Source organism: Ptychodera flava, chromosome 3 (assembly GCF_041260155.1).
Source record: "Ptychodera flava strain L36383 chromosome 3, AS_Pfla_20210202, whole genome shotgun sequence".
Taxonomy (NCBI): Eukaryota; Metazoa; Hemichordata; class Enteropneusta; family Ptychoderidae; genus Ptychodera; species Ptychodera flava.
The window spans coordinates 10286536-10863251 of NC_091930.1; the positions used below are offsets into that span (position 1 = coordinate 10286536).

Below are 576716 nucleotides of genomic sequence, written 5' to 3' on the forward strand. Positions count from 1 at the left end.
AAGCCTACGTCACGGAGGTAGCTCGATTGTACCGTGAAGGTAAAAAGAAAGGCCGTTATCATAGCTCGGCCGAGTACAGTACGGCACCGCGTATGACGGCTTTCGCTACTGCGTTCAACGTCGAATTTGTGACGTGTTAGCACTTATTTTGTAATTTTTTCATGGAAAAATAATGTGTTCTTCATTTAAGTGGAGAAAGGCCGAGTTTATTTTGCTAAAATGTGGTGAATTTTGGCGAAAAACGTCCCGCGTGTCAATAGCCATTTTTTGTCTATTGACAGGCGCCTGTCAATAGACACTCCGAAAAAGAAATGCTTGTACCTCAATGCTATGTGTGTAATCCTGTGTTCGGATGTTGTTTCTTTTTTAAACTATGTACATCATGAAGTTAATAAATTGAATTTTGATGTTACATTCCATGTGATTATACATGTTCCACCAAAAAAAGGAAAATATCAATAAAATGGCTTCACAAAGACTGAAATACTACGTGATACTCGATGAAGTATTAAGTTTATGAAATGAAATTAAAATTGACAACACGAATGTTTGTCTCGGGTAGTACTACTGGAACAATTTCACAGACTGTTTTTTGTGTTGTTCAATGATGAAATATTTTGTTTCCTTCCACTTTTTCTATGGCTTCCTTGATGACAGATGAAGTTTCATCTTATTGAATAAATGTGATTGTGATGTGATGTTCAAATGACAGGATTGCTCCACTGCCTTGTCGATCTTTGTATTCCCCTTTTTCTCTCACTTCTGCTTCTCGCCTGGTTTACTTTCCTGTGATACATGGCCCATGTAGTGGCTGGAAAATATTTACGGTACAAATGTAGGCTGGCGAAAGAGTGTATCTTGACAGTTTATTCAAATCATCAAAGTTGCAATCCAACTTAAAACAAAGAAGGTCATAATGGTCAAATTTTCTCTAGATAACTTTGACTTGGTCACCTTCTATGAATTTGAGTTTTCAATTACTGCCCATGTCAACGATCGTGTTTCCCTCTGAACAGTTCTATTCACCATGTTATCACCCGCACGCTTGTACCTCGATCGTGCGACAGTGACGCCGTGTGGCTTTGCAGCTTAGTTTTCATGGTACTATCATAAAACGGCCACAACGTTTGACCATACCACACATCGTTGGGATTATCATACGGAAACAAGACTGCAAAACTAAGACTTATGAATCTTCATTGGAATTGAAGACAGATCGAGCATGCTGGTTGAGCTCGGCAGTTGCACAAGCGTACGGATGAAGTACCTCCATAGGTACCGCCGATCGTACGCACACCAAAACCTATCCCTAAAATTGTTTCACTAACAACCTCGCCTTTTTAATCTGACACTGTTAGAAATAGGAGATGCTTAGAAAAGAGAAAAAACATACTTTTATGGACAACGACGAGCACGTTTCTTTGCGAATCAGAATCAAAACACGGCAGAGGTACGAGAAGTAGGTCACGGCCTTGGACTCTGTGCACGGATCTGATTGGACACTTCATTACCTTTGCCCCCAAAATTATTATTCATGAGCATATTAGGGATCGGGGCGAGTGATGATGGACTGAAATAAAAAAAAATTAGATGTTGACCTCCCAGTACTGTAATACTGTAGACATTAACTGGTATCATCTCCAGTAATTACTAATTTGTTTATTTGATGAACTCTCATAATTAGTGTGATCTGTCTAGAAATGCTGCATCAAATTTGCTGAAATTTTAAATTTACATATTAAATGAACTTTCATTCAGGTGTTGATCTCACAGGGCAGTAATACGCTTCATTGACACGTAGCGGTATGAGTTATGAAATGCGGTACATGTGATCATCTGTCATTGTTATAATAGAATGCAAAAATGTTTGGCGATATCCTGTCGATGAATTACTAATTGACTTATTTAATAACCTTTTGTAATTAAGGTGGCAGCCAACATTGGTTTTACGTTACCATGAAACTCATTCGTAATCACAGACCAAACTAATGAACAGGACTCTATCCTCTCCAAAGACTTGTAATCAAAGTACCAATTAACAAGTCGGGACTGTGTCATCAACGATGCCTTGTATTTCGTGTTCCTAAGCTGATGTTCTTTAACGACGGGTCCAACAAGAGATTCGCAATGTAAAAGATATACATGGGTTATCTACAAGCCTATGGATAATAAAGTCAATCATAAACTATTGACACACATTTCTGGTGACCACTACATCCGTAGACCCTGTGTAGAGTTGGATTGTTGCCAATAACGACGTGTACAGCAGCATGCATATTCTCATTAATTAAGACTTTATAAGTATTTCGGATAGCACCAGGGCACTGGTCAGTTTCTTCGGCCTGCGGGCGGCAGTTATTTTTTGCAGACATAAAAACCTGGCTTATACCTTCATGGAAAATATAAAAAACCTCGTGGCCCCCTTCCGAGCCTCATTCAAACTATCGTAAACAGACTGAACCAAAAATTTTCAAATTTATGTTAGAAGTGCTCCTGAACCGATATCATGAAGCGGGCGTCGCAGGTATCGATCTCGTCGAAAAGACGACAATGTGCGGTTGTAAATTTACATTATTAAAGGACTTCTATTGCCTGTCATATAAATAAAAAATAATGTCATAATGGTAGTGTCTTGCATTGACCTAGGAAGCCAGTCAGAACGTGCACTAAACAGCTCAATCTTGAAACAAGAAGTATCGTCAATGAATGGTCAAATGGAAATTATGAGAGTCGATATTATGACAGCGCTGTTTGTTAGTGAGGCAGGTATTCTCGGCCACAGTTTTATGTCTATGTTATCAGTACCGTAGATTAAGGGCACCGGTCATGTGAGGTCATGAGATAAGGTGTGTTTGCGTTGACGTCATTCTGGGTGATACAGTCTCTGCTTCCACTCAGCGACACTTTAGTTTCATAAGGGCCATATACTCTCATGTAAATAACTGCGCCTTGTGTGCAACATTCTCATGATTTCTAGGTTAGGGACACTCAAAGTTTGTTAACATAACCCAAAGTTTGTGGATGCAGAAAACATCCGGGCCACGATGCTGGATAATCGGATACATTATCAGTAATAATCAGAGGGTATGACGTCACAAAATTCATCGGTATGGACAAAGCTATACATATATGAAGCAATAATGTACCGAATCCCGGCCCATAATGGACGAAAGCAAACTTTGCACAACAAATCCCTAGCTGCATTATTTGGTCGGCTGGACCGTGCTGCTTGGACCACTGTCGTGCGGCTTGTGCGACGTTGACAACAGTGTTCAAAATGTACAACAAAGTCCGTGACTCTTCATTATCTTTAAACTATCCTGTTAATATCATCGAGGATTGCTGATGCAAGTGACTGACAAACTTTGCTTCACTCCCTTGCTAATCTGCGGGTACATTACAACAGGCATAGAAAGGTTGAGAGTACGAAACCTCACTCAAATGTTCATTCCGTTGTCATCATATGCCTTGTCATTTAGACAGAGGACCTGCATTTCTTGCATTTGAGTGATGTTAAACGTAAATTAAAGTTCTCACCATTGCGATTGGCTTGTTTTGTTGTTGTAAAATCCCGAATTGCCTTTCGAGCATGCGTGTCTCTGACCGATAAGGAAACATTAGTTCCACCTTAAGTTCAGGTTTCGTTAAGGGAGAGAAAATTAGACAAATTGTAGACCCACTTCATCATGCCGGTTTTCCTGTTATTATGACTCATGATGTGTTGTATCGTGACTATTCTGTTAAGTGTGTACTTATGAATATTCTCACTGACTTGGATTTCAATGACATAACGATAGTTTTTGAACTATAGACTATAGTATCTATAGACCATAGATTCTCTGTCAAGAATTATAATATTATGAAGAATATTCATTAGTGTATATAGGACAGTCTTAGGTCAGTCGTCAGAAGAATCTTTCTGACGACAAGGCATTCTTTGTTTGTCCCAAGAGAAGAGTCTCCTTCAGCCAACGACAGTAAATCAGCAGAATCAACCGCATTCCTTCGTTTGATTCATTCACTCGTCCAAACAAGTTTATTTATAAATTGTAAACTACGAATAAATAAAACAAAACAAAACAAAAAACAAAATAGGGAAAAAAACATACGAGAACCGAATATGTCAAAGAAACAACAACCGACCTGAGCCAAAGTTACAAAAAATGTACGATAGAGTAAACCACAATTTTAATACAGTTTAGCGTAGTTTGTTTTCGATTTTTCCGCAGTCTACATAGATTGTTTTTTTACTTGTAGTTAATGATTCGCCATACAAGTAAATGATCTCCTATTCCTGAGATACACTGAACCTCAGCCATTACCGCCTCCATAAAATGTCAAGCAAAGAATGAAAAAAGGGCCCGCACTTTAGTCATTGTTAAAGTGGCACTCCCACTTGGTAACATTTTTAAAACATATTTTTTAATGCCAACGGTCGATATTTGACGTGGCGACTGCGAGCGGATTACGAGATATCGATAAAAAAATGTCCTCAAAAAAGTAAAAGTTTGAATTCCGGTGGCCCATCTAAATTCAGCTTCCGGACATCGAACGTTCGGGACTGGGGCAATTGTCAACTAAGCTATGGAGTACGAGTCTACGCTGACGCTGCTGTACACATGATGATCGGTCATGCCTCGTGGGAGAAAGCCGAGTCTTACTGACTCGGAGAGAAAACGAAAAACAAAGTTTGTTGATTCCACCAGAATTTGTGTAGGTGAGTAGCACAGTTATGTGCGGTTGGTACATAGCGGCGGCCGCGCGGTGGCCGCTATCGAGTCACGCGTCACTGTGTGGCAGACGACAAAATGTAGTCATCAGAGGCGGATAATATTTTACACGTAAAAGCTGATATCTATGTAGTATTGGTTAAAAATATAATAGAACTGACTGAAAATAATGAAAGCAACGGAAATTAAGGAGAAGTTTTAAAAAACTTACCTGAAGTGAGGGCATAATGCTGTTTATTACACCTCACGTATTATTCAGGTACTGTGATTGGCTGAGCCTCACTCATGTGATATAGGACAAAAAGTGATAGAAGATAGCTTAGGTGTATAGCCCTGTCGGTGCAGTGATATAGCCCGCTACCATGTTCTGGAATACCGTGCATCCTTTCTGCACGTACCAAATCATTGCGTATATTTGCTTGGTATTTTCTGTAAAGCAATGGCTTTTGAAAAGGTATAAGAAATTAGCTCGACCTGAAGTACACGACTACGTTAAGTACATTAAACGAGAAAAGCTTGAACAACACTGTCTTTTTTTAGACGTTATAACGTTATAACAGTAAAACGTTCTATTTGTTGCTCGACCGCAATGCTACATGAAGCTGCGGCAAGTCTCGATCGATACTTGACTGCATTTTGAGCAACGTTTCGAAAACAAAAGTGTTTGTTCGGTGTAATATAATTAATAACACACGCCAGCAAGGGCACGATTTGTTGCCTTCCCTCAGGCAGGTGCTCATGACGGTAATATTGATGATACCCTTGCCTTCGGCTCGGGCATCATCAATATTACTGTCATGAACACCATCCTGTGATTTTGCCCTTGCTGGCGTTCATTATTATTAAATATAAGTCTTCGCAGTTTGAGGTAAATTATTCGCGTCGTTCGAACTTATTATGGACTCCCTAGAATATTGTCAATCAGCACAACAACAAACCTTCGGGGGATTTCGGGTCATAATCAGAAACGATCGTACAACTTCGAGATGTGAAAAATACGCTCGGGAAATGACATTTTTATATCGATATCTCGCGATCCGCGCACAGTTGCCACGTCAAATATCGACCGTCGGCATACAAAAATGTGTTTTAAAAACGTTATCAAGTGGGAGTGCCCCTTTAAGTCATCGTAGCGTGTACATAGTGTAAGGCCAAAGTAATTAAATTATTTGTTTTGCGTCCACTCTGAATGGGAAAACGTATGCGTCTAAGCGGCTGAAAAACACACACAAGAAAATTAATACAATGTTATTTGAGTGTAGCAAATAAAAATTTTTTACATAAATTTTAGTTCAGAAAAGCTAAGCGGTTATCTCCTAAAATTTCCTATTCAAATAAACTGTGTTTTTCATGAAAAACCTTAAAACTAAGTGGTACGTGGGGGCGCAAAACAAAGAATTTTATTACTTTGGTCTAACTAAAATTGGGTAAGCCGTAGCTCTATAGTCTATGCAATTTGCGGTAAGCCATTGTAAATGGAACTCGCGAAAATAACCTACATTCGGTTGATGTCCAAACTAGAAGTGCAACTAAAGCTTTATAATTCTCCAACACTTCAAACGACTTTAATTACAGTTAAAATTCTTAAACAGTTCAAACATTCTTCACCTAGTGCGCGAACCCGAGGCAAATGAGTACGTTCGATTTATATAATTTGTTATCATAAAATGAGCATGCTTATTAAAGATTCATACAATGTGCATAATGACTACAAACTGTTACATCACACTTTGGTTTATATTTTCCCTAGATGTGAGTATAGGACAAACAGCTGCCTGTAAGCTTATTTTGTGGTCCTAAGCTTTATTTACGGTTCCAACAAGATTGCAATGCAAACAGTAAGTATACTTAGATTATTTACAAGTTGATCGATAGGAAGATCAACATGCAAACTACTGGTGCATAGCTTTGTTTATCACTAAATCAGTACACCCTATATAGAGTTAGATTATTTCCAATGGTGACGTGGTCTATGGCATTACATGTTCTCCTCTATGAGGACTTCATTAAGTATTCCGGATAGAACTAGGGCACTGGCATCTGGGCACTGGTCAGTTTCTTCGGCCTGCAGGCGGCAGTTATTTCTTACAACCATCAAAAAGTGGTTTACACGCACCCTCATGGAAAAAAATCTGGTGATTCCCCCCCCCCCCCAGCCTCATGCCAACTGTCGAAAACAGGGTGACCCCAAAATGTTGAAACTTTGTGAAACAGCTCCTTAAAAACTAATCTCTCTCTCTCTCTCTCTCTCTCTCTCTCTCTCTCTCTCTCTCTCTCTCTCTCTCTCTCTCTCTCTCTCTCTCTCTCTCTCGCATATACATACAATTATACGTCAGTATCTTACCCTAAAAGAGCTCAATGTACCCGTCGAGCATTGAAAAACATAGAAACCTAATCCTCCGGCCAAAGAAACTGGTCAATCCCCAAGCCATGAATTAGTTAAACTTCGATTTTTTCACACTGTAAAGGTTGCTTGACGCAGGCGCAACAGACATTGATCACGTCCAATAGACAACAATGTTAGGTTGTAAATTTACATTGCAAACGACCTTTTATTACCTCTCATATAAATCCAAAACAATGTCATAAAAGGTAGTTTCTGGTGTTGACTTGGCAAGCCGGTCGCTACGTATAATTTCGCTAAGCAACTCACTGTTGAAACCTGATAGACAACTTGAAGGTATATCGTCAATAAATGGTTATATGCAAAGTATGGGATTCTGTACATGTATAATGACAACGCTGTTTCTTAGTGAGGCGGGTATTCTCGGCCAGTTTTATGTCTACGTTATCAGTACCGTACATTAAGCGGGGCACAGGTCATGTGAGGTCCTTAGATAAGGCGTGTTTGCTTGTGACTGATACAGTATCTGTTCCACTCAGCTGCACCGTAGTTTCATGGAGGGCATACATCGTCGTGTAAACAACTGCGCTTTGTATGCAACGTTCTCGTGATTTCTGGGCTAGGGACACTAAAAGTTGGTTAGCACCATTCAAAGTTTGTAGATGCAGAAACGTCTTGGCAACAATGCTGACAATCAGACACATCAGTATCAGAAGGGTAGAAATCACACAAATTTAACCGTTGACCATCGACGTGGGGTTACAACGATCTAAACATTATCTGGGAGCAGGATAATGGTGAATTTTGCACACGGTAAGGCGAGATTCTCTGATAATGCGGGCCCCTTGTGTGCCTTGAGCGTGCACTGCAGATCTGCAGTGCTGTTTTACGTGGGGAATTATATCCTTGGTTGGGCATCGCGCAAACCGCACGACAGTGGCCTAAGCCGCAGGGTCCAGCCAAAAAGGGCTACAATTGTTGCAACGTTACTACTGGAGTTATACAATTATGAGAAAAATATGGCACACAGCGTAGTGTGTTATTTTAAATACAAAACTATTAAATGAATACTAACGAATGCATGCAAAATTAATGAGTCAAATTTTGTTCAATGTGTATCAGTGCCGGTATAATTGATACCAGAAAAATACTGATGTGTCCAGAATTACCAAGTTACAATAGTGTAAATAAATTTTTCATCTACTTGATTATTTAGGGGTGCCAAGATACAAATACTTGACAAAAAATATTTGTTGTCAGGTATGAAGTAGGATGAATGAATAAAAATAAACTTTTACTAGCCATACTTACATTGTATGTGAGTTTCACCATGACCATAGACACATTAGACGCCACTTAGATGTTAGGGAATAAGCATTTACTTTATATGATCAGTTTTACCTTTAAAACTCATCTCAACCTTTCGTATTTTTTATTTTTCAACAACTAATCAAAGATCACCGTGGAATAGAATTGAGAGAAAGTTGTTTGTATACGTACATTGCTCTACAAGTTCTACAGGTAAACAAATGACGTCATTGTGTATATCAATACGCGACGGAATACGGCCATCACTTTTACGAAAAATTTACAGAAATGGCGATAAATGTTTGACATTGGATGAATTTCTACATCCAAATCTTTGCACATTATTTTAAACTACATATTTATCATTCCATAAGGTATATGATAAAACCTTTACGGCGCTGATACGGTTTCTGCGAAGTTCGGTCGTACGGCGTACTGGCCCTCGCACGCTCGGGCCCTTCCGCCGTGACACTTCGGCCTGCAAAAACCGTATCAGGGCCGTAAAACCGGACAGGGGCGTGCCCTGGTTGCGTTATTGCGTAAACCAACTGATTTCTCGAATATTTCATCATCGGCCGTTTTCATTATCTTTCGCTTTAGTACAGTACCAGAGTCCATCTTGCCAACGAAATCAGTCAGCTTTGACTTTGCCTTATTGATATCGGTGATCGTTGATTTACCAACACCATATTCTGCAGCCAACTTGCTTACTGTCTCACCACCTACTCACCACCTACACCTAGCCGTCAGTGATTGACAGCTTGGTGTCAATCACTATGTTCACCTTCACAATATTTGGATCGGCCCTGCGTCGGCTTAAAATAATCCTCTTTGGGAAAAGATCAATCTCCGTACAGAGATTGTAGTGAGGCGTGGATAATTATAACCTAGCTTGGGAGTCTCAGCAGTAGCTATACTAATCTCTGCCACAGGCGACGGTTTTCACCCACTTTTGTGGGTAATGCACATTTTCCAAAATATATGTTTTCTGTCTTTTTTATAAATAATACTTTGAACCAAAAAAAATTTGATGAATGGAAAATACACCAATTTCAATATCGATCCTCCATTTTGTGAACACTTGCAAAACATAGGCCTTGCTTCAGGTTACATGGATGTGAATCGATGATTCAAAATGTATGGCCTAACGGCTGTCAGCTTTGCAGACGCGATTGTAAAAGTTTTAGTATTTGTTCTAGTGTATAATGTATTTTTTGTACCACTGTACGAAAAATGCGATCTCTAGCTGGACATCTTCTATCAAAATCTGAGATGTCCGCCACGTTTATTGAGCCAGTTGGGCACGTGCAGGACTGAAAGACGTCACAGTTTGGAATATGTAAATTTGACCGCAGAAGAGGAGACCCCCTAGCTTGATTAGAATTATCCACGCCGCACTGCTGCCACGCCACGCTTCAATCTTTGTGTGGAGATTGAAGAAAAGATTTAATTCGCGTTCACATTTCACAGGATCCAGGACCGGCCCAGGATCGACGTCGGACCTGTTTTTTATTTCCTAGCGGTTTACGTGCAAGAGAGCTAGTCTGACTGCTAACCGACATTTGAAATAGTTGATACATCTCTAGTGTCTCTTAGATGAACTTACAAGACAGAATAGGACTCGCAGACGGCACAGAAATAACCAGTGCACGCTGCGGTGTTTCTGTTTGGTTAACGCCAGTCTTACAAGTGACGTTAATCGGATAACGTTGTAACGCTTGTGGTGCAAAACCTAGTGAGAAGATATAGTTTTGAGAACATGGGATGATAAAGACTGGAATAAAATCATCGGTTCGGTAGGGCATCATCTTGGTCCGGGGTCGGCCCAATGCGTTCAGGCACACAATTTGGACCCTTCAAACATTACCGTAACAGCTATTGCGTCCCAATATTTTTTGCTGTTAAAAGTGTATTTCATATTTGTGGCATGTCCCTTCAGCAAATAAAACAGATTCCATACAAAGCATTGGCTTTTGTACGATGTCTGGGTAAAAATATAAATTATGCGATATAAATTTTGGGGCATGGGGTAAGTTTTGGTCGTATTTCATGAAAACCATAAAAGATATTGCATATTACAATATGTCATCTTATAGAGGAATAAAATTATTTCTAATGATACCCCACAAGCCAGGCTGTGTTAAAAAGTAAGCTCACCAGATGACTTACAAGAAGACAAGTTTGACAAACATGCAAATAGGTCACAAATTTGGGGTCACAAAAGCGGTACTCTTCAAAACATGGCCGTAGCAGCTATTACATCCGTACATTTTTATGTTGAAATTCCATTTCGTATTCTAGGGATCCCAAGGCTTCTAAAAATACAGGCTTGTTATCCTATGGGGGTGCACGTATATCCACTCTAGCCCACGGCCTCGTTTGGGATCGAGGTATACATGCGATTGGCAGTTCATGACTTATGACCACAAGACCTCGTAGGAGCGAAGACGATTCTGACTCGAGAAAAATCTTGTTGTCGGCAACATTTTGCACACTCCCTACAAGTGTCGTTTCAATCATTTAGAATCGCAGTCGACTTCGCGTGCTTCGACACACTTCTACTTAACAACTATCCATGCATACATAATCAGATTAAAACATCTTCCATGATAACACACCGTGTCAGTCAAATCTACGACCAATGCTGTGATACTATATTTTGTGGAAATAAAACGCTACAAATAATTGGCATTCCCCGATCAATGTAAACACCCCATGTCGAAGAACCTCAAGGGTATAACGGCACAGTTAGATTAGCTTCGTAGAACATAAATCAGTGCAGACACTCGACTAAGCATTTGGTTTGTTCTATGTTTATTCATTTACGGTTCAAAACTCGGCGCAATGCAGCCGATGTATGAACTGTGACAGCCTGCATTACATGGTACAATGTCACCTCATGTGGAACAGCCCGTGACGTCACGCTTTTAGGTAGCATTACTCCTTCTCATCCTGAAGTGAGACAGACCTGTTGAAGACAATATACCCAGTGTCAGTCAGTCAATGAATGAAATTCCATAAATTATTGGCATTTGTGGTTGCTACCCTGTAAGCTTACATTACAATATCCCTGACGACAAAAATTGTCCCATATGGTGCTGACCAGGCCGTTTGTCTTGTACGAGATGGAATAACGCAAAAAAAACGAATAGTGAAGTATATCTCTAATAAATTTGAGTCGTTTTCGGACTATGCCATGGCACTGAGGCTCAAGTAATGAGAGGGCGCCTGTCACTGGAGGAATTTGAATAGATTATAGTCGTGCGCTTTGCAATGGCGTCTTTTCCTATACCCTTGACAATTTCAGCATACAGTATAATAGAAAACCTTGATTACTACTTGATTACTTGATAATAATTCTTGACTGTATTATGCGAATAGCAAGCCCGCCCTCTATACCTGCAACCGCCCCTTGGAATGCCACCACGTTGATACCAGCCTCATTCTGCTCATAATTGCGCCGATGATCGAAATAACACTCCCTTTCGTCCGGTCCGCCTACCAACCCTCCGTACAGCGTCTGTGGACTGGGGTTAGCCGTGTTGCGTTCTTTACCACCACACGGTGCAGGTAAATCGGGACAGGAACTAATAGATAGGAAAGTTAAAAATAGAATTCAGACATTCAGTTTTTTGGACATCTTACCTCAGTTGTATTTACTCAGTATTGATTTGATAGGTGATAATTGTGGGTGATTGATTGTGATTGATCAATACTTGGAGGTCGATGAATAGCACTAGAGAAAGATGTTTATGCCTGATGAGTGGCAAAGTACGGTCAGAAGGAAAAGAGGACAGACAGACAGACAGACAGAGACAGACAGACAGACAGAAGGAAAAGAGGACAGACAGACAGACAGAGACAGACAGAGACAGACAGAAAGACAATCACAGACGGAAAGACGGACAGCCACAGACCGACAGATAGACAGCCACAGACAAACAGCCACAGACAGATAGACACACGCTATCGAATGGTGGGTTTGGCAAATAGACAGACGCCTGTCGATCTACCAAACCCGCCTTGTGGGCAGGATATACAGATGTATATAAGAAAAGCAGAAAATTATGTTCATATGGATTAAATAAATCAGCTTATGAATTGAAAGTAATGTTTTAGCGATCAGGCTAAGGCCAAAAAAAAAGAAATGTTTCTGGTCAGGTCTTTCTTTAAAAAATGGTGCGGCGACGCGCATTTTATTTTATTTTTTATTTTTTTTTTATTTTTTTTCCCTCAAGGGAGGGAGGAGGGTCAGTTTTATATTTTTATCAATATAGTCACATATATACTGTTCATGCAGTCACTGATCATGCCCCCCCAAAAGAATTTTCTCTTTCTCTTCAGCCATTTTGGTTTGGTGTCAGCCACGGCCGCCGGCCACAAGCAGAAAAAAAGGGTGACACGCTGTTGTTCAAGTGACGCGCGCGCTGACCAGAAACATTTCTTTTTCTTTTTTGGCCTAATACTAAGTTATATACTAGTTGTAGCACTGACCAACACAAATTCTGACGATTTTTAAATTAACATTTTTCTGAAGTTTTCCATCGGGCGTGTGAATGTCATTTTTCCTGTTCTGCTTTTGATCTCGACAAATAATATAAAGTTGTTCACATACTCCAAAATTATGCAAATCTGTTAGCACTTACGCGCCCCTGTGATGCGGGCGAAGAGGAGGATATCGTCCGAAGCCGGTCAGGTAGCTTCTACCGCCGTCTCCCAGTATGTAGTGGATTTGACTCCTGGCAAAGTTGAAGTTGTCTTCGCTTTGAATTCCGTGTTTGGCCGCAATCAGAGCAATAAAGCTGATGTCCGCTGGAATTGAAGGGCCGAGTACATTAGAACCATGGTGGTGATACCCATGGTATCACCACCATCACTTTGTAACAATGCGAAATGCTTATTGGATGCGCTCAAATAACACGTGTAAATACAATGTCTTACTATGAACAATTAATACGTTTATAGGTATACAAAGACAGCAAATTCTAAAGCTGATGTTGTGATCTGGACCTGTCGTCGCTATACTACCATCTTCGTCGGGGTCGTCGTCGTCATCATCATCATCATCATCTCATCATCATCATCATCATCATCGTCGCGTCGTCGTCATCATCGTCATCGTCGTCGTTGCCACAATCGCCCTCGTTGACGATGTTTCACTTACAACAAACGAGGAAACAAGTTTTCCTATCGTGTTTCCTAACATGCAAATGACAAGCTTTTGTCCCATTCAGTGCATGTCTCGTCGAAATTTTGCTACATACTCTGACATACAGATGGTCAATTTTATGTCCTTTTTATTCTCACCGTATTGTCAGAGATGTTTTTTATCGTCATCGTTATAAATGTTGTCGTTATAAATGCCGTCACTGTCATTATCGTTGTCGTCGTCGCCGTCACCGTGTGACAGTCGTCCTTTGCAGTCAAACTACGACAAGAAAGCCAATATACCTGCTCTTTTCATTGGCCGATTCCAAGTATACATCGCAAGGCCCTTCCTCGTGTACATACACTTACTTGGACCCCATCGAGCAAGACCGTCCACGAACGGCTTCAAATATTTTTCATCTTTCGTGGTGAGATACATCATTAACTGCATGTAGATATGAAATATCACTTATTACATCGACTGCAATACATGTTTCCATCGAAAGTTATCCACTGTATTTCCGAAAATCGTATCGAAGTTGGTATGTACCATTACGGCCTACAGGTTATTTCCAACTAATGCAGTTTAGCGGGATGTTTTTTTACAACTGCCAACACCCCCCCCCCTCCCTGCCAGCGACTGAAAAATACTACCCTCTGGTAACTGGTATTTCGTTCTAAATCTCCCCTTTTGGTTGATAAGTGCTTGCCCATTTCCCTCTGCTAAAGTTCTCTACTGCACCAGCCCCTCCCTAACAAAACCTAAGGCTGTCGGCAAATCGCCACGCAACAAAACCCCCCGAACTTACGAGTCTTATGCCCTGACCGCTCGCTGAACAGTGCAATAACGTTCCCGGACTGTGCAGGCGATTGAAAGTCGCTTTTTAGTTTGCAGCACATTTCACAATATCGAATGATAAAAATCGAGTTCTCCTCCGCCCTAGCACTCACCTGAAGGGCGATGGTTAATCTGTTTCTCGTGAACAGTGCGTCCGTCTTCTTCCGCTTAATGCCGTCGTAAAATTCTTTAGCGGCATCCAGGTAACTCGTTTCGTTGGTAGCCAGGTACATCCAGAGAGCGGCGTTTGTGAGTTCGTCTTCGTATGCCCCGCCCCTGCAGTACAAACGTCGTAAATGCGTTGAACGAGGTGAACTCAGAAAATGAGGTGAACTTGATGAATGAGAGGGAATGACTCTGATTCTAGCATTTTAATTAATACAGTCAAATAGCTAACGAAACTAGCTGTGTTTGCCCTCCTAACCATCTGTACATGAACTAAATCAGAATTCTTGATTTTCTGGTCTTGATTTCTTTTTTGGAAAGTTCAACTGCTCTTTTTGGGGGGAGATCAGTAAAAACTCTTAACCCTATTGACCATCAAGAAAGTCCAAGTTTCCAATGTGTAATAGAGTTATACAGTGATTTGGGATATGAGAACGATGATCGAAGTAGTCCAAAGCTGCTTCTTCCAGTTGAAATGAGTTTCATTTGTCATGCTCACCTTACATGCTGCGATTTTTCATACAAAATGGACCATTTTTTAACCGAGAAGTTCTTCTTTCATATGTTGAGTTAAGTACAAAAGAAAGCCTTCAAGGACAATCCAGGTTGTAACTCTTAATTATTTCACCATGTGATATCAACGCTTTTCATGTAGGTAGGTAGGTATAGGTAGGTAAGTAGGTATCATCGAATGGCTTATCAATGGACTGAATAAATAATAAGATGGAAGGGGAGATGGAGATATGAATTGACCTATTGATCGATGGATGTCATTTTGTATTGGTGTACATACGATCCGCAATAACGTTTACCTTAAATGCAAAGGTAACTTACTTAAATTCCAACTCTGGTATATTCTCTTGGCAGGTACCCCTAAATTTATCGGCAAAGTTGAACAATTCCCTCGCATGACGTAATAGTTCGTCTGCGTATGGTTTATCTGAAAAGAAAAATCGTCAGGCGTATCCGTGTTATGATGGCATTCTAAACCTTTGATTCGCGACATTTGACATCACTTGTCACCGCAGGCATTATTTATTTCCTTTTAACAATTATTGCTTGTTGCCTAAACCCGAGGTTTTTCAATTCAACAATTTCAAACGACATATACTCACTAACGTCTTTGAAGACCAGGTACGACGCCGCGAGAGAGGCGACGCCGTTTCCCGCCACTTCAGTGGCAGGATGGGTTTCATTTGAAGGGTAAGCTGGTCGATCCATGGTCATGTCTTCTGGTCTGCCCCAGTAACTGTGATCCAGCTTAGGGTCAGCCACCTGTGAAGTTTAAAATCATGTGTTTAATATAACGCCGTTCGCCCTGTGAAAATAAATTTCTTGAACTTTTTCCAGGATTTTCATAACAAATAAATATTGGGAAGGTAGTCACCACGAATTTTATTTGTTTGTTGAAACTACTCATATTCTAATTAGATGTCTGAATAGGACTTTCAAGTTTTTGTTGTCGTCCGATTCCAATATGGCCGCCATGCAAAATCTGACGTCATCGTTATGTGGGTATACAAACAAAAGAATGAACAAAGCAGAATTGTGCGTTCAAATGTACGGAGAATGAACGACCGCGTATCAATGAAATGTTAGACGAAGAGACCTACGTGTACATAGAACTCGTTGGGTTTGGTGTGTAGTTTCATGGTGTAGTTGTTTCCCCATATCAGCGTGTCGTACAAGTAGTCTGCCTGGCCGGCCACTTTGTAGGCGTCTCCGAACTCCAGAAACGCCAGGGCGAGTTTCCATACCGATGCGGTGTGTTTGAACGTGACCTTAATGTGATCTCCAGCTGAAAGGGATTGGCGCATTATCGAGTTAACATGGACACAAGGTATGCACACGGAACAGAAAGTCGCGATTCAAACTTTAATATTATGCTTCAATACGAGAAAATTATCATTTGACAGGGGTATATGTCAGGACACTCCACAGAAGCAACTAATCTCGTAAAACCGAGACGAATCATCGTAGTTTGAGAAGGAAGCAAACCCCTAAGGACAGTGCAAAGGAGTAGAGTCTCTGAAAACACCTAAGATCATCATAATTTATGTTTCAAGACGGACAATTTGCTTAATTCTTTTAATTTTGAGGCGCGTACTGCTCTATAATATGTTCCAATGTCGCTGACATAGTCTTACAGTGGTATGGCGGGACATGTAAGAAAAGATCCTTCAGCAATTTTCATGATTATACACTTGTTCTAAAACCTTGCCCAAAAGAGTACTGTGTGCAAAAATTACATTTCCAGGAGCACTTACCGTCATACCATCCACCTGTCAAATCCTCGCCATTATAGCCCTTATCGTTCAAGGCGGAGTCTCCTCGCCATGGAATTCTGTTATCGGAAGGCAGACGACCGGACCGCTGTGTCTCGAAGAACAAGATGGTCTTGGAGATGACGTCATTGTAGTCGTATTCTGTCAGTCAATCAAAATATAAACCAACTATGTACTCTTTGACAACTGTACAAGGATATGGCGGATGAAAAGCCAAACACTTACTTTCAGTTGAACCTTGAAACCTGATATATAGAACCCGGCGTATGAATTTACCCGCCTTTTTACAATGTTACAAGATTTCGAGAAAAGTTGTCAATAAAGTCTTGATTATTATGCAATGTCTATTCAATTTTCAATAACTCACCAGAATTTCCCAAAATTATTATGCTTTTCCACATATTACGCGACATAACGCCTCCATTATGAGAATGATGGTCGCAAAATGTACTCGAAGCGACTCCTAATGTCTTTTGCGCTCTGTGGTCAGACAGCAAATCTCTTCCGCCAATGACAAATTCCTGCCCTAAATCATAGCTTTTCACTGTCAACCTTTCTGCAGTACCACACACCCCTCAGCCCTCCACACAAAATCATGCTACAGTCCTTGAGGTAGTTCAAAAACGGAGCACAAAACTCAAAATTGATGGAAGCGATCCAGATTATGTGGCTCGTTTTAGCCAAGAATAACCACAAATTTATCTCTGACTCTAGACATCAGGCGTGTAGTGCAATACTGGCACGAATTCCGTTTTTATTCTTGTCTTCTCTGATTTTACATCGTCATGTCAATACTACTTTTCAAGCTTTTAGGAGCATAAACGGAAGCACCTTCTACATATCCCGTCTAATCGTGATCACGTGACAATATGAATAAAGTGTGGTTTTGTTTTTTCGGTTGGTTGTTGGTTGGTGTTTGTTTGTTTTTTGATACCCTTGGCAAGGATTTTGTTCAGATACACGTACCTGTGACGTGACATCACGCCTAGGTTAAAGTGACGCTGGCAATGAACGGATAACATATCTATTACCCTACGTGAGGTTACTTATTATAATTAAAAATAGCAATAGAGGGATATTTTACCTTGACATCTATCCCCGTAGGATCCAGGCCAACACTGGCAGGTACAAGCGCCATCATCGTTGATGATAATGTCACCATGGACACACCATTTCTCGTATCCTTTAGTGCATTCTGTGGAGTGAAATTAAGTGTGAGTGATTCGTGCATGACTTACTTGAGTGTTAGCTCAGAGAGAGTCGTTCTTTGATCGGCCAAGTGGTAATTTTCATGTTAAGATGATGTCATATATAGGAGACGTAAGCCCGTCGTCTCTTTTGCATATTGTGATAGATACATTTTTCTGAGGGGTTGCAACGATTAATATAGGTGGCAGTCACTTTTCACTGACGCACCGAAAGTGAAAATGAGAAAGAAGAGGAATATGAAGGTATGAGGATGAGAAGAAAAACTCTTCCGTAAGGCCCCTTCCCTTCTTTATTAGTCGTCCGGCGGGGACTTATAGATTGGTCGCGTCCGTCCGTGCGTCCGTCCGTCCGCAGCCGTTTCTCAGACACTGCTGAACCAATTTTGTTCAAACTTGGCACAAAGGCATAGCACTATGTCCTACATATGCATGTTGAATTATATTGCCATACCATCCAATATTGGTGTGAGGCGTCCATTTTGTTTGCGATTTTTCGTGTCTTTGAACCATAACTCAAACATCCTTGAACCAATTCTGTTCAAACTTGGCACAAAGGCATAACACTATGGCCTACATATGCATGTTGAATTATATTGCGATACAATCCAATATGGGCGTGAGGCGGCCATTTTGTTTGCAATTTTTCATGTCTTTGAACCATAACTCAAACATCCTTGAACCGATTCTGTTCAAACTTGGCACAAAGGCATAACACTATGGCCTACATATGCATGTTGAATTATATTGTGATACGATCCAATATTGGTGTGAGGCGTCCATTTTGTTTGCGACCTTTCGTGTCTTTGATCCATGACTCAGACATCCTTGAATAGATTCTGTTCAAACTTGGCACAAAGGCATAACACTATGGCCTACATATGCATGTCAAATTATTTCGCGATACGATCCAAAATGGGCGTGAGACGGCCATTTTGTTTGCGATTTTTCGTGTCTTTGAACCATTAACTCAAACATCCTTGAACCGATTCAGTTCAAACTTGGCACAAAGGCATAACACTATGGCCTACATATGCATGTCGCATTATATTGCGATACGATCCAATATGGGCATGAGGCGGCCATTTTGTTTGCGATTTTTTCATGTCTTTGAGCCATAATTCAAACATCCTTGAACCGATTTTGTTCCAACATGGCACAAAGGCAAGACACTATGGCATACATATGCATGTATCAATTAACCTTGCGATAGGAGCCAATATGGCTGCAGAACTGCCATTTTGTTGGAATTTTGCATGTCTTTGAAGCTTACTTCAAAGATCATTAAACCGATTTTGTCCAAACTTGGCACAAAGATCATGCACTATGGCATACATATACATACAATGTACTTCGTGACATGTTCCAATATGGTTGCCAGATTGCCATTTTTCCCCAATATCCCTGCCAGATGGTCATTTTTGGATTTCTTCATGTCTTTGAGGCTTAAGGTGAAGTACTACGAATTACGTCAAAATTAAGTTGTGGTGTCATTTTCTTGAAACTTTGCACAGATATTCTTGGAAGTTGTGCAAGTGCAAAAATGAAATAAAAAATGGGGGTCACCACGCTTGTTTCCATGGAAACGGACGTTAAAATGGCGTCGTTAGAAATAAATAAAAATGATATAATTCACTTAAACTAAAGAAAGCAATTATAAAACGCTTAGCAAATGAGTTAATTTTAATAAATACCAAGACTTAAGATCCATATTTATTGAATGTATAGTTTTCATGATGTTTGTAAAGAAATTTTATCATAAGTATCGATTACAAAATGACGATATCGAAATTATATCATTATATAATTTTCGAACTTTCTTCCTGTCGCTTTGAACGGTGTCATTTTGACCAAACTTGGCGAATAAACTCCTGACATAATACCATTTAGTTTACACTTTTAATAAAAGGGTGTCACCACGCTACTTTTTACAATATCTCCAGGTGAATGGGTAATTTGCGCCATATAAATGGGAGAGAAATGTAAATTTTTCTCTCATATTGAATAAAAACCAGCTTCCTAGGGGGTCAAAATATGACAAGGTTATAGGTCACATGCATTTCTAAGACACTGGGTAAAAACATTAGGTAACAGCGCAATTTCAACAATGACAGGTGATGTTAAATACATGCGCTACAAAATAACCCATTTGCGGTAGGCTGGAGTCAAATCTGCGCAGAAACGTTCTAAAGCGTGTGCGCGTCCGAATTCGTCGTCCTTCACCTTAAACATATGCAAATATTCCTTATCCAATGTTGTTGAGACTTGGTACAAAGATAAAGTACTATGGCATACATGTGCATGTCTACTAATTTTGTGCTATGATCCATATGGTCAATAGACAGCCATTCGATTTCAATTTTGGTGTGATTTTCTATGTCTTTGAAACATAAACATAGGTCACTGTCCTTCGATGGACTGATTTTGTTTCAACGTGATATTGGCTGCATTCTTGTGCACATTAATTTGTTTCATTATATGATCCGAAATGGCTGATTACAACAACATTCCCGATCCCATACCATTTCTAAAATTCCACCAAACCATGTGTATAGTATGTGCCAATATGACACTAGAGGCAGTGAGGGCATCGTTATGTGTGACGTAATCAAAAGTTCCTTCAATGGTCATTACCGGCAGAGATGGGTCAATTTTATTGAACGTTCCTCAGATTACTTTATTATGCAAGTCACAGGCTGATGCGCCCGTTGCATCAATGTCATTCCACAGCTACCTAGACCACAGCTACCTAGACACCAAAGATTATAACAAAATGGACAAGCAGGGACTGTGTCATCAACGATGACTTCTTTTTAATGTGTTATACACATATATAATATACACATATATAAACATATGCATTATGTTATATATAAATAACAGTATATATGTTATACACATAATACTTATTCTTTATTAACGACAACCTTCAAGCTAACCCTAACCCTTATGCTCAACTCCTTCAAGGTTGTATGCGATACAATTCCTGAAGAAAAGTCCAACAATACTTAGCTTTGAAGTGTATGCTAGGGGGCCTAACTGAAATCGTGCTGAGGTAAACATAGATATACATGTTACGAACAGAAAAGCTGGACAAGCACGTTGACAGATGGGTAGATTCGATAAACAGTGACAGAGGCATAGAGACAAATTTGCGGGCATACACATAAGCAGGCTGATGCAAACAGACACGTCCGTACGAGAAGCGGACGTACACATGCTGAGAGACACACAGACAGACCAATCAAAGTTGCAATGAACTCACGAAAGTTGCACATATACTTATGTTCCTCTTCACAGTTGACTGATATCCATCTGTAAGCATCGGCAGGACTGGTCATGTCGAGGAAATCAGAACGAGTAGAGAATAAATACTCAGGCATTTGAAATGACAAGTGGCTGGAAACCTTAATAATGAGCAGAGAAAAACTATATGTCCTCGATTCAGTCAACAAACAAAACTCCATTTGAAAGACAGTGTCAAGTGATAAAAATGCGTCATTTGACATAGTCCTCGAGCATTAACCATTTAAGACATGAACCATTGATTAAGTAAGTTCATGTCAACGTTACGTGAACCTAGGATCAATACATTTATTAAAGACAGTACTGAGCATGGAATCCCACTTTTTCGCAACTGTACTGTAAAACGTTTCATGCAATGACATGCAATCCCCTGTAGCTGTAACTCTTGAAATTTTTTGACCTGAAAAAGACTTTCTATTTTCTTTGGCTTTCTTTAAATTCTCTAATTTTGAAGGATATAGTCTTTTACTACTGAAAAATGGACAAGTAAATTTAAATTGTAACCGTTATTTTGATTTCCCTCCGCCATTTTTGGTAATATTACAAAGAAACAAAGCATAAGCTGCTCCAGTGGAAAACTTGCTGCACCCTGCATTGTATTGGACTACTGTGTTGTTTCAGTGAAGCGTCCAATGCATATATGTACTAGCTACAGCGTTTTTGCTGTATTTGCATGAGGGCGCCATTTATGTTTTGGCAAACTTTTATTATTTATCGTTCTCAAAATTGCACATGTAGTCCGAGTGGACAGTTTATTTTGATTGTATAAACACCCCTCAATGAGTACATTCCCAAGAACTGTTTTAGTTCGGAAGTAAAATCACAAAAATAATGCTAAAAGACACAGCTATCGGGCCTTTTATCAAAACCAGCACTATTATTAGATAAAATTACTTCCACTATCAAATGCGGTTCGTGACTCAAGTTTCATGCATTGTAAGAACGGGCATAAAGATCAGATGATCTTTATGTGAATCTTCTACATAAAAAAGACGGGCAGTTATAGATATATATGTATCTTCATATGTATTATATATATTCTTATATTTCTTTAGATACTATAGATAGATAGATAGATAGATAGATAGATAGATAGATAGATAGATAGATAGATAGATAGATAGATAGATAGATAGATAGATAGATAGATAGATAGATAGATAGATAGATAGATAGATAGATAGATAGATAGATAGATAGATAGATAGATAGATAGATAGATAGATAGATAGATAGATAGGTAGATAGATAGATCTAAAACTTACAGGTATCACCCATAGGAACTAAAAGTACTATATGTCAATAAGGATAAAATCATTGTATGAATTAGGTAATAATATCTGTAATAGGAGAAAGCCTAACATAACAAAGCTTACGAGAACAGCACAGTATATTGTAAGTTTGTTTGGAATAGTATGAAGAATCAAATTATCACACGTCATTAAATATACCATTGTAAATTGCACTCATTGGTTTTTGTCAAGCTCCATAACTCAAAAATTGAGACAAATACGTTGTATATAATGTATGTTATTACAGGCAGGCGAGTGAGAAACGACGCGAATGACAAATTTTGTACAGTTCCTCTGTAAGAATGTGCATTTTGTTTTGTTTAATTTACAAATATAAAGGAAACGCTGTTGCGGATCGATGACAGCAGCGAATGACTCACTAATTAAACTGAAATCAACCCCCAAAACGAACAAAAGTTCGCTTTTTGGGTTTATGCAACGACCTGAGACGGTTGCTCACTAAAAGCAGTAAGATCAAGTGTGTGCGCAATCGACTGAGGCCCGATATCGTCTACATATACAATATGATTGTCTCGTACAGTGAGTTGCGGAGCTTGAAAATATTCACTCTGTGTTTCAAGAGTAATCAGCGTTAAAATATGTCTAATTCAGGAGTCTTTATATATCGTAATACCTTGTAACGATGGCTGACGAATCCAATCTGTTTACCTCTTGTTCTGGTATGCTCTGCAAATGCACAGTGGGCTTAACCCCACTTAATTAGAGTAAAACAAAAAAATATACGGGTAAGATCATACAAACGATTAATGAACAAATAATATGCAAGGAAGATAGAACGAGAAAATCATTGCATAAAAGATCTTTTGAAGGCTACATAAATTAAAAAGTCGGCATTTTAAAACACAAAACAAAATAGTACTCACTTCAATGGCGCCACATGGGGACTGATGGTGATAGAAAATTGAAGATATAATATATGTATGTATATATTATATATATATATATATATATATATATATATATATATATATATATATATTATATTCTTGTTCAACATGATCACATGTTTGCACACGTACGTAATATGATAATCATAATTTCGCTGATTGTACTAAAAACATGAATTTTACAATGTCGATGTTTAAACTTTTATTTACATACCTTATGACGGCACACTCCTTTCCCGGAGCAGGTTCCCCGTTCAGCCATTTGCTGATTTCTGGTTCTTTGCCATCGCTGTCCACCCACACGCCGTCCACCAGTCTCAAGTCGATGTAGATAAGCTCGGCGTAGAGCGACGCCCTCTTGCCGACAAACTCCTGGAGGGACCTCCACAGATTGGACGTTTTGACGCTCGGCAAGGTTGTTCGAATCTCCTCGCAGGAGAGTTCGGCATCCGCAAAGGAGGCTTTTGACGGGCCAACAGCGTAGAGGGGGTCGACGTAGGCATCTACCTCTGTGAGGGGGAGGGGATACGACAACGTTACGCCAAAGAAGACGTTTGTGTATCAATCGCTAAGTCTACAAAAATCTACAGCATAAAATATTGTGAACAATCAGTCACTATGCTAATATCACTGTAACTTTTTTGGTTCGTTCTTTTTTTATTACATGCCTCGTATACCGAACGTTGTGCGCTCCATAGGATTCAATGGTAACTCACCGATGACATCGCGGGCCGCATAGTCATCACTAGACTGAAAGTGAACCAGAACTATTTTCAACTTGAAAACTTTTGGATATGAAAGTCTCGAAATGTCATGTTTTGCACAGAAAATCCGGTTTTTGGAAAGTTTCGCATAAAAATATCGATCAACCACATAACAGTAGTTTAAATATATCAATGCGCCATTCGATGATGAAAATCGTTCTATTTCTAACCGTTTTTCGTCTAAAATGAAAATAAAGCATTTGACTATAATTTGTTAATAAACATCAATATCTTTGGTGCAAACTGAGTAAGAGAGGCATGTAATAAAAACATTATAGACCAAACAAGGGACTATGTACCCTCGGGGCAGGAGACCATTTGCCCTCCTTACGTCGGGCAAACGGTCACCTACCCTCGGGCACATAGTCCCATGTTTGGGCTATAATATATAATATTGCATTCTATTCCCAGTATCATGGTACAACATTGCGAGAAGGATTTTAAACAGTCGAGGAAGGAGGAGTGAGAAGCAGAAAATCCCTCATGTCCAGGTTACGTCAATGGAGAATGTGACTGAAGGGAACACATCTGCCTAAAAATTGAGATAGCCTTTTGCGAGCTTATCAATTTGGACAGGTCCGTTGACAGCAAGAACGGATAGCATTTTACAGTGAAGTTTGTGAGAACGAATATGATGATCTTTACGGCCCCGATACGGCTTTTGCGGACCGATGTCTTATGGCGGAAGGGCCAAAGCGTGCGAGGGCCCGTACGCCGTACGACCAAGGCTTGCTAAAGCAGCATCCGGGCCTAACTGTGGGTCCATAGCTGTGGTGTTTTCAGACGGGATTCCTGGCTTTTTCGGGCTGGTTTTGACTTTTGCGATTTTAAACCGTGCCACCACAGCTATGGGAAACTTCGTAGACTAACGTCCAGTTTATACCCCAGACAGCACCGTTGTCGCAACTTTGTTCGACTATATTTCGAAAAGTTTCCATCCAAATTACAAATTGCCAACACTCATCGACAACTTGATTATAAGGGACTCACCATGACCAGAAATCCGCTTAAAATTCACTGAAATATCACCTTTTTTCTAGCTTTAACCGACATGACTACACGGAGACCGCCATCTTGCTAATATCACACGATGAATACTCAGTTTGTTTTTATAAGTTGAGAGGTCACCTCTACCTACATTCACGTGCCTGTGTAAAGCTATGGGAGAAAGCGCCCTCAGATCCGCGCATTTTTTTACGTATCACGCGCCAGGTGCCCAAATATGGGCAATCACGTGCATTTCTGAACTACGTCGGTTCTGGTAGCTGCGCGCGTTGCTATCCGCAAACGTTCCATTCGTACACAAAGCCAGCGCAAGATTAGGAAAAATTCTGCTCTGTCATATTGTGGTGGTGCGTGGCGACAGTGGATCCGCGACGATGACAACGGCTTATCTTTCCAAAGTCCAGTAAAATCCTTTCTACACTTAGTACGTGCCTGTGATCCAGGCCGAAATCGATATGTAAGAAGGACAAAAGCGTGATCTCAATTTATTGTAATTTAAACTGGAACTGCTGGTCACACACTAGTACGCAGTTGCTCTGCGCGTTCTGCAGGTAAACAAATGACGTCAGTATGTATGTCAATCCCCGACGGGAAGCGGCCATCGCTTTCTAAAAAATTGAATCAAATGGCGATGAATTTTTGATATCGCCCGCAAAACGATGCTGAATATTATGTAAAATACATATTTATCATTCCATGAGGTATATGATAAAGATGAAAATGGCCCACTCACTGTCACACAGCGGTCCGCCCCATCTCTCTTCACAGTCACAAGTGCACGAGTCTTCGCTGTGCACGACAGTACCGCGAACACACCAGAAAGGGTCACGTTTACAATCTGACATGGAAGTGAAAAAACAAACAAATATAATACTTAACAAGAATTTAAAACATTAATCATATTGTAAAAAATTTACAAGTTGGCATTGCTGTTTTCAAGACTGTAAGTGCACGGTCATACTCAAGGAGATAAAAATTAAACATGTAGTATTCAAGTCTCTATGGAAACGTTGACATAGTTGACTTATTTTATGGAGAGAAGAGAAACACCATGCTTAATTTTCCCGAATTTTGCATGATTTTGCGACATCAATCAACACTTCGTTGACCGGACTATGTTCAATCAGTACCAGACTACAGTCGTTTGAGATGCCTGGAAAATCAAGGTTTTAAACTTATGCATGCACACTTATTTTTTAGAAATTTTAAACGATTCTCTTTCGTTGCCAAGAATCAGGGTAGATGAGAAACAGTATTAATTTCGCAAGTGTCCTAATCTTGCTCACCATATTGGCATATGAACCCAGCTCCACCGCTGCAGGGATAATCAACCCACTGAAATCTGTCGACAGCACTGCGTAGAGAGATTACAGAAGGATTGACAGAAAAGGATTATTTAGCAAAGAACACTTTTATAGCAGAACTGACATTTTATGAACCATGGCACTTAGGGGTTAGAATTCAATCGTTAAATATTATCATGAACGCATTCAACATATACGAAATGCGCACATACTTAATAACTTTACCTATTTGTTTAGTAGAAACAACGTATCTTCATAATTATTTTCTTTCAAACAGGCAGTTATGTTACAACACTAACGAACGACACCAAAAGGAAACAAAAAAAAAAACCGCAATAATTTATATCGTTGGCTGTGTCTAGGAAAAATGATGTGAAACAGTGTATATGTGGCATGTGCAAATCTCTTCAAGTTCAAAATCGTTGATAATGATAGCAAGACTAGGTAAACTTTTAGCAATCTCAAGCAAACATCAAATCGTCCAGCAATCTAAACCGCGAGCAGAATCAGTGTTTGATGTAAAACAGAAGTGAGTTGCATAATACAGTACCAATGAATCGAATTCGAATACCCTGTATTTCTACACGAAGGTATATGCCGAAAAAAGTAAGATGAAAATTCTTCTTTGCAGTAAGTCGAACTAAGAAGGGATGCAGCCGCTTTAGGAGACGTAGACTTCAAAAAAGGGTAGCTTTATATTTAAAGTGCTATTCTGAGACAAGTCCGGCAGTCGAGGTTTAATCCTGAATTACAATACCAACATTTCGTCGTCGGGCAAATTTGCTTCCGTCCACAATGGTTCGGGTACATCATTGCTTTAACCCTTTCACCCCCAATTCCCTGTATACAGGTCCAACATCACCATAGAAAACAATGGATTTGGGACAAACCATGGTGGTGAAAAGGTTAATAACCTCTGAGAATCTTTTGAGGGCGCGCTACTTTCGATGCATGTGAGGCATGTAATAATCCTACAGTAAAAAGTACTAAAATTTTCTGCACTGGATGAATAACACTAGCCGTGGACACTTCCTCCGCAAAGGTATCTGAGGCCCGGTTTAGTTGTGTACTCGTCGCTTTGCTATGAATTGTGTTCCAGCGTCAATCTTTGTTTGAGCGCGTGGTTCGTTGAACTCCGACTGACAAAACATTGTTACAACTCCGGTCTGTTATGGCGTAACATTTGATTAGAAGAGGTTAGGGATGTAGACGAGTCTAATTGCTAACTTCTTTGGCGGCGGAGTACCGTATGTTGTGAGATCAAAATCCGACAGAAATTACTGAAATGTTGAAAGCAGAGCAGTGCTACCGGTGCACACGATGGAAGCCAGGATATAGGTCGCGATGGAAAGCTTTCAAAATTTTAACACATGAACTGTTTATTGCATCTCGACAAGATGTATACAGTGCCATGCGTCCGGGGTAATAAGGTTGAGTGACAGCGTAAAATGGGTAATATGGCGATTTCTATAGGAGAATGACTCCGGGCACGGCATCAGATCCCAGGAGAAACTATTCATTTGAAAGCAAGAGTATAGCGACAAAAGAAACCGCTAGATGGGTACCGTACGTGGCGAGTTCGAATCAGACATAAATATTACTGAAAATTTTTAAAGCCTAATGCTGAGTAACGATGTCAGCCATGTAGAATGTACATGTTGTGGTGGCTTTCAGAGTTTCAAACACATGGAGGGGTTAACGATGAGAAACTTTACATTTACCAGGGCTGCGAGTTCGCATAGGCCGAGTGTCGCGACAAAGCAAACCGTATGTCTTCTAAAGAATTTATGTCTGCGCAAAACCCACTAACTTTCTACAAACTGTGTACGATAAGGGCGTCAACTTTAACGAAAAGCTTTCATTAATGAGAGTAAACCAAATTGTGAAACTACGATGTTTAATTAAGAGATAATTGTTGCTCAATCAACAAATATTAAAAAGTAAACAAAAAGAACGCAGGAAAACCAGATAAAAGTTGAAATATAATTATTAAACTACTCAAAACCTTTTTTGCTTTGCACTAATTTCGTCCTATTTAAGGTAGTATGCGCCTCGAAAGTGAAAGACTTAAACTTTTCCTCAAATTTTCCCTGTGGAATCCTTCAACCATTCTCTTTCAAAATCAAAAATAAAAATCGGGGGTCACAGTGCAAATTTTGGTACTGGGAAACAAATAACTCAAGATTTACCGATATTTAAGATTCAAAATGGCCGCCATCCCTGTGTTAACACTATGGGGAAAAATAAAATTTTCGAAATTCGAAAAACTAAGCCGATGAAAAGTTTTCTTACACCAAGAGCTTTAAAATGAACCCCCACAAGTGGTAGATCAGAAAATAATTGTAAAAGTTTGAGTCTGAATATCTGTCCCCGAGGCACATTCTACCTTAAGGTAGAACGCACCTCGGGGACAGACATTGGACTCTCAAACTTTTACAATTCTCTTCTGATATACCACATGTGGGGGTTCATTTTAAAGCTCTTGGTGAAAGAAGACTTTTCACCGGCTTAGTTTTTCGAAATTCAAATTTTTTTATTTTTCTCCATAGAGTTAACACAGGGATAGCGGCCATTTTGAATTTCTAATATCAGTAAATCTTGGGTAATTTGTTTCTCTAGTACAAAAATTTGCACGGTGACCCCCTATTTTTATTCTTGATTTTGAAAGAGAATGATTGAAAGATTCCTTGAGGAAAGTTAGAGCAAAAGTTTAAGTCTTTCACTTTCGAGGTGCACATTCGACCTTCATAAGTGTTTTAGCAATTGTGTGTACAAATTACCTGATGACGGCGCATCGATTTGACTCCTCGTTCGGTTCTCCCGGAGCCCAGTTCGTGTACTCCACTTCGGTCTCGTTGAAAAACCGCCATCCACGCCCACCACCTTTCTTCTCGTACTTCTCGATGCCCAGGTAGACCGGCCCGGCTATGTTCTCTCTGGTCAACCAACCGGCGAGGTAGTCTTGGGTTTGTTGGTCGGGGATGGTGACGACAACACCCCATCTGTCTTGGCAGTAATAGCTGGCGTTCTCCCAGCTGAGGCTGGTGTCGTCGACGTAGTTGTAGAAGTATGTGGTAGGTTTAGCTTCTGCTCCAGAATAGAGGGGAACGGTTTTATTCTTGGACAAATAGATCAGTGTTATTTCACAAAATCGGCATCCTTGGCGTTGTGTCATTGACGTCATAGTTGTATCTGTTACCAGATAATGCTTACTCTGAGTTGCTTATATGTAGTATAGGCACCTAGAAAGTTAAAGCCCCTGTAGCTGTAAGTCTTGAAATTTGTTTATCTAAACAGGCTTTCAATTTTCTCTGGTTTTCTTTAAGTTCTACGAATTAAAAGGATATAGTCTTATACTACTGAACAATTGGACAAGCATAAATTTTGACCGTTATCTTGATTTCCCGCCATTTTTAAAAAAACTTGTATATATAACAAAGAAAACAAAGCATATGATGTCCCAGTGGAAAACAATCAGCACTGTACATTATATTGGACTAATCTGTTGTTTCTGTGGAGATTCCAATGCATATATGCATAACGTACAGTGTTTTTGCTTTACTTGCATGACGGCGCCATTTTATGTTTGGGCAAACGTTTATTATTTATCTTGCTCAAAATTGCACATACACTCCCAGTGGACAGTTTATTATACTGGTATAAACACCCCTCAATAAGTACATTCCCACGAACTTGTTTTAGTTTGGAAGTAAAATCACAGAAATAATATTCTAAAAGATACAGCTATTGGACCTTTAAGACATCATCAATTTTGCTCAAATTTTCCACCTTATGAAACCTTCAATACTTTTCTCAACAAATCAAGAACAGAAGTCAAAGGTCACCGTGCAAAGTTTGGTACAAGAGAAACAAATTACTTAACATTTACAGATATTTGAATTTTAAAATGGTCCCATCTTTTTGTTTGTTCTATGGGGCAAAATCAGTTTTCGATTTTCGAAAAACTGAGACGGTGAAATTTTTTTCTGATTGAAGAGCTTTAAAATGAGCCCCAGAGAAAACATTGAAAAAAAATCAAGCTCAGCTCTACCAAATATGGTATCCCAGAGGAGCATTAGTACCTTCGGGTAGTCCGCGCCTCGAAATCGAAAGACTAAACTTTACACAAATTCTCTGCAAGGAAGCTAAATCATTCTTTGACATCAATAACGTCAATCTGGCGCCACCGACCAAAATTTGGTATTAGGAAAACATATTACGCCATATTTGCCGATATTTGAAATTCAAAATGGCTGCCATGAATGACTCTGCGTTGACTGCATCAGGTAAAAATCAGATTTGTGATTTTCACAAAAGTAAGCTGGTTTATTTCATGAGCTTCAAATAAATGATACACAAAGCGCAAATGTGGCGGTGTAGTCTCTTTTAGATTACAGGGTAAATACATACGGTACAAAATGAAAACAAACCAAAGAAAGGAAATTCAACTGCGATTGCTCAAAGAAACAGATAACATAATGACTTCAATGTTCAGCTGTAGTCTTTCTAAAATAGTGCAAGCCGCAACTCTAAAATTCGGACTTTTTTCCATGGAACCAATGACATGATCACGCAATATTGTCCTTGACCTGTCTGTACGACTCCATCACTTACCTGGCTTCTTTTTCGCCAATTTGTTACGGACTTTCTTGACCTTGAACTTTCTCTGAAATCCAAATTTACATCTGTAAGAACACAATTGATCCAGGGGCGCGCGATCTCCCAACCAGCAAATCATCAGGACTTGGCTGCCCAAGCGCACTTTTCACCCTGACTAATACAGCATAAAGTGCGCCTCCCGCCCCCTCCCTCCTCACCCAGCAGCAGATCACAAACACATTTTCACACTGACACATTGTTTCTTGACAGGAAAATAGAATTCTATTTACATCTTCGAATTTCTATGCCCAGCATATATAAGTAAGAAATGTTATTGCAGCTCGGAAGTGAACTCTTGAGACCAAAGTAATTTTACTAGGTAGGGTGATATATGTAGCTAAAGAAAATAAATAAATAAGTAATAAATAAATAATAAATAAATAGCATCAGATGACTGATCTGAACATTTCTGTCGCAAAATCTGTAATTTAAAGTGAATAACCTTATCAACATTACTTTTGTTTTGTTTTGCGTAGATATTAGCAAGAGTTGTAATCATTACATTTATTTATTTATTTATTTATTTATTTATTTATTTATTTATTTATTTATTTATTTATTTATTTATTTATTTATTTATTATTTATTTATTTATTTATTTATTGGAATTCTGACAATGACAGAAGCTGGTGATTTATAATGTATATGATTGAATTGAAAATTATTAACAGCGCAGCCTGGTAGGTAACTCCTTACTTATCACTCTATAACCTAAAACGTATGGCACTAAAAGTCTAATAGTATACTCTTTATCGTCTACTGCCAAATATATCACCACATATTATGGCACTATACCCCCCCCCCCCTCCCGATTTAAAGCTTTCCGGGAGGCAATGTAGGCCACACAAGTTGATCTTCACGTTAAAAGCAATGCGATAGTCCCTGTACCTTTTTGCCTTCAGGTAGAATCTGTTTCGGAGCGCCGTTTCAGCTGACTGTAGCGTAGCTAGCTTTCGACAGACATTTTGATAGAGATAAAACACACTAATTTCAAGTCGACAACCAACCCGCACATTTGTAGGTAGAACGGCGGTGTCGTGCATTAAACGGTACGTAGCGCTTTACCAAAACTCTGCCGCATAGACACACACTTGGTAAAATGAAAGAAAAAAAACCTCTATACTTACACCAACTTTTCGAAGTTCCACTTCTACGAAGACGCAACTCGCCAGAAGCAGCAAGCACATCAGAAGTCGAAACATTGTCCGCGATTCGTTCCTATCGAGTTTACCGACAACTACTTATAGGGGAAAAGCGATGTTTGTTCAGATCCCCACTTCGCGGATAGGAGCCCACAACAATTGCAATCTTTCCGATGCGACTTTGGTTACACAGGCTGCAATAGTCACTTTGTTCCTCTCACCTTCTACTGAAATTTGAATGCAAAAAAAGAGACACCCGTAGAACTGCGAGTGCGCGGATTTTCCGTTGCAGAACGTGTTCTAAGATTTGCGCGACTGGCGGGCGAGCTTCCTCAAGCCCAAAGACTGTACGTTATGAAATAGACTTTCACCTAGCTGCTACGTAGAGTGATACTTTCTCTGCAGCCCAGTCATGTAATGATAGACTACAATGCGTTTGTAGACACAGGCAGCTTCATCTTTTGATACACGCTATTAAGCTGATATTCGTTACAATGGCGCGCGCTGTATAAAGCATTCGAATCAGTTACGCACTCACAGAAGGGGCGGAGCTGTGATTCCCATATTGCGTCTATGACGCGTCCCACGCGTGTAGTAGGCCTACTCTCATGCTTCCATGTAATATTAACCACCTATTACCTGGTCATGAGGGCTATAGTATGGTGTCCAATCCATGCCAAAATTACTACTTTGATTTTGCAACACAATATGCCATTCCGAATTCTATTTTACAATTCAACATGCTATTTCGCAACTCAACATGCTATTTGACAACACATCATAGACTTCCAAATCCTATTTACAACTCAACATGCTTTCCCAATTTCATTTGACAACACATCATGGACTTCCGAATCCAATTTTACAACTCAACATGCTCTTCATTTGACAATTCAACATGCTATTTCACTACTCAACATGCTATTTGACAACACATCATGGACTTCCAAATCCTATTTTACAACTCAACATCCCATTCTAAAGCTAGCTCTGCGGAGCAGGGCAGTGTTACTGGCTATCGAACAAGATTCAAAATGGCGGACGCGAAATGGTCCCCTCGCACAGAGAGAGAAATGCGAACTTTGCACAAGTCTAAAAACGCAGCTTAGTACATTGTGTATCTAAACAAAATGAGCGTGCTCGAAAACTAGGATCGATCACGATTATAAATTAAAAATTGCCTGTTTTTGGAAAAGAAACTGCGCGCTGCAATCAGCAGTTTTGTCTATTGTGCACCGTGCGTGGGAGGCTTATCGTGAAAGACCGAGATTTACTATATGGCGCATCTGATATTGTCCCATGAATGAAATTTTGAAAAGAAAAATACGGATTTGTAATGTTTAATTGTAAAATAAAGTTTAAACATTACAATTGAAATCAGTTTCGTTGAATAGTGAAATACAAAGAAAGTGATTGTTTGTCATATGGTTGGTGAATATTTCCCATTTTATGTACCGATGCAAGCTGCCTGAATTGTTGAATTCTTGTTAATTAATCATAGTGTAAAGACCCACAATACAGTTGTTAACAATCGATATCACAGATATGATTTTTATATTATCTTATATCTCGAATTACTTTACGATGCCAAACTTCAGTGAAAGAAAAACATATGATGAACAAAACAAAAAGTTATAAAATAAAAAGTTACTTCATTTACTGGCCACGATTATACCCTTCAGACCTCCCCTTCCCCCCCCCTTTCTTGGCCAAAGAATCATAGTATATCTGATGCAGACTAAAATAAAAATGTTTCAGAATTTTGACGGATTTTTTTTCCCTTTTACCTAAGTGCGTCATCTGTTTTTCTCAAGTTTCTTTGGCTGATTATTTTTATTGAACTTTGTGGGAATTTTTTTTTCGAAAATTTTCCACTCCCCAATGGTCCACCCCTTGCCGGCTAAAGGCCTCCCACCACAGCCCTGCTGACCGCCATAGGCAAAACCAACCACAGGGTGCAACACGCAGTTTCTCCACCGAAAACAATCGGTTTTTTTCACCCAATATCGTGATCGATCTCCTATTTTGAGCACGCTCAACTTGTCTAGATGCACGATGAGCTAAGCTGTGCTTTTGAACTTAGACAAAGCCTATTTCATCTCTCTATGCGATGGGACCATATCAGATGCGCCATATAGTAAATCTCGGTCTTTCACGATAAGCCTCCCACGCACGGTGCACAATAGACAAAACTGCTGATTGCAGCGCGCAGTTTCTTTTCCAAAAACAGGCAATTTTTAATTTATAATCGTGATCGATCCTAGTTTTCGAGCACGCTCATTTTGTTTAGATACACAATGTACTAAGCTGCGTTTTAGACTTGTGCAAAGTTCGCATTTCTCTCTCTGTGCGAGGGGACCATTTCGCGTCCGCCATTTTGAATCTTGTTCGATAGCCAGTAACACTGCCCTGCTCCGCAGAGCTAGCTTTAGAATGGATGTTGAGTTGTAAAATAGGATTTGGAAGTCCATGATGTGTTGTCAAATAGCATGTTGAGTTGTGAAATAGCATGTTGAATTGTCAAAGAAATTGGGAAGAGCATGTTGAGTTGTAAAATAGGATTTGGAAGTCCATGATGTGTTGTCAAATGAAATTGGGAAGAGCATGTTGAGTTGTAAAATAGGATTTGGAAGTCCATGATGTGTTGTCAAATAGCATGTTGAGTTGTGAAATAGCATGTTGAATTGTCAAATGAAGAGCATGTTGAGTTGTAAAATAGGATTCGGAAGTCCATGATGTGTTGTCAAATGAAATTGGGAAAAGCATGTTGAGTTGTAAAATAGGATTTGGAAGTCTATGATGTGTTGACAAATAGCATGTTGAGTTGTGAAATTGCATGTTGAATTGTCAAATGAAATTGGGAAGAGCATGTTGAGTTGTAAAATAGGATTTGGAAGTCCATGATGTGTTGTCAAATAGCATGTTGAGTTGTGAAATAGCATGTTGAATTGTAAAATAGAATTCGGAATGGCATGTTGTGTTGTAAAATCAAAGTAGTAATTTTGGCATGGATTGGACACCATAGCTATAGCGCCCGTCTATTACCCCGAGGGGCCGTGTGTTACCAGAAACACATCGCTATTCCCCGAGGCCGTGGGCTGCGTTTCTGGTAACACACGGCCACGAGGGGTAATGAACGGGCGCTATAGCCCGAATAAAGACCAGGTTATAGGTGTTTTATAACACACCACACGCTCTTGTTTTACTATGTTGTAGTTTTTAATGTGTTTGGTATTTTGCACTGCAACAATCCATTGTGACAAGTTTACTTGGCGATATTTCCACAGCGCTTACAGTTGACGTGATAACACTTTCTTTCAAAAAATATCCTAAGCATACCTAGCAACAATCCTTGGTTGCACTTGAATCTTTTTCGTCGATGAGCCGTTCAAGTCATACGCTGTTGGAATATTGGAAAATCTGTTTTAGAGAGAGGCTCGTCGGTCATCCCGGACGTATAACGTTCTACACATCTGCCATTGTTGCAAAGTTGCAGACGACTCTATGGTCACGTGACCGGACACTTTTCCAAATTTGGTCTGAACTATTTCCCTAGGGAAATAGCTGTTCAAAAAATACCCTCTGACGTCACTTTTGTCGGTTCAATGGGGACAAGACGTATCTATTTTCTAGTCACGTGACGTATTCTGGCGAATCGCGACACGGAATGAGCATGTGGTGTGTTATAATTGTAACTAATGCCCATATCGCTCAATACTGGTGACGTTTAAACTTTAACTTAAATTTAGGATCAGTCGTCGGGTGTTTCACAGGGAACGTCGAGGTTGGCGCGGCTGGTGTTTGCGTTATTCCCCGAAGTACATACACTTGCCAATTTCAAAAGAACAAAATCAGGGTCGCCGCATTGCTACCACCGAACTGTGAAGTGCTTCGATGAGAACGATGATATTTGAGGTAATTAGTACAGTAATGGTAAGTTTTCATCTTGTAATGTTATTTTCTGCAGTAGCTTCAATGAAGATCTCGTCAAGTTTTGTCAAGGTGCGCACCGGCCGGCCTACCTTCACAGAGGGTAGCGGGCGTGTGGCTTGACAGCGTGACGTAACGTGTGTAGCGCGCCTATCTGAAAAAAATTCTTATCTGACAAAACTCTTTTTACCAATAGCCCAGGGAGTCACTTAGCCAGCGCACTTCTCCGCCGTCATTAGTGAATCAATGCGGTACATGTTGTCCTGCCTACCATGTTGTGTGCAACACACAGCATTGTACCCAGGGCTACAGTACATGTACACGGAGTGTGCTGATTTAACCTTAATACGAAGTATTCTATACGAAGGAGTTTGTTTCTGTAAACTACTCTCAAATTGTTTACATGCTATTGTGGTTGTTAGTCCCCACGGACACCGTACGGGGGACTTATAGGTTTGGTCATGTCCGTGCGTGCGTCCGTGCGTGCGTCCGTGCGTCCGTGCGTCCGTTCACGCAGATATCTCAGAGATGCCACGAGCGATTTCATTCAAACTTGGTACAAGGATTACTTCATATGTCATACAGATGCACGTCGATTTGTTTTGTGATATGATCCAATATGGCCGCCAGGTGGCCATTTTTGTAACGATTTTTTTCATGTACAGAGCCATAACTCAGGCATATCTCAACCGATTTTATTCAAAGTTCGTACAAGGACATTGACCTATGTCATATATATGCATGTTTTGTGATATGATCCAATATGGCCGCCAGGTGGCCATTTTATTACGATTTTTTCGTGTACAGCGCCATAACTCAGACATGTTTCAACCAATTTTATTCAAAGTTGGTACAAGGATATTGACCAATGTCATAGATATGCACGTCAATTTGTTTTGTGATATGATCCAATATGGCTGCTGTGTGGTCATTTTGTTATGATTTTTCGTGTACAGAGCCATAATTCGGGCATATCTCAACTGATTTTATTCAAAGTTGGTACAAGGACATTGACCTATGTCATACGTATGCACATTGATTTGTTCAGTGATACGATCCAATATGGCTGCCCTGTGGCCATTTTATTTTATGATTTTTTCATGTCCTGAACCATAACTCAGACATCCACAAGCAAATTTATTCAAAGTTGGTACAAGGACATTGACTTATAGTATACATATGTACGTCGATTTTTTCTCGATATGGTCTGATATGGCCACATGGTGGCAATTTTGTTATTGTTTTTTCATGTCGAGAGCCATAACTCTGGCAAGTCTCAACTGATTTTATTCAAAGTTTGTACCTGGACATTGACTTAAGTCATACATATATGTGTTGATTTTTTAAACGGTAAGATCAAATATCGCTGCGTGGCGGCGATTTTGTTACGATTTTCTCATGTAATGAGCCATAACTCAGACATATTTCCACCAATATCATTCAAAGTTGGTACAAGGACATTGACCTATTTCATACATGCTCGTCAATTTGTTTCTCGTCATGTAGCAGTATCATGTCAATTATTGAAGTTTCATAATTAGGCTGATATGTCAAGAAATACTGCATCAAATTTCATGAAACTTTGTACAGATGTTAAGCTCACATTGCTTTAACATTGCAAAAGACATTTATCAGTGTCATTTTAATTAATTTGTAATTGCGTATGTAATGAACTTTCCTAATTAGAGTGATATATCCACAAATACTGCGTCAAATTTGATGAATCTTGATACAGATGTTGATCTCATAGTGTTGTAAATACTGCATTAAACTTTATGAAATATGGTACCAGTGATAATCTATTAGTGTTAGGATAGTATGAAAAAATGTTTTGCAACATCCTGTCAACTAATTCCCAGTTGACTCATTTAATAACCTTTAGGATAGTGGCCTAAATTGGTTTTATGTTTTCATAACCATGGAACTCATTCTTGGCCATTGAGTGCCATCTGTATCAAAGTATTTTTATCACGGACCTAATAAAGAGGACTCTATCCTCTCTGAGGACCTGTAATCAAAGTACCCATTAACAAGTGGGGACTGTGTATTCAACGATGACTTGTTCTTGCATAGGCCGGGCTCGCCAACTGTATAGTGAGCTAGCTCCATGTTGAGACACTACATGTAGGTGCTTTTCTTATCACCCACTTGCATGTTTATTGAGTATAATTTATGTACTTAAATGGCAAAATTAGCGATCGAGGAAGGTGATGAAAAACAAAAACAAGAAGTACTCTGCTCACCATTATGATGATTTTGATACTCCCGCCACTGTGACAGCAGACGACCTCATGTGACCTTGGGGGGGGCTCTCCCCTACCCCTTAAGAAAGCTACTATGTGTTAATCGTGGGATACACATACGAGAGGCTTTATAATTTTACGCAATCAATGCGATTTACTGTATTTTATAACTATTGTATGACCATTTTGTGATGTTTGATATTTTAGACTGCTTTAATTACGATTTCAGTCGTGTGTTATGACAGGCGAAGTATTGTGTGGAGGATTACTTTCCATAAATGCGTAGGGCTACAAGCAGTAATTAGTTACTTTTGTCAGATAAGCACGTTTTGTCAGATAAGCGCCGTACATACGTACATAATAATAATCACAATGGCCTCCACTCTCGGATGTGAGGGCGATTTTTCATGAATTCAATGATTCAGCGTGGTTCATGTACGAGAGGTTTGAAGAGGAGAAGAGTTTCGAATGGATGACAATCTCAATATTGTACTTGACCAAGACGAATTCTTCCCGTGCGATTCTGTAAGTATAACTCAATGCTATGATTGAAAACTGACCGATAAAAAAAACAACATAGGTGGTACATTCCTATCGACTATATTTAGTTCATAATTTTCCGTGAAAAAAAAATAAAAAGCAAAGATAAACAGATAATTGTCATTATTACGGATAATGAATCAAACATTTGCTTGTAGCCGGTAAATAATTTGTTGGTTTACAGTAAAGCGACGAACTAATAAGGGTAGACAAGGGATACTTGAAATCTAAAACGGAGCACGATGACCCAGGGTATCGCTAGTGTGGTGAATCTGTAAAAGCTGTCAATTTTAACATCACTGAGAGTTAGATTTCAAGAACAAAGAATATATAAATTGACATGAACAGACAAGGAACTCATGCTGGCTGTTTATTGTTCATATATATATTTGTTTGTTTGTTTGTGTTTTTGTTTTGTTTATTCATTTTGCGTTTGTAATGATGAGCTGAAGGTGCTTTCCTCTTATGCCCGCATCATTGGAATGTAACCTATTCCTAATAAGTCGGAGCCTCACATACCGTCACGGTGGATTATAGACTGACCAATCAAAACATTCACAAAACATGCAGACGACCAGAAAATATGACAAAGACTTCCAAAATCGCTAAGTTTGACAATAATTTTATTCCGTTTATGATGCAAAGAAGACTGTTTACCATTTGTTTCTATGGGTAATGTGCAATATTGCAACATTCAGCTATACGGCACCTAACACTTTTGAGAAATTTGAAAAATATGACAATCCAATTATCCCAGAATAGTTCCAATTGTGTTATTGGTACTAATACTGTTAGATGTCTATAATCTACAACTCAAACGTTACAGTTTTGAAAAGCATAGCCATAACAAAGAATCCGTGGTTTGTGTGGCAAAATAGGCTGGTCGTCGGTCATAATAGAACAGACATGCCCATACTGGTTGAGAGACCTTTGTACAGATTTTCCACCGGTATGCTCTGCTATGCTACAAAGACAGACGTTAGTATTACTAAATAATGTTTATTTTGAAAACAAAAGATGACAAGCATTACTTAACAAACACGATTGGAACTAATTTGGGATATTGTATCTTCATATTTTTCATATTTCTCAAAAGTGTTAGGTGCCATATAGCTGAATGTTGCAATATTACAAATTACTCATAAAAACAAGTGTGTAACTTCAAAGGTATACTGTCACCTGTTCCAATTTGCCTCAGATACCATGGGAAAAGAAAATCTGACCAATCACAGATTTTAAGGCGGTGGCCGCTTTTCAAAAAACAGCGCCCTCATGCGGGCATTTTGAATACCAAGGAACGCCCCTTTGACCATATAATGGGCATATTTAGATTACAGGTGACTGTATACCTTTAAAAGAGAAAAGCAGATGAGCTTAAATGACCTTACTTCACTATCCAATTATCCCTAATAAGTTCCAATCGTGTTAACAATTTATGAAGCTAGTTATTCATTAAAGTAAGACACGTCTATTCTAAATATATAATGGTGTAAATTAAAAGAATTGAAATTTTGTGAAAGTGTTTTGGAAAGTTCACCGTTTACCGAAAAAAAACATTCGTGATATATTGAAATAACTGGTGATATAATTTTCGAAGATGTTTCCTTTGAAACGTCACAGGCATTTGTTCAACATTTCGGTCCAAAAATCTAATTATAACTGATATTACTTATAATGTGAACACTATTTAAAAGAGAAATATAATCAAGAGCAACTTCCTCAAGCACGTACAATTCCAGATTCTATCTATATAACAGGCAATGTTAAATGGTGCCAACAAAGTGTGAGTTGTAACAAAGAAATTTTGAACTATAAAATGGAAGACAAGATAAAGTAGTAATCCGATTTAATGTCCGTCATTGAGTTCAATAGTATTTACGATAGGCAAGTGTCACGTCCACGTGACGCAGCGCCATATTTCGTCACGTGGTGAGGCTTCCCCTCGATCGATTATGGACTAGCACTAGCTCCGATCCGGAAATGAGACAAACCTACGAAAGAGAAAGAACACAAACCAACACTTTTATACTTCATACCCTACGTACATTTATTCAGTTTTAATTCAGTACCCATGTTTATAGAAATACCGACTGAGAGACGAATAGACATCAACGTATACAGACAGACGGACGGACAGGATATGAAATGGAGACAAACAGACAGAAAGACAGATGCATACTGTGATATATGCTGAGATGGATTCATGAATATATACACATACACGTCCATATATGTAGATAGATAGATAGATAGATAGATAGATAGATAGATAGATAGATAGATAGATAGATAGATAGATAGATAGATAGATAGATAGATAGATAGATAGATAGATAGATAGATAGATAGATAGATTCATTCATTCATCAATATATCCTTCGATCTGTACATACATGCACGAGTGAAATACATTTGAACATTTGTTTGGAAATACCAGAAATAACATAAGTAGTTATGTACCCCTAAATTTACAGATGTTACGATCCAACTTACCTGCAACAGCTCCCTGAAATGTTGCTACATTTACACCAGCTTCATTCTGTTCCCAATTTCGTCGGTGATCGAAATAACAGTCTCTTTCGTCCGGTCCACCAACAAGTCCACCGTATAGTACGTTGGGGCTTGGATAGGGCGAATCACGCTCTGCACTACCACACGATACAGACTCTAAAGGGCACGAGCTGATAGAGAGGAAAAAAGAACCGGGTCCGGTAAATAGCTGTGTCCGCGTGTATCTCTTGGAGAAGGCCAAATAGTTTTTCCAGTCGTTAAACTTGACCCAGAAGATCAAAAATTGCTTGTTTTGTGTAAAAATGACGATATCTTTTTGCTTATTTTCGTTTCCTAAAACCACACCCTTGAGCTGTAAGGTTTACGAATAGGGAAAACATGATGGTCCACTTCAAGGTATATGTGGTAAGAATGATGTTTAATGTACATTACAAATGGTCAGCATTTTCCTTAGTTACCTAGGGAGTCGCTAAGCTCATTAAAGAATACATAGCTTGAGTAGAACAGAGATAGTCGTTTCTGTTCGTCTCCAAGTGATTTTTGCCTGGTTACATTAGTCGTTCAAAGTATCTTGTTTCGAAAATGACCCGTTATGAAAGCATGTTGAAAAGGAAACTGGCAAGTATTGCTGTAACAACAATATTTCCATATCTCGAATTATATCCTTGGACGTACACATTACTCACTTGGCTCTGTGGTGCGGGCGAAGAGGAGGATACCGTCCGAAGCTAGTCAGATAACTTCTGCCACCGTCTCCCAGCATGTAGTGGATTTGACTCCTGGCAAAGTTGAAGTTTTCTTCACTCTTAATTCCGTGTTTGGCGGCTACAAGAGCCAGGAAACTGATATCCGCTAAAGTTTAATGGGAATTGAAGAAGAAATTAAATTCCAAGTACAAGGAATATTTCAATCAGAAGTCAGGATATATAATATATATATATATATATATATATATATATATATATATATATATATATATATATATAAACAGATTATTTCAAGTACAAAGTAATGAAATCTATTACTTAAGTTTTATGCATCTTGCAATCCTCAGATAGAGTGAAAGGATTACTAGCTCGACACTCTTACATATATGATTGGGACGAACCATTCTATTTGTAGGTTTGGGATTGGTGAGATCGACTTGGAACAAAACACCAGTTCAGCAAGTCACTAGAGTTATATATATATATATATATATATATATATATATATATATATATATATATATATATATATATATATATATATATATATATATATATATATATATATATATATATAACACTAATTATGACATCTAATGTTCAAAGCTTAATTTTTCTCATATGCCACAATTGCCATCATACTCGATGTTGCGGAGAGTTCCAATGTTATTATTATGTCTATTGTCAGCATCAAACAACCATGGCAATTCACATACCAGCTCGTTTCATGGGCCGATTCCAAGTGTACATGGCAAGGCCCTTGCGCGTGTACACAATCCAGTCAGGTCCCCACCTTGCCAGGCCATCCTCGAACGAATCTAAGTAAGGTGAGTCGTTGGTGGTGATATACATCATCAGCTGCAATAAAATCAAATTTTTTTGCAGATCAGTGACAAATATAACAGAAGACTGCGGTAAAACACACATGAGTTTCCCGCAAATCAATTTTGGAAATTATGATCGACAAGTCGGGGACATATCATTTTGTTTGATTATTATAAAAGCATACCACCAAAACGAATTGTGAAAATATTGCACTTTCAGATTCGCATCGTGGGATTTTGCTTTAACCCAAAGAACTTCCTGGTCGACATGCTGCAGATGTCGTACGATTGGCTTTTCCGAACACCTTGCTATGCTTCACTGTTGATGTGACGAACCTAAAATAATTAAAGCGGATTTTCTACTGTAGAAAACGGGCTTTCTACTTTTTCTATACGCTTTCTCTACGCTTGGTGTAACACCACGTGTAGAACTTGCCTACAGAACATTTCGTGGTGGGTTTAGCGTCTTGGCGACAAGTTTATTTTGCCTACTCCACATGCAAACATGCGAACGAAAAAAACGCACCGAATACAAGTTCACACAATATATTTTGTCAATCCTGCGTTCTTCAGAAGCTTACCTGGAGAGCGTTTTGAACTCTGTTACGAGTAAACAGGGGACTCTTTTTGGACATTGCGTACTGGTCATAGTAACTTCTAGCCGTGTCAAAGTAGTGAGTCTCGTTGGTAGCCAGGTACATCCACAGAGCTGCGTTCGTCAGTTCGTCTTCGTAATCACCGCTCCTGATGTAAAAATATCGAGGTTATTGCAGTTTCTTAAATATCTTTGGGTGACAAAGTCAAAGGATGTGGCACTAAAAGATCGAGGAGACACCAAGTTGTTTTTAAATGAAGAACTACAGGGACGGTGAGCACGTACTGTTTGACGGTGTTACGAAACTATGTATGTATGTATGTATGTATGTATGTATGTATGTATGTATGTATGTATGTATGTATGTATGTATGTATGTGTATGTATGTATGTATGTATGTATGTATGTATGTATGTATGTATGTATGTATGTATGTATGTATGTATGTATGTATGTATGTATGCATGCATGCATGCATGCATGTATGCATGTATGTATGTATGTATGTATGTATGTATGTATGTATGTATGTATGTATGTATGTATGTATGTATGCACCTATCGATTAATCGATTGATATATTGATTACATCTAAATTTATGTATCTTCTTATTTATGTTAAGTTTATATTAACATTTTCGTTTAACAGCACAGTAAGACATATAACTAGTACACGGTCGTCTCTACTCACTTAAAATGTAATTCAGGTACATTGTCTTCGATTGTTCCTCTAAACTGGTCAGCAAAGTCGTACAATTCTCTAGCGTGCCTCAACAATTCATCCGCATACTGAGTATCTGTGTGAATTTATCAATTGGAAGTTGTCAATTTCCTGGTGTTAAACGTACAAGTTGTTCATTGGAAAAAATCTTGCTTTGTCAATGATGATAAAAGATACACATTACGCCTACATTAGCCTTGTGAGTTCGCACTCGAACGTGTCTTATAAAAAAACAACAACAAAAATCGAAGAAACAAAACGTGGATTCCGGATTGCTTTCTCTCACATTTTGCTGCCAGTGGCTTGCGATGTCTGCCAAAGACCTGCTGAAGATGAACCATTTAGTAAATCGTTCTGACCACGTAGGGCCTAATATGAATTTTGAACTTTGTTGCATCACACAATAAGGTTTGATCATAAAAATTTGTTAAAATTCAGCTTCGTTTGTTCTGCACATGAGAGTGGTTGAAATTAGGTGCGTCGCATGCTTCAGGCAGATTACCTATAATATAACTGAGTGACCGAAAATATTTTACAAAAGTAATAATCATGGACGATTTCTGTGCGTCCTTTCCGAGAAGCCTTACCAACGTCCCTGAACACAAGGTAGGACGCCGCCAGCGACGAGGCCCCGTTGGCAGCCACTTCGGTTGCGGGATGTGTTTCGTTGGTAGGGTAGGTTTGTCTGTGGTGCACCATGTCTTCGGGTCGCGTCCAGTAGCTGTGCTCTACGGAAGGATTTCCCACCTACAGAGTTTCAAATCCACGATTCGGATGATAAGGCCGGGAGGCATCGACGTTTCTACTTTAGCCAATGTGGATTTTTAAAATAAATCGCGCCAAATATACCGGTGTATACATTTTAGTGCTTTTAGGGTGTTTTTGTCGTGCATATTTCTAGTTCTTTGTTTTCTTCTGGGAACAAGTGGAAATGCTCAGACTTTGGTCTGTCAACACTGTCTGTATGTGTAATTATTGTGGACACTTTGTAAAACCTAGTGGAGGATGCTGGTTCGTAAAAAATATTAGCTTTTCGCCTCTTTAGCTCTGCTAAGAAAATCCGATGAACATTTTTCTCTTGCCTAAATTTATAGCAACTACTCGCTGTTTGCCGATTTAGATACATGGATTTTGTAGACTATCCTGTGATTTTGAGATAGTTTTCCCCGTTTATGTAAGCAAAATGCGGTGGTGGTGTGAGTCCTGCAAACCATGCGATGATTTTACAATTATTCTGTTTCTCAATTCGGACAAACATATACATTGAAGCTGGCAATGCATGTAAATTAGTGTAGAAGATTGACTGTGAAGACTCACGTGCGCGTAGAACTCGTGTGGTTTGGTGTGCAGTTTCATGGTGTAGTCGTTGCCCCATTTCAGCGTGTCGTAGAAGAAGTCGACGAGGCCCGCCTCTTCGTACGCGTCTCTGAACTCCAAGAACGCCCAGGCCAGCTTCCACACGGAAGCGGTGTGCTTGAACGTGACCTTGATGTGATCTCCGGCTGTGACAGAAAAAGATCATACAGGACTGAATGGGTCAAAAATGCCACAAGATTTTTGCAAGGTCTTTGTCAAATTTTATAGTTGGATTCACTAGTTACTGGGATCGTTCGAGTAGAAGAAAACCATTCATTTCAAGCAAGAATATCGTACTTCAATGGTATTCTTAACCATTAATGTGTTCCCCTTTTGCTTCATATTCCAGACCTACAATTTTCCATGAAATCAGGTAGACGTGGGCGTTTTCCACTGGACACTATTAGTGTACATTCTGCTCAACAATATATACTTGTCCCTCTCCATGGCCTCATACAGTACGAATAAATCATTATCAAATTCAGTGTTTGTTATTGTGACGTCTGTTATACAACGGAACAGGGAAGAAAAAGGTTTCATATCAGTTAAAAAAAAGCCACCAGGTATAACGAGATTGATTTCAGAAAAAAAATAGTCGAATGGATATCAAACCACTGTGAACGCATTTTGCAAAGGGGTTTGCCTGCCTCTGCTCTGTCGAGCGAACGAATAGTGCGCAATCATCGTGCGAAGAATGACCAGAAATGACTCTAGCGTTGCAGCCCAGTTCACCGTGTGAGAAGAAACCAAACGGAACGAGACAAGAGTATGCACCAGTCTACTGAAGAAGCAGTGAACGGTAGGCCTGGTAAGCAGTCTTGGGAGTGGTAGCGGCCAGGAAACGCGTAACGAAGACTTACCGTCGTACCATCCGGCAGTGAGATCTTCCTGATTGTAGCCTTCATCCATCAGGGCAGAGTCTTGTCTCCATGGCACATAGTCGTCAGTTTCTGGCAGCTGACCCGAACGTTGCGTCATGTAGAACAGAAGCGTCTTATTGATGACGTCATCATAATCATACTCTAACGGATAAAAGTGAGTTGAAGTAAGTTTTGATCTCGTTACTGTGCTTTCTTATTCTTACCAACAATATATTTGTTGTTGAGTCTGTGTACTGCGTCAGAAGGGCATATTTTTTCAAAAAATGGATGGGGTTTGTTCAAGGTGCGAAAAGGGTGCTGTCGTCTGCTTCAGGTAAATATTGAAACCGACGTTTAGTTTGTAAACTGATGCCATGTGTGTTTAGTGTGAAAACTGACGTTTAGTAAGCAGACATTTTGTCTTTAAGCCGACTAAGACTGATATGTCTTGTACAGAATATGCTTTTAAAGAGTTGATAAAATTTGTGAGTTCTCTTATATAAAGCGTGTCACCATATTGCAAGTAATTTAATTTCATAGTTTCTCGTTTGACGGTTGTATTCGATTCCTTGGACCTAACTAATGCTTACGTAACTACCTCACTCGGAATGGCGAGATATCTTCGTAAGCACCTCACCGCGAGGCGATTATATTTGATGTTAAGGTATTGCCTTATAGTAACGAATTAGGCACGCATAAATAATATACAAAAAGTACTTTGGAGACTTTGAGAGACCCTAAAACGGGCAGCATTGGTAGCATTTCATACTCTTCTAAGAGTCCTTTTGATTAGACCAAAAAATAAATTGCGCTCTTCCGATAACACATGGTTTTCAAAAATAGGTAGGTAGGTCGGCAGGAATTTGTTTTCCAAAATATTTTTTATTTTTAAATGTGAATTTTTCAGGGATTCAGGGCGGTCAAACACTGGCCACAACATTTCCAGAAATATGTATCATACATATAAAAGGGGAAAAAATATAAAAGACATCTTCGTTCAAGCACAAATCAAATGCCAATTGACGAACGCGTGATTTTACTGGTTTTATCTTTCTTTCCTTTTTTACGTCAGTGTTAACGTACCTCTAAAAAGTTTAGGGTCGGCAGGTAAAAAAAATAGGGTAGGTCGGGTTATCGGAACAGCACATTTGTTTTTTGTTCGGCCTTACAGCACGCATTCGAAATTCTACGGAAGCGAGAAAAGGGTTTCGTTGTACAAAATTTACAGTGGTTTTCAACCTGTGGATGGTGAATTTCACGCACAGACTCGATGACCGGAACACTACATACCTCTCGACAGAATAAACGATTTTATTGGATAAAATTGGTCCTATGTCAATATCAGATGGTATATGCAACCACCAATGCTACGGGCAGATTCTGCCTGCAATAAATAAGAGACTGGAAGGGGCCTGATATGGGAGAGAGGGGTAGCGGGAAATGGAGAGAAGGGTTGACGGGGTGCGTACCTTCACATCTTCCACCGAAGGAGCCAGGCCAACACACACAGGAGCAGGCTCCGCTTTTCTTCAGGACGATATCGCCATGGATACACCATTTCTCGTAACCTTTAGTGCAAGCTGTGAAACACAGCAATTCGCAAGTAAAAAAAAACTGTGACAATGAAAGAGTTAATAGTAACGCATAGCCATGGTATGAATCCCTGTGCTTAAATATCGGGTATAAAAAACGATGATATTAATAATAATAATTTATTATATAAGAATGTCCAAAAATACACATTTTATATATATATATATATATATATATATATATATATATATATTATATATATATATATATATATATATATATATATATATATATATTATATATATATATATATATGAAGATGATAAAGCGATTTTTACAGAATTCAGTTTTCCAGGGATGGACGTTAGAATGGTAGGTAGGGATGAGAAGGGGACATCCAGGCACACTTGTCGGTTATACACTTACGGAGTTCACAAATGTACTTGAAGTTTTCCGAGCAGTCCACCGATATCAATCTATAGTCGTCGGCAGGGCTGAGAAAAGGAAACAAAAACGGGACAAGCAATAGCTTCAGTAATATACCAAATCGAGGTTAAAAGTCAATCTTCCGAGGTACATTCGATCTGAGACAATTCAAAAAGTTAAACCCAGAATTTGAATGAACCAGGGTAAAAACAAAACCACGTGCACAAACGCGCACAGAAATAGGTCTACATCTCCATGTGGGTTATTTCGGAGTGGAACCATTGGACATTATGTTGAAATAGAGAGGGCGGCATTTCCTCTAAACACTTTGTAGACACGCATTCGTGGTAATTACAGTGGGCAATTAAAATGTAAAATATTTTGCTTAACATTCGTAGGCGTCGGGTTAGTATTTCTTATTATCACTGTCAAGTTTGGGGTGAACAGTCGACAAAAACGTATCATCCACTCCATTGTCACTATTTTACGAGTAGTCCACATATAGTGACTCAATTTACTTCCTGTTTAAGGAAAATTAATAATAAAATATTGAAGTGTTGGCAATTTGTAATTTGGATGGAAAATTTTTCGAAATATCGTCGAACAAACTTGCGCAAAGGGTGCTTGCGGCGGAACATGGACGCTAGTCTATTCAATATCCCACAGCTGAGGTGGCGGGGTAAATGGTAAAAGTCGGAATCAGCCCGTAAAAGGCAGGAATCCCGTCTGAAAACACCCCAGCTATGGACCCACAGCTACTTGGAGGCATTCCAACACCATTAGAGTATTAGAATGAGAAACTGTATTTAACACACGAAACGAACAAAATACGTCAAATAGATCATAAAGTCACCGCTAATGAATCTTTCAACAATAAAGCAATGAGACCGAAATATTATCGTTCACAGGCCACTTTGAGTTAGCTGTGGAAACGCATGTATCTGTGGCTGGGTAGTGTGCGTCTATCCGGGTCACCAAAAGGTTAACACCGCCACGGATAGCGGCGGGGGTTGAGCGTTTCCATAGCTAACTTTGAGTCTGCTCACCTAATAACTGCACACCCATCATATGCATCTTGTTTAGGTTCACCGTCTAACCAGTTGTACTCCTCCGGGCTATTCCCTGCACTGTCCACCCATTCGCCGTCCACAAGTCTGAGGTCAACGTAAATAAACTTATCCGAAAGAAATGATCGGCTGCCGACGAACTCCTTGAGGGCGTTCCACGTGTTTACCGTCGATACACTGGGCAACGTTGTTCGCATTTCCGCGCAGAATAGCTCGGCGCCGGTGAATTGTTGTTCTGAAGTGCCTATTTCGTACAGGGGCGCTACAAAGTCGTCCACCTCTGTTAGGGATTTAACAACCAGGGATACGAATGTTGGTTAGACAGTTAGTCGCGTTGCAGGGGAATATTGCAGAATGCATGGACTAAAAAAGTGATAAGCTGAAACACGGTCCCTGATAGAGGGACGGTGGCTGAAAGCACGGCGTGTGTTGGTTAGTTTGTTATGTACATGAATGGCGCCATGGTTCGAGTGAAAGTATTCATAAATTTCTTATAAGTCAATAATTTATGAATTGATGGCAAACTTTATAAAGGTAGCTCAGTACACATCAAGATTACATGGTAGACAATATCATGACAGGTTGCTCATGAAGCGTAATCGACAGCAAATCAGGACGAAGGAATTGAGGGCGCTATTGACGTGTTGGTATTTACTGACCGTCGCACAAAGGTCCGGTCCATCCGCTTTCACACTCACAAATGCAGGTGTCTTCAGTGAGTACGACAGTGCCGCGAACACACCAAAACGGGTCACGTTTGCAGTCTGTGGAGAGCAAAGAACACGCAGAGTATATCAAGCAAATTAAAGTCGGTCTGGTGTCTGGGTCAAAAATAGTAGGGTTTAACGACTTCAAAATATGGTGGCGGTACGAAAAATTAGCTCTGGAAGCGAATGATATGGCGATATGACGACTGCTAGAAATGTAAGTTGTATTGAATTCACTATGGTCTTTTGTTCTGATATACACTTCCAATTTTCATCAAGAATCAAAATTTGTAAAAAAATAATTAGTAAAAAGTAGTAAAACAAATTCTCCTTGCCGTTTGTTTCGATGAAAAAAAGGCAAAGGATGCCGCAAGTTTTTCTTACATCTGACACATCCTCTTGGTTCAGTTATTAATCAGCGGTAATACAAAATATATTCTTGGCGAGGGGGATGAAGGCAGCGGGAAAAGGATTTAGCTTGTTGAATTATATGTTGTTGACTATGAATTATCATGGTGCATATCTTGTGGTCCCGCCAAGTTAACTGTTTTCCGTCTCTATAACAACATGGCGTCCCGCTTTACTGCTTTCTCGAACTTCGGAGCGAATACAGTGCATTTCACCTAGGTACCGCTACTCAGCGTATGAGACGGACACAATCCACATACAAAACACGATTAGCTTGGGTATCACGGACACATTTCAAAGCCACCGGACTCGTCGATTAATTACAGTAAACCAGCATGGGGCAGCTGCTGTCTGGACTGAGAGATAAACAGTTGACTAGACTTGATCAATAATGTGACTGTTTCTTTTACAATTTCAGTTAAGAGTTCAATAGGTGAAGGTATTCTCAACAGAAACTAACTAAAAAGCCACACAATGTAAATCAGGTGTATCTCTTAGTCTAGGCAGAGCGACTGCTCCATGCTGGTTTACTGTAATTAATCAATGAGTCGGTGACTTTCAAATGTGTCATGATACCAAAGCTTATCGTTTGTGTTGTAGGTGAAACGTGAGTCTCATACGCTGAGTTGCGGTACCTTGGTGAAACGCTCTGTATTATGATTCTTTGATTCACTTGATCTGCCTACACAAGGAATGCATAGGTGTTGATTCACCTTTTATAATAGTTAAAAATGACGTAATTAATGAGCTTCTCTACTCACCATATTGGCAAAGAAAGGCAGCGCCAACGCTACAGTTGTAGTCGGACCATTGATAGCCGTCTTCAGCTCTAGTCAGAGCGACGAAGGCGGGAAAATTTGAAAACAAACGATGAGCCTATTTACATATTTCTGTGAATGCTCAAAATTTATAAGGATGATCACCATACTGCGTGCCCGATAAGTCGAATTTCAAAACCGAAACAAATTGAACCAAACCATCGACACAAAGTTCACTTGTCATTATCCTCCATAGTCTGACAATAATAACAGAAGACCCGCTATTGAATACCGTTCCGTGTCATTTGCATTACCGAAAGACAACAAATCTTGAATTATGGCATATTGAGAGAGAGAGAGAGAGAGAGAGAGAGAGAGAGAGAGAGAGAGAGAGAGAGAGAGAGCGGGAGAGATACCTTGCCGAACTTTATTGTGGAACATTGCAAAAAAAAACAATCTGTGTATCAATCATCTATCTATCTATCTATCTATCTATCTATCTATCTATCTATCTATCTATCTATCTATCTATCTATCTATCTATCTATCTATCTATCTATCTATCTATCTATCTATCTATCTATCTATCTATCTATCTATCGATCGATCGATCGATCTATCTATCTATCTATCTATCTATCTATCTATCTATCTATCTATCTATCTATCTATCTATCTATCTATCTATCTATCTATCTATCTATCTATCTATCTATCTATCTATCTATGGCACTTTATATGTTGATCGATTGATGAATGGATAGATATAAGCAAGCACATATGTGTATACACGTCGTCGTATACTTTTTGCAGCCGCTATGATTATGTATTCTCCCACATTCTGTGATAACTAACCGATTTTATAACTCACCTCATACAGCACATTCATTTTCTTCTTCGTTCGGTTCACCAGGAGCCCAGTTCGTGTACAACACTTTGGTGCTGTTGAAAAACTGCCAGTCGACGTCATCTTTCCGCTCAATGCCAAGATAGACCGGTCCTGCTACGTTCTGATTGGTCAACCAGCTGGTGACGTAGTCTTGAGTCTGTTGGTCGGGGATGGTGACGACAACACCCCATCTGTCTTGGCAGTAATAGCTGGCGTTTTCCCAGCTAATACTGGTGTCGTCAATATACGTGTAGAAGTACGTGGTGGTCGGATCTTCCACTGGAAAAAAATCATACAATTAAAATTTATTAGCGCTAACGACACAGTACATCTAGTACAAAATTCAATATTTATTGTTGACAAACGAATTTTATTGACCAGCCAATTTCCAATAACACTGCATACAAACCGTGTTGGCAAATTGAAAACTAGGCACTTCAAATTATTTTCCGTAGATCACAATACGTTGTGTTTGACAAACAATACCATAGGACTCAAACATACATCATAAGTTATAACTAATAGGATCAAGATAAAGAAAGAATAGTGTTTACTTTTCGAGCAATTGGTAATCATTTATCCTATATTTATTTATTTATTTATTTATTTATTTATTTATTTATTTATTTATTTATTTATTTATTTATTTATTTATTTATTTATTTATTTATTTATTTATTTATTTGTTCATTTATTAACATGGCCAGTGTCTATTTAGACCTAAGGTTAGACTTGCTGTTTTGAGGCATCACTATTTTGGTGAGTCAGAAGTCAAGCTGCATCGTTCAGTCTAAGAGATATTCAGAAAATTTGAGCGGACATACACATCTTCAACAGCAAGACGAAACAGCAAGCTGGACTCTGGTTAGGTTTCCACCAGAAAAACAGTCAATAACGAGTTAATGGCCATTGTAAAAAAAATCAATATCCACATTTGCTGTAACATGAAGTTTTGTCTGATACTATATCCTGGTCCATCGACATGAGTTCACATTTTTATCTCTGGTAATGCGTGACACTGAAAGCCGCACGATGCACACGTCTAGTTCCTCTGTAATGAATTATCTGTTTACATCTATTTTCTCAGATATTCGTAAAAAGTTCAGAACTCACCTACGTCATCAGATCTCACAACTCTGTCGTCACTTGGTTCATTTACACTGTTGACACTATGCTTCTGAAATGAAAGTTGCGATTGATCAATATTTTCATTTTTTCCCAGGCTGCTATTCGCAAAATTCAATTTCGATAAATAAACAAGGGTAAGTATTGAAATTGGGCTAATCTCCGCGCAGCTACTTGCCCTGTTTTACTTCAAATTTGTCACTTTCCATACAGTGTTATCCACAGTTTTCGATCCGTGATTGTGTTGGAGTTTGCGACGTACACGCACACGACGGAATCTTCCATTTTGCACAGTGAGGGCGCTCTTGTAAAGGGGGTATCTGTAACTCACCAACAAAGGGTATTCTACATTCCCGAACCGCGGATACGGCAGGTTTTGCACGATAATCTAACATTCATAACAAATTTTCTTCTACTACAGATCAATGAATAATATAGTAGAATATGTAATATTTGTGAAAATTGGGTAATAAACTTTTTATCAATAAAATGAATTAATTGTTTATATACGCTGTATAGAATGATTGGATTGTGAGTCCAGGGACGGTGATATTGTCGAGCCAAAACGTAACATGTCACCATCAAGTTACTAGGAGAAGCATTTAGGTCATACTTATGAACCATTATCCTGTGAAAATGCCAACGATACTCAATTAGAAAAAAAAAGCCTCTCGGCCATTGTTCAAATAGATTTTTAAAATAATGTTAGCGCATCCATTTGCCGTTTCATCCTGCTACGCCATGCGATGTGTCACGCTGTGGCAGTGATAATGTCAACATGGATCGATCACCACGGCGGTGCTGCCACAACGATTTATCATAGCGATCTGTCTTCTGTAATTCCGCTTTTAAAGTTCAATTGGTGTGGTGACCTTTGCACTATCATGCTTCAACGGTCGGTTGGTATTATTGTCGACTTTCATTTATCAGGTTGCGATGACTTCTCCGCAGGACCGCGCTGACAGATGATGGTGACAACTCTGGTGACTTTTGACTTTTAAGTGTCACATCGACGCTGCTTGATAGAATGCGACGTGTTCGTGACTTTACATTCTGTTGTTCGAATGAAATCGGAATGGCTAGACAAATTGAAGAAAACGTGCATATGGCGTAGAATGCGATACAAAAACGCACGAATCACAACTTAATTTTCTTTAATTTCATATATAGACCACAATCTTGTGGAAAGAAAACCATTCCACTAAATGGTCATTCCTCCGCAAAAATCAAAAGCGTTACCAGGTCCACAGAAATATATTATCGAAATAGAAATATATTATATTATTGATTGCTGCTATGTAAAAGTTTCCAAAAACTCGTGCACCTATTGACAAGTATTTATGACACCGAGAACGATTCAGAAATCATCGCCCGTCGTCGTAAAGTTAGTGCTAGCAGGGTACGCTTACTCATTCCGGACACCTGGTACCACCACTAACTATCTGTGGTTCAGGATGGTCCTACTTAAATTTGTAAATCACAAATGTCCCAAGTACCTGATAATGTATTACCTTGAATGAAAATGATTATTGAACCAGTTTAATGTCATATTCTATACTATCGCAATCTTTCAAGTCGGATAATTTGTCATTGCATACACTAAATGATATCTTATTTTGTCCTTATAGACCATCTCTTCTCAATTTTCCATCTTGTGTTCGTGTTTCATGTAACAAGTTACTCCTGTAATATATGTACTACTATTTAGCGGATAGAAAGAAGTACAGTTAATGGTTTCAAAGTCATGCTGATGCTTCTGTCGTTCACTATAGGCATGACACTGCACACGTCGATGACTTAATATTTGGTTGTTATAGGTAGTAGATAATACATGCTTTCACTTTTGTTCGCTGGGTTTAAAGAGAATTCATGTGCTACCTCAATAATCAATAGAAATACAGACAGAGAAGTTACACTTTTTGAAAATATAATTTATTGATATAACGTAAGACACAGAATTCTTAGCTATGGCGATGATGAGAGTTGGCACTTGAGAAACAGTTGATAATGTAGAACACGGCGTTCTTGTTGTTGGAGATTCATAAATTTCCAGCGTTTGCCTTCCCCCACAAGATTTTTTTATGATCCCTTATTTCATCTTAAAGGGACGAGACTGACTAAGACGTTCATACGGGTGGATCGATACAGTCGGCCCTCTCAGAGACGAGTCGCTGTCCCTGTATCAAACTCTTCTGACAAAAAAACTTTAATGTATACGTCTATGACTAGAGGACGGAGGATTAACTGAAACGTAGACGATGCCATTAGAAATTTGTGCCATTGCGAGTCTTTGACAGCGTACATGTTTTATCACTCTAAATTCAAAATGAAGTTATTGGAGCGGGCGGGAGGCTAACACTATTGTCATTATCTCCATCGTCATAACATATGTCTATCACAACGCAGACAATCATAGGTAAGCTTTGGGGCACACTATTGAGATGGAAAGTCCGTCCACCACAATCATCTTCATGTGATCGACGTCGTCGTCGTAATATGGCGGCGGCGTCGTTCGTGTTGTTGCCACTTGCCACAGTCCCTCCACAGGGACCCTGTGCACTTGCTTTGCATCCAGTTACTATCTAGATACAAGGGGTGCTTTGTGATCGCAACAATGCTGCGGTCTATTAGCAAGATGCCTCGCACCTTACCTTCAACGCAAGAACACATATAAAACACGATACTGTAGGCTGTGAGAATCGTCAGTTTCTTTTGCTGTCATTGAATCAACTTTCGTACGATCGCCACTTGTTACAATTCCCAAACGCAGGACATCCAGTTATTGAAAGAAGATAGTGAACAAAACTTCATAATGAAAAACCACTGAGTGTATGTTACGGAAAAATTACTATGATGTGGAGAGAGAAAAGTACTTCGATAAATTCTTAAAAGTGAAAGTGCGGTTTTTTCCATATTTCTAAAACTACTTACAATTCTACCCATAATTCAGCTAATGCACAGGGCAAGCGATCCGCTCCTTGTATACTGTACCGTAACTTATCTCCCGTTCTAGGGAATAATGTCAAACATCCAGGGAAAAATGGGTTTCCTCGGTGTACTTACAAGAATGCTTGTGAGTTGCACTTCGCCTATGAGAGACACTGCCAGTAGAATTGCGCCAGCTTCACGCCAGACCATCGCGTCGGCCTCACGGAGTGGGAGAAGTCAGAGAGAGATACGGATACGTGTGCGCCCCAACGAACCGTTTTATAGCCATATCGTCTCTTATTATGAAAATGCTATATGATGACGTGTCCTCTAAAAACGCTCGCTGAGACTTTGACTTACGATAAACGGAACTTTTTTTTTTTGCTTGTGACTGCAACAACGAACAAGAAACAGAAAAAAGAGATTTAGCCCGGAGGTCCCCCTTGAATAAAAACCTATGTCATTTATTTGTCAAAAGAGATAAATCGTTACTATTCGAGCAACTTTACAAATAGCAAACTCCATACAGCAGGGTTCCGGAAAAGCGTCTCACATATTTTTCCTTGTGGGGTCATCAAACAGCTGGCGCGGCGGCCATTTTCAATTTCAAATATCGGTAACTGTCAATTACGTCCATAGGACTACAGAGCACCCTGTGTATCCCAGGTGATTTGTTTCTCTCATTATACCTAACTTTGCACAGTGAACCCTTTATTTTCATTCTTGATTTTGTATGAGAATGGTCCATTGTGGAAAGTTAACGTTTAAGCAAATGTTCAAATCTGTATGTCACTCTCTAGGCCCATACAAGCTGAATGTTTCTCGGACGTCCGGATCCTATTATCAGAGCTGTTACTTTTACCGCACATTAAGGAAATTTATACAAATTGTACCAATCCTTTTTTCCCTCTAGAATGTTTAACCAAACCGATTAGACGACGCTTATGTGCCCCGTCGTCTGACGTCGCGCTCAATCTGGTACGATTTACCGGCATCTCGGAAGCTGTTATCCAATTGGTTGGCTGAATCTTTCCGTAATCACTGAATTATAAACGGTAGACTCCCTAAGTTGCTGTGAATAGTGACATTCGACCAATCAGATACACCCTTCTGAGAACGCTGCACATTAGCAAGGCTTTACTACCGATGTGCAACTGGCTTCTTTACAAAAGTAATTGGTGCGATTTTTGAGACAGCTGGTGATCCACGGTGATATAAATAAGTATTGACAAAAAAGTACGGCTTAATTCGTCTTGGGTCCTGGGTCGGAAACGACATTTGGACCAATAAAAAGGGGAGAGGGAGACGCTTATCATCGGGGTCGATACATTAAGAAGCCAGAACTTCTACTTCAATTTATAAGTATAAAAGCGGGAACTTTAAATAAGGATGAACCGAAACTGGCGGCGACGGCCGAAAAAGCTTCATATGAACCAATAAACGCTACCAAAATGTTTTGGCACAGTCCGGCTGTGATTTGAAAGCTAAAAAACCCTGTGAACTATGAACATGCATCGAATGCATAAATTTGCTTCACATTTGCAACCTGTAAGCACCTTGTCTGTGCTGTGAGCAAATGAAAGAATTCATCAGTGGAGGTGTTAATCGTTTATTGTTCTTAGTTGCTCGCTGCTACGTTCGTTGCTTTTCCCGCTTGGTGCAAACAATTCCTAATTTGCATTTGTCTTATTATAAATTAGGGCCATTTTGTAGTTTGTGCCATTCTCACCTTACCAACCGAGAAGACTGTTGCCAGCTAACATCATGCCTTCCAAAACAAGTGGTAAAGCTGCCAAGAAAGCAGGTATGGCTAAATCGTCAAGCAGTGGCGACAAGAAGAGGAAAAGACGAAGGAAGGAAAGCTATGGTATCTACATCTACAAGGTGTTGAAACAAGTCCACCCCGATACTGGTGTCTCCTCCAAAGCCATGTCAATCATGAACAGCTTTGTCAACGACATCTTCGAACGCATCGCCGCTGAGGCTTCCCGCCTGGCCAATTACAACAAGCGTTCCACCATCACCAGCAGAGAGATCCAGACCGCTGTCCGTCTCATACTGCCCGGTGAGCTTGCCAAGCACGCCGTCAGTGAGGGCACCAAAGCCGTCACCAAATACACCAGCTCCAAGTAAACCGTATGCTCGGCATACACATACCAAACGGCCCTTTTCAGGGCCACCACATCCTCCAAAAAGAGAACTACCGCAATCTTCTTTTTTCGATCTTCTTTTATTTGATCTAGGATCTCTGAGGTAAAAAAAAATCTTGTGCTGAAAGGTAGCAGACAGGCTTCCAGTTCCATGTTTGAAAAATGTTTTAAACGGTAGCCTAGTTTCATCGAAGGAATCTGAAAAGACCTGACATTGTCTACTAATTTTGTGAAATTGGTTTGGGGAGTTTTTTACATTACGAGTCACAAAGTACCGTATATACTACGTTTCCATTAACCCGTATGCTTTTTGGACTTATCCGACACAGCAGTTCTGCTACAGAACATTTTTCCCGCCCCCCTCGCAAAAAAAAAAGATTCAGAATTTGTTTTTACAACACGGCGCAGTGTATACCCAGTGTTATTGGAATAGTTGCAGAGGTATTGCTTTCTGAAATGAGATATAACAGTTCTCCGAATTCTAATTAAAACAACATGAATTCCTAAAGTATTTTTCCCAACCTTTCATGTTTGGTCTAACCGAAATGCTACCTGTATCAAGTTTTTATTGAACCTACACACAGGCCTAACGGTGTCCAATGTATATTAACATCCCAATGGTTGTGCCAAAAGATTCCGATTTTATAGCATACGATGAACCCTGACTCGGCATAAACGTCATAGGCTGTGTTTGGTATGGCGAATCATGGAGGTACCTTCATGGGTGAAGCCATTCACCAACATATTGCTGTATTGTCGAATACGCAGGTTTTTGGCCGGGGGAGGGGTTTCCAGTTTATTGATTATAATAAACAGAAATTCAGTTCTAAAATTACTCAAAAAAAAAACCAACAAAAAAAACCTAATTTACAAAACGCTTTCGACATAAAATGGTATAAAGGTGCGCAAAAATGCATCATGAAAACATTTTCTCATCCGCTATCCTGGTCTCCGAGTCATTTTCGCGTAAGCCCCGGTGGTGAACCTCGCTCGTCAACTTATGATAGACGATTGGAGCTGCGATGCGAAGGAGCGACTAATGGGGAATCCAACCAGAACACGAGTTCGCTTATCTCTTTTGCTGTACACAAGCTAAAGCGGCGAAAGAGAGACTGAGAGAGAGCGTCATTTTATTTACAATTTTGAATGTCAGGAGTTTTCGAATGATGCGTGATTAACACATTGCCAACATTTGGCGTCGAAATTGTTCAGTTAATTGTAGGTCTGCACTGTACCGTTTATTGTCCTCGACGTCGCATTTCAGGTTAATTTGTCCTGTCAGCAGTATGGGTATTCCCCTTCCGCATAAGCTGCGGATGTTGCATGCCAGTGTCAAGCTCGTTGTCTACCAGTGAATAATGTATGTAGATCAATTGTTGAACAACATATAAACCATGACGCTCACGCTTTTGTGATAGTCCAAAGCAAAGCATTTTCTATAAACAGCTGGCACTAAAGTTTCTGTATTGAGTGCTCACCTCATGACATTGCCGTAATTTCCCACCACTCATCTGCGCTCACCTCTCATGACCCGCGGCGATGGTTGTCAAAGAAAGGCTTTCTCATAAAGCACAGTCCAGTGTGTGTGTGGGGGGGGGGGACTGTGCGTAGAGCAAGGATTCTGTCCCCTCCTCCAGGCGCAGCCGTTGCAACGGCCCTTTTCCCGGAATTTTGAAATTTCATATCCCTGTTTGATCTATTTTCAGCCCTTCAAATTGTCTTCTTGCCAAATCTCTCATTCAGTGCATGCTGCCGATAATAATAGATTGACATGAATTTTTTTATATTGCCAAGTGCATCCCGCCATATCACAAACACAATCCCGTGTGTTATAGACCCCACCTGGAAGACAATTAAAATTCAAGTCATGATTGTCCTGCTTTAAGGGCAATTGGTTGTGCATGTTTGAACAGCTTTTCGTTTTCTTCTCGAAGCACATGGAAAAACACTGACTGCACTTGTAATGCCTCTAGCTACAATTCTTTCAACCGGTTTCATGATGCAGTGCGTGCTGGGGTATACAAAGCGTAAGTTACGTATACAACTTTTTTAGTCGTAGGGTACACGCAGACTATGTTACTCATAGAACTCTATGACAGATCATACCCTGACTAATATTTTCGTCGCTGATGGATAGAATATACACGGGGTATTATTTGGCATTGCAAATTTGTGTCATCCTTTTATAACAATCCGTTGTACAGCACGAAATCAGTGTGTTTTTGTTGTTTTGAGTGCATATACGGTGTTTGATATAGTCACTGCAATGCATTGTGGGATAACCGGGAAAAGGTATGTTATCGTGGACTGTCTGTGAAAGATGAGACACCAAGTCACACTTTACAATGTACCTTATGGAAGACTTTGCTGGCTTGTAAAAAAATCGATACCCGTCTCTGTAGCTTTGCCAAAATGTCTGAGCAGCAACCGTTTGCTTAGAGACCAAGCTCAATATCACTATCGGCCGAAATCGTACACTCGAATGCATGGCATCTTCCAGACTGAACGATACGTAATGCGAGGGCACTGGGAGCGTCACCAGGATGCCCTCCAACGACGGATCTTTCAGTCTAGGCGTCTCCATTCCTTCACCTTTCAAAAAAGTGTCACAGGTGTTATAGTAATAACGAGCAGCATTTCATAAAATGTTGCGACGCCCGATCTTGTTTTTTGTTTGTTTTGTGTGTGTGTTTGAGAGAGAGGGGGAGGGATGGGAGGGAGGGAGATGCAGAGAGAGACAGACAGACAGAGACCATAGAGAAAACTTCTTCACTAATTCTACTAATTTTAATGATAGGAGCACTTGGTTATGTGAGTGTCGCAATCCCGACAGTTGGTATCGACATCGTTCAGCTCATGGTTAATTATAGGTCTGCATGGTGCCGTTTAATTGTCAGCCACGCCGCACTATGATTTCAGCTTAAACTGTCAACAACAAGGAAATTCCCCTCCACATTGGAAATCTGCCTATGCCAGAGACAACGCGCCCATTGTCATATCCTAAAGCTTGCACGAAGTGGAGGTCACATGTCATTGAATTGTCACGGTTCACAGCGTGGCGTTTGTTACGAATCACCTGACGCTTTCACTTTTTTTGTTCCGATAAGGTGGTAAATGTGTTGTGGTTTTGACTGTTCTTTAAGGAGCTCTTATCTCATGACAACACCGTAAACTCCGGTCCCAGCACTCATCACGTGACCTCACGCGACTTTGCTGCTACTGTGACGTTCGATAAAGAAAGACCTCAAACATTTTGTCCAGCGTCAGGTGCAGTTCGGTGCTTTGGTCCCTCACGTACTTTCTCTTTTAACATTTGTTTAGTCTGCACCATTTTCCCTGTTCAACTTATCAACTTGAATAGTGGGAAGATGTAACTGCAGGCTATTTTTAATAACATTATATTTCAAAATAAAAACGATGACTAAGTATCACCCAGTCACACAGTTCATGTGACGAAACCAGCGTGTATGATTATTGCAAACTTGCGCGCTGTCATAAGAATGGAGCTAATACACGTCCCCCACGACTTTTCATCCGATATCACGACTCGGAGTATGTTTAAATGATGCAAGGTCACACATATGTCAGGGGCTAGCTCGAAAAACGACGCCTAGGAATCGTCGTTTGATTCCGTATCTGTGTGTGTGTCTATGCATGTGTGTAAGTGTAAGCTTATGTGTAAGTGTTTTTATGAATTGCTTGCCAAACATCTCCGTCCCGGAACTGCTCACACTGTTAGACTATCTGTCCCGTTACTGTCTCTATCTGGGTGTTTGTCTCAGTGTGTCACAGGGACTGTGTCTGTGTACCGTACTATACATGTCCCTGTGTTCGCGTATCCCAATGTTTTTTACTGTGATTAAATCCTATTACACGTTCAGTTTTACAACCATACTTGGTTAAGCTTTTCCACGTTTTTTTTTGTTTGTTTACGTTTTATATGTATAATATTTTGTATATTCTTTTCATTTTCAATAAATGTTAAGTATCTCTTGCATGTTTTCTCAGCTTTGGTTTTAGAACAGCAGTGTTTAACATGCATAAGGATGAACCATTAGATCTTTGGAGGGGGCAGTCAAAACGAACAGAAAAAATTCAAAGCAAAACATCAGGAAAAAATATCTTCAGACTAGTTTGCAAAATAAAAAATCAGAACGCAAAAAATGATAAATCTGCCAGTTTACCTGGAAAAAATTGCACATCATGACTCGCTTGGAAAATAAAATAAAAAATTTACAATTGTAAAAAAAATATTAACAATCTGATTGTGACCACCCCAATCTCCCAAGATCCAATGGTTCGTCCCTAATGCGGGCTAGTGTTCTTGTCAGTCAGTCTACTGTATCATTTCGATGCTGTATAAGTAGGAGAGATTTCTCTCAACTGCATTTACAGCAAAAAAGATTCATAAAGTATTTTCTTTTTTTCTTTTCTTGTTTGTTGGAGATTTGGAATCATAGACATCATAACGTAACGTTCACTTAAAACAAGACCCCTGTATGCTTAAAAAGGCAAATATCGCAATGTTTTTTTACTACGGCGATACTTATATTCGAATAATGCTTGTAGAATATATAAAGGTGAAACCGCTTCAATTTACCATTTGTGAAAGAACTGCAGCCGACATTGTTTTCTATTATTTGTCACAAACCCCTTTTTTATACTTGCTCCAAAGTCTTTGGTAATATAAGGGCACAGCAGAATAAATCGATGCAATAAAGTTCAGCAGACGTCGCATCGCGATGATGGTGAGGTGATCGCGAAATCGAAGCACTTTGGATATACTTTGGCGGATCCTGGGGTGAATGCGGACCGGCCCGAGATAAGCCGAGCGACTATCGAGCCATGCCGTATAACCCTTTTGCTCTGTTTGTTCGTGCACGTCCATCGCTTTCAGCAAATTGCGCACTATTATAACTCAGCCTGCAATACTCAGCCTGTTCAGCCTGTACCACAGGCTCTAGAGTCAATGCAGGCGCTAGCCGCCACTGATGCAATAAAATCAGTGGCGGCTAGCGGTTCGCCTGCATTGACTCTAGAGCCTGTAGCCTGTACAGTGTCCTTGCAAGTGCGAGATATTAATCTAGGTCACGTCACGCGTCTCAGGTCGAGGTCCGCCTCGGCAAAACTGCAAGCCCACGCTTTTATTCCGTGCGTGACCTGTCCGCTATTGAGCAGTCTTGCCTCAATCGCGTGACGGCTCTTTCACTTTTGCTCTGACTGTTCCAGTAATTTTATCCTCCGACTTCAACGGAAAACCGGAAAGTCCATAAAATCTAGCCTTGACCTTGACCGGTTAAAGTTCGCTGCCTGTAGGCCACTCAGTGCACACACACACAGCGTCCGTTGTATGTTTTCTATGCGTCTTTGGGGAAAGAAAGAATAAAGAATTGCAATGTAGGTGGTTGATTCAATGTAATCTTTGCATGGCATATTGCATCAGAAACTGGAGTGTTCGTTAAACTTCACTGAAAGTTTTGATGCAAGGACATTGAAGACCGATTGAAGACACTGTATATTCAAAATACCAGTCAAGTAGACAAAACACTGTCGTCTAGTAAACAAAGTGTCCCGTAACAAAATTGTAAGTCGCATCAACAGATACATAAATCCCACACAAAGGAAAGTTTTCAGACGGATTGTATTTCATTCTACTTTCCCCATAAGAATAGGCGTAGAAGTTATTGATGTCTTTGCTAATGATACTCACGGTGACAAAGACTGATTTTGGATTACCTTGTCAGCAACCCTGTGATTTCCTCACAATACATCGGATTGCAGACTGGAGAGTCCCCAGGTATTCAATATTGCCTGTGCGCATGCGTTGCAAAATTCTGCCAATTGAGGTTCGACGGTTGATCATATCTCAAAATAGTTGGCTTTCTTGTTGACTTGCTTTAAGAAGTTGAAAAGACAGGTCTCTGAAAATTCATTAGCATTTCCCCACATTGTTTTGTTGTTTTCGTGTTTCCTTTAGTTTCTGGGTGCGCATATTGAACTCTGAAGCTCGAGTGACGATCGTGATTCGCGTGGGTTTGTGAAAGTTAAATATAGACTAGAGCTATCATGTACATACCATAGAGGAAAGAAATTTACGCACTCAAATTTACACACAAAGAGATGCGAACGACGTCTACGTATGTATTTCATAATCTTTTCTTAAAATATGGAGAGTGCACAGCCACAAGCCGTTGTTTACACTATTAAACTTCGACTAGACTTTGTAGACCGGCTGAATTATAACTTGAGCGTGCGAAAAAGTCATAAAGAAGTATATATTTGGCAGATTCTTAATATTGATACCATTCTTATTCAATTGATGGATTCTCTTGATTACATCCGTCAAATAAAGGTTTTCAGATCAAACCATCGATGATCGCCATTGTCGGATTTCATCATCATTAATCATGTCAGTGACACCATGGCCTTGATTAGATTGTTATCTTCCTTGGACTTGAAAACTCACTTTGAGGCGAAAACGTAGGTGCCAATTGGTCTGTTAGACAAGTTCAGTAACATTTTCTGTGATAATCATTTCAAGGGTGGCTGAATGCGCTGTTTAACTTAGTGCGTTGGAAATTGGTCAGTTCCGGGTACCTTGATTTTCGATATTAAGTCACGTTCCCTTTAAAATGAATACAATGGTCGTAAAATAACGTTGTCCCCGTTTAAATTTTGACGCCGATGCCAGGCATGACGAAATCTGCGTCTTTTCTTGTACTTTTCGCTATTTAAAGATTTGACTGATCAAATCATGATGAAATTATGATACTTGTTTGTCGGGCTGAAAGGAAGCGCCTGACTTCAGTGTAATGGAAAACCCCGCTTGTCGATATCGAGCTGCGCATGCGCCACATACACGATATAAAGGGCCGCGAAACACGACGAACACACAGAACTCGCTGAGAAGAAGAAAAGCTGCAAGAATCCACTTCATCAAGACAAGGGCAGAGATTTCGACGAGATGGACCCGAAGACATTTCTCCTGTTGCTCGTTTGTGGTAGGTAACATCTATACTTGCATGAGACTTAGCGTGGCCGTGCCATCATGGGCGTCACAACTTGTCACTTGCAACTGCGGTCAGTTTGATGGTCAACTATGGGGCGCAAAAGCGTCGACATACAATTATGCTTAGTAGTGAGTATTCTTTCGGAGCTGAAATATGCACGGTTTATTTTCCAAAATATGCGCATAACGTAATTGTCAGTCAGCCGATGAAGTATACCGGTGTGGGAAAACCTTTCAAAATTTAACTTAAAACATCGCTTCTCATTTACAAGTCGGAGGCAGTATGTCCCTATAGAAGCAAATTTATTAAATTACAAAAGTTTTACCCGTTTTCCACATATGACTATGATTTTGGAACAGCACAGTTTGGATTGGTAAGTTCGGTAGAAACTTTAGTACCTCTGCACTGATACTTGCTCAGGTTAATCACTGTCACGTGACAAACATGTGACTGCGAATGCAGGCCACAGCTCTCCTCGGATTTCGCAGGCTGACTCAAGGCCTCGCAAATATCGTTGAGCGGGCTCTCGTAATGCACAATTCGGCGATGACAAACCGTCACGTGACTTAATTAAAGGATTCCTCTGATTGGGAAAGCATTTCTTTTTGTTGATATTTTTTTCAAAAATTTGCATGAAATGTTACGCCGTTCGGGAAGTTCCCCGTTCAAAACTCTTGCTGTATGGCATGCAAGTTCGTTGGGTTTGAAACGCCGTGAGCTTAATTTCCACGATGCTGGCTAAAAGAAATGTAGCACTGTACAGTGTACGTAGTTTAAGTGAAAGAAGGTCTCAGCGGTGTTGGTCTAGTGTTTGCGTTGACTTGTCCTACAAACACTCGTCCCATCATGCATCATGCTACTGGTTTCGAGGAATTAGTGAAGGACATCCCGCGGCACATATCGCAGGAAACTCACCTTCTTTCGTTTTTACTGTACACAGCTGTAACCGGATCTTGCGGGATAACAACCCTGGAGATCGGAACTCGCTACGTGACCCGCTCCGTCGCCACTGTGCTCGCTGAACAGAGAAAGGTGTTCGCCGCTAGCACGTGCGGTCAATTCGTCGGCAACTCGGCTAACATCACAATTCTATTGAATAACAACCCAGAGTGGAACCCAGTGAAAGGAGTTGTGTACTTCTACGTAGTGGATGACCCAAAGAAGGTGAGACTTTTTACCAGCTGTCTATTGGCGCCCTCTTTGATGAATATTAAACTTTGAATCAGTTCTTCTCTCGTACTTGAACAAACAAAATTCATGTCAGCACATGAAGCACTGAATGCACGAGGGATCTTTTCACCACATTGCTAACACAGTAACGCATACCATACTCAGTGACGCTTCTGGTTCCTTTAGTCGAAGAGTCGGTCTTTCCCTAACGACTCGGTCACTGACCAAATAAGAGCTCATACTAGTAACATTTTTGAGCGAAAGTCGTCAATGTAAGGCCAAAAAATTGAATTGTACTGTTCCGATAACAAAAATAGGCTAGGTAGCTCTGCAGGAATTTTTTTCCAAATATTTTTATTTTTAAATGTGAATTTTTCAGGGGTTCAGGGCGATCAAACACTGGCCACAACATTTCTAGAATAATGTATCATACATATAAAAGGAAAAAATAAAATAAAATAAAAGACATCCTCGTCCAAGCAACAATAGAGTTTAGGGTCGGCAGGTAAAAATTAGGGTAGGTCGGGTTATCGGAACAGCACATTTTCTGTTCGGCCTAACCACAAAAGTTATAAACATTCAGGGACAGACCAGTAAATCTTCGGGGGTTCCAAAGTGGTGACAATGTGAGCCTCAAACACATTCAGACCCATTGCTCTTGCAAAAGGGAAGAAAGTGTGTCGGTGCACAAACATCTTCAGAGGATACACTAAGACAGAGAAAAGGTATACTGCAATTGTTATCTTACAGGCCATCGTAATATAAGTTGCTGTATGATAGTTCAACCGTGGGGACTAGTGTACACTGGACTGATCAAAAAGTGCTCATTCCACAGCACCCTGAATACGGAATACGGAAAAAAACATAAGATTGTGTCTCTTTCCTTTTAACAGAGCGAAGATTATGCGATATGTCATAACCATCCCGCCGGAAAGCCAGCCGTGCCGTTCTGTTCGGTCCAACATTGGAATTCAAGTAAAGACCTGTTCATCGTCACAACTGCAGGACGAGTATCGGCTGTGTCCTTCACCGTGAACGTACAGTTCAGACCAAAACCTGTCATGGAGGTAATTATCTAAACACAATACGTCCACAAATTACTTTGTATAGACAGGAATTATTGAGGACACGCTCTAGCATCAAATCACATTGTATACCATCGATCATGCACAAAACAATCACGTGCACTCGACGTACACGCTGATTGAATCGTCGTCAAATCTGATGGATGTAAAGTTTATTCTGCATGCATACACACGCTGCACGTGGATACACACATTAATATGTAAATGACACATTCAGTCTAAATAAACGCGGCATGCTGAACAAGATCTACACTTTCATAGCCTATGACAGTTATCACTAACCCCACCCACCAATATTGTTGTGCCCTTGCGCACAAGCGTAGCTCCCTGGCTTGGCCACTTCGCTAAGCAAAGCATCTCCCACCATTATCCTTCTGGTGAGGGTCTGTGTTAGGGTGTGTGCCTAAGGGAGTTGATCGGGGGGGGCAAAATCCAGGGGGGTGGGGTTCACCTTAAATTTGTAAACTGCAAAGTGGGGGGGGGTCATGTATTTTTCAAACAGCACAGGGGGGGGGGTCACGTAATTTTCATAAGTATCCATCCCGTCAAAAAGCAGTTTCAGTGTTCAAAATATTCTGGGAAATAAAAATGATTCACTGCATGGTTTCATTACGTCATTTAACTGTAAATCTGAATAAAAGTATAATTATATTCAATTTTTGGGTGCAATTTGTAAGAGGGGGGTTCACTTATTTTGACTGATGCACAGGAAGAATTCGCTGGCTCATACCCCGACCATACTAACTGAACGCTGCCTAATGCACAGTGAAATTAATGGCAAAGACAAAAAAAATCATGCCATTACGACGAACGTCAGTTTCCATACCATTTTTGCTCAGCGAAAATGCATTTTATCATTTCAGAAATACTATTACATAGAGCCTCAGATGATGGCGAAGAGAAACCCTTACGTCGTATTCCCCAGAATGAATGACGACATCTACTACCTGTCAGAGATAGCAGAGACCTCCACCACACAACAACTTCTCTACCAAGAACAGGTCATCCTGGACGTTTCCTTCTGTGCCAATAAAGAAACCACCGACGACTACCTCATCCGGTCCATCGTGTTCGGCACCGACGATATCAGCTCTTTCACTCAGCACATCTGCGACCAAGCGGACTGCACCATCGAGGGCACCCACGTGATAGCCTACAACGGAAACCAGTTGCCCAGCAACACCGTCGATGTCACCACTCAGCACGCTCAGTACCAGCGGCTGTTCGTGCTTCTGACGTGCTGGGGAGGCGACTACAACCCCGCCAAGAAAGCCTACGAGTGTAACTATCAGTACACTGGCAGCATCAGACCGAAATAAAGCAGTGTGACAAGTCAAGCAGTTAGCCCCTTTCCTAGCCAAACAGTTTAGCCGAGGCTCTTTAATTCAAAAGACCACAGTACCAGTTGATTAGGACTGCACCATTGGCTCATGGGAGGGGTGGTCAGATGTCTGCAGAGCGCAATACGCCGAGTCGTGAAGGGCGCAAAACAGTCTGTTTTTTTACCACCCATCTCAAAATCTAATGGTGTCATCCACATAAATAACCTTACAATTTACCAAATTGTACTCAGAATCAAAAGAAAATTCAATAAATCCCAAGATGTTGAAAACAAATGTCAACCTTGCCTATTCGGGCATCGAATCATTATGTACAATAATTGCAGCTGCTAACTACACTGTCACGATTTCGAAGGCTATTTTTGTAACGAGTTATTCCGTGCGTACTACACAGTTTAATTCAAAATTTACATATTTCTAGGGCTTTTCATATTACTTTATTTAATTTGATTTTTTCTTTGCTAGACTATTTTTTGTTAATCCATCATGTTGGATGGAAACTTAACTCGCATCGCATTTCAGAAATTTAGCGATTTCTCGAGAGCTTTGGAGAGATTTAGAACGTAATGCATAGTTTTTACTTGTGAAGACTTTTATATCTGGGATATAATGAAAAAGTATGCACAGGAATTCGACATGGTTTTTTTTTGTTTTGTTTTGTTTGTTAGACTAATTTCTGCCCCATTTTTGAGTAAAAAATTGGACAGTACTACACTACAAGTATCCACCCGGCAAACGTACATGTCTTCGTATGGCGTGTCGCGTGCATTGTAGATTTTGGAAGCAAAATGCATTTACACGATTTACAGAAGACATATATCTCAGTTGAACAAACCTGGTGATTTCTGTCTTTGTTGAGCTTTTTTTTTCATCGGACCGCATTAGATTTAGGGCAACGTGGAATGAATATGTCAAAAATGAAAGAGTCGGGTTATGAAGTGTATAGCGCCACCAGCGGTAGCTCTACACACTTCGTGACGCGCTTCTCAAGACAGGTTGTCGTTTCGGATCCAAACTTTTCAGTTATTGATATTAGATGTAAAGATGTGTATGTCAATAAGCAATATGTCCCTTTCTCATAATTCCATTAAAATAATGTTGTTCTGGCAGATAACTGTTCAATAATCCTTTGTATTTCGACGTTTTTATTTCACCTAAACATGCTAGACACTCACTGTACTATTCTCAACACTCATTATTCTCTTTAGGGCAATGACTCTTCTTCGGCATTGCTACTAATCTGCAAATTTCAGAATTATATTCCCGTGTGGGTCAACTATCAAGGTACAGTCCGCTTCGTCGATCGCAACATTTTCAACTATGACTTCGTCAGACTCGGGACTTCTAAACTTTTTGTCATTAGATCGAGATCATACCCTGCAGTACAGGAGCAGAGCGCACTTTTGACATTATCACTTTGTTTGCTTGCCAGCACATATCCAGACTGTGTGGGTGAACGTCGTTCATTGTTTGGCAGCACTTTGCCTCCAGAAGACAATGAGCTTATAAACTTGTCGGTTATATTATGGAAATATATTTCCTTTTACCATCCTCGGCCTTCCTGGTAGAGTCGGTATGCTTTTCCCTCCTTTTACCCGTTTAAAAGTCTCTTCTGTAGAGTTACATCATTTCCAGGATGGTCTGCCATGATAAACATCGTAATGTCACTGAGAAAAATCGGAGGCCATAGATTCATTCCCTCAGTCTGATCCGATCCAACCATCCATCGTTTAACCTCATTGGATCGGGTACAACACTATCCGATTCGGCAAAGGGATAGATGAGACTGCACGGATTTGTCGATCTCTGTGGCTTGATTTCTGAAGCTGTTTTGGCCACGGGAATATTTTGCTCGGCTGCCGCAAACACCCGCGCAACCAGTTCAACTTTCCTCCCAGAAACTTTCAAGTCCCTTTTCGTGGAGAAACTTTTCAGGGCGTCAACACGCCACATGCTGATGGTATCATCATAAGTTACAACATCATCCATCTTGAGAATAATGCTGAAGATAAAATGGCGACGGTTTATTCACACTTTTAAACTTCAGGTCAAAGTCAAAACTAAGCGTACAAGACTATAGGCATAGATAGTACCACGCACGTATCGTAGCGCCGTGAAGGGACCGTGATCGTTGGATGTAATTTGATTTGTTGAACCTTAATTTCTATATAATCATAAATAGCAACAGAAACATCTTGAAAAGCTTATGGAAATACAAAGTGAGTTCCAGGTTATCTTATTATCATTCATAAATAATGAGCGTTAACTCCTCTATTGACTTGTTGGCCCTATTCATTTGCCAATGACGATGGATGAAGTGACCACATTTTCAATTTTCCTGCTGACACGGGGCAGATGTATAGTAGGTGACGATTTGATGGGGTTTTATTTGATTTTATTCGGCAAATATTCAGGAAAACGTTAAAATACAGAATATTAAATAAATACAAAAAAAAATAGATAAAATTACACAAAGCACAACAACACCATTACGGTAAAGAAACAACTGAAAATTACTTGCTCGGCCGAGGATTGGACAAAAAAGTCCTCCGACGATCTGTTTAACGTGGATTTCGGGGTAATATTTTTCAGAAAAATTAGAATCAACACATATTTTCAAATCCAAATGATACATTTATATCTCCATTAGCTTAAACTATTTGAAAAAGAAGATAAAACAATAGATAACTCACCTGGCGAAGGAGCCAGCGAACTTCCGTATTTGTATTTTTTACGTTCTATTGTATGAACGGCTATGGTTACGTCACTGGCGCGGATCCACTGTCGCCACGCGCCACTACGATCTGAGCGAGTAGAACGTTTTCCTAATCTCGCGCTGGCTGTGTACAAATGGAAAGTTTGCGGATAGCAACGCGCGTAGTAACCGGAATTGAGAAAGGGAACCTGTGTAAAGCTATGGGAGAAAGCGCCCTCAGATCCGTGCATTATCTTTACGTATCACGCCCCGGCCCGGTGCCCAAATATGGGCAATCGCGTGCATTTCTGAATTATTTCGATTCTGGTTACTACGCGCGTTGCTATCCGCAAACGTTCCATTCGTACACAAAGCCAGCGCGAGATTAGGAAAACGTCTGCTCACTCAGATCATAGTTGCGCGTGGCGACAGTGGGGCCGTGCAGGTGACATCGGCTTTTATTTCTAAATTCTAGTGAAATCCTGTGTATACTAAGTGCGTGCCTGTTCAGTAAAAATTACCAGAAACTGACAACACGCTTTTGTCCTCCATACACCTCGATTTCAGCCTTGATCTCTGTTGGTCACGTACAGTACGGATGTTGCTTTGCGCGTTCTAGAATTCTGCAGGTAAACAAATGACGTCATTATGTATGTCAATCCGCGACGGGAAGCGGTCATCGTATTACTGAAAAACTTACACAAATGGCGATGAATCTTTGATATCGCACACATTTTTATCTCCTAAACAATGTTGAATATTATGTAAACTACATATTTACCATTTCATAAGGTATATGATAAAACCTTTACGGCCCTGATACGGCTTTTGCGGCCCTTGGTCGTACGGCGTACGAGCCCTTGCATGCTCGGGCCCTTCCGCCGTACGACCTCGGGCCGCAAAAGCCGTATCAGGGCCGTATTATTATTGAGTTTTTCTCAGTTTTCTCTGTCACTGTCAGTCCCTCTCTTTTTCTTCATGCTCTGACTGATCGTAGTAAATAAAATAAATGACTATATAGCCTAACCTGTAGCCTCTTGACTCTTTGTTCATTTTACACTCCATTACAACATGTACAAGGACGTTTATCACTCATATACACATCTTGTAATTAATTAGTCAACACAACTAATTATGCTAATCCGTGGACTTATTAGAGGTTGGTCAACATCGGAAATCAGGGACTTGATACCCGGGATCAAGTTAATGCCGTTCACCTTTGACATTCACGGGCGGGATCGAATGTTTATGTCTTTGCAAATTACGGTCACGATTAGTGTGAACAGGAGGTTGTAAACAGGCCAATGTGTTGACATGCAAACAACAGATTATACGTAACTGAATATAACGGCGAGACCAGTACACTGAGAAACAACGTTTCGTGAAGCCGCGGTGCTTGTAGCAATAACAGGTGTACTTCAACGACTTCAACTGTAATGACAAAGGTACAACACCACGCCACCGCTGCAACTATAACGACGTTATTACTAGGGCTTGACAATTTTTTTTCCACTTCACTCGTCCGTCGGACAAGTGGATTTTCAATTTCACTTGTCCTCACAAAAATTTTACTTGTCCTCCATTTGTAATAATCAGGACCAAAATACTTGCAGCGAATTCCGTAGCGGCTTTCAGGGCTTTCTCATTTTAATAATTTTCGCCGATGTTGACGCGGATTTTTCTCAAAAGTTAACATTGAAGTAGCCCTGCGTACTCTTGTGTGTTCCCGGCGTTATACGCCCCCCCCCCCCCCCCCCATCACAAGAGGCTGTATAACGCCGGGAACACACAGACCTGTAGGCTGTACGCAGGTCAAACATCATTGAAGGTACATACATCCGGGCATATCATACATCGGCTTCCCGTGTTTGGCAAGCATAAATGCCGTCGTAAAAAGATTGGTCAGTTTCTGTCGCTGGTCGTCGTCATTCGGTTCACGCATTGCGAGTGCATGCGATCAGGGTGTTGGCAAGTGAAACCGTATCGGGCTCAGCGGGACCCACAAAAATTTCCACAATCATTGTCCCCGACACGATCTCATCTGTGATGCACCAAACAGTCCAAATGCGGTTGACTATTACGCGTGAGACCTTATCGATTCAACGCGAAACATGCCGCATCCGTCAAGAAAAGCATTTCGCTTTCCCAGTGGTTTGGCAATGATGGGGTATTTGAGACACGATGAACAAAACATTTTGGAACCGTCATATTTCAAGGCCACATATGAAGGCCACTGTGCTTTCCACTTCGGGAGATAACATCTACGGCGTTTTTCCTCATCATAACGCTTATGTTTAGATCTTGTGTCAAAAAACATCGTTCTAATCATCACATCGAGTCGTCGATTCTCTGTTCTCAGACGATCCCACTCACGCTGGCCCTCGTGGCGCCGTCGTAAATCATCACAACGTCGTTTCTCAGAGTTACACAATGCCCATCGTCGTAAACAACGCACCTCTTTACGGCAACAGCTTTGCTTGACTTGTGCGTAGGTCTACGGAGCGGAAATAACGCTCTGGCTCGCGAAAAGGCACAATGCCTTGTTTGCGCTAGTGCAAATATTACCGTAAAATATTCGTATTTACAGCGATCACTCCACAAACTATCTGCCAAAAAAGTTTGTCTACCTCGCGAGGCCGCATAAGTGATTTTGAAGTACTGCACGGTCGGCAAGTGAATCTTAGAAGAACGTCACAAATGTATCTAAAAAAGTCAGTGATTGACATTTAGTTTGTGTGAATTACGACAACGTAGATTGGGCGACACGTGCACAAACCGCAACTTAGGTTCGCGTTGATTGCGCCAGAAGTTGTGTCCATGGCAATGGAACAACACACGATGTCGTTTAGGTCATCAAAAATGTTTTAAAATGGCAAGACGATAATAGGCCTATAATACTTTTCACAACAGAAAAATCTAAAACACTTGAATCTGAACTTTAATGACTAGTTCTGTGGAAGAAACGATCGGAAATAGCGGCGTGTACGACGTCTACGCGAGAACGCGCTATGGCTTGGGTGGCATACTTGCAGTCACAGGGGCTCGAGCTGGGTAGTCTGCTCGCTTTTCGGCTCGATCTATCGATCCCGTAGTCGATATGCCGGCACTGCAACCTAAATGAGTGTTTTAATAGGTGGGCATATCGACTACGGGATCGATAGATCGAGCTGAAAATCGATCTATTTAGCAGACTACCCAGCTAAAGAGTGCCTGTGCATGCGGCTCTGCACTGCGGTCGCCCCATCTAATTACATGGCTGTGCGTACCTAACATGTTGACATCGCAAACGTTTACCGATTCACACCTGTATCGCGTCCTTTTTTGATTGACAGCTTGCAGACCTTTGTTGTGGCCGCTTGCCACGCAAGTTGAAGACAAAGAGAAATACATTCATCGACCAAAATCAGCTTTATTTATGCTCAAATCAAAAAAAAAATATCTATATATTCAATCACTAGACATTCATAGTTAGGTACATGTGCATGGACGCCTAAGTTTCTTCGCCTGTGACCATTTTGGCATGGTTTTTACGGAGCGATCGAGCGTGACGCCACCCAAGCCACGCTTTGCATAAACTAACTCCAACAGGGGGAGGTTGCTATTTATACCCAGCCCTGGCCTACCATTCCTATCTTTCGCGATGTTGACCAGCACGTAAAATCCCTGATAAGTCCACGGATTAGCATAGTTAGTTGTGTTGACTAATTAATTACAGCATGTGTGTATGAAAGATATACGTCCTTGGAATGGAGTGTAAAATAAATAAAGAGTCACAGAGGCTAGGTAACGTTATATAAAATCATTTATTTTATTTATTCCGATCATTCAGAGCATGAAGAAAGAAGAGAAAATGACAGAGAAAACACTGTGAAAATCAGTAATACTTATTGGTCGCCTGTGGTGAATGTAAATGATAAGTCAGTTTATGCCCACTTGACCCTTGGCCCTACCCACAATGCATCGCGCACTTGAAGGTCAGCTGCAGCTGTTAGAAAGGGTCACCTCAGAAATCGTACCTTGAAATGCACAGAAGATAAAGTTGACGCAAAAAGGATAGCAGGTATGAATTGAGATACGTAGTGGGAGTTATCGATGCTGGCTTTTCGAATGAAACGTAAATGAAATCCGTCTCCTTACTCAGCGTCGGCCATTTTGTCCCAAAATTCCGCGCTTTCTCACAAGTTACAGCGGCCTTGAGCATGAATCTCTTGTTTAAATCCTTGCTGGCAGCCAAACCACAGGCTCTTGGCACATTGCTGGGATAATAATCGTATTTAATATGTAGAATGTCTATATTAAACCTGATTATTCAATAAAGAATCACCCTACGCGATATTAGTGTAGGCCTATAGGCCTACATGTTGACTGGCATTGTACGTAAGCTTATGGCTGCCTGGCTCGGGCCCGCCGAACGCACTGCATAATCATCAATGTGTAGAATGTCTACATGACTTCATTATTTATTGAAGAATAACGGTGCGTGATATTACTGTACATGTCAGCGAGCTTAACCGAGGGGCTGTAGAGCTCTGCATGGCTTGGGCCCGGCTTTGTCCGTTGTCCACTGCTGCACAGACATAAACTCAAGGCGTGAAACTAAATCACAGTCCGATTTCATAAATCAGCGAAATCTACGAACTCTGAGCGTTTCCGGTGATAAAAACTGGTCAATGGTCAGGTGGTTGCATAAACAATCGATCGACTGGCTTCTTTTGCCTAAAATCATACCTTACCCTATGCTACTGGCGAGAAATCGTCCTGAAATCGGCTGGGCACACCAACCCAGCGCCGGCCGCATTTGAATAAGCTGCATGCAATGTATGCGCCTGTGCATACAACCCTTGGCAGATGACGTCATTGCTCTTCTCTCATTGGACGCGTATATTGAATGCAGCTCATTCAAAATGGCCGGCGCTGGCTTGGTGTGCCCAGCCAAATTCAGGACGATTTCTCGCCAGTAGCATAGGGTAAGGTATGATTTAGGCAAAAGAAGCCAGTCGATCGATTGTTTATGCAACCACCTGACCATTGACCAGTTTTTATCACCGGAAACGCTCAGAGTTCGTAGATTTCGCTGATTTATGAAATCGGACTGTGATTTAGTTTCACGCCTTGAGTTTATGTCTGTGCAGCAGTGGACAACGGACCAAAGCCGGGCCAAAGCCATGCAGAGCTCTACAGCCCCTCGGTTAAGCTCGCTGACATGTACAGTAATATCACGCACCGTTATTCTTCAATAAATAATGAAGTCATGTAGACATTCTACACATTGATGATTATGCAGTGCGTTCGGCGGGCCCGAGCCTGGCAGCCATAAGCTTAGGTACAATGCCAGTCAACATGTAGGCCTATAGGCCTACACTAATATCGCGTAGGGTGATTCTTTTATTGAATAATCAGGTTAATATAGACATTCTACATATTAAATACGATTATTATCCCAGCAATGTGCCAAGCGCCTGTGGCCAAACGACCCAAGCGAGGCCATTTCAAAGTAACATTTGCGGCATAGATGCACATCTTGCGATAGTGTGACATTCGCCAGTTTTCTAAAATTCCGCTCTGCGCGTACTTATAGCCCTGCGTGTGATACGCCTGTACTAGCCTGGCTGCAACATTGTAGGGGTACGGTGAGGCGGTCGGTGAGTTTTGGTTTTTGCGACCTCGCTAACCCACAGGTTCTCGTAACGTTGCTGGGATAGTCGTTCGAGGCGACCGGCTGCAGGTCGCGACCTGCGGCCGGTCACCTCGAACGACTATCCAAGCAACGTTACGTTACGAGAACCTGTGCGCTCACCAGTAGCGCTACATTGCAGAGTTTCAAATAAGGCCGAGGCTATTGACACGCCCGTGTCAATGGCCAAGTTGGCTATTGCCACGCGCGTGGCAATAGCCAGGTTGTCTATTCCATTAGAAGCAGTCAGGAATAATCGGATGTGACGCCGGTGAAGCTGATGCTGTAACGTCATCCTCATACTCAGGACCCATGAGGCTGAGGATTGAGATTAGGATGATGCCAACTTTATGCTCGTGTGTCGTGTCCAAGGGCAGGTTAAGAGGTTACCATTATATCAATTAAATGAATGACAATAGTCAATGGTTTCTGTTTACATATGGCTGACAAAGAGCACAACAACTATTTACATATAAGATAAGATAATACACTCTGCTATACCACCACCGTGAATAGCAAGCATGCCTTTTGTGTTTGACTCAAATGACGTCACTGACCACAGAACCGGAAGTGGTTATATTCAAATTCTTACGAGACTGGAAGATGATATTTTACGAAATTCGACCATTGGTGGTGGGGAGTCAATGACTGTTGGCGATTTGAACCGACCGTCAATCAAGCACTTGTATAAAGTCTGTTTGCAGGATTAGCAAAAGATGACAAAAGGTTGAGATAAGTTTGTGTAATTGATGTTATAGAAATCAAACACCATACTGGCCAGGTGTTTGACTTGGGGGAGAGCTCCACTCATGCGAAAAACAGGGATTGAAAATTGCCTCTTTAAATATATACATGTAACACACATGAATGAGGATATCTTATATTTCTAACTGGGTTTCTTTGAAGCACATCTCTTATCTGATAATTACATGACTGGTTTGCAACTTTCAAAATTTATTCTCCAACTTCTCTAGATCTCGCTTTATGTAATAGTATTAATGTCCTATCATGTATGGTTGGCACAGAAATGGATCATGGATGACAGCATTGTATTGAGATGACAAAAAAGAAATATGTTCATTTCTTATCCTGGAAAATACTAAAAAAAAATCGCTAAATTTCACCAAGTGCCCCTTTGATATATGTGTAAAAAAGTATATTTTACAAAAGCTGTCATAAGAAAAAATTTGCAAGATAAACACAAAGTGTGCATTCAGTCTTTGCACAGTGATATCTACCTATTAAAAGGGAAATTTAAAAAGGAAAAGAGAAGTGGCAGTTATTTAGCTTTTTGTTCTCTAGGGTCTATGTTACAAGGTAGATATAATCACAGATAACGATAAAAGTGTTGTCTGTGATATTATCAATATCAAAAACAGGCTATAAACCTGTGCTAACAACACAATAAGAATCGGTCTTTTTGATATCTATAAGTGGTTGAATAGGACACTGCAGTTGATTCAGATGCAATTAAAAAGAGACAAAAGTGGCTAAACGACACAGAGAAACGGGGAATGTGACAACTGCTTTGCGCATGGTGGTTTTGTTCCTACCTTTGAGCTGTATTATACCGGTAGTCTGCACATGCAGCGTATATGTACCGTGCTGAGCAGATATAAAACATGTAACATGAATGTCGTAGTCTTACACAAATTTAAATATAGCCATTTTAATATACGTTTGACAAGTTTGGCATTGACATCAAAAGCACGCATACCAAGGCCATGCTCATTTTTTTGATGGGTTTTATTTGTATAACTACATCGGTCACAAGGTATTTGGAGAATGCTGCCACTGCCGTATTTGGTTTCAGATAGGCATTGCGTCAGACAAGGGTGTTCATGGCCGACATTGTGAGATCCTCTGGCAAGCCTTCCTAAATTCACCAGTCTCATGCCTTCATTCCATGGTATTTGCTTATTTGTGGCAGGAGTCAAGGGTTCACAATCAGCGCCATTGTCTCAAGGTGGAGTAGACCAAAAGGGTTCACAATCATCACCTGATGTCGATGTGTCCACGTTTCTTGCTGATGAATTTTGATACCATTCTTTCTCCACGAATTGCATGAACGTTGCCTTGTAAACATTTTCATGTCATTTTGGCTCTGTTTTCGAGCAAAATTTGCCATTCCATTGTTCGTTTTGGCTGGTCTGTAAGAACATACAACATGGCCGAACACTGTCTAAACATCACAACTTTACATGAAGCTGGGGGTTAATTGTGCACAGACGCATGCGCATTTACATTTGGCGTACTTATCCTTGAACTGCTATTTTGAGTCCCAACGGACACCGTCTGGGGGACTTATATATTTGGTCATGTCCGTGCGTGCTCGGGTCCATCTGTGCATACGTCCATTCACACAGATTTCTCAGCGATGCCTGGAGTCATTTCATTCAAACTTGCCACAACGATTACTACCTATCAAAAGTATCATGTCATACACATGCACGTGAGATCTAATCCCATATGGCGGCTTGACGGCCAATTTTTTTTTCTGTAATTGATGTAGATGTTTCCGTTCACGCAAATTTCTCAGCAATACTTGTTCAAACTAAGTACATCAATTACTCCCTATATCATACATATGCATGTTGATTTGTCTTTTAATCCAATCAAAAGTGGTCGCTTTGCGGCCATTTGTTTCAGGTATTTGACGTCTGTGTGTCTGTTCATGGAAATTTCTCAGGGATACTGGGAGCGATTTCAGTCAAACTTGGTACATAGATTACTCCGTATATCATACATATGCACGTCAATGACTGTGTCAACAATATTGACTTGTTGTCAGCTGATTTTTTTGTCAACGTCACATAAAAGAAAATAATTTAACTGATTCGATTTCAGCTTTGAGCAATTTGTGTTATTAAATGACAGCCTACTTATCACATTTTGTCTCAGAGAGACGATTCAAATAGTGTATATTTTGTAATTTTGCTTTCATTTTTTCCACCAAGATTTTGTTGAAGAAAAATTTAAAACATCTTATTTCATTGTTTGTATGACAGGCTAATTTGCATGATTTCAAGATGGTGGCCAGCTGTACTCTTGTCTGTTAGTATAATTAATAATTCAACATTAAAAACTCTCATTTCTTATACTAGTAAGTATAGCTTTTTCATCGTCGCATATATTACAGTTGTTGTTACTTCAAACATTCCCCTTCCTAAAGCATACACAAAATACTTTATCAAATATCAAATGATACCAATACTAATCCATGCATTTATAGACATACAAGCTTTAACACTTTCACTGCGTAATTCATTGTTATACATGCATTCCTGTGCGTATTTTTCTATGGATTCATTGCCTTATAAATATTGATATAAATGCATGAGCTGTATCTTCGGGAGAATTTTACAGTGAGTATTGCAATATGACAGAGCATCATAAAAATGAACAAAAGGTCATGTGACACATATAGAAGGTCACGTGATCATGGCGGTCATATTGGATTTTACAAAAAAGAAATCAAAAAATGTTGCATTGTTTGTTATTTCAATATATAAATGTATTTTTTTTCAGCGTAACACTTTAAAACTTACTACTTACATTTTATTAACTCAAATTCTGTAGGGGGAACACTACTCTTAAACATATTCCACATAAATGAGGTTAATATGCATATTTATTACAAGTTCATCTTCGAACAACAGGTATCATCTGACATTCAAAAGAGAGATATATAATATATAAGCTTATATACTGGTAGCTAGTCCGATGTGTAATTGTCATTGATAGATTGATGTCGCACAACATCCACAGGATACCCCATCAATGTTTGTGACGTCGGTCACCGACCCTTTGTCATACTTTTCTCTCAGCAAGCTCAGCTTGCCTACCTTCCTGTCTTGCTTGCAATCTCTGTCTTTGCTCAACTGGTTCAGGAACATATTCAAGTTTCGGTATTAGAGTTGTAATTTGAAATTTGACTTCCGCTATCTCCATCGAGTTCAGTTTCACGAACAGTGACAATTAAACTATCACTGTCTAGAATAAGGGCTTATTCAGTGTTAAACTGTGCCGGCGTCACCATTTTTAAATACCCTCTGACAGAAAACAACAACTGATCACAAGATCCTTACAAATTATGGCGGAGAAATGACCGAGTATGGCGGCATTTGTTTACAAATTTGGTGCGCATGCTCATTTAGGTTTGACCTCTACCTCGTACTCTAGGCTAGGCTTGAGGAAATAGTCTACAAACATGATGTAGATCAGACAGTACAAACCAAACGTATATCGAACGCATATAAACGCGTACGCTCTTGGCGCATTTAAGTGCCTCCCGCAGTCTGGTCGTTGGCGCAGAATACGCCTACCCATGGTGAAAGTGTTGATATATATCATGCTCATGAGCTGACAAAATTGACAAGTCATACATTCATAAAAATGAAAAATATGGAAAGAAATGCAAAAAGGAAAACAATAGATAATTCTTTGACACTTTCATATTTCAGATTTTTTATCACTAAATTTCATCCATAATCATAATCTACAACATATTGTGTTTACTTGATGGAATTATCAAGTAGTTATAAATATCCAAACTTTTACATTATAGTCTCTGTCTCAAATCAAGATTTTACACTTTAAACTTTTTAAAGTGGTGAAGGATTCGATTACAATGATAACAATATTACATTGTTTCTGAAGACGTAACTGCACGCATTTTATAAAATGTTTGTCAAGCAATGCGATGCATGATCAAACATACCTTGTGATATGTAAGAGTTGTAATTCTGAGATGAACACTAAATTTACGAAGTTTTTAAAACACACTGATGTATTAACTCTTTCACACTTATTCTATTTATGCTTATATTTCAGAATAGTCAAGAATGCCTGTTGCAAAAACGTCTTTTCAGCAAGATCAACCATCAAGGGAAGCAATGTACAGAAAACATGAGTAAGACAGAAACCTATGTTGAAAAAGGGAAATCCCTCGTCTAAGATAATGGCAAGACTTTCACACGGAAAGGAAATGAACAATATCCCACAGGAACTCATGGAAAGGAAAGGCCATTTGTTTGTAAAGAATGTGGAAAGAGTTTTACACAGAATGAAGACAAGAAATACCCCACACTGACTCATATTTGTCAACAGCAGTTTGTCTGCAAGGTGTGCAGTAAAGGCTTCAATAGCAGTAGCTCAAAGTTCCCATCATGACACAAAACAATGAAAAGCCATTCATCTGCAAAGTATGTGGTAAGGGTTTTACAAGAAGTGGACATCTAAACGTTCACATCAGGATACATACAAAGGAAAAGCCATTTGTCTGCAAAGTGTGTGGGAAGTGTTTTGCATGGAGTTGGACACTAAAATATCACATGAGGACACATACAAAGGAAAAGCCATATGTCTGCAAAGTGTGTGGAAAGGGGTTTGCAATGAGTGGAACACTTAAAGTTCACATAAGGACACATACAAAGGAAAAGCCATTTGTCTGCAAAGTGTGTGGGAAGTGTTTTGCATGGAGTTGGACTATAAAAGTTCACATGAGGACACATACAAAGGAAAAGCCATTTGTCTGCAAAGTGTGTGGAAAGGGTTTTGCAATGAGTGGAAATCTAAAAGTTCACATAAGGACACATACAAAGGAAAAGCCATTTGTCTGCAAAGTGTGTGGGAAGTGTTTTGCATGGAGTTGGACTCTAAAAGTTCACATCAGGACACATACAAAGGAAAAGCCATTTGTCTGCGAAGTGTGTGGAAAGGGGTTTGCGCATCATGAAAATCTAAAACTTCACATGAGGACACATACAAATGAAAAGCCATTTGTCTGCAAAGTATGTGGGAAGGGTTTTAAAAGAAGAGGACTAAAATACCACATTAAGACACATACGAAGGAAAAGCCATTGATCTGCAAAGTGTGTGGAAAGGGTTTTGCACAGAGTTGGATGCTAAAAGTTCACATCAGGATACATACAAAGGAAAAGCCATTTGCAGAAAAGGAAAAGCCATTTGTCTGCAAAGTGTGTGGAAAGGGGTTTGCACAGAGCGGACATCTAAAAGTTCACATGAGGACACATACAAAGGAAAAGCCATTTGTCTGCAAAGTGTGTGGGAAGGGTTTTGCACAGAGCGGACATCTAAAAGTTCACATGAGGACACATACAAAGGAAAAGCCATTTGTCTGCAAAGTGTGTGGGAAGGGTTTTGCAAAGAATGGAAATCTAAAAGTTCACATGAGGACACACACAAAGGAAAAGCCATTTGTGTGCAAAGTGTGTGGAAATGGTTTTGCAACGAGTGGAAATCTAAAAGTTCACATGAGGACACACACAAAGGAAAAGCCATTTGTGTGCAAAGTGTGTGAGAATGGTTTTGCAACGAGTGGACAACTAAAATATCACATGAGCACACATACAAAGGAAAAGCCATTTGTCTGCCAAATGTGTGGGAAAGGTTTTGCAAGGAGTGGGACACTAAAACTTCACATGTGGACACATACAAAGGAAAAGCCATTTGTCTGCAAAGTGTGTGGGAATGGTTTTGCAACGAGTGGACAACTAAAATATCACATGAGCACACATACAAAGGAAAGCCATTTGTGTGCAAAGTTTGTGAGAATGGTTTTGCAACGAGTGGACAACTAAAATATCACATGAGCACACATACAAAGGAAAAGCCATTTGTCTGCCAAATGTGTGGGAAAGGTTTTGCAAGGAGTGGGACACTAAAACGTCACATGTGGACACATACAAAGGAAAAGCCATTTGTCTGCAAAGTGTGTGGGAATGGTTTTGCAACGAGTGGACAACTAAAATATCACATGAGCACACATACAAAGGAAAAGCCATTTGTCTGCCAAATGTGTGGGAAAGGTTTTGCAAGGAGTGGGACACTAAAACGTCACATGTGGACACATACAAAGGAAAAGCCATTTGTCTGCAAAGTGTGTGGGAATGGTTTTGCAACGAGTGGACAACTAAAATATCACATGAGCACACATACAAAGGAAAAGCCATTTGTCTGCCAAATGTGTGGGAAAGGTTTTGCAAGGAGTGGGACACTAAAACTTCACATGCGGACACATACACAGGAAAAGCCATTTGTCTGCAAAGTGTGTGGGAATGGTTTTGCAACGAGTGGACAACTAAAACTTCACATGAGGACACATACAAAGGAAAAGCCATTTGTCTGCCAAATGTGTGGGAAAGGTTTTGCAAGGAGTGGGACACTAAAAATTCACATCATGACACATACAAAGGAAAAGCCATTTGCAGAAAAAGGAAAATCCTTTTGTCTGCAAAGTGTGTGGGAAGGGTTTTGCAACGAGTGGAGATCTAAATATTCACATAAGGACACATACAAATGAAAAGCCATATGACGGCAAAGTTTGTGGGAAGGGTTTTACTCTGAGTCAAACCTAAATGTTAACAGCAGGTAGCATATAAATGATAACCCTTTTTTACGCAAAGGTTATGTCACATATTTGAAGTCTCTCATATCCCATGGATATTGACAAAAAAACAATTTATTCCAAAAACCTGGTGGTGAGAAATGAACACTCATTATAACTGCCTTTGACAAGATTGGATTCATGTGAAAAGCCATTTTCTGCAAAGCCCTAGATAGGAAATTGACAGAGTTGGTTTTTAAGTGCAACATAAGGACGCTATAGGCAAACAAGAAGGTACATTATTTTTAGTTGCTCGACTGCAAATTTTGTAGCTTATATAGTGGTAGGTGTCACATGACTTCCATTGTCTGTTCTCTTTTAACTCTCATCAGTTCCTTTGTCAACTTTGCTCTCCATAATAGAAACAGTTCAGAAATATTTTATATTTTATATGCAAGTCTTCCAGGATGAATGGACTTTTGATTTGTCAACATGATGAGGACATATGCATATGCTGATTAATATGATGGTATATGCTGCATGCCATACACAGTGATATATCAAAATTGTTTATTACCTTTTTAATAATTGTTATGATGGTAAATAGTGCAAATATCTCATGACAAGTATTTCCTTCTTCACACTTAAGCATATGTAAGTCGTGTTTTGAGCTCTTTGGTCAAATATTTTCAATTTTTCCTCAAAACAACTGATATGATCACTCTTTGACTATGTATTCGTTTAGTCAGAAAAGTTCATTTTGAGGTGATATAAACCTTTATGTATCTCAAGACTCTGTGGGACAAGGGCCCAAAGAGTGTCCTATGTCACCACAACTTCTGACCAAGCGTGTGTCCTTCTGTTTGTCTGTCCAGCCATCTGTCTGTATACAGATTTTGTTAAAGTCGTTACTTGAAAACAATCGTTCTGAATGTCATGCAATTCTGTACATTGCATCATCATGGAAAGATCTCAAGCTGATTAGATTTTTGTGGATATGCCCTCCATAATAACTGGTAATTTGCATATTGAATGAATTTATGCACAGCGCACTTTCTCAAGAATTACTTCCCAATTTGATGAAACCACCCAGGCTCTCGAACTGTTCTATATGCTAAAATCATGCTAAAAGATGAGTTAGTGTGGTCGGTATGCATGCCTTCATGCATGCATGTAGGTAGTTAGGTAGGTAGGTAGGTAGGTAGGTAGGTAGGTAGGTAGGTTTGCATGGTGGCAAGCTTGTGTGTTGGTGTATATGAATGTATATTTTTATGTGCATCTGCTGCAAAATCTCGGAAACCCCTGTGTGCACTACCTCTAGATTGTGTGGAAAGTCTTGCATCATGTGTTGAAAGACTCCCATAATTGAAATAAAAAAAATACGTCTCAATAATATGCAAAGAACAAAAAAATGTAAAAATGGTAAAATATCTAGAACTTTGACACTAATGATCAGATTGCAATGAAATTTCATTCGAAGGTTAGCTGATAGTTGATTTGTATTCCATGTGGATTTTGTTAATTGTTTGAAGCAGTGTTAAATTTTGATCTCTTAGGAAACATTTTTAGATTTTCCATCTTAGTGAAACTTTTTGTGACACGATCTGCCAAAGAAATTCTTCTCAGGTCTCTACTGATGTTCTCACACTTTTTTTCTAATTCATAATAGATCAGCAAATAGTACTGGTATTTTTAGCTCATATTTGGTTTTATATATAAATACCAAAAAGAGCTTATATGATGAGTCTGAGTGGCGTCTGTGTCTGTATATTTGTGGGTATGTGCGGATGTATGTCCGTCACACACAAAGGCTCCCGTACCGCCAAAGCTACCATCTCAGTATTTGGTGTACAGGTAGATGTAGGGGTTGAGATGTGAATTTGTTCAAATTAACACATCAGTGTGAAAAATGTGCAAATGAGGTAAGAAAAAGGGAAATACTGCAAGTGTGCAGGAGTGGTGGCAGTGAACTGAATCAGCCCACACATCTGAATAAGAGGATTTTGACCTTTAACGTATTTGTATACAGGGTACCTATTATGTTTGGGAGTGATAGCAGTAACTGAAACAGCTAATTTGTCATTTCCTGTCATTGTTTATGAACTGTGACATATTAACAGATCTGCTGAAACCATATGGATGTCTATTTTTTTACATCCATGGTAGAAAGATTCTCCTGCTATGCATGTTGCTAAAGTTGACCTTCAGTACCTAAAGTTTCAGACCTTATTTACTTTTGTCATTCTTAATTTTCTGGTTGTATTTCTTGTTGTTTTTCTGGTTGTACTGTGCAGTAATTGTCATAAAATCAATGCATAATTTTCCCGCACTGAACAGATAGAAATAACACTTATTGTTGATCTTTGGTATGTACCAATTCTGATCAAATTTGAGCGACACCGTATAATTGCGGTACTTTTTATTATATCTGGTATTAAAATACTGTTATATTCATTAATCACTCGTTGCAGTTAGTAAAACTTTGTCCTAAAGGTTGCATTGGACAGATTCAGTGATGTTTTTCATATTTACATATCACATCAGGGTTATGGATGTTTCATTTTATTCACTGATGGTGATTACGCTTTTACGTCCTTAATTAAAGGCGCCCTTCTCAATCCCTGGTTCTCGCATTAGCGAATGTGTCAACAGCCCATTAACACTTTGTCATTCTTTTGTTTTCCATTGAATATTTTATCAAGGAAATAGTATTTATATTATATAAATCTGATAATTGAGTGGGGGCTTTAACTAGGTGTACATAATTTTTGTGACGGAATACCAACGTGACATCGGAACAGATGCATTTAGCATATGACGTACACACCTCCTAGGTTGGTGAGAATTTAAAAGTTAGGAAAGAAGCGTTGACTTCAAGCCAATTCAGTACATTTTCAATTGGATTCTAACTCACAATATTCCGCACCTGGTCACTTGGCGATGACATCACTGTCAAATCCGTTCTGCCAAATCCCCTACCCTTAAATAAGAGTGCTAGTGGTTTAGTAACCAAAACTAAGTTCAACAAGATCGATTGGAACTAATTTGGGATAATTGGATTTTCATATTTTTTAAATTTCTCAAGAATGTTAGGTGCCCTATAGCTGAATGTTGCAACATTACAAATTACTCCTAAAAACAAGTGTGTAACGTAAAAAGAAAAGGCAGATGATATTATATTTGTAGATGAAATCGGCATTACTTCATCATTCAATTATCCCAAATTTGTACCAATCGTGTTGTTGTTACAACTATTCTGACTGCAACCCCTCCACACACTGTAGAGTTCGTGAAGCACTTGCACAAACATAGTTGCTACTACTACACATTGCAAAACAAAATTAAAAAAACAACGACAACATTTTAACAGAAAGCACAAATTACTTAACTTGTTGCCTTTTTCTATTGCACTGAGAAACTTTACGATCAGACATGATCTCTCAACTGGCAATACTTTTAAACTTAGACAATCCTAAAATCACTGGGATTCTTCTAACCTCTGAAAACAATGGTTCGGTAAATTAGGTAGCTGCAATTTTAACCTTCATTAACTCCTCTACACAAAACTGACAGAGTACATTAGGCCGTCTAGTGAAGGTGGGCAGAATAGCTTAGTGAAACAATAATATGGTCTTTTTGAACAACTGAAATACATTTTGGGATGTGTGAAGGGATTGATATGCGATTAAGAAGACAATGCCTGTCTTTACACGAAGAGGATTGTGGGACAGTATATAGCAAGACCCGTACATGTGAATTTACGATTTGAGTCTTTACTCACATGTTTAGATGTACTTAGGTTATTTGAATATAAATGAGATCAGATTATCACTTATAGTATGAAAAGCTACCACTCATAATGCACATTCAGTGCCATCACGTGGCACCAAGGCCTTCAAATAGTCCATGGAGTTTAGCCAGACAGAAGGCCTTCAACATTCATGCAGCTGCCCTGCAGCTGTTAATACCTGACGTCTACATTGACACAAGTGTCATTCATTACAGAGTACATTGTCCTGTTCCAACAAGCACCTGACGATTCAAGAATATATCCTCTACCCCTCTCTATCATGTGAAATATAATAATGTAATTACCTCCGAATTCTGGTCTATTCTTATTTTATATTATATCACAATTGATTGCCAATGAACTCTCTACTGTCTTACTGACAACATCAAGTTCCGAAAATTGATCGTCCGATTGTGATGATCATTATTACCGTTCACCGTCCTTCTCAAGGGAATGGTCATCCAGAGATACAGAAGATACAGAAGCAGTGAAGAGGCTCTAAGTCTTCAAAGATAACACCAATTATTTCTAATACAAAGATGTTACATACTGAGAGGTGTTGTCCCGTCTAGTCAAGTGCTTGGATTTGTTAAGACCCTTCTTATATGCTATCTGTACAGTGGTTATTTACTAGAATTTTCTAGAAGGTCGTGTTTACTATAAGTGAAGATATTCTAGAACACTAATTAGCATATCAATAGAAATTCTAGATTGTTCTGATATCTTCTTGATATAATCATTTTCGTATAAATATGGAACAGTACAGATTTTCAGGCAGACTTTCGGGATCAGTTCAGTGTTTACTTCAAGACTTTTTTGGACCTTCACACTCAGCTGGAGTTGTTCGTTGACCTGAGGCTCGATTCCGATCTATCATTATCAACCCGCAAGTCAGAGAGAATCCACTTTCTCACTCGCCATTGTCTGTCTGGCTAAACTCCACAGACTATTTTAGGAGCTGTTAATGGTTCCAGCTGAGATAAGTTACTTTGATCTGCATTGTTAAAGGCACATGAGCTGCAACTTTTGACATTATTTTCATAAGTTTTAGTAGGAAGTTACACACGTGTTTCTGTTGATCAGCTCTTTCCTTTGATGCGTGTCTGTCGTAATACGCGAGTATTTCATCTTCCAACTTTTTTTATTGGACTTGCATTAAAACACTTCATTAGCAATTCATTTAGCCTCTCGTGGACGACAGTAACCTTACCGTGAGGCCGCACATGCATTTTTATGACGAGGTTACAAGGAGTGGGGCCAGACGAAAACATGATTTTAAATCTTGCTAAAACCGCTCTAGACTGAAAGATCCGCCCGGTGGTGGCAGTCCCAGGGTTGGTGGGTACCCATGCGCGTTACCAAATTCACGGAAAAGGGGGTGTTTTTCTTCAGTCATCTCGGAGATTCTAGGTCCGTGAAATCGAGAAAAAGGGGTACTTTTTCAGAGTAACCTCCGAGATTAGGGGTAGTCCTTTCATAATCTCCCTAGGACACTAAATCTGGTCTAGTCTCACTCACAAAGAAAATGAAAAACAGTACCGTACGTTTGTATGTACATATGACGTATACATGCCCATCACTTAGGGTCTATTGAAATTTGATTTAGGGGGGAATGATTCCCCCCTAAATCAAATTTAGGAAGATGATTATGTATGAATGTGACTAAAATCAGGTGAGGACAAACATTTGTGATGTATGTACATGTATACAAAGTCAACCTTCAGGTCAACCCTGGAAGTCAACATACTAACCTCCTAGATTTCGAAAATAAGGGTATGTTTTTTATAGCTAATTTCTCCCAGATTTGCCACAAATAGGGGGTGTTTTCTCAGAAATTCTAGGAAAGGGGGTACTTTTCAAACTTGGGAAACAAGCATGGGTACCCACCAACCCGGGGACTGCCCTCGCCGGGAAGATCCGTCGCTCGAGGATGCTCCCTGTACGCTCCCATCCTCTTGGGCGGAGCGTCACGTGGAGAGCGCCCTCGAGCGACGGATCTTCCTGTCTAATACCGCTCAGGCGTGGGAAATTAATGTGTGGTACAAATATTGAAACTGCCGAGCGTAAGCATGACTCTCTGCTACCTATGTGTACGAATACAACAATATTAGAAACAACGATCTTTTTACTGACGTTTGATATGTGAATGCACTGTACTGTGTTCAAACACCGGTGTCTGAACGAAATGGGTTTATCACTGTGATAGTCAATCCGGAGGACTGTGGTTTCATCTTACTTTACAACACTTTCTGGCTGATGTTCGGCATTGCTGACTATATTCATTGTGTTCGACCAATCCAAGACCCTTGGATCGCGACCAAAGGCTTGATAACATGCATACACCCTATATGAAGGGAATTTTCGGAAAATACTCCTTGAGCCTCAGCCGTAAATATCACATCTCTTAGAATTCTACTTATTAGCATATGCTAATTGTCCAAACCCTTCCCTCTATCTATCAGTGCAAACACTTGAATCTCCAGAATACATACAATAACTGTACGTTACTCAAGGCTTAACTGTTAGTTATACAAGGCTTATACAAGTCTTGTGACATCACTTTCAATAAAGTGAGATCGTATAAATTTGATATAATAATAGCTCAGGTTAAAACAAATAAAATTATCAAAGGACAAAGAAACATGCAGGATTTCAAATATAGGATAAAGCCCGAGTACGAGGGCTCTTCTGGTATATAAAGCCCAACCCAACGATAAAATGTCGAGGCCGCAGGCCGAGACATTTTATCGTAGGGTTGGACTTTATATACCAGAAGAGCCCGAGTACGAGGGTTTTATCCGACTTAAAAACTATCGCCCCTTACTGATATATTTTCGTTTTCAATGTGTTTACGTCAACTGCCCCCTTTGTCAATGTAACATGTTTAGGATATGAATTAAAACTTTATTTTGAAATAGCCTTCCAATGTAATGGAACATCCTATAAATGCCCTAGAGCACATTATATAAATGCCCTTGGGCACAGTAGATTTTGTGTTGCAGCTGGTTTCCGGTGTGTTACCAAATTTGAATATTAAGACATACCAGATGTCTACTGAATATGACATGTTCACTTTTGATTGGACAGTACTTTACTACTGCGCTGCCATTCGTTCTGGAATTTGGTGACCAAGGCTTTATGAGTAAATAAAACACCCTGAATTGAGCACTCTGATTGGTCAATCAACAGTAGATAGTTTTTAATTCTGATTAAAGCCACAATAGCTGCGAATGTGTAATAAACCGACCTCAAAATATCCCCGGTTTTCCAATAGTTTTCTTTGAATAAGACCCATCACAAAGTGTATAACCAGTGTTGTCCTTAGAAGCCGGGTGCCGGGTAAATAACCCGGCTGTTTTGCATTTTTTCCCGGCTACTTTTAACGTAATTAGATTATTTTTATAGACCTGTAATTTCGGGATTGCACTGCCAGCTGTTAGACGGCACGCGTACATTGGCAGTTTCGCCACCCCTTTCCCCGCATGGCACTGCACTAAGATAAAACAGTTTCTGAATACCCGTTTGTGGCTTTTTGAGCCCGATCTTTTATTTGTTAAATAGTGTGATTGGCTGATGGACGCGCCTATGGTGTTGTCTTTAATTTGTTACGAGCAGTGTAATTGGTTTGATTAGTATGAAAATAATCGCAATCATACCAATCCATAGTCCAATAACACTAGGTCGGAATTCGTAAGACAATAGTTGTAAACATAGACACAAAACAGCACAGAACAGACAGTAAATAGACGGTACACAAACAAAGTCAAATTCATGAAAGAAAGATATATGGACCTCTGGCCAAAAGACCAAGAAGGTCATCTTAGGTCATTTTTAACGATGGCGTCAAAAAGAAATGTGGCGTCGGCCACTGGCACCTTGCCGATGGAATATTTTTTCCCGAAGAAAGCCCGTTCGAAAGGTATACTTGATTCCGACAATACATTTAGTTTATGTATGAAAAACTTCAATTTCGCTGAATTTGTGAGAGAAAAGCGCCGAAAAGATGTGATTTTGATCGACGATTCGAAGTTCATGAGACTGCAGATAGTTTTCCGCCGCCGCGCTGGCTGCCAACGTCACTACGAGTATGATCTTCTCAACAAATCAAGTTATTCTCAGAGCAATACCGACGCATTTTCTAGATTTAAAAACAATGAGCTAGAACTGTTTTTTTAGAAACAACTGTTTATTTGAATGGGTATTTTTTTTCATTGATTATTTTACGTACTAGAATCCACGGTCACAGGCATGTGTGTTGCCGACCGGCGCATCATCGTCACGGCTCACGGCTTCACCGTGGCGCTGATCCCTGTTGTTATACGTCGTGGATTCCGGCATGGGCTAGATCTCCATGTTCTCCATGTTGGGTTGCTCGATATTGTCTTTCGATGACCCTCTGAATCATTTTTTTTCACGGAATCGTAAAGCAAATTTGAAAGAAAATAGAGTTGTTTCCTTCCGACGCCATGCTGCATATCTGCTTTGATCAAATTTGGGGACAGCGAGACGCGGTGATCGCGCACGGTTTATTTGCATTTAATTTGTTGCAACATTTCTGTCAATCACTCACTTTGTGTCATAAGTTTCAGAAACTATCGCCCGCCTGAAAATTAGCAACGTAGTATTCATAGGCACAGCTGACATGATCACTTGCTTCTGAGCTACGATGCCAATTTGTCAGACTATACCCAGAGAATCCGAAACTTTCCACACAAAATGAGTGATTGACAGAAATGTTGCAACAAATTTAACGTCAAGCGGGCGCTCATCTCGTCTGGTTGTCGCCAAAGCTCAGTCGCGGAGAGTGCTTTCGCAAACATTTTACTATTATCGTTTGCGTATTATAACTCATAACAATCCAATGCGTAATGTTATTACGAATTGGATCGACTCTCTACGCATTTTTTTAATTGTTATGAGTTTTCTATATACGCATTTTTTTCGTAAATGCGAACACTGTTACAGTGAATTATCTTACCGATGTTTTTTTTTAACAAAAGCGAATGTGTTTTTATTAGATTACTGTCGGTATTTTGAATTTTCCATCCTGATTTTGGGAAATGAGGAATGAAATGAGCAGACTGCAGGTGATTTAAGATTAAATGTTAAATCTTCAATGCAAGTAAAACCACAAGTGTGTCATAAATAATACAAACAAAACAAAATCATGTTTGTTTGGTTAGTTGTATGTGAGCCACGTCTAAGACACACAACAAAAGTACTGTTTCAGTCTCAGCTAAATGTCACCTCAGATGCCACCAGAGAACACCATTTTCACTCCAAAATTTCATTTTTCGCCTTGCGACCCCCTCGTTCGCTACGCTCATTCGCCGCTCGGTCGCTCCGCTCCCTCGCAGTCCACCCGTCTTCTTTCTTGAATTACCCGGCTACTTTTAAGTATGAGGACAACACTGTATAACACTGTTATAAGTGTCGAAAATGGCGTGTAAATTCGAAAGTTTTAACACCATTTTAGATTTTCAAAAATTAATCATGTGACAGAGTAAATAAATATTATAACAACAAAATGTCAGCAATTGTTTGTTGTGCTTTCAAGTAAATGGTATCATGCTTGTTTCTTGGATGATCACGATGGGCACGTTCACTAAATACTGCAATTTTCTATTTTTCCGTACGTTGAGGCGCCATTTTATGAGTGCGGCACCTGTTACAACGCACAGTCATGGTCCAAACCAGCGAGCCATGATTCTTCTATATGCGTCCTTTAGTTAGCGCATTTACACGAGCAAACTTTGGTTTGAAAATAAAGTCATGATAGTAATACATTAAATTCGCGGCTTTTGTGGCTTTAAATAAACTGAAAATTGCAAATCGATCGATTTTCCTCGTCAATTCTCCCGCCCTGAATGCATATATGCGACCGTGACAGGTGACGAGCAGGTGAGGAAACATCCACAAAAGACAACGGAGTGAAAAAAAAAGTTATAAAAATTTGAACCTCCAATGGTAGGATATGGACCGGCTGCCTACGGGGGAAATCCCATCCCCAAAGTCTCCGAGCAAAATATGTTGAGATACGGACAAGAGCGATGCATCCTGGGAGCTAGAGATCCATGGTGCAAGTTATATACCTTTTGAGACGATGTCACAGAAAATAGAGTTGCAAGGTTGTGTGGAAACGGCCTTTTGAAGTAATTTATGCGCATGGGTAATGAGTGGGAACTATGACTCTTAGTCCTTGATCAATTGCATAGCTTCTGCTCGTATTACCTACTCAGAGAGTTTTAATGTCATCATCCTAAATGTGTGTACATGTGTGTGAGCGTTTGTGTGGGGGGAGGGGGTTTGAGAGCCTCAAAGTGCCGCGTGGGCGACATAGACTAACTGTACATTGAAATATAGAGAGTGGAAGCGAGAATGACAGCAATTCACTCCCTCGGCTGGTTTCACACCTGGTGCGGAGACTTCCGCTTGAACATGTTTAACGTATCATTCAATTGTCCCGTTGTCCTATAACCTCCGTCATAAAGTTACGGTCATCAAGGGCCTCAACTGTTAATGTCGGTTATTTGAAACATGCAAACTTGTCAAATCTCCTCTGAGAGATATTTCTTCAACAATGCCGTTAGAGAAGGATGACAACCCACTAAACAAGCCTTGAACAGTTTATTTGGCCAACTACGTTTAGCATTCACAGGCAAAAAGTGCCAAACCATGTGTTACAGAGGAATTTACAGGAAATAATCACCGTTTTTAAAAGGCAATCTGTTGGAAGTTAAACTGGTCCAACCTTGCCGATTTCTGTCACAGTGTCAGGAAATGTTGAAATGGCGGGTAAATCAAGCATGAAAATATGAATACTTTGACTGTATTTATTACACATGTATTATTTTAACCCTTTGAGTGCTGTCATTTTTCCACCAAAGTTTTAGTGCAACATTTAACTACATTTTATAAATTTTTCTGTATGTTTTTGATAATTTTTGACCAAATGGACATCGCATCTCATCGACTACACTTGTTTATGAAAATGTTCGCAAACGTCTGAAAACATTGACTGGGATTGACGTGAACCGTTATCAAGTTCGAATGTACGATCGTCGGATGATTATGGTGTGCAAAAAAAATTTAAAAAAGCATGCGAAGAACATTAATTGCAAAGAACGACGTGGAAGTAACCGTGAGAGAAATGCATAAATATCCCCAGGGTAAAAATAAAGGTTTACGATATAAAAAATATAGCTTACTTCTCTTTGAATGTCGTTCGACTTTTAAATTTTCTATTGTTTTTTGGTATCAAAGCTTCAGTCATTTTAATGCATTACATTTTATTGCCGTCCTTTTAGATTTTCTTTCACTTTTTGTTCAGTTTTATCTTATTGTCATTTAGTTTTTATTTCCTTTTCGTTTGATTTGCATTTGTATTTGCATCTTGTATTTACGCTGCAGTTCATTCCATTGTTGTTGCCCTGGGGTGTACTATTCCTCGCGGACGAAGTCAGTTAGAGACGTAAGGTTCTGGTCATCACCGACCGTGTGTGCTTTCGTTTGTCTTTGCGTCTGTCCGTGAATCCCTTTATCAGTCTGCAATAAACCCGAGCAAAGTTCGTTTAAAGTCGGTCCAAGGTCGTTTTTCTTTGTCATATATATGCACGTCAATTTGTTTTGTTATGTGATCAAATATGGCCGCTAGGTGTCCATTTTGTTTCATTGTTTCCTTTTCTTGAACCGTAACTAATACCTAGACCAATTTGTTTAAAGGTTTGAAAAAAGTCATTATCCTTTGTCCTACACACGCACGTCGCTTTATCTCACGATATGATCCAATATTACTACCAGCCGGCCAGTTTGTTTCAATTTCTATGTCTAGAATCATAACAAAGGCATGCTTGGACCAATTTATTTCAAACTGCAAGTAATGACAAAACTCTATGTCGTTAAAGAGCGCGTTGATTAATTTTGTTTTTATATGATACTATATGGCCACGACGTGGCTGTATTGTTTCAATTTTCCCATGTCTACAGCTATAGTTAAGATCAATGTGTGTCAAAGTTTGTACAAGGACACACCTCTATGTCACATATGTGCACATTGATTTGTTTTACGAGGTAGACCGACATGGCTGCCAGGAGGCCTTCGTGTTTCTTTCATGTCTAGAGCCACAACATAGACATGCCTTGGCAGATATGTTTCGAAGTAAGCCGGTACAAGGGCATAGCGTCTTAGGACATGTGCAGGACGACTTGTATTGTGATACAATCCAATATGGCTGCCAGGTGGCCTTTTTTGTTGTCCCTTCTTTTCCAGAGCTGTCAGTAATACTTACTTTGACCGCTTTGTTTCAAAGTTAGTTTAAGGTCACAACTGCATGTAATTAATATGTGCATTAATTTGTTCTGGGACATGTTGCAATACGGCTACAAGGAGGTAATTTTGTCTTAAATTGTCATTTCAATAGCAATAACTAATACTGACGTGTCTGCTACAAGGACATAATCATATGTTGTACATGTGCATGTCATTATGTATCGTGATACGATCCAATATGGCTGTCAGAGCTATTTTCTGTCAGTTGGCACAAACACACAACCTTTGAGTGAATCATTTTGCAATTCGCCCGAATCGGACATCAATTATTCAGCTACCCCGAAAATCATGCCAGAAAATCCCGAGAGAGTTTGACCGGTTGACCTCGCTGTTAATTTTATGCAGGAAATTACAATAACAATGCTTGGTCGAATGACGCAGTGCCTTGAGGGTGGGATCGCCAGTGGTATAGGGGAGGAGTACCTTCCCGATGGTGATAAGTGGTGCGGATTACCGTCGCCTAGGTGACTGCACTACGGCCAAAGGCGCCCCATTTTGTACGGTAATAGCGTCCCGAATTTTCGCCACACATACGTGGAGTGCGCGTTCGGAGAGTCAATTTCGCCTCCCGCGTCATGTTGAAAATTTCGCCGTATTTCCTTGACGCACATCTAAATATTAACGAAAGAGCAACAGGTCCTATTTCTCGTATATGCTGCCCTTAAAATTATAATATTTTGGGAAGAATTTCGCAAGGGGATTCCAAAAATACGTAAGCGATAAGAGACATATGCAAAATCAAGTAAAAACATAGTCAACAGCAAAACGATCTTCAACTCGTCATTTCATAAAAATAAGAGGGAAACTCAAAAAAATAAAACCATAGAGTTTTAGATACCCTTCATGATATGCGTCATACCAAATATTATAAAAAATAACAGCAAAATGAAAAAGTTAAACCAACGGTTTTTTCAGATGTATTTTTCATTTTACGATGTGTCTAATCTGCTCGATTTCCCATAGAAAACAATGGCGTTTAATGTACTGAACAGACCGTACAACTATCGCTCGTTCAAATTTCTCAATTCGGAACCAATTATAGTGAAAAGTTGCATGGCAAAATTGCTGTCGTTTTAGTTTTTTGAATTTCTCGACGAAACTTGTTTTAGTTGCATTTTATTTTTCCGATCGCTGAATTTTTGCTCTTGCCCTCAATAAAATGGCGATCTTACGGCGTTTGCATATGCAGAATCAGGGTCTAATATTGACCCATTTTAATCGGTTAGCGTCCCTTAAATTGAACAGACCAAATACCAGTCATGTTGTTGTAATTTATACCAAATTTTGGCGAATATAAACTATGAAAATTCCAGTAAACTGCAAAAATAACACAGAACAGAGGCGAACGGGCGTAGAGTCTCCACTGTAATCGTGCAGTGAACGTTATCGATCGATATCCTTTTGTCCGAAATTGATACATTGTTGTCTCGCTCACTCGCGTGTAGTCCCCCGTTCACAATGGCGCCAAACTACGCCGAGGTGCGCCAAAATGTGCTGAAACGTATGTAAAAGTATCACCAAAACTGAAAAAATTGTCGTCGATTTAGTTTCCGTACAGGAAACCAACGGATACCTTGATGTTAAAGTGTATAAGTCAATATATGGGTTATTGTGGAAATGTTTATGACGTGACCTCAACACACGAGCGCCCCGCACAAGCGGCGCCCAACAGATTTTCGATCGATAATCTCAGGGGGGGATGTGCACGAGAGGGCGCTATTGCGTTGATCGAACGCATGTACCGTCAGTCCGTCGCGATACGTCGTAGTGAAAACTTCCGGGTTGTCGTAGGCCAAAGTGAAAATATGTTGTGCAAACTCCAGCATTGCGGTTTCTGCCTAGACTTTCCTTGACTTTGCTCTCCGTCCGAGACTCTTTCCATCAGAAGAGCTCCGTAAATCTTTACTCTTACTCATTTTTGCTCATTTTTGTACTTTGGCCAACGGCCTGGAGCTCGTGACCACACGGACGCAATGTTGTCATCTTACGTCACGGTCGCCTGATTCGAACTTGGGCGCACGAGACGTAGTATAGTAGAAGTACTTTACGTTGCCGAAATTGCATATTAATTAGGTAACTTTAGACATCAGGGGCGACTAAATAAGGGTGGAGCAATTTGGAGCAATCATTTTAGACGGAAATCTGACAATTTGTCTACAACATACTTCAGTATTGAGACTTGCGGTATTAAAATAAAGTAGAAAACTGCATGTTATCAACATCTCTTCATCGTCGTACAACGTAATCGGCCAATCTGAAAAGGAGGGTTAACATGAAAACAACTCTACAATTTCGTGTTGGTTGTGTCCCAAAGTACTTGCAATTGGAATCTGGAGTGAAATTCAAAATAATTAGAAGAAATTCTGAGAAAAAAAATCGAGATTTTATTACTCATGAATTATTCATATTATGCAAATTAACCAATATTTTAAGCCAATCACGTCGTGCACATCCCCCCCTGGATAATCTATTGAAAATAAATTGATACAATGTTCGCCGTTGTCAATAGCGACCGGCTGAGAGCGCTGTTCGATAGAAGTTATGCTTCGCGGAATACCGTACACTGAGGCATACTTTTGGGCCGTAGTGCTGGCGTTGCAAATACCTGGACTGAACCCACGCGTGGACTGAACCATTTGTTTTTTTTTTGGGTGTCGATGGTACTTTGACAATAAAAGTAAAGATGCACAGATATCGAGTTTATTGTCTTGTTTATGAGCGGCCAGTATTTCCAACAGCATGAATTACGTGCATTTGCCCTAGAAGAAATAAATAATTTCGAATAAAACATCGCGAATATAACCACATTCGTACCCCAAAGAACCATGAAATCGCCCGACTTTCGATTGAAGAGATGAGTTTTGCCAAACCGCGTATATAGAAAAAGTGGCAGATGACTTTATTTTTAGAATCATAGACAGTATAGCGAGATGTAAAAAATGTGAAAGAGGCTCCCCATCTAACTATCCTAAATGTTTTTGTGTCGAGTTTGTGTTTCATTCGTTTCGAAAATGTGTTCCTACATTCTTATCCGATTGTGTGTGTTAATAAAAATGTTTGTTTCGCTTTGGATATTTGTAGAGAAGTTTGGATTAGTGTGTACGGCACGGTCCCTCCACAAGCTTATGGCGAGACGCAGCTGGACCTATGTTGTTACAAAAGTTGATAGAGTCGCCCTTTGACGCTTGCGTTTCGAAACCCGGGTGTGGTTTCTCATCAGTCGCGGTGTAGATTCTTTCCTTAGTTTGTGTTTGTGAAAATTTATTTTAATGCATTTTAGTGGTCTTGCTTTTCGATTAGCGAGGCAAGTATATTAATTTTTGGTCACGTTGTGAGTCCGTTTGGTGGTTCGGTTTGTTTGTTCTATGTTTCTTTACTTCGGTAAATTTTGTTTTGACTGGTGTGTCTTTTAGATTTTTGCGGAGGTTTGTGAATTTTTAGGCAATAAGTACCACTGGGGTACGGATTTTATGTTTATTGGATCAAGATACTCACAAGTATCCTGGTTGATGTGCTTGTTCTCGTACATTTTGATTCATAGTTCGTTTACTTTGTTTACTGTTTGTTCTGGCTTGTTGTGTATAATACTGAGTGTTGCGTAATTGCCTTTCGCATTCGAGTACGTAATCGTTTGTGTTGACAATGACGAAAACCCGACCCTTGTCGAGGGTTTTTTCCCGAATTTGTCTATTGTTTGCAAGCTGGTTTATCGCGATTCTTTTAGCACGCGACATGTTTTGTTTCCTTGTTTGAAAGGGTATCTCTAGAAGTGCGAGTTTAGCAGCTTCAGATAGCTTTCAAGTTTTTGGTGTTTGTTGTTTGTGGAGCCCAATTTGACTTTTCTTTGAATTTGTGTTGTTGCGATTGTTTGTGTCTCACGATGTAGCGTAGTCACATTTTACGACTTTATTTGTTGAAATCCTGAGGTGGTTTTATTCTGTTTGGCGTCCGAATTAATTTTAAGGCCTTTGCCTAGTACTATTTTTCGGAGTTTCATAGTTTGAGCGATGATAGGTTGTTGTTGAATTTCATGTTGTTGTCGGCTTTTCTTTGGAAATAGCTGATTTATTTCCACGGCCATTTTTTCTGTCACGTTATTTTTATGTGTACGATTTTTGTTATTTCTTTTAAGTGTTTGTGTGTTCTATGTCATTTTATGTTGTTGTTTTTTTGGTAGTTCTCTTTTTGGAGTGTTTGGTGGCCCTGAAAAGGGCCGCTTGGTATGGGTTTTTGTTAGCGCTTGGCGCGTTTGTTTTGGCGATGAGCCTATAGCTTTTTTATGCTTCTTTTCGCCGATTCGATGTGCTTGGTAAGTAGGTGTTTGCCGCCTTCTTGTCACTGTGTGTGCGTACATGGACAGTCTGCATAGCCCTTGAATGTGTCTAGATTTTGATCAAACCATGGAGGTACCTCCATGATCAAACTTACAATTTAGGAGTATATATCAAAACTGATAAATGATTTATGTTTTCACATGGGTTCACAAAAAGTTTCGCCCCGGTGTTCATTTTTGGCCCAGTAATCGCATCTACCCACCCTTTACAGAGTAGTAAGCTTATGAGGCAAGTAAATATGGATGCGCCGGTGCGATTCAACGATCAACCTGTATATCGCATCGAAAATCAACAATTTTACGGCACGGACTATGATTTTATAAGTTTATACACAGTCCCTCGTGGATAGAGAGACTGTGGTTTATATAAAAATTATAAGGCGCGGGGTATTATATATTGACTGATTACTTTAGCTATAGATAGGCTACATTCAGGACGGGCAGCGACGGGCAGGAATTAGTAGGCAAAACCACGGTCCCTCCACAGAGGGACCGTGGCAAAACAGTGGTTTTCACCGTGGACAGAACTCGGTGCAATGATACTGAACATTAAAGGCCAGGGACTTGATACCCGGGATCAAGTTACGCCCGTTCACTTTGACATTCACGGGCGGGATCGAATGTTTCTGTCAATGTTTATTACGGTCACGAGTAAACATAGATAAGAACTTTGATTAGTGTGCACAGGAGGTTATGAACAAGCCACGCAAACAACAGATTATACGTTACTGAATATAACGGCCATACCAGTATACTGACTGAGAAACAACGTTTCATGAAGCCAGTAATGCTATAGCAATAACGTGCGATGACAAAGATTTATGTACAGTCAATCCATGACGCCTTCGCAACTGGTTACGTTCCGTTAGAGACACGTCGCCATTGCGACTTTTTGCCTCAGGCCAAGGCTCTTTGCCAGATTCAGTGGGTTCCTTCGACTTTGAGTGAGCGCTTCGAATGCAACGGCAAAGCTATATCATCTGACCGCATACCAAAAGACATTTCTCCATGATGATATGCAGTGGTTTTGTCGAACTGGCCCACGCGAATAAACTATTGCAGTTGCGCAACATGATTTTTTTTTCAAACTTGTGCATGCGTTCACTGAAACTCTCACAGTAAATCAGGCTTGATCGAAGTACTGGTGTTCTGACGTCTGCCAATGAATCGTGTTTGGCGGCGAAGTCTATACAGCAACGAATCACTCAACGTGTGGACCAATTATTGCAGCTCGACAAACCCCATGGCCCAGCCATTGCGCAATACACATGTCGCTGTCTGCGCGACTGTCTCGTACTTGGAGACCCGTGTTTCCGTCTGGGTATTTAGCGTGCAAGTACTTCGGTAGACGCTAGCTGACTGCCATGCCTGTTCTGTGTTATGACCAAAATTAGGGCAATACGATTATCAAACACGCATAATATACTTCATTTACGGACTTTGGTTTAGGCACGGTCCCTCCTAACTCACAAGGACCGTGGTTGTTGGCGTGACCTAGCCCTGCGTACGATGCTGTGTGTTCCGCCCGCTCACCTGATTTTTAATAGCTGTAGCGGAACACACAGCATCGTACGCAGGGCTAGGCGTGACCGAGTTGTGTTACACACGTAGTCCTCTTTCAAATTCAATGCAGGCTGGCCTTGAACAGTTTGTGGTGCCCAATTGGACCAAACATGTGTAATTAATTTATGAAAAATGGCATCTGAAGGAAACCGCCAAAAAAATGAAGGTATCGGAACCAACTTTCAAGTAATAAAATAGTAGCAAGGACAATGTTGTTCATCGGCCATAACAAAACAAACGAAAAATGAAAATCTCGTTACTCACCAACTGATCAACAATGTCAATAACTGCAATAATTATAGCCCGCGGGCTGTGCGCCGACTGTTTCTGATGTGTTGGCTATGCAACACATGGTAGGTACATGGTCCGTACGTACTGATCGGCGCTACACAGCCAACACGTTGGAAAGAACCGGCGCACTGCCCGTGGGGTACAATTATTGCGGCTTCAACCTCAGCTGCCTGAGCTGCGTTATGAATAGCGAATGACCTCGGTTAATTGTCAGAAATATAGCCATGAAATGATACCCGACACTTCATTCTGAAACAAGATTTAACCACTACAGCGCTCCTAATTGTGGTCAATCTGGATTTTTATATAGAGAAGGGTTTAGCACCAAGTGGATACACTTTCTTCAAGTTTCCGCCTTATGAGATTTTATGATTGATGACCTAATCGATTATCCCTATTGAGCTATTGAAACGGACAGGCACTAGTTGCGTCCACTTCACACATTTCCACACATGACTAACTGCATGAACTGATAGCTGCATTAATTGTAGCCTTGGTGAGCTTGGTCAGGCGGCTTGGACCTCTGTCGTGCGGCTTGCGCGATTCCAAACCACACGACAGAGGCCAAAGTTGTATGACCAGCCCATCAAGGCTACATTCATTGCAGCTAACTTACTGTGTCGGCACTCCGCCGAGGATGGAAATCTTTGCATCTACAGTGAAACATTCTGATTCGGAACAAATCTTTTATACTCATCCAACGATAATTTTCGTAGCAGTTTGTCTTCTATCATATGTTACAGGTCAAACTTTTGAACAAGCATCCAACAGAGAATTCGTATTCAATCGAATTAGTGTCATATGATTTATTTATACATACTAGCGTTTTTAGGTATCAAATGTTTCAGAAATGGGGACATATGCACAATAATAACACTACATTTCACAATTCCGCTAAATACTTTTCTTTATTTCTAATCAAAATAGCTGCACAACGTGACTGTAATTAACATAGCCCAGTTTCATGCATAAATAACCCCCATCAATCTCTCCCAAATCATCTTTTTCCAGGTATGTGTCTTCTTAGATAGGTTTCTTCTACCAGCCTGCCTATGGGGTGTTCTGCCATCACCACGAAAGGTTACAGATGTAGCCCGACGATCAACATTTTCATTCTGTAAAAATTTTAAAAATCATTAGCAATGGAATCGTTTCTCATTAACATTTGGATTGTTAAATATTACTTTTTCATATTCTGGTCTACTTTAACTCGTGGAGTTGTTCGATCTCTGGATACACTACATATACATATCGCTTTTCCAAAAACGACTGTGCCTGACGAAATTTAACTATCTGCAGTTACTTGCTCTTGTAAATGACTTCAAAATCGGACGAGAAAATGTACTGTAAAATGTAACAATGTAATGTGATGTGATGAGAAAATTGTATTCCAAAAAATAACAGGTACAGTGTATGAGATAATTCAAGTGTACGGAATAGACCAGTTTCATGAAGGTACATACCCAATCCAAACACGCCATATCACTCCGCAACTTGTACTTCTTATCCCCAAAGACGATGCGTTTGTCTTGATACAAAAGACACACATTGTTGTAGCTTTCTACATAATGTGTGTCTTTACACTGCGAAGTAAGAACAAAAACCAGTTTAACTTACAAATATGTAATGACTAATTTTATTGAAATCATTGGATGTCGACATTGGCATGTTGTCAATGTAATAATTTATGTATTTATTTATTTACAACAGAAGCAACGTCCAGTTACAGGCCCAATAAGAATTGAATTAAAAAGTCTACAAAGTATGACAAACTGTATACAAGAACATAAAGAACAGTAAAAGAAAACAACTAAAAAACCTACAACAACAAGAAAACAGCCAGTAAAATAAATGACAGCAGCAACTAAACGATGAAGCAGAGATCAGCATATAGATAACAGTAAAAAGACACAAACATATTACATAGAAGAATATGAGCCCCTAACATTACAAAACTCTTGGTATGAAAATTTAAACTTGTCAATGTTCTATTGACATAAGCTTACAAAACTTACTGAGTAACTTAAAAAATAACTCTTTTTGATGGAAAAAACACAATAATTTACTCTCTAGCTCTTGTAACCATATCCGGCACCATTTAAACATGAATACAATATAATCAACTTACGTTAATATATGCCTCTGTCTGTTTATATACAATACAATTCTTCAAGAAGTTGGTGAGAATGTCAATAGCACACTGGCTTGTGAGTGTGTGGTGGGAAGGCTCGTACGCTTCGTCTGGATGTACAATACGGCATCTTGATTGCTCATGACAGTCATCGTGGATATTCTGAAATAAAATGTAACGTTATCATTGTCCATGATGTACTGAGAATCAATATGGTGACAAATGAAACATATATTTACATTTAACTTATAGTTATACAAACCTGAAAATGTTTGACAATATTCAGAAGGTTTCTCCTTAAAATATTGCATGCCTCGTTACGCATTCCTTCCGTGTTTTCCCGGCCATTCTGATATTCCATGGATCGCTTCATACACCAATATACATGAGTTTTAATTGCTGCACCTGTAAATAAAAAAAATAATGTTGTCCTTGTTTTAATATTTTAGCAGTAATGACTATCCTGCAAGATTCTTTGATGATAGCGTTACCTATAGGCTATGTGTTCCGTTTCAAACTATAGTTTACAGTTCACATGCATGTTTTCTGTAACTAACTTAGCCGGGTGAACTCGACGCTCGGTGAACTCGAAGTGTTGCAAATCACCTTTCCGTCATTTTCGTCAACTTGAACATAAACTATTTATCACAATGTAATAAAGTCTAACTGATGATGACTAATACTGACGTTGTACCCTACCTTTATCAGATAATTGTGCATGCACGTCTTCCCATGGTTTTTTTTGAGCACCGCCAGTAATCTTCTTCACTTGCTTACCGATTTCTTTTGTGACTATCAAAGCAAGTGCAGTGAAAAAAGGCAATATTGATCAGTTGATGGTGATAAATTTTTTTCAATTGTTCTGCTGAAGTAAAATTATCAATTACTTTATCATTTACCTTGAAATGTGATACAGTTTCAAATTTACATGTGTCTCCAAAAACCATGCATGTTAGAAAATTTCAGTCGTAGCTCATATGCTCAATAATATGTGTACACAATTCAAATACATTTAATTTTGTATTTGTGCGGGTAAAACAACATGTCGACGATTCAACTGCCATTTACAGAACACACTTTGTGGAGGACTAGCCTAAAACAATATGTGAAAACATGCAAGAATATTAAACCACAATAGGCCTAATACTCACCATGCCACGTGTCATTCGCATTTACTGTTTCTGGTCGTTCTTCTCGGAGGAACTTATTTACAGACGGGTTTCTGTCGTGTGCATGGACTAGGACTGGCACGTCTATAATTAAGTAATTATCACAATTAAAAAGGAAAATTAGAATCTCTTCAAAAAAACTACATAGCATGAATATTTTACAAAGTCCATAGTTCCATATTCCAGTCACACTGCTGTTTTGCTATCGTTATACTATTTGGTATTACAAGCTTACAACTAAAAAATCCTGTACTTATATAATTACCCTTCTCATCTGCCCATTCGTAAATTTCCTCACTCCTGCCATCTCATGCCTCTGTGTACATCTGTCGTCAGTTCTGGTAACAACTTCCTTGAATATACATTTGTGGGTCCTACCGATGAAGGAAAATGTGATACATGAAAGATATACTGTATTAGCATACTTTTTTCCGGAGCAAATGTAAAATACAAATTAAATTGCGCGCGCAAAACCTTTATTAAATCGTAAACGTGGGTATGTTTTGAACAGAGTTTGAAAAAGACACTTCCTCCCTACTGAAATTGTAAACTTATAACTATTAATGTCAAATGAGCAACATCAGATATTTAGGCCTACCAATATGTAAACATGTGATTTATTTAAATCGGTGCGTAGTTATGGCATAGGAACAGGGTAATTCCATGGACAAAATAAAGCGTTATTTTCCATGTTTAAATTTATAGTACAATCACTTTACAGGTGTTATAAAAGAATAAAAACGCACTTACTTATCTCCAAGAAAGACGATGTCGCTCTGTTTTGCATTTTTACGGGTTCCATGGCGAGCATCCGACATGACATCTATAGAACCCAGTCGATCCCCGTCATAAGATGCAATCTCCTACGGAAAACAAAGCCCGCGGATGAGAAATATATCATATCGAAAACTGTACATATTTTATTAAAATTTAATCCTTTCTGTTAGTGTTTCACTCCGTCTTTTGATACGAAATAGTGAAACGGAAAAGGCATTACAAAGTGAAGATGTACGGAAAAGATAGGTACAATAATACATGTATTAACCGCCATTTTGGAAATCTTGAGTCTGCGCAATACTGAGCTACCTTCTGCCAGATTCAGGCAATATTCCTCTGTAGGCAAATCGCATTCACTACACTCTTCGCGTACACCAAAGTCAAACGTTCTAAACGTCAACCGTGATGGGCAACCATTTGCTTATCGCTTTTCACAACGTAAACTTCGAAAACTACAAACCTCAAGAAGGGCGTCTTCTCTACTTTCGTCCGCAGCACACGTTACAATTGGCTCGTATTGACTAACGACTGAGGCAGAAAATAGAATAAAATTGTCATCGCGTTATATAATCCGTTCATTGAGATGATGATGATGATGATAATGATGATGATGATGATAGTCGTCGTCGTCGCAAGTTCATTGTGATCGTTTCTTCTCATGTCGAGCGTGTTGCAACTGGCAAATAATTGGCTTTATGAAGTTTTTGTACCATGTTGCGAAGAAATGTTTATTTAGGCCTGATCTTTGAAGTGAAACTTTTTAATTTTTTGCTGTACTTACATGTTTTTCTGTACCCTTTTTTCAGAGTTCCCATGTTCGCAGCATTGCACATGGTTTCATAGTGTTCTTCGCGCAAACCACAAGTTGTAATTGCGTGAAGCATCCCGTACCAAAGAAAACAGATAAAATCAAAATATTCAGATAATGTCTAAACGTGACACAGATAACAAAAGTCAATGATCAAATAATTTGTTACTCTCTGTTACGGCAAATGTCTCTGCTACAGAAATCAATGCAGTCTTGTGACGCGCCATTACTATAGCAAGGATTGACGATTTGTGTAGTTTGAATACCATGGGTCTCGGCAAATCAAATACCGAATACACTTGCATCTTATTTTAAAGTCTAAAAATATGAGGACCGTCATCATACTTACCTGTAATTGACGAGTAGTTTCCCGTTTGGCAGTGTCGATGATGAATACCACGTAAATCGATGAACTATCCCCTGTGTACTATCGCATTTGAAGTGCAGTCGCCCTGCGTGGCCCATCATCTGTACTCTTTGGCACTGCAGTTTGGCTTGGCAAAATCGATTGTGCTCACCGACACGTGCAACCAGATTGTTCACGGATGACGCGTTGCCAGAAACATCTTCTCATCAGTCTGTGTTCGATCGGTGGCTTGAAATATTGGAGCCTCATCGGGGTACTCGTTTGCTTCTAATCTGTCCGGACCGTTCTTTGTCAGGAACAAGTTTGTTAGCTCAACTAACACGTCGTAATTCGTTGATTTTGCTAATCTACCGCCAAGTAGACAGCGTATGCGATCTATGTTAGCTTGAAGTTCTAATTTCTCAGCCTCCGACGGAGCAACGAAATCAAAGTGACCCCTTTTTGAATTGTCACGAATCCGTCGGAGATTCCGTGCCCGAATAGCCTCAGGGGTATGGGATGGTGGGACACGGCGGCCGGAATCTGACACAGGCATAATGGTGTGCACTTTTGCGACGAATTTTCTGAATTGATGTATCTGGTAGATGTCAGCAATAAAATGACTGATTTGACGATTATAACTTGGAAAGGAAATTCACGAATAGCGCTCAGACTTACGAAACGGTATGGCATAGATGCTAGTGTGAATCTTGTCTGATGTCGACTTGAACGAGACTATGCAAAAGTCTTGTGACACTAGGTGTATAATATCTAAATGCGATGATTGACACCTAGAAAGGGGTGGGCATCAAGCCAGGCTTGGAAACAAGGACCCCAATCCCTCTCGAAGATCACAACATATTTATTGTTTCTAGAATGGACATTAGCGGAAACGCGACAGGTGTTGTCAATCTCTTCCAGAAAACAATGTGCGTCCTCCTCAGCATGACTGATACCAGTCAAGCAGTGTCGACTTCATTCGTTGATACACTTGTTCTCAGTATAACCAATTGATATCCAGACCTGTCACAACATTATCAAATCATTTCCATTTCCCTCCCAGCAAATCATCCGATCATAAACCCACTGCCTATGATGCCAATCCCCCTTCTCTATGTAACTTTACCGACAGTCCAAAGATTTCTGAGCAAAATACTGCTAATCCGCACTACCAATTGTTCCATACTTGACAAAAGCACCCATCATGCATATATATACGTGAATAAAAATAATTCTTTTTGTATTTTTCCACTCTCCAAATGACTGTGGAGAACATTATTTGCAACTCATTCTTTCCGATAAGTCTTTGATATCTGTATGAATCCTGTCTGTCGATTGCGGAATTCGGCTATAGGGTATGCCATACGCTTTTATAATGCACAACCGATACAACTGATCAAACGTGATACCGGTCATTTTTTTATTTGGACATGGCAGGAGTGTAGAACATGCCTGTCAATTAGCTTTGACTGTTTATGCAAAAATCCATAAGTGTATGTTGTTTTGTCTCTACACTTGGACTGCTGTACTTACTTTCAACAAAGTTTCGTGAAACATGTAACAATGCCTAGATTCAATCGCAAAACCGCCGTATCGAGAAAACGGTGTTTTATCTGAAACAGGCCATGTCAAAACGGCAGTTTACTAGTACCATGCAGTACATTCCCTCGAGCCAAATGCACATTTGGGGACGGTGCATATCCCATAAAAAGTTTACACCATGTTTACAGCATTCAGAGAGAAACAAAATCAGCACTCTGATAGCGCGACATGTAATGGGCATCCCATCGTATTTTCTGGCATCGGGTTTTTGGCAACGGACAATCTTGCGGTAAAACTCTCTTCAGAAAGTAACAAATGTGTCGGAAAGAGTGTGTAAAAATGTCACTTCTTTTGATTGAAAATAAACGATTTCATTGAAAACCCATACTATCATCAAAGCATGGAAAGTAAGAATGGCCATCTACGTACAGAGCGAATGCCAAGTTGAAAAGAGCGATTTTTGTATTTTTCTCGAGGTGTAAGGATGTCTCAAAACACAGAGTGCTACTGAAAAGAGTGCTGGTAGCACTTGTAAGAAAATGTCATCTGCGAATGCTGGCATTTTCATTTTGCGACTGCTAGTGCTTTCAGTCTACGACTTGAACTTGCAGTAATTTATTCTTCGATTTATTAGCTAGACGCATTCACAAAACATATGTTCTTGGCGCGAAGCGTCATTCACGTGGTTCATACCATTTTCAGAAAGGAGCAATATTTTAATCGTAGGAGCTTTTGAAATCGAAGGAAAAGGCAACAAGACAGACACAATAATGTGAAAATGCATGAAACTTTCTGGTTGATGCCACCCATCACCAGATTATGGGTCCTTTTTTTACACGGTCATGGACGTTTATTACGTCTATTGTACAGTGTGGTGTGGATCTGTGTCTGAGTATCAACATTGTTGCAAAATTGTCCTCGTGATCGTCAGTGAACCAGTAAAATTTTAATCTGTAATTTATTCACGTAGCGTTGGCTTGGTTACTCCTATCCAGCGTATGATTGACAGCTTCATTGTTACATTTACATAGCAACGTAAGGCTTGTCACGATGAGCGTATTCATTATGCAAAGCACGACTTTTACACCATTGACACCTCTTGTCGATGAAGAACAACATACACATATTTGATATCTTGGGCCACTGCGATTATTTGATGTCGCCGACCCAAGCTTGGCAAGTCTACCAACGAATGTGTTGATGAGCTAGCTTGCACGGGATTAGATTGGGTTCTGTCCGTGTGTCGGTTTTTTTTTGAGCTACTGTAGTGTGCTATAGTGTAAAGTACATTCCACAAGATGTGCAAACCGAAAGTGAGCGATCTTAGAACGATGCCGTTCAGTCGATGTTTAGATTTTTACATGTAAACATCGAAATGCAGAGAGAGAGAGAGAGAGAGAGAGAGAGAGAGAGAGAGAGAGAGAGAGGAGAGAGAGAGAGAGAGAGAGAGAGAGAGAGAGAGAGAGAGGGGGGGGAGAGGGGAGGGAGAGAGAGAGAGTGTTATCGCTCCAAATTGGAAACGCATCCAAACTTATTACGCAAAAGGTCCGGTTCACGCTTCGACATACCTAACAGGATCGACGTACAACTTGACTGTACTTTGCTAGTGCTGGCGTTATATTATACCGTACTTATTCTAACGTTTACTTTATTCGAAACCCAAAAAGAAGTCCAAAATGCACTACCATGGCCGTAGAGTAGCCGTGGCACAACATAAAGTGGCCGTGACGCAACCAAGCTCATTCGAATTGCAAATTTATAACTTGAATAGTACTTTAGACTTTTACTCCTCATGCGTACGATGCTGCACAAAATGAAAAAAATCTTTATTTCAATAAAACATGGCAATGCGCAGAGAGAGAGAGAGAGAGAGAGAGAGAGAGAGAGAGAGAGAGAGAGAGAGAGAGAGAGAGAGAGAGAGAGAGAGAGTTGTCACACCGATTAAAAGTTCTCGCATACTGTTCCCTGAGACTGTACTCTATCATCCGTATTCGACTGAAAAAAACTCAACCTGATCGGCTTACAAAGCATATTTGGCAAGGACATGTATCCACTGCAAGTTTTCAAACGCACTCATTGGCTGTCAACATATTTTAATTGACAAAGTCGACAAACGTCTCACGTCAGAGACTTGGAGTCGTATTTTGCTCGTCGTCCCGTCCGAACATGGCTGTGCATCAGTGCGTACGACAGTGTAAAAAAACTTCCAATGGTTATAATCTTGAAAATCTTTATTTCGATAAACACAACTCGTAATGCTGAGGAGATGGATCACTCTAAAATCTCCATACCCTAGCTAAATGTATGCTTCAAGAAACAAAAATTGCGTGCCTTTCAAAGTGTGAGTTGTCCAACAAATATTAACTATCATGGTACATCTCACAGATTTTTCAAGAAAATTCCCCTCAATATGTTCATCGCAAGTGTTCCAAACACACAACTGTCAAACTTACAACATAGAATGCAAAGCTGATAAACTAAACACCGCATATAATTCTTGATCTCGAGATTATGAAACTGCTACTAGCACTTTCGTTTCGCAGAATGTAATTTGATACACCTGTATATACCTATTTTTTCGTTGTATGCAAGGTAATTTGAGTTCCAATTCATGGGACAGAGAAAATAAACGTGGTGCCGACGTGTCCACGTCCAGGTGTGAAAAAAACCATGCGGGTCTCTTGATACGTCTAGCGTCGTGAGAAAGAGAAAAAATTGTGGCGTTCACCTGTTCAAACAATAATGCTCGAAACAGGCAACAACCCTCTTGTCGCGACGATCGTTCCCGTCATTCACTGCACGGACAGTATGTCGCCAATTTTTGTGCATTTATACCCCCTGAATGTGGTTTCAGTATCACTTGAGTCGTTTCTGTAAACGAACGAACACAGCACATTCACGGTCCGCTTGATTTCCGAGATGTCACGAACATTGAAAATCGGTCGGAACGAAGAGCAAGAAATCGCCATACGTGGTTTGTTTACCCACTTTGGGTGGGATTTTCAAACCGTTGATGCCATCGAACTATGTCGAACGACAAGCGAAGAAGACGGCACAAGACTTGGCATCGACTTCATAGTTCCCGCGAGACGCAGGTAAAGCCGAGTGTCCCTACTGTCTTTGCCAGCCGTGCGTGACAACCTACAAGCAAGGGTGGTTAGGTACTGGTCAGGTACCTACTGTCCGTAATGCCAGTATCAGAAAACGCTTGTACAAGAAATACTGGACGCTCCTGGACAGAAGACAAGCCTGGCGTGATGAGCGTTACTTGGCAAAGAAGGCTGACAGAATGCGCTCGGACGGTTGCGTGATGACCAAGCGAGAAATCATGCCCGCTTGCGTCGTTCACCAGGCCCGTTCCCTGTATCCAAACCTTCCCGAGCAACCTTACAGTGGTCATCATTGGCACTGAGACGAGAACAAAGGTAATCTCTCGTGTGTGTTCCAAAATGAACACACACACAAACAAAACGGCCCTTTTCAGGGCCACTACATATTTCCAAAAGAGAACTACCGTTATCATTTTACCGACTGGTATTATTCCTACCCTCTACGCTCATTAGCGTTTATAATGTCAGTTGATTTGTTGGATAACAGAAATTGATATGTTTGTACCGTATCTTACATGTTAGCATTGCAAACGTTTACCGATTTACACCTGCAGCGCGTCGGTTTTTGATTGACAGCTTGCAGGCCTTTGTTATGGCCGCTTGCCACGCTAGTTGAAGACAAAGAGAAATAACTTCATCGATCAAAATCACCTTTATTTATGCTCGAATCGTAAAATATTTTCGATACATTCAATCACTAGACGTTCATAGTTAGGTACACGTGCACGGACGTCTAAGTTTCTTAGACAGTGACCACTATAGGGCATGGTTTCAGGGAGCGATCGAGCATGACGCTGCAAGACACGCTTTGCATAAACTGAATTCCAACTGGGCAGCTTGCTATTTATACCCCGCCCTGGCCTTTAATAGTAAGCCTGTCACCTTGAAGGTAATGCTGTAGGTGAAACAAGTAAGCTTACTTCAAACGCACGATGGTACAAACATTCCTACCTCCATGGTACAAACAACACCATAAGTGAAACGTACACATAGAAATACACGCGTTCCTACGTTGTGCCCACCCGGCCACGCGATTAAATATGACTGATACTGCTGGATAGTGTTAATTGGGTCGGTAAACAGTCAATAATAGTTTAATTGACTACCTGGGTGATTGGCAGGTCGTGTCCCACGACGCATATGCAAAGCAGGCCAAAAGACAAAAGCCCCCAAAGATATTAACAGCTGCCCAGAGGTCACCATGAATACGTAATGACGCTTCACTATGCTTACAACACTGCTCTTGGCCATGGTCTTTGTTTTGTCGTGCAGTTCTCTGCTAGATAAACATCGACCTGTTCTCAATTTTGTACCGGTACAGTGCAATATCTAGATATTGCACTGCACCGGTGCAATATCTAGATATTGCACCGCACCAGTGCAATATCTAGATATTGCACTGCTCCGGTGCAATATCTAATATCGAAATCAAACGAGTGCAAACTTGACAACAGGTGGCCGTTACCACACAGTGACCGACACAACAGAAACACTACAAAAACACCCAACAACAAATGACAGTAGAAGGGACTTTAATACACCATGATTTAATTGAATGTCTACATTACAACATTACTTTTATCGAAATTCAAAGATATGTTTGCTCCCTCTGGAAGATCGGCCTCAAAATGAACGTAACGGACGCTGCTCTTGTTTTCTTTATGAATTTCGACGTTCGAACATTCTTCCACCTGGCACTTCAATTCTTCGTCACACTCCTCTTTTATCGACTGTTTTCCCGGCCCAAATCTGCCAACTTCGCCATTTTAGTTGGCCTTCCTTGCAAAACTTTGCTCACCTTGAACTGCTGTTCGATGCTTGTTCTCTGTAACACAAATACAAAACTCTGATTAAATGAGACAGTTAAGATTTTTGATTATGCACGTGAACAATACATCGGCAAATGCACGGCATTGAAACCAGAGCAAATATAAACATTTTAGAAATGCCATCGCATGATAGTCCAACTACCGTCATTCATTCGGTACCACTTTTCCGTTTGTACCCAAAAGTTTATCAGTTTATACAAAGTTTATGATACCAAGTTTTCTTTTTGATCAATTATATGAATAAACGTCTCGAGTTATAATTTACTATGTTGTAATTTATTAGTACCTTGTAAGATCTAACAGCAGAACTCCGATGGCCCGTTTTTTCAGCAATTAGTTGTTCGTCCATACCATCGGCAAATAAGCGAGTGGCTGCTGTGGCCCGTAGACTGTGGTTCGTATAGTATCCTTCAATTCCCGCGTTTTCGCAGAGTCTTGCCACAGTTTTCATTAGTGTATTCCTCCCAACTGGCATCGTAGAATACCAACAATCTGCTGTTATTTTCTTGGCCGGCTGCAAATAGTTTACGTCTTGAGGGCGATCTGAAGGACTAAATTGACATAAACGTGTTAATTATCCGAAATCGGTTAGGGATGCAATTAAAAGTTGGACTTGGTGAAGTAATATAGTATACTGATCATGTCAACTTTAACATTAAGGTTGTATGCATCTCGTTATCCATGTTTGTCAGATAATTTCAGCTATTGGCAGAATATGCCCAAGGTTTTTATTCATAAAAATATATAAGTTCACTGGGCTTAGGCTTATTTTGAAGAAAGGCGCCCTCTATCAGCCAATATTTCTCGTTCAACAAATTTTACTCAGAATATTACAAAACCACCGAAAAGTAATAATTTCGAGCGTCGTAGTGGACGACCCAGTAGACCGGACAATCGAATTAATTGTTCACATTATGCGCAGTGGAAGCGCCACAACCAAAATAATCAAGGCACGATATACTTGGAACATCTACCATGGCTCTAGTAAAGTACACTTCAACACTGAAGCAAAACAGGATTCTTACCAAAGTTTGTTGTATGTATCATACAATCGCACAATGCATCTCTCCTTGCAGTCTGTGTTTTCGAACGCAGTTGTAACTTTACGCTTCACTTTCCTTGATGCCAAGCCACCACTGTTTGTTTTTGACACGTCCTCGGTGTATTCCAGATAATATTTCCCAACAATCTCACAGTATTTTTGCAAATTTGGCCAGGGCGTAAATTCCTGTGCTCTTGGCCCCCTCTCAAAGCAAAATTTTTCCGAAAAGGACGACCTGAGCGTCCAATAGAGTTTGTGGTGTAAAATCGCCAATCAATTTCCTGCTCCAAAATTTGTTCTCATCGTCTACACTCAACACCATGGCCTGTCGCTTTTCCGTACCAATTCCTTTAGCGCTCCTTGTTTTCATGATACAATCTAAAGTATCTTTTAGCTGTTTAAAGGTGGGGGTCATTCAGAAACTGGCAGCTTTTACCCATTACTGACAAATGGTTTTGTATACTCATCACTAATTCATACAAACTTTGTCCAGGATAATCATTTCCATCTTTTTTCTTTATTTCAGAAACAAAGCGTGACAATGCAAAATTTAATTCATCTTTCGTCATTTCCTCGAGTTTAGGATGTATTACACTAATATTAATGACGGGTCTAAGGCCAACTTATTTCTCTCGTTTTGCCAGAAATTAAATGTGTTTACGGCCCAACTATTTTTGTTTAGGGTGTTTTTAGGAATCCTTTCAATCGCCATTCTTTCTATCTCTTTGTCACTTTATATCCAAACGGGAGGGGCAAGGTGTGTCAGAATGAACAGGCAACGTGTCTCTTACAAGCAGTGGAACAGGCTTTGACATACCAGGAGGCGCAACGTCGACAGCGAGACTTTCTACTTGTGCCGAGCCTTCTCCCAGTTCACCCAGTAACTCTCCAAAGTCTTGAAACAGCCAGTCGTCTTCTTCAGGGTTATCACTTTCAGTGGGGTTTCGGAAAGTATTTTGTGTAATGAACACTTCTTCATCGCTGTCACTCAGCATGATGCTTGCAGTTCAGCTGCAGTGTCACCAATGACAAAAACGTGCACGTTGGAAAGCCACGTCTACGCTCCGTGTAGAACACGTGGAAATTCCCATGTGTTTATCCTTAGCCAATGAAATAGTACTATACACAGGTGTGCACTCTCAAAATGGCCATTAATTAATTGCTGTAATCTGATTGGTCCGTGCCCACTCGCAGGTGCAAGGTCACGTGTTGTAAGTCGGATAATGCACTCGTGTCGTGCAATCGTTCAGATATTGAACGGCACTCGGGCCTACGGCCCTCGTGCCGTTCAATATCTGAACGATTGCACTCCACTCGTGCATTATCCTATACAGAAACTGCGTAGTCAAGCCCTTCTTAACCGGTCAAACTCTCTCGGCATTTTCCCTCATGGTAGTATATTCTAAAAATTAGTATTCTATGATGCGGCAAATGTTTGATTGCTTTTTCAGAGTGACTCTTCAGCGATAAATCGACATTTCACTACGCAATACACTGTAGGGTCTGTTGTCGTGTCCCACAGCCTTTCGTGTGAGTCAGTGGGCGGGCGATATGTCAAAAAAATTGCGAAATTCACTTTAATTTCCTTAGTTTGCGGTATCTATTTTCCTAATGATAACAAGTCTGACATCATCGTGATAAGACCATGTTTTTGAAAAATGGTTTACAGATGAAAAGAAAGGATCGCTTGTTTGTGGAGGTTATGGCAGACAGTCTAGGGTCTTTTTGCAGAGACTCGACATATGGGTATATATAGTTTTCGAAGATCGATCAAATAAGTTTAAAAGAGATCTCTGCATCTGTTTCTTTGCAATTAGACTCATTTTGTGATATTTCTTCTTCAAAAATGAAAAAAGAATGACAAAGTAGATAACCTAATTTCCATTGTGTTTCTTTTGTGACTCTGGGTCGATCGTTATAGTTGATTTACTATGAGACCGTGATATAGGGACCGTGGCTCTGATAAGCCATAAACGGTCATAGCGGAAGACGTTACCCAGCCGGCCGCGTTTCCACATGCTAATGTGTACAGAGTCAATAAATGTGGGCCATTGACCGAGTATAACGAAACTATGCGACTGAGAAAAGCAATGAGCACGTTTTCGACAGCTTCAGGTTTGGAAATGTTTGTCGGTAGAAGAACGCAATAGAAAAACTTTATCAAGTTGTAACGTACGATGAACGGATCATTATGTCTGTCAGCTGTAAGGCCTGTGTTGGCACCAGATTGTCTCACCAGAAAATTTACCCACCAGATTACAATTTCGATGGAAAACAAAAGGCTATCACACCTCCATAATCCTCTTACAGACTAGAACAAAGGCGATCCCAGGGATCGCGCACAGTGCCTTTAAAATGTAAATTAATGCGGATGAGAGAACAGTTATCGTAAATAGCGTGGAAGTAAACGAGAGAGAAATACATATACATATAGAGTCAAAGGTTTTACGCAAACTTTTACGATCTAGTAACATGTATGAATTTTACTTTCCTTTTAAATGTCGTTCTCCTTTTTAGATTTATAGTGCACACATAAAGCTTTAGCCGGTCAAATAGATCTCATTTTTATGCTTCCCCCTTGATTTTGTCCCACTTTTGACAAATGTGTTAAATGTTATATTATCGTCATTTTAGTTTTGATTAACTTATCGTTTGGTTTTATGTACATTTTAAGTGTAAGCACTTTTATTCTAATCGCTTAGAATTCTTATCACCTTACATTTACACCACAGCTTCATTCCATTGTTGTTGCAAATTTAATTTACTTTTAAATAACACACACACACATTTTTACCAGTATAAACCAGTTTACATTCCCACCACAAATTTGTTTCGTATAGTCAGCAAAGGCTGGCTACACTCGTCATGGTTATAGCAGTTTCTCTCACTGTTTTCCCAATAGAAATTCCCTTCGATATCTACAGGTGGAAACTAATTCATTTCTGTTATTGAGAGAGCCTGTTTCTGGATGGCAGATGAGTAAAAATTTCTCATGTAAGCACAGGTTGCATCTTTTAGTAACGTTTGAATATGCTTTACATTGTTTAATGATTTTCCATTTGACGGTGTATTGTACATTTGAGTCATTTAAAGTCCAAATATACTTGCTCAGTTCTGTGTTGTTTCTGTATTTCTCGTTGCGGAATGTAATCATATGATTTCTGTATCTGGTTTTGAAGTAATTTTATGTGAGGCCAACGTATGGCTCTGGTGTCATATTGTCGTCCCTGGTTACCGTGGCTTTCAAGTTGTACACTGCTCCTTGCGTGAGACATTTCCCCGATAGTGGATAGTGACTTCTCGGCCAGCTGTTGCATTCTTTATTTGAGGTTGAAGTATTCTTGTTGTCTACTTCTTTGGCAAGCACTGATTTGTTGTGTGAATTAATGACGCTTTTCATGTTTGGTATACAACTGTAGCTGAGTTTCATGGTGTTTCTGTTAAATATCTTTCTGAGGTGGTGGCCTTGTGGGAAAAATTTGTCCACTAGTTGCAGAAATTTTCGTCCAATATTGGTGGCTACGTTGGCGCTGAACGGGGTGTTGAACCATATGATGTTCTTGCTCCGTTTGCGTTTCTGTTTAACTTGATCTGGTTTGAAGGTGAGTTGGCACTCAAAGCCACTGGTCTTCTGCGCTTCCTGGTATGGTGGAATGGCTGCATTGAATGACTGGTTGTCGGACGAGATGCTGGACAATCTTCTGTTGATTGCTTCAGGTATGTTTTTGATAATCGATGGTGGGTGATTGCTTTTGAAGTGGACATACAGTGGGGACTCATCCTTTGGTGAGCAAGTTCCGATTTCATTCACGTAAACTAAATGGTACCGAAAGATACGAATGAGTTCGCCTTGGTAGCGATAAGTAAATCACAGCCCCATCATCTTGAATTTGTTCTTGAAAAGCCCATTGTTTGAGGTGCGTTTTACCCAAAGTACATGATTAGGGATCGAGATGTATTGGTACTGGAATTTGTCTCCCCGTTTTTCTCATCATGGAGGAGTGTACAACTTGATAAGTTTGAATTATTTCCCGTTTTATTTCACATCCTTTGTAGGGAGACTTCAATGCAGCAATATCACCCTTTATACTTTTACATGTCAGTGCAGAAGCATACACAAAACTTGAAAAATTTAAAGTTTGAAATCCGTTTAAGGCAATATGGCCTCCCCCTTTGCGATATTCTGGACTAACAACAACGTGAAAACTATTCTTATTCAGCTGGTGAGAATGACATGTAAATAACATGCACAATATTTACTTAGAAAGATGTTAATACTTGTTGCTAACCCAAATCAAGCCCCGTAAGGAAGAATCTTGCCACCTTTTTCCAGACAGTTGATGGAGGGACAGTGCGTAAATCTTTACAGGGTCTACAGTAACTGTAACTCAGTGACTCGCATAGTTTGATTAGGTGGACTCGGAGTAGCCACTAATCGGGACCCTGGACAAGCGCCTTAAATTAAGCTTATCGTGGGTTTCGGTACACACAATTGAGACTGAAAGTAAGTCACTTCCCCACGGCCCAGCTGGATTCAGATCTAGCGCAGGGACCTTTGCCCGAACATATTTCACCATGTAATTGTCCCATTGTCTTACACCCACTGTCCATCAGTAAAAGTCATCAAGAACCTCAACTTATACTTTTGATAAACTGGAAACTTGACATGTTTTCTTCTTACTTGTTAAATCACAAATGAGTTATTTCTTCGAAAATGCCTTAAGAGGAGACTGACAATCGACGAGGAATAACTAATGACTTTACAAACTAATCCGGCCAACCGTGATTCAGCATTCAGCAAAAGCGCCAAAGATATCAATTCATTTTGAACTAGAAATTCAAGGTGACGTAAAGACGTCATGGCAGCTTTAGCGGTTGGCAACATGTTCCAGGAAAATGACTTAATTTGTCTTTTAAAAAAATAATCTAATATTTTAAACCTGTCGTATATTGCAATTATAAGACTGTCTCAGCACAACCCTGAGGTGAGCTACCTCCCACTCATTGCGTTTGAAGCTGGTCCAGCACCCAGTCTAACTCGAATTTCTTATCGTAAACCTCGGCTGGCAATAAAGTTCTGTATCTTTATTTCAAGGCGTGTTGAAATAGCTTTGTTATCTACTCGTCGTAAATTCGTGATGAAAATATAATAACTGTTTGTCGAACTCGCAAAGTACCCTACTTCTTGTATCGCCATATGGGGAAAAACTGCTTTTAGTTGCGCATGCGCCACATGCACGATATATAAGGGCCCTTGAAACACGAAGCACACAGACTTCGCTGAGAAGAGAAATCTACCGGGATCAACATCGTCAACGGCAACGGCCCAGATTTCGACGGGATGGCTCCGACGTTATTTTTCCTTCTACTTGTTTGTGGTAGGTACATCATAGGCTAAGCGATTTGCCACCATGGCTTCACACTGTCAAATGCACCCATGATCAGTTGGTGTCTCTTATAATCACACTGCAAGAGCTCAGATTTTTCAAAGGACCGGCCCAAACTCCTCCATCACCGGTCTGTAGACGGCGAAACGCGGTCAGGTTCCTTTTGTATTAGAAAGATTGATACGATAAACGAAAATTAATCCCTTGCTGAATGCTTTGCATGTTACATGTCATTTTACCTGTTGAATTAAAAAGTTTCCATGTTTTTGATTTAAAATCTTGAAACAAAAGAGCCCATGATGCCTTAAAGGGACATTATCGCTATCTTTTGACCCTTTTTACACCAATAGTGTTGCAAACGAATAATTGCTGATGTCATTCGACTTATTGAAAGATGTCTGAAAAATGGTCGACCATAGACAACTTCCATCCAATTTTGCCTACACTGTGTAGAAAATCTGGGGTCAGTGGTTTTAGGTGGGCTACTGTTAACCCCTGACCCGAGGTTTTTCTACACAGTGTAGGCAAAATTGGATGGAAGTTGTCTATGGTCAACCATTTTTTGGACATCTTTCAACAAATCGAACAACATCAGCAACTGCTCGTTTGCAACAATATTGTGTAAAAAGGGTCAAAAGATAGCGATAATGTCCCTTTAATCTAGATCGCCCCTCGGGGACAGATATTCAGACTGTAAAACTTTTTCAATTCTTTCTGATATACCACTTGTAGGGGTTCATTTTAAAGCTCTTGGTAAATGAAAACTTTTCGAAAATTTTATTTTTCTCCATAGAGTTAACATGGGGCTGGCGGCCATTTTGAATTTCAAATATCGGTAAATCTTGGGTAATTTGTTTCTCTAGTACCAAAATTTGCACGGTGACCCCCGATTTTTATTCTTGATTTTGAAAGAAAGTGGTTGAAAGATTCCTTGAGGAAAGTTAGAGCGAAAGTTTAAGTCTTTCACTTTCGAGGCGCATACTACCTTAAACCGGACTGCAAGTTTTTTTTTAAGTTTTGTGTATACTAGTACGCTTTCATGTACCAAGTATAATGTGGGATAAAATTGCTGCACTAAAATTACCCTACAAAGACACATTTAAGAATATCTCTGAATTTTTTGTAAAACTATAAATCACCGACTTTTCCAAGTTTAACAAGTTGTTCAATTCTCGATGATGATAAATTTCAATGCCGACCCTTACCAAGCGCTGTCCATGCACGGGCACTCCGTTGTTCTGAATTGATACTCTACTAAATTAACTAAGCTTAGACCAAGAAAAATAAATAGTTTGTTTGACCCGCCGCGTCAACATTTTTTCAGCTGCGCACGAGGAAATAAAATAAAAAAATAAACGCAAAAAACACAGTGCTGTATAAAACAGAATCGTAAACAAAATAATTGACTTACATTCCATTCAGAACTGTACACATATGTCACTGTTTTAATACGCTGTCAAAACTGTGTATTGCTGCACTTAAAGTCAAACCGCAGAACGGTTGCTATACAAAAGTAATAACGCAGCACTGCTGTGCAATTATGTATGCGTGCATTCCCTATATTATTTCATGTTTTTCCGCATTTTTGTTAAGTGAAGAATATATAAAAAAAAATTGAGAGCAAAAAAAACCCCGCGTCACCGCATCATTTTTGAAATATATGTAGGATGAGAAACAAACTTTTTATTTTTCTCAGCCTTATATGATAATACGAACTTTGATGCTAACAGATAACTTTGTAAGAAAATTGATGATTGAATGCCGTTTAGATTGAAATAACAACAACAGAACCTATTGCACAATCTAACGCACCAGATCTTGGTCGGGCCCAGGACAAGTACATGAACGTCACAATCAACTTGAGAGCGGCCACATCCACGCACGCGTACGTACGCTCGCGCGACCTGCGCTGTGTCGTCTCACGTAATGATATAAGCGTATACACCAGGGTGTGCAAATCATTTCTTGACGATTTCTTGACGTGTTTACCAATGGTAAGCGTATATTTAACTTTTCTTAGGCCGGGAGAGCAGACGACAGTTCAGAGGCGGTCGCGTGCATGATTGTCGTCGCGTGTTCCAATTGTTTCAATTCGTAAAGGAAGAATTCCAAAAAGCAGTTCCACAAAAAAAACCTTTCACATATTCAGTGACGAATATTTTTCCTCGCCAAACTCTGTCTTGAATTTCGCGAATGTACGTAATTTTGGCTTACTTAACACATAAGTGTACCAATGCTCGTTACATTTTTTTGCTTCATCTCTTGAATATCTTTTACATTACACAATGATAGATGTCTATTTCTAAATTGTCGAAAATTTATACATTTCTGATGCCCAGTTATTACTACTTAACAAATTATCCCATAAAAATATTTTTCTTAGTTTCATTCAAATTACATAGTCGATTCCACAGGCGTGATTTATTCGCACAGTGCCTCGAAACACAAGGTTTCCACCCCGTTTAGCCATGGCCAACGTAGGGGCAAATTTGTGTACCCAAAGGAAAAACCTTAAGAATCTTATTTGAACAGATTCACAAACATTGTACTTTTCATAAGCCCAGACCACTAAACAATTGTCTAAAATTGGTAAAGCGAAGTTGCATGATATGTTTGCTTTGACTTATCTACACAGTTCCAAGAATTCAGATCCCTTCTTGTTTCGGGGAATTAGTGCTGAGGACACTCTCGGGCAATTCACGGCAAACTTGCATTCTTTCATTTCTACTATTCGCAGCTGTAACCGGATCTTACGGGACAACAACCCTAGAGATCGGAACTCGCTACGTGACCCGCTCCGTCGTCACTGTGCTCGCTGAGGAGGGAAAGGTATTCACCGCTAGCACGTGTGGTCACTTCGTCGGCAACTCGGTCAACATCACAATTCTATTGAATAACAACCCAGAGTGGAACCCAGTGAAAGGAGTTGTGTACTTCTACGTAGTGGATGACGAAAGCAAGGTGAGAGTATACGTTTACTTTACATGGACGCTGTCGCTCTTTCTTTTATCACCAATTTTGAATTACTGCTACCCACAGACTTGAGCAAAATTAATCTCGGCACGCACAGAATACAAAACCTCGCCTAATTTCAATCTGTTTCGCCGTTTATTTAAATGCCTGTCCTGCCTTCAAGTAAATAGCTTCAACCAAGGGGTTGAAAAACAGTTGGAATGATTCGTACGTGCTCATGGCGGACGTTAGACCCAGAGAAGCTTAGGCCGAATTACTGAAAAGATATACGAGAAAAATCTGAGTTTTTTTTCTCTTTCCGTTTTGACAGACCGAACAGGAAGCGATGTGCCATAATCATCCCGCCGGAAAGGCAGCCGTGCCGTTCTGTACGATCCAACATTGGAACTCAAGCAAGGACCTCTTCGTCTTTACAACTGCAGGACGAGTATCGGCTGTGTCCTTCACCATGAACGTACAGTTCAGACCAAAACCTGTCATGGAGGTAAGCTAAACATACTACACCCATACATGACTATGCATGTACAGGAATTATGGAGGACACGTCTCCCAATCAAATCACATTGTATTTACCATCCATCAGGCAATAAGAAGTCACGTGAACTCAACTTACACTCTGATTGAATCGTCAGCAAATCTGGACGAAAAGCTTACCTGCATGCATAAAATGTACAACGTACTGCACATGAATTGAGATAGATAGATAGATAGATAGATAGATAGATAGATAGATAGATAGATAGATAGATAGATAGATAGATAGATAGATAGATAGATAGATAGATACATAAATACATACATACATACATACATACATACATACATACATACATACATACATACATACATACATACATACACACACACACACACACACACACACACACACACACACACACACACATACATACATACATAGATAGATAGATAGATAGATAAATACATACATACATACATACATACATACATACATACATACATACATACATACATACATACATACATACATATGTGCATGCATATATTAGCATTACGGAGAATATACAAGTCCTTACATTTACACCAGTTTTTGTTTATCAATTTATTTTATCGTTTCAGAAACCCGTGATGCAGAAAAGAAATCCCAATGTCATTTTTCCTAGAAGGAAAGCTCCGGTTGTCCCATACTACCTGTCAGAGATAGCAGAGACCTCCACCACCCACCAGTTGCTGTACCAAGAACAGGTCCTTTTGAACGTTTCCTTCTGCGCCAACCCAGAAACCACCAACGACTACATAATCCGATCCGTTGTGTTCGGAACCGACGACATCAGCTCCTTCACGCAGCACATCTGCGACCAATCGGATTGCACCATCGAGGGCACCCACGTGATAGGATACAACGGAAACCAGTTGCCCAGCAACAGCGTCGACATTACAACTCAGCATGCGCAGTACCAGCGACTTTACGTGCTTCTGACGTGCTGGGGAGGCAACTACAACCCCGCCAAGAAAGCCTACGAGTGTAACTATCAGTACACTGGCAGCATCAGACCTAAATAAAGCACAATATGACAAGTCTAGCACACAGCTACAATTTTGGGGCCGACCTGCGCTGCGCGCCCACGCTCATGTCAATTCAATAGCCAAGGTACCTGTTAATAAGGATTGCACCATTGGTTCGTGAGAGGGGTGGTCAAACGTCTGTGGAGCGCAATTTGCCCTATATTGGCAAACTGAGTTGGTATTATGACTTCCGCTTTCAAGAATCAATGGTGCATCCTTTAACGTCCATTTATACAGAATCTTAATATTTACCAATTTATTTTCGGACACTAACGCCATCAATAATGTTGCATCAATAGATGAATTGAAAAAGACAGATATATCAGTGAACAATTAATACCAAGATGCAGAGGAGAACTAATTCGACTGATCGTTTGAGCGGCGAATGAGGTACGAAACTTGGATCACCGTCTCAAATCAAGTATTTTTCACGCTTTATTCGACGTGTGCCTCACAATACAACTCGATTTTTATATACTTTTGCCGTTGTAATTGCTGTAGCTAATAGTTAATACAATTTTGCTTTGCTAGGTTACTTTTTCATCAGGTAGGTTACATGTCAGAATTTTTAGTGATTTCTCTAGAGTTCAAGACCGATGGAGACGAGATTTACGAACAAACTGCATAGTTTTTCCAAGTCATTGTGTTGTGCTTGTGCAGACCTTTGTATTAAAGACGGGGTTATCTGATGAAACAGTCATGTATTACTGTGTTGTTTATTCTAGACTAACTGCTTCACGACATTGGGTAAGAATTAGTACGAGGATAGGTCTCAGCTCGTAAAACCCCCTATCTATTCTACCACAGACCAGTGCACGTCCCATTCAAATTTATCGGCCGGGTTTCGCATCCGTTATAGACCTACAAAACGGATGCATTCACCCGATTGAAAAGAAACCACATTTGTCAGCTTAAGAAACCTTATAATTTGTTATGCTGTTGACCTTTACCCTTTCATTGGAGTATATTCTTAGTTTTACGTCAACATGGAATGAATATTAAAAATTACCAGAGTTGTATACCGCCCCCAGCGGAGGCTCTTTACCCTTAGTGACGCGTTTTCCATGATCAACGTTAACGTTATTGTTTTGGATCCAAAGTTTTCAATCATTGATATCAGAGACTAAGATGTGTAACTGCTATAAGCAATGAATCCCTTCCTCATGATGTTATTAAAAAGGTGTTTCTTTCTGACAGTCTGTAATAGTCGTTTGAATTTCGAGGTTTTCTCTCGTCGCAACACGCTATCACTGGCGACGTCTGACGTCACGACACCGTTGTCATTAAACGCGAGAAAATTCAAACATATACTCAGAGATTGGGTACATTGGAAGGATCAACGTATGAGCTAAAACTTTAACACCAGACAGACATTGAAACTTGATGGATCACTCGAGAAAATGGGCAATTAGAACGCACGCATGACATACGAAGCTCTTCATATCGTTTGATAGGAACGTACGATTATTCTTCGCAAATTCACATCAACATGGTTACACTAGGAAATGTGTACGTACAGCATACTTAAAATACAGTTCACATTTTGTTAGGAATTGTTTTGATTTTTTTATCAAAATCTGCCAGTAGTTTAAACTTTCAAAAACCTACATCAACCATTTATCGTATTTTGCGGGAGGTTGAATAAAAATTTCGATGTCGCTGGCAAATGGACGTAAACAGAAAAGGGGAATGTCAAGAAAGCATATTTTGGGATTGCTGTAGTCGGGGATTGATATGGTGGCTATATGACTAACATAGCCGCCATACATGTATGTATCCGTAGAAGTAGATTTCGCTCACTACGAGCTGTGTCTAATTTGCCCTTAGTATCAATTTATGTAAACAATGAAGCTCGGACGGAAGAATTAAATCAATATATTGTGCAAGTTCGTGTGTATATATATGTGTGTGTGTGTGTGTGTGTGCGCGCGAGAGAGAGCGTGTAAACATGTGATATCCCATGATTAAAGCGCTGATATGGTTTCGTTATTATAGAAACAACAACGTAAAACTGTCTGCAGAGGGCGCTCACATGGGGAATAATTCACGCACAATTGAAAGGCACACAGAGTGGTCATTTTTGACAGCGTTTCAGACGGTATTCCTGCTTTGCCATGATGATTCTCATGAAATAACCAAAAGGTAAAGAGGCCCTTCGTCTTCACTCACTACATATGCCCAGAGACGCAATAGCCACTGCGCGCTTGAAAGTATTTGCATATGCAAATTTATAAAACGGGCTGAATTTTTGCCCGTATGGCAATGTGGAACTGATGGTTTGAAACGCTTTTCTCTGTGGTAAAGCCTGTTTTTGTCATGCTGTTTAATATCTGGCTATCGGCCACTCCACCAATACTGCTAAGGTAGGGGTCTTTTTGTCGTCATCATATTTATTGTCGCATGGTTCTCTTCACACAAAGTGCACCGGTACACCTGTTATCGTTGAGGGAGTCTGTACTGTACACCCAAGGGGGTTTTACATCGTTGTGACAAGTTTCCCATACCCGGGATACAACGGATGGAACCAAAACATTGCTTTGCGCTAAACGACGAGGGTACAGCAGAGCAGTTACCATGTTGACAAAAGAAACTTGTTTCTCACGTCCCCAGTGCGCTGGGAGTGTGAGAACACAGTGTGAGAACAATTTGTTCTCACACTCTGTATTGTTGCGCGACCGAACCACTCGTATGTGAAACGTATGTTGATTGGTCAATTCTGCTCAGCGCCCAGTTCTCTGTACGAATTATTTGACGAATAGAACATCGCGTAATGTACAACTGGCACTATAGCGGACAGACGACTGAACCGCAGAGTGAACAGGTTGTTCTAGATTTGAGTACGGTCAGCGCGGCGTCGGCAACAAATACTCGGAGGATGACCGCTTTTATGTTGTAACGGGAGAATTCAGGCCATTACAAACCTATCGGCTGTTTACGCTCGTCGACATATTTTCTGGAGAATAACTGACTTGACAGCGATACTGTTAGCGAAAGACTTTGATGAGCAGGCCATTTGCACACGAGGCTGTAGCAGACGACAGCTTTCACGCAATGTCATCAACAGATGGCCACCAGAGCTGTTTCGCAACATTTTCTCAGATGACCTGGAGAATTTTGTGGCTGACCAACAAAAAAAATTTGCCCTATCGGTAATATACATGTTAACGTGTTTGATATGCTCATCAATGAAAGGAACTTCATTTTGCTGTGCGGAATGACACAATGAAAAATGGGCAATCAATCGGAAGCTGGTTTTTGATAGTATAAACCTGCTATAATAAAACACGAAGATATTAGAGGGACGTGAGAAAAATAATCCCACACCTCAAAGGACTGAGATGGAATGTCTCACACTCATTGGGAGTTCTGTCTCACACTCGCCTTCGGCTCGTGTGAGACAGAACTCCCCAACTCGTGTGAGACATTCCATCCCAACCCGTTGGGGTGTGGGATTCTATTATTCTCGCGAAGGCGTCTTATTCAATAACGGAAAAGGCCGTGTTACATTTTTCCACAGAGAAACATACACAGAGTGGCAACGCTTGCATGCCTTTTGTTCCATGGTCGTCTCGGTAGACTATTGGCTTTTCATATTAAAATGAGCTTCAAAGGTGTTAAACTTTTTGGAGGCTTTGTTTGTGGTTGATAATTACACGAGATTATGCGAAACATACGACGAGATGGCATCGTACTGCCAGTCGCGTAGCAACCATAGTTACTTTGTGAGCTCTCAGGCCAGAAACATTGCTTCACGCCAATCAAAACATAACACGCCAGCAGTTTCATAACATGTCCTTCCTTACGCACGTGTAAAAGAGGGTATAACTAACCGTAAACCATTGAGTAAAACCAGACAGAATCGATAAAAGACTTTCAAATTTGGTTCAAACACACTCATTAATATTCACAAAAACATGAGAGGAATTTATAAAACGGTAAAAACTCACTTTCCTGAAGCTCAAAACACTCCAGTTTTCGCCAGCACGTCAATTCCGCTCAGCACCACACGACAACAACAACACAAACTTTGCCGAACATACTTTCGCTTAACAATTGGCGAAAATCCGAAAATTACCGAAGGATGCATGGTCGGCACTCTTCGGAAAAGAGAGGCGAGAGCAACCTGAGGCGAGGAAAACATGGATGGGTTACGTAACCGCTTCACGCCTTAAAAAATACCCGTTGCCACTCTGTCTAGGTTCCTCTGTGATTTTTCGAGGAATATACCTTGCGACAGATGGCCTAACTCGACCCACATTAAGATAATTCACTCTCTCTATATATATATTGATGTTGAGGAAATGTAATTGGATTTGAGAACGTGTTACTTGTTTTTGTTAGTATATACCGGGAATCAGGAAATTTTACATCCTTGGAAATATTTCTTGTCTTGGGGCATATTGCGAAATTAACTGACTTGCTTGAAAGATGTTGGCATTCAGCGTGCTTCAAATAAAAGTAGGGAACTCAAAAATCGAAGAAAATTAAGCTTAACACAAACTGGAACTCAACTGCTAGATTCAGAGCCCAACAAGGCATCCACAGACAACAAATCATGTATCTTGTATGCTGCAATAATAATGCAATTACAAGTATATGGTGGTGCAGAGAAGTTGATGTTTATTCGCATCTTAATGTTTGACCATCGACAGAAAGATTCAAAGGTATCGTCATACTTATAGCACCGTGATGGTGGCCCTGCAAACTAAAAAATAATAAAACCTTCGAAATCAATTCGACTAGTTGGTATTTGTATAATGTCATCGGGTATTGTCTAACTCACTAGCGTTGACAATGTGATTGCTGTTGCAATATTTCAGCTATATATTTCTGCCAAAAAATGAATTTTACATAAAGTACACGCTGTTTATATTTCACAAAAAAATGGATTTGTCATGTGACCAGATAGGTCTCAAGAGTCACAGAAGATATCGATCTTGTCATGTACAGTGGTAAAGTAGAGATGTCCGAAAACGCTAAAACTAAAGATTGTGTAACAATACAAAAGTGAACGACCTACACTCTTGCTAGAACTTTCCTCAGTGAAACTCTAAACCATTCTTCTACCACAACAAGAATAAAATCAAGGGTAACCATGCAAATGTTCGACCTGGAGTAACAATTAACTAACTATTCGAAAATCAACATGGCCGATACCCATTTGTTAACTCTACACGGGAAATAAAATTTTCGATTTTCGAAAAAATAGATGATGAAAATTTTTCTTACTCCATTAGATTACAATTCCTCTACCCCTACAAGTGGTAGACCAGAAAATGATTGTAGAGATTTGAATTTCCGAATATCTGTCATTCTACCTTAATTGATTTAATTTTGAGTATAGTGCGCTTGTCAAACCAGGGTGCCTGTCAGGTCGGAAGGACATGTACAGCAACGCTAATTGTTGAATAGGAATGGCATGCTAGCGCTGTACTGGTAGTTGCATTCGTAAGTGCCAGCGGTGCTTAGGTGGCCTCCCCAACACGTCAGAAGCACATACAGGTGCTCGATCTCCCGCTGCTGCGTGGTGATGTTGACTGTGTTGCTAGGCAACATGTGTCCGTTGTAGGCGATCACGTGCTCACTCTCTGCGGAGCAATCCGGTTTATTGCAGATGTGTTGCGTAAACGAGCTCATGTTGTCAGTGCCGAATACGGTGGATATGATTTGGTATTCTTCCGAGCTTCCCCCGACGCCGCACAGGTTGACGTTCAGTATCACCGGTTGTGCATAAACGAGTTGTTGTGTGGTGGACATCTGTGCTATCCCTGTCAGGATGTAATCCTCACCGACTTTTGGAAATACGATGTCGCGGTCTCTTCTTGTCGTCATATAAGCTCCAACATCATTGTAATTACTCTAAAATTACATAAAAAAACATCAACATTGTCACTGCATGATAATCGACAAACTTCCACGTTTGCTTTAAAAGGACCGGACGCAAATAACCAGGGGTGTGAACTCGGGATATTAGGGAAGGGTCATATCAATGTTTCGGAAGGTGTCGTATATTTTGACTTATGATTCGGGAACAGAAGAAACCTTGCTTTCTCCCGTTTTCTTTGAATTAAAATGAGCATGCAGCACCTTGTCCTTGTGAGGTTTGAGCTCCCCAGCTGCGGGTGGTCATGTATCGCGGATTTTTAAAACGCATATACGTCACAAATCACCTCTACCAGGGAAAATGTTGGTGAACACCTCCTGCAATATAAACTTTTGATAAAATTGAACGTCAAGTAAGTAAAATCAGATTTAATGTTCGTCGGTCTTCATGTCTGCATACATGATTTATGGCCGAGTGGATATAGCGTGGAAAACTGAGTCTCAGTGCCGACTGCGGGAATACCCTAAAACATGCAAGTGACATGTGGAAAGCCATGGACGCCATGGACGCAAAATTGCTGTCCAAGGTAGAATGCGCCTCGGGACAGATATAAAAGAGGCACTCCCACTTGGTAACATTTTTAAAACACATTTTTTTAATGCCAACGGTCGATATTTGACATGGCGACTGCGCGCAGATCGCGAGATATCGATAAAAACATGTCATTTCCCGAGCGTATTTTTCACATCCCGAAGTTTTACGATTGTTTCTGATTATGACTAGAAATCCCCCGAAGGTTGTTGTTGTGCTGATTGACGATATTCTAGGGAGTCAATAATAAGTTCGAACGACACAATAGGGCCGTTCACAGTTTACGTCACTGTTCTCTCATTAATATGCAAAAATAATATTTGTCCGCATTTTTAGATACGCTTTTGAAAATTACGCATGCAAGAACGACGAAAATACATCTCAGTGGGCGACTGCTAGTGTAACAATGAATATACAAAAAACATAGTCACGACTCAGAGTACAAGCTGCAAAAACAGCCACGCATGAAACATTGATAAAATTTGTCCGCATTTCAAACTGCGTGCCCGATGTCGCGCGCGTACAGCTATATTTAGTAACAAACCTGTAACCGTGAACAGCGCTATTAGTTTACCTCCCACTGGGAAGACTTTCATGACTTTATATACAGCATTATGCTTTTACCTCAGGTAAGTTTTTTAAAACTTCTCCTTTGTTTTTGTCGTTTTCATTATTCTCATTCAGTTGTATTATATTTTTAACCAATGCCACATAATATCAGTTTTTACGTGTAAAATATTAGCCTCCTCTGATGACTACATTTTGTCGTCTGCCACACAGTTACGTTTGGTTCGCCGCGTGGTATGCGTCTTGTCTATGCATACCACGCGGCGGCCGCTATGTAACAACCGCACGTAACTGTGCTAGTCACCTATGCGAATTCTGGTGGAATCAGCAAAAAATTTTTTCGTTTTTTCGCCAAGTCAGTAAGAATCAGCTTTCTCCCACGGGGCATGACCGATCACCGACACGAGTGGTACTCACAGCAGCGTCAGCGTAGACTCGTACTCCATAGCTTAGTTGACGATAGCCCCATTGCCGTACGTTCGATGTTCGGAAGCTGAATTTAGGTGGGCCAGCGGAATTAAAACTTTTACTTTTTTGAGGACATGTTTTTATTGATGTCTCGCAATCCGCGCGCAGTCGCCACGTCAAATATCGACCGTTGGCATTAAAAATGTTACCAAGTGGAAGTGCCACTTTAAGACTCCAAAACTTATACAATTCTTTTCCTATCTACTACTTGTGGGGGTTCATTTTAAAGCGCTTGGTGTAAGTAAACTTTTCACTTTTTAGTTTTTCGAATATCTACTTTTTAAAAAAAATTCTCCTTAGAGTTCACACAGGGATGGTGGCCATTTTGAATTTCAAATATCGGTAAATCTGGAATACTTTGTTTCTCTAGTTCCAAAATTTGAACGGTGACCGATTATTTTTAATGTTGAATTTGAAAGCGAATGGTTGAAATTGAGGAAAGTTTGAGCAAAAGTTTAAGGCTTTAAATTTGAGGCGCATACTGCCTTAAAGCTTTTGTAGCTGAATTCTCTGTAAATAGAGGAAAGGCGTTTTTTTTCTCCGTCGTCGTAGTGTGTCTGTACTCATGTGAAGAAATATTGCATGAACATGTACCTGTTCTGGAATCCATGGTGTAAATTCCACGTTCACAGAGAAGGAAACACCTGCTATTGTCCCGGCTGTCAAGATGACGTAAAGGTCATGGACGGAGTTCCAGGCCGGAATTGTGCAGGACGACTGAACAGCGCCCCCTTCAGGGTGATTGTGACAGAAGGCATCGTTTTCATCCTAGTAAAAAGCAAATGAGTCAAAAAGAAACAATTTTAATAATCTTGCTATAGGTCTCTACCTACGCAAACAACTGTAGTTAAAATTTCTTTCTGAATCTCCCCTTTACGTGAACATGGATGTAATCAACATGTTTGCCATTAGCCGGTACCCTCGGTTGAGTCGATATTTCAATAAAGGGGTGTGATGCTCTTGTAACACCTTCCGCTGCCTCACTGTGAAAGGCTTGTGAAAATCACCTGCAAATAAGATGCGAGAAGCATCACAGGTGGCTCAGACACTATTAATAAGCTTATTATAGAGTTTTTCTCTCAGTTTTCTCTATCAGTTCCTCTCCTTTTCTTCATGTTCTGACTGATCGAAGTCAATAAAATAAATGACTATAGCCTAACCTAGCCTCTTGACTCTTTATTTATTTTACACTCCATTACAAGGACGTTTATCTCTCATATACACACATGTTGGAATTAATTAGTCAACACAACTAATTATGCTAATCCGTGGACTTAGCAGGGATTTTATGGTTTGGTCAACATCGCGAAAGATAGGAAAGGTTACTAAAACGGGCTCCTTTTTCATTTACATCTCTATCTTGCCAATGTTGACCAACCCTTGATAAGTCCACGGATTAGCATGATTAGTTGTGTTGACCAATTAGTTACAAGATGTGTATATGAGAGATAAACGTCCTTTTAATGGAGTATAAAATGAATAAAGAGTCAAGAGGCTAGGTTACAGGTTATATAACCATTTATTTATTATTATTTATTTATTTTATTATCTCGAACATTCAGAGCATGAAGACACAGTCCCTCTATCCATAGAGTGACTATGATAAAGAAAAGGAGAGGAATTGACAGAGAAGACAGTGAAAAAACTCAATAATAAGCTTATTAGCCTAATAGTGTCTGGGCGTCCTGTGGAAGCATTGGTCTGACTTCGACTACGTTTAACTGTCCTCTAGCGCCCTCAATTTCCAGTTTTGATCTCCTAGATTCAGCCTCCCTCAATATTCAATGGTCTGTACTTCAAGTTGAGAAGTTAAGTGCAGATGACATTTACGACCTGCACCACTGATTGGTTTGAACAAGTCTGCCTCAAGCTTGCTGGACATTAAGTTGGCAAAGCCTCGAAATGAGCTGCTTATTTTCATAACACGACGAATGCATACACCAGCATCCGAAAACTTACGATTTATAATTATTGAGATCGTTGTGCTGTGCAAGGCACCTTACTTTGTCCAGCAATCCTATTACCGGTCAACAAGGATGAAAATCTTTAATTGTCGCGTCAGCGGGTAACTTACTACGCATGCGCAGATTAATATACTATTCGAGTAACCGGAAGTGTTCCGCCGCCATGTGTTTGATTGCTTGTAAAGAAACAAATGCAAACTAGAAAGCATTTGCAAGCAAAAGCGAAGTTCCAGAGACCAGAGCAGCGGAAGAAACAAGAGAATGTGTGACAAAGATAGGTGCAGAATGAAAGAGTGCTTTGGATTTTAATATTCAAGCACGTACCTATAGCTAAGGGCTGCTAGCAGTAAACACAACTAAAAGCGAGGCAGTCCACAGATTACAAATGACTACATGTACGGTAAAAACGCAACAGATACATACGGGGGCGACAACGCACGGAAATGTATATCAGACGACATTCTCGCGAGCCAGACCAATAATTTTCGCTCCGCTGACCCACGCAAAAATCAATCGCTTGACGGGTAGCGCTGAGTTGTTGCCGTAAAGAGGCGCGTGGTTTACGACGATGATCAGACGAGAGGAAACATCGGACCATGGGATCTATTTTTTACATCCATGATCGGACCTAGGCCGTTGAAATTGAAAACCGAGGCCACATGCATTGTCATTTGATTAAAAGCACAGACTAAAACGATTTTCATTGCAATGTCGCTGTTTTCACAAGATACTGACCGTTTGATCTTGGAAAGTTGAGCTGCTTTAACGTGCAGCCAACGCATGCCCTTGCGATGCGGTGACAGGGCTGTGTGTTACCGGCGTTAAAACGGCCTGGCAGACTGATATAGGAAAAACCGCTGGTGGCTCCTCAAAAATACGGCGGGCAGTTTCTCCGCCAAAACAGCCGATTTTGAATCAAAATTTTGCATTGATCTTCGTTTCGAGCACACCCACCTCGCCTAGGTACACGATGTGCCCTGCCGCGCTTGTTAAACTTAGGGAAAGCATATTTTTCGCTGTCTATGCGAGCGAAATCCGCCGCCATTGTTCCTATCTCATGAGCATTCATTCGGGCGAAACAGTATAGCGCCACGTACGGCGAGTATTTAGAGAAAAATAAAATCAAAAAGCAACAAAAAACAAAGCGAAAGAAAGCTAGAATTATTAATAGCTGAACGCAATATGATAGTCGAGCAATGGAGAATAACAAATAAATAAATAAACACGCAAGAAATGCCCGTAAAACCCGTCCGAGCTGAGCGATGACGTCATAAGCGTGTCGCAATGCATTCTGGGTAATTAAGGTAAAATTTGTGTATAGCATGTTCTATGATAGTAATACCGGAAATAGAGAAAGAAAGAAAGAAAGAAAGAAAGAAAGAAAGAAAGAAAGAAAGAAGGAAAGTGAGCAAAAACTAACAGTTCCAGAGCTGGTCTCTGGAACTAATAATACAAAGTATTTCTTTTAACACGCCATTAATAAAATGTATCATTGCCATTACAAAGTAAGTACTATTCTCCACCTCATCATTGATACAACATATCCTTACCATCATGCCTTAAAATAGAAAAAGAGAGAAAACTGGCGTACATATGGATAGAGGGACTGTGATATCACGGTCCCTCCACAAGTGGTGGAGGGACTGTGGTGATATGAACGACGGACACACGAATTTGACTGAACGTTCAAATGTAGAAGAGCGCCCTCTGTGTCAATAACTAGGTGCAAAAAATGCCAGTTTTCAGACTGGTTATCAGCTTGTAACTGGCAGTTGGGCAGTACAATTGCCATTGCAACGATAGAGACGGCACAATACGTTCCTTATTACACAGAATGGGTTGTTATCATTGTAAAAAATTGCCAATTTTTGTTCATCTCTTTGACAGATTTAACAGAAAATCTACAAGGCTTATCTGCGCTTGTCTGACAAAGCGTGCCTGAACTGTTTTCATCAGAGGGTAGGCCTAAACTGGGTCACAGTGGGTGTTTGAATTTATTGTTTACGCAATGCATAGGGTTGTAGCAAATAATTCTATTTTATTCTTTATCATTACTAACCATGAATGTATACTATTATTGATCATGTAAACGTCGACTGTGCATCTTCAGACAGAAATAAAATTTCTGGCGAGACACCAAAGGCTGAGTGAGCCCTGTACGATATTAACAAAGGAGAGGCATAACACAACCACGAATCTATCTCACCTTACTCGGGTCGTCAGTAACGTAGAAGTACACAAGTCCCATCACAGGGTTCCATCCTGGGTTGAACGGCAGAAGAACGGTCACGTTTACCGATTCATCTATGAGACTACTGCATGTTTTAGCAATGAACGTCATCTCCTGCTCGGGTAACACAGTATGGAGAGAACGGGTCACATACCGAGATGAAACTGTTTTGGTCGGTGTCCCATAAACTCCGACTGCAGCTGCTGTCAAAGTAAGAGGATGTGAGTTGTTCCGCTAGTCCTTCGCTGATTTCAAAGCAAAGATAATGTACTTGTTGCATAGGTAAAAGCAAACAGAATGTAGAGGAAAATACTGTACAGTGTTTAGTATTGTTCTTTTGATCCCAACTGTACTCAGATACGTAGACAAAGTTACAAGCACTCATCACTGTACGACAACTGCTGTTCCACAATATGTGCATGATATTTACATGATGGTTCCTATTATACAACATTCCCATCACTTTGTTCTTCAACACCGTGAAAGTTTGTCAGTTTGATTTGGCAGTTGGCTAGCAATTAAACACGCAAGTACCCAATGTATGGAGTAGCAAAATGATTTCCTCAAAAATGCTTATACTTCATAGTAATGACATTGATATACTTTCTCCTGGACCATGGTCCGGCATGCCGAACGTGAATCCAACGGTACCAACGACATGTCTGTCACGTGACTTTACATACCGTATTTCCTTGCAAATGTAAGGATCTCAATTATTATAACCATCAACTTCACTATATGCAGGAAACAAAAGCAAATTATTTGCTTCAAACGTATAAGGTGAAGTGCATTGTTTGTGTCGCGCCAACTTTGGAATATGTTCTTGAGCATAGACTGTGTAGCATGTAGGAAGCATGTCAAATAATCGCTCCTTTATGGTAGAGACCAGTTTTGTTCATAATGGAAGCTGTTGCACTTGAGCATGTGAAGTCAAAATATCCTAGGTACAACTGAGGAGTTATTTGAAGAATTAGCGATGTCGAATGGATGTACTCACCACAAACGAGTAATAAGAAAAATCTCTCCAAAGCCATCTTGTCAAAATCTTGGACGTTGTTTAGACGAATGTTGATGCTTGCAGTTGTCTTCTCTGTGAAACCTGTGTGCACTGCTCGTGTTTCACCGTCTTTTATGCTATGCCTGAGACGCAGTACGAGTTCTTATCTTATGAACAGCTTGATGTTTTCTCATAACACGAAAGTTGTGCGTCGTTCAGGCTGACAAACAAATACCATATTTCATCATGGTTTTGCAGCTAATGGTGACGCAATAACTGAGGGTTTGACTCACCTTAAGTGATCGAAAGAAATGCACCAATTTGAAACAAGAATCTAACAATATGATGTTTCCAGAAGAACGAATCGAACTATGATTTCGACAGACATATTTCTAATGTTGGGGATATGACAATAATTTCACAGAGACAAATCTGTAGTCATAAATCTCACACCAGCCAAAATTACTCCATTTGGCCTAATACATAGACAGTGTTATAGTGCCGTCGTTCTTCAATCTATAATTCGTGTCACTATCTGTCTTATTAGTAAACATATTCCAGGCCTGACGGAGTAATTTTAAAATTTTGAGATTCACATGTTAAGGAGATCGTGCAAAGATACTGAGAACCCATGATACCAGGTGCAGGGAAAACGATATGCAAATAAGGTAATATCATGGATTGGATCGCTAGCTTTACGGAGGAAGTGCTATATTGATTAACCAGCTGGTTATACCCGTGCCGTATAAAATTTCCGTAGAGGGGTTTTTGAGAGAATACTGAAGTTGACGATTTACTCTGTTGAAAAAATAGCTATTTCTACGGAATTTTACATCGTCGTATCTTTTTGGTGACAATTCGAAAATTTCGATCTTCTTCCACAGAGCTTAGCGACAAGATATAACAGCCTTTTGGAATTTCAAGTATCGCATAAACTTGGAAACTTCCCTCTTACTCAAAACTTTACTCGGCTTCCTGATATTTTCTGTTGATTTGGAAAGAGAATGCGTCAGGGATCGTTTCTGCTAAAGTTGCAGAACTTGTTTCAAGTCTCTCTCTCTCTCTCTCTCTCTCTCTCTCTCTCTCTCTCTCTCTTCAGATTTTTGGCGATTCTGCGGTATACGCTGTCTCTTATCAAAGATATATATCAGGTCACAATAACTTCATTTTTTAATGTCACCTTGAAGCGGATCTGTTCTCGTCTTAATCAGGCATGTCCGGGTTACCGACTCCCGTTATTTGCACGTGCTTTTGTCTTTATACCGATATAGATCATGAATCACTATCGATAAGGACGATGAGAAATATTCCGTCCTGATGGTGAAAACTTTACCCCCGTGCTGCAACACCTACTTCTCATCGTGTTAAGAATCAGATGGTAGCGAACTTGAACACTTATTACCTGGTCATGAGGGCTATAGCGCCCGTTTATCACCCCGCTGGACCGTGCGTTACCAGAAACACATCGCTATTCCCCGAGGCCGTAGGCCGAGGGGTAAAGAACACGAGCTATAGCCAGACTAAAGACCAGGTTATAGATGTTTGTTACGAATTATCTAACCTTACATATTAGGCCCAAAAAATAAATTGTGCTGTTCCGATAACATTGTTTTCATAAATAGGGTAGATAGGTCGGCAGGGAATTGTTTTCAATATGCGCTTTTCAGGGGTTCATGGCGATCAACAGTGGCCACAACATTTCCAGAAAAACGTATCATACATATAAAAGGAATAAAAACATAAAAGACGTCCTCGTTCAAGCAAAAATCAAATGCCAGGTAACGAAAACGTGATTTTATGGTGTTTTTCTTTCTTTTTTTTTAACTTCCGCGTTTAGATAGCTCTGAAAAGTTTACGGTCGGCAGGCAAAAAATAGGGCAGGTCGCTAATCGGAACAGCAATTTTTTCTTTGGCCTTAGATGTACTGTGATCAGAGCCCTCACCAATTACAATACCGGTCTTTACTCAAATATGTGTTTCTCAAGTGTGAACAGTAGCAGTAAGGGGCAGCCCGGGGGGGGGGGTACTTGTTCAGAGAAGTGGTAGGGGTGTGCGGCCGCAAGTATAAAACCCAGGGCCCATTTTAGACCTAAAATCTCGTTATTTTAGGACCCCATTTTAGACCTTTATGACCTTTGACCCAGGTCAAAAGTCATAGCGTCAAAATTTGTAAAACGGAAAAAGCAAGTATTTGCCCCGGCAAAGCCTACCACTGTACCGCGTTTAGGGCTATGTTGTTGCTGGCCAAGCCATGATTCCGAAAAACATCAGGAAATACTAAAAAAATTGGTGAAAGAAAATGTCTTTCACCCTCACCAAATTTTGGTCCAGCTTCTGCAAATTATCAGTTACAGTCTGACTGGTGGTTTTTTTTAAACTCCAATTCACAACAAACCTCGCTGTTCGTCTGTAAAGCAATACTACTTCATGTGGCCATGGTCGACCTGTCTGTCATGATCAATACTAGGAGCAGTAGAGCCACGTTGTTTGGGTATTTTCTATTGGGCAAAAATCTGCCATATATAGAGTTCTGACCAATCAGTGACAATGTTTTAAAACAAAGTCGATATTTACTTTGGCTTAAGCCAGGGGGTCTCTTTAATGGTTCCCCTGCCACAGAAAAGATATCGATGCTTATAGAGTGCAGCTCAGAACCCTGCTAGCGAGACGGGAACAGACGGTTGAAATTTGTTCTTGTGTGGCACTCAAAAATCAACCCCATTTTAGACCTTGGTTTACAGTGGAATTGATACCCCCATTTTAGACCAAGTTGCTGAAATACCCACCCCATTGGGCGGCACGTATACATATTGGCAAGTAATGGAAGTGCCCCCCGGGGGGGGGAGCAGCAGTCTGAATCAGATGTGAGCGGTCGCTCAACTGATTATTAAAATACTTGTGCTCATCGTATTCATTTTGTTGTTAGATAGGGTAACACACGAGGCAAGCATATGACGGTGTTCTGACTTAGTATCAACGTTATAGGGGCGTCCCTGGCCTGTTCGTCATCATAAAAAGGTGATATCTGGAAAGCGGAAGTGATAACCAGAAATTCTTATATCTTCGAGAATCAGTCCACTCGTAGATTATGCGATTAGGCTGTCAACATATATAGAAGTGGTATCTTTTTCAAGACGTCACCATTTATCATATCCCGTAGGATAGTCGGACGTCGCTATCATACCCCTAGTATAGTCGGACGTCATCATACCCCCTAGTATAGTCGGACGTCATCATATCCCGTAGGATAGTCGGACGTCGCTTTCTTACTCCTTTCCCATTCCATTGAAAAACATGCAAGTCTTATGAAGAGAGAACTCTCTTGTACGTGCATTCTCAAGCCTACACGATGGTACAGCTGAGTCACAGGTCCGACCTTTGACACGACATGAGAGCGAACTCGCTGGCTACGCCAGTTCACTGAGTTGGCTTAAAATGAGCTTTGAATGAGGGAAACAGAGGGCCACACTCACATGCAGTATTCAAGTTTACAACTGGACTAGCATAAAAAACAGTGTATTCAATATGAAGACGTACCGCGCTTGACGTCATGCAATTTTTTCGCGTTCAAAGATTTGACAATAGTCTCTGGATTGTACAGTACATGTATTCTGTTCCGCGATAATACAATATTTTCATGCAGAATGTCATATTTTTGCAAAAGTGGCAAGATTGAACGAATTTTTGCAGTGCAGATTTTTTTACTTCATTTTTGACCAGATACAATCAAACAAGGTTAAATCATTAACACATTCATGTGAATTGGCAACTTTCCAAATATAAAATACACGATTACACCTATCGAAGTCCTTGCCCCCCCCCCCCCCGGCCATATGTTGGTCAGGCAACGGTACTGTTGCGGCGTCATAACGACACAGTCTGTCAGTCATTCAGCGTGCATTTGTCCATAAGCAACATCACATTTAGTTTGCAAACTCTTGCAAAGTAGCTCTCGGTAGCATGCCAAAGTTTACATATTTTTCCCGCACTGTGTTGACTCAACATAAACCTAGCATGATATTCATCAGTTGACATGCACTTACGTGAGGATTTATGTCAAGAAGGTTCGATATTAGTTCGATATTTAACTGGTGACATCATAGCGCCGCCAGACATATTCCTCGTATTTTAAAGGTCGGCCGATACGCTCATTTTGTACACGCATGACAAGGCTCACTCTGTCTCCATGCAGAAACATATACACCAACCGTTCCGCTAAAACACTGAATTGTGTACATGCCATGGCCATGCCAGGGGGTCAGATGTTGCCAGGCCACTATCGGCCACAACGAGAACAGCAAAGAATAGGCAAACTGAGGTGGAAACTTCGCCATCTGTACATCTGATTTTTATCAGCTAAGGGAGCCTTCAGTAATTACAGGGGGGTGGGCCGGGGGAATTTCGCGAACACCTATACCGTAAAATGTGACCCTCCCCCCTATCCTCCTGTCTAAAATGTGACCCTCCCCCTTGTCCGACATTCTAAAACTTGACCCTCCCCCCCCAACCACTGCGGTATTCTCCCCGGGAATAACTAAAACAGTATCAGCTAATTTACATAACAATTGGTTCAATTGTTATGTTAGGGACAAATTACAGAGGGGAGGGCTGGTGTTTTTGGAGAGACAGTCGCAATTTATCACGCAAGAATTTTTGAAGAGATATGGTATTTCATACAGTTTAGGGAGGGTCACCATATTTTGTGCAACTATAAGAAGGCAAGATGTAGCTGATTTAGTGCTTCATCCAAAAATATCAAATTAGAATACATGGAATCTATCAGGCAAATTATTGACAATTTACCCCCACAAAACATGCTATATCTGTATTTTATATATGTTTGATAATGTATTTAAATGTACTTTGCTTGAATAGGGAAGTGAAATGAACATTTGTGTGAAAGAAATTGATTTCTGAATTTCATCTAAAAAGTTGGTTCACTATCCATGGTGTTTATGATGAAATTATGAATAGTTTTTTTCAAATACAAAAATAGGTAAATCTTTGCATTTGTGTACTCTTGATTATTGATATTAATTTTCTTGATTAGACTAGAGTGGTTACAAGTCTATGGTTGAGTAAGAAATTTGATTTTGGAATTTTACCAAAATGTCAATTCACTATGCATGGCGGTCTATAAGTATGGTCGTATTTTGTTGGTGATTTCCTTTTCAAGAAATATCACACGGACAATCAAAGTTTTGGCCATAATATCAGCTTCTGTCAAAAGTGACCCCTCCCCCAAGATAGGTTATAAAAAGTGACCCTCCCCCTTGAACTGTTTCTAAAAAGTGACCCTCCCCCTAATTCCCCCGGCCCACCCCCCTGTAATTACTGAAGGCTCCCTAAGTGTTTTACTTGGCTAGGCGGTGCGTAGTCAGTAATTGTACGCGTGAGTACGAAGTTACCTGTGAGCTAGGCCACGGCTGTGTCACACTGGGTACACACAGCTCTGTGTATTCTGTGCGAACCTTGTGCACGAGCTTGAAAATAAAGTGTGTGACAATTGGCCAAACCCAGAATTCGAATCGGCCACGTTACAAACAAAGCCATGTGCGCAAACGCGCATAGACGTACGTGTATTTCCATACGCGTTAGTACACATGTGGGCTTGTTTGTACCGGCATCACGTGATTATTTGGGCGTACTGAGTGTGTAGAATGCATCGCGTCCTTTTTATTCCGGAGTCGAACCATTGGCTACTTGCTTTCTATTTATTCGAAAGTACTTCAACTTTTTGAAAATAGTCTGTTTTCAATGCCTTTTCTTTAAACTTTAAACAGCTATCATTTGGCCACGTTCTTACATTCATTTCCGCGTCACGCGAGAACGGTGCATTGATAGAACACCATGACCACCACCTCCTGTAACGATTTCATGTAAAAAAAAAAAAAAATTTTGAATCGTAGCTGCTTTTACAGGTGAACATACAATCTTATACGGAACAACGTCGTCGACTTGCCCCTAATGTACGGGGAGAAACTTACTACTTGGCCGCAAGTTATGATTGGGGAATAATCGAGTTGCAATTCCGAGAGCTGCAATCTGAATCAATCATACACACCGCGCTAAATTGAGCAGCTGTACCTCATGGTAAAGTATCTAGCTTCATTGTTGATGTGCAGCTTCCGGTTACACGCGAGGAATAATGTCAGGCGACCTGTTCATCATCATAAAAATTGGCGATATGTGCAAGGAGGAACTAACAGCCAGAATTTCTGTAAGCTTATCTTCGCGAATACATTATCTTATTTTGCTGTCACCGTATATGGCGTGATACAGTTTGTCCTTGTTTTCATACATACCTATTAGTCCGTGGGCTAGAGGGGGTCTACGTGCACCCCCACAGGATAACGAACCTGTATTTTTCAGAAGCCTTGGGATCCCTAGAATACGAAATGGAATTTTAACAGAAAAAATATAGGGATGCAATAGCTGTTATGGTCATGTTTTGAAGGGTACCGCAAAATCACCATTTTCCAACCCAAATGCATTTTCGTCAAATCTGTCTTCTTGTAAGTCATGTGCTGAGCTTATTTTTTAACATAACCTCACTTGTTTGGTATTATTAGAAAGGAAATTTATTCTTCTTTAAGATGACATATTGTACTATGCAATATCTTCTACAGTTTTTGTGAAATATGACCAAAACTTACCCCATACCCCAAAATTTAACATTGCAAATTACAGTAAATCTCAAATTCTACCAATTTTTTAGCTTGGCATAATAAAAAATGCAATGTTTTGAATGAAATCTGTTTTATTTGATACAGGGACATGTCAAAAATATGAAATAGACTTTTAACAGAAAAAATATTGGGACTCTACAGCTGTAACAGTCATATTTTGAAGGGTACCGCAAAATCACAGTGTTACAGATTTGCATGCATTTTTGTTAAACCTGTCTTCTTATAAGTCATCTGCTGAGCTTGTTTTTGAATACAACCTCATTTGTTAGGTATCATTAGAATGATAATTTACTAATCTTTAAAATGACATATTGTAACATGCAATATCTAGTATAGTTTTCATGAAATATGACCAAAACTTACCCCATACCCCAAAGTTTACATTGAAAATTGCAGTCATAGCTAAAATCAAATACTACCATTTTTTAAACTAGACATATAAAGTCTGTCCGTTTTTGCTATTGAATCTGTTTTATGTGGTACAGGGACATGTCAGAAATATGAAATAGACTTTTAACAGAAAAAATATTGGGACTCTACAGCTGTAACAGTCATATTTTCAAGGGTACCGCAAAACCACAGTGTTGCAGATTTGCATGCATTTTTGTTATATCTGTCTTCTTATAAGTCATCTGCTGAGCTTGTTTTTGAATATACAACCTCATTTGTTAGGTATCATTAGAAAGATAATTTACTAATCGTTAAATCGTTAGCAAGATAATTTACTAATCTTTAAAATGACATATTGTAACATGCAATATCTTGTATAGTATTCATGATGTATGACCAAAACTTACCCCATACCCCAAAGTTTACATTGAAAATTGCCGTCATAGCTAAAACCAAATTCTACAAATTTTTTAGCTAGACACAAAAAATCTGGCCGTTTTTGCTATTAAATCTGTTTTATTTGGTACAGGGACATGTCAGAAATATGAAATAGACTTTTAACGGAAAAAATATTGTGATTCTATGGCTGCACTGTAAAGTGAAGTGTTCAAGGATAGAACACTTTTTGAACGCGTCTAGACGTTCAGAAATTTAACACTACGTGTTCAACCAACGTTCAATTTGTGAACACAAGTGTGCAGATTTTGAACGCTACGTGTTCATCAGACATGATATTGAACACCATGGTGTTCTATATCTGAACACATGTTGCACATGAAATGTGTTCAAAATTTGAACGCATTTACGCGTTCAAAGGGCTGTAACACTTTTTGAACGCATGGACGCCGTTCAACGATAAGTGTGTTAAAGGCTAGAACACATGATGCGCGCTTGTTGAACACCTTTAATTTTGGGCGTTCAAGGGATGTTCAAGCCTTGAAATAACATTACAGACCACTGATATTCAGTAAAATTATTTTATTCTAAAAATACACAAAACATTTTTAGAGTAGAGTAAAATACAATAACTTACTGTAAAATGGGCAAATAAACATTGCCACTTTGTATGTGAAGTTTGTCAGAGGAAAATACCAACGGTGTTAGCACCCTCCTATCAAAAACATAAGCATTAAAAAATCACCATGAACACGTTGATCGTTTTAAAAAATATGAACAAAGTAATGACAAAACAGGTTTTACTTAAATATTGTGGATTACGTTTTATGTTCATACTTGTTTAAAACGTACAAAAAAGTCTAAAAAAGCTCAATTTGGAATACTTATTGTGTTGAAAACACGTATATGTATGAAATGCATACTCCATTTTGTAAGATGGTTTCTTAACGACATTTCCTCTGGTATAGACAATTGTAAATTTTGAAGAACAAAAAGTTAGTCAAGGCTTCTCTAATGCACATGGTATATAGTTGTCCACACTAAAGTAAACACAAGATGTCAAGTTGTCAAAGTGTCACAGTAAGGCACAACATGCAGAAAGTGGGGAAAGTGGGTCCTTGGCAGGGTAAAACCTATTTCCTTGTCCAACAAAGTCCTTCATAAACAGAAAGGTTTGTTTGTTTGTAATATCTTTAAATAAACCCTGAAATAAATCTGTGACATTTCAAAATCTACTTCTCAGAAATTTAAAACATATTGATTCGTAAAGACCTTTCAAATTCTGGTGTACCCTGCTATTAATTTTTATACATTTTTTTTTTACCAAAAATGGTAAAATCACCCTTAAAATAGAAAAAATGTAGATTTCATCATAACTCAAGGCTTGAGTATTATGGTAATCCCTAATGTCTTAAAAATGTCTGAAATGTCTTTAATGTCTTAAAAATACAAGTTGCAAATTTCTGCATAATTTGAACAATCTGAAAAAGGCTATCAGTAGAGGTCTATGTCCCAAATATCAAAACTGTTCAATTAGCAGTTTTGAAGAAGATTTTTTAAAGATTTTTTGACCAAAAATGACAAAAATTGCCATGAAATATAAAAATTTGAATATTTCATTACAACTAGCATACATTTGACTGAGGTCATTCTTAGGGACATGTTTACCAAATATTGAAGACATCAGTAAAAGAGAAGAAGATTTTTGCCAAAAAATAGCAAAATTAGCCTCAAAAATATAAATTTGCATATTTCATCATAATTTGAACATATCTGATTGGGGTAATTCCGTGGGACCTGTAATCCAAATACTAAAGGATTCGTACAGGCTGTTTGAAGAAAAACCTTTGGATGCACAAATTTAAGGACAATGCTACACATCCACCTATTTAGCTGACAGCAAAGCTAAAAACCAGTTGCTAAGTACAAGAGACGTGTTGAGCTACAATACAAAATAATCTTAGGTTTGGTAGCAGGCTATGATCAACTAAATGTTACAGGGGCATTAAGCTTGCAAAGACGTGAAGTCTCCTTCATCAGATACACGGGGGAATAAAAAATTAAAGCAGAAAGTGACAGAAAATTCTGTTCAGAGTGAAAAGTTCAGAACATTCAGTAATTCAGAGTGGACATTTTTAGTCTGAATATTCTGTCGCTTTCAGCTTTAATGTTTCATTCCACCCTTGCATCTGATAAGGGAGACTACACATCTGTGAATGCTTATTCTCCGGCAACATTTAGTTGATCATAGCATGCTACCAAAGCTTAGACTAATTCAGAACAAAAGTACAGAAATTTATCAATTCAGTTACTGACCCTTGGAAGTTTAAATCTACATTATAGATGAACTGAGGTTCTCAAGCTTGTTTCCAGACAGCTACCTGTACACTCATCTGCTTCATTATCTGTACCACCAGCTTCTGTAACAACTCTTCGATTTTTAGTTAAATCCAACTTTTTACATCCTGAAAATAATGCAACAATAGGTAATGGCGAGATGAGACTTTAATGAAAGGTTAAGGAAAAGGGGAGACTTTCATTTACAGTGCCTCTCTTCAATACTGTTACAAAATATTTGCTGCTTCTTGTCATCAACTGATTAAAATAAAGAAGCCAAACTCTCATCTGTTGAAACAATACATTGTATACTCTGCGATGTTTAACTGATGTTTTACATGCCATTGTGTCTACTAAAAGACATGTGTTAGCTGTGATTACGCAAGGCGTATCGATCGCGCTCAGGTCAAGGGTTATCGCTACAGTTGTGTTCGTTGACCCTTGACCTGAGTGAGATCGATCGATAGGCCATGGCCAAAAGTACCAATGCGTATTCACAGCTAGTTGTTGGTATACCAGCCACTGAAAGAAAAAAGGTTTCTTCGCGTAGTTAAGCTATTTCAAGGTACAATACAATTAATTTCGAAGGATAGTAATACAGATGCTTCAAATCTAATACCTTTTACGTTTTGGAGAGGAAACTTACCCTTTGTGGTCTTGCTTCCGCACGATCACGACTTCAGGGTGCGCTTACAAGAAAAATGTCGCAACTTCCGTTTTGATGCATCATGGGATAGGAAAAGGCACCAAATTTGAACACCAAGTGTTTAGAAGTAGAACGCCTCTTGCACGCCGATGTTAAAATTAAAACGTTCATGGTGGTTTTCTGATTTTCTTTTCAAATTTTGAAAATTTCAACCCGTAATAAACGTGTAAAATTATTTTGTATACTTCCTTTTTAGAAAAAACATGCTTTCAGCAATTGTAGACCGGAAATATTTTTCACTTAGTGTGAAATTCGTTACACCAAAATCCGTGTACGTTTGCCGGACAGCGAGGCAGTAGTAAATTTAATATAGCCATTGTAAAGTAAAAAACACAACAGATTGTTAATTGTTTCACAGTATTGTTAAATTTCTGTGATGCTGAGTTTTTGAACACTTGAAGGAGATGGTTGTTAACACTACGTGTTCAGGTTTAGAACATCATTGTTAATAATATGAACACTAGTGTTAACAATATGAACACTAGCCGTTCAAATTTGAACACCGACATGTACATTTTGAACGCGTAAAGACGCGTCTAGCGTCCGCTATTTTTACAGTGTATGTGTGTTTTGAACTCTCACAAAAAAAACTTTGACGACAGGGGCGACTTTGTGGGAATAATAGAATCCCACACCCCCAAGGACCAGGGATCAGAGTTTTCACACGAGTTGGGGATGTTATATCCCCAACGAGTGTGAGAAATCTGATCCCAGGTCCCTGGTGTGTGAGATTCTTTTTCTCACATGACCATAAAATGCGTTAAATTCACACTGGAAACATTAAATGTTTTCCTGTAGCAGCGACTATCCTACTTTGCGGCCATCTAGTATTCCATGTCACTAACGCGAACTCCGTTGCGAGTTCCACTGCCGATACTTCAACTTCTGTTACGGACGAGATGTCCACAAAAATTGGCTATATGTTCCAAGTGGCCTATGTTCACCAGTTATTTGTAAAATTCGGCCGTTTTTTGTGAGTCTGTCACCAACGACGTACAACATCCAAAATCGCGAAAACGCTGTCGTCTGTTCCAGTACTCTGACCCACTTACTCTGTAGTTCCGGTCAGTGTGTTATTCACCGTGCTATTAGATGATATTTTGGGCGTGGAACGAAAGGCTTTTTATCATCCAATCAGAGCTCGTGTTATATATCTGAGATTTATGATTTCTGACAAATCGATCCAACACTCGAGTGAGGGATCGATTTTTCCCACACCGTCGATCCCACTTTCCCTGTGGCCAGGAATATGAAAACAGGTATTCGTTCTGTCACTTGACAACACTTCTCAAACCCTCTAAGGGATGTTTTCATAACTCACATGCACACAACATTTGTTAACAAATATACATAAAACTTCATTTGTGAAGATAGTCATTTAACCCATATTATTGTATTTGCTTGTCGCTTTTCTTATACCTTGTGCCATGGGTACCAACTTACTTTCTGCGGTCGCCTTAGCATTTGAATAGCAACATAGTGAGATCTAGAGTGTGTGTACTAGTGCGACACTGGCGCGATTAGTCCGATAATTAGTTGAAGAACCGGGGCACTCTAGAATTGTGAATTAAATAAGGCCGAACAAAAAATTGTGCAGTTCCGATAACCCGATCTACCCTATTTTTTACCTGCCGACCCTAAACTTTTAAGAGCTACGTAAATACAAAAGTAAATTAAAGAAGGAAAAAACACGTAAATTTACGCGTTTCGTTATTTGGCTTTAGATTTTTGCTTGAACGAGGATGTCTTTTATTTTGTTTTTTCCTTTTATATCTACGATACATTTTTCTGGAAATATTGTGGCCAGTGTTTGACCGCCCTGAACCCCTGAAAATGCATAATTAAATTTAAAATAAAAATATTTTGGGAAAATAAAAATCCTGCCGACCTACGTACCCTATTTTACTGAAAACCATGTTATCGGAACAGCAAAATTTATTTGTTTTTGGCGTAAGGCCAAATGTATTACCCCTTGCTTTTGATAGGCGGAGGTCAAGTGCGGAGAGTGAACTTCCCAAACGCCCTGTTCTTACGCCAACTACCAAGACTAACAGGTAGGGTCTCATCTGATGGTATTCAGCATCATTTGACATGAGAATAGTTTTATAGGGACATTTCAGTTCAGTGTCTATTCGAAGGGGTCTCAGCATAATGGAAAGAAAGGGACTGTACCAACTTAATCAATTTGAGATTTAAAGAAAACGCATTTATCTGAAGAATCAGGCTTCTTTGGAAATATTTTACGATTACATCGTATGAGGGCGTAGTCACAATGCCGTTATGCAGATATTTCCTGGTTTTGCTTGGTATGCGTACTAATACATATGCATGATGCATGTAACTTTCACATTCTATATTGACCAACTTCCGAGTGAGAATATGTTGTGTGAAAGCAGGAAGGCGTCATACTTGTTTTGTAGCAATTTTCATTCGACAGAGGTATTTCCCTTGCTTTCATCACCCCTAACAAGGATTAATGGTCTACACCTTCAGAAAAACTACGCTCGCTGTCGATCGGGAGAGTTGAATGTTAAAAATTTGATACCGAATATTCAATACTTTTAGTCTCAGTCAACGTTTGCTACACTGCACATCACGTCCGCCAACACTGATGCGCCATCAACGGTATGGCTAGGCAAGCCCCAGACAAATTAAACGCGATGCACACTCGCTGGGCACATAAGTTCGGTGAGCTGGCTTATAACAAGATCGGAATCAGGTCAACAGAGGGCCATACTTCGCAGCCAACCGGGAATGGGCGTCTGAGAGAGTCAAGGACATAGTACGGTTTTTCCCAACAAGGCAACTTTAATCAAATTCTAATCAAGTGGATATGTTCAAAAGCAGCCCTTATGAACTTTAAACTATCGAAAGGTCAAATATTTTTTGTCATTTTGACCGTCCCATTCAAATTCTTATGTCTATCTCAAGTTGGTATGATAAGTTTCTTTGCCTTTAAAATAATGACCGATGAGATGAGCATCATTAGTTGCCGAGTAGAACAACAGTATAGTCAGATGCCTAATTGCAAAAATTATGTATTTGACCTTACAACGGCCGAGTTTGATACCAAAAAGCAGTATGTTCGATATTAGGGCGCACCTCACATTACATATTACACGCACCATATTCCGCCTGATCAGCGCCCCCACTGAGGGCAATACCGCTCTTTACTAAAACACAGAGTTTCTTGTCCCTTGAAATTTCATCCCAATAGTCAAGGTTGAATGTGCTACGGGAACGGATAAGGGGTAGCCAACCAGCTGATTTTAGAATTTTGAACATGGGATTTTAATGTAGATGTGCCATTACGTATACATGGTGAACGAAATTTGAAATGAAATTAATAATTTTCCTGCCGACGGTCAGCCGTTTGAGAGTTTGACGCTTTTGCCATAAGCTTCCCCTTTCCGCCCAACATGAATGAAAATATCTAAGCTTCTCACTGGTCTACAATAAATCCCCACTGCAATCTCTCTACTACTGCCACCATGTCTTTGCCACATACTACCAGCCTGACCATTGGCAAGTTATTTGAATTACTGAATCTGATGGAGGACCAATGGCAAATAATACTCTTTGCATGTCCATATAGTCATCATTCAAGTTGCCTGCTGAGCAGTGTCCTAAGGGGTCCAGTGATGAGCAACGACTTGGCGCACGTATAAAGAGAGGAAAAAACCACACTAGATTTCCAAAAACATCACATATTTTCCTCTATGTATTAAATGCATCCCAAGATTATCATTTTGGTATTTCATTCTCTCGATAGGAAAGAACGTCTTCAAGCAAGTTGTTGGTGCATATTTCTTGTGCTTCTTACCCACTTTTAGTATAAAGTTTATGATTAATAAGTGCTCGTTTTTTAACGATTTTATAGTACATTTCCGTCTCCTTGTATATATCATATTTATTTTGGTAAGCTCCCCCACTAGGGCCCTAAACGCCCCCCTTACATTCTGTAGTCCTTTCACGACGAGGTTGGATTCAAGCAAACCCTCTCCCACAGAATGGAAAGCAAACGTGACAAACGAATACCTTATCCTGACTGACATTTGATGATCTGGATATCTAACCTAAATTGTGAAAGAAAAACAATGTAAAGTATTTCAACATTTGTAGCAAAGGCAATCGAAGGTAATTTTACACCGCTCTCTTTCGTAAATAAAAAATATAAATCGGGGTCACTGTTGAAAATGTGGTAAGATTGAAGAAAAAATTACCCGATACATGTATATGTATTACCGATACTTCATATTCAACATGGCCACCATCCCTGTGTTTACTTTAAAGGTAATAATATTGTATTCGATTTTCGCAATTGTAAGCGGGTGAAAAATTGATTTACCTCGTCCCATGAGCTTCAACAAATTGCAAGAAATTTCGTAAAATACCAGAAGGAGAATACATTCAATGTAGTTGATTCGAATGTAAACATAAAATTGCTCCGAATGATGCAAATTTCTCTATATCTGGGACGTTTAGCTGCATTCGTGGTCCTCTTTCACTGTTTCAGCAACATATCATCCTCATATATTACTTCAGTAAATACTCGGATTGTATTTTATCTGAAAGCTACACATTCTCATTGACTATGCCTGAATCAAGGTAGGTCGGCCGTGTATGAAGGTATACTCGGTCTGTCAAATCTTCACGATATTTTTAATTTACCTGCTTGTTTTGACGCATTTCTTCATCAACAGAAATAACCGAAGCTTGTTTATGTGGAAAACCAAAATGAGTATTCTCTTGTAGGATACTAAACACGCGGTGTAGCAGCGCATTGCCAATTTTAACATTACTCTATTTCGTAATTCCTGGTCTCACACTTTTCACAATTATCCCACATTCTATATTTAAATGGTCTAAGACGCTGAACTTTTTTAGAACACTTGAGCAAAATTCACATATTCCAGTTTCGATATGTGTATTATCATAATGGCTATTTCATTGACTATCCTCCCTTTTCTTAGAAGACCCACTTTGAAAAAAAAAACTCTTCTTCTGGCAGCGCCTTTGTTAAAAAATCACATCACAATACAACTGAAAGTCTTTTGCACTTCAAAAGTGAAATATTTTTAAACTTTTGCTCAGCTTTTCCTCAAGGGATATTTAAACCGTTCTATTCCTAAACGGGGTCACCGTGTAAATTTTGTCACGAAGAAACAAATTACAAGTTTTACTGATATTTGAAATGCAAAATGGCCGCCATCCATGTTTAACTCTATGGAGAAAAATAAAACATTCGATTTTCGAAAACCTAAGACAGTAAAAAAATTCTCCTTACACAAACAGATTCAAAATGAGCCCCAAAAACGGTGATCAGAAAAAGGAATTGTAAAAGTTTGAGAGTCCAAATATCTGTCGACGACGAGCCTTTTACTTTCAAGCTGCAAACATTATATAAAGTTTTGCCCCCATTACGCATTGAATGTCACTTTCACAAGCAATACTTCTTTATCTGAAATTTCAAAAACTTTAACCAATAATTCGTTAAAATACAGTATATTCTTTCAAAGCAACAACTATATATGACAAAAATCGTCTTCTGACTGAAGACAAATTCCAATAATAAAATTCTTAGCTGCTTAACTTGGTTCACGGCCAGTATTTAGCTGTCTTATGTCACCCCAGTAGCATTCAGCTAGTTATTCAGAATTTTTAACACTCAGCCACACAAACACACTGATACGTGTTTGGGAAGCAATCAGCATTTTGAGTTGCAGATGAAAACGGCGCCCTCAGTGTTGGTTCTGACGAAAATCATAAGATTTCACAAGGCTTTTTAACGCAGCTTGCAAAATGACCGCTAGTCTGTGTAGTGTGCATTTTGTCAAACAGGTTCGATATCAGTATCGACATCACAGTGGGCTGATTCTCGAAGATACAGAAACGCCGATTATGAGTTCCGCCTTGCACTTATCTCGCACGTTTATGATGATAGCAAACAGGCCAGGTACACGCGGATGTAACATTGCCATTAACATAATAGCGCTGCCAGACATATTTCTCGTTTGTTAAAGGTCGGGCCATACAGTGATTTTGTACATGTATGAGTAGGTTTACCCGGCCTCCATACAGAAACATAATACATCAGCCGTTTCGTTTACGTGATGACTATAATGTCAGTGGGTCGAATATCGTCAGACCACTATCAGCCATAGAGAACAGCAAATACAAACCAAAGGTGGAACGGTCGCCGTCTCTTCCTCTAATTTAATTGATGGATGACTGTGCTAAACCACAGAGTGTGAGGGGGAAGAGAGACCCTTCTTTTCTACTGTCTTTTGCTGACCCATGCGTAGTAGTAGTAACATACACTACGCACGGTGCGCATGAATACTGTGAAGCACAGTCCCTCCACCCACGTGGTAGAGGGACTGTGTGCTAAGTGACCTGTGACCTAAGGGAGCCGTCATTATTTACGGCCTAGGGGGGTCGGAGGAACTGCTTACGAAACTCCAAAATTTCGAGTAACCCCTCTGCCAACCATGACGTGTTTGAGTAACTCCCCTCTCTGCTACAGAAATTTTGAGTGACTCCCCCCAAAAAAATTGGGAAAGTTAAATATCTATACAGTAAAATGGACTGCTGCTGCGACAGGCCCTGTACAGACCCTGATTAAACCCTGTGGTCTATGTTGGAAGGAGGTTCCATTGCTGTGGCAGGGGCTGATGTACAGGTCTGTATCCAGTGCTCTGGTGACATGCAGTTATTCTGTAGGATTTTTTTTCAAGAGGGGAAGATGTGGTGCGAAAGCACCACAAGAGACCGCATAAGCGGTCGTGGGGGGAGGTCAGGAGGGGGGTGTCCCCCTCCTGCTATTGGAGCTTTTGAAAAATAGAGGTTAAAATGGTGTTATTTGGTGGCACTTGGGGAGTATTTTTTTCGTATAAAAAACTCAAAGGAAAATAAATCTGAGACAGTATTCCAAAACTTATATTTCAGTTCACTGATTTCAACTATATTTTTTGAAACCAAAAAAATAGCGACAGACATACATTTATTCACATTTATATTTATTTTATTTTCCTGCAATAAAAGATGGGTTTGTTGTCAAGGCATTCAACTGGTTTTAAACTCTATAGCATCAGAATAAGCTTGCTTTACAAATTTCCCTATCAGTAATCTATACAATGTAGAATATAGAAAGCAGACGTTTCTCATTAATGATCAGGCAAGTATATCAATCTTTAATCAGGAAATACTGAAAAATGTACTCAGTACTAGCCTCTAACATAAGGCTTGCCACGTTGAATAGCTGATCATTCTCGTCTGAAGATCACAATAACGTGAAACACATAGTGTAATGAGATTTTAGTTTCTACTTGAAACCACCTGTATTATGATTTAATATATATATATATATATATATATATATATATATATATATATATATATATATATATATATATATTGTGTGTGTGTGTGTGTGTGTGTGTGTGTGTGTGTGTGTGTGTGTGTGTGTGTGTGTGTACACAAATACCGGGTATGAATATACATATCTTTACTATTATTGTTGTATTAATTCGTAACTCCACTAAATGCTTCAATACATGTCAACAAAATTGAGTAGCCCCTTTCTTGTTCTCCACTTTGAGCAACCCCCCCTTGTAGCTTTCGATTTTTGAGTGACCCCCCCTCCCTCAGATTCCTCCGACCCCCCAGGCCATAAATAATGACGGCTCCCTAGGCCGTGTCAGGCTATGTACACGCAGCCCTCTGGATTCCGCGAAAACTTATGTGGATGACCTCGAAAACTTGACGCGAGTGACACTACGCCGCGACGCTTGTTTGAACTCTCGTCACACTCCATACATTCGAATATACTTGTATGTTTGCTTGTGTGTTTGTTTTTAAGTTTAACAAAATGGCATTTGGCCAGGTACGCATAAGCTTACTCAGTTCCGGGTCATGAATGAGTGAATGATGCGTCAATTTGACCGACAAAAACACCTATTTCTTGCCGTTGTTGCTTTTTTACTGTGGACATACAATCTTTAAGCAAAGAAACATCGTTAACTTGCCCTCGATCATGTACGGCGAATAACCATGCTATGAGGCCGCAAGTTATATGGGAGAAATTGCAATTCAGAGAGCTGCAGTCTGAATCAAGTCATGCACATTCGCTCAATGTACTCAGTGGTAAAGTGGCTAGGCAATATAATGTCAGGTGGCATTATGATGTTACAGTATCGTCTAAGATAATATCAACGCTATAGGGTCTCGCCTCCAGCCTGTTCGTGATTCTAAAAAATAGCGATAAGTGGAAGGCGGAACTGATAGCAAGAATTTCTGTATCTTGGAGAATCAGCCCGCACGAACCTTCGTGAAGTAAATTATGAAATTTATGTATTTCGATTTGCTGTCACCATATTTTTGGTGTTATAGTTTGTCCTCGTTTTCAGACGTCGCCATTTATCACTACCTCACCCATAACCTGACGTCGTTTAGGTCATTCCATGCTATTCAGTACATGCGCCACCTCTCACACCTTGACGATTTAGCAAGCGTATGCCAACGTATGAAAATTTGGCGTACGTCGAACACGTTATGGGTAAGTGTTGTATAAGTTAAGAGCACGCTGGAGCACGCTGATATACGTCGTCGTACCTCGAGGAGGTATTCGGAAACGCTCGTGCACGCACAAAAACTTTTCGACGTATGCCATACGTCCCGCACACTCGGGCCATAAGATGTTGGTAAGTTATGCGCTCGTTGACACACGTTCACACACGTTACTTGCAAGTTACTCATAAGTCGAAATGCGTCGAGATAATTGTCTAGCGTACCAAAACGTATTTTTAACCAATGAAAACATTATGGATACGCGATGTATACGCCCAAAATTGAACCAGATATGAACTGAAAATGCTCACGTGTTTCATTATTATTGCAGTTATGTGTAAATTTGAACCTTTGCCACATGTTTGCAACTTCATTGAAAGTATTATGATCAACATAATGAACAATATTCACAGCCGATTAACTCTAAAAGATCATGAAGTATACAAATATGTAATTAGCTGAAACAAAAATATTAAAGTTCTTTGACTGCTGTCATTGCACCAACACTTTATATAGCAAGTGTAATTATAAAAGATCATTGAAAATGCAAATTAGGAATCGGCTGAAGAAAAAAATGCTTAATGACTTTCAATATTGTTGTATCATAGTATCTTTAATGTATATAGTAAGTTTAATCAACTTTGGTCCAGTCAATTCAGATATATATCCCTAATTAGCAAAGTTCATTAAATATGTAAATTAGGAATTGGCTGATAAAAATGCTTAATGATTTTCAATGATGTTGTATCATAGTATCTCCAATTCACATAGCAAGTTTTGTCATCTTTGGTCAAGTCAATTCAGATATATATCCCCAATTAGGAAAGTTCATTAAATATGCAAATTAGGAATCGGCTGAAGAGAAAATGCTTAATGACTTTCAATAATATTGTATTATAGTGTCTTATTTACATGGCAAGTTTCATCAATTTTGATTCAGTCAATTCATATTTACCCCTAATTATGAAAATTCATTTAATATGCAAATTAGGAATTGGCTGAAGTAAAAATGTCTATATCATAGTATCTTTGATGTATATAGCAAGTTTCAACAACTACAATCAAGTTAATTCAGATATATATCCCTAATTAGGAAAGTTCATTAAATATGCAAATTCGGAATTGGCTGATGAAGTAAAACTGCTTAATGACTTTCAATAATGTTGTATAATAGTATATTTAATGTATATAGCAAGTTTCGTCTACTTTGGTCCAGTCAATTCAAATATATATCCCTAATTAGCAAAGTTCATTAAATATGCAAATTAGGAATTGCGTGAAGTTAAAATGCTTAATGACTTTCAATAATGTTAAATCATAGTATCTTCAATATACATACCAAGTTTGGTCAATTTTGATCAAGTCAAATCAGATATATATCCCTAATTAGGAAAGTTCATTAAATATGCAAATTTGCAACTATCTTTCATGTCACCCCTTAATGGTTCTCACTGCTGATATAATTTGGTGTGATCAACATTTGTAGCAAATCTCATCAAATTGTGTGTAGTCGTTTTTAATGTATATCCTTTTATTCTAAAATCATTAATTATGCAAATGAGCAAAAAGTATGCAAGCCAAACCCACCAAAAACTAATCAGTTCTTGCCATTTGCTAACTGAATCTATGTACTAGATTTGATTCTGATCTGATCAGCCGTTTTTGAGATATCGGACCAACAGACAGACAGACAGACAGACAGACGGACAGACAAATAGACAGCCAGACAGACAGACAGACAGGCAGACAGACAGACAGACAGACAGACAGACGACAGACAGACAGACAGACAGACAGACAGACAGACATAGCTGCGACATATGCTCACGTGACGGGGGCATACGCTGGCTAAATCGTCAAGGTGTGACAGGGCCCTAAGATATATAGACACATACCCATATGCACACATACCTACATGTCGCTCTCATATATCACACTCTATACGCACCTCGAAATGCTATCAGCAGGAAATCGTTATGGTATGTTAAACATTTGCTATGATTCTATCCGCATACAAAACGAAAGCAAACCAAGTAAAATGCGGATAATTGAATAAATGTTTTGAGGTCGACAGATAGATTTTGAAATAAATAATTACTTCGTAATTTGTTCTGATTTTAGTTCCCGGGCCATTTCATATACAAAATCAGAATCTCGGCATTATTTGATGCTGTGCACCCGACCTGAGTATCAAAATTGCTAACTTGAAAAAAAATTGACAGAGTTATGCTTGCTACAAAATTCACCTTTTGCAAAGAAAAATGTGAAAGACATGTTTCTCACTTCTCCGAAGAATATTGAAGGAGCGTTATCGACCTCGACTTAACCTTTACTCAAGTTGTAATGCGCATGCTCCTACCTTCAATATAACTTGAAGGCGCGGCAGCGATTACTCATATCACAATCTATCGTCTGCAGGTGAATTCAAGTGTATGATCTAAAAGGTCCAAACGTGAACGGATATTGTAGAGCAATGGGACGGTTCTATGCACTCACTATCCTTCTTCTGGCCTACGGTAAGTCTCAGAAGAAATTTAACTGGCATGCTTGCAGTTTTCCCATTGAGGATGATATTTTAGTATCAAAAGTAGCGTTAAAGCGAGCCTGTCTGCAAGTGCCTCTCTTTAACGTTTCTTTGTGTTTTGCAACTCAATTTGCTCCAAAAAAATCATGGATGTTGGTCTTCCGTTCTCTGTGGACATACAAGGGACGATGAGTTGTTAACTATAACTTACCCACCAATATGCTTACCTAACACGTACTTGACCAAACCCATCCAACTTTCATACATAAAACGGGTAGAATTTTTGAATTTTTGAAGTAGACAAGAGAAGGGTCTCGTTTCTACTGTCTATGATTCTGAACATGAACTGTGTTTTATAGATGACCAGAACTTACTAAATATCTTCCTGCACTCTTTACTTTCGGTTTAGCCATTGCTGGGTCCTGCGGAGCTCGTTACCGAACAACGACCCTGGAGATTGGAACTCGTTACGTGACCCGTTCAGTGACAACAGTCCTGGCCGAGCAGAGAAAGGTTTTCACTGCTACCACGTGCGGTCACTTTGTCGGGAACGCGGTTAATGTCACCATTCTTTTGAATAACAACCCGAGCTGGGATCCTATCAAGGGAGTAGTATATTTTTACGTTGTGGATGAGCCTACAAAGGTGAGACAACTTGTTCGTGTTAACTCTTTCGATGTTGTAATATTTCGCGCCAAAATTTTAGTGCAATTTTAGCAAATTTTTCAGTTTTATAGAATAATTTTCGACCAAATGGACATCACATTCTATTGGTTACAGTCTTTCATCAAAAGTTTGACAAAAGTTTGACCAGGTATATTTTATAAAGGAGACAAAAAATGACTTTTGGTGCTCAAAGGGTTAAGTCAGGCTGCACGCCGATAAATCTTCAGGAGCGAATAAACAACTCGAAATTATGACCGCATACCTGGTTGCTGGCTACTCAAAGCGGGGCCTCGATTGTCCAACATTGGGGAAGCATTCTTGTTTGTTCGATTGATTGATTGTCTATTTGTTTGTTGTCACAGCATGCACGATATATGCACTTTTTTGCAGGCACAAAGTGCCGCGGTGTGTAACAACAACGCATCTGGGAAGGCCTTACCATATTGTTCAGTGTCGCAATGGAATTCGAGCAAGGACCTGTTCATCGTGACAACCGCGGGGCGTGTATCGGCTGTGTCCTTCACGGTGAACGTACAGTTCCAGCCGAAACCTGTCATGGAGGTAAACAAGTTGTGTTTTTTTTGCTCAGATCTAACGAACAAAGGATGCTGAATAGTTACCCCACAAAGATTGCCAGTGACATAAAGATGAGACGGAATGGTAAACTCTTTCACTGTGGATGATGGGGGTTTTATCTTAGAATAACATTTTATGATATGCTGTTAATGTATATGGATGGATGGATATATGGATGGATGAATGGATGGATGGATGGATGTGTCTGATTAAAGATGCTTGCATGTACTTCAGCAGAGTGTATCACGCACACATCGATTCCAGAGTGAAATGTGGGTCCCTCTGACACTGTTTAGTATATTTTCATATTTGTCATAAAACTTTTCAGCAAAATGAAGTCAACAATCCGTGGGCTTTGGAGAAATACTCTGACGTCATGTTTCCCTTGATGGACGATGACATATATTACTTATCAGAGATAGCGGAGACTTCCACAACCCACCAGCTGCTCTACCAACAACAAGTTCTTCTCAACGTCTCCTTCTGTGCCAACAAGGAAACTACCGACGACTACATGATTCGATCGACTGTCTTCGGCACCGATGACATCAGCTCCTTCACCCAGCACATCTGCGACCAACCGGATTGCACCGTAGAGGGCGGCCACGTGATAGCCTACAACGGAAACCAGTTGCCGAGCAATACCGTTGACATCACCACTCAGCATAGGCAGTACGAACGGCTGTACGTCTTGTTAACCTGCTGGGGAGGCTCCTACAACCCCGCTAAGAAAGCCTATGAGTGTAATTACCAATACACCGGTAGCATAAGACCAAAATAATTTGCCAAATTAGAAAATACTAGGCTCTCAATAAGCATCTTCCACATTTTGCCATCATTGTTGTTTGGTAAACATTTTTTTGTGTATTCATTTTTAATAATCAGTATCAGTTTGCAAACGAAAGTTGAGCCTAAAAATGACCAGTCCATTAATCTTACACTTAAGATAAGGTAATATAATCATATAAACTCTTATGCAACAGGAATATTCTGGTAAGAAAACTCATGGCCAAAACTTGTTAACTTTTTTATGCAAATGCTTCCATTAGAATTAGGAGAACGATATTAATCAGAGAGCTGAAAAGAAATAAAAATGGCGATGAATAAGGCTATAATGAGTAGGAAGTAAAGTTCAGCCAAGTAGTTCATTTGTTCATTTGTTGTTTTTGTTTCCTTTGTGGCACAGTATATACGTTATCCGCTTTCTTGTGATGAAATGCAAATTGACTCATGACTCTCACTGATAAATATATCCGAAGAAGAATGATTATGGATTTTCTTATTTCTAAAGTATTGGAATGATCCTTATTTTTGGGAGAAACCTGTGAATATAATTGATCATCACAACATAATAAAAAATCAAGGTGAATGCACTGTTGTTATGTAAGTATGTCGTAAGTCGGCACCCCTTTAGAGAGTTCGACGATTTTCAAGCTTTGAGTGAAACAAAAATTTAATCTATGGGCTTTTAATTTGCACAAAATAAAGGTGTTGAAGAAAAGCAAATACAAGTTCAAAGGAGAACATTCAAGGCAACTATGTGTATCTTTTCCCCTCCGCTACTATCACGGTGGTCGCACAACAGAAATTCTGCACACCAACACCCCTCCCTTACTTTATTACATGCCTCGATGTGAGTGCAAATCAGTGCATTGGTTTGAATAGGAACATCCGGGAAGTTAACGGGCCGGTGAACGATGCACTGACCGGTTTCCATGGTTACCCCGTCCAGTGAAGCCCTTCGACGTTCTCGGCGACGAGACAGACGCTTAACTCTAGATGTAAAAAATCCATGCGCGCACTGCTAATTTGACTTTCATTAAAATCTGTTTGATACTAGTCGATAATGGTAAAATTGTTTTAAAATGCCCTGCATGTAACCAAATATTATAGCATTAACTGCGAAGAGGCATGTAATAAAAATATTATTGCCTGAATACATGGGTTTATGTGCCCTCGCAGCAGGAATTTGCCCTTCTGGCGTCGGGCACATTGTCACCTGCTCTCGGGCACATAAACCCATGTATTCAGGCAATAATATATATTATTGAACACGATAAAATCAAGCATAATAATTTCCATTAGCACGTTTGTTGTATAGGAATTCGAACCTTTACATTGAGACTGACGAATTGGCAATGTGCGCATATGGTGAGCGCGTAAAACCAAACTGGGTTGATCATACCAAGACTGCAGTAATATAAGAGATAAAAATAAACAACGTTTATATCAGTGCTTTATTGGAAAAGTGTGCTTTTCAAACGTGAACCGATGTGGTTGCGCAACCGTTTGTGGTAGCAGCTTTCCCTTGGTGTATACTTAAAGTGCGCAATTTTCATCGTCATAAAATTACGGAAAGTTAGTGAAAATTTACAAGACCGACAATATAAAAAAATGAAATAGAACGCATTATCAGAGAAACATATCATAAAAGCAGAAAAAGACAGCTTGAACAACAAAAAGAAAGAAAGAACGCCACCAACAATACAGTAGTCTTCATAACAACATATAGCCCGTACATCGAAACGACAAAAATCAAGCAAGCCCTGACAGAAAACTGGAGTGAACTTGAAAAAGACGAAACACTAAAAAAATGTTCCAAAATCAACCAATAATTGCATATAGAAGGAACAGAAATATAGGCGATACACTTATAAGCGCCAGACTTCACAAAAGCGACAACAGCTCGAACTCAGGTTCACACGAACCTACACAAACACAACAAGACCAAACAGTAGACATTCTAGCTTCCCTACTTGAACAACAAACGTAAGTGAAACAACATACTACCAAATAAAAAAAATCAACCATTCAACACGTCTCACCAATCAAGAATGAATTTAAGCGACTGATGAAGAAAACTCTGTTTTCGAAACGTAGCGCCAAAGGATCGCAGTGTCACACTAGTCTCTCCGCTCCAGTGCGGAGTAACATCAAGACACGTAGATTACGGGTACGTCTCGCCATGGCTAAGCAACATTTTACATAAAACAGCCAAACATGAGATACACTTATATTATACACAATTTCATACACAAAACGCAAACAACCCAAATATGAACGATGTGTAGAGTTGCTTTCCCTTTACTACCTAACCTCGGAAATTGTGAAAATCCGCATGAGCAACATGTTCCGGACGAAGAATGTGACAGTGATTATTTTTAATACATGTATAAATATGCATATTATGGGACTTATGATCACTTGCCTATAATCTAGATATGGTACGTGGATTCCTAAACCACTAAAACATGGTGGTAGACACAGACATCACTAGTCTAGGTTTAATATTTAAGTAGTTATGGCCATTTTAAGTATATGGCGGCCATCTTGGACGCCATCTTGAAAATGACACGTTTCCGGTGGTCAGATTTTGGTAGACTTTTACTATGTTATTAAGCACATTTGACTCTATAAAAAACAGTTGAGAAACCCTTTGTAGCAATATTTTAGGGTAAGGTCCTTTTTTTTTCATAAATGCAGCCGACTATGCTGTGATCCCAATATAAAGCGCTCAGTGTCCCACTCAGTCCACCACTGGTGGCGCTGTGCTAGTGTCGCCACGTAATAACTCACACTACACAGTAGCAACAACGCTCCGGGAAGGCTGCTTAGATACCCTTACACACCGATGCCTAAGGGGCCGTGGATAATTAAAACATGCGCATGGTAAACGCAACCAATTGCATCTGGTCTCAACCCCCACTCCCTCCCCTAAACGAAAGTTTGAGAGTGCAAAAATCCAACCAAGCCTCATTCTTTATCAGCATACCTACAATCGGTAATTACCTCGCTATGAAATTGCAACAAATTGTAACAATGCAGTAACACACCAAAGCTTTGTGATCTGACGAATAAGAACCACATATCGAATATGTATGTCAAAAAATGCTGGTATAGCGCCGGTGCCGCACTGGGCTGGTACACGCAAAACAATATACCGCGATATTTTGCGATACATAAAAGCGTGTAGCAAAATGTTGCGATATAAAAACATGTGGTGTTGTGTTGGGTGACTTAGCATAACCATAATCCCTCCACAAGGGAAAGAATGGGGCATGATAAAGGTGTATGAATGACCTCATATTATATTGGGTTAATATACCTTTGTGTTAAGAAACGCAGGGCCACAATTTTTCACCCTATCATAAATTTGAGAATGGATTTTCAGGAAAATGATTGTACATACGTGTGATATATACAATATTACTACATGAAAACCCAATAATTCAAATAAATTCACATCAATGAGTTGCCTCTATTCTAGAATAATACACGTGAATTTAGATGAATCCACATGAATACAGGCCTGCTGAATACAAAAAATGGATTCTTGACTATATTCATCTGTATATGCACTATTCAGCTAAAATACAGCAATAATCCATGCTAATACAGTATTATAGGTTTTTTTTGTGCAGTAATTACTATAGATAAATTAAATATTGCTATGAATAAATAGGTTCGTTGACTTTTTTGTTTCTAACAGTGGCGCCTTGTGACTGCCACATTGCATCATTCACATTGATCGACATTTCCAAATTCATGCCATTGTCGCAAAAAAAAAACCCATTTGAACTCCGAAACTGAGGCTTAATTTCCACCATACTCCTCTCTCTATCCACATGATCAGCTAGCAACTTAAAGTCAGTCAATATTAACAATGTTCCGCTTGAAGTGACTCTGTCGTTCATGGTGGGTATATAGAAAGGGCCCCAACATGGTCTTTTAGTACTAACATGTACCAATCACTCTGGTAACATATAACACACATCCTTCGTTTCCTGTCTCTACGAGCACTGCTATTGCCCCTTTCGATTTTGAATAGCCAATTATACTTTAAGTGACTGGCAGAATTATTTCTTGTGATTTGTGATCACTTTTTCATTAAAGTACTTGAAAAAAGTGATTATTTGTAAAGGTGAAAATCATTCTTTGAAGTCCAAAGGTTAAACGAACAGTTTTATGTCAATTATGATATTATTGTATTATTGTTATGGAATACGGCATGCAGGGGGGTCACTGTTTTTAGGCATGAAAATTCGGGAGGGGCACTCTTTTTCTTGCAAACACTTTTGAAGGCCTAGGGTCACTATTTTTTCGTGCTGCGTCGTTTAAAAAAGAACATCGCCTCTGTAATTTCTGTCAAGTCCCTGATAACTCTGCAATATGTTATGTTACTGGACGAAATGGGACGGTTGTTAAAATGGCTTTGATTGGCTAAAGCTGTAACAGTCGCTGATATTGATTATGCAAAATGGCCACGCGGCTCTGGTCTTGTTGCCCAGATGTATTTAATTGAAGCGCTAGTTTCTCTCAATTGTCACCATGGCAGGATCAATGTGGTTCCAAAGAGCGAAAGTTGTTTGTAGTGTTGGACTTTTCTTTTGCTGTTTGATTTTGTTGTTTCATTTCCAAGAAATTGATCTAATGGAAACATCTCGAATAGTGTTCAGTTCAACAATGACTGGATTATCGCCACCGAAGGAGCGTTCTGAAAAAGATTCAGCTCATCAAAATCCTGATTTGGAGAACAGATTAGCGGAACCAACAGAACAACCTAGGAGAGCGTTCAGTAATTTGGTCGGAACAAAAAGCTCAGAGATGGTGTCCTCTAATAAAAGCGTGAGTGACGAGGTTGACAAAAATTCCATCAAATATGACCAGAATCACAGCGACGGTGCGGGACGGAAGTCCAATGAAACATCCGATGACGTCGGGAAGAACATCGTAGATGAGAAAAAAACAGAAAAGGTACTTCAGTTGAAAATATAGCCACCATAAGCATTCACTTCTGGAGGGAAATCGAAATCCACGTTTCATTTACACGACAAAATACCTTCTAATTGAAACTCGGTTTCCAAAGTGTCTACTCTCTTTAAACATATTCCGGCGCATTGCTTGGATTACTATACCACACGATTACGCATTTTGCTATGGCCAATTAAATGTCGTCTTGCAATATGAGGACATAGTGTGCATGGTAACATAACGGTTTGGATGATAAAATCTCTTGACGCCCAGTACTGGAGAATATTTTACGAGTAAAATTCTTAAAATTTGGTATTTTAGCACTTCTGTATAAAAGAATATACACGTCACTAAAACCAAAAAGCTGGGAATCGAGGGTCGCATGTGCTGTGTAGTCCTGATAAAACGTTTTCAAACCATGGAAGACGGAAAAATTGCATATTCTCTCATTGGCGAAAATTGCTTAACCCTGATTAGTTTTTGTATTCTCCTATATTTCAGAAGATGACATCACCAATAACTGTTCAACAAAGAGTATCAAAACGTCGCTACCTTTTGATCGTGCACTATGATTCTAACGGACCAAATGTCCAGTACGCTGCTTGGAGATCAGGAGTTGCATTTGCGTTATACTTCAACAGAACAGTCGTGGAGTTGATGTTCAGAGCTCACGGCAGCAACCAAAATAGTCCCACGATACCGACCAGACACTACGTTAACGACACATATGACATCAAGAAACTACAAGAAGTCGTCGACTTTGCAACAATAGACGAGTTTAATCGTGACTGCAACCATTCTGTACAAACTTTACTACTGAATCCATTGGATGATAAAGGCAACCATTACGACCCTGAAAGTTATGAACGACAAAAACAATATTACCATGACCACTACCATGTCTCTCTGCCGGAAGTCAAACATCTTCCAAACACTTTAAGCGATAGGATGAGGGTTCTTGAAACCTCAGCTTCTTTAGAATGTGTTGCTGTCCACGAACCATCATTTTGGCGACCGCCACCTTACCCTAAACCAACCGCCGAAAAGTTGTCAGATGTACTCGATAAACAAGTTGTTCTAATTCCCCACATACGGAAAACGGCACAACAGATCTCGGAGAAGATATGTGACGGTAAACCATACGCTGCTGTCCATTGGCGAAACAGAACTGGAGAGAGGTACGTTTGCGTATTTAATTGAAAAGTCTTGTTGAAGGTTCTATCAAGTAACATGATACAAAGAAAAGAAGTTTGTAATAAAACAACAAAAGGTTACCGTGGCAACGGAATGAATGGTTACAATTAATTGAAATAATAGCGTCCATGACACTAAGCTTGGTTCACATTTTGCTCGATGTGGCAGGCCAGAGCGAGTGTACATATGACATTTAGTAGCTTCTATGGGCCTTACCTTGGGATAATCACAATGTCAAGTGCAATTGAACGCATGTTGATGCATAGTCCCTCAAATGCCGATTATTGGCAACTTTTTTAATGGACACACACATGTACACTGGTACATCAAAATTAGTGATGCAATCTACCATACCGGTGGAAAGATTTCCTCTTGTGGTATTGTACTATCTTGAATTAATGTAAACAAAACAGTGATATATTTTTAAAAAACCAGCTTACTATTGGCTTGGAGATCTTCGGTTGCGTTTCCGTAAAACTACCACCGGCATCGACATGTCTAACAGTCTTACTCACAGTTACTAACATTTCCACAAAGTGTACACTTGTGCTGCTCATTATTTTTATTTAGCATACATTTTGCCGATGATAACTTCATTCAAACAATTTCCCATTTACAGTTTAGCATGCAGCTACACACAAATGCAAAAGTGTAATTTGCAGCGGTTCTCAAGTTTTTGCAATTCGACCATGCAATTCAACAATGAGATATTTAACATTTTTGTCCAAGAACAGCACAAATTGTCACAAAAATACAATTTGCATGTTTTGTCACAGTTTGAATATACTCAGCTAATTTTACCCCTAGATATATGCAAACAAGTTTCAAAGTAATGGAACTTTCAGTTTCAGAGAAGATTTATCGACCAAAAACGGCGAAAATTGCGCATAATACAAATATAAAAATTTCACCACAATTTGAACAAATCGTAGTAAAGCCAAAGCTTCATCTAAATCTGGTTTGTGGATAAAAAATAAATAGCAATTTGCAGGATTTAACCCTTTTCACCCCATTTGCATATTTTTGACACCGGTATGTTCATTTGAATAAAGCCCATCTCCACCCCCTGGTACACCAGTACATCGAATACTAAGATGGTAGGTGCTGGAGCTTGAAGGACACAGATTCGTACATAAGTATGCACACTGTAGGTGCGCACGTGGATAAGTACGCCAACCCGTGCGAGCGGATGATGCTTTCACGGATGCCAACTTCCTTTACAGGGAGAAGTGAACTTCAGATTAAAAGTGACCCACAGAATCAAATGATTAATTTTAGCCGTTCTGTCATAACTAGAAAAGTATATCCCAGCACTGTTGTTGATAGAATCCTACTTGTATTTTACGTGGAATTCTCTGTGTGCTGTCTGAATAAAACCATGTTCTATTTCTCTGATATCAAATGTATTTTGTTCAATATTTTTATATTATTACCATGTAAAATATGACTCCCTTCAGACCGTCTTGTGCGAAAACTACCCCCCTCGATATTATAAAACAATGTAGTTTTAAGTGATTGGATATGAGTACAACCTTGAGAGCTATTGACTGTCTCTTTATTGAAATTATTGTCATGAATTTTCCTATAAATAGAACTGCCGCCCTTGTCTATATTAACACATCTGTAGCAGTTGACGACCTTTCTGTGAATAAAACGACAGTTTAAAATAACGATAACAGTAAAATGGTACATACATTTCTAGTTCGGACACTTTGCCTACAATTGATTAACCTTTGACTCTAACGGGTCACTTTGAGTATAAAGTTGACGGATGTCAATTCTACCTACGTAAAATTGATGGCTTCCTAAGTGAATGATTTCAACCTGAATTTGCTGTTAACATTCACGATAGCAATCATTGACGTCATTTAGCGTACACAGCAATACGAACATCTAATGTAGTATTTAGTACTTCAGCTAATTTGCAATACTTACTCTTAGTCGTCAAGTAAAAATAAGGTTGGGCGAAAAAGGTACCGCTTAGAGAATATTTATTATTTACAATTCAGAAATACAGTGAAAAGAAAACAAATCAAAGATTGAAATTTGGTCCATTTTTAATATAAATGATCACGTGAATTGTCAGGACGGTGAAATTTGCCTACTTACCACTGGTGTTCTTTTAAATGGTTTGCGATTAATGTTAATACCCCAGTCGTAACAAAATAAGTTATGTAAAATTTGCGACCATTTGTGGACTGGGTTTTATTCCGCACGGATGACACAGCGTTCAGTAAAAATCACTGTTGAACCGTTCCTTAATATTTCAGATGTGCGCCGCCAAGCGGCTGTGATGACAGAAGTCTGAGGTTGGTAAAGAATATGAACAAGACGGGTGAAGTTGCAGCAAAAGACATTCGCAGTTTTGTTGAAAAGCAAAATTTAAGTTGTGTTTATGTTGCCCTGCCAAAACACGCTAAGGTAATTATTTTGGTTGATGGGTGTACTGGCCATCTGTCACAATGCCCTGCTGTTATCAAGGGTTTACCTTTTTGAAACAGATGGTCGAAAAGAGATTATGTCATTACACTAGTAGCCTGTAATGGAGAAAAATGCTTTATTCAGTGCGATAGAGAAACATATGACGATAATCTAAATAATATAAATGCCAGGCATCATATTTCACAGGAGATGTTGGAAAAAGATACGACAAACATTCATCACAATTGCCTTTCAACTTTGCGCCAAGATGCAGCCGAGGTTCATCTAATACCAATAGGAAGTCTGAATACCAAGGAGATTTCGGACAATTTTAGGAGCCACTCACGCTTTAGGTTATGTTGAATTAAAAATACAGAAAGACAATTTATAATTAGAAAATAAACAACAGAACAAAAGAAATTAAGGGAAATCCAAACAACTAACAAAATAAGTAAAAGAAAATGTATACACCTTGTTATGAAATGGACCTTACAGGTTACAGACAGAAGATGACCATTTCATAGCAAAGTGATGACATACATAAAATTTGTTTTAAGTTGTTCTGCGATACATGTTATATTTATTTTTCTAGTCAGTTTGTGTCAATCAATCTATCGATCTATCTACTTTCCATCCATCCATCCATCCATCCATCCATCTATCTATCTATCTATCTATCTATCTATCTATCTATCTATCTATCTATCTATCTATCTATCTATCTATCTATCTATCTATCTATCTATCTATCTATCTATCTTGTTTTTTCTAATATGTTCTCTTTTGCGTTCCTTGTTTTCTGTTTATTTGTTAATTATCCAGTCCGGTGTACAACAAATGTTCGACAACAGTTGTTACTTTGAAGTCAACTTATCTCAACATTGACCGTAGATGTTAGTATATAATGTGATCAACCTTTGCACGGTTACTATTGTTTTTATCCTAGTAAAATTGTCTGCCTCTGTCAAATCTGATTTTCGGTTAATAGACAAAGTCGAATCAAAGTATCTGTAACTGGTATCATTCAACAAAAATCCGAAGACATTAAACTTTGAATATGAATTGCGCTCCTAATACCAACTGTTTTAAGTCTTAGTAAGCAAGAGTACGTCGGTAAGATGGCAGGAACCGCAGTTTGCCAGCACTTAAAGGAGTTTTTGTCTTCTAACGTAGATGTCGCTGGTACATAAAGATTAATCGTTGTGGTCTGATCATTGTTCCAGGTTATGTTGAAGATCATGAAGGATGCTCATGTGCCGAACGTCGTCGGTAAAGACGATATCGCTCCACCAAAGTTCCCGGATGTAGAAAAATATAAACGAGACAACTATTTTTGGTCTCTCGTAGAGCAGGAGATATGTGCACGTAAGTGTTAATACTAATGTAACAGCCACACTCTGTCATATATTAAGTGTTTTTGCCCATGCAAATGCAACACTGTCATACCTAAGTGTTTATAGACGTGTAACTTCAATTATCTCTCATAACCTAAGTGTATATACGAGGTAACTCCAACACTCTGCCGTACCCCAAGTGTTTATGCATGTGTAAGTGCAGCACTCTTTGAGTGTATACGCATATGCATCATGGGTTTACCATTGCCCTTGCTCTTCCAATAATTTTTTGACGAGGAAACTAAAACTAAAAATATGTGCTCTTTATCCCTCTTTGATTCTGGGTCTGATGCTTTGTTCAGCACTTTGTACATCAATTGTACAGTTTTAGATATTATATATTTGTCAAAACATCGACTTTTTGACATTGAACAAGGAAATTTTAGAGATTGTGCTGCATTGTTTGAACTGCTATGTACAGGGTACATCCAAACAGTGACAACCCCCCCCCCCCCCGAGGTATAGTCTTTTAACATTTGGGTACAGTTCACTCCAGATAGAACTGGCTAAGCGGTTAAGGCCAGCTATACATCACACGTGTACACCCGTTTAAAGGTGTTATTATGTAAGTTTATCATTACTATGACATAAACTTTCATCTTCTACTCTTTCTCCAATATTGTTCAGGTTCCCTTGTTTACATTGCAAGTGTACATTCAAGTTGGGAAGGCAATGTCATGAGCGTAAGACGATTACGGAATGCGAAAACAGTGAAAATGACTGATGTTGTATCCTGGATTGCCGACGACATTGCTGTTAGGCGATAATTTCTATTTACAATCACGAAATAGCAACTCTCTATTTCCAGTCTGGAGCTGCCTGGATTTACGAGACAACAACATAAATTACGTAAAATGCGCATCATGGACAGATATCAGGACTCTTATTTTTAATACTTTACTGATCTGCGACTTTGTTGGGACTTATTTTAAATTTTAAGCTCTTTGGGTAAGAAAATATTTACCTCGAAAACAGACAATTCTCATTTTCCCCACTTTGCTAATGTGACACAATTGCGACTATTTTGAATTTCAAGTATCGGTAAATATCACTAGACTATTTGCTGCTTCCCAGCACATGCACGGTGACCCCTGATTTTCATTCCAGATTTGTTAACAGAGTGGCTGAAAGTTTTATTGTGGAAAGTTTGAGCAAAAGTTTATGTCTTATATTTTCCAGGTGCATACTATCGTAAGTTCAAACTTGCCCTCTTTTTCAAATTTATTGAGCCATCGGGTTTCAATTGTCGTAACATGATAATTTATATAATATCATGGATATATATTATGTACGGTCAAAATAATATTGCGTGTCCTGTTAGAAAATTCAACAATGGTCTGGGAGTTTTTTAAGTCATAAGGTAGAATGCGTCTCGTGGACAGAAATTCGGGCTTACAAATTTTATCAATTTTCTTGTGGCCTACCATTTTTTGGGTTCATTCTAAAGCTCTTGATAAAAGAAAAGTCGTAACCTTCTTAGTTTTTCGAAAAATCGACCATTTTTGGCCATTTTTAATTTAAAATATCGGAAAATTGTAGGTTATTTGTATCTCTAGTACCAAAGTTTGCACAGTGACCCCCAATTCTTATTCTTGCTTTGGTAAGAGAATGTTCGAAAGTTTCATTGGGGAAAATTTCAGTAAGAGTTTAAGTCTATCACTTTCGAGGGACATATTTCATTAAAGGTATTACCAGGAGTTTATTTCAAGGGTCACATGGTGTTTTACTTGCTACTTGACTTATAAAATGATATTTTCCCTTACAAAGCTTGAGAAATTTAGATTGACTTCTCAAATCTTACGAAAAATATCATATGTATCAACAATGTATGAATCAATGTCAAGGATAACAATCGTGGTCAACATAAGAGGTTTAAAGTACGTACACAGTCAGAGGTAATCGTTTTGGATGAACAAGACCAAAGGTCAACAGTGTAGCGAGACAATATCAGAAGACAACAATGTCGAACGAGATTCATCAATGGAGGAAAAGAATGACCTGTATCAAAGGTTCAGGGAATCAGTGCAAAATGTCAATAATGTGGGAATACAGCACCTAAGGTCAAACGTGTGACTACGCGACTGTAAAGAGCTTCGCTGTGACTCAATGTCCATCGCAAATTTTAACGATCTGTCTAATGATATGCAAACTTTTATTTGAGTATGTAATTGTATAATCGTGAAGATCATATGTCAGTCACATGACTGACTGTGCTTCTAACATTTATTAAACTCGCTGGTCGCACAACAGAAATTCTGCTCACCAACACCCCTTCCCGTACTTTATTGAACAAGATAAAACCGACCGCCATAGTTTCTATTTGCATGTTTAATGTACAGTTCGAAACTTTACGTTACGACAGTCGCATTGGCGATAAGCAATTCGCCTGTGCTCGTAATATGTTGAGCGTCTTAAACCAAACTGGGTTTATCATTCCAAGTAATATAAGAGAGAAACATGAACAACGTTTATTAGCGCTTTATTGTAACAATGTGCTGCCTTGTTTCTTTATATAGTGAACTCATGTGGTTGCACAAACGTTTGTGGTAGCATTTATCTCTTGGCGTACACTACTTAATAATATTTATAATAATACTTAATAATATTTTGTTCCTCATTGGCTATGTAGGCTAAATTAACGAAATTCACAGTAACGTATACTTATTGTTATTAGCTAGCTATCTTTTTGACATTTTGCTCTGTGATGTCAAATTAGTCCTGTTTCAAAATGACCTACATTACACGTCCTACACACATGTACTGCATGCTCTGATTGGTTAATCCGCTTCTCTGAGGTCCACTTTCGGAGCAGTCATTGGAGGGACCTCATGTGTTAGGTCTCATTATTATGTATTATTCAATTTACAGCTTCCTGATTGGTTAATGTGTAGGTCCGGTCCTCCAGTGTTCACTGCCTCATTATGCAATGTCCCATGTACTTTTGGATGATGCCTGCACGTGGTCGCAGCTCGATCCCAGTATATGAAGAAATGTACTCATGCCGAGTATTTGTCAAAATATCTAGTTAGACTTGACCTTGTTCGAGAGTTCCTTCACTATTCATGGCATTTTATGTGATACTGTGAATTATACATGATATAAATATTGCCAGGAGAAATTTTGTCTTTTTCCTTGCGGTAGTTGGTTGACATGAGTACTGTAACTTTACATACCAAAATAATTCTGTAATGTAAACTGTTTCCAACCACGAAATTTGATGTATAGTACTATACGAGGTAGAAATTCAAAAGATATATACATACATATATATATATATATATATATATATATATATATATATATATATATATATATATATATATATAGTAAATTGGAAGATGTTCCTGGCCAAGACGTTTCGCCCAGTCTTTACTGGGCTGCTTCAGTAGGCCCTGTCCATTTCATTCCTCTGCTGTCCTGTCATGTGATGTCACATGATCCAAATGGTCTATTGTCTTCGGTTGATACCATTATTTCCATGGGTGTTTAGTTTTTTATCCAGAATGTTTCACGTGTTAGTCTATATGACTTATTGTTCCATGTTTTTTCAAGTCCAATTATTTGAAGTCGGCTATTTGGTGATTTGGTGAATTGAAATGAACTGGTACCGGATCTTGTTTGTTTTTTGCGCGTATTGTAGATAGGTGATTTTGCATGCGAGTGTATATTGTGTCTCCAGTTTCGCCCACGTACACTATGTGTCTGCATTGTTCACAATATATTCCATATATCACGCTTGTTGATTTGCAATTTATGTGTCCTGTAATTTTGAAGCTGGTGTCATTTGGTCCTCGGAAAGTAGATGTTGTTTTCATGTGTTTGCAGATGGCGCATCTTGTAGCCTGGCATTGGTATGATCCTGGCTTTTGTTTTGTTTGTTTTCTCAAGATTTGCGATACATTTGGAAGTGCATTGGTGTATGTGAGCGGGAAAATAACTCTTTCATTGTGTCGTCTATTGGTGTTGTCTTCTTGACTGTAGAGCAGATCTTGTCTGTTGATCTGGTCAACTTTTTTCAGTTGTTGTTCTATGTGTCTGATTTTGTATCCCCTCTTTTTCATGTGGTATTTTATTTGGTCTCTCTGGTCCTTGTAGTCTTCAGTGTGTGTGCATATTGTTCTTGCGATAGTTGCCAGGCCGTATGGTATAGATTTTTTTACACGCCAGAAACACGCCAGACTATTCAACAAACAAAAGCCAGGATCATACCAATGCCAAGCTACAAGATGCGCTATCTGCAAACACATGAAAACAACATCTACTTTCCGAGGACCAAATTACACCAGCTTCAAAATTACAGGACACATAAATTGCAAATCAACAAGCGTGATATATGGATATATTGTGAACAATGCAGACACATAGTGTACGTAGGCGAAACTGGAGACACAATATACACTCGCATGCAAAATCACTTATCTGCAATACGCGCAAAAAATAAACAAGATCCGGTACCAGTTCATTTCAATTCACCAAATCACCAAAAGGCCGACTTCAAAATAATTGGACTTGAAAAAACATGGAACAATAAGTCATATAGACTAACACGTGAAACCTTCTGGATAAAAAAACTAAACACCCATGGAAATAATGGTATCAACCGAAGACAATAGACCATTTGGATCATGTGACATCACATGACAGGACAGCAGAGGAAATGAAATGGACAGGGCCTACTGAAGCAGCCCAGCAAAGACTGGGCGAAACGTCTTTGCCAGGAACATCTTCCGATTTACTACCATAGACAAAAAACTGCCAAATATATATATATATATATATATATATATATATATAGATTGAGTAATTTTGAACGAAATTGGCATCGGCACTCAGGTCTTGAAAATTAGTAATTTTAGGACCATGCAAATCAGTGAATACACTACAGTATAAACGGACATAATCTTATACCATGTTGAATAATCTGTAGAGAGTGTTTGTGGATTCTTGCAGGTTAGCTAAATGGCTCTGATAAATTTCTTGATCAAGTCAATTTTGCATTTCTCCAAGAGTTTGCGAGAAAGATATTCATACATGTCTGTCCAAAGATCGGTATATGTATGTTACGACCGGTACGACTGACCCACAAGAATCTATGACGGCTGGCACCAGCTGCAGTCAGTTGACTGCGAACAACTGTTCTCACACGGTCACAATTTTCGATCTTTGGAACATGGTAAACGGCTTACTGAATTATATAATGAACCCCATGTGTTTCCCTTGAAGCTCTATTGTTTCCTCTTGTCATTCACAGGCCTCACTGTTGTCGATGCGGCCAATGCCCCCGTCAAATCAAAATGAAAATGAAAAGCGTAAACTTTGTACGTAACCAACAATTGGAAAACAACGAGCCAACATGCCTGTAATGCATAAAGGGACAGGGATAAGTAAAAAAGTGGAAATTAAAGGCATGAAGCTTTGTCGCGCATTTTCGTTGTAACTTTCGGCGATCCGTGAACATCACGAATAACGTATTACTTCAGCGGTAGCCAGGAAGCACGTGGGACATTGCATTATGAGCAGTGAACACTGGATGACTGGACCTACACATTTACCAATAGGGGGAGCTGTAAAGTGAATAATACATAGTAATGAGACCTAACGCATGAGGTCCAACCAATCAGCGTAACGCAAATGGACCTTAAATTAAGATGAAACAACCACTGATGTTGGTACATATATGTCATGGACCTGATTATGAAACAGGACTATTTGAAACGAAGTGTCCCACTCAGTTCACCACTGGCAGCACTGTGCTAGTGTCGTCACGTAATGACTGACACAAGCATCAGCAACAACACTCGAGCTCCGATGCACCTTATCATACGTTTTCGAGTGCATTTCCAGGAAAATGATTGTACATACGCGTGATATATTTAAATATTACGAATAAATTACATTTTACATTGAATAAATTAATAGGGCCGGTGACCTTTTTTGTTTCGTTTAATGATGCCTTGTGACTCCAACGTTGCATCATTCGCATTGACCGAAATTTCAAAATTGATGCAATTTTTTCGCAAAAACATTTGAAATCAGAAACTGAGCCTTTATTTTCATGATACCCAACATCAGACTCCGCTGTCTGTCCACATGATCAGCTAGCACCTCATAGTTAATCAATAAGAACAATGGTCCACTCGAAGTCACTCTGTCGTTCATGGTGGTTGTATAGAAAGGGGCCCTACATGGTGTTTTTGTACTGACATGTACCAATCAATCTGGTGACTTATCCAATCTTTCAAATACATAGGGATGTTTCAAATGTTTCAAAAATATTTATTTTACTTTATTTTGGTGTTATTTTGTGTACAATATTAGTTTATTATGATACTTCCGATCAGTAGCACTTTTCAAGTCCCCCTCTTTTCTGTCCAGTAGTATTGTCAAGCTGCCCCTCTGTACCCTACTTTTTCAAGAATCTTTCTCAACTCTACCCCTCTAGAGATGTTCGTCAACATGATGTCCACCCTCTCCCTTTAGGCTATTACGTAAGATTTCTCTTAATTGTCACCATGGCTGGATCAATGTGGTTCCAAAGAACGAAAGTTGTTTGTAGTGTTGGACTTTTATTTTGCTGTTTGATTTTGTTGCTTCATTTGCAAGAAATTGATCTGATGGGAACATCCCGAATAGTGTTCAGTTCAGCAATGACTGGATTATCGCCACCGAAAGAGCGTTCTGAAAACGATTCCGTTCATCAAAATTCTGATTTGGAGAAACAGATTGATGAAGCCAACAGAACAACCTGGGAGAGTGTCCAGTACTTTGGTCGGAACAAAAAGCTCAGCGATGGTGTTCTTTAATAAAAGCACGAGTGACAAGCCTCACAAAAATTCCATCAAATATGACTGGAATAACAGCGATGGTACGGAACGGAAGTCTAATGAAACATCCGATGACGCCCGGAAGAACATTTTGGATGAGAAAAACTCAGAAAAGGTACTGCAGTCGCAAATATAGCCAACATAACCATTCACTTCTAGAGGGATGTCGAAATCCACGTTTCATTTACACGATAAAATACCTTCTAATTGAAACTCGGTTCACAAAATTTACGCTATTTAAACATATTTCGGCGCATTACGTGGATTACTATCACATACCACACGATTTCGCATTTTGCTATTACCAATTAAATGTCGTCTTGCAATATGAACATATGTTACATGGTAACATAACGGTTAGGATGATAAAATCTTATGGTAGCCATAACTCGAGAATATTTTACGAGTAAAATTGATACTTTACCACTTCTGTAGAAAAGAATATGGGTGTCACTAGAAACCGAATGAAAAACTGGGAATTCGAGGGTCGCATGTTCTGTGTAGTCCTGACAAAACGTTTTCAAACCTTGGAAGGCGGGAAAAATTGCATATTCTCTCATTGGCGAAAATTTAATGGCTTAACCCTGATTAGTTTTTGTATTCTCCTATATTTCAGAAGATGACATCACCAATAAATGTTCAACAAAGAGTATCGAAACGTCGCTACCTTCTGATCGTGCACCATGATTCTAACGGACCAAATGTCCAGTACGCTGCTTGGAGATCAGGAGTTGCATTTGCGTTACACTTCAACAGAACAGTCGTGGAGTTGATGTTCAGTGCTCACGGTAGCAACCAAAAGAGTCCCACAATACCGACTAGACACTACGTTAACGACTCATATGATATCAAAAAACTGCAAGAAGTCGTCGACTTTGCAACATTAGACGAGTTTAATCGTGACTCGGCCATTCTGTACAAACGTTACTACTTAATCCATTGGATGATAACCATTACGACCCTGAAAGCTATGAACGACAAAAACAATATTACAATGACCACTACCATGTCTCTCTGCCAGAAGTCAAGCATCTTCCAAACACTTTAAGCAATAGGATGAGGGCTCTTGAAAACTCAGCGTCTTTAGAATGTGTTCTGTACACGAACCATTATTTTGGCGACCGCCACCTTACCCTAAACCAATCGCCGAAAAGTTGTCAAATGTACTCGATAGACAAGTTGTTCTAATTCATCACATACGTAAAACGGCACAACAGATCTCGGAGAAGATATGTGACGGTAAACCATACGCTGCTGTCCAATGGCGAAACAGAACTGGAGAGAGGTACGTATGCGCATTTAATTGAAAAGTCTTGTTGAAGGTTCTATCAAGTAACATGATACAAAGAATAGACGTTTGTAATGAAACACTAAAAGGTTACCATGGCAACGGAATGAAGTGTTGAAATTAATTGAAAACATAGCGTCCATGACACTTGGCTCACATTTGGTTCGTTGTGGCAGGCCAGAATGAGTGTACATACGACATTTTATAGCTTTTATTGGCCTTAACGTGTGACAATCACAATGTCAAGTGCATTTGAACGCATGTTGATGCATAGTCCCTCAAATACCGATTATTGGCAACTGTTTTAATGAACACACATATGTACAGTGGTACATCAAAATTAGTGATACAATCTACCATACCGATGAAAAGATTTCCTCTTGTGGTATTGTACTACATTGAATTAATGTAAACAAAGCAGTGATATATTTAAAAACAACAGCTTACTATTGGCTTGGAGATCTTCGGTTGCGTTTCTGTAAAACTACCACCGGCATCGACATGTCTAACACTCTTACTCACAGTTACTAACATTTCAACAAAGTGTACACTTGTGCTGCTCATTATTTTTATTTAGCATACATTTTGCCGATGATAACTTCATTCAAACAATTTCCCATTTACAGTTTAGCATGCAGCTACACAGCAAATGCAAAAGTGTAATTTGCAGCGGTTCTCAAGTTTTTGCAATTCGACCATGCAATTCAAGAATGAGATATTTAAGATTTTTTAACAAAAACCGCTCAAATTATCACAAAAATACAATTTGTATGTTTTGTCACAGTGTGAAAATACTCAGCTAAGTTTACCCCTTGATACATACAAAAAAGTTTCAAAGCAATGGAACTTTCAGTTTCAGAGAAGATTTATCGACCGAAACCGGGAAAAAGTGCGCATAATATGAATATAAAAATCTCACCAAAATTTTAACAAAGTGTAGTAAAGCCGAAGCTTCATCCAAATCTGTTGTGTGGATTAAAAAATTATAGCAATTTGCAAGATTTATCCCTTTTTTACCCCATTTGCATATTTTTGACACTAGTATGTTCATGTGAATAAAGAACATCTCGACCCCCGGTACACGTGTAAATCGAATACTAATATGGTAGGTGCTGCTGCTTTGGAGTTTTTAAGTATGTACAGTGTAGGTGCGTACATGGGTACGTACGCCAATCGCTGCGAGCGGATGATGCCTTCACTGATGTCAACTCCCTTTACGGGGAGTAGTGAACTTCATATTAAAAGTGAACCTCAGAATTTTAGCTACTAGAAATATATATCCCAGCACTGTTGGTGATAGAATCCTACTTGTATTTTACGTGGAATTCTATGTTTGCTGTCCGAATAAAACCATGTGCTATTTCTGTGATATCAATGGTATTTTGTTCAATATTTTTTATATTACTACCATGTAAAATATGACTCCCTTCAGACCGTCTTGTGCGAAAAGTACCCTCCTCTCGATATTACAAAACAATGTAGTTTTTAATTATTGGATATGAGTACAACTTGAGAGCTATTGACTGTCTCTTTATTTAAATTATTGTAATGAATTTTCCTATGAATAGAACTGCGGCCCTTGTCTATATTAACACATCTGTAGCAGTTCGCGACCTTCTGGGAATACAACTTGAGCTTAAAATAGCGGTAACAGCAAAATGGTACATTCATTTCTAGTTCGGACACTTTTGCCTACAATTGATTAATCGTTTAACTCTGACGAGTTACTTTGAGTATAAAATTGACGGATGTCAATTCTACCTAGTACGTAAAATTGAAGGCTTCCGAAGTGAGTGATTTTAACCTGAATATGATGTAAACATTTACGATAGCAGTCATTGACGTCGTTGAGCGTACTCAGCAATATCAACACCTTGTGTAGTATTTGGCATTTCACCAAATCTGTAATGCTCAATTTTATTCATCGATTCAAAGAACGAAAAAGAACGAAAAAGATATCGTGCAGAAAGTTTTATATTCGTAATTCAGAAATACAGTGCAAAGAAAGCAACACAAAGAGTTAACTTTGGTCCAGTTTAAATGTAAATGATCATTGAAGTGACAGGACGATGATATTTGCCTACTTACCAATGGTGTTCTTTTAAATGTGTTAAGATCCCAGTCGTTACAAAAAAAATTATGTAAATTTTGAGGACCATTTGTGGACTTGTTTGTATTCCGCACGGATGACACAGCGTTCAGTAAAAATCACTGTTGAACCGTTCCTTAATATTTCAGATGTGCGCCGCCAAGCGGCTGTGATGACAGAAGTCTGAGGTTGGTAAAGAATATGAACAAGACGGGTGAAGTTGCAGCAAAAGACATTCGCAGTTTTGTTGAAAAGCAAAATTTAAGTTGTGTTTATGTTGCCCTGCCAAAACACGCTAAGGTAATTATTTTGGTTGATGGGTGTACTGGCCATCTGTCACAATGCCCTGCTTTTATCAAGGGTTTACCTTTTCTTGAAACAGATGGTCGAAAAGAGATTATGTCATTACACTAGTAGCCTGTAATGGAGAAAAATGCTTTATTCAGTGCGATAGAGAAACATATGACGATAATCTAAATAATATAAATGCCAGGCATCATATTTCACAGGAGCTGTTGGAAAAAGATACGACAAACATTCATCACAATTGCCTGTTTACTTTGTGCCAAGATAGCAATGCAGCCGAGGTTCATCTAATATCGATAGGAAGTCTAAATACAAAGGAGATTTCGGAAAATTTTAGGAGTCATTCACCCTTTAGGTTATGTTACATAGTATATAAGCGCTCATTGTATCGCTTCAGGTATATTGCGTTGTTCTATATTTTCAATCTCTAAATATTAAATACTTGTGTATTATTAGGGGCCTAAGCTCTCTCGGACTAACGCCCTATTGATTTTACTGGGTTAAACTTTCTTCTCTCTCCTTTTCTTCTTCTTCTTTTTCCGCAACTTTTTTGCCGGGCTAGTTCTCCGAAGACGCCGCCTGCAGCCTTTTCAAACGTATAGGGCTTATTAAATCTCCTATAGCTGCGAAATTTACGCATTATTTGCATGATTTTACTTTCAAAACAAAGTTGGTTGCGTAAATGTGATAAATGAAGGAAATGAAAACAAGGATCACTTCTCGCTGATTTAGAATATGCCTACACGTTTTAACAGGTTAAATAATAAACAGGTGCCACACTAATATTTGATAGGACGGGGAACCCCATGACACCACATCTTGTACCTCATTGATTATGCTCATATCTTATTGTGGGCTAGCCAATAGAGCCAGAGGTCTGATTGTTGGTACACTGGGATAAGTATGGGAGAATATGGACAAAATTCCATGTGCCTAGAAAGACCTTTGACCTCTATTTTACAATTTGCCTATAAATCAGTAATGACAAGTGTTTACACTCTCATATTTAGTGGCATTAGGCTTCTGAAGTGTTACATCCTATACCTTGTTAATGGCATCATGCCAAATTTTTCTTCGAACTTTGTTTATAACTTTGCATAAGCCTTTACGGATCTTTTTTATAGGGACAAGCACGGGAACATATTTTTTGTTAAAATGTCACATGACCGGTTACTACCTGTACCTCTTTAATTATGCACATATCTAATTTTCGGTTTCCAATAGAACTAGAGGTATGATTTCTGTATATATAAGTATGGGAAAAGATTTTTGGCAAAATATCACTTGAACAGCCCTTCCTTTACCTCATAATTTATGCACATATCTAATTCTGGACTTGTTAATACAGCATCTATTCATAAGTATTGAAGGAAAGGTTTTGACTAAATGCTATGTGCCATCGAAGACTTTTTTTCCTCGAATATGTATAGATACCTATAAATCAGTAACCACAAGTCCTGAATCCTTCATATTTGGTATGATTGCTGATTTTGTGCTGCCACATCGTATATCTTATTAATTATGCGCCTATCTAATTACGAGTTGGCCAATAGAGCTACAAGTATTATTTTTGGTATATAAGGATGAATATGCGGACAAAGTTTTGTTCCAAATAGTAATGTAAACCAGATGACCATTGACCTCAATTTCAAAAATACGCCAATAAATCAGTAACCACAAGTGCTACTTCCTCCATATTTATGGGATGAATAACCTTAATACACCACATCCTGTACCTCATTAAATATGCTCATATCAAATTTCCAGCTTACAAATTGAGCTGAGCTAGAGGTCCGATATTTGGTATATAGGGCTGTATATTGGAACAACGTTTCGTGCCAATATATAATGTGGCCGGCATGACCTTTGAACTCGATTGCACAAGCATGATCATGAATAAGTAACCATAAGTGCTACTGCCTCCATTTTTGATGGGATGAATAACCTTATGCACCACATCCTGTACTCATTTAATATGCACACACTTTCTTCTGGGCTTACCAACTGATTTTTTTGCCTACAGGGATAAATATGGGAACAAGTTTTTGCCAAAAGGTAATGTGAACAAGAGGCCCTTTGACCCAATTTTCACAAAGATGCCTCAAAATCAGTAGCCACAAGTGCTACATCCTCCATATTTCGCGGGGATCAATAACCTTAATGCATAATGTCCTGTACCTTATTAAATATGCACATATTATGTTTTCGACTTATCAATAGAGCTTGAGGTCCCAACTATGGTTTACAGGGATAAATTTGGGAATAAAGTTTCTTGCCAAAATATAATGTGACCCACACGACCTTTGACCTCGATTGTACATGTTTATTCATAAATCAGTAATCACAAATGCTACTGCCTCCATCTTTGATGGGATGAATAACTTAATGCACCATCCTGTACATTATTTAATATGCACATATCTTATTCTGGGCTTACCAATAGAGCTAGAGGTCTGATTTTTGGTATACAGGGATAAATTTAGGAACAAACTTTTTACCAAAATGTCAAGTGACCCAGACGACCTTTGACCTCGATTTCACATATATGCCTATGCATGAGTAACCACAAGTGCTACACCCTTTATATTTGATAGGATGAAGCACCTAACGGCATTAGAAGGTTAGGAATTGTAACTCTGGTACATGTCGCCAGTGTTTTAAAGTACTTGGGCCCTGTGAAGCTGCTTGAATCTTTTAATTGTAATGGCAATCTAGACCAAAGACAGTTGTGAATTTCCACTAACTATGACGTGGAGTAAGTCGTACATGCTCTTTTATTTACCAATTTTAGGACGATGTGTCTTTTATAACTCTTGCATGGCAAGGAGACGTTGTTTTAGTTACTACAGCCTGTTGATTTTCACATGATGAAGCCAGTTCATTTGCATATCCGGACTATTTCGGTATTACAAAGTTTGTTTCTTCGATGACAAAACTTAGTTAAAGCGATACAGTCATCTTTTCTTGTGATCTCACAGTTGTTCCTAAATAGTTGAGTTTTGTCATATTGATTTGCTTTACATCGTTCCAGAATGAAACTTATCTTTCTAACTCGGACTTATTAAGTAATGTGACTGTTACAAGTCCACAACTGCCATGTAACATGTATAGCCTATCAATAATTCGATAACTTAGCTTCTAGTACGCGCTGAAAGGTACGTCAACATCGTAAATTACTGGGTACATAGGCCAAAAACGGAGAAGTGCTGAAAAAAGGAAACTGAGCAAACTCACCTAAATCGCACTTTTCTCATATAATAGTTTATATCACCTTAGTTGGTGACCACTACCTATTTGACTTGGCGGGTACCACATGTGTGGCAGGATGCGCTTACTATTTTCGAAATACCTGACATCACTTCTTTGCCCTTTGCCCAGAGGTCCATATATCTTTCTTTCATGAATTTAACTTTGTTTTGTGTTCCGGTGCTTAACTGTCTCTTCTGTGCTGTTTTGTGTCTATGTTCATAACTAGTGTATTACGAATTTTGATGTAGTGTTATTGATTACGGATATATGATTGGTATTATTTTGTGCCATCAAACTATTTATCACAACAAGCTACCGTTGAAGCACGCAGAAATTCTGTTCGTATGAAAACACAGATTATGGTTAGCTTATTACATAGGAACACAATTCAACCAAAATATCTGCCGTGTTCGTCAATTTATATGCCATTGTAATCTTGGTAGAGCCATATACTTCTCAATATACAGTGTAGCTTTGGAACTATCAACCGACCGGGTTGAGTTTAGACAGTTTTATGCAGGTAAATTTTAAAAGCGCTATCGATGCATATGAACAATCTTTAAGCATTACCTAAAGTGGTGGACTTTTTTACAACTGAGATAAGCAAAGAAATTTTCAATTTTCTGTTAACAGGACGACCGGTCAATATTCGAAGATGGGAACCCAATACACTGCAATACCCGGAAAATATAATAAATAATATCGTGTACTATTACAAGAACCTCATTTTGAATAACAAACAAATAAATTAACAGAGAAATAAAGACACGGGCCGAACAATCGATCTTTGAATTAAAAATACAGAAAGACAATAATTAGAAAATAAACGAGCAAATAACATACAAATAGAACAAAAGAAATAAAGGGAAATCCAAACAACTAACAAAATTAATAGAGAAAATGTATACACCCTGTTATGAAATGGATCTTACAGGTTATATACAGAAGATGGCGTTTTCATAGGAGAGTGCGGACATGCATAAATTGGCTTTAAGTTGTTCTGCAATACAAGTTATATTTATTTTTTCTTGTCAGTCTGTATCCATCCATCCATCCATCTTGGTTTTTTCTAATATGTTCTCTTTTGCGTTGCTTGTTTTCAGTTTATTTGTTAATTATCCAGTCCGGTGTACAACAAATGTTCGACAACAGTTGTTACTTTGAAGTCAATTTATTTCAACTTTGACTGTCGATGTAGTATATAATGTTCACCTTTGCGCCGGTATCTTATTTTTATCATAGTAAAATTGTCTGCCTCTGTCAAATATGATTTTTCCTGTTAATACAATTAGTCGAATCAAAGTATCTATAACTGGCATCATTCAACAAAAATCCGAATACATTAAACTTTGAATATGAATGGCGCTCCTCAAAAGTACCTCGGCAAGATGGCAGGAACTGCAGTTTGCCAGCACTCAAAAAAGTTTTTGTCTTGTAACATAGATGTCGCTGGTACATAAAGATTAATCGTTGTGGTCTGATCGTTGTTCCAGGTTATGTTGAAGATCATGAAGGATGCTCATGTGCCGAACGTCGTCAGTAAAGACGATATCGCTCCGCCAAAGTTCCCGGATGTCGAAAAATATAAACGAGACAACTATTTTTGGTCTCTCGTAGAGCAGGAGATATGTGCACGTAAGTGTTAATACAAATGTAACAGCCACTCTCTGTCATACATCAAGTGTTCTTGTACATTTAAATGCAAGACTAACTAAGTATTTATAGACGTGTAATTTTAATACCCTGTCATAACCTAAGTGTAAATTCAAGGTAACTGTCATGCCTGAGTGTTTATGCACGTGTAACTGCAGCACTCTGTGAGTGTATACACATATGCATCACGGGTTTACCATTGCCCTTGCTCTTCCAATAACTTCTGACGAGGAAACTTTTAATCCCTCTTTAAATCTTGGTTGATGTTTGATTCAAGCACTAAGATATTAGATATATATTTGACAAAACATCGACTTTTCGACATAAGAGAAGGAAATTTTAGAGTTTGTGCTGCGTTGTTTGAACTGCCATGTACAGGGTACATCCAAAGAGTGACGCTTCCCGAGGTTTAGTCTTTTAATATTTGGGTACAGTTTACCGGAGACAGAACTGGCTAAGCGGTTCAGGCCAGCTATACATCACACGTGTATACCCGTCTATCGGTGTTATTGTATAATTTTATCATTGCTATGACATAAACCTTCATCTTCTACTCTTTCTCCAATATTGTGCAGGTTCCCATGTTTACATTGCAAGTGTACATTCAAGTTGGGAAGGCAATGTCATGAGCGTAAGACGATTACGGAATGCGAAAACAGTGAAAATGACTGATGTTGTATCCTGGATTGCCGAAGACATTGCTGTTAGGCGATAATTTCTATTTACAATCACGAAATAGCAACTCTCTATTTCCAGTCTGGAGCTCCCTGGATTTACGAGAGAACAACATAAATTACGTAGAATGCGCATCTGGGACAGACAACCGGACTCTTATTTTTTAATACTTTACTGATCTGCCACTTGTTGGTGCTTATTTTAAATTTTAAAGCTCTTTGGGTAAGAAAATATTTACCTTCTCCGTTTTTCGAAAATCGACAATTCTCACACTGAGCTAACGTGACAAGAAATTGCGACTATTTTGAATTTCAAGTATCGGTAAATATCACTAGACTATTTGTTGCTTCCCAGCACATGCACGGTGACCCCTGATTTTCATTCCAGATTTGTTGACAGAGTGGCTGAAAGTTTTATTGTGGAAAGTTTGAGCAAAAGTTTATGTCTTTTATTTTCCAGGTGCATACTATCGTAAGTTCAAACTTGCCCTCTTTTTCAAATCAATTGTCGCAACATGATAATTTATCTGATATCATGAATATATAATACGTATGGTCAAAATAACATTGTGTGTCCTGTCAGACATTTCAACAATGGTCTGGGAGTTTTAAGTCAAAAGGTAGAACGCGTCTCGTGGACAGATATTCGGGCTTACAATTGTTATCATTTCTCTTCTGGCCTACAACTTGTAGGGGCTCATTTTAAAGGTCAGCCAGACAGTTAACACTGGGATGGTGGCCATTTTTAATTCCAAATATCGGGAAATCGTAGGTAATTTGTGTCTCTAGTGAACACGATTGGAACTAATTTGGGATAATTTGATTTTCTATTTTTTTAAATTTCTTAAAAGTGTTAGGTGCCAGATAGCTGAAGTTGCATAATACCAATTGCTCATGAAAACAGGTATGTAATGTAAAAAGAAAAGCAGATGAGATTACATTTGTAGATTAAATCGGCATTACTTCACCATCCAATTATCCCTAATTAGTTCCAATCGTGATAGTACAAAAGTTTGCACAGTGACCCCTGATTCTTATTCTTGCGTTGGTAGGAGAATGTTCGAAAGTTTCATTGAGGAAAAATTTGGTAAAAGTTGAAGTCTTTCACTTTCGAGGGCATATTTCATTAAAGGTATTGCAAGGAGATATTTCAAGGGTCACACGGTATTTTACTTCTAACTTGACTCATACAATGATATTTTCCCTAACAAAGCTTGAGAATCTGGATTGACTTCTCAAATCTTGTAAAAAATAACATTTGTATTAACAGTATATGAATCAATGTCAAGGATAACAATCGTGGTCAACATAAGAGGTATAAAGTACGTACACAGTCAGAGGTCGTCATTTTGTGTGATCAAGGCCAAAGGTCAACAGTGTAGCAAGACAATGTCAAAGGACAACAATGTCGAAGGAGATTCACAAAGGTCAACAATGGAAGAAGAGAATGACCTGAGTCAAAGGGTCAGGAAATCAGTACAAAATGTCAATAATGTTGGAATACAGCGCCAAGTTCAAACGTCTGACTACGCGAGTGGAAGGTCTTAGCTGTGACTCAAGTCCATCAATGTCCAAACTTTTGATAGGCAGAGCTTTTATTTGAGGTGGTAATTGTATAATCGAGAAGATCACCTGCCAGTCACGTGACTGACTGTGCTTCTAATAGTTATTACACTCGCTGGTCGCACAGCAGAAATTCTGCTCACCAACACCTCTTCCGTAACTTTATTGAACAAGATAAAACGACCGCCATAGTTTCCCTTTGCATGTTTAATGTACAGTTCGAACATTTACGTTACGATCGTCGCATCGGTGATAAGCCATGCGCCTGTGCGCATAATATGTTGAGCGTGTTAAACCAAACTGGGTTAATCATTCCAAGTAATGTTAGAGATAAAAATGAACAACGTTTATAAGTGCTTTATTGTAAAAGTGTGCTCTTGTTTCTTTATATAGTGAACTCATGTAGTTGCACAAATGTTTGTGGTAGCATCTATCCCTTGGTGTATACTTAAATTGCACACTTTTCATCATCACAACATTACTGAAAGGCGGAAAATAATAATAACATTTCAGCTATTGTCCCTTTGGATTGTAAATAGTGATTTGTACTTCAAGTGATTGACACAGTTATTTCTTGTGATTTGTGATCTCTTTTCTTTGAATTACTTGAAACTTCACACAAAAGCGGTCATTTGTAAAGGCTAAAATGTATTCTTTGAATTCCAAAGGTCAAGTGAGAAATTATATGTCAATTAATATATTACTGACATGACATGTGGAGAAGGGTCACCGTTTTCACGAATAAAAATTAGGGAGGGCCACGCTTTCTCTTGCAAACACTTTTGAAGGGCTAGGGTTACAATTGTTTGTGCAGCGTCCTTTTCAAAAACAAAGCCCTCCCCCCGTGTAATTTCTGTCAAATCCCAAATAGCCCCGCGATATGTAATATTACTGGACGAAAGCAGACTGTTGTTAAAATGGCTTTGATTGGCTAAAGCTGTAACAATCGCTAATACTGATTATGCAAAGTGGTCACGCGGCTCTGGTCTTGTTGCCCGGAGGTCTTCAATCGAGTTGCTAGTTTCTGTCAATTGTCACCATGGCAGGATCAATGTGGTTCCAAAGAGCGAAAGTTGTTTGTAGTGTTGGACTTTTCTTTTGCTGTTTGATTTTGTTGTTTCATTTCCAAGAAATTGATCTGATGGAAACATCTCGAATAGTGTTCAGTTCAGCAATGACTGGATTATCGCCACCGAAAGAGCGTTCTGAGAAAGATTCAATTCATCAAAATCCTGGTTTGGAGAACAGATCAGCCGAACCAACAGAACAACCTGGGAGAGTGTCCAGTAATTTGGTAGGAACAAAAAGCTCAGACATGGTGTCCTCTTATAAAAGCATGAGTGACAAGCCTGACAAAAATTCCATCAAATATGACTGGAATGACAGCGATAATGCGGAACGGAAGAATAATGAAACATCCTATGACGCCCGGAAGAATATTTTGGATGAAAAAAACTCAGAAAAGGTACTTCAGTTGCAAATATAACCACTATAAGCATTCACTTCTTGAGGGAAATCGAAATCTACGTTTCATTTATACGACAAACGACACCTTCTAATTTAAAATCGGTTTCCAGAGTCTCTAATCTGTGTTTAAATATACTTCGGCGCATTGCCTGGATTACTATCACATAGCAGATGATTACGCATTTTGCTATTACCGATGAAATGTCGTCTAGCAATATGAGGACATAGTATGCATGGTAACATAACGGTTAGGATGATAAAATCTTATGGTTGCCATTACTCAGAACATTTTACGAGCAAAAATGATACTTTAGCAATTCTGTAGAAAAGAATATACACGTCATTAGAAACCGAAAGAAAAGCTAGAAATTCGAGGGTCGCATGACAAAACGTTTTCAAACCTTGGAAGGCGGGAACAATTGCATATTCTCTCATTGGCGAAAATTTAATGGCTTAACCCTGATTAGTTTTTGTATTCTCCTATATTTCAGAAGATGACATCACCAATAACTGTTCAACAAAGAGTATCGAAACGTCGCTACCTTCTGATCGTGCACCATGATTCTAACGGACCAAATGTCCAGTACGCTGCTTGGAGATCAGGAGTTGCATTTGCGTTACACTTCAACAGAACAGTCGTGGAGTTGATGTTCAGTGCTCACGGTAGCAACCAAAAGAGTCCCACAATACCGACTAGACACTACGTTAACGACACATATGACATCAAAAAACTACAAGAAGTCGTCGATTTTGCAACATTAGACGAGTTTAATCATGACTGTAACCATTCTGTACAAACGTTACTACTCAATCCATTGGATGATAACCATTACTCCCCTGAAAAATATGAACAACAAAAACAATATTACAATGATCACTACCATGTCTCTCTGCCGGAAGTTAAACATCTTCCTAAGACTTCAAGCAATAGGATGAGGGCTCTTGAAAACTCAGCTTCATTAGAATGTGTTGCTGTCCACGAACCATTATTTTGGCGACCTCCACCTTACCCTAAACCAATCGCTGAAAAGTTGTCAAACGTACTCGATAAACAAGTTGTTCTAATTCCTCACATACGTAAAACGGCACAACAGATCTCGGAGAAGATATGTGACGGGAAACCATACGCTGCTGTCCACTGGCGAAACAGAACTGGAGAGGGGTATGTATGCATCATTCCTTGAAAAGTCTTGTTGAAGGTTCCATCGTGTAACAAGATACAAAGAAATGAATTTTGTAATGAAATAACATCTGATATTGACCGTGGCAATGGAATGAATGGAAAAACATAGCGTCCAGGACACTTGGCTCACATTTGGTTCGTTGTGGCAGGCCAGAATGAGTGTACATACGACATTTTATAGCTTTTATTGGCCTTATCGTGTGACAATCACAATGTCAAGTGCATTTGAACGCATGTTGATGCATAGTCCCTCAAATACCGATTATTGGCAACTGTTTTAATGAACACACATATGTACACTGGTATATCAAAATTAGTGATACTATCTACCTACCGATGAAAAGATATATCTTGTGGTATTGTACTACATGGAACTAATGTAAGCAAAGCAGTGATATTTAAGAAAAGAGTTTACTATTGGCTTGAAGTTCTTCGGTTGGGTTTCTGTAAAACTATCAGCGGCACCGACATAAATAACGCTCTTGCTCACAGTTACTAACATTTTCACAAAGTTTACACTTTGCTGCTTACTATTTTTTATTTAGCATACATCATGCTAATGATAACTTCATTCAAACAATTTCCCATTTACAGTTAGCATGCACTTACACAACAAATGCAAAGGTGTAATTGCAGCGGTTCTCAAGTGTTTGCGATTCGTCCATGCAATTCAAAAATGAGATATTGAACATTTTGACCAAAACAGCACAAATATCACAAATTACAATTTGCATGTTTGTCACAGTTTTAACATACTCAGTTAAGTTTACCCCTAGGTACATGCAAACAAGTTTTAAAGCAATAGAACTTTCAGTTTCAGAGAGATTTATCGACCAAAAACGGCGAAATTGCGCATACTACAAATATAAAAATTTCACCACAATTTGAACAAACCGTAGTAAAGCCAAAGCTTCAATTTAAACTGGTGTGTGGATCAAAAAAATAGCAATTTGCAGGATTTACCCCTTTTCACACCATTTGCATATTTTTGACACTGGTATGTTCATTTAAATAAAGCACATCTCCACCCCTCGGTACACCTGTACATCGAATACTAAGATGGTAGGTGCTGCTGTTATATAGTTTTGGCGACAAAAATCCGTACATAAGTATGCACACTGTAGGTGCGCACGTGGATAAGTAGGTGCGCACGTGGATAAGTACGCAAACCGTGCGAGATGTCAACTCCCTTTACGGGGAGTAGTGAACTAAAGATAAAAAGTGACCAATAGAATAAAATGATCAATTTTAGCCAAGCTGTCAAAACTAGTAATGAATAGCCCAGCAATGTTGTTGGTAAAATCCTACTTGTATTGTACCTGGAATTCTATATGTGTTGTTTGAATAAAACCATGTTCTATTTCTGTGATATCAAATGTATTTTGTTCCATATTTTTATATTATTACCACGTAAAATATGACTCCCTTTAGACCGTCTGGTGCGAAAATTAACCCCTCCTCGATATTATAAATCAATGTACCTTTAAGTGATTGGATATGAGTACAACCGTGAGAGCTATTGACTGTCTCTTTATTAAAATTATTGTCATGAATTTCCTATGAATAGAACTGCGGCCCTTGTCTATATTAACACATCTGTAGCAGTTAACGATTTTTCTGTGAATACACTTTTGCCTACAATTGATTAATCGTTTGACTCTCAAGAGTCACGCTCAGCATAAAGTTGACGGATGTCAATTCTACCTACGTAAATTTCAAGGCTTCCTAGTGAGTGATTTCAACCTGAATTTCCTGGTAACATTCACGATCGCAGTCATTGACGTCGTTTTGCCTACACAGCAATACAAACATCTCATGTAGTATTTGGCATTTCAGCTAATTTGTAATGCTTACTTTTATTCGTCAAGTAAAATATAAGGTTGGACGAAAAGCTACCGCTGAGAGAGTATTTATTATTTATAATTCAGAAATATAGTGGAAAGAAAACGAACCAAAGGTTGAAATTTGGTCCACTTTTAATGTAAATGATCATGTGAACTGACAGGACGATGAAGTTTGCCTACATTTTCACTGCTATTCTTATAAATGTTTGCCGAATAATGTTAAGATCTCAATTGTTACAAAATAAGCTATATAAAATGTCCGACCATTTGTGGACCGGGTTTTATTCCGCATGGATGACACAGCGTTCAGTAAAACTCACTGATGAACTGTTCCTTAATATTTCAGATGTGCGCCGCCAAGCGGTTGTGGTGACAGAGGTCTGAGGTTGGTAAAGAATATGAACAAGACGGGTGAAGTTGCAGCAAAAGACATTCGCAATTTTGTGTTAAAGCAAAATTTAAGTTGTGTTTATGTTGCCCTGCCAAGACACGCTAAGGTAATTACATTGGTTGATGGGTGCACTGGCCATCTGTCACAATGCCCCGCTGTTCTCAAGAGTTCACCTTTTTTTAAACAGATGGTCTAAAAGAGATTATGTCATTAGAGTAGTAGCCATTTACCGAGAAAAATGCTTTATTCAGTGCGATAGAGAAACATATGACGATAATCTAAATTATCTAAATCTCAGGCATCACATTTCACAAGAGATTTGGAAAAAGGAGATTTGGACAATTTTAGGAGCCACTAACGCTGTCGGTTATGTTACATCGTATATAAACGCTAATTGTATCGCGTCAGGTATATTGCGTTGTTCTATATTTTTAAATTTCTAAATATGAAATACTTATTGATAATTAGGGTCTCTCTCTCTCTCTCTCTCTCTCTCTCTCTCTCTCTCTCTCTCTCTCTCTCTCTCTCTCTCTCTCTCGCTTAGGCCTTATTGCTTTAACTGGGGTTCAATTTTCTATTTTTCCTTTTTCTCCTTCTTCTTCCGCAATTTGCCAGGCTAGATCTCCGAAATCGCCGCCTGCAGCCTTTTTTAAACGTATAGGGCTTATTAAATCTCCGATAGCTGCAAATTTACGCATTATTTGCATGATTTTACTTTCAAAACAAAGTTGGTTGCGTAAATGCGCCAAAGGAAGGATATGTATAGAAGTATCGCTTCTCGCTGATTTAGACCATGCCTACGTGTTTTAACAGGTTAAATGATAAACAAGTGCCACACTCATATTTGATAGGACGCGGAACCCGTGACACAACGTATTGAGTACCTAATTGATTATGTTTATATCTTATTCTTGTATAGCCAATAGAGCTAGAGGTCTGATTGTTGGTACACTGGATAAGTATTGAAGAACATGGACAAAATTCCATGTGCCCAGGGAAGACCTTTGACAGAGATTTCACAATTTACCTATAAATCAGTAATGACAAGTGTTCACTCTCTCATATATGGTGGGATTGGGTTCCTGAAGTGTTACATCCTCTACCTCGTTAATTGTACCATGCCAAATTTTTCTTCGAACTGTGTTTATGACTTTGCACTAGCCTTAACGGATCTTTTTTACAGGGACAAGAACGGGAACAAATTTTTTGTTAAAATGTCACATGACCGGTTACTACCTGTACCTCTTTAATTATGCACATATCTAATTTTCGGTTTCCAATAGAACTAGAGGTATGATTTCTGTATATAGAAGTATGGGAAAACGTTTGGTTTACAGGGATAAGCACGGGAACAAAGGTTTTTGGCAAAATATCACTTGACCAGCCACTTCCTTTACCTCATAATTTATGCACATATCTAATTCTGGGCTTGTTAATACAGCATCTATTCATAAGTATTGAAGGAAAGGTTTTGACTAAATGCTATGTGCCATCGAAGACCTTTTTTCCTCGAATATGTATAGATGCCTATAAATCAGTAACCACAAGTCCTGAACCCTTCATATTTGGTATGATTTGTGACCTTATGCTGCCACATCCTGTACCTCATTAATCATGGGCATATCTAATTGTGGGTTGGCCAATGGAGCTAAAGGTCTGATTTTTGGTATCAGTCTGCACGATAACCCGGCTTTTGAGGTGTGGGCGGTACCGGGGATTTGATTGGGTATTGTACGGTGATTGGCATTTGCAAAAGTATGTCAGAAACGATTTTCTTAAATGGTTGGGTTCACCCATTGAGGTATAAATAACAATCGACATTTGTTATCATATGAAAATATTTTAAAATAATTTGATATTGTTTGTAATTTATCTAATCAAAAAATAATTATTTTCTTGTCGATTTGAAAATATTAACAACCTCAGTATGCACGTGTTCTACGACATTTACATTTCCCTCCCTACGAATAAATGGCTGACACTTCGACGAGAGTTGACTGGTGTCGATGCTTTGACACCAAATCATTAGAACAGAAACTCACATGGTTCTTCAAGTTACGGATCAAATTTCAAGCTACTTATCCTTCTAGAGTAGAAATAATGATACTTACAAAAATGGCTTTGCTGGAACAAACCTAAATTGAAAGGTCTAAATGTAGCGATGACATGAACTTCAAACCGGTCCAAGTACTCGTCGACTGCTGTACTGTGAAGATTCGGTGTCTCAACATCAAAGAGCTGCTGATGTTTAGCCCCTGCTGATGTGCATCAGCCCCCAAAGAGTACTACCAAATTTATAGAAAGCTACAAAACATGCGGCTGTTTTTACTCACAATGACTGCGTCCTGTCTCAAAGCTGTCATCATTATATAATTAGAGCTGCAGTAATTTCCTGACGGGCACTGATGGATGCCGGTTACGATCATCGTTGCGTATACGTACCACCACGTACAAATCACTGGAAAATCGACGGCTGAGACTATTATTTTGTTTCGTTTTATAGAGAATAATGGTCTCTGGTTTAGAGATATCGACTTATTACAGATATTGGAAGGTAAATTACCTGTCGGGCAGTGACGGGCAGCAGTAACTTGTAGGACCCCCTTCTGATAGAAGACTTGCAACACTTCCTGCGATCACTGACCAGTTATGACATTGGCATTGCTTGTCGGGAATTTTTCGACAAATAGGGGCTACCAAAAGTTTATCTCTGAATGCAGTTGTGATTAGCAACCTCTACTACATTAATAGAGAAAATGTGCTCGTACGCCGACGAGTTATTCCGTATTGTGGAAGTTTCGTGCACCATCAGTGTCTCGCCGGTCTAGCTATGAATGAGCACAACCGAGTAATTGCACAACAGCTCATTATGCATGACCTTATTATGTCCAGCCTCTCAACCAATAGGCAAAGCTCTGAGATGTCATGTTATATTATTCATTAGTATTTGTTTACAACATATGCGATTTTCGCGCCACATCATTAGCCTGGGTTTTCTCGATTATTTACGCCTATTTTACCTTATTAAGGCATAGCTGATGAGTCATACTTTGAGGGAAATAACGATCGGCTAAGCTACATTCAAGAAAGTGGTAAGGAATTGGCTAGTGCCGCGCTTCGCGCCCTAAACGACTGGAATTTGGCATGTGTCAATAAATGGTTTTCACTGCAAGTTACTCGAAATCGTGTCAGTCAGAGCAATTACCGACAAGGGGGCAAGCCCCGATGAGTATCATGAAGCTGTATGTTGCCAAGAGTACACCATTGCCGATTGGAGATGTTTACATTCCTCTGATGGTACTTACGTGGAACATAGTCGGCTTGAAAATTTTAGAGTTTTTCATTGTTTCGCTCAAAAGAGTTCATACTTCTAAGAACACATTGTAATGAACAACAGTAACAATTAATCATTTATAAATAATTAATAATACCTAAAGGCCTTTTTTCGTACTGAATTGAATTGTCTACATGATTTTTAGACCAAAAATTACAAAGTTTCAAAGAGAGGTCCTGTCAACCCCATAGAAAATGTACCCTCTATTTCTTCGTGTAGTGAGGTCACCAGCCGAGCGAGCGGGACTTTAGCACCCGTTTACCTTATTGTGGCAGCCTTGCCAAACGTGACACTTGCAGTCTTTTTCGATCAGCGTCGTCCTCAACAGCAAGATTATGCCACAAAATTGACAAAATGTTCATATTTTGCCCTATATTCACACACGTGAATTCGCTCGATTTCTTCCGACGATCGTGTGCCCCGTGACCCAGTGAATTCATTTTACTTTTATACTGACAATAGGGTGCGTTTAATCTGCATAGTTTGGCGATTGAAAGTTCAGTTTGTTCCAAATCAAGTAATTCTAGCTACCCGATTGAAAAGTGCTAAAATTATATTTTAAAATATGTATATTGCCAAAAAAATATTGGACAATATTCTCCAGACATATCGCCGACACTTACAACCTCAAAAACAGTGAAAATATACCTACGTTTATGAGAAACCCGCGTCTTTATTTTGGAAATATTGCTGGCTTTTGTTTACTTTTCATGATGCTACTCAAAGACGCCATTTTAATCTATATTTTTCGTCATGCAATGGTACTGGAAAAGCCTGGTCGTCGTGCAGACTGTATATAAGGATACATATGCGAACAAAGTTTTGTGCAAAATAGTCATGTGAACCGGATGACCTTTGACCTCAATTTCAAAAATATGCCTATAAACTAGTAACCAGAAGTGCTACTGCCTCAATATTTCATGGTGATGAATAAACTTAATGCACCACATCCTATACCTCATTAACTATGCGCATATCATGTGTTTGGCTTACAGATATAGCTAGAGGTCCGATTTTTGGTATACAGGGCTGCATATAGCAACAAAGTTTCTTGCCATAATATAATGTGAACCGCATGCCCTTTGAACTCGATTGCACTGGTATTTTCATCCATCCATCCATCCATCCATCCATCCATCCATCTCTCTATCTATCTATCTATCTATCTATCTATCTATCTATCTATCTATCTATCTATCTATCTATCTATCTATCTATCTATCTATCTATCTTTCTGATTTTTTCTAATCTGTTTCTCTTCTTGAGTTCGTTAGTTTCTGTTTATTTGTTCATTCCCAAGCCGGATGTATAATAAATGTTCGACAACAGTTGTTACTTTGAAGTCATCTTTTCTCAACTATGACGGTGTATGTTACTATAGAATGTCATCAACCTTTGCACCGCTAACATCTATCTATCTATCTATCTATCTATCTATCTATCTATCTATCTATCTATCTATCTATCTATCTATCTATCTATCTATCTATCTATCTATCTATCTATCTATCTATCTATCTTGATTTTTTCTTAGTTCTCTTTTGCGTTCCTTGTTTTCTGTTTATTTGCCAATGATCCAGCCTTGTGTATAACAAATGTTCGACAACAGTTGTTACTCGGAAGTCAATTTATCTCAACTCTGACGGTAGATGTTAGTATGTAATTTGATAAACCTTTGTAACGGTTACTTTTGTTTTCATCGTTGTAAAATTTTCTGTGTTTGTCAAATATGATTTGTCGGTTAATGGACATAATCGAATCAAAAGTATCTGTAACTTGCTTAATTAAAAAAACCCAAAATACATTAAACTTTGAATATGAATTGCGCTGGAGATACCAACTGTTTTAAGTCTTAGCAAGCAAGAGTACCTCAGCTAGATGACTGGAACTGCGGTTTGCCATCACTTAAAATAGTTTTTGTCTTGTAACATAAATGTCCATGGTAAATAAAGATTAATCGTTGTGGACTGATCGTTGTTCCAGGTTATGTTGAAAATCATGAAGGATGCTCATGTGCCGAACGTCGTCAGTAAAGACGATATCGCTCCGCCAAAGTTCCCTGATGTCGAAAAATATAAACGAGACAACTATTTTTGGTCTCTCGTAGAGCAGGAGATATGTGCACGTAAGTGTAGATCCAAATGTAACGGCAACATTCTGTCATATATTATTTTTGCACATGCAACTGCAACACTGTCATACCTAAGTATTCATAGACGTGTAAATTTAATTATCTCTTATATTCTAAGTGTATATACAAGGTAACTACAACACTCTGTCGTACCCTAAGCGTTTATGCGTTATAACTGCAGCACTCTGTAAGTGTATACACATATGCATCATGGGTTTACCATTGCCCTTGCTCTTCTAATAGACTTTTGACGAGGAAAATAAATTAAATGGTGTGCTTTTTATCCCTCTTTGAATCTAGATCTGATGTCTTGTTCAAGCACTTTGTACATCAATTCTAGAGTTTTAGATATTAGATGTTTGTCAAAAAGTCGACTTTTGACACCGCAACTTTGAACAAGGAAATTTTAGAGATTGTGCTGCGTTGTTTGAACTGCTATGTACAGGGTACATCCAAAGAGGGACCCTTCCCGAGGCATAGTTGTTCAACATTTGGATACAGTTTACTCCAGACAGAACTGGCTAAGCGGTTCAGGCCAGCTATACATCACACGTGTATACCCGTCTATCGGTGTTATTGTATAATGTTATCATTGCTATGACATAAACTTTCATCTTCTACTCTTTCTCCAATATTGTGCAGGTTCCCATGTTTACATTGCAAGTGTACATTCAAGTTGGGAACGCAATGTCATGAGTGTAAGACGAGTGCGGAATGCGAAAACAGTGAAAATGACTGATGTTGTATCCTGGATTGCCGACGACATTGCTGTTAGGCGATAATTCTATTTAGAATCACGAAAAAGCAACTCTCTATTTCCAGTCTGGAGCTCCCTGGATTTACAAGAGAACAACATAAATTTCGTAGGATGGGCATTTGTGACAGACATCCGGACTCTTATATTTTTAATTCTTGACTGATCTGCCACTTGTTGGGGATTATTTTAAAGCTCTTTGGGTATGACAAAAAATTTACCTTCTCAGTTTTTCGAAAATTTACAATTCTCATTATCCCCACTGAGCTAATGTGGCACAGGAATCGCGACTATTTTGAATTCCAAGTATCGGTAAATATCACTAAACTATTTGTTGCTTCCTAAAACTTGCACGGTGACCCTCTATTTTCATTCCAGATTTGTTAACAGAGTGTTTTACTTTTTTGTTACTCGACTTATATAATGATAGTTTCCCTTAAAAAGCTTGAGAAATTTAGATTGACTTACGAAAATAAAGTATGTATACAGTCAGAGGTCGTCATTTTGGGTAAGCAAGGTCAAAGGTCAACAGTGTAGCAAGACAATATCAGAGGACAACAATATCGAACGAGATTCACAAAAGTCATCAACGGAGAAAGAGAATGACCTGAGGCAAAGGGTCAGGAAATCAGTGCAAAAGGTCAACAATGTGGGAATACAGCACCAAAGGTCAAACGTGTGACTACGCAACTGTGAAGTTCTTCGCTGTGACTCAATGTCCACCGCAAAGTTAGACGACCTGTTTTGATATACAGAACTTTTATTTGAGGTTGTAATTGTATAAAAATGAAGATCACATGCCAGTCACGTGACTGACTGTGCTTCTAATATTTATTAAACTCGCTGGTCGCACAACAGAAATTCTGCTCAGGAACACCCCTTCCCTTACTTTATTAGATAAGATAGAACCGACCACCATAGTTTCCATTTGCATGTCTAATGTACAATTCGACTCTTTACGTTACGATCGTCGAATTGGCGATAACCCATGCTCCTGTTCGCATAATATGGTGAGCGTGTTAAACCAAACTGGGTTAATCATTTCATGTAATATAAGAGATAAAAATGAACAACGTTTACTAGCGCTTTATTGTAAAAGTGGGCTCTTGTTTCTTTATATAGTGAACTCATGTGGTTGCACAAACGTTTGTGGTAGCATCTGTCCCTTGGTGTATACTTAATTCATCATCGCAACATTACGGAAAGTCGGAAATAATATTTTGTTCCTCATTGGCTATGTAGGATAAATTCACGAAATTCACAGTAAAGTGTCCCACTCAGTTAACCACTGGCGGCGCTGTGCTAGTGTCGTCACGTAAAGACTGACACAACACATTAGCAACAACACTCGAGCTCCGATGCAACTAATCATACATTTTCGAGTGCATTTCCAGGAAAATGATTGTACATACGCGTGATATATCTAAATGTTACTATAAATAAATTAATAGGGTCGGTGATCTTCTTTGTTTCTAATAATGATAATTTGTGACTGCCACTTTCCATCATTCGAATTGACTGACATTTCCAAATTTATGCCATTTTTTCACAAAAGCATTTGAATTCCGAAACTGAAGCTTTATTTCAATGATAAACAACGTCAGACTCCGCTGTCTGCCCACATGATCAGCTAGCACCTCAAAGTCAGTCAATAAGAACAACGGTACCCTTGAAGTCACTCTGGCGTTCATGGTGGTTGTATAGAAAGGGGTCACACATGGTCTTTTAGTACTAACATGTACCAATCACTCTGGCAACTTATCTAATACATCCTCCGTACGGCGCGCAAAATGTTTCAAAAATGTTTATTTTACTTTATTTTGATGTTATTTTGTGTACAATATTACTTCATGATGATACTTCCGATCAGTAGCATTTTTCAGGTCCCTGTCTGTCGAGCAGTATTGTTAAGACGCCCCTCTGTACCCTACTTTCTCCAAGGATCCTTCTCAATTCTACCCCTCCAGAGATGTTCGTCAACATGATGTTCACACTCTCCTTTCAGCCATGTACGTACAATTTTGTGAGTAGCGTTTTGATTTAAGACCGCCATTGATGATTTAAGATGTATGTCATCGCACAGCACAGAACGTGAACTCATACAGCGTAAATAATTGAGCTCATACATCAGAGTTGACCCCACAGATGGTAATTGATTCAATATTGTAGTAATGCAGTAACATTTCTCATTATGAGCGATGAGAATTGAACAACAATATTAAGGGACAGGACAGAAATTACACAGGGGTTAGGGCCGGTGTTTCTTTTGGGAGGGTTGCCATTTTACCCACAAACAATTTTTGATGGGTCAAGATATTTCACGTATGCGCCTTTTGGGGAGAGTCATCATTTTTAGAAATTATCGCAACTATAAGAAGGAAAGATGTGGCTGATATCGTGCTTCAGCAAAAAATGTCAAATCATAATACACTAAAGTCCATCGGGCAAACTATTAACAATGTTCCCTACAAAACAAGCCCTATCTGTACATTTACATACTTTGCTTGAAGTGGGAGGTAAAAAGTGAGTGTGTGTACAAGAAATTCTATTTTTGCATTCCATAAAATATTTTCACCATACATAGTAGTCTTTGAGAAAACTGCGAATATTTTTTTTCAAACATAAAACTAGCAATATCAGTGAATTTATAGACGTTTGACAACTTATATTAATGTATTGAGTTAGAATAGGGTGGATTCAAGTCAATATGTGTACAAGAAATTTGATTTTCAAATTTCACAAAATGTTGATTCACTATACATTGTAGTTATTAGGAAACTATGAATATCTTTTATAGTACAAAACTAGCTAAATCTGTGTATTTATAGACGTTCGATAATTGTTATTAATGTATTTTATTTGAATAGTATTGTGTCAAGTACATGTGTGTGCGTGTGTGTGTGTAAGAAATTGATTTCGGAATTTCATCGAAATGTTGATTCATATACATTGTTGTCAATGAGGAAACCATGAAAACCCTTATTTAAAATACAACACTAACTAAATATGTGCTTTTATAAATGATTGACCATTGATATAAATGTTCGTGATTAGAATAGTGTGTTTCAAGGAACAAATTTGAACAATAAATATAACATAAGAATTCCACCCAAAAATATTGATTCACATCTCATTGCAGTCTAGGGATAACTATTACATCATTTTTCACTCATAAACTTGCAGTATAAGTTAATTTACGTGTATTTTGTGAAATGTTGACGTTTATGCTGTATTAAGTTTCTTGACAAGCAAAAATTGTGCTATTTGCACAATTACAAGCCAAGCTGAAATGAAGGTAAACACAACGGCTATTGTCCCTTTTGATTGAATAGTTAATTGTACTTTAAGAATTGACATAATTATTTCTTGTGATGTGTGATCTCTCTTTCATTAAATTACTTGAAACCTCACACAAAAGCGATCATTTGTAAAGGTTGAAATGTATTCTTTTAATTTCAAAGGTCAAATGAGAACTTATATGTCAATTAAGATATTATTGACATGACATGCAGGGGAAGGGTCACTGTTTTTGCGCATGAAAATTGGGGAGGACCATGCTTTCTCTAGCACACGCTTTTGAAGGGCTAGGGTCACAATTTTTCGTGCAGCGTCCTTTTAAAAAACAAAGCCCTCCTCCTGTAATTTCTGTCCATGCCCTAATAGCCCCGCAATGTATAATATTACTGGACGAAAGCAGACTGTTGTTAAAATGGCTTTGATTGGCTAAAGCTGTAACAATCGCTGATATTGATTATGCAAAGTGGTCACGCGGCTCTGGTCTTGTTGCCCAGAGGTCTTTAATTGAAGCGCTAGTTTCTCTCAATTGTCACCATGGCAGGATCAATGTGGTTCCAAAGAGCGAAAGTTGTTTGTAGTGTTGGCCTTTTCTTTTGTTGTTTGATTTTGTTGTTTCATTTCCAAGAAATTGATCTGATGGGAACATCCCGAATAGTGATCAGTTCAACAATAACTCGATTATCGCCACCGAAGGAGCGTTCTGAGAAAGATTCCGTTCATCAAAATTCTGATTTGGAGAACAGATTAGCGGAGCCAACAGAACAACCTGGGAGAGTGTCCAGTAATTTGGTTGGAACAAAAAGCTCAGAGATGGTGTCCTCTAATACAAGCATGAGTGACAAGCCTGAAAAAAATGCCATCAAATATGACTGGAATGACAGCGATGATACGGAACGGAAGTCTAATGAAACATCCGATGACGCCCGGAAGAACATTTTGGATGAGAAAAACTCAGAAAAGGTACTTCAGTTGCAAATATCACAACCATAAACATTCACTTCTAGAGGGAAATCGAAACCCACGTTTCATTTACACGACAAAAGACCGTCTAATTTAAACTCGGTTTCCAGAGTGTCTACTCTATTTAAACATATTCCGGCGCATTGCTTGGATTACTATCACATACCACACGATTACGCATTTTGTTATTGCCAATTAAATGTCGTCTTGCAATATGAGGACATAGTGTGCATGGTACATAATGGTTAGGATGATAAAATCTTATGATGGCCAGAACTGGAGAATATTTTAAGAGTAAAATTTTCCAAAAATTTGATACTTTACCACTTCTGTAGAACATAATATACACGTCACTATAGAAACCGCAAGAAAAGCAGGGAATTGGAGGGTCGCATGTTCTTTGAAGTCCTGACAAAACGTTTTCAAACCTTGGAAGGCGGGAAACAATTACATATTCCCTCATTGGCGAAAATTTAATGGCTTAACCCCTGATTAGTTTTTTTTATTCTCCTATATTCCAGAAGATGACATCACCAATAAATGTTCAACAAAGAGTATCGAAACGTCGCTACCTTTTGATCGTGCACTATGATTCTAACGGACCAAATGTCCAGTACGCTGCTTGGAGATCAGGGGTTGCATTTGCTTTACACTTCAACAGAACAGTCGTGGAGTTGATGTTTAGAGCTCACGGTCTCAACCAAGAGAACCACACACTTCCGACCAGACACTACGTTAACGACACATATGACATCAAAAAACTACAAGAAGTGGTCGACTTTGCAACCTTAGACGAGTTTAATCGTGATTGCAACCATTCTGTACAAACGTTACTACTCAATCCATTGGATGATAAAGGCAACCATTACTCCCCTGAAAGTTATGAACGACAAAAACAATATTACAATGACCACTACCATGTCTCTCTGCCGGAAGTCAAGCATCTTCCAAAGACTTTAAGCGATAGGATGAGGGCTCTTGAAAACTCAGCTTCTTTAGAATGTGTTGCTGTCCACGAACCATCATTTTGGCGACCGCCACCTTACCCTAAACCAATCGCCGAAAAGTTGTCAAATATACTCGATAAACAAGTTGTTCTAATTCCTCACATACGGAAAACGGCACAACAGATCTCGGAGAAGATATGTGACGGGAAACCATACGCTGCTGTCCACTGGCGAAACAGAACTGGAGAGGGGTATGTATGTATGTAACATGATACAAAGAAAATAATTTTGTAATGAAACAATCATTGAAATGACAGTGGCAATGGAATGAATGGTTACAATTATTTGAAAACATAGCGTCAATGACACTCGGCTCACATTTGGTTCGATGTGGCAGGGCAGAGTGAATGTACATACGACATTTAATAGCCTCTATTGGCCTTAGCTTGTGATAATCACAATGTCAAGTGCATTTGAGCGCATTTTGATGCCTAGTCACTCAATTACCGATTATTTGCAACTGTTTCAATGGACAAACATATATCCACTGTTAAATCAAAAGCAGTGATACAATCCACCATAAAACATGAAAAGATGTCCTCTTGTTGAATTGTACTACATTGAATTAATGTAAACAAAGCAGTGATATTATGCGTTTCTGTAAGACTACCACAGGCACCGACTGTCTAACAGTCTTACTGACAGTTACTGACATTTTCATAAAGCTTACACTTGTGCTGCTCATTATTTTTATTTAGCATACATTTTGCCAATGATAACTTCATTCAAACAATTTCCCATTTACAGTTTAGCATGCAGCTACACAACAAATGCAAAGGTGTAATTTGCAGCGGCTCTCAAGTTTTTGCAATTCGACCATACAATTCAAGTGAGATATTTAACGTTTTTGACCAAAACAGCACAATTTTTCACAAAAAAATACAATTTGCATGTTTTTTTCACAGTTTGAACATACTCAGCTTTCAAAGGAATGGAACTTTCAGTTTCAGAGAAGATTTATCGACCAGAAAGGGGAAAAATTGCGCGTAATACAAATATAAAAAATTCACCACAATTTCAACAAATCGAAATAAAGTCAAAGCTTTAACTAAATTTGGAAAGTTTATAAAGAGTTTCAGCAATTCGCAGGATTTTCGCCTTTTTACCTCATTTGCATATTTTTGACACTAGTGTGTTCATTTAAATGCAGCACATCTCCATCTGTACATGGAATACTAAATTGGTAGGTGCTCTTGTTTTGGAGCTTTTAATATGGACGGACATACATCTGTACATAAGTATGTACAGTGTAGGTGCGCACTCGGATACGTACGCCAACCCGTGCAAGCAGACGATGCCTTCACGGATGCTAACTTCCTTTACGGAGAGTAGTGAACTTCAGATTAAAAGTGACCCTCAGAATAAAATGATCAACTTTAGCCATTCTGACACAACTAGAAATGTATATCCCAGCACTGTTGTTGATAAAATCCTACTTGTATTTTACGTTGAATTCTAGGTGTGCTGTCTGAATAAAGCCATATTCTATTTCTGTGATATCAAATGTATTTCGACCAATATTTTTTATATTATTGCCATGTAAAGTACGACTCCCTTTAGAACATCTAGTGCGAAAACTACCCTCCTCTCGATATTACAAAACAATGTAGTTTTAAATTATTGGATATTAGTACAACCTTGAGAGATATTGACTGTCTCTTTATTGTAATTATTGCCATGAATTTCGCTATGAATAGAACTGCAGCCACTGTCTATATCATTGCATCTGTAACAGTTTACGACCTTTCTGTGAATACAACGACAGTTAAAATTACGATAACAGTAAGATTGTACATACATTTTTAGTTCGCACACTTTTGCCTACGCTATTAAAAGTTTGACTCTGACGAGTCACTTTGAGTATTGGGTAAAATTGAAGGTTTCCTGAGTGAGTGATTTCAACCGGAATTTGTTTTTAACACTCATGATCGCAGTCATTGACGTCGTTTAGCCTACACAGCAATACGAACATCTCATGTAGTGTGTGGTACTTGCTTACTTTTATTCGTCAAGTAAAATATAAGGTTGGACGAAAAGGTACCGCTGAGAGAGTATTTATTATTTATTATTCAGAAATACAGTGGAAAGAAAACGAACCAAAGGTTGAAATTTGGTCCAGTTTTAATATAAATGATCATGTGAACTGACCATGTGATGAAATTGTCTAGATTACCACTCCTATTGTTTTAAATTTTTTGGCGATTAATGTTAAGACCAAAGTCGTTACAAAATAAATTATGTAAAATTTGCGACCATTTGTGGACTGGGTTTTATTCCGCACAGATGACACAGCGTTCAGTAAAACTCATTGCTGAACCATTCCTTAATATTTCAGATGTGCGCCGCCACGCGGCTGTGATGACAGAGGTCTGAGGTTGGTAAAGAATATGAACAAGACGGGTGAAGTTGCAGCAAAAGACATTCGCAATTTTGTAGAAAAGCAAAATTTAAGTTGTGTTTATGTTGCCCTGCCAAGACACGCTAAGGTAATTATATTGGTTGATGGGTGTACTGACCATCTGTCACAATGCCCTGCTGTTATCAATGGTTCACCTCTAATGCAACAGATGCTTTAAAAACAGATTGTTTTATTACAGTAGTAGCCAGTAACGGAGAAAAGTGTTTTATTCAGGGCGCTATAGAAACATATGGCGCTAATCTAAATGCCAGGCATCATATTTCACAAGAGATGTTGGAAAAAGATACGACCAACATTCATCAAAATTGTCTTTTAACTTTGCGCCAAGATAGCAATGCAGCCGAGGTTCATCTATTGTCAATAGGAAGTCTGAACACCAAGGAGATTTCGGACAGGCTAGATCTCTGAAACCACTGCCTGCAGCCTTTTCAAGTGTATAGGGCTTAATAAATCTTCGATAGCTGCGAATTTTATGCATTATTTGCATGATTTTATTTTCAAAACTAAGTTGGTTAGCGTAAATGAGCTAACTGAAGGAAATGAAAAGAAGTATGGAAAATGTCACTTGACCAGCCACTTGCTGTACCTCATTAATTATGCACATACCTAATTGTGGGCTTGCCAATAGAGCATATAGTCATAAGTATTGAAGGAAGTTTTTTGAATTAAATTTCCTCGAATATGTATATATGCCTATAAATTAGTAACCACCAGTCCTACATCCTTCATATTTGGTATGATTGGGACATTATGCTGCACATCTTGTACCTCATTAATTATGGACATGTCTAATTATTGCTTCTCCAATAGAGCTATAGGTCTTATTCTTAGTATAAAAGGATAAAAATGCGAAAACAATTTGTGCCAAATAGTCATATGAACCAGATGGCCCTTGACTTCAATTTCAAAATCAGTAACCAGAAGTGCTACTGCCTTCATATTTGATGGTGATGAAAATCCTTAATGCACCACATGTTTTTACCTCATTAAATATGCCCACATCATATTTTCGGCTGACAAATAGAGCTAGAGGTCCGATTTTTGGTAAACAGGGCTACATATGGGAACAAAATTTCTCGCGAAATATAATGTACCCGCATGACCTTATAGCTCGATTGCACAGGTATGTTCATAAATGAGTAACCATATGTGGTACTGCCTCAATATTTGATTGAATGAATAACCTTATGCACCACATCCTGTACCCTATTTAAGGGTTTTGCCAAAAAGTAATGTGAACCACAGGACCTTTGACCTCGATTTCATAAATAGGCCAATAAATCAGTAACCACAAGTGCTACTGCCTCCGTATTTGACGGGGGTGAATAACCTTAATGCCTCACATTCTGTACCTCATGAACTACGCACTAGCGGTCCCTTTTTTGGTACACAGGGAGAAATTTGGGAGCAAGTTTCTCGCCAAAATATAATGTGACCCGCATGACCTTTGAATTCAATTGCAATGGTATATTCATAAATCAGTTATAACAAGTGCTACTGCCTCCATATTTGATGGGGTGAATAGTATATGGTGATTTAATTGTTGTGATCTGATCGTTGTTCCAGGTTATGTTGAAGATCATGAAGGATGCTCATGTGCCGAACGTCGTCGGTAAAGACGATATCGCTCCGCCAAAGTTCCCGGATGTAGAAAAATATAAACGAGACAACTATTTTTGGTCTCTCGTAGAGCAGGAGATATGTGCACGTAAGTGTTAATACAAATGTAACAGCCACACTCTGTCATATATAAGTTTTTGTTTGCACATGGAACTGCAACACTGTCATACATAAGTGTTTATAAACGTGTAACTTTAATTATCTCTCATACCCTAAGTGTATATACAGGGTAACTGCAACACTCTGTCGTACCCTAGGTGTTTATGCACGTGTAACTGCAGCACTCTGTAAGTGTATACACATATGCATCATGGGTTTACCATTGCCCTTGCTCTTCTAATAGACTTTTGACGAGGAAACTAAAATTAAATTGTGTGCTTTTGATTCCATTTGAATCTAGGTCTGATGTTTGGTTCAAGCACTTTGTACATCAAATGTAGAGTTTTAGATATTAGATATTTGTCAAAACATCGACTTTTCGACATAAGAGAAGGACATTTTAGAGTTTGTGCTGCGTTGTTTGAAATGTATGTACATGGTACATCGAAAGACTGACCCTACCCTAGGTATAGTCTTTTAACATTTGGGTACAGTTTACTCCAGACAGAACTGGCCAAGCGGTTCAGGCCAGCTATACATCACACGTGTATACCCCTCTATCGGTGTTATTGTATAATCTTATCATTGCTATGACATAAACCTTCATCTTCTACTCTTTCTCCAATATTGTGCAGGTTCCCATGTTTACATTGCGACTGTACATTCAAGTTGGGAAGGCAATGTCATGAGTGTAAGACGATTACGGAATGCGAAAACAGTGAAAATGACTGATGTTGTATCCTGGATTGCCGACGACATTGCTGTTAGGCGATAATTTCTATTTACAATCACGAAATAGCAACTCTCTATTTCCAGTCTGGAGCTCCCTGGATTTACGAGAGAACAACATAAATTACGTAGAATGCGCATCTGGGGCAGGCAACCGTACTTTTATTTTTTAATACTTTACTGATCTGCCACTTGTTGGGGCTTATTTTAAAGCTCTTTGGGTAAGAAAATAATTACCTTCTCCGTTTTTCGAAAATCGACAATTCTCATACCGAGCTAACGTGACAAGAAATTGACTATTTTGAATATCAAGTATCGGTAATCACTAGACTATTTGTTGCTTCCCAAAACTTGCACGGTGACCCCTGATTTTCGTTCAAGATTTGTGGTGGAGCAAAAATTTGTCTTTCGTTTTCGAGGTGCATACTATTCTTAGTTCAAACTTGCCACTTTTCACATTTGTTGAGCCATGGGGTTTCAACTGTCATAACAATGATAATTTATCTGATATCATGAATATATAATACGTCAAATGACATTGTGTGTCCTGTCAGACATTTCAACAATGGTCTGGGAGTTTTTTAAGTCATAAGGTAGAATGCGTCTCGTGGACAGAAATTCGGGCTTACAAATTTTATCAATTTTCTTGTGGCCTACCATTTTTTGGGTTCATTCTAAAGCTCTTGATAAAAGAAAAGTCGTAACCGTCTTAGTTTTTCGAAAAATCGAATTTTTTTTCCGCCAGAGAGTTAACACTGAGATGATGGCCATTTTTAATGTCAAATATCGGAAAATTGTAGGTTATTTGTATCTCTAGTACCAAAGTTTGCACAGTGACCCCCAATTCTTATTCTTGCTTTGGTAAGAGAATGTTCGAAAGTTTCATTGGGGAAAATTTCAGTAAAAGTTTAAGTCTTGCGCTCTCGAGACGCATGTTACATTAAATGTATAACCAGGAGTATATTTCAAATGTCACACGGTGTTTATTCTTACTTGACTTATATAATGATATTTTCCATTACAAAGCGTAAGAAATTTATATTGCCTTCTCAAATGTTACGAAAAATAACATTTGTATCACAATGTATAATTAATGTCAAGGATAACTATCGTGGACAACATAAGAGGTATAAAGTGCGTATATAGTCAGAGGTAATCATTTTTGTTGAGCAAGGCCAAAGGTCAACAGTGTAGCAAGACAATATCAGTTGACAACAATGTCGAACGAGATTCACAAAGCTCAACAATGGAGGAAGAGAATGACCTGAGTGAAAGGGTGAGGAAATCAGTGCAGAATGTCAATAATGTTGGAATACAGCGCCAAGGTCAAACGTGTGACTTCACGACTGTGAAGGTCTTTGCTGTGACTCAATGTCCATCGCAAACTTTTGATATGCAAAAATTTTGTTTTAGGTGGTAATTGTATAATCGTGAAGATCACATGCCAGTCATGTGACTGACTGTGCTTCTAATAGTTATCAAACTCACTGGTCGCACATCGGAAATTCTGCCCATCAACACCCAGTCCCTTACTTAATTGGACACGATTAAACCGTCCGCCCTAGTTTCCATTTGCAATTTAATGTACAGTTTGAACATTGACGATCGTCGAATTGGCGATAACCCATGCGCCTGTGCGCATAATATGTTGAGCATGTTAAACCAAACTGGGCTAATCATTCAAGTAAAATAAAACGTTTATTAGCGCTTTATTGTGAAAGTGGGCTCTTGTTTCTTTACATAGTGAACTCCTGTGATAGCACAAAAATTGTGGTAGCATCTATCCCTTCGCGCATAGTACGTAAAGTGCACAATTTTCAGCATCACAACATGACGGAAAGTCGGAAATAATATTTTACTCCTCATTGGCTGTGTAGGCTAAATTCACAAAATTCAAAGTAAAGTATACCTATTGTTATCAGCTAGCTATCATGTTCACATTTTGCTCTGTGATGTCAAATTTAAAATGACTGACACAAACATGAGGCAACAACACTTAAACTCCGATGCACCTAAGCTTACTCAAACATTTTCGTGTGCACTTCTAGGAATATGATTGTACATACGCGTGATATATAGAAATATTGCTATGAATATATTAAATTTTACTATGAATAAATTAATAGTGCCAGTGACACTTTTTGTGTTTTACAATGGTGCCTTGTGACTGTCACATTGCATCATTCGCATTGACTGAATTTCCAAATTGATGCCATTTTTCGCAATAACATTTGAATTCACAAACTGAGCCTTTATTCCCATGCTACCCGACATAGGACTCAGCTGTCTGTGCACATGATCAGCTGGCACGTCATACTACATCAATAAGAACAATGGTCCTCTTGAAGCCACTCCGTCATTGATGGTGGTTGTATAGAAAGCGGTCTAACATGGTCTTTTAATACTATCATTTATCAATCAATCTGGGTTATCTAAAATTTCTTACGGTGCGCCAAATATTTCAAAAAAAATTATTTTACTTTATTTTGATGTTATTTTGTGTACAATATTAGTTCATCATAATACTTCCGATCAGTAGCACTTTTCAAGTCCCCCTCTTTTCTGTCCAGTAGTATTGTCAAGCTGCCCCTCTGTACCCTACTTTTTCAAGAATCTTTCTCAACTCTACCCCTCTAGAGATGTTCGTCAACATGATGTCCACCCTCTCCCTTTAGGCAATTACGTAAGATTTTGAGAGTGGCTTTGTGACCGCCATTGATGATCGAAGATGTATGTCATCGCACAGCACAGAACGCGAACTTATACAGCGTAAATAATTGAGCTCATACTCTCAGCAGATTGTACTTGACCGTATATTGTCTTAATGCGGTAACATTTCTCACTGTGAGCGATAAGAATTCAACAACAATATTAAAGGACTGGACAGAAATTTCACTGGGGATAGGGCCGGTGTTTCTTTCGGGAAGGTTCCCATTTTACCCAAAAGCAATTTTTCGTGCAGCGTCCTTTTCAAAAAACAAAGCCCTCCCCCCGTGTAATTTCTGTCAAATCCCAAATAGCCCCGCGATATGTAATATTACTGGACGAAAGCAGACTGTTGTTAAAATGGCTTTGATTGGCTAAAGCTGTAACAATCGCTGATATTGATTATGCAAAGTGGTCACGCGGCTCTGGTCTTGTTGCCCAGAGGTCTTTAATTGAAGCGCTAGTTTCTCTCAATTGTCACCATGGCAGGATCAATGTGGTTCCAAAGAGCGAAAGTTGTTTGTAGTGTTGGACTTTTCTTTTGCTGTTTGATTTTGTTGTTTCATTTCCAAGAAATTGATCTGATGGGAACATCCCGAATAGTGATCAGTTCAACAATAACTCGATTATCGCCACCGAAGGAGCGTTCTGAGAAAGATTCCGTTCGTCAAAATCCTGATATGGAAAACAGATTAGACGAGCCAACAGAACAACCTAAGAGAGTGTCCAGTAATTTAGTCGGAACAAAAAGCTCGGAGATGGTGTCCTCTGATAAAAGCAAGAGTGACAAGCCTGACAAAAAATACATCAAATGTGACTGGAATGACAGCGATGGTGCGGAACGAAAGTCTAATGAAACATCCGATGACGCCCAGAAGAGCATTTTGGATGAGAAAAACTCAGAAAAGGTATTTTAGTTACAAGTATAACCACCATAAGCATTCACTTCTGGATGAATATCGAAATTCACGTTTCATTTACACGACAAAAGACACCATCTACTGTAAACTCGGTTTCCAGAGTCTTAACTCTATTTAAATATATTTCGGTGTATTGCTTGAATTATTATCACGTTTCATGATTACGCATTTTGCTATTGCCAATTAAATGTCGTCTAGTAATATGAGGACATAATGCGCAAGGTAACATAACGGTTTGGATGATAAAATCTTATATTGGCCAGTTCTGAAGAACATTTTACAAGAAAAAATTCTACAGAAATTTGGTATTTTAGCACTTTTGTAGAAAAGAATATACACGTCACTAGAAACCCAAAAAGCTGTGAATCCGAGGGTCGCATGTTCTGTGTAGTCCTGAAAATGTTTTGAAACCTTGGAAGGACTGAAAAATTGCATATTCTCTCACGGGCGCAAATTTAATGGCTTAACCCTCATTAGTTTTTTTATTCTCCTATATTCCAGAAGATGACATCACCAATAAATGTTCAACAAAGAGTATCGAAACGTCGCTACCTTTTGATCGTGCACTATGATTCTAACGGACCAAATGTCCAGTACGCTGCTTGGAGATCAGGGGTTGCATTTGCTTTACACTTCAACAGAACAGTCGTGGAGTTGATGTTTAGAGCTCACGGTCTCAACCAAGAGAACCACACAATACCGACCAGACACTACGTTAACGACACATATGACATCAAAAATTAGTTGAAGTCGTCGACTTTGCAACATTAGATGAATTTAATCAAGATTGCAACCATTCTGTACAAACGTTACTACTCAATCCATTGGATGATAAAGGCAACCATTACTCCCCTGAAAGTTATGAACGACAAAAACAATATTACAATGACCACTACCATGTCTCTCTGCCGGAAGTCAAGCATCTTCCAAAGACTTTAAGCGATAGGATGAGGGCTCTTGAAAACTCAGCTTCTTTAGAATGTGTTGCTGTCCACGAACCATCATTTTGGCGACCGCCACCTTACCCTAAACCAATCGCCGAAAAGTTGTCAAATATACTCGATAAACAAGTTGTTCTAATTCCTCACATACGGAAAACGGCACAACAGATCTCGGAGAAGATATGTGACGGGAAACCATACGCTGCTGTCCACTGGCGAAACAGAACTGGAGAGGGGTATGTATGCATCATTCCTTGAAAAGTCTTGTTGAAGGTTCCATCGTGTAACATGATACAAAGAAATGAATTTTGTAATGAAACAACAATGGCAATGGAATGAATGGTTAAAATTCATTGAAAACATAGCGTCCATGACACTTGGCTCACATTTGGTTCGATGTGGCAGGCCAGAATGAGTGTACATACGACATTTTATAGCTTTTATTGGCCTTAGCTTGTGATAATCACAATGTCAAGTGCATTTGAACGCATTTTGATGCATAGTCCCTCAATTACCGATTATTGGCAACTGTTTCAATAGACACACACATATACACTGGTACATCAAAATTAATGATACAATCCCCAATGCCAATGAAACGATGTCCTCTTGTGGTATTGGACTACATTGAATTAATGTTAACAAGGCAGTGATATTTAAGAAAACAGCTTACTATTGGCTAGGAGGTCTTCAATTGCGTTTCTGTAAAACTACCACCGGCACCGACTGTCTTACACTCTTACTCACAGTTACTAACATTTTCAAAAAGTTTACAGTTTTGCTGCTCATTAATTATTTAGCATACACTTTGCCGATGATAACGTCAATTTCCCATTTACAGTTTAGCATGCACCTACACAACAAACGCAAAGGTGTAATTTGCAGCAGTTCTCAAGTTTTTTGCAATTCGACCATGCAATTCAAGAATGAGATATTTAACGTTTTTGACTCAAAACAGCACACATTCTCACAAAAATACAATTTGCATGTTTTGTCACAGTTTGAACATACTCAGCTAACTTTACCCCTAGATACATACAAACAGGTTTCAAAGCAATGGAACATTCAGTATCAGAGAAGATTTATTGACCATAAAAGGGGGAAATTGCGCATAATGCAAATATACAAATATCACCACAATGTCAACAAATCGAAGTAAAGTCGAATCTTCAACTAAATCTGTGCGTGGATACAGAGTTTAAAAATTTGCAGATTTTCCCCTTTATACCCCAGTTGCATATTTTCGACACTTGCATGTTCCATTTGAATAAAGCACATCTCCACTCCTCGGTACACCTGTACATCGAATACAAAGATGGTAGGTGCTACTGTTTTGGAGCTGTTAATGTGCAAGGACATAAATCCCTACTTTAGTATGTACAGTGCAGGTGCGCACGTGGGTACGTACGCCAACCCATGCAAGCAGACGATGCGTTCACTGATATCAACTCCCTTTACGGGGAGTAGTGAACTAAAGATAAAAAGTGACCAATAGAATAAAATGATCAATTTTAGCCAAGCTGTCAAAACTAGTAATGAATAGCCCAGCAATGTTGTTGGTAAAATCCTACTTGTATTGTACCTGGAATTCTATATGTGTTGTTTGAATAAAACCATGTTCTATTTCTGTGATATCAAATGTATTTCGTTCCATATTTTTATATTATTACCACGTAAAATATGACTCACTTCAGACCGTCTTGTGCGAAAATTGTCCCCTCCGATATTATAATTCAATGTAGTTTTAGATGATGGGATATGAGTACAACCTTGACAGCTATTGACTGTCTCTTTATTGAAATTATTGTCATGAATTTCCCTATACATAGAAGTGTAGCCATTGTGAATAATATTGCATCTGTAAAGTTCACGACCTTTCCGTGAATACAACGACAGTTTAAATAACGATTACAGTAAAATGGAACACACATTTCTAGTTTGGACACTTTCGCCTAGGATCGTTGCTCTGACTATAAAGTCGACGGATGTTAACTCTACCTTTCGTAAAAATGAAGGCTTCCGAAGTGAGTGATTTCAACCCAAATTTGCTGTTAACATTCACGATAGCAGTCATTGACGTCGTTTAGCGTACACAGCAATACGAACATCTCATGTAGTATTTGGCACTTCAGCTAATTTGTAATGCTTACTTTTATTCGTCAAGTAAAAATAAAGTTGGATGAAAAAGGTACCGCGTAGAGAGTAATTAAAATTTATAGTTAAGAAATACAGTGCAAAGAAAACAAATCAAAGATTGAAATTTGGCCCATCTTTAATATAAATGATCATGTGAACTGACTGTATGTGAAATTTGCCTACATGTCCACTGCTTTTCTTTTATATGGTTTACCGTTGAACGTTAAGACCCGCGTCGTCACAAAATAAATTATGTAAAATTTGCGACCATTTGTGGACTGGTTTTTTCCAGCAAGGATGAAACAGCTGTTCAGTAAAATTCATTGTTGAACCGTTCCTTAATATTTCAGATGTGCGCCTCCACGCGGCTGTGATGAAAGGAGCCTGAGGTTGGTAAAGAATATGAACAAGACGGGTGAAGTTGCAGCAAAAGACATTCGCAATTTTGTAGAAAAGCAAAATTTAAGTTGTGTTTATGTTGCCCTGCCAAGACACGCTAAGGTAATTACATCGGTTGATGGGTTTACTGGCCAGCTGTCACAATGCCCCCCTGTCATCAAGGGTTAACCTTTTCTTGAAACAGATGGTCTAAAAGAGATTATGTCATGACAGTAATAGCCTGTAACGGAGAAAAATGCTTTGTTCAGTGCCCTAGAGAAACATATGACGATACTCTAATGCCAGGCATCATTTTTTACAAGAGATGTACGAAAAAGATACGACCATCATTCATCACAATTGTCGTTTTACTTAGTGCCAACATGGCAATGCAGCCGAGGTTCATTTAATTTTAATCAGAATTCTGAATATCGGACAACTTTAGGAGCCACTCATGCTTGAGGTTATGTTATGTAGTGTGTACACGCTCATTGTATCGCTTGACGTATATTGCGCTGTTCTATATTTTCAAATCTGTAAATATGAAATATTTATGAATAATCAGGGGCCCAAGCTCTCTCACTTTGGCTTAGGCCCCTTTTGATTTTACTGGGTTCAACTGTCTTCTTTTTCCTTATCTTCTTCTTTCAGAATATTTTTGCCAGGCTAGATCTTCGAAACCGCTGCCTGCAGCCTTTTCAAATGCGCAGGGCTTATTAAAGCCCCAATAGCTGAAAATTGTATGCATTATTTTCATGATTTTATTTTCAAAACAAAGTCGGTTAGGGTAAATGTACTAACTGAAGGATATGTATAGAAGTATCACTTCTCGCTCATTTAGACCATGCCTACGCGTTTGAAAAAGTCAAATAATAAACAGGTGCCATACTCATTAGATCTGCAGGGAACCCCATGACACCACATCCTGTACCTCATTGATTATAATTATATCTTATTCTTGGCAAGCCAATAGAGGTAGAGTCTGATTGTTGGTACGCTGGGATAAGTATGGGAGAACAGTTTTTTTGACAAAGTACCATGTAAGCAGGAAGACCTTTGACCTATATTTCACAATTTGCCGATAAATCCGTAATGACAAGGGTGTACACTCTCATTTGGTGGGATTAGACTTCTAAAGTGTTACATGCTATTCCTCGTCAATAGTATCATGCCAAATTTTTCTTCCAACTATTTTTAGCTCACGTTTTCACAAATGTGAGCTAATGTCGCAGCGATGTCTGTCTGTGTGTGTGTGTGTGTGTGTGTGTGTGTGTGTGTTTCTGTCTGTCTGTTTACACGATAACTCAAAACCTCCTGAACGGATTCAAATCAGAGTTGGTAGACAGGTACTCTATGCTAATAATGAGAACTGGTTAGATTTTGGTAAGTGTGGCTTTCATATTAATGAAGTTATGAAAAATCATTAGTTTCATATAATGGTTTCCTATGGAGACTGTAATAGCAGTGTCGACATATATCGAGAAATACTGCACAAATTTTCATAAAACTTTTGCAGATGACAATCCCAGAATATTATGATGATACTGTGAGTGTCATGTCAATTTAATTTCTGCTCATTTGCATACTTAATGAACTTTTGTTATTAGTGATATAACTCCGAAATTCCTACACCAAATTTGATGATACCCGCTACAAATATTGATGTGATAGATATCTAGCTGTACTGAGAATCAGTGGGCAGTGTCAAGTGTATAAATAGCTCATTTGCATATTTTATGAAGTTTTGTAATTAGTCATATAACTCCGAAATAACTCCACCAAATTTGATGAAATCTGCTGCAGATACTGATCCGACAGATATCTGATTGTGTTGAGAAGCATTTACTAGTGTGAAGTTATTTGGGGATTAATTTGCTTGTAATTAGTGATGTAACTTCGAAATTATGGCACCAAATTTGGTGAAACCTGGTACAGATATTGATGTGATAAATATCTAATTGTCGCGAGAAGCACTGAGCACTGACAAGTTAATTAAGGCTTCATTTGCATATTTAATGAATTTTGTAATTATTGATATTACTCTAAAATTACAGCATTAAATTTGATGAAACATGCTACAGATGTTGATGTAATAGATATCTAATTGTCCCATGAAGCATTGAGCAGTGTCAAGTTAATAAACACCTCATTTGCATATTAATGAAGTTTTGTAATTCGTGATTAAACTCCGAGAGTACTGTGCGAAAGTTGATGAAACCTGCTACATATAATGATATAACAGATATCTGGTTGTTTTGTTAAGGGTACCTCTGTATGTAATGAAGCTTTTGTAAACCACGTGAGCACATTCAGTTCACACCTGGTTTATGACATCATGGCATGGCAAGAAGAAGTTGTTTCAGTTACTACAGCCTGTTGATTTTCAGATGATGAGGCCTGTTCATTTTGCATATCCGGACTATTTCGGTATTATAAAGCGACACAGTCATCTTTTCTTGTGATCTCACAGTTGTTCCTAAATAGTTGAGTTTTGTCATATTGATTTGCTTTACATCGTTCCAGAATGAAACTTATCTTTCTAACTCGGACTTATTAAGTAATGTGACTGTTACAAGTCCACAACTGCCATGTAACATGTATAGCCTATCAATAATTCGATAACTTAGCTTCTAGTACGCGCTAAAAGGTACGTCAACATCGTAAATTACCGGGTACATAGGCCAAAAACGGAGAAGTGCTGAAAAAAGAAACTGAGCAAACTCACCTAAATCGCACTTTTCTCATATAATAGTTAATGCCATCAAACTATTTACCACAACGGGCTACCGTTGAAGCAGGCAGAAATTCTGTTCGTATGAAAACACAGATTATGGTTAGCTTATTACATAGGAACACAATTCAACCAAAATATATTGCGTGTTCGTCAATTAATTGTCACGTTTTATATGCCGTTGTAATCTTGGTAGAGCCATACACTTTTCGATATACAGTGTAGCTTTGGCACTATCAACCGACCGGGTAACAGTTTAGACAAGTTTTATCTAAGTAATTTTGAAAGCGCAATCTATGCATATAAAAATCTTAACACATTAACTGAAGTGGTGGATTTCTTTTCAACCGAGACAAGCAAAGAAATTTTCAATTTTTTTTGGTAAGAAAATGGGGTTAAAATCCGTGGCACAATTCGGCCAACCAATAAACCAATTTGCATTTTCAGAAAAGAAAATCGAAATGGAGCTAATTTTCAATTTTCAAATGGTTTTGTCATTTTGATTATTAACTTTTAGGCCTATTTCTAAATTTAAAATCTTTGGGCTGAGATTGAAATATAGGAAACAGGTGTATACTGCTGTGAGCATGGCACTTTACGGCCATTCAAATTTCCCTCTGACAAACTCTATTTCCCATAATTCGTATTTCCGTTTTTTCAATTTCCAATATATACCAAATGTCCGATTTTCCTATTTCATTTTGGGCGTGGCAGCTGATAGTATCCATCTTTGGCCCAGCAATGCATCAAATTGTGACAGTTATTTGCGCGTGTAACTCGTTCAATGGATCGAGTAACGAACATACAAGGAACAATAGTGTTCCGGCCGCCGGAAAGGAAATTCCGATATAATCAGTTTGACCTGACCTGCTGAAGTTTTGCGCGCTTCCCGTCAACGTCGCAAACTGGAATATTGTGTAAAATTGTGACAGTCATCAGCCCAATCAGAGCTCGGCATACACATTTAATTTTATCTGATCACTTTATTCAGCTGTCAATCTTTGTACGCAATGATGTTCTCCTCATATCAAAGTTTTAATCCGTACGCACCCCACTCTACCAACCAAAGAACAGCTTTTTTCTTGTCTTCCAGTATGTGAGACGATGTTAGGGATTGGCCAGTTTGTTCAGCCTCGCGCGCTCTGTACGTACGTGTGGAGTACTAGTACACACACTCCAGAGTTTGCAGAAGCCGTCTGAGATAGCGTTCTATATTTGCACTATAAATCGGAAGAAAAAATGTTGACATTGCACTAAAGCGGTCACTACTCTGACAATTTGTAGCTGTGGAAACGCAGCTATTGTTGGCGGGGTATAGCGTGCGCCGCTATGCGGGTCATCAAAAGGCGGGGTTGACCTTTGATGACCTTTTGATGACCTGCATAGCCACGCATCCTACCCGCCCCGCCAACAAATACTGAAAGCTGCACAGCTAGACAATTTGATGTCCCAGTGAAGAATGTACGATGTATAATAATAAGGTTATTACGAAAATACCGCAAAGGATGCACTATGACATCGGCGCCGTCCATCACCCTCCGCATCGCGTCGAGCGATACGCTGCGCCAATGTCCTCGTGAATCCTTTGCGGTACTTTCGTAATAACCTCATATTAGTAAAGGTACGCGCCCGAAAGGCGCGCCGAAAAATGAAACTGAATGATGAAACCCATGGCTAGCACGATGCATACTAGGCAACTATGAGCCCGAGTAGAAATTTAAAAACACACTGACCCCCTAATTAGGCATTACAAAATTGGTGACCCCATCACCAAAGTGAAAAACAGGGTGACCCCCATGAATCCACCGGCCTCCAAGGCCGAAGAAACTGACCAGTCCCTCATTCCCGCTAATTTTTAAAAGTATCTTGTGCCAATTATCGTAACCAAGCCCCCCCTAGTACATTTGGTCATACTCAGATAAATGTTACACCTTAATTCCAATTCGATACAGTTATTTCCGCCGTAGTATGAAAATATACTGGGCCACGCCCCAAATGAAATGGGAAAATCGGACATTTGGTATATTGGAAATTGAAAAAACGGAAATACGAATTGTGGGAAATAGAGTTTGTCAGAGGGAAATTTGAATGGCCGTAAAGTGCCATCCTCACAGCAGTATACACCTGTTTCCTATATTTCAATCTCAGCCCAAAGATTTTAAATTTAGAAATAGGCCTAAAAGTTTATAATCAAGATGACAAAACCATTTGAAAATTGAAAATTAGCTCCATTTCGATTTTCTTTTTGGAAATGCAAATTGGTTTATTGGTTGGCCGAATTGTGCCACGGATTGGTTAAGTATGTTACAAAACATTCACTTATCATACTCGGTTAAAAGCGTACGTTTGTTCCCTTGCAAGCTTGTGGTCATCTCATAACAGTCGGCTTCCTTCGATTGACGGTCCTGTAAACTAGACGGTTGTAGGGTCGAATCAAAGGCCATTAGGGAAACGTAGAAATACTGTTACAATGATGACCAGTCAATATGTGAAGATGAGAAGCAGTTTCACTACAATGCCCGGAAAATGATAAATGATATCGTGTACAGTTACAGGGACTTCATTTTGAACAACAAAGAAATAAATGAGCAAAGAAATAAAGAGACGGGCCGACGATAACCGAACGTTGAATTATAAATACAACAAGATAATTCATAACTAGAAAAGTAAACAAACAAATAACATAAAAATAGAAAAAAGAATAAAGGGAAATCAAAACAACTAACAGAATAAGTAGAGAAAAATGTATAAACCCTGTTATCTATCTATATTGACTTTTTTCTAATATATTCTCTTTTGCTATCCTTGTTTTCTGTTTATTTGTTAATTAACCAGCCCGGTGTACGACAAATGTCCGAAAACAGTTGTTACTTTGAATTCCACTTATCTCAACTTTGACGGTAGATGTTAGTACATAATGTGATCAACCTTTATACCGGTTACTTTTGTTTTCATGGTTGTAAAATTGTCTGCCTTTGTAAAATATGATCTTTTGGTTAATAGACATAGTCGAATCAAAAGTATCTGTAACTTGCATCATTCAAAAAAGTCCGAATACATAAGGCTTTGAATATGAGTTGCGCTCCTGATACCAACTGTTTTAAGTCTCAGTAAGCAAGAGAACCTCGGCAAGATGACAGGAACCGCAGTTTGCCAGAATTTGAAACAGTTCTTGTCATGTAACATAGATGTCGATGGTAAATAAAGATAAATCTTTGTGGTTTGATCGTTGTTCCAGGTTATGTTGAAGATCATGAAGGACGCTCATGTGCCGAACGTCGTCAGTAAAGACGATATCGCTCCGCCAAAGTTCCCGGATGTCGAAAAATACAAACGCGACAACTATTTTTGGTCTCTCGTAGAGCAGGAGATATGTGCACGTAAGTGTTGATACAAATGAAACAGCAACACTCTGTCATACATCAAGTGTTCTTGTATATTTAACTGCAACACTGTCATACCTAAGTGTTTATAGACGTGAAACTTTAATACCCTGTCATAACCTAAGTGTAAATACAATGAAACTGTCATACCCTAAGTGTGTATGCACGTGTAACTGCAGCACTCTGTAAGTGTATCATGGGTTTAACATTGCCCTTGCTCTTTCAATATACTTTGGACGAGGAAATTAAAAGTGAATTGTGTGCTTTTGATCCCTCTTTGGATGTAGGTCTGATGTTTGGTTCAAGCACTTTGTACATCAATTGTAGAGTTTTAGATGTCAGATATTTGTCGAAAATTCGACTTTTGACACCACAACATTGAACAAGGAAATGTTAGAGTATGTGCTGCGTTGTTTGAACTGCTATGTACAGGGTACATCCAAGAGTGACCCTTCCCGAGGTATAGTAGTTTAACATTTGGGTACAGTTTACTTCAGACAGAACTGGCTAAGCGGTTCTGCCAGCTATACATCACACGTGTATACCCGTCTATCGGTGTTATTGTATAATTTTTATCATTGCTATGACAGAAACCTTCATCTTCTACTCTTTTTCCAACATTGTGCAGGTTCCCATGTTTACATTGCCAGTGCACATTCAAGTTGGGAAGGCAATGTCAAGAGTGTAAGACGAGTACGGAATGCCAAAACGGTGAAAATGACTGATGTTGTATCCTGGATTGCCGACGACGTTGCTGTTAGGCGATAATTTCTATTTAAAATCATGAAGAAGCAACTCTCTATTTCCAGTCTGGAGCTCCCTGGATGTACGAGAGAACAACATAAGTTACGTAGAGTGTGCATCTGAGACAGACTTTCGGATTCTTATTTTTAATACTTTACTGATCTGCCACTTGTGGAGGCTTATTATAAAGCTCTTTGGCTTTCATTCCAGATTTGTTAACAGAATGTTTTACTTTCTTGTTACTCGACTTATATAATGATACAAAGCTTGAGAAATTTAGACTGACTTCGAAAATCTTACGAAAAATAACATTGGTATCAACAATGTATGAATCAATGTTAAGGTCGACAATCGTAGAAAAACTGAGAGGTGTGAAGTACGTATACAGTCAGAGGTCGTCATTTTGGGTTAAGAAGGCCAAAGGTCAACAGTGTAGCAAGACAATATCAAAGGACAACAATGTCGAAGGAGATTCACAAAGGTCATCAATGGAGGAAGAGAATGACCTGAGTTAAAGGGCCAAGAAATCAGTCCAAAAGGTCAATAATGTGGGAATACAGCGCCAAAGGTCAAACGTGTGACTACGCGACTGTGAAGGTCTTTGCTGTGACTCAACGTCCATCGTAAACTTAGACAATCTCTTTTAATATACAGAACTTTTATTTGAGGTTTTACTGGTATAATCGTGAAGATCACATGCCAGTCAAGTGACTGGCTGTGCTTTTAACATTTATTAAACTCGCTGGTCGCACAACAGAAATTCTGCTCATCAACACCCCTTCCCTTACTTAATTGAACACGCATAACCGACCGCAATAGTTTCCATTTGCACATTTAACGTACACTTCGAACCTTTACGTTACGACCGTCGAATTGGCGGTGAGCCATGCGCCTGCGTGCATAATATGGTGAGCGTGTTACAACAAATCGGGTTATTCATTCCAAGTAACATAAGATATAAAATGAACAATGTTTATTAACTCTTCATAGTCCAATGTGCTCTTGTTTCTCTACATGGTGAACTCATATGGTTGCGTAAACATTTGTGGTAGCATCTATCCCTTGGTGTATACTTAAAGTGCACACTTTTCATCATTACAACATTACGGAAAGTCGGAAAATATTTTTTTGTTCCTCATTGGCTATGTAGGATAAATTCACGAAATTCATAGTAAAGTATAACTATTGTTACCAGCTAACTATCGTTTTCACGTTTTGTTCTGTGACGTCAAATTTAAAGCAAAGTGTCCCACTCAGTTAACCACTGGCGGCGCTGTGCTAGTGTCGTCACGTAAATACTGACACAACACATCAGCAACAACACTCGAGCTCAGATGCACCTAATCATACATTTTCGAGTGCATTTCCAGGAATATGATTGTACATACGCGTGATATATTTAAATATTACAATGAATAAATTAAAATATTACTATGAATAAAGGCCAGTGATCTTTTTGTTTCTAATAATGGTGCCTTGTGAATGCCATGTTGCATCATTCGCATTGACCGAAATTTCCAAAAACATTTGAACTCCGAAACTGAGGCTTTATTTCCGTGATACCCAACGTCAGACTCCGCTGTCTGTGCACATAATCAGCTAGCACCTCGTAGTCAGTCAATAAGAAAAATGGTCCGCTTGAAATCACTCTGTCGTTGGTGGTTGTATAGAAAGGGGTCCCACATGGTCTTTTTGTACTGACATGTATCAATCACTCTAATAACGTATCTAACACATCCTTCGCACGGCGCAACAAATGTTTCAGAAATATTTTTTTTTACTTCATTTTGATGTTATTTTGTGTACAATATTAGTTCATTACAATACTTCCGATCAGTGGCATTTTCGAATCCCCCTCTTTCTGTCCAGCAGTATTGTCAAACCGCCCCTCTGTACCCTACTTTTTTCAAGGATCCTTCTCAACTCTACCTCTCCAGAGGTGTTCGCCAACATAATGTCCACTCTCCCCTTTCAGCCAAGTACGTAAGATTTGATGAGTAGGATTATGATTGAAGACCGCGATTGATGATTTAAGATGTCATCGCACAGCACAAAGAGCGAATTTATACGGTGTAAATAATTGAGCTCATACATCAGAGTTGACCTCAGGAGATGGTAGTTGACCCAATATTGTTGTCCTGCCAAGACACGCTAAGGTAATTATATTGGTTGATGGGTATACTGACCGTCTGTCACAATGCCCTGCTGTTATCAACGGTTTACCTTTTCTGTTTTGAAACAGATGGTCTAAAAGAGATAATGTCATTACACTAGTAGCCAGTAACGGAGTAAATGCTTTGTTCAGTGAGCTAGAGAAACATATGACGATAATCTTAATACTCTAAATTCCAGACATCGTATTTCACAAGAGCTGTTGGAAAAAGAAACGACCAGCATTCATCACCATTGTCTTTTTACTTTGCGCCAAGATAGCAATGCAGCCGAGGTTCATCTAATATCAATAGGAAGTCTGAATACCAAGGGGATTTCGGAAAATTTACGAGCTACTCACCCTTTAGGTTATATTTAAGCAAAAAAGCACACCCAGCGACGGTATACCACGATATTTTTGACCATTTCACGACATATATGTACGAGCGAAAGCGAGTGCATATATGGTGTGAACTGGTCAAAATCGAGTGCTGGGTGTGATTTATTGCTATTATATCATAACAGTGTATTGGAATTCTGTTGTGTAACGTAAAAAACTGATTTTTGCTGAGAGCTCGCGCGTATGCCAGCTGTGGTATATCGCCAATATACAACGGTTCCTTTCGCGTCTCGACCAATCAGATCGCTGTATTTGCGCCATCAATATACCGGTATGATATAATACATAGTATATAAATGTTCATTGTATCACTTCAGGTATATTGCGCTGTTCTATATTTTCCAATCTCTAAATATGAAATACTTATCGATTATTAGGAGCCAAAGCTCTCTCTTTGGCTTAGGCGCTATTGTTTTTACTGGGATTCAACTTTCTTCTTTTTTTCCTTTTCTTGTTGTTGTTGTTGTCGTAGTCGTTGGTTCACCCATTGAGGTATAAATAACAATTTATATTTGTTATCATATGAAGATATTTTAAAATAATTTGATATTGTTTGTAATTTATCTAATCAAAATATAATTATTTTCTTGTCGATTTGAAAATATTGACAACCTCAGTATGCACGTGTTCTATGACATTTACATTTCCCTCCCTACGAATAAATGGTTGACACTTCGACGAGAGTTGACTGGTGTTGATGCTTTTACATCAAAACATTAGAACAGAAACTCACATGGTTCTTCAAGTTACGGATGAAATTTGAAGATACTTATCTTTATAGAGTAGAAATAATGATAGGTACAAAAATGACTTTGCTGGAACAAACCTAGATTGAAAGGTCTATATGTAGCGATCACATGATCTTCCCGACCGGTCCAACTACGCTACCCGTCGACTGCCGTACTGTCAAGATTCGATGTCTCAACACCAAAGAGCTGCTGATGTTTAGCCTGTGTTGATGTGCATCAGCCCCCGAAGAGTACTACCACATTTATAGAACGCTACAAAATATGCGTCTGTTTTTACTCACAATGACTGAGTCCTGTCTCAAAGCTTTCATCAATATATAATTGGAGCGCTAATTTCCTGGCAGGCAGTGTTGAGATGCCGGTTACGATCATCGTTGCATGGACGTACCACAGATGATCGTTGCAACTCACTGGACATTCGACGGCTGAGACTATTATTTTGTTTGGTTTTATAGAGAATAATGGTCTCTGGTACAGAGATATCTACTGATTACAGATATTGATATTGGAAGGTAAATTTCCTGTCGGGTAGTGACGGGCAGCAGTAACTGGTAGGACCCATTCTGATAGAACACTTGCAACACTGCCTGCGATCGAGGCCCAGTTGTGACACCGACAGAAATTTTGCTAGTCGGGAATTTTTTCAACAAATACGGGCTACCAAAAGTTTACCTCTGAATGCAGTTGTAATTAGCGACATCTGCTACATTAATAAAGAAAATGTGCTCATACGCCGACGAGTTATTCCGTATTATAATATGCTTAGCTGGAATCCAGCAATCTGATTGGCTGGTTTATGTTCACAGCAAGAAAACCTGCGCGCCGCGTAACATTTTTGAGCTCGCGCAAATTTCGAAAGCCAACTTGAGAGCTCAACGCGCCATAATGTCGAACAAGTCTATGGCTTGATGGTTAAATTTTAGTCTAGTGTAGCTTGACGAACCAACAAATGAAGAGTTTAAGTAAGCAGCGGAGGCTATGGAACGATAATATAATTTTTAAAAGTTTTTTGAGTGTTTTTTTGAAGAAAAATTATTCAAGTTCAACTGCGCACGCGCGCACGTTCTTAAACGTTTCTTTTTGGAGTTTGTATGAGGCTGGGCGCTTCTGAACTCTCGTTCCAACTTCGGTCCTAGATAACGACATTGTCCACTTGTTTTTAACTTTAACATATTATAATGAGGTTATAAACGGTGCGCTTCGCTCGCTTCGCTCGGTGATTATTTCCCCCAAATATGCTAATTTTCACCCTAGAGGTCTTATATCCGCAACCAAATACCCGAGCGCACCGTTTATAACCTCTAATTGTGCACGTTTCGTCCATCTCCAGTGTTTCGCCAGTCAAGGTATGAATGAGCTCAAACGAGTTATTATTACATGCCTCGTATATCGAACGTCGCGCGCTCCATAGGATTCAACGGTAACTCGTCGATTATGTCGCGGGCCGCATAGTCATCATTGGACTGAAGTGAACTGGAACTATTTTCAACTTGACAACTTTTTGATGTAAAAATGTCAAATTTCATGTTTTGCACAGGAAATCCGGTTTTGGAAAATTTTGCAGAAAAAAATTGATAAACCGCATAACAGTAGTTTAAATATATCAATGCGCCATTCGATGATGAAAATCGTTCCATTTTAAACGGATTTTCATCTAAGATGGAAATAAAGCATTGGATTATTATTTGCCAATAAATCTTTATATTTTGAGTGAAAACTGTGTAAGAGAGGCATGTAATAAAAATATTATAGCCCAAACATGGGACTATGTACCCTAGGGGCAGGAGACAATTTGCCCTCCTTACGTCGGGCAAATGGTCACCTCGCCCTTACGACTGGAATTTGGCATGTGTCAACCAATGGTTTTCATTGCAAGTTACTCGAAATCGTGTCAATCAGAGCAATCACCGACGAGGGGTAAGCCCTGTATCTCATTCAATATGCACATATTATATTTTATCAATGGTTCACCTCTAATGCAACAGGCAGTGCTACTACATTCATATTTGGTAGATATGGTAATGTGAAGCACCTGAAGTCTCAACATCCTGTACCTTATTTAATATGCACATATATAATTCTTGGCTATGCAATAGAGCTAGATGTCTGATTGTTGGTATACAAGGATAAAATTTTGCCCCACACATTTTACCAAAATATCAAGTGACTCAAAAAACCTTTGACCTCCATTTCACATATATGCCTACTAATGAGTAACAACAAGTGGTACACCCTTTATATAGGACGAAGCACCCAATGACATTAGAAGGTTAGAATTGTAACTCTGGTACATTAAATTTCGCCAGTGCTTTAAAGTGCTGGGGCCCTTTGAAGGTGCTTCCATCTTAAATTATAATTGCGATCTAGACCATAGACGGTTGTGAATTTCCACTGACTATGGCGTTTAGCAATGTCGTACATGCTCTTATATAAATACCAATTTTTAGGATGATGTCCCTTATAAAGCTATGGCATGGTAAGAAGAACTTGTTTTAGCTACTACAGCCTGTTGATTTTCAGATGATGAGGCCTGTTTTATTTGCAGATTCTCACAATCTCGGTATTACAAAGTTTGTTTCTTCGATGACAAAACTTATTTAAAGCGACACAGTCATCTTTTCTTATGATCTCACAGTTGTTCCCAAATAGTTGGATTTTGTTAGGTTGATTTGCGTTCCCGAACATCGTTCCCGAATGAAACTAATCTTTCTAACTCGGATGTATTTAGTACTGTGACTGTCACAAGTCTACAATTGCCATGTAACATGCATAGTCTATCAATAAGCTTATAACGTAACTTCTAGTACGCGCTAAAAGGTACCTCAACAGCGTAAATTACCAAGCACATCGGCCAAGAACGCAGAAGTGTTAACAAAAAGAAACTGAACAAACTCAGTCAAATTCGCACTTTTCTCATATAATATTTGTACCATCAACTATTTATCACAGCAGGCTACCTTGAGGCACTCAGAAATTCTGTTCGTATGAAACTTATATAATGGTTAGCTTATTTCATAGTAACACAATTCAACCAAAATATCTGGCGTTTCGTGACGTGTTATCATCACGTTTTATATGCAACTGTAATCTTGGTAGAGATAGTTACCTCTAAATATACAGTGTAGCTTTGGCAATATCAACCGAACGCGTAACAATTTAGACAAGTGTTATCTAGGTAAATTTTGAAAGCGAATCTATGCATATGAATAAACTTAAAACCTTAGCTGAAGTGGTGAATTTGTTTATAAAAACATATTTATTTGTCATCGTACGTTTGTTACCTTTCGGGCTTGTGCGTCATTTCATAACAGTATGTTTCCTTCGATTTGCGGTCCTGTGAACTAGACTGTTCTGTAATCGACTCAAAGACCACTAGGAAAACGGAGAAATGCTTTTCCCCGGATGACCAGTCAATATGTGAAGATAAGAAGCCGTTACCCTGTAATACCCGGAAAATGTTTAAAAGATATCATTTACTATTATACAGGGACCTCATTTTAATGAACACAAAGAAATAAATGAGCACAGAAATAAAGAGACGGGCTGAAGAAAACTGTTCTTCGAATTAAAAGTACAAAAAGACAATAAATAGTTAGAAAATAAACAAGCATATAACATGCAAATAGAACCAAGAAATTAAGGGAAATCCAAACAACCAACAATAAGTAAAGAAAATGTATACACCTTTTTATGAAATGGACCTTACAGATTACAGACAGAAGATGACCATTTCATAGGAAAGAGATGACATGCGTAAATTAGGTTTAAAGTTTTTCTGCAGCACATTTTGAATTTTTTTCTGACAGATTGTGTCAATCAGTCTATCGACTATCCATCCATCCATATGTTTTCTCTTAATTTGTAATGATCAAGCCCGGTGTATAGCAAATGTTCGACAACAGTTGTTACTTTTCAGTCAACTTATCTCAACTTTGACGGTAGATGTTAGTATATAATTTTATCAACCTTTGAAACGGTTACCTTTGTTTTTATCATAGTAACATTTTCTGCCTCTGTCAAATATGGTTTTTCTGTCAATGGACATAGTCGAATCAAAAGTATCTGTAACTTGTTTAATTCAAAAAAATCAGAATACATTAAACTTAGAATATGAATTGCGCTTGAGATACCAGCTATTTTAAGTCTATGTAAGCAAGAGAACCTCCTCAAGTAAGTTAATGCATGGGTGTTTGTACCCATCAAGCCCAAAAGTAAGAAAATGATCAATTATCTTTAAAAACCACCAGATTTGATTGATATTTGGCCTAATTATTGGAATTATTAAATTCTTTAAAAAAATGTCTGCCTAAATCTTGACGAGTTGAGTCACGTGACCAAATCTGATATTTTCCCGCCAAAATTTACGTCTTTATTAATTTTAATATTCCAACCGTAAACCGTTAAATTTTCTTGATTTTCTTTGCACTTTTGGAAACAACATCTATCATATTCTTTCAAAAATACATGGCACTCATGAACTCTATCTATAATTCTTTCTGATATTCAAAATATTCATGTAAAACGTCAAAATATTGTATTTGTTGTTTTTTGTGAAGAAATAATATTCAAAATTCAATAATTTTGCATCTGCCACTAGTTCTAACACAAGTTCCCATCCCATTTTACATTAATTGGTCATAATATTTTAAATATTTTGATGTTAGCGGTTGGAATATTCAGTTATTTACAATATACAATTTTGGCGGGAAAATAACAGATTATGGTCACGTGACCCGACTTAGGTAATATATTATGATAAATTTGAACTTAATCAAATGCGAAACATATTTGTGGCAATTTTCACAATTTTCTGACCAGGTCTGATTAAAAAGTATGTTCAAACTGATTTTACATGTATGTAAGCCTATGCCCATGCATTAACATACCTGAGTCGGCAAGATGACAGGAACCGCAGTTTTGCCAGAACTAAGTGAGTTTTTGTCTTGTAACGTAGATGTCGCTGGTACATAAAGATTAATCGTTGTGGTCTGATCATTGTTCCAGGTTATGTTGAAGATCATGAAGGATGCTCATGTGCCGAACGTCGTCGGTAAAGACGATATCGCTCCACCAAAGTTCCCGGATGTAGAAAAATATAAACGAGACAACTATTTTTGGTCTCTCGTAGAGCAGGAGATATGTGCACGTAAGTGTTAATACAAATGTAACAGCCACACTCTGTCATATATAAGTTTTTGTTTGCACATGTAACTGCAACACTGTCATACATAAGTGTTTATAAACGTGTAACTTTAATTATCTCTCATACCCTAAGTGTATATACAGGGTAACTGCAACACTCTGTCGTACCTTAGGCTAAGTATTTATATGTAAGTGCAGCACTCTGTGAGTGTATACACATATGCATCACGGGTTTAACATTGCCCTTGATCTTCCAATAAACTTTTGACGAGGAAACTAGAATTAAATTGTGTGCGTTTAACCCCTCTTTGAATCTAGGTCTGATGTTTGGGTCAAGCACTTTTCACATCAATTGTAGAGTTTTACATATTAGATATTTGTCAAATTATCGACTTTTGACACCGCAACATTGGAGAAGGAAATTTTAGAAACTGTGTTGCATTGTTTGAACTGCTATGTATATGGTACATTTTAAGAGTGACGCTTCCCGAGGTTTAGTCTTTTAATATTTGGGTACAGTTCACTCCAGACAGAACTGGCCAAGATGTTCAGGCCGACTATGCATCACACGTGTATACCCGTCTATCGGTGTTATTTTTTTAAATTTATCATTGCTAATGCATAACCCTTCATCTTCTACTCTTTTTCCAATATTGTGCAGGTTCCCATGTTTACATTGCAAGTGTACATTCAAGTTGGGAAGGCAATGTCATGAGTGTAAGACAAGTACGGAATGCGAAAACAGTGAAATGACTGATATTGTATCCGGATTGCCGACGACGTTGCTGTTAGGCGATAATTTCTATTTAAAATCATGAAAAAGCAACTCTTATTTCAAGTGTGGAGCTCCCGGGATTTACCAGAGAACAACATAAGTTACGTAGAGTGTGCATCTGAGACAGACATCCGGATTCTTATTTTTAATACTTTACTGATCTGAAACTTGTGGGGGCTTATTATAAAGCTCTTTGGCTTTCATTCCAGATTTTTTAACAGAATGTTTTACTTTCTTGCTACTCGACTTATATAATGATACATAGCTTGAGAAATTTAGACTGACTTCGCAAATCTTACGAGAAATATCATATGTATCAACAATGTATGAATCAATGTCAAGGTCAACAATCGTGGTCAACATAAGAGGTATAAAGTATGTATACAGTCAGAGGTCGTCATTTTGGGTAAGCAAGGTCAAAGGTCAATAGTGTAGCAAGACAATATCAGAAGACAACAATGTCGAACGAGATTCATCAATGGAGGAAAAGAATGACCTGTATCAAAGGTTCAGGGAATCAGTGCAAAATGTCAATAATGTGGGAATACAGCACCTAAGGTCAAACGTGTGACTACGCGACTGTAAAGAGCTTCGCTGTGACTCAATGTCCATCGCAAATTTTAACGATCTGTCTTGATATACAGAACTTTTATTTGAGTATGTAATTGTATAATCGTGAAGATCATATGTCAGTCACATGACTGACTGCGCTTCTAACATTTATTAAACTCGCTGGTCGCACAACAGAAATTCTGCTCATCAACACCACTTCCCTAACTTTATTGAACACGACATCGACCGCAATAGTTTCCATTTGCACGTTTAACGTACACTTCGAACCTTTACGTTACGACTGTCGAATTCGCGTTAAGCCATGCGCCTGTGTGCATAGTATGGTGAGCATGTTAAAACAAACTGGGCTAATCATTCCAAGTAATATAAGATATAAAATGAACAACGTTTACTAGCGCTTTATTGTAAAAGTGGGTTCTTGTTTCTTTATATAGTGAACTCATGTGGTTGCACAAACGTTTGTGGTAGCATCTGTCCCTTGGTGTATACTTAATTCACCATCGCAACATTACAGAAAGTCGGAAATAATATTTTGTTCTTCATTGGCTATGTAGGATAAATTCACGAAATTCATAGTAAAGTATAACTATTGTTACCAGCTAACTATCTTTTTCACGTTTTGTTCTGTGATGTCAAATTTAAAGCAAAGTGCCCCACTCAGTTAACCACTGGCGGCGCTATGCTTGTGTCGTCACGTAAAGACTGACACAACATATTAGCAACAACACTCGAGCTCCGATGCAACTAATCATATATTTTCGAGTGCATTTCCTGGAAAATGATTGTACATACGCGTAATATATTTAATATCACTATGAATAAATTAAATATTACTATGAATAATTTAATAGGGCCGGTGACATTTTTGTTTCCAATAATGGTGCCTTGTGACTGCCACATTGCGTCATTCGCATTGACCGAAATTTCCAAATTTATCCCATTTTTTTTCGCAAAAACATTTGAATTCCGAATTTGAGGCTTAATTTCAATGATACCAAACATCAGACTCCGCAGTCTGTGCACATGATCAGCTAGCACCTTATAGTCAGTCAATAAGAAAAATAGTCCGCTTGAAGTCACTCGGTTGTTGGTGGTTGTATAGAAAGGGGTCCCACATCATGTTTTTGTACTGACATGTACCAGTCACTATGGTAACTTATCCAATACATCCTAAGTATATACCCTGGAGTCCAATTCATTAGTTATTCTTTTCATCCTATTTTTTAAGGAATAGGAGAAGATCTTTCACTCTCTGGAACGTACGGCGCATCAAGTGTTTCAAAAATATTTTTTAAATTTTATTTTGATGTTATTTTGCGTACAATATTAGTTCATTATAATACTTCCGATCAGTAGCATTTTTCAATCCCCCTCTTTCTGTCCAGCAGCATTGTCAGACCGCTCCTCTGTACCCTACTTTTTCAAGGATCATTCTCAACTCTACACCTCCAGAGGTGTTCGTCAAAATAATGTCCACCGCTATCCCTTCAGCCCTGTACGTAAGATTTGACGAGTAGGATTATGATTTAAGACCGCCATTGATGATTTAAGATGTATGTCATCGCACAGCACAAAGAGCGAATTTATACAGTGTAAATAATTGAGCTCATACATCAGAGTTGACCTCAGGAGATGGTAGTTGACCCAATATTGTAGTAATGCGGTAATATTTCTCACTATGAGCGATGAGAATTGACAACAACAATATTAAAGGACTGGACAGACATTACACATGGGGTAGGGCTTGTGTTTCTCTTAGGAGGGTTGCCATTTTACTCACAAGCAATTTTTGAAGGGTCAAGATATTTCACGCATGTCTTTTGGGAAGATCATCATTTTTGCGAAATTATCACCACTATAAGAAGGCAAGATGTGGCTGATGTCGTGCTTTACCAAAAAGTTTCAAATCATAATACACCAAAGTCCATCAGGCAAACTGTTAACAATGTTTCCTAGAAAACAAGCCCTACCTGTACATTTACATGCGTTTGATAATTTATGTTGATGCATGTACTTTGCTTCAAGTGGGGGGTAAAAAGTGCATGTGTGTACAAGAAATTTGATTTTTGCATTCCAACAAATATGTTTATCCACTATACATAGTAGTCTATGAGAAAACTATAAATATGTTTGCAAACATAAAACTAGCGATATCTATGAAATTATAGATGTTTGACGATTGATATAACTGTAATTGGTTAGAAAAGGGTGGATACAAGTTAATATGTGTAAAAGCAATATGATTTGGAAATTTCACAAATATATTTATTCACTCTACATTGTAGTTATTAGGAAATTAGGAATATCTTTTATAGTGCAACACTAGCTAAATCTGTGTATTTATAGAAATTCGATAATTGGTATAAATGCATTTATTTTATTTGAATACTATTGTGTCACGTACACGTGTAAGTGTAAGAATTGATTTCAGAATCTCACCGAAATGTTGATTCACTATATATTGTAGCCTATGAGAAAACCATGAATATCTTTATTTATAATACAAAACTAACCGAATATGTGCTTTTATAAAGAATTGACAATTGATATAAATGTTCATGAGTTGAATAGGGTGTTTTAAAGAACAAATGCGAACAACAAAGAATTTCACCCAAAAATAGAAATTCACTTCTCATAGTTGCCTCGGGATAATTAATAAATTATTTTCTCACAAACAAACTTGCCATATAAGTTAATGTACATGTAAATTTTGTTAAATGTTGACGTTTAGGCTGTAATAAGTTTCTTGACAAACAATAATAGTCCTCTTTGCACAATTACAAGTCAAACTGTAAATAAGGTAAACACTAAAAGCACTTGTCCCTTTTGATTTTGAATAGCCAATTCTTCTTTGAGTAATTGACATAATTATTTCTTATGATTTGTGATCTCTTTTTCATTAAATTACTTGAAACCTCACACAAAAGCGACCATTTGTAAAGGCTGAAAAGCCTTCTTTGAATTTCGAAGGTCAAATGAAAAATTATATGTCAATTAGGCCTAAAATATTATTTACACGAAATAAAGAGAAAAGGTCACTGTTTTGCGAATGAAAATCGGGGAGGGCCACACTTTCTCTTCCAAACACATTTGAAGGACTAGGTTAACATTTTAAGTCCAGCGTCCTTTTGAAAAACAAAGCCCGCCCCCCCCCCCTGTAATTTCTCTCCAGTCCCTGATAGCCCCGCAATATGAAATATTACTGAACGAAAGCAGACTGTTGTAAAATGGCTTTGATTGGCTAAAGCTGTAACAATCGCTGATATTGATTATGCAAAATGGTCACGCGGCTCCGGTCTTGTTGCCCAGATGTGTTTAATTGAAGCGCTAGTTTCTCTTAATTGTCACCATGGCAGGATCAATGTGGTTCCAAAGAGCGAAAGTCTTTTGTAGTGTTGGACTCTTCTTTTGCTGTTTGATTTTGTTGTTTCATTTCCAAGAAATTGATCTGATGGGAAGACCTCGAATAGTGTTCAGTTCGACAACGACCGGAATTTCGCCACCAAAGCAGCGTTCTGAGAAAGATTCCGTTCATCAAAACCCTGATTTGGAGAACAGATCTGTGGAACCAACAGAACAACCTGGGAGAGTGTTCAGTAATTTGGTAGGAACAAAAAGCTCAGAGATGGTGTCCTCTTATAAAAGCATGAGTGACAAGCCTGACAAAAATTCCATTAAATATGACTGGAATGACAGCGATGTTGCGGACCGGAAGAACAATGAAACATCCTATGACGCCCGGAAGAATATTTTGGATGAAAAAAAACTCAGAAAAGGTACTTCAGTTGCAAATATAATCACCATATGCATTCACTTCTTGAGGGAAATCGAAATCCACGTTTCATTTATACGACAAAAGACACCTCCTAATTTAAAATCGGTTAATCTAATCTGTGTTTAAATATATTTTGGCGCATTGCTTGGATTACTAACACACACCACACGATTACGCATTTTGCTAATACAAATTAAATGTCGTCTTGCAATATGAGGACATAGTGTGCATGGTAACATAACGGTTTGGATGATAAAATCTCTTGACGCCCAGTACTGGAGAATATTTTACGACTAAAATTCTTAAAAAAATTTGATACTTTACCACTTCTGTAGAAAAGAATATACAAGTCACCTGAAACCGAAAGAAAAGCTGGGAATTCGACGGTCGCATGTTCTGTGTAGTCCTGATAAAACGTTTTCAAACCATGGAAGACGGAAAAATTGCATATTCTCTCATTGGCGAAAATTGCTTAACCCTGATTAGTTTTTGTATTCTCCTATATTTCAGAAGATGACATCACCAATAACTGTTCAACAAAGAGTATCAAAACGTCGCTACCTTTTGATCGTGCACTATGATTCTAACGGACCAAATGTCCAGTACGCTGCTTGGAGATCAGGAGTTGCATTTGCGTTATACTTCAACAGAACAGTCGTGGAGTTGATGTTCAGAGCTCACGGTCTCAACCAAGAGAACCACGCAATACCGACCAAACACTACGTTAACGACACATATGACATCAAAAAACTAGTAGAAGTCGTCGACTTTGCAACATTAGACGAGTTTAATCATGACTGCAACTATTCTGTACAAACGTTATTACTCAATCCACTGAATGAAAGGGCATCCATAACTACTCCCCTGAAAAATATGAACGACAAAAACAATATTACAAAGACCACTACCATGTCTCTCTGCCAGAAGTCAAGCATCTTCCAAAGACTTTAAGCGACAGGATGAGGGCTCTTGAAAACTCAGCTTTTTTAGAATGTGTTGCTGTCCACGAACCATCATTTTGGCGACCGCCACCTTACCCTAAACCAATCGCCGAAAAGTTGTCAAATATACTCGATAAACAAGTTGTTCTAATTCCTCACATACGGAAAACGGCACAACAGATCTCGGAGAAGATATGTGACGGGAAACCATACGCTGCTGTCCACTGGCGAAACAGAACTGGAGAGGGGTATGTATGCATCATTCCTTGAAAAGTCTTGTTGAAGGTTCCATTGTGTAACATGATACAAAGAAAATAATTTTGTAATGAAACAATCATTGAAATGACAGTGGCAATGGAATGAATGGTTACAATTATTTGAAAACATAGCGTCAATGACACTCACATTACATTTGGTTCGATGTGGCAGGGCAGAGTGAATGTACATACGACATTTAATAGCCTCTATTGGCCTTAGCTTGTGATAATCACAATGTCAAGTGCATTTGAGCGCATTTTGATGCATAATCCCTTAAATGCCGATGGTTGGCAACTGTTTCAATAGACACACACATATACACTGGTAAATCAAAATTAATGATACAATCCTCAATGCCAATGAAAATATGTCCCCTTGTGGTATTGGACCACATTGAATTAATGTAAACAAAGCAGTGATATTTAGAAAACGGCTTACTATTGGCTTGGAGGTCTTCCGTTGCGTTTCTGTGAAAATTCCATCGGCATCGCCTGTCTTACACTCTTACTCACAGTTACAAACATTTTCAAAAAGTTTACAGTTTTGCTGCTCATTAATTATTTAGCATACATTTTGCCGATGATAACTTCAATTTCCCATTTACACTTTAGCATGAACCTACACAACAAACGCAAAGGTTAATTTGCAGCAGTTCACAAGTTTTTTGCAATTCGACCAGGCAATTCAAGAATGATATATTTAACGTTTGTGACTCAAAACAGCTCACATTCTCACAAAAATACAATTTGCATATTTTGTCATAGTTTGAACATACTCCTAAGTTTACCGCTAGATACATACAAACAGGTTTCAAAGCAATGGAACTTTCAGTATCAGAGAAGATTTATTGACCACAAAAGGGGAAATCGCGCATAATACAAATATACAAATTTCACCACAATGTCAACAAATCGAAGAAAAGTCAAAGCTTCAACTAAATCTGGTGCGTGGATACAGAGTTTTAGAAATTTGCAGATTTTTCCCTTTATACCCCAGTTGCATATTTTCGACACTTGCATGTTCCATTTGAATAAAGCACATCTCCACTCCTCGGTACACCTGTACATCGAATACAAAGATGGTAGGTGCTACTGTTTTGGAGCTGTTAATGTGCAAGGACATACATCTGTACATAAGTATGTACAGTGTAGGCGCGTACGTGGGTACGTACGCCATCCCGTGCGAGCGGATAATGCCTTCACGGATGTCAACTTCCTTTACGGGGAGTAGTGAACTTCAGATGAAAAGTGACCCTCAGAATTAAATGATCATTTTAGCCAAGCTGTCACAACTAGAAATGTATATCCCAGCACTGTTGTTGGTAGAATCCTACTTGTAGTGTACGTGGAATTCTATGCGTGCTGTCTGTATAAAACTATGTACTATTTCTGTGATATCAAATGCATTTCGTTCAATATTTTTTAAATTATTTCCATGTAAAATATGACTCACTTCAGACCGTCTTGTGCGAAAAGTGTCCCCGCCGATATTATAATTCAATGTAGTGTTAAGTGATGGGATATGAGTACAACCTTGGCAGCTATTTACTGTCTCTTTATTGAAATTATTGTCATGAATTTCTCTATAAATAGAACTTTAGCCATTGTCAATAATATTCCATCTGTAAAAGTTCACGACCTTTCTGTGAATACGACGACAGTTTAAAATTACGATAACAGTAAAATGGAACACACATTTCTAGTTTGGACACTTTCGCCTACGATTATTAATCGTTTGACTTTGAGTATAATGTCGACGGATGTTAACTCTTCCTTTCGTAAAAATGAAGGCTTCCGAAGTGAGTGATTTCAACCTGAATTTGTTGTTAACATTCACGATAGCAGTTATTGACGTCGTTTAGCGTACACAGCAATACGAACATCTCATGTTGTATTTGGCACTTCAGCATATTTCAGCATAATGCTTACTTTTATTCGTCAACTAAAAATAAGGTTGGACGAAAAAGGTACCGCGTAGAGAGTAATTAAAATTTATAGTTAAGAAATACAGTGCAAAGAAAACAAATCAAAGATTGAAATTTGGCCCATCTTTAATATAAATGATCATGTGAACTGACTGTATGTGAAATTTGCCTACATGTCCACTGCTTTTCTTTTATATGGTTTACCGAAGAACGTTAAGACCCCAGTTGTCACAAAATAAATTATGTAAAATGTGCAACCATTTGTGGACTGGTTTGTATTCCGCACGGATGACACAGCGTTCAGAAAAACTCTTTGATGAACCGTTCCTTTAAATTTCAGATGTGCGCCTCCACGCGGCTGTGATGAAAGGAGCCTGAGGTTGGTAAAGAATATGAACAAGACGGGTGAAGTTGCAGCAAAAGACATTCGCAATTTTGTAGAAAAGCAAAATTTAAGTTGTGTTTATGTTGCCCTGCCAAGACACGCTAAGGTAATTACATCGGTTGATGGGTTTACTGGCCAGCTGTCACAATGCCCTGCTGTTATCAAGGGTTAACCTTTTCTTGAAACAGATGGTCTAAAAGAGATTATGTCATGACAGTAATAGCCTGTAACGGAGAAAAATGCTTTGTTCAGTGCCCTAGAGAAACATATGACGATACTCTAAATGCCAGGCATCATTTTTTACAAGAGATGTACGAAAAAGATACGACCATCATTCATCACAATTGTCGTTTTACTTAGCGCCAACATGGCAATGCAGCCGAGGTTCATTTAATTTAAATCAGAATTCTGAATATCGGACAATTTTAGGAGCCACTCATGCTTGAGGTTATGTTATGTAGTGTGTACACGCTCATTGTATCGCTTCAGGTATATTGCGCTGTTCTATATTTTCAAATCTGTAAATATAAAATATTTATGAATAATCAGGAGCCCAAGCTCTCTCACTTTGGCTTAGGCCCCTTTTGATTTTACTGGGTTCAACTTTCTTCTTTTTCCTTTTCTTCTTCTTTCGGAATAGTTTTGCCAGGCTAGATCTTCGAAACCGCTGCCTGCAGCCTTTTCAAATGCGCAGGGCTTATTAGAGCCCCAATAGCTGAGAATTGTATGCATTATTTTCATGATTTTATTTTCAAAACAAAGTTGCTAGGGTAAATGTACTAACTGAAGGATATGTATAGAAGTATCACTTCTCGCTGATTTAGACCATGCCTACGCGTTTTAAAAAGTCAAATGATAAACAGGGGCCATACTCATTTGATCTGCAGGGAACCCCATGACACCACATCCTGTACCTCATTGATTATGCTTATATCTTATTCTCGGCTGGCCAATAGAGGTAGAGTCTGATTGTTGGTATGCTTGGATAAGTATGGGAGAACAGGTTTTTGACAAAGTTTCATGTAAGCAGGAAGACCTTTGACCTGTATTTCACAATTTGCCGATAAATCCGTAATGACAAGGGTTTACACTCTCATTTGGTGGGATTAGACTTCTGAAGTGTTACATCCTATACCTCGTCAATAGTATCATGCCAAATTTTTCTTCCAACTATTTTTAGCTCACGTGTTCACACACGTGAGCTAATGTCGCAGCGATGTCTGTCTGTCTGCATGTGTGTGTGAGTGTGTGTTTGTGTCTGTCTGTTTACACGATAACTCAAAACCTCCTGAACGGATTCAAATCAGAGTTGGTAGACAGGTACTCTATGCTAATAATGAGAACTGGTTAGATTTTGGTAAGTGTGGCTTGCATATCAATGAAGTTATGAAAAATCATTAGTTTCATACAATGGTTTCCTACGGAGACTGTAATAGCAGTGTCGACATATATCGAGAAATGCTGCACAAATTTTCATAAAAGTTTTGACAGATGACAATCTCAGAACATTATGATGATAATGTGAGTGTCATGTCAATTTTCTGCTCATTTGCATATTTAATGAACTTTTGTTATTAGTGATATAACTCCGAAATTCCTACACTAAATTTGATGATCCCCGCTACAAATATTGATCTGATAGAAATCTAGCTGTACTGAGAAGCAGTGGGCAGTGTTAAGTTAGCAATAGCTCATTTGCATATTTTATCAATATGTCATATAATGTAGTCATATAATTCCGAATTAACTCCTCCAAATTTTAATGAAATCTGCTGCATATACTGATCCGACAGATATCTGACTATGTTGAGAAGCATTTAGTAGTTTGAAGTTAATTAGCGGTTAATTTGCATATTTATTGAACTTTGCAATTAGTGATATAACTCTGAAATTAAAGCACCAAATTTGATGAAATCTGCTTCAGATATTTATCTGATAAATATCTAATTGTCGGGAGAAGCACTGAGCACTGACAAGTTAATTAAGGCTTCATTTGCATATTTAATGAATTTTGTAATTATTGATATTACTCTAAAATTACAGCAGTAAATTTGATGAAACATGCTACAGATGTTGATCTAAAAGATATCTATTGAGCAGTGTCAAGTTTATAAACACCTCATTTGCATATTAATGAAGTTTTGTAATTCGTGATTTAACTCCAAGAGTACTGCGCGAAAGTTGATGAAACCTGCTAAATATAATGATATAACAGATATCTGGTTGTTTGTGAAACGTACCACTGTATGTAATGAAGATTTTGTAAACCACGTGAGCACATTCAGTTCACATCTGGTTTATGACATCCTATACCTCATTAATTGCATCATGCCAAATTTTTCTTAGAACTTTTTTATGACTTTGTATGACCCTTATCGGACGTTTGATATACAGAGATAAGCACGGGAACAAGGGTTTTTGATAAAATGTCACTTGACCGGTTACTACCTGTACCTCATTAATTATACACATATCTAATTCTCGGCTTGCCAATGGAGCTTCTAGTCATAAGTATTGAAGAAAAGTTTTTGAGAAAATGCCATGTGACATCGATGACCTTAGTTTGTTCCCTCGAATATGTATATATGCCTATAAATCAGTAACTGCAAGTTCTACATCCTTTATATTTGGTAAGATTGGGGAACTTTTGCTGCCCCATCCTGTACCTCATTAATTATGCGCATATCTAATTATGGGTTGCCCAATACAGCCAGAGGTCTACTTTTGGTATATAAGGATAAATATGTGAACAAAACTTTGTGCCAAATAGTTATGTGAACTAGATGACCATTGACCTCAATTTCACAAATACGCGTATAATTGAGTGCCCACAAATGTTACTGCCTCCATTTTCGATGGTGATGAAGACCTTAATGCACCACATTCTATACCTCATTAATTATGCGCATATCATATTTTCGGCTTACCAATAGAGCTAGAGGTCCAACACAGGGCTACAAATGGAAACAAAGTTTCTTGCCAAAATATAGTGTAACCCGCATGACCTTTGAAATCGATTGCACGGGTATGTTCATAAATAAGTGCTACTGCCTCCATATTTGATGGGATGAGTGAAGAACCTTATGCACCACATCTTGTACTTCATTTAATATGCACATCATTTCTTCATGGCTTACCAATAGATTTATGGTCTACAGGGATAAATATGGAAACATGGTTTTCGCCAAAAAGCAATGTGAACCAGAGGACCTTTGACTTCAATTTCACAAATATGCATATAAATCAGTAACCACAAGTGCTACTGCCTCCATATTTGATGGTGATGAATAACCTTAATGCACCACATCTTATACATCATTAAATAAACGCATATCATATTTTCGGCTTACCAATAGAGCTAGAGGTCCAGTTTTTGGTATACAGAGCTGCATATAGGAACAAAGAACACGATTGGAACTAAATTTGGATAATTGGATTGACACTATTTCTCAAGAATTTAAGTATTTGTTTATTACACTGTATTTTGTAACCATCTTTAAATTATATCCGAAATTTTTGATGTTGTGCAAATGTCATGAGTAAGAATCTTTGCATGTCTGTACCCAATGCAATATTGTTCAATACATATGAACAATATTTATATTTGAATGAAAATGTTTGAACTTATCTTTACTTTCTTGATACTGAAATTCCAGGTCCAATGTTTATTTGTCACTTTGCCTTTACCAAAATTAAGTTTCCCGATCGATTAACTATGAAGTCAGTCAGGGTCACTTCAAAAATACACTGACTACATTTAGAGTTTATTAAGCCAAAATTGATGAAAAAAAGCAAAGAACATTTCAAAAGTGGCCCGACTCAAAAGTCATCAATTAGAGATATTTTATGAATTTTGTTTTGTTTCTTTATGGCATTTACACAAAATTAAAACATTTTTAAAGAAGTTAATTCGATTTAAGCGATATGCAATAATAGATGTATTTTTGTTGTTTTGTTCGTTGGAAACATATTTTACTTTTTTAACAGTATTCTATCATTTTGCAAAATTTACTTTCTAAATATTTAGATTACATTAAAATTTCGTTGTAATTACTCTCATCCAATTTTCCCAAATTAGTTCCAATCGTCTTAAAGTTTCTTGCCAAAATAAAATGTGACCCGCATGACTTTTAAACTCGATTGCACTAGTCTACTCATAAATCAGTAATCACAAGTGTTGTTGCCTCCATATTTGATGGGATGAATAACCTTAATGCACCATATCCTGTACCTCATTAAATGTGCACATTTCGTTTTCTGGGCTTAGCAATAGACCTAGAGGTCTGGTTTCTGATATACAGGAATAAATATTGAAAGTCGAGTGCACTAATATGTTCATATATCAGTAACCACAAATGCTACTGCCCCCATATTTGGTTGGACGAATACATTAAAGGCACCACATCCTGTAGATCATTTAGTATGCACATATCTTATTCTGGCCTTACCAATAGAGCTAGAGATCTGATTTTTGGTCCACAGGGGTAAATATGGGAACAGGGTCTTTGCCAAATAACATGTAAACCTCATGACCTTTGCACTTGATTTCACTGTATGCTCGTATGCTCATTAATAAGTAACCAGAAGTGCCAATGCCTTCAGATTAGGTACATTTGGTAATATGAAGCACCTAATGGCTCCACATTCTGTACCTTATTAGATATGCACATATCTTATTCTGGTGTTATCAATAGAGCTAGAGGTCTGATTTTGGTATGCAGCGATAAAGTTAGGATCAAACTGACTTGACTAAGAAAACCTTTGACCCCGATTTCACATATATGACAATCCATGAGTAACCACAAGTGCTACACCCTTTATATTTGTTACAATGAAGCTCCTAACGGCATAAGAATGCTACGACTTGTAACTCTGATAGATTTTGCCAGTTTTTGCAAGTGCTTGGGCTCTGTAATTGCGATCTAGACCATAGACAGTTGTGAATTTCCACTGAATATGACGTGGAGCAAGTCGTACATGCTCTTTTATTTACCAATTTTAGGACGATGTCTCTTATATAGCTATGGCATGGCAAGAAGAAGTTGTTTTATTTACTACAGCCTATTGATTTTCAGATGATGAGGCCTATTCATTTTGCATATCCGGACTATCTGGATATTATAAAGCGATAGAGTCATCTTTTCTTGTGATCTCACGGTTGTTCCTAAATAATTTAGTTTTGTCAAATTGCTTTGCTGTACATCATTCCCGAATTAAAGTAATCTTTCTAACTCGGATTTATTTTGTATTGTGACAGTCACAAGTCTACAATCGCCATGTAAAATGCATAGCCTATCAATAATTCGATAACGTTAGTTCTGGTACGCGCTAAAAGGTATTCAACATCGTAAGTTACCAAGCACATAGGCCAAGAACGAAAACGTGTTGACAAAAAAGAAACTGAACAAACTCAGTCAAATTCGCACTTTTCTCATATAATAGTTTATGCCATCAAACTATTTACCACAACAGGCTACCGTTGAAGCAGGCAAATTTCTTTTCGTATGAAAACGCAGATTATGGTTAGCTTATTACAAAGCAACACAATTCAACCAAAATATCTGGCGTGTTCGTCAAATCATTGTCATGTTTAATATGCCATTGTAATCTTGGTACAGCTATTAACCTCTCAATATACAGTGCAGCTTTTGGACTATCAACCGACCGGGTAACAGTTTAGACTGGTTTTATCTAGGTAAATTTTGAAAGCGCAATCTATGCATATAAAGTTCTTGAAACATTAACTGAAGTGGCGGATTTGTTTACAACCGAGACAAGCAAAGAGATTTAAATTTTTTTTGTAAGAAAATGGGGTAAAGTATGTTACAAAAACATTCACTTATCATACTCGGTTAAAAGTATACGTTTGTTCCCTTTCAAGCTTGTGTGTCATCTCATAACGGTCGGCTTCCTTTGATTGACGGTCCTGTAAACTAGACGGTTGTAGGGTCGAATCAAAGGCCATTAGGGAAACGTAGAAATACTGTTACAATGATGACCAGTCAATATGTGAAGATGAGAAGCAGTTTCACTACAATGCCCGGAAAATGATAAATGATATCGTGTACAGTTACAGGGACTTCATTTTGAACAACAAAGAAATAAATGAGCACAGAAATAAAGAGACGGGCTGAAGAAAACTGTTCTTCGAATTAAAAGTACAAGAAGACAATAAATAGTTAGAAAACTAAACAAGCATATAACATGCAAATAGAACCAAGAAATTAAGGGAAATCCAAACAACCAACAATAAGTAAAGAAAATGTATACACCCTGCTATCTATCTATATTGACTTTTTTCTAATATGTTCTCTTTTGCTATCCTTGTTTTCTGTTTATTTGATAATTAATCAGCCCGGTGTACAAAAAATGTCCGAAAACAGTTTTTAATTTGAAGTCCACTTATCTCAACTTTGACGGTAGATGTTAGCACATAATGTGATCAACCTTTATACCGGTTACTTTTGTTTTCATGGTTGTAAAATTGTCTGCCTTTGTAAAATATGATCTTTTGGTTAATAGACATAGTCGAATCAAAAGTATCTGTAACTTGCATCATTCAAAAAAGTCCGAATACATAAGGCTTTGAATATGAGTTGCGCTCCTGATACCAACTGTTTTAAGTCTCAGTAAGCAAGAGAACCTCGGCAAGATGACAGGAACCGCAGTTTCCCAGAATTTGAAACAGTTTTTGTCTTGTAACATAGATGTCGCCGCCATAAAAGATTAATCGTTGTGATCTGATCGTTGTTCCAGGTTATGTTGAAGTTCATGAAGGATGCTCATGTGCCGAACGTCGTCAGTAAAGACGATATCGCTCCGCAAAAGTTCCCGGATGTCGAAAAATACAAACGCGACAACTATTTTTGGTCTCTCGTAGAGCAGGAGATATGTGCACGTAAGTGTTAATACAAATGTAACAGCAACACTCTGTCATACATCAAGTGTTCTTGTATATTTAACTGCAACACTGTCATACCTAAGTGTTTATAGACGTGAAACTTTAATACCCTGTCATAACCTAAGTGTAAATACAATGAAACTGTCATACCCTAAGTGTGTATGCACGTGTAACTGCAGCACTCTGTAAGTGTATCATGGGTTTAACATTGCCCTTGCTCTTTCAATATACTTTGGACGAGGAAATTAAAAGTGAATTGTGTGCTTTTGATCCCTCTTTGGATGTAGGTCTGATGTTTGGTTCAAGCACTTTGTACATCAATTGTAGAGTTTTAGATGTTAGATATTTGTTGAAAGATCGACTTTTGACACCGCAACATTGAACAAGGAAATGTTAGAGTTTGTGCTGCGTTGTTTGAACTGCTATGTACAGGGTACATCCAAAGAGTGACCCTTCCCGAGGTATAGTCTTTTAACATTTGGGTACAGTTTACTCCAGACAAAACTGGCTAAGCGGTTCAGGCCGGCTATCCATCACACGTGTATACCCGTCCATCGGTGTTATTGTATAATTTTTATCATTGCTATGACAGAAACCTTCATCTTCTACTCTTTTTCCAACATTGTGCAGGTTCCCATGTTTACATTGCAAGTGCACATTCAAGTTGGGAAGGCAATGTCAAGAGTGTAAGACGAGTACGGAATGCCAAAACGGTGAAAATGACTGATGTTGTATCCTGGATTGCCGACGACGTTGCTGTTAGGCGATAATTTCTATTTAAAATCATGAAGAAGCAACTCTCTATTTCCAGTCTGGAGCTCCCTGGATGTACGAGAGAACAACATAAGTTACGTAGAGTGTGCATCTGAGACAGACTTTCGGATTCTTATTTTTAATACTTTACTGATCTGCCACTTGTGGAGGCTTATTATAAAGCTCTTTGGCTTTCATTCCAGATTTGTTAACAGAATGTTTTACTTTCTTGTTACTCGACTTATATAATGATACAAAGCTTGAGAAATTTAGACTGACTTCGAAAATCTTACGAAAAATAACATTGGTATCAACAATGTATGAATCAATGTTAAGGTCGACAATCGTAGAAAAACTGAGAGGTGTGAAGTACGTATACAGTCAGAGGTCGTCATTTTGGGTTAAGAAGGCCAAAGGTCAACAGTGTAGCAAGACAATATCAAAGGACAACAATGTCGAAGGAGATTCACAAAGGTCATCAATGGAGGAAGAGAATGACCTGAGTTAAAGGGCCAAGAAATCAGTCCAAAAGGTCAATAATGTGGGAATACAGCGCCAAAGGTCAAACGTGTGACTACGCGACTGTGAAGGTCTTTGCTGTGACTCAACGTCCATCGTAAACTTAGACAATCTCTTTTAATATACAGAACTTTTATTTGAGGTTTTACTGGTATAATCGTGAAGATCACATGCCAGTCAAGTGACTGGCTGTGCTTTTAACATTTATTAAACTCGCTGGTCGCACAACAGAAATTCTGCTCATCAACACCCCTTCCCTTACTTAATTGAATACGATATAACCGACCGCAATAGTTTCCATTTGCACATTTAACGTACACTTCGAACCTTTACGTTACGACCGTCGAATTGGCGGTGAACCATGCGTCTGCGTGCATAATATGGTGAGCGTGTTACAACAAATCGGGTTATTCATTCCAAGTAACATAAGATATAAAATGAACAATGTTTATTAACGCTTCATAGTAAAATGTGCTCTTGTTTCTCTACATGGTGAACTCATGTGGTTGTGTAAACATTTGTGGTAGCATCTATCCCTTGGTGTATACTTAAAGTGCACACTTTTCATCATCACAACATTACGGAAAGTCGGAAATAATATTTTATTCCTCATTGGCTATGTAGACTAAATTCAAGATTTTCACTGTAAAGTATACTTATTGTTATCAGCTAGCTATCGTTTTCAAGTTTTGTTCTGTAATGTCAAATTTAAAGCAAAGTGTTCCACTCAGTTCACCACTGGCGGCGCTGTGCTAGTGTCGTCACGTAAATACTGACACAACACATTAGCAACAACACCCGAGCTCAGATGCAACTAATCATACATTTTCGAGTGCATTTCCAGGAATATGATTGTACATACGCGTGATATATTTAAATATCACTATGAATAAATTAAAATATTACTATGAATAAATTAATAAGGCCAGTGATCTTTTTGTTTCTAATAATGGTGCCTTGTGAATGCCACGTTGCATCATTCGCATTGACCGAAATTTCCAAAAACATTTGAACTCCGAAACTGAGGCTTTATTTCCGTGATACCCAACGTCAGACTCCGCTGTCTGTGCACATAATCAGCTAGCACCTCGTAGTCAGTCAATAAGAAAAATGGTCCGCTTGAAATCACTCTGTCGTTGGTGGTTGTATAGAAAGGGGTCCCACATGGTCTTTTTGTACTGACATGTATCAATCACTCTAATAACGTATCTAACACATCCTTCGCACGGCACGACAAATGTTTCAGAAATATTTTTTTTTACTTCATTTTGATGTTATTTTGTGTACAATATTAGTTCATTACAATACTTCCGATCAGTGGCATTTTCGAATCCCCCTCTTTCTGTCCAGCAGTATTGTCAAACCGCCCCTCTGTACCCTACTTTTTTCAAGGATCCTTCTCAACTCTACCTCTCCAGAGGTGTTCGCCAACATAATGTCCACCGCTATCCCTTCAGCCAAGTACGTAAGATTTGATGAGTAGGATTATGATTGAAGACCGCGATTGATGATTTAAGATGTCATCGCACAGCACAAAGAGCGAATTTATACGGTGTAAATAATTGAGCTCATACATCAGAGTTGACCTCAGGAGATGGTAGTTGACCAAATATTGTAGTAATGCGGTAACATTTCTCACTATGAGCGATGAGAATTGAACAACAATATTAAGGGACAGGACAGAAAGTACACAGGGGTTAAGCCGGTGTTTCATTTGGGAGGGTTGCCATTTTACCCACAAGCAATTTTTGATGGTTCAAGACATTTCACTCATGCCCTTTAGGAAGAGTCATCATTTTTGCGAAATTATCGCAACTATAAATAGGCAAGATGTGGCTGATATCGTGCTTCAGCAACAAATGTCAACTCATAATACACAAAAGTTGATCGGGCAAATCATTAACAATGTTCCCTACAAAATAAGCCCTATCTGTACATTTACACGCCTTTGATAATTTATATCGATGCATGTGCTTTGCTTGAAGTGTGAGGTAAAAAGTGCGTGTGTGTACAAGAAATTCTATTTTTGCATTTCAACAAATATCTTTATCCACTATATATAGTAGTCTGTGAGAAAACTGCGAATATTTTTTTTCAAACATAAAACTAGCAATATCAGTGAATTTATAGACGTTTGACATTTGATATTAATATATTAGGTTAGAATAGGGTGGATTCAAGTCAATAAGAGTATAAGAAATTAGATGATTGAAATTTCACAAAAATGTTTATTCACTTTACATTTAAGATATTAGGAAAGTATGAATATCTTTTATAGTACAAAACCCGCTAAATATTTGTATTTATAGACATTCTATAAATGGTATTAATGTATTTGATTTGAATAGGGTGGTGTCAAGTACAGGTGTGTGTAAGTAATTGATTCCGGAATTTCACCGAGGTGTTGATTCACTATGCATTGAAGTCCGTGACGAAGCCATGAATAACCTTATTTAAAATAAACATTAACTAAACATGTGCTTTTATAAATGATTGACAATTGATATAAATGTTTGGGATTAAAATGGGGTGTTTTGAGGACCAAATGTGAACAACAAATATAACATAAGAATTTCACCCAAGAATATTAATTCACTTTTCATGGGAGTCTAGGGATAACTATTACATTATTTTCTCACTAACAAACTTGCCATATAAATTAATTTACATGTATATTTTGTTAAATGTTGACGATTATGCACATAGTGCTATAGTGCACAATTACAAGCCAAACTGTAAATGAAGTTAAATTCTACAATTATTGTCCCTTTTGACATGAATAGCTAATTGTACTTCAAGTAATTGACATAATTATTTCTTGTGATTTGTGATCTCTTTTTCATTAAATTACTTGAAACCTCACACAAAAAGCTGAAATGTATTCTTCTAATTTCATAGGTCAAATGAGAGATTATATCTCAATTAAGATAATATTGACATGACATGCAAGGGAAGGATCACTGTTTTTGTGCATGAAAATCGGAGACGACCACACTTTCTCTTGCACACGCTTTGAAGGGTTAGGGTTACACATTTTCGTGAAGAGTCCTTTTGAAAAACAAACCCCCTTGTAATTTCTGTCCATTCCCTAATAGCCCCGCAATATATAATATTACTCAACAAAGCAGACTGTTGTATAAATGGCTTTGATTGGCTAAAGCTGTAACAATCGCTGATATTGATTATGCAAAGTGGTCACGTTTCTCCGGTCTTGTTGCCCGGATGTTTTTAATTGAAGCGCTAGTTTCTCTCAATTGTCACCATGGCAGGATCATTGTGGATCCAAAGAGCGAAAGTCGTTTGTAGTGTGGACTTTTCTTTTGCTGTTTGATTTTGTTGTTTCATTTCCAAGAAATTGATCTGATGGGAACATCCCGAGTAGTGATCAGTTCTACAATAGCACGATTATCGCCACCGAAGGTGCGTTCTGAGAAAGATTCGATTCATCAAAATCCGGATTTGGAGAACAGATTAGAGGAACCAACAGAACTACCTGCGAGAGTGTCCAGTAATTTGGTCGGAACAAAAAGCTCAGAGATGGTGTCCTCTATTAAAAGCCTGAGTGACAAGTCTGACAAAAATTCCGTCAAATATGACCAGAATTACAGCAACGGTACGAACGGAAGTCTGATGAAACATCCGATGACGCCCGGAAGCACATCTTGGATGAGAAAAACTCAGAAAAGGTACTTTAGTTGCAACAACCATAAATATTCTCTTCTGGAGGGAAATCGAAATGCACGTTTCATTTACATGACAAAAGACACCTAATTAACCTCGGTTTCTACAGTGTCTACTCTATTTAGATATATTTTGGCGCATTGCTTGGATTATTATCACATCCCACACGATTACGCATTTTGCTGTTACCAAATGAAATGTCGTCTTGCAATATGAGGACATATGCTGCATGGTAACATAACGGTTAGGATGATACAATCTTATGATCGTACTTGAGAATATTTTACGACTAAAGTCTTCAAAACTTTTATACTTTACCACTTCTGAAGAACATAATGTACACTTCACTAGAAACCGAAAGAAACGCTTGGAATTCGAGGGTCGCATGTTCTGTGTAGTCCTGTCAAAACGTTTTCAAACCCTTGGAAGGCGGGAAAATATTGCATATTCTCTCATTGGCGAAAATTCAATGGCTTAACCCTTGATTTGTTTTTGTATTCTCCTATATTTCAGAAGATGACTTCACCAATAAATTTTAAACAAAGAGTGTCGAAACGTCGCTACTTTCTGATAGTGCACCATGATTCTAACGGACCAAATGTCCAGTACGCTGCTTGGAGATCAGGGGTTGCATTTGCTTTACACTTCAACAGAACAGTCGTTGAGATGATGTTCAGAGCTCACGGTCTCAACCATGAGAATCACACAATATCGACCAGACACTACGTTAACGACACATATGACATCAAAAAACTAGTGGAAGTCGTCGACTTTGCAACATTAGACGAGTTTAATCATGACTGCAACCATTCTGTACAAACGTTATTACTGAATCCATTGAATGATAAAGGCAAGCATTACGACCCTGAAAATTATGAACGACAAAAAAAAATATTACAATGACCACTACCATGTCTCTCTGCCAGAAGTCAAACATCTTCCAAACACTTTAAGCGATAGGATGAGGGCTCTAGAAAACTCAGCTTCTTTAGAATGTGTTGCTGTCCACGAACCATCATTTTGGCGACCGCCACCTTACCCTAAAACAATCGCCGAAAAGTTTTCAAACGTACTCGATAAACAAGTTGTTCTAATTCCACACATACGGAAAACGGCACAACAGATCTCGGAGAATATATGTGACGGGAAACCATACGCTTCTGTCCACTGGCGAAACAGAACTGGAGAGGCGTATGTATGCGTCATTCCTTGAAAAGTCTGAAGGTTCCATCGTGTAACATGATACAAGGAAAAGAATTTTGTAATGAAACAACAATTCAAATTGACCGTGGCAACGGAATGAATGGTTACAATTATTTGAAAACATAGCGTCCATGACACTAGGCTCACATTTGGTTCAATGTGGCAGGCCAGAGTGAGTGTACATATGATATTCAGTAGCTTCTACGGGCCTTAGCTTGTGATAATCACAATGTCAAGTGCATTTGAACGCATTTGATGCATAATACCTCAAATAACGATAATTGGCAACTGTTTTAACGGACACACACATGTACACTGGTACATCAAAGTTAGTGATACAATCCACTATAACAATGAAAAGATGTCATCTTGTGGTATTGTGCTACATTGAATTAAATTGTAAACAAAGCAGTATTATTTAAGAAAAGAGCTTACTATTGTCTTTGAGGTCTTCAGTTGCGTGTCTGTAAAACTACCACAGGCACCGACATGTCTAAAATTCTTACTGACAGTTACTAACATTTTCACAAAGTTTACACTTGTGCTGCTCATTATTTTTATTTAGCATACATTTTGCCAATGATAACTTCATTCAAACAATTTTAGCGTGCACCTACACAACAATGCAAAGGTGTAATTTGCAGCGGTTCTCAAGTGTTTGAAATTCGACCATGCAACTCAAGAATGAGATACTTAACGTTTTTGATCAAACCAGCACATATTGTCACAAAAATGCAATTTGCATGTTTTGTCACAGTTTGAACATACTCAGCTAAGTTTACCCCTATATACATGCAAACAACTTTTAAAGGAATGGAACTTTCAGTTTCAGAGAAGATTTATCGACCAAAAACGGGACAAATTGCGCATAATACAAATATAAAACTTTCACCACAATTTGAACAAATCGAAATAAAGTAAAAGCTTCAACTAAATCTGGTGTGTTTATACAGAGTTTTAGCAATTTGCAGGATTTTCCCCTTTTTACCACATTTGTATAGTTTTGACACTAGTATGTTCATTTGAATAAAGCACATCTCCACCCCTCGGTACATCGAAAACTAAGGTGGTAGGTGCTGTTGTTTTGGGCTTTTAATGTGGACTGACATACATCCGTACATATTTATGTACAGTGTAGGTGCCTACGTGGGAACGTACCGTACGCCAACCCGTGCGAGCAGACGATGCGTTCACGGATGTCAACTCCAATTACGGGAATTGGTGAACTTTAGATTGAAAGTGACTCTCAGATTAAAATGATCAATTTTAGTCATTCTGTCACAACTAGAAATGTATATCCCAGCACTGTTGTAGGTAGAATCCTACTTGTATTGTATTGTGGCATTCTATGTGTGCTGTCTGAATAAAGCCATATAATATTTCTGTGATATCAAATGTATTTCGTCCAATATTTTTTATATTATTGCCATGTAAAGTATGACTCCCTTCAGACCATCTAGTGCGAAAATTATTCCCCTCCGATATTATAAAACAATGTAGTTTTAAATGTTGGGATATCAGTACAACTTTGAGAGCTATTGACTGTCTCTTTATTGAAATTATTGTCATGCATATCTCTATGAATAGAACTGCAGCCATTGTCTATATCATTGCATCTGTAACAGTTTACGACCTTTCTGTGAATACAACGACAGTCAAAATAACGATAACAGTAAAATGGTACATACATTTCTAGTTTGGACACTTTTGCCTACGCCGATTAAACGTTGGACTCTGACAAGTCACTTTGAGTATTGAGTTGACGGATGTCAATTCTACATTTTGTAAAATTGAAGGTTTCCTAAGTGAGTGATTTCAACCTGAATCTTCCTTTAACACTCACGATAGCAGTCATTGACGTCAATATGCCTACACAGCAATACGAACATCTCAACATGTAGTATGTGGTACTTCAGCTAATTTGCAGTGCTTACTTTTATTTAGGTTGGACGAAAAAGGTACCGTTTAAAGAGTATTTATTATTTATAATTCAGAAATACAGTGAAAAAAAAACAATCAAAGATTGAAATTTGGTCCAGTTTTAATATAAATGATCATGTGAACTGACCATGTGATGAAATTTGCCTACATATCCACAGCTATTCTTTTAAATATTTTCCGATTAATGTTAAGACCAAAGTCGTTACAAAATAAATTATGTAAAATTTGCGACCATTTGTGGACTGGGTTTTATTTCGCACGGATGACACAGCGTTCAGTAAAACTAACTGTTGAAGCGTTCCTTAATATTTCAGATGTGCGCCGCCACGCGGATGTGATGACAGAGGTCTGAGGTTGGTAAAGAATATGATTTCGATTTTTCAAATGAACGTTTATTACTAAAATTAATATACTGTACAGAAAAGTACATATCAAAACAATTCAAATTTTGAGACGAAAAGCAAAAATAAGAACAGACAAATGCATAATGGCAAAAATGATGGTCAATTATTGAAAATACTGAGCAAAGTTGAACTATTAAAAACAGCAAAAACTACAAAGTGGCAAAGACACTGATGCTGGAGCGAGACGGAGAGAACTGGTGAAGTTGCAGCAAAAGACATTCGCAATTTTGTACAAATGCAAAATTTAAGTTGTGTTTATGTTGCCCTGCCAAGACACGCAAAAGTAATTATATTGATTGATGGGTTTACTGGCCAGCTGTCACAATGCCCTGCTGTTATCAAGGGTTAACCTTTTCTTGAAACAGATGGTCTAAAAGAAATTATGTAATTCCACTAGTAGCCTGTAACGGAGAAAAATGCTTTGTTAATTGTGCTAGAGAAACATATGGCGATACTCTAAATGCCAGGCATCATATTTCACAAGAGATGAAAATGATACGACTAGCATTCATCAACATTGTCTTTTTACTTTGCGCCAAAATAGCAATGCAGCCGAGGTTCATCTAATTTCAATCAGAAGTCTGAATACCAAGGAGATTCGGAAACAACGTGAAACCTGCGGGATTACTGACTACGGAGCGCCACTCTATGGATGAGCTTGATTTACTCGGGGGGACTTCAGCTAGCTTTGAAGTCTGCAGGCTCGAGGTAGATTGAGGTAGACTGAGTGCTCAATTTGCCTATATAACTACATAAACGTAGCCACTGTGGCAAGGGTCCTGGAATAAGATTTTACCGACGACCGAGAGCTAGTAATAGCCTGAGGGCGAGTGTCGGAGTCTCGCCTGTACCACCGGGCAGAGATTTATCACCCTTGTTCTTTACTGTATCTGCAAACAGGGAAATCAGAGATATAGTTGTTGTTGTTTGTATTTTTGTTGGTGTTTATAAGTCGTGTTGTTGTTGTTGTTGTTGTTGTTGTTGACCAATAAAATTCAATGGACATAACTGTTGTGTTGCATCGGTGTTGCATCGGGTCAAATAATGATAGTGTGCTTGCAGTGTTTCTTATGACATCTACATTACGTTTGAAACAACACAATTGTTTTCGTCGAATTTTATTGGTCAACAACAACACGGCTAATAAATATAAACAACAACGCAAATAACAACAACCAGATCTCTATGTCCCCTGTGATGTGCCTTCGACACTCGCTGTCGGTCTATTAACTTTCGGTCGTCGGGAAAGTCTTTTCCCGCACCCTTGCCACAGTGGCTACGTTTTTAGTGTCAATAGGGCACTCGAGCCGACTGCGGAGACTGTGTTGACGACACTCCATCTCGGGCGTGCAGACTACACAGCTAGCTGTAGTTGCTCCGAGCAACCTCCATGCTCCGAGTAAATCAAACTCACCCATAGACTAGAGTGAGCGCTCCGTAATCAGTAACCCTGTGGTTTCATGCTATACTAATAGCGTCGTCACTTTTACGATTTAATTTGCTCATTTATTTCTTTTAGCACTTTTGTCAGTCACACCGGGTCCAGAATGCAAAATTATTGACAAGAGCTTCGGCCTCGGGGAACTTTATGTCCACTTGTTGTGGATATATCGGCCGGTCATACCATGGTATAACAGCGTAGAAGGGGTGTGTGTTGGTACTGTTACCGGCCTCCAACCACAGCCCAATTGCCATAGACATAACCACTGGCAACGCCTCGGACTTGCAGCGCGCGGTTTCTCCACCGAAAATAGTCGATTTGGAATCCAAAACGTGCTTTGATCTGCGTTTTGGAGCACACCTACCTCGTCTAGGTACATGATATGCTAAGCTGCGCTTGTAAACTTACGCAAAGCCCACTTTTTTCCCTATATGCGAGGGAAGGGTTCGTATCCGCGCCATTGTGGATCTCCTTTCCCGAAAAGCATGCTGGTACACTATGACAATCCTCGGCCATCGCCAAATTGTGATTTTTTTCTTGTTGAAAATTTTTGCTTGTGACACGACGGCCGAGGATTATCATTAGACTTCATGTAACTCTATGGGAACCGAAAAGGATGCTGGTCTACTATGACAACTATCGGCTATAGTTGAAATACATTTCAGTTCTTTTTCATTTTACTTCGAATTTACTTAAATTTTCATTTTATTTTGAATTTACTTTTATTTTCATTTTACTTTAAATTTTTATTTTCAATTTTACTTGAATTTTTTTCATTTTTATTTTTTTTTTATTTCAATTTAAATGTGTTTCATTTTATAATACATATTTTCATTTCAATTATGATTTTGTTTATTTTGTTTCTTAAAAATTATTTCAAATGAAATGTTCCTGCTGTTTCAATCAAAATGAATCATAAACAAACAATTTTTGTTCCCAATCTCTAAAGTTTGATTTTTTCCTTTTCAAGAAACAAAAAAATATTTTTTCAAATTTATTTAATCTTATTTGCAGTAGTTTTTCGATTTTTTTGTTTCGATTTTACCTTATTTAGCACGAATTGTTTTGTTAAAAATCACTTTAAAAAAATATATTACATAAAACAAAATACACTAACAATTAAGACGTATTTTTATTGATGACAAGTCCAGGCCACCATACACCACATCTTGTACCTCATTGATTATGTTCATATCTTATTCTGGCTAGCCGAAAGAGCCAGAGGACTGATTGTTGGTACGCTGGGATAAATATGGGAGAAAAGTTTTTTGACAAAATTTTATGTGACAAGGAAGACCCTTGACCTCGATTTCACAACTTGCCCATAAATCAGTAATGACAAGTCTTTACACTCTCATACTTGTTTGGATTAGGCTTCTGAAGTGTTACATCCTATAATTCGTCAATTGTACCATGCTAAATTTTTCTTCGAACTGTTTTTATGACACTGCATGACCCTGATCGGACGTTTGGTTTACAGGGATAAGCACGGGAACAAATGTTTTTGATAAAATGTCACATGACCGGTTACTACCTGTACCTCATCAAGTATGCACATATCTAATTTTGGGCTTGCCAATAGAGCGTCTAGTCATAAGTATTGAAGGAATATGCCATCGATGGCCTTTTTTCCGCGAATATGTATATATGCCTATAAATCAGTAACTACAAGTCCTACATCCTTCATATTTGGTATCAATGTGGACCGTATGCTGCCACATCCCATACCACATCAATTATGTGCATATCTAATTATGAGTTGGCCAATATAGCTACAGGTCTACTTTTGGTATATAAGGATTAATATGCGAACAAAGTTTTGTGCCAAATAGTTATGTGAACTAGATGACCATTGACCTGAATTTCAAAAACACGCCTATAAATGAGTAACCACAAGTGCTACTGCCTCCATTTTTGATGGTGATGAAGACCTTAATGCACCACATCCTATACCTCATTAAATATGCGCATATCATATTTTCGGCTTACCAATAGAGATAGAGGTCCAACTTTTGGTACACAGGGCTACATATGGGAACAAAGTTTCTTGCCAAAATATAATGTAACCCAGATGACCTTTGAACTCGATTGCACAAGTATGTTCATAAATCAGTAACCACAAGTGCTACTGCCTCCATATTTGATGGGATGAAAAACCTTATGCACCACATCTTGTACCTCATTTTATATGCACATGTTTTCTTTATGGCTTACCAATAAATTTATTGTCTACAGGGATAAATATTGAAACAAGGTTTTTGCAAAAAGCAATGTGAACCAAAGGACCTTTGACCTCAATTTCACAAATAAACCTATAAATCAGTAACCACAAGTGCTACTGCCTCCATATTTGATGGTGATGAATAATCTTAATGCACCACATCTTATACCTCATTAAATCACGGGCACTCTGTTGTTCTGAATTGATAGTCTGAAGAAACTAAGCTTATATGTAAATACGAACTTTGATGATAACTGTGTAAGAAATTTATAACAGGATGCCGTTGAGATTGAAATGCCGACTTAACTACAAAACCAGATCGAGGTCGGACCATGTCTACGTGAACGTCACAAGCGACCACATCGACAGGATTCTTTCGATGCTAAACGCCGCGGCGGAACTACGCACGCATATATACGCGTACTATACGTACGCTCGCGCAACCTGCACTGTGTCGTTTCACATAATAGATTTATTACATGCCTCGTATATCGAACGTCGCGCGCTCCATAGGATTCAATGGTAACTCGCCAATGACGTCGCGGGCCGCATAGTCATCACTGGACTGAAAGTGAACCGGAACTATTTTCAACTTGAAAACTTTTGGATGTAAAAGTCTTGAAATTTCATGTTTTGCACAGAAAATCCGGCTTTTGGAAAATTTTGCATAAAAATATTGATAAACCGCATAACAGTAGTTTAAATATATCAATGCGCCATTCGATGATAAAATCGTTCTATTTTAAGCGTTTTTCGTCTAAAATGAAAATAAAGCATTTGACTATAATTTGCCAATAAACGTAAATATTTTGGTGCAAACTGAGTAAGAGAGGCAAGTAATAAAAACATTATATCCCAAACATGGGACTATGTACCCTCGGGGCAGGAGACCATTTGCCCTCCTTACGTTGGGCAATGGTCACCTACCCTCGGACACATAGTCCCATGTTTGGGCCATAATATATAATATATACACAAGGGTGTGCAAATTATTTCTGGACGATATTATTTACCGATGAAGTGAGTCGAATTCCGTCGCGAAAACGACGTATGAAATTTGAAATGGCATCGTAGCACACATCAAGTTATAAAAATGACAGACATGTAGTAGATATTCGAAATATGACCGAGAATAAATGCATCGCTAATCCTGACTATGTGCGTTACAAATTGCCGTTATCCGGTAGCGACTTTGGATGTTCGAACGTCGCAAAATACGCTAATATAGCAAATGCCGTTCTGTGGTTTCGTCATGCGCAGAAGAAAGGACATATTTTTTATTTCTTTTCGTAGTAAAAACCTTCCAATATAATATTCCAAAGAAGAATATTTAAGTTTTTTTCAGTTTTAGTGAAAGCCTTTCAATAGAACCCGAAAGATTTGTTCAAATGTGCATTTCTTTTTTCTCAGTCTGTTTTGGTCGTTCTGAACGTGAACAAGACTTGCAGGTCAAGGGTTACATTTTCACATTTTTTCCTTTTTACGTTCTATCATCAGTGAGTTACATTGAAAAAAATAAAAAAATTGTTTACCTTTTGCGGATGTTTTAGAGGGTAATAGTATCTGTCCCCCTGTCCCCCTTTTTTTGTAACGCAAATCATCAGGTTCCATGTTCATATGAGCATACCCTTGTATATTTAACATTTCTGAGGCCGGGACAGCAGACATTAGTTCAGAGGCGCTCGCGTGTATGGCTGTCGTCGCGTGCACGTTCCATTAGCGATAATTCACTAAACGAACGTGGAAAACGGACGAGAAAATCGTGTTTCCAAGCATGCCATTGGTCCGCTTTCGTCACATGTGCATGTCTCGTCGCAAATTCTGCAACCCGGTTGGACAGTAGCCTAATTAATTAGTAGCCGACGAGGACTCGTCCGTTCCTTTCGTCGTCTTTCGTCTCATTATATATATTCGGGCACTGCTTTGTGTCACGGACAAGACAATTGACAGAAATAGTTGCAAAAAGGGTCCGTTCATTGATGCGGTCGACAGGATGGGATAAATTGTCATGTTACGGTTACATATTTGGAACCTTGGATTGGCGGTGAGATTTTTAGATGATAGGGTTCACATCGTGAGTAGCACGACTTCCACAGGCCAGGAGGTAAACAATTCATTTTTACTAAGATAAAAATACCTATTACACGCACAATATACGGTGATAGTAGCGATGGTTTTAATTCACTTATATATTAGTAACCAGGCAAAAAAGAACCAAATAGACAATTGACAATGTTGCGGGATTTTCCCTAGCGAAGTCTTCGCACTAAGTTAGTGTGGCGCTGGGGGAGAAAGGCATACACATCGGCAACTACAGGCATGAACCAACAAGGTTGGCGGTACAGATATTTTGTTGCCTTTATAGGTCTTGAAATATGCAATCACGTGCTCCACGTTAATGCGACACCGATAAATTCAATATTGAATATTATGCGATCCATTCGATTCTCGCCAACAAGCTGACTCGCTGGAAACTGTCAGAAGAGGATACTTGTTCATGTATCCATGATCAGCTAATAAATATGTATCATTCGGAATATCCAATTCCAATTCAGAGCCGATGCCAGGCAGCAACTGAAATTGTCCGTTGTCATTTAAATGGCCCCAAAATCCAGACTGTAGATATATTATATTCCCCCTGTTGTCACAAATTAATTGGGTGCTCATCGCATGACACGAGAATGTCCGCAATTGGTTCCGTTGTTGGACGATATATTACGTGCAACGTACCCTCAATGGTGCATATTGCGTTTGGAAAAAATTCCAGTGTCCTCGGAGAGTTCAATATCCTCCCTTGAAGGCCATCTCACCATTCCTCTGAAATAGTGCCACAACAAGGGTACCAAATGGGTAATTTCTCTGGAAACGGTTGATATGCTAACTTGAAACCATGATGCCAGTGTATCTTCATTTAGGTACTTTCTTAACCAGATCAGTACCAGTAAGATTCGATTTCTTGGTGTCATCGCTCGACGCTCAGAACAGTTTAACCTTGGATACAGATCGGTGACAATCTGATTCAAAGACTCCTCAGTTTCGCCAGTTTGCATCCAGAACAATGCAATGAAGAAATACATCTTATTTCTTTTTTAAATTTGATTTAAAACAAGTGATAGATATGCAACGTAATTTTCCAAGACTAAAGGCGCCGTGAATGTATCAAGGGACGACTCGAGTTAAACTGGTTGCGCAGCCTACAATACTTGTAACACCCGATGCTTTCATAGTGACAAATCCCTAGAAATACAGGAACACGATGGACAGGTGTGCATTTATATCGACACTCACTCACAGTCCTGCCATCCATCTGTCATACGCGAAGCTATTCTCTGATTGGAAGGCATGAATCAAGCGCTACCGTGGCGGCTTCACAGAGCAGCGTCTGAATATTATAATGAGACGAGAGACGACGAAAGGAACGGACGAGTTCTCGTAGGCTACTGTCCAACCGGGTTGCAGAATTTGCGACGAGACATGCAAATGTGACGAAAGCGGACCAATGGCATGCTTGAAAACACAACTTTCTCGTCCGTTTTCCACGTTCGTTTAGTGAAAGATCGCTATTCCAGCCACCGCGCTCATGTTCACGGCAGTCATAGCAACGTATCATCGTCATTCTCCGCCGCATTTCGAATACGCGCTTCATTATTGTGGTAAATACAATACGCGCTGATAAGAACTCTGCCGTGCATGCCGCGGTGCAGAATGACCGGGTGTGAGAGGAACCAGCAGAATGCAACTGTTTCTGTTCCCTTTTGTATTAATAATACCTCATTTTTGTTGAGGCTTTTATTTTTTTAAATCACGATATAAGTTCTCCAGCGGCAAATAGAAACTTAAATACGAAGTCTATCTATCTATCTATCTATCTATCTATCTATCTATCTATCTATCTATCTATCTATCTATCTAGGTTTTTTCTAATATGTTCTCATTTGCGTTCCTTGTTTTCTGTTTATTTGTTAATTATCCAGTCCGGTGTACAACAAATGTTCGACAACAGTTGTTACTTTGAAGTCAACTTATCTCAACTTTGATGGTAGATATTAGTATATAATGTGATCAGCCTTTGCACCGGTTACTTTTGTTTTTATCGTAGTATATGATTTTCCGTTTATAGATAAAGTCGAATCAAAAGTATCTGTAACTTGCATCATTCAAAAAAAAAATCCGAGTACATTAAGTTTTGAATATGAATTGCGCTCCTGATACCGACCGTTTTAAGTCTTAGTAAACAAGAGAACCTCGGCAAGATGACAGGAACCGCAGTTTGCCAGCACTTAAAGGAGTTTTTGTCTTGTAACATAGATGTCGCTGGTACATAAAGATTAATCGTTGTGGTCTGATCATTGTTCCAGGTTATGTTGAAGATCATGAAGGATGCTCATGTGCCGAACGTCGTCCGTAAAGACGATATCGCTCCGCCAAAGTTCCCGGATGTAGAAAAATATAAACGAGACAACTATTTTTGGTCTCTCATAGAGCAGGAGATATGTGCACGTAAGTGTTAATACAATTGTATTAGCAACACTCAGTCATATATTAAGTGTTTTGCACATGCAACTGCAACACCATCATACCTAAGTGTTCATAGACGTGTAACTTTAATACTCTGTCATACCCTAAGTATATATACAAGGCAACAGCAACACTCTGTACGTGTACACACATATGCATAATGGGTTTACCATTGCCTTTGCTCTTCTGATAGACTTCTGACGAGGAAACTAAAATTAAATTGTGTACTTTTGATCCCTCTTTGAGTCTAGATATGTTGTTTGGTTCAAGCACTTTGTACATCAAATGTAGAGTTTTAGATATAAGATACTTGTCAAAAGATCGACTTTTGCCACCGCAACATTGAACAAGGAAATTTTAGAGTTTGTGCTGCGTTGTTTGAACTGCTATGTACAGGGTACATCCAAAGAGTGACCCTACCCGAGGTGTATTTAACATTTGGGTACAGTTCACTCCAGACAAAACTGGCTAAGCGGTTCTGCCAGCTATACATCACACGTGTATACCCGTCTATCGGTGTTATTGTATAATCTTATCATTGCTATGACATAAGTCTTCATCTTCTACTCTTTCTCCAATATTGTTCAGGTTCCCATGTTTACATTGCAAGTGCACATTCAAATTGGGAAGGCAATGTCATGAGTGTAAGACGATTACGGAATGCGAGAACAGTGAAAATGACTGATGTTGTATCCTGGATTGCCGACGACGTTGCTGTTAGGCGATAATTTATATTTACAATCACGAAATAGTGACTCTCTATTTCAAGTCTGGAGCTCCCTGGATTTACGAGAGAACCACATAAATAACGTAGAATGGCATGGGCATCTGGGACGGACATCCGGACTCTTATAATTTTAATTATTGACTGATCTGCCACTTGTTGGGGATTATTTTAAAGCTCTTTTGGTATGACAAAAAATTTACCTTCTCAGTTTTTCGAAAATTTACAATTCTCATTTTCCCAACTGAGCTAATGTGGACCTATTTGTACTGTAGCAAATGTTTTGCTAAACGCATGGTACGGGGTCGGCGTGGTGACCGGTACGATGGATGCAAGGTGAATCCCTCGGCGAAAGTTACCTCAACGCGGGGCCGCATGAGGGAGTTGTTTACATCGTACTCAAGCCAAGAAGCTAAGTCTCACCATTGTAGGCTAACAGCTGATGATCACATATTTGCCTCGAGTAGCGAAGTCTATCCTTCCACGTTTCACCATTTATAACTCGAGCGATTTTTACAAAAACTGATAGAAATGGTACAGGAAGTTGCCCATGTAATTTGAATCATGGGGAAAAAAGCTCCAAACTTGGAGCTTGCATAATATGATATGGAAGGTACCATCTTCGGACGGGTATGACCCCCACATTGCAGATTCGAAAAGTTTTCCTTTGGCAACTACAGCATACAATAAATGAACTAACTTAAATCTTTATCTTGTTTTAAAAGATAGCCAACACTTCTTGATCAAAAAATGCACAAGCGTATAAACTCGTGTCAAAATTATTATGGCTCTGCATCAGCTTAACACTATCCATCCAGAATTATACATAGCATACATGTGACAGCAATCCTCATTCTTAAACTGTGCAGGACATTGGTTGTAGCCAATCTATTACTTGCCATGAGCAAGAATAAAAAAGTGTGGTTGAGATATCTAGGTTAGAGAAACATGCATATGGCGGAGAGAAAAATAAATTTATTGGTTCCTTCACACAAGAATCTTTTGATATTTAACACACAAATCAACTGACTTTTTGTGAAGAGAAAATATTGTCTTCCATGATTGGTCCATCTATTTTTGTTCAAATAAGTGATACATCAATCACCTCCTTGTAACTGCTTGTTCAATCTGATCGGCTGTTTCGAGATGTCCATCATTTACGTCAGGAGACTCCAAATGGAATACGCCTACTAGCAGAAATTAGAATTTTGGATCGAATTTGCACTTGCTTTTCAACATGGCATATGGTCATGCGGACATCAACAAATTGAAATGTGATTCACAAAAGACTATTGGAACGTTCAAACAGCAAAATGTACGATATTAGGTAAACAGAAGTTTGAAAAAGATAGGATTTTCATATATTCAATGAAGCAACATTCTTACTGGCCGTGGTGAACCATCCTCACAAGGCTTTTGACCTATTTCGCACACTTTAACTTGAGGCAAAATTTAATATATTAACATTTTAGAAAAGGGTCAAAATGCACAAAAACACGTGATTGCACATTTCATCATAATTTGAACATATTAAATTAAAATCACCCATAAGAACATGTCTAGTAAATATCAAATCTATCAGACTAATAGATTTTGGGAAACAAATTTTTTGACCAAACATGACAAAAAATGCCCCAAAAATACAAAATTGCAGATGTCATCAGAATTTGAATACATCACACTCCGATTAAGCTTATAAACCTGTATACCAAATATCAAAGCTATCCGATGAGTACTTTTTTGACACCAAAAATTTTTGGAAACTGCCCCAAAATTTTAAATATGATGATTTCACAATTTGTACAAACTTGACTGAGGTCATCCCGTGGAACATGGATACCAACTTTCAAAGCAAAGCCAAGGTTTTTCAGAGACCCCAACAATACAAAAATGCAAAATTCACCCCAATAGCTCAGTATACCTAATGGAACCTGCATACCAAGTTTCAACCCAATCTGACCTAAGCTTACAGAATTTTAGCCATGTGCCGGATTTTTTTTCTTTTCCCCCCTCATTTGCATATCTTTGACACTGACATACGTATGTACGTACATTATGCAATTTTAGTATTAATTATGCATGCCATGCTCAAAACAATGGACGTGCATATGCATCCCATAGTGTTGTGTCCTCGTACCAAGTTTGAAAAGAATTGGCTAAGGCGCATCTGATATATCTGCGTGCAAAATGCATGGACGCACTAACCAAAACCATTAGTCTCACAGACTTGGTCCATGGGAACTAAATATATACACACAATACAACAAGAGCTCTAGTGCGTGACCATTTCTTTGGGTAAGTAGTTTTACCGTACATAGAAAGATAAATGATATGTTGTCGTAGAGAATTTACATTTTCATGACACTGAAATGTGTACTCAAAATTTTTTTCTTGAAAAAATTAATGCTTCCTATGGCTGATATGAATAATATCTCTGACACATTGAAATTGGTGGGATTCAAGACTGGCGACCTTGTCATTTTGAAGAGATTATGACATATATGTCATCTGGGTTAGATTCAAAATGGCTTATCTCCCTATTTGAAAATGTATTGGGAATATATTCAAATAGCGAGGTATGCCCCCTTGAATACATTCCAAATCCATTTTCAAAACACTAGAGGCACACATACATTATCCCACGCTATGAAAGAGACAGAAATACATTTAATGCTGTATAAAAGCTTTTTATAAGCTTACCATAAAAATATCTGTATTACATTGTAAAAGACATTGGTAAAATTTAATGATCTCACAATACATAGCTTTAATACTTTGTAGCATATTTTTACTGGCGTACCAGTGTGCACATAACGCCTGCAGCTTATTATTGTGTATGACCTGAAAGATTCTGAGAAAAATTATGCATCACACCCATAGCTACATAGTACAGAAGTTTAAATGGAGTTAAGTATTCACAAAAGGTTTTCTACACTCAAACATGTTGCTTTGAATCAACTGAACTAGGGTTCACTTAACCCAGTCAAAGTATTGGTTCTAATGTTAAAGAGAAGAAGAGTTATACCAAAACAAGTGACCTAGCAACCGATAGAGCCCCGCTGTGGTATGCAGAGAATAACTATATGTGACAAATGTTGAGGAAGAATGTACTTGTCGGTTTCAGTCAGTGTTTTTTCCAAGGATTTGGAAAGGTGGGACACTGTGACCCATGATGGTTTAAATAGGGGGGAGGGGGGTCAATGAGTGAGCGAAGTGAAGCAAAGTCACTGAGGGGGAAATGTACTGGAAGGGCTGTTTCATTCAGACATTGCGTTTTTGTATTAATTATTAATAATTTAGTACGATTTTCAAATTTTGTTCTGTAGTATCGGTCCCGAATTTAAAAATTCGATTTTGAAAATTCAGAAATAAATATCAAGAAAACAGAAATAAACGATCTTAACTTTTATTTAAATGCTGACCGTTCTATTTTCAGATGATTTCTCTTGCCCTTGTGACCTTCCATTGTAACGTTTGAACTCGTCACAAAGGAGACGTTTGCAATCGACTAGATCGTTGCTGATTATGGTGCTTTCTAAAGGTAGTTGACGTTACAAGACACTGCTCACGTCGAGATCAGCTGTCTAGTTATGCCAAAATACAGTAGATCGACAGGACTAATTGGCAGCCCGACATTGAACTATGCGGAGAATATCAGAGATAGTGCGCTATTCACGACATCCACTCCCTCCAAAACTTTGTAATACTAAAAATATTTTCAAAAGTTAAAGCAGTGGTTCCTTTTAAATAGGTGATTTAATTCCTATCTCCTGTAGCTGCACAGTATTACAGACAGCATGGACGAGTTTCCTTCTATTTCTATTGTCTAATACAAATGTCTGTAATAAACGTGGCATGAGTAGGTAGAGGATTTTGACTATTCGGTACCTCGTAATATGTAATAGGTGAAAGGGGTACATGTAGATGTAGTGTGTGTGTAGGGTGGATACGGGAGAGGATGTCCTGGCTGCTTCTGTTTTTAACAAGTGATTTTTGTGCACTCTGAGATGGCCGCCGATACAATTTCAAGCTCTCCTTAGGCCTACCATCTCAGTACATGTCGTAGCCTTGGGGGAGGGGGGCAGCTGCCCCCCGGATTTGTTGGGAAAAATGTAAATTTTCCGAATACACATAAATGCTGATAAAATCGCTAATATTTCCGGGGCGATTCCCAGCACGCGTGATTTGAATTGATGGTTTACTATAACACGTCAAGCGTCTCTGTACCTACACTGACCCTATTCTATTATTTTTATTGTTCCTATGGTTTATTGTACGCTGCATGGGTGAACTGAATCAAAATTACTTTTTGCAGTGCGCTGAATAAAATGCAGCTCTTTTTGCGGTTTAAACGAATGATTAACCATCTTTGTGCGGGAAAATGCAAAAAAGAACGGCATTTGCTGTAGCCTATTTTGCGACGTTCGAACATCCACAGTCGCTACCGCACAACGGCAATTTGTAACGCACATAGTATACACATATTGACTGGCCATGAGAGCAACAGCATACGTCTGTACCCCGAGGGACTGTGAGTCACCCCAAAAACAGACTGTTTCCCGAGGCCGTAGGCCGAGGGAAACAGTCTGTTTTTTGGGGTGACTCACAGGCCCGAGGGGTTAAAGACGTATGCTGTCGCCCGCATGGCCAGTCAATATGTGTTTTATAACACACCTCATCCGTAGCCATGCATAAGAACGTACTATACACAAAACTTGTCGCATAAATGATGTTGAAGTGGTTCAGCAAAAAAGTTTTTCCCGACAGGACCGCAAATCCTCTGCAAAACGTTCAATGCACTTTTGATTATCGTTTCCGTTCGTTCCCAGTCCTAGAGCATTCGGTACTTCTTCAGAAAGTAGGATAAACCGAGAAATTTCTCGACTATCGTTTCGCTCGGCCGCAGACGACATCTTTGTTTACATTCCAGTTCGCGCATGCGCCAATGTTTTTTTGACGTCAGCGGGCATCATTTTTCGGAACTGATGCCTGGCAGGCAACAGTTCAAACAAATGATGCCTGATGACGTCGTTTACGTGGATCAGCACAAAAAGAACGCATCCCACGTGACTATCAATTGGCGAATTAGAACACAGACTGCGGATGTGGTGTGTTATAATAAACACCTATTACCTGCTCATGAGGGCTATAGCGCCCGTCTATTACCCCGAGGGGCCGTGTGTTACCAGAAACACATCGCTATTCCCCGAGGCTGTAGGCCGAGGGGTATAGCGATGTGTTTCTGGTAACACACGGCCGCGAAAGGTGATTGACGAGCGATATAGCCCGACTAAAGACCAGTTTATAACACACCACATGCTCATGTTGTATTGTTATATAGTTTTAATGTGTTGATATTTTGCACGGCAACAATCCATTGTGACAAGTTAATGGGCGATGTACAGTGGTTCCAGTTGTACGTGGTACCACTTTCTTTCAAAAAATATTCTAAGCATACCTAGCGACATCCTTAGTTGCACTTTAATCTTTTCCGTCGATGAGCTGTTCAAGTTCCTATGCTGTTGGAATGTTGGAAAATGTTGGAAAATCTGTTTTAGAGAATGTGTCGTCACCTATCCCAGACGCACATCACGTTCTAGTCACCCGCCATTGTTGCAAAGCTGCAGACGACACTACGGTCACGTGACCGGGCACTTTTCCAAATTTGGTCAGAACTATTTCCCTAGGGAAATAGCTTTTCAAAAAATACCCTCTGACGTCACTTTTGTCGATCCAGTGGGGACTAGACGTATCTATTTTCTCGTCACGTGACGTATTCTGGCGAATCGCGACACGGAATGAGCATGTGGCGTGTTATAATGAGGATTAGCGACGCATTTATTCTCGGTTATATTTTGAATATTTACTCCATGTCACTCTGTCATTTTCATAACTTCATGTGTGCTACGATGCCATTTCGAATTTGATACGTCGTTTTCGACGAAACGAGACGAGACGAGAATTCGACTCACATCATCGGTAAATAAGAAATGATTTGCACACACTTATGTATATATATCATTATGTGAAAGGACACAGTGCAGGTCGCGGGAGCATGGCGAGCGTACATATGTGTGCGTTGTTCCGCCGCGGCGTTTAGCATCGAACGAAAGGGGTCGATGTGGCCGCTTGTGACGTTCATGTAGCAAGGGTCCCTTGATCTGGGGATGTAGCTAAGTCAGGATTTCAATCTTAACGGCATTCTTTTATAATTTCTTACACAGTTATCTGTTAACATCAAAGTTGGTATTTTCATATAAGCTTAGTTTATTCAGACTATCAATTCAGAACAAGTGAGTGCCCGTGGTTGTTCTGCTTTGTATCAGTTTGTAGGTTCATTTGAGGGCCCTGAGGCAGATAAACATCTTTCAGGCTACCCTCGTTCAAAAAGGTTTAATACAATAACATAAAATAAAATAAAATCTACAGATTAAAACCTATACAGCTGATCATGAATATCGTCTAGTGAGGATATTATGAAGATTATCGCCATAAAAAACAACAGCCCTAGGTTAGGACGTTAATTAGGACCGTTTTTCTCTTATCTTCGCTACACTGTTGATATCACAAGTGAAAATCTATTGCGAGACTCCCTAGTCCCCGTGTAAAATTTAACGTTGTTCGTTTCTGTTTTTCCGATTTTAATTTCTGAATTTCAAAGGCGAATTTGATATTCGGGATCAAATTCAATAATCGCTTCGAATTTTGAATGATGAGTACAAAATCATGCAATATCTGTATTAAAACTAAGGCCAAAAAAAATATGTGCTGTTCCGATTACCCGACCTACCTCAATTTTATCCCCCCGACCCTAGACTTTTTAGAGCTTCGTAAACCCGGAAGTAAAAATAATGATATGAAAAACGTGAAACGCATGAAACTAATTTTAGTTCGATTTTGATACTTTTTGAACTACTTCAATAAAATGCTGTTGAAACAATACCACGCGTAAATTTCCGTACGCTGATTTTGCATATGAAAGCCTATCAGCCAGTTGAGAGTTACGTTCACAAAAGTTCATTGCCCTAGCCCGATAAGGTTTCTGTGTCACATCATCTCTGTACGATTGAGAAAAGGAGACAAACTGAAGTTTTTGTGCATCATATGAATGTCCATAACACTCTGAAAATAATTCTGATAGCAAAATTGACACGAAAAATTGGACTTTACTGTTACAGAAACGTGTTCAGTGCAGACTGCACAAGCATTGAAGCAAGCTGTGGTGTCAACGGGCCCGGTTTTTGAATTCAGTGAACAGACACCGACTCATTTTTCGGAGCAAATAAACCCTAAAATTAACTGTCGGTGACAACCAACCTTTCTGTTTGTTATTTTCCCCATTCTAAAATGACTGAAAAAAAGCAACTGGAGCAAATCTGACATCGAGAAAAACTCGACTCCGCATTCAATTCAAAACAAGGGATCTGACCCTCTAAGTTGTTCGTTTTAGCTCTACTGAGTCTGCGCACAAAACTACAAGACCAGCTAGGTCACTACAAAAATACAGCTCACTGGTTTGCAAAGGGCAATGTTGATCCAAACTTACAGTAGTGAGGGATGATATACGCACAGTAAAAACGTGACAAACAAGCACATTATTTTTTTCAGAAGCTACAAAACATTCTTTTATAACTACAATAGATTTTTTTCTTGGTTTGTGTAGTGCAGACAGTTCAGTAAAAAATGAAAAAATCCCTTGAAGGTACAGTGGGAATGGCTGGCTGTTGTTAATTTTGATGTTTGAATGTACATTAAGCCCTATGAAAGCAAACTTACAGAATATGTGCAAACAAACATACAGAATATTTAAGCATGAGGGAATGTGCTACAATTTTTAGGATATTAAAGCTTATGAATATTAATGAGCCGTCCGCCACTCTTGGAAGCCCTATACATTCACAACAGTGATACCCAAATTTGTTGACTTTTGAAAAAATCTTATAGAGGATGGTGTTTGGAGCCAGCAGCTGGATTGTGTAAGCAAGTGATTTATGGCTTGTAGTATGTATATCACAAGTGACATCACTGCAACATTAAAACTTACATAAGATGTCCTTAAATGTTTCAGTTAAATCCCCCCAAAATTTTAAAAAAGTATCAAAATCGAACTAAAATTAGTTTCATGCGTTTCACGTTTTTCATATCATTATTTTACTTCCGGGTTACGAAGCTCTAAAAAGTCTAGGGTCGGGGGGATAAAATTCGGGTTGGTCGGATAATCGGAACAGCACATATTTTTGTTTGGCCTAATTAGACTTCTTTTCTAAGCCTTCGCTTCACTCGCAACACTTCGATACGTAGCAAGAGGGGAGTCTATAAAATGTTTGCACCTCGGATCTTGGAGTGTATATAATAAAACATTACTACTGAATGAATTCTTATCGATTAATATACACATTTTCCCATCAATAGCGACATGTATGCTCATCACATGCTTTGTTTAATAGTGTAACAGCTGTTGGTAGACAGCTGTGTCAATTACGTATTAGGTATAACACGGAGGACCGGATGGTAATAAATCCGCTTTGCAATTTTTCAGAGCAGCCTCAGTTCTCCGCAAGAATTTAAATACAATATTCGTTTGATGGAAGGGATGGGTTTGGCTCAATAGAATTTTTGGATTCAAATTCCGTATTTTTACTTATGATCATTAGAAATTTTAAAAAGCGAATCTATTTTAATATGGGAGACGTTGGATTGATAACTCTTTTTTGACACTCATAACCACGTACTATGTAACATTTGCAACGGCAGTTTCCCCGTAAATTACAGTGTGGCTCTGCATGATTTCCTTTTGTTTGATTGCATAAAACACCTGCGTATGTATTTCGGGTCTCGCTCATTTAGTTTTTATACAGTCATCACAGACAAAATTATATCATCAGAGTTAAAGAATAAAAAATGTATTGGAACATGAGTACACCTACCAATACGCCCAGCAAATATACAGTTAAAAGATTATTTTACATTATTCGTTACTTGTAATCAAACTTTAAGCCTCAAATACTCAGCACAAATTAAATGAACGAAACCCAAAATACATGCGTGGCTGTTACAATTAAATTTGCAGAATCAGAGATTCTACATTGAGGTTAAGGCAGGGAGTTGGATTATATGAGCAGCCCCTTTTGTGGTTTGATGTTGAGAAATGCATAGAACGGAAATTGTTATAGTGTAGGTAGATGCCAAAAGCTTTAAATATACCCTCTTTAAAATAGTTTTATTCAAAATATCTCAGAAAGAGTATGCTAACAAGAACATTTTGAGTTACAATTTCACGATTTCCGCTGTTTTGCTGCTGATTTGGGTGGACTGCCTTGAAATGAGTTTGCTTACCTGTATCGATGGTAGCCAGTCACTCATTTTCACTTGTTCTGCCATGCAAGACCACGTGAGCCGCTGATACTGTCAAATGCTAATGTTTAAACACAGATGGGAACGATTTACCGGATATGGAAATTGGCAATAACGGTGACCTAGTGATTGTAAAAACATCGGATATTACCAAAAAAAAATACCCACAATAACTTAAAGACATAGTTCTGTCTTGCTGCTCCGTCGCCTTTCAAAGCGTCGAAGATGGCGGAGCTCTCAGACACAATAGTCTGGTTCCCTGCCCCATTTCTACCGCAGCCTGCGCTGCTCACGAAAATAGGAGAGCAGCTTAATCAGTCAGCTGTAGAAATGGGGCAGGTGACCAGGCTATTAGACACGACTGAATCTGTCAGTCTCACCTAGAATGCTATTTCCATAATCGTCTCTTCTTTTTGAAAGCTGATCACTATGTGCCTATTCTGATGGAGTTGTACCGAAAAAATCCCGGTCATTAATTTATAATCCTTCTAACATTTCTGACCCGATCAATGTCGCAATGTTCTGTTCAAACGACAAGATTTCACTCTGACTATGTGAAAAGTGCACCACAGAAAAATGGAAATCTGTAGTGATCGTACCTTCTGGCATGTTCGCCCCCTCACTGTTACGATACTCAACTTGATATATGCCATTCGCTGGCCTTGGATATCGTAAAAATAACATCAAGGCCTATACGTGTTTGACAGACTACAGTCATTGTGACTACACAGTGCTCTTCTCTGTAAAGCTCAATGAAAATTTCTGTACTTTGTCTGTTGAATTTACGCAACCTGACTAGCATCTACTGGTAACATTAATCAGTTATTATGGCCGGGGGTGGGCCGGCAAATTCTTCCTGCGCATCAGTCAAAATAAGTGAAACCCCCCTACCCATTGTACCAAAAAATTGATGACCCCCTTTCAAGATGACAAAAATTTCATGACCCCCCCCCCCCCCCACATTGCTTGAGTAAAGCTGCACACACAAACACCTCGGGGGTATGGAGCAATAGAATCCCCCCAAAAAGAGCTTAGATTTTTTCAAATGACCTTCCTTACAAAACTCAAAAGGTGTTAATTTTCAGATTTCCCCTTCTGACTTGCTATAATTTTGAAATTACCCCTCAAAGGGGTTGGACAGAAATTACTGGTGGATCGCAATATTTTGCGCAAGCGTGTGTGTACAAAATTTTGATATTTGGATTTAATTAAAAATCAGCTGTTGATAATGTTGATTCACCATACATGGTATACATATATTTTCTCATACATGTATGAGAAATCTATGTAATACTTTTTCAATGCAAAACTATATCTATGCATTTATAGATATTTGATAATTTACATAAATGTACTTAAATGAAATAGGGTTGTTACAGCTGGCATATGGACAAAAAGTTTGACCTTAGAATTTCACCAAAAATGTTCATCCACTATACATGGGAGTCAATGATAAAATTGTGAATAATTTTTTTTCCAATGAAAAACTTGGTATACTTGTGCATATACAGATGTTCAATAATTAACATAATTTTACTTGATTAGAATATGATGGTTAAAGGTGCATATTATGTGTACAAGAAATCTGATTATGGAACTTCACTGAAAATGTTCATCCACTATACATGGGAGTCTATGAGGAAAGTATGAATAATTTTTTTCCAATACAAAAATAGGTAAACCCATGTATTTATGTACTCTCGATTATTGATATCAATGTACCTGATTAGATTAGGGTGGTAACAAATGGATGTGTTCGCCAGAAATTGGATTTTGGAATTATACCAAAATGTAGATTCACTGTACATGGGAGACTATGAGGAAAATGAATAATTTTTTCCAATACAAAACTATCAAAATCTGTGTATTTATAGACATTTGATAATTCATTTTAAAGTACTTAGTTAGCCTAGGATGGTTATAGGTTGATATGTGTGCAAGAAATTGGATTTTGGAATTTCACCGAAATGTTGATTCACTATACATTGGAGTCTATGAGAAAACTAAGAATATTTTTTTTTACAATGCTAAACTAAATTAATTTGTGCTTTTATAGGTGTTTGATAATTGATACAAATGTACTTGATTCAAATAGGGTATTTAAAAGTTCAGATGTGGACAACAATTATGATATTGGAATTTCACCTAAAAGTATTATTTAACTTTTCATGGTACCAGTAGTCTCAGTACAGGTAACTGTTAAATAATTTCCCTGACAAAACTTGCTATATCTCTAATATGTAAGTAATAGGAATTGTTCATCGCCCTCAGTGCAGTGAGCTTGATTTACAATAAGACAAGCCTCAGAGTTGTCAAGTCAAGATGTTCATGTGACAGATAATTATACTTTTGTTCAGATTTACAGGTGAATAACTTCAGAGAATGAAATCATGCAACGAATCATTTTTATCTCCCAGAATATTTCTGAACACTGAAACTGCTTTTTGATGGGACGGATACTTATGAAAATTAAGTGACCTCCCCCCCCCCCCCCCCCCCCCCCTGAGCTGTTTGAAAAATACATGACACCCCCTTTGCAGTTTTCAAAATTGAGGTGACTCCCCCCCTGGATTTTCCCGGCCCAACCCCGGCCATAATAACTGAACGCTCCCTAATCATTTATCATATACCTCGAGCCACATTCCTATGTAAGGTCATTGGAAAGAGCGCCCTCACATTTGTGTTATAATTTGCCGTAACTCGCTCAGGCTAGGGACACTTTGTCAAAATATAAAGCGTGCGTATTTTAGAACTAGCTGGCACAAGACCACTTATTAATTTCCCGTAGGCCGCCACAGTAGAGTTGAGCTCAATTTTCCTGTTTTAAAACATTCAGCGGCACTAATCCTCTTGACAGGTGTTAGGTCAATGTCAGCTTGACTGCTGATTAATTTTTCGTTTGGGCAGATCCACGGAAATTTTGAGATAGCGATGAAAATTGCGCCCTCAGTGGTGTTTTTGACAAAATTCATGCTGATTGTTATGATTTCTATGGGCCTTAGAGCTCTCTATATTACCATAGAATGCTTCAGCCATTATTCACGACAATTTGCATTTTGATTCAAGCAGAAAAAATATCTTTACAAAAATACTTCAAGTTTAAGAAAGTAACACACAGACCGGAACTACAAAGTAAGCATGTCAGAGTACAGTGGCAGACGACAGGGTTGTCACAATTTTTGATAACGTTGTACATGTCCAATGTGAATTTAACGATTTTTTTGGTCATGTGAGAAAAAGAATCTCACACACCCAAGGACCTGGGATCAGATTTCTCACACGAGTTGGGGATATTTTTTCTCACATTCCTGGCCGCTGGGAGTGCGGGATCGACAGTGTGGGAAAAATCGATCCCACACTCTCAGAAACCGTCCCACACTCTGCAGTAAATATTACACGAGCTCTGATTGGATGATAAACAGTCTGTTTTGTTCCACGCGCAAAATGTTATCCAATGGCACGACGAGTAACACACGGACCAGAACTACAAAGTAAGCAGGTCAAAGTACAGTGGCAGACGACAGAGTTGTCACGAGTTTTGATAATATTGTACGTGTCCAATATGAATTTAACGCATTTTGTGGTCATGTGAGAAAAAGTATCTCACACACCAAGGACCTGGGATCAGATTTCTCACACTCGTTGGGGATATTTTGTCTCACACGAGCCGCAGGCGAGCGTGAGACAAAATATCCCCAACTCGTGTGAGAAATCTGATCCCAGGTCCTTGGGGTGTGAGATTCTATTAGGGATGGACCATTAGACCTTGGGAGGGGGGTGGTCACAATGAAATTGTGAAAAAATTTTTTTACTATTGTAAATTTCTGAAATTTTCTTTTCAAATTGAGATTAGCTGTGCAATTTTTTTTTCAGAGTAAATTTTAAGATTATAATTTTTTTTTAGTTCGTCGCTGTCTGAAGATAAAGAGGGCAAAGATGTGGTGCCAAGCACCACAAGCGGCCACACAAGCGGTCACGGGGGGAGGTCAGGAGAGGGGTGTCCCCCTGCTGCTGTTGGAGGTTTTGAAAATAGAGATTAAAATGGTGTTATTTGGTGGCACTTGGGGAGTATTTTAGCGGGGGGAGGTCAGGAGGGGGTGTCCCCCTCCCGCCGTTGGAGCTTTTGAAAAATAGAGATTAAAATGGTGTTATTTGGTGGCACTTGGGGAGTATTTTTGCGGGGGTGGTCAGGAGGGGGTGTCCCCTCCTGCCGTTGGAGCTTTTGAAAAATAGAGATTAAAATGGTGTTATTTGGTGGCACTTGGGGAGTATTTTTGCGGGGGAGGTCCTGCTGTTGGAGCTTTTGAAAAATAGAGATAAAAATGGTGTTATTTGGTGGCACTTTGGGAGCATTTCTTTCGGATTACACATCTTCCTCTGAAACATGGTCTTCTTGCTCCTCAGTAGCTTCCTATAATTTTGAAAATTGACTATTTTGGTTTCCTGGCTTCCCTTTCTACTGCGTGGTGAAATGCCTACATTCACCCCACCAAACATCATGCATATCTCATGATTTACAATTGATTTTGACAAGCTGAGAAGCTAAAATAAGCTAAATAATATAGTTAAATTTGCATATTTGTGTTTTTAGAGCAATTGTTGCCCTTTTTTGATCAAAACATCTATTTCTCTGCAGCAGCATGTCCAAATTGATTAGATGTGCATAGATGTGTTGAAATTTCAATATTTGTCTTTTTAGGGCAATTTATGCCATTCATGGTCAAAACATCTGTATTCTCTGAAAGGGCTTGTCCAATTTCTTTGAAATTTGCAACACAAAAACGATTATTCATGCAGATTTATTCAGTATTTGCTATCGAGAAACTTTCAAAGTTCAACCCTTTTGTGCGTTTTTGTGTTGGGATTTGTTGGATAGATGGCATTCTACGTAGTGTATTGTTGAATGTTAAAACATGTGTTGCTGTTGTTTTTTGAGGCTGGTTTTTGAGAAAAAAGAATTGAAAATGCCTTTTAAAAGCAAAATAATACATAATGACTTGATATGTTGTTTTATCAATCATTATTGACGTGTTTCTACTTGTTCACCCATTCTTGCATTCATCATTGCAATAAAATGCTGTGAAAAAAATGAAACTGATGTGGCCTGCATCTGTTTACCTGATCTTAAAAGGCAAATACAACTTTCTGTCTTGACAACCATACCATAGTTTCAATGTTTTACCTAGTGTACCTGCTTGGTTTGTACGCAGGAAACAAGTAGAAAACAGGCTCTATAATTTCATAATTTTCAAGTGATCAGAATACAAAAGTCCTGAAAAGATAAGATAATCACAACTTCCATGTATAAGGGATACAGTCACTCTAAATGTATAAATGAAAATTAAAAATGTGCCGGGAGGATGTACTAAAAAATACAGAAAGTTGCTTTCTGTCGGTAAAATCTAAAAAAATTCAAAATTTTAAAGACTTTATTATTTTTTTTTATTTTGCAAACTAGTTTGAAGATTTTTTTTTTCCTAACTTTCTGCTCTGAAATTTTTTTTTTTCTGTTTTTGACCACCCCCCTCCCAAGATCTAATGGTTCGTCCCTTAGTCTCACACGAGCCTGCCTGATCCCAGGTCCTTGGGGGTGTGAGATTCTATTAGTCTCCTTGTTCTGATGCTACGGACGACAGTGAAATTAGCGAAATTCCTCAGAGTTTCTTGTAAATATCCAGTGTTAGCTAAGCATGCTATCGATGATGTCTGCGTTTTTGAAAGACTTGAAAGTGAACTAAATATGAATAAGATCGAGTGCGATCATGCGATAGATAGATACGCTGAGCTATCACCCGTCGCCCAGCTTCAAGTATAACGACATAAACCTACGATCTTTTTCATCCACATGGCGATCATGCGATAGATAGATACGCTGAGCTATCACCCGTCGCCCAGCTTCAAGTATAACGACATAAACCTACGATCTTTTTCATCCACATGGTCATAAATTGTATATCAGTCTTAGCAAGAGTGTAAATAACCAATAAATTCATGATTATTGTTAAATGTATAATTTTCTGTCATTATTGTATTCTTCCAAAAAGTACCCTACTGCACTCGAACCCTGAATGACGATAAGTTTTCATGCTATATATATATATATATATATATGTATGTATATGTATATATGAGTGTGTGTATGAGTATGTGTGTTGCATGGCTGCACAGTTAGGGACTGGTCAGTTTCTTTGGCCTGGGGGGGGAGGGGGGGGCGGTGGATTATTTTTTGCCGACGTCAAAAAGTGGCTGACCCCCCCTATTCCAAATTTGAAACAGGGTGACCCCCCTATTCCAAAGTTTGAAAACAGTGTGACCCCCCCCCTGCACGCGACAACTGTAATATGTAATAATATACCGTGGTAATACTGTAATACACACACACACACACACACACACACACACACACACACATATATATATATATATATATATATATATATATATATATAATATATATATATATATATATGTAATATATAAATATATTATATTTTACATACATTTATATTTTAACAGTCATTAAGTGTTTTAATGAAATTGTTGGCATGTCAGTTGTAAGATAGGAATTTCAAAGTGTCAATCTTAAAGTTTAAATACAGTATATTTTGAATGAGCTGTGAATGTATTTCACACTTTCTACGCTTAACCAGATGTCCTGAACTGTTGAACAGAAATGGATGTCAATCATTAATGTCAAACAGGAAAAAGCTGTAAATCAAAATTTTGATGGTGTTAAGACTTGCCAGCCATCCAATTAAATGTCCTGAGGAGCCATAGACAGGCATTTTAGCCAAATCTGATGTGTGCAGAGTCTGAGATGACCTTTTCTTATAACATTGATATTTGTGCATGTTGCTTTCTCATACTGAATTCTCATAGAGAGAACAGAAAAGTATCAGGAATTTGTCATGCTTTTCATATGAAATGGAGATTTCATAATAGTACACTTTCACGTAGCAAACATCAAGATATCTCTGGTATATATCTCTGATATATTAAAGTATGGCGCCCGAAGGGCGCGGAGAAAAATATGAAACATCCTGATATCTCTGATATATGTCTTGTATATTAAAGTAATGCACAGGAAGGGTGTGCTGAAAAATGTCTGATATTATATTAAAGTAATGCGCTCGAAGAGCACGCTGAAAAATATTGAACATACATATATCTCTGATATATGTATGCCTGATATGTTAAAGTTGGGCATGCTGAAAATATGTCTGATTATTAAAGTTACGCGCCCGAAGGGCGCGCCGAAAAATGCAACTGGATGAAATTGTGGCTGACACGATGCATTTTAGGCAATGATGAGCCCGTGTCGAAATTCAAAAACACACTGACCCCCCCCTATTGGGCATTTCAAAAACATGGTGACCCCCCCCTATCACCAAAGTCAAAAACAGGGTGACCCCCCCCCCCATGAATCCACCGCCCCCCCCCAGGCCGAAGAAACTGACCAGTCCCTTAGCACTACCGTGACCGAATTTTTATACCGTTTATATCCCAAATTTCTTTCAACATACGTTTTCGATCTACGTAAAGGTTTTCTCAATCCTCTCTCTCTCTCTCTCTCTCTCTCTCTCTCTCTCTCTCTCTCTACACATCCCTATGAAGGATAAACTGTGGTGACAAATTTACAGCTATAACAAATAATCTTAAAAATACGAAATACGTTACAAGTTAACTCACGCCCTGGATTTAACAACACGTCATTATCGCGTGACAAAATGAGCAAAACACGTGCAAGCTTCATGTATTTCTCGGTTCCAGCCTAAAACTTTTGCTGAAAATACCTCTTTAGAGTCTCTAACAATGGCCGGATATGGCGCCACTGTATTTCTTTTCGTAAACATAAATGACAACGAGTTTTTGCACTTTCGCTATCATTTCGTCGAATTAGTAAATTATACTATGTTAGCAGGGGAATTTGTGTGTCGTAATGGCGCATGCGATACGTTATTGTTAGTCACATCGCATGACTTTCTCGATACTCTGGTGTGCACCGTGGCAGATAGCTTCTCCACAGACTATTGTGACAGCACAGTTTCACCTTGGTCTGAGTAACTGTCGTAAAACAAGAGCATTCTTGATACCGTCTCTTCGGCATGGCATCGAAATTTCACATCCTGTGGATAAGTCTTCTATTCGTCGGTGAGTATATCAACAACAATCGTTGTTATACCGAGGGTAGAGGTTCTTCGGTTGTAGACAATTTAAGCGTGTACATCCCGAACAAATGTATCATGCTTATTTGGCCTGCCCTCCCGGGAAAAATCCACCATGTTTCGTTTTCCGTGGAAAGGAGGGGGGTTGAAATATATGTTTAACAATGTCGGGAACTATAATCTCGCTGTGTGCGATTGAGCAAACAAACGTTTACAGTGAGCAAAGATGCCATGGATGATAAAACAAGAGCATACGAAACGAAAGTTATATCATTCAGGGGTTTAGCTGTTGTCACGTACTACACTATGTGATTGCTTGATTGATTGATTGATTGATTGATTGATTGATTGATTGATTTCACCAGTCTGAGAGTTTAACAAAAAATACAATAGTACTAACAGTTCTTTTCCAGAGACTTGTCAAGTCCATGATCCAGAATAGTCTGTATGAAAGAGGTCGGAACAGCCAACTATACAACCATACAAAGTAACCTACAAGTATTTCCTACAATATAATACACCAATGATAATACTACATTAAGCAGCAATGTGCTTACATAAACTTACAATGTGAGGTAAAAAAAAAATAGATCACCGACACTGACTGTAACTTGACATGTACGAAACCATATAGTGTAATAAATATATGCTATAACTGAGACTGAAGCACACAAAGAATGGAAAGACGGTCCAAATAATCGAGATGTTTGTACTTTTATAAATCGGAATCTGTTTGTGATATTTTTAAGTGAAAGGGAAGCGAGCGCATGAATTCCAATGTCTTACCAGCCGTGAGAGTTTACGTGGAATGGATGGACTTCCACTGAGGCTTCAACAAGAGGGTAGTTATGGGACAGGTCTACTGTAGTGAATTTATTTAAGAGCAAAGTCTGCTATTGAACGGATAGCGAATTCAAGTATCGTTCAGACGCGTATTTGTAAATTCAACCTGCTAAAATAGTAGTTTGACCAGATATATTCAGTTCGCAAAGTATAAAGTTCTTGAGGATTCCCAAGCAAGCTTTCAGCCATTCATTTACAAAAGCAAGAATAAAAATCTAAGGTTACTATGCCAAATGTAGTCCTGGAGAATCGGATTACCAATTACCGATATTCGAAATTTTAAATAACCGCCATCCCAGTCTTAAACCTTTTCAGGAAACTTTAATTTCCCGTTTTTACAAAATTAAGCCCATGAAATCCTGATTTACTTCATAAACTTAAATATTATCCCCCACAAGTAGTGGGCCAAAACAAATGTTGTAAAAGTTTGACAGACCGAATATCTGCCCCCGAGGCGTATTCTGCCTTAAAGGTGTACAGTCACCAGTAATCTAAATATGCCCATATATGGTCAAAGGGGCGCTCCTTGGTATTCAAAATCCCAATGTGAGGGCGCTGTTTTTAAAAAGCAGCCACCCGCTTTAAATCTGTGATTGGTTAGACTTTCTCTTTCCATGGTAACTGTGGCAAACTTGGAGCAGGTGACAGTATACCTTTAAAGAGAGCAGCGAGGGTGTATTATAATAAGAAACGTATTGAGGCGAACTATTCATTTTTAGTGCGCAAAGAACACGATTGGAACTAATTTGGAATAATTGCATCTTCATATTTTTCAAATTTCTCAAAAGTGTTAGGTGCCCTATAGCTGAATGTTGCAATTTTACAAATTACTCATAAAAACAAGTGCATAACTTAAAAAGAAAAGCAGATTAGCTTACATTTGTAGATGAAACCTACATTACTTAATCATGCAATTCCCAATCGTGTTAAAGTTGACACAGAGCAGTCGTGTTAGTTTTTTTCCCGACAAATCTCACCGCTTAATTATGTCAGATGAGGGATCATTTGAATCGCTACATATTGTGAGAGGGGAACAAATTTAGACAGATACGAGAAATAATCCCGAAATGATAGGCAACACTTCCCACCACAATTTGCGATTTCAAGCCCCCGTGATTGGTTAGATTGAGGTATCGAGATAAACAGCTGATGATACACCATAGCCGTACACTTGTTTTGGTCTGGGTGGGGGTATAAAGGTACAGAGGTTTTTAAATACTTATTGCAAGCTCAATGTCAGTCATGTCATAGGATAACCATAGATTTATACTTACCTGACTGCCAACGTTATACATATTTTAGCTGCCTAAACCATGCAAATTTGACAAAAACACTTGTGAGATCTCCATTTTGGATACGAACTCAATTTGCAGACGAGCAGTTTCAGATGAAAATCTCGATACTATACATCTCACTTTCGTTTTAGCTATTGCTGGATCCCATGGAGCTCGTTACAAGCCGACAACCCTAGAGATCGGAACTCGCTACGTGGCCCGTTCAGTCAGCACGTTACTGCCTGGGCAGAGAAAGGTGTTTGCCGCCAGCACGTGCGGTCAATTTTACGGGAACTCGGTCAATATCACCGTGATATTGAATAGCAACCCGACCTGGAATCCTTTAATGGGAGTTGTGTACTTTTATGTTGTGGATGACCCATCAAAGGTAAGACATTGTTCGTGTTGTTTGATCAAGGTCTTACATGTTTTACGACAATTAAATCTTACGGTGCGAATAGATAGACTATTTATCGCCATAGACCTTGTTGCCAGACTCTCAAATTTGGGGCTTGTAGAACATGCCATATCACATATGTAATTTTTTATACGTACATACATACATACATATACATACATACATACATACATACATACATACATACATACATACATACATACATACATACATACATACATACATACATACATACATGCATGCATACATACATACATACATACATACATACATACATACATACATACATGCATACATGCATACATACATACATACATACATACATACATACATACATACATACATACATACATATGTACACAATATATATATATATATATATATATATATATATATATATATATATTGTGTATGTATGTATGCATGTATGCATGTATGCATGTATGTATGTATGTATGTATGTATGTATGTATGTATGTATGTATGTATGTATGTATGTATGTATGTATGTAATTGTATGTATGTATGTATGTATGTATGTATGTATGTATGTATGTATGTATGTATGTATGTATGTATGTATGTATGTATGTATGTGTGAGTGTATCTACAGATATATGTGTATTTATGCATACATAATATATATTGTATATTTGCAGGCAGTAAGTGCTGCAATGTGTAGCAACAACGCATCTGGAATTGCCTTACCACATTGTTCCGTATCGCACTGGAACTCCAAAAAGGACCTGTTCGTCGTCGCCAATACAGGGGCAGTATCAGATGTCTCCTTCACAGTGAACGTACAGTTCCTACCAAAACCTGGCATGGAGGTAAATATGTAATCAGTAGTTGTTTTTAATTCTTTTCAATAAATCTTACGAATAGGCCTATAGGTAAGTACAGAAGTTGTCTGTAAAACGTAAAATGGGACTAGGTGGTTTACTTGATCACCGATGATAACTTTTGAGCACTTCAAGTATCATGCCCTGATATGATGTGATGAGGATGAGACAAGTATGTCAGACCCTTGTCTGTTTGTGTGGGACCCCCTAGGCTGGTCGAAATAAGCAGTTTCGAGGTGGACGGCTCTTGATCTGGGGGGTACAGAGAGCCGTTGATCCCTATGGGGATGATTATTGGCAGTTAGCAGTAAGGAGCCACATATATGGATATGGAGCCCTTAAGTTGTTTGAAATCAGTAGTATGGCATTTTTGGGGGGAATCCAGCTTTTTAAACTCAGCGAGGCTTAACAAACAAACAACATGGCAGTCAGGAGTCACAGGCGCCGATGTTTGGACCCTTTGCTATTTTAAATGGAAAAATATGGCTCCATTTTTAGGGATCCAACTTTTGAGGCCCCATTAACATACGTGTTACTCAAATCAACAGTATTAGCTGCTGGAAAAAGTGAAGTGATGAAAATGTAGAAGATGTCGTTTAATAAGGCACCGACGATTAATTTCCACTCAATAATTAACAAAACACGCTCCAGAAGCTTCAAACTCTTGGCAAGTGACTTTCTCTTTTATCAAGCGAAAGATGCCAGCTGATTCAGAATACTACTCCTTCATTTAAAATACATTTTAGAGGAAATGTATCCCCATGATTGTCACCAAAGATAAAGTTCAGTCCATTGTAGCATTTGATGTATTTTTCCCAGTAAATATTCTCCTCCACCTTTGAAATTTTACATATCTTCTCCTTCGCCTAAACTCATATCAAAATACATGGTCATAAACTTGTCAATATATTGTACGTATACGGTGGAATGGGTATCGCGGACAGGTATTTCAACTCTCAAATTTTTACTATTCCTATCTGATCTACTACTTGTGAGAGTTCATTTTTAAAGCTCTTGGAGTGAGGAAAAAATCAACGTCCTAGTTTTCCGCAACTCGTTACATTCCCTATACGGTGTTGATACAGGGATGGTGGCCATTTTTAATTCGAGCATCCGTAAATTTAAGGTAATTTGTTTCTCCAGCACCAAACTTTAAACTGTGACCTCTGATTTTTATTCTTGCTTTGATTAGAGAAGCTTTTAAAGTTTCATGTAGGAGAGTTAACGCAAAAGTTTAAGCCTTACATTTTAAGGCGCATACTACCTTAATGATGAAAGTCAGTGCTGACAAGTCAATTGTGGTGCGGTCCGCATTTCATAATGATATTGCATATTGTACTCGATGCTCACGCTTCTCAGCATAGTCGATGCGCGTTATTGCAATGTCAACACGTTACGAAAAGAAAAGGTACTAGTTGTACGAAACCAAAGAACTGTATAAATCTTATCCAAAGTTGCAGTTTCCGCCCATTAAATGCAACTGTCTCCCCATCCAACTATTGATGCATTGGTGATTTGATATTTTGATCTTATCGTTGTAACACTAAAAATGAAAAGTTTCGCGTCTATGATAAAACAGGCCCCAGTATTACACTGATATTTCTATCATTTGACAACTACTCAGGCGACCATTGTAATATTCGTCATAACAGTAATTATTAATTTTTTAGGGAAATGACGTCAACAACCCATGGGCTTTGAAGAGAGAATCGAGCATCAAATTTCAAAAAATGGACGATGATATATATTACCTAACACAGATTGCAGAAATATCCACCACACATCAACTGCTTTATCGAGAAATGGTTCTTCTGAGTGTCTCCTTCTGTGCCGACGAGGAAACTACCGACGACTACATGATTGTATCGACCGTCTACGGCACCGACGACATCAGCTCCTTCACGCAGTACATCTGTGACCAACCGGATTGCTCTCCAGATAGCAGTCACGTGATAGCATTCAACGGAAACCAGCTGCCTGTCAACACCATTGCAATCACCGCTCAGCATAAGCAGTACGGGCGTCTGTATGTCTTGTTAACCTGCTGGAGCGGCTCCTATAACCCCGCTAAGAAGACATTTGAATGCAATTATCAATACATCGGCACCATAACACCAAAATAACGTGCATAACACCGAAAGTGCCTGGAGTGTCTGACAAAAAAGCGTTTTGAAAAGTTTGTGATATTCTTCCTTATCTTTGTCGCCTTTGCCATGTTAATAATGCAGCGACAGTTAACCAATTAAATTACCAAGAAAATAACAGGAAATGAACTCACATAATATTATAAATTAGTTATTCTAGGTTGAAACTCAACGCAAAAGCAAGATAAATTTACATGCAAATATTTGGAATTAGTCGGGAGAAAGTTTCTGACACTATTCATGTCAGTCATATGAGAAAATTTAATGTTCTGATGAGTTACGCTTTGCTGGGAATTCAATCAAGAATGATTGAGACAGTTTATTTTTTAATGTGATCGAGTGACACAAATTGTTTAAAAAAATTGTGGGCCTAATCTTCATGTCTATGAGAAGGAATACACATTGTTATTTTCAAGAGAACGAAAATATGCAAGATTCAAAAATTGTAGTATTTTTGCAGCTTGATAAAAAAATAAATGCAAGTTATAAGAAGTGTTCGAGGAAACGATCATTTATCTATCGCCTCGTCCTCTATAAGCGGAAAAAACTAAGTGCTCGGCGTGTCAGCGTATCGCATGCTACTGCTCTTTAGAACATAGGGTAGCCAGATTTAATCACGTACCCCTTCAATGCCTATAGTACAATCTACTGAGCAGTGCTTAAGTATTTCGCAATTATCATGCAGTTTGACTCATAGTTCCGCAAAAAAGATGTCCTGGGCGACTACAGAACTATCATTAGCAGTTGTTACGAAGTTGAAGTACGATTAAGATGGTAAAAGATAGTTGAGCAATGGGATGGTGATAAACGTTCGATTAGTTCGATTTACTTTTCTTCTTCGAAATTTTCGAATTTATTTGCTTGTTTCCGATGTCACAGGTTTGTTCAGTTTTATTGATGTTTGTGACGCTATGTTCCACATTAAGATCGAGTGAACGAGTGTCTTACTCCCATAAGCTGGCATAGAACAATAAATTTACCGAAAACATGACATTAAACTGAAAATATTCCGTAAAGATCACAATGTGCTTCGCAAGTACACACGAATCTACAAGTTACTCTGCAAGGCCAACGTTTTCTACGCTTCGTCGATTTAAGGTGGCGTTGCACGTAACATGGCGCGCGTATTTTGCAAAGATTCATTCTATTTTTAGTAATTTGTGAACCTAAAATTACAATACTAGTTGAGTTCACCTTTTAGCTTGTCAAGCAGTGGTAAGCTGGGTTAAAAATAGTAAACTTATGCAAATCTATTCTCATCACCTGATTTTCTGGTTTCACGTTTTACCTAATTTCAAGATTTCAAAACAATTTAACTCCAACTCTGGCTGGGTCCAATATTTTATAATGTTCACATTATCTATATAAGAAAAGCACTATTTTGTGGCAATAGAATTCTTCCATTTTGAATTCATCGACCTCATTAATGCTTTTTTGTTAAATATCAAAAGCGTTCCGTCCTGTGTGTCATTCACATGTAAATCACAGTTATTCTTTGCATAGCGTGACCAGTGAACTGGTTTCCGGGTTCAAGCACAGGGTAATCGCGTGTTCACAGTCAACTGCGTTTCCGGAACTTGGCTAATAGCTTCTAATGATCTCGAACTGATAAAAATAATTAGAGACTAACTATTGCAGCAACCTTACTGATTCCTGTTAACTGTACTGAATTATTTGTGACCTCGATGGCCCGGGCTCATGTGATCAAGAATCGCTAGCGACAGTGGGTTAGACAATTATAGACAATTGATGTCGGCATTCGATGAATTACAAAACTATTCAACTTATTTCTCATTAGTTTGTATACATAAAATGTTGCATAAGTGCAAAGCTAGCAATGCTGTGATCGAATGTTGTACTTTTATGTTCCACAAGGTTCTTTCAAAATACGAATTCGATCTAGGGATACGGTAATCATAAAATGATTGCTTACTCAGACTCTCTCTCTCTCTCTCTCTCTCTCTCTCTCTCTCTCTCTCTCTCTCTCTTCTTCCCACTTCCACATCAAGGATCAAGGATAAGCTGTACTGATAAACGTACAGCCATAATAGCAATACTCTCAAACATGAAATGCGTTATAATAACTCACACCCTGGATTTAACGACACGTCTTGTGCGCGTGATAGAATGATAACACCCGTGCATTGTGTCGGCTCCAGCACAAAACTCTTACTGAATACATCTCGTTAAAGTTTCTAACAATCATGAGATGAGATGTCGCTGTAGGTTTTTTGCAAAAACAATTTAGTCCTACTTCTTGCACTTTCGGTATCATTTCGTCGAATTGGTAAATTGGCGCATGCGTGTATGTTAGTCACAGCCCATGACTTCCTCAATGCGCTTTGATGTGTGCACAGACATAGCTCTACTGTCCATTGTGAGAGCACAGTTCGTTCGTGGTCTCACTCATTTCTCGTATTCAGCAGAAGTTTTCGACATACCAACTCCTCAAAGTGGCACTGGAAATTAACAATTGCCGGATGAGTCTTCTATTCGTCGGTGGGTATGTAAACAAGAATCATCGTGACACTGGATCGGCTGTTGACATTATTGAACTTGTATATCCCGGACAAATAAATCTGTGTTGGGGCAAAGCCATTTGGGAAAAAATACATCGATTTTTTTAGGGGGAGGGGATAAAGTAGTTTGTTTAACTATACCGAGAGATATAACCTCACTTTACTATATAGTGTGCAAACAAAGGTTCAGAGCGAGCGATGGGCCATGTATGATGCCAAATGAAAAACAAGCACATGACTAATGAAAGTCATTGCATCTAGGTAGTTTACCTCTAGTCAAATTACATCTATGACTATGTAATTGATTGATTGATTGATTGATTGATTGGTTGTTGATTTCACCGGTTTGGCTGTTTAACAAAAAATTACAACAGCACAGTCCAGACAAACAGGTCGAAATAATGACAAGTCAACTATACGACCACATATATTAGAAATCGGTATAACAAATATATATTATGACTGAGACTGAGGCACATAAAAAGTGGAAAGAAATGTTACATTACTCGTGATGTGTGTAAAAAAATGGTCTTTTATCAGTCTGTTTGAGTTATTTGCACATCCAAGTGTCTTACAGACGCGTACGCATATTCACGATTATTGTGTTGACAGGTGGTGAGATTTACTCCAGGAATGGATAAATTTCCACTGAGCCTTGAAAAAGTAGAATAGTAACGATACAGGTGTTTATTAATGCAGTGGACATATTTTTGGTAAGAGACGAATAAGGTCAGCTATTGAGGCAGAGTAGCAGTCCCCGTGGGTGGAGGGACTGTGATCGAGGGGATAGCGCATTCCAGTGTCTTACAGACACATATTTCAAGACACTGAAATCCCCTATATATAGCACCTTGACTTGATATATTCAGTTTGCTAAGTATACACTTTATGAGGATTTCAAGCTGATTTAGATAGTTCACGCCTAGACAATTAAAGACTTCAATATTTACCCAAACTTTACGCTGGCAAATTTTCGGCTATTCACTTGCCAAATCAAGAATAAGAATCCAGGGTCAGCGTGCAAAATTTGATACTAGAGATTGAGAAACAAATTACCCAATATTTACTGGTTTTTGAAATTCATAAGGGCCCGATATAAATTCCTTTGTTAGCCCTATGGGGAAAATATGGTTCTCGATTTTCAAAAAAATAAGCCGACGAAAACTTTGTTTACTCAATAAGGTTCATTAAAAGTGGTATACCAAAAGAATATTTTAAAAGTTTAAAAGCCCAAATATCTGCCCTGTGGCGTATTCTACCTTTCCGGCAATGTATCATGAGCAGAAAACGTATTGAGATGAACAATGCTGTTTTGTGGTACAAAATGTGACGGAGAGCAGTCGGGTAAGCCCCCCCCCCCCCATTTCACCGTTTCAGGTCAGGTGAGAGATCATTTAAATTGACATATGGTTAGAAGTTTCGACTCTGCAATACGTATGATTGACCGCTTTTCTCACTCTCTCAGTTTGAGATTTTCGGGCCCGTGATTGGTCAGATAGAGACACCGAGGTAAAGAACTGATGATACGCCATCTGTGCTGCGGTGTCGTCAATGTCAATCTCACTTGCAACACTGGTTGTTTTCAGAGTTTTTTATGGCCATGCAGTTGGTTTGGGCTGGTGGGTTACGGGGTAAAGTTATCGTGTTTTTTTCGACAATTGTTGCAATGACATTTTTAAAATAGGGAAACAAGATAAGCAAGATGTTACAAATTACCGTCCGATCTCGCTACTCCCTACCCTGTCAAAAGTTCTTGAACGTTTAGTCTGCAACCAGCTCAACTTATTTTTAGAATCAAATAATATTCTCTTTCCAACATTTTCTGGTTTTCGTCCCAAACACTCTACAGCCACTTTACTACAGCGTTTAACCGATGACATCCTTGATAACATGTACAATAAAGGAATTTCCTCTCTTCTCATGTTAGACCTTTCCAAGGTATTTGATTCAGTTAACCATTATATTATGCTCAGCAAAATGCAACGTTACAATTTTCACCTATCTACAATTCAATTGTTATGTGGCTACCTAACAGGCCGTACTCAGTGTGTTAAAAATTGGTAACATTTCATCCACGTTTATTCAAGTCAAAACGGGTGTACCTCAAGGTAGTGTTTGTGGACCGACTTTATTCTCACTTTGCATTAACGATCTCCCCACATGGCTTCATTCCACAACATCAATTTATGCTTTTGCTGATGACATAAACATCCTAAAAGCGTCCACAATTTCTGATATTGACAACCTTCACGATGATCTGGAACATGAAATTCATCATCCAACTACTTGGTTCCATTCCAATTCTCTGAAACCCAACATTTCGAAATATCAATACATGCTCTTCGGTACTAGGCAACAACTCAAGAAAATACCAAATCACACAAAAGTTCTTTCCAATCAAAGTACTACAATCAAAGCATCTCCTTCTGCTACCTGTTTAGGTTAAACACTTGACCAAGAACTCAGCTGGTCCAACCATGTTGCCTACCTCCGTCGAGCATGTGGCTATCGTCTGACGAAATTGGCCCGTGTCAGACGATGTATTCCAGAAGGGTTCGCAAAAATGTTATCTCAGCTACAGTTTTCTCCCTTTTCGACTACTGTGACACTGTCTTTTCCAACTGTAATATTACTCTCAAAAGCAATCTACAACGCATAATTAATTTTGCAGTTCGCATTCAGTGTGGACTCAAAAAGTCAGACCATGTTACATCTTACAGAAATTCACTCAACTGGCCAACTATCCAGGAAAGGCACGACCAACACTTAAAAAATCTAGTTCACAAATGTATCAACAACAAAGTTCCTGTCTACTTGTCTGACCTTCTCACAAAAAAATTCAACAATTCACCAGTATAACACCAGAAGTAAATATCATGTTTCCAAAGCCCACAGTCGCTCATTCAAATATCGTTCATCCACCATTGCCAATACTATAATTTAAACTACTTTACTGTGCCTGTCTATTTTTTCTAAGCCATTTCTTGACCGATTTGCATGTCAACTTCCTGCTTGTTTTAATTGAATATACGGTGCTCACTAACTTTTTATGCTTATCTTTTGATGTGTAGTTTTATAACTTTTAACTACTGGTTTTTTATTGAGTTATTTATTTATTTTTATTCTGTATATGTCCATGTATTTTATTCAATGCATGAAAATCCATTTATGGATGTACTGACTTGAAGTAATAAAATTACAAAATTACAAAATATGGTGTCATGTGATAATGGAACACTGGACAGGAAGTTGTGATTGGATGCAGGCATTCATTGGAATCAAAATTCAGGTTGCATAAATCGTACAATGGCGTTGCTTTGATAGAATGCACAAACTTTCCGTGGCCTAAGATTCTTTCAACATCGGTTCGACTTCTTGTACACAAACATAATCTCTCTCTCTCTCTCTCTCTCTCTCTCTCTCTCTCTCTCTCTCTCTCTCTCTCTCTCTCTCTCTCTCTCTCTCTCTCTCTCTCATGCGCACACACAAAAACACCTTCAAGGATGAGATGTACATAGTATAATCGGTATCAGTAATATCATAAACATTAAATATCCATTGTTGCCCTGGATTCAACTTATCATTGTATCAAGATTAATCAAAGACTTTCATAATTTTTTTCTTTCTTTTCTAGTTCCTTCTAAATGTTTCATTACTGATTCTCTCTCGTCAAAGTTTGAACCAATCGCCAAATGGCAAACCGCGGCACAGTATTTTGAAGATAACTGACTATTAGTCATACCTCTTGCACTTTCGTTATTGTTTCAATTGTTTTCATCGAATTCGTCCTATTGGCAGCAGGGGTTTTCCAGTTACCAGAATGCGCATGTGTAAACGTCAGGCACTGCGCATGACTATATATATCTGGATGTACTTTGGTGAGAACACACACGACCGAGCCACCGTCTATTGTGTGGGTCAGCCTCGTATCGCAGACATTTTCCAGATACCGCCTCGTCAGCATGGCACCGAAATTTCACATCCTCTGGATAGGTCTGGTATTCGTCGGTGAGTATGTAAACCGCAATCGTGGTTATAAATGTGGATAGACGTTCTTCGGTCGCGGACAAAGTTCGCACTGTACATGCCGCAAATACATCATGCTTCTTAGGGCCTAGCCCTCTCCTGGGCAAATCCACTGTCTGCAAAGTCTGAAACTTTTAACATTTCAGGGTAGCTATGGATCGATTTTAAAGGCGCTCTAATTGAAATCATGCGACATTTGGCCACAGTATATTCTCAGTATTTAGTCAAGAAAAGTGTATAGACTTGAGGTTCCGACCGAGTCACATGACTGACAGACTATATTCTCCCGCCAAAATTACTCTCAGGAATTGATAAAATATTTAAATAGCGTAGCATAAATTTAGTCAAACTAAAATGGCCAATTAACATTAACGCTTACAAGTTAAAGTGATATAAAAATTATTGAAATTTTGACAATATTTTTTATTCAAAAACCTAGAAAATCCAGAACGCTCTTTCGTCTTCATGCACATTTTCTATATTAAGATAGATATGTCAAATCGTTTTACTTAAGAGAAGGTATCATTGAATATGAGTAATTGGTGTTCTTTCCGAATATGTAGAATATACACGTATTACAAAAAAACTATGTAACTTACCTTTGTAAGTTGATAAAGGTAAGTAAGTTGTTAACTTTGTAAGTTGGTAATACAAAGGTAAGTTCCGGTTGGAACTTACCTTTAAATAGGTAGTGGCGGAAAACGTATTACTAAAAATGTTGAAACAATTTAGATCAAATCTGACGATATCTGTTGAGGAACTGCGATTTTGTTTACTTTGTTTATATTTGGTACAAGGAGTATTGGTCTGATATGAAAATTTGAAATTCCTTGTTTAACAATACACGGAAGTATTGACTCGCTTTGCAAACAATGGGTTATAATGCGATATGGGGTTGTTGATTGTGAAAATCTGGCATACTAACATCATTGATTTCAGGGTTTAGTTTTCGTTTAAGCTATTCATTACCAAGTGTGCAATACGGGCATGCCTTGATAACCTGTGTATTTGAGGTCATCCAATCACCATTCAGTTCTCGTACACGTTTGTTGTTAAAAAAAAGCTGTTTAAAATTCCACTATGTAATGATAGAATTCATTAATTTGAGGCAACTTTTTTTGGAGAAAGTTCAATATATCAATATACTGGGAGTTTCGAATTCGCATTTCTTAACCTTCAATAAGTAAAATGGGTGTGGTAAAACGCGGAGACTTTCATTTGCCATGCTCGTGTTTCATTCTCCAAGGGTCTCTGGACAATCGCTTGAGGTTAACGGGATTACAGAAATTAAATTTTACCATTTCCTGCACCGGATTTCTTTCTATGCAGGGCCGAGAGTATTCATGTCAACAATTTTAATGTACATTTGGAGATTACGACAAGTACAAATGACCTACCGAATAATTCTAAACCAGACACGAAAACACACCAATTTTGTCGCCAGGCAGGATACTCTGAGTCAAAGGAACGGAGTCACACGTACTATCAGAGTACAAGTATTACATTCGTTATAAAATTGGAGTAAATATGCTGTCTGTGGGTTTGGTTAATCCAACACCAAATGTGAGATTTAAAAGGTCGGCCATGAAAGTTCGTTTCTTAGCTAGCTGTCCCTAGATTGCAGGAGATTGCCTTTTTTCACAATGAGGTGGAAGTTTGACATGCAAGGTTGCATACCCTGAGAGAAGTGAGTCGAACTTTGATAAATCGTGCAAAACAAACAGTTCTAAATCGAGCGTGTATATATTTGAGACACTTTCTTCCGTATATTTGAAATAAATGAATGCTTGCTATTGTCTGCGCACAGCTAAGAAAAATCCCCAATGTTCGCGCAATTTGGACAAACAGTGCAAACAATATCACATGGCGAAACGAGCATAGCGGTACCCAGGAGAGAACAATTAATCAGACCTTTATCGGACGTCGACATGCAGTTTTCGCCCATTAGACGTGATATACAGTACACAGAACGAACGAAGTTCAACCTACCTACCTGTCCTCAAGTTCCAGAGTTATTGAAATCGTGTTTCAGTCGTGTTATTACATTTTCATAAACCCATGTCTGAATTGTTTTGAACAATTGTCGCCCGGCAGCGAATCCTTCCTTTTCCAAACCACCCTGTCTGGTATAAACCACAGACAAGTCTGTGTATGAGCCATGGACAGTTTAGAATGCGCCTCGGGGACAGATATTTGGACTCTCAAACGATGCCAGTTCTTTTGTGATCTACCATTTGTTGGGCTCTTTTCGAGGCCCTACGAGAAAGAAAGACTTTCAACGTCTTGGTTTTTCAAAAATCGAAAAATTTTGATCTTCCCCATAGAGATAGCACAGGGATGGTGACCATTTTGAATTTCAAATATTGTTAATTCTTGGGTAATTTGTTACTCTAGTACAAAATTTTCACCCTGACGTCTGATTTTTATACTTGATTTTGAAACAGAATGGTCGAAAGATATTCTGAGCAAAAGTTTGTCTTTCGCTTTCGAGGCGCATACTACCTTAAAAATGCGCCCCGGAGACATACGTTCAGCATTTCCCATACTTTTGTTGTCTATTGCTTATTGAGAATCGTTTTAAAGCTTTTAAAAAGAGAAAATTGTCAATGTCCTAGTTTTTTGATAATTGAAAATTAAATCGCCTCCCGTAGAGTTAACAAAGTGATGGTCGGCATCTTGAATTTCAAATATCGGGAAATGTCAGGTAATTTCTTACACTTGTACCGTACAGTGCCCGGTGATCTCTTAGTTTCAATCTTGGATTGGCAAGGAAATTGTTGAAAGGTTTATTGAGGAAAGTTTAAACAAAAGTTTAAGTATTACCTTAATACAAGGGAGGACGAAAGGAGGCAGAAAAATGTCTATTGTTATAAGGAAATAAAAGTGGGTCAATCTAAATTGCACTCGCCACACCATGAAATAATCGTGTAACGAGTAATAATTTCATTTGCAAGAAAATGTTGAAGTGAATTTCCACACAACGAGCTGTCGAACTTTCAAAAAGAAAGAATATGTCGATTTTTGTAAGAGGTCTATTTGTTCAACCGAAAGCAAAAGTGGGGTAGAGCTTTTATGGCCAGCATGTCCTTGTTTGCCAATGGGACGATTCCATTTCCTGCATGTAAGTCATTTAACCTCCGGCCATAAAGGACTAGCGGAATTGTGGTGGCCTTAGATAACCCGTTGGAGGCAACCATATAAATTATCTTGTACAACCCTTGAATACTATTTACCACCCATTCTCTACCGTAAGAGCCTGACCGACAATGGGATCGACAATTATATCTTTGGAGGGCTTGGTTAGTCGGAAAACAATATATTTTGTGAAAGACATGTTTTTGCAGCCTTCCTGCCGTTGAAAAAACTTGACATGCTTGACTCAAACCAATAAGGGTGCACACTGACGTGGATTCGGGAAAAGCACGAAACCTTGTAATGCGTAAATGAATCGCATTTTCTCTGTACAATTCCCCCTCCACCGATCAAATGATTCATCCCTTGAATAAAGAACGCCAACCTCCATTATATTACCATGCCCTATCCGTCGCATTGTAATTGGTCGAGCTGAACTATGTGACCAACCACAAATACGCAATAATGGTTTGTTTATGTGCCCGTGAATATGAATAATATCTTAAATACCGTAACTTTTCAGCTAAAATGTAAATTGTAATTTGTACAAAGATCATAATCAATCACAAAAAAATGAAACACTTGTTGGCCAAGTTTAGACACTTTTTTAAATCTCCGGATATGCAAAATTTTCACAGCGCGCGCACTACTCGCTGACAAGTTCCTGGGCCCCGTTGTCGTTCGCGTAGGAAAATTTCATAAATTTTGACGGTTTTCTTTGGCTCGTTGATAATATAATGGCAATAACAGACTCCGCACCGACCATTAACATGTATTTATGGGCGCGGGCTCGAGGAAAGCCAAAATTAACGTGCTCGGCAAGCCTCGCCCGTTAATTTTTGGCTTTCCTCTCGCCCTCCCCCATAAATATAGAAATAACGGACGACGCGCTGACCATTAACGTTTATCTATGGGCAAGGCGAGAGGAAAACTAAAATTAATGGGCGAGGCTTGCCGAGCCCGTTAATTTGGCTTTCCTCTCGCCCGCGCCCATAAATAAACGTTAATGGTCAGCGCGGAGTCTGTTATTTCAATTATATTATCAACGAACCCCGAAAAACCGTCAAAATTTACGAAAATTCCCCGTGCGAACGACAACGGGGCCCCAGAACCTGTCAGTGAGTAGTGCGCGCGCTGCAAAAATTCTGCAAATCTGAAGATTTTTTTGAAAAAAAAGCGTCTAAACTTGGCCCACAAATGCTCCATTTTATTTTGTGGTTGATTATGATCTTTGTACAAAACACAATTTTCGTTTTAGCCGTAAAGTTACTATATTTACGATATTATTCATATTCACGGGCATGAAAACAAATCATTACTGTGTATTTGCGGGCAGTCACGTGGTTCAGCTCGACCAATTAAAACGCAATGGACAGGGCATGGTAATATAATAAACATTAATGGTCAGCGCGTCGCCCATTATTTCTATGTTGTGCACGTATACACAAACGGCAGATAAAAATAAAGGCGAGCGCCGATATACGTATTTTAGCTTTGATCACACCCCTTCCAATTGAGCAAATTATAATCCTATTGCTATTCAAACACAAACATTTGCAATTCTTCTTTCACTTTCAGCCCAGTACACCTATTCCTTCAAGGTCGTCGCTGAAAATGACCCGATACCAGTTGAAGTCGGCACAAGGTACGTCACCAGCGAGGTGCAGTTCCCCACACCGAATCAAGGGAGGACCTTCGTGGCGACCACTTGCAAACAGTTCGTCGGAGATTCGGTCAACGTGACGGTGCTACTTACAAGTAACCCTCGCTGGGCTCCGTTAATTGGTGTTGTTTACTTTTACGTCGTGGACGACCCAAAGACGGTGAGTCAAAGGAGAAAAAAATGGCGCACATAGTGAAATTCTTCAAATCAACTCTTGCAAAAGAAAATACTTGCATGGCTGAAACACAAAAATAAAACGCCCAGTCAAGTCTTCAAGGCCTAAATGACGGTATGAGATTTGTAAGAGCAATTGCAACATTAAAACTAGCTGTGTATGTAGTTAGGTAAGTATGTATGTATGTATGTATGTATGTATGTATGTATGTATGTATGTATGTATGTATGTATGTATGTATGTATGTAATCTAACAGATTTATCTACCTATCTAATAGATTTAGTCTCTATCTTATCTATCTATCTATATATCTATCTATCTACCTACCTTCCTACCTACCTACATTCCTTTCAATCTATATATCCATCTCTCAGGCGGCCATTGTTTGCTGGTCTTCAAATTCACTATTTCTTCGCCACCTTACTGGTGGCGATGATTGAAATATTCTGTCTAGATGCAGTTGTAGTTAAAATGACTTACATATAATGCTTGATTGTCTCGGCGTTAAACAGTCCCACTGACCATCTAAATCTTTCTCCTTGTTTTTTTAGCCTAAGACTGCGGCACTGTGTACAAATGATGTGGGAGGTAGGGCTGTCCCGAGCTGCATCGTCAACACTTGGAACACGACCAAAGATCTGTACGTGGTGACACAGGCTGGTGACGTAGCAGGCATATCCTTCAGCGTCAATGTACAATTCCTTGGCAATTTGAAGGTAATACTTCACAGCGTAATAACATATATGCTGGAGTTTTTCGAATAAAAAAACAGCGTAAAATTTGAAGACTACCTTTTCAACTGCATAATTCACAGAGAATATTCGTTTTCTTTTCGACCACTTTGGACAAGGAGGGGACCGATAAAACAAGCGAACGCACAAACCAGAAAATATTTACTTCGAATGGGGCACTATTTATCAAATCTTTTGACTCACATACAGTTTTCCCAGTTCATCGAACGCTAATGTTGGAGTTCGTGCTCATTTTCACTGTGAGTCACGCGAATAACAACATGCGTAGATCGTTCAGTCGCACAAAGCGCATTTTGCAAGGATGTGGCCCGCTGTCCACAGTCCGGTCCTTTCACTGTAAAATTTCACATTCCATCATGTTACCAAAACCCGGAAGTGCATTTAACGGTGACCTTAGGTCACAACATCACATGACACAAAGTGAACAGCCACTGCTTGCGCTAGTCCTGTCAGAAGTGTGATTTAAATAATACTAATTAAAGCTCCATTAGCTGTAATTCTTTTTTATTTTGACGATGAGATGGTTTGAAATCAAATGGAAACGCTTACCAAAATGTGGCGGTCACCAAAGAACGTTTTTATTGGCGACGAATGCACAACTTAAGATTTTAAGAAATACCGACAATTCTTGAGTTGCAAGGCTAAAATATGGTCGCGAAAATATGCCTGTAAGCGCCTGAATTTTATCGACAAAACCCATCGCAAAGAATTGAAAAAGTGACATTTTCAAAGACAATATTGGTATTTTTCGTGAAATGCAGAAAGATAAAATCAGCTCGCTTTGGTGCAACAAAAGTTCAGGCATTTTCCTTTGCCGACGGAGCATACGTATAACCCATGGATGAAATATTTAAATATTTACCTATCAGTCTTATCCTTCTAACTTTGTGGCTTTTATCTTAATCCAACCGTCATAATTTTGATCCCCATTTTTTATCTGAACGGTTGCAGTAAATATTTTCATGGGCTTTAATTTCATATCATTGTCCTGGATCTCTGCATAGGAATGAGAAACACAATTTCTATACTGCTATTCAATTAAGTGTGACCATATCAGAATAGATTGCGGCGGACATACTCTCTAGGAGTTGTTTTCCCTTGTTTACTATTGGACACGATTTCATCTATATTGGGATCGTAGAAACGGGTGAAAGGAGAATTTTTGACTATTCAAGACTGTTGCTGCATAGAGAAACATTTCTGATGAAACCCAATCAACATTGAAGCTTATTATCCAGATCAATGATACTTATAAAAACACGGATTTGCACGAGTTTGCTTCCTTTCACTTTCATTGTCATGCAACGAATCCAAAATATTCCTAACACCTGTAACACGTTGCTCTTCGGACGATACCGATACAAAACCGTTGGGATTTTAAAGGCTACCATTTAACAACTTTACATATTGATGTAACAAAAGAAGAAAAATGACTTAAACAAACACCAGTCGGGAAGCCTCTCAGTGTGTGTTACAGTTTCTGTACACACCCCTCGTTTTAACTACATCTATCTTTACAATTGTCTGTTTGTTTTTTCCCTCCTGCGTCCTCAGTCAAGAGATACGGTGAAAGAAATGAGGCCCATTCGCAACCCTGTCACCATGAAGGCAGTCTCTGGCAAGGCCGATGACCTCTTCTACCTGAGCGAAATCGTCCACGTGTCCACCGAGGCAGGACTGCGATACCAGCACGAGGCCATCCTGAACGTTTCGTTCTGCCCAAACGCGGAAACCACCGACCGCTACACCATCGAGTCGGTAGTGTTCGGGACCGACGGCATCAGCTCGTACACCCAGTACATCTGTGATAAGTTGCCGTGCGAGGTGGACAACCCGAACGTGGTCAAGAGCAACCCCAGCCAGCTGTTGATCAACACTGTCCTCTTGACAACCACCACCGCCGCCTACCAGCAAATCTACGTTCTCATCGTCGACTGGGGTGGCAATTACAACCCCATTGTTGAGGATTACGTGGGACAATACCAGTACGCTGCCACCATAACCCGCAACCCTTGAGAAACTCAACTTAATCCTAATCTTTATACCCTGACTACTCTGCGGGGCTCACTTCCGGTCGCCTGGAAAAGAGTCCCGTACAGCAGTCTGGGTAACTGAGGTAACTTCACCTTTAGTAGGTATCAGCTATTTGCTCTGCTTACTTGCCACATGGTGACACGGTAATCTGGGTATTTAATGTTGATATTTTTTGGTCGTTGCTTATATTGTTACTGGGTAATAAAGTGGAAGAATGCAAATGTTTTCTTTTTGTTGATTCATTTGTACGGTTTACTTGCTCGATAACTGTGAAAGAAAATAATTATTATGCTTCCAAATCTTTTTAGGTGCCAAGAAGATAGAGCAAAACTCCGGTGTTCATTCACCCACAGTGCCGGAGTACATACTTTTCCATCTGAGACGCCCGCTTTGTGTGTATTTGAACTGATCATAATCAACAAAAACAAAATACCCGTGTTCTTCATTTTTTACTAAAAAACGGCGTAAAAAAGAACACAAACATTAACATTAGACACCAGGTATACTCTGTTCCCTATACTAGCAAATCCAGCTCGGCGTTTAGTGACTTACAAACTCGTATAATTATCGGTATCGTCATATCCAGTCAAATCAAGTACGACTCCGAGACTAGGTCTTTGGAACATCGTCCTGTGAACATAGTGATAAGACTTGTCATTTATCCCCCGACCTCAGCGTTTGATATACAAGTACGTCACGAATAATCAGACGACTAATTTTTTTCAGAAGTCAAAATAGTTACGCTTTCCGTTCATGCGGTTTAATTATTTGTAGAAGTACAAGGTCTTACAATAGCACAACACTTTTTCAATCCGTATACTTTTATATAAGTTTGACTATACCTCCTACAGTAGATAAGTCAGCGTTTTTGACGCCTGAAGGACAAAGCCTCTTGGTATGTAGTATTCAAACTTCAGTGTTTTTGTTTCCAACAAGATTAAAACCTTTTCTTGAAAAGTGACCGCAGAGGCAACAATTACAGATTTTATCGCAATACACAGGAATGTTTACAGATTAACTCGACATTTTTGAAAGTTTCTTTGATAACACGATTGTAGCTAATTTGGGATAATCAGATGGTCAAGTGATGTCAATTTAATCTGCGAATGTAAGTTCACCTTTCCTTTAAGTTACACAGTCTTGTTTTTATGAGTAATTTGTAATATTGCAACATCCAGCTACAGGGCACCTGACCCTTTTGAGAAATTTGAGAAATATGAAGATCCAATTCTCCCAAATAAGTTCAACCATTTTTGATATTGAAAACAATTATTTGTGGGTTTCAGCTCGACCGAGACTGGCAGATGTGATGAAAACATCATCCACAGTGAATCAATTGTGGTTTTGAAGTATTGTGATGATACTTGATAAATAAGCGCTTGTTCTGATACCTTTAGTCTGACGTGTATGTACAATTTATATATCATGTATGTGAGGCCTCATTTGATGTTTTAGCTTTTCTCGGACAGGCCGGAAGTCGTAGATAATTCTTGCAATTTGAAGTATGCACTCTTGAGTAATTTTATAATGACTCTACCGTCTGAACGGCGAAATGCGATAATTTCTATAGTTGGTATGGAACTCGGCACATATGGTTTGTTTTGGAATTGTTCCGTCGATCGCACTGGCCGAGTCATACTATCGATAGCATCAGGATACACACGGTTGGTAAGAGTATCGTTTACTTAATATAGCAAATGAAATTGCCCTTTGACCTTGCTTAGTGTCACGCGGATATATATGCATCTTAACAAGGAAACTTGGTGTGTAGGTAGGACAACAAACACTGACGTTAAGTGTAGAATCTGCAACTTTGTACTTTACTTTAGACATGGTTCAAGTGGATGAATTTTGAACAATAAAGTCCCTTGAAACAGATTGTGTGCTAGTGTAAGGTTATATTCACATTCATTGTGTGTGTGAAATATAACGACATAACCAGTGAATGTACAGTAACTGATACTGTGTTGGATTAAAGGGATACAGTCGTCGGAACTGCCCTCAAAAGTCGTATGGGACCCATACAACCAATGTAAACACTGTATTCAAGGTACGATGGCGATTGATGAAAGGCAAAACATGTCTGTCATAATCTACATCGTATAATTTAAATGTTGCAGCTATGATGAGGTGCATCTAGATATCGTGCACGAAATACATTGTTTGTGAACAAGAAACTAGCACAGGCGCAGTTCCGACTATTTCCCTTTAAATCAAACAGCACAGTTGCAATTAAACGATGTAAAAAAACTTGGTTTCATAAACAGCTTAGATCATACACATTAACTACGTCTGATTCGAGTTGTTCAAAAGGCAAAATCAAATGAGATAAACGAATATGGGCTATTGTTGGTGTATGTAGACCCTTCCCCCTGGGGGGGGGGGTATCCACTCCCGAACTTGGTACAGGTGTACGCAGTACGATTCAAACTACAAAGCACAAACTCATTTTTCATTGGAATGGGACTGGGTGTCGAAATTCCACATTTTTTGGCCAGACACGTATATCAAACCTGTACGTTTTCTACAAAGTCATAGATCAAAAGTGCTGCTATTTGGAGTCAAAGTTTGTATCACCCCAATATGTAATAATTAACCCAATATGTAATACTAACCCAATATGTAATAACACCTAACCCAATATGTAATACTAACCCAATATGTAATAACACTAAACCCAATATGTACTACTAACCCAATATGTAATAACACTTAACCCAATATGTAATACTAACCCAATATGTAATAAAACTAAACTTGGGATATAATACTAAGCAAAATAATACAAAAAATGCCTAACAACCATCAACACGTCCCTGTGTAGCCAAAACACTTCAAAACTTTAGATGAAAGTGGAGACAATTATTGAGATCAGTAAACTTCAAAAAGCTAAGAACGCCCAGGTACCCTAATCAAGCCAACGTCGAGCATTTAAATTTTTATTTTAATTGTTCCTTAATTTTCATACAGCGGGAAATACCTGAAAACACACACATTTCGTATAATCATTTAGCAATACGGAAAGAAAAGTTTCACCAATATTGCTAGTTCCTGACCTTACAACAATCAGAAAGTGACAGCAATGGTTCAAATTTTTTACTTGTTTATTTACATGCAGAACGCTTATGGCAGTCAACATTCATAAAACCAAACACAATTTATGGTAAATATGAAAGCGACTACCGATATATTAATATGATGTGTAATATCACAACATTATGGGCAAATAAACGGGAATATTATCCAGACATAAATGTTTCAACAGATTAATAAAGAGAAGAAACTATACATGATAGCTCTGAAAGACTGAAGAGACCAACTTCGATTGAATTATAATACAGGCCTTTCGTTTATAAGGCTTACTTTATGGGATAGAAAAAAATATTCATTTATCTATTTTTGGTATTCTCTCAAAATATGTGCCCCCCCCCCCCCCCCCACACAATATTTTTTGGGTTAACTCAATATGTAATTAACGATCGATTTTGGGTTCACTAAATATGTAATAAACCTTCCATGTAATAAAGTCTCCCAAGGAGAATGCATGGAAGTTTTATTACATATTGGGTTAACCCAATATGTAATAAAGTCCACTAAGGAGAATGCATTGAAATTTTATTACATATTGGGTTAACCCAATATGTAATAGAGTCCCCATAGAGAATGCATGGAAGTTTTATTACATATTGGGTTAACCCAATATGTAATAAAGTCCCCATTGAGAATGCATGGAAGGTTTATTACATATTGGGTTAGCCCAATATGTAATAAAGTCCCCATAGAGAATGCATGGAAGTTTTATTACATATTGGGTTAACCCAATATGTAATAAAGTCCCCATTGAGAATGCATGGAAGGTTTATTACATATTGGGTTAACCCAATATGTAATAAAGTCCCCATTGAGAATGCATGGAAGTTTTATTACATATTGGGTTAACCCAATATGTAATAAAGTCCCCATAGAGAATGCATGGAAGTTTTATTACATATTGGGTTAACCCAATATGTAATAAAGTCCCCATAGAGAATGCATGGAAATTTAATTACATTACGATTTCCTAATTACATTTCATGAAGAAAAACTACATTGCATTAGACTTGAAGTGATCACCATGCATGATACAGATGACAAAGTGTTTACGTAAAACACCACAGACTCTGGCGGATGACTGGCCACTGGATTTTTTATCGATGGAATGAAACCGAGTTTACTTGGTTCACAATAAAGTTTTGAAGTTGAACTAACTGTTGAAAATGTTACAGCTTTTCAAATGTTATATAAAAATTGAACTCAACAAATAAAATGGAAATATAAAAGCTGGCATTTATATTATTGCCACTAGTACTCTATGTTCATTGGTTATTCTATGTTCTGCAGAACGTTTCATTTTGTCGTATTGTACTCATTGTTTGCAGACACATTTGTTGGCTTTCGCATGCCAAAATTATTGTAGTCGTCTCAGGCGCGAAACAGCCTGACTTAAGCTTAACACAGTGTATCTTCAGTACATCAACTTCACGGTCTCTATCGATTCCATAGTACCTCATTAATTAATGTTATGTACTTTGAAAACATAGTCCATTGCTATGTCACAAGCACTTGAAGGTTGAGAATTTAATTTGAAGATAATGAAGAAATGTCCTGAGGATTGGACGTTGAAGTGATTTTGTATGCGAATGTACGTATTGGGCTAAATGCTATTACGTATTGGGCTAGGATTATATATTGGTTAGAATTTTATTACCTAGATTCGTTTTGTAGTACAAATTGGATCGAATATTATTACTTATTGGGTGAATGTTCTTACATAATAGGTTAGTATTACATATTGGGTAAAGAAAAACTCAAAAAAACTTTGAAAAATTATCAAATTTTATAAATGCTTCAGGTTGTGAAGGGGCGTGATCATGGTTGCTATGCATATTTTAGTCTTATTTTGGTCAGTATTATATCCCAAATTCATTTTTATTACATATAGGGTTAAGTGTTATTACATATTGGGTTAGTATTACATATTGGGTTAAGTGTTATTACATATTGGGTTAGTATTACATATTGGGTTAAGTGTTATTACATATTGGGTTAGTATTACATATTGGGTTAAGTGTTATTACATATTGGGTTAGTATTACATATTGGGTTAATTATTACATATTGGGGTGATACAAAAGTTGAGCAAGCACCAAAAATTCTACATGAGTCGAAAAGGGGGTTTCAAAACTGCGGTACATTTGTGTACACCCTCCCTCTAACATGAAATCGACCGAGGCCATGGGTGGGTATGGGTAATCGTTTACTCGAGATAAACTTGTTTTCAGTAGTGGATGTGTAAACACGTGTTGTGCCCCAATGCAATGGGGTACACTCTGTAGCAGTTAACAGGTGTTTGTCAAAAGTTAGGTTGGGCACTGATGAAATATCCATGTGGGCAAGACCATTGAAATTTTGAGCTAGTGACAACGAGGGTGCCAACAGTAGTGATTTTGCTGAATTTATGCCCAATGTTATGATTTTCGTGGGCCTTTTTACTCCGCATATTATCACACAACAGCCATATTTCTTCGAGTCTGCTTTTACTTGGACGCAACCCGGCAATAAACTTTAAAACGTTTTAAATCCAAGCTCAAGACAAACATCCATCACTGCAGATATCAAACTCAAAGATCACCATTATTTCTCTTATGAACTAGCTTCATTGGGTAATGAACCTAGAAGTGAATGACTGGTCTTGCGGCAGAAAGTAAGTTGAAGCAAGTAAGAGGTCTAGATGTGATATAAATGAAGTATAGGATGATGTGTTCAATAACAAGTTGAAGCAAGTAAAAATAAGTCTTCATGGCTGAATGATGTACAGATTGAGGTGCTTAACAATTAAAGGGAAACAGTCGTTGGAACTGCGCCTGTGCAAGTTTCTTGTTCACAAACAATGTATTTCGTGCACGATATCTAGATGCATCTCGTCATCATAGCTGCAACATTTATTTTATACGATATAGATTATGACAGATATGTTTTAACTTTCATCAATCACCATCGTGCCTTGGATACAGTGTTTGCATTGGTCGTATGGGTCCCATACGACCTTTGAGTGCAGTTCTGACGACTGTATTCCTTTAAGTCCAAGTTCTGATAAGAAGACAAATATGACAAAAGGCCACGAATATGTATGAAAGTGCCTTCATTTTTACTTCATTAAATTAAAACTGCATACATGATGTATCTGCAAGTGTCTTTGAAAAACCCAGCTGGTGATGGTATTTGCATGAAATATTGCACTCTAATTAAGTCTATGCTGACAATCTCCAATCTACCTTCCATTGAACCCATACATTGCAAACATTAGGAATAGCTTCTGCTGCTTTCTGTGGTGGTTGGGGTTGAGGGGTGGGGTTTGGCACAAGGGGCAAGAAACAAATGTTGGATGATGGTGCATGTACCTACAACAACAGAAAGCGAAAAACTGTTATTCACTATTATAAGGTAGTTTGCACCTCGAAAATGAAAGATAAACACTTCTGATCAGACTTTCCTCAAGCGAACTTTCCAACATTCTCTTTCATGAATAGAAATCGGGGATCACAAGGCAAATTTTGCTACTAAAGAAACAAATTACCTACTATTTACTGATATTTGAAATTCAAAATGACCGCCATCCCTGTGTTATCACTATTGGGGAAATAAATTCCGGATTTTCGAAAAAAACTAAGCCGGTAAAAACTATTTACTCCATACACTGCAAAATGAACCCCGACATGTGTTAGGCCAAAAGAATATCTTAAAAGCCTGAGAGTCTATCTGTCCCCGAGGCACATTCTACCTTAAATCAAGACTTTCTTTGCCACCATAACTTTTAAATTTAATTACAAAAGTAAAATCCATACCTTCTCAGTGGCAAATTGGAGATTTTATTGAAAGTAGTACGCTGCATTACATCATATGTATAATTACATGTACCTTTACCTATGTGTGCTGAGTAACAAATAAGAAATACTTGGAACTGAACAGCTTATACTACACTATTATGGACAATACTTACACCTCAAAAATAACTTTACACGACAACCAAGACAGAAGTGATGTTGTAAAAAGACATTACTTTGCATCAAAAAATGCCTTGAAAAGAAATCAAAATAAAGAAAACACATATCAAATGGTACAAGTACATTGTATTGAGAAGAAACGTCACTCATCAAAACAAAGAAGCTGACAAGTAAGACAGTCTGTGATTGGCTGGTAGACATGAATTGTTACTCGCTGTCTGGTTATCGAAGAAATACAGCATTATATTAACGATGGCCAGGTTTGCTGAAATAGCAGATTAAACATGGCAAAATCAAAGATGCAAACAGGATGATAGTGTTGACTTTGGTAATATCTTTACCCATGTTACCTAAGAAGGCATTAGGAGCACTCAATTACATCGCAGCCCAAAGATTAGCTAATAATGATGTACGTTTTTTTCTCAGTCAACTATAAAGACACTACACTTGAAAAAATTTTATGATCAACTTTAGCATGATTTACCACTTTGAAATGATCTGTTTCTTTCTTTTCCTTCAAGCTGACATGTTACAACTTTCTTTGAATTGCACTTCCGGTGGCAGAATTGTATTTCTGTAAAGTGATATCAGGACAGTAATGTTACAGTACAAATACTGACCAAGGATTATTGACATATTCAGCATTATCGAGAATGCAAAATCAGGAATAAGAGTAAAAAGCAGATCAAAAATATTCATTTTCATGTCCTTTCCATCCTTCTTGCACAAGGTCATAATATTGGTATCACAATTTTGTGATGTTTTGTGTTATTCCAGATGAACTGTACACAATAAATGGTATCAAATTAGTGTGTGACATACATGTACTTGATTGATTGGCAGCGAGTGCAATGCTACAAGTCCCTGAAGAGGGATTGTTGCCAAGCCAATATTTGAGGGCTACAAAGTCAACAGTGACAAATACAATCTGTAATTGCACAATGGAGTATTTAAAAAGAAAATAATGAACATTTTTTTAAGTCAAAATTTTCATAAGACGGCAAATAATAGCAAATAATAGCAAATAAAAGACAAGTTTATTGAATGTATAGGATACAGATTTGGTGGCAGAGTGAGATCGATTGAACATGTCACAGACAATGGTTGTGACAAAACACATTGGCTGAAAGTGATTAAAGCCCATGTTTATAAGTTATATTAAAATCACCTGGACAACATTTACATGAAACCTTGACTTTTGCTTTTTTCGTTACAGTCAGAGTCATTATAATTTCCATTTGTTGTAAATTTGTGACATGTTGCAAAAGCTGCATGCAGGTCTTGTTTCAGGGTAGGAAAGTACAAGATTTCATGAAGTATTGGCAATTTTCACTGTAATTTGACAAGGATAAACCGAATATTATTTCACATGATTTAGAAAGACACTTTGTCAAACACTACTGGTAGTACTGCACAAAATTACAAGGACGAAATCATACATCATGTAGTAGTCCCTCTCTACAGCACACATACACAATAAATATAAATAAAGCACTGGTGTCCTTCCTAAATAAAGCTAATTCTCCATCACGTTTTCTCAGGTTAGGAAATAATATGACAGTATCATTAACCCATTTTACAGAGGTTTCTGGTATGCAATGATGAAATGGGAAATGACAAAAAGCATGTGTGATTGTTCCCCAAAACACACAACCTGCACACCATGGCATTAGCAAATAAGTCAACCCTTTGCCATTGACTGCAATCTACCATGCCTAACCAAGGAAGCTGGCCTAACCCAATAACTCCACCCCACTGTGCTTTTGCAAAGGGGACCTTGCCCAATGACTCCAACCCACTTGTCCCCGGCAAAGGCGACATTGCTAAATGACTCTAACCCACTGATACTAGGACAGCTCTTCACTTTGAAGAAGCACAATTTCGCAATTCTTTTGCAGAACTAGGATACACACCTATTTCCTTCACACAGGCACCATAGGTGAAATGACATACCCCGGTACCTATGCTCGCACAAGAAGAGAATTACCTACAAACTCTGGAATGTAGGACCGTTCTGATGAAAGATCTCATCTTCCATGTTGTTTACCAGCACATACCACAATCATTTTTTTCTGTGAAAGTTGAAATAAAAATGCTTGCATGCTGTTCAGCGAGTTTCATTTGTGCCTGCAACAAGGTGAACTAAACGTCAAATGCCCGCAAGCACATGCATGCTCTGCAGATGGGTTAAAAACTACTCATGACGAGCTACTCAACCAAAAATACAAAGAGGAAGTGCAGCAAACACAAATCAAAGATGATGTTGAGAAAATACATGCAAGATGATGTCCACCCATGGAACAGCTTGTACTATTACATGATTTGACTAACATCACGATTAAAACATGCACAAACAGCATACTTGACAGTCTTTCCATGACAACTACAACTGATTGGAACCCATTTAAAAATTTAAATGTTTGACACAAGTCTGATATAAAAATACAAAGGACAAGGAAATATTGTGAATTGCCCACAATTTACCCAGGATAATATAAAATTCAAAGTTATTTCTTCAAGAAATGATAGAATTTCTCTTTTTTTGTCATTGACGGTGTTCGTGTTGTTCTTTGTAAAATTTATTGCAAATTGCATTCTTTTGACTGAGCTTGCACGTCCTCTTAATGAATCACAGATAAATGCACTGACAATCTGTCGTGCATGACCAAGAACGTTTAGTTACCCATCATTCTTTGGTGCATGTGATTTGCATAATATATGCAGGTTTTCAACTGTTAATGGTTAGAGCATGATCGTCATCAGCTAAAAAATATGAGCGTTACAGGATGCCTTTATTGTCTTCACAACAACTTGCAATCTTGATCAGTTGACAGTGACGGCCAGCGTTATGTCTAGGCTGGTGAAATGCATGATGGGGAGACAGGTGAGGCAGTTCCCTGTGTTTTAGGCATTTTAGTGTGACTAACAGGCTGATATCTACACAGCAGTGTCGCCGACATACTCCCTGGGAATGAAATGAGAATGACAGCATGGTTGTTAGTATTGCATGATCTGAAAAACATCATCGTTTGCCAACTGACTTTGGAAACAGAAAACAACGATGGAAGTGAGCTGCCCAACCAAACGTGCCCTCACTTAATCATTTGTGGAAGCTGTTACTTTCTACTCACACAATAGTTGCTACCTAAATAATTGAGTGAAACACACACATAAACATTTTATTCTTCATGCTTGGTACACGATATGTGTAAACACACACACAGGCTTCATGTACTTACAATCCACTTGAGCATAGAAATGCAACTGCTTTGATTGTTAATCTATTTCAAACACTGTGCATACGTTTTTTGCATATGTTTAACTTACAAAACTATTCTAAGACCAGGTAGACAGGCTTTTTAATCTGAAATTTTTTTGAAATCCATTAATTTAGGAGCTGAAATAAAAGTGCGCTTTACAGTGATTTCCCTTTCAAAAAAACTAAATTTTGTTCTTTCAAAATAAATTATTAAAACTCTACTGAAATAACATATTTTAACATCACATAAATCTTCACATTTTAAAGAGAGTTTACTGAGAGGATATTCAAGATTGGTTGTTATAAAACAAATGAAAAACATCTACAAAAGAATGCATGCCCTAGAATTGCTTGGCAAGTACCTATACTATACATATTCACAGAAGAGTTAAATTGGATCATCTACTCAGAAAGAGGAAAACTACCACTGATATCTGACAGTAATTTTCTCATCAAACTGGAACCCTAAGTAGGGTTCACAAGGACCTCTTTCACACTTCTCTAAATTCTTGAACATAACATCACACTGTTGCTAAAACCGCCACCTCAAAAAGTTGAGGGCACAATGTCGCTGTTTGTCTTTCAGTTTTCTATGATACGACGTACCTTCTGAAAGTCAAACATGAGCTTTGTAAATCGTTAGATATGTCAATGGTTAGCAGTAAATTTTTCTGGTTCATATCACAAAGTATATCCGTGATTTCCTTTTCTCTGGTACGACTGCTTGCAACCTCAAAGATCCATTTTGTCAACCATTCATTCAGCAAGTACAAACATTCCTATGACTGAATGAACTGCTCCAATAATATTAAAACTTGATTGGCATGACGCGTAAGGACAGCGACATTGTCCCTTGCACGTAATTCCTACAAATCAGGCAATATTTATTGAGATGTAGTGTGAGGTTTGTTTTCATAGGTTTGTTGCTCTATGTCACAATATCTAACAAAACCACACACCACATAACCACATCAGTCTTATTGAGTTTAATGTTTTGCCAGCTGAAAAGATTATCAGCTTGATCTCCAACAAAGAATCAATCGACATCACAATTTTTGCTCTTTTTTTCACTTTGAATATTCAGATTGTCAAGTCGTGGTCATTCCAACATATGTCACCATGTGACTTGGACATTTTCATCATCGACCAAGAGACAAGATTTGTTCTTATTCCGTCATACTTAACATTCCGGTTAAACTTCTTGCAGTTTCTGTTTTCAATCACAAATATTGCATTTTCTGTTTTACTTCATTTTTTCAATGATAATTATTCATTTATTTTTGGTCATTTTTTAAAATTTGTTGTCTTTGAATTTTAAATACACTAATTCTACCATGCCAGATACGTTTACTTACTAGGAAAGACACACATTAAACTGGAGTCCTTTGCTCAAAAATTAGTGAAGAAAAAACATAACATTATCAAAAGCAGTCTTTGTAAGTAGACTATTGCAGTTGTACATTAGTCCTAAGATCTTTAGAAGATATTACTGTGACAAAGCCTGATGTGATTTCCAAGAGAAAATAGCAAGACTCATTATGATTTAGAAACGTGAAGTCCTCTTCCCTGGACTGTGTTTAGTTGTTGGCTGGCGACTCAGTGATGCTTCTAGGAAAACAGAAAAATAGTATGTTTGAAAGGAGGAAGGGCAGAGCAAGAAAGAGGTCAAAATGGTCCACTCAGAAAACAGCGGGTTATCCACTCTCAGACTTCAAGTTATAGATGGCCTAGTTCATCAAAGTATGATTTGACCAAGGGAGGATGAGAAATTTAAAAGAAAATGAGCATTAAAAGAGAAGGGCTCATCTGCAGGCTGCTACAGAAAGGTGATCTGAAAATCCAGACAGATCTATGTAAAAAGGCAGAGACCTTGCTACACTACAATACACAGGAAAGAGTATAGTTACAGAACTACAGCAGGTTTGTTCGGGTTATGTTTTATGAGATGCAGGTGCCTATCTAATGATCAGAGTGTACGGTGGTCGTCACTCCTCATGAATGGGTTGGAGTCATCAGCTAGGTAGTAAGCCTCAGAGGCAGCACTCTGCGGGGATGACGAAACTTGCTGGTACAAGAGGCTCTGAGGTGGAGCCGACTCTACCATAGTATAGCCGGCAGAGTGCTGCACAAACAAGCTGTCGGCTTCAGCCGAAGACTGGCCTTGCTCGAACTGAGGGCCGCTCTGTGAAGCAGGGCTGCTAGGTGTTGTTGGGTCAGATTTTAGCGAATCTTTGGTCTCAGAACTTGGTTCAGATATTACACTGCTGTCATCATGGTCATACCTGCGGTCCCGACTCCTACTCCGGCTTCGGCCTAAACTGAAGGATCGCCTTCTTGGCGGTGGGGGACTGTATTTATTTCTAGTGAGGGAAAAAATTCACCACATAATTCAACTTGCTGCTTGTCTATAAAGTGGCATGTTGTCGACATCTGACAAGCATTTCACAATCTTAATTGTTACATACACTCAAGTGGTGTATCAATGACATCAATAATATGTGAGTAGACTTTCACGACAATCAAATTTAAAGACTTATAAAACGCACACTTTCAGTCTTAAAAATATACAACATTAAACTAAAACCATTTATTTAGCAAATCTCTAGAGACACAGCTTATTTGATCAAACAAAGGGATTTAAATACTTTTGATTTGCTCACAATCACATCAAGAACTTTGCACTATTGCAATACTCTTAATATTGTCCACATTGGCAAATTAAATAAAACGCTCATTGAAAACCTCTCACCATACCAATATTTGTTAAACTAGATGTGTTCCAGCTCCTGCCCACCTGCTCTTTTTATGACCCCTTATAGCCCCATTAGCTGTATCTTTTTTTGTCATTTTTTTTTCAATGCGACGAAAATGTTTTTCAAACATTGGCGATAAACGCACAACATAAATCCTCACAACTTAATAATTTAAAGGCGGAGCCTCCCTTTAAAAGGACGCCAAGGTATGGCGGCGTTCATTGTGTAAGTGGACACCAAACAGGCAACACGCGGGCACACACTCCAGAAAATGCCACTTTTTAGTTTTCCCCGGCCGTAAAAACACAGACAGACTGCCAAGCGGTCAGCGTGAAGTTACTGCCGATCGAACTCTGTGGTTATATTCAAAGTCTAACGCAACTGGAAGACAATTTTTTAGGAAATTTGTGCGTTTGTAGTGGGGAATCAATGACTGTTGGCTATTGGAATCGACCGTCAATCAAAAGCTTGCATAAACTCTGTTTACATGATTAGCAAAATGTAACAAAAGGTTGAGATCAGTTTGTGTAATTAATGTTATAGTAATCAAACATCGTACTGGCCATGTGTTTGACTGGGAGGAGAACCCCACTAATGCGAGAACCTGGGATTGAAAAGTGCGGCTTTACGTTGCAACTCAAATATTTCCGCCACATATACACCCTTACGTACGTGTTAAGCTCCTAAATTTAGTTGAACAAATCCATAGCCAATGACTGAAATATAAATGACATTTTCAAAGACATTACGGCTTCATAACGGGATTTCAAAACATCTCCACAGTGATTGCATGGTACCTTTTTGTAAACAATATGCAAATAAATATAGCCAATGGGGCTTTAATTATACATTCAGGATAGCCTTTCTTTCACTCAAACTAAGAATCCCAACCATGCTTGTAAGAGGCACGTCAAGAATGAAATACCTGCACAAGTGCACAACAATTGCAATTCATACTTACATCTCCATGCTGCTTACTCTACTGTTTTGACAATGTTCATCCGTCTTATAATGGCAATGTTTGTGCACCACAAGTTTACAGTCTACGGAAATAATGAGGAATAATACAAACCATAATTACTTATCATGTCCCTGGTCAGATGACAGTTTATCTGAAGGAAATACAACAACACCTGAAAGACCTAACAGTTTCTATTTGCCTTGACCTGTCCATGTGCTTATGTATACTGTACATTCTCACATGCTGATACTGTTGTTTCTGATATCAAAAGTCCTTAAATATACTAAGTGCGGCCTCTTTCTAAAATGTGGTTCAAACTCTGAGGTTGATTTGCCAAGACATGATATCTTCTGTTCTGCATGTTATTGCAGCATATCCATATACTGGCCAATTTGAAAATGGCCAGATCACGTGGATATAACAATTAAGAAAAGTTAACAATGTAATGCCCTTTAAGTAAGGTGCATGTCTTAAAGCAGTAAATCACACCCAGTGACAGGTGTACCACAAGATTTCAACCAGTTCACAAAGTACATGTGCCAGTGATAGCAAGTGTGTTATTGAGCGAACTGGTCACAACATAATGATACACCAGTTGCAGAGGTGGTTTATTGCTGTTAAATGAATCATAATATATATTGAATTTACAATATGAAAAGTTAAAACAATAATTTTTTGTCACTGAGTTTGCACAGGTTCAAACTGTGCTAAATCACTAATATACCACTCTTATTTTCACGTCTCCACCAATCAGATTGCTGTATTTGCACAATCAATACACTGGTATGGTACAATAATGAGTATAGTATGCATATGCAGATGTAATGAGAATGATTCATTATGGAAGATGAAAATGTATGAATCTTGAATTATCCACTCTACAAATTAAAAAAGTATCAGGTTGCAATAAAAGACAAAAGAACTTCACCTCTGCATTGGTATCCCTGCTTTCCCATCCGCCTTGCCAAGGTTTTACCACAAACTTCACACGATACATTACTGGTGAAATGTGTGGCTACAAAACAGTGATCATTATAAACATGTAGTTTGGTGCCTTTGAGTTCATATTTACGAGTTTTTGCAAGGGCTGCAGGTATAAGGTAGTGTCTGTGGAAAAAATCATAATAACAGAAACATTACACACGATTTACTTACATGACTGCTTGAACCCTTTTGCTCCCATTTTTCTTTCTACGGGTCCAACTTTGCCATAGAAAACAATGAGATTGGTTCAAACTGCAGTTCCAGGCATAAAAGGGTTAACAGTTTAGCAACCCTAAATTTCCAGTGCAAAATTAAATTACTACAGTTGCCTTGACTGCTGGAAAGTTCAGCTGAGATTGCACATATATTCAAAAAATGTGAAGGAGTAGAGGCTTAAGGTGGCTGGAAAGGCTATTTTTGCACCAATTTTTCTCAGAGTTAATGTCAAGTTCACAGTGTTAGAATCAAGATATTTAGTTCAAATTTTCAGGATAACTCCCTTAGTTTATACTTTCTCTAAAGAATATAAAAATTGTATATTTGCAGCCATGATTTTGAAATATGACACCTGTAAATATTAAAATTAATTTTTCATATTTTTTTACATATTTGAATTTAATAATACTTTGATAGTATTAATATTACCAAATAGTAATAAATCGTTGACACTATTAATTGTAAGATTTGTACGGCAGGATTTGTAAATAAAATTTGTTTTTATGATTTTACATGGGTTTACATATCAAAAAATTATTAAAAATTCTTTCAAATTTCAAAATGTGATTTTTCAAAAAGTACTTCAAATACAGGGAAATTGTGCCACACTAATCTTATCTGTAACCTTGTTAATAGGCTGTAAAAATTCCATGTCCATATCTCATTTCAAAGGTTGGATTAAATTGGTATATAATTATGTAGGAAAACTGTTATTCTGTCAAAAATATTGAAAACAAGCCATATTTGCATCCCTCTTTTGAAGTCACAGAGCAGTCTTTTTGGTTAATCTCACTTTTGACACCTCTTTGACATTCAAAGAATCTAAAAATGCATTTACAATAGCAGTCACTCACTCTGAATGCAAGCACCGCCTTGTCAAACTTTCCTGAAAACAGCAAATAATGACTTTCCCTTTTCAAACATTTTATTAAAAGCTAGGGGACCTCTACCATAGTTAATACACTAAGGACTCCCCAACTTCTTCTTATTTGGTCAGTTTTTCAGAAGTTTCAACAGGCTATAACTCTGCAATGCCTTTGTGCCCAAATGTCTATTTTTTTTTTATTCCACAGAGAATGTTGACTACTTTTATATTTTAATAGTTTTGTTGAAGTTTATAACTGACGCTCTAGCCTTTCCAACCACCTAAAAAAATACATAGACAGATATGAAAAGACTCACTTTATGCGACCATTTTCAAAGGTTTCAATTACAAGAGTGGAGTACTCGTTTGGAGTATAACTGAGTAGTGATCCCCGACTGTTCGTTGATCTTAGACTGCTTGTGTCGCTTCTTCCTTCGTGTCTGTTATTGAGGGAGAGTTCACCTGGAAAACAGGAAGGAAAACTCGGTTTTAGTGTGAATTCTTGTGATACTTTTGTAGCCTTTTAACCAGCCCGGTCATGCTTAGTGACAATACTCCACATACATGTAATCCCTGAATGCTTTTCCACCAAAAGCAGAGGGGAACATAATACAGTATATTATGTCTGTTTATGTATAACTTGTTTTCCATAAAAAATGTGTTATGTTTAAAAGAATCTGAGAGCAGCAACCAAGGATGCAATACATTCATGTCCCACAAGTTGCATCATTCTCTGTCTCTATGGACATTGGAAGAACAGAGGTAAATGTCACCGAAATCTGTTTTTACATTAGCGGTTTATGAGGAAATGTCCATGATTGATGGAGACAGAAATTCTGGATAGACTAGTAAAAACTTTATTTTCAGTAGAATTCATGCAGAAGGACCTGTATTCCCTCAGAACTATAAAACCTGTATCATCTTATAGTAGCAGGCTGCAAAACATCGCCAGTATGTTTGAATACACACAATCATACAGAAGAATAGATTGTCCATGAGAGTTATAGGAATGATAATTTTGGTGATCAGAAGAAAATCCACCCACGTACCAAATCTCAACAAATAAACAAACAAAAAACCACCTTATTTTGAAAAGTAATACATGTATACAAATGACAAAGCACTGACTTACAGTTATGATCAGGGAAACACACGTATAACATTGGGGAATAAACAAACTGTTGGAGAAACTTACAGAGACTACCTTGTAATTTTTCGCTTTGTGTTAGCTCACTACAATTTATGAAATCTCTCTCATTAGAAGCAAATCTTTACTTTCATGCAAATGTCGACCATATCTTTCCATGGAAAAAAATTACCTTAAAGCTTACTTTGTTTAATTTTACCACATAAGCACCAATTAGTCTCTCCTTAACCCACACAAAATGGCTACCAAAGTCTTAACTTATATACTACTATACTGCAGAAAAAGGGATTAAGGGTGCTTGTGCAACAAGATTTCATGCATGGCAAAACAGATGCAGTTGGCACATAAACTATCCTATTCTTGAAGCAATGGCAAGAGCTCTAATGCACCCGTTGAACAAAAGCTGCTACAAAAGAGCTTACAACTGATGACATTGTTCTGTTCATCATCTAAGGGAGAGAAATGTGCTTACATGCAAACACAGATATAAACAGAATTAGTCAGTTACCATGGGAAATCAACTGCCGTGCAGGTGGATGAGCCAGCAATGCACATTTGACGATATGAGAAGCAGCATCATGCACTTGCCTTTTGAAGAAAGCACCAAGATGATGATAATGTTCCAACATTTGGTATAAAAGCAAACTGATGATGCATTGAAAAATGAACACAAGGAATATGAAACGAATGTGATAAAGAAAAACAAGTAAAGGGAACTGGACAGGAAATGCAAACACAAAATATGTAGTAATGGAACAAAACTGCCATCTTGCAATATTATTTGATTACTTTTGTGTCACATGGCATATTTTACTTTATTTGTGACTGAATATCCTAATTTCATACATTAATGTTCGTCTCCTGCCCCTCTGCCATACACTCAAATCAACATGATCAGATGTAATATAAATCTTTCAGAGTAGAGATAACACTGTACTAAATTTACTGTTAACATTATAATGCCATGCAGTAATTTTTTTAAAGGCACAATACAATAGGCAATTCATGGTGCCAGGCGCTTGCCAAACAACGCAGGGGGGAAGATATAAAAAAGAATAAAATTCACCTTCCATTCAATACGCAAGTCAAGATAATAATCATTTTTTGGGATTATGTCAAGTGATTTATCAAGATTTTTATAATACAGTATGAACTATACTATGGATATTTCAATTCCTCAGACATTGCTGTAAATATCTTGCAGGGTAAGAAAAAATTAGTCAAGTGCTTTGCATGTTGAGAAGTTTTTAACACGCAATAAGTTTGGCCCTGATACAACATTAGCTCTATGTTAATGTGTTATATGCAAATTAATACATCTATACTTTTAGGAGATTATTGTAATATGGTACAGCAAGAAAGCTCTACATGTACACCAATATTAAAGAACTGTTAACATGCTTGTCAAATTTGTTTCATTCTGGGACTAAGTGTCTTTTCACAATTTGCAAGTGCTGTACTTTATAATATATTGCATGTGATAAGATACCAACAATGCTGTAGCAACAGTGATTATAATATTTTATGTTTCATAAAATTGTCAAGCAGATTTTCCCACTTTTTGACATAAAATCAACAGTAGTAAGTATTTCCCTATTCTTTAACCTTGACATGAACTTGATACTTTTGTTGGCTGACTCTCTAGAGTATCTTTGTCCGGTGTGACATTCTATCCTGCCCAGATGGTTGTTAACAGCAATAATCTTGAGTCCACTCCTTTCTCTTTCCTTGTTTGAGTAGCAAACACTGTGATGTCGTAGATGAGGATGCTGGTAGCTTATGTAGGCAAGGTCACCACGTTCTGGCAGTATTCTGTAACAGCATCACTATCTGTCTGACCTTTATGGAAGTGGCGACTGGACAACATTCAGATCTGCCGGGGACACGAACTAATTCTGACACACATGTGAAGTGGTTAAAATGACATTTATTTCTACAGTAAAGAAAACTACAACTTAGAATGTCTGCATGACAAAACAATGAGGACTGCATGAGTTAAAATAGAAAAGCCATTACAAAATGATTACCGTGATCACTAATACAAGACGATCGTAAAACTAATTAGTACTGAAGCTCTGTGTTCACAAAGTGTTATTTTCATTGCCAATATGAAAAAACATAAGTTCCAGAAGGCTAACTATGGTATAGTATTTCTCAAAGAATTCTGCATACATCAATCACGGATTTTGTTGCATCTTCATGATAGCCAGTCTTTGCAAAGACAGCAATAGATTATCCTCATCCTTATCTCTTCAAATAGGCATTTTCATGACTCCAACACTGCTTATTATCTCAAAAGCAGATTGTTGAAGTAAATATTTAATTTCTCATATATTTTGATGAACAATACTTGAAAACAACCATTGCAGGAAAATTCCTCACCTCTGTAATGAAATGTACTTTATGACTTCAATTGAAAAATATGATCATACAAAACGACCACAAACGATGTTAAGCTAACATTTTTTACCCATGTACTCTTACATAAATTGCCTGATATTGGCTATGAAATAATATGGACACTGGATAATATAATAGATTTGTATTTTCACTGAAAGCTGAAAAACACACATAATTTCTATCCTGCAGTATTATGGTATCCCTGACTCAACTGCGAGACAACTGCTATGAAGGTAGTCTTTTCACCTTAAGGTAAGCAAGTTTTTACAAACAATATGTTCACTAGTAACACTCACTGAACAGACTCTGAATGGAATACAGAATAATACAATATGCAAAGTCAACCACTCGAAAACAAAATGTTCTGTCATGGGTATTGACTGCCTTTCCTTTTCTGTGTTATTCATACACATATGCACTTAATGGGAATACTGAAACTGAATGATGCATATGTTTTCAGAAGGGATTAATAAACTATTCTTAACACTTGCTGGCACAGTGCTATCACTCTATATCATTGACCTCTGAAACTACCCAAGCACATATTATAGCTAATGATGGTCATAGCACCATTATATAAAATATTTGAAGAATTTAACGACTTTTCTGTTTAAAAGACTGAATAAAATCCCTAGAATAGTAAACATCGTTTTGGTACCCTAATAATTAAATATTGCTTTAGGCCTATAAAAACACAATCCACCACCTTACTTTTTATAAGATTAAATAATAAATATTCAAAATTGTCCTTCCTAGGTACTGGTCAAGCAATTAATCAATTAATACCCTGATGTGAATAAGTTAGACCTTAAATATTGTTATTATATTATAAGCCTTAGGCATTGCACTTTAGCAGATTATTGTCTATTGTGAAATACTGGCATTTGTTTGGCAAATACTCGGAATTGTTTGTACAATATCTAGAAAAGCATCAGACAAAATACCAAGCATTAGTTCTCTGAAAATAACTATGGTTTTTCTATATTCTGGCCAAACTAGAATTGTTTCAAAAGCAGAAAATTAAAATCTTGTTTGTACCTTTTTCTTGCAAATTATGTATTCTGATCTTACTTATTGTCAGCTAAAGATACAAATTGTTTTTCACGTTGGCAGGATGTATTTCAAGTACGATCTGGCTCTTGTCTCTATGAGCTACCTCTAAAAAAACACATATACAATATATGGCTTACAACTTTCAAATTATATTCATATTAGTCTAGCATGAAATCACTGATTTTATTGCTCTTGCATATTAATTAACTTGCATCCACATTGGCTGTTACAATACAATTATCTCTGAATTCCTACTCTGGAGTCACTTATTCTAAACCATTATAAATCTACAAAATTGTTGAGGAATGTATTTGTGCTTCAATAGCCTATCGTGACGGTCTCAGCAGTAGGGTCATTGCCTTGCCTAACAGAATCTATGCACTTAAAAACCTCTTCTTTATGCATACGACCATGTTAACGGCTATTAGTCACTCTCAATATTCACTATACAGCAACTTGAATTAGCAGTTTACTATAGTTTCCTTCAATGGTTTTTCTCTTTAAACCTGATGAACTTCAGCATATTACATCAAATTGTCAGACAGTGAATTCATTGGGATTCACATTTCATTTAGCAGTTTATCACTTATAAAATTAAACCCTTTCACATCTGGAATTTGAACCAATTTTGTTGTTTTTCTATGGTCAAGTTGGACCTCTAGAGAGGGAAATGGGGTGAAAGGGTTAAAGTCTTTAAACGTTTAAGGCGGCATGTAACCCTTCATTTGCTAAAAATCATGAAATAGCAGTTCCATTGGGAACATACTTGGAAATACATCGGTGGTAAAACTTAAATGTAGGTAGTATTCTCGTCACAATTATCCACTTTCATGCATACAAGTTACAATATTTCTACAGTTGTATAAAACACTCTACCAAGTAACCTGCTTATCATTTTTGGTAATGTGGAACTAAGTGATATTTATGAATATCTTTGGTTCTATTGTGTAAGTGGCTAGAATTAAAGAATACAACATATGATATATGAATGGGTGAAATAATGAATGTTTTACATCTTTTCCCAAAACAAATTGCACTATATTGAAATTCTCTTATCAAATAAATATATACGTTGAAAATTTTAACTACACATAAGTCGGATTACTGAGTCACATGTCAACATCTTAAGTCTACATAAATACTTAATATGTATGCTTCCTTTCATATGGTGGGCTTGTATTGCACAAGATGATCAAACCAAACGCTCCGACTCTGAAAAATGAAATTATTTACAATACATGTCTCTCTTTATGCAAATTTACCTTGTAAATCTTTTTGAAAAGAATATGGCTGACAGTCAATTTGCTATACCCAATTTTCCTTTAGTAGTGGTTATGACACGTAGCAGATGGGCCAAGCAAAGCAAAGAACTACTCTATGCAGACCTAAGACTTATAGAAGACTACAAGCTTGCAACTTTGGTAAAGAGATATATCTGCTAAGTGTCATTTCTCCAAACAGAGCATGCTAATTACTTCTGAGAGGATAAAACAATGCATCTCAGAATGTACGTTTCATAGTGATGACAGGTGCATTGCCAGTATGCTTGACTTTACCTCAAGCAGCAATACATGAAGTAATCCATCAAGTCTCACTATAGGATCATTCCATTATTCTGCAAAAACTGGGATGAGATGGATGAACAGACAGTGGCATCAAACAAGGGGTGAAAAAAGACAAGACATACATTACATAGATCTTTACCACAGCACAGAGTCAGATCTTTCACAGCGATGGAATGGATGTATAGGCAAACATGATGTAACAGTATTTTACCCACAACTGTCATTGAAGGAAGATTCTGAGGTACTTTTTAACACCAGGGCTAAACCATGCGACACAAAAAAGGGTGGGAAGTGGGGATCAGTCAGACATATTTATGAGGTACCTGCACTTGCTGATCTTGCTGTCTTTGTGCCAGGAACCTGAAGAGTGTCTTTTGGCTTTGCTGGTAAAGTGTGTGATTTATCGTCTTTGGCAAGATCACTCTGTGAAGAGCTGTGTCGTCGCTTGTCTTTGTCCTTCTCTTTGTCTTTTTTGCCAAAGCTGAAAAACCTTCGTTTACTTCTCTGGGGTGATGTGCCTAGGGTAAGGGGACAAAGAAAGAAACAGGTAGGTTTGATTAAAGAATGAATAAACTACCAGAAATGTGCTGCATCAACATTATCTGATAACCTAGTATTACATTCAATGTTCATAACATTATTCATGTCACACTTTATTGCTCATTTTCTGGAGAGAAAAAAGTCAGAACATATTGTGAGGTCAAAATATGCAATTTTGCCAGTACATTATAATAATACATATAAAGTCAGTAAATTCATCTTGCGACATCACTCCTGTCACTGTAAGTACAATGATTACATCAACCAACGCCAGACTTCTCAAGCTACATTACTGCAAATTTAGTTCAATCACATCGACTATCAAAAATACTGGCATTTTCACAGCACATAGTCCTTCCTACCTCTACTCTTCCGGCTCTTTGGGCTTGGTGTTGGACTTGGAGTTGGGCTGGGACTTGGAGGTTGTAATTCATCCACGGGAGTCTGCAATAAAACCATGCAAGTGCAACATTGGCCATATGCAAATCTTTCTTGAAGTATAAATCTTCTTAACGTAAGTTTATGATGGCTAGTTGCTATACATTCTCATTGATCAAGATCTGGGAAATAGCAGAACCTTTTTCAACACCTTCATAAACACAGTATTCCCTCTGAATTCATCGAATTGTATAATTGTCTATCAGTTGCTGTCACAGTAAAGTTGTTTTTGCTCTATCTTTTGCATATTAACACGATTTCTCATAATGTTATGTGCTACACTTGCTGTCTTTGTACATGGATGCTTTGGCTTTTTTAAAGATCTACTTATTTAACAGTCAATGGATTGTAAGTGGACATTCATTGGGCAAAGCATTGTCAATGTGTATGGATCATCACTGGAATACACACAAATGTGTCTTCAAGAATGACACTCACTTTTTCTTCATAAAATGCAACAAGGTCTTTGAAAGCTGCAGATCACTTTTGCGTTGTGAATGCTATTTCAGTGACAAAGATCATGAGGCAACAAGGTCTTTGAAAGCTGCAGATCACTTTTGCGTTGTGAATGCTATTTCAGTGACAAAGATCATGAGGTAATAATGCAAGCTGCTTTGTTTCAATAAGAATGGCAGCTATGTGAGGGAAAATTTCATACCAGAAACATAAAACAAGTAAATTAAGAGAAATCAGATGTTCAGCAGCCATCAGAATGGGACAAAATCAGGCTAACCCAGAACTCATCAGTTACCTAAAGAGATTGTGGTGTGATATTGCTGTTGTATGCATCAAATTGATTCTACTGTTGGAAGAGGTACCAAAAATGAGAGATTGATTTATGGGATTGAATGTGAAATTTCATTAGCCAGTCACTGCAAATTTGCATCTATCCATACTGTCGGTATAAGGTGAAATATGCCCATTAATGTGTGGTAAATACGGCAAATCAGCTATGCTCATTTGTAGAACATCAGTAACTCAATTTTTTTCATGGCAAATCTATTTACTGCCTAATTTTCCTAATGTTCACTGTCAAATTTTATCTCTCCGTGTTCACAAACAATATTCCTCGAAACACTTGGCATCTTTCAAAAGATCATGGTGTTGCAAAATGTGTGACATTAGGATATAATTGATTGCCTTAGTGTGTCACAAGTGAACAGCATTTGCCACAGGTACGTTTGCTGTTCATCTATACTTAGGGACATTTATATGATATATGTATATACTTTACACAATTAGGATCTCAAGGGCAAGCAGGAAGCCATGGGTAGACACTTTTACCACTATCCTACATGGTAGAGTGGGCTTGTTGGTGACAGTGACTACCTTCCTCACAATAACCCACTAATTAACCTTTGAGTGCTGTAATTTTTCCCGCCAAAATTTCAGCGCAACATTTTACCAATTTTTAGCTCATATTTGGTATTTATTTACAAATTTTTCTGTAATTTTCTGATAATTTTGGATGAAATGGACATCACATTTCATTGGCTACAGTTTTTCACCCAAAATTTTGGCAAAAATCTGAAAAAATTTGAATGGGGCGCATTTTATAAAGGTGACAAAAATGACTTTGGCGCTCAAAAGGGTTAAACATGGTGTGGCATATGGGGTAAAAAATGCCCAACTTACATTTTGGATCCAAGACAGGACTGGAAAAATGGTCAACCCAAGCATCAATGATTTTTGATAACCCTCGATAGTTTTTTGAACATGCAGAAGGTAAGACAGTTCATGTATGATGATTATATCGATGAGTGTGAAAAGGAGAGGAAATATTGAAATTTTTGACATCATGGACAAAAAATTGGCAAATATTGGTAACTGTACAAGATGAGAAGTCAGCATTGGCCGCAATGTTGCCATCTTGTGCTCAGCAAAACCACTCACATACCATTGATAATTGCTAGCTGTCAGTCCATTGTGTCCAAATTTCATCATTTCCACCTAATTCATATACATTGACATACTCATTATCATACATAAATCAATTTGACTGTCATAGCATCTGCATGTTAAAATATTCAGTGGTATATGAGTGTTTTTTACTATAATAATGTACATGAGTACGATGCAAGCACATGGTGCAAGTTTAACGTCTGGGAAGCCACGCTGGCTGCCCAATCCTGAGTTCAACCATGCTTCTTTGTAAAAATATTGGATAACAATTTTTTTATAATTATATCTTTTGTACACATGCCATAAAGTCAAGATGTTGCTTACTAGTACATCTGACATCTGATAAGTTTTACAGCATCCAATTTATGCCTGTATTCCCATTGCTACATGTATAAAGTATATGCGTTTATGCATTTGCAGAGACAACACAGTAAGGAAACCACTGGAGGCACATAAAAAGCATATGCCGTCACAGACATACCGGCATATGCCTATCTATGCACACACTCAAACACACAGACAACATACCGTTATGGTACATACGTGTACATGTTACCATGTAAGTGACACAGAAAAATGTTTGTGTGAAAGTGAAAGTAGGTTGAAATAATATAAAGCGTGGGTGAGTTATGTGTATGACAAGTAGAAAGACTTTCAAATAAATGAGAGCAAGTTTTGTTGTCATGATACTTAATAGGTTTATCATGATACTTATAGGTAGTTGTGAAGGGACAATCATTATTTTTGACAGCATGGAAGGCCAGATAAACTATATTTTTCTGTCACAAAATTGATATTTGTGCAAACATACAGGTAATTTTTAATCAATGTGGATATGGTACAGACAAATTTAGAAAGTGGCATCTAAACTCTTTCAATGGCAAATCATATATTTGACACTACAACGTTAAACTCACAGACAAAACATTAAAACTGAAACAGAGAAAGCCAAGCATAACAAATAAATGACTTGTCAGCAAAACTTGTGCAAAAAACATTTCTAATCATAAGAAAGTATGCAAACAAAATTTACCTTATCTTCATCCTTATGTTGTCAAGGATACCAACATATTGGGAACAACATAAGGCCATGCAAAAGAAAATACACATAATTAGCTATGTGATCAGCAGTACAGACTTTGAACGGCAGCAAAGAAAGCCTTTCATTTCATTTCATAGCATTCTTCTCACTATTGATACGTATAGTCTGGTTGGGATACGCATAGCGTACTTTTGGGAAACTGCATTGTATACATGGGTTCAACTTGGGCTACTTTTGGGAAACAGCTTTGTTTCTTGTTTTGTCCACAGTCTACTTGGGTTCAACTTGGGCTAACAGCTGTATTGTTGAGGTCTGAACTTTAAAGTTTTTGAAAGTTTGACTAAATTAAATTACTTTTGAACAGCTTCAATATCATAACTACCTGTTAACTATGACTACAGGTACACTCACATGTTACAGTGCACTACTTGGCATTGCTGGGTTAAAATACATCTCATTGAGCATTATCATCATCATCTCTTGTTCAAGTTCATAGACTTTTTCACAGCTCTTTCTACTGTCACTTTTTAAAAACTGTTTTAAAACATCTCTGATCACAGACATTGTTTTATGTGGATTTACATGCAGAAATTTATTATTATTATTATTAAAAATTACTAAACTTATTATCATATCCTATTACTTTGAAGAAATGACAGCTAACTAAATACATATTTACCCAGCTACCAATATATGACTGTTGTGCTTTCATTCTGTTTTGCAATTTCAGAGAGGCAAGTACCATCAAATAAAGTGTCTATATATGTTCGTTGCTTGCTTTTAAAATATTTTCAATTGAACTTTTCATGGTCACTATTTATTTTAAATATGATTTTGATGAGTAGAACTATCATCATATAAATGGGTGGGAAGATTTACATGTCAAGGTCATATGGGAGGAAAGATTTCTGCATTTTAAGAGGCATACACTAGTTGAATGTCTCTATGCATTTATCATTAAATGATAGAAAGTCTTATCTGGATGAAATTTTAGTCTGAATAGAAAGGGTTGAGAAGATTATGTTTTATGATGTTGCTCCATCATGTATGTGTCTTGTACTATGTTCTTTTTTCAAGGTGCCATCGGCAGATTATGGAAAGTTTGCTGAGGAGAAAAAGCATGTATTTTGTTAAAAGGAGAAGATGCTAAAAAAGAAAATTTTCTAAAATCTGGAAAAGATGCAAAGAAAGGAAATGTTTCTAAAGTCTGTGCACAACAAAGGAAGACACACATCACACTTATCCACATGCAATGCACCAATCTAATCTTGTTCATCAATTTCATAAAGCCTCACTATCTGTATGTATTTTTATCACAGTTTTTACGTCAAAATTTTATGACAATGTTGAATTAGGGTTTTGAACAGTTTGTTCTCATCACTAGGGCAAACATCTCATGAACATTGCACATAGACAGAGTACCCTTGACTATGTTTTATTCTAAATTTATGCTAAAACATAGTACATACAAATGACTGCCAAACAACAAATGTTACATACATGACAGGTAATGAGGCCATCTAGCAATATAGCTTATCAACTACAAAACCTGCTAATCTACAAAGCACACACTCTCTTGAAAAGTTGCAAGAATCTAAACTACTTGACAGACAGGTAGTTAGCAAATATGAATTAGAGTAGTGTTTCAAGAAGATGATACACCTCAAAGCCATTGTTCATGTCAGACATACCAGGACATGCCAGTTTGGTTTTTTAGAAAACAGTGCTGTGCATATGTCAAGGTACAGCAATCTACATGAAGAAAGACTGTGCAGAAGAGATGCATCTATTGTACCCGTTATATAAGACTGTAATTTATGCACATCCTGCTTGTTGAAAATCTGTTCACCCTTTCTTCATCTCAACAATTTGTCCCTCCTGCATTTCGACAAAGTGGCCATCATTGACATTTCTTGTAAGTTGTATATGTCATATTATCATATGGTGCATTTCATTAGATTGGTGCCATGACTCAGTGTATGAGACGGACACATCGCATTGTACAAAACAAGCGATTAGCTTAGGTATCACTCACTGACTAACGGCAGTAAACCAGAATGGGGCAGCCACTCTGTCAAGAGTTAAACAATTGATTACATTTTATCTACAATATAGCCGTTTTTACAGTTTCAGTTGAAAACTACACCAAGAAAATGTGTGGTTTTATATTTAGTTTTGGATGAGAAAACCTTTTCAGTACTTCATATCTCAGCTGACTTTGTAAAAAACAGTGACCGGAGTCACAATGTAGTTCAAGTGTTGTCAACTGCTTATCTCTCGGTCCAGACAGAGTGGCTGCCCAATGCTGGTTTACTGTATTTAATCAAATTAATCAATGAGTCGCTGACTTTGAAGTGTGTCATGATACCCTAGCTAGTAATTTGTTTTGTACATGCAATGTGTCCGTCTCATACACAGAGTTGTGGCACTAAAGTGAAATGCACTGTATGCCCCAGTCACAACATTGCTGTTAATTGCACTGGCAACAGGCAAAAACTAACTTCCCTGCTTGCTAAAAATCAGTTCATACATATGCATGAAAAATGAAGGAATGTGTATCATCAAAGCATGTCTGCTCATCCTTTCTTCACTCTTCACTTGCCACTATCAGGTGAGCCAGTGCTACACTGATAACCGCCATTACCTTGATTGAAATCAGACAAGCTTGCTCACAAATGACTTTGTAAATAAAAGATGGCTACTTTGTCCTTTCACTCCTTTCAAAATGACCAAGTCGGAGTAAAATCAACCGTAATGATTGCTATAAATGAGGGAATGTAGAAAGAGTGCCTTTGAGAACAGCAGTCAGGATGCACAGTCTTCAGCGGAATTTCTACCTCTAACTTCCCTCTCTCAGTGGAGGGGAGAGCAGAGAACAAAAACACTTACCCCATACCTGAACTCACATTGAATGATGGGTAGAAAGGCACATTACTCACCCTGGATACTCCCTGTATGATCAAGGTGCTTTTTTTGGTAGGCGTACGTGCTCTCTGGTGCGATTGCTCTGTAAGATGTCGGACTGCAGTGTCAGCGACTGATTCGTCGGTATTATTGATAAGCGACAATTCTGTTCAAAAATTGACAACACCGATAAAAGAAGATTCTTGTCAGAATTTAGGGGGCGCTGGGATGCATGCGGGCCAGCAGAGTTAGAAAGGTACTTACGCTGTAGAAGGAAACAGCAATCCATTCAAAAGTGAAGTAAGTATTTTGAAAGATGTCAAAATGAAATAAAACAACAAAGCAAAGTGTTGTATAACATAAAATTTGAGGCTGAAAATCCAATATCATGTTCCCTGCATATTTATTGGTATTAATAAGAGCCATGACACCGATCAAGAGAACGACAAGCAAGCTAAGGGGACATGCCCCACCTAGAGGCAGCATGTGTGTCAGTAGTCAACAGTTGCTAGGGAATACAGCAAAGTAACACCAAAGTGCACAGTTTCAAAGTCGTGGCACATTCATGGACATTCACTGCAGCTAACCAGATAACGAGAAACGAAAAAGCAACGAGAAACAAAAAAGCTAACTCTTCAATCACCACAGATAAAAGTTAAAAGAGTATGAAGTAACAAAATGGAGGTACCCCTGAACAAATTCAAAAACATCGACAGAGACTTGATAAAAGTTGCATGGTAAGTCTTGCTTTGAATGATCATAAATGTTAAATTGGATGAATAATGATAAGATTGGTAAGTTTACGAAGTTGTAGATCTTATGATAACAGTGTAGCATTTAAACTTCACAAGCTAGCAAACCTGACTTGATCTCAATTACTTGAGCATATATCTCAAAGCTTTTCACGATCACTTGAGGCATCGTACCTTGTTCTGATGCCGACACGCCTGAATCGTTCATACTGGGTGTTTCAGTTCGTTTGGTGATTCCCGGTCGCGAGCTGGCGAAATTGAGCGGCTTCTATGAGTTTGCGACTGATCGTTGATGCTTGCTTTTGTTACTCTGGCAGGAACTTCTGTTGGGGAATGGAACCATGCAACCACGATTGGTCTTGTATTCTCAGGTCAAAGTTCAGGCAAGGCTATAAATGTGATCCTCCTTTCAGAGGTCAAAGGTTACACACACAATGGATTCGTGTACGTTAACATACAATTAGTCATTCTGAACATCAACAAATGGTAATGAAATGTGGATGGAATGGTTTCCCAAAAGTGAGTAGTTTACAGACAATACAGATGTAAACCCGTTCATAAAGACATTTAAGTGTAACTCCATCGTTTGTCAATGGTACCGTACAGTCAGACCTCTCTACCGAGAATTTACAAGATGGTCGCAGGACTGTGTGTTTGACAATATTCTACAATGTACATGTGAATACTTAATTCAAATGTGCTGATTCATAGCATGACAGTCTTTTGTACCATTGAAAGCAATGTAGTTGGACCAAACATGGTTATGAAAACAGGTTTTTACATGTACAATTGAAATTAGCTTAAGATCAACGAGCAATTAATACCTATACACTTCGAAAGAATTAAACCAAAGGTACACAACTCTACACCTATGTAATAAATTCCATTTTTGTTCATTTTACTTCATATTTCATTGATAAAATCATCTTCAATTTTTGATAATGCAAAACAGCCCTTTACATTTGATGACTGCATAAAAAAAAGCTGGCATGATGAAAAGGGCAAACAATGGAACTTTTATTATTAGCCAAGATTGATATGAACCTTATCAAGGTCAAACCTCGTTCACAACCATTATGCCAAACAGGATTTTGCCAGCTGGGACACAGACAGATGTTGGTAACCACTGGAAGCATTTGTCTCCTGCATCAGTGGTACAGGGAGTTTATGATCCCTTTGGCAATTATTTGAGAATCTGATCTAATTTAACAGACAACTCACAAACAAAACAAGAAGTGCTTTGTGATCAGGATGCAAATATCACAACAGCTTGTCTTTTCGTCTGCAGGCATGATTTAATTAATTTAGGTGACTATAGTTAATACCAGTTCATGGTGAGTGAGTTATAAAAGCAATTTAAAACCATGAGTTTTTTGCATGAAAGGTGGACAAATATATGGAACAAGCCAAATGATACACAATTCCACTGTAGTTACTATATGTATTTCAAATTGGCAGAACTAGTCTGGTATGCACTTTCAAAAAAAACAGAGGACTGCTAAGAAATACAAACAAATTTAGATGAGCAGTTTTGTACAAATAACAATAAAGACCAGCTATGTTCAACAGAAAATAACACAAGCAACTCTATTGTAGAAGATAGCTATTTTGGAAAAGAGAAGATTTGCTGCTTTAAAGAGTGTACCTGTGTAGTGTGTACACTGAAACTTGATGTTCACCAGGAAGACAAATGGAAATTGAAAAGAGAATAATATTTATCAGGTTTACCTGTGCTTATAAGACTGACATTTTACAATTCTATGATCAATTTCAAACTTCAATTTATGCAATTACTATTTAATCTATTCGACAAATGTACTGGAATTTTCATTTTAAGGCAAACAAAGAATGGACAACCATGCCTTTGAGATAGATCTGATTAATCAAGTTTACTCCTAGGAGAACCTATCAAGGTGCAAATTAAATTTTTCATTGCTTATTTACCTTGCATCAACTCCTTGGTTTAGTGGTCACTGTCCAAGTTAGACGATCTCACTAGAGTTAATTTTTCCTTTCACTTCATATTACTAAGAGCAGATCATGTACTGTGTAGCTAGACTAATTACATCCGCCAATCTGGATTTAACATATTTCTTGTGTCAATGAGAAACTGGTTATGAGGTTCTTAAAACTACCTGCGACTATAACAAATTTGATTGGCTCATTGTAATTAAAAGAACTAATTCAGATATTAACATACAAAGCTTCTTTGTTTAAACAGATTTTGCTACACAAAAACAAGGAATAGATGGTTGTATTATGGTGGTCCCACATAAACTTTGAAATGATTTTGTGATGGTTACGATGCTCACATGAAACACGAAAAAAGCAAAACAAAATGGGAACAATAAACACCACTCAAGACAATACAAAACAACAACTACACAAAACTGCTTGCCTGGAACTTCGAAGAAGTAATCAGTTATGTCTACAGTACAGGTCATGTGTTAGCGCAGTTCAAAGGTCAAAGGCGAGAGATCATTGTAAAACACGCAAACACGGGACAATTGATGGGTAGGGAAGAAGGAAGAAAGAAAAAAGGGGTTAGAAAAAAAAATTGACATTCACAATTATAAAAGGTGAGTAGACTTGTGATAAGAACCCATGCAAATGTTGAGAAACTAATGTAACATAACAATATTTTATGGTCATTTTTTGAGTCAACGACAATGTTATCTTGAAAACAACATGCATTCATGCCAAAACATTTCCATCATCAACAGCCTGAACATTTTCCATGCTGATGGAGACGGCACTGTATTTTTTATTTAACTCATCCAATTAACAGTTTACTCTTAAAAAGTACCATGTAGTTTTAATGAGATGCTATGGAATAACACCCAAAAAACAGTTCCTTAGAAATGTATAAATTAACGTAAATTTCTAGAAAGTCGCTGATACATGTGTTGACCAATCACAGGCAAATGGCAACCATGGGATTAAACCACGAGTAGCATATCCCCTGTGATTGGCAGTGAAGTTAACATTGTGGGACATGCAAGATCCGTTTAGCATACATTAAAACAGAAAAACCCGGAAACCCAAAGAACAGATCACCACTGGTATTGCCTGGATGGGAAGAGGGAGCAAACTTATAAAGGGTCGCTGTTTTCTAGCATGATACGTTTACTGCCAAGCCTTCAGCTGCTGCGTGTTTCTATGAATTTTGCATCTATTAACCAGATCACCCCTATTTCCCGAAAACAGGTCCATAATTCTCCAATGATAACGATGGGTTTGGGCTAAACCATGGGATGAAAGGGTTAGAATGCTACCGCTAATAGGAATAAGATGATCTTTCTGATTTTTGAAAGCACTAGGGTATTGTTTTAGAAGGAATATCCCATTATGAATAGTTAAATTTCTGAAATGTTCTACATGTTTATTTGAACAAAGCTTATCATACAATTACTTCATTTAATTACTTTCCATTTCATATTGGTTTGTGATGTGTTCTACTCTGCTTCTTGGGCATTACAATTAGTTCTATTTTTGTAGATTTTGTTTTAAAAGCTGCACAGCAAAATGATTTCAAAATTGTTATAACTGTTCCTCATTATGACTGAGTGATATTCTTTGCCAGAGAAATTTAATCACAATGACATCTAAACCAAACATAAGTGTGCAATCACAATTTGTATGTACCGGTACAGTGAAGAGCAAATATAAGGAAAAAGAAAGTGGAGAAAAGAAGCATGAACAAACAAACATTTGTTTTAATTTTTTTTTTTTCTTTTTCATAAATTCTGAAAAAACAAAATTGACAGCAGACTAAAGAAAGTGGAGTATAGTTGACAGGGAAGGCATTGTGGTGGAATGGGATTATTAATTCTGCCTACCATTGAGAGAGGGCCCACCTATCTTCCGATCCTTTGTCAACTTTGGGCGTGCCGTTGTGGTGGTTACTGTGGTGATGACAGTCCCTGTTGGGGTGACTGTTCTTTCGGTTTCTACTTTCTTAGTTGGCGTACCTTGGTATTTGGAACGGAGCGGCGACGGCTGCGGGTGGAGCTGGTTGGCGACAGCCTGGGCTTCGGCCGACTCCATGAACAGGAACTGTGTGCGAAAAGAGAAGTCGGCCGCAAGAGGGACACAGATCAGTTAAAAAGAGCATTGATCTACACTTCAAGGTCCAGAAACAGCTGGTCTTCTATATTGCAAAGTCATTGCCATTGAAAAATAGATTGCTGCTTCTGAATAAAATAGTGCATGCAAAATCAGGGCTAAAAGGGATAAAACATCGGTTAGTAAGTTTGTGGTGGACAATGGACAGTAAACAACAGAAGTACCAGTATGTCAATCCTGTTACCTCAACTTTAATAAACATTCTTTATCACACACGTGAAAATAGTATGGATAGTTCTGTCAGACCAGTAGAAAATCAAATTTACAGGTCTGAGCTCCTGATTAACTGACCTATTCACAAACATTTCTATCAAATAAATATGGACTCACTTTTGCACATTTCAAAAAAAATCACCCTCAAGTGGCATTCTTATGAAATAAAATAAGTGAAAGTAATACTGCCCTCTGTAGGTGGTCATAAAAGTATGATTGAATGAACTTGTTGAAAGTTCTACTGCCTTCACTTGGTAGTTCTTAAACAGCTTTTTGATTTTTTTCCCCCAATATAGCGGTTTTTACACAGTTTCATGTTCTACACCTCATGCATGTTGAAACACCTACTTAGCACAATACAGTGTCTCTGTGTAAACTGCACTGTTATTGTTTATGTTTGAATTCTAGTCTGGACCTTAATTCACTCGTCAACAACAACAGTTTGCTAAGGCTGACTTGACAAGCTCAATATTGTATATCTGGATGTGCTTTGGGGAGTAGAACAAAGAAACTATGGTTAATTAAACAAAAAAAATAATAAAAACATAAAATATTAAAGCTACCCTTTAAAAGATAACTTTATTGCAGCAGTTTAAGATTACCTCCAAGGTGATAGATCCGGTTATATTCTTGTCTTGGCTGTATCTTCCTTGTAGTGGGATGATCTGTCGAGTGCTTGGATTTGTACGCAAAGATTCCATGGAGACCACTGCAGTGCCAAGAAACTGATCTGTGAAGGCATTGAAAGATGGAGGAGAACTTCATTCTGTGCAGAAATTCATGGAAGGTTTGCTCAAGGTGTGATTAGCTATATTCCTCATGTGTGGCATGGATGGACAGTAAAGTGTGTTCTCTTCTTTGACAGGTGGCAGAAAAGTTTAACCCTTTTACCGTCATGTTTTGACCCTAACACATTGCTATCGATGCTGTTGGGGGACCTGTCTAAAGAGAATTTGGGTGAACAGGTTAAGAGTTCTAAATGTGAGGTGAGTGAAGCCATTTACCCTTTGCACCCTGACCTTCTTGTGACCTTTGACACAGTGCAAAGCGTTATCCAACAAAGGATGCAATGGATTTAACGACTGTATTATTAGTTTGGACACTCATTGGACACTTTTCATTTTCATACAAAAGCAATACAATGCATCCTTCATTTTGAGATATGATACATATGTTGTACACCAGTGCTTGCAGAATATCATACAGGTTGGCAACCACTGATGGCTTCATGCCTTTGGTTCCCTGTGTCCTTCACACTTCTGTTCTTGCTTTGTCAGGGGAATTTACCACAACTTTAACCCTTTGAGTGCCAAAGTCAACTTTTGTCGCCTTTATTAAATGTACCCCAGTCAATTTTTTTCAGATTTTTGCCAAAATTTTGATGAAAACCTGTAGCAAATGAAGTGTGATGTCTGTTTGGTCCAAAATAACAAAAATATTACGGAAAAATTCATAAAAATTGTTAAAAATGTTGCACCACAATTTTGGAGGGAAAAAGTACAGCACTCAAAGGGTTAATGAACTATCTGAACCTGTTCAACTCTATTTTTATTGTACACATGCATAGTACTTTGGAACAGATGGCCTCTCTAACAAAATCCTCTTAGCCAGAGAATTTTATTTGTTTAATGTGGGCTGTACAACAGAATTTGTGTGTAGTCTTACACCACTCTCCCTGTGCAAACACCTGACTATGCACCAACATAACAGTATACAATGGGACTGTTGACTAAAGGTTGGTGGAGGAAAGTTATGGAAAATGTGAAAACTAACAGTGTGGAAATGTGTGTAAGGCCTTTGGGACGAGAGACAGCCTACTTTTGAGCATACAAATTTCCATCAAAAATTTAGTTCATTATCCTGACACCATGTGAAACATGTCTCTAGCTGAAGACGAGCCACAACTTGAAATGTCAATGAAATGTCAATGAGGGAGGCTCTCCAACCTATTTGCCCAACCTCGGTTTTGTCAATGGGGGAGTTGAACCTCTCCTGATGGAAATGAGGGTGAAGAGGCTTTGAGGGGGCTCACGTGACACCAAATTTGAACACTCCAATGTTTGATCTTTAAATTTATTTTACAACTTTTTGAACTGTGTATGAGGCATGACAGATTATTACAAAAGCTGAACTCATACCTTATACAAAACATGGTTGACATCAAGAAAAGTTCATGACACTTTTTTGGTGCAATTGTTTGTCTTCAAGTTTGAGGATCATGACAAAATTTTGAAATGATTTATGCAATACTGTCACATGATTGGTCTTTGTGAGAAGAAAGGTGGAAAGCAGCACAAAGCGCATTTCAAAACACTTCTGGCAAGCCGTTTTAAGTTAATACAGACTATGTTTTCTTCACTTGGTATTACTGGCTTCAGATATGACTGTCTCTAGTTCCAAACCACCAACTTTCGTCACACACACAGACACTTCAAATGACAATTTAAAGAGTGAATGTCATTGTATGGCACTTTTGGCTCAACAAACTGCTGACTTCTGCTCAATGCGCTATCCACACATAGGTAAACACTGATGACAGGCAAACTAAACTTAAAACCAAAATAAAGTTACATGACTATCGAACTACAGCGAGAAAAAAGAAAAAAAAAGGAAATTGGAAAAAGGATAAAAAGAGATAATGATAAAGTTTAACAAAGGCAGTAGAAGCACAAAATAGGAATACAAAACACTGAAAGGGAAACCACGACAACATCTGATTTTTGTGTGAAATGGAACTTGCCATAATTGGTGGTTCGTTTCCGAATGTATAGTTTAGTTCGCAGCCTATCCAGCATGTCCACAGAAACCGACACTTGCCCAAGGAAATTGTCTACTGTAGAGCGTTAGCAAGCCAGTTGGGAAGAGAGAAAGAATGGAAAGAGACAGGAATGGGAGAGGATTTGAGATTAATGAGTGACATAAGGAATGTTGAGGGCTTGAAAATTGTACAGCTCCAAGATTCTACGTTATAGTAACCTAGGGTCTTTTTTTCAAAATTTTAACCTAAGGGTCATGTATGCTAATTTTCTAGATAGCTCCCTCTAGTGTTCAAGTAGATATTTGCTATTGTTTACCATTTTACAAATGAGACAACCTTGCACAGACTGACAGAGAATTGATGTAGCTCAGAGTATAATTACACTTTGTGGCTCATCATCTTTTGGACATATTTTACCTGTCGCCCTGGGGATCTTAAATTAAATTAGCAAATTCATGAAATATTTCTACGTATTTTTTGGCGATCTTTCACCAAGCTCATGCTACACTGTATAAATTGTAAACCTATGCAAAGGTTTTGTAACAAACTTCTAGATTTTACTTTGGAAGTCTAATCTGACATGAAGGACAGCCTATTAGGTATTAATTTTGGGGATAGATAAGATCAGATATGGATTTCATCTTCACATTTTGAAATATGTATTGATATGACTTATAACAGACAAATGCTTATTCGAATTAACAGTATACAACATTTACGTTTTCATTCTATAAGTTCCTCATTAACTTTCTGAAACTCATCCCTGGTGCGCAACTTGAACAAAAATCTTGGAAGTGTAAAGTTTTGAGCCGTTTTATGGTCATTTGAATAACACACAAATGACAAATGTTAGAAACACACGGAAAACAACACAAACCTAGACAGACTTCAATGGGTGAGAGGCATTGTGGGAAGTGTGATTCTTCATGGGATAAAACAAAATCAGACAGGGCAGGATAGGATATAGCATGCAGCCCTGACCCAGCCATGGTTTGCTTTAAAATACCAGCAGGCAAGCCACTTGGCATGCAATGTCTTCACACACAGCCACAAGCAAATCTGTCACAACAGAGCTCCTCATTACATTACACTCTTTGAGAAAACTATTGGCTTCATTTTACTTTGTTTTTTTTCTCATTTGAATAGCTGTCCTTGAGAGTAGTGAATTTTATCAGGATTCCAAGTCAAGATAATAGTTTCCCACTTTTAATGCAATTACATAGCAGAACAGTGGGAATAAAGCGCTGGAATTCTTAACCCTTTCACCCCAGTTCCCTGTGTACAGGTCCAACTTTACCATAGAAAACAATGGATATGGGACAAACCATGGTGGTGAAAGGGTTAAATTAATGGAATGTGTGAAACCTACGTTTCAAAACCTTAGCAAAAACACTGTTAATTTCTGTCTGCTGCAGAATACTGGAAACACACAGCAAACCAATTCCCTATTCTGCAAGTTGCCGAGTCCATATGTGAGATCTCCATCATAAATATCACTCTACACCTAGAAATCTTCTTTTAGAATGATTACGTCAAGTTGGGCAGGTTTTCACATTTCCATGTTTAAACTTGCACCTGCTGATTCAATACTTTTTGAACTAATATCTGTCAAACTCAACACATAAATAATAATCTGTGCTTGATTTTAGATGACAGTTCATATGGAAAAGCATAGCATTAGTGAAAATATTCCCTGCCACGTAAAATTTCTTGTTTAAGCATCACACTTTGTATTACAATGTTAATTAGATGACACAATTTTAACTTACCATAACACAAGTGTCGATCTTGTTTCAGTGACAAGAAAAATATCAACTTTTTGAAAATGTTTGTCTCCATGATTACAATGTAAACAAACAAACACACGATCCAAAAAAAAAACACACTACACCAAAGTGTGCTTTATTTCAGGGGAGGCTATATGGGACTTACCATTTGGAGGTTTGTCTCGGTCTAGTACGGTAAACTTGATTACGTCACTGTTGTTAGCCAGGTCACTGTGAAAAGGAGGCGACAAAGATGTTACTAAGTTGCTGATTGGGTGAAATAAACAGAAATCAAGAATTGACACACTATTCAAAATATCTAAACCACCATTTAATCTAATCACATAGTCAAAGGGTTCCTCCCATATCTTTTTTTGAAGCAACTGGACCCCCTAGGATTATGTTGATTTGTTAAACTGTTCAGTAAAGGCCCAATTTTCTTCAGTCTTGGCACTAAAATTTATAAATGGTTTCACAAAATATGTCCATCGTGGTCGGTTTGTATACTTACAATAGGAAGTGTTCATCCCAGAATGGATTGGCAGTGTTTCTGACCGTTGCTGTCTTGTGTTTCTGTACTGGTGTGTCCATCTCAATGGTACAGTATGGGTCACCACAGGCCAGGCCGTTACCCCCTGCTAGGCCATTGGCTTTGATTACTGAAAAACAAGAGTTCAGTGAACGTCAGTACTGAGAATAAAATTCACAGATGGGATTAAAATGGGATAAATATGTATATAACAAAAGAACCAGACACAGTTATGCTCTGATAGTGGCAATGGACGCATTAAGGCACATTATCATATCCCTAGATTCACATGCCTGTGTAAAAGCTATGGGAAAAAGCGCCCGCCCATCAGTGCATTTTTGACGTATCACTTCACAGTCTGATGCCCCTCATTTGGGTGTGGGTGTCCAATTCTGGATCTAAAGTTCTACTCAGCTGTACGGCATACAGGCCGTTGCATGCTCAGGCCCTTCTGCCATACAACCTCGGTCTGCAAAGCCCATATCAGGGCAGTAAATATTGATGTACACCTTGGCCATAGATATTCAGATTCTCAAACTTTTACAATACTTTGCTGATATGCTGGTTGTGTGGCTTTATTAATATTTCAAAGGCAGTGGAAAATTCCAGTTTTCACCTTCTTGATCTTTGCTTTTGCTGTAAAAATCAAACATTTCCCACTTAAGAGTTAACATAGGGATGGCAGACATTTCGAATTTCAAATACTTGTAAACTTTTGGTGATTTGCATAGAGACTGCCTTTGGTTTTATTCTTGATTCAGCTAGAGCATGGCTTGAATTTCTTTTGAAGAAAATTTTAGCAAAAGTTTATAATGTGTTCAATTTCTAGTCACACAGTGCTTTGATAATAAACATAAAATAAAAATCTGCGCGCCGAAATTCGTGTGAAATTACCTACCAGTACACGCACAGAAACCTACACAGCAAAACTAACCTAACAATAGTAGAAAAGTACACACTCACACACAAACAGAACAACATACCTACACAAGAAAATAAACAAGCCTAGCCCGATTTTGACTCACCTTTCACCAATAATCTTCTGTCATGGGCACGCGGTGGCTTAGAGGGCGCGTCTCCCTGGAGAGTGGTTTGTTGTCTTCGTGACATGTTGGTCTGACCGAAAAAATATCATTTAATCGATCAAAGAATGCACAAATAAACAGCGAAACAATGACCAAAAAGTGGGCCAGCAGTCAAAAATACCAAATCCTGATTCCATGTCAGGTAATTTTAAGTCATTATTTTTACTTATAAAACTGAAATCTCCAAAAGGCAGAATCTCAGTCTTCAGTTATTTTTTCAAGAGCACTTTAGTTTTCTCAAGGGTCCACAGTTTGAATCAATTCCCATGCAAGTATTATATATGATAACATTTAACCAAGGATACATTTTTGTGACCTATCATTCTTTGCTATCAATTTTGTCACAGTAATTAAAGGCCCAGTACCTTTAATTTTCACTATTTTGTTTTGTACGGCAATTGCAAGTTCTTTTTCTACTTCCCAAAACACGTTTAGACACTGCTATCCAGCTTGTAAATACAGCACCTATAGATGTAAAGTGTACTGTTATTGTTTACATTTGAATTCTAGTCCGGACCAGAATTCACTTGTCAACAGTAACAATACAGTTTACACATGTAAGGGCTGAGTTGACAAGCTGAATACTGTGTATCTCAACATGCTTTTGGGAATAGAATAAGATATTGTAGGTGACATGTAAAACAGAAACCGTGAAAAAATAATCAAAAGTTACAATTACTGGTCCTTTCAGTTTCTGTATACACTGATAGCCAAACGGGGCAGTGATTTCCAGTGAACAGTACGTTTACGATTTAATGGCAATTTTTGGGCAAAAACGCCATCTTACACACTACATGTATATTCAAGAAAACAAATATCAAGTTCTATTTATCTACAGCACTTGTATCTCACTGAATTGAAAAAGACAGGACTGTTTGGTGTACTATTAGTCAACTCAACAGCAGGACAACATGGAGACAAAACTTGAAAGTGTTCAAATAAGGAATAACATAATTTATTGTAAAGTTTCCCAAGAGCACATCATGATCAATAACTGAAGTAAAGTACAATCTCAAATACACAATGCAGACCTAGCAATTATATAGAGAGACAAGAAGGTAAGAGAGTCAACTTCCACAACAAAAATTGAGAAGGGAACTGAACAGCGCCCTCTAACATGAAGTGAAAGAATAATTACTCACGAGTGGTTATGAATTATGTACAGATGCGTATCAAGAAGTGTGATAACTAGTTCAGGGAAAGTGCCAACATTGAGAAGGTAAATCTCGTAAAAATTGCTCAGAGAGAAAGAGAAAGAGATATCTATTGAAGATTTACACATACAATCACAATACTTGGGATTATATCACATAATTTGCATTTTACCATGACATTACCATCCTTATGTGGGTCATAGATCTGACAAATCAGCACAGATATGAAATTTTAAGACCAGAGAGATCTCAAGAGCCCCAAGCTGGCTTGATAGAAGTGGACTTAATATTAATATTTCAATGTTTTTTTCTTGCTCTGAAAGCGTACATCATTCCAATTATTCCCTATCCCCAAATTAATTAACAATGATAAACCAGAAACAAAAACAGACAAGCAAAAAAATTTATAACTTCACCCATTTTTTTCAGCGCATCCAGAGATCCAGTTTTATCAGCGAAAACAAGAGCAAACAAACAGCAAACAACTGAACATGCTTTTCAATTGGAGGGTATTTCTCATCCTTGTATGTTGAACTCATGAGGGCGCTCACAACGATTAATTTAATACTTCACTGGCTGACTTGTTGGACAAGTAGGAAACAACAATTATTACAAGCATGCTATGTGTATTACAAGTTATCAATATTTTGGCCAGTGCAAGTAATTTTAAAACATATGATATTCGTTTATTTAAAAGGGGGATTTTTTTATGACTTTTTCCCTACCTTCAAGAGCGGATGGTGTGTTACAACTTTCTATGGATTTAACAACATTTAGCATTGAATAAAAAGGGAAGTAAACATTGTAGGTTTTGAAGAGATACAAAAAGGTTAGACAATATTTGGTTAGCAACACAGATGTGTAAAGAAATATGGAATGTACAAAGGGAATGATTCTGTACAGAACTGATGTTTGATGAACAAATGTATCGGAAACTTTCAGTCTCAAAAGTTAGTCATCAAACGAGGGGTGAGCAGCAAAAAAATGGCCAGAGAAACTCATTTCCAACTCTTCATGATTAAACTATACAGCTGCAAGTCTTTCTTTACTGTATCAAATATGCCTTTATATCGGAAAAAAACATCAGGTGGCCCAAATATCACATGGCTGCCATCTTTGAAAAGTGCCCTATTTCAGGATGATAAAAAGTTGAGTTGGTGAAAAATAGGGCTAACAACACTAAGAAAAAGTGACACTTTAAGTAGGAGAGGTCCCACATTTGATGAAAAAGGGAGAAACGGACCCGGGTACAAAATACAAAATGAATGTGTTTTTCTATCAAAAAATCAAGAAATAAAGATGTGTTTAATTTTGGCATAAATTGGCAGAAACTGAATGGCCTAAGATTCTAAGAAAACATACTTGATGAAAATAAGAGGTAGAAATACTGATGGAAGCAGAAATATTCATACTCCTCTGCTATGCCAAGCAACCTATGGCAATGGCCTGAGACGTTAGAGAGAGCAACAACTCTGAGTCGCCTGCTACATCTCCAAGATGGCTGCCACATCTCCAAGACAGCTATCTTTGATGGCCACCCTCACTATGTATGATTATGCACATCATTTTTTTCATGAGAATGTCTGTAAATTGCTATGTTATTTTTGTCTCAAATAAAAAGAGACATATGAAATTAAAAAAAAAAAGTTGAACTCTTTAAGGGGGCGCTGCACCCAACAGAGCATATTTTGCTCAAAAATAGCTTTTGCAAATATTCATTCAATTTTGAGTAATTTATAAACCCAAGATTAAAATACTGGTTGAGTTTACCTTTGAGCTTGCCAAGCAGTCGTAAGTTGCGTGATAAAGAAGTGTTAATGCAAATCACCCGATTTCCTAGCTTCTTTTTTTTCTCCCAATTTCAAGATTTCCAAAGAATTTAATTTTACTCTGGCAGAGTGAAATTTTCTGAAATTTTCACATAATGTGCTTTAAATGCTATATAAGAAAACGACTATGTTGTTTGGCAATAAAGGCCTTACATTTTGAATAAGAGATACTTTAATTTTGCTAATCATGATTTTAATCACTTATTTATGTGTCTGTCATTCTACTATGCCATTTTAGAATGAGAATAGATAATGCAAAATTAAATAGTTATTTTTTGTACATATACTCTTGTTTCAAATGAAATACCGGTATTACATTTTAAAAAAATAACATTGTTTTTGACTTAAATTAATTTTTATCATTAATACCAAAATTGAGGTTTTTACCCCAAATATACACCCACTTCATCTTTCCAGTAAACTACTGCTACCATACTGAACTATAGATTCTCTGCCCTTCGAAAAATACAGGGTTTTCTTGCCATCTTTGATGATAAATATTGCTTTGAAAAAATCTCTGTTGGCAACATGCAGCTCCACCTTAAATTGGCTTTTGGGAAAAATGTATTCAAAAGAGGGAGAAACTTACCATGGGTTGAAATGATGAGCTGGTCGGATAGCTTGTGGAGGACATGATGATATCTTTCGGTAAGTTCTTGGCAGATATGGTGTACGTGGTCATGGCGTTCATGATGGCGTCGCGGACGATGTTTTCAACAATCACCAAATCAACGAGATCATCCTGGAGGAATCAAGTGATTGGTGTTCAAATGATGAGTGCAAATGTTGACATAATGGCAGTGTTCGCGGTTTCAAGTTTGTTGCTAAATATAGAAATAGACATCAGAGGCTGCTGCTCAAAATGCAGACAAATTTTGACAGTGTTGCAAACGTGACTGTTGTCGCAGCTTGTAGTCTGACTAGTACATATGTCTTTTATCATACATACTAACATATATTATTTAAGGGCTACTAGCCATAAATGTTGATGATTTTTATTCACTATTTTTGTTTTGTATGTCAATTGCAACTTCTTTTCCTACTCCCCAAAGCATGTTGACACCCCAAGTATTTTGATTGTCAACACAGAGTCTATATTTGTAAAATGCACTGTTAACATTTGAATTCCAGTCCAGACCAGAGTTCACCTGTTAAAAATAATAATGCAGTCTACACATGTACAGATTGAGTTGACAAGCTGAATACTGTGTATCTCACCATGCTTTGGGGAGTAGAACAAAATACTGTAGTTGACATTACAAACAATTAGAAGAAATATCATCAAACGTTACAACTGCTGGCCCTATTCAATCACTTCTCTACCTGCACTTGTCTCTTTTTTTTTTGTAAAATTTACACTACTCTTCTCGCTCTTCATGAGCTATATAAAAGCTGTGTGTCCTTGAAGTTTAAGCACAGTGCTGATCACATCCGCAACATTTTTCTCAAAAGTGCCTCACATGTATAGGATTGGCCGCTGCAGCCAGGAATCAGGACACTTATTCGGGCATGTATTTATTTCTGAAACATATACCATAGGCCCAAAAATCCTCAAAGCTACAACTTTAGCATTAATTTTTCCGTAGTAAAATATTCCAATCTTCTCTATTTTTAAATCAGTCCCATTACACAATATTACCGTGTTTACATCTGTTGAAAAAAGTTTTGTGATTTTTGTGATTTTTATCGGCCAATTGAACAAGTGACACAAACAGAGGTTGATAATATGTGTATGCATAGCCAACAGAAAGTTTATCTACGGTACATGGACTAATCATGGTTTGAAAGTAAAATCATGAAAGTAATATCAAAACTTGCAGCTATTGGGGCTTTAACATTATGGTATTCACAATTTTATGGTCAAGAGGTACAACTTTCGACTGTCTTTGGCGTGTCACAAATTTCAAGTGAAAATATCTATTTTTACATTTTCACTGTGATGACAGTGACATCAACTAGAATTAGACAGAAAAATAAATATTATAACCCGCATTGGACATCAAACGTTGTATGATGTTCAACCATTCTGTAATACATTACCATGGCAGAGTTTTGAGGTTTGAGGGTCAGTTTCAGGTCTGGTTTCCCATCAAACATGGCAGTGACTTGCACTTCTTCAGTTATACAGGCTACTTTGCATTGCACCTAAAACCAGACACAGAAATCAAATACATTTAACAAACAGACAAACTGAGCGAAATGCTGAGCGTGGAATCTGGCAGTATCATCTGGCAGGAATCTGAGTCTGAAAACGGCCGTATCAGCTGTTACTTCACATACAACAGATAGAAACGTCATTGATTGAGCATGCTGTGATTTGGAATGAATATCAAGTACTACCGGTGTACCGTAGTTGTAAATGTACTTATGAGATCAAAATGTGACTTTTGTTTCATATTGACGTTGGAAAGTAATTGTCCTCTTTTCTGAAATAAATCTTTCCGATGACATTTGAAGCTTCACCCTCAGAGTTACAACAAAGACAATGAACTTAAGTGAAACCTAAAATGAAGACAGAAAAGAGCTGATTCCAACAGATTGATGGATTTCTTGATTTATGGTAAATGAAATGCCAGTGGTAGAGAGGAAATGTATGTGAAGACCCATGTGAATGTCTGTCTCTGTGATAATGTCAATGAGAAATAATGGTCTTTCCGCACTATCACTGTATGATGATAAGTTAAAGCAAAGTATTACCTGCCAGTATAATGGCAAAATTTCATACAATAGGCAGGTTTTTGTTCAAAATATGAAGAACTTATTTTCTAGCTCTCTTAATTCATGTTTTTTTTCTACTAAGGAGATTACACTGAACAACTACCACACTGAACTGAGGTGATTTAGTATGTTCAGTTTTTGAACTGTTACACTAAACAACTACCACACTGAACTGAAGTGATTTAGTATGTTCAGATTTTGAATTCACAAATCAAGTGGTCTTCCACAAATTTGATTTTATAAGGTTCATCTGTTCTGTGTCACATCAGAAATCTAAATATGGAAGTTTATTTTAGGAAAAATCATAACAACATTGGTTATTGGTATTAGTTTTGAAAATTAATTTCTCATATATAGGGTGATATCATCAGCACAAACGAGGCAACGACATAATCAAACTTGGTACTAAAAAAGACTAACGTCCCTTGGTAGAATGTGCCTCGGGGACTGATATTCCAACTGTCAAATTTTTACAATACTCTCTTGTGGGGGCTCAATTTGAAGCTTACGGAGAAAATAAAGTTTTCACTTGCTTAGTTTTGTAAAAATCATGCTTTTTACTTTCCCCCATAGAGATAACACAGGGATGGCAGCCATTTTGAATTTCAAATAGTGGTAAAGGTATTGGGTTAATTGTTTCTCTAGTACTAGAATTTGCACAGTCATACCCAGTTTTTGTTCTCGATTTTTGAAAGAGAATGGTTGAAAGTTCGCTTGAAGAAGGTTGGAGCAAAAGTTGAAGTTTTTCATTTTCAAGGCACCAACTACTTTTAATAATAGGTACATCTTACAGAGATCCTTCAACTATATACAACACACATTACAATCCACAAGCGACTGCTTACTTAGGAAAAATAGGTCTTGCAGAAAGAAATGAAATACTACTCTGTAAACACAAATAATTACTTTGCAGCTACTAGTACCACACTGTCATAAGGGTACATTTGGACCGCCGTCTTATGAGGTTAATATAAAACACACAGCAACAAAGCCACTTTCCTTTTTTTGTCCGCAACACATGACTTCATAATAAACTACAGCGGTAGTGTTAGAGAAATGAAATAACAAACAAGCGATATGCAGGTGAAGAAAGAAGTACTGTGAACATGGAGGGATGAAAGGGCAAACAATCGAATGGCAAGGGGTGAAGTGAAATATAAAATGATCATGACAAGAGAGTTTCTGATGAAAAAAAATAACAAAACAAACTGAATGAGATGGGGATTACAAAAATTCATGACAATAAAGTCACTGGAGGAATGAAGTGCAAAACAATCAAGTACTTGTAGATGTGTAAACAAACCTGCATTTTGACCTGTATCCGTGGGAATATGCGTAAAACGCAAATATTAAGTAAATAAGGTGAGAAAATGCAAAATTAATGTCAGAGGGGGTGAGCAATGAGTCTTGCTGAAGAAAAATAAACAGTCCGTGGGGGAAAAAACGGGTCCAAGCAGCAAGCAGCAAACAAAAAACTGAACTCTTTATGTGTTTCTGTGCAAGCTTTTTAAATGAGGTGAATACAAGATTTACCGTGTGTGTTCTTCGTAAAAAACATTTGTTGAAAGTCAAAATGCAGAATAATAAATATTACAGAAGTGAAAAATGCTCAATGACATGTTTTGCAGTCAATTCAATGCTATGATCCTATACATTCCCATCTTCTACTTTCCTAACACTTTGTGTCTTGGTCTAAGCTGACACTGCAAAGGATCACTTAAAAATTAATATTGTGAAGTTGTACAAAGAAGGAAAATTTTGCAGGGCTGGTTTGCAGACTTTAAAAATTACTTCACAGGATACAGCAAAACTTCTAAGCCAATTTGTAATGCTCTTAGATGACACTTTTGGTACAGTACATATTTTATGGTGTTACATATACATACAAAAGAAGTCCAAAAATTGGATTGTAGATCTCGTTAAAAACTATCCTTTTTACTACATACAACTGCTGCAAGTATTAGTCCATCAAAAAAGCTGAAATTGTGTAGTTATATGTGTATGGGTGCTGTTCAAAATCTCCACCAGGGGGAAGTTGCCCAGTCACATGACTATCACATGACACTCACCTGACCAGCTAACTTTGCCACGTGGATGTCACATGTGGACAGTTTGACGCTGGCTGATGTCTGCTGAGTTGCAAAGATGACAAAGGCCACATCGGACGCATCCAAACAGCATGTCACCGTCTGTAATGACATAAATGAGGACAAACACATCATGATATGACATTTTTGTCCTATATGAAGTATCTTCCTTTTGCTATGCTTTCCATGATTTTATTTTTACACAGTTACACAAACAAACCATTAGGAACAGATCACAGCGTTATGAAAAATTAGCGACATATGAAACTGCTTACTCAGCAAATCGATTTGCTCAATGAAGTATATTAATTATCCAGTGGACTGTTAATGCTTGCAAGTTGTGTATGACCGGGTGAAACAACAGCACATTAACAGTGACCAAACAGGTGAACACTAGTTATCATGTTGGTCACGACGGAACTTGTGTCATGCGGGTAATTTTGGTTTTATTAATAAATGAAAAAGTGCTGCGTCACAAAACAGTAACAATGTTACTGTTTTGTGACGCAGCACTGTATGTTACTAACATACACTCTGTGCAGCAATATTCTCTAAACTCCAGGGGCAAAACTAGTATAGGTATCTATAATTGCCACATTTGATAAAACACAAAAAGAACTGACCCGTTACAAAATGCAAATACAGAGGTGGTTAAAACACAAAGACGTGTGCTCAAAGCATGTAAGAATATGCAAATTTCCTCGTTTATTCAAATGATGACATTGCTTTCCCTGCTCATTCTCAAAAACGTCATGTGCCAATCTTGTTTGGTAGTCTCAGTATTGGGATATGACAATTCAGCTGCTCCAAGATAAAAGCTTATACTTGTTGAAGGAAACTGTTTCGCTTTTATCTCAGTAATCCTTCACCTCAATGAAAGCAAGGAGATGTATTTCCCCTTCATTGTCGAAGGAAACATTATATTCTTGTATATTGCTGATATAAACGAGAATTTTCTTGCCCGAAGGTTTGAATCAGATCACACTACATACACATCCTGATTTTTGAAGAACTGAGTAATTTGATATGGAGTTATTGGTTACTTTATACGATTACTTTTTATTTGTGAACCTGTTCACCCCCTAATTCGCTGTAACCAGGTCCGCAGTCACCATTGACGACAGTGAGTTAGGGCTAAACCATTGTGGTGAAGGGGTTAAAAGACTGACTACACATACCAGAATGTTTCTAGGCCCTGCATCTGTTCTGATATCACTGAGTTTTGGTGGTAAGCTTCCAGTCTTTATTCTGTCGAAGGTTACTTGAACAGAGCTCTGAAAGAAATAGAAAAAGGAGAAAAGCTGTCAGCTGATGCTAAATGGCCGCCAAAAATTAAAAAAATACTGGGTATTTTACAGATAAATTTCAAATGAGGTCAGACCACAAATGCTGCATCAAATGTAAATATAAACATTTGCATTTCGTACAGTACAGAAATACAAAGCCTGGCTGCAAAGCAGCGGTTGTCGTACACCCTGGGAGTGTGCACAGCGCCCCCTAGAGGCAGATAACGTCAAGTCCCTTGGCATTAATTGCCACTGAATACCACTTGATCCGCTAGGAGCCTTGGCGAATGATAGTCTCCTGGACAGATGTGAAAAGACCATTAGTTATCAGTCCTTGGTAAAACCCCCCTTGCTGTTCTCACAGTAAATAGATATTTATGGCCTGGATTAACCTTCTAGGCCCCATTTCTCATGAAGGCAATCCATCTTGTCGACAGCAGTCATTGAAGCCCTACAGTGCCCTTCTTGAGGTCAATAGTTTTCCTACTCGTTGAATGATATCTTATTTACTCCAAATTTTTTTTTTGCACTATATTTTCATTTCATTCATGATAAACGCATCAAAATCACTTCTGGTGTATGGAGAAGTTACCAACAGATCCTACTGATTTCATTGCATGGCGTCCTTGGTAGAGTAATGTGTGTGTATATTCATATGTCAATGTTCAATTAAAGATCAGGAACTGAATAAGTTGTTAAAAGCTCTTCTTTGTACAAACTGCTTTATTTCTTTACCTTTTATTTCATTTTTCATTTTGCTAATGCACATGAGAAACAATGGGTTTGGCCATAGACAGTACCCTCGCCTCTACTGTCTGTTTCACTGCCAACATCGCACAATCAGGTGATCACACCACTATCACTGCAACTAAGTTTGTGGAAATTGATCCCTTGAAATTATTCAATTCAGATTAGTCGTGTAATTAAATTAGCCCAAAGACCAGAGGCAAGTTGAAGCCCAGCCAAGCCTGACCAACCTACTGTAGATGTGGCAAACTGTATGGGAGATTGCAAACACAATTATAAATAACAACACCCACGTTTTGATTTCATTCTGTGAAAGCCATCCATCAAGTTGTCCTCTGCAGATTGCCAAAGTTCAGAGAAGCGAAAACAAAGTACGGCTTCATCCAAAATTCCATGTAAGTTTTGAATGGGTCATGCTCAAGTTCTCAATGATATTTATTTGATATGTGCTCACTGAGTATTTAGCTTTGCATTGTTCAGGACTACTTTTGAATATCTCCCATAGTGTAGAACCATATAATGAGTTTCACAACTCTTGAATCTTGAATAAAGCAACTTACAGTTTTCTACATATACAATGATAAAGTTACAAAATTAGGGTATCTTCATTCTCAGTTTTTGCTGAGACTTAAAGTGTAAGTGTACTGAGTTGTAAGAACCATTCTAGGCTATAAATCTACTGCACATCATGATTTGACAACCACCAAACAGCATCATAGACTTGTTACTCACATCTATATATAATAAATAATAAATATAATATTAAAATATCCTGATATCAGATACATCTTCAAATCATGGAGTACAATGTAAACTCTTTTGCTAACAGTACTTCAAAAGAACTATGCTCAAAACATCTAGAAATCATGCTTCTTGTCTTTGGCAAGAGGAGACCGGAGAATGTATTTTTACAATAGAGAAATAACAGCTTTGTTACTTTGTAGCTATCAGCCAAAAGTAAGATTCACTCATTGGTCAGCAATAATAACACACAAAATACACATGCTTAGAAGGCAGCCAAAACATGCTGTTTATAGCCAGCATATCATCAAAAATATATCCTTCACACATTACTGTAGATAAATGCCAAACAATAAACCATTACCTTCATGCTTACAGATGTTGTATTTTTAGACCTTCAATCAACATGTTTACAATTGTTTTAAAGGACAAAATGTTTATATATTTATCTAACCTTTATATCTTGTGTAAATTTGCTTCTATTTTGTTGTATAACCTTCTGAACAGCTGGAGTATTTTTTTCCTAATTTTGGGGGAGACTATTTTAGTCCCTGTGTAAAGTGTAAAGGCCTTTCATTAATAAACAAACAACTTTTCTATACAATGTTGCAATTGCAACAATGTAACAATTGAAAAAATAGTGATAAAATTATAACCAAAGTGCATTGTTATTAAACATACACATTACTCTTTTGCCATCATTAAATAGTACTTGGTACGTTCAGACTGACGACTTTGCGTCGGCCCAGGTCCCGACCAGGGCCGGGCCGACGTAAAAAACCAATGTGGACACGCTGAGTCGGCCCTGGGCCGACTCAGTTTGGTCCCGGTTAGAAGGGGGGGTTCAGGGCCGACTCAGGGCCGACGCAAAATTTGGTCCGACGCAAATCGCCAGTGTGGACACGTTACGTCGGCCCTGGTCCCAGTTGACCAGGCCTCCGCTATGGATCGAAGTTGAACTAGTCACACTATTCGCACAAAACAAACGACGTTTGAAACTAAAGTTTACACCTATCGAAAGTTTTCAATCCAGTCTTTACATTTTAATATCATCCCATGTACGCTGAACTTCCCACCAACCTTTGTTCCGCAAACGAGACCATGTCATTCGATTCCACAGTGCACGTAATAGACTAGAGAGGCATGTCAAAAATGCCGCGCACTGGTTATTTCTCCACCGCGGTCTTACATATACCATATGCTCATCCAATAAATGGTGAAGGTCTCTCCGATGATTAAAAGGGTGAGTGGTAGTCATATTTGCCCTTCTTGTGCGTAAAAACACAGGAAAATCATGAACAGTAGAAACAGCGTGCCATATTCAAATGCGCCATTTTGAACTTTGACAGGTCAGAGGTCACAAAGGAAGGTAAAGTTACGTCGGCCCTAATTCTGGTACCGGTAAGTGTGGACACGGACCAAATTTAATCCCAAAAGGACAATTATTTTGCGTCGGCCCAAATTTCAGTTGGGTTGCCAATGTGAACAAGATAACTGGTATAACTTGTATATAAAATGTATCAATTACAACAATGTTGCAAAAGCAACTAAGAATTACAATTGTAACAAAAGAGCATTGTTTATTACACATAAACATTACACTTTTGCTAAAGAATGACAAGTGAACCCCTTAATCCCACAGAAACTGTTTCATTGGACTTTCTTGATGAATACTAACGAGACAAGTTATCATATGCATACCAGTACCTGTCATGCCAATAAGAAAATGAGTAAACAATTGTTCGTATGGAAAGGTCCAGCAAGTAAGTTGAAGACTTTTGTTATGTTGTTGTGAATATCTGACCCCCAAAAAATGCTATACGGTAGTTGGGATGTTTTTCTAGATTAGACAGTGCCGTTTATTCATGGAAAAGATATTTTATGCAAGTTTCAAAGATGGCTTGACCTCTAACCAGGTTCCTGCCTTTGTCCGCTGTGTCATGTTCATTCCATGGAGAAAATGCAGCTCAAATTGTAACACACACTACAGAATACCATGGTGTAAATGAAGTCAGCAAGGCATTTGTGAGAATAAATCATTGCCACAACTGGAAACAGTACACTTCACCAGAATTTTCTGAACGTCACAGCTATCGGGTTTCAGCATAGTTTGCTACATGCAATCACGGTCACAATCGAGTGCCATTTTCTTCAACACCTACCGAAGAAATTTCAAATGCCTTTCAAAGACTGAGCGCTGCATATTTCAAAATCTGTCACTCAGTCGTCAAGTGCCTCTTGAACCTTATGGATTTTTAACTTTGTTATGGTACTAAGAGCCATAAACCCAGATAATCCTTCACCTGTACCAGTAGACTGGTCAACTCACCCTATTGAAAACACTGGGAATACCCACAGCACCACTGTGTGGAAGAGAAACAGTTACACAAAGTCAGAGTATAAATTCTGGAAGCAGTGATTTGGGAGAAGTATGGCCTAGGATTGTCGAGGACACACAGTTAAAAAATACCGTCAATGACACTGCGCTTACATTTCTTTTGATGTGGCAGGCCAGAGTGAGTATATTTACCTAAGTTTACCCCTGTGAACATGTACCGGTATACCAAGTTTCAAAGCAATAGGACGAGCGATTTCAGAGAAAATGATTTTTTAACCAAAAATGGGGAAAATTACCCCAAAAATACAAATATGAAAATTTCACCACAATTTGAAGACACTGAACTAGGTATGCCTCTAGGTACATGCATAGTTTCAATGCAATCAGAATAGTTAATTTTGAAAAAATGATTTTTTGACCAAAATGCAAATACACAAATTTCACCACAATTTATACATATGTGACAGAAGACAACCCTAGGATTAAGAGTATCAAGTTTCAAAGCAATCCAACAAATACTTTGGGAGAAATGATTTTTTGACCAAAAATGGGAAAAATTGCTCCCAAAATACAAATATGAAAATTTCACCACAATTTGAGCAAATCTGATGGAGGCCAACCCTAGGACAATGCATACCAAATTTTCAACCAAATCTGGTTTTTACCTTGTTTGCATATTTTCGACACTGACATGTTCATTTGAACAAATTCACATCCCCACCCTTGGATGTACATGTACCGGTACACCAAATACTAAGATGGTAGATGTTGCAGTTTAGGAGTTTTGATGTGGACGGACATACATCCGCACATACTAACATACAGACATACGGTACATACAGACATACAGATGCAGCTGACCTACCATATAAGCTCTCTTTGTTGTATATACCTATACCAAATGTGAGCTAAAAAACGGGACCTTTAAAATTAAAGATGTCTGATAATGTCAACTTTAACAGTAACTTTCTGAATTTCTTGTCCCTAGTCTGGAAATTGAATGTCACTTCACATATTACGGGCAGATAACATACAAATTACTGGCTTTAATGGATAACTTGTTCAGATTATTTTGCTGGCTTTAATCGTTTAATACCGTAGATAAAATTTAGGAATCACTGAGAATTACTGATATTAAGAAGGGCTTTACTAGATTACATTTCTGGTTCTGTACTACAGTAATGCAAAAAAAAATGTCTTGGGTATGACATCTAAACTTAAGGACATGTGAGCTTGTTAAATGATGGAGACAAGGAAATCAAAGGAACTGCTCAAGTTTTATTTCTAAATATGCTTTACTTGGAAGACGCTGACATGTAATTAAAGGGCAAGTAGCCGTAACTTTGGATGATACTTTTCACTATTTTTGTTCTGTATGCCAACTACAAGTTTTCACTCTAATCTCCAAACATGTTGAAATAGAATTGTTTAGCTTGCCAATGCAGCATCTATTTTTGTTAAATGCACTGCAACAGCTATATTTGAATCCAGTCCAGACAAGAAATCACTTGCCAACAATAACAATCTAAGTTTTAACATGTACAAGTTCAGTTGGCAAGCTGAATTCTTTGTACCTCAACATGCTGTATGGAGTTGAACAAAAAAATGTAGTTAATATTGAAACAAAAATAGTGAAAAAATCTGCAAAAGATAAAGCTACTGGGCCTTCAATACATGTTTTATCATGGCAAAGGATACATATCATTGCATACATTTGCAAAGTGACAAGTTACCATGGAAACATGCCTAGATCATACCTATCAAAAATACCTACCAGTAAAATATAATAATGAATTATTAATTTTTGCATAAACCAATACTTACCCATAAATATCACATAATTGACGCAGCTACCTTCATCTCAATTCATGTGATGGATATGATGGAACAAGAAAAAATGCATAAATAATCGAGTTTGGGAAAATCTCCAGGGTGCCGTAAATATTGCAGAAGAACTGATTCCAACCAATTTCATTAATTTCAAGGTACATATGATTACAACATGTGCAAAAATCAAGTAGAACCTTGAATGATATTTTGTGGAAAGGTTATTTTTTGTTCAATAAAGAATCATGGAAGGACACAAAGATTATTTTTACAAAGTTTTCCCTACTTTCGAGTGGACTGGTCTAAACTTGCCATATAGAAACAACTGGCTTGTACCAAAGTAGGAAAAGAAAAGCGGTCAACCCCCTGACACAAACCAATGATGGTAACCCTATTGTTTCCTATGGCAGGGTTTGACTTCTGTACCCAGAAGCAGACACATTTGCAGGTTATAATTGTACCAGGTTAAGGCATAAAAATTGCCGGCTATCAATATTCATGCTACGGGTACAATGTTCATTGATTTTACTGCACTGGGTCCCTAAAGTCATTTTACCAGGGTTCTGTGAATGTATCAAATCAACCTTATTACAGGATAGCAGAAAGCTGCTGAGATTCACAAAGCTGTGTGCCAAACTTTCCCTCTAGCTACATAGAGTAGGTATAACAATCGGTTGCCATAATAACGACACAGTAGATCTTACATGTGACAGCAGTTTCTTTCTTATAGTACTCCCTATTGAATACTGGCCAATGTATTGGAATACCTAGTATTTGGCTCATCAACAATTATACCGGTATATCACGCCATACGATGCACATCATTGTTGTTATTGATTGATGTGACCGTACCTACGTATGTCTGGATTGGACATTCATTTTGGTCACATCTTGTACGATTGAAAGTCAATTCCAAACATTACAACACTCTGCAATTCATGTTGTGTTCAAATGGCGGGGGGTAGGGGGTGGGTGGGTGGAGAGTCTTGTTTGCATTATGCATGCTTTAATTATCCACAGGGCCTATATAAGTAAGAGTACCGTAATTGTAATGCATCTGGCATCACATACTCTGCTTTCGTTACAATGCTTGAAGTTATTATTATGCATATTAGATATTACTCATGTTGAATAAAAAAAATACAGTCTTGAATATTAAAAACAACGAGAGACATAAAAAGAATATAGTCCAAACTACCTGAAATGACCTTGTCCCATAGTCCATGTTCAGTACTGTCCGCATTTACACGTACGTTAGGTGAGAGTGCATGTCTGGTGATTGATTGGGAATAATATCACACATGTTCCCTCTTGCGGAAATTGAAATATATATACCGGTATAACATCCTATTTTCTCTACAGAAATTGAAACACAGTGGTTGGTGTGGGCAATCTAAAATTTCAACCACTGATAACATGATACTTGTGTTATATTTTTACAGTTCTAACCACTACGTCACCATGACTACACAGCTAGAGGTGGTTCTGAAACAAATATTTTTGGAGAGCTCCTACAGAATGAAATGATAAACACATCAAAAACTAATAAAAGAGACTTAATCTTTTACTTACTAAATATTTTCATGCATAGTATTTGCATATTATGTAAAGAGCATCTGTTTAGGAAATCATCGCAGAATCATACAGAACTGTTCCTGGCTTTAATTTCAATAGACTGATGATATATATATAGGGAAATGTTTTATGTAAGTATTGACAGACTCTTCTCAATGACATTGCTTCAAAGCATCTACGGTACATTGTAAATGAAGACGTGCATGTGGGCGTATGTATAAATTTGTAAAACTGCTTTTGCGATAACATGAACCAGTTTTATTGAACACTGCCAAATGATAGTATCAGAATATAAAAAGGTTATCAAAAATGCTCCGAGGAAATCAACTGTACGTGAGGAATTTCCAAATTGATAGAGGGTAAAACAGCTTTATACAATTTCATGCAGAATTATTGGGTGGATATTGCAAGGATATTGCAGCCGCAGGCAGGCAGGTGTTCCTTTTTTCCACTACTCATCCAAGCTATGTCTGAGGATGGGCCACAGCTGGCATAAACCAACTTCCCTGGATCATCCAGAGAAACAACGGAAAGCCCTGACATAAAATTAATTGATCCACAAAGGCGTTGGGAAATCTAGGTTGTGGAACCGGGAGAGTTATTGAACTGTATGCTTTCTATCTGACTGGGAATCAAGAGGTTAGAGCTAGGGACTGGGGCAATAGGGTGTGCGCACCTGGAAGTTTAAAGACTTAAACTTTTGCTCTAAACATTCCTTAATGAAACTTTCAACCATTCTCTAAACACATCAAAATATACCGGTAAATCAGGGGTCACCGTGCAAAGTTTTGTACCAGAGAAACAAATTAACAATATACCTTTAAACAGTATTAACCAATATTTGAAATTCAAAATGGCCACCATCACTGCAGTGTTAACTATGGGGAAAATAAATTTCAGAATTTTGAAAAACTAAGATGGTGAAATTTTTCTTACTCCAAAACCTTTAAAATGAGTTCCCATAAGTGGCAGACAAGAAAAGAACGGTAAAACTTTGAAAGTCCAAATATCTGTCCCCAAGGCACATTCTACCAAAAGCAGTGACTGCAAAGAGTCAACACTGGCCCACCACAAGGGTGAAGAAAACTACCGAAACTACACAGAGACCCCAAAGTCCACAAACACAAATGCATCCCAGCCTGCACTTCTGGTGCATGACCCATACGTGTATGTAACACCTGTCACACATGAAACTACCGGTAGCTGCACTTTGACCTCTAGCATGGCACCATATTTGGGCATCCTGCAAAAACCCGGTGATGTCATAGGCGAAACATCTGGGTAAATACTAGGTTACAAATTGTCTGTCAGTTACAATATTTTCAGAAAGCATATTCTGGTGATAATCGTAAAAAATACTAACAGCATTTTGATTTACTTTTAGTGTATAACAAGCTCCACACATTGCATAAGGTATACCAGTACTGTATCTCGTTATAAGTTTGTTCACTACAGCCCGTCCAAATGAGAAGCATGGTCGTATTACCATATTAAACATATGAAAGTACCAGCAATTTACGGTACGCTGGTCAGCTAGCTGGGGACTGGTTTTGTATGTTATAAAAATAGACTGTTATGAAAAGTCAGAATGGGAGTCTGAGTGATATGCAAAAGAGATTCTTATAAATAAATATCCATGTACAAGTATATCTACCATACTGAAATGCCTTGGTCTTACCATGCATAGTTAACTGCCCATAACGATTGATGAAATACACGCTTCTGTACCCATACACACGGCTACAAAAACAACAGACTTCAGTTTAATTTACGCTATAACCTTTTCATGGATGCAACTGAGCAACTGCAGATGTCAATATCAGCCGATCAAATGGGGCCCACTGCCATAGCATGCAATGAATGAAACTCAGAGTCTCATAAAGTATAATTTTCACGATGTCGTGAATAATTCATGAGGACATCCAGGGAGATCGACGGCACAGCTGTGGGTCGACTTGACGGCCACATGTACATGTAAGCCAACGATGAGCTCAGTTCATTAACATCCAGCGTCTGGTACCCGTGTCCCCTGTGTGAGTTGGTGACCTGATTCTATTTCTAGGAAACCTTTTCTGAGACAACTGTTAAAAAACAATTACCCTTTTCTAACAAGTTTTCAGCCTAAAAATATGTAAGGTCAAAAATTGAAAAATCTTGCTAACTAGGCTACAGATAAAGTTTGATTATATGCAAATTTGATGTAGTCCAATATGGCAAATTTGACACAATGTTTCAAATTTATTACAGCATGGCTTCTATACATGCACTGGCAATGGTACCTTGTTGTTCATCAAACTTTTCATTCAAACCATCATCAACTTAAGCAAAAAGCCTGCATTTTTTTCCCATCAAATCATTAAAAAGCCTGGATACATGACTCCAACCAATGTGAGATGTTGAATCCAATATTCAATAACTTCGGTCAAAATGCCAGTATCAGCTTTCTGAACGTCAATATTTTAGCTGTTTATCAGATCAAGAGACTCACTTCGGATAAAAAACAAATTTTTAAAAAAACACTGAAAATTGCCATAAAAAAAATCACATTAAGATGAAAAATTGCACCATTATTTTTCAAACGATTTGTGATTTTAATTTGGCCAAAGAAGCCAGAGGTGATATGCTTTCCAGAGTAACCATAATTTGTTTCTGACAAAATGGCATGATTTATTTATAGCAAAGTTGAGCTTCAGAACGCCTGTATATTAGAATTAGTAAGGCTACAAGCGGCCATGAAACAAACAAAATCTCTACTTTTGTTGAGGAGCCAAAATTAGAACTTGTATTCACATATAGGTGTCACATGTATAATAAGTACGACAGATATTCATACAGGCACCAGATGTTCCAATCATTACAGCGTATGACTAGAATTTGCCCCCCGGAAGAATGAATGCAAAACTTCCAAAAACACACAGACAGATGTCTGCAGCTACAAAGTGATCAAAGACATAAACACCAATTACCGTGTGCCACACTGCAATTTAGTCTTTATTTTTGCCGAGAGAGTTTATGATTCACGATTAATACCTGACTGAAGTTCATTGAAAGTGCCAGTATGCGCCACATACTGGTACACTGAATGTGAAATGTCATAAAATGCCTATCAATATTATTTTTGAAATATCAAAATTACACAATATTGTAAGTAGCTTCAAACTCTTATTTTTCATACTAAGAAATACATGAATCATGAAAACAGCAAGGGATTCATATGTATGCAATCTCAGATATATTCATCAAGTGATCGTAAATTTTCTCTTTTTTCTTTTTTCAAGACACATTCATATCATGGGTTATAAAATTGGATATTATGTAACTAACTCCCCAGGACATACGCGCATGTGTTTTAATTTATATACAAATATATTTCACACAAACACTGATGGGAACTGATCAAGGGGCCATCCCTAACCTTTGTGACCTCAATTTGCATAACAACAGTAAGGTACGTACATTGTAAATCATTGAACCCACAAGGCTAACATTATCATCAAGTGGACATACATGTAGTAAACTTTAGCATTTGCGAGCTGGAACTTCAATAGTTTCCCAAACAAAGGGAATGCAATTTCGATATGACCTATGACCTTGCAGCCTGTCCATGACCTATGACCTTGCAGCCTGTCCTGAGAGGCATATGAATCAAGAGACTGGTTGCTCGTAACCTTCTCCTGTGTCATTTACAAAAGCATTATATTGCAAAACCTGCACAATGACTTGTGAATGTACACACTGCAATTCCTTTCAGACCACAAAGCGAACAGCCAGGTCACAAAGCACACAGCCAGGTCATTCATGACATTGCTTTGTTAATCAACTCTCCTGGAAGTTGAAAACTATGAACTGCCTGCATGATGACGCCGTGCCGCACCTTTGCTATACCACACAGCATAAACACAAAGCATATAAAAATATTCTTCCAAAACTTCCTGATTTTCGTTGGCAGTATTTCATGGCAGGCATTTGAATAGCATGTCAATGACATCAGCATGCATGCAAATCACTTTCTTGTGTGAGATGCAAGTGTGATAGAAATTTGAAAAAAACAATCTGCCATCTTTTTTCATCTCTTGCTTTGAATAACTGAATACCGGTATACCGGTACAGTATACACCCCAATAGACATGACAAAATAGGGAGCTAGTACCAGTCTCTTATATTCTATGTGAGTGTCAATATCTTCCCGTTGGTCTGTTTGCAGGATTAGACAATAATTATTGTGATTATGATGACGAGGATTCGACTATGATTTCTAAGCACCACCAATGATGGACTGAACTGAAACTCAAAAGGTTCAGTCATGAATGGGTACTCAGCCAAGCCAACTCAAACCTTATGGTCAGACATACGGCGTACAGACACGACTGAATCTCTCAGTCTACATGCATATGTACCTACAGTGTACGCCAATATAATCATACATTTGCATATGCATCAGAGCAACTCAAGGAATTTGCCAGTGGGGGTACATGTACCGGTATTTTGTACCAAAATAAACCTATAAAAGAAGATTTGCTCAGAGAAACCTTGTCATGGTCACTTTGACATCAATCTGATTCCTAATCACATACAACTGTGGGCACTGTATGAAGACTGATTTATGAAAATTGGCAATGAAGCCTGGACAATTTGAAGCACTTTAAGCGCAGAATTCACCTACGAATACAGTACATGAATGTGCCAGCTGAACTGAAACTCCAATTGTAATCCACCAACTCTATTGAATCACTGAATTCACTGATTGGCAAAACCCAAGCAACACAGTACGTCCCCGGTAGAGTCTTTTCTTGCATTGAGACTTGACAGAAGCAAATTTCAATATCAGAATGCCGTATATAGTGCAGCATTTATCACACAGACTTTAAATCAATCTCTTTTTACAATGAACCTGCCATGCTGCCGAGGAAATAACTTTGTTTTCTGACTCGTTTATCAGGCTTTGTAGCTGACTTGAAACATGATATTGCTAATATTGATTTGCACATTACTAATTTACAGAAAACAGATAATCAGCCCAGTGCAGAGCGACACGTTCAACTGAACAGGTATTGTTCATGCAGACAGAGGCAGAATTGTACTGGGCCAGGTCCGTCATCCACTGATAGCAATTTTCACCAATTCTAGCCAAATCTACTGTTTTATCAATTTGTACGGTTCAATTGTGAGCAAATTGACTTGGAGCCACAGAATCGGGGAATAAAATTTTACACGCAATGCATCTTGTGATCTATACAGATGTACAGGACCTCCAATTTGTATTCATGATATTTCACTGGTATTGCTATTTGTGTGTGGATTCATTTTGAAGACTGAGGGGCAAGCCATGTTTTCATCATCATGTTTTCATGAAACTGATCAAAAACTTAATTTATCCTGATAACGTTCACATACATAGGAATAGCAACCATTTTCAACTTCAAATATCAGTAAATTTTAGGTTTTTCGTCAATGATTGCAACACTAAAATATCTACAGTGTATGATTACCGAAAATTTAGTCTCATTAATCAAGACTGCACATGGGGCCCTCATCCAACCACCTGTAACAAAAACTTGGGAAATGCCAACCAAAAATCTCTGAGCACAGATGGAATGATTCAGATAAGAGCAATGCATCCTGGGAGCAACTGATCCAGATGTAAATTATGTTTTGAGAAAAAGTCACAGAACATACAGCTTCAAAGTTAAGTAGAAGTGGCTTTGGAGGTACATTTTCTTGATAATGAGTGGGAACTATGGTAGTATGACTTTTTATGTCCTTAATTAGATGCATCGTACTTGTCCGTATCACAGCATCTTGGCTCAGAAATATATGTGATTTCCCCATACTGTGTGGGAGCGGCTTGACGACAGCCCCCAAATACGGTACGGTCTGGGTAAATGTGGTTGTTTTCTTGATTTTGAAAGAGAATTTTGATAGTTTCCTTTAGGAAAGTTTGAGCAAGAGTTTAAATCTTTCAGTTTCAAGACGCATACTACCTTAATAAAGTCATACTCTAATCAAAGTAGCCAATGAAAATCCTGTTACCCTCCCATCCCTATTTATAAGGTGTAGTGGTCCAATTTTGTGTCAAAGAAGAACTGGATTGCATTAAAATTAAATTTGGTTGTGATAGGCTGCAAAAATTGTGATTATGGATTTTCAACGTCCAGATACAGGTATATAGGTTTATGAATGATCTCTAAATTACACCCCTCCCCTCCCCAAACCTAGGTAAATGACTGATAAGGGTAACAAGGGTTGAAGCTTACAGGTCATGCTCCAACCCCACCCCCCTCCCAACACCCCTAACCCTGCCTTTGGGTAGAAACTGGGAAAACTGTCAACAAACAAAAGGTGAAAATGTGAGAATAAGCCAACTAACAGTGTACCGGTATGTATGAACTATGTATTTTTTATACATCATACTTGGGGCATAACAATTTAACCCCTTGCACTCATTTAATAAAATCTGTAACCACTTAAACTGCGTCAATCAAGACACTTCAAGCGCCTTCCTATTTTTCAAAAAGTACCATTGATATAAATTGTTTTCACCATGGAAACCATTGATTGCGCAAAAAATTACCAGCAAATTAGACCACATGTGTTTCCACTTAATCATTATTTATTTATTCTGTTGGGGAAAAAAACTTCAAGATAGGGAGATTATCCTTATAAGTGCCCCATATCTCGGTTATGTACACTTTTAATATTTTAGTATATTAAAATTTCCCTTTGCAGCTGTTTGGAAAATACACTGCTGACTGATTTGAAGATAAAATTAATCTGAGGTTTGACAAAGAGCTCTCAAAAATAATATGATCATAGTATTACATTATGAAGCGGCCACTTCAGACAGAATAACAGAACACTACTTGGCACTGAGTCGTGATAGAACACTTTAGGAAGGGTGGGCTTTAATAATTAATTTTCAGAGATAAGCTATATTAATTAATCACATGCGACTTTTAAGTCGTCACAAATGCCCTCCTGTCATGAGGTGAGAATGCAGCAAACAGTATGTTCTCTACTGTTTTCTTTCATCTCGTTAGGTTTGTTAACCCTTTGAGCGCCAAAGTCAATTTTTGTCGCCTTTATATAATATATCCCTGTCAATTCTTTTGAGATTTTTGCTAAAATTAAAAAAAAAATGTAGCCAAATAAATGTGATATATATTTGGCCAAAAATTATGAAAATATTTTTAGAAAAATTCATAAAAGTTAATATAATGTTGCACTAAAATTTTGGTGGGAAAAATTGCAGCGCTCAAAGGGTTAAAAACATTTAAAGGAAGGGGTCATTGAAACTGCACTCAAAGGTCTTATGGGACCAATGCAACCATTGCAGTACCGTGTATCTATGGTAAGTTGGCGTTTGACAAAATTTAAACATGTTTGTCATAACGTACATTGTAAAATTTGAATACCGGTACAGCAGTATGTACATGTGAAATATAACATTGCTTGTGAACAAGAAAATCACACAGGCGCAGTTCCAATGACAACCTTTTTGTTAAACTACCCACTGACTTGCTGGAAGCATACAAAATCTGACGTAATATAATCAACTTTTGTGCTAAACACTGAGCAACACTGGGTAGCATATTTTGTGGGAAATTAAATGTTTGATAACTTTTGCCTCTAAAGTACTCATGTGTGAATTTTACCATCTACAATGTTTGTCTGGATCTGTACAAAATGTGAAAAGCTTTGTCAAATGTTCACACAGCTAACCACAGAAACGCTGATCTACAGATTGTGGTTTTATCATTCTAGATTAGCATCCATTATTTTGACATTATCTCATAAATCGCTGTCTGCGACTAAAACATTTTCAAAATCATCAATGCTTATCTTTTCCTGCAAATTAACAAATTTAAAGTCCCAATAGTTACCATTTGTCACTATTTTATTTATGTGATCGATTTTTATTTGTTCCTTTACAATTCGTCTTTTTCAGTTACTTGTAAATATTCCATTTTCCTTAACTTGTGATGGACCAGATTTGCAAAGATGATTTTGGCCAGTTTTCAGACCCTATATTCTTTGCAAACATGTTATCTACTTCAATCCATCTTTACAAGCAAAATAAATAAAATTGTCAAAGGTTCACATTAAGTGATAGAAAGACTCATATAATCATTCTCTGATATTTTCAGAAGAATTATATTGTTTCAAACTGGAATGGTTCGAAGGTCTTTGAAGACTTTGCAATAAATATTTGATGTGTATACTGTCACCTTTAGCTCTTATTCTTATACTAAAAACGTCATTCTCAAATACATTGCAAATTTAATAAAACAATTCTTTCATGCAAATCTGGAATTTTGCTATCCGCTGACAATTCTAAAAATTTGTATTTACACTGCTGTTCACAATACACACAAAGTCGCCGTTAGTGCAGTCTTAACCAACACAAGGACCATTATCACTGGTTCAATTCCAGACAAGAGTTATCTGTGTACAAACACCACTATCTGATACAAAACTCAGTGCGACTACTTATCAAAAGTCAGCAACTACATCGCTAAGTGACCGTGAAAAAAAAAAACTAATGTTTTCTGCACTTGAATTTTATCAGCTAGCCAACATCATCTTGTGAAATGTCACTTTATCTTTCCAATGTCTGATTGCATACTGGTACTAGGCATTACAATTTATATATCCACAGCCCAGAGCTTTCTGTACAGTACAGTCATTCCAGTACCAGTGACTGAGTAAATCTACCAGTAAACGTGCACATTGTGTTATTTCCTTCATCACATTTTGCCACTATAAAAATATGACAATGAGCCCTCCTGCCTCTGAGTAACCTCCTTGCAGTATTTGTGAGAATCCCTGTCAATTGCCCAGCACATAACTATCAACTGTACAGTACAGTTGAAATTCTAGATGCACAATTAAGCTCAAAATCCATTCAAACACTTGTTGGAAAATAGGGCAAATATTTAATACACATTTTTAGGTATACCGGTATATGTACCTTCCTTGAAATGTACAACCCAAAAGTCGAATGGACCACAGTGCAAATGAAACCTTGTGTACAAATGCACAGAGAAATACATCTACATTCAACACGTTTGAATATATCTAGGTTTGTTTGTACTGCCATCATATTGATATCATCTCTTGGTGTATTGAGTCTGTAGAACACGTCCTTTTTATTCTGGAGTAGAAACATTAAGAACTACAATGTATGATAGCGTTCTAATTGGATTGTCCTTAAACTCTCTTCTTTCCTGTCCCTTCCGTGAATAATATGAATATCATGGAATATCATCAAGTTCCAAACATTTTACATACAGCATATAATACAACATACTGAACTGTAATTCTAATACAGATTAGACAAAGTTCTCAGACCAAGCATCAAGGTGAAATACATGGGACTGAATGACACACACCATCTTTATGATTATTATATTTATTGCAATCTGCATAACTTGCTTTTTTTTTTTTTTTTGCTTTTGGGGGAATAGTTGTTATTTTGTTTTGCTGTGAGTTTGTTTTTTAGGGGTGTGCTTGCTCAGAGTCATCAACACAGTAACAATGGCATGTGACATTCTGCATATTAGATGAAATATCAACTTTTGCAATTCCACGCAGACATGCGAAAAATGAGAACTGTGGCAGTTGGGCGCGAACTCTCACAGACTGAAAACAAGCATGGAGGTTGCGTCTATATTGAGTCTGTCCCTCAGTAGCAATAAATCTCTAAACTTGGAAAACTAATGATTCAGCTTGCCATATTGGGACACGGGAAAATACCTCTGGGTATGGAAGCCTGTTTTCTGCCGGTAATAATGTACCGATATATGCATGACGTTTTGATAACTACATACATTGGACACTGTAGGCACATTAAATTACCATTACCAACATGTACTGTAGCACCTGATGCTACCAAGGCAAAGTTACATTCATCTACATGTTCCGTAAAATTTTCAAGTTGTACCACAAGAGCCTAAAGTCAAATTTACGGGGCATTTCTAAGTGGTAAACAACAAAGAGTATCATATATTTTTCTAAATCAAAGATGCAGTACGCCAACAGGCAATTTGGTACTTTCCTGTTCATCATGGATGATTTCAAAATCATATCTTCAGCTTAGTGGCTAAGAATATATCAATGACAAAAAATTGACACCAAATATTCAAATTATGGAAAGCTTTCAGTATGCATGTAGGCAGGACAAAGTACCAGATGGTAGGATAACTAGATAATCTCAATAAACACATTCTTGCGAGCCAGAGCATAATTTCTGCTCTGTGGACCTACGCAAAACTCAAGTAATTGCAGGTAGTGCCAAGCTGTTGCCGTATAGGGGGCGCATGGTTTACGAGAATAAATACACAAAGCTTTGAATATAATATAAAAAATGGATTTGCCAGCACAAACAAACTCACAGAAAATTTTGATGAACAATATCTGCTAAAATATTACATCTAGCAAAATCAACAGTCAGCCATGGCATGGAAACATGGACTGGCAGAGCAAAAACACTCCTGGAATGTTCCTAACTACTGGAAGGAATGTGTGTAGGACAAACCAGCCGGCAAGTAAACATACATAGATGGCATATTTAGCTGGAAGCAAGTCTGGGTCAGCAGGAAAACTGCGAACGTCTGATGCATGCCTGCCATAATTACTTGTCCTGAGACAAGATGGATGACCTTTCCCACTATACATGTACTCAGCTATGATAGTTCAGCCTGTCAGAAATAAAATGCTGTCAATTTTAACTTGTCAAATTTGTGAATCATTGTATTCACTATAATGCATTTCAGATTCTTAAAAGGCTGGAAACTGTCCTTACACCTTGCTGGTCCAGTTCTTGATGAGTGTGTTTATTCTCTTTCAAGTTATGTGGCATGAATTTTTTATTGCAGTTCCAAATTGAAAAATTTAACAAACAGCAAAAAGTGTTATACATTTGTAGCATTGGTTGTTATTTGCTGTGCCAGTCTTCCATTGTTCTTGTCCTCCATCTACATGTACAAAATTACAAACCAAACCTAGCACCCGCCCGTTAAACTTCTCCAGTAATGTTGTGACTTTTTTCTCCACATTGATGGAAATTTATGAACAGACACTGTAATAAAAGTACTCTCACTGCCTCTGTAAAAGATCTACAAAACAGGGACATCACTTTTTATTTCTGCCCAGCCACAGCTATGCTCCACCCTTCCAAGTGTACTTGGTGACATCCACTGGTGAGGGTGTTGACACTAATGCATGGAAACTGTTGCCTTGGGCGCTATTTATCAATCCTTGACATCGCTGCACTGCCATTTGTTGGCGGCCCGATAGAGGCATCCAGGAATGTAAAGTGAATTCCACAATAAAAAAAGACTTGATCTCATTTATATCAACACTGACACATGCAATTGTAACTGTCATAAATATAGATTTGGGTATGACAGTAAGAAATACACCGTGGTATTAATAAGTCGCTATGCCTTCTTTAAACCATCAGAAACCACACAATTAAATTTCTGTCCATCTGGACAGGACTGGCAGCTGTGCCATCTGCAACACTATTTCTGATGACAGTCCCTTCAACAGTGCAATCTTTGCCTAAAATCCCAATGCAGCCAGTGTGGCAAGTGCCATGGAATATTCTTTTCCTAACAACTAAGAGAAAAACACTTGAGAGCAACTGCTTCCTTGATTAGCAAAGGCCACAGCAGCACAAGTGGCTGTCAAAAGTCAAATGGTACATACTTGTGATATCTCATATGTTGGTTTGGTACAGTATCTACAAGATTTCTGTGAACACTTGCTAAAGAAAACTCATCCTTCCATAACAAGTACTTGGAAGCTTGATCAGGAGCTGCAAAACTTACGCAATGTTCGCTGTGATTTTTCATCGAATCTGTTTTGGTCGTCAAGAATTTGAAGAAGATGATGGTACCTTAATTGATTTCCGCTGAAATGTATTGTTAAGCTGGTAGATAAATACAATATCTCTTCAACAAATGATCGCTGATGGCACCGGTGACATTGGGCCTTAGTTAGTGACCACTACCTATCTGACTTACAGATTGATATATGGCAGGTGCCACATGTGGGGCAGGATGCGCTTGCTATTTTTGAAACACCTGACATCACTTCTTGGTCTTTTGGCCAGAGGTCCATATATCTTTCTTTCATGAATTTGACTTTGTTTGTGTACCCGTTATTTACTGTCTGTTCTGTGCTGTTTTGTGTCTTTGTTTACAACTATTGTATTACGAATTCTGACCTAGTGTTATTGGATTATGGATTAGTATGATTGCGATTATTACACTATTTATTTCAAAGGTCAAGTTTACACTTTTAATGCAATACCCCAGTATTAGTAGAAGCTTGAATATTTAAAATATTCGATGATTAACAGAACATCTGATCTATACTGATACAGCATGGTAATGCACTCCCCGGTACCGTCAAACCTGGGTAGTTCACCAGTATTGTTTAAAATGTCACATGATACTATCTTTGAATATTATAAACACATTCGTACGGCAGCAAATGTATAAATTATATGCAATTTGTAAACATACTGAATTGTTCAATCCAGCTACCACATGCATAAGCTGATATCGTGCCCACACCGCAAAACATCCTGTCAAGAATCAAATTGTCTTTTAGCCACTGCATCTGACTGCATATGACCATGACTGCTCATTTGGGCAAATGTAATGATACATGTATTTATGATGTCAAAAGGGACAAACTACCTGAATATTTTCCCATGTTGTTGTTTTTTATATTCGTATCATCCTTCTGCTTCTTCACACAAGCTCGGGAGATGACAAACCAACAGAGATTACTGCAGTCTAGAATTTCTCATTTATTGTGTAACACAATCATCAAAAGGTTCAGTGTGTAACCTTGTGTGGCGTGCTGATTTGATGTGAAAGACCTCCAACAATGATAGATTGCATATATGTCACTTCCAGATCTGCATACATTGTACTATGAGCTGAATCAATAATTTGAATTTTCATCATTGAGTTGATGGTAACTAGGTATTGAACTGTCAGATTGATAACTGCTAGGATTTTTTTTCCATCAGCTTTGGCATAGGCAGCAGTGGTTTTTTTTTGGTTTTTTTTTTTGGTTTTTTTTTTTTTTTAAGTGGAGTACATGTATCTTGGTAATTTTACCTTGAACAGAACGGAGGGTGTGCCCCCCCCAATTCATGTCATGCATGAGCAAAATCATTTGACAACATATTTAATGATCCAGGAGAATTCAAAGCACAGTGACTATGTTTCTTTAAGGTAGAAATATGCCGTAGGAATAGATGTATTTGCACCCTCTGACTTTTAAAACACATTTCCGATCTTCCGCTATTAGAGGCTCATGGAGTAAAATTAAAATTTGCTTTTGGAAAAGTCAAAAATTTTATTTTTCCCTTACACAGGGATGGCGGCTATTTTCAAATTCAAGTGTTGGTAAGTATGGGGTGATTTGTTTCGCTTGTACCAAAATTTGCATGCTGACCCCTTGATTTTGTTCCTGATTGTGTAAGGGAATGGCTTTTGGTTTTGTTGAAGAAAAATTTATGCAAATAAGACTCAATTTTGAGGTGCCTGCTGTCAACCCTTTAACTGCTGTAATTTTTCCTACCAAAATTATAATGCAATATTTTATCAAATATTGCAAACTTTTCTGTGAGTTTTTTTCATAATTTTCGACCAAATGGATCTCACATTTCATCAGCTACAGTTTTTTATCAAAATTTTGGCAAAAATCAGAAAAAAATTGACTGTGGTATATTTTATAAAGGTGACAAATATAGATTTTGGCGCCATATACGAACATGTAGAACCTAATTCAAACAGTAATAGGACTACCAGTAAATCACGTCAAAGTTTGCATTTCACACAATTGCCACATTAAAAGCAAACAACCTTTATGGGAACAAAGACTGACTAGCATACAAAACTAACAAACCGAACACTGGTCCAAAATTACCTGCTGGCTGTGTAAGCAAAACAGTATCCTCCGGTTTATTCATCAGTCACTCTAATCATTGCAAATGACCGTTTACACTGACTGAATTGCAATAAGTCAAGCTTTTGACAGAGATAAGCTTTTGATAAAGCCAGGAATCTGTAACTACATTCTAAAAGCCGAGCCGCAGCTCCTGTGACGTGCATCAGGATGGAAGCATATGCGTATACGTACGTCAAGCAATAACCACCAAAATGGTTCAGTTGTACGTCCTCATACAAAACATTTTATGGATCTCTTTGAACTCCAGCTCTTTCCCATCACCTTGAATTTTTCATTTATGTTTGAATAATAAATTCATTTCTGTACAAGATCGTACAGATGTGTACAGCGTACCAGTGCTGTTTTGCATGGCTCACATGAACTGAGTAATTAAAGAAGAAAGATACAGCTATGCAAATTAGCACCAACCCAATGGACTGGAACACAGTAAAACACTTTGACTAAGCTTAGCCACATGCATTTTTAGCCTTTTTGGATTTTAACAGCAATCAGCCAGTTTATTATTTGGTTAAAAAGACATTCTCATACTAATATCTAGGGAAAAATTTAAATTAGCAACATAGCTGAAATTAGCAAATCAATACACTTTGCCAAATTTGTTAAAAAGGATGCTCACAAAAAAAGACATGTTTTACAATAGTGGGGGGTTGCCACTCATATTGTTATTAGAAAAGAACTATCCACAACATAGGAGAGGCACTGAAACATAGACAGAGACAGAGATACAGACACAGACAGACATCTCAGATGAGCACAAAGGAGTTGACTATGGTATTAATTAAAGCTTCATGCCAAAGACGAAAATTTATGGGTACAGATGACTTTTTGCAGTCACTAGAACCCAATGGAGTGTAGTAAGGTTACAGCTTGTGGAGTGACTGTAGTATAATATGGGAATTGTGTACATGGCAGGAGGCCCCACAGGAAAACACTTTCCTCCAACAGTTTGTGTCGAGTAATGCTTCAACTGATACCATCCTGTATATTGGACATCTTGTAATTTCCATTACAGAGAATTTACTGACATTGATAAGCTAAAAAATACATTATATGTACTTATGTAGTAGTGTACTTAAAACATGTAGATATGACATAAATATTTAAAGGCAGTATTTAAATCGAATTTGCTAAAAAAAAATAAAATTAATAAAATTAGCGGGGCTTGTGTTTGGTTGGTTTATTCAAACACCTTTAAAGCTGTTAGCTGAAGTGCTGTGTTGTTACAAGTGATAACTGGTTCACATTTATTAATTGATATGCAACGGTGTCAACAGCACCATACATCTATATAATTGTGTGTTCGTTGAAAGTGTTGCATTAACATAAACACACAGAAACTGTTTCCCAATTCCTCCATTCAACAAGGTCATTAGCAATTTCCAAATAACACAAAAGGCACCCCTCCTAAACGCCACACAATTTACCGAGTTCAATTTATTGGTACACACAGCCCGAACAATAAAGCAAAATGCTGTGGAAATTTATTGTGCTGGAAATATATTGGTCATTATATTTCTTCCATTTATATTTTGGCAGGTTCCATTTTGGAAATGGGGAGGGTACGTGTAGATCTACGCTTTTCATTACTGTATGCAGCATGTATGTGGCAAAATTTTATTTCAAACTGTGCACAATAAATAATGCAAGACTCATCTACAAAAGAGGCATTGAACAAGGCTGTATGGATAATTAAACTTGGTATTACAGCTGGGCATATGGCAAAGTTACAACACTGTTAGGCAAATTTTGGTAACCCTGTACACGCAATGTTCAGAAAAGCGCACACTGTATGGTACTAGGCTAGGCTTCCTTGGGCTGCATTCCTCACACTTGTATATTATGGTTCTTGTTCCTGGGTGAGCAAATTACAATAACATGGTCTGAATCTCTATTGATATGTGTACGGCAGGAGAGGCAATTTTCCAAGCAGAAGGGTGACCTCATTTGCATAATTTATGATGTCATTGATACTTTGATGATGACATAGGTCAAAAATATTTACACTTCTTCCAGTAAACTGCCAGGAATTGGTCACTTCCCTAAAAAATTAAATCCAATACCCAATAGACATGAGCATTGATGATGTTTGGACTTATCATTTTTAAGGTACAGAGCATGCCTTGGGGATGACATTTGGACTCCATGCACTCTCACCTCTGTACTGTACATTTACTTACCTATAACACTTCAGTGACCCTTTGAGTGCTGTAATTTTTTTCCACCAAAATTTAAGTGCAACATGTCACCAATTTTTATGAAAATTTCTGTAATTTGTTAAATAATTGTAGACCAAATGGACATCACAGTTCATTGGCTAGTTTTTTATCAAAATTTGGGCAAAAATCCTAATAAAAAAAAATGACTCGGGTATATTTTACAAAGGTGACTTAAAATTGTCTTTGGCACTAAAATGGTAATAAGCTCTTCAATAAAGAAAGCTTTCACCATCTAATTGTTGTGAAAATTAAAAATATAATTTTGCCATACACTGACAGAGTTAAATACAGGGATGACAACCATTTGAATTTTAATATCACTAAATTTCAGGTAATTTGTTTCCTTGGTAACAAGATTTGCACCTTCACTCCTGATTTAATATTCGTGGTTTTGAGGGAGAATGTTTTAAAGTTTTGTTGAGGAAAGTTGGGGAAAATTAAAGTCGTGTAATTTCAAGGAATACGGTAATAATTTGGGAATGCTTTATTTGATTAGCCTGTGGACTTTTATAAAAAAGGTTTTACTCTGGAGGTCATCACACGTGTGAGTTTATTTGTGAGTTGTAGCTTTGAACAGCGTAGCAGTCGGCGGAACACGTGGAGACATGCTCTGAAAGCAAATAATACTCTTGTTAAAATATTTAGTAAAAAACCCTTGACATTTTGGTCAAAAGAGATAACACACACAAGTCAGTGAACGGTGACTGCACCCACGGATGTATTCTATTAATTATTACAAAATTAATCCCTGCTGAAAAACTAGTCCGAGAATATTGTACAGGGTACAGAACTACACTAATTAATAACACGCTGCCAAGAACATTGGTTTGATTGTACATGGAGTACACTAGTGCTCGCATAACTTGCAATGTATCGGTACAGTGATCAGGTACTGTGTGTAGTTCCCAAGGTATGCTACACAAATTACATGTACCGAATGAGGTTAATGACCTGCTACAATACACAAGATGTATTTCCAATTACAGTAAAACCTGTCTAAACTGAACTGTTCAGGGGCTGAGAAAATTGTTCGGTTTGGAAAGGTGTTTGGTTTATAGAGGTCCTTTTAACATAGTGTTCTATTGGAATGGGGGTAGGAAAAGGGTTCAGTTTAGACAGGGTTCAGTTTCTGTTTCACTGTATCATAAAGGTACATTGATACCACAAATACCCAACGATCTGATTAGTCAAAAGACTGAAAACAACCATTTGCATTATATAAAGCATGGTTGGAACACATGCTAGCTCTCAGTTAGAGTAAAATTCCTTTTTGACGTTTCACAACAGAATTTCAACATACTGTTACGATATATGCAATACACTACCACTCGATTTTGACCATTTCATTCCATATTAATGCACTCGCTGACACTCATGAGTATACCGGTATGTTGTGAACTGGTCAAAATCTTGTGGTATACCATGGCTGGGTGTCATGTATTGCCTAAATAACGACTGTACTGTACATACAGATCTACCAGGTTTATGCAAATTCATTTATACCTGTGAAGGGAATGTCCTTCAATGAGTTTAAAATAACTGGTAAATGTACATGTAAATTCAACACAAACTCCAATTTCATACAAACTAACAAAGCACAGTATGGTAGTTGCAAACTTCCAACGTAATTTTGCCCTTCTACCGGTATATGAACGTGAAAGCCCATTGCTATGAATAGGGTATTCTCCACACACTAATATGAGTATAATATTTTGGATTCGGGTCATGTAATACCCTAATACACATTGTATGCTTCATGGAAACCAAGTCTGACAACCCGCAATCAGAAAGATGTGAAATCGGTTTTCCAGTCTGTGTTGTATGGGGATGAAATTAAAGAGTTGTTGCTATCCACTGAGTGCATATCAATTCATGCAACCACCGCCACTCACATGCCATTTAGGAGATTAAAGAAAATTGAAATGGCGCATACGTAAATGAAAACGACCGAGTGAGTGCAGGGGAGAAATCTACAACACTGGCATTCAAATCAGCCCTTGTCTATTGCAACATTAATCCTGACGTCCCTGGTTGAAATAAATAAACTATGATGTACAAAGTATACCGTAGAGTTGAGCGTGTCACTTGTCCTATCCTGATGAGATCAAGCAGAAAGAAACTGTTTCATAAGACTTCAAATTCTATGGAAGATTGAGGTTTGCACGGTGTAAATTAAGTTTACAAAATTGCATAGTAGGTGTACCACGTCATGAAATATCCCTTTTACCCTTGCCCTGACAAGATCATTTGTTCCCATCAGGTCAAGTTGGTCAAAACCAGTGAAGCATAGCATGTCCCAGATGTTGCATTTTATGTGGAACGAAAACTTGAGTATTTAAAGTCCTGTTTATTGAATGAAAAAACTATTGCGTCGCCTTTATTTTGCCATCAATACTCAGTCCCAATTTACCCCTTCTTCAATATAAACATTTTTATGAATTTTTTTCTTCCATATACCGGTACATGCACCCGTATTGACTGTTGACAGTTGTTTCCGCCATTTTCATCGCAGTAGTAACAGTGGACATGGCTGAGTCAAAAGGCGGATGGCTGGCACAAGCCTCATTCTCCTTTCCTTAATCGCACCTTCTACACTTGCATACCTCCCTGCCACCATCCCTGTATGTGCAGAAGACTATACAAATAATAGTTAAGAAAAACCACTATGGACTGTCGACAGTGTAAACCTATGAAGTAAAACACCTATTTATTTTCTGAGGGTACTGTGTGAATATATGCTTGTACTTCTGGAATGGCATTATAGCCAGTGAATGGATTAAGGAAGAAAATGTTCTAATCACTCTTTGGTATACAACCACACATCACGCGTGTCACTTGTCATTTACTGTGTCGTAGAGTTGACACAATTTCAAGATGCTCTTTTAATAGAATATGCCTTGTGGAAACTCAAACAGATATCATTCTGACTCTCCAATTTTTACAACTCTTTTCTGATCTACCACTCATGAGGAATTATTTGCAAAGTTCTTTGACTAAGCTACATGTAAGTGTTTATTTTCCTGAAAATCAAAACTTTAATTTTTCGGCCAAGGAGTTAACACAGGGATGTGGCCATTTTAAATTTCAAACATCAGTAAATTCAAGATAATCTGTTTCTCTAGTAGTACCAAAGTTTGCACGGTGATCCCTGATTTTTATTCCTGATTTGGTAAGAGAGTCTCATTGAAGAAAGTTTGAGCAAAAGTTTAAGTCTTTCACATTCAAGGTGCATACCAAATGTACCATCTTGTGCTGTTTCAATGTCCTCAACCTCTTATAAAACAGCTAGGCTGCGAAATAAAACATCCCAATATTTTGATCTCCCAGACACCTGTCATGCCACGCACTGCCCACGCTCATTAATGAAACCTGTCAGCTTCCGTGTGTGGATTTGCTATTTACGTCACCTCTGTGAACAAACAGCCCCTGAGCACTATACAATAGCTGCGCACTTCATCATCTAAATATGGTTAATTATAGCACAGTACAGCTCAATCATCATGATGGTAATTTTGTTTGTGGTACCAGTCAAGATTCGACAAATTTTCTCAATATCCATAGACTATTTACAAACACCACTGTAAGGTAAAATTTTTCTTGAAATTTTATTCTAACTTTCAACAGACTTCAGTAACACCACTGCAAATATCTAGCAGAATTTCTTCTATTTTTTTACCATATTTCAAGGCAAAAGAAAATTAATGATTCTGTAAACACACAAATAAATAAATTATTTTTCTAGTAATTTTCACAGGTTGTAATTAAAAGGGTCTCTTAAATTTCATACAAAATATCATCTGAGCATGACAGACATTCTGATTTCGACAAGCTTTTATAGCATGATCAAAATACGGCTGACAAAATTGATCCAACCTCCAGACAAGCCTTCATTTACATGCCAACCCTCAACAGTCTAAATATAATACATGCCACAGACAACAAGCTCCACCAGCGACTGCAAAACCAATCATATCATGGGAAAATGGGGTCAAAGGTCATGGGTCAAATAGCCCACTCTGACCTTTTTGTGATGAGTTCACGACCTAATGCATCAACAGGCCCTTCATACAGTGTTTGTCTTCATGGGTCAGACAGATGGAATTAAACACTGCTGAATTCTTTGGATAGGTGGAATTCCATGACGCCTCTGCTCGTCCATGAGACACAGGTGACCTTTTGACCTCACACGGTCCTGTTATGGATAGCGGAGTAGGACTGATGACTCGGTGTCACTGAAGAGATCTGCAGCCAGAATATTCTGGCAGTTAAAATCAGGAGATGAATTCAGAGTCTTTGCCATTTTGCAAGTTGTAATTTCCGTAATAAAATAAAGCAGTAAATGGTGAACGCTTAATATCATTCACCAATGATATCACTCACCCATGACATCACCAATTAACAGCTCATTTGAAATAACAGCAAAGTGCCTGATGTAGAAAATAGTTTTCATCGACTTAGACAGGCACCTTTTGTTTATAATGTCATATTTATTGTACATTTTGATCGATTGGTTGATTTCATCGATTCACATCTTTCTTTATTTACACAGCGTAAATTACTTCATTCACAGAGCTTCCGTTAAAAATAGAACTTCAGGGGTACTGTACAGATAATAGAGACTGAGACAGTTTTTTTATTCTGCTTATTCTACCACAAAAACTGCAATCATGATTATGTGACTCTGAACCATTTTACAAAACATTTATAAAAAAAAGCTTTTGAAATTTTTTGGTTATCAAATGTGGCCCGGTAAATGTGTCAACCTTTCATTCAGCACAATCTGTTTTTGTTTTTTTTTCCTTAAAAGAGAAGGAATTTAATATTTTTATGTTCCTTTTTTTGTTTTGCAGGTGGGATGTCACAGAAATATAACATAAAAACATGTGTTTACCTTACATGTAAAAGTAATGAACTGTACTAAAGCATTAGCGATTATGTTTGAAACCAATAATTTTCTATGATAACATCAAAATTGCATATTAAAGATTTCCAAATGTTCCATGAATTATTGATCTTAAAAGATATAGTACTTTAGCTTTAGCACACTAGCACTATGGTATATTATACTGCTGCTAATTTTATTTTAATTTCACAGAAAACTGGATCACAATACCAGAAACACATAGAAAACATCTAAATATGCGTGAACAAAACTGAACACAATACACCGTACAATGTTCACATTTGATGATTTTTCACAAGTCAACCTAACAGATAGTTGCCATGACCGCAAATATTACGACAGACCAAATTTGAAAATATGAAACTGTTTCTATTCTGAAAATACTTTCTTTGACAACTGGCAAATAATAGCGACTAGTAAGACTGTGACAAGATACAAAAGTTCAGAAAATTGAACTACCATATGTATGCGTAATCCTATCAACGAAGGTTGATTGCTAGCAATGTAATAGGGCCGATTACAATATGACTAGAAATTCTGCTGCACGCAGCACCACAGGAAGACTCATAAGAAGAGCGCGTACATTATAACTGTCTCCAAGTCAATGATGATAATAAAGAAATTTTCCCTGTGTTATGCAAATGAGACAAACAGAAGCAAAACCAAGATTACCAATTACAAAGTCATCACACAGGTACACAAAAGGAACTTGAGACATATTCGCCTCTGTAAGAGTAAACATAAAATCAACAAAAACCAATGTACATGTATACTGACAGGGGAAATTTTGCAATTTTGCTTATGTCTTAATATTTACTAGAAGTCAATTTGACACGAAAATACAAAAATTTATGAGCAACAACAATGTGGTGTTTTGGGTAATTTTTCTAAGAGGGTACACACCAGGTCTAAGTGAATGCAACCAGTTGTAGGTTATACTAAATGGTGACTGTAAATGGTGACACGAAGGAATCAAACATGTAGGCTTCGGGTACCATAAAAAAAAGTCACATTGTGTTATGAAACCAAAATGTCATCGCTTCATCCAATTACAAAGCCATCAAGATAAAATTAGGTTTCATCGATCATAACAAGTACCAATCACGAAGAAAGCCCGGCCTTGCCTTGTGGGTAAAGAAAAATATAATTTATGAAGTACGGTACTGATACAATAGTGCAATCATTTTGGAGAGCTATAAATAGTTTACAGGAAACATGAACTGCTATTCTCCACAGCAGGTAGCAAATGGATTTATATCTCCTCTTTTTGATATACCGGTATACCACTCAGTGAAAACATCCTGCCTTTTAAATGTTTAATGTCAGTCTATTGAAAACTGACAGAATTTGATATGCCGGACAGTATCAGATACATGTGTTCTGCTTCACTCCTGTGCTTCATAAAAAAATATTTCAAAGGCCGTATTAAACATTAAACTGCCACTATTGATATAGTAACATCAAAATAAACACAGCCCCACACCCCTTACAAACACCAAAACTGGTACCAATGCGGGGGAAAACCCGAAAAGTACACAGGCTTCGGGAAGTTGGCCTGTAAATTGTAGAGCAAACCTAATTGAGTCATAAATTCTTATTGATCAAGTCGTTTGTTGCACTGCCATGTTCCTTTGGTATTATTGTAGACACTACAGCAAGGTCTCTATAAATTACACAGGACATCAGAACTCGGGTTGCAAGTATCAAAGAATATTTAACTGTGTTTACCCACTATAGCCGTGGACACACACACCAATATTTTAAATCTGTCCACCAAGATCCCGTACACATCGTCGTAAACCACGCACCCCTTTACGGCAACAGTTTGGTGCTACCCGTAAAGATTTTGCATAGGTCCGCAGAGCGGAATGGTGCTCTGGCTGGCGAGAATGGATACCATATTGCAGAGTATTAACTCATCAAAAAAACCTCATAACATTTTCAGGAGGTACTTGTGTCAGTGAATGAAAAGTGTCGAACAGGAAGTTTTCACCTTTTTCAGGATAACGATTTCCTCAAACATATGTTTAATGTTTCCTGTCTCGGGCCATACACCCTTTTTCAGGTCTACGAGCTTAAAATTTCAGTATGGTTGGGATTAGAAAAAAATTTGCATATATGCTTTTTAGGTAAATGTCATTTTAGATAGAAATACTTCATCCTGGAATAATTCATGGAAATTTCTTTGTATCAGCCTACGCCATTATAGAGGGTGGCCAATTTACATAACAATGCATTATTTGCATATTCTTTTGTCATGAGAAATATATTCTTTCATATAGCTATTAACATAACAGATTGCCTCAAAAATCCCAAATGGAAAACCCTGTGAAATATATAAAAAAAAATTTCCATAGGGAAAACTAATCTCTTCTTTCCTAATAACATAACAGTACAGCTGGAAGGGGGTAGGAGGGTGCAACTTCCCACAAAGTCTCTCACAGAGAGTCCTACTGAGTCTCCGCCCCTGCTTGATTGTCCTTGAGGGGTGACCTTGAGTTTTGATATTAAACACAACAGGCAAGGCTAAGTGCAAAGATCTAGCTCATCGCTTTTCCTTTCATGCCAAAATATATTGGGGAAAGCAACAGGCTACCTCACATAGTTTAACATCTGTCAAAACTATGAGTGCAATTTATTTGACTTTTCTGGGTGCAGCCAACGGATGGCTCTGACTGAACTCGTCAAAATTGCATTTAACCTTTTTACTGCCATAATTTTTCCCACCAAAATTTTAGTGCAACATTTTACCATTTTTTGTGAAATGGACATCACATATCATTGGCTACAGTCTATTATCAAAAATTTGGCAAAACTCTGAAAAAAATTGACTGGGGTATATTTTGTAAAGGTGACAAAAATCACTTTGGCGCTCAATGGGTTAATTTTACTCAAACGGTTAACTTGTACTGATACATCACCCTTAACAGAGAGAGAAACAAAATACACCAGCTAGACCACAATCATTGTCAAAATACAGCCTCATGACAAAAGAAGGAAGATGGTCGAATCAGAGAGGCTGTTTAGTCTGTTAAATGGGTGATCACAGACTGCTTTGTTCATATTCAATAATCACATATCAATAATACCAAATGATAGAATTGCCTTGAATGTAATTAGTGTAAACATGGGATGTGGGTCTACTTCTTATTGTAATCACCTAATTTCCTTATTAAACCTCCATTAGCCGTAATTTGGGATGTATTATCTGGCAAATTTTTTCTATCTTAAAAATACGATTTCTTGTCCTATTGAAAACAATTATGTCTAAATGCCAGGTGCTCCACATGTCTACACAGACAAGACATGTGTCATCGTCCAGTGTATTGACGACTGAGTTTTTGTCACGATTAGTATTCATTTGTCAACAACATTGTACACTGCACACAGAGCTGTATAAGTGAGCAAGGCTTACTCTTTATTGCCAGATAACTTAACACAGAGAAGAAGAAGATATATTGGTTGTAAACACAGCAAGGATGAAAAAAATGTCAAAGGTACTGTATTGTTATTTGCTCTGTTTAAAGAGAAACACATCCGTAAGATATCATTCAACTGTAATATGGACTGTGTTTTTATAATGCTGCAGAACGAATAACTTAATCCTCTCCACTGAAGACTAAAGATCCAACTGGCCGTGGGCAAATAGCTCTATTTGTCCCATTTATTAATGTCAAAACAAGTATGACTGCACACCAAACTACTCAATCTGTTCTGAACAAAATTGATGTTTCTGTTTTGTGACAGTAATGGCACGCAGAGATATCCCTTTTCAGAAATGGCAGAACAGAATTTCCAATTTTAAATATACAGCATCATCATGCACAGAACTTTGAACTTGGTAAAATTGGAATGCTGTGGCTTTTGCTAATTTCAGATCTATTTATTTATTTATTTAATTCTTCTGATACCGGTATATTTTTATTTATTTCTTTTGTAATTCACTTATTCCTTAATTCATTTATTTTTATCAGCATAATCTCCCTATCTTTTTAACCTTGTGTTTGCAGTATATGTATATCTGGTTTCACCAAATTAGCTTAGCTACACCACAATTTCAACACCTATTATAAACACAACAGTATCGGTTTGTAGGTTCTTTTACAAATTATCTGAGACAGGGAGGAAGTCGCATTATCATTACAGTGCTACCAGTGTTTTTCAGGCGGTAGGATTAATAATCAACCGGCACAATGAATAAATTACCGCTATCACGACTATAGGCATACTGCTATTCATAATTACAGAGTCACTGAATTAGATGGCTTATTTACTTCAATAACATTGGATATTGACTTATTAAGGTATTGTGCTAGAATTACTAACATTCCATTGATTGATACACTTTTTTTCTAATGTAAGTGTGTTCAATATGTATATTATTACCAGTGTGTGTTTGTATATATATATATATATATATATATATATATATATATATATATATATATATATATATATATATATATATATACATAAACATAAACATAAACATAAACGTGTCTAAACTGAACCCTTTTCCAAGTCCCATTCCAATTGAACTATATGTTAAAAGGACCTCTATAAACCGTACACCTCTCCAAACCAAATAATCTCTCAGTCCCAGAAGGGTTTGGTTTCGTCAGGTCTTACAGTGTGCGTGTGTGTGTGTATGTATGTATGTGTATACATATATATATATATATATATATATATATATATATATATATATATATATATATATATATGTGCATCAATTTTAAATTTATGCAAAAGAGCAAAAGAGCTTCCCCTTGTTCTAACTGTCTTTGTAGCAACACTGTGACACCTTTATTGCCTATCATTAATGAGATATGTAATAATACTCTTTGCGATCCATATATTCATGGTATTGGCAATTTTCAAATTTTCATGGTGGGCAAAATAATGATAACAGTTAAATTTCACGCACAAACACACTAATAGGCTTGTGCTTGAATGATACCAGAAAGACAGTGAGCTGAAGGAAGCAGATTTTTTACACAATGGCTGTTGACAGCCAAAAGACGCTGCATAATGTGTTGTTATGGCAACACTCAGTGTCATCTCAGAGGCTGGGCATTCATCACTTGCTGGCTGACTTCGTCTCGAAGAAGTCAGGGCTTGCATTCCCTGACAACGGATGTGCTGGTTTATTTTGAAACCTCTCAAGCGTCTGCGAAGATATGTGTTGAAAGGTTTCAGGCCCCGACTGTCCCTACTCATTGAAGAAAATATTGGCAACAAACTGTAGATTATACGTGGCTTGGAGCGAGGTACTTTCACTGCAATATATGAGCATGCAGGTTGCAAACCTACATCTAAATATGGAAACGGCCTCACGGTAGATTGTTTCACGTCACGTACGGCTTGAAATATCCAAAATAAATAACATTTCTAGAATTCTTGCTCAAATGCGTTACTCTAACGGTGGGTCGGTTGGCTATCAGTATAAAACGGGGAACGGGTTCGGCTACATGTCAACACTGGGATGTGACAGAGGATGCGACATGAAAATATGCTTTCAAAAAAATAAATTGTCGAAGAGAATATGACAGATGTGTACAAATGTGATGATGAAGCCATTTTGGGATACTGGGATATCTCATTGGCGGAGCAACACGTTGTGGTGCACTGACTGGTGCCATGGTGTTCTAGAGAGATCTGCAAGTTACTTACCCCTTGTTTTTTAGTCTGGTCATTCAGTGCTTTCAGCCAGCATTGGACGAACTCGGGAGCTTGGCTATGGTGCATGTAAAGCCAGGCGATCGTCGAGTTGACCCATTCGCAGGTCTCCGCCGGCTTCCCGTCTTGCCGAATCGACTTTTGCCGCTGTACATGGCCGCCGCTGACAGCTCCCGACGCCTCGGCCGCTTGCCGCCGCTTGGTGATAATTTTAGTGACCCACGACGTGATCGCAACGGTCAGAATTGTGAAAATGACCCACCCGACGAGAAACGCATCCAAAACATCGATCTTGCCAGCTCGCACATTCTCAATATATTGGAGTACACCATCTTTGATAGCTTCTGTCATGTTGGCACCGAAAGCCATTGTTTACGAGGCGATCTCGTCCGTTGTCGATATATTACAGATCCAGGTAGTTCAAAATATTCTTTTAGACCATAGGTTCCGAACTTGTAGTCCTGCTCAGGGGGTTCTTCCGCTGTTTTTGGTGCAAAACGCGGTGATTCACTGGAGAAGCTACAACGTACCTCCACCGCTTGTAGTTGTCCCAGCCGTCCTCATTGAGTGACGTAGGGAGAATTAGTTCAACTAATCAGTGATGCTTTCACGTTAAATGTCATCCTTGCATCCTCGTCGACCTGCCAAGCTATTTTCTTTTTCAACCAAACTGCGGCAATATTCTTTGCCCTCGACGGAATATTCGAATCGGGTTTCGAGCCCTCGAAACGTGCAAAGTATTCGTGGAATTCGCAAAATCTTACTGATTTATACGCGAGTGGATACGATGAAAATAGTAGCCATACTTCGGTATACGCCGCTAGAGGGCGTCCCCAAGAAGAGGCAGATGATCGTTGCTCATCAAGGTGAGAGAGCTGGAGCAACACGATACTTGAAGAGATGGCTTTCCTCGTTTATGTTTAAGGCTGGAGTCGAAATACAAATAAATGTGATAACATTTCTATATTTTCGCCAAATTTGCACGCCTTCTTACGCAATTTGCAGGAAAGTTCACCATGACTGCGCCACACCCAACATAAAGCTAAAAATAATATTAGAAATACACCAGTTGCTATTTAAACTGCAGCAAACTAAAACGTGCGGGCGTAGATCTTACACCCAGTTGACTTACGTGTCAGTTCGTAGTAAATTTGGTATGCACGTTTTGCATAATTTTATTGCACTTCGTCGCATAGCTCCTAATATGACGTAACTTCAAATGCGCGAGACAGAGCTCGAACACAATGATAGCCGTGGTGGAGGCCGAGATGTAATATTCAAATAATTTTAGTAGTTTTTTACAATATCATGTCTGTTAGACTCGGTGTGGATTCATACTATAGAAATGATCCCTAAAAGTATGATGACAATATCATGTCAACGAGTTTGTAGACATAAAGACGAGACGAATAAAATGACATTTCCTCTCCAGTGAGCTTATGCTGCAAGGAGTTATGTAGTCTGATCTTTCCATCTTTAGTGTCAAGATAAGTGAGAAGTTGTCATGCCAATATACGGTCTACTCCCCGGGGGAGCGTTCACCCGGTACCCCTTGGCCGAGATAGTTTGAACTACTTAGGCAAAGATTTTAATACTGTACTCGCTTTGGTGTGGAATTCGCCACTAAATGGTATAGTTTCTGTTATTCGAAGCGAGAAAGTGAGTGAAACCTGCGCCACGTGTGGCGTGTATAGTTTCCAATGCAAGCGTTCAAAAATCACGCCCTGGCAGCAAGACATGCAGATCTGTTCAGTAAATTTACAATTTTTTCAGGATTTAGTCAACATACTGAAGCTTTCAAACTTATCGGTCATATTAGGGTCATGATTAAGTTCCCTTGTCGGGTAAAGTGACCAAGTTCCACGATAATAAAATGCAAAGTACGAATACCAAATTGAACTTGCATCTGAACTGTATATAGAAAGTATGTATGTACTTTCACTTTTCAACCCAAATTTGTATTGGTGTTTCCGGTGAAAGTTATATGGGCAAATTTGAGAGAGCTTTAGGAGCAGCCATTCTTCTGCCTTTGATAATTATGACCATAGGTATTTTACATGTAAACATTTTAATCTACTGTATTTTTGAAGAAAATTTGGAGGAAGGGAGTCTTAAACTTCTGTCCTGCCCTCCTTCCGTACGAGTTGATTTTTTTTCCTTCCGCCCTTAGATAATTTCCCTCTCCCGCCGTTCGCCGTCAATGAATGTCCCTGCTTGCCCTATTCGTGCATGGATCTTCTGTTATCCCCTTGCAGGTGCGTTCGTTGTTGACTTTGTCAATTTGAAAGTTAATCAAATGATAATCTGGCGACAGCGTCCACAGAGTAGTAACTTATCCTTGCTTGCTGTGGTGCATTAGGCAATCAAACGCGTAAGATAATAGACTAAACACTGCAATAATTGTAGCCCTTGGTTGGTGGGGATTGGGCTTCTGTCGTGCGGCTCGCGCCTTGCCCCAACCAGGGCTACAATTTCTCCCTATACCTGCTAGTGTAAAAGCTGCAGTGCGGATCTACACTGCATGGTCAAGGCACACACGGGGCCGCATTATTAGAGAATCTCGCCTTACCGTGTGCAAATTTCACTATAATCCTGCTCCCGGATATGTTAGAGCCCTTGTAACTCCTATCGATGGTCAACTTTACTCCTTGCGGCTGAAAAATGACAGTTTAATGACTCAGGCGCGAAGTCAATTCGAACTGGACCGCCGTCGTTGAACTCTGTACCCAGCCGACTTGTACCATTACATTTAGGGGTGGCCGACAGGTGTGAGGGAGCTGAATGAGCATGCTTACGGGTAGCCCTTCACTGCCTCCGGAGCCAAAGCCGGACACTCTTGCCATACTCGTAGGACTAGTTTATGGGATTGAAAGGGGTGGGTAATTTTCATGACAATATATAACTCTTGGTGAATAAAGAGAGATACTTTTGCCGAAGTTCAACTACGCATTTTAATTAGTTCAATAAATCCTGTGCTCTATCTTCCCAACTTTCTCAAATAAGTTAGGTACTAGTTCAATAAATCCTACACGGGAACGGGTCATTTGAAGCAGTTAGAACTTTGTGTCCATGTACATTGTTCAGAGGCGTGTGCCTAAGTTAAACTCCATATAACTAGTTCAACTTTCACAACTATTAAAGTTCAACCATCCACCTCCATGGTACAACTACATTTACAAGATGCCGCTGTTGTTCAATGTGGAAAGAGTGGTTCCAAGCAAAATCTGTTCGACTAAAAGGTCACAATGTGTGAAGTGGGGTGCCAAAACGGCATTCTTGTCCATGACGGCGTGACTTGAACATTTTTTTTTTTAAATCTGATATTTTCCATCTAGTATCAAAGTTTGACATATCGACGATTTCGGGATTACTGTGAAATCGCCGATCGACACTGGACTCAGCACTCTTCGTCTGTGAAATCGCCTATACTTACAGAATATTTATCGGCAATTTCCGGACTCTAGACGATACTACAATGACTAGCCTTGTGCCACGGCACGCCGGGTCTGTGAAATCGCCGATATTTATTTATAGTTACTTATAGTGCAGCTTTGCCAAATACTTTGCTATTTGTATACAACACGTAGGTATTTTACTGTTTTTGTATGGGTCGTAGCATTTCTTAACTCATTACACAAACGCGGATTACATTCCAGGTTAATTTTCTCACAGGACATTTATGTAGTCTCGCTTCGAACCATAGTGAACTTTACAGTGTGCATGATGAACTCAGTATGGAAATAGCCTAATATAGGAACGACTTCCTCCAATCTGATTAAAATCAGAAGTAGAGTACGGCGACGTCTTCTTATGCGTACGCGGTATTCTCTCGCTGTCGCGTAGTGAGAGGCGACAGCGACTCGGAGAGAATACCGCGTACGCATAAGAAGACGTCGCCGTACTCTACACCTGATTTTAATCAGATGGACTTCCTCCATCCATTTGCTCATGACCACTTCAATAATGCAGTGTTTATCAATTTAAAATTTCGGCATTTTCTTGTCTGTCAACATACATCTTAATGATGAAGTAGGCCGGGTTGTATGAGGATTTCTTTACATCATTTTCACATCTGTGCTTTTTCATGGATACATCTTTCTTTTGTAACAAATCCTTGTAATCAGCATGTTTTACATACATGCTTTGATATTGACCTCAGCAGTTTTTGAATAAATCTGATAAAATTTGAAGCACCGAAGTAGTAGTAGTCACAGTAGTAGTAGTATCTATTTAAAGCTTCCCTTTTTACACAAAGTTGAGAATGTTCCAGACTAATTAAACTCATGTCATGATGAGTGTGGGGGGAAAATGACATACATAACATGATCCGAAGTGGACCAAAAATGGACTCCTGAGATACACCGCACCAATCGACAAAACATGAGCGTGTACACCTAAATAGCTAACATTGACTTCTTCCTGTAAGGTCTGATCGAAACCACTTCAGTGACAAATCAGAAAACATGTACACAGAAAGTTCGCTCAGCAAAATGTTATGATCAACGATGAAAAAAATCTTTAAGTATATCTAAAAACAATTATCTTCATCTATATTCTGTAAAAGTATAGACCCTGGTCAGTTAACTTGACTAAAGCAATGTGACAAGAGTGATGTTGTCTGATGATTGTGAGTTGTAACAAAAAAGATTAAAAGCATAAAACTGTAAAAACTAATATAAACATGTTTTTCTAGTATTTTAGATAGAACTGGTAGAAGGGAGATAGGCCTATAGTTGTTAACATCACTTTTAGAGCCTCCCTTATGAATCGGAACTATTTCAGCACATTTGAAACAGTCGGAAAATGTACCACTATAAGCTTCAAGATTAAAAAGAGTTGCGAATATTTGTCAGACATTTCACCACTTTACAGCTCTGGCCAAGCGCTAGTCTGGCTCGAACTTCGCTACTAGATGATACTAGAGTTTGTTAATTAGGCGGGTAATATCCGATATATATCGAAGATTTTATAGCCTTAGAGATCTATATCGTATAGTATATTAGCCGTAAATATCGATTGGATATTTTATAATTATATCGCGGTGTCCTCTTGTTGTCAGAGCATCTGTATAAAATGGCAAAGACGAGACGACAGACTTTGCATGGCGTGAATATCTCTTTCACTTCTCAGGAAATAAAGATGGCAAGTTCTTCAATGGTCACTGGTCTCTCTTTGCTTTCAGCGATAGTGGTATTCTAGCAGTAATTGAAAAGGAGCAAACAGTCCTATGACCTTTTTCAATCCTCCGAAAAGATAGCGTTAAAATAACAACAACTATACTGCCACTAGCGCGCTACTGTACTGCTAGTGCCACCGTTTTCATTAGTCCCTCACACCTGTCGGCCACCCCTAAAATGTAATGGTACAAGTCGGCTGGGTACAGAGTTCAACGACGGCGGTCCAGTTCGAATTGACTTCGCGCCTGAGTCATTAAACTGTCATTTTTCAGCCGCAAGGAGTAAAGTTGACCATCGATAGGAGTTACAAGGGCTCTAACATTATCCGGGAGCAGGATTATAGTGAAATTTGCACACGGTAAGGCGAGATTCTCTAATAATGCGGCCCCGTGTGTGCCTTGACCATGCAGTGTAGATCCGCACTGCAGCTTTTACACTAGCAGGTATAGGGAGAAATTGTAGCCCTGGTTGGGGCAAGGCGCGAGCCGCACGACAGAAGCCCAATCCCCACCAACCAAGGGCTACAATTATTGCAGCTAGACTCAACACTGCCATAAACCTTCGAGTAAGATTGTCAAAAGACAAATACAGTGGAGGAGAAAAAGAAATCTTTGCAAAACCAGTGATAAAATGAGACAAGACACCAACAGGTTGGTACAATAAATCTTCATTGGCAATACATACCACACTCATAGGCATTAAAATGAAATAAACAATAGCAAGAAGGGACCTGTGTTGAGACATATATCCCGCTGGGATTGTATAGGACGGTGGATGAATTAAAGCGAGCGCCCTCAAGGACCAACAAATAACGTCTTTTGTTTTACCAGAGAGAGAGAGAGAGAGAGAAAGAGAGAGAGAGAAGAGAGAGAGAGAGAGAGAGGAGAGAGAGAAAGAGAGAGAGAGAGAAATTGCAAGTATTGCCTTGTTTCTCATTGATTTGTGTCCACATACTGATAGGCATATATTTCCATAAGAAAGAATCCAAATCATAAATAGTCTGTTTTTTAAAACTTAATTTATTGTCGGCTCGTTTTTAAAATCCATTCATTTGTACCATACTTCAGAATCAAAACACAAAACATCAAATAATCATGGTTCAGCTTATTATCTTTAGAAATACTGAAATGAATGTACAGCATCAGAACAAATAACACAATCACTGAGTGATTCAGAAGCTTTCGCTTCTGAGGCCATTTTCACAATTTTTTTATGTTTTCAAGTGTTGTCCTACTACATTTTGGAATGAAATTATTCTTTCCCGATGAAAATTAGTGAGAGCAAAACAAAGATCAGCAGGCCAACAGTCAAATACTAAAAAACAATGGTGTCATGGTACCTTTCAAAAAATGTCACCACAGCTGAAGAGAGAGCAGGAGGTTAAACGTCAGTTGATGACCTTCCGAAAATCTGGTTTAATGATTATTTTTTTACAAAAGGCATTAGAAAAAGACCATGGAGTCAAAGGTCAACTGTTGTTGATTGCACAGAAAAACTGGCCATTGGCTGCAGTGTCAGATCACATATAGAAAAAGGAAACCATACAATTAAAAATGTGTATTTCCTTGAAAAAAATTTAATTTGAATAAACCTTTTTATGAAGCCCAGTATTCTTGTGGCATATTGCAAGAGGACTTCTTCAGGTGAAAAATTCAAAATCAAGTTCATGTCAGTTTCATCTAAACACTTGATTGTGATACATCACAGGGTGGAAAATATACCACTCTCTGTAATGAGACTGTCAGTCATGATTTAAAGCCTTTCAATTTATCATGAAAAAAGTAAAGGAAACAAACAATATACATCTTTTGAGCCTTTTTCTGTTTTTACTTGAGCAAAATGTCTAATCTTTTGTTTTTAAAGCAGTCTTTTCCCATTTGTCTAATAATGTGAACAATTTTCATAAATGCCACAGAATAAATTATTTCAAGTTAATTGTCTTTCATACAATTACTATTCATAATTATTTATTGCCACTAATATACCATGAAATGCACAAATTGAGTTCTGTGTTCCCATAAATAACAAGAATGCTTTGCAGGTTTTGTGTTGTACCATTGGTATCCTCTCTCATTTGCCGTACACTTACCAGTGCATGGCAAAAGTTACACAAAAGCTATAACTTTGATTATATTTTCAGTGCTTCTGTTTTATAAAACCATTACATTCACTTATTTTTCCCCAGATGTACGTTGAAACATAAATTGTAGGCCCCTGCAAATGTAACACAGTATACAATATGCAATGTCACTTTTGACAAATGAATTCAGCCTTTGTCTTCATTCAGTTGTCGAAGATAACATCGGGCGGTACCTACACGCATACGCTGTGTTGTTGATAAAAGTCAAGGCATTGCAACATTGTTTAGGAAGTAGAAAAAGAAACCGTATTTTGTAGACAGAATAAAATATCTCAAAGATTAGAGATCTTTAAGTGGTGCTAAAATACTTCTCAAACAAAATAAAAATAAAAGGGATGGCATTTTTGTCACTTCACTGTAAAGGGTGATAACAATTTTTGTTTCACACGTGTAAGAAAGTACTGCAAGTCTCTCCGTTCTCTGATTCTATTGTAACTAGACTTGACTTTATCATTGAATGATTATTGCCTTCAGTGGATGTGTAAACATCTCCAATATCATTAATCTTCTCATCTCAGTGGAGATTTCAATGCTGCTAGTGGACGACATCGTAGAACATACTGGCTAGTTGAAATCTGATGAAGAATGCAACACAACTTCCTAAAACCTACAAAATATGAAGACAAAAAAATACCAAACCATGAATATGTTATTTTTTCACTATTTATGTTTTTAATGTCAACCACAGTTTCTTATTCTACTCCCACAGCATGTTGATATACACAGTATTCAGATAGTCAACTCAGCCTGTACATGTGCAGACTACATTGTTATTGTTGGTAAGTGAATTCTAGTCCAGATTAGAACTCAAATGTCAAAAATATCAATGCATTTTACACATGCAGATGTTGTGTTGACAAGCTTTATAGCTGGTGTTTCAACATGCTTTGGGGAGTAGAACAAGAACTTGCAATTTCATAGTGAAAACAATGATTAAAAGTTACAGCTGCTGGTCCTTTAAAAGGCTTGACAACACATATATTTGTGAATGCTTCAGTATCAAAAATTTATGTAGTACACTGCAGTGGAGGAAATTCATGAAAAATACTGACCAGATATTTGAAAAGTTGCTTGCTCAGGCAAAATAGTACCTGCCCTGATAATTATGTCTGGCATTCTGTACAATCAGTATACTTTACCTCTTACATCAACAAATCAAAACTCAGCAATTGTTTCCAACTATCCTTCAGAAAGATAACTGTGAAATTTCACTGCCTGTCTAAAAATTTACCTGCCCCTAGTTGGCTATCCGAGGTTCAATTTAAGGCCAATAAGCAATCTACATTGAGGACCGCTCATTATGAGCTGATTTGCATACTTAAACAAAGCTCATAAATATACTTTGCATAGAACAATACAATTATTGACGAAACTGAGCATTAGATGGAGTTGGCGGTTATATCCTTCTCAAATACACTGATTATTGCAAAACAAGCATGCATGTGGGACAACACTATGTATGAAAGGCCGTACCTGTAATGTTAAAAATCTTACCTGTATTAATAAAAGATATATCGTAAGTGTTTGTTCATGCGTAGGTCCAATAACTTTTATGAGGAAGTTGATTATTGTCAGGTTGTTGCACTCCATGTATTGGCCATCTTCGCCGACGTCATAGTTGATTTCAACCAGACCAAACAGATGGAATATTTTTAGGATCAGAGATCCGAGGGGCTTCAATTCCGATGGTTTGAATCTGGAATAACTCATGCCGAGTTTGTCTGTCTGTGGATTGTATCTGTAGAAAGATCAGACACACAAGAGTGTTACTGAGATTGCAATCAAATGTGTCAGACATTCCTTGTATCGCAAATATAGTAAAACCTATATACACTGAACCATTCAGGGACTGAGAAAATTGTTCAGTTTGGAGAGGTGTTTGATTTACAGAGGTCATTTTAACATTGAGTTCTATTGGAATAGGACTGGGAAAAGGCTCCAGTTTATACAGGGTTTGGTTTAGACAGGTTTCACTGTATAGTAGTGTATGACTAAAATTGAAAGTATGCACAATATCTTTGAGACCGTGTCAGATTGTCGCATAAGTTCAAGAAGTGAAATTCCTTCTTTTAGATCAAAACCCCTCCCCCTAAATGAAAGTCCAAAAGTGAAAATTGTTGATGTCTGCCTGAGAGTACAATGTAGCATTTTACCATAGCTACTGGAAAACTTGTGATCGCAAAATGCAAGTGCGAAAGTGAAGTTCACTAATTACATGGAGGTCAAACCCCTTCCCCCCATAAACAAACGAATTTCGCATTTTGAACTTATGCGGCAATCTGAGATGATCCCTTAGGATTCATGTATATTTTGGGATGCATAATGTTGTTTGTGTACACAATGAATATGCTATTCTTTGGGTATTGGATGCCGTAAACTGCAGGAATTATACATGGTGCCACACAGGAAGTGACAGATTAACATATCTATATATGGAAATGAAATTAGATGCATTGTGCATGACTTGCTCAAGTATTGTTCGAGGATCAACTAAAATCACAATTTGCTTGTGATGAAAAAAGAGAGATTGTTGAAAATGGTGCTGACGTTTCTACAACGTCGGGAAAAAACTTACTTGGGTAGTCTGTGTCTGGGACAAGGTACCAAGTGAAACAGCTGAGGTATTGAATAGAGAAAGTTGATGACTTGGGGAATGAAAAACAACAGCATGGTCTTGCTGAAGTGTCCAAGAATTCCGACGACAGCAAATGTCATGCCAGCAAAGTAGCAGAATGTGTCTCCTACAAATACCCTGGATGGATACCTAAATAACAGGGAAAAACAATTATTCCATCCAATTACAATTGAACTGAAAGTTTGTGGGAGGAAATTGTATGTTCGGGTCCAATATAAAAAAGATATCATCAACTGCTGGCAACTGACAGTACTATTGTCAACGATGCAATTCTAAAGAATAACGATTTCAAAGTCTACAATTTTCTTGTGATGTGCTATCTTTGGACACAAAACATAAATTATGTATGTCCTCTTTCAACTCTCTGATGTTTTGTACTATTTTTGATATAACTTATCATAGCCAGACTGTCCATGGACTAAAACACTTTGGTAAGGGATGGACTTTGGGAGGGGATAGTCAAAAATGAGGGGTAAAATTTCTTAAATCTATTTTGCAGCCACGCTGATTTTTGAAATAAATTATTGACATGCAGGTTGGCTGATAAAAAAGTGTACATTTTGAAAATGTAATAATAATCGTACGAAAAAAAATTCAAAACATTAATTTATAAAATGTTCAAATACGAAAACAACAATTGCATGTCAGCATCCTTGACTACCCCTCCCACCAAAATGCACATGGTCAATCCTAATCCTAAGTTTTTCCTGTTGCAGTACATATTATACACTAGCTAGCTGTAGCACAGGTAAATTTAACATTCATCATTCTAATTATTGCAATAACGGTTTCTGAAAATTATCAATCCCTTTACTTGGACTTACCAATTATAGTAAAGCAGAGCAGCGCACACACCGACAAACGGCATCATGATATACAGTGATAGAAGGTGATCATCTTGAGCGTAACCTATTGATGAAAGCACATGTTGTTTGCGTGTTTGTGAAATATGAATTCTCACTTCTCAATAAAGTCCGCCCAACTCTTGATAAGATTCAAACTCTTAATGTACAGCATGAAGTTGCCAGGAGCGATACAATCCCTTTCAAAACAGCTTGACAAAATCCAAACCGTTGAAAAGAGTGGTTCAATAACCAAGTTGAGTTGTTACAATTTTTCTGATGGTGACACCTCCACATGCTGTAGAGTTTGTGCAGCTGCCACACTCACATACCGGTACTCCCTATCACACATCGCTCACAAACTTTATTAGAGCAATGAATATGTCACTCTACTGGGCGAAAGACAGCCTCAGTGACAACTCTGTTAACCAACAGAGGAGGGTATATGATAGAACTATCCACTTAGGGTAGAAACTTTGGTAAATTTTCAGTCGGATTCAAACTCACAATGTGCATAAGTTTCATAAAGGGAAGGTTTTGTTTTTCCCTCCAAAATAATCATGTAAATAGTAATTATCATATTTCGTTTATCAGCAACTTCCAATGTGACCACGTATAATTTGGCCAGTTTCATGACCCACACATGTCTCTCCATCCTGGTACTTTTGTAAGTTTGGTTTTACAACTTTTACCAGATTACTACCTTTACCGAACACTGTAGCAGTCCACAACTGTTGACCTAGTCACTGCATTATGTACTCAATGCCCCTGTGACTTGAAAGTGTTTCAACAGAATATTTTGTATTTCTTGTGCAGTAAACCATTGAATTTGAATGTCACACACCATTCACAAGACTGACAGTACACTGAAAAACAGTTACAAATTTTAGATTAAAAAAATATGTCAAATCTTTGAACTAAACAGATATCTCTATGTCCATACTTAACAAAGATTTTATGGTCCATCCCTAACAGTACACACCTCTGGAATATTCCACGATGTTAAATGTGATGATGGATAGTGCGATGACCAATGACTGTCCAGCCTCGATGCCGTTAATACCGGCCAAGATGTTGATGGCGTTGGTACAAAATACAGCCAACATACCCATGTACACATAGTACAAAATACCTGTGGATTGAGAGTTGGAAAGAAATTGTTGAGTATTATATTGCAGATGGAATTTCATATTGATATAAAATAATTATAAAGCATTCAGGCCACAGATAAGAATACACGTAGAGTACATAAAGTACACTATCATTTGTGGGTTATACTATTAGACTTGACCCTTTTATCTCTGTTTGTTTTTTTGTTTTTGTCAATGTTGAGATCCAATTTTGCAGTGGAAAACAACTGGAATGTACTTAAATTTAGAGGTAGACAGGTCATTCCTCTCACCACCTTGGTTTGGCCTAAACCAATTACATTGTTATCAATGAAAGTTTTGGACCTGTTTACAGTGAATTGGAGTGAACAGATTAAATGGCTGTAGACTTTATAATGTCATTGTGAAATCACCATGTGAGCAATCTGTGAACTTCATCAGAATTGTATAGTACAGTCAGATGCGTCAAACTGTATGTGCAATGTATGATATGATATGATAAAATCATTTGATTTGATTTGATTTGATTTCCCTTGATTTGACTCTGAATACCATTTGCTAACTTCCAAGTTCAGATTTACAGCATGTTGATATATGGAGTGCACAATTATTGATTAACAAACAATTTACACCATTCCAAATATGATCCATGCCGGTTCACATTCATTAGTGAAGTAAAATTAAATTCCAATTTGATTCACGCATATATGTATTTGGTACAGTCCTGACTACAGATAACTTATTTTAATTCACTCGGAGAGTTCAGAAATCTATATTGTCACAAAACAGTCCCTCCACACACGGTAGGTGGAGGGACTGTGGTCAAACTGGTTTGAAGGAGGGACTTACTCAAATCAAGCTCCATTCCAAGCATGAATCGGAATGGCTTTGGGACGATAATTGTTGTATTGCCAAAATTCACCAGATACACCATCAGTAACGGCAGCGACGCCATGCTTGGAAGAAGCAGCTTGTGTCTCCATTTCAGGTTGAGGGCGTCGTCTGCAAAGCCTAGAAATATCATACAGCAGATGGACAGCAGAGCGCAGATGAACTTTACAAACTGAAAGGGAAAACAAAACTGTTAGTCTAAGCCAGCACATTCGTATTCAAGTGAAAATGAGTCATACACTTTGCCTGCCTGAAGGAGACTGCAGCTGTATCTATGATATCTGAGATTACAGCTGAATCAATTGTTTATATTTATTTAACCCTTTCACAAATATGGTTTGGCCCAAAACCCTTTGTGGTCAATGGTGAGTGTGGACCTGTTCATGTGGAATCAGGGGTGAACAGGATAAAAAACATGGAAACACAGGCAGAATATTTGTGAATGTACCTAATGAAAATAAATACACCAAAATAAAGACTTAATCTTCCCATTCAATTTTCTATTGGAGAATTAGAAAATTGTGAAACAAACTAGAAATGTGATGCATGATTTTGGGAAGTGCAGTCGCTTTAATCATCATGTCCCCTTTCACTTCCCCATCTGCCTGGGTAGTAAAAACAAACATTGAGCCAAAATCTAACCATGTTTTCACTTAATCACTATTATGGTTTAACAACAACATTTTCATTTGTCAGCAAATGCTCAAGGCTTTGTTAAAATGCAACACATGACATGTTGTACCTGACCACTTCGAACAAACTTGACATATCGGTGAAATACTTGTATCAACTTGGCAGGATAACGGTTAAACATGACTGATAAAACTGATGCGGTTGACTTCTATAATTTTAGAATTATGTATACTGGTACAATTCATGGAGCCTTGGTCACCAATGATACAGTATTACTGAAGGCATGCTTTTGTGTCAAGTTTCAACATGAATCTCTTGCCAATGAACTAGATTACATCGTACTCACCTCATGATGTGGAAACTCTTCCAGTTTCTCCTGTAGGAATACTTCCATGAACGGAAACGGGATGAATAAAAACATAATGATGAGGAACACTGCTCCACAGATCACACCGAGAGCTTCAGGGCTACAGGAAGACACATACGAGATGGAAAAAAGTTAAAATCAGTTTTCAAATTTTATCACATACATGTAATATTAAATTTTAGCATTCAAAAATTTGACATTAGACAATTAACCCTTTCAGTATTTTAATTTTTCCCACCAAAATCTTAGAGCAACATCTTACCAATTTTTATGAATATTTATCTTTCTTTTTTTGTAATTTTGGACAAAATGGGCATAATTTTTCATTGGCTATATGTTTGTGATCAATATTTTGGCAAGAATCTGAAAAAAAATGTCATGATCTAAAAAAAGTCTGTATGCTTGAGAATGATAATGACCAAGACAAAGAGAATTGACTCAGGCACTCAAAGGATTAACTCTAAAACCGCCAAATTAACCAAAGAAGCTCTTTGCTTTTTACTATTGTTCTTTTGAAACGTTAGACTTTCATTAGCTGTTACTATTGATGTGCCAATATTTCATGTTGTTTTCCTTCTGTTTCGTGGAACACTATACTGTTCAATTTACCAAAGTGCCAGATGTATTACATTTGTCAATACAGCCTGTACTATGTAGGTCAACTCAAATATCCTTTATGACTGAATTTGACTCTGGACTAGAACTTGTCCACGATAAAATTGTAAAATTGTACAGAATGTGTTGTGTTGGCACTGCTAACTTACGCTCTGCATACTTGGGTAGTTGCTTTGATTTTGTAATTGTATGGAGATATTTATATATAGCCTGCCATGTATGGCTTTCCCTGATGTACTTTTTGTGGCAAAGTTCCATCTTTCCTTCTACAATGGGCAACTGATCACATCAGCTAACTTTCGGTAGAATTGTAGGAAATTGTTTTTGCTTTACAAAACAACAAGCATGGATGTAAAGTACATCCATGGTTACAGCATAGACATTTGAGGAGGCAGCACACTATGTGTTAGTAGTACCTCCATGGTTACAGCTACTGGCAATAATATCTATCTCGTCTTAACAGCGACAAAACAAGGTCATAAATTGCATCATCGGATTCTATGTACGTGTATTTCAATGATGCATTGAATCGTGAGTAGATAGTTACACCATACCTCCATGGTTACACGGTTATCACAACGTTACAATACTATCAGTCAGGTAAGGTCAAAGGGTCATTGAACTATTGGAAGGCAGTGTACCCCGGAAGTAGCGTATTAAACGCTTGCATCATAAATTTTTGACCTCATAAACGAGACACGTGTCCTTATTAAAACTTGACAACGAACAACTCTACTTACACTTTTTCCTTGGACGTTTTGTTCAGGTCACGACCAAACATGTTGGCATTGATGAAAATCTGGTAGAAACTGGGTATGATAGCGACGGTGACCAGGAACCCCGACACCGATAGCAACACGTTCACTATCAACGGCAAATACATCTTTACAAACGCCCGTCAAACTTCACCAAAGTCAAGAGGACAAACGAAGGACTTACAGACTTCAAAACTACTCCGATTAAATCCTGGAAGGTTGCACACGATCGTGGGTACGTGGCATTACATTCTGAGCTGCTGAATTGCCCTTGCTTGCTCGGTTTGTAAAAACAGCTGATCGTGTCGTCTTCAATGCGCAAGACTGTTGACCTATGAACCCAATTTTACTATTATTTTGTTCCCTTGTATTTGTCCGGCAGCGCAACTGAATCACAGGCGCTTGGCAAGGCTTGGCCCGTCGCTTAGCGAATAATCTACGTAATATATGGGTAATACAACAAGTTTCGCGAAGCGTCCGGTCAAGCGCCTGTGCCCTGAAGGGCCTGCGGTTTTACCATAGGCAGTACCGCTCCATTGTCTATGATTTCTGGCAAACCTATTTATCGTTAACGTTGTTTCCACATTTCATACAGAATAATCATACATGTATATAGTCCTTTTTATAACAATTCGTTCCTATTTCAGTAATACGTCAGATTGTTCCATACAAATCTTGACAAACCCCTCTCAAACCCCTCCCCACTGCCAGCGTCCACCCCGCGCGCGCCCCGATAAAAAGTAAGGGCCCTATAAAGTACTTTTCTTGTCGGTTTTTAGCAAAGTGTATATGATGGTAAACATTTTAATGGCATAAATTGTTATAAACAATAGTTTATACAAGCGCTTGTCGATAGTACAGGTCAATTCTCTCTCTCTCTCTCTCTCTCTCTCTCTCTCTCTCTCTCTCTCTCATATACAAGTCATCTCGATCAGTTTCAATCAATACCCATTAAAAGGACCGTTCAGTTTTTACGGCCGGGGGGGGCGGCAAAATCCAGGGGGGGGGGGGTCATCGTAATTTTGGAATCCGCAAAGGGGGGGGGGTCATCGCTTTTTCACTGGTAGGAAAGGGGGGGTCACCACATTTTCAAAAACATAATACCAACAATAAAGTTCACTTTATGCCATGGCCATGATCGACCCTCTTTACCGGCGGGCCGCCCTTGGCGGCCCACTAGAATAAAGCTGACTTTACGTAATGGCCCATGACCCTCTTAACCGGAGGGCTGCCTTTGGCGAACCACTCCAATAAAGTTTACTTTATACAATGTCCATGGACATAAGTTGTCCATGGAAAGAAGTTAAAAATTGCCTTACAGTCGTCCTAATTAACAGACGTTTCAATGGATGTGGCTGAGAAGTTTGTGCACTGGCATCTGTGCTACACGAATAAAGTGTGCCGCGTACCGGAGTTCAAATCCAAACCATGCGGGTAAATTTGACATATGGGTTTTGGTTATTTTTCAGTGGGGGGGGGGGGGTCATCGAATTTTTTCATCTGACAAAGGGGGGGTCATCTTTTTTTCACAAAAAATGCAGGGGGGGTCTATATTTTTTCGAACACCGGCGACAAGATTTTGCCGGCCCCCCCAGGCCGTAAAAACTGAACGCTCCCTAAAGGTTGTGTGATAAAATCGTCGTAAAACTATGATAAGCCTTTTTCACTTACATTCATGTCGTCTACATTTTTGTGATTTTTTTTTCTAACTTGTTGGAGGGCCCGTGGATAATCAAAGTGCAAATGTAATCCTCTGAGGGGAAGGCGAAGGAGTTTTTAGCTAGTTTTAAATTGGAGCTAAGGGACGGACCATTAGATCTTGGGAGGGGGGTGGTCAAAAACAGAAAAAAAAAATTTTCAGAGCAGAAAGTTAGGAAAAAAAAAAATCTTCAAACTAGTTTGCAAAATAAAAAAAAAATAAATAAGAAGACAAAGGCGTAAAAAAAAAATCTGCAAAAGTCTTTAAAATTTTGAATTTTTTTAGATTTTACCGACAGTAAGCAACTTTCTGTATTTTTAATACATCCTCCCGGCACATTTTTAATTTTAATTTATACATTTAGAGTGACTGTATCCCTTATACTGGAAGTTGTGATTATCTTATCTTTTCAGGACTTTTGTATTCTGATCACTTGAAAATTATGAAATTATAGAGCCTGTTTTCTACTTGTTTCCTGCGTACAAACCAAGCAGGTACACCAGGTAAAGCATTGAAACTATGGTATGGTTGTCAAGACAGCAAGTTGTATTTGCCTTTTAAGATCAAGGTAAACAGATGCAGGCCACATCAGTTTCATTTTTTTCACAGCATTTTATTACAATGATGAATGTAAGAATGGGTGAACAAGTAGAAACACGTCAATAATGATAAAACAACATATCAAGTCATTATGTATATTTTGCTTTTAAAAAGGCATTTTCAATTCTTTTTTCTCAAAAACCAGCCTCAAATAACAACAGCAACACATGTTTTAACATTCAACCGTACAATACACTACGTAGAATGCCATCTATCCAACAAATCCCAACACAAAAAACACATAAAAGGGTTGAACTATGAAAGTTTCTCGATAGCAACTACTGAATAATCTGCATGGTTATTCGTTTTTGAGTAGCAAATTTCAAAGAAATTGGACAAGCCCTTTCAGAGAATACAGATTTTTTGACCATGAATGGCATAAATTGCCCAAAAAGACAAATATTGAAATTTCAACACATCTATACACATCTAATCAATTTGGACATGCTGCTACAGAGAAATAGATGTTTTGATCAAAAAAGGGCAACAATTGCTCTAAAAACACAAATATGCAAATTTCACTATATTATTTAGCTTATTTTAGCTTCTCAGCTTGTCAAAATCAATTGTAAATCATGAGATATGCATGATGTTTGGTGGGGTGAATGTAGGCATTTCACCACGCAGTAGAAAGGGAAGCCAGGGAAACCAAAATAGTCAATTTTCAAAACTACCGGTATACGAAGCTACTGAGGAGCAAGAAGACCATGTTTCAGAGGAAGATGTGTAATCCGAAAAAATGCTCCCAAGTGCCACCAAATAACACCATTTTTATCTCTATTTTTCAAAAGCTCCAACAGCAGGAGGGGGGACACCCCCCTCCTGACCTCCCCCGGCAAAAATACTCCCCAAGTGCCACCAAATAACACCATTTTAATCTCTATTTTTCAAAAGCTCCAACGGCAGGAGGGGGACACCCCCTCCTGACCACCCCCCCCCCCCCGCAAAAATACTCCCCAAGTGCCACCAAATAACACCATTTAATCTCTATTTTCAAAAGCTCCAACAGCAGCAGGGGGACACCCCTCTCCTGACCTCTTCCAGTGACCGCTTGCGTTGCCGCTTGTGGTGCTTGGCACCACATGTTTGCCGTCTTTATCTTCAGACAATGACGAACGAAAAAAAAATTATAAATCTGAAAATTTACTCTGAAAAAAAAATTTGCGCAGCTAATCTCAATTGGAAAAAAAAATTTCAGAAATTTACAATAGTAAAAAAAAAATTTCCACCCCCCCCCCCTCCCAAGGTCTAATGGTCCATCCCTAAGTATGCTAGATCGATCTAATTACTTTCTACTACATTTGTTGGATGATAGTGCGCATATGCCATTCTGGCTTTCACTTTACATGTTTTGCATTATTAATCTCTTTACTTCAAATCACGGAGGTACCTTGAACATGGAGGTAGCAGAGATTCAAACATACCATCAATACATCTTGATTTTCAGCTGTAAAGCCTGTTGTTTATTCTATGAATTTGTATGTATTCGTAGACAAACTACAATATTGCGCACTTCTTAGTATTGATGTCCCACCATATATTTTTGCATGTGTTACGAGCTATTCTGGCTGCAGTGTTCTCTGAGGTGCCACCCACAGTCAGCACAGCCAGATCTGTTGCAACAGCGCTTTTTTGACCCGGCCCTGTCAGATAAAAGTGCGTTGAAATTCTACAATCCCAAAGTTATTTTCCCCATAATTTACCTCCAGGGTTTAATTTAAAATCCTCCCCTATAATTACATCGTAAATAACAATCTGCATATGAAAATAAAACATCTATTATTTTGCTTTTCATCGCCAACGGTAGTTCTCTTTCTTGAGGATGTGGTGGCCCTGAAAAGGGCCGTTTGGTATGTGTATGCTGAGCATACGGTTTACTTAGAGCTGGTGTATTTGGTGACGGCTTTGGTGCCCTCACTGACGGCGTGCTTGGCAAGCTCACCGGGCAGCAAGAGACGGACAGCGGTCTGGATCTCTCTGCTGGTGATGGTGGAACGCTTGTTGTAGTGAGCCAGGCGAGATGCCTCGCCAGCGATGCGATCGAAGACGTCGTTGACGAAGCTGTTCATGATGGACATGGCCTTGGATGAAATACCAGTGTCAGGATGGACCTGTTTCAGAACCTTGTAGATGTAGATGCCATAGCTTTCACGTCTTCGCCTCTTTCTCTTCTTTTCACCTCCACGACGGCCCTTCGCCTTGCCGGCCTTCTTGGCGCCTTTGCCGCTACCTTTGGGTGGCATTTTCTTCAATGCAGAACACTGCTGATGATTAGACCATAGACCAAAGTAATTAGTACACACTATTTTTCCGAATATTTATAGCATACATTATGCAAATTAGGATCGCAAACTACATTTCAAAAATTGGCGAACGCGAAAGAAAACAATATTTGCAACAATGTGTCGTCATGTACGGATGGGGTAATGTGGTTGGTTGACACCAAGACTGCAGGAATCCGACATGTCCGACGAACTGGACAAAAATTTCTACAATTCTTTTCTGATAAACCATGTGTGGGGCTCATTTTTTACTCCTACATATTAAAATCTTTCCAACTTGCACGATTTTGATCTCGTTTCTTATTTTGCCCCGTCCTCGTCGCAGATGGACGTCATTTTGGGGCTGTAATTTCTTCGATTTTCGGTGAAATTTGTACTTTTCCCAAATCAATTTTTACACGATCGGCGGAGCGGGTCAGTGACGCTCTTCCATTTACTGACGGACCATTAGATCTTGGGAGGGGGGTGGTCAAAAACAGAAAAAAAAAATTTCAGAGCAGAAAGTTAGGAAAAAAAAATCTTCAAACTAGTTTGCAAAATAAAAAAAAAATAAATAAGAAGACAAAGGCGTAAAAAAAAAATCTGCAAAAGTCTTTAAAATTTTGAATTTTTTTTAGATTTTACCGACAGTAAGCAACTTTCTGTATTTTTAATACATCCTCCCGGCACATTTTAATTTTAATTTATACATTTAGAGTGACTGTATCCCTTATGCTGGAAGTTGTGATTATCTTATCTTTTCAGGACTTTTGTATTCTGATCACTTGAAAATTATGAAATTATAGAGCCTGTTTTCTACTTGTTTCCTGAGTACAAACCAAGCAGGTACACCAGGTAAAACATTGAAACTATGGTATGGTTGTCAAGACAGAAAGTTGTATTTGCCTTTTAAGATCAAGGTAAACAGATGCAGGCCACATCAGTTTCATTTTTTTCACAGCATTTTATTACAATGATGAATGCAAGAATGGGTGAACAAGTAGAAACACGTCAATAATGATAAAACAACATATCAAGTCATTATGTATTATTTTGCTTTTAAAAAGGCATTTTCAATTCTTTTTTCTCAAAAAACAGCCTCAAATAACAACAGCAACACATGTTTTAACATTCAACAATACACTACGTAGAATGCCATCTATCCAACAAATCCCAACACAAAAAACACATAAAAGGGTTGAACTTTGAAAGTTTCTCGATAGCAAATACTGAATAAATCTGCATGGTTAATCGTTTTTGTGTAGCAAATTTCAAAGAAATTGGACAAGCCCTTTCAGAGAATACAGATTTTTTGACCATGAATGGCATAAATTGCCCAAAAAGACAAATATTGAAATTTCAACACATCTATACACATCCAATCAATTTGGACATGCTGCTACAGAGAAATAGATGTTTTGATCAAAAAAGGGCAACAATTGCTCTAAAAACACAAATATGCAAATTTCACTATATTATTTAGCTTATTTTAGCTTCTCAGCTTGTCAAAATCAATTGTAAATCATGAGATATGCATGATGTTTGGTGGGGTGAATGTAGGCATTTCACCATGCAGTAGACAGGGAAGCCAGGAAACCAAATAGTCAATTTTCAAAACTATACGAAGCTACTGAGGAGCAAGAAGACCATGTTTCAGAGGAAGATGTGTAATCCGAAAAAAATGCTCCCAAAGTGCCACCAAATAACACCATTTTATCTCTATTTTTCAAAAGCTCCAACAGCAGGAGGGGGGACACCCCCCTCCTGACCTCCCCCGCAAAAAATACTCCCCAAGTGCCACCAAATAACACCATTTTAATCTCTATTTTTCAAAAGCTCCAACGGCAGCAGGGGGACACCCCCTCCTGACCACCCCCGCAAAAATACTCCCCAAGTGCCACCAAATAACACCATTTTAATCTCTATTTTTCAAAAGCTCCAACGGCAGCAGGGGGACACCCCCTCCTGACCACCCCCCGCAAAAATACTCCCCAAGTGCCACCAAATAACACCATTTTAATCTCTATTTTTCAAAAGCTCCAACAGCAGGAGGGGGGACACCCCCCTCCTGACCTCCCCCCGCAAAAATACTCCCCAAGTGCCACCAAATAACACCATTTTAATCTCTATTTTTCAAAAGCTCCAACGGCAGGAGGGGGACACCCCCTTCTGACCTCCCCCGGCAAAATACTCCCCAAGTGCCACCAATAACACCATTTTAATCTCTATTTTTCAAAAGCTCCAACAGCAGCAGGGGGACACCCCTCTCCAGACCGCTTGCGTGGCCGCTTGTGGTGCTTGGCACCTAATGTTTGCCCTCTTTATCTTCAGACAGCGACGAACGAAAAAAAAATTATAAATCTGAAAATTTACTCTGAAAAAAAAAATTTGCACAGCTAATATCAATTGGAAAAAAAAATTTCAGAAATTTACAATAGTAAAAAAAAATTTTCACAATTTCATTGTGACCACCCCCCCTCCCAAGGTCTAATGGTCCATCCCTTACTGCCAGACACCATTTTCGAACGTGGTCGTCGGATACGCGACCCCCGTCGCTTACCCTATGCACTTCTGTGATTTTATGATGCCGAAGGAAAACAAAGAAATTGTTTTAAATTGCACATTTGGATTGATTTAACCTCTAAAATATATCACAAATTTGTATGTTTATCATTATTTCGTTGTTTGAATAAAGAATTACGACGAAAACTAATAAAAGTCGTATGTATAACGAGTGTATCGATGTGTAGTCCCCTGGCGGGGTCTATTAGGAATGATCATCGAAGCTCAGTAGAGTTCGCACGGAAATACATGTGCAGACGGACGAGCGGGAAGTTTTCGTACTCTGCGCGCCAAACTTGGCTATCACAAGTTTATATAACCAGGGCTGCGTTCGATTATGGTCCTCAGGGACTGAACCCGAAGTGACGTCATGATGCTACGATGGGGCTCCCCGAGGAAGTGGGAAAATCGAATGTTACGGTGTGGGGGGGGGGGACAAAATGGCAGACGACAACAACAAAGATTTCGCCACAGATCATAGATAATTTTTTGCCTGTTTATTTTCAACAACTCTATGTCACGTCAACTGTTTTGGAAGTTAGGGTGTTTTTTCCTCCATGTATGCTTGTATGATGTAGAAAAAATATCAGTCTTAGTTTTTTGGAAAATCAAAAATTATATTTCCCCATATAGGACAATAGTTAAAACAAGGATGAAGGCCATTTTGAATCAAATGTTGTGTAATTTGTTTCTCTAATCCAAAAAATGCACGGTGACTCCTGATTTTTAGTCTTTGGCAAGAGAATAGTTAAAAGTTTGAGTAAAATAAAGTTTATATTTCACTATCGAGGGGCGTACTACCGGGATAGTGAGAAGCCGTCGATAATAAAAGCTGACGCACGACAAACGTAATTCTTTCGTTGAGGGGGGAGGGGGGTATAAGCTCATTTCGTTTTTGTGCGTCAAAATCGCATATAGGTAAGGATTTTCGTCTATTGTTTTCTAAACCAATAAAATTTTCGATTTTCGAAAAACTAAGCCGCTGAAAAGGTTTCTTACACCAAGAGCTTTAACACGAACCCCCACAAGTGGTATACCAGAAGAGAATTGTAAAAGTTTGAGAGTCCGAATATCTGTCCCCGAGGTGCGTGCTACGTAGCTCTACTAACAGTTTCCTACCCGGAGAATCACATGGATGGAAATGGAAATCCAGCCCGTGTATATTGACCGCGGAGTAACTGAAATTAATGAGAGATCGGACAATACAGTACAGAAGAGCGAATGATACAGAAATTGTGTGAAAAAAAGGCAGAAACTAAAATTATGTTGAAACTTTGAATATTGGTTTGGTGGTTGAAAAATCCGAACTTCAATTAATTGTTTACACCGCGCTGTGACGCATAATGACGTAAGAACCCGCGGCCGTGTGCATTTGCCATGTTCAAACTAAACTTGCAGTGACGTATGCAGTCGGTTTGAACGAAGTTATTCTAAAGTCGAGGTTCTGGCCATTGAGGGCGTAAGTTGTGTTCTGCAGTCTGAGAAGAGATCCTCGTATTGGGGTGGCCAAAGTTAAGCTAAAATGTTGCGACATTATATGCAACTCACGCACACTGAAAGTGAAATTTGATTTTCGTGAAATTTTAAACGCCATTTTTTCTGAAAATAAGTAGCTCAGTTACTGAAAAAATGGATATTTCCAATTAAAATCGATGTATGAGGCAGGTTTCATTAAAAAATGAAGAAAAACGATAGAAAAATAGTGTTTTTCCTCTCCAAAAATGCCACTTTGTACTGACCGGCCACAGCGCTCGAGCGGTCGCCGCTCATGGCATGCACTTCTGAATCCAGTCAATACCTATTTCGCAACGGAACTGCTTTCGGGCCCTGTGCACGCTGTCATAGAACTGTGAAACTTGGCCAGGAAGTGGCAGACCATCCCATTTACATGTAGTGGTGAGTTTTTGTTATATTCTGGGAATTTTAGCAAGCATACACGAGGTAAAGTGAGTACGGTAAATTCGGTGTAGATTTTTCCCATTTAGATACATATTTTTGCCATAAAACTTGTAGCATGCTCTTTTTAAACATCATTCCAACATTTCTGTGAAATATGACAAAAATCTGTCCACGAGCACAAGTACGAATCATAAAAACAAAATCGTGTTCATTCACAGACCTCAGTACAGTGTGACTCAAGATGGCGGCGGAAGGCAGTCACACTGACACACCATTGACAGCCTGCCTGAGGCTGAAGTTATGGACAGCTATTTCTTACAATTTCATGGCTGAAAATGAACTGCATTAAAAGACAATTGGCAGTTTAAATTGATTTGTTAGAATTGAGTGTTATTAAATAACATTGTGACAAAATTTCATTGTATTGTGAGCTCTAGTTTTTAAGTTATGTGAATTCAAAATTCATAAAAACATAAAAATCCATCCATTTTTCGATGGTACGGTGCCGCCGCAATTTTGACTAAGTCAGACAAAATATTTTCAATTTTCAACACTCACAGTTTCAAAATCCAAGACTGTGCATCAGTCAAATCTTGATTTTTCCGTAATATTGGGTAAATCTGTGCACAAGACACATAGTTTAATGATTCCATGTGAAGTAAATAAAAAATTATGGGTTGCCAAACTTAAAGGAATCGGCATTCATTGAAATAATTTTAAAATTTGCCGAAAATTGTCCGCGAAAAAATGGTATTTTTATTGCTTTAAAATTCATAACTTTTGATTGGATACAGCTATTTGCATAATTTTTTTTTATTTTTCTTCTTTTACCTCATTCTTGCTAAAGATCCATTTAAACTGTGTGTATAAACAAGAGAAAAAAATGGCTTGGCCACCCTACTCGTATGCAGAGCTCCGAGTCGTGATGCCCGGCCTCGCGACAAAAATAATACATTCGGACGAATTCCGGGGCTAGAAATCTATGATGTATATTTTTGTACATGCAAGGTCCCAAATATCTTACTTTAGAAGTAATTCTTACATGATGTCGATACCGGTGAATCAATTTTGTGACATCATACACCCTATTATCCAGCATCGTGGCCCCAGATGTTTTCTATATCTACAGATTTATTTGCATCGTCAAAACTATAAAACAATGACAGTAATCCATCCCACTCCCTACCCACAATGCACTCATGCAAACTTCGTTTGCACTCCATAATAATGGACTTGGCTTCGCCTCCTCGTACTCACTATGTCGTGCAAAAGATTTATTTCGTTCATTATGGGCCGGGAGAGCTAAATTATTGTTTTGTCCGAAATGTTGAGGAACTGACAAGATTTGTAAATTTAATACCCGTTTGCCAGCCAGGATTGCCAACTTGAAGCTGTTGGTATTGAAGTGGGCAGCCGTCGGGTATGAATGTTCTTTCGAAATTTGTTGTAATTCCATAGTAAAAAATAGTTATCTTTAAAGTTTGCTTAAAATTGAATAAGAATCCAGTACTCAATGTGTGCAAACACCCATCATCTACACATACAGAACATTGAATGGATGTGGATCTTCAAAATGTGACCACGTTTATGCTTATTAATCACCCTTGACGAACGCATGGCATTTTTAAAATTATTCATGATCTATCTACCTTATGATCATGACAATTTTGGTAAATAAAACGAAAATATGTGCAAACCGTTTTAGTTTCACATTGAATATCGGTGAACTTGATTGTCAAGGTTCATCGCACGTGACGCAAGATCAATTAGTAGTATTTCCGTCGCCAACTCGTTGAAAGAAATTGCAATATACGGCATCAAATCGAGCTTGACATGGACATCTGTTGTGCACCGTCAAACTAGCTATGCAAATTTCATGGCAGAGGCAACGTGCCGGCATGTATAGAGCTGACCACTTCCTGTAAACATACACAGTCGAGGAGAGAGCTATGGTTCAAACTTGGCACAAATCTAACTATACGTAGGAGGCAGCAGAAATATGTGACAAATTTGTCATCATGGATGTAAATTGCATGCGGTCTTGAGAAAGCTTATATAGCAGGATAACTTTCTTAGATGTGTTCATAGTTATTTCGTTCGAACTTTTCTACATGCGGTCACCACAATTAACCACGGCGTCGGCTATGGAACTTCAGGTTTACCAGCACCAAATAAATTTAGATCTTTAGCGCTAATCAGCGAGCAAAAACTAAGTGGAAATATTAATTTTAGCTTTACCTTTTATATTACATAATACAATTTACAAAATACAATTTTTCTTACTGCTTTCTAAAATCATGTACAGGGGAACGCTAAGTGCTCGACTTTGTGTGCAACTTTCATATTTCTTGTCGCAGACTGAATTCTGGTCCGAACTACTTGCCAAGTTGGTCATTGCAGTCAGTCTGAAAGGAGCCTATGAAATTTGCATAAAAGTTCGTGTTAGAGAGCCTCGTTTTCGTTACGCTGACCGCCACTGCAGTGAGGGATAAAATACGGCGAAAGGGTGGTCTTTAAATATCGACGTGCAGCAAAACGTACAATAGCTAGAACTATAATTTTGCTTTCAGTTGTAGCATACATACTAATGATCTGTTTCCTTGGGTAAACTCACAAAAGTTGAGAATATTTTATTTAAATCGCTACAAAGTGGGTGGCGAGGTCGACCCGCCAAATGCGGAAGTAAACTTCACCTTTTTCGTAAAACAGCTCGATAATGACCTTAGAGGTCTTAAGCCAAGCCGAAAATTTCAGAAAATATTCATTTAACTATTATCAACATTTGGTGAAATTTTCATGACCGTGCGACCATGGACATGTATTTGCGGCAGTGTTGAATGTCGGCATGCAGTTACCATATCGCTGTATACGTAGATCTCGAGGGTCTATGAGTATACGAACACCCGTTACGCTACGTAAACTCCACGCTGTTTACCGCGACCAAACCACTTGTAGTTTACACGGCGCGGGTGTTACACGATTAATCTTTCATTTTTTTCAAAGTTTACTCCTATAATCTCGGGTCACTGATGTTATATATAAATAAAGTATTTAATGAATGTCACATTATGACCATCAATACTTAAAAAATTTTTTGCTAGTTACATGAGTTATAAATGTGCCAGTCTAGTTCGAGCACGCACGGTAATGCTAGCAGGGATGGCCGCAACGCGCAGCTGTTTACCGGCTATCATTCTAGCCGCATCTATATTCACGTACTCGTGTGCGGGATACAGAGTAGCCGTATTTATCCACGGAGATTTTTTGCAGTCGATGTTATTTCCTACAGTTTTTGTATGCTTGCTAGCTACTAGAATGCGAAAACGGAAAAAAATCACTCATAAACGAAACAGCACTGCTAGTCAGTACGACGGGTGTCTACCACTATACTACGTGTACGGCCGCAGACAGTGATAAACGTAGCCCTTCTGTCACCGTAGTGTTTTTTTTTCCATTTGCACTGTCCACGACTTTACCGAGAAGCCAGCCAGGCAGATTGTGTTGGCCAGTGAGGTAACACAAGCTTGCAGTCTTGCTTCCTCGTCACAATCATTGAAAACATAAACAGAACCGAAAAATCTGCCAAGTTAGCCGGTGAGGACCGAGAAAGAGCTGAAAGAGTTTACGTGTACACTCACGCTGCGCTGTAGGTCGCCATGTTAGATTTAACACATGAACGTCGCTGCATAGTCAACTTCAACGAGACTTATTTCAAAAACGGAGGCTTAAGCCACTGAGATTTTTTCAGATCGTATGGACCTACTCAAGATACGTCCCCTCCCTACTTCTCATGGAAATTTGACTTTGGATATGCTTTTGCGGCAGTGTTTAGTGAACGGCATTTTCGGTCGCTCGAAAACCATGAAAATAAGGCTAACGCAAAAACGAATCGATAAAACCCCATAAAAAATCATCGGCGAACACTAACTAAGAGTACAATTCAGCCGCTAACTGGAAACAGGACGGATGCTAAACGAAGGCTGAGATATCTGCGGATAAAATTCTGGCGAAAAATGCCATAACCGTCACTCACTGGCTAGAGGGCGCTGTTCGAATTTGAACTAAATCCCTAATTATGCATGCAAATGAAGTACCCTCCTTTCAGACTGAGTGTCTCCGTTTGCGTTGCTATATAGCCATACTTTGTATCCTAACATATGGTAAGGGAAAAACAATATACACACGGTTTCATAGAACAGAGTAATAAAATACTCAGTTATTGTCCCTTTTCAGGATACAGAACTTTGACGAATTATTTGGCTATATATATTTATTATATACATGTGTATACTTAGCCTTTCGGAAGCAATAAGAATATATGCCGTTTCGATCTATTAGTTTCATTTTGCATAATCAAGATGCGTCACTATTCGCTAATGAGAAATATTAGTGATATTTTTTTTTCTAATTAAAATAACTTGCTTAGAAAGAGCGTTTCATTCTGATTGGCTCAAGACTTGATCGGTGCAACCAACTGGTCACAGAGCCATGCGGTTACTTTCCAGCTGCTTTCGATAACCCTGCATGATACTTCAGCAGTCGTCGAGTATCGGAGATGACCGTCACGAACCAAGTAGCAGAACGTTTGACGAGGTAACCTGATATTGAAGAGATCGGCTCCATGCACAGTGTAAAATCTATGAGTTTGAAATTCCAATGGAAAAAAAATATTACACGTGGCGACCTTTAGAGTTCGACCGTAAGGGGTCGGCCTAGACCGTTGTCAGCCGTTTGTGACGATTTTAGCCTTTGTTTCTCTTAGGGCTCGTTCATAAATACCAAGGGGGGGGGCTTAGTGACTACCGTGGGGACTTTGAAAATTGAGGGTACGTTGTGCGAAAGTCGAAAATACCACGAGAAAAAATGTAGATTTTGTCCAGTTTACTCTAGAAGTAAAAAAAATATTAAGATCACAATGGCACTGGTATTTGTTATTAGAAATTTTCTCACGAGGCCAAGACAGTTTGAAGGTATTCAAATGTTTGAAATGCAGAGTGGCACACTAAAGAAGCTACTTCACAACTATTGTGTATTAGGCAGGTAATATATCTCAACCACTCTTGGCATGCGCCATACTGCAGACTGGGACTTGAAGAAAAATATGGTTCTTATCGGAAGTGTCATAGTGCTAGTGGACAATATTGAAATGTTGTATAGAAATAAAGTTTAACAAAAGCGTTCACAGCTATGTATTTATTGTACACAAATATTAAACACGGGAACATCATCATGCATAGTGTATATTCGGCTGATGAGCGCCAGTTTCCATTTTTTCTGGTGATCACTGTTCAGTTTGTTCACAAGAAATGATGACACGTTGTAACAATGCCGCGCGGACTGAAGACAAGGTCAATGTTTTTTGTTTTGTGTTTTTATTTTTGTTTGTTTGTTTGTTTGTTTTTGTTTGTTTGTTTGTTTTTTCATGGAAGAAGGACTTCAAAATTGTAATGACTCGAAGAAGGATACCGAGGTTGTTAAGAAGGGTACTGTAAAACTCGGAGAAAAGATTCCCCAATGTAGAGATGTTTGTAAATGATGCAGCTGTGACTAACTGCGTGACCTTGAGCATTGATAGGGTACGCATACAGGCAAAGGCCGCGAGTAGTTCGTCCAGCTCTTCATGTCGAAACCGGGCAATTCATTCTATTGATAAACTCTCGGCCTTAAAATTCATACCTGTATACGACACTCGCCTTCAAATGATGACAATGACAGGGATGAAAGTTCGTACAGAAGAGGCACGAAGGACTGTCAACAGTCTAGCGGTCAGTCATGAAAGATGAAAACCTGCAGATGAAAAAATTACTATATCTGCAGCATTGATCCTTTTTGCAAAACCGAACGAAATATTCCTATGGGGTTTGCAACAGGAAAACTGCACAACTCCGGAAGGCAAATATGAATTGCACATCAGCTTTGATTTTTTTTATGCTCATCTTTGGATTATGGAATGCGAGTGCCTATTGTCATGCGTTAGACACCTCCATCGGTACCCCCATGCTAAGATCGTGCGGGCCATCCCTTACATAACCTTCCAGGGCCATTCGTACGATAAGTGCAAAAAACGCTTCAACGATACACACGCTACACGCCCTTCTCTTCTTTATTGCCGATGCATTTGAATAAGCTTCGCCTCATCGGATCGTCCTCGAGAGGTCTACAAACATGCATTTGCGTGGATCGCCATTGTTTTGCTCTTATGGCCTGGCCGCATTCTGCTGTTTAACAGTCATAAATATCGGTTTGATGACCAACCACTTTTAGGCGTCACTGCGACGCAAAGTTACTTTGTAAATTTCTTTCAGCCTGCAGAGAATTCGAAATCTCAGGTTTCGAAATGGTGGAGTATTTGCAAAATCTGGTGAATGTGTTGACATGCCAATTGCATTCAGACATTACACAACAGTCCACACCTACAGATGAATGGAATATTCCAGTCTCCTCGGCTCACTCCAGCTAGTCAAGAGACCTGGCTGTCGTTAAGTTTCCAGGGGTGAGCGGCGGTAGACGGTGAGCATTACAATACGCCTCGCGGGAGAAATCAAATACTCCACCATGCGAGTGTTAATCGCGCTTACACTGTTTGCCCACATGACCTTGTCAAAGTCATCCGACTTGCAACCGGTAAAGCCGATGCTCGACGGAGAACTGACGGTAAGTACACATTTAATATCTTGTTACGAACACCCCGAGTATCGGTCATCATACAATGTTTTGTTCGCGACACAATGGCATGACAGCACAATTCTTATTGAAATGGTATGAGACAGTTTGTCGAATCTATATGATTCCACTGGCAGTTAAGATTAATAGACCCCCTCCCCTGAAACAGCTGATTAGAGTTGCGGTCTGACGGGTATTATGAAACACATGTTCTCAGTGAGACTTCGAGAGAGTGATTCAATATCCGATGTTTGATTTGTGCCACGTTGACCAACAACAAATCACAGACTTAAGTACACTTCCAGGGTCTGCAATTTTATTGAAAGAAAGACAACTTTTTCATCTCATTACAGCTCTTGTTACCATAGTTACGCAAGGAATTAACGCGTATTGGTTGTTGTAAAATTCTACCGCAAAAGATTTCGCATGACGTTTATCGTTTAAATATCAGATTAGAAATATATTATGACGAGTGATGCCTTGGAAGAGGTTATCCATATTGGTATTGCTGTTGTCATCGTTATGTGTGTGTATTGTTGTTATTCGAAATACGAAAGTAGGTGACTTGAAACTTGTGCAGAGTAAACTTGACCACCGTAGGCACATCATGCGCATGGCTATCGCGCTTCCACTGTATCGGCTGTCGGAATGCGATACGTAAAACAAACATGTCCAGTTATGTAATGAAGGGGGCTTAAATATCGAATATGAAAATATCATGCAGAAAGTCGTTTCTTTATTTGCTCGTTTGTTTGTTTGTTTGTCGATGGATGGCTTTACGTAACTCTTAAGCTTGCTACACGATGGTCCCCTTCTCAATTTCATTGAATTTTTTTCATCAGAAAGACAGGGGTACCATCCTGTATACATTTAGGGTCAAAGTTCGAGTTTACCCGACTTTTGCAAACGCATAATTGTGATTGTTACGTGCCGTAAGTTTACAAACATCATATAACCTGTCTCAAACTCAAGAAATACAGTTGTATCTAGTCAATTGAATAATCTAAATGTAAATGCTCACGAATGCCGATGCATTACAAGGTGATCTCGGTATAGTACACGCGATCTGCGCTCGATAAACGGTTAGCTAGTTCTGGTCTGGCGACGAGGGTACTCTACCGACCACAGCCGGCCCGAGCTCTAATTCTAATAGGATGGGCGTTTGAAAAAGTTGTGTTGACTTTGCAAATGAGAAAATCCAACTCGCTGTATCTTAGTAGGAATAAAAGACTGAGAGGGCGATGATCTGTTTTGACGGCATAGTAAATCGGTCTAACCTTGCTTGAAATGTTAATTTATTCCAGTGGTGATCAATCGATAAGGGGCCGTCCAACAAATCTTTAGAGGGAGGGGTCAAACTCAGAAAAGAAAACTCTGCAGAGTTTGAAACTGTCAACATTTCTTGTGAATATCGATAAAACGTATTCTTTCGGTCAGTCAGAAACGAAGTGTATATTTTTGGGAGGGAAGGAGGGCGTGAGCTTACGCACACCATGTATAGGCCGAAATAATAATTTTTCAAGAGATGTATGTAAGTATATCCCGGCCACCCCTCCTAAGATGTGGTGGCCCATCCCTAATATATTTTCTTTCACAAAGACCATGTTTGCTTGTGATGTTAGGAAAGCATATAAACGTTAAGGAGAGTACAATCACGCCGTTATGGGGTATAAGCAAAATAAATATCTGTGGATTGAAAATTGCCCTCTTTACATGTAACCTTTGTCCGCTACAGGTGGTATGCGCCTCGAGGACAGACAAGTCAAACTCTCAAACTTTTACAGTTTTTTTTGTGATGTACCACTTGTAGGGGTTCATTTTCAATCCCTTTCATAAGAAAAATTATCACTGTCTTAGTTTTCCGGAAATAAGTTTTTTTCTTCATAGAGTTTACTCAGGAATCAGTGGCGGCCATTTCAAATTTGAAATATCGTAGATCTTCGGACAACTGTTTCTCCAGTACCAAAATTTGCACGGTGACCCCCCCATTTTTATTTTTGACTTTGAAAGAGAATTGTTGAAAGATTCCTTGAGGAAAGTTTGAGCAAAAGTTTAAGTCTTTCGCTTTCGAGGCGCATACTACCTTTTCTAAACGTTCTCGTGGCTGGAAAGTAAGATAAAGTTCTATATAAGGGGGCTGCACACCCTCCTCAAAGTAATGGCTTTGAAAGTTTAAAATATTGCAAATTGCAGTCGTAACAACACCTCCCAAGATTTCAATGTGCATCCCTAATACCCGAGGGAGAGCTGTTCGACCCCTGTTGAACAGCTGTGTAACCTTTGACATGAAAGGTCAGGGACAAGCGGTTACGTGTATTCCCAAGGCACCACTTGAAATACTCTCATGTACTAGCTCCGGAAGGTCGCTATAAAACTACACGCTCCTGCAGTTGTTGTAGACCTCAAACACACATGCCGCCAAACTTTCATATGTTGATATTATGTCAACCATTCGACGCAAAAACACAAGAGCACCAATCTGCTGGAGAAAGCAAAAACATAGCAAGTACACAGATTGTCCATTCATACTCAAACATCACACGTTCGAGGTCCTCGGATCGATCGATCATTAATCGAATTCACAAGTTAATTTGTACCTATTTTCCATGATGTCCTTATTATTAACACATTTCAACGTTCTGTGAAAACTGACAGATGTACGTTATTCTCTCTTCATGTCTCCAGGTGAATAAAAAAAATTTGCATAGTACTTGTTGAAGCACTTTAAATATTTTTGCCTTTCTTAGTTTTACTGTAGTCGTAAACTTACACTACGTGTCAAATATCACGCTTTCAAAAGGAATGCAAGTGCTAGCGTCTAGGTCAGTTGTCCGAATCACCAATATTGTACGCGTAGAAAATGCATTATAATTATCAAATGTAGCTGTTACAAGGGATAAATTGCAGAGTGGGCCAACAGACTCCGTGAACGTGACTTTATTTTCGCTTTCATTGTAGGAAGAACAGCGCCTTCTTTTTGTGGAAAGAAGAAGCGTGTCAGGAGGGAACCGCAGAAAATTAGGTGAGCGAAAAATTAATGACAATCTCTGTTTGTTTTGTTTTGTTTTGTTTTCCGTAATGAGATACAATGGAAAAGAAACAAAAGGAGGCAAAACCTGACAATGTGATGAGCTTATGGTCTGAGCCTCGGAGAATACAAGTTTATCCTTCCAGAATGTAATAGGCATGCAGATGATATTTCTTGAATAATCGATCAGTACTGGCACAGTCACGCTGGCATTCACTGACGAATACAAGTCACAGTTGTCGATGTCATGTCAACGCTGTGACCCTACCTCTCACCGCGCGTACGTCAAAATAATCCCAAGCTCTAAACTGTGACGTGTTCACTTGTTGATGAAAGCAATAGCTGACAGCGACAGGCAAGTCTTGCAGCTATTCCGAACAATGAATGAGACAAGCCGCCCTGTCACTCAAGATTGTAAATTTAAAATTACGCCAGTGTTTCACAGGGCAATTTCATCTTCAAACTAGCTTCAAATGCACAATGTGTCTTCTCCGTACATAAGTAATGACGCCACCTCAGTTAAGATGGAGAGAGTATGTGATTTCTTGAAGTTCTTCCCTTGATTTTGACGGATTGTGTACCGGTCAAGGACGCAGCGTTTAACAAGTGTCCGTCGTCTCTTACAATTCCTCTTTCAATGTTTTTAATTTCCAAAATTCACACAATTGTTATTATTACTGCAATAGGCAGTGTTATTAGACACATTTGGCTCACTAATTTTTCATCGTTTTGCTCAAACTCGACTTGTCTCAAATCGTCTCTCGAAAAGCTTTGAAATTTAGCTGATAAGTTCCTGGGATAACTTCATCGATGTTTGTTCAAATGATGATGATGGAAATTGCATTCTATATTTTAAGGATTTCTGGTCATTTAGGAAAGAAATCTTATCTGAAACCGCTTGTTGTCCGACAGCTTTCAAACTTGGTTTGTTGTCTGTTGAGATTGACCGTATCCATGGTGAATTGATTCACACAATTAGTCATGTAAATTTTAAGGCGACTTTTCATTTCTTTCGACTATGAGAACAGTAAATGTTTGATAGTAAGCAACAGATATAATCAGATATATTGATAGTGTCTTTCTGCAACATTTCCTAGACGAACTTATCGGCTGCAAGGTCGATTTTATATTCTTGGTTCTCGTCAAAATCCCAATTGCAAGCATTGAATCGCTTCATATAACTTTTCATATGGGGATTTGTCCAACATCTTATTTCTATGTATGTTACATTTGTTCATCCATCTATATAAAGGAAGCAAAACGCGGATTAATACACGGGTGTGCGGAAGAGTACATCCCCACTATTGTAAAGACGGATCGTACTGCCTCTATGAACATCAAGTCTGTGATTCGTTCAAACACTGCAATGACGGAAGTGACGAAGATGGGTGTTGTAAGTACAGACTTCTTGTAGTTCTCAGTTGAAACTTTTATGCATGTGATGGAGTATCCTGTCCCAATGGTTTAAATGTTCCAAAAGAGAACGCTGTGATTTTTTCACAGTGTAAGAAAATTGCTCATGTTTGTGCGTGGCGGGATTGGCCAATTGGCCAATGGATTAGCAAGGACTTACAGAGCCCGGCGGCAGGATATACTGTGTCGGTTAGGATGTAGGATCGATGACCAACTCACACAGCTCATTCAAGTTCACAAAAAGTAGTCCCCTAGGAATGTCAAAATATTGAATATTTGCAGTTCTTGGCGAAAGAGCCTCATTAATGAAGTTGTTTCCTTCTGTCTTTTCCAAAAGAAACAACAGAATTTTGACACATAAGAAAAATATTTGTAAAGGTCGAAGACAACCGTAAATGTTGTAATACTTTCATCAAGACTAAATGGCGTCAGTATTTGAAAAGCACAAGCTTAAACCATTCTAGTCACTTAAGATATTTTAGACGCCATTTGGGGAAATTCCAAGTAATGAAAACTCATGTGAAGTTATCATTTTAAGTTAAGATATCATAATACACAGCCAAATTATCATAATATTCGTAAATGTTGCTAATAATCGCCATTATATGGGCACCAATTGACAAGGTGCCAGCAATGAATTTTCTTTGCACAGTATCTAATTGTTTGTCTATTATTTGTATGACAGTCAATGCGCCAACCAAAGCGTATATCAAGGAGTCTGTATGTGGCGATAAGCATCCCTATCTGTGCATTGATAGGTCATTTTGTTTGTACACGTCACACATCTGCGATGGAACCAACCACTGTTCAGATGGCTCGGATGAGTTTGAATGTGGTAAGATTCAAATCATGAAAATTATCTCGCTTACGATGCACTGCAGTTGTCCAAAATGAGAGAGAGTGCCAGCAATACCCCCAACCATACTGGTGATATTAACAGAATAACATATGATTATTTAAATGATTTATTAAGTAAAATTACTCGAAACTAGCCACTGACTTATTTTTTTCTGTCCGTGCAGCACATACAGACATGATCGTAGGAGGACAGAAGACAAGCGTGTTAAAAAATTTGAACTCTTTCTCCATGGTCGTTTTCACGGTGGGATCCTAGTCTTACTTCAAATCATTAGTATGCCAGAGATAGGTTCCGAATCCCGCCGTCAGTAAGTAGGAAAATCATTACAATGAAATGCGTTGAATTTCCTTAATACCCATATTCTTTTATTTCCAGATTCCTACAACGCGTCTAATGGTAAGGAATTCAAGATTTAGGCTGGGCCAGTCCTTTGGCGGGAAGTAATTTTGCTCTGAATGTCTACAAAATTTACCTTGCTTCATCTTATGCTAGTGTAACTTACTATACCCGACGTTGTCTCGCCTTCACGGTTTTTAAGGTAGTATTAGCCTCGTCAGTGAAAGGCCTTGGCGTAGTATGCGCCTCGAAAGTCAAAGGTCTTAACTTTTGCTGAAACATATTTCTCAAGGAATCTTGCAACCATTCTCTTTTAAAATCAGGATTAAAATCGCGGGTCACCTTGCAAATTTGACCACAGTTACTGGAGAACAAATTCCCCAGGGTTTACTTGAAATTCAAAATGGCCGCCATCCCTGTGTTAACTATTTGGATGAAAATAAAAATAATGGGGTGTTTGACGATTCGATTATATCTTTGGGCATAAAAGTTCACCGATTGACACGAGAGGGCAGGTCGAGAGAAACCACTTTCAATTGGTGAGACTGAAAAGCACTGTACCAATGCTAGATATAGTACAATTTAGAATAATCTTAGGACGTTCTTGTTTGTGTTCATTTGCCATTAATTAATTGCCCGTAGCTTTGTCATTATCAGTGAGGATAGTACAGATAAATATGCCCCAGTCTGCTTTCTTAGTGTGAGATAGCTATAGACAGCTTTGCTTTGGAGATTGGTTTGTCACTATATTCGACAAGAGTACAGTGGTAGAAAAACTATCATTTTTCGTAAATGTATTGTCAAAAACTCTGTTTACTTTTGTCTTTTTCAGCTTACGTGTCGAAACGGAAAAAAGCTGAACTCGACTACGATCTGTGTAAAGACCCGCATCCTTACGGCTGTGTAGATGGTAGCTATTGCATTTACCCTATTCAAATCTGCAATTCTATCGAGGACTGCAAAGACGGAAGTGACGAAAGAGAATGCGGTAGGTTTGTTTCGGTTTCGAGCTACCGTGACGGCGATTCGAAAACTATCGTCAGTTTTACTGGCAAAATTCTTCACACAGTGAAGATAGTGATAAAGCATGATGCAGCATATTTTGCCATACTTGTTGATACATGTCAATTTTTCCGATGTAATCAAGGACGGTTATGCAAATTCTGTTTCAGGCCACCATAGTAGAACCATGTATGCAGATTTGTCACCTTTTAACACGAGGAATACCACGTGCTTCCTATTAATATAATCGAAATGTTCTATAATACATGTTAAATGTGAATCAAGACCATAAATTCCTGGTTATTTTATTTCTGGTGTACTGTACAGATCCGTATAAAAAACGTTCAAAAGCTTACTTAGCTGAGGGGTACTGCAGAGAATCTGCTCCCTATCTTTGTTTGGATGGCGGATACTGCTTGGGCGGGCATCTCCTGTGTTCAGGAATAGCGGAGTGCAAGGATTCCAGTGATGAATTCGACTGTGGTAAGTTTAGAGGGCGCCTTTCTTTGAATTGTCTCCAATTTACATAATTGCATACTTACGATCGATTTTCAAAAAGGGGGCTTTTGGACCGCTAACATTTAGCTAATAACAAATTCCTTAATTTTAATGAACACATGATTGCTTGTTCAAAGGGTATAATACTTTGTGTTGTGTGTTTATCAGATTTTGAAAAATACTATGGAACTTTGGATGGGAAGTGTCGAATTGAGACTCACGTCGGAAACACAGGATGGCGAGATCTTGCCAACCAGTTATTGGACGCCCACAATTACTTCCGGTGTTTGCATGGGTCAAAGCCCTTGAGGTAGGTATTGAATAGACAATAAATGGCAAGTGCCAGGCTTTTTTTGTTTGAAGTATGCGTTGGTCGTTTAAAACAATATCACATGTCCAGTTAATTTCGTCTCTTCGTTAAAGGTATACTGTCACCTGTTCTAATTTTACCACAGTAACCATTGAAAGAGAAAATCTAACCAATCACAGATTGTAAGCGGGTGGCCATTTTTTTAAAAAACAGCGCCCTCACATGGGCATTTTGAATACCAAGGAAGGCCCCTTTGACCATATATGTGCATATTTAGATAACAGGTGACTGTATACCTTTAATTAAGAGTCAGTTTCTATAGGTGTTTTTGTCTCATTTTAAACCAATGTGATAATGCTCTTAGAATGATGTTTGTAGAGTGCGCTTCCTAAGATTTAAAATATTATTACTGCAATTATTACATAATAGGCTTCAGAACAGACGTCCTTGGCACATTTATGGAGATTTGATTTAGCAATGTTCATGTATTTAAGACGAGCAGACGTTAAGCCATTTTAATATTGTAGATCCCCTATTCTGATATCCAACGTCATTTTGTTTTATTTATTTTGCCTGAGACATTAAAGCCCCGCTGGCTGTATCTTTTAGCATTATTTCTATAAATTTACTTTCAAGCTAAAAGAAGTGTGTATACACTTATTATTAACTACCCGCTGGGACTGTATATGCAATTTTGAACAATGCGATTAAATGTTTGCCCAAACATTAAATCACAGCCCCAGGAGAAAAGCAAAAAACGTGGATACTGTGCACATCTACACTGAAATCTTCGCATAAACTGCACAGAGTAGTTCAATGTAATGCATAGGGGTGAATGTTTTCAAATGTGACATTGTATGTTCTGTTTCCTTTGTAGTAATGCAATTTCTGAAAATAGCGGGAATCAAAATGACCGTTAAATTTTGAATTTACGTGTCAAATGTTTCACAAAGGGATAGTTTTCTGTTGCAGTAAAAGCCCACATCCCTTCAGAGGACAGAATTCAGAGAAAGCCAGGAGAGAACAGGACGATATTTTAAGGTCAAGACATTTCAAGAGTTACAGCTGGCAGGGCTTTAATGATACATCAATTTTTTCCACTTGAAAACAGATGGAGTAAGAAGTTGGAAAAACTCTCAATCGCAGCAGCAAACGCCAGCGCTGAAAAAGGTTCCGAGCTGACACACAGTTATGGAAGGTACCCGGAAAATCTGGCATATGCCGGAAAAATCAACATCACCATGGCGACTGGTAAGCAATCACCAGCTCTAGAAATTTGCATATTTTGCTGTCAACATCACGCGCATTATGTTCCAGGGTAGACCTTTAAGGCCCATCTCTTGCATAAAGGGCAATAGTTCGGACCAGACGGAAAAAGTGTCTTTACCGAGAAATGTAAATTCATGATCATTTTAGGTTGATAGTTTCAAAGTAGAACTGAGGGTCAAGGTCACGGGAACGGTCAATGTCAACAGGCGATGATGAGGGACCTGGGATCAGTGACTGCCGCTTTTCCAAAGATAATTGGCTTGCTTGTCTGCTTCTTCTGGTTGTTGTTAGATTAAACCCCACAGTGCCTGTGGTACCATACTTAATTATAATTTCTTCAGAGTTAATGTGAATTTTGCTGTTGCCATGGGTTTCACAGCCATCTTATAAGAGTAATTCTTGATGTCTCTCATTTCAACAGGGTTCGGAATCATAAAGATGTTCTACGACGAAATATCATTATTCAACTTCGATAAACCGGTGAGGAAAGAAGCCACAGGTAAGCTAACATACATGTAAGCAAGTTGAACAATTGAACAGACACATACACTGATCGACAGGTCGATGGATAGTCTGGTCCCCTGACCCATTTCTACCGCTGGCTACGCTGCTAAATAGGGTCAGGTATGGGCTATTATGAGCATTGCTGTCCATGATTGCGTTGAATTTGTTTCCAACTTGGAATTACCTTCGAATTTAGATTTCGTTTGTCCATGGAGTAATTTTACGTCCATGGTTTCCTGGATCAAGCACCCCATGTCGACATTGAATGAAAAACGAAATTCACTTATTTTTGAGGCACTTCCGAACAGGCGATAGGAGGGATAGTCTGTCAAATGTCACAATAGAAGGACAAAGTCGGATACTTAAAAGTGAAGCTGTGCCAACAACTTCAACGTTCGATGTTTCGTAGTCTAAATATCCAAGCTTGACGCTATACAGAATTGCTGATCAAATGATCTTGTCAAGTGACTGTGTTAAAGGTATACTGTCACCTGTTCCAATTTTGCCGCAGTTACCATGGAAAGAGGAAATCTAACCAATCATAGATTTTAAGCGGGTGGCCGCTTTTTAAAAACAGCGCCCTCACATGGGCATTTGGTTACCAAGGAACGCCGCTGTGACCATATATGGGCATATTTAGATTAGAGGTGACTGTATGCCTTTAATTAATACGCAGTCAAAATTCTGACTGGCGGCCTACGAGTAACTATTTTTGTTAGCAGCGCAGCCAGAGGTAGAAATGGGTCAGGGGACCATACTAATCTATAGAGTGATAAAAATGACAACTACTGTGACTGACGAGTAGAGTGAGTGACAGACGGATGGGCAGGTAAACACGTCGGCAGAGACAGCCCTCCGGCACATAATTTAGATCATGATAATAGAGATTGGGGACAGAGCACAACATGAAGGGAGACTATCTGACACTGAACAGAGAATACACGTTTTTTTTCCATGTTTTCGTGATGTAATTACGTTTTTGCACGTACAATTCGTTTATCGAGGGACCGGTTGTTTTGTTTCACCATTCAACATAGCGAACGATATTGACCTAAAATATATCTATTTCTCTTTAGCACCTGTTGCAATAAAACTTTTAAACGTTCCAAAGTGACATTAGGTCATCAGCCTCTGTCTAAATCTTGGCACACAGGTCATTTCATAACGATGATGTGGCACACAGCTCGGCGGCTTGGCTGCGGTTATGCCAGGGGACCCGACGGGGAATACCAGATGGCGTGTCAATACAGCGGACAGCATCGTCGCAAGACTTTGCGCCAAAGCATCAGACGGCCACTCTAGATGCTGTGCTGCATTCTGATTCTATAAAACATTTAATGACACCAATCTGACATTAAGTTTTCAGGAGGATATTATGTACTCGACAGGAAGTGACGTCACACTTAGAAGTGACGTCACACTTACTGGCACAGCGTCAATGTGTCAGTCTGACATATTTAACAGCGAGTTGATTTTGAGACATTTTGTAAGTTTTGCGCCCTGAAATGAAAAGTAGTACAATCGTAGATGATACAAGTTTTAATTGGTTATATATTTTTATATACAGAAATCTTTGTGCTAAATTTCACTTATCTATTTCAATTTCATGGAAAATATATAATGGCTATGGGATATGTAGCACTTTGAGTAGTTTTGCATTAAATACTTTTCTTACTACCATTATGTGGTTTTTGTGCATGTTCTGTGTTTGTTGGTCGATATGGGCATTGAGTGACAAGAAATAGATTCTTATCTCGCGTATATCTATAACATACAGAGTACCGAGGAAATATATGAAATAAAAACCACAGTCTAGGATATGTCGTCATGTTTACAGTGTTAAAACCGTCAATTAAATAAGGAGTTGTACACTTACTTGTGGCCAGACGATTATGTATATCTCTTACTCTTAAATAATTCAACAGATTCGCCGAAAGCTGACCCATTGGCCATGTGGACATCCAAAATACATACATGTAATATATAAATGCCATCCTTTTCCAGGACTTTGTCGTTGCCGACTTTATCACGTGATGTCATTCGCCAACGGAACTCAAGTTAAACTCCTGCTGATAATTGTAAAAATCACCCCAAATTTCAGTATTTTCCGAGGTGTTTTACAAGACAATACCAAAGGCTAAGTGCTACCGTACAATCTGTTTAACTCGAGCATGAATACATACTAACATTGAATGTCGCAATTTGTAAAGGGCTGGGTGATTCCGGTGGTCTTGCCGATGATGGCAGCATTGTACATTATCCAAAAACAAAATCACTATTGATGAACAATACAAAACCAATCACATTATTGATAAAATCAAGACAGCTGATCGATTATTCTGCATCATATCAGTCTTACTTGAATAAATGCTCTATTGAATGATGTTATGATTATGAATATAATGGCCTTTTGACGTCACGCATCTTTAGCTTCGCTTGTATCGACAATTCAGATTTCGTTTTATAGATTGGATGCTGCGATGGGATCTGCACCTCGAACAGTTCGCAATCTACAAGTACACAGCAGATGATCGTGTAGTTCACAGACCCCAGTGAGAATTGTAGTCGGTAATAAACTTGTTTGTACTGACCCTTGATTCGCACACATTATATTTAGAACTGTCGGTTATCAAAAGAAGTGTAATTTGCTTTTGGATTTGCATTTTCGGACTACAACTTTATATTGGAACACAAGTGGCTTTGCACCACTGCCTGACTTTGTTAATGATAAACATTGCCTCTTTCCAGGAATCAGCAATGAATGTTTAGCAAATGTGAAGCAAGCTCAGCATTCGATGCATATTCATAGTTCACCACGTTTAATTTGGAGCTTTCAAATCACTGCAAGACTTTGGCAATTAAAGTTTGGTTGTATCCCTTCGTTTACATGAAGGTGCTTCGGCCGCAGTCGTCGGTTTCGGTACAGCCGCCATTTTGAAATTTTATTTTATTTTATTTTATTTTACTTTATTCATTCAGAACCAAAGGCCCACTTACAGGTCTGACAATAAAAGCTAAGATAAAAATCTGAGACAAGCATATAACATACAAACAAAAATTATTTGTACAAAATATCCTTGACGGTCTGACGGAAGACAGACCTATCGGTGAAGATATCAACAAAGTTATATTTACACACTAGATCATTACAAAAAGACATTGATCTTGGAAGAAAGGAAAACTTCCTAACATTGAGGCGAGATCTCGCGTGTCACAGTGACAAAGTGTCCTCATTGGAAAGTTGTAATTTATCTGTTCAACAAGATAAGGTGAATCATCGTCGGAATGGACACACTTGTTTAAAAATTAAGATTGCGACATGAGGAAAGCTGGGGAAGGTGGAAATATTTACATGTCTGTTCATATTGTTCTGATGAATAGGGAATATTTTGTTTGAAACAGAGTAATTTGATAAACTTCATCTGAACAGCTTCCAGTTTTTCAACGAGATAATTTTGGTTCGGAGACTAGACAGGAGAGGCGTATTCAAGATTTGAACGAAATTTTGAATATGCGCAGGGAATGGGATATGTTAAGATCCTTATGCTCAACCCTACAGACGGAACGACCGCCCCCCCCCCCCTTAATCAAAGTGACGTGCGATTATGTGCATATGATATACTAGCCTGATGCTCAGTTGAATGTGCTTCTGGCATGTTCGGGTAAGGGACAAAGTAAAATATTATAGTGTTGAATCAAACAGTGATTGAAAATTGTCAGCCTAGAATCTAGCAGGTTTATTTTCGCTCTGAGGACTTTCAACCATCGCCTTTCCTCGTGGTCTTGATCGCTGAAATTGGATCTCTGAAAGTTGAATAGAAGCTGTGTACTTGTTAAAACAGAAGCATAAAGTTATGAAATTTTGTCCAAGTAGGTTGTGATGGGAATTTATCGAGTCGTGGATCACAATGGAATCACGCCCACTTGATGCAACATCCAGCATCGCTGCATATTTCGATCGAGGGGTCATCCGCATCTCAAAGCATCAACATCGAAAGATGTTTAACATGATATCCTATGAAGATTCCAAGAAACGAAGGAAATCTTGCTATTGCCGCAAGAGGGGCATGAGAAGTGCGGTACCGCATGTACCGTGGGAGACGCGAAAGAGATGCTTAATGCTTTGAACTTCCTGTAGTCGGTTAGTACGTCACATCTGACACTAGAATTCACTAGAGGGCTGCTTGGCGAGACCATTGGACCTTTCAACACATCAGAACGATGGCGTCTTATCGCATTCTTTGTTTGTGGTGCCTCTGTGTCTTACTTCACCAAAATTGCGAAGTTACTGCGGTGAGTTCATACCTTGCTTCTAATTTACGTCATCATCTTTCAGTACAGCTAGAATGTCAGAAACAGGCTTCTGCAATTCGAAAAAATCAACAATATTTAAATTTGTTCTCTTCCATATGCTTATCTTTTTCAAACTAGTTGGCATGTTTTGAAACATTTTAGAGGCAGTTGCCTGCTCGGAAATATGAGACGTACCGTTTGTACAGGATACGGGATCGTCATGATAACTTCCACTGGACATCACAACTTTGCTAGGCTGGTTCAAATCGAGACGACAATCCTGAAAGATGTACATCTATTTTATAGAGTAAGGGAGGCGAATTCTGCTCACACTTTGTGCCGGACTTTCATTCGAAGGGACGGTCATGGACACAGGCCTAAAATGTCAGCATTTGAGACACTGAAGATTATGTATGACTGATCAGCAACTGTTAAAATTGATGCAGTAAAATGTTACTATGAATAGCATCGTTTGCGTCTATCGCAAAGATTAATTGCTTTTTAAAAAGCATGAAATTTATGTGCCTTTTCGTTGCAAACAAGTCTGACAGAAATGATACAATAGGCCACGTCCACAGTTTCATTGTCAACAACTTTGCACTTGGTCTCATCGTATCCGCAATGCAGTATGTGAGGCTTTGCCTAACAACGTCAACAATGTCAACTTACTGTAATCTTCCGATAGTTTCATCTTATCGCGGCTGGGTTAGCGGTTATCGTATCCCTTGTATTGGACCACAAGATCCCTGTGGCATTGCTGGCAGACCGCGGGAGTTAATATTCACCTCTCCCCGATTAATCATGCCGACCGAGATATGAGCGCGATTTATTAAGCAACAAGACAAACAGATTCTGAAAGATGTCTGGATAATTTCAACTTTTAGAGAAGGCGACGCTCGTCATTTTCGTTTCCTCTGGCAAGTCTGACTTCTTCTGAAATTGATATTTTGGTATTTCCTTCCACAAAACGTGCCTTTCAAGTGTAAATAGATATCCACACGACATTTACCCATTAAAACGTATGGTTAATCTATTAAATGAAAGCATGTGGCGCTTGAAAATGTTCACGGGGTAGCTGTTTTCATCTCTAACCCTAGCCCAAACTGGCTGGTACGCGGTGGAAATTACTATAGATATATATACATAGAGCAGATATAGGCAGCTAGGTTTTTACGTTGGCCCTGCTCACGTAATTTACAATCTTAACCATTTTTCCTTTTCAACATCTTGGCGGCGAAAAGATCACGAAATGTCTTAAAAACATTGTTTTTAGTTTCTCGGGAAGACTTTGGATATATAGACCAAGGGTCCTTTCTTGGTCACAGCCACTTGAAAGTAAAAAATAACGATTGTTTGTTGCATTCACACACATCATGAAACTCTGGAACAATATAAGTGACCAAGAAAAAACACTGATATCCAAAATACAAAGACAACCAAACAAAATTGAACTAAGACCTCTCCAAGTTGGTTCCTTTTCTTCCTTAGTGATACGATTCTTTATCGTCTCATTCATGTCCCCTAAGTTAGTAGATTTGTTTCTTTACCTACAACAGGGCACGCCATGTACACAATCGGACGGTGGTGGCGCTGCAGTGACATCATCGCCAGGGTCGTCATACACGGTCTCGACAACGTTCACGGTAAGAAAAGATAACTTTTTAGAAAGAGACATAACAAATCTACTTACAGCCAAACGTGAAAACTCTTCTTTGGAGAGGTGATTAAAAATAATTGTAAATCACTAAATGAGAATATTTTGAGAAACCCTGAAACAAAAATAACGGGTTTCCTTGTTGAGCGAAAAAGGGGGTATCGTTGTTACAGCGTATTTTACAGTCATTCGCTACATAATTAAGAAAGCGAATATAACGCACAGGTGGTGACGTCATACTTCAGACTAAATGGGCACATATCTGATGATACCCGGTGACTTGGGAAAAGAAAAAGAGACTGGAATGATCATGAAAGCTTGAATAATGCCACAGCTGCTTTTAATTTAAGATAACCGTAAAAAGAACTGGGTTGTTCGCATCATTAACCCGGAAGTATGAAATTGAGAAATACAAAAAGTACAAGGATTTGTATAACAAAACACCAATATAATGCCTGCGAAACGCATCCGAGAAATTGTATCTGGCTGCTCGGAACTTCGTTAGGACGCTTCAATATAATCCGTACCAAATTGATGCATATATCACTGACGGGTTCTCAGATAAATTGTTGTTTTTTTTCCTATTGCTAATGCCATTTTCGTCTCATTTGCAACACCCAAACGGTGTAATAATACACTGCATTGATTCGATCATCTTTATACCATCGTTTACGATCACTGAACCATCCATGAAAAGATCTACACGCGGTATGAACAATCTATGTTTATTCCTAACTAGCACTCGTGCCCATGGAACGGACAGCTACCAGAACTGATCGATGTACCTTGCACTTGTGAGAAGACGGGAACTATGCGATATTCTCGCGAGGAACGAGAAGTGGAATTTTGCGATGGAGAGGTATGGAACTTAAGTAACGCTGAATACTTTTTAACTTGTTGACTTCGTGTCAGAGTTCAAATAAGATTTCCTTTGAAATGATGGCTTTCTAGGCACAGGGAAATTTCATTTTCATTCAAATTTTAATTTGATAACGGAGGACGCCAGTCTATGAATAAATGTGCGGATGCATTCAATACGATGCCCGATGTGTGGTGACAGTCTCTCTCTCTCTCTCTCTCTCTCTCTCTCTCTCTCTCTCTCTCTCTCTCTCTCTCTCTCTCTCTCTCTCTCAGAACTGGTTGGTAATGTTCAGTTTTAAACTCGGAAGTCTACATCGGCCCGGCGACTCATGCAAGGCCCTTTTCGATCAAGGTGTACATGAGAGCGGAGCGTATTGGATATTCGCCGATCCCAGTGTAAGACAACCATCCCAGGTAAAATAGTCGCTTAATTCAAAGAAACACCAAATCATTCTAATGAATAGTGCTTTAATAAGTACTGCAGAAATAACTTCGAAGCGTCCATTTGGAACCGAATGGAAAAGAAAGGCTGTAAAACCTTGTGTGGAAATATTTCATTAAGTAGGCGAAAGTGTCGTTTGTGGTTGTCTTACTGCAACCGTCATGGAATCATGCCTTTATCGTTCTGAGCACTATCTTTGACATATATTTCCAGGATTGCGCATCTCGAACCACTTTTTGCCCTTTACAAGTTACTGACAGCGCGAAAATCCCGCACAAAACACAGCAAGGAAATACGCCCATATGATAGTGACCCAAGCGCATAGTGTAGTGACCTGTGAATTTGCTGTTGTTTCTGTGCCCTTAAAATGTCCAGTCTGCCCCCTAATTTTGATGAATTGGGAAGAAATTGCCCCCTTAAGTGAACATACATAGAACACACTGCATATCATTTCCCAGAACCTCAAAACGATAAAACTTGTGCATCTGGAGGTGTAGATATCTTGGCCTTTAGATGTTCGCTTTCTCTGTTCATTATATATCTAGGTATACTGTGAGATGGATTTCAATGGCGGTGGATGGCTGCGTGTTTACAACATGATGGCACGACCGGGTAATAATGCCAATGCTGCATTATTTTACCAATCGATTACACGGTAAGGCGTGTTTTTTATGTTTTAATAGCGGGACAACAACTATATTTTACAATTCAGAATTCAACAGTTCGGTTAAGCGTACTATATCACATACCCCTGGCCTCTCAACTACTGCATCGACGCCTACATTCTTTTCTGTTAAGGTTACTCCGTGGAAACGCATTTGCTAAGTTTTCCCAGTATTAATTATTAACTTACATTCTATTCTTGTCGCACTTTGCTGTTATACAGACGCATCTTCTCAGTGAACATTGTAGGTAATGTTAAAGCTTCATAGTCTTGCTCTATTGAAAGTCGAAAATGTTCTTTTTCGCCAGACTTAACGAAGTGGCAATTTAAAATATCGGTAAATTTGAGGTAATATTACTTGTTGTAGACAACAAATGGATTTGCTTTAATTAACGATTAATTTTGACATAGTTAATAACACAGGATTAGTAGGGTACATTGATGTTTCAGTTGCGAAATAAATCTGTGTCTTTTATTTGACTGTTCCTTCTTCTTGCATATTTTATCATTCCTGAAAGGAATGATGACGTCAGAGTGGTGTCGTCATCTTCAACCAGTGTTTCCATTTACACAAACGGTCTACGACTGGAAAACTACAAGGAGGTAAGCACCATGAATTCTCAACGGGTGTTTCGTGCTGTGCATGTTGATTCGTGGCCCATTGGCTTTTCACAGCCATAGGATACGAGTATCGAAAGACCAATAGGATCATATCAAAGTGTGTACAATCAATGATGGCTCTGTCGAGCAGACCAAAGCAGTCAAAATGAAGGATTATGGTTCTGTACGATTATTTTTGCATGTTTAAACATGGGCGACAAATCCATGAATACACTTTGCTACTGTACGGATTTGGAAATTCAGCATGCATCGGCGTTAACACGTTTTTATTCTTTATAGACAGGTTTGGCTACACGTTTTACGTGAACGTGAACGCGTAGAATCCACGTTGGCGTTGGCGTATACATTCATGTTCAAAAATCCGTTTCGCTGCGCGTTACGTTACCCGTTCTTGTGGCATGCGCAAGAAATTATTCTGTTCGGCTTGGGTCCCCGTAGTCTGTTTCCGCATCACAGGGATAGCTCAATGGTTATCTGGTATGCCACGAATTGACGACGAAATTCACATAAAACATAACGAAAATACGCAATGTTTTTGAGGATGCCACTTCCATATATCCAACTTACAACGTGCATGAATGATTCACAGTTTATATCATGTTTTGCTGCCCCAAATATGAGAATAAATTTACACGCTTACAAATTACTTGAAAACAGCTGTCTCCACGTAAATACGCGACGCCGGCTCCGTGTACGTGAAGAACGTACGCACTAGTCGATGACATCATCGCAGAAATTCGTGACGTTACGCGTTCATGTTCACGTTAAACGTGTAGCTAAACCTGTCTAATATTGAAGATGAGTAGGTTTACACCTCAAGCTCACAATTGTTGAAATAACTCTAGTAAAATAAATTCCTTTCCGTGTAAATTCATATTATAAGTTTCAGTGTCACTGCTTGTCAGTGAGTAATATAATATTTTATTTGAGGTCTCAGGATTCATTTAATACAATATTTGTTTGATCCAGTCAATTGACTTTCTGTCAATGAAATGTTTTTGGTTTAAAGAAAAATTGCATTTTACTTTTTAGTTTCACTTAGTTTTATTGTGTATTTAGTCACGAGCTTTCGTTGGCTTAATGGAGTACATTCCGATATTACAGGTGGTGTATGGATGGGCACCCTCTTCAGATGACATTGTTTCACACTTTGGATATTATATGAAGACATCGGGATTACGAGGAGAATGCCATATTGACGGTTTCTGTGGCAACAACCAGGTCATGGGAGTTATGAAAGGCAGTGTCACGAACAGTCAAAGGTCATACAAGGTCAGGAGTTAAAGATAGCCTTTATGTCTGCTCAGAAATATGTTGTTCGAAAAGAGTGGTACAGCTATACTGAGAATGACAATTCGAGTTCCAAGATCATCGTAGCATACGTTCCCCCGATTACGTTTTTTCAAGATAAACTTTATACATTGCCATATCGAAAACTGGCTATACATGTACATGTACATCAACAGTACAGGATTCAAATAGCCAAAAAGAAACATTTTATCAAATGCCGGGTCTTAATCTAACAATTAGCCTTCTCGTAACTTGCCACATCTCAGCAAAAAGCTACCAAGAATGTGCTCTTTCAATTCTGCTGACAGAATTCATGGCGACATACAGCTTTAATGACCTGCCATGGCGAGGTCTTCATGACAAAAGTCATATTTAGACTATAGTGTACTGACTTTATAGAATAATAACATGCAGAGAATCACCGCTATTAACCTGAATATGTTGTAACACGAAAATAAGGCTTTGTGACTAGGTAGGCAAAAATTTCAAGTTTCAACAATCAAGTTGCGCTGTGTGAATAGGACATCCTTGAACACTTTCCAAATTCAGGTGTCGCACCTTATTTACTCGCCCTTTGCATAGAAACTGAACTCTTCCTCATAACCAGGACAATTTATTCTTTTATTTCATAGACCGGCAGTGACCCAAACTACCCACACGTTGGCATTGGTTGGACGACTCAACAGATCGTCTGGGGATACGACAACAACGGCAGTCCAAACGGTCACTGGGCAAACTGGGCCGACACCGAATGCTGTCTGGCGGCTAATGACGAACTGATGAAACGAGCGGGAGAAAGCTGGAGATACTCAATTCTTATCAGATAAACAGTTGCAATAGCAGTAGACTTTACTAAAATCTTTTTAATGATAAGCATAATACACTCTTTACTCAAATGACGACGGCAAACCAAAATATGACACAACGAGTATGTATCATTAGTTTTATACATAACTTGTAGAACGAATTACAAGTTGCCATGCCTACGACAATTTATTCAAAATTCACGTTAAGAAATGTGTCATGACGTGTGTTTTGATGTCATTGTTCCACTTATTATATGAAATGTACGTAGGTGGGTGATTGTCTGAAGTCACCGCTGATATATTTCCCTTAAAACCTACACAGCACAGTTTGTGTAACTGATATCCAACTATAGGGCTAGCCGCATTTTATACACTATCTTTATTCTTTTAGCAACAAACATTGGTGTACAAATATAAAAGAGGGGTAACGTCACTCGAAATGTCTACCAACTGTGTCAGTGTTTGTCAAGTAACTTGGGATTTTCCTCCTCTTAGAGAGGATGCAGGCGAGGAAGAAGAGGGAGAGAGAAGGAAGGAGTAGATAGACGGACACAGACAGACATATAGACTAGCTAAGGGAAAGATACATTGACATACACGATGAGAGAGAGAAGCAGACAAACATTTGCAAAGACGGAGATAGAGTATATCACCTACAGATAACTTGTATAACAGGACCACACATGATAATTTGCCGGAGATCGCATAATGAACGTTGATGCAGAATTAAAAGATTAAATTGCGAATTCGTTTCTATGATATGAAAACGAACAGATCTGTAAGTCGATATTTCTGTTGTTCGCATTAAGAAATCGTGTTTGTCCACCCATCACATTGACTGACAAGAATGTTTTTCACAGACATTAAGATATTCGTGAAGAGCGCGGCGAATAGAGCCAATGTCAGAAGGGGACAGAAAACACTGACTACAGCCCTCATTCACAAGCCAAACCTTAATAGGCGTAATCACTGTCTTTTTAATATTTATGAAGTGAAAATTATAGGAACGGAGTTGTATCCTCCATTAACACAAAAAGCCAAATCAAAGTCGGACAAATGTAATTCTTGGAGTACAAAAAGCGATAGGATAACAGGATGAAAGAAAGAAAAGAGAGAAATTTCCAATAGTGCAACCAATAATAGAGATTTAAAACGCATTATTTGTCGTCAAATCACATTTGACTTTGAAATTTAGCCCAAAATCATCATTTTGTTTCGTTTTGACAAAATATAGAACAACCAAGAAGACGAATAGCATTCCAGTTTCATTTCCCAGCGTTAAAGGGTGGCTATAATCCCATCAAGAACATTTATTTTCGCCATGAGCCATGATCCATAACATTTCATAAAGCGTGACTGCTTCAAATAGTCACTGTAGTAGAGCGCCCTCATAGACAGAGTTGAGAGAGACCCAATAAGCGATCTCTCTTTTCTTTCCGAACAAGTCGTCCTGGGATTCCATGCACGTCTCAGGTCTGTTATTTCTCTGCGAACGGTTGCATCAGCTACTTGAAGTTGATCAGGGTTCTAGATCAGAGTGATAACGACAACCAAACCATACATTCAGCAAAGTCCGTCGGTTTAGACTAAAGATACGGCCAGCTACACAAGGTACTCCCCATCAAAAGCAAATACATATTTCTTCAATGGAACTGAACCACGTAATCGATGCTGCGCAGTCCATAATTTATCGATCGTAAGCAGCTGGATTGACAAATGTGATGAAGAAAACAAGATCTAGTATTGATGGAACTTATGTCAAGCCATTGTTTAAAGATACTACGTACAAGATACTTTACTGTACCCGACTGAATAAAACAGTTCTAGATTATAAAGAGGCATTTGTGTTCGAATCGTGCTTCCTTTAATCATATAAGTACATTTCAATAATTGGAAGGGGAGGTGCTTAAGCCCCTCCTCCCGAGGGACAGTCTCACTGAAACCCTGTATACATACCTTTCCACCACATGTAGATTTTTGACCGATGAATCCTTGATAAAAGGGGGAGACTTTTCACTCGTGTTGTCTATTTTAGCACGGTCTTTGATCCAAAATCGACACTTCAGCCCTTCATTTCTTGCAAAGGTCAGAGTTTACATCGGTGATTTAACCAATATCGTCAATGTTATATCACCCACCAACTTGAAATCATTACCAGATGGAAAATTCCAAAAGCTGTGCTTTGTACTTCGAACTGTCTAGAGTTGCTAGAGTTCAACAAAACATATGAGTCCAGAAGCAAGTACAAGAAAATAATCCCACGTCACCATATCTATCGTCCTGAAAGCCCCTACTAAGGATATCAAGTGTCCAACACTTCTCAGGTAATGTTGCTCTCTAATTCATCTGCGAGTTGTGTGTAACGGTGTGTGCATGTAACAGAATGTCTTTAAGTACCTGCAGCTAGTTTTAGCTGTAATTGTTGTAGACAAGTGAGAGGGCGATTTTGATTTCCACATACGGATACAAAATTCTCATTGTGACTCTCAGTTTTCAATGTGACGTAATATCGGAACATGCGAAATTTCAGTGTCACAATGATTATCTTTTCAGTTCTCCGAATGTCACATTTCAGAAATATCAGTTTGCTCTTAGGTTTTGAGTCATTTCCATCATCAAGGTTTACAACATGCCTAACAATTCAACAAGAAATCTTTGCAGCTGTTGTTGCAGTGAATGACGGACGTAGAGCGGCAGCTTAGCACGCCCTCTAGAGTTCTCTGCACTCACTCTTGGCAAGTGTTCAGCAGTGCATCGTGATACATCACAATACATAGTGTGTATCACAGCAGAGTTGATATGTTTGACATCTAAACCTGGAAATATTCGAATGTTATTTGATGTTAAATCTGATCGAATTATTGAAAAAATACCAAACTGATTGAATAAAAAGTCTTCATTTTGATGACCGGCCGAAAGACAGATTTTAGTACAAATTCTTTACGTTACTCTCACCTTCAACGTCATCAGTCATATCGTTTTAAATCAATATGAATAAACTTAACAAATATTGAAAGCAATGCATGTCCTAAAACTGACAGTCAAATAAGAATTTGTATCGTCATAAATTACACCTACTCTCCCTCAAAAGAGAAATAAGGTGACAACGCATTATATCAGTTCTCTGAAACCGTCCTTTAATAGTTGTCCTTGAACTAACTTCCAAGGTCATGAATATGAATTTTGGTTTTCCACGTTACCTTACTGATGACAGAAACTATGACTTCAAGTAGCTGTAAGAGAGCACAATCACGCGAATGGAGCAAAGAAAAATTGACTTTTTTTGCTGGTTCAAATTACACCTGAGATTCCCTGGAGAGCTAGGTTTTATAAGTTGTAGCCAAATCTGATGTGCACAGTGTCTGAAAGGACCTTTAGTTTTACCGTTGAAACCCTAATAGCACAGTCAATAATGACAAAAACTGCCTTTTATTTATCATCATTTTACTCATGAAAATAAAAATCACCTTTTATTTGGGAAACCTGTGACAAGAAGGAAAATAGCTTGCATGAATGAGAATGAAAAATATCTTGTCATTTTTTCTCTTTCTAAATTATGTCAATGTATTGTGAAATATTAGCACTTTCCCATACTGAGTTCTCATAGAGAAATGGCGGTAAAGGATCGTTATTTTGTCATGCTTTATATATGAAGGGCAGATTTCATGATAATAGTAGGCTTTGCAAAAGAGATTTTCAATATGCAAACATTCAGATATGTCTACCTGATATGTCTCAAGCTGAAAAGTTTCTCCGATATATAAAGTTATGCACCCGAAGGGCGTGCCGAAAACTGCACATGAATGATACCATTCGCGGCTGGTACGATGCATTTTATGCAAGTATCAGCCGATGTCTTAATTTGACCCCACCATCAAGTATTTTAAAAACATATTGACCCCTGTAGAGCAGTAATTTGTAATACTTTCGTAGTTTGTAATACTGCAGTAAATTGTAATACACTTTGGAGTAATTTGTAATAATTGAACTAGTGCAATTTGTAATAAAATTTGGAGTAAATTGTAATAAAGCTTTTTTGATGAACCAATCTCTAATTTGAATGGTGGTACTAGTCAGTGAGCAGACGCTGATTACATATCCTTTTATTTCGAGCAAACATGTTTTCTTTTAATCATGTTTTAGCACAGTTTTAACATGTAAAAGGCATAGATGGATTTTCAGGTAACAGACGGCCTTCTATCTATCTATCCACGGTAGGGGGCGCCCTGCCATCCTTCCCTGAGAACCGAAACTTTTGAATAGCTTAAGCGGGGCTATAGCACACTAAAGTTTCGTTCGAAAGAATCAAGGAGTTCATTGGTTATGTTTTATACCTGGAGCGATAGTAGCTGACTCCTTTCCAGGCTTATAATTCTTGCATTTCTTTAAGAGTAATAATGATTGGAACATTTTCAAAAGTTCTGCAATGTATCGAAATTTTGTAGAAAAATCTTTGGAAATGGTAAAGGTATAGGATATTTTCCACTCGAAACATCGCCAAGTAAACCTTTGTTGCCGACGCAAGAAGGAGTATGGGTTAAGTTTCAGGTACATATTTTCTACATTTCGCGTTTGTATCTGTTCAAATTCAATAAATAATACTAGCCTGTAAGACTAATATTAATGACCAATAACTAAAATAAATAGGTTTTAGGCTGCTTTCACAAAAACTTGTTGGGGGGGGGGGGTGATTTTTTTCAAGTACCCCCTGCCAGAGCCCAATTTTTTCAAGTACCCCCTGCCATAGTTCACAAGTTTTCAAGTACCGCTCCCCCCCCCCTGCCTTGACTCAAAACCAAAAGTTCGGATAATCGATCAAAGTGCCCAAAACAAACTAATCGTTGACAGATTAGTACAGCATTTAGTGTTTACACAACGATCAACGCTCAAAATATGCTCGCACACAAAAATCCATATAAGCGTCCAGAAACTCCGGTCGATACTGGGTCATGTTAATTATAATATGACACCAAACACCGGATCGCTTACAATAGCAATAATGTCTCACTCTCTCAATAACGAATCTGGCTTCTCCTCTTCGAGGACGAAGATGACTTTATCACACAACCAAGCGGAGGGGATACAAAACAAGAGAGCGACTGATGAAGGAACCCCAGTTTTGTTTCCGAAACACCGTTAAAACGAATCACTTAATCAACAAACGGTTTACTGGGACCCAGATCACATGACCAGGGTCAACGCACTATAGATTCACCGGTGTCTCGCCATGTATTCCACACAAAATAACTGCAATGGTCCTTTTATTCACCATATCGTAATATTAAACAAACTTGGTAGAGCCGATGTGTGAAGTTGCCCTCATCTTCCTTTATATTTATATCCATTCAAATTAGAGATTGGTTCATCAAAAAAGCTTTATTACAATTAACTCCAAATTTTATTACAAATCACTGCAGTGATTGTTATTACAAATTACTCCAAATTTTATTACAAATTGCGCTAGTTCAATTATTACAAATTACTCCAAAGTTTATTACAATTTACTGCAGTATTACAAATTACTGCAAAATTTTATTACAATTTACTGCAGTATTACAAATTACGAAAGTATTACAAATTACTGCTCTACACCCCCAATCACCAAAGTCAAAAAGAGGGTGACCCCTATGAATCCACCGCCCCCACCCCAAAGGCTGAAGAAACTGACCAGTCCCTAACTTGGATACAGAGTTTACATAGAGCGAGGTTCCGACAACCCCCGCCTTTATAATGCTACCGGTAACCGTGACCCATTCCATCGTTGTAGGAAAAGCAACTGAAGCAAGTTATAGATGCCAGACTTTCATTTCTGTATCATGAGTGAGATCGAAATAGGAAAGCCAAGTATATTATGAAGTAAATCAAAAAAATGGCCTGTGAGCACATTTCCTACATGTGCAGGTTTTGTTGATTATAGTACACCAGATGAAATCTAAAAACTACAAGGTTCAATAAAGCAAACACAAGTCGTCGCCAGTTTGTTTCGCTTTCATCAAAACTTTATTTACAAGTACTCGTACACAGAGCAACATATCATTTGCCTCGAGGTAGAAATATACATATTTGAGTGATTGTACATTATAACATTTAACGTTATTTCTTATTCCAGATAATCATATCAAACAACTTTTTATCATTTTCTTGCAGCTATAGGCCTAATCGGTGGCTAAATTTCTAGTTCCGACATTAATACTTAAGACATTTTCTTTAACGTACGAAAACAATATTTACAATGGTCATTAACTTTTGACGATATATTCTCATCTAGCCTATCTGTACACTCAACGGCAGCAGCTCAACGAACATAGGGGGTTAACATATTGAAAAACTAGTCATCTTTGCTCAGCTAAAACAGTAAAGTATTTGAGGTGATTGTCATTGAAAAGAGTTAAGCTGATTTAGCCATAACAAGCAATTTAAAGAACTCCATTACCAAAAAGGATAATCTTTACATTTGTTCCCATCAACTGTTTATCTAAAGACAAAAATACGGCGGTTAGCTGGTTTTGGATTGGCAGGGTCACGTCTGTGGCAACGTACGCTATCTCAGACTTGAACACAACGCAAAGTCCGCTCAGTCAGTTCTGATAGCGTAATTGGTCATAGCGCCCCCTTACGGCAGTGTGTAAACTTACCCTGTTCCGTTCAGTTCAAACATGGCAGTCTTGTCGGAATGACAGTATCGTGTTCTCTCCGTGAGTATATCTGTAGACTGCGGAAACTATTTCCGATATAAGGAAATCCCTGGATCGTAAGAGTCGCTAAAAGCATCGGAATCACAAGGTACGTTTCTGCACACACATTTCTGTGAAAATCTTCATTTTTTGGACAGGTTTTACCAACACAATGCAACACTACACTGTAAGTAAGCGCATTTCTCTACGCCAGGCCGTGAGATCTATCATGGACAGATTTTTCTGAACTTCAAAAATATTCAGATGTGAATCAGTTTTACATAAAAATTCAGTATTTTTTGGTAGATATGAAGGAAAACTTCTCTTTTGATCCAAAATCTAGCTGAAATAATCAAAATTGTCTGAATTTCCAATAAAATTCAATCGCTACAGTCTGTCGGTTGCATTGTGTTGTGTAAAATTCGTCTGGAAAGTTGTAGATTTTCACCAGAAATATACCTGCAGACTTGACATGTTATATTGTCATGTCTGCTTCTATGTATGTTTCTGTACACTCATGCACACATCTGTGAAAGTCAACAAATTATTCTGACAAATTTCTCAAAAAATTGCTAAAGGCTGCTGTTGGAAAACTTGAAAAAAATCGGAAAATACTAAATTTTCTGTGAACGTTAGACTAATTGGTCTGTCCAAGATCACAACTTAAGGTTTGATCCAAAAATGTATATAAAACATACAAAATATGCAAATTACCTTCAAAGATAAAGATATACAGACTACATGTACCAGTTGCAATATGTAACCATGGTTACAATGAGTTGTGTAAAATTTGTCAGAAAATTTGTAGATTTTCACTAGAGATATCCCTGCAGAGTTGACATGATGTGGTGTCATGTCTGCTTATATGTACAGTAGTTTAACACAGACATCATCCTGTGTTACAACTAATCTGTATGGATTATCCTTACACAGTGCAATGTAAAGGGGATCCTCTAACTGACCTTGACCTTTATAGCTGAGAAATTCACCATCACAATTGAAGTGAACCACTCTATGCCCACTCCAATCACAAACATATATGCCATCTTGTTGGTGATCAAAACACAAACCCCAGGGTCCCTCTAAGTGTCCCTTGCCAATGTCTCTTATACTTTGCATCTGGTGATTCAAAACATGAACACATTTCCTGCCAAAATCTGATACAAAAATACATTTCTTATTCACAATCAGATCCTCAGGACGACTGACTTGTCCTTTTTCAGTTCTTGCAATGTGTTCACCAGATTTATTATATTTTCTCACATATCCATTGTAGTCACCAATGAATATAAAACCATCAGGACTCAAGCAGATACCTCTTGGATCAATTCCTTCTTTGCGTCCAAAACAGTTTAAAATCTTGCTTTGTCCAGAACTCACCACAACTTGGCCATTCCCTCGGTCACTCATAAAGTATTGGTCATTGTCTTCATCCACTGTGACATTCCATGGAATAAATGACTCTGGGAATGCATGGAATTGTAAGATGAGATCACAGCAGAGTTTGATTGGATCAATAACCTGAACTCTATGATTGTATCTATCACATATAACCCATTGACCGTTGTTCTTGATGTATATTCCATTGGCCCCACTAAATTGTCCTGGCATTGATCCAGACCCAAACACTTCAAGGACACTCCCCTTGACCGGACAGCCTAGGGAAAACAAAAACATAAACAAAGGTCAAAGGTCAACTTGCAAACTACAATTTCTATGAAGTCAAACATTTTGCAATCTCACAAATTTTGACTGAATGCAAACTTCTTTTGTTTACACAAACACACGGAACATTTAAAGGAATAACCTCTTTACAGTGTTATGTAACTCACGTGTTTCCATGGCAACGTATTTGCATTTTATGGATGGCAATGTGATTTTTAGTCCATAAGGTAAGTCATTGTATTGCTGATTAGCTCATGTTTTACAAATGGTTGCCAGGTTGTAAATTGCTTTGTGGTGGTTTTGACCTCAATCACAAATACATGTGTATGTAACTCACATGTTTCCTTGGCAACATATTTGTATTTTATTGATAAAAATGTGATTTTCCCTCCATAAGGTAAGTCATTGTATTGCTGATTAATTAGCTCATGTTAGAGTTGCCAGGTTGTAAATTGTTTTATGGTGTTTTGATGTCCATGACAAAAACATGTTGATGTAAATCACGTTTCTATGGCAACGGATTTGTATTTTATTGATAAAAATGTGTTTTTTGATCCATAAAGTAAGTCATGGTATGTTGATTGGCTCATGTTGTTATTATTTTTCTATTTTCCCAAATTCTCTCATCCAAATTCGCCTGACCTACCAAGTCTGTTTCATATTTGAAATACATTTTTTCAGAAATTTACTCATGACATAGATTTTAGTTTGTTTTTTTTTTTCACGTGATTGTACAAATAAATCACCCTTTTTGGTATTTAAACCTAGTTTGTACATATTTGTCGATACTTTTTCAATTTTTTTTTTACCATTTTCTGTTTCCTTTTGTCAATACTGTGACCCTAAATTTACAGAAATAATCTATGCTTCAAGTAATTGTTTATGTTGTTTTTTGTTGGCCATACTGAAATTTAGTTTGTTTTCTACTCAGTCTAGGGTATTTACAATACTCAGCATCTGTATAGCTGTTTAATTGTACTTTCTTTGTTTCGATTTAATTTCAGAAACTATCATTTTGTTTCCATATTTGTTTGTTTGTTTGTTGGCTACTCTTAACTCTGCAAACACTTCTTAACTTTACTCAAAAGTTTGTTCCTGATGTTCTATTTCCAATTTGATAACAAATTCTCTCACCCACAATTCCATGTCCTTCCAATCCATCTTTGTCCTATTCTGTGTTTTGAAATTTTTTTATTTTTTAAAGTTTTTGTCAAAATACATAAACTAACCTGATATTCCTGCAGTGTGTACAAATTTGTAAAATATTTTCGCAAATTATATTTTGTTTAGCATTTTAATTTTGATAATGTGTGACCTTAAATTTGTCTTGCTTCAAATGTTTGTTTGGTTTTTTAGCTCACATTTGGTTATACCAATGTGAGTTTATCGTATAGGCTGAAGTCGATGGCGTCTGTATGTATGTGTGTATGTATGTATGTATGTATGTATGTATGTATGTACATGTATGTATGTACGTATGTAGTATGTCCGTCAACATCAAAAACACGCAAACCGCTGCACGTTTCAGCTTGGTATTTGGTGTGTGGATGCATCCTGGGCTATAGATGGGATTTTGTTCAAATGAAGTCTGCATTGCCAAAATTATGCAAATGAGCTTACATAATGTGAAAATGGTTAAGAATAAATAACTCAAGAATCGCTTTTTCGATTGCTTTGCAAATTTGTGTGCAAGTACCTTAGGTAAACCTTATACAGTTTTATGAATATTGTGAAGATATCCTTAATTTTGTACTTTTGCTGAATTTTTTGGTGATTTTTCTCATTTTCAGTAAAAATTCTTCTTCTCTGAAACCGCCAACCCAATCGCTCTGAAATTTGGGTTGTCTCTTTACAAGGGTGTTACTCTTCTACTTTGTTGAAATTATGACAAAATTGGGAAAATTACTATTTTTTAAGCAATTTTGTCATTTTTGGTCAAAAAATCTTAACAGTATTTCCTTTTTAAAACCCCTGGACAGACAGCTTTCATATTTGGTACACAGACGTACAGAGATGGCAATAGTTAGATATGTGGAAATTGTCCTGAATATAAAAATTGATTTTTAAGACAATATTGTCATTTTGGTCAAGAAAACTTTATCTCAAAATTACTTGTTTGATAGCTTTGTTTTTTGGTATAAAGTCCCTTGTTTGATAGCTTTGTAATTTGGTATAAAGTCCCGAAAGATGTTATTAGATAAATTTTCTGCTCAAAGTGTTTGGAAACCCCAAAATTCGTTTATTTTAGGTAATTTTCTCAGTTTGTGACCTTAATGACCTACACCAACCCAGGATATGTTGTGAGACAATTTTGAAGGCTGTGAACATAATTTTGTCATATTTGGTATCAATTTATCGGAAATTTGATCCAGAAAACAAAGCTGAGGTGATTTTTTTCATTTTGGACCAATTTTTGCAACTTTTCTATGTAAGACATACAGAAACTGATGAGAAATTTGGATCGAGGATAATTCCAGATGTTTTAATCACCGCCAACAGTGGAAGGCATTTCACTATCTTTAACTACCTTAAGGTAGTACGCTACCATTCTCTATGGGAGAGCGCCCTCTTTTGTCCAGAAGATGTACATGTTCCTTTTAGACTACCTAACCTGGTGAGCGCGAATAACAGGACAAAATGGTAAAAAAATCATGCTAGTGACCTTATAATATTTCTTTTAGATGTTTTTATGAATCAAAGAACCGAAATTATGTTTTTGCACTGAAAAATCGACAGTTATTTTTATTTTGAAATATCAGTAGAGAATAATTAACAATTGTAGCTCTGACATAATATCAGTAAGCTAGAGAGTCAAATCTTAGATCTAACAAAATTCACCTTTTTTCGTCACTTTTTGCTCTTTAGTAAGAAAATTTGCTCAGTGACCCCAACTTTTTTGCTTCTAAATCAAAGAACACTGTCTGTTCGATAGATATTGCTGTACTTTTTAACATTTTGAAAATTATTTTGTGCATTTATATGAAGTTTATATTTTTGAAAAACACTAATTTTACAGTTAAATGATAAATTTAGGGTCTAATATTTTATTTGTAAGACAAACATCACAATTTTAGTTGATTGTCCTAATTCAGCTGTCCTGCCGATGCAAAAATGTGGTATGCACACTTGGATCTGTTAATCGTTTGCGATAAATAAAGATTCTACTAGTAAGTGCAAATTTTGCAAAATGGGAGATTTAGTGGTTTTCTGTCAATTTTGGCATGTGTTTTTCAAAAATTTTGCATGGGTACCCCATATTTTTTTCAAATTTTTGCAATGTACACATAAAGATTATTTCAGAAAAGTCAACTTCAAGAATGTCCCAACATTTTTTGGAATGGTAGCGTACCTACCTTAACCCTTTCACCCCAAGTTCCCTGTGTACAGGTCCATCTGTACCATAGAAAACAATGGATTTGGGACAAACCATGGTGGTGAAAGGGTTAAGTGCTGTTTACATTAGAATGATAACACTCATGGCATTAATTAAAAATCTCCAAGGTTGTAAATGTACTTCCTGTCATTTGGTCTTATGTAATACCAAGGGGTGGAACATTTGATATTCAGGAGGGGGTAGGGTCTAGAAGATTGATGATGTAGCATTACTTTTTTACCAGATCCCTTGTGCATTTTTTGCCCACTCCCACCTTTTCTTTTTATCAAGCCTTCTCTGTTTTTTGTTGTTGACATTTGCTCCCATTGCTATAGAAGTTGATATGCATGTTCCTAAAGATGACCTCCAGTACCTAAGTTGGAGACCTTATTTGCTTTTGTCATTCTTGTTTTTCCTGGTTTAAATATTTCTCGAATGGACCAATTCAAACCGAATGTGAGCACATAGTGTCCTTGACGGTATTTTTTTTGCTTGTTGTGTTGGCCATACTGAATACACTTTTGTTTCAAACCACCAGAGTCTGGCAAATCATGTTCACCATGTTTGTATTCACTGCATACCTCCATTCCTAGAGTAACGTTTACTTGTTGTGTTATTGTTAAATTTTTTCACAGTGTCAGCTATTGTTTATCCTTTCCTCTGTACATATTTCATTTTTCTAAATTATCATTCACAACAAGCTAATCTTAATCTCATGTATTCGTTTACACGCTGTTGATGATAAACTTGGATAAGTGTACCATTTCAAGATTTTTTTCATATCCAGGGATATTCTTTGTACAGCCCTTGGTGTTGGTGATGTACTGTGATAAAACATCTTTGACATTTGTTGATTGTGAGCACCACAATCAAATGAGATTTTGTTCAACATTTTCAAACCACAGCGAATCAGTTTTGTTATACTTAATTTAATGTTGACATCTTATTGATTTTTCAATATTCTTATCTGTATAGTTTGTAGGCCACACTCAATTGTTTTTTGAATTTGAACATCTCCTTTTTCTTTATTTTACAAAATACCGGTATACTCAGACGTTCTAAAAATATTGAAAATTATTACAGTGTTGTTGTATTTTGTTGTTTTCCATCACTTCAAATTTGAACAATCTTTATTTATGCTTTATGGTTCTACTGGTTGCACAGCTTGTATCTGGATATTGTGAAATAGACTGATTGTCGTATCAACATAATGTGAACATTGTCTCATAATCTATCCCCCTGTAAGGTCTGCCTGTCTTGATGACAAGATATCTTGTTTTATCTTACTTTGTCTGTCTTTCTGTCTCTGCCTTTTTCCATGACTTACTGTGTGCAAGGTACAGTATTTTTAGCCATGTAGCTCTCTTTCACACGGTCTCACACTCACTGAATACTGTAACTGTGTCATGTGATTGTTGGTACACGCCTTTCTTACAAGTGCATTATTCATGCAACAAGGTGATAAATTCTCATGCAGTACTATATTATTTCAAATATTGTCAAAACTTTATCTCATTGACACTCTGTACATGTTTTGAATGTTATCTCAGATTTCCTTTTTGTAACTTACAGAATGGAAGGTGATGTCACCAGTACATTACCACCATGATGGTGAAATACCTTGGACAGTTCGGATGACATTGAAGATGTCAGAGTTTATGAAGACATACGAGACATACACCAGACACTGAAGATGTCACTCATTCTACATGTGACCTCCTCCCTGGTAGCTGTTGTCATGTTGAAGATGTCTTTGGGTTCAACTGAGCCTGAAATGTGTACATATTGTACACACAAACCAAACGGCCCTTTTCAGGGCCATCACATCCTCCAAAAAGAGAACTACCGTATACTAAAATTGTATAATTCCAGGGATAGAAATACTTTTTTATTTCTTGTGGCAAAAGTTTGCCACCGGATATAAAATCAGGTGGCAATTATGAAAAATCTGGTGGCAGTTTAACACATCATGTGATCAGTATAATACAACATTTTGTCATTGCCACATACTCATTCTAATTTATAAATTCTTGAAAATATGGTGAGTACACGTCACAAAAAGTCAACCCATACTGCAGGCCTCGAAAAAAAAATTTTCAAACTTACTAACTGTGGGACACGTGAATTTCATTTTTACTTGGCCGAGAGGAAAATTACTTGCCCTACATTTCTAATAACTGTACCAGTAATTTGTAACAGAGAGCAAGAGTTTGGCCATATGAAGTGAATTCAAAGAGGGAGAAAACATATTCAAACATGAACTACATGTACATCTTGTTAAAATGAAGGACTATTACCAAATCTGAAATGTCGCAGAAGAAATGTGAGAATACTTTAGTCTTTTCTGTAGATTTGGCCATCTAGAAAACATCTTTGAATTTTGAATTTTTCCACGACCTAATCCAAATTAAAATCTTTGCATAAGAGTAATAAGATTGAGTGATTTACAATGTGCATGGCTGGCTGCTGCTCTTTATTATCAAGCTGAGATCACAAACGACTGCTCTGCTGGTGTTTATCTGCCAATGCATGCGCACATGTACATCTGCAACCCTTTTACCTGTTAACATGTTTGCTCACTGAGCACAGCAGTCTTTCAAAGTTTTATTTTGATAAATGTATTCGTCAAGAGAGCAGATAAGATTCAAGTTTCGTTTTCGTTACTCTTCAGTGCAGATTTGTTTTCTGTAAGTGAGAGCCGATCCCTAACAACCAAGGTCACGTAATTTGAAACTGTCTGCATCTCATGCACTACATCGATCATAGCTGCAATGTGTGGCCTCCTTGGTCAACTGAGCCCGTTTCGACTACGATGTAAACTTGTAATTTTTCAACTGGGTGTTGATTTACGTTGAACAGTAAGCATTGCCGAGATCCATGGCTTCGAATAAGTTTACATCCATTTACCAAGCACATGGTGCAATTACACTATCACATGAAGCCGATCGACTGTCATACGACTCATACACTTGCACAAAGAGAATGGCAACCACTGTCAAGAGCATACCACTTTACGGCATACACATACAAAACAGTAAGTTCACTCCGTGTCGTCAGAGAGAACATGTCGCAAAACTCTATTTTTACGACTTTTTGTGTTTTACAACAGCAAGAACGATTATTTTGCGATGTCGGGCCGATTTTCAAGGGTTTTTAGAAAAACTTTGGAGAGTTGAAGGACTTACAATGATTGTAGGCGTGTACAGACATAATGAAATACGTTTTCAAGCTTGAATTGTCCAGGGCTTAGTTAATTCAACCGCTGGTGCATGGTGCACTTGCCCGTCGGACGGGAAGCATATTGATTTTACTTGCCCGAAACGCAAAATTCACTAGCCACGGGCGTCGGGCGTTAGGAATTTTCGAGCCCTGTTACTGGCTAATGAATTGCAAGTATTTATTATTATTTAATTCATGCAGGCTGCAGTTTGGCTTTGTTTTCAAAATTTCACAGCATGCTTTTATCTTGTGCCCTATGACTGCATATGTGGCTATCACAGAGGGCAACAACATGTCAAGTGTAACAAAAGCTGCTGTCATCGATATGGAGATTAGCCAATCACAAGTTTGGATTCACGCTATGTTTTCATTCATGCCAAAATGTCGCAATTAGTTCGGGTTTTTTTTGCTAATGAGTTTTTCCGCCGTCAGACAACGCGTGTTCCTTCAGTGTTCCTTCGTTCAAGCCGTAGGATCGATGACATGATGACCCAAAATTTAGTGGCAGAAAAATACCACCAGCAAAAAATTTTGGTGGCAAATTGATAGTTTTTGGTGGCAAATGCCACCATTGCCACCGATTATTTCGAACACTGTTGAATTCTTTAATTTTAATGATTTCTAATCTGTTCCAATTTTCACATTATTTCACTCCTGTCTTTCTTTTAATTTCACTACATTTTATCAGTTGCATACCAACTGAAACAGGTAAGTTGCGTGTTAAAATTTGTTTCAATAAGTACGGCAGGACACAAAATAGTCGTTTGCAAAAAGCTCACAGTGCTAGTCAAGTTTTGCATCAATTTCAACCTGGTTCCTGATATGATGTGTACAATGTGATTAGCATGGAGTATAGTTTGTGTGTTATATATCCATGGTCATACTTCTTATAATTGCACTCAACTTCCACCCTTTGTGTTCTCGAACCACACAGCCATGTTTTGTCATCTGTGTGTTTTATTGTCTTTCCATCAAAGTTCACTTGCAGACTGCAACCTTAGTTAGACTGAAAGATTGACTGTCGTATGGGTACTGGGATGCCAGTTCCAACCCGAGCCACGGATGAAGGTTCAGTGTACCAGGCATCCGTTGTGATGTCAAACAAGTGAAATAATTCTCATACTCACACATGTAAGTTAAACTTATTTCCAAAGTTTATTGAGTGTGCTAACATATATTTAGTGTGTTATCATTGCTCCACCCAGGGAATCAATTATACATATGTATGCAGGCGCTCTTCTTACCCACATATCTTGTCAATATACTTAGGGTAGTATATATGCGCCTCGAAAGTGAAGGACTGACACTTTTGCTCAAATTTTCATGAATGAAACTTTAAACCATTTGCATACCAAATCAACATTAAAAATTTGGGGTCAACGTGCAAATTTTGGAAATAGAGAAAAAAATAACTGACATTTTTCAATATTTTAAATTCAAAATGGCCACCATTCCTGTGTAACTCTATTGTATATTTTCTAAATACGGAGCTGGTGCAGATTTTTCTTTTGCCGAGAGCTTTAAAATGAGCCCAACTATCTGTCCCTGAGGCACGTTTTACCTTAACCATACAATTTATTGTGTTCCAAGACGATTTTTTTTGAGAGATATTCCAAAGTACACTTTGAGTTGTAGTAAGGGTTGGAGATCATGGAGCACCCATACCGGTACATGACAGAATCTTTCAGACTAAGCCACACATGGATTTGTATGTATCAAGCTTGTGTGTTTTATCCATTGACTTAACGCTGTCAATTTGTCAAATTTTCAAAATGACCATTATCATGTTCAGGCAAGTATCTTAAAAGGTATACAGTTACCTTTAATCTAGATATGCCCACATATGGTCAAAGGGGCGTTCCTTGGCATTCAAAATGCCCATGTGAGGGCGCTGTTTTTAAAAAGCGGCCACTCTCTTAAAATCCGTGACAGGTTAGATTTTTTCTTTCCATGGTAACTGTGGCAAAATTGGAACAGGTGACAGTATATTTTTAATTTATGCTAGTCATTGTGATCTACAGTTACCTACACAAAGGTAAGATAGACAGGTATATTGTGCAGGGTTCAACCAGGTATCTCAAGTCCTGAAGTACATATTGTATTTACAGTTATGTACGAAGGGACATAGCGTACATGTACACTTTGCTGTTTTAGTGAACAAAATATTGTATGTATAACATGAACGTGAGAAAGGATGACTCTTGTACACAACAATCAAACCAAATTGTCACATTAATATCATAATCATCTACTGTATTATTTGCACTCATATTTACAATGTGGTACGTTGTAGCATATCGAAACAAAAACTAATGACTGCTCAGATGGCATATTGGTGTATTCATGAGATGCTTTTAAAAGTCTTTCACCAATCACAATCTTTAACTTATTTTGGAATAATTATTGTGGTATGTCAAAAATATTATTCAAATTGTGATCCAACAAAATCACTTATTTCTGTTTGTCTTCTCATTTTCAGACATTTCATGGTATGTTCTAAACCTTGATTATGGACTGTGTATGGTTTCTAGATAGTGGAACTGGACTGTTTTAATTCGCAGGAATATTTTTGCAAACTGAGCCTCAAGACATTTCTGACAAAGGTTGGTGACAAATCAAGGTAAGAGTGCTGTTATATTACTTAAAGAAGGGCGGGGATGTTCCAAGACTGTCCCTAAGTCCTGAAAATTGCCTAAACCCTTGGCCCCTTGCAGAAAGTTTCCATGACATTCCTTCCCCTAATCCAAAATTTTGAATGAAGGCCCTGTAACTTATCGTATATTTTGTGTGGACATAGTATCATCAATTTTGCAAGTGTCTATGAAATAGGGTGAGTATATTGACTCCTCTGATACGCATGTTACAGTTTTCCATGCACTCTCTGAAATCACAACACATTGGCAGTCAGTTTTAGGCTTATTTTCTGCACATTCACTTTGACTCTGACAATATGTTCATCACAAATCAAGATATTTTGGGTTAATTGGCAATGGTACAAATGAACAATGAATTTTCCTTCAAAATGCAACAATCGTTTTTTTTAATACTTGACTCAAATACGTATACTAGAATGAAAGATTTAGTTGTGTGCGGGCGCTCCGGCGCACTGTCATACAGTCATACTGTCAATTAACTTGCTCCTGTAATATGATTGGTTCCAACAAAATTTTGTTGGAGAACAGGATTTCAACAGTGTGCCTTCAGTCATATAGTAAAGGGTCATAGGTCGCAGTGTGCCGGAGCACACGACTGAATCTTTCAGTCTAATACATGTACATGATACAACAACAAAATAAACTCAGAACAATTGATATATATATATACACGGTCACCTGTGGTTAGGTACACAATGAATACCTCTCTTCCATGTTAGAAATGGAAGCTTCCGTTTCTAGCTCCATGGCAGCATCAATGTGTTTGTTCTGGGTTTATTTGGTAGTTGCATCATTTATTTGAGGCAAAAATTGCACCCAGCCAGTGGTAGGAGTAGGTGGCGCATGGTCACCATACATGTCAAGGTCTAAACCCTTTTCCCCGTGTCCCTCCAGACGTTAACAATGATTATAGCAAAGCCATAATCACCCAGTATGGGTTTACAGACAGTGCAATTTCACCTTCACTGTTATCTATGTGTTTACAGACAGTGCAATTTCACCTTCACTGTTATCTATGTGTTTACAGACAGTGCAATTTCACCTTCACTGTTATCTATGTGTTTACAGACAGTGCAATTTCACCTTCACTGTTATCTATGTGTTTACAGACAGTGCGATTTCACCTTCACTGTTATCTATGTGCTTACAGACCGTGCAATTTCTCCTTCACTGTTATCTATGTGTTTACAGACAGTGCAATTTCACCTTCACTGTTATCTAAGTGTTTACAGACAGTGCAATTTCACCTTCACTGTTATCTATGTGTTTACAGACAGTGCAATTTCACCTTCACTGTTATCTATGTGTTTTACAGACAGTGCAATTTCACCTTCACTGTTATCTATGTGTTTACAGACAGTGCAATTTCACCTTCACTGTTATCTATGTGTTTACAGACAGTGCAATTTCACCTTCACTGTTATCTATGTGTTTACAGACAGTGCAATTTCACCTTCACTGTTATCTATGTGTTTACAGACAGTGCAATTTCACCTTCACTGTTATCTATGTGTTTACAGACAGTGCAATTTCACCTTCACTGTTATCTATGTGTTTACAGACAGTGCAATTTCTCCTTCACTGTTATCTATGTGTTTACAGACAGTGCAATTTCACCTTCACTGTTATCTATGTGTTTACAGACAGTGCAATTTACCTTCACTGTTATCTATGTGTTTACAGACAGTGCAATTTCTCCTTCACTGTTATCTCTGTGTTTACAGACAGTGCAATTTCACCTTCACTGTTATCTATGTGTTTACAGACAGTGCAATTTCACCTTCACTGTTATCTATGTGTTTACAGACAGTGCAATTTCACCTTCACTGTTATCTATGTGTTTACAGACAGTGCAATTTCACCTTCACTGTTATCTATGTGTTTACAGACAGTGCAATTTCTCCTTCACTGTTATCTATGTGTTTACAGACAGTGCAATTTCACCTTCACTGTTATCTATGTGTTTACAGACAGTGCAATTTCACCTTCACTGTTATCTATGTGTTTACAGACAGTGCAATTTCACCTTCACTGTTATCTATGTGTTTACAGACAGTGCAATTTCTCCTTCACTGTTATCTATGTGTTTACAGACAGTGCAATTTCACCTTCACTGTTATCTATGTGTTTACACACAGTGCAATTTCTCCTTCACTGTTATCTAAGTGTTTACAGACAGTGCAATTTCTCCTTCACTGTTATCTATGTGTTTACAGACGGTGCAATTTCACCTTCACTGTTATCTCAGTTCACCTTCACTGTTATCTCTGTTCACCTTCACTGTTATCTAAGTGTTTACAGACGGTGCAATTTCTCCTTCACTGTTATCTAAATGTTTACAGACAGTGCAATTTCACCTTCACTGTTATCTCTGTTCACCTTCACTGTTATCTGACACCAATGATAATGCATGCCAAGTTGGGTGACTGTTGCGTAGCAATAAAGCACATCCATCGATGGTATACCATGAGTTTTTTACCAGTTTGCGACATGTATGCACGAGTGATAGCGAGTGCATATATGAAGCAGACTGGTCAAAATCGAGTGGTATACCATCGCTGGTTGTGATCTAGTATTATTTATGCTGATAACATTTGCAGACCAGGGTTGTCACAACATGGAAATGAAAATATGAACATGATTGTTGCTTCAAAGCACCATTAAGCTATTGAGCTCTACAGTGGATCAGATACTTTTAACTTTCATGTGGTCACTGCATTTACTTTGAACAGTGTAGGACATATTTATGCTAGCCAGGATGATAAGGAAGGTTGTAGAGATACTGTATGTTTTTTATATGACTCCCCTTTGATGTCAAAATGCACAGTAAGCGAGGCGTACCCACAATATTAATTCTCCATGATCTGTACACACGGAGATCACTCACTGAGCTGAAGCAAATTTCTTCTGTACACAGAACAACTCGGTCCATATTTCAAAATTCTGGCAATATAGTTCTGATAATAATAATTTTCTGATTTCTCACTGTGAATAATGAGAAGATCAACCCCTTTTCCGAGGAGGAGATAAAAATTTTGTAATGTGTGTCGACATAGATTTTTGACAGCCATACACAATATTTTCAAGGAAACTAAGGGACTAAGTTGCATCTGTGTTGGCAAAAGAAAGGGTATTGATTTTTTTTAATGTTCGTAACAAAGGAAATTTGCATGTCTGACAGTGGTATGATGAGACCATCTTAGTTGCTGATTACTTTTTCTTGACAAGTGTGCAATTTTTAGCACCTCAAAACATCGACTTATTAATTTACTCTTGAATTTTAAACATAATCAATAATTTTGGAACATAGTTTTAACAAATAATCCTGAACTTAAATTGTAAGTTAAAAATTGTTAAGAAACTGATAAAATTGAAAAAGCCTTCAGCAAAAAATATTTGAGTGAACAAATCAAGGGGAATTGTGGGTAGCCTCACTTACTGTGAAATGTTCACTGAACTATGAAAATGAGGAAATATGAATTGCTATGATATTAGTTTTTAGCACTACAACTTTGAATTCATCCTATGGCTATCAGTACTATTTCACTAATTTCATGAAACAATTAATATGGAATTCTTTTCCTGTTTTATTCTTCAGTTCAATAGACAAAACATGTAGTGCCCTAGTATAACCTGCCTAATTTGTACATGTGTGGATCAAATTTGGATGAAAATAAAAGACAGGAAGAATGTTACACAGAGTTGAAGAAGCAATGTACATTGAGGAGATAACAGGCAGGTAGACTGCATCTATTTCAGGTTAATTTAGAAATTTACATTTGAATTTTTTGAAAGACTGTATAGAAAATATGGCATATGATGGAATATTATGTATCTGGCATATGCCCAACAGTCATAAGACAAAACCCAATCCCAGCCACAACAGGGGAACACCTTCAGTGTGTGCAATAAATGTTATGCAAATCAAACATTGTACTGGCCAAGTGTTTGACTTGGAACCAGGGATTGAAAATGCGGCTTTAATCTATGCACATTGCAAGCTCCAATGCAGCATTGTATAGTAACCATGGTCCCTTTGTCTAACTTCACTATACAACAGCCTAACTCAGTCTAGTTATTTGCAAGCAATCACAGAACGATATGACTGATACCAATTGTCCAACCAGTGTAATCAGTCATATCAAGGGTTACTAGACAGACCTGAAAGCTATATAGAAAGTAGTAAATTTATTGCTTGATACCATTTACAACTATATCAAGGTGGTCATACTATGTTTCCCCTCTTTTCATTCTTTAAATATTGTTACAACTGTGCCACACTTGTCATGCTTTCTTTGTTGTACTCCTATTTTATGTGTGTTTATAATTGTACATAGAGTAGATTTAGGATTACAAGGCAATTGATGATATGACTGATACACAGTACATGCCTACTTATACAGTGTTTACATGAATGTCATCAGGGGCTAAACAGTGCATGCCTACTTATACAGTGTTTACATGAATGTTATCAGGGGCTATTATCTCAACTGTGGATAACTGAGAGTGTTACACTATTAAGCTCTTTCTGTATCGAATTATTTCAAGTTTTTTAGGAAAGACATGGCATGAAAGATAGCTGCCATAGCAGGTGAAGCAGGGTACAGTATATTAGAATGAGGTGAGTCGATCTGAACTGCTCAGCACAGATTAAATACAAGACTCCTCTGACACTGGGAACCTAGCAACACTGCTGTCATATTTTACAAGGAAAGATTGCATCAGAATTTGATACTCGTATTTCTATTTGGAGCAGGATAGCTTTTGACTTACACCGCACTTGTGTACGAAAAAATAAAATGTTTTAAGGATCATAGTAAAATAAGCTTGGCAAATATTCTGATTCGAGCACTTTGCAATTAATTATTATAAACATTTTAGAATAACTATAGAATATACCAGTAAGATTGCAAAATGTCCTATTATACACCAGTTTACAATTTACTTATAGCCGTAATTTTTATTAACTTTTGTGGTCATGAAGAGTAAAGAGATAAAAATCTATCACTTCATAGGGCTGTAACTGTTTGATCAGGTTGTCGTTATTATTATCCTACAATAATTGCATGGTCAGGACATGTCCCACTGATTGGTCAGTGCATGTGCACTGATTGGTCAGTGCATGTCCACTGATGAATCAGTGCATGTACACTGATTGGTCGTAGATGTCCACTGGTTGGTCAGTGCCTGCGCACTGATTGGTCAGTGCATGTCCACTGATTGGTCAGTACATGTACACTGATTGGTCAGTGCATGTTCACTGATTGGTCAGTGCATGTACACTGATTGGTCAGTGGATGTACACTGATCCAGTCATGCATATTCACTGATATGTCAGTGAATGTGTACTGATTGGTCTAAACCTAAACTAACCTTTCTCAACTCGTCTCACATCCAGGTACACTTCCTTTGTTTCTTCAGGGATTTCTGCATCACTAACGATATGATCTGCATACGCTGATAACTTCTCAGTTTTCATCACCATTTCAGGATGGTTGGTGGCAAGGACTCGTGTCTCTGTCTTCACCTCTGCAAACTTACTCAGAAGTGGATTTAATTCACCTTTCCCTGTTCTGTCTCCCTCAACCACCATCGATTTTAAAATGTCTCTTCCTCGCCCCCTTTCTCTGTTCCATGATCGTATTACTCCACCACTTATTGTAAGATTGGTGACCTTGATCTCGAGTTCTTCATTCTTCTCTGCTATCTCGTCGTCTGACAGTAGATGTACATCAGTCATTGGTGTGAATTCAGAGTCATCTTGAGTATGCTGAGCAGGCCGAGAAGAATCTGTACATCAGAAATAATAACAGACAATGCATAGTAACATTGTATATATATGTTTGCACTTAAAAAAACACATGAAACAGCAATATTAAATCAATCAAAATGCAGCCATGTAATGTTTTCATTAGCAATCAGTACACTAGTGACAATGATGCTCCAGTTAAAAAAGCAGAGAGAAAGTAATTAGTTGTAAATGTAAGTATGTATATATATGTGAGTAGGTATATGAAGATAGGTTGGTAGATAGGCTGGTAGGCACACACTCGTGTATGTATGTATGTATGTATGTATGTATGTATGTATGTATGTATGTATGTATGTATGTATGTTTGTGTGTATGCATGTACGTATGTATGTATGTATGTAGTAAGCTATGGGAAATGTGTCATACCATATTCAACACGTCCTACCCGCTCCTTGGGTTCTTGTAAGGATTGATGGCACTCCATCAGTCTTTTCTCCTCCTTTTCGTGCAAAAGCTTGTCAAGTGTATTTATCTGGCTTTCAGTCACCTTGTCACCCTCCCTTTCAAAAGCCTTCAAGAGATCTCTGGCCTTGTTCTTTCTTCCTGATGCATTCACAGTCTTGTGTGGTAACACAGGCTGAATTTTATACGTATGTCTTCCTAGCTGCGGAGAAAGCCCTGAATTGACAGGAAAAAACCATATAATTTATACATGCAGAAACATAAAATATGATCTGTAAATTATTAATATCCATTGAACACAGATACTTGCTCATCTATGTCCTTACTTAATCGATTAAGTTTTGCTTGGTCATGTATAAGCTTGAGTGAAAAACTAAGGTTACTAAGATAATAATACAATTGTATACACTTTATTCAGAAGTAAGTTGAGGTACCGATACAGGATTGTTTTCATTGTTTTTCCTTTTTATTTTAGATATTTATTCTCTAACATTTACAATTCTTTGCCGATCTACCACTTGCAGGAGGCTCATTGTAAGAAAACTACAGTCTTAGTTTATTCACACAGGGATGGCGGCCATTTTGAATTTCAAATGTCGGTAAATGTTTGGTAATTTGTTTCTCAAGTTGAATCTTTGCACGGTGATCCCTGGTTGTTATTCTTGATTTCATAAGAGATTGGTTGAAAGTTTTGTTTAGGAACTTTTGAGGCGCATACTACCTTAATGAAATTTGGAACATGATTATTCGGTGAAAAGGATAGCAAAACCCCAAAATAGATAAGAGTGTGTTGTAGAAAGAATGAAGGCACATGTTGATTATCAGCTTACTCTCAAAACACTACCATAATTTTTAAAAAAATAACTATCAAAAAACAAAGTCCTAAAATTATGTAAAGTGTCAAGGTCGTCAAGAATTATACGAGTCAAAGTGACTGTTCAAAGAGATAAGCAAATTAGGTCCCTCAGTGACCAACAGGGGCAGGTAAATGTTATTAGAAAATCAATAACAGGGTCTTTTAACACTGTATTGAATAACGTTATTCGAGTTTGTCATTGGTTACCATGAAGTGCAGAACCATTGAATTGTCGACTTACATTCCCCTGAAAACCTCGGTGACAGAAGCCTTCACACAGTACCTACTAATATTTTTCAACCGCTTGAAACTTGGCGTAATTCAATAGGTGCATGTAACGTACAACAGCTTCCATATGATCAAACGTGTCAAATCACTTGTAAAACAAAGTGTCTACTTACCGTGTCTTTTGATCAGCTCCTTTCTACACAAATAATATTCCTCGTAGTCAATAGTTACATCAATAGCCAAGTAAAATGCACCGATTTTATCCAGGAGTTTATCAGACAGGAATTTATTTTCCATTATGTCCTGGAGTGTACCATTCTCATATTTTCTCATTAGGCATTCCAATGCATCTAATGACTGACATGACATTGTATAGGAAATACTTTCATGACCAATGTCCTTCACTTTCATCTCTTCATGTTGTTTATCAAGTATCTCCCCGACCTCTTCAGTCTGTTCTTTGACTTCCTCACTCTCATAGAAACCATTTTCAACTTCCTCAATTGTACGTCCTCTCTCTGCAACGACTTCAATCACTCGTACTTTCAGTTTAATGACACCTATGTATGTAAAAACAAGGATTGAATGGTGTTTAGAGAACAAAGCTAGGCTCAATATTTCTGTACCGCGAGGCTCCAAAACCAAAGCCGATGCCAGAAATAGATTGCATTTAGATTTGTATTGTAAGTAGACGATGCTTACTTAGTCAGTATTAATTGCCTATTTTACTTTTGTGACAAATTGACGGATAATATACTCACATGGATCACGTTCCTGTGCCTCTCTCTTTCTTGAAGGTTTTTGAGGGTCTGTCTTTTGCTGTTCTTCATGATCTGCCAAATTAATATATAAAATGTGACATACATACATGACCATACATGCAAATATTATTTAATGAAGAATGACATTCCATATCTATTTTCCCTAAGAGTTTAGAAATGTCTTTAACATTTTACATCAGCGAATTGGTAAAAAACATTCCAGTGAGGATATGATATATATATGATATAAAATCGTGTTGTTGATATACGAAAACATAAAATCACGCCAATGGCACATTAGCTACCGTTGACTTTGTTGGCTTGGAAGACATACACAGCATAATACCAGTTGGCAAGAGCAACAGTCCTCTGAGGAGTTATTTTAGAAAAATGCACATACTCGCAAATCCCACACATATACAGATACAAATGCATCCATACCACAGAGTATGCATATCCTTGGAGAAATGAACGCGCATGTAGGTAGATGAGCACATGTTTAAAATAAAGTATTTTGACCATCTCATGGTGATCTTGCAACATTTAACCCAAAGTCAACATTCTCTCACATGAATTTATATACGCAAAGAATGTAGTAATAAACAGGAGATCTTTCATAGGATCATGCTGGCACCTTCTGGGCTGTTCTGTGCGTTACAATTACCCTCTCAACAAACTAACATAAATAGAATTCACTTTGTAAAACTATATAGACATCAAATTGACTATATCAAGATGGCAATTGTTAGTTTACACGCATTGCCTCCACTTTTCAATCTTGCTACTTTTGCCTAAAAGTGAAGAAATTGGTCTGAAGTCAATCCGAGTATCATCTTAACCAGTGTCAGGGCACTTGGACAAATTGATTCTGAGGAGATGAGTTTTGCCGAAAGTGGCAAAATTGCCCCGAAACAAATTATTTCTTATTTGGCAGCAAAAAGGTAAAAAGGACAGGGTCATCACAGCAATTCTGCCTACCAAATTTTAAATTATGGGACGAGCACTTTCCCCGAAAGATATTTTTGAACAAAAAATTACAATTTTCAACACAAATTTGCACATTTCAACATTTGAAAAAAATTAACGAGCCCACCCCTGACGACCCATAGAGCAAATAGATATCCAAGCATTCTGACAAGCACTTTTCATAAATAAAGAATTTTAGACACTTTTTATCACAAACGACAAATTTTGCCTAAATCACATTATTGCATATTTCATCACAGTTTGAACAGGTCTGAATTTGGCCATCCCCAAAGGCCTTTATACCAAAGGAAAAGAAGATTTGACCGAACCGGGGACGTTTTAGCTTTAAATATTTGAATATTTATGACAATATCTGAACACAAAAAAGCCTGGCTGTATGCCAATGACACATCTACACACCAAATGTAAAGTTTATTAGTTCTTCATAACATTTGAGTCGACATACATACATAGATACATACATACATACATACATACATACATACATACATACATACATACAGGCATACAGGCATACAGGACAAAGACAAAAAGACAGAAAAACTTAACGTAGACAGAACGACAGACAAACAGGCAGACTAACCGGCAGACTAACCGGCAGGCAGGCAGGCTGACTGACAGATAGATAGACAGACAGACAGAATGACTCCGGACATATACCACACTAATAGCTTCTATATACATAGTCTTTAGTAGCTAATAAAACGTTTTACAGCTAATACCTTGTGTTTTCTGGGCAGAGTGCTTCTCTCTTGTTAAGATTATTTCATGTTTAATCTCTGCGTCATCCTGCACCACTCTGAAGAAATCATTATTAATGTTCTTCAGCTCTTTTTCCACCTTACTCTCTATTACATCTTTGATGTTGTTCGCCCTTTTTAGTGTAATCTCGTATTGACACAGAAAATCACGGATACGTTTCAGCAACTCATCGGAATCGCTCATATCTACAACGACGCTCTCTTCATAATCACGCATATGCACCTTAATCAGCTCGTGGCTCTGGGATCCCTCGGGGACAATGATAGGAACAGCAGCAGCCATAGCAGCAAGTGTTAGATTGACATAATGTACAGAGTATGGGTGAACCAGAACAAGATTGGATTGGCCGAGTACATCATTCAAGTGTTCAGCAGATGGCATTCGGGCCAATATTACTTTTAACTTTGAATGGGGATTCATACGCTTTATAAGATCAGATTCACAACGCTTTGGTACTCCGAGAATTTTCCATTTCAAGGAGGCTTTCTTCATTTGATAAAAGGAGTCTGCCACCGAATTCATGGCTTTCACGATATTACTGTCACTTTTCAGATATTCTAACTCGTGTTCTTGGAACAGTGACAAAATTTGGAATTCGTCATCTTCATTGTCAAATTCAGGGGCGTCAATCTTAAAATGATTCTCATCTACCATCGGAGATAATCTATAGTGTTTTATCTTTGTATCTTTGCGATATATTTTTTTGTAACTTTTGAAGATACTGCGTCCAACGGAGAAGACTGAGCTCGAATCTTGGCCTTCTTTTAATACGTTCTCGCGTCGGAGCTCTAGTTCTGGAGCCTCACAATTAGCAATGACAGGGGAAATGACGTCCCTGTCAAACAGATTGATCAAGTAGAAATCTGCCTTCTTAAAGACATCTTTCTCAATTTTAAACGCGGTGTCAGAGTTAATCGTACCGAATCCGAAAACGAATCTGACATTGGCTAACTCTTTCAAATGTGGAAAGTAATCTTCATGTCGGTACAGCCAATCAGCATTTGGTGTCTCACTCCTGACCTTGAATCTTGGAATCGGTGATGGTACAATCAATTCAACGCCATATTCTTTGGCTTCCTTTATTTCTGCTTCTGTGGCTGTGAGGGCGGTACAGTAGACTGATAACCCCAATTCACGAAGAAGTCGGATTAGCAGATGGACAGCATCAGTCACTCCTCCCTGGATTGGACCTCCCCATCTATTACTCACTATCAAAGCCTTATTTCCCATATGCTTCCTGTCCAGGAGCAAAATAGTAAAATAAGAAAATCAAGAGATTGTTCAGACTATCATAGACGTGAATATCATGATATGCTAAGTAATGGTCACTTGAAGTACGCGACATTTGCATGATGACACTAGTAAAGAGGATGTTTTCCCCTTTGGAAAATGATGAGTTACATTTTGTAATGACCTCAACAAATATTTAGAAGTCCAATGATGCAAGAAAAAAGAGACTTTCGAGACAATAATGTGGTACATCAGTTCATACAATTGACCATTATTTAGCATATTTCCTACTCATTTACTTTTGATATGTGTATGCAAACAATGCTGTAGGAAGGAAGACATTGTTATAAGATGATATTCATTTTATTTGTCTGATTCAGAGCCAATTCATTTTATTTGTCTGATTCAGAGCCAATTATTGGCAGCCGTACTAGGCTTTATAAATTGCAACCCCACAGCAGGATGAATGTCTCTTGACCTTTCACATATGACTTCTGACAGCATCCCTTTTGGTCATAGTTATCTTTGCTTGACTTATTGTCTCTACATTCGGACTTTATCAATTTGTACATAGATGTAGGTCGCGTTTGTTCCAACCTGTTGTAAACCGTATTATAGGGTCACCTAATACGCCTGAAATTATTTAATTGATGCGTGCATGTGTACAACGAATGGTGACTGTCAACAACAAGAATGTGTTTGCAATGACGGAGCTTGGAGATAGGTTATTACAGATATTTGCATTCCAATGTAATATACAGTCAAACCAATTGTTTAAATAATTTACTTCTTTGGAGAAACACAGTTGGAATTTACAGCCGTTTGCACAATCTTGTCGGCATCAATGCACCTATCCCGTATTTCCTCCCCAAAAGGAATATTTGTGATAAGTACTGCCATTTGGAGAATACCCTCAAAATCTCAGATAAATTAAATTAAAATACACAGCTTCTTTGTACAGTGATTTGTGCACTACGTATGACATGCCAGTGTTCATATGAATGCACTGGTGCTATCTACGCGTGGCCGTGACAACCTTCGATCACAGTACAGGAAGTAATTCATCTGCTCAGTAAATCTTGATGGTCACATGGTTTTTTGCCGCTGCTATGCCCCATTGTTTTAAGAAAGTGGCTTCCAGTTGCACTCAATTTTATGCATATTATCATAACTTGCCCGAAGTTAGCATTGCCGTGTAGGAATGAAATTAAAACATCTTTAGATAAACTGGCTCTTTTACGATTAAACAGTCATATTAAGGATCAACTTACATAATCCCATCCTCTAGGAGAACCAATCTGATGTTCAAGATAATTTAGTCTATATTTAGAACAGGAAGCCTTCTAAGTCAACGTGCTAATTTTCGAGCACAGAATATCTCAATAAAGCTCTAGTTAAATTATAGCATGCGCAAATGACAGGTATTAGAAATTATGATATTCAAAATGTTATCTCAAATACGCGAAATGAACTGTAAATGTATTATTACAGACCAATTACGATATCGTCGTTCATGATACGGAATTTAAAATTGACATTGTTTCATGGAGGTATGATCTTTTTTGTGTACTTTGACAATGGCACTCTGGTAAATTTGTAAGACAACCACCTTCTTCTCAGTTAAGGATCAAAAGGACTACATACAAAAAATTGCACGAGACAAATTTTTGAATTTCACAGTAAGAGTTGTTCTTCAGCGACTTCAGCTTTAATGTATATACATTTTATGTCTTCAAGTTTCATGAAAAGCAAGAAAGCGTCAACGAATTCTTACAAAAGTATAACCGTGGCTAAGTCGTAGAGTGAACATATTGGCAGAGTGAGACATGGATTTAAAAAATTCCGACGGATCATATTATACAGGTTAGATACGTTTATTTCCGTTAAGCGACGTAGCACTTCCGACAAAGTTAAGTGAAGTATTCACTGAAGCTCAAGAAGAATAAAGTTCGCAGAAGAGGGCTGGAATTCGGGAAGTCTATCAAGTCTTACTTTTAACGGAAGAGAACGGTAGATAAAATTTTTGACTGTCAGTCCAAACAAATAGTCTGTTGATTCCAGTGGACTGTAATGTATAAATTCCCAGAGACAAGCCGAAAAAAGCTGGAGAGTTAAAACATGCCCCATGTTCGAGTCAATCGCCGAGCATTTGCTGGCGGATTATTGCATTGTAAGCCTTCTTAAACTTCATTAGTTTCAATAGTAGTTGCATGCTCAGGAATACAATTGATGGGGCTATGAAACTTGTAGATTAGTTGTGTCTCTCTGACAGTTGTGAAATGGTGGAGAATCCATTCCACTCACGTTAGGAAAACACTAAGACTGTCACTAATAGCAGATCGTCGCACAGTTACAATATAAAACGTTCCTTTAAAAACTTTAAAATCTTACGTCGTGCTTTTACAATTTACAATCTACCCTGGTAATAATAATGGGGTTCTTATAGAGCGCACGTATCCACAAGTACATGTGATCAAGGCGCTTTACAATTATTATTACCCCTGGTCACTGGACCTAATATGATACCACTCAACTCCCAGGGGAGCAAACAACAGCTCACATGTGCAGCCAATAAGCGCAGCAGAGCTAAACGCACACATTACAACCACTGTTCTACCAGGTACCCATCACTCCTTGGTGGGGAGAAACAATGAGGAATAAAGTGCCTTGCTTAAGGACACAACACCATGGCCATGCCGGGGTTCGAACTCACCATCCTGTGATCGTGAGTCTACTGCTCTAGCCACTGGCCCATGATGCCACGCATGTAATCCCATGGTAGTGCCTGTAACTCCCTAAACAATGCACATATAAAAGTTACGTGTGTAAATTAACATATAACTTCGTTACTCGTGTGCCCGTTACACATTGTTACAGTTCGTATTGTCATCCGATGCTTTTTGTTTAGTTTTTGTCGCCTCCATTACAGTGTATGATAGACTCTACACACTATTTCCTTACCAAGTGCGGTTTATTTTTTATTTCCATTTTTGAGGTGCTCTTCACGCCCACAAAATGATTTAAGCATTGAGAGACCCTTTTTAGCACCATACAAAATATTATCAGCGATGAATCTATTGGAACAGTCGTCAATGCTTTGCTTTTATCACTAATAACCACTTCCTGTTTACATTTTCTTCTGTCTTCACTACACTATGTTCTAGTCAAGCGCAATTTTATTGCAATTTATGCGTGAGCATGTTTTTTTGTCTGGTTCTCCGCAAAATGTAAGCGACACATCCCCACTGGTAGTGACAAGTTACCATTCAATTTGAGAACAAACTTGCCTCTCCTTGACAATTTCTCCCAAATTATATTTGCAGATCGATGTTGATTTACGAGAACTTATTTAAGGTACCAGCGTTTGAGTTGATAAACACCATGAATAATCAATGAGTCAGTCACAAAGTCCATATGCATCGACAATTTCTCGTTGTCCGCGATATCTAGACAGCTCGATAATACCACATTGTCCCCGGTTATAAAGATAGAGTGGGCGTATTGGCAGCATTTCAAACATAGTCATTGTCTAAGGCCGAACAAAAACTTGTGCTGTTCCGTAAACCCGACATACCCTATTTTTACCTGCCGATCCTAAATTTTTTTGAGCTACGTAAACACGGAAGTAAAAAAGAAAGTATACGTAAAGCCACGCGTTCGTTACTTGGCATTTGATTTTTTCTTGAACGAGGATGTCTTTTATGTTTTACGATAATGGCTACACCTTGGCCTACATTTCATTCACCTCGTCTACCCTGACGTCATTGCACTTACTTTGGCTTGTCTTTCCTTCCATTCTTCTTTGGATTTATCCACGACCTACTTGGACTTGAAGAAGATGCAGCAGCCTGACCACTGTGTTCAGTCTTTGGCTTGGCTTCATTGTCCTTGTCGTCGGGTTGGTGACCAGTTGCAAATGCGGAAGCTCCCATGACTCCTCCCGCAATGGCGGCGTCGACTTCAGCAGAAATTCTCTGCCGATCACGTTCAGTGTATTCGTCACCGCTGCTGCTGTCTCCACTGTCAGTGCTTCCCCTTCTACTGTTGCTTGACATGATGCTGATGAATTCTGATAGACGTTTTGGATACTGCTACACACAGGTGCAAATAGCTTTGCAGGATTCTTAATTGTTCCTAAATTAAATCAGTTTCCGCCTAAGGTTTTGAGTGGGTGCGAAACTAAGTGTACAGCAACCACACAGGTCTTCTGTATATATGCTAATTTATCGAGCTGCGTAAATCACGTCAGGTGGTCACAACATACACTGAACGCGTATGCTTGCCAACTCCGCCAACAATGAGCGCTAAAACTCGAAACGCGGATGTAAAATTGGCACTTAGATCGCACATTTCGCCCCAAGTTTTGATGCCTATCGTTAAAAAAACTAAATACCGATCGAAACGACTGAAAATAAACATTTGCAAAATATGAAATTCCACTGCGACTGCAGTCGGAGACACTGCGCAAATAGTGCGCAAATAAGCCTTAGCCGGGAACACACTGCCTATGCAAGTATCATCTAAAGTTATTTATTATGTTATGTTTGGCGAATCAAGTAGGCGTCACTAAATTAGTTTTCTAATTTATTTCAGAAAACCGTGCAATTTTTTAATGTTATGTCAATAAAGGGGTAATAAAGCAATTATTAAAGAAGGCGATTGTTTAAATGGGTGAACACAACACTAGCGTTGGAGCATGGTCGCACAAAATGTCCGCCCTTTAATAGTCGCATTATGAGCAGAGACTGTAACTCTGACAGGAGAGTCTAATAAACAGATTATGTTTCTACGCTCTGTACGCATTCGATGAGTCTTGATTCATATCAATGCCTTTGTGATCCTGCAGCAGCTACAGTTTATCTGAAGGTCCATCCATAGACCCGCGATTTACTGATTACCAGTGTACTGAAAAGTCAATAGACAACACAGTATGGTTGATCGCAACGTAAGGCCAAAAAAAAATTATGTGTGTTTTTCATCTATGTTTCTTGAAAAAATAATGCGGAGACGAGATTATGTTTCATTTTTGTTCATTTCATTTATTTTATATGACTGACAAGGGGAAATAGTATAGATATTCTGGATCATGAAGACATGTAAAGAGGTTTTGACAAAGAACGGATTTTGCTGAACAGCAATTGTCGTTTTACAATGTGGTAAACATTACATAAATCAGGCACTGTCGAAGATACCAAACCGTGTAATGGTGTATATCTGTTTAATAATCATTTAACACCGATTCTATTTGATTTGATCATCAAATATTGACATGATTTAAAACAATTTGTTGAGTGATTAACGTCCACTGGTGCCCTGCAATTCCGCTAAGCAGCTCCTTGTAGAAACTCGCAAAAATGTCTATAATAATGAACGTTTAGATGCAAATCATATGGTGTGGTGTGACATATTTGTTAGCACAGACAAACATGGACAGACGAGCAACGGGTATTGTTTAAGGCGTGAAGCGGTTACGTAACCCATCCATTTTCGCCTCGCCTCAGGTTGCTCTCGCCTCTCTTTTCCGAAGAGTGCCGACCATGCATCCTTCGGCAATTTACGGATTTTCGCCAATTGTTAAGCGAAAGTATGTTCGGCAAAGTTTGTGTTGTTGTTGTTGTCGTGTGATGCTGAGCGGAATGGACGTGCTGGCGAAAGGGGAAGTGTTTTTAGCTTCAGGAAAGTGAGTTTAACCGTTTTAAAAATTCCTCTCATATTTTTATGAATATATAATGAGTGTGTTTGAACCAAATTTGAAAATCTTTTATGGATACTGTCTGGTTTTACTCGATGGTTTACGGTCAGTATACCGTCTTTTACACGTGCCTTAAGGAAGGACATGTTTATGAAACTGCTGGCGTGTTATGTTTTGATTGGCGTGAAGCAGTGTTTCTGGCCCGAGAGCCTACAAAGTAACTATGGTTGCTACGCGACTGGCAGTACGATGCCATCCTGTCGTATTTTTCACATAATCTCGTGCAATTATCAACCACAAACAAAGCCTCCAAAAAGTTTAACACCTTTGAAGTGAAAAGCCAATAGTCTACCGAGACGACCATGGAACAAAAGATATGTCGCGTTTCCAGTCTGTCTATGTTTGTCTGTGGTTAGCAAAAGAGGAATTCTCGGCTACAGCTTCACGTCTACACTACCAGTGACACGAACTAAGTAACAGAGGTCATGTGAGGTCATAAGATAAGATGTGTTTGCTTTGTCGTCATTGTGATTGATACCCCTACTCAGCTGAGCTGTGTTTTTATAGAAGGTATGTATTAACAGGGTGAACAACCGTGCTTCTAATTTACATACAGATTGTGTCATTGTTTTTATTAAATGAGGGGATCTCCGAAGTTTAACATACACCTTTAGCTGTAGGCTGCACAAAAGACGTGATGACGTCTTACTTCAGCTTTTACTTTGAAGTATCATTCACTGTTCCGTGTTGCGTTTTTACACCCACCATATGAAATGACAGCGATTTAGACCCGAATACATGACTTAGAAACAGATGATACTGGTGTATGTCTATGTTAATACAAAATTTTATGACGATTCTCTTAATTCTATCAAGTAGGCTAATGTCATGGTTGAGGAAATTTAAAATTTATTGAATGAATAACTCAAAACGTATACTGGTACTCTGCTTAGCAGCTTAATGTAGACGCATTCAAAAATGTCTGCGATGAGTGTTTATATGTAAATCATATTGTGAGGTTTGACATGTTTGTTAGTGAGAGAGGAATGTTGGCTACAGCTTAACGTCCACGCTGTCAGTGACACGGACTAAGTGACACAGGTCATGTGAGGTCATGAGATAAGGTGTGTTTGCGTTGTCGTCACTGTGATTGATACCTCCTCTCCTACTCAGCTGAGCTGTGTTTTATAAAAGGCATGTATTCACATGTTAAACAACCGTGCTTCTAATTTGCGTACACAGTTTCCCATATTTTTAGTGTAGGGATCTCAAAAGTTTGTTGACATACACCTGTAGGCAGTGCAGCATACGTTGTCCAACTTCGGCTTTTAATCTTAACAACCATTCACCTAAGTGTTGCGTTTTCACACTCAGCATATAAAGTGACAGCGATTACACATGGCTGCTTTAAGTTAAGGCAAGACGAATCCACCCTACCTTTACTTCCAATGCTATGTTATTCGTGTTTGTTTGTGTGTTCGGTGTTTGCTTATCGTTGTTGTATTTTTCAGTGCATCTACCTGTGCATTGATAAAAGTCACTTTAGCAGTTCGCGGCACATGTTACTCGGTCTGCCATAATCCATCTTTCTATATGATTTGAATTTATATGAATTGTTACACTTATTGAGGGATGGGTCTTTTAACGCCCACCGGTTGATTTATCGAAGGGTTAGTGTGTTTACGCAACCTGGGTCGTCGGAGTGATTTAAGGAGGGTGTTGCTCTCCGTCGCGATTTCAAGGTGTTGTCTTGTTTTAAAAAAAATTCCTCGACATTTCACGTACACGACAGCCAAGAACACACAAATACCACAGCCGCCAGGAAATAATTTATGCTTGAATATATTAGTATATCATTAAGTGACATTGGATGTTTTATTACAGCCCCTTTGTCACATAAATTGTTATGTTGTCTATTTTTGTTCAATAAATTGGAGTCAAAGGCGTTTCTGTTTTGGTGAAAGATAACTCAGAGTTAACTGCCTGTCGGAAAGCAAAGCGGTGGCGTAATCTACACGTAAATAAAAGTGGCTCGTCCCTGGATGGATTAATTCATTCTGCACACCTTTTGTCAATACTATTAGGCCAACACCTCTAGCCCACTCCTGCACCCCTTACAGGTGATCAGCTCATTTGCGGTAGATGATCACGCCTGTGGTATAATTCACAGTCCAATCTAAATATGCAAATATCGAGATTAAAATAAACTTATATGGTAATGGAATGTAAATAACTATTTCGTTTCCAAAAATTATTTTGTAACGAGGAAACGCGCATAAATTCATAAAAAATCAAAGACAAGCCAACATTTAGGAAATTGCTATTTATCCGAAATTGCCAGTGTAGGGAGCCGTCATTATTTACGACCTTGGTGAGGGTCAGAGGAATCTGAGGGGGAGGGGGTCCCTCAAAAAATTTAAAGCTACAAGTTGGGTTGCTAAAAATATGGAGCAGAATAGGGGGGCTACTCAATGTTATGAAATTATACAAAAAATGGTAGGAAAGAAGAAAAAACATAGTAGATTATAAAATGGTACAAAGTTTATACACAAAGGAACAATTTTTGATATGTATACCAAGTACATTGACTATTATTACTATATGAGTAATTTGTCAGTATTTCCTGATAAAAATTGATGTACCTGCCTGATCAAGCATGAGAAACATTTAATATCCATTCTACAGGGTAGCGATTATTGGAGAGAATGTGTAAAGAATGCGAATTCAACAAGGACTTTTAAGTATACAAAACATTGGTCTACCTTGACAACAAAACCATCATTTATTGCAAGAGAATAATTTGTCATAGTCCACAAGACTTGAGCATAAGAGATTTCTTCTAACCAAGTGAGAATTCATTCTGTACATTAAATTATTGTTTTCTTTATCTCATTTATTTTCTCTGTTATCATTGACACAAGCTTCCGAGTTTGCAATCCTTGACAAGCACAATATTGCAGAAACAGAGCTTTGCTTCTCCAAAAGATTAAAATGTAATCTGTGCGTTCAAATGATTTTCTGAGAAAGTGTATTTTACTTAATATTGAATAAAAAGAGAAGGAATGCTCTCAGTAGACAATAGAATCAAGGACAAAACTGTTCGATTTCATTTTGACATTTAACCATGCCGTACTATCAGGCTTTTCATTAAAAGTGACATCCAGAGAAATTGCACGCTTGTGAGGTCATTTCTCCGGCTGTAAAATCTCAATGTTGCAAGAAAATAATGAATGGATTAAGAAAAACACTAACTGTGACTGTCGGGCCATTAATATCATTTACAGAAATGAAAGACTTTGCAAATAAGACAATAACATCGCCAATTTGCCTTTCCTGTATATTCTTTGATCTGCAATCTCATGCATGCAAACTGAGAACGGTTTTTTACTATCAGGTACAAAGTGTAATGTCATTGTTTGATTGTTGAATATTGTGACTCAAACACTGACCAGGCAGAACTGTAATAAAAATATCAGTGTTCAATGTCATTTTCAAACAGTTTTACTTAAATTGAAATACCTCTCGTATTGCACCACTGCATACATCGATTTCTCTCTCTCTCTCTCTCTCTCTCTCTCTCTCTCTCTCTCTCTCTCTCTCTCTCTCTCTCTCTCTCTCTCATTACTTTTAATTAATTACTTTTTTATGAGAGTTTACTTCTGCATTAAGATCATGTTTTTGATTCTTTTCTTTAAAGTTTCTTCAAAAATAATATTATAGGTAAGAATTATACTTGCAGTTGATAAAACCAAGGTGCCCTGAAATGAAGGTAATAGTTTCTCGCGTTTTCGTGGCACATTTTAAACGTAAAGTTTAGGGTGCAATTAATCTCCACGAAATATATTTGCATATGAAAGTTTCCCGTCAATATATGGTTGTCGAGCAGTCATCTGTCTGCAGTACGTCGCTGCATTCTCCCAATTCTTCAGAGTTTCTAGCAGTAAATCTGTTCAAGATTTTGCCGTTGACCTTCAGTTCGACGAAGATCTTGGGCAATTTATGCATGATAGACATCGGGATTTCCTTGATGTAATCGACGGTGAAATTCAAAAGCGGTCAACTTTCTAGTGATGACGGCAGCAATGGCAGCGACTCAGAGAACTGTGAATCCGATTCACATGATGAGCGCCAAATACTATTTCAGGAATTGTCCTGCTTCCGCCTAATCTAGTCGTGAGACTGGTGCAAATAACCAAGAGTTTGAAGTAACTTCAGAATTTGAAGTTGGTTGCGGCTGTTCCAATCAGTGTTATAGTCAACGAATTCACAAAGTCGAAAAAGACATAATGCCCATTGCAAAAATGAACAGATGGAAAAGAAAGGTGACACAAGGAGGGGAAAATAGAGAATGTCAAAGATTCAGATATGAATTTGACGGATCCGATATAGTATTGATATTGTATCTGATGAAGCGATTAAAATCAATCTACAACTCTGAATCGAGTGAGTTTTTCAAGATCGACGAGTGATACCATGCAGTGGAGAATCCGGGTATCAAAGCAAGCATACTAAAATGTTATTTGGTTAGCAACAATAATGAGAAGGACGATATGCAACAAATCAATCAATGAAATTCTCCGAGGTGTGTAGCAGACTTTTAGTCTGAACTTTTTTTACATGGTGATACTGAATCTGGGGCTAAACAGACAGAAACAGGCTTCTGGTATCATCAGCTGATGACAATCTATGACACCTTGACATAGAATATAATCCGAAACGAGATAACCATTTAGCATACACCGTGCAACAAAATACCGATGCAGCGCCTACTTTAGGCCAACGTTTCCTGTACTATAGGAACCCATGAGTGTTGTATTTAAGCTCGATGCATCAAGGAATCTGCGATATGTGTTTGAAGTCATTTGTCGCAATGGCATCACGCATAGATGCTCTAACATCCAGGATCGCTGCGTATTTCTATCACTAAGTCATTTTCCTAGGCAACACCATTGACATGAAGTTTGTCTCACGTGATATTCTACATGAAGACCTTCCAAACGAAGTAACTCTTGTTGTTGCCAGAAGAGGGACATTCGGAAACGTGAATGAAATGCGTTTAACTTCCTGCTATCGTTCAACCAGATACGTCATATCTTACACAGAAATTCACCCAGGGCTGCTTCGCGAGATAATTTGAACTTTTCTGGCGTCCAGATTAGCATGATGACATACTGCATTCTTTTGTTGTGCTGCTATCTTTGTGTTTTATTTCATCAAAATCGCGAAGTCACCGCGGTGAGTACAAAGTTTGTTCCTAATTTACGTCTTTGGTAGAATATCAGAAACAGGCTGCATTACTTTAGAAGAAAAATCGACCGCTGTACTTTGCCTTTGCTGATGTGATTTTAATTAGTGCGCCACCTAGGTATATTGGAAAGTGCATCTGCTTTGTTTGCTTTGAATTCAAATCGAAATATGGGATATAGGTCCGACATCTTGGTTTCACACAATGTTTGATCCTTACTCTATATTTGCTTCCGTTTCGCATTACAACTTTGCCATAATTATGTGGTTGTGATTTAATAAGGGCCTGAAAAATCTTAAACCTAAAGGGTAACGGAGGCAAATTCTTCTCAGGTAGTGTGCTGGACTTTCATTTATTATGGGCAACATGGATACAGTCCTTAAATTTCAACATTGATAGAGTATTTGAGGCTGAGGTATGGCAGCAGTTAGCATTAGTTCAGTGAAATCTACTATAAAGAGTGCATCCTTTACATCTACAATTCCGCAGTGAAATGTGTGATTTCTGTGTTACAACATAAACAACCTACTAATCTTTCAATAGGTGCATCTTATCGCGGGTTTTTTAGTTGACTGTGATCACATTCTCAGCCGTCGTTTATTTATATGCCAAAGGGTCAATCACTGTAACAATTGCTTGCAGACCGCAGGGATTGATTTCACCGTTCCCCGTTCAATCATGCCAACGAAGATAAAGAACGCTATTTATTTAGCAACGAGAATAACATACTCTTACTTATATATGGATAATTTCACTTTAAATAGAAGGCTACGCTAGTCATTTTCGTTTCCATGGGCAAGCCTGACTTCTTCTGATATTGATATTTTTGTACTTCCTTCCATGGTTGACTTCAATCGCACAAAGCGTGCCTTTCAAGTGTAAACGGATACATGGTCAAATACATGACGCCTACAAAAAAAACCCAAAACAACAAAAAACAACGTAAAACGCCATGATAGGTTCTAGGACGGTTACCTCCCTGAAATTTACGCATCGGAAACACTAAGCTACTCAACATGCCCTGGTGGAAAATGTTCAGGGGGTGGGCCGTCCTAATTCTAGTCAAGGCTGGCTGGTGGAAATGGCTTGTGTTACAGCATATACAGGAAGCGCGACCTTCACTATGAACTTGACCACATGATTTACAATGTTTACAGTTTGACCGTTCCGACAACTTCGCTAAAACTCACGAATGTCTTTCAACTTGTTTTCAGTTTCTCATAAACACCCTGGAGATGTAAACCAATGGCCCTCTCATTGTCACTCGAAGCCAGTTGAAAAGAATACTATGACGACCACATGATTGTCTGTTTGTTTGTGACAATTGATATGCAGGGTGGAAGGGCAGGGGGCGCTCCTAGGGCAATCACCCACATTGATTAGTCTAGTCCCCTGACCCATTTCTACCGCTGTCTGCGTTGCTAACGAAAACAGGGTCAGGTATGGGCTATTGTAAGCATAACTGTCATTGGTCCATAGTACGAGCGCAGTGACTGCATTGAATTTATTTCCAACTTGGAGATACCTTCGAATTTAGATTTCGTTTGCAAATAGTGTAATTTTACCTCCATGGTTTCCCGAACCAAGCATCCTATGACGACATTGAATGAAAAACGAAAAATCATTTATTATTTTTGAGTAACTGCCGTACATGCGTGGGGAGGGATAAGCTTAACCTGTGACGTCTGAGAAAAACCCATGGACGATAATCGTCATTTCATAACTAAATGCCATCATAGAAGTACAAATACTACAAACATTATCTCTGGGAGGGGGTACCCACTGACTTTAATATACTTGCTGTTCTGTCGCTGTTCAAATTCTAAAAGTATTTGGTATTTATTTACCTTAAAAATCTAAACTGGGGCCTCTGTTTTGAAGACATTTTTGTCAAATGTGTTTACTTTTCGAATGTACATTTCATTGAGATGACACCATGTCGATTCGCGATTTTCCTTTCTATCCCGGTACTTTATGGCTTCATCCCGTGATAAGTTTGGTACTCTGAGACAATTTGTATTTTACCAAAATGTTTTTTTTTTCTCTTAGACAACATTAGTGACTCTAAGGTAGTAGTTCGTCGATGAATATGATTCCGACTTTTGTCGATTGTCCCCTGATGATTGTCTGTGGTGGAGCTTGGAGGTAAACAGAGATGATGGAGAGAGACTGTGTTTTGAGAATGGAAAATCAAATATTTCCTTTCAGTCACAATTACATCATATATTCAAAAATCGGGTAAAGACGCTCAGACTGTGTAGGACTTCTCTGTTTGTGTACACTACGTTGGTTCCGAAACCTACGTGTACATTATTTTCGTTTACAATAGAACACGATTGGAACTAATTTGGGATAACTGGATTTTAATATGTTTCAAATTTCTCAAAATTGTTGGGTGCCCTATAGCTGAATGTTGCAATATTACAAATTACTTATAAAAACAAGTGTGTAACTTAAAAAGAAAAGCAGATAAGGTTAAATTTGCTGATTAAACTGACATTACTTCACCATCCAATTATCCCTATTTTTTCCAATCGTGTTATAGACTTCTAATTTAACATTCTAGCTGCGAAAAGTTACACGTCATTTTTCGTCACTCGCGTCTCAATTTGATTCATTCAGGAAGCACTGCACGTATACGCTACACGTATACGCTTGTTACTCTAAACAACCTTAAGGTGTGGATACGGCCCACAAACGCGTTGGAAGTGGTCCGGCTCTCGTGCTCTTCATGTAGGGGGAAAAGCAAATTTGCAAAAAAAGCAGTGCAACGCGAAGATTTCACAATGGCAAAATCCTTTCTTTTTATCTTCAACATATCTCTAGCTCTCCCATCTGAATATCCCTCTATTTCATACTTGCTATCATAACGCATTGACTGAGAGCGGCAGGCAACTCCTACGCCCTGCTCATATGCCTAGGCTTGTGAGCGCATTTTCAAAGTAACATGGAACCTTGATTATTATATTCAAAATCGTTCTCCTTCGATGTATTTCGAGAGCCTGTTGCATGATGTTATCTATAAATATGTGAATGAAAAATGCAACTTTTGTAGTCAATAGTGACTTGCAATCACGTACTTTGGACTTTGTAATTTTACAGGTAAATATGAAAAAGGTTCAAGCAGCTGCGGCGTGGAAAATTTGTTCACTTATCATAAAGTTGTAAAAACATATAAGTATATTTCTTAAAGCTATTAAGGGGAAGACAAAATTGATAGAGACTCGTTTAGTAACATGCTAGAGTATCACGCATACATCTTTATACAAATACATGTGCGCAGCCGATAATAATGATGCCGAAATTAAGATAGCGGCTCGACACTCACTTTTGAACAGTTTCAAGGTCAAACAGTTTACTTGAAATGCTTGTTTTCAGATGCCAGTGACCATAATACAGCCAACCCATAGAAAATAATAAATTATCACATGTCAATCTTGTATGCAACAGCCTCGTGCTCAACAGTTTACACTAGTATTTAATACATGAAAAAATCTTGCCTTTGAGGCACCTTCCCAATCAGGCAATATATGTTTAGTACTTTAGTTTTATTGTCTTTCTGTCCGCGAATCACGAATGCTAAATGTCTCTGGTCCATTCTTGTTGTTCAGACATAATGCGATGGTTGAGAACAAAACCGCTGTTAAATGTTCTCATTGTGTACTCGCCCCAGACTATCCGCAGCCTTTCGACGGCTACGCTCGATGACATCTCGTACAATATGGTGACACGCCCTCACACAGCCTTCTACAACCAAGGCTGACTAGCAGCCGGACGATATGCCTTGCAACGTCTGCACGGTCAGAGGAGTAGCCATTGAGGGCTGCAAGAGAGTCTTTACCACTAGCTCATATTGTCATGTTGACTTCGAGATTTAGTAATTCATCTGACCACTTAATTTACGAAACTATTCTTCCAAAAAGTTTAGTTTTCCAGCCTAGCAGTGCCTCTAGTGATCGCTTCTGACGCTCATTGTATTTCACACCAAGAAGTCTCCAGTATAATTTATGTATAACCTACAAATGTCGACAGTAAATATTGCTCAGCTTATCGTAGCCGAGTCGAGTAACCGAGTTGATCACAATCAACGACTATCTAAAGTGCAACACGGATAGGAAAGCATACTAGAGGGCGCTGTCATCATGTCAGCCGAACAATAATGTCAAAAAAAAACAAAATAATGTCGACGTCTTCACCAGTGGTGCACAAGTTCGCTCAAAATTGATCTGTGAAACTTGCCAATCATTAAAGTGTAATTGATTAACAGTATCACATGCGGTTATAGTTTTCACATCATGCGAGTGTTTTAAAAGGTGTATTTTCCCGACAACCGATCAGGCGACTGGCATGTCAGTCCTTAATAATGAATGTGACGCCTGGTGGCGCACTACAGATCCATTCGGTCACAGGATGAGTACGCCAATACGTGCGTGTTCTTATGGACTGGACACAAATTACAGGGGGGGGGGGTGGGCCGGTGTTTTTCGCGTAAGCATTTTTGAAGGGTCATACAATTTTGTGTATGCCTAAGGGGAAGGTCACCTTTTTTATGCATCAAAGCTGAACTTGCATGTGCACGTATTGAAGAATATGGAATACTGAAAAAAGAAAAAATACCTCCTGGCACTTTCATTTTCTGCCATTTCCATTTTCGGCGCGCCCTTCGGGCGCAATTTTAAGGGTATAATAAACAATGTATTGATGATCCAAGCAGCCACATTGATTTAAGTTGTCATGATTTCTACTTATCCAACTCCTCTATTGTGCATAACTGTCCCCTATTATGACTCTTTCAATAACAATTTGGGAGATCACTTATTTTATATCATTCTCCCATTGGCAATACATTAGGTATAGGTCGGTGTCAAATGTTCATGTCGCCGTATGTACATTTTTTATTTTTTGAGGACATTGACAGAATACAAACTATTCAGAGTAGTGCAAAATGTCATCAATAACAACTGGAAGCTTCAGGTCGAACAACTTTTGAATAACAATTTAGGATCAGATAACCTATGAGTTATTTGTAGTTTCCTCATAGCCTACAATGGATAGTGAATCAACATTTCGGTGAAATTCCAAAATCAAATTTCTTGCACAACCATGGACTTGAAACCACTCTAGTCTAATCATTAACATTAATACTAATAATTAAGTGTACATAAATGCACAGATTTACTTAGTTTTGTATTGGAAAAAAATATTCATAGTTTTGTCATAGACTGCTATGCATAGTGAATCGAAATTTCAGTGAAATTCCAAAATCAAATTTCTTGCACAACCATAGACTTGAAACCACTCTGGTCTAATCATTAACATTAATATTAATAATTAGGTGTACATAAATGCACAGATTTATTTAGTTTTGTATTGGAAAAAAAATATTCATAGTTTTGTCATAGACTGCCATGCATAGTGAATCGACATTTCAGTGAAATTCCAAAATCAAATTTCTTGCACAACCATGGACTTGAAACCACTCTGGTCTAATCATGAACATTTATACCAATAATCGAGTGTACATAAATAGACAGATTTGCCAAGTTTTGTATTTTAAAACAATTATTCTTACTTTTGTCGTAGACTACAATGTATGATGGATGAATTTTGTATGCGAAATGCCAAAACAAAGTTTTTGTACACGGATGCACGTGTTATCACCCTCTTCTAATCAAGTACAATTATGTCAATTATTCAGGGTCCATATATGCAGAAAAAGTGCATATTATTAATTGTGAAAGAATTTTTTTACAGTTTTGTCATAGACTCCCATGTATAGTGAATCAACATTATCGATGAAATCTAAAAATTACATTGTTTGTACACGCATGCACTTTTTACCTGCCACTTCAAGCAAAGTACGTTTACATGAATTATCACACATATATGATTTGAAATTTTTTGGACAAAGCGTTATATCAGCCACATTTTGCCTTCCTTTTGGGAGGGGGATTTCAAAAGTATAGCAAGTCAGAAGGGGGTCTTGAACACATTGCGGGTTTGTTGTGGGTATTGAGTAACAGGGAGGGTCATTTATTTTCATGCACGGATAAGGGGAGGGTCACTAATTTTGTGCATGAACTTTTGAAGGGTCACTATTTTTGACACAGCGGTGTTCATAAAACACCGCCCCCCCCTGTAATTTGTGTCAAGTCCCTTATGTTAAATGTAATGAATAATGAGTAACTGAATGGTATGATTATCTTGCCGAAGACGTTTCTTCTTCTCTCGTATAATGAGGTAAAATGACAACATGAGAGTGAGAATAATAAAAATGTTTGGATTTGGTGCGTGATAAGCGCGGAGTTTTACCACACTATAGCCTAGACGCTTGCCCTTTTCCCGTCTGTTACTGGCTGTGGACTCGACAGTATACGAAAGAAGATTATGTTAATTTGATGTACACTCTGCTAATTTACGTAGCTTTTAACGCACTTATGCTGTTTTAAAAAAGTGTGAAATATGTGTGCGTGCACGGGATTTACATTAGCGTAAATATGTTAGAGATTATAAATTACTGAAAAGCTGACGTCATCAGGAATATTAGTGTACATGTTTAAGAAATGTTGTCGACTGTCTAAAGCAGGCATTCAGATCAAGGAAACACTCATGGAAGAATTGAATACTGTCATATTTTAAAGATGGGTAAAACACAACATTTCATATGTACATATGTGCGTAAACGTCAAAACATGTATCTCAAAAATAATATATAATTTCCAGATGTTTCTTGTAAAATACATCCCCTGCTTTTCAGTCACGAAGATCCTTTAACGTACACAAATGTATCATATCACTAAGATGACTATAAGATGCATCTGTAGGCTTTGTCGAAGTAAGCAAAGCATAATCATAACTGAAAAAACAGAAATACATATTAAAGGGTTTACGCACTTATTTATGCTCACTTTCGTGTGAATAAATGGGGATTTTCATGCTATGCTGTATTCTAGTCTTATCCGTCAAAGTCAGCCTGTGTGGTATATATCGAATAACCTATTAGTTCTTTATGTACGCGGCTCGCCATTATTTCTTAGCTCGTGTTTTTCAAATCTCAAAAATGATATTTGAAGGAAGTGAGTACATTGAAATGACCCTTAAAAGGCAATGGAGTGATTCAATAACCGAGCTAAGTCGTAGACAGCTTCCACACATTGCAGAGTTGATGAAGCACTCATCACTCGTACTCTCACTAACAAGCATTTCACACTAACTTTATCGAAGCAATGAATACATAGCTTAAAGTGGACGAAGGACATCCTCTAGGCCAATTCCGGATGTCTACCTACACCTACAAAAAATCACGTCAATGGTGTTTCACACACATGTATCATTTGAAGAAATTTTCGCTTAAAAACCTGCAAAGATCGTATCAAAGTATAACATTTTCGATATTTGGTGAATATCAGGTCATCCTTAACCGATTGTGAAGATATACAACTATTTTGCTAAAGACCTTACTCCCAATTGAATATTTATAAAAAAAAAACTTTATTTTATATCACTCTGTTTATAAACTTTAGGATTGTGACATACCTGCAGTCCGACTAAATGATTTATTTCATTCATTGTGAATTTTTAAGAACGTTTTTGTGAATTGGACCCGGGCAAATGCTGGACTCGTGAATGCGATGGAGTAGAGATACCGAGACTTGTAATTTTTGAACGCGATGTGATAAGGCTAAAAGTTGGCCAGGCCTGTGCAGATGTTACGCGCTCATAAAGTAGGTAATCACGGTGTGCAGAAGAACATATGTAATTCTTTTTGTAGAGTTTCTTATGAAAAAGTAGGGCTGTTTCGAAATAACTGTCTGCGTGAACAAAATATACGACTGTATTCTGGTCTTATCCGTGAAAGTCAGCCTGCGTGTATATTAAATTAAAACACGCCACATGCTCATTCCGTGTCGCGATTCGCCAGAATACGTCACGTGACGAGAAAATAGATACGTCTATTCCCCATCAGATCGACAAAAGTGACGTCAGAAGGTATTTTTTGAAACACTATTTCCTAGGGAAATAGTTTTGACCAAATTTGGAAAAGTGCCCGGTCACGTGACCGTAGTGTCGTCTGCAGCTTTGCAACAAAGGCGGATGACACTGGAACGTGAACGTCCGGGACAGGTAACGACACATTCTCTAAAACAGATTTTCCAACATTTTCCAACATTCCAACAGCGTAGGAATTTGAACAGCTCATCGACGGAAAAGATTAAAGTGCAACTAAGGATGTCGCTAGGTATGCTTAGAATATTTTTTGAAAGAAAGTGGTACCACGTACAACTGAAACCGCTGTGGAAACATCGCCCAGTAAACTTGTCACAATGGATTGTTGCGGTTCAAAATATCAAAACACATTAAAAACTATATAACAATACAACATGAGAATGTGGTGTGTTATAAAACACCTATAGCCTGGTCTTTATTCGGGCTATAGCGCTCGTCTATTACCCCTCGTGGCCGTGTGTTACCAGAAACACATCGCTATACCCCTCGGCCTACGGCCTCGGGGAATAGCGATGTGTTTCTGGTAACACACGGCCCCTCGCGGTAATAGAGTGTCGCTATAGCCCCCATGACCAGGCAAAAGGTGTTTATTACTCATTAGCTCATGTACGCAGCTCCCATGATTTCTTAGCCTGTGTTTTTCAAATTTCAAAAAAGATATTTGAAGGAAGTGAGTAAATTGAAATAGCCCTTAAAAAACAATTGAGTGATTCAATAACCAAGTTAAGTCGTAGACCGCTTCCACACGTTGCAGAGTTGATAAAGCACTCAAGCTCATACTCGCACTAACACACATTACACCCTAACTTTATCGAAGGACAGCCTCGGGGGCAATTCTAGATGTCCACCTACACCTGATAATTTAAAATCACGTCAATGGTATTTTACAAAGATGCATCATTTGCAGACATTTTCGTATAAAAACTGCAAAGTTCGTAACAAAGTAAAACATTTTCGATATTTAGTGAACATCTGGTCATCCTAAACCGATTATGGAGACCTACATTTATTTCAAAAGACCTTACTCCCAGTAAATATTTACATAAAAAAACGCATTTGATATCACTCTATTTAAAAATTTCTGGATTGTCACATACCTTGCAGTCATATTCATGATTTATTGTATTCATTAATTTATTGGTTTTTATTTAATTAGTGTATATAAGACATTTTTGCTGATAAATTAAAGATATCAACTTCTCAGTCTGAATCTCGACGACTGAGTTTTCATTTGGTTCAGTTTGTTGAGAGTCTAGTCAACTTTTTCATAAATTAATAAAGGGAATATAAGATGAACGTTTCACATTAATCCTACGTTTGTGTTTTGTCTTTTGTGAATTTTATGAGCGTTTTGTAAATTGGCCTGGGCTAATGCTGGACTCGTGTATGCGATTGAGTAGAGATACCAAAACTTGTAATTTGTGAACACGATGTGATCGGCTAAAAGTTGTCCAGACCTGTGCAGATATTACACACTCATCAAGTTGGTAATCACGGTGCGCAGAAGCACATATGTAATCCTTTTCGTAGTGTTTCTTATGAAAAAGTAGGGCTCTCTCTAAATAACTGTCTGCTTGAACAAAATGTACGACTGTATTATGGTACACCCGTGAAACATCCAGCCTGCGTGGTATATATCCGATTACCCATTAGTCACTCATGTACGTGGCTCGACCTGAAATCTTAGCTCGCGTTTTTCAAATCTCCAAAATAATATTTGAAGGAAGTAAGTAAAGTGAAATAGCGCCTAAAATGCAATAGAGTGATTCAATAACCGAGCTTAATCGTATACCCCTTCAACACGTTGCAGAGTTGATGAATCACTTACGCTCGTACTCTCACTAACAAATATTTAACACTAACTTTATCGAGGCAATTAATGAAAAGCTTAAAATGAGCGGAAAGCCTCGGGAACGATTTTAGATGTCTACCGACACCTGACAATTAAAAATCACGTCAATGGTGTTTCAAAAAGGTGCATCATTCGAGAACTTTTTCGCTTAAACACTGCAAAGTTCGTAACAAAGTAAAACATTTTCGATATTGAGTGAACATCTGGTCATCCTAAACCGATTATGGAGACCTACATTTATTTCTAATGACCTTACTCCCATATTTATATAAAATAACGCATTTAATATCAATCTGTGTCTAAATTTTTGGATTGTGACATACCTTGCAGTCAGATTAATTATTTCATTCATTAAATTATAGGTTTTTATTTAATCAGTGGATTTTTGACATTTTTTGCGGATAAAATTAAAGATATCAACTTCTCTGTCTGAATCTCGACGATTGAGTTTTCTTCTGGTTCAGATTGTTGAGAGTATAGTCAATTTTTCCATAAATTAATGAAGGGAATACAAAGATGAACGTTCCATATTAATCCTACTTTTGTGTTATGTCTTTTGTGAATTTTATGAGAGTTTTTTGAATTGGTCCCGGGCAAATGCTGGACTCGTGAATGCAATGTAGTAGAGATACCGAGACCTGTAATTATTCAACGCGATGTGATCCGGCTAAAAGTTGGCCGGGCCTGTGCAGGTGTTACGCGCTCATAAAGTAGGTACGTAGGTGCGCAGAAGAACATATATGTAATCCTTATCGTAGTGTTTCTTATGATAAAGTAGGGCTCTTTCGAAATATCTGTCTGCGTGAACAAAATATACGACTGTATTCTTGTCTTATCCATGAAAGTCAGCCTACGATGTTTATATTAAATTATTTTTATTAGTTTTTCATGTATGCGGCTCGCCAGGATTTCTAAGCCTGTGTTTTTCAAATCTCAAAAATGATATTTGAAGGAAGTGAGTAAATTGAAATAGCCCTTAAAAGGCAATGGAGTGATTCAATAACCGACCTAAGTCGTAGAAGCCTTTCAAACGTTGCAGAGTTGATGAAGCAATGACGCTTATACTCTCACTAACACTTATATCACACTAACTTTATCGAAGCACTGAATACATAGCTTAAAGTGGGCGAAGGACAGTGTCGGGGACAATTCTAGATGTCTACTTACACCTGACGATAAAAAAGCACGTCAATGCTGTTTCACAAAGATTCATCACTGGAAGAAATTTTCGCTTAAAAACTGCAAAGTTCGTAACAAAGTAGAATATTTTCGATATTTAGTGAACATCTGGTCATCCTAAACCGATTGTGGAGACCTACATTTATTTCTAAAGACCTTACTCCCATTAGATATTTATATAAAAATGCATTTTATATAACTCTTTTTAATAATTTTTGGATTGTGACATACCTTGCAATCCGATTTATGATTTATTTCATTCATTAACTTGTCGATTTTTATTTAATCAGTGGATTTTAGACATTTGTTTGAGGATCAAATTAAAGATATCAACTTCTCTGTCTGTATCTCGACAATTGAGTTTTCTTTAGCTTCAGTTTGTTGAGAATATAGTCAATTTTTTCATAAATTAATGAAGGAAATACAAAGATGAACGTTCCATATTAATCCTACTTTTGTATTATGTCTTTTGTTAATTTTCCTGAGCGTTTTGTAAATTGGCCCCGGTCTCATGCTAGACTTGTGAATGCGATTGAGTACAGATACCGAGACTTTAATTTCTGAACGCGATGTGTTCCTGCTAAACGTTGGCCAGACCTTTGCAAATGTTACGCGCTGATAAAGTAGATAAACATTGTGTGCAGAAGCACATATGTAATCTTTTTCGTAGTGTTTCATATGAAAAATTAGGGCTCTCTCGAAATAACTGTCTGCATGAACATAATGTACGACTGTATTCTGTTCTTATCAGTGAAAGTCAGCCTGCGTGGTACATGTCTAATTACTCAATAGTTCTTCATGTAAACGGCTCGCCCTGATTTCTTAACTCCTGCTTTTAAAATCTCAAAAATGATATTTGAAGGAAGTGAGCAAATTGAAATAGCCATTTACAGGCAATTGAGTGATTCAATAACCAAGCTAAGTCGTAGACCCCTTCACACGTTGCAGAGTCGATGAAGCACTCATGCTCGTACTCTTACTAACACACATTTCACACTAACTTTATCGAAGCAATTAATACATAGCTTTAAGTGAGTGGATAGCGTCGGGGACAATTCTAGATGTCTATATACACCTGACAATTAAAAATCACGTCAATGGTGTTTGACGAAGATGCATCACTTGAATAAATTTTCGCTTAAAAACTTCAAAGTTCGTAAAAAAGTAAACCATTTTCGATATTTAGTGAACATCTGGTCATCCTAAACCGGTTATGGAGAGCTACATTTATTTCTAAATACCTTACTCCCATTAGATATTTATATAAACAGCCGCATTTTATATAACTCTGTTTCTAAATTATTGGATTGTGACATACCTTGCAGTCAGATAAATGATTTATTTCATTCATTAAATTTTTGTTTTATTTAATCAGTGGACTTAAGACATTTTTTGCGGATAAAATTAAAGAAATCATCTTCTCCATCTTATTCTCGATGATTGTGTTTTCTTCTGGTTCAGTGTGTTGAGAGTATAGTCAACTTTTTCATAAATTAAAGAAGGGAATACAAAGATGAATGTTTCATATTAATTCTATTTTTGTGTTATGTCCATTGTGAATTTTTTTGAGAGTTTTGTGAATTGGACCAGGGGTCATGCTTGACTCGTGAGTGCGATGGAGTAGAGATACCGAGACTTGTTATTTTTGAACGCGATGTGATCCGGTAAAACGTTGGCCGGACCTGTGCAGATGTTACGCGCTAATAAAGTTGTTAAGCTCGGTTTGCAGAGGCACATATGTAATTCCTTTGGTAGTGTTTCATATGAAAATTAGAGCACTTTCGAAAAAATTATCAGCATGAACAAAATGTACGACTGTATTCTGGTCTTGTCCGTGAAAGTCAACCAGCGTGGTAAATGTCCGATTTCTCGTTAGTTCTTCATGGACGCTGCTCGCCATTATTTCTTAGCTCGTGTGTTTCAAATCTCAAAAATGATATTTGAAGGAAGTGAGTAAATTGAAATAAGGCTTAAAGGCAATGAAGTGATTAAATAACCGAGCTAGGTCGTAGACTCCTTCAACACGTTTCAGAGTTGATGAAGCACTCATGCTCATACTCTCACGAACGCACATTTCACACTAACTTTATCGTATCAATGAATACATAGCTTAAAGTAAGTGGACAACCTCGAGGACGATTGTAGATGTCTACCTACACCTGACAATAAAAAAGCACGTCAGTTGTGTTTCACAAAGATTCATCATTTGAAGACATTTTCGCTTAAAAACTGCAAAGTTCGTAACAAAGTAGAATATTTTCGATATTTAGTGAACATCTGGTCATCCTAAACCGATTGTGGAGACCTACATTTATTTCTAAAGACCTTACTCCCATTAGATATTTATATAAAAATGCATTTTATATAACTCTTTTTAATAATTTTTGGATTGTGACATACCTTGCAATCCGATTTATGATTTATTTCATTCATTAACTTGTCGATTTTTATTTAATCAGTGGATTTTAGACATTTGTTTGAAGATAAAATTAAAGACATCAACTTCTATGTCTGTATCTCGACGATTGAGCTTTCTTATTGTTCAGTTGCTGTGAGTTTTAGTCAATTTTTCCATAAATTGATGAAGGGAATACAAAGATGAAGGTTCCATATTAATCCTACTTTTGTGAAGTGTCTTTTGTGAATTTTCATGAGCGTTTTGTAAATTGGCCCCGGGCTAATGCTGGACTCGTGTATGCGATTAAGTAGAGATACCAAAACTTGTAATTTGTGAACGCGATGTGATCCGGCTAAAAGTTGTCCAGACCTGTGCAGATATTACACACTCATCAAGTAGGTAATCACGGTGCGCAGAAGCACATATGTAATCCTTTTCGTAGTGTTTCTTATGAAAAAGTAGGGCTCTTTCGAAATAACTGTCTGCTTGAACAAAATATACGACTGTATTCTGGTACATCCGTGAAACATCCAGCCTGCGTGGTATATATCCGATTACCCATTAGTCACTCATGTACGTGGCTCGACCTGAAATCTTAGCTCGCGTTTTTCAAATTTTCAAAATAATATTTGAAGGAAGTAAGTAAATTGAAATAGCGCTTAAAATGCAATAGAGTGATTCAATAACCGAGCTTAATCGTATACCCCTTCAACACGTTGCAGAGTTGATGAATCACTTACGCTAGTATTCTCACCAACAAATATTTCACACTAACTTTATTGAGTCAATTAATAAATAGCTCAAAATGAGCGGCCAGCCTCGGGGACGATTCTAGATGTCTACCGACACCTGACAATTAAATATCACGTCAATGGTGTTCAAAAAGATGCATCATTTGAAGACATTTTCGCTTAGAAACTGCAAAGTTCGTAACAAAGTAGAATATTTTCGATATTAAGTGAACATCTGGTCATCCTAAACCGATTATGGAGACCTACATTTATTTCTAAAGACCTTACTGACATTAGATATTTATATACAAAAAACCCGCATTTTATATCACTCTATTTAATAATTTTTGGATTGTGACATACCTTGCAGTCCGATGTATGATTTATTTCATTCATTAACTTATCGGTTTTTATTTAATCAGTGGATTTTAGACATTTTTTGCAGATAAAATTAAAGACATCAACTTCTCTGTCTGTATCTCGACGATTGAGCTTTCTTATTGTTCAGTTGTTGTGAGTTTTAGTCAATTTTTCCATAAATTGATGAAGGGAATACAAAGATGAAGGTTCCATATTAATCCTACTTTTGTGAAGTGTCTTTTGTGAATTTTCATGAGCGTTTTGTAAATTGGCCCCGGGCTAATGCTGGACTCGTGTATGCGATTAAGTAGAGATACCAAAACTTGTAATTTGTGAACGCGATGTGATCCGGCTAAAAGTTGTCCAGACCTGTGCAGATATTACACACTCATCAAGTAGGTAATCACGGTGCGCAGAAGCACATATGTAATCCTTTTCGTAGTGTTTCTTATGAACAAGTAGGGCTCTTTCGATATAACTGTCTGCTTGAACAAAATATACGACTGTATTTTAGTACATCCGTGAAACATCCAGCCTGCGTGGTATATATCCGATTACCCATTAGTCACTCATGTACGTGGCTCGACCTGAAATCTTAGCTCGCGTTTTTCAAATTTTCAAAATAATATTTGAAGGAAGTAAGTAAATTGAAATAGCGCTTAAAATGCAATAGAGTGATTCAATAACCCAGCTTAATCGTATACCCCTTCAACACGTTGCAGAGTTGAGGAATCACTTACGCTAGTATTCTCACCAACAAATATTTCACACTAACTTTATTGAGTCAATTAATAAATAGCTCAAAATGAGCGGCCAGCCTCGGGGACGATTCTAGATGTCTACCGACACCTGACAATTAAATATCACGTCAATGGTGTTTCAAAAAGATGCATCATTTGAAGACATTTTTGCTTAGAAACTGCAAAGTTCGTAACAAAGTAAAACATTTTCGATATTTAGTGAACATCTGGTCATCCTAAACCGATTATGGAGACCTACATTTATTTCTAAAGACCTTACTCCCATCAAATATTTATATAAAACGCATTTTATATCACTCTATTTAATATTTTTTGGATTGTGACATACCTTGCAGTCCGATTTATGATTTATTTCATTCTTTTACTTATCGGTTTTTATTTAATCAGTGGATTTTAGACATTTTTTCAGATAAAATCAAAGATATCAACTTCTCTGTCTGAATCTCGACGATTGAGTTTTCGTATTGTTCAGATGGTTGAGAGTAGAGTCAATTTATTCATAAATTAATGAAGGGAATACAAAGATGAACGTTTCATATTAATCCTACTTTTGTGTTATGTGTTTTGTGAATTTTATGAGAGTTTTTTGAATTGGTCCCGGGAAAATGCTGGACTCGTGAATGCAATGTAGTAGAGATACCGAGACCTGTAATTTTCAACGCGATGTGATCCGGCTAAAAGTTGGCCAGGCCAATGCAGATGTTACGCGCTCATCAAGTAGGTGATCACGGTGTGCAGAAGAACATACTTTTGTAATCCTTTTGTAGTGTTTCTATGAAAAAGTGGGGCTCTTTCGAAATAACTGTCTGCGTGAACAAAATGTACGACTGTATTCTGGTCTTATCCGTGAAAGCCAGCCTGCGTGGTATATATTAAATTACTCATTAGTTCTTCATGTACGCTGCTCCCCATGATTTCTTAACCTGTGTTTATCAAATCTCAGGAATGATTTCTTTACCTTGTTTTTCAAATCAGAAAACATATTTGAATGGTGAGTAAATTGAAATAGCCCTTAAAAGGCAATGGAGTGATTCAATAACCGAGCTAAGTCGTAGACCCCTTCCACACGTTTCAGAGTTGATGAAGCACTCACGCTCGTACTCTCACTAACACACATTTCACACTAACTTTATCGAAGCAATTAATACATAGCTTAAAGTAAGTGGATAACCTCGGGGACGATTCTAGATGTCTACCTACACCTGACAATAAAAAAGCACGTCAATTGTGTTTCACAAAGATTCATCATTGGAAGACATTTTCGCTTAAAAACTGCAAAGTTCGTAACAAAGTAGAATATTTTCGATATTAAGTGAACATCTGGTCATCCTAAACCGATTATGGAGACCTACATTTATTTCTAAAGACCTTACTGACATTAGATATTTATATAAAAAAACGCATTTTTATCACTCTATTCAATAAATTTTGGATTGTGACATACCTTGCAGTCCGATGTATGATTTATTTCATTCATTAACTTAACGGTTTTTATTTAATCAGTGGATTTTAGACATTTATTTGCGGATAAAATTAAAGATATCAACTTCTCTGTCTGTATCTCGACAACTGAGCTTTCTTATTGTTCAGTTGTTGTTAGTTTTAGTCAATTTTCCATAAATTAATGAAGGGAATACAAAGATGAAGGTTCCATATTAATGCTACTTTTTTGAAGTGTCTTTTGTGAATTTTATGAGCGTTTAGTAAATTGGCCCCGGGCTTATGCTGGACTCGTGTATGCGATTAAGTAGAGATACCAAAACTTGTAATTTGTGAACGCGATGTGATCCGGCTAAAAGTTGTCCAGACCTGTGCAGATATTACACACTCATCAAGTAGGTAATCACGGAGCGCAGAAGCACATAATGTAATCCTTTTTGTAGTGTTTTTTATGAAAAAGTAGGGCTCTTTCAAATACTGTCTCTGAACGAAATAACTGTCTTCTTGAACAAAATATACGACTGTATTCTGGTACACCCGTGAAACATCCAGCTTGCGTGGTATATATCTGATTACCCATTAGTCACTCATGTACGTGGCTCGCCATGATACTTTAGCTCGCGTTTTTCAAATCTCCAAAATATTATTTGAAGGAAGTAAGAAAATAAAAATAGCGCTTAAAATGCAATAGAGTGATTCAATAACCGAGCTTAATCGTATACCCCTTCAACACGTTGCAGAGTTGATGAATCACTTACGCTCGTATTCTCACCAGCAAATATTTTACACTAACTTTATGAGTCAATTAATAAATAGCTTAAAATGAGCGGCCAGCCTCGGGGACGATTCTAGATGTCTACCGACACCTGACAATTAAATATCACGTCAATGGTGTTTCAAAAAGATGCATCATTTGAAGACATTTTCGCTTAGAAACTGCAAAGTTCGTAACAAAGTAAAACATTTTCGATATTAGTGAACATCTGGTCATCCTAAACCGATTATGGAGACCTACATTTATTTCTAAAGACCTTACTGACATTAGATATTTATATAAAAAAACGCATTTTATATCACTCTATTTAATAATTTTTGGATTGTGACATACCATGCAGTCCGATTTATGATTTATTTAATTCTTTTACTTATCGGTTTTTATTTAATCAGTGGATTTTAGACATTTTTGCGTATAAAATTAAAGATATCAACTTCTCTGTCTGAATCTCAACGATTGAGTTTTCTTATTGTTCAGATGGTTGAGAGTAGAGTCAATTTATTCATAAATTAATGAAGGGAATACAAAGATGAACGTTTCATATTAATCCTACTTTTGTGTTATGTGTTTTGTGAATTTTATGAGAGTTTTTTGAATTGGTCCCGGGAAAATGCTGGACTCGTGAATGCAATGTAGTAGAGATACCGAGACCTGTAATTTTTCAACGCGATGTGATCCGGCTAAAAGTTGGCCAGACCTGTGCAGATGTTACGCGCTCATCAAGTAGGTGATCACGGTGTGCAGAAGAACATACTTTTGTAATCCTTTTTGTAGTGTTTCTATGAAAAAGTGGGGCTCTTTCGAAATAACTGTCTGCGTGAACAAAATGTACGACTGTATTCTGGTCTTATCCATGAAAGTCAGCCTGCGTGGTATATATTAAATTACTCATTAGTTCTTCATGTACGCTGCTCCCCATGATTTCTTAACCTGTGTTTTTCAAATCTAAGAAATGATTTCTTAACCTGTGTTTTTCAATCTTAGAAAACATATTTGAAGGAAGTGAGTAAATTGAAATAGCCCTTAAAAGGCAATGGAGTGATTCAATAATCAAGCTCAGTCGTAGACCCCTTCCACACGCTGCAGAGTTGATGAAGCACTCACTCTCGTACTCTCACTATCACACATTTCATACTAACTTATCGAGGCAATTAAAACATAGCTTAAAGTGAGCTGACAGCCTCGGGGACGATTCTAGATGTCTACTTACACCTGACAATGAAAAATCACGTCAATGGTGTTTGACAAAGATGCATAACTTTAAGAAATTTTCCCTTAAAAACTGCAAAGTTCGTAACAAAGTAAAACATTTTCGATATTTAGTAAACACCCGGTCATCGTAAACCGATTATAGAGACCTACATTTATTTCTAAAGACCTTACTCCCATTAAATATTTATATAAACACTCTGTGTCTAAATTTTTGGACTGTGACATACCTTGCAGTCAGATTAATGATTTCATTCATTTAATTATTGTTTTAATTTAATCAGTGGATTTTAGACATTTTTTGCGGATAAAATTTAAGATGTCTAATTCTCTGTCTGAATCTCGACGATTAAGTTTTCTTCTGGTTCAGTCTGTTGAGAGTCTGGTCAACTTTTTCATAAATTAATGAAGGGAATAAAAGACATACGTTACATATCAATCCTACTTTTGTGTTATGTCTTTTGTGAATTTTTATGAGAGTTTTGTGAATTTGACAAGAGTTCATGCTGGACTCGTGATTGCGATGTAGTAGAGATAACGAGACTTGTTTTTTTTATGATCGCAATGTGATCCGGCTAAACGTTGGCCGGACCTGCGCAGATGTTACTCGCTAATACAGTTTTTAAGCTCGGTGTGCAGAAGCACATATGTAATTCTTTTCGTAGTGTTTTATATGAAAATTAGGGCACGTTCGAAATAATTATCTGCATGAACAAAGAGTACGACTCTTTTCGTGTCTTGTCCGTGAAAGTCAACCAGCGCTGTATATATCCGATTACTCATTAGTTTTTCATGTACGCGGCTCGCCAGGATTTCTAAGCCTGTGTTTTTCAAATCTCAAAAATGATATTTGAAGGAAGTGAGTAAATTGAAATAGCCCTTAAAAGGCAATGGAGTGATTCAATAACCGACCTAAGTCGTAGACCCCTTCCACACGTTTCAGAGTTGATGAAGCACTCATGCTCATACTCTCACTAACACACATTTCACCCTAACTTTTTCGTATCAATCAATACATAGCTTAAAGTTAGTGGACAACCTCGGGGACAATTCTAGATGTCTACCTACACCTGACAATAAAAAAGCACGTCAATTGTGTTTCACAAAGATTCATCATTGGAAGACATTTTCGCTTAAAAACTCCAAAGTTCGTAACAAAGTAGAATATTTTCGATATTAAGTGAACATCTGGTCATCCTAAACCGATTATGGAGACCTACATTTATTTCTAAAGACCTTACTCACATTAGATATTTATATACAAAAAACCCGCATTTTATATCACTCTATTTAATAATTTTTGGATTGTGACATACCTTGCAGTCCGATGTATGATTTATTTCATTCATTAACTTATCGGTTTTTATTTAATCAGTGGATTTTAGACATTTTTTGCAGATAAAATTAAAGACATCAACTTCTCTGTCTGTATCTCGACGATTGAGCTTTCTTATTGTTCAGTTGCTGTGAGTTTTAGTCAATTTTTCCATAAATTGATGAAGGGAATACAAAGATGAAGGTTCCATATTAATCCTACTTTTGTGAAGTGTCTTTTGTGAATTTTCATGAGCGTTTTGTAAATTGGCCCCGGGCTAATGCTGGACTCGTGTGTGCGATTAAGTAGAGATACCAAAACTTGTAATTGTGAACGCGATGTGATCCGGCTAAAAGTTGTCCAGACCTGTGCAGATATTACACACTCATCAAGTAGGTAATCACGGTGCGCAGAAGCACATATGTAATCCTTTTCGTAGTGTTTCTTATGAACAAGTAGGGCTCTTTCGATATAACTGTCTGCTTGAACAAAATATACGACTGTATTCTGGTACATCCGTGAAACATCCAGCCTGCGTGGTATATATCCGATTACCCATTAGTCACTCATGTACGTGGCTCGACCTGAAATCTTAGCTCGCGTTTTTCAAATTTGCAAAATATATTTGAAGGAAGTAAGTAAATTGAAATAGCGCTTAAAATGCAATAGAGTGATTCAATAACCCAGCTTAATCGTATACCCCTTCAACACGTTGCAGAGTTGATGAATCACTTACGCTCGTATTCTCACCAACAATTATTTCACACTAACTTTATCGAGTCAATTAATAAATAGCTCAAAATGAGCGGACAGCCTCGGGGACGATTCTAGATGTCTACCGACACCTGACAATTAAATATCACGTCAATGGTGTTTCAAAAGATGCATCATTTGAAGACATTTTCGCTTAGAAACCTGCAAAGTTTTTAACAAAGTAAAACATTTTCGATATTTAGTGAACATCTGGTCATCCTAAACCGATTATGGAGACCTACATTTATTTCTAAAGACCTTACTCCCATCAAATATTTATATAAAACGCATTTTATATCACTCTATTTAATATTTTTTGGATTGTGACATACCTTGCAGTCCGATTTATGATTTATTTCATTCTTTTACTTATCGGTTTTTATTTAATCAGTGGATTTTTGACATTTTTTGCGGATAAAATTAAAGATATCAACTTCTCTGTCTGAATCTCGACGATTGAGTTTTCTTCTGGTTCAGATTGTTGAGAGTATGGTCAATTTATTCATAAATTAATGAAGGGAATGCAAAGATGAACGTTTCATATTAATCCTACTTTTGTGTTATGTCTTTTGTGAATTTTATGAGAGTTTTTTGAATTGGTCCCGGGCAAATGCTGGACTCGTGAATGCAATGTAGTAGTGATACAGAGACCTGTAATTATTCAACGCGATGTGATCCGGCCAAAAGTTGGCCAGGCCAATGCAGATGTTACGCGCTCATCAAGTCGGTGATCACGGTGTGCAGAAGAACATACTTTTGTAATCCTTTTGTTGTAGTGTTTTTATGAAAAAGTGGGGCTCTTTCGAAATAACTGTCTGCGTGAACAAAATGTACGACTGTATTCTGGTCTTATCCATGAAAGTCAGCCTGCGTGGTATATATTAAATTACTCATTAGTTCTTCATGTACGCTGCTCCCCATGATTTCTTAACCTGTGTTTTTCAAATCTAAAAAATGATTTCTTAACCTGTGTTTTTCAAATCTCAGAAAACATATTTGAATGGTGAGTAAATTGAAATAGCCCTTAAAAGGCAATGGAGTGATTCAATAACCAAGCTAAGTCGTATACCCCTTCCACACGTTTCAGAGTTGATAAAGCACTCACGCTCGTACTCTCACTAACACACATTTCACACTAACTTTATCGTATCAATGAATACATAGCTTAAAGTACAGTGGATAACATCGGGGACGATTCTAGATGTCTACCTACACCTGACAATAAAAAAGCACGTCAATTGGTTACACAAAGATTTATCATTGGAAGACATTTTCGCTTAAAAACTGCAAAGTTCGTAACAAAGTAGAATATTTTCGATATTAAGTGAACATCTGGTCATCCTAAACCGATTATGGAGACCTACATTTATTTCTAAAGACCTTACTGACATAAGATATTTATATAAAAAAACGCATTTTATATCACTCTATTAATAATTTTTGGATTGTGACATACCTTGCAGTCCGATGTATGATTTATTTCATTCATTAACTTATCGGTTTTTATTAATCAGTGGATTTTAGACATTTATTTGCGGATAAAATTAAAGATATCAACTTCTCTGTCTGTATCTCGACAACTGAGATTTCTTATTGTTCAGTTGTTGTGAGTTTTAGTCAGTTTTTCCATAAATTAATGAAGGGAATACAAAGATGAAGGTTCCATATTAATCCTACTTTTGTGAAGTGTCTTTTGTGAATTTTCCTGAGCGTTTTGTAAATTGGCCCCGGGCTAATGCTGGACTCGTGTATGCGATTGAGTAGAGATACCAAAACTTGTAATTTGTGAACGCGATGTGATCCGGCTAAAAGTTGTACAGACCTGTGCAGATATTACACACTTATCAAGTAGGTAATCACGGTGCGCAGAAGCACATATGTAATCCTTTTCGTAGTGTTTCTTATGAAAAAGTAGGGCTCTCTCTAAATAACTGTCTGCTTGAACAAAATGTACGACTGTATTATGGTACACCCGTGAAACATCCAGCTTGCGTGGTATATATCTGATTACCCATTAGTCACTCATGTACGTGGCTCGCCATGATACTTTAGCTCGCGTTTTTCAAATCTCCAAAATAATATTTGATGGAAGTAAGTAAAGTGAAATAGCGCCTAAAATGCAATAGAGTGATTCAATAACCGAGCTTAATCGTATACCCCTTCAACACGTTGCAGAGTTGATGAATCACTTACGCTCGTACTCTCACTAACAAATATTTCACACTAACTTTATTGAGTCAATTAATAAATAGCTCAAAATGAGCGGCCAGCCTCGGGGACGATTCTAGATGTCTACCTACACCTGACAATTAAATATCACATCAATGGTGTTTCAAAAAGATGCATCATTTGAAGACATTTTCGCTTAAGAAACTGCAAAGTTCGTAACAAAGTAAAACATTTTCGATATTTAGTGAACATCTGGTCATCCTAAACCGATTATGGAGACCTACATTTATTTCTTAAGACCTTACTTCCATTAGATATTTATATAAAAAACCGCATTTTATATCATTCTGTGTCTGAATTTTTGGATTGTGACATACCTTGCAGTCCGATTTGTGATTTATTTCATTTATTAAGTTATCGGGTTTTATTTAATCAGTGGATTTTAGACATTTTTGCGTATAAAATTAAAGATATCAACTTCTCTGTCTGAATCTCAACGATTGAGTTTTCTTCTGGTTCAGATTGTTGAGAGTATAGTCAATTTATTCATAAATTAATGAAGGGAATACAAAGATGAACGTTTCATATTAATCCTACTTTTGTGTTATGTCTTTTGTGAATTTTATGAGAGTTTTTTGAATTGGTCCCGGGCAAATGCTGGACTCGTGAATGCAATGTAGTAGAGATACCGAGACTTGTATTTTTTGAACGCGATGTGATAAGGCTAAAAGTTGGCCAGGCCTGTGCAGATGTTAAGCGCTCATAAAGTAGGTAATCACGGTGTGCAGAAGAACATATGTAATTCTTTTTGTAGAGTTTCTTATGAAAAAGTAGGGCTGTTTCGAAATAACTGTCTGCGTGAACAAAATATACGACTGTATTCTGGTCTTATCCGTGAAAGCCAGCCTGCATGGTATATATTAAATTACTCATTAGTTCCTTATGTACGTGGCTCGCCATTATTTCTTAGCTCGTGTTTTTCAAATCTCAAAAATGATATTTGAAGGAAGTGAGTACATTGAAATGACCCTTAAAAGGCAATGGAGTGATTCAATAACCGAGCTAAGTCGTAGACCCCTTCCACACATTGCAGAGTTGATGAAGCACCCACGCTCGTACTCTCACTAACACATATTTCACACTAACTTTATCGAAGCATTTAATACGTAGCTTAAAGTGAGCGGATAGCCTCGGGGACAATTTTAGATGTCTACGTACACCTGACAATTAAAAATCGCGTCAATGGTGTTTGATAAAGATGCATCACTTGAAGAAATTTTCGCATAACAACTACAAAGTTCGTAACAAAGTAAAACATTTTCGACATTTAGTGAACATCTGGTCATTCTTAACCAATTATAGAGACTACATTTATTTCTAAAGACCTTACTCCCATTAAATATTTATATAAACACTCTGTGTCTAAATTTTTGGATTGTGACATACCTTGCAGTCAGATTTATGATTTCATTCATTAAATTATTGTTTTAATTTAATCAGTGGATTTTAGACATTTTTTGCGGATAAAATTTAAGATGTCTAATTCTCTGTCTGAATCTCGACGATTAAGTTTTCTTCTGGTTCAGTTTGTTGAGAGTCTGGTCAACTTTTTCATAAATTAATGAAGGGAATAAAAGACATACGTTACATATCAATCCTACTTTTGTGTTATGTCTTTTGTGAATTTTTATGAGAGTTTTGTGAATTTGACAAGAGTTCATGCTGGACTCGTGATTGCGATGTAGTAGAGATAACGAGACTTGTTTTTTTTATGATCGCGATGCGATCCGGCAAAACGTTGGCCGGACCTGTGCAGATGTTGCGCGCTAATAAAGTTGTTAAGCACGGTGTGCAAAAGCACATAGTAATTCTTTTCGTAGTGTTGTATATGAAAACTAGGACACTTTCGAAAGAATTATCTGCATGAAAAAGTGTACGACTGTATTCTGGTCTTGTCCGTGAAAGTCAACCAGCGCTGTATATATCCGATTACTCATTAGTTCTTCATGTACGCTGCTCGCCATGATATCTTAGCTCGTGTGGCAAATCTCAAAAATGATATTTGAAGGAAGTGAGTAAATTGAAATAGCGCTTAAAATGCAATGGAGTGATTCAATAACCGAGCTAAGTCGTAGACCCCTTCCACACGTTTCAGAGTTGATGAAGCACTCATGCTCATACTCTCACTAACACACATTTCACACTAACTTTATCGTATCAATGAATACATAGCTTAAAGTATAGTGGATAACCTCGGGGACGATTCTAGATGTCTACCTACACCTGACAATAAAAAAGCACGTCAATTGTGTTTCACAAAGATTCATCATTGGAAGACATTTTCGCTTAAAAACTGCAAAGTTCGTAACAAAGTAGAATATTTTCGATATTCAGTGAACATCTGGTCATCCTAAACCGATTATGGAGACCTACATTTATTTCTAAAGACCTTACTCCCATTAGATATTTATATTAAAAAACGCATTTTATATCACCCTATTTAATAATGTTTGGATTGTGACATACCTTGCAGTCCGATTTATGATTTTTCATTCATTAACTTATCGGTTTTTATTTAATTAGTGGATTTTAGACATTTATTGGCGGATATAATTAAAGATATCAACGTCTCTGTCTGTATCTCGACGATTGAGTTTTCTTTTGGTTCAGTTTGTTGAGAGTAAAGTTAATTTTTCCATAAATTAATGACAGGAATACAAAGATGAACTTTTACATATTAATCCTACTTTTGTGTTATGTCTTTTGTGAATTTTCCTGAGCGTTTTGTAAATTGGCCCCGGGCTAATGCTGGACTCGTGTATGCGATTGAGTAGAGATACCAAAACTTGTAATTTGTGAACGCGATGTGATCCGGCTAAAAGTTGTACAGACCTGTGCAGATATTACACACTTATCAAGTAGGTAATCACGGTGCGCAGAAGCACATATGTAATCCTTTTCGTAGTGTTTCTTATGAAAAAGTAGGGCTCTCTCTAAATAACTGTCTGCTTGAACAAAATATACGACTGTATTATGGTACATCCGTGAAACATCCAGCCTGCGTGGTATATATCTGATTACCCATTAGTCACTCATGTACGTGGCTCGCCATGATACCTTTGCTCGCGTTTTTCAAATCTCCAAAATAATATTTGAAGGAAGTAAGAAAATTGAAATAGCGCTTAAAATGCAATAGAGTGATTCAATAACCGAGCTTAATCGTATACCCCTTCAACACGTTGCAGAGTTGATGAATCACTTACGCTCGTACTCTCACTAACAAATATTTAACACTAACTTTATCGAGGCAATTAATAAATAGCTTAAAATGAGCGGACAGCCTCGGGGACGATTCTAGATGTCTACGTACACATCATAATAAAAAATACGTCAATGGTGTTTTTAAAAGATGCATCATTGGAAGAAATTTTCACTTAAAAAACTGCGAAGTTCGTATCAAAGTTTATATTTTTCGATATATTAGAGAACATCTGGTCATCCTAAACCGGTTATGGAGACCTACATCTCATTGGAAAGACCGCCACTTCCTTTAAATATTTATATAAACAACTGCATTTTATATCACTCCGTTTATAAATTTTTGGATTGTGACATACCTTTCAGTCAGATAAATGATTTATTTCTCTCATTAAATTATTGTTTTTATTTAATCAGTGAACTTCCGACATTGTTTTGCGGATAAAATTAAAGATATCAACTTCTCTGTCTGAATCTCGATGATTGTGTTTTCTTCTGGTTCAGTTTGTTGAGAGTCTAGTCAACTTTTTAATAAATTAATGAGGGGAATACAAAGATGTACGCTTTATATTAATCCTACTTTTGTGTTATGTCTTTTGTGACTTTTCATGAGCGTTTTGTAAATTGGCCTGGCATCGTGTTAGACTCCTGAGTGCGATGGAGTAGAGATACCGAGACTTGTAATTTTGGATGTGATCCGGCTAAACGTTGGCCGGACCTGTGCAGATGTTACGCGCTCATAAAGTAGGTTAGCAAGGTGTGCAGAAGCACATATGTAATCCTTTGCTTAGAGTTTCCTATGAAAATTAGAGCTCTTTCCAAATAATTATATGCATGAACAAAGTGTACGACTCGAATCTGTCCGTGAAAGTCAGCCAACGTGGTATTTGTCTAATTGCTCATTAATTTTTCATAAGTTCTTCATGTACGTGGCTCGCCATTATTTCTTTTCTACGAATCATCCTGATATCAATGTGAATGTTTGTAGGGCCATAGCAATGTCAATGGAGATCTAAGAATGATAAGTTGCAGAAAAATGAATGAATATGGGAATTTTTAGAAAAAAAGGCTATGTTTTCTCTCTAAAAAAACTTCAAAGTTCGTTTCAAAGTATACCATTTTCGATATTTAGAGAACATCTGGTCATCTTAAACCGATAATGGAGACCTACATTTATTTCTAAAGACCTTACTTCCATGAAATATTTTATATAAACAACTGCATTTATATCACTCTCTGTTTATAAATTTTTGGATTGTGACATACGTTGCAGTCAGATTAATGAATTATTTCATTCATTAAATTATTGTTTTTGTTTAATCAGTGGGCGTGAGTCATTTTTTTTCCGATAAAATTAAAGATATCATCTTCTCTGTCTAAAGCTCGATGATTGTGTTTTCATCTGGTTGAGTTTGTTGAGAGTCTAGTTAACTTTTTCATAAATTAATGAAGGGAATACAAGGATGAACGTTTCATATTAGTCCTACTTTTGTGCTATATCTTATGTAGATTTTTATGAGCGTTTTGTGAATTGGGCCCGGTCTCATGCTAGACTTGCGAATGCGACGGAGTAGAGTTACCGAGATTTGTTATTTTTGAAGGCGATGTAGAGGAGGTATGATCAAGCGATCCAGCTAAAAGATGCCCAATACCTGTGCAAATGCCACGCGCTCATTAAAGCACGACGTTTATCCCTGGCGAAGCGTTTCATATGAAAATTAAAACTCTTTCGAAATAACAATCCGTGTTGACAAAGTGTACGAATATTTCTGGTCTTCTTCGTGAAAGTCAGTCTGCGGGCCATATATCCAATAACCTATTCATTCTACACGAGCCCCCTCGCCATGATTCTAAGCTTACCTCGTGCTTTTGAAATCTCCAAAATGATATTTGAAGGATGTGAGATAAGCTAAATAGCGCTTGAAAGGGAACAAATGCGGCGATAGACACATTTGCAGATGACTCAACAACAACTTACTTAATCGAAATTTGTGTAAAGGGCAAAATCGATATTTTGGTTCTTTCGGTATCCACATTTTTCCGCGTTGCAATTATGCCAACATGAGCTAGTAATAGGTAACAAACGCATCCAGCGTAACTTCTACACGAAATTAAAAAAGATTTTCTGAGACATTCCTGATGTACAGTAGATATCGCAGATTATCAAGCCATTCCTGATGCATTTTTAGTGAGTTACGTTTCGGCTCCATCAAATAAAACTTTGCTTTATTTCCTAGTGTCCAAGGCCTGGTGGATAACTTGCGAAAACAGAAAGACATAAAAATGCCATTTGACGAACACAAGTTAACAGTTTTACACAAATTCAGTTTTAATTTAAGAAATATATGTTGAAGTTAAAAAAATACGATACTATTGAAATCATTTTTGGATAATTGGATGATGTCGTAATGTCAGTTTAATCTGCATATGTAAGAACATCTGCTTTCTCTTCAAATTATACACCTTTGTTGAGTAACTTGTAACGTTGCACTATTCAGCTATAGGGCACCTAACAATCTTGAGATATTTGACTTTTCCACACTATGCACCACAATTCCCCACGATAAACTGAAAACAAGGCTGTCATTTCTTGTTAAACAAGCTTTCCTGCATTAAAATGGCAGTAGAAGGTACCAATACATTACCATCACACATAGGTCATGTTATTTTTAGTAACAACATGGATACCCAGCACAAATACACAGATGAAGATTCTATTAACATGCTAATTTTCTTAATCGACAACATATTCGTTAAGTTTGGTGGTATGACCTTTCAACAATCTATCGACATACAAATGGGTACAAATTGAGCACCACTTCCTGCTGACATAATTCTGTATTCATATGAAGCAGAGTTCCTACAATCTCTCTACAAAGCAGGATCTAAACAATTGCAAGGTTTTTAACAACACGCACAGATATATTGATGATCTGATTAGTCTAGACAATGCAAACATATCAAATTACTTACATCATATCTACCCTGATGAATTAGAAATCAAAAAAGCAACTGAGGGTAAGAACTCAGCCTCATATCTTGATCTGTTCGTCCAAGTGGGTACTAATGGGCTACACACTAAGTTGTATGACAAAAAGGATGATTTCGATTTTGAAATCATAAATTATCCCCACTAATCAAGTGATATTCAATCTGCACCTGCTTATGGTGACTACGCTGATTTTCACATGAGACACAGCTTATTGCTATCAAAACTAGTGAGACAGGGATACAGATCAAAAAAAAAAAAAACTCGTGAAGACTTTCAAACATTTGTACGGTCGATGTTGACATTGTGGCCAAATATGACACCTTGGTCACTCAAATGATTAGTGACAGCATTCGCTGTTTTGACGTATTTCAGTGATTCATATACAGTCTCTCTTCATACAATATTTAGATAATTTTGGGACCAATCTGATGAGTGTAGCATGCTAGAAGGGTACGCTTACCTAATCCGGACACCTGGTACAACCACTAACTGTCAGTGGTTCAGGATGGTCCTACTTAAATTTGTAAATCTCAAATTTCTCATGGAACTGGTAATGTATTACCTTTGTTATGTAGGTCATTTACCCCACACTCATCATGACCTGAGTTCAATTAGTCTAGAACATTCTCAAGGTCACTGCCCTTAATGACCTCACAAACCTTGAATTCAATTAGTCATGTTTGGAATGTTCTGGAAAGTTGATTAGTTGTGTAAGGGAGATAATTTTAGAACAGTAATTAGCATGTCAATAAAAGTTCTAGATTGTTCTTATATGCCTTTATAAAAGGGACGTGCTCAGCTTCCAGTCAGACTTTTGGGATCGTGTCTCTTGTGTGTTACTAAACTCCAGCAGTAGTCATTCTCAAGACTTTTCAAGACCTTCACTGTCAACGCTGGATTTATACTGTGGACTTTGTGCAGCTTCAAGCCTGCAAGCCAAAGGACTGTTCATTCATCCGACTGACTGTTACAACTCTGAGACTGGAGCTTTGCCGTCCCAGCTGAGATAAGTAGTCTGTACACTTTTAAAGCTTGTACTCTATCCCTGACTTAGCAATTAGTTTTATTTTTGTAATAAATTTTGTTTAAACGTTAACTGCTGAGTTCACCCTTTTGTTCGTTTTCTCTGCACGTAACAAATTGGGGGCTTGTCCGGGATACGAACATTTTGAGCCGTTTGACAACATTTTGCCAGCCTTTTTAAAACTACTGTATACTGTGAACTCAGCGAAATTTAATCATGGCGGAATTTAAACCAGAGGAAATGGATGACCTTGATCAGGACACATTTGATTCCCTCAGAAAAGACGACCTCATAACACTGGCCAATTTCCTTAAAGTAGAAGTCAAAAGATCTATGCGCAAGAGGGAAATACAGTACCGTATTGCCAAACATTTAGTTAATTTAGGCCAATTTGAGGAATCCACATTGAAAGATTATGAGCCCGAGTCTACCTTGAACTAAGAAAATTAGAATTAGAAATGCAGACAAATTTGGAGATCAAGAAACTAGAATTACAAATAGAAAAAGAAAAAATACAAATGCAGTTAGAAATGGAAGAAAGACAGAGAGAGAAAGATAGGCAGGAAAGATTAGAATGAAACGTTTAGAGCTTGGACAGTCAGGAAAATCCTTCCCTCACACGGTTTTGACATCACTAAGCATTTCAGGTTAGTCCCCCCTTTCCAAGAAAAGGATGTTGATAAATATTTCCTCCATTTTGAGAAAATTGCTCAGAGCCTGAATTGGCCTAAGGAGTCCTGGTCTATGCTTTTGCAGAGTGCTTTGGTGGGTAAAGCCAGAGAAATTTACATTCAATTGTCAGTAGAGCAGGCTTCAGATTATGATTCTGTGAAGGAATTAATTCTCAAGGGCTATGAGTTGGTGCCTGAAGCTTACCGTCAGAAATTTAGGGATTGTGAGAAGGTGAAGGATCAAACTTATGTTGAATTTGCTCGAACAAAAGAACAACTGTTTGATCGTTGGTGTTCTTCTGAAAAGGTCAGTCAGAATTATGACAAATTACGACAACTTGTTTTGATTGAGGAATTTAAAAGGTGCATCCGGAGTGACATCAAGACGTTTATCAATGAACAAAAGGCAGATACATTAGAGGTTGCTGCACGTTTGGCCGATGATTACTCATTGACTCACAAATCTTCATTTCTCAGCAAACCATCCCAGTCCTTTTCCTACAGAAACAATGCAGGCAAATTTAACTCCTCCTTTTCATCCAAGAATTTTTCAAAGGAGAGTAGGAAATCAAATGAAAACAGTTCACAAAATTCAAGTAACACTCCCACATCATCAGATCCCAAGTCTCAATCTCCTTCTGACAAACAGTTCGGTACACTTTCTTGTAATTATTGCAAGAAAGACGGCCATTTAATGTCAGAGTGTTTCAAATTGAAAAGAAAACGTGAAGGTCAAAGTGGTCAAAGTGGATCTAAGCCCACCGGCTTTATTTCTTCATCAACTCAATTAGAGTCTAATAATGTGTGCACACATTTTCTGAGGTTAAACCCCTCTTATCCCCAATTAATGAGGTCAAGGTCAATTCTTCTCAAGATAGCATTATGGGTATTTTCGAGCCATTTATTCATAATGGTTTTATATCACTTTCTAGTGATTTTTCTTCCGCTACCCCTGTCAAAATTTTAAGAGATACCGGGGCTTCCCAGTCTCTTTTGTTGGCAGATACCCTGCCGTTTTCTGAAAAGTCATTTTCAGGTTCTAAAGTTCTTATTAAGGGGGTAGATTGTAATGACTACATTCCTGTTCCTCTCCATAATGTCTATTTGTCTTCGGACTTTGTTTCTGGACCTGTGGCTTTAGGTATTAGGCCTTTTTTGCCTTTTGAAGGGATTCACCTTCTTCTTGGAAACGACCTTGCTGGGGACAAGGTCATTACTAATCCACTTGTGACTGATAATCCTAGTTTAGATCAGGATCCAGAGCCAATTGAACAAGAGATACCCGATTTATTTCCTTCATGTGCCATTACTCGAGCCATGTCAAAGAAAACTTCCGAGAATCAAAATACTCTCAAAATAATGTCACAGATGTTGACTTAAATGACACCTTTTCTCAGTCAGGTGTTTGACACGGATCATTCCGTTATCCCTCGTGGATTTGAAACTTCCAGTAAAACTTCTGCTGACCAAAGTCAGACATTTTCTAGATCAAATCTCATTGCAGAACAACACAAAGACCCAGATATTTTGTCTTTGTTTGACAGGGTAGATGATGAAGGTAAAACTTCAGATAGCTCTGTTTCCTATTATACAAAATCTGGTATTCTCATGCGTAAATGGAGACCTCCAGATGTTTCGGTTGATGACGATTGGGCTATAAAACATCAAATTGTGGTTCCAAAGCCCTACCGTGCTGAAATATTGCGCCTGGCCCATGAAACTCCCTGGGCTGGTCACTTAGGAGTCAGGAAAACTTATCATAAAATTCTCAGTCACTTTTATTGGCCTAATCTCAGGCAGGATGTAGCACATTTCTGTAAAACTTGTCACACATGTCAAATGGTAGGAAAGCCAAATCAGACCATTCCAAAGGCCCCTTTACAGCCAATTCCTGCATTTCAAGAACCATTTAGTAGGATACTAATAGACTGTGTTGGGCCCCTACCAAAAACAAGATCAGGAAATGAGTACATGCTGACAATAATGTGTACATCAACTCGGTTCCCAGAAGCCATACCACTGAGAAATATAAAGACAAAGACTATAGTGAAAGCTTTAGTCAAATTTTTCACTTTATTTGGCCTCCCTAAATGTGTCCAGTCCGATCAAGGCTCCAACTTTATGTCTGGTATTTTTCAACAAGTAATGGATCAGCTAGGCATTAAACAGTATAGGTCATCCATCTATCATCCAGAAAGTCAGGGTGCTCTTGAGCGATTTCATCAAACTTTGAAAAACATGATTAGGACCTACTGTTTTGACACAGAGAAGCAGTGGGATGAGGAATCCATTTTTTGCTCTTTGCTGTTAGAGAGTCAATTCAAGAGTCTCTTGGTTTTAGCCCATTTGAGCTTGTATTTGGACATACAGTCCGTGGCCCCTTAAGCTCGTTAAAGAGAAATTCCTATCAGACGATGATGATTGTCTGAATATTTTGCAATATGTGTCAGATTTTCGTACGAAACTCTCTAAAGCATGTGAATTAGCCAGAGAAAATCTTGAGTCATCTCAGCAGTCAATGAAAACCAAATATGATAAAACACCTCAAAACGGAAGTTTGAACCAGGTCAAAAAGTTCTTGTTCTACTTCCAATTCCTGGCAAACCACTCCATGCTCGTTACTTTGGGCCTTACCTAATTGATAAGAAATTGAGTGATTTAAATTACATCATAATAACACCTGACAGGCGAAAACAAAAACAGCTATGTCACATAAATATGCTTAAGCCATATTTGGATAGGGATAATCCTACTATAACTCAGCCTGTCAGTGCAGTCAGTTCAAGCCATTATGAAGATAGTGATACTGAAACTGACTTGAGTGAAAATACTCTAAACTCAAAGCTGGGCTCGGTCAAGCTTCAGAACTCAGAAATCCTGGAGAAGCTGGAGTCTACAAAGTTGGCACACCTCCAGCCAGAACAACAACAACAGCTGAAAGAACCAATCCATGAACATTTGTTCAAGATGTTCCAACAAGGACAAACATCATCTATCACAACGAAGATGTCTGCGACAGTAATCCAGTGGAACAACATCCAGACAGACTGAATCCTGCGAAAGCGGAATATCTCCAAGAGGAAGCCATGTATTTGCCGAACAATGACTTTATCGAACTCAATAAAAATAACTGGACTTTGCAATCCATACTTTATGCCAAATCAGTGCCATTTCGAGTTTTCCAATATCCAATTGCAAGAGGATAGTCATGGGACAGATCATCCTGTTTGCTATTTTTAACAAATTTAGCAAATTTAACAAATCCCAGAGAAACTACTCTACAATTGAAAAAGAGTGTTTATCTTTGATATTAGCTTTACAGCATTTTGAAGTTTATGTTACTTCTTCAAATCAGCCAATAGTGGTTTATATTGATCACAACCCTCTTGTTTTTTCTGCAAAAATTAAAAGGCAAAAATCAGAGATTGCTAAGATGGAGTTTCATGTTACAGGAGTTTAATCTTGATATTAGACATATCAAAGGCAGAGACAATTTAATTGCAGACTGTCTCTCTCGTATTTAGAGTTTATTGTTGTTCACTTTCAAGAAATTTTATTGTTGTTCACTTTCAAGAAACTTTACTTTAGAGTAAAAAATTTTTGAGTACTTAAATCTTTTTCAAGATTACATTTGTAAAAGAAAGATTTTCTTTGAAAAATTTTCTTTTTTGAAGAGGGGTGTGTTATGTAGGTCATTTACCCCCACCACATCATGACCTGAGTTCAATTAGTCTAGAACATTCTCAAGGTCACTGCCCTTAATGACCTCACAACCTTGAATTCAATTAGTCATGTTTGGAATGTTCTGGAAAGTTGATTAGTTGTGTAAGGGAGATAATTTTAGAACAGTAATTAGCATGTCAATAAAAGTTCTAGATTGTTCTTATATGCCTTTATAAAAGGGACGTGCTCAGCTTCCAGTCAGACTTTTGGGATCGTGTCTCTTGTGTTGTTACTAAACTCCAGCAGTAGTCATTCTCAAGACTTTTCAAGACCTTCACTGTCAACGCTGGATTTATACTGTGGACTTTGTGCAGCTTCAAGCCTGCAAGCCAAAGGACTGTTCATTCATCCGACTGACTGTTACAACTCTGAGACTGGAGCTTTGCCGTCCCAGCTGAGATAAGTAGTCTGTACACTTTTAAAGCTTGTACTCTATCCCTGACTTAGCAATTAGTTTTATTTTTGTAATAAATTTTGTTTTAAACGTTAACTGCTGAGTTCACCCTTTTGTTCGTTTTCTCTGCACGTAACACCTTGAAAAGAAATGATAATTGGAACAGTTTAACTTCATATCACTTCCATATTCTGATCAGAGAATGGAAACATCTGGATTCGATGAGAGTTGGTCTAATCCTTTCCCCTATTTTTCGGACCACGTCAGCGTGCACGTGGCACTTTTGAATCGTTATAAAAAGGAGAGCTTGCAGATTTCGTTCACAAATCATTCACTGCACTTGTAGTCAAATCACTCTCTCTGTAACGCTGACACTTTACAGCATCAAAGTACTCTGCTCGGTACAATTTTGAAAAGATGTGTAAGTTGCCAATCCTACTGCTGCAGCTCGTTCTATCTGGTTATGTTCTGTCGTCAAAGATGCATTCCTTAAAAGTTAGCCGAAACAGAGAAACGGTAAGTTTCCATATATGTCTGTGTTGATGCGAATTTTCACTTTTCATCACATTTTCGTTCGCGTTCTTTATGTTGCCTCAGTGTCAGTCACTCAAAGCCCTGAGTCGCCGTCCAATTCTTCAAGAATATACTACATTTGAACGAAGCTGGCTAGCTCCTCCAACAAAAAAGTTGCACAGTGGACTAATTTCGACATTTCGAATGTGCTTGATTTCAGTAGGTCTTAGACAGCGAGATGAAATGTACGATTCAAGAGCATGATATATTTGTTGCAAATACCATGCGTAGGATCTAAGTCCACAAATGCTACATTAATGAAATTTCATTTTGTTGACAATTCATCCCCTTTACCTTTCTGGTTTTTGTAACAACATCTCCTCTTGGTGCTTTGCAATAGGTACTTGCAATGTACAACAAACCTACTCTCTCTACCAAAGTTGTTTCGCGAAATCTCATATTGGAATGGCTCCTAAGTCGCTTTTCGTTGTTCGATTCACTCTAAGCCATAACTGCATTCTGTAATACTTAAGATGGAGTGGCATGTTGCCAATACAACTGTTTTCTAAGCAATATTTCCCATCAAAGATAACAACGAACCCCTTTCATACTATAAATTTTCAAAACGCAAAGACTCTGAATTTAGTATGGTAACAGTAGTTTACTCGAAGGATGAAGTGGCTGTATAGATGGGGTAAAAAACCTTAATTTTGGTATTAAAGATAAAAATTAATTTAAGTAAAAAACTTGACACTATTTTCTTAAATGTAATCTTCACTTGAAAGAAGTCAGAGTATATGTAGAAAAAAACGACTATTTTATTCTGCACTATCTATCCTCATTCTAAAATGGCAAGAGTTGAAAAGACTAGCACTCAAAAAAGTGATTCAAATCATGATTAACAAAATTAAATTCCTCTTATTCAAATTTGTAAGAATTTTATTGCCAAACAGAAGAGTCCTTTTTTAATTACCATTTAAAAACACAATGTGAAAATTTCAGAAAATTTGACCCAGCCAGAGTGAAGTTAAATTCTTTGGATATTTTGAAATTTGGAGGAAAAGAAGCCAGAAAATCTGGTGATTTGCATACGTTTGCATTAATTAACACTTCTGTATCAGGTAACTTACAACTGCTTGACAAGCTAAAACGTGCACTCTACCAACATTTCAATCTTGGGTTAACAACTAAATTCAAATTGAATCAATATTAGCAAAATATGCAATGCCCCTTAAAAACGGCAACAACTTCTCTGTCAAAAAACAGGACGAACTGCCACATTTTCGTTAAACATACCCAATTAAGCAGCAAGCTTGAGCAGAGAACAAGATGCCGCTACTAGATACGCCCACAATGTAACAAACAAAGACCTGAAAGCCTCTCTAGGTACCTTTCTACCCCCGTCGTGTCTGTCTGTCTGTGTCTGTCTCTCTTTCTCTCTCGTCCTGTCCAAGCCATCGCGAGAATCAACTCAATACACAGTTGGCAATCTATTTACATGAAGATGACTTGAGCAATATTGTTGTTTCGTTAAAACCACAAGGGAAATCACTATACAGAGTTTTCAGCGTTCATCGCTCTGACTGGCCATCCGTTTTACCACGTTCACTCTAACCATGGTTAGACGCTGCCTTCTATACATATCATGTACAGCCACGACAAGCTAATGATTAACAAGCACGTTGGATTTAAAATATAAATAGTCCCGAGCGGTACGAAGTGAAAGATGGCATTTAGTCCGTCTACTAAATCGCTATGTACTATTTAGAACAGATGAGCGCAAACAGACACCAAGCTGCTTTGTAAAATATGTTTATGCTCAGAAACTCTTCAAGGGAATCCATAGTCATTTCAATGAAAGTAACAGAACTTAGGCAGTAAGGTAGCATTGTAATGAGCGTTTTATGCCTTGTGCCAGGTCCCATGCACGACGCGTGAATGTGACGTTTTAGAGATGCCGAGACTGGCAATATTTATATTAACGCTGTGTAGTAGAGGTATCGCGGAGTAATTCCAGCTGAAAGTTGTCAAACAGTTGCGCAGATGTCACGCGCTCATAAAATAGGTAAACACGGCGTGTATTAGCACTTATGTAATCCTCGTCGAAGCAGTTTATATGAAAAATTAAGGCTCTATCTGTGTGAACAAAGTGTAGACTTGGTGTCTTACCTGACAGAGGTTTGTGGGGCATACATCCAAATTACCCATTCGTTCATCATGAAACACAGCACGTCTCGCCATGATTTCTTACAACGTGTTTTCCAGAATAAGAAAAATGATAGATAAAGGAGATTAACGAATTTAAATAGCGCTTGAGCGCTTATATATCCCATAAATACATTTTAGAGGTTTCAATAAAATTTTCGTTAGATGTAATCCTTTTATCATATTTTTCATCCCGTGGATGTGGCACTCTTGAATATTCACAAGCGCGGGAAGCTTGCAGATTCCGTTAACTATTCATTCATGCCAATTCTAGTCAAATCGCTGTCTCTGAAAATTGGCACTGTACAGCAACTTCTTTGCAAGTTAAAAATTGTAAAAGATTGTCGAGGTTGCCGATACTATATACTACTGCTGAGGTTCACTCTATTTGTGTTTGTTCCATCATCAAAACTGCATTTCTTAAACACTGGCCGGGACAAAGAAATTGTAAGTTTCCAATTCCGATGAAGTCTGCGTTAATGCGAAGTTGCCCCTTTTATCACATTTTCACTCGTTTCTCTGTTGTAGCCAATCAGTTAATCACTCAGAGCCCCGAGACACCGAATCGTCCTTTCAGATGTACTACAGTAGAACGAAGTAGCCCACCTCTACCACAAAAAAGTTGCAATGTGAATTTTCGCTTAACCCTATGCCCTGTCGACTTTCATAACAACCCCTTTATTTTACTCTTGGCAGATATGCAATTTACAACCCCCGTTTAAGCCTCCCGCGATAATTGTTGCTTGAGAGATATTATTTGTGAAACGCAACAACTAAAAGTTTGTCCGGCACATTGGTCTGCAGTGTTCGCCGGCCCCTAGTCACTGATGGTTGCCATCACAGCATACGCCATAACTGCGTCCTAGCAATGCTTGAAAACAGCTACTACTTACCCAAAATGTCACGATGAATTGTCGAATTTTCAGCAGACAACCAAATTCAGCAGCTAGCATACACACTCTTGAAGATGAAAGTACGAGTTACATCCAATATAAGAAAAGAAATTGTTTTAAATCGGTGTTTATGATGATTTGGAGAAAATTCGTCCAAATCAACTAACGTTTACGCTTCTGTAAATAGGTAGCTTTTCCAGCGACTTCGATATGCTACGTGAACTGTGAGAGTGTTGCGAATTCTCTCTCTCTCTCTCTCTCTCTCTCTCTCTCTCTCTCTCTCTCTCTCTCTCTCTCTCTCTCAAAATTACCCACTTTTAGTATTACCCGTGGTGGTTGTCCTTGCCCTTGTACATTTCATTTATGTTTTGCAATATTTTCGTGTGACGAAGATTCTTTTTAACGGGAGTTTATGCTAGTCCTTACAGTGGTACCTCTGCCAAACGAGACCGCCCTCTAGCGAACACTACAAGGCTAGCAAACCAGGCCATTCTAAGTGAGACTGAGACTCTAACAATTTCAAGGAGGTCGACATTGTTCCGACTGATAGCCATAACTTTACATATGTACCTATTCTATGTATAAGTCATTTACGACATTCATTGTCACAAGCTTCCATTTTGACGTTCTTCTAAAGGAGATCATTTCTTAAGGATACAAAACAAAGTTATCAACACAATTGGAACTATTTTGTGATTATAAGATGAACAGTAAAAGTCACAGAATATGCTTTCTAAGAGAGGGTTAACTCAAAGTACTTAGTAATCATAAATCTTTCTAGTGAAAATATCAAAATTGCAATTATCAAATTAAATGTTAAAGTAGTATAAATAATTGTAGCATTTAAAGCCATCTGCTTTTCAAAAATAGTAAATTTATCGTTTTTGACAATTTTCTAAGGATAATTCATCTGATAGATACACATTTTTGAAAATGTCAAGATTAGAGTTCAAAACCTTATGACTGCTGTATTGTTTTGAGACCTAAATGCATTTGAATGTTTCGGGATCTTATCTGATTGGTTCCTTACCATTTCAAAGTGCCTCTCTAGGCTATTCCGGGCCCTATCAGTAGATCCCTGTTTACTTTCAAGGTCACATCTACTTAGTTACTTAGTACCTAAGTCATAGATAAGTGGTCTCTTAAAAGGTTCAGGGACACCTCAGGTTGGTCCCCGAAAGTTTCAAGGACTCATCTGGGTGGTCTTTGAAAGTTCCAAGGTCACATAGTCCTTGAAAGATTCAGGGACACCTCATGTTGGTCACTGAAAGTTTCAAGGACTCATCTGGGTGGTCCCTGAAAGTTTCAAGGACACATCTGGGTGGTCCTTGAAAGATTCAGGGGCATATCTGAGTGGTCCCTGAAAGTTTCAAGGACTCTTCTGGGTGTTTCAAGTGCTCATCTCACTGGTCTTTGAAAGTTCCAAGGTCACATCAGGATAGACCTTGAAAGATTCAGGGTCACATTAGGGTGGTCCCTGAATGTTTCAAGGACTCATCTGGGTGGTCCTTGAAAGTTTAAAGGTTACACCAGGATAGTCGTTGAAAGATTCAGGGTCACATCAGGGTGGTCCCTGCATATTTCAAGGACTCGTCTGGGTGGTCTCTGAAAAATTAAAGGTCACACCAGGATACTCGTTGAAAGATTCAGGGTCACATCAGGGTGGTCCCTGAATGTTCCAAGGACTCTTCTGGGTGGTCCCTTAAAGTTTCAAGGACTCATCTTCGTCTCTAGAAGCATGTAGTGTCTTGCCTGAGCCGCTCTTGATACTTCTGGTCACATTTAAGTGGTCTGTACTGGCTTTGCGGTCACTTCCGAGTACCTTGAAAACTTTCACTGTTATTCGCAAACAGTGCAGGATTTAACGTTACATTTGTGAGCATCGTTAGAAATTGAATGACCATATATGATTTGTTATTGCTATTTTAAAGTACATATGGACTAGGAAATGAATGAATGATTTTACTGTTTGTCTTAACTGTAAGTTCTATAAACCACACACCACTGTTAAAAGAAAAATGAACAAAGAATTATTTGCTTGAAATACGCATATTTTATTTATTGTTAATTAATTATCATAACTGTAGGCCCTTGGGTACATTGAACAAGGAAAATCCTAACATACAGGAACTTCATATAATGATAACATCATGTGTACTGCAAGACACATTTGATTGGAAGCTTTAATTTGTGCACATGTTCTACTTGGCCCAGCCTAATAAAGAAAAGTTATGTCTCAATACATATGGTGCATTTCTAAATTTTGAAATATGTACATGCAAGACCCTTCATCTCAATTAATTAGACTGCAATACAATATTTACAACATCAGCTACAAGTATCAAGCCAACACAATAAAAAATTACAATGTAGTATTGCCCATTATGAGAATTATTTCCTCCATTGTGAATTGTTAAAAATAGTGCATGGTCCATATTACATGTGGTATCCAGGATAATACTCAGGGGTACAGGACCTTTACTTGGTGAAATGTATCAAAGCAGGGTTGATATAGTCTGATATATTATTTCTTTGTCATCAGTTTCACTGAAATTGCCTCTATCACTTGCATTAAAATGTGTTGATAAAATTTGTACACTTGTAAATTTGTGAGGATTTTGCTATTTTTCAAAAGTAGCGACATGAAACGATATTACATAAAAATTTTATGTACTTTTACATAATCATGGAAGCAAATCAGGTCAAGGACAGAACACATCATCACTATTATCACCTATATCAACAATAGAGACAATCAAACGAATGCTAGCATAATACAAAGTTGAATGGCTGCTTGAAAATGTCATGAAGTTATGAATCCATTGGTAGGCTGCAAATGCCATAACATCAATAACAAGTCATTGACAATGACACAGTCCCCACTTGTACTTTAATTACAAGTCCTTTGAGAGGAAAGAGTCCTCTTCATTAATTAGGTCTGTGATTAAAAATACTGCGATACAGATGGGGCTTAATGAGTTCCATGGTGGTGAAAACATAAAACCAATGTAAGTCGCCATACTAATTACAAAAGGTCATTAAAATGAATCAATTAGTACTTAATCGACAGGATGCTGCCAAACATTATTGCATCCTATCCTAACACTGACAGATTATCACCGGTACCATATTTCATAAAGTTTGATGCAGTATTTTGGATATTCACCCTAAAAACAAAAATCCATTATGAATATGCAAACTAGCAATTAATTTATATATATAAATGATACCACTAAGTGTCATTGATTTGTATTTACAACACTATGAGATCAAAATCTGTACCAAGTTTCATAAACTTTAACGCAGTATTTGTGGATATATCACTCTAATTAGGAAAGTTCATTACATATGCAATTACAAATTCATTAACTTGACACTGATACATGTCTTTTTCACTGTTAAAGCAATGTGAGCTTAACATCTGTACCAAGTTTCATGAAATTTGATGCAGTATTTCTTGACATATTAGCCTAATTACGAAAATTCAATAATTGACATGATACTGCTACATGCCGTTAAACAAATTGATGTGTATATGTATGACATAGGTCAATGTCCTTCTGCCAACTTTGAAAATTACTGGTGGAAATATGTCTGAGTTATAGCTCTGTACATGAAAAAATCGTAACAAAATGGCCACCAGGCAGCCATTATATTGCATTAGACTGTAAAACCAATAGAAATGCATATTATATGACATGATAGGTCAATGTCCTTGTACCAACTTTGAAAAAATCAGTTGATACATATCCAAATTATGGCTCAGGACATGACAAATCATAACAAAATGGCCACAAGGCAGCCATATTGCATCGGATTGTGAAACCAATTGACATGCATATTTATGACATAGGTCAATGTCCTTGTACCAACTTTGAATAAAATCCGATGATACATGTCCGAGTTAAGGCTAAGGACATGAAAAATTGTAACAAAATGGCCGCCATGCGGCCATATTGGATCATATCGTGAAACAAATTGACGTGCATATGTATGATATAGGTCAATGTCCTTGGTCCAACTTTGAATAAAATCGGTTGAGATGTGCCTGAGTTATGGCTCCGTACATGAAAAAATCGTAACAAATGGCCGCACGGCGGTCATATTGGATTACATCACAAAACAAATCAATGTGGATATGCATGACACAGGTCAATGTCCTTGTTTGAATAAAATCGGTTGAGACGTGCCTGAGTTATGGCTAAGGACATGAAAAAATTGTAACAAAATGGCCGCCATGCGGCCATATTGGATCATATTGTGAAACAAATTGAAGTGCATATGTATGATGTCCTTGTACCAACTTTGAATAAAATCGGTTGAGATGTGCCTGAGTTATGGCTCCGTACATGAAAAAATCAAAACAAAATGGCCGCACGGCGGCCATTTTGGATCGTATCACAAACAAATCGACGTGCATATGTATGACATATGAAGTAATCCTTGTACGAAGTTTGAATGAAATTACTCCAGGCATCTCTGAGATACACGGACGCACATGACCAAACCAATAAGTCCCCCTGGACGGTGTCCGTGGGAACTAACAAGACTATTAATAACAAAACAAAAATCATCACCACAAAACTCAGTAAAAATCATATGATTTGGTTGTTTCTCTAACCTATGTAGGAGATTTGGTACAAAATTGATGAGTTCACTCATCTGGTCTTGTATCAGTATAGAGTCGAAGACAATGAATGAAAAGATTGTACACAAAACACATTAGTCACGCTAAAAACCTCATTTACATCATGTACATCTCCCGGGCATGTACCTCATTCTGCATGTACAGTTACCGGTAGTTATTAGTTTACAGGGCATTATTACCTGGCTTGTGTACATAGCCTTATCAAGCAGTCCTCTGATGTGTACCCTGTCATATGTCTCTACTGACTATGCGATATGGCATTCTCTGTTGGAAAGTCATTGGTCATTTCATTGTGTCCTCTCATGTAGTATGTCCATCATCGGAATCTTCAGCCATCTACTCTTCAACCTCTCTGTACCGTTCCCTGAGAGTGGTCACTGTTCTCTTGGAAGTGAACCACCCTCGGTCAGATCAAAATCCCAGAAAATGGCTGAATTGATCCAAACACTGTCGATGTTGGGTCTCCTATTTCTTCCAGCTCATTAAAGGAACGCTTCCAAACACCAGACCATGTCCCTGAATACCAGTGCGGGTTGAATGTTTCGTCTCCTTTGTTAACCTCCATCACTTTCCCAAGCTGTGGCCTTTGGCTGATCTGAGGTATGAAGACAGCCACCAACATACCTGCTGCCAGGCTCTCAAAGCTATCAACAGCACTGGTATTCAGGAGACTTCCTTCTGCCACATCATCAAGTGAGGCTGTACCTGCAGGTCTGTTTGCATTCTGACTGGCAGCTGGCCTCGCTGTTCTCCCAATTATCATCTAATATTGAAAGAGGAAATTTCAATACCTGCCATTGACAAATTGACAAATCAGTTACATTTAATGGGTTCTCTTTTCCTGAGATTGCGAGAAGCTAGACAAAATTGTAAAATGTGTAGGAGATATATTCGATGATTGTGCAATGATCAATAATTTATGAAATTTCCCGCGTCTTCAAACAAAAGCACTGTTAGATTGATGATTTTTAAATAGTTTAGAACAAAATGCTCAAGATCTTATAACCACAAAATAGTTCAAATTGTGTTTATCGTAAATTTTCGTTAAAAAAGAGTTAAAAGTCTTATTTCGTTTACAGCCCAGAAACATCAAGGCGCATCAAGAGCGGAGAAGTGAGCAAAATGAAGGTAAGTCTAACAAATGTTTTTCCTTGTAATTTGTAGGTGTTCATCATCTGAAACTTAAATGTAATATTGAAAAGAAAGCACACGAAGAATCCTTACTTACCCTTACTTATCACGGTCTGCAAGTATTAAGAAATTGAGTTATAATTAGTAACTAACCATACATATAATGCTATTTTACCGATCCAAGCAACACATTATTCCCAGAAAGAAAACTTTGTGTAAATGGGCAAAGAACATTGCCGTTACCTGTGGCAATCTTCGACGATTTGTCTCTACCTCACAGGGTTAAAATTCTCGCCACTCAAAGATACATGATTTTGCCGGTGAAATACTTATTTGTGTTTGTCAAAATCGGGAGAAAACGTTACAACTTCGCCGATGTAATATGTACACATTTAACGCTGTTAATCAGTTGCGAAAAAGCGCGACCAGAATGTATTTCGTGTGTGAAGTGTAAATGAAGGTTATTTGATCTCAGCATTAGGTAATGGGGGATCTCTGACGCTGAATTCTACAGCTATCATAATGAAAATACGCTCCATCATATGTTGACCCCAGTCTCTTGCTGGGTTGAAGGACTGTCACAGTTAAGACATCGATATGCAAGAGTACATCGGAACTTGACAGTGTGTTCCTTGATGTGTTTATTGCATCAGTGGCATATACAGTGATACAACGTGCAAGATTGCTACTCTAGTTTTTGACTGACTGCCCTAACGCCGGTTCGCATTTACTACAGCAGGAGAAAATTTAGACGGCACATTACCTTGGCCTTTTTCCAAATCATATTATGTTCCTGCACTTATCGGTAGGAAACACTGCACTGCATGTCATCTTTTTACCTTCAGCGTCGGTGAGATTTTTTGCAAAATGCGTTTGCAGTTCATCGTATCTTTGCCCCTACCAAAACGATCGAGGCAGATTATTTATTTTAACCTTTGAAATGGCTATTCAAGCACGAAAAAGTGAATATTATCAGTATTTTGTAACAATTTTTGGTAAGTACAAGGATGTGATTATACACAATTGCACTTAGAACGACCACGTGACCCAATTATTACTCATTTTCCGACTGATCACTTGATATTATTGTTGTGTGTCATAATCAAATTTTCTCTTTGTTATGATGCTGAATCTTGCCTTTGCAGGAGAAACTTAACGATAAGATACATTATTTAAGCAATAACACACCCGGCGATGTTTTACCACGAGATTTTAACCAGTTCACGACATATATGCACGAGCGATAGCGAGTGCATATATAAAGTGAACTGGTCAAAATCGAGTGGTATACCGTCGCTGGGTGTGATTTATTGCTATTATATCATAACAGTATATTGAAATTCTGGCGTGGAATGTCAAAAACGGATTTTTACTCAAGCTGAGAGCTCGCGTGTATGCCTGCAATAGTATATCGCCAATGTACCATGGTTGTTATCTTGTCTCGACCAATCAGATCGCAGCATTTCTGCCATCAATATACTGGTATGATATAATTATATCTATACTATGTTTACACGTTTGTGTGTCATTTGTTTGGTAAGAGCGGAGATTCAAATCCTTATTTTTGAATACGACCGAAATGTCGCGAAATTTATATCGACGGCATTTAAAGGATATTCATGGTTCAAGAACGATAAAAACGCGTCGAAATTATTCCTCAATTAGTGCCTTGCGGGTTTTATTCCATAGTTACAAAGTAGTCTCTATGATGATATCGTCGGCTTAAAAGCAAAGTATTGAACAGTCACAGGTGCACCGTTTACTTCCAAATACTACTTAACTCATACCATGACCTAGGTGAATACGTCGTTAACGGTTTTGTGATTGGGTGCAATCAAGCCCCGCCATTTCAAAAATTATTGGTGAAAATCAGAGTTAGTTTTTCAGACTGTTTTATGGTAACACGATTTAAACTAATATGCGATAATAGGAAAGCGCAGTAATGTTGGCTTAATCTCCATATATAAGCTCATCTGCTTTTCTCTCTTGTTTTTGCAACAAACTTGTTTTTATTGGTAATTTGTAATATTGCCGCTTTCAGCTATAAGGCACCTAACAGTTTTGAAAAATTTGAGCAGTGGAAAGATCCATTTCTCCCAAATTAGTTTCAATCGTGTTAGGTATACACTGAAAATTAGTTCGTCCCGTTTAAATTCCCATACAGACGCAAATAGGTTGACCTGTACTAATTGCTATACTTGCGTCTGTACTATCCCCGTTGTAGAACTACAGCTCATGAAATTCTCATAACATTCACGAATGCAGCTGCTATGCGGAGGACAAAGCGACATTGCAATTCTCTATAGCATTGGATATTTATCGCTACTAGACTATACAATATCGACATTAGATTGGTTTGGGCAGACCTACAAGGGGTGAAATCTCCGTATATATATATATATATATATATATATATATATATATATATATATATATATATATATATATATATTATATATATATATATAATGATCCGAAATTTGACAACTCTAATATCGGCCGGAGATCAGACAACTCTAGCATCGTCTTGTATTGGGGTTGGAAAAAGCAGAGTCGTGCTTTGCCAGATCTGTAAGGTAATGAAATGTCGGATATTTACCGGCGATTTGACAATCTAGTATCTTGTTGTATTGAAGTATCTTGTTGTATTGAAGGCGGACAAAGCAAAGTCGGGCTTGACAAGATCTGTAAGGTAGTGAAATGTCCAATACATATTGGACATTTGCCTGAGATTAGACAATTCTAGTATCGTCTGGTATCGAAGTAGGAACAAGCAGAGTCGTGTTAGCCAGAGCTGTAAGGCATTGAAATATCGGACACTTACCGCGATTTCACAATCTAGTATATACCATATGACAAAACACACGATCGTTGGCACAGATTATGTTTATTCTATGATGAATATTTATCAAAGCAAGGTCTATTTAGGATAATACATTTATTGTACACGTTTCATTGATGTTTCAATATTTTCATACATGTTTCGTACATGCTTCCACTTTGAAATATTGATTGGGCATTTGTTATACGGTAATGGGCATTTGTTATATTGTGATGGACATTTGTTATATGGCGATGGGCATTTGTTATATGGTGATGCATATTTGTTGATGATTGGCATTTGTTGAATAGTAATGTGCATTAATTTTGTTATATGGTGATGGGCATTTGTTACATAGTGATGGGCATTTGTTATATGGTGATGGGCATTTGTTATATGGTGATTGGCATTTGTTTTATGGTGATAGGCATTTGTTATATGGTTATGGACATTTTTTAAATGGTGATAGGCATTTGTTATATGGTGATTGGCATTTTTATTATATGGTGGTTTGCATTTGTTATATGGTGATGGGCATTTGTTATATGGTGATGGGCATTTGTCATATTGTGATGGGCAGTTGTTATATTAAGATGAACATTTTTATACTGTGAATGGAATATGCATTTGTTTTATTGTGATTTTCATCCCATGAGTCGCCTAAGCCTTATGCCGCAAAAATTACATGTGTTTTTTCGGTCAAACCATTGTTGCCTAAATAAACGGATGTCAAATGGGCCGGTGCAAAAGTTACGCTACAAGCAGTTCAATCTACGACGAACGGCTAATGAACAGAAGCGAAATAGCCTGGCGGTCCAGTATACGTGCAAAGGAACAAACTTCCGGTCCTCTTCCGGTCAAGCTGGTACACGTCTGTCGTCCGTGTGATCAAAATTTGAGCAAATTGTCGCACTCTTGATATCCAAAACATTGATATAAAACACTCCGGAATAAAACTAATGCTACTATAAATAATGATAATGATTAACTGGGTTCACGATGATTAGCGTCAAGTCTGTTAATAAAAAAAAGACTCTAGCCATGTCTTTAGCCCGCCCCCCGGTCTTACATGTACGGTAATCGAAGTTCATGTCATTCATTTCGTGTTCACTCACTAGATAGCCATGCAATATATGTCCAACAGAATTGTTCAGAGTTCAGAATCCGCGACGGTCCTGTTGCTACCATTGCAAATTCCAAGGTGACGGTAACTTTGCTGCAGTTATTGTCGTGTGTGTGGGCCGTGCCCCGGCTTTTTCTGCCGTATTTGCTATGTAGCGCCGGGCGGTGGTTGTGTAGCGCTGTACGGGTCGGCGCTGCGCTACACAGCCAACAAGACAGAAAAAAACAAAAAACACGACGCACAGCCGACGGCTACAATGTAACTTTAGGGACCGTTCAGTTTTTACGACCGGGGGGGGGGGCGGCAAAATCTTGTCGCCGGTGTTCAAAAAAATTTAGACCCCCCCTGCATTTTTCGCGAAAAAATGATGACCCCCCTTTGTCAGACGAAATATTGATGACCCCCCCCCCCCCCCGCTGAAAAATAACCAAAACCCTATGTCAAATTTACCCGCACGGCTTGGATTTGAACTCCGGTACGCGGCGCACTTTATTCGTGTAGCAGAGATGCCAGTGCACAAACTTCTCAGCCACATCCATGCAAACGTCTGTTATTAGGACGACTGTAAGGCAATTTTGAACTTCATTTCCATAGACAACTTATGTCCATGGACATTGTATAAAGTAAACTTTATTGGAGTGGTTCGCCAAAGGCAGCCCTCCGGTTAAGAGGGTCATGGGCCATTACGTAAAGTCAACTTTATTCTAGTGGGCCACCAAAGGTGGCCCGCTGGTAAAAAGAGGGTCGACCATAGCCATTGCACGAAGTAAACTTTACTGAACAGGGCTGCTGAAGGCGTCCGGCCGTTAGCATGGTCATGGGGTATAACAATAAAGTCAATTTATTGTAGTGGGCCGCCGCAGGCTGCCCGCCAGTAAAGAGGGTCGATCATGGCCATTGCATGAAGTAAACCTAATCGGAGTGGTCCGCCAAAGGCGTCTGCCAGTTAAGAGGGTCATGGGTAATACATGAAGTATATTTATTGTAGTGGGCCGCCGAAGGCGGCCCGCCGGTAAAGAGGGTCGATCATAGCCATGGCATAAAAGTGAACTTTATTGTAGGTATTATGTTTTTGAAAATGTGGTGACCCCCCCCTTTCCTACCAGTGAAAAAGTGATGACCCCCCTTCTCGGATTCCAAAATTATGATGAACCCCCCCTGGATTTTGCCGGCCCCCCCCGGCCGTAAAAACTGAACGGTCCCTTAACCAATCCGACTGTGAAAATCAAACACACAACTTCGCCAGACAGTCCTCCCTTGGGATTGCTCCGGACTTCCGGCTTCTCAGAGGACGCTTTCTTAACCGCAGTCGCGGTTGTACCGTAAAAACTGTATTACGCCAACGACGCAAAATTACGAGTGGTTGTACTTTTAATTATTTAAATGTACCAGGTGGTGATATACCTTATTGTTAGTTATATGATATTGTATCATATGCCGAGCTACCGTTTAGAAACTGAGTTTCATTATTCTAAACGTTTCTTGAATACACAAATATTTATTTGCATCTCAAAATAGGCGTTGTACGGTCCTCACCACATAATGAAAAGTCCACAGCACAACATGATGAATCCTATGGAAATCCACATCACAATATAAGAATGGCCATCACCATATAAAGAGTGCTCATCATAATATAACGAACGCGCATCACAATTTAAAGAATGCGCATCAGAATATAAGGAATTGCCATCACAATTTGAGGAATACACAGCACAATATGAGGAATACACATTACAATATAATAAATGCTGGTCGCAAAATAAAAAATGACCATTATAATTTAAAAAATGCCAATCACAACATAACAAATGCTCGATATAAATATTACAAGTACACATCACTATAACACAAATGTGCATCATCGTACAACAAATGTGCAGCACTATGTAACAAACCCGCATCACTGCATAAAAATGCGCATTACCATATAACAAGAAGCAGTCATTATATAACAAATGCCCGTCACTATATAACAAATGTCCATCACTATATAACAAATACCATCACCATATAACAAATACGCATCACTATATTACAAATACCCATCACCATAACACAAATGCCCATCACCAATAACAAATGCCCGTCATCATATAACAAGTGCACATCACCATATAACGAATGCACATCACCATTTATCGAATGCTTATCACTATATAACGAATGCGCATCACCATACAACAAATATGCTTCCCTATATACCAAATGTGCATCACCATACGAGTGCACACCACTATATAACAAGTACATATCACTATATAACAAGTGCATATCACTATATAACAAGTGCGTATCACTATATAACAAGTGCACATCACCATACAACAAATACGCATCACCATATAATGAATGTGTATCACCATATAACAAATTGTTATCGCTATATAACAAATGTGCATCACCATATAACGAATATGTGCATCCATATATAACAAATGCACATTAGGTAATCATTTATCTTCACTTAAGACAGCTAACGGCTTTCCATACATATGACATAAACATACGATAGATGACACAGATGATATTTACTCCATACAGGATTGATATGTATCAAAATAAGAGCCATTGCGGATATGCATTGGTACACTGTAGTTTTTGGAGTTTCAATGTTATCAGCTTTCGTAGGAAAAAATGGAAGCGCTTACCTACGGGGCTTGGCATAAAATGCATCCTACACCATCATTGCGCAAACCATTTACAGTAGATTCAAATTATGTTTACCCCACAGTGGATATATACTAAAATATATTATTTGAAGTTTCAAAATAAACCGTTTCACGATAAATATTTAAGAACAAATAAGCTTTATTATGCAGGCTTACTGGAAATATGCCAAACTATACAAAACATATAAAGTTATTGATGTTCTTATCACATGCAAATGATATGTATGTGTACAGGTAGTGGCCATTTTATTGCAATCGATATCAAATTAATTTAATTATAGATAAAAGTATACTGTATATTAATATATCCTCAGACAACCATTCCATGCCACACAGTGCTCATTGCAAAAGGTGTGTAAATAAGGTCCTAGTAAATGTAACGTTTCAAAATTGTTTTTCATGGTTTTGTTACACGTGTCAGTAACAGTTTCTATGTGTTCTTGCCACTTAAAATTGAAATACGAAATTATCAGCTCGAATGTTAACATTGACTGTATATCTGTATCCTATAATGTTTGTGCTGATAATCCACTTCAGGTCAAGATTTAAAATTGTTTTCAACAATCTCAGTGAAAAGTTGCATAATGATACTGGGTATTCTACATGCTGTAGGATGTAGATCAAGAAACTGTAGTATATCATTTAAATTTCATAATATCAACATTTCCTCTGGAAATAGCGGGAGTCGTCAATGTTGTATTATCTTCTAAGGGTTCATTAATTTCCAAGCTTTTCCGATTGAAAACATCTCAAAAAATGGAATTTTACCATAGCAGATGTTACTCGTGTTGTGAGCCAGATGTCGACAAAAACGTCGGCAATTGATCCTATGCCTACTAGTCTAGTTAAGGATTGTATTGAGTCTTTAGCGCCGTTGTTGGCGAAGATTGTTAATGAGTCATTCGCGAGGGGTACCCTTCCACAAGACTGTAAATCAGCCATAGTTAGACCTCTTATTAAGAAATCCGGCCTTGACCGAAACGAACTGAAAAACTACCGACCAGTATCTAACTGTCTGTTTCTGGATAAATTTATTGAGAAATGTGCGCATATACAGTTCACAAAATATCTTGGTGAGAACTCCTTGTTTGGCAGATTTCAGTCCGCCTATCGTGAGGGCCATAGTACTGAGACGGCACTCCTCCGAGTGCATAACGATATTATGCTCTCTCTCAATAGGAGGGTTGATGTTGTTTTGATTTTACTTGATCTATCAGCTGCGTTTGACACCATCGACCATGATATCCTGATCGAAAGACTGCGCCATAGGTTTGGTTTTGAGGGGCCAGTACTTGACTGGGTCAGATCGTTCATGGATGGGAGGACGCAGCAGATCTCGATTGGTGGCTCGATGGTGTCAAACGCGCACGTGCTAAAGTACGGTGTCCCACAGGGGGCGGTACTGGGGCCCTCTTTGTTCTCCTTGTACGTGTCTCCACTCGAAGACATTATTGTCCGGCATGGACTTCAGACAGTAATTTTTGCTGATGACTCGCAACTGTATATCACTTGCGATTCCCCCACGAGCTCTGTCACCGCTTCTATTGAGGCGTGTGTGGACGAGATCCGTCATTGGATGCGAGCAAATTTGCTCGCACTCAATGACTCGAAGACCGAAATAATCTGGTTCTCGTCCAAGAACAGGAAAGGCGAAGTGCGGGGGCTGGCACCTGATATACGGATTGGTGAAAGTTTTGTGAGACCATCTGATAAAGTCCGTGACCTTGGTGTCATGCTAGATTCTGGTGCTACTTTATCACCACAAGTGGCTAGTGTGTGTTGTGCTGCATCACACGCCCTATGGAGAATAGGAAAAATCCGGAAGTTTTTGGACCAGCATTCTGCAGAAAAATTGGTTCACGCTTTCGTGACGTCTCGAATTGATTACTGTAACAGCTTACTTTTCGGTCTGCCTGATTATGAAATAAATAAATTACAGCTCATACAGAATTCTGCTGCTCGGCTGGTAGCCAGGATTAGGGTGAGGGATAGGTGTCACATGACTCCTGTCCTGCAGGCTCTTCACTGGCTGCCAGTGGAGCAGCGAATTCAATTCAAAATTCTTTGTCTGACATTTAAAATTATTCATTGTAATACAGCGCCGCGTTACCTCACTGAACTAATAAGTGTCAGGATGCCAATACGTGAAAACATGAGGAGCAATTCAAGTGTATCACTAGTTCAGCCAAAAATTAAGACAATTAAGAGTTATGGCGATAGAGCTTTCTCAGTGTGTGCTCCTAAGCTGTGGAATAAGCTACCAGAGGCCATTCGATCAACCAACATTTTTAATAATTTTAAATCGCAGGTACAAACTTACCTTTTTAAAACAGCTTTTTAGACTTTTTACTGACAAAATGTTTTTTAAATTTTAAATTGTTTTACCTTTGTGTATATTTTTAGACTAGTGAACCAATGCATTGTATGTATTTTATTGTGTTGTGTAACTATTTTTTTTCAGATTTAACTGTACAGCGTATAGAGATGGTTTATTCTATGTTATACGCTTTAGAAGAATAAATTATTATTATTATTATTATTAAAAATGCAAAGTTTTCTATAAGTTCCTCCCCGAGTTGGAGCGGTTTCAAGAATACATTGCACTGTAAGGGACTGGTCAGTTTCTTAGGCCCGGGGGGGGGGGGCGGTGGATTATTTTTTGCCGATGTCAAAAGTGGGTGACCCCCTATTCCAAATGTTGAAAACAGGGTGACCCCCACCCTGCACGCGACATATGTAAAACAAAAGGTGGACACAAATTATATATATATATATATATATATATATATATATATATATATATATAATTTACATTTATATTTTAACAGTCATTCTGTGTTTTAAAGATATTGTTGACATGTCAGTAATAAGATAGGAATTTCTAAGTGTCAAACTTAAAGTTTGAATACAGTACATTTTGAATGAGCTGTGAATGTATTTCACACTTTCTTTGCTTAACCAGATATACTGAACTGTTGTACAGAAATGGATGTCAATCATTAATATCAAAGAGGAAAAACCAGTAATCAAAAATGTTGATGGGTGTTCAGACTTGCCAGCCATCCAATTAAATCTCCTGAGGAGCCATAGAGAGGCACTTTAGCCAATCTGATGTGTGCAGTGTCTGAGATGACCTTTTCTTGTAACATTGAAACCATAAAAGCACAGCTAATAATGACAAAAACTGCCTTTTTTAACAGTTATTTTGGTCACAAAAAAGCATCATTCTACAGAAAACCTGAGACCGAAAGGAAAACAGTTGCATCAATGAGAACAAAAGATATCTTGTCATTTTTCTATCTCTAAAATAAGTCACTGTATCAAATATATATTGTGAAATATTTATGAAATATTTGTGCATGTTGCTTTCTCATACTGAATTCTCATAGAGAGAACAGAAAAGTATTAGGAATTTGTCATGCTTTTCATATGAAATGCAGATTTCATAATAGTAGACTTTCACTTTGCAAACATCAAGATATCTCTGGCATATATCTCTGATTTCTTAAAGTATGGCGCTCGAAGGGCGCGGAGAAAAATATAAAACATCCTGATATCTCTGATATATATGTCTTTTATATTAAAGTCATGCACAGGAAGGGCGTGCTGAAAAAGTCTGATATATTAAAGAAATATGCTCGAAGAGCATGCTGAAAAATTGAACATACAGATATCTCTGATATATGTATGCCTGATATGTTAAAGTTGGGCGTGCTGAAAAATATGTCTGATTATTAAAGTTACGCGCCCGAAGGGAGCGCCGAAAAGTGCAACTGAATAATAAAATTTGAGGCTCACACGATGCATTTTAGGCAATAATGAGCCTGTGTCGAAATTCAGGCCGAAGAAACTGACCAGATCCCTAATGCCGCCTAATCTTAACACCCCGACAGTATTTGTTAGTTATATTGCTGAACTAAACTATAAGCAGTCATCAGATTAATTACATTTTCGTCGATTAATTAATTTCTTAATGTTTGTTTTTTTTATCAGGAACAAGATGCTATCATTCTCAGGACGGGTCCGATTATCGTGGCACTGTTTCGACGACTAATAAGGGGCTTCCATGTCTAAAATGGACAGAACAGAGTCAAGAATGGCCAGGATACAGCGCAGAGAATTATCCATACGGTGGCCTTGGAGAACATAACTACTGTCGTAACCTACCGGAAATGAGAGTACTTGGTGTTTCATTGATGATCCTGTAGATCCAGTTGGTTATTGTAACATTGGAAATCCAGCTGACTTTTGTGGTGAGCAATTCTAAATGTTATTTGTTTCTAGAAGACAGTTCATTACATTCCCAGGGTTTCTCTCGACTGCGCGATTGCGTAAAATTCGTATTTCGAGCCATTGTCTGCCCTGAAAGTTATTCAAAGCGCAGAAATCGCGCACAAAACACAGAAAGCAAAGTTTTCCACATATACCAATATATGAGGATGATCCGACGCATAGTCTAGCGAAGTGTGTTTATCAATAATGGGATGCGGGAAATTTCAAGCTTAGGCACGCGTATCGCAATACAACACACGCTGCTTTCAATAAAATATGTTGTTCGTCAGTCTCAGTGCTCAACAATTTAGTAGCAATTTGAGGATTTTGGCATTGAAGTTACTTGGCTATGGATATTCTTGCAACCTGCCTTTCATTCCCAGTTACCTGATCTGGTCTATGCATAAATCACATGTATCCAACATTTGCAAGAGACTGAGTAACATAAGCCATGGCTGTGCAAGCTGAACTGGTGCAATCACAATAACAGTTGCCATATGTATATCGTCCGAAGAGACTAAAAGCGGGAAAAATACACGTGAATAGAATACAAGTTTACTGGAAATGCGTCAATACGAAGACAATGAGGGTCAGATCTTCAAGACACAAAAGTAGAAATATGATAATTTAATACATGATCAATAGTGGCCAAGCCCTGATAATTGACAACTCTAAAATTCCTATGTCTCGAAGACAGACACACAGATATAGAAAGTCGGGCTTGGCCTGATTTACAATTGAAGGTGGTTAAATCTCCAGTAAAGAGCGGATATTTACCAGTGATTCGACAATTGGATATCGTTTGGTATCGAAGTTAGAGTCAGTTTGAGGCAGTCGGACGGTTTCAGATACCCAGCTAGCCCACACATGAGCAAAGCCATTGTAGTATCATTTAGTATCGATGTTAGGCTCCCAAAAGTGTCAATAATATTGGGTGAATATCGGCGATTTCACAAACCCGGCCAGCAGAGACACAAGTCAGGTCATTCTTGTCTAGTATCGTGATTCGTCTGGTATCGATATTAGTGTTCCCAAATCGCCGATAAATATCGGGAAAATATCTGCAATTTCACAGACCTGGCGTGCCAAGACACAAGTTAGGCCTAAAGTCATTCTAGTTTAGTATCGCGATTCGGATTCCCGAAATCTCTTGTAAATAAGGGGAAAATATCGGCGATTTAAAAGACGCGGTGTGCAGAAACACCAGGCTGGTTATTCTTGTATCGTCTAATATCGATATTAGAGTCCTGAAATTACCGATAGATATAGGGAACAGTAATCACAGAGAAGGAGAACTTGTCTGTGTTTCAAGATATTGTTTGCACGTCAGCAAAATTAGTTTGCTAATCCTGATCGAGTAGTTTGATTTGGTATTATCGCTTTCAACATGATTCACACCCTACGACCGGCTTAGCATATTAACCAACTTCGAAATTTCAGGGTTCCATACTTAGCGAGTCAGCATCGGCGGAGTCGTAATGACGTCAGCGCCAAAGTGATCTACTGATAAGGTAGAATGCGCCTTGGGACAGAACTTTACAATTCTTTTGGATCTACAACTTATCGGGAGTCATTTTAAGCTCACGTTTTCACATACGTGAGCTAATGTCATAATGTCTGTCATAATTTCATAATGTCTGTCTGTCCGTGTGTGAGTATGTGAGTATGTGTGAGTGTGTGTCTCTGTCTGTCTGTCTGTCTGTGTGTCTGTTTACACGATAACTCAAAAACGCCTAAACAGATTCAAGTCAGATTTTGTAGACAGGTACCATGTTCTAATTGCAGAATTAATTAGATTTTGGTGAGCTTGTCTTGGATACTCATGAAGTTAGGCAATATCATTTTTTCATATAATGGTTTCCCTATAGAGACAATAATGACAGTGTCGACATAAATACTGAACAAAATTTCATGAAATTTTATACAATTGACAATATTAGAAGATTATGATTGTACTGTGAGTGTCTTGTCAATTATCTGTCATTTGCATATTTTATGAACTTTGTAGTCAGTGACATTACTCTGAAATTCCTGCACCAAATTTGATGATAGATGCAACAAATATTGATCTGATAAATATCTAATTGTACTGAAAAGCATTTGGCAGTGTCAAGTTATAATACATGGCTTATTTGCATATTTTATGAAGTTTTGTCATTAGTCATTTAACTCCAAAATTAATGCACTAAATGTAATGAAATCTGCTGCAAATACTGATGCCACAGATATCTAGCTGTGGTGTAAAGCATTTAGTAGTGCTAAGTACTTAAGGGTCCATTTTCATATTTAATGAATTTTGCAATTAGGCGTATAACTCTGAAATTACAGCACCCAATTCGGTGAGACCAGCTACAGATATTGATTTGATAAATATCTAATCGTACTGATGAACAATGGGCAGTTTCAATGATGTAGTTTCAATCGGGTTCGAATCGCCAACGTAAGGTACCAAATAATAAGTAAATATTAATCAAGTTAATAAATAGGTCATTTGCACATTTTATGAAATTTCGTAATTTGTCATATAGCTCCGAAATAATTGCACAAACATTTATGAAATCTGCTGCACATACTGATGCGAAAGATATGTGACTGTGTTGTAAAGCAATTACTGATGTAAAGTTTATTAAGGATTCGTTTACATATTTAATGAACTTTGTAATTAGGTATATAACTCTGAAATTACGGCACCAAATTTGGTGAAACCTGCTACAGATATTTATCTGATAAATATCTAGTTGTGCTATGAAATATTGAGCAGTGTCAAGTTAATTAAGGGTTAATTTGCATATTTTAATTAAATTTGCAATTAGTGACATTACCCTAAAATCACAGCATTAAATTTGATGACATGTGCTACTGATATTGATCTGATAAATATTTAATTGTATTGAGAAGCATTGAGCAGTGTCAAGTTAATGTCCTAGCTCAATTGCGTATTTTATGACGTTTTGAAATTAATCTTATATCTTCGAAATAAATGCACCAAATTTGATGAAATCTGCTGTAGCTACTGATCCGACAGATATCTAACTGTATTGTAAACCATTTAGTTTTGTGAAGTTTATGAAGAGTTCGAATTCATTTACATATTTAATAAATTTTTTTAATTAGGTATATAACTCTAAATTTTCTTCACCAACTTTGGTGAACCCTGCAAAAGATATTGATCGGATAAATATCTAATTTTTCTATGAAATAAAGAACTTTGTGAATTTAATTAACGGTTCATTTGCATATTTAATGAACCTCGTAATTAGCGATATCACTATAAAATTACAGCATGAAATTAAATGAACGTGCTACAAATGTTGATTTGCTAGATATTTAATTGTCCCATGAAGCATTTGGCAGTGTCAAGTTAATAACATCTCATTTGCATATTAAATACAGTGTCGTAACTAGTAATTGAACTCTTAGAGTGCTGTGCGAAAATTCAGGTGATGAAATGATATACAGTGATGTAAGAGATATGTGATTGCTCTGTGAAGCGTACTGCTATTAATGAACCTGTTGTAAACACGTGAGCACATTCAGTTCACATCTGGTAAAGCTCTTGGAGATACGAAAAGTGTTAAGCGACTTAATATTTCGAAAATCGAAATTTATTTTCCCCATAGAGTTAACAAAGGATGGAGGCCATTAAAATGCTTGGTGATTTGTTTCTCCACTACCAACATTTGCATGGTGACCCTTGACTTGCATTCTTGACTTCATCAGAGACTCATTACAGAAATAATGAACGACGCGCTGACCATTACGTGTGTTGTGGGCAAGGGCGAGGGAAAGCCAAAAATTAACCGGAGTCTGTTATCTCTATTATATTATCAACTAACCAAGAAAGAAAACCGTCAAAATTACGAAAATTTCCCGTGCGAACGACAACGAGGCCCAAGAACTGGTCAGTGAGTAGTGCGCGCTGCAAAAATTTTGCAAGTCCGGATATTTTTTTGAAAAAAGTGTCGAAACTTGGCCAACAAGTGCTCCGTTTAATTTTGTGATTGATTATCATCTTTGTACAATCACAATTTCGTTTAGGATTTAAAGTTACCATGTTTACGATGTTATTTCATATTCACGAGCATGTAAACCAAACATAATAGAGGCTGTTTGTGTTGACAGAAACAAACGTGATGTCATTCCGGTCTCTGGACAGGAGGTTGGACACTGAGTCGTATCTGAAATAATATTTTATTGGTCTAATTAGGGTCGTTTCTTAATCATATTAAATAAGGAACATCATTGTTTACGGCACGGCGGCACAAAAACAAATGAAGTGGAAAATAATGAAGAACGAAAATGACATAAAATCAGATAAAGAAAATAACGAAATAATTAAAACGACATATCTCATCTAATTTAAGCCTGTAAGGACTACAAACTTGTTGCAAAGTTCCTACACAATTGCTGTAACGGGGTTTAAACAGCAATGCATTACAAGAAAGAAAAGCGAGAAAAGTGAAAAGCATTAAAGGGTTGTTTATCAGCTTTATCTAAAACCTTACTGACCTACATGATAAATAAATTCAATGGTAAACAAATTATTAACACCGTGTACGCCTAAGTGCCCCTTGCGTTTGAAGTTAGGAAAGTACATTCATTATATCAGATTACATGTTAACTAGTTATTGATGTTGCGACCTCCTGAGTAGGGGAAAACGATTGTCACGTTTTTATTTCAGCACTGGATCCGTTCTTAGAAGGGTATATGATTCGATTCGACATAAGTTTCCAAGAGTGGGAAGGAACAAACAAAAATAATCGTAATAGGTCACGGAGAAACAAGAAAGACTTCCATAATTATGTCCATCTTGTGACAATGACGTCGACCAGTCATGAGATTGAATTGTAGAGCCCACAACATAATTAGCGTTCCATTGAAACAACCAAGAACGTTGACACTTGATCCGTCTGCTAGGGGGTAATTTATGTACATTGACAAAGTTTACCTCTATGAACTCAAGCTTACCTACCTATATTAACGTCATCAACCAGTAACAGTAGATGGGTGGCCTATTATTTGATTAAGAGTGATAAAATTTTGCTTCACATTCGGCGGTTTTTAAATCGCGCTTTCTCAAATGGTCACATGACCATTTGCACCAATCAGCTTTAGTCTAAAGAAGACCTCTTGGCTTGCTGCTTTTTCTGACACTGTATTGTCTTAAGGTCCGCTGCTAGTGTTTTTAATTTATTTATTGTTGCCTTAGCATGTGTCTCCTCTTAGTGCGGGGTACCAGGATACAAGGAAATACAATTAATAGCAAGCGACTAAGTTATTTTTTGCGATTCCTTTCTTTCAGAAATGGATTTGATTGTAGGCTATCATGTCGATTGTTTTGAAATACAACTTTACGCAATTGGTGCTCGCTATTTTACGGGAGGTCGTGCAGACGTCTGGTTATTCCCGGTCGAAGACGCTCCGGCCCTTCCGACCCGCTGCCAAGTCCTCACAAGGTTGTCCAAGCCGTACCGGACCCTGAGCGGGGCGTGAGGTTTAAGACAGTCTTCGCTACCAAACAGTGTACCAACTACAGATTTATTATGATCGTGTACAATTTCGAAGAATCGATAAGAGTCAAAGTTACATCATCTAAATGGACAGGTACGAAATGATCGGAATAGCTCAAGCTGCATTCTGTCTTATCGTAGGCCGGGGTAACTTTTCGACCAAGAGGTCGGGTAGCGTACATGGTGTTGGTTAACAGTGTATGATGTCGCTTTTCAATAAGTAAAACTAAATCTAAACACCGCCTTTAGCATCTGATAGCCGCGTTCAGTGTACACGAGGAAATAACTTTTTAAGACCGATATCTGTTTCTGGGTGCCGTTGCTAACAATTTATACAAAACGGTTGGAACTAATTCGGGATAATTGGATAATGAAGTAGTGTCGGGTTAATCTGCAAATGTAAGCTCATCTGCTTTCCTTTTTAGGTTATACACTTTTTTATCAGTAATTTTGCAATGATGCAACATTCAGCTGTAGAGCACCTAACTCTTTTGAGAAATTTGAACAATATGAAGGCTCAATACTCCCAAATTATTTCCGACCGTGTTTACATTTCTTGACTCAAAACACAAATGAAAGGTCAAGTCATATTTCAGTATAAGGCCAAACACAGAAAGTCATTTACTATAAAATGACCTTATAAAAAGCGTGACATACCGACCAAAGTTCCAGCATTAACCCGTAGATTAGTGTAATGCATACGTTACAACAGCGAGAGTGTCACAACTTAACATAATCAACACTCAACCAATGTGCATGTATATGATTTCAAAGCTTCATGTCAAAGGCAAAAAGTTTCAAAAGAAATGTACAAGTCACAGCTTATAGCCGGCCTAGTTACCAGTCATGTCTCCTTTCTCTAGACTGTGATTGCGAAGTTGCTTCTGGCAAAGGGGATCCCCACTATAAAACCTTCGACGGGGTCCGATTCAACTACAACGGAAACTGCACATACTTGCTCGCCAAAGACTGCTACAATAAAACGGCAACCTTTGAGATATTTGCTAAACATGGTGCCGGGCCCGAAACTAGTGTACGTCGCATCGAGGAGGTGATCATCAAAACTCGTGGTCCACACAAGGGCCATGAGTTGACCATCAACCAGAAGAACACTGTCACTTTGTAAGTCGTTAAGCTGTCTTCGCATCCTACTACCATCGAAACTATCAATAAATGACGAAAGTGGAATAAGGCTGATAAACATCAATGACACAATAAATCTATCATATAAGAAAATTTGTAAGACATAATCTACAAGTTTTGTAATCCCTGAAAGAGGCTTGATAACTGGGTTTAGGTTTCAAATAGGGTCTATCACTATGGTTTCATTGGTCACAATGTAGAATTTAACAAGCCTCTTTCACTAGCTTTGCTAATTTAAAGAGAGATATCGGTTTATATTCAATTTAACTAAAACATAACCAAGAGTGCGTTGAAACCTCCTTTCATATATCTTGCCTCGATTATATAGTTTTTCAGGCGATGTAATATTCAACATGACACTCCTCTTTGCAAGGAAAGCATTGCACTCAAAGGGGACAGAATAACCTAGGGGAATGAATGTCACGGAGGACGGGACGAATTTAAATCAACAGCAGAATCGAAGTATTTCCCGACACATTTTGCACCTAGAATTAATAATTTCCGACAGTTCTTAAACTTAGAATTTTTCGCTTTCGACAAAGTAGAATTTCTAGGACGCCCTCAATGTTGCTGCCGATTTTGCAACTTACACAATCTCTTCTCACTGATTGGACAGATTGATGGTGACGTAGTGACCTCTGACGTTCTATAGCGATACCGGCGAAGCTGGCATGACATACGAGAGAAGTGAAGAGGGCGTGCATTACGTTTGGCCCCAGGAAGGTGACTGGTGGATGAAGTACACTTCAGAGCACAGCACGGTGACAATTGAATGCCGTTACAAGTCCAGCCTGACAGGAAACACCTGCGGTCTCCTTGGTAACAACAATGGAAACAAAACCGATGATCTGATGAAGGCGGATGGTTCCATGGCAGCGGATTTCAATGAGTTAGGGGACTCCTACGCAGTGCCTAAAAGGTTTAGTAAAAGTTACTTCACCTGAATATCATTCCGCCTCCCTTGACTTTTTTTAAATGTTTTTTTTTTTTGATACATGTCATATGCGTGTGTAATTTACATTAAATTATATCAGTTGGCCAGCAGTTAGTCATATACAAAATTTTAAATGCTGGATATTGTTTCAGAAGTTACTATGATGTACTGATGAACATTCGATGCAGCGCATTTTAATTATGCAATGTGCAGCAATATGAACACATAGAACCCCTACTCTCACCCTTGGTAATGCATATTCATGTAGACACTGTGAGAAGAGCCTTGCATAAATCTCGACTCCAGTTCTTTTCAGAAAATCCATCCATGATTCCTTAAGTCGCATAAACCGAACAGCAAAAGTCAATACGTACTAAACACCACTTCGTTGCGTAGAGCATTTACATCTTTCAAGTCTTGGTTTGATAAGTGAGTTTAATACTTGGTCACTGTGATTCATTTCAGTTGCCCACCATAAAGAGATTCTTCATCAGGATATCCGCAGACTCTGTCATCCCTGGAGACGTGACGGCGCGGTAATTTGAAGCATGTCAATGAATTATATATAGCAGAAGACAGTCAAATTTATTACTTCAGTTTCAGAATAGATGGCAAACAGTATTTATTCTTTAAGGATCGTGTAATCTTTTATGTTTTTACTTTATTTTAAATCTGTTTTCTTTTGAGATTCTCTAACTCTTCACTTACATAACGTGGAATTGTCAGTCAATTCAGATTGTATGTGTTCTTTGACCGATGTAATCATTTAAACCAGACTGTTGGGCAGGACTAGAACCATTTATCTATAATGGCATTGCGTAATGTGTACACTTTATCGTGGTTTGCACTTCGCACTTCAATGTTATCAATGAAAATCTTTAAAATAAGTTTCTCTTTTCTTGGAAAAGATATGAAAAAATCTTATCAACAGTATAGGTTGTTACTAGTCCCAGCATTACAACGGGTGACACATTATTTATTGTTAATTACATAATACCATGCTATCGTGCGCCATTAAGTTAGTCTGTTATGTGAGTAATTATATCACGATGTTAACTTTTACATAGAAAGGACTACTTAATTAGGGGCAAGAAAGTGCAACGTTCCCTTTGAGTTCAATAAAAACACTTGTTTGAGTTCGTAGATGCAAGACTTGATAATGTATTACCCTGTCAAACTGTAAAGGGAGCATATTTAATTAGAATGACTCATGGTCTCGTTTTGGTGCGTGTCACAAAGTTTTTGACGTAATAATGTCTTCTTCATCGGAAATAAAATCACGGGGAAATGGAAAATTTGACATTTGTAAGATCTGATTCATTCACTTCTAGACCGCGGTCTTTCAGTACGTATCTCAACTGAGTAGACCTACAATATTTGTATCATATATATCTTCCTCCAATCTTACATCTGCTTTGACGCCAATTTATCTATAATGGGCAAAGTCTCTTAAAGGTTATTGGTACAATAACACTGGTGCTTGAAGGATTGTACGGAAACTTTAATAACTATGAGATAAACGTTCTTATAGATGAAAATACCATTGAGTTTCACGATTATTTAGATGTAGGAGTATCAAGATCCCTTGTGACATAACTTTCATTTTGTTCAGCGCTACCCTAAGTATTAATTTCAAACCAGAGAAATATATTTTGGTGACCAACGTTTCATACTAGAATTCTTTGAGAACTGTCGTTTTTGAAAACACCTCATACAGCGATATTAAATTTTTTTCAAGGTACTTGATATTTTTCTTGTGTGTTTAAAACCACAAGAAGCATAAACATGTTAAATTTTTAACCGGCAATTTAGTATTTAGGGAAAGTGCCCGAAAAAGTGAGATATATAATAGTTCTGCGCAATTCTCAGTTGTCTGCCGTTTGGTCTGAAGGTGCCTGAAATTTGGGAATGGCAAACGGAGATTCTTATCAGACTGATCATGTTGTATGCACACGCGAATCAGGGAAATTGACTGGCACTGCACTGTAATGAGTATTGTTACAAAGGCAGGGGACAGAACGATCGACGAGTAACCCGAGACATTTAGACAATGGGAGAAGCGTATGCTTGGCACCTGTCAAGCTTGTCTACCAAGTAATAAGGTATTTGTTTTACCAACGGACTCTGAATGTCTCGTGCAGTCAATACTTTGAAGATTCCTAGAACCTCTCAGTTAGCCAAACGAGTCCACAAGTGAAAATTACTAATAAAACAACCTGGTGTAGTGATAGTAGTCCTTTATCATAAGATACTATGAGCCTAGAAAGTGAAAGACTTAAACTGTTGCTCAAACTTTCCTCAAAGAATCTTTCCGCTGTACTCTTTCAAAATCCAAAATCAAAATCAGAGGTAACTGTGCAAAGTGAGATACTTGAGAAACAAATTGCCAAAGGTTAACCGATCTTTCAAATTAAAAATGGCCACCATACTCATGTTAAATCTGGGTGAAAAAAAATGAAATTTTCTATTTTTTGGAAACTAAGGGCGACAATTTTTCATTTAGCAAGACTTTTTGAAATGAGCCCCAAAAGAAAAGAATCGTAAAAGTTTGAGAGTCCGAATTTCTGTCCCCTGGGCGCGTTAACTACCTTGTCTGAGATTCTGATGAGTAATTAACTGCAACGTTTGATGCAGGATATTGCAATGAGGACGAGACAAATCGAGACCATATGTAAAGAATTTCTAAACACCACAGCGTTTGTCTAGACTATTTGTGAATTATGAATAAAGCGGCGAGGGGCGAATTTAGTTTCCAATCGCATACATGGTGACATTTTCATCGACTTTAGATATGGGAGCAAAGTTGATTGCATTTTCGTACAGGAAATATATGTTGACATTGGTCAGAGTTCAATGGCGTCTTTACACAGACTCATGGGTGTCTGAGTAGTAATAAATAGTAACTCGTTAGATAGTATTTAATTTTATTCATGTATTCTACTTTTACTGCAACGAACAGTCGAGGCCCAAAAACAGGACAAGTAAAACATAATAACAGGACTGTTGCACTATAGATGTAGCAAAGCGATTCCAATAAATTAAACAGGGAGGTGTTATAATATATAGCGATTATAATTATCTTTTCGAGGACAAGGACGGAGTGAAGGCAGTTTGCAACTTTTTCCGGAGAGTTTCAAATATTCCCTCCCCATAAGGAAAACGCCTATCCTGCAATCTTCGCCTTACATAGATTCCCATCTTCCTACCTGACAAGAATAGTTGTCCACTGCCATTTAACCGCCGCATAATTTCCCCTTCGGCGAGTTTCGCTACTCTTCCCCCTGGCAGGCCAAAAAGCTTTGTTGAAATCCCATTTTTAGCAAAAATGTCCAACGACTGATGACAATATTTACTTCACTCGCTTACTCAAACCAGCAAAAAGAAAGAACATTTCCGATAGGCGTTGACGAACACTTTTAATCCAGAACAGCTCTGTTGGCTCTCCCTAACATTCGATCTACCTCTCCATCAACAGTCCCTCTGGCCTCCAGGCAATTATCTTAAATTAAAAATATACAATAATTCAACGGGACGTTCGTAATGACCTTGATATTCCGCGATGAGAGGTTGTACAACTGACAGCGATAGAAATGAACTAGAACTTTTGACTTGTTTTAGAAAATACATTTTGATGAATACGATGGTAAAACTCATCAGTTGTACGACGGAAGTGAATACAAGTTTAAGTTTAAAGTGCTCCTGACATGACAAGCCATCTCGATTGCATTAACAAGCTAACGTAAAGATAAGATATAAAATAAATTCATTACTGCTGAAAACCGTATTGTTAACTCTAAAATAACACTTTTTCACCATACCACAGCGATCCCGCGAAAAGATCGGAAGTGCTCTCGAGCGATCTGGCAAATACGGAAATGACGCAAACGCAGGCACGCAGTATCGCCAAGCCTAACCGAGATACGTAGACGTCCATATAATTTGGAAAATTATCTTGTACAAAAAGATTAGCCATGCTAAAATTGCGGTAGGGTGCTGCTCAAAGTTCCCAAGTGATTGTGTTTTGTTTACTTAAGTTTCCGAAGACCGAGGATTATTTAAAATTTGGGTTATACACTGAAGTGCAGCGCCTGGGCTAGAACGATATCCGCCACGCACCGGCAGATTGATGTTGTGCATGCAGGAATCATGCATTTAAGCTGCTTCTTTCCAATCTGCGCCAAATCTGAAAGTTGAAACAGTGAAAGCTGTACTAGGATTCAAGGTGCGACATACAAGAGTATTTGCATATGAGTAGAACAAGCTTACGAAAAGGTCTAATTTTCTTAGCTTTGTAAAAGAGACAAGTCCGGTAGTCTACGGTTAAGCCTTTATTTAAAATCAACTTTTCGACCTCACACAGGAGGTCTTCTTCAGGGTCTAAAAATAACATGGGCGGATAAAAAAGATTTAAGAAATATAAGCCAAAATGATACATCACAATTAAATGAAAACGATGCGTAAATGTAAAAAAAAATCAACCAGTGAAACATGTATAAAATATTGGTAACATCAGAAACCAGATAATTTAACGTTCAAAAGAATAAAGGCAAAATAAGATTTTGACAGTAAACTGGTGCATAGAAAGCAGCATAAACAAAGAGATGAACTTATAATAACGAAAAGCTTTGAAAACCGATCGCACTATGATGATGAACAGAGGCGAATGATAAAACTTGACGTACTCCAGAGTGAGGAAAATGGTTCTAGAAACAAGAGAGCTTACGAGAGGAGCGGAAAGAAATAAGATGGCCTGCAAATCTGGCGTGATCTACCAATCCTTTCTATTAATCCCATGGGGACAAACGGTGTCGAGTTCATTGATCATTTTGCGTCCTATTTGTTTCCTGTTTTTTTCAAGAATATTTAACAAAGTGCGGTGAAAAGGAGATGGTTAATAATATGACCAAGGCTATTAAAATGTTCAGCCCAGGAATGGTTTTGTTTTTGCTTTTGCTATAAAGATGCTCGTGGACACATTTATGAAGCTCGTGTGTGGTTTCTCCGATCTACAGTAGATTACATTTCTTGTAGGTGATTACATAGATATTCCGGCTCGATTTCTTCAGGTTTACTGAGCTCAGAACGTACATCCTCGATATTCACACCATGCCAAATGTCCATGCATGTGCAAATGACAATCATATGTATACCATATCCTGTACTGTGTGAAATGGTAAAAGTAACCGGTTTACGAAACGACAAGGTGCCAAACTCAAGAAACATAGCCCTGACGTGTTTGTTTTTCAAAGTGGACCTCGTGTGCCGATGTAACGTATATAAACAGAATAACAGGCTGACTAAAAGATATCAAGATATAAATTTGAGCGTATCTCTGTTTTAAAATTTGATTGATTAGGCACCAGAAGTAAAAATAATAACCAAAGCGAAGATTCCTTATCCGACTGAAAACAATTTATTTCATGATGAAACGACTATTTGCATATTTCTCATCTTTGTCGTATTGAAGGCCGTATTATTCACTTTTATGCATAAACTACAGCATGTAATGGAGTTGCTTAAAAGCATCATACATGTAAAATCTTACTTTTATATACAAGTAAGAACTTAGATGCTCACCGTACATTCTCCTGACTTCTGATACAATACTGATACTGGAGTCAGTTCTGGGAGCTGTCATTTTCTGGCAGTAAATGATACAGTGAATCCTGGAACTAGTATCGTTGCTCAGCACGCCAATCCATTCAAGTGTTCTACGAGAAAAAGATTTGTCGTCGAAAGCCCTGCCATTAAGCATGTCCTGACAGCGCTTCCACACTATATCTGGCAGTGCATTGCCGATATCATCAACTGTTAGTAAGTGTTATGGGATTGGTGTCACAGAAGTACAGGGTTTTACTTTATATTTGACATCATAACGCGAGCACTTCTGTGTTCCACCTGATGTTTCAGGATACTCCTGTACCAGAGGGGCGTTAGATCCTGTCAGTGCCTAGTTTAGGGAAAGAAACACATCTTTTGAATTTCAAGTGCAGACAACAAGTCAAACAAAATAGAACATTTTATCGATGTCGACCGTAGGCTAAAATGCCGTACAAATTGACGTACTCTTAATTACAACTTCTTTACGCTGTTCTTTCGTTCGAACTGGAGAAGCAGATTTCCAACGTCTGCCTGAAAATAAGAATTATGTAAATCTAGAACTTACCCTGCACCGTATTAATATTTATTTCTTCCATCTCCTATTTTCATACAAGCCGTGCCTGTGTGTGAGACAGCTTTCTATTCATTTCAAGACAGTAGCTTAATGTTTTGCCGTTTCATCCTGTTTCATGCCTCACAAAGTCATGATTCAAACCGAATCTCACTTTAGATAACTTCAAGGGACTTTTACATACCTAATCAAGGCCATGCATAGGCAATGCATTCGGATTGTTGCTTTTTTAAATATTTACGCGCTGCGGAGTATTATTTAAGTTAGTATAACTGCATTGTTATTCGATTGTACTTTCGATTGTTAGAACGTAGCAGACGATTGACGTGCAGAAGCATCAGGGCTTAAATTGCTTTCACATCGTGCATTATATTACCATGCCCTGTCCATCGCATTTTAATTGGTCAAGCTGAACCACGTGACTGCCCAAAAATATACAGTAATGGTTTGTTTACATGCCCATGAATATGAATACTATCTTAAACATAGTAACTTTACAGCTAATACGAAAATAATGATTTGTAAAAGACCATTATCAATCACAAAATAAAACAGAGCACTTGTGAGCCTTGTTGAAACACTTTTTTTCAAAAAATCTCCGGATCTGCAACATTTTTGCAGCGCGCGCACTACTCAATGACAAGCTCTAGGCCCCATTGTCGTTCGCACTAGAAGTTTCTTTGGGTTTGTTGATAATATAATGGAAATAACAGACTCCGCGCTAACCATGAACGTTTATTTATGGGCGCGAGGGAGAGGAAAGACAAAATTAACGGGAAAAGCTTAATGTTTGGCTTTCCTCTCGCCCTTGCCCATACATAAACGTTAATGGTCAGCGCGTCGTCCGTTATTTTCAGAGTATTAAGGTTCCAAGACAAGAAATTTACCATTTTAAACTAACAATTCTCTAGTGTTTAATAAGCTCAGAACCCCCGTAAATTGTATATTTTCGGAAAGCCTAGATATAGGGGAACATTTTGGTTACCAAAATGTCACCATTGTTTACATAACTATCATGTGACGGGTAATTTGCATAACCTTTCAAAAATCGGTTTTCCCTATGTTTTGTTTCAATGCTTTGAGATATGTGGCTGAAATTCATGTGAGTGCAAGCTATCCTACAGGTCTTCAAAAGTGTGTCTCAGAATTTTTTTAAACCTTCTTAAACAGTTTTTATGCCAGAAAAACTTCCAGAGCAGTGAATTTTACCATAGTTGATTTCTTTAAAATTGTGCTGCAAAAAAACTAAGCAAGATATAAAAAATCTGAGACACACTTTGAAAGAGCATTGTGACAGCTTGCATTCCAGCAAGTTTGAGTAAGATATTTTGAAGTATTGAGACAAAACATAGGGAAAACCGACTTTTGAAAGGTTATGCAAATTATCTTGTCACGTGATAGTTATGTAAATAATGGTGACACTGTGGTTACCAAAATGTTCCCATATATGTAGGCTTTCAGAAAATGTATACTTTACAGGGGTTCTGATTTTATTAACCGTTAGAGAATTGTTAGATTAAAAAGGTCACATTTCTTGTCTTGGAACCTTAATCTTATTGTTCTGGACATGACAGTTTCACTATAATTGGCAAATATATGAAATATATGCTATCATAAAAATAGTGTACATTTGTCAGATATATATCAATAATGCATCATTAGGTTATAACAAGTGATTACAATGCACTGCATTGTATTTCATCTTTTTTTCCTTGCTCCATTATGACAGTCTGTGCTATAAACATATATCAGTTAGCAATAGTAATTGTAATCATCGCTGAAGTTCTTACCAAGTTATTATAAAAAGTTCATTTTCTTTGAAGTGCATTTGAAGAGTGTCACTGTACATCATATCGCTAAAATGCATTCATTCTTCACATTATAAACCCTTGCATGACGCCTTCGACATAGCTTATAGAATGTGTTGATTGTTACAGATTAACCGGATTATCCAATAAATACGATGTTTTGATCACAGATATTGGCACATATGTTTTCTGAATTCAGGTTAATGAAACAAACAAAGAGTAAATATTAAGTGTTGGGCTGTGGCTGCATTCAAAAACACCTCTGCAGGGGAATTTAGGGGGGACTCGAAAAAATTTACAACATGCCAGGGGGTCTGAAATTTATTGTATATCAAATTCCTTTTCAACTACATTCCGGCACGTTAATTTCCTGTCATTTCAATTTTCGCCGCGCCCTTCGGGCCCTAGTTTTAGGGTATGTTAAACAATTAATTGATCCAATCACTGGAATTTTAGACAAAAAATATTCCAATCTCATGTTCCTCTTCGTTATACGAACGAAAAGGGGCATTATTGCACAATCCACAGCCAATTCACAGACGGTGGTATTTATAAAAATGTGAACACAATTTATTTCTAAAGCATTGAGCTTTGATGAGTTGTTCCTGAATGCACGCAAATACACACAAACATAAGGACGCACATAAACACATTCATACATACAGTCTGTATATCCTTACTGTTCACACATATATCATTTCGCAAAAATAAAAGAATCGGAAATAAAACATTAATCTAAAAATGCAGATGACTGGTACAACTTACGCTGCCCTACGTTAGCACTGAAGACGTTTCCTTTTTTGTACTCCAAGGGATACAAGCCCTTTATCTAAGCCCTCGACGGACTCCTTAATGTTTTTGGAATCATAAGAATCATAACAACGTTTCCCTTTGACCACACGGCTTATCCAGCCATCTGAAAAAGGGGAATCACTCCAATATTAAAGACTCGGTGTCTTTGATTCATTAGTTTGTGGTATCATCTGAACATTTATTAACTTTTCTTTTCATGTGTCTTGTGTTGTCAACATTTTCCCGCCACTTACAAATGGAGGTCACCAAAGCGGTAAAGGCTAGTGTCATCGCGATCACAATCTGAGGAATTTGAAGTGAACAATAATACTTGTTTTATTGTAGTTTAAATTGGCCGGTTCGAGGCTGTGAGTGGACGGTCTCCGGACGAGGCCACTTAATAGTTATCAGTATTGGCTTCGACCTCATAGCGTTCCCCCACCCTCCCTCCTATCCTACTAGCTTGCAATTGAATTTTTTTTCTTTCTTCTTCTTCATTCTTTCTGCTTTTCGTCTTTAGAATATGTATCTAATTACGCCTAGAGTGGCGGAAATCGGCTCATAGCCTGTCAACATCGGAATAAAGTTGTTGACCTTGACCCCCAACACTTGTGTCTGTCTGTATGTTGTCAGTATAAGCATCATTTAAATGGCAAGTAAAATAATTAGGTCATATGCAATTCGTGATCGTCTATCGAAGTGATAAAAGAGATACTCCACAGTAATGGCACCACATGCTGTATGGTGCAAAAGTAAAAATAAAACTCTATAGAATGCGCTGTTTTACATTATTCAAGATGCAAGTCAAGGACAAATTGTCGTCACATAACCATTTCTACCGAAGTGACAAAATTGAATAATGTAGGCAAATAACTTTCAACATGTCACTGGTTTGTTTGAGAAAAAGGCTTGAAAATTAGAAATTAAACATCATTTTATGGCAATATCATGTAACCGTTGCAAATGATATGGCAGTGTTATATTGCCTTTGATTCATTAAATCATGGGTAATAACTGCAGTTCAAAACTTGCCTAGATTTGCAAAAAGTCTGTTGGCATATATTGAAGGAATAACTTTAGCAGACTGTCGCGTAGATCGCGGAATAAACGCGGCTTTGCCAGTCAGTCACTACGGCCGAGAAAAGCCAAGCGACTTGGCCTACTCTAAAACTCACCGAGGTCAACAGTTTTGTCAAGTTTTAGAGGTACGATATTTTGCGACGGCTGTCGGCATAGCTCGCTTCTTTGTTGTAGTTAAAAGAGTACTTGTAGGCTTTGCTGACACACAGCAAGACAGTACCTGAATTGTCGACACCCTCAGTCTTCGCCCAGGCAATACTACCTGGAAAAATAATGAGCAAAAAGTGTACAGTAAGCAGATTCATATTTACCACAGTGGTGGGCGATTTCTTGACAAATTCGATTCTTCCATTTTAGAAGTAACCCAATCGTTGGCACGTTAATATGATACACTGTTTTCCCAACGAAATGCTTGATCATCTGTTTTAATGAGCTTAAATTTGTAATAAGCGTACTATTGATTGCATATAGGATATATGTCAAGTTTTTCTTCAAGTTTTTCTTGTTGTCAACATTTTGCCATATACTTGGCTATAGTGTTTCAGGCTCACGAAAACATGACTTAAACAATGTTTTGGGAGCCGTCATTATCTATGGTGTTGGAGGGTCGGAGGAATTTCTTCGGGAACACGAATTTTCGAGTAACCTCCCTGCCAACCATGATGGATTTGAGTAACCCCTCTCTAACTCAAAACTGTTGACTGACCCCCACCCCACCTTAGAAAAGTTAGTATCAATTTTTGTAAAATTTGCAAAATACATGTACAGCAATAGAACCCCTTTCTCGTGCTCTCCCCCTTGGGGTATTCTAACAGTTTCACTTTAAGTAAAAAAAAATAAAATACACCTCTCAGATTACACCAGACTGCACTATTGTACACATCAATATCTTAAAAATTCAATGCAAGATAGGCAAAAGACCCTGTGACACTTTCCCCCAAAACCTCTCGCGTGTTCTCGCCCTGTACTTTCAACTTCCTCATATACAACGCATTACAAACTTGATGACCAATAAAAAATGCACTGCTACACTATTTGGAAAAAAATGATGCAGGTCTGACAGTAGAAAATGCAGCTAGTTTTCAATCGGATTCGAACCCACAACATACGGCATCAGTCGCCTAGCTGAGAGGCCATAGACAGAACCGCTCGGCTAAATCTCCACTCCCAAAAAAGAGTGGTTCAATAGCCGGCTAAGTTGTTACATTTTTCTGACTGAGACCGCTCAACACGTTGTAGAGTTCGTGAAGCACTCACGCACACATGCTCACTATCATACATCGCACATACACACTTTATCGAAGCGAAGAAACGAATTTCATCGCTTTAACTGGGCGAACGATAACCTCGGGGACAATTCTGTCCACCAGCAGTGTTACCAACCCAGGGTAGAAAATACAGCTAGTTTTCAACTAGAGAGGTTTAGTTACACGTAATTACCTGTACGTCTGACGGCGCGCGGTGCCGTACGCGTATCCGTGCCCATGTGTGAATAGAGAGGTTTAGTTGTGCGTTCCCGATTATTTTGCTGCATATTTTTCTCAGAAACATGCAAAATTCGTGTAATTTTTAAAAAAACATGAATTTCGATAAGTAAGGACCGCTCTTATAGTAGCTCGTTGTACCCTCGAACTACCTTAAATCATCCGATTTTCTTTGATACAATTATTTATGTGGTTTAGAGAATTCTTTTAGAAGGCGTCAGACAAAAAGTGAAATGCGACTACAACATTTCGTTCATGTAAGGAAATTAATATGGCAAGTACTCCTTGTACAGTTGCAAACTCTACGAAATATTCTGATATCAAAGATGTTCGCTAATTTACAATGATACCTTTTGAGTTTGCTAGTCTAAATTCGTCGAAATCATTGAGAAAATCTCAAAAATACTACACGTAATTATGACTACGTGTAGAAGTGTTGTTTCACGTTCGGAACGTCTGTGCTACACGTACGCGACGTCTGGTTATCACGTGACATAGACGCTACGCGTACTGATCGAACGTAATTACGTGTAACTAAACCAATCTCCACCGCAGAGTTCTTATCGGCGTGTATTTCCCACAATTCCTTGCGCTGTCGCCGATAATGACTCTGCCACAGGTGTCTTGTTTACGTGGTAAATCACCACATACCGATCCGCAAACCGGAAGTCAGCTCGAAAACCGACACTGTGACGAACTCACTGAAATACAAAGTCCATCCTCGATGCAAAAATGTTCATCGGTTTGAAAACTAATTACTGTAAGTTTATAGCAAAACACGAACTGGAAAAATATAATTACCATTGGAACTACTTTTAAATAGTGTAATTATTCGGGAAGAAACAAGGCTTTGACCTGTTCTGACCTTTGGGCGAATCCCCTGTATCGTCTGCTGATGATGTATTTTCTTGAATTGTGACCCCTCCTGCACTCGAAGTTATTTACCATGGCCGTATATATGAATACTAAAGAAAGAACAATAAATAAACACTGAAAAGAGAAAACGGCGTTTTTATTTGAATTTGTAGATAACTGTGCGCGTGCTGGAACGAATTCGAACTGCCGCGCGTTACTGTAGCAATACCATAGCTACAGTGCGCGACAGGTAAAAAAGTAGTTCATTGACGTTCCAATGACCTCGGGGTCACATGAATATTAATCTGCCTGTGCCAGAGATACTTATTAGCGTACGCGCGATAAGAACTCTGGTTCGAGAGTGGCAACTAAACCTCTCTATTGCACGGTCTACCCCGAACGGGTAGTGAGCGCGTGGCGTGACAGTTATAAAACTACAGTGTACACTTGGTGAGCAAAGACCTCCAATACGTATACTCATGATCTGCAAAGATTTACGCTACGCATATCAACGTATTGGAATATTCCATATACAAAGATATACGTTGCGTATGCAATTAATATTGTTTTCCATATAAGTCAGTATATGTAAATATTCTAACGTATACCAAGCATTTTGTCCGGTGTCGGATTCTTGTAGCTCATTAATGGCTATACACGATGTAATTTACCACCTAGATAATTAAACTCGTCAACAGGAAACTTGTCGTATAGCGGCTCTATCATGATGCACTGGCGACCGGGACCGTAACCTTGAGCAGCCTATCACGACATGTATGGGACTGGCCGTAAATGATGAAAGGAGCCAGTCTCAATACCTACAAATTTTCAAATCCATCGTTTTTTTTTTTTGGTACAACTATACTTGTACCTATAAAAAATGCAATGCCCATGAACTGAATGCAAACAACAAAATTTTGGACCATAATCACAAAGACGTTTCGGAGTGTCTTAAGTCTTATTCGCTTAGATGAACATACCAACGAAGTTCACGCGTACGCGTAACTGTATATTGTTCCGGTTACAGTGAAAATATAATTCATATTTCAACATGTTAAAACACAGGTTCATATCACTACCCTCCAAACAATAGAAGAATGGTAATATGGTCATAGCATGCACAATAAAGAAAAATACCTACACCTGACAACAGAATAGCACGTCAATGATTTTTCACAAAGGTGATAAAACTGCAATGTTCGAATCACAGTAAAACGTTTTCTATATTCAGTAAACACTGGTAATCTTAAATGATAATTTAGTGAGTCGACTATTTTCTAAAGACTTTATTCCGTTAAATTTTGTACACAAAGTTCCGCACTTTACATCATTCTGTGTAATAAATTTTCGTAATATCATAGTTACAAGTCCGACAAAATCATTCTGTGCATTGATGTCCTTATAGAATATATAGATCAGTGGATAGATCGATCGGTCGACGGATAGATCGATAGATAATAGCGTATCAATCAACCAATAATGTAGCCAAGCGAACAATAACGTATCAAATCAATCGACGACTTGTCAAATCAATCAATAACGTAGCAAAGTCAAAGAATAAGGATTCAAATCAACTGATAATGCATCAATTACAACCAATAAACTATCAATAAACTGATATACTATTAAATAAATTGTAACTAACTGAATATCAACGAGTGTCAATTGCGTCTTTCGTTTTTTCATAATCATTCAACCTTCAGAATTACGTATGCTTTGAGTATACTGTTTTCATGATATTACCCAGACATCACAAATGGAATTCAATCAATTTGGAAATGCGAACTAATCAATAAGTATTCCTGCAGGATGAATTAAAGATACGACACACATGTGAGTGTCTTTATCGTCACACTTTCTAAATTGTGTGACCTTGAAAAAAGTTTTCAATTTGACCGATTATAAAATTTTGTGTTTGCAACGTCAGTTTATCAAAATTACAATAAGTCTTTACAATTTAACTCTCGTCCTGGTCCTGAATTACCGGTAAATATGGAGCCATTGTTCAATTGATTTCCTTATAATAAAATTCATTAACTTTGAGAGTTACTCCTGTAAGCAAGCCAACTCAACATATTTTGTGGACAACATATTGCTTTTTCTTTCCTTTTTATCCTTCTTGTCTTATTTGAAGTAGGATTACGAAGACATCGTAAAAGTATTGAATAGTCGTACATAGCTGATAGAAAAAAAAAAACGCTGAGGAGAACATGAACAATTGTCAATTGTACGAACATATCATAAACATTCTTTGGTAAATTACTTATACGCAGTTATTTTTATTGGTGACGTATCCAATATGTATGCAAATTTTCTATTTTCTGCTGTCGGTGATTGCGACATTGCAATCGGTGTGTTAGAGCCAGAAAACGGTGCTGAATGGAAAAGGACTTTCCGTTGTAGCTGGTCCGATTACATTGTTAAACACAACAAATGTTTTGTGATAATCACATTTATATGCAAAGAAAAGTATTCCCACGACTCTCCTGTATAACTTTTGTTGCAGTACGAACGACTAACTTGATCCAAATATTGCTACAGTACTGAAATCGGTTTCTAATCTTGATATTACGACAATACCTTCTGTCCGAATTGTAGCAGATACAGATACTAATTGTTTTTTCTCGGTAGTGTTCTCTGTGTAAATTAACAGTCGCTCATTACCCTGCATTTGTTTTATCAGCACTTACACTATCTTTTTTAATCTACAAACTACGACTAAATTGTATACCTATTATTGCAAAACTACACACAACTTCCCTGACCAATTCCAATACTTTGACATTTAGAATAACTTAGCCGTTCGTACTAGAATGGAAACCGTCGAAACACGATTGATTTGCTGCAGACATTTGTGGCAATTTCCGTTAACGAAAAAAAATACATAAGAGAAAGAAAAAGACAATGTGATACCAGATCGATCTATCTAGTATCTATTGAATATTTAATCGAATCGATCGAACGATTGATTGACCTGTCATTCTATCGAGTTGATAGATCTACCGTTCTATCGATTGATCATTCATACCATCAACTTATCTATCGATAGTTATTTCGATCGACCGATAGATCTATGAAAAATTAGGGCTCTTTCGAAATAACTGTCTGCGTGAACAAAGTGTACGACTGTATTCTGGTCTTATCCGGGAAGGTCAGCCTGCGTGGTATATATCAAATTACGCATTAGTTTTTTATGTGCGCGGCTCGCCATAATTTCTAAGCTCGTGTTTTTCAAATCTCAAAAATGGTATTTGAAGGAAGTGAGTAAATTGAAATAGCCCTTAAAAGGCAATGGAGTGATTCAATAACCAAGCTAAGTCGTAGACCCCTTCTACACGTTGCAGAGTTGATGAAGCACTCACACTCGTACTCTCACTAACATACATTTCATACTAACTTTATCAAAGCAAGGAATACATATAATTAAAAGTGGGCGAAGGAGAGTCTCGAGGCTAATTCTATATGTCTACCTACACCTGGCAATAAAAAAACACGTCAATGGTGTTTCACAAAGATGCATCATGTCAAGAAATTTCCGCTGAAAAGAACTGCAAAGTTCGAATCAAAGTATAACATTTTCGATATTCAGTGAACATCTGGTCATCCTAAATCGATTATGGAGACACACAACTATTTCCAAAAACCTAATTCTCATTAAATATAAATCGCATTTTATGTCATTCTGTTTATTAATTCTTTTATTGTTACATACCTTGCAGTCAGACTAAATGATTTATTTTATTCATTGAGTTATTGTTTTTTATTCTATCAGTGGACTTTAGACATTTTTTGCAGATAAAATTAAAGATATTAATTTCTCTTTCTGAATCTCGATTATTATGTTTTCTTCTGATTCAGATTTTTGTGAGTCTAGTCAATTTTCTCCATAAATTAATGAAGGGAATACAGCGATAAACGTTTGACATTAATCCTACTTTTGTGTTATGTCTTTTGTGATTTTTTACGAGCGTTTTGTGAATTGGACCCGGGGTAATTCTCGACTCGTGGATGCGATTGAGTAGAGATAAAGAGACTTGTAATTTTTAACGCGATGTGATCCGGCTAAAAGTTGGCCAGACCTGTGCAGATGTTACGCGCTCATAAAGTAGGTAAGTACGGTGCGCAGAACATATACGTAATCCTTATCGTAGTGTTTCATATGAAAAGTGGGGCTCTTTCGAAATAACTATTTGCGTGAACAAAATGTACGACTGTATTCTGGTTTATCAGTAAGAGAGCCTGCCTGGTATTTATCCAATTATTCATTTGTTCTCCATGTATGCGGCTTGCCAATTTCTTAGCTCATGTTTTTGAAATCTAAAAAATGCTATTTGAAGAAAGTGAGTAAATTGAAATAGCCCCTAAAAGGCAATGGAGTGATTCAATAACAGAGCTAAATCGAACACAACTTCTACACGTTGCAGAGTTGATGAAGCACTCACGCTCTTACTCTCACGAACACACATCTCACACTAACTTTATCGAAGCAATGAATACATAGTGTAAAGTGACATATCCAATATGTATGCGAAATTTGTAATTTTGTTATCGATGATTGTGCCATTGCAATTGGTGTGTTAGAGCCAGAAAACAGTGCTGAAGGGAAAATGACTTTCTTTTGTAGCTGATCCGATTACGCTGTTAAGATATTACAAATGTTTTGTGATAATTTAAAGCAAAGTATTCGCGCGACTCTCATGTATAACTTGTGTTGCAGTACGAACGATTAACTTGATCTAAATATTGCTACAGTACTGAAATTGGTTTCTAATCTTGATATTATAACCATACTTTCTGTCTGAATAGTAGCCGATACAGATACATAATTGTTTTTTATTATCGGTAGTGTTCTCTGAGTAAATTAAATGTTGCTCATTACCCTGCATTTGTTTTATCAGCACTTACACTATCTTTAATCAACAAAACTACGACTAAATTGTATACCTGTTATTGCCAAACTAGACACAGCTTCCCAGACCAATTCCAGTAGTTTGACACCATATGGAATAACTTAGTCGTTCGTACTAGAATGGAAACAGTCGAAACACGATTGATTTGCTGCAGAAATTTGTGGCAATTTCCGTTAAACGAAAAAAAAATAGATAAGAGAAAGAAAGACAATGTGATAACAAATCGATCTATCTAGTATCTATTGAATATTTAATCGAATCGATCGAACGATTGATTGACCTGTCATTCTATCGAGTTGATAGATCTACCGTTCTATCGATTGATCATTCATACCATCAACTTATCTATCGATAGTTATTTCGATCGACCGATAGATCTATGAAAAATTAGGGCTCTTTCGAAATAACTGTCTGCGTGAACAAAGTGTACGACTGTATTCTGGTCTTATCCGGGAAGGTCAGCCTGCGTGGTATATATCAAATTACGCATTAGTTTTTTATGTGCGCGGCTCGCCATAATTTCTAAGCTCGTGTTTTTCAAATCTCAAAAATGGTATTTGAAGGAAGTGAGTAAATTGAAATAGCGCTTAAAAGGCCAAGTCGTAGACCCCTTCTACACGTTGCAGAGTTGATGAAGCACTCACACTCGTACTCTCACTAACATACATTTCATACTAACTTTATCAAAGCAATGAATACATAGCTTAAAGTGGGCAAAGGACAGCCTCGGGGACAATTCTGGACGCCTACCTACACCTGACAATAAAAAACACGTCAATGGTGTTTCACAAAGATACACCATTTGAAGAAATTTTGGCTTAAAACAACTGCAAAGTTCGTATCAAAGTATAACAATTTCGATATTCAGTGAACATCTGGTCATCCTTAACCGATTATGGAGACATACAGCTATTTCTAAAGATCTAATTCCCATTAAAATAAATCGCATTTCATGTCATTCTGTTTATAAATTTTTGTATTTTTACATACCTTGCAGTCCGACTAAATGATTTATTTTATTCATTGAATTATTGTTTTTTATTCAATCAGTGGACTTGAAGCATTTTTTCGGATAAAATTAAATATATCAACTTCTATGTCTGTATATCGACGATTGAGTTTTCTTTTGGTTCAGTTTGTTGAGAGTCTAGTCAACTTTTTCATAAATTAATGAAGGGAATACAACGATAAACGTTTCATTTTAATCCTTATTTTGTGTTATGTCTTTTGTGAATTTTTATGAGCGTTTTGTGAATTGGGCGCAGGCTCCTTTTGGACTCGTAAATGCGATGGAGTAGAGATACCGAGACTTGTAATTTTTGAACGCGATGAAATCCGGTTAAAAGTTGGCCAGACCAGTGCAGATGCTACGCGCCCATAAAGTAGGTAACAACGGTGTGCAGCAGCACATATGTAATCCTTTTCGTAGTGTTTCATATGAAAAAGTAGGGGTCTTATCCGTGAAAGGCAGCCTGAGTGGTATTTATCCAATCACTCATTAGTTCTTCATGTAAACGGCTCGCAATTATTTCTTAGCTGGTATTTTTCAAATCTCAAAAATGATGAATTGAAGGAAGTGAGTAAATTGAAATAGCCCTTAAAAGGCAATGGAGTGATTCAATAACCGAGCTAAGTCGTAGACCCCTTCCACACGTTGCAGAATTGATGAAGCACACACACTCGTACTCTCACTAACACACATTTCACACTAAATTTATCGAAGCAATGAATACATAGCTTAAAGTGGGCGGACAGCCTTGGTGACAATTCTATATGTCTACCTACACCTGACAATCAAAAAACACGTCAATGCTGTTTCACAAAGATGTATCATTTGAAGAAATTTTCGCTTAAAAAACTGCAAACTTTGTTACAAAGTTTAACATTTTCGATATTTAGTGAACATCTGGTCATCCTAAACCGATTATGGAGCTATTTCTAAAGACTTTACTCCCATTAAAGACTTATACTAAAAACTCATTTCATATCGTTTTGTTTATAAGTTTTGGATCGTGACATACCTTGCAGTCCGATTAAGTGATTTATACATTCATTAAATTATTGCTTTTTACTTAATCAATGGACTTTTAACATGTTTTTTTCGGACAAAATTAAACATATCAGCTTCTATGTCTGAATCTCGATGATTGTGTTTTCTTCTGGTTCAGTTTTTTGAGAGTCTAGTCAACTTTTTCATAAATTGATGAAGGGAATACAACGATAAACGTTTCACATTATTCCTAATTTTGTGTTATGTCTTTTGTGAATTTTTACGAGCATTCTGTGAATTTGGCCCGGTCTATTACTTGACTCGTGAATGCGATGGAGTAGAGATACTGAAATTTGTAATTTTTGAAGGCGATGTGATCCGGCTTCAAGTTGGCAAGACCAGTGCAGATGTTACGCGCTCATAAAGTAGGTAAGCAGGGTGCGCAGGAGGACATCATGTAATCCTTTTCGTAGTCTTTCAGATGAAAAAGTGGGGCTCTTTCGAAATAACTGTTTGCGTGAATAAAGTGTACGACTGTTTTCTGGTCTCATCCGTGAAAGTCTGTCTGAGTGATATATCCAATTACGATTTAGTTCTTCATGTACGCAGCTCGCCATGATTTCTTAGCTCGTGTTTTTCAAATCTAAAAAATGACATTTGAGGGGATGAGTAAATTGAAATAGAGCTTAAAAGGCAATGCAGTGATTCAATAACCAAGCTAAGTCGTAGACCCCTTCCACACGTTGCAGAATTGATGAAGCACTCACACTCGTACTTTCAATAACAAAACATTTCACACTAACTTTATCAAAGTAATGAATACATAGCTTAAAGTTGGCAATTACAGCCTCGGGGACAATTCTATATGTCTACCTACACCTGACAACAAAAAGCACGTCAATGGTGTTCCACAAAGATGCATCATATGAAGAAATGTTCGCTTAGAAACTGCAAAGTTTGTAACAAAGTTTAACATTTTCGATATTTAGTGAACATCTTGTCATCCTAAACCTATCATGGAAACCTACATTTATTTCTAAAGACTTAACTCCCCTTAAAATCTATATAAAAACGCATTTTATATCAGTCTGTTTACAATTTTTTTGGATTGTGACATACCTGGCAGTCCGATTAATGATGTATTTCATTCATTGAATATTCATTTTTACTGAATCAGGGGACTTTAGACATTTTTTGCGGACAAAATTAAAGATATCAATTTCTCCGTCTGAATCTTGATGATTGTGATTTCTTCTGGTTCAGTTTGTTGAGAGTCTAGTCAATTTTCTATATAAATTAATGAAGGGAATACAAAGATGAACGTTTCGCATTAATCCTACTTTTGTGTTATGTCTTTTGTGAATTTTTACGAGCGTTTTGTGAATTGGACCCTGGCTCATGCTGGACTCGTGAATGCGATGAAGTAGAGATACCGAGACTTGTAATTTTTGAACGCGATGTGATCCTTCTTAAAGTTGGCCAGACCAGTGCAGATGCTACGCGCTCAAAAGTAGGTAACCTCGGTGTGCAGCAGCACATATGTAATCCTTTTCGTAGTGTAGGGCTCTTCCGAAATAACTGTTTGCGAGAACAAAATGTACGACTTTATTCTGGTCTCATCCGTGAAAGTCAGCCCGCGTGGTATTTTTCCAATTACTCATTTGTTCTTCGTGTATGCGGCTTGCCCTGATTTCTGAGCTCATGTTTTTCTTAGCTCATGTTTTTAAAGGTAATGGAGTGATTCAATAACCGGGCTAGGTAGTAGACCCCTTCTAAACGTTGCAGAGTTGATGAAGCACTCACTCTCTTATTGTCACTAACACTCAACAAACGACTTACCTTATCGAAATTTGTGTAAAGGGCCAAACTCGTTTTTTTTGTTCTTTCGCTATCCACAATTTTCTGCGTTGCAATCATACCAACATGAGCTAGTAATAGGCAAAAAACGCATGCAACTTAACCACTACACGAAATAAAAAAAACATTTCTGAGACATCCTTATGTACAGTAGATATCGCAGATTGTCAAGTCATTCTTGATGCATTTTTGGTGAGTTACGTTTCAGCACCATCAAATAAAACTTTTGTTTTACTTCATAGTGTCCAAGGTCTCGTGGATAACTTGCGAAAACAGAGAGACACAAAAATGCCATTTGACGAACACAAGTTAACACCTCGCCAGTGTTTCACAAATTCACATTTTTAATTTTAAGAAATCTCTGTTGAAGTTAAAAAAATATGATACGATTGAAATCAGTTTTGGATAATTGGATGATGCCGTAATGTCTGTTCAATCTGCATATGTAAGATCATCTGCTTTTCTTTTTCAAGTTATACACCTTTGTTGAGCAACTTGTAACATCGCACTATTCAGCTATAGGGCACCTAACAATTTTGAGAAATTTAAAAAATGTGAAGATCCAATTATCCCGAATTAGTTCGCCTTTTATCAAAGTTTGAAGCATAATAATTGATTTCCTGTTTTGAGTGTGTAAGGGCACTAGCTAGGAATGTAAACCTTCGATATTTAGTAGAATGAAAAATTAGGAGTTTCCTTATCAAATTAAATATCGGCAACCTAGCAAACACGTTTCAGGGATATTGTTGATGTGATATAACTCACGGTTAAAAGGGCTTTTATAATCCTATTTGACATTTTTACATTATTACATGCCAGAAATATCCGGTATGACTATCTTGGATGTTTTACCAGCAGTCTTCCCACGTTCAGTGATCTATTGTCTATACTTAATCAGCCATTAGGAGATAACAAAATAAGAACTACTTTATTTGCTTGTTCCTTGCAGAAATTGAGATCGTTACTGTCAGGAGTTAAAAGGATGGAATGCCTCTCCGACTGGCTGTGCAAAGGCAGAGATAAATTAAAATCACGTATTTCACATCTCCGTTCTCATACTAAAGGTGTAAATACTTCCTCAGTATTAGATGACCCATATATAGAAGCACGCCTCGACGCTTTATACAACGAATATGTTGTTGTTCCTGCAGATAAAGCTTCGAACAACATTATCATTGTCTGTAAGAATTACTATATACAGCGTATAATAGACGAATTAAACCTTCATTCAGATAAGAGTAATACAACCTATACCTTTTTCTCCCTTTCTGATGAAGACCTTTTTTCAAACCATCCATCGGTGTTCAATGAGTTTGGCGTTCCTTTGAACGAAAAGGACAAACGGTTGCCTATGTTGTATTGGATACCTAAACTGCACAGGAACCCTTACAAACAACGTTTTATTGCAGAATCAAGCAAATGCACAACTAAACATCTGTGAAAATTTTTGACTATAATTTTAACAACCATCAAAAATGGTATTTTTCGATATAGTGACAAAGTGTATGAAACGAGTGGGTTGAATCAAATGTGGATACTAAACATTCACAGGAATTGTTGCTTGATTTAAGACACAAGGAAAACAAGTACAGGTCAATCCGAATATTTAGCTTTTCCTTACTGTAAACCACAGTGCCCTACGATAAACTTAAACAAGGTTGTCATCTCTTGTTACACAAGATTTCCTGCAAAAAAATGGAAGTAGAAGATACCAATACATTACCACCAAACGTAGGTCAGGTTATTTTAGTAACAACATGGATGCCCAGCACAAATGCACAGATGAAGAAATTATTAACATGCTTAATTTCTTAATCGACAACGTATTTGTTAAGTTTGGTGGTATGGCCTTTCAACAATGTATCGGCATACCTATGGGAACAAATTGTGTACCACTTCTTGCTGTCTTATTTCTGTATTAATAAGAAGCAGAGTTCTTACAATTTTTCTACAAATCAGGGTCTAAAAAACTTGCAAGGCGTTTTATCAACACGCACAGATATATTGATGATCTGACTAGTCTGGACAATCCTGACATATCAAATTGTGAACAGCATATTTATCCTGATGAATTGGAAATCAAAGAATCAACTAAGGGCAAGCACTAAGCTTCATATTTTGATCTGTTCCTGTAAGTGGGTACAACTGTGCTACACACTAAGCTGTATGACAAAAGGGATGATTTGGATTTTGAAATCATGATAAATTATCCCCACTTATCAAGTTATATTCCGTCTGCATCTGCTTTTGGTGTGTCTCAACTTCTCAGATATTGTAGGGCTTGTGATTCCTCCGCTGATTTTCAAATGAGACACAGCAGATTGGTATCAAAACAAGTGAGACAGATATACACGTCCAAAAGTCTCGAGAAGACTTTCAAAAAGTTCTACGGTCGACATGATGACGTTGTGACCAAATATGACACCTCGGTCACTAAAATGATTAGCGACAGCATCCCCCGCTTCGAGTTATTACAGTGATTCATATACTGTATCACTTCATACAATATTAAGACAATTTTGGGACCAGTTCTGACGGCAGTAGCATGTTAGCAGGAAATGCTCACCCATTCCAGACACCTGGTACCACCTTTAACTATCAGTGGTTCAGGATGATCCTACTTAAATTTGTAAATCTCGAATGTCCCATGGAAGTGGTAATGTATTATATTCAATGGAAATGATTATTGGACCATTTTAATGTCATATTACTTCCATATCCTGATTAGAGAATGGAAACATCTGCATTAGATGAGAGTTGGTATAATCCTTTCCCCTATTTTTCTGACCACGTCAGCGTGCACGTGGCACTTTTGAATCGTTATAAGTCAGGAGATTTCGTTCACAAATCATTCATTTCAATCGTAGTCAAATCACTCTCTCTCTCTCTGTGAAGCTGAAATTTTATAGCATCTGCTCGGTAAAAATTTGAAAAGATGTCGAAGTTGCCAATCCTACTGCTGCAGCTCGTTCTATCTGGCTATGTTCTGTCGTCAAAGATGAATCCCTTAAAACTTGGCCGAAACAGAGAAATGGTAAGTTTTCATAAATGTCTGTGTTGATGCGAATTTTCACTCATCATAACATTTTCGATCGTTTCCTTTTTGTTGCCTTACTGTCAGTCACTCAGAGCCCTGAGTCGCCGTCAAATTCTTCCAGAATATACTACATTTTGACGAAGCGGGCTAACTCCTCCAACAAAAAAGTTGCAGAGTCTGACAATTTCGGCATTTCGATCGTTGTCAGATTTCAGAACGTCTTAGACAGCGAGTTGAAATGTATAATCAAGAGCATGATATATTTGTTTCAAATATCATGCGTAGGATCTACGTCCACAAATGCTACATAAATGAAATTTCATTTTTTTCACAATTCATTTTGTTGATCCCTTTTGCCTTTCTGGTTTCCATAGCAACATTTCCTCTTGGTGCTATGCAATAGGTACATGCAATCTACAACAATATACTCCCTCTACCAAAGTTGCTTCGCGAATTCTAAAATTGTAATGGACCCTAAGTCGCTTCTCGTTGTTCGATTTACTCTAGGCAATAACTGCGTTCTAGAATACCTAAGATGGAGCTGCATGTTGCCCACACAGCTTTTTTCAAAGCAATATTTCTCATCAAAGGTTACAAGGAAACCCCTTCATACTATATACTTTTAAAAGCAAAGACTAAATTTTAGTATGGTGACAGTAGTTTACTCGAAGGATGAAGTGGCTGTATATGTGGTAAAAAACCTCAATTTTGGTATTAATGATAAAACTTGACACTTTTCTGAAATGCAATATGTCTATTGAAAGAAGCCGAAATATACGTTGAAAAAAACGACTACTTTATTCTGCATTATCTATCCTTATTTTAAAATGGCAAGAGTTAAAAAAAAACCCCAGGCACTCAAAAAAGGGATGACAATCATGATTAACAAAATTAAAATTCCTCTGATCCAAAATGTAAGCATTTTATTTCCAAACAATATAGTCGTTTTGTTAATTATCATTTAAAAAAACATAATTTGAAAATTTTAGAAAATTTGACCCTGCCACAGTGAAGTTACATTCTTTGGAAATTTTGAAATTGGGAGGAAAGAGAAGCCAGAAAATAAGGTGATTCGCATACGTTTGCATAAATTAACACTTCTGTATCAGGCAACTTACTACTGCAAGACAAGCTAAACGTGAACCCAACAATATTTGAATCTTAGATTACAATTAAATTCAAATTGAATAATATAAGCAAAATATGCATTGCCCCCTTAAAAAACGGCAACAACTTCTCTGTCAAAAAACAGGACGAATTTGGCACATTTTCGTTAAACATACCCAATTAAGCAGCTAGCATGAGCAGAGAACAAGACGCCACTACTAGTTACAGCCACAATATAACAAAGAAAGACCTGAAAGCCTTTCTAGCTACCTCTGTACCCCCTCCCTCCCTCCCCCCTCTCTCTCTCTCTCTATCTCTCTGTCTCTCTCTCTCTCCCTCTCTCTCGTCCTGTCCAAGCCGTCGCGAGAATCAACTCAATACACAGTTAGCAATCTATTTACATGCAGATTACTTGAGCAAGTGTTGTTTCGTTTAAAAATCACAAGAGTTTTCAGCGTTCGTCGCTCTGACAGGCAATTCGTTTTACCACGTTCATTCTAACCATGGTTAGACGTTGCCTCCTATACATATCACGTACAGCTTCGAAAAGCTAATGATTAACACGCACGTTTGATTTGAAACATGTACAGTCCTGAGAGGTTCGAAGTGAATATGACATTTACTTCGTCTACTAAATTGTTTTGTTCTATTTAGAACAGATGAGCGCAAACAAACACCAAGCCTATTTGTAATTTTTTTTTGCCCAGAAACGCTTCAAGGAAATCCATAGTCATTTCAATGAAAGTAACAGAACTTAGGCAGTGAGGTAGCATTGTTATGAATGTTTTATACCTTGTTCCAAGTCTCATGCATGACGCGTGAATGTGATGTTGCAGAGATGCCGAGACTGGCAATATTTTCATTAACACTGTTTAGTAGAGGTATCGTGGAGTGATTCCGGCTGAAAGTTGTCCAAAAGTTGCGCAGATGTTACGCGCTCATAAAATAGGTAATCCTCGTCGAAGCAGTTTATATGAAAAATTAAGGCTCTTTCATAATAACTATTTGTGTGTGAACAAAGTGTAGACTTGGTCTCTTACCTGAAAGCGGTCTGCTGGGCATATATCCAAATTATCCATTCGTTCATCATGAAACACAGCACGCCTGGCCATGATTACTTACAACGTGTTTTCCAGAATAAGAAAAATTGTAGTTAAAGGAGGTTAGCGAGTTTAGATAGCGCTTAAGCACTTATAAATGCCATAAACACTACATTTGATCATTTTAGAGGTTTTTAATGAAATGTTTCGTTAGATGTAATCCTTTTATCGTAGTTTCACGCCGTGTAAGAAAGGATGTGGTGCTCCTGAATATTTTCAAGTACGGAGGGCTTGCAGATTCCGTTTACTATTCATTCATGAAAATTCTAGTCAAATCGCTCTCTCTGAAAAGTGGCACACTGCATGAAAACCCAATAATTCAGATAAATTCACATTAATGAGTTGCCTGTATTATAGTATAATACACGTGAATTCACATGAATCCACGTGAATACAGGCTTGCTGAATACAAAAAATGGATTCTTGACTGTATTCATCTGTATATGCACTCTTCAGCTAAAATACAGGCAATAATCCATGTTAATACAGTAAGTATTATCGGGTTTTCATGCAGTGGCACTGTACAGCAACTACTCTGCTATCAAAACAATTTAAAAGATTGTCGAGGTTGCCGATACTATACTACTGCTCAGTGCGGTTCACTCTATTTGTGTTTGTTCTATCATCAAAACTGCATTTCTTAAACACTGGCCGGGACAAAGAAATTGCAAGTTTGCCCCTTTTATCACATTTCACTCGTTTCTCTGTTGTAACCGATCAGATAATCACTAGGAGTCCCGAGTCACCGAATCGTCCTTTCAGATGTACTACAGTAGAACGAAGTAGCCTACCTCTTCTATTACACGACACAAAAAAGTTGCAATATGAAGTTTCGCTTACCCCTATGCCCTTCTGACTTTCTGACAAAGTTAAAAGATCTTGGAGAATTGTATACTTATGCTCTTCGTAGGAAAGGTTTATCCATTCTTGGTGATAAATCTCACCCATTGAATGACGAGTTTCAATATTTGCCTTCGGGACGCCGTCTACTTGTGCCCAGGGCTATGAAGAATCTTTTTAAGAAGTCATTTATACCGTCAGCAGTCGGTGTTTTAAATATGAATATGTCTGATTCCATCCGGAGAACCAGAGCAATATAGTGTTCTATTTGTCTGTAACTGTTGTATTGTTTTGTATTGTGTTGTCCGTATTTGGTGTTTTTATAGCGGCCCTGATGTTTAAAGACAATTTTCCATGTTTTTATGGACAATAAAGTAAAGTATATCTATAACAGCCGCTTTATTGTGCTCTTCGCAGGCATACAATTTACAACCCCCGTTTTAAGCCTGCAACGACAATTGTTGCTTGAGGGATTTCATTATGGAACGGAAATACTAAACGTTTGTCCGGCACATTGGTCTGCAGTTTTCGCCGGCCCCTAGTCACTGATGGTTGCCGTCACAGCATACGCCATAACTGCGTCCTAACAATGCTTAAAAACAGCTACTATTTGCCAAAAATGTCGCAATGAATTGCTGAATTTTCAGCAGACAACCAAATTAAGCAGCTAGCATACACATTCTTGAAGATGACAGTACGAGTTACATCCAATATAAGGTGTTGCGAATTCTCTCTCTCTCTCTCTCTCCTCTCTCTCTCTCTCCTCTCTCCTCTCTCTCTCTCTCTCAAATTATCCACTTATCTCAAAATTACCCACGTTATGTTAATATTACCCGTGGTGGTTGTCCTTGCCCTTGTACATTTAATTTATGTTTTTGCAATATTTTCGTGTGACGAAGGTTCGTTTTAACAGGAGTTTATGCTAGTCCGTATAGTAGTACCTCTGCCAAACGAGACCGCCCTCTAGCGAAGACTACAACGCTAGCAAACCAGGCCATTCTAAGTGGGACTGAGACTCTCACAATTTCAAGGTCGACATTATTCCGACTGATGGCCATTGTTTTACATACCTATTCTACGTATCAGTCACTTACGACATTCACTGTCACAAGCTTCCATTTTGACATTGTTCTGTATGAGATTATTTCTCAAAGATACAGAACAAAGTTATCGTAAATTTTCGTTAAAAGGGTTAAAAGTCTTATTTCGTTTACAGTCCAGAAACTTCAAGACGCATCAAGAGCGGAGAAGTGTACAAAGTCAAAGTAAGTCTAACGAATAGTTTTCCTTGTAATTTGTAGCTGTTAATTAACTGAAGCTTAAATGTAATATTGAAAAGAAAGCACAAAAAGAATCCTTACTTATCAAAGTATGCTGGTGTTGAAGAAAGCGATTTAAAATTAATAACTAACAATACATATTAATGGTATTTTACCGATCCAGGCAACACACTTTTCCCATAACGTAGACGTTGTGTAAATGGGCAAAGACCGTTGTCGTTATCTGTAGCAATCTTCGATGATTTGTTTCTACCTCTGAAGGTTACAATTCTCGATACTCAGAGATACATGATTTTGCCGATGAAATATTTACTTACATTCGTCAAAATCGGGAGAAAACATTACATTCGTGTAAATGAAGGTCGTTTGTTCTCAGCATTAGGTAATGGGCGTGACGCTGAATTTTACAGCTATCTTTGTGAAATACGCTCATTCATATGTAAACCCTAGTCTCATGCTGGTTGAAGGACTGCAAGAGTACATCGGAACTTGACAGTGTGTTCCTTGATGTGTACATTGCATCAATGGCATACACAGTGATACAACGAGCAAGATTGCGATTCTATTTTTGACTGACGGCCCTAACGCCGGTTCGCATTTACTACAGCAGGAGAAAATTTACACGACGCTTTACCTTAGCCTCTTTTCCAAATCATATTGCATTCCTGTACTTATCGTGAGAGAACATTGCACTGCATTTCATCTTTTTAACTTCAGCGTCGGTGAGAGTTTTTGCGAAATGCGCAGAGTGTTGGTCAACGCGAACGCAAACACTCGTTTCGCAGTTTCATCGTATCTTTTCCCCCAGGCCTCCGGCAAAACGACTGAGGCAGATTATTTATTTTAACCTTGGAAATGGCTATGCAAACACGAGAAAGTGAATATGATCAGTATTTTGTAACAATAGTTTGGTAAGTACAAGGATGTGATCATACACAATCGCACTTAGCAACGATCACGTGACCCAATTACTACTCATTTTCTGACCGATCACTTGATATTATTGTGGTGTGTTATAATCAAATTTTCTCTTTGTTACTATGCTGGATTTTTCCTTTGCAGGATTAACTTTAAAATAAGATAGATTATTTATATTTATACTATGTTTACACATTTGAGTGTCATTTGTTTGGTAGGAGCGGAGATTTAAACCCTTAATTTTCAAATACGACCGAAATGTCGCGTAATTTACTGAAACGGCATTTGAAGGATATTCATGGTTCAAGAATCATGATAAAAACGTGAGGAAATTATTCCTCTGTTAGTGCCTCGCGGTTTCATTCCATAGTTGCCGAGTCATTTTTATGATGCTGTCGTCGGCTTAAAAGGAAAGTATTGAACAGTCACAGGTGCGCCGTCTGTTTCCAACTGCACTACTTAATGCATATCATGACGTAGGGTTAATACGTCGTTCATGGTTTTTGTGATTTTGTGCAATCAAGCCCCTTCATTGCAAACATTATAGCTGAAAATCAGAGTTAATTGTTCAGACTGTTTTATGGTAACATGATTTAAACTAATTTGCGATGATAGAAAAGTGCAGTAATGTGGGCTTAATCTACATATGTAAGCTCACCTGCTTTCCTTTTTTTTTATGGGTAATTTGTAATATTGCAGCTTTCAGTTATAAGGCATCTAACAGTTTTGAAATATTTGAGCAATTGAAGGATCTAATTCTCCGAATTAGTTTCAATCGTGTTTGGTATACATTGAAAATATTGGATCGTCCCATTTCAATTCCAATACAGACGCAATTAGGTTGACCTGTACTAATTGCTATACTTGCGTCTGTACTATCCCCGTATTTAGAACTACAGCTTATGAAATTTCTCATAACCTTCACGAAACTGCTATGCAGAGGACAAAGCGACATTGCACTTCTATATGACATTGGATATTTACCGCTATATACAATATCGACATTAGATTGGTTTGGCCAGACCTACAAGGTGGTGAAATCTCCGTATATATATATATATATATATATTATATATATATTATATATATATATATTATATATATATATATATCGGATATCTACCCGAATATGACAACTCCAATATCAGTCGGAGATTAGACAACTGTAGAATCGTCTAGCATCGGAATTTGAGTTGGAAAAAGCAGAGTCGTGCGCTGCCAGATCTGTAAGGTAGTGAAATATTGGAAATTTACGGCGATTTGACAAATCTAGTATCTTGCTGTATTGAAGTTAGAGGTATATTTCATAATATCAACATTTCCTCTGGAAATAGCGGGAGTCGTCAATGTTGTATTATCTTCTAAGGGTTCATGAAATGTTGTTCGAGTGGTCAGATGCCACTGGGTTTTGGTATTTTGAAGAAGGTGCAGGTAGACCTTACCGGCCCAACCCATCTATAATAATTGAACCGTTACGCTACTTCACACTGTTTGGATCTCGTTAAAATCAGCAATAAACTGCGATTACTATCATTTTTTTCGATCAGCTTTTCAAATATAATCGTATTAAAATTACCCTTGAGTGTGTCAAATTTTCAAATTAAGCGCTCCCATCGATCATCGATATATGTGCACCGACGACGAGTTTGAAATTCCAAGCTTTCCGATTGAAAACATCTCAAAAAATACAAATTTTCATAACTCCCCCACCCCTAGTCGGAGGGGTTTGAAGAATATATTGCATCGTCATGACGTCTAATCTGAACATCCCAACAATATTTTTGAGTTATATTACTGAACTAAACTGTAAGCTGTCATCAGATTAATTACATTTTCATCAGTAAATTAATATGGTTAATGTTTTTTTTGTTTTTATCAGTCGGTGAATGCTATCATGCAAATGACGGATCCGATTATCGTGGCAATGTTTCGGTGACTGCTGATGGGTTTACATGTCTAAAATGGACAGATCCGAATGCGCAATGGCAACGAATCAATCAAGAGAAATTTCCATACGGTGGCCTTGGAGAACATAACTACTGTCGTAACCCTGACAATTTTCACCAGCCTTGGTGTTTCAATACAGGTCCTGATCTATATGGTGTGTGTGACATTGGACAACCAGCTGAAAATTGTGGTGAGCAAGTCGAAATGTTATTTGTTTCTAGAAGACAGTTCACTACATTCCGAGGGTCTCCTCTTGACAGCGCGACTGTGCAAATTTTGCATCATCTGCCCTGACAGTTACTGACAGTTACTCACATGGCAGAAATTGCACACAAAACACAGAAAGCAAAGGTTTTCACATATACCAATATATAAGGATGAACCGACGCATAGTGTTGCGAAGTGTGTTTATCAATGATGGAGTGTGGGGAAATTCAAGCTTTAGGCACGCGTATCGCAATGCAACACAATCGTTTGATCGACGCAAGGGGATCGGTGCATATTTTCATGGATTTAAACCCCGAATTATGGGAAACTTGAGGGCCACAACTTTACAGAAAATAGAGAGCAGCCGAGCATATCACAAGTTGACAAACATCACGATGTCGGGTGCGAATGCTGCATGCGACATTGACGCTGCAACGGAACCAGGTGACGATCGTAATGAAATCGGGCATGCGCATCCTAGGAAGGCAAAAGCAACATCAAAAGTTACTACCCCTAAAATGTCAAGTCTGTCCCCTGATGATGAATGGTGCAGAAATTGCCCCTTTCAAAAAATATGCAGAGAAAACGCTGCATTCAATATAATTTGAAGAAGGTGATGATTGTACTTCTATAGAAGTACTCATCAATTGAGTACTTCTATAGAAGTACTCACCAATAGTGGCCAAGCTTTATAAATTTGAAATACGCGTAGAACACGATTGGAACTAATTTGGGATAATTGGATTGGCAACATTCTCAAGAATTTTAGAAATTTGTCTAATATTACACTACATTTTCTTAGCATCTTTAAAATTTTATTCACAATTTACGATGCTGTTGAATTGTTATGAGTAAGAATCAGTGCATGATAGTATATAATGCAATATTGTTCAAACATTTGAACAATATTCATATTTGAATGAAAATATGAGAGTTTGTCTGTAGTATCTTCATTACTGAAACAGTAGTAGTAATCTCAGTTTGTCACTTTTTATCGACCAAAATGAAGACTTTCGATTGATTTACAGTTAAGTCAGTCAGGGTCATTTAAAATGTGCCCTGACTCAATTTAATGTTTATGAAGCCTTAAATTCACGAAAAAGTCAGGGGCATTTCAAAAGTGCCCTGACTCAAAAGTCGTTAAGTAGAGAAATTTTAAGCATTTTGTCTCATTTCTTTAGTACATTTCCACAAAAATGAACTTTTTTCCATGAAAATGAATCCGATGAAAGAGGTATGCAATAATCGTTGTATTTCGTTGTTTTGTTCGATGAGAACAATATTTCAAATTTTACACTATTCTATTATTTTGTAAAATTTGAGCCGTAAAATTTCGATTTCGTAACATTTTTCTAATGATTACTCTCATCCAATTTTCCCAAATTAGTTCCAATCGTGTTGTAGGTATATATATTATGATCTGTCATCTTGAACAACTCTGTTTGCTCATCCGATATATATATATATATATATATATATATATATATATATATATATATATATATATATATATATATATATATATATATATATATATATATATATATATACCGTACTCTCTGTGCCCAAGTTCAGAGGTTGCCATAAAGCCATTATGGTGATAACCGGGAGGGCACATTGTATACATTTTGTGTGTGTGTATATATATATATATATATATATATATATATATATATATATATATATATATATATATATATATATATATATATATATATATATATATATATATATATATATATATATATATTATCGAAAATATGTGTCAAAGACAGACAGAAAGTTAAAGCAAAGTCGGGCTTGGCTGAATCTACAATTGAAGGTGGTATATTCTCCAATAAAGAGCGGATAGATACCTGTGATTCGACAATTGGATATCGTTTTGTAAGAGTCAGTTTGAGGAAGTCGGACGATTTCAGATACCCTGCGTGCCAAAACACGAGCAAAGCCATTGTTGTATCGTTAAATATGGATTTTAGGCTCCAAAATTTCGATAATATTTGGTATATATCGGTGATTTCACAGACCCGGCGTGCCAAGACACAAGTCCGGTCATTCTTGACTAGTAACGTGATTCGTCTAGTATCGATATTTAGTGTTCCAAAATCGCCGATAAATATCGGAAAAATATATTTGCAATTTCACAGACCCGGAGTGCCAAGAGACAAGTTAAGTAATTCTAGTACCGTTTAGTATCTATATTTAGATTCCCGAAATGGCTAGTAAATTAGGGGAACATATTGGCCATTTCAAAGACGCGGCGTGTAGAGACACAAGGCTGATTATTCTTGTATCGTCTAATATCAATATTAGAGTCCTGAAATTACCGATAGATATAGGAAACAGTCGCTGTTCCAATCACAGAGAAGGAGAATTTGTCTGTGTTTTCACACATTGTTTGCATGTCAGAAAATTAGTTTGCTAATCCTGTCCGAGTAGTTTGATATGGTACTATAGTTTTCAATATGACTCACACCCTACGGCCGGCTTAGCATATTAACTAACTTCGAAATTTCAGGGTTCCATAAATAGCGAGTCAGCATCGGCGATGTCGGAATGACGTCAGCACCAAAGTGATCTACTTATAAGGTAGAATGCGCCTCGGGGACAGAATTTTACCATTTTTTGGGATCTACCAGTCATTGGGAATCACTTTTTGCTCACGTGTTGACAAACGTGAGCTTATGTCATAGCGTTGTCTGTCTGTCTGTCCGTCCGTGTGTGTGAGTGTGAGTGTGTGTGAGTGTGAGTGTGTGTCTGTCTGTCTGTCTGTTTACAGGAGAACTCAAAAAACGCCTGAACAGATTCAAGTCAGATTTTGTAGAAAGGTACCATATGCTAATTAATATTGCAAGAATTGATCAGATTTTTGTGAGTGTGTCTTGCATATAAATGAAGTCATGCAATATCATTTTTTTTCATATAATGGTTTCCCTATAGAGACAGTAATGACAGTGTCCACATATAACAAGGAATGCTGCACAAAATTTCATGAAACTTTTCCCGGTTGACAAATCAAGAACATTGTGATGGTACTGTGTGTGTCTTGCTAATTTGCATATTTAATGACTGTTTGTTATTTGTGACATAACTCTGAAATTCCTGCACCAAATCTGATGACAGATGCAACAAATATTGATCTGATAAATATCTAATCGTACTGAAAAGCATTAGGCAATGTCAAGTCATAAGACATAGTTCATTTGCATATTTTATAAAGTTTTGTAACTAGTCGTATATAAAAATTTAATGAAATCTGCTGCAGATAATGATCCCACATATATCTAACTGTGGTGTAAAGCATTTAGTAGTGTGAAGTTAAGGGTTCATTTTCATATTTAATGAACTTCGTATTAAGGAATATAACTCTGAAATTACGGCATCCAATTCGGTGACACCTGCTACAGATATTGATCTGATAAATATCTAATCGTACTGAAAAGCGATGGGGCAGTATCAAGTTAATAAATAGCTCATATGCATATTTTATGAAATTTCGTAATTAGTCATAAAACTCCGAAATAACTGCACCAACATATATGACATGTGCTGCACATACTGAAGCGACAGATATGTGACTGTGTTGTAAAGCGATTACTGGAGTGAAGTTAATTGAGGATTCGTTTACATATTTAATGAAATTTGTAATTAGGTATATAACTGTGAAAATATGGCACCAAATTTGGTGAAACCTGCTACAGATATTTATCTGATAAATATCTAATTGTGCTATGAAACATTGAGCAGTGTCAAGTTAATTAAGGGTTCATTTGCATATTTAATTCACATAGAATTTAGTGACATTACTCTAAAATCACAGCGTTAAATTTAATGACATGTGCCACAGATGTTGATCTGATAGATATTTAATCGTATTGAGAAGCATTGAGAAGTGTAAAGTTAATATTTTATGAAGTTTTGTGATTAGTTATATAACTCCGAAATAAATGCACCGAATTTGAAGAAATATGGTGTAGCTACTTATCCTACAGATATCTAACTGTATTGCAAAGCATTTAGTAGTGTGAAGTTAATTAAGGGTTCATTTATATTGAACTACATCAAGTTAGTTAACGGTTCATTTGCATATTAAATGGACTTCGTAATTAGTGATATCACTCTAAAATTACAGCATTAAATTTAATGAAACGTGTTTCAAATGTTGATCTGATAGATATTTAATTGGCCCATGAAGCATTGGGCAGTGTCAAGTTAATAAACAGCTCATTTGCATAATAAATAAAGTTTCGTAACTGGTGATTTAACTCTGAGTGTACTGTGCGAATGTCCATGAAACCTGCTACATATAGTGATTTAACAGATATCTGATTGTTCTGTGAAGCGTACTACTATTAATGAACCTGTTGTAAAAAAACGTAAGCACATTCAGTTCACATCTAGTAAAGCTCTCCGAATACGAAACTTGTTAAGCGTTTAAGTATTTCGAAAATCGAAATTTATTTTCCCTATAGAGTTAACACAGCGATAGAGGCCATTAAAATGCTTGGTAATTTGTTTCTCCACTACCAAAATTTGCAAGTTGACCCTGAATTGTATTCTTGACTTCATCAGAGAATAATTATAGAAATAACGGACTACGCGCTGACCATCAAGGTTTATTTGTGGTCAAATTGTGTTTAGGACACAAATTGGGTTTAGGACACAAATTTATGTCCTAAATGTTATACGTCATAAGTTTGTGTCCTAAACCCCAGCGTCGCCCACGTTGATTGGTAGGTCTTTTGTCCCTATGTCACATTTGCGTTCATTAATTGGCTGCCTATATGTCCTCAAGTCTCATTAATATTTACTGTTCCGAATCCAGTTCATTTATTAGCCGCCTTATGTTCTTGTCCCTGCCTCACTTTCGAGTGATTCTCGTTTTGTTCTGCCATGTGCTTATTACTGTGACGCATCTGCGTGCCTTGCCAATCATTTCCAGACAGCTAGATCGTAGGCGCAACGTTTTTGAAAGAAAATTTGTCTTTGCATCAGTCCTTCGCTGCACTTAATATCATTGTCAGGAAGCCCCGACATCAAAG

At 38.1% G+C, this 576716-nt stretch overlaps 24 protein-coding genes and 3 long non-coding RNA genes across 48 annotated transcripts; 16 read left to right on the top strand and 11 right to left on the bottom strand.

Annotated features, from left to right (window-relative positions):
* Window positions 1–10279: 10279 nt before the first annotated feature.
* LOC139127322 (endoglucanase 4-like) lies at window positions 10280–21364 on the bottom strand. The gene is made up of 11 exons (XM_070693244.1): window positions 21289–21364; window positions 17903–18013; window positions 16801–16959; window positions 16147–16331; window positions 15649–15808; window positions 15368–15473; window positions 14482–14644; window positions 13834–13975; window positions 13029–13194; window positions 11782–11969; window positions 10280–11350 (listed from the first exon to the last, which is right to left on the bottom strand). The coding sequence occupies exons 1-11, from the start codon at window positions 21362–21364 to the stop codon at window positions 11310–11312; spliced, it is 1497 nt and encodes a 498-aa protein (XP_070549345.1). The 3' UTR covers window positions 10280–11309.
* A 1891-nt stretch (window positions 21365–23255) lies between these two features.
* On the bottom strand, window positions 23256–26717 carry LOC139124905 (uncharacterized). The gene is made up of 4 exons (XR_011550091.1): window positions 26585–26717; window positions 26032–26136; window positions 23744–24038; window positions 23256–23336 (listed from the first exon to the last, which is right to left on the bottom strand). It is a non-coding gene; the product is annotated as an uncharacterized lncRNA (long non-coding RNA).
* Window positions 26718–29378: 2661 nt separating this feature from the next.
* Window positions 29379–32899, bottom strand: LOC139127333 (low affinity immunoglobulin epsilon Fc receptor-like). Its single transcript, XM_070693253.1, has 3 exons — window positions 32389–32899; window positions 31217–31268; window positions 29379–29689 (listed from the first exon to the last, which is right to left on the bottom strand). The coding sequence occupies exons 1-3, from the start codon at window positions 32461–32463 to the stop codon at window positions 29379–29381; spliced, it is 438 nt and encodes a 145-aa protein (XP_070549354.1). The 5' UTR covers window positions 32464–32899.
* Window positions 32900–39777: 6878 nt separating this feature from the next.
* On the bottom strand, window positions 39778–56799 carry LOC139129527 (uncharacterized). Of its 3 annotated transcripts, XR_011551603.1 has the most exons (18): window positions 56668–56799; window positions 53593–53656; window positions 52462–52758; window positions 51594–51661; window positions 50377–50481; window positions 49697–49997; window positions 48651–48718; window positions 48161–48271; window positions 46692–46853; window positions 45793–45977; window positions 45063–45222; window positions 44446–44551; window positions 43740–43902; window positions 43051–43192; window positions 42314–42479; window positions 41610–41797; window positions 40466–41107; window positions 39779–40275 (listed from the first exon to the last, which is right to left on the bottom strand). XR_011551603.1 is itself a non-coding variant. In XM_070695162.1 (17 exons), the coding sequence occupies exons 3-17, from the start codon at window positions 52473–52475 to the stop codon at window positions 41067–41069; spliced, it is 1980 nt and encodes a 659-aa protein (XP_070551263.1). In that variant the 5' UTR covers window positions 52476–52758; window positions 53593–53656; window positions 56668–56799; the 3' UTR covers window positions 39778–41066. The 3 variants fall into 3 exon arrangements, 2 of the variants coding, with proteins under 2 accessions (XP_070551263.1, XP_070551262.1); XM_070695162.1 differs by having other exon boundaries at window positions 39778–41107; XM_070695161.1 differs by having other exon boundaries at window positions 39778–41107; window positions 53593–53648; window positions 56664–56788.
* On the top strand, window positions 42379–305641 carry LOC139129530 (uncharacterized). The gene is made up of 5 exons (XM_070695165.1): window positions 42379–42382; window positions 295885–295988; window positions 300717–300961; window positions 301529–301693; window positions 303284–305641. The coding sequence occupies exons 2-5, from the start codon at window positions 295943–295945 to the stop codon at window positions 303743–303745; spliced, it is 918 nt and encodes a 305-aa protein (XP_070551266.1). The 5' UTR covers window positions 42379–42382; window positions 295885–295942; the 3' UTR covers window positions 303746–305641.
* Window positions 58273–58703, top strand: LOC139124911 (histone H2B, gonadal-like). Its single transcript, XM_070691020.1, has one exon. The coding sequence runs from the start codon at window positions 58297–58299 to the stop codon at window positions 58663–58665; it is 369 nt and encodes a 122-aa protein (XP_070547121.1). The 5' UTR covers window positions 58273–58296; the 3' UTR covers window positions 58666–58703.
* On the top strand, window positions 65529–70412 carry LOC139129531 (uncharacterized). Its single transcript, XM_070695166.1, has 4 exons — window positions 65529–65683; window positions 66633–66856; window positions 67756–67929; window positions 68811–70412. Exons 1-4 carry the CDS (start codon window positions 65647–65649, stop codon window positions 69264–69266), a joined length of 891 nt encoding a protein of 296 aa, XP_070551267.1. The 5' UTR covers window positions 65529–65646; the 3' UTR covers window positions 69267–70412.
* On the top strand, window positions 75946–84399 carry LOC139129528 (zinc finger protein 227-like). 2 transcript variants are annotated; one of them, XM_070695163.1, is made up of 2 exons: window positions 75946–76042; window positions 82490–84399. In XM_070695163.1, the coding sequence occupies exon 2, from the start codon at window positions 82825–82827 to the stop codon at window positions 84256–84258; it is 1434 nt and encodes a 477-aa protein (XP_070551264.1). In that variant the 5' UTR covers window positions 75946–76042; window positions 82490–82824; the 3' UTR covers window positions 84259–84399. The 2 variants fall into 2 exon arrangements, with proteins under 2 accessions (XP_070551264.1, XP_070551265.1); XM_070695164.1 differs by lacking the exon at window positions 75946–76042 and adding an exon at window positions 80662–80759.
* LOC139129533 (uncharacterized) lies at window positions 106876–107971 on the bottom strand. The gene is made up of 3 exons (XR_011551604.1): window positions 107848–107971; window positions 107361–107473; window positions 106876–106984 (listed from the first exon to the last, which is right to left on the bottom strand). It is a non-coding gene; the product is annotated as an uncharacterized lncRNA (long non-coding RNA).
* On the top strand, window positions 121307–126663 carry LOC139129532 (uncharacterized). Its single transcript, XM_070695168.1, has 4 exons — window positions 121307–121442; window positions 124189–124412; window positions 124735–124908; window positions 125523–126663. Exons 1-4 carry the CDS (start codon window positions 121406–121408, stop codon window positions 125964–125966), a joined length of 879 nt encoding a protein of 292 aa, XP_070551269.1. The 5' UTR covers window positions 121307–121405; the 3' UTR covers window positions 125967–126663.
* On the bottom strand, window positions 130566–138713 carry LOC139124919 (uncharacterized). Its single transcript, XM_070691034.1, has 4 exons — window positions 138611–138713; window positions 137590–137813; window positions 134014–134187; window positions 130566–131828 (listed from the first exon to the last, which is right to left on the bottom strand). Exons 1-4 carry the CDS (start codon window positions 138645–138647, stop codon window positions 131367–131369), a joined length of 897 nt encoding a protein of 298 aa, XP_070547135.1. The 5' UTR covers window positions 138648–138713; the 3' UTR covers window positions 130566–131366.
* LOC139129521 (uncharacterized) lies at window positions 160043–162831 on the top strand. Its single transcript, XM_070695156.1, has 4 exons — window positions 160043–160212; window positions 160630–160865; window positions 161277–161447; window positions 161791–162831. Exons 1-4 carry the CDS (start codon window positions 160170–160172, stop codon window positions 162241–162243), a joined length of 903 nt encoding a protein of 300 aa, XP_070551257.1. The 5' UTR covers window positions 160043–160169; the 3' UTR covers window positions 162244–162831.
* On the top strand, window positions 166762–178128 carry LOC139129522 (uncharacterized). The gene is made up of 6 exons (XM_070695157.1): window positions 166762–167216; window positions 167715–168391; window positions 170678–170828; window positions 172052–172193; window positions 172850–174928; window positions 177926–178128. The coding sequence occupies exons 1-5, from the start codon at window positions 166791–166793 to the stop codon at window positions 172987–172989; spliced, it is 1536 nt and encodes a 511-aa protein (XP_070551258.1). The 5' UTR covers window positions 166762–166790; the 3' UTR covers window positions 172990–174928; window positions 177926–178128.
* Window positions 182577–188488, top strand: LOC139124927 (uncharacterized). The gene is made up of 3 exons (XR_011550095.1): window positions 182577–182723; window positions 187472–187613; window positions 188207–188488. It is a non-coding gene; the product is annotated as an uncharacterized lncRNA (long non-coding RNA).
* Window positions 190876–202401, top strand: LOC139124933 (uncharacterized). The gene is made up of 5 exons (XM_070691052.1): window positions 190876–191333; window positions 191827–192497; window positions 194709–194859; window positions 200071–200212; window positions 200861–202401. Exons 1-5 carry the CDS (start codon window positions 190908–190910, stop codon window positions 200998–201000), a joined length of 1530 nt encoding a protein of 509 aa, XP_070547153.1. The 5' UTR covers window positions 190876–190907; the 3' UTR covers window positions 201001–202401.
* On the top strand, window positions 204717–212041 carry LOC139129524 (uncharacterized). The gene is made up of 5 exons (XM_070695158.1): window positions 204717–205229; window positions 205751–206427; window positions 208572–208722; window positions 210222–210363; window positions 211010–212041. Exons 1-5 carry the CDS (start codon window positions 204804–204806, stop codon window positions 211147–211149), a joined length of 1536 nt encoding a protein of 511 aa, XP_070551259.1. The 5' UTR covers window positions 204717–204803; the 3' UTR covers window positions 211150–212041.
* Window positions 214160–225835, top strand: LOC139129525 (uncharacterized). Of its 2 annotated transcripts, none has more exons than XM_070695159.1 (5): window positions 214160–214717; window positions 215231–215906; window positions 218157–218307; window positions 224154–224295; window positions 224927–225835. In XM_070695159.1, exons 2-5 carry the CDS (start codon window positions 215677–215679, stop codon window positions 225064–225066), a joined length of 663 nt encoding a protein of 220 aa, XP_070551260.1. In that variant the 5' UTR covers window positions 214160–214717; window positions 215231–215676; the 3' UTR covers window positions 225067–225835. Both variants share the same exon structure in this region; 1 of them encodes a protein (XP_070551260.1).
* LOC139124943 (uncharacterized) lies at window positions 239203–251681 on the top strand. Its single transcript, XM_070691061.1, has 4 exons — window positions 239203–239796; window positions 242071–242221; window positions 248872–249013; window positions 249647–251681. Exons 1-4 carry the CDS (start codon window positions 239567–239569, stop codon window positions 249784–249786), a joined length of 663 nt encoding a protein of 220 aa, XP_070547162.1. The 5' UTR covers window positions 239203–239566; the 3' UTR covers window positions 249787–251681.
* Window positions 283734–289579, top strand: LOC139129526 (uncharacterized). Its single transcript, XM_070695160.1, has 4 exons — window positions 283734–283926; window positions 286210–286445; window positions 287135–287305; window positions 288988–289579. The coding sequence occupies exons 1-4, from the start codon at window positions 283881–283883 to the stop codon at window positions 289438–289440; spliced, it is 906 nt and encodes a 301-aa protein (XP_070551261.1). The 5' UTR covers window positions 283734–283880; the 3' UTR covers window positions 289441–289579.
* A 4286-nt stretch (window positions 305642–309927) lies between the features above and the next one.
* Window positions 309928–388285, bottom strand: LOC139129534 (phospholipid transfer protein C2CD2L-like). 18 transcript variants are annotated; one of them, XM_070695179.1, is made up of 22 exons: window positions 387150–388285; window positions 353030–353125; window positions 351834–351953; window positions 351068–351079; window positions 349087–349191; window positions 347636–347788; window positions 345943–345972; window positions 344004–344094; window positions 342961–343108; window positions 342616–342680; window positions 338528–338655; window positions 337559–337643; window positions 335986–336015; window positions 333762–333910; window positions 332871–332938; window positions 326912–326993; window positions 326333–326527; window positions 320162–320306; window positions 318708–318886; window positions 317780–317861; window positions 316348–316425; window positions 309928–313771 (listed from the first exon to the last, which is right to left on the bottom strand). In XM_070695179.1, exons 1-14 carry the CDS (start codon window positions 387522–387524, stop codon window positions 333792–333794), a joined length of 1557 nt encoding a protein of 518 aa, XP_070551280.1. In that variant the 5' UTR covers window positions 387525–388285; the 3' UTR covers window positions 309928–313771; window positions 316348–316425; window positions 317780–317861; window positions 318708–318886; window positions 320162–320306; window positions 326333–326527; window positions 326912–326993; window positions 332871–332938; window positions 333762–333791. The 18 variants fall into 18 exon arrangements, with proteins under 18 accessions (XP_070551280.1, XP_070551270.1, XP_070551281.1 ...); XM_070695169.1 differs by having other exon boundaries at window positions 332862–332938; window positions 337427–337643; XM_070695180.1 differs by lacking the exons at window positions 316348–316425; window positions 335986–336015 and having other exon boundaries at window positions 332871–333001.
* On the bottom strand, window positions 316032–327008 carry LOC139127344 (uncharacterized). Its single transcript, XM_070693262.1, has 4 exons — window positions 326912–327008; window positions 326333–326527; window positions 320162–320306; window positions 316032–316425 (listed from the first exon to the last, which is right to left on the bottom strand). Exons 1-4 carry the CDS (start codon window positions 327006–327008, stop codon window positions 316032–316034), a joined length of 831 nt encoding a protein of 276 aa, XP_070549363.1.
* A 5046-nt stretch (window positions 388286–393331) lies between the features above and the next one.
* Window positions 393332–402651, bottom strand: LOC139129536 (UDP-N-acetylglucosamine--dolichyl-phosphate N-acetylglucosaminephosphotransferase-like). The gene is made up of 8 exons (XM_070695187.1): window positions 402305–402651; window positions 400929–401049; window positions 399908–400121; window positions 398932–399081; window positions 397932–398016; window positions 397048–397236; window positions 395967–396210; window positions 393332–395079 (listed from the first exon to the last, which is right to left on the bottom strand). Exons 1-8 carry the CDS (start codon window positions 402445–402447, stop codon window positions 395008–395010), a joined length of 1218 nt encoding a protein of 405 aa, XP_070551288.1. The 5' UTR covers window positions 402448–402651; the 3' UTR covers window positions 393332–395007.
* A 3380-nt stretch (window positions 402652–406031) lies between these two features.
* LOC139124953 (histone H2B, gonadal-like) lies at window positions 406032–406869 on the bottom strand. Its single transcript, XM_070691071.1, has one exon. It carries the CDS (start codon window positions 406859–406861, stop codon window positions 406493–406495), a length of 369 nt encoding a protein of 122 aa, XP_070547172.1. The 5' UTR covers window positions 406862–406869; the 3' UTR covers window positions 406032–406492.
* Window positions 406870–417780: 10911 nt separating this feature from the next.
* Window positions 417781–428905, top strand: LOC139129537 (uncharacterized). Its single transcript, XM_070695188.1, has 11 exons — window positions 417781–417994; window positions 420962–421025; window positions 422284–422424; window positions 423130–423279; window positions 423679–423699; window positions 424472–424627; window positions 424969–425124; window positions 425308–425449; window positions 426561–426700; window positions 427140–427217; window positions 428376–428905. Exons 1-11 carry the CDS (start codon window positions 417896–417898, stop codon window positions 428522–428524), a joined length of 1296 nt encoding a protein of 431 aa, XP_070551289.1. The 5' UTR covers window positions 417781–417895; the 3' UTR covers window positions 428525–428905.
* Window positions 428906–431332: 2427 nt separating this feature from the next.
* Window positions 431333–438286, top strand: LOC139129538 (uncharacterized). Its single transcript, XM_070695189.1, has 8 exons — window positions 431333–431515; window positions 433072–433158; window positions 433909–434028; window positions 434304–434444; window positions 435018–435127; window positions 435655–435739; window positions 436862–437029; window positions 437680–438286. The coding sequence occupies exons 1-8, from the start codon at window positions 431444–431446 to the stop codon at window positions 437872–437874; spliced, it is 978 nt and encodes a 325-aa protein (XP_070551290.1). The 5' UTR covers window positions 431333–431443; the 3' UTR covers window positions 437875–438286.
* Window positions 438287–444628: 6342 nt separating this feature from the next.
* On the bottom strand, window positions 444629–470693 carry LOC139129546 (uncharacterized). Its single transcript, XM_070695196.1, has 7 exons — window positions 470251–470693; window positions 465207–466483; window positions 463498–463569; window positions 462910–463296; window positions 461617–461868; window positions 460812–461228; window positions 444629–446185 (listed from the first exon to the last, which is right to left on the bottom strand). The coding sequence occupies exons 1-7, from the start codon at window positions 470529–470531 to the stop codon at window positions 445389–445391; spliced, it is 3483 nt and encodes a 1160-aa protein (XP_070551297.1). The 5' UTR covers window positions 470532–470693; the 3' UTR covers window positions 444629–445388.
* Window positions 470694–512815: 42122 nt separating this feature from the next.
* On the top strand, window positions 512816–538299 carry LOC139124962 (plasminogen-like). Its single transcript, XM_070691084.1, has 4 exons — window positions 512816–512940; window positions 521763–521811; window positions 532424–532683; window positions 538006–538299. The coding sequence occupies exons 1-3, from the start codon at window positions 512842–512844 to the stop codon at window positions 532636–532638; spliced, it is 363 nt and encodes a 120-aa protein (XP_070547185.1). The 5' UTR covers window positions 512816–512841; the 3' UTR covers window positions 532639–532683; window positions 538006–538299.
* Window positions 538300–576716: the final 38417 nt, after the last annotated feature.

Coding starts and splice junctions, on each gene's coding strand:
- LOC139127322 (XM_070693244.1), bottom strand. CDS start 21,364: ATGACCAGTCCTGCCGATGCTTACAGATGGATATCAGTCAACTGTGAA. Junction 16,332..16,800: donor GACAGGTGGATGGTATGACG/GTAAGTGCTCCT, acceptor AATCCCTTTCAG/CTGGAGATCACATTAAGGTC. Junction 15,809..16,146: donor CCAACGAGTTCTATGTACAC/GTAGGTCTCTTC, acceptor TAAACTTCACAG/GTGGCTGACCCTAAGCTGGA.
- LOC139127333 (XM_070693253.1), bottom strand. CDS start 32,463: ATGTTTCGACTTCTGATGTGCTTGCTGCTTCTGGCGAGTTGCGTCTTC. Junction 31,269..32,388: donor TGGAACTTCGAAAAGTTGGT/GTAAGTATAGAG, acceptor TTTGGATTTCAG/AGAAAGTTCAAGGTCAAGAA. Junction 29,690..31,216: donor ATTGGCGAAAAAGAAGCCAG/GTAAGTGATGGA, acceptor ATTCTGGAGCAG/AAGCTAAACCTACCACATAC.
- LOC139129527 (XM_070695162.1), bottom strand. Junction 50,482..51,593: donor TGCCTTTCTTTGCCAATATG/GTGAGTAGAGAA, acceptor TGCTCTCCACAG/ACTGCAAACGTGACCCGTTT. Junction 46,854..48,160: donor CTTCGGTGGAAGATGTGAAG/GTACGCACCCCG, acceptor TTTATCCGTTAG/AGTATGATTATGATGACGTC.
- LOC139124911 (XM_070691020.1), top strand. CDS start 58,297: ATGCCTTCCAAAACAAGTGGTAAAGCTGCCAAGAAAGCAGGTATGGCT.
- LOC139129531 (XM_070695166.1), top strand. CDS start 65,647: ATGGACCCGAAGACATTTCTCCTGTTGCTCGTTTGTG. Junction 65,684..66,632: donor TCTCCTGTTGCTCGTTTGTG/GTAGGTAACATC, acceptor TACTGTACACAG/CTGTAACCGGATCTTGCGGG. Junction 67,930..68,810: donor GACCAAAACCTGTCATGGAG/GTAATTATCTAA, acceptor TTATCATTTCAG/AAATACTATTACATAGAGCC.
- LOC139129528 (XM_070695163.1), top strand. CDS start 82,825: ATGACACAAAACAATGAAAAGCCATTCATCTGCAAAGTATGTGGTAAG.
- LOC139129532 (XM_070695168.1), top strand. CDS start 121,406: ATGGCTCCGACGTTATTTTTCCTTCTACTTGTTTGTG. Junction 121,443..124,188: donor TTTCCTTCTACTTGTTTGTG/GTAGGTACATCA, acceptor TACTATTCGCAG/CTGTAACCGGATCTTACGGG. Junction 124,413..124,734: donor TAGTGGATGACGAAAGCAAG/GTGAGAGTATAC, acceptor CCGTTTTGACAG/ACCGAACAGGAAGCGATGTG.
- LOC139124919 (XM_070691034.1), bottom strand. CDS start 138,647: ATGGCTTTGGAGAGATTTTTCTTATTACTCGTTTGTG. Junction 137,814..138,610: donor TTTCTTATTACTCGTTTGTG/GTGAGTACATCC, acceptor CTTTGACAGCAG/CTGCAGTCGGAGTTTATGGG. Junction 134,188..137,589: donor TTACTGACGACCCGAGTAAG/GTGAGATAGATT, acceptor GCTTTTTACTAG/GATGAAAACGATGCCTTCTG.
- LOC139129521 (XM_070695156.1), top strand. CDS start 160,170: ATGGGACGGTTCTATGCACTCACTATCCTTCTTCTGGCCTACG. Junction 160,866..161,276: donor TTGTGGATGAGCCTACAAAG/GTGAGACAACTT, acceptor ACTTTTTTGCAG/GCACAAAGTGCCGCGGTGTG. Junction 161,448..161,790: donor AGCCGAAACCTGTCATGGAG/GTAAACAAGTTG, acceptor AAAACTTTTCAG/CAAAATGAAGTCAACAATCC.
- LOC139129522 (XM_070695157.1), top strand. CDS start 166,791: ATGGCAGGATCAATGTGGTTCCAAAGAGCGAAAGTTGTTTGTAGTGTT. Junction 167,217..167,714: donor ATGAGAAAAAAACAGAAAAG/GTACTTCAGTTG, acceptor CCTATATTTCAG/AAGATGACATCACCAATAAC. Junction 172,194..172,849: donor AGAGCAGGAGATATGTGCAC/GTAAGTGTTAAT, acceptor AATATTGTTCAG/GTTCCCTTGTTTACATTGCA.
- LOC139124933 (XM_070691052.1), top strand. CDS start 190,908: ATGGCAGGATCAATGTGGTTCCAAAGAGCGAAAGTTGTTTGTAGTGTT. Junction 191,334..191,826: donor ATGAAAAAAACTCAGAAAAG/GTACTTCAGTTG, acceptor CCTATATTTCAG/AAGATGACATCACCAATAAC. Junction 200,213..200,860: donor AGAGCAGGAGATATGTGCAC/GTAAGTGTAGAT, acceptor AATATTGTGCAG/GTTCCCATGTTTACATTGCA.
- LOC139129524 (XM_070695158.1), top strand. CDS start 204,804: ATGGCAGGATCAATGTGGTTCCAAAGAGCGAAAGTTGTTTGTAGTGTT. Junction 205,230..205,750: donor ATGAGAAAAACTCAGAAAAG/GTACTTCAGTTG, acceptor CCTATATTCCAG/AAGATGACATCACCAATAAA. Junction 208,723..210,221: donor CCCTGCCAAGACACGCTAAG/GTAATTATATTG, acceptor TCGTTGTTCCAG/GTTATGTTGAAGATCATGAA.
- LOC139129525 (XM_070695159.1), top strand. CDS start 215,677: ATGAGGGCTCTTGAAAACTCAGCTTCTTTAGAATGTGTTGCTGTCCAC. Junction 215,907..218,156: donor CGAAACAGAACTGGAGAGGG/GTATGTATGCAT, acceptor TTAATATTTCAG/ATGTGCGCCTCCACGCGGCT. Junction 224,296..224,926: donor AGAGCAGGAGATATGTGCAC/GTAAGTGTTGAT, acceptor AACATTGTGCAG/GTTCCCATGTTTACATTGCC.
- LOC139124943 (XM_070691061.1), top strand. CDS start 239,567: ATGAGGGCTCTTGAAAACTCAGCTTTTTTAGAATGTGTTGCTGTCCAC. Junction 242,222..248,871: donor CCCTGCCAAGACACGCTAAG/GTAATTACATCG, acceptor TCGTTGTTCCAG/GTTATGTTGAAGTTCATGAA. Junction 249,014..249,646: donor AGAGCAGGAGATATGTGCAC/GTAAGTGTTAAT, acceptor AACATTGTGCAG/GTTCCCATGTTTACATTGCA.
- LOC139129526 (XM_070695160.1), top strand. CDS start 283,881: ATGGCATCGAAATTTCACATCCTGTGGATAAGTCTTCTATTCGTCG. Junction 286,446..287,134: donor TTGTGGATGACCCATCAAAG/GTAAGACATTGT, acceptor GTATATTTGCAG/GCAGTAAGTGCTGCAATGTG. Junction 287,306..288,987: donor TACCAAAACCTGGCATGGAG/GTAAATATGTAA, acceptor TTAATTTTTTAG/GGAAATGACGTCAACAACCC.
- LOC139129530 (XM_070695165.1), top strand. CDS start 295,943: ATGGCACCGAAATTTCACATCCTCTGGATAGGTCTGGTATTCGTCG. Junction 300,962..301,528: donor TCGTGGACGACCCAAAGACG/GTGAGTCAAAGG, acceptor TTGTTTTTTTAG/CCTAAGACTGCGGCACTGTG. Junction 301,694..303,283: donor AATTCCTTGGCAATTTGAAG/GTAATACTTCAC, acceptor CTGCGTCCTCAG/TCAAGAGATACGGTGAAAGA.
- LOC139127344 (XM_070693262.1), bottom strand. CDS start 327,008: ATGGTTTTATTGCAGACTCCCGTGGATGAATTACAACCTCCAAGTCCC. Junction 326,528..326,911: donor AAAGAGCCGGAAGAGTAGAG/GTAGGAAGGACT, acceptor CCCTTACCCTAG/GCACATCACCCCAGAGAAGT. Junction 320,307..326,332: donor AGCAAGATCAGCAAGTGCAG/GTACCTCATAAA, acceptor CCTGTTTTCCAG/GTGAACTCTCCCTCAATAAC.
- LOC139129534 (XM_070695169.1), bottom strand. CDS start 387,524: ATGGCTTTCGGTGCCAACATGACAGAAGCTATCAAAGATGGTGTACTC. Junction 353,126..387,149: donor ACCAGACTAAAAAACAAGGG/GTAAGTAACTTG, acceptor TATTTCTTTCAG/AGCTCTGTTCAAGTAACCTT. Junction 344,095..345,942: donor CACACCATCCGCTCTTGAAG/GTAGGGAAAAAG, acceptor TTTTTCGGTCAG/ACCAACATGTCACGAAGACA.
- LOC139129536 (XM_070695187.1), bottom strand. CDS start 402,447: ATGTATTTGCCGTTGATAGTGAACGTGTTGCTATCGGTGTCGGGGTTC. Junction 399,082..399,907: donor TGGAATGGAGCTTGATTTGA/GTAAGTCCCTCC, acceptor CTCAATCCACAG/GTATTTTGTACTATGTGTAC. Junction 397,237..397,931: donor GCTCTGCTTTACTATAATTG/GTAAGTCCAAGT, acceptor CCTGTTATTTAG/GTATCCATCCAGGGTATTTG.
- LOC139124953 (XM_070691071.1), bottom strand. CDS start 406,861: ATGCCACCCAAAGGTAGCGGCAAAGGCGCCAAGAAGGCCGGCAAGGCG.
- LOC139129537 (XM_070695188.1), top strand. CDS start 417,896: ATGCGAGTGTTAATCGCGCTTACACTGTTTGCCCACATGACCTTGTCA. Junction 421,026..422,283: donor AGGGAACCGCAGAAAATTAG/GTGAGCGAAAAA, acceptor ATCTATATAAAG/GAAGCAAAACGCGGATTAAT. Junction 424,628..424,968: donor AAGTGACGAAAGAGAATGCG/GTAGGTTTGTTT, acceptor TGTACTGTACAG/ATCCGTATAAAAAACGTTCA.
- LOC139129538 (XM_070695189.1), top strand. CDS start 431,444: ATGGCGTCTTATCGCATTCTTTGTTTGTGGTGCCTCTGTGTCTTACTT. Junction 434,029..434,303: donor TGGAATTTTGCGATGGAGAG/GTATGGAACTTA, acceptor TCTCTCTCTCAG/AACTGGTTGGTAATGTTCAG. Junction 435,740..436,861: donor GACTGGAAAACTACAAGGAG/GTAAGCACCATG, acceptor CCGATATTACAG/GTGGTGTATGGATGGGCACC.
- LOC139129546 (XM_070695196.1), bottom strand. CDS start 470,531: ATGTCAAGCAACAGTAGAAGGGGAAGCACTGACAGTGGAGACAGCAGC. Junction 463,570..465,206: donor CTCTGCCCAGAAAACACAAG/GTATTAGCTGTA, acceptor TTAATTTGGCAG/ATCATGAAGAACAGCAAAAG. Junction 446,186..460,811: donor TGTGAGACGAGTTGAGAAAG/GTTAGTTTAGGT, acceptor TGTTTTCCCTAG/GCTGTCCGGTCAAGGGGAGT.
- LOC139124962 (XM_070691084.1), top strand. CDS start 512,842: ATGTGTAAGTTGCCAATCCTACTGCTGCAGCTCGTTCTATCTGGTTAT. Junction 512,941..521,762: donor TTAGCCGAAACAGAGAAACG/GTAAGTTTCCAT, acceptor TTTCGTTTACAG/CCCAGAAACATCAAGGCGCA. Junction 521,812..532,423: donor GAGAAGTGAGCAAAATGAAG/GTAAGTCTAACA, acceptor TTTTTTTATCAG/GAACAAGATGCTATCATTCT.